A 501,066-nucleotide genomic window follows, 5' to 3' on the forward strand; every position below is an offset into this window, starting at 1 on the left:
TCTGCAATCGGGTGAGATATATTTTTTTTTTTTTTGCCACCAGTTCGGCTACTAAACAGCTGACTTCTTGCGCTTTATCAGATATTTTAGCCATATTATAAAATTCTGTACCTTGTTTTCTAGTAGAGGCCAGCAGTCTGAAAATAATCCACAGCTTTGGACAATAAATTCCAGTGTTTCACAGAAAAATGACACTGCAATTTACTCGGCACCATTTATTCATTCGACAATTTTAAACCACATGCCACACAACGGTTGAGGACAATCTTGGATGCCAGCATATAAAAATCCCATCCCCAAATAATCATTATCATATTTACAATACATTTCGTTCTTTTTTTTTTTTTTTTTTTTTTATGTTGATGGTTTCTCGTTTTTGTTATTTTCTCCAAGCTCATTGTTATCAATTTACCTCTTCTGATTTCCTTTCAATAAAAATTTATCCATCACTAATAATTTCTAAAAAAAATTAAGTTACTTCTAGAATGTACTGTTACGGTTAATTTAAAATACCTGTTCTATACAAATTAACAGAATATGACATTTTAGAGATATAAAAGCACAAAAAGTACTTTAAAAACACAAAGGAAATTTCTTATTATGCTGCTTACAAGTTGCACTTATACAACTGCAGGGTGCCTGGGAGAGACCCTCAAGTGATAAGAATGGCCGAATAAAGGTGAACAGATCTACTTCTAGGAATCAAAAGGTGAATAAAGGATTAAAGATGAACATATCAAGTACTAATAATCAAAATATGACATCACATTGACTGCCAGAAGGGGCTGGGATCGGTGCAGCATAAATAAACAAATTTTTTATTTGAATTAATTTTTATTATGAAACTTAGATTTATTAATTTTTTTTTTTATTTTGAATTTACTGCAGCACACCTGAAGCATACTTGCAGCATATTAGTGTGCCGTGGCACACAGGTTGAGAAACACTGACTTAGAGAGTTAGTTTACACTTTTGGTATGTGTGGTTTTAATGTGGTCCAAGCCTAATTGTATAGCATATGACTCAGCTGTATATATGCTGCAACTGTGGGAATCTTTCCAGGTATAGTACGATCTGGAAAGAGAGCAACAGATCCCACAGAAAACTGACCAAGCCATCAGTGAAGACAGGTAAGAAGTCAGAGCATTTGGCTCAGTGTGCAGCAGAGTTGTTGGTAGACAGAAGGGGTGTTGGCCTTACCCCAATTTTTGATCAAGGCGTCACATGACGGTCTGCGAGAAAGCAAAGTGGAAGTAGTTGCCTTGGTTACTGGGCAACATTGTGTACTGTGATGTAGAGCTCTCTGAGCAGCTCTTGGATACAGATACCAAAGGGATGGTTGGAAGTTTGATGTGTTATAAAGAGTTTCCCCATCGCAGCTCGAAGACAGAAGTCCACATAGGGTTGTCTTCCAGGGATTTCAGCTTAAAAGTATACTTTAGTGACAACTGCTTTCATTGGAGCAATAATGAGGGTTCACCTGCTTTAACATATAAACTCTAGACTGGGGATGTTCCAAAAGCTCCAGTATCAATGTGGATGGCTTGGTGGTGAACTGGATCTAGCCATTGTAGTACGCTGTTTCTTGCTGATGCATACACTTGGGACCCATAATCTAATTTAGATCGGACAAGCGCACAATAAAGGTGGAGTAAAGTGGAGCAGTCTGCTCCCCATTTATTGGAGGCACGTAGGAGATTCAACCCTCTTGTGCATTTTGTCCACAGTTATAGTAAGAGATGCATGTAATGCAAGAAAGCAAGCATATGAGTTTATGTAACATCAGCCAAAAAAACCAATTTCACATAACCATTCCTTTTAAAAGTTTGTCCAGTTCCTCCTTGAATTTATTTAAGCTATCAACTTCCACAACAACAGATGGAAGTTTGTTCCAGCAATTAACCACCTGCTGGCTAAAAGCAAATTTCTGCACATCTATTCTACAACTGTCTTTCATCAATTTCAATTTATGCCCCCTCATGTTCATAATCTGAGCAAGCAGAAGAATCCCATCAGAATTCAGATCACCTTACAGGTGCCTAGTCTCCAGTTGACATATATGGTAGAAATGTCAACTTCTTATCGAATTTTGTCAGGTGATACTGGAATGATGTTTTGTCTGAGTTTAAGTTCTGGTTCAGGGTGAAGGTTCTGTTTGCAACAAAGGTGTATGCAGACGGTCTTCTGTGGCAAGAACCTGAAACCATCAGCCACTACCCAAGAGCTGATGTGGTCAATGGCATGCTGCAATTGTCGTTCAATAACCCTCATATTGCATAACTGCAAAAAGATGCTAAAGTCGTCTACAAAGTCACTGTAGACTACTTTAGGGCACTGTTTACGGCTGGAGGAAGTTGTTCAGTAATAGTTACTTTTGATAGCAAAAAGCATAACACTTAGAACTGATCCTTGTGGAACTCCCTCTTCTTGACAAAATGGCTGGGAGAGGGTGGATTCCACATGAATTTGGAAAGACCAGTCTGCAAGTAAGTTTTTTTTATAAAAAGGGCAAGGTGTCCCTTAAGACCAAAGTTATATGTGTCTTAAAATTCCATATTTCCAAGCCGTGTCATACGCTTTTTCCATATCAGAGAAAACTGACACATGGTGCTCGCATTTCAGGAAAGCATCATGAATGGATGTTTCCAATCAGATTAAATGGTCGAGTGTTGACCTATTCCTTCAGAAGCCACATTGTATCCTGGAAAGGAGGTCGTTAGCGTCTAAATAACACAAAAGGCGAGCATTGACCATTCTTTCCAAGATCTTGCACAAGCAGCTCATCAGAGCAATAGGACGGCAATTTTTTTTGGTGTTTTTAGATCCTTTCCTGGTTTCAGAAAGCCATGAGTCTCTTCAATATAGATTCTATTATAGAGACAGAGCAAGCGATTTGTGGATTCTGATGAAAGGTGTTTAATCATCTCATAATGGATATCGTCTGGAACAAAAGCACTCGCCTTGGATAGTGAGAGTGCTGCTTTCAGCTCCCACTGTGTAAAGGGCTGATTGTAGTCCTCGCAATTGTTAGAAGACAGCTTCAGGTGATGTTTTTATGATCTTTGTTTGAGTGCAAGGAACTCTGGGGGTACGATGTTTCTGAAGACACTTTAGCAAATGCCTCCCCGAGAGTATTTGCGATTGCAGTTAGGTCTGCAATTGTATATCCATCATGTTCCAGGATCGATGGATGGTGTGAGGTGTATTTGCCCTTCATTTTCCAAACTTTGTCCCAGATGGCTTTGGGATTGGCAGTCCGTGTGAGGGAAGATGCAAATCAGATCCAAGATTCCTTTTGGCTCTGACGTCTGACATAACGTGCTTTGGCACATGCACATTTGAAGGCTATGAAATTATCGGTGGTGGGATAACAACGAAATATTCCCCATGCTTTGTTTTGAGCCTTTCTCGCTATTCTACATTCTCCATTCCACCAAGGTTTTGGAAAATGTGGATGATGTCCTTGGGATTGCAACTGCCGCTGCTTGGACAATACTTTCTGTGATGTGCTTTACTGCCTCATTAACTGGCCCCTGGCCAACTGTAGTGGTATTTAACGCTGTTGTTGTTGTTTTTGGTTTTAGAAGCATTAGCAACTAAGGCCATATTGCTCCGGGGATATGCGGTGGTCATTCCCTGACCTTTCTGCATCCTCTGTATTTGGTGGTCACGGGCTCAAACCCCAGTCTAATCAAGAAGCGTGTGCTCCGCACTGCTGCTCCTACCCACCTGGATATGGAGGCGCCAAGGTATTTAACGCTGGCAGATGTCTAAAGGCATTCCAGTCGCATTGATCGATCTTTCAATGTGGTATCCTCGACTGGTGGCATTGTCCTCCATTAGAAATAGTGGATAACACAGGAAGTGATCACTACCATAAAAGTTGTCCTCCACCTCCCATGTACAGAGAGAGGCAGAAGTGAAGGAGAGCTTATAGAAAGATCTATAGCAGTAAAGATACAGGTAGAAATGCAGAAGAAAGTGTTAGAACCAACATTAAGAAGGGCCAGATCATTGTTTTCAAGCATGTGCTCAATCCACCCCCTTTCAATTGATGTGAGAACTACCCCACAGTGCATTTGTCCATTGATGTCCCCTAATAATAGAAAGGGGGTGACAGTTATTTAATGAGATCATCAAAGTCTGCCTGGGAGATGTCGTTTCCAGGTGGCAAATAGATGGAGCAGACAATTAAGAGGAACCCTAACTGCTAAAAGCCTCTAGGTTGGTGGTTACCCAGAAGGATGGAGACTCCTCTGTGCAGAAAAACTTTTAAATGATAGTCAGGAGGCAGACAGTAGTACATGGCTCTACTACCATCTACCACCGGGCACCTCCGCAGCCAGGTGGGCAGGAGCACGCTTCTTGATTAGACCGGGGTTCGAGCCCGTGACCACCAAATACGGAGGATGCAGAAAGGTCAGGGAATGACCAACGCATATCCCCGGAGCAATATGGCCTGAGTTGCTAATGCTCCTAAAAACCAAATAACAAACATCTACCACCAAGGTGGTCGATGAAGGTGGAGACTTGGTTGTGGATCCCATGTTTAGTCTCCAGAGCAAAGCTCTGCTTCCACCCCCCCCCCCATTTCTTCCATCTTGCAGTATGATCAATGTATTTCGAAGCTATGATGGCTATCATGGTGAGATCCAATCTTCCTTAAGTTTCAAGGGTACAGCTCTAAAACTGCATTTGCAGTCCAGCCACTAGATAGTCCACCAGACCAAACCTAATGATCAACTCTCTAGGAGGCTTCTGATTCAGCTAGTGTATAATCTCACTTCCTCTACTCTATCAGATAGTGACTGCAAGGAGTCCAGGTAGTGTGTATGCAAGGAGTCCAGGTAGTGTGTATGCAAGGAGCATTGTCAAGGCCATGTTATATGGAGCTGGGTATATTCTTGCTGCATGTATGCCATTCCAAACATTTCATTACTTCATACACTATGTCGTCCCCTCCCTTTCTTATTACTGGATACATGAATGGTCGAACTAATAGAACAAACTTATTTGTGAAAAGATCTAAACTTCCCAAACATGTCTTTGTTCGTTTCACAAATATATATGGTCTCAGTTCCAATCACAATGATGTTCATTTTCACTTACAGTCTGTCAAGCTCTGCATACTTTTTCTGACAGAATTGCAATTATCAGTTGATTCAACTAATGCTCATCTCAGTTGTGAATTACTTTACAAAACAGGAAATTGCAAATTATTTGCTGTATGATTTTAAGTAGTGCAGTGGCTCTTTAATCTTTTATTAGAAAGTTAATTGCCACATACAATATGTCTTTCTCCTAGGATATGCAAAATTAAAAAAATGTTACCAAAATATTTATTCTACATTAATTTTATGCCAAAGAGGGATCTTTTTGGTGGGTTTCAGGTACATCAGCAACTTAAACCTATACTGCCATTTGTATATTATGTACAAGTTGTATGTAGAAGTTGTATTCAAGGGCCAACTTGCACTTTGTGCAGGCTGAAAAATCTCGTATAACTCAGAGTAAACCCTATTCCCTCCACCTGAGACCAGCTAGCTACAGCCTCGAGTGAAGAGGGCTTAGAAATCTCTCCAGTCGTAAATGGGAATTGAACCCAGACTTCTCCAATTCAGCGAGAAGTGGCAAAACCACTATACTGTCATAGGGGACAAAAAGGGATCAAGCTATAACAAGTTACACTTTTCACTAATATAATGCACAATGATATATATTTTTTCTAATATGATCCCTAAGTAAATATGGCACCAACAATTGCATCATTGAGAGGGTAAAAAGTAAATAAATCTGCTCTCTGCACAACACACTAACAAGGCAGATTTCCTGATGGTGCAATAGCACACTATTCTGCGATCCCCAAACAACACAAATAATGTTGATACAGAGACTATGAGACATTATTATAGGGCCTCTAAAAATGTGCACCAAGGTCCCAGAATTCATGTGTGACACTGCCCCCAGACCTGCTCATGTGATCTACAGGAGGCAGGAGCAATAATTGTGTATGCAAACAAATTATTTTTGTATACAAATGAAAACTGCATTATCTCAAATCTGTGATGGGGGGGGTGCTGTATGTTAAGTAACTTGCATGTGATGAATGTATCAATATGGGGATGCCTCTAGCAATTCCTGCAGAAGTAATCTGCATATCAATAATATCACTGCTATTCTGTGATAACTTGAGTCATCCCCATATGCTAGAATATAATACACACTCTCAATGAATGCTGAATTAAGACCACCTAACAAATACCATGTTGAGTCGCCATTCACACAGATAACAGCTGCTATTTGCATAAGCTTGAACTCCACTGATGTCTGAAGATGTCCATGGGGATGTGCAGCCATGCTGTCTGCAAGGCATACCGCAGTATCTGAATAGATGATGAAAGAGTGTCCATATGCCTCGCTTTCCATTCCAAAACATCCTACAGATTTCAACTGGAGTGAGGTCAGGCTAATTTGAAGGCCAACTAAAACGGGTGACTCTGTGTTCCTCAAATCACTTGTGCACAGTGCAGACCCAATGATAGTACATTTTCAAATTGGAAATCCCCTTTCTATCCAGGAAAAAACACAACATGGCAAGGCGCACATGGTCTCCTAAGAGCTGCCAGTAGACCTCGCCAGTGAAACGTCAGTCCGTACACATCAGGGGTCCTAGTTCTTGTTGGCAAAAGATGCCCCATATTAAGCAACCACCACCAGCAGCAGCCTGAATAGTGGGCACCATGCACATTGGGTCCATGGACTCTTGTTCCTTGTGCCACACACAAAGGTATCCATCAGGATTTTACACCAGGTATTTGGACTCATCCGACAAGCACAATTGTTTATAGTCCTCCAACTGTTTTGTATCCAACCAGCATGTGCTGTTGACTCCAACAACACATGCTGGTTGTTGGAGGGGAGGGAGGAGAGGGTGTCTCTTGGGTCATCTGCTGTGGAACCTCATACATCTGAGTGTGCAGAACATCATCATTTATGATATTGTTCTTGCATTTCGCATACTGTATTGCGATATCAACTGTCACAGTGATCTGCTATTCAGCCCATACAACAACTGCGCCCTTTACTCACCACGAACATGCACCTTGCATAATCCTTTACAGATCTGTTGGCAGGAGGTGGTTTGACCCCATTCTTTGTACACCTTGACCACAACGGGCCATGAGCAACCAACTAGACAGTGTCACTTCCAATATGGAAGTGCCCGACACACAAACTCCGACAATCGCCCTTTTGAAACTCCAAGATATCTTTACTTCATCCCATAACTGCTACTTTATCATTTTGATTTACACAACCAGATGCAAATTAAATTACCACTGTTCTAGCACATAAAGCTCTTTGGCTTTCTATACTGTGAGTTATGTGGAATAGTCCATTACAGATGAGGTGGCCACAATTCGGTGATCACTGAGTGTACACTGTTCGTGTAACAGAGAAATAAGGCTCAGACATGCCATTAGTAATATAAAAAAGTTATAATTCTGGTTTCGACAGAAGATAAATAAAATGTCAACAACTGAGTCAGACAGTAATAAAACATATCAAATTGAGCCATTGTAGCAAACAATGAGAATACAATGAAATACGGTTGAAGGTAAAAGTTTCATAAGCATTTCTCGGAGAACTGTGAAAGCAAAAATAATATCTTCACAGTGGTTACCTAAGCAACTACCATACAATGAGGCTGCTATAAAAACTCTAAAGTGGTATGGTCAAACCTCCCAAACCAGCAATCTGTTATCCAGCGGGTGCAGCCATCCCCACTGCAGTAAGGAACATGCTTTCCCCTAGGTTTGTTATTGTTATTTGTTTGTTTGTTTGTTATTTGGTTTTTAGGAGCATTAGCAACTAAGGCCATATTGCTCCGGAGAAATGCAGTGGTCATTCCCTGACCTTTCCACATCCTCTATTTGATGGTCACAGGCTCGAACCCTGGTCTAATCAAGAAGCGTGTGCCACGCACCGCTGCTCCTGCCCACCTGGCTATGGGAGGTGCCCTTTCCCCCTAGGTGTAATCTTTTTAAACCCTTTTATCGGCAATAAATCATTCAAAATTGTTCACTTTTTAATGCTACTCTATATTTTTCAATGTAGATTGGCATTAAAATTACCTGTGAACAATCCATTCCTTTACATTAAAAGTTCAAATTTTTAAATAAAACCCTTTGGGCATGCACATTTGTTCCATTCGAACTCACCTCCCATGATGGACATGACAATTTGTTGCTGAGGAATGAGTATCGTTATTACAAGTATACTATTATATAAGTGGCACAAGCCTTTGAAATACAGCAATATTATTGCTAAGACTCTTGCCACTGAAAACAGCAGATTGCAGAATTTGTGAAAACAAAATTCCAACATTCTTTACTACTAGTGCTCAAAATTTTCCTGTGGAACTGGCACACATCAACTACTCAAGCTGCTCCTAAAACATGTGAGAATTGGACCGAAAGATCATACTAATTGTAAATTCATATTTTTAATGCCTACATATATTCAGTGATCACTGAGTGTACAGTGTTCATGCAAAAGAACATTACAAATGAAATCACATTATTTTATTTGTTTATGGCTAAACTTCATTTACAAAACAATTAATGATGCAAATCAAATTAATAGAAATGATTCACATTTATGTAACTTGTGGATAATTTTTTATTTACATTTAATGGCCTCTGTTATATTAGGGCAGGGATTGGAAACCTTTTTTTGAGTGAAAAGTAATTTTTGATTTAATTTTTAAAAAAGAATCACCTCAGCTCAAGCTAAAAAAACTTTTTTATGAAATGGAATAGACTGGGAAAGTGTTCTACTAAAAAAATATATTTTTTGAAATATTATTTATTGATACCAAAAAAACGTAACAAACATCCAATTATGTATGAATTAACGTGACTTTTGCTGCTGAACTTCTCGAGTGAATCTCTCAACATCAGGCAGATATGCCGTAATTTTCATCTTTAAACATGCTGAGGGATTTGCATTGTTTTCAGATGGTTTCCTGATTTATTTTTAATATAGTTCATGTTCAAAAATATTTGCTCACAGAAATAAATCCCTTGTCGTACATATGGGCTAAAAGTTAAAGAGCCGCAGGTTGCCAAACCCTGCATTAGGGGATTTCACGTGACTATTGCAAGAGGAGGGGAGTTAAGAAAATGGAAATATCTGAAAATCAACAAACTTAGTTCTTTGGCTGGATGGTCACCGAAGTAGTACATCAGAGCTGACTGTAAAGGCTGGGTATATTACCTCCGAGCCAAATGTTTTCCCACACCACAACATCAAAAAATCTGTTAGGCCATAGGATTATCGTACTGCTATTCATTAACAACATTAAAAGTTGCTGAGGTAACTAACATGCTTACTGTTTAATGAATGTTTTTAGAACTTTTAGGTTGTCATTTACAAAAGATCAACACAGCACCTCTATAACTGCACATATGATCTAAAACAAAATATTAAGTAGATGAGAGGATTTATGATCTTTCAAAAAGCCATTATCTATTATGGGAGGGGTTGCACTATGAAAGACACTCAAGACTTCAGCAAAAGTACTGTGTGAAACTTTTCCCCTTCCAAAATATACACCATACCATGTAGGGTATATTTTATAATCAATAATTGAATTTATTTTTAATGTATTGTACAGCATTCAATATGCATTTATTGTACAGCATTCAATATGCATTTATTGTACAGCATTCAATATGCATTTATTGTACTATACAATATTTAGTTTTCCATTAACTATATATTACCTTTTTCTTTCTCAAACAGTGCTATGCACGATAATTTGCAGTACAGAAATTACAATACTTGTTGTGGCTTTTTTATGACTACAATGACAACCCAAAATTCAAAAAATTCCAAGTCTGGCAAAGATCTAGTCCTGAGGTAACCCGATCTAGGAGGTTCAACTCTACAAAAATGGTATCCTGAATTATTTCTCACAGCTTTACTGGCAAAAATTTACTGTGGCTTAAGAACATTACTTTGAAGGAAATGTTTAAAGGGTTTGGTTTTTTTTTTTTTTTTTAGGAGCATTAGCAACTAAGGCCATATTGCTCCGGGAATATGCGGTGGTCATTCCCTGACCTTTCCGCATCTTCCGTATTTGGTGGTGATGGGCTTGAACCCCGGTCTAATCAAGAAGCGTGTGCTATGCACTGCTGCTCCTTCCCACCTGGCTACGGAGGCACTGTGTTTAAAGGGTACACACCTACAATTTCCAAAAGAAATAAAAGATACTATATGAATTGAATGTTGACATTAATTATTTGATTAATCACATAAGAATATGATTCAATTCAACTTCAAAAGATTAACAATGACTTATTCTTCAATTGTCTAGTTTCCCTTTCTTTTTCCTTTTTACCCTATTATTATCATAAAAGTCCAAAATATTTTGAAAATCACTCTTTGCACTGTCAACTGTTTTCAACAATAAGAACTTGGTAACATCTCACACTGATCTTTCACAGTATAAATGTGACTGTGGTTGCAGGATAGATATGTCACTTTTTAAATAATTTCAAAGATTAGCAACCATATACAAGTGTATTAGCACTTGACTGTTCGTATGCAAATTCTTCTACAATTCGTTTGTGCATTTTTTTCTCTTTTCAGTATAACTATATTTATTAATGAAGGTATATCAGGCTTAATGTCTAAGTTTGCAGATGGTACAATGGTTGGTGGTTAATGACAGCAATCACAGTAAGCTACTAACAACAAAAGATCTAGAAAAATTAGGCAGATGGGCTGAGAAATGTCACTAAGTTTAATGTTGATAAATGCAGCTGCACAGGGGGGGTAGCATTAATCCCAGATTAATGTACCAACCATGTGGCACTAAACTCAGCATAGTGGATAATGAAAAAGACCTAGGGGTAACTGGGCAGTCATGTATGAAGTTCTCTAAACAGTGCAGACAAGCTGCTAGGAAGGTTCATGGGGTTTTGTCAATGATACACAAACTTTTCTAGCAGGGATAAGGAGGTGATTATACCATTGTACTAGGCAATAGTTAGGCAGCATCTTAAGTACTGCATAGAGGTCTGGAAGCCTCATTTTAGACAGAATGTTGGAACAGGTGTAGAGAAAGGCAACGAGACTGGTGAAGGGAACAAAAGGGTGACTTACCAAAAAAAGGCTTCAGATCTGCAAATTGCAATGTCTAGAGACTAAGCACCTGCAAGGTGACTTGACTAAGGTGTTTAAGGCTTTGAATGGATTGAACAAGCTCAATGCTGTTGGCATTCTTCCTCTTACTTAGACTACACATGAAGGGACATAAATTCAAAGGGTGGTTGCAGGATAGATGTGTGAAAGTTTGCCTTCAGACAGCGAGTGGTTGATTGTTGGAACAAACTTCCATCTGTTGTGTGGAAGTGGGTAGTTTGAATAAATTCAAGGAAGAACTAGACAAATTACTGGAGAGGATGGGCAGGTGATGTGAGGGAAGTGGTTTTTTTTTTTTTTTTTTTTTTTTTGTTGATGCTTTATAAGCTTGCTTTCTTGAATCATTGCCACTACTAATACTCATTTCAGATCACAAGTTGAGATAATGATTATTTGTAAGGTCTATAAGGTGCCTGGTATTGTAAAATATTTAAGATGGAGGATAATGACAATCCCAAAAAAAAAAGAACATCAAAAAGCAATTAGCAGAGATGATGGCACTGGTCGCAACATAAGAGGAATTTCAAATACAGAATGAATCAATGGCTACTCTAAGCGTAAAAACAGCAACAAAGTACTGATTCCTTCACTATAGTTAAAAATATTATGAATCTTCCATGAGCAGTTCTCAAAAAAAAAAAAAAAAAATATCAAAAATCCATATAGTATTAGAGCTCACAAAAGCTGTTTGACAATAAATGAGCTGTAGCTGAATGAGCAAATTTTAAGGAATGAACAGCAGCCTCTACAGACTGAACTTATACTCTCATTAAAAACCTGAAAGAGATAAAATGGTTTGCTATTAATTTTGGAACCTAAGTTTAATTATATGAAGTTTACTATACCTGAAAGTTTACTATACCAAACATGACACTTTAGTGATTTAATAAAGTTCACTGAACTTGTTATTAAACACCTGACCAAATTAATACCTACAATAGCACCTTCATTTATATTTTAAATACAGTGGCTTTTTACTTAATCATTTGGAAGATCTTAATTAAATCATTTTCTTTTGTTATTTTAAAACAAAAGAAGCTTAAATCATACTGAGTTCAAATCATATTGACTACAAGAATTTATTAAATTCGTGTAGTCAATTCATTTATTGGGCTAATTATTGGCTTTTTGCCAATAATTAGCTCAATTGAAAAACAAAAGCTGTAAAGGCATAAATTTCTTTCCCGATGAGCTATTCAGAGCGTTTTGTATCGCACAAAGCAGGCAAACTCATCTGTATGTACATATTTATTAAGATGCTTTCAAGGGAATAAACACTGGCCACATTCCAAAGTATCCTCTTATCATCATTACCTTATATTTCCAGTGTTTCAATAACAAAATTAAATTTAAAAAATTAGAAAATTAACAAATTTAAAATGCCATATAGCATAGGCAGTTTGGGATATTTTCACTGATAGTCCCAACCAATGGTCAGTGCAATACTTTTTTTTTTCCCCTCTCACATTCTGTCATTCAGACACATATATGAATATTTCTGAATGATTTCTATTTTATTTTTTAACTGGTTGTATTATGATATTTTTTTTTATATATTCATAGAATAGTTAATTTTATAAAAAAAAAAAAAAACCTTTGGTAACTATAATGTCATTTTCTTACTCTTCTAATCATGTTCTTAAAACAAGAACTTTCAAATAAAATGAAATGGCACACATACAGACAACCTTCTCCCACAACAATAAAAAGGGAAACTATACCTTGCCAATAGCAATATTTAATGTTTCACTGCTCCAGAACTAAGAAGTTCCATGGTTTTATGTCTTTACTCCTATTTATTTTCAGAAAATTTTGTTACACTGGCTACTCAGGCCATAGTGCATTGATTCTTATGTTTCTCCAATTTATAAGGTTTAAAGTGAATCATGTCCATACAAATGTATAATAAATTGCTTCCCTTCACCCGAAATTAACTAATTATAGTACAGATTAAAGGGGCCATTGTTTAAGAATTTCTCCAGTCTGACGAGATTTTAATCCTGACCTCTATGCCCAAGTAATAAGTGATGAACCCAATATTCAATCACAGAAGACAAGCAGTAAGTGAGAATTACTGTTGAAAAAGGACTACTACATTGCAGGAAGTATAACCAAACCTCCCAAATTCATAAACATCAGGACCTGATCCTTGCCGAAACTTGGGTGGTCATATTATAGTCACAAAAAAACAATACCAAATTTCTATACTGCAAATTATTGAAAATCTCCTACAAATGTAGCTTTTTTTGGGAGAGAAATAAAATGCACAGCACATGGGAAAGTACAGTAATTACCCAGTACACATTGTACAGAAAAGTTGAGAAATTCCAGATGTCGACTATCTTTGCAAATACCTTTTCTACAACAGATAATGGCTTGTGTATGTGTTTTGAAGGATCAAAATTCTCTGGATCACTTAATTTTCAATTTAGGCAGTATGTGGCTAAACATTTGTTGTTTCTTAGTTATTTACAAACAACAATCTATATGCTCTAAAAATATTCACTAAACACGTTTTGTGAATCCTTACATCAGTCTACTACTTCATCCTAACAGACCACTCTGACAGTCAAAGCAGTGCAAACAAATCTTGAAATGATACTGGATATTTAAGAATACTGTATTAGTGCAATATGTGCAGATATCCATATACAAATATACGTTCTGCTGCCCAGATTTTAATTTCAGCTTTCATCTCGCTAACAATCAGATGATTTGTGAAATATATTGATGTGCAAAATAAGGTACAAAATGTGCGTAAGGAAACCAGACACCAACATGTGGTATATCTTTCTCATAATAATAATAACCAGCTTTTTACGTAAACCCCTGGCTTGTAGCTGTGAAGAGACTGACCGATTGTTATGTACCGACAGATTTACATGCACTGAGTGACTACTTTATTAGATACACCTACTGTTTCATGAAATGAAGCACTTTCTCAATAATACCATCGTGTAGTAATGGAGGCATGTGATGCATGAGAGCAAGCGTATGAGCTTGTGTAGCATCAGCAAAAAAAAAAAAAATTTCACACATTCATTCCCTCTAAAAGTTTGTCCAGTTCTTTCTTGAATTTATTTAAGCTATCAACTTCCACAACGACAGATGGAAGTTCATTCCAGCAATTAACCACCTGCTGGCTAAAGGCAAATTTCCACACATCTATTCTACAACTATCTTTCCTCATGAGGGAAAGACATTTTTGGAAAGATCCATTTTATAGTTTCCCTTTTTATTGTCGTGGGAGAAGGTTGCCTGTATGGGTGCCATTCATTTTATTTGAAAAGTTCTTGTTTTAAGAACATGATTAGAAGAGTAAGAAAGTAAGAGTATTACTTAGGCATAGAGGTCAGGATTAAAATCTCATCAGACTGTAGAAATTCTTAAACAATGACTCCTTTTAACCTGTACTATAATTAGTTAATCTCAGGTGAAGGGAAGCAATTTATTATACACTTGTATGGACATCATACACTTTAAACCTTATATATAAAAAACGTAATAAAAAACATAAAAAAAACACATAATATAAATAAATTAAATTTTACTTCTTAAAAATTAATCAGATACATGATAGGTTAATAAGTGAAATCAATCAATTTTCCCTCATTAGGTTAAGGAGGCGATATGTGTTCATATACCATGCAATATAAAGCACTTGGACAGATATGTAGGGATGCTCTATGCACTTCTGTGCAAGAATGGAAAGTACAAAAGATTTAAGTGACTCTAAATGTGGCATAGTGGCATAATAGTCAGCACCAGACGCAATGGTATTAAGTACCTCAGAAACTGCAACCCAGCTGGAGTTTTCACACATGATTTTGTCTCAGATGTATTGAGATTAGTGCAACAACCAAATAACATTCAACTAACGATGATCCTGTGGTTGAACATAGTTCGTTGAATGGAGGCTGTGAATGGGTACTTCCAACAGGATAATGCATCTTGTGACAAGATCAGAATTGTACAGACTAGTTCCAGGAACATGGAAGTCAATTCAGCCTACTGCAGTAGGCTTCCCAATCACCAGATCTCAACAAATGAGAACCTGTAGGATAAGGTTGAATGAGCTCTTCAGATTCAAGTTTGACAATTAATGCAGTTTGCAACCACTGCTATAAGCATCTGAATCAACATGGAGCAGTACCCCAGTAGCATACTTTCAGCACCATACTACAATAAATCCACACTGTTCCAAGGGCTAAAGGACTTACTCACTATGAGGTAGGTGCAACAAATAAAGTAGCCACTCAGTGTATATACAATGTTCCTACACAGGGTGCAGCATTGCAAACTAGCAGTTTTTATTTTGCTACCAGTTGAAAAGTAAGTAAAGTAAAGTAAAGTGCAGCCATTATCAACCCACTGCAGGATGGAAGCCTCCTCAACAATTCATGCTGAGGGAAATGGACCATAATCTGCCACGCTGGTCCAGTGCGGGTTGGCAGATCGACCGTATTCAGCAGTCAGGGGCTTGAACCCCGGTCTACTCAAAGAGCGTGTGCTACTGCACTCCCGCTCCTGCCCACTCGGCTACGGAGTTGAAAAAGCTGGTGTTAATTTTGTGAAAAAAAAAAAAACTTAATAGTATAAATAAATACAATTTTACTTCTTAAAAATTAATCAGATACATGACAGGTTAATCAGAGGCATCGATCAATTTTCCCCTCAGTCACACAGCTCTCTAATCTATGCCAAAAAGTTTTCACAACACAACAAGTTTTCACCACTCATTCTGATTTCTTCTGTAATCTTATATTTTATTTCATTAATATTCAAAGGGCAATTCACAAAAAAAAAAAAAAAAAAAACCTTCCCTTCAGATAGCTACAACATTCTAATTGGCGTCAAAAAAATTCTGGAGAACTATACGATAAACCACTTCATGGTGTGTAGTTACAACATTTTGAATCATAGTGCCACATCTTTTTAAGGAGGATGAATCAGCAACAGTGAATGCACAATGATATATTAATTTATTACATAGAAGAATAAGAGGAATTTACCCCAATATGATTAAGTAGAATACTTTTGTATGACACTCTCCAGAAGTTAAAACAAATAAACGATTAATGCAAAATGATTACGGTAAAAAATCAATTGAAAACAATTCAAAAATTAATTAAAAATTCAAAAAAAAAAATTTAATTAATTTAAAGTTTAACAAATTTTTCAAAATTTATGAATATTCAAGATTTTCTTTCCTTAAAGGAAATTAAGTTACGGAGCAGTAATAAAAACTATGAATACAACTATGAATACATGAGAACGGAGCTGTGGCAAGGGTGAGGCGAACGAGGCTCGCCTCAGATTGAAAGCTGAAAGGGGCGCCAAAAAAAAAAGATTAAATAATTGCCAATTTTTCATGAGAACCACGTTTATTTCCAATAATACAGTATAACGACCCACTTCCCATATGTAAGTCTGACATACCATGTTTCCCCAATCATGTTTGAAGATTTCAGAGTACTGCTTGGCCTCCAAGGTCTCTCTCCTCCAACTTCGGAGCAAATGACTTTTTTCCTGTGGGATATTTGAAGAAAGTTTTTTTGTGATTGTCCTTTGAATATTGCTGAATTAAAAGAGATGATTCCACAAAAAAAAAAAAAGGGGAGTGACTGATGAAACCTTGTTATATCAATGCTCTATCATGAAAAATTTCAGTGCAAATTAGAAAGCTACACATAACAAGGATGCACGTTTACCCAACTTAGTTTATAACCAGGCAGTGGTTAGGTAAGACCTGATAAGTCCCTCTCCAAAATAACTGTTGCTCACTAATCATTGGTTCAATGCTAAACTTTCAAAACCTTCCTGAATACTATCAAAAACTTTTATTTGAGTGGTTTTAGAAGTGAACAATTATTGTTTACTCAAAACTATATATGTGCAAAGGACCTATCAGGTACCATACAACTATTTACTATTTTTGCCTTCTGCTTCAATGTGCTAGTTTCGATTTCTTAAAAATGTAAACAATACATTGCTCACCCACTGACACATCTACTAAAATTAGATATGCTTTGTTTTATGTTTAATTTGTATGAAATGCATATATTCTGGCTCAATTATTATTATTGATGTAAAATAGTTTATTCTTTTGATTACTTTGTTTGTTTATTCCTTTATTTATTTAAAAAAAAAACACCATTAAAGCATGTATTGTCCTACCACCATGAGAATGAACTTAAGGTCACTCCATATGTAGCATATTTAAGAATTAGAATCTCTCTAATTCTTAAATATTTAAGAATCACACACAGTATAAGCCTCAGACTTCCTTACACCATATTGTTTGTTTGTTATTTGGTTTTTAGGAGCATTAGCAACTAAGGCCATATTGCTCCGGGATATGCGGTGGTCATTCACTGACCTTTCCGCATCCTACGTATTTGGTGGTGACGGGCTCGAACCCCTGTCTAATCAAGAATCATGTGCTACGCACTGCTGCTCCTTCCCATCTGGCTCCGGAAGCACCTCTTGAACCATAGGGCTAATAATAATAAGTGGAAATTTGCCTTTAGCCAGCAGGTGATTGATTTCTGGAACAAACTTCCATCTGTCATTGCAGAAGTGGATAGCTTAAATAAATTCAAGGCAGAACTAAACAAACATTTGGATTAATGGATAGGTGAAATGGGAAGGGTTTTTTTTTGCTGATGCTGTATAAGCTTGCTTTCTTGCATCATATGCCTCTACTAATGCTCAAGTACAACTATACCTGTATAAGTTTGAATTTGTGAATACTTATGGTTTCCTGAACAAGAAAATGGAAATGACTATTGGTTTCATACTTATATTTTATGACTGTAACTTTTTTTTTTTTTTTCCAGCAGAACTAACAAACGTTTTGTTTCATTGAAAATAACACAAAAACAAGATTTTGAACTCTTCAAATTTTTCATTAAAAATTAACAGGTACTGAAATCCATTAGTAAAAATCAATCATTGGTGTACTTTAAGCAGAATTAATAAATAATAATAAGTAAATAAAAACTTTTCCAGAAATAAAAGAAAGTTTAGCATCTGTCATGTGCCATACAACTATGCTTGTTATCAACAGAAGCACCACTGCCAGGTTAAGAACTAAAACTGCACTGTTTTAGTTATAAAATAAGTATTGTATAAACTGCACTGTATAAAATAAGTATTTGTTTTGTTGAAAGTTATGTCAATTTGTTCAATTCATATTGTGAAATAAAAACCACTAGTTCACAGTACTGTACCCAGTATATAAGGCCAGGAGACTCATTAGTCTTCTAGGTCATATTAATTTTTCTACTCACAGAAGTATAACAAAGTGTACACAACATTTTCTGAAACCCACCCCCAACATGATATTAGTATATGTACATATATAAAACAAACTACACTATATTCACGATACCCACACTACTCACACCATCTGGCCTTGGCAGATTTTGCTACTTCACAGTGACACTTATGCAGTTTTGTGGGGGACCACTGGTACTGCTGACAGATACACACTATGTCCACTATATATAAAACAAAATAATCAATAAATACAGCAATCACCTGAACTATAGGTTCTATTATGTGTAATATAAAGTTTCCATCTGGAAAGGCTTTGTACTACTCAGATTTTAAAGGAAATTAGGTGTAAAATGCCACATATTTCTGGGACATCTGAGCTGTCATTTAACTCTGCTCTGGCTTGCCAAACATATCCTCCCCCCCCCCTTTTTTTAACAATGTAGACAGAATTTGATATGTATATAACAAGATCCATAATTATTAAAGGCAGTTTATAAGGCATATCAATAAGATAAATTCTGGGAATGGTTCCATAGGTTTGTTCTATCTACTCTGATAGTCCATTCAAATTTCCTCTCAAAATATAAATTTGACAGCCTTCTACAGATAAACATATCCTAGTGCTGGTAAAGTTGCTACAAGAAACTTTGCAAGCAAAAGGACTAGGAACACTACCAGCAGTGTTTCCAGAAATAGTCAATATATATGTAATCTTCCATAAATAATGTGTATTCTGTAGTAATAGAAAAAGTAGTGTACTACAGAGTCTTCTACATCTGCTACAATCACCAAGCCTTGCACTGTGCAGCTTAATATACAATTTTTCAAAAATTAAAGGAGCCACTTCTTTCCTTTCCAAAGATTAAAGAGCTCTTGTAAAGTTAGCAAGGCTGTAACTGTTTCTTAAACTTTATGAGAGGTACCATATAATGGCTTCTAAAAGTCTTCTTAATGTAGCTAAAGGCTACAGAAGGAAATTACTTTCAGCAAAAGCTGACTGGCCACAAACAAATGGAGCTGAATAAGCTAAGCAAACCTATAGGAATTGGAAATTTTAAATCCCATTAAGTATATAATAAATATAAAAGCTTACCCTTTTTAAATGTTGTTAAATAATCTTAAGGTAACTAAGTCAGTTGAAGCTAGGCTACAAAGGTGATGAAAATGACATCAAAAGTGCATAAAAAAAAATTATCACACTGTCTTCAGCATCAGAAGTTGATTGTCTTTAGAGAAAATATAAAAGTTTTCAGAAAATATTAGCAGATATTGAAGTTCTTTTGATATAATGGCATCCTCACTGTCAGAAGATACAAAAAAAAAAAAAAGTATATTACCACTGCCTCTAAAAGATTATGAATACAGAAAGTTGAATACTGAAGGTCAGATCACCAGATAAACATTTCATAAGATATATAGGAGAGAAAAAAAAAATTATACACACACACACACACACACACGTAGAGAAGTCAGAAGATCAGTCTAAGATGTTACCCATTTTCTGCTCAACATAAAAATTTTGGCGAAAACATTAGCATTGTCTGTGATCTTTGGATGGGCAATGGTAAAAGCACTTAATGAAAAAACAATGAAAAAAATAAATTTCACGCTTAACTTATAAAAACGATCGAGTAAAAATTTTGTAATATGAAGACAAAGCACACAAAAAAAAAAAAAAAAAAAACCAAGTAACAGGCCTTACAATAATAAAATTATAAAATGTAATGAAAAATATATCATTATTGGCTCAGAATCAAAAACTATGTAACAGTAAATAAACCTCTCCCCACTGAAAATATATGTATATGTCTGCATATATTTTCATTTCTTTACACACACACAAATTCTAACTAATAAGAGGGAAGCTTCGTCCCATAACTAAAGTGACTGATCAGCATATACTGATGAAAATATAAACCCCCTCAAATTCTTTGAAGGCTCATTGGTATTTTTCACCAAAAATATTGTTTAACGCAATTCTCCAAGTACATATTACATTATCTTCTTACCAACCTCTGTCAGTGAAAACTTGAGAAATCCTCATGTTATAAAAATCTCACTTTTAAATGCTCAAAGGCACTTGCTGCCCTCTGGTGTTACTCTTGTCACTTACACAGCAGTCTTTTTAACCACAATAAGTTTCACAGTAGCCACCAAAGGTTCAACAAGGTATATATCAATATGGCTGTGGCCTCACATCATACATTCATCCTATCAACACACACCCACATCTTGTTTTATCAAATTACTCCACTCCACTACACGACAGACATCCCACCTAAGCCTATCATTTCAAGTTAATAAACAGCCATTTGCTCTTAATTCATCTGTTTGCAATGGACAGCAAGACTATTATTTTTAGAGAAACCTTAATAGCTACAGTCCAAAACTCCCTAATCAAAGATATAAAGTAATCCAAATAAGCAATATAAAATCTGGATCTCTTTTTTTCAGAAGGCTGATGACACAGTAACACAACTAGCAAATCTCCAAGATCAAAATACTTCATATAACTTCCTTACTCTCGATATTAATCCTATCAAGAAAGGGAGAAAGATTATTAAGAAGAAATGGATTCACAAAAACTTGTTCCCACCCCGATCCCACAGAAAAACATGTGCACTACAATTTATTTGTATATCTTTTCTGTAATTACTTTTAAAGTCTTGTTTTAAAAAGCATTGAAAATAAATATATAGAGGGGGCAATTTCATTAAACCTTAATGTATATGCAATGCTCAGAATTAGACTATCAGAAATAAATAATAAACTATTACGTTTACATAGAATTGCATTATTTATTATTTTTTAAAATTACATCACCAAATGACACAAATCTTCAGAACCATCAGAACATCATTCAGATCAGATCTAATCGGAGCAATGATTATATGAGCCTAAACATCAATTTTATTACTCTAAATAATTTAAACTACATATTCACAAATCCTCCTTAAAATTATAAATTTATATTTGTGCATTCATGCTTGTGTATATTGCACATACTATTCAAAATATTTTGCATAATCTTTAGTAATATAAAATAATATAAATAATAAAATAAAACCATATGTACAATGGTAAGAATTTCATCTAAAGTAATCATATACTATTAGATTCCTCAAAATATAAATGATAACAAAAAGGTACTGTAAAGAGAATTGAAGTGAAAAAGGGGCAACCTAGCAACCAAATAAACTTTAAACTTGAATTATAAAATATAATTCTCATTTATTAATTAAGCTAAAAATATAAGAGCACTGGAATTTTTTCTGGAGTTTACATTAAAAAGTTTTTTTGTTTTTTTTCAGAATAATAAAGAAATAAAGCTAAAACAAAAGATCTAGTATAAAATATAATCTAAAATCTGATTTTTAAAATCTATATCCACAAAAATATATACTTAGCCCACATCAATTTTCTAATTTGTTTTTTTATTGCCTAAAGCTTATAAGTGAAACAAAACATTTCTGCCAGTCACATGAAGTAGATAGCACATAACCATACTAACTTTCTGAAAATGGACTTGACTGATTAGAGTGGAATCCTAACAATTGAAAACTAATAATAAGTTTCCAGAAACAAGTGGGATAATTTCCAGTTTATGTCAAGGCATTGTCACATTTTACTTAGTCTCTCCACAATTACATACTTCACAATTGAACTGATGGTTTCAGGTCAAAAAGCTAAACTAACATTATGCGGGGGGAAATTCAAACGTAGAGAAAATAAAGCAACCAACAGAAAAGCAATTTTTTTAAATTTAACACACTTATGCTCACTTTTTGTGTTTGATAATGGCTTCAGAAGCCTGCTTAAACTGTATGGTGTGTGTATTTAATGGAGCAGTCAATAAAAGGAGAGCGTCTGAAAATTATATAATTCATTAAGAAAGTTGGATTCTATACTGCCATCATGCAATTTCTGGAATACTACGAAATCACATCTTAACTTTTCAAATATTATACACTACATGTTCTCTGACATTATAGGGGGAAAAAAACTTATTCACACTAAGCCTAATTCTTTCACGTCCCTTTAAATTAAGCCTAAATGAAGAATAAAAATGAAAAAACGAATTGTTTTCTGATGTGTCCTTAAAATATAGATATAATGAGTGTTTACAGTTTTGAACTTTAACGTAGCAGTAGGCTGGTGTACGCCTTTTAGATACCCCTGATTAACTTTTTATGTTTCACGTGAAGTAAACTTGTTCTTGGACGAAGTAAATAAAGATGTTATCAACATCAAATGAAGCCAGGTTTCCGTCCAGAGTGGATTGCAAATGTAGAATTGCAAACTGGTGAGGATGTTAACAACAGTTCCCCATTGCCCCAACAGACACACACATGTAATAGCTGTACACAGTACCCCACTATGACCTAATTCTATTAAGACATGTACGTACTCTACAGCAAGACTAGTGACTCGGGAGTGCTCCAACTCACCTGGGCCTCGGCTGCTGCCTCTGTCAGAGGAGTTTGGGTATTGGCGGCCACCCAAGCTTCAGCGAACGTCTCCATCGCTGACTGAAAATCCATCGTGTTGGGGCTGAAGAGTTATCGCGAGGAATGTTTACATTGACCACGCGGAAACCACGTCCTACCCTGACCCTTCAACACTGTGGGAACAGTTCGAACCATGACGCCTTGTTGACTGAGAACCCTGCCGCAGCTACCAATAACTATAAACGAACGCTATAAAAATTAGAGCCATACAATTGGTTTATATTACGCATCCAATAATGATTATACTTCGCATGTTTCGAGCTATAATATTTTATGGCACGTTTACCATACATTAAGAGCTTTTAAGTAAAGTAATAACACATAACAACAAAATTTGCCTATGTCTAAATACATAACCATAACGCGCGTAGATATACAGCTCTTGGGTGTGCACTGCTCCTTGCTCGCTCTTTCGCCCCCTAGCGGTGTAATTGTAGTAAACTATCGGCAGCTTAGTCGCAAGATACGTGAAGGAAAGTAAACTGCTGCAAATGCTGTTTTTTAAAAATTGAGATACATGCATTTCTAATACTTTCATCGTGTATTAAAAACTAAATATATTCTGAAAACTTTATAGGTATATTCAAATATTTGTACAAATATATATATTTACTAAGCTAAAACCATCTCTAAACAGAAGCGCAATTTTACATGTAAATAACTTTAGGTTGTTTCAAGACGCTCGTGAGGAAAAATACGCGCCGCTCCTCATACTGACCGCGTGTTTTATCCTGGATCAACTAAGGAGTATTCCCCAAATTTTCAAAATATCGGAATACAGTGCTTAATATCTAACTATTTACAATTATTTGTAAGTATTCTCCTTTGCTTTATTTTATATTAATTTTTCTTCAGAAATTGTTTATGATTTTTAATGTCTGCATACGGAATTAGTTTTGAAATAGATTACATTTTTTTTATTAATTAAAGAAATGTGTTTATTTAAAAAAAAAGAATGACTTTTATTATCTTTATCTCGATGTGATCAAATTATTAGTTTTATCACGTTAAAGCCACGTTTAAGATATAAACAGTTGGTTTTAAAAACCTAAATACAGTATAATAATATTGTAATTTATCTATGCCGTATAAAACGAAATACTTCATTTAGGCAGTGAAGCATTATTCAATGAAAAATTATTTCAATGTTTTTTGCCCTTGAATAAGTTTTATGCGATCTTCAAAATGAATTCCTGTGCTAATTTTCTATGCATAAAAAAAAAAAAAAAACTATTTCGTCTATCACCTAACTGCTCTCTAGTCTTGGGAGAACCCCAACGCCCGGGTCATATGCCACACTCTCGGATAAATGACTGTTTTTGCTATTGTTTGTTTGTTTTTCCTGGAATATTCTTTTAACTGCGAATTGCGCTGAATTAATGAAACCAGCAAATTTAATTTTATATTATAGTCTTCATCTATAAAATTCTTTAAAACTCCTTCTTTGGGATACTTGAAAAGAAGATTTGATTAACCTCTCTTTAAATTGGACCTACAATGACCGCTGCTTCAAAGAAGCAAAAAATAAGTGCTGTGTATTCAGTGATAGATGGACAAATTATTATTTTTTGTTTTCCCAAAAGTAAATACAATCTACTTCATTATGAAATAGTAAAGTGCGCTTCACTAAATGTTCACCAAAAATGGAAATTGATTATTTTTTAAACTACATTAATATTTAAAAATTTCGCTAATTTCTACAAAAAGCCAGCGATTTATTTTTATTTATTAAAGCGTATCACATACTAAATTTTCTTAATTTCATGATTAAGTTATTATCTAAATATATTCACATTTCCGTTTTAAGATGCGATCCTTAATTGCGTATTTGGCCATTGAATACGGCCCACATAGGGTGGGACAGTAGTTTCTAGGTTTTTCCTTGACAAAATAGGCGCTTTTACTGTCATGGAATTGTGCACCCTTCCATAGGCGCCATTTAAGACAAAAATGTCGCAGGGGGAGCAAATGCTCCCCTCTAGGTACACTACTGGGTTTGTTTGTAATATTTGCGTTATATGCATTTATGCGAAGTCTAGTCATCACTCAGTACAGTATTAGACATCGTGCGTAACGGACAGTTTACCAGTGCTCTGGGACAGTGCTCCTTAACCCTTCCCACACTACGGACAGCCTTTCATTTGAATGAATTTACGCCAATATTATTTTTACATATTTTGATTTTATTTTAATAAAATCAAAATAACTTATTATTTATGGAAGTATTGTTCGCACTGATTTTAACGGATATTGGCCAAGGAAAAAAACATGTTTGCACAAAAATAAAGCTGGTCTTCTGTTTTTCAGAAATAGACTCAGTTTACTGATCCAGATGATCCGGCATTGATTAATGTCGGATCATCTGGACTAAGGACTACGAACCATTAACTCAAGAGTACTGTAATGTGAAACATTTTTATTACAAAAATTAGCTGGCATATTTATCGCAATCCCCACTTCGAATTTACTCTCATTAAATTTGTTCCTAGCGGCAGAGTTAGTTAACCAAAGGTTGTCCAACCTCTCCCTGCAACTTGCCACATATATTATGTTGAAAATTCGTAGCGTGCTACGTAGGGGAGGATCCCGAAACTACTGGAATTAATAATTCTAACCCCTTTTCCTAATCCGCGCTTGGCGCCACCAAATGTTTCTGCTAACTACGTAAAGGAATTTTATGCTAAGCACTTGTAATAAAAAAATTGAAACAATTTTACATTTATAAAATATAAATGTAAAAAGGTTAAGGAATAAATGTTCATCCTAACAGAATCGATGTCACCAGAAGCTCACTAAATCCTACTTACCTGCAGTAAATTAATGCTAAAGGACTGTAAATTTTCAACGTTAAGAGAACCTACGGTTCTCGTAACGTTGAAACTAGGGCCATAATTTCTGGCAATAAAAATGGAATGTATACTGTATTTAGCTTTTCGGTTGTTGGTATGTTTTTTTTTTTTTTTTCACAGCGGCAGGCATGCCACTAACATGAGTCGGTTAATCCTACCCTGGATCAATCCATTGGCTACGCTAAGGATTCTTAAAGGTTATTTTAATGGACAGAATATGACTTTAAATGACAATGGTCATTTCAAAGTTTTCCATATATTTCATTTATAAATTTTGACACTAGAATAAGGGAGGTGTTTGTTTGTTATTTGGATTTTAGGAGCATTAGCAACTAAGGCCATATTGCTCCGGGGATATGCGGTGGTCATTCCCTGACCTTTCCGCATCCTCCGCATTTGGTAGGCATGGGCTCGAACCCCGGTCTAATCAAGAAGTGTGTGCTACCACTGCTGCTCCTGCCCACCTGACTACGGAGGCGCCAAGGGAGGTGAGGTGGAAGATCAAAACTGTAACGTAGGCGACTGTACAAAAAGGTTAAGAACCCTCTGCCGTGAGCAATTATTAAAATGGAATCAATTATTAAATCATACGTACAGTCTTAGATCACAAAAGGAGATTTTTCCTTTTGCAATACTGGGGAAAAGAATGAAAGTTTTAAAGTTTATATACACTAACCTACCATAAGTATTCAGATACCAATATAGTCATATCCTCAATCCGATCCAAAACGAGGATTGTGTATGTAAAGAAGTATGATGCAGTAGATCCTTTATTTTAAGGATTAATGGGGGGGGGGTGTATATCGTTATTGCCGAATGTCCGTTAATTCGAAAGGTTTTTCGAGACCACTTTAACTGACATAATTGATAACTTAATTAAACAGTTACTCTGTATGTTATGTATTACAAAAACTCTGAAGTAAAGTTACTTTAACTTATTGATTGATTAAACAGTTAGCAGAATATGATTTACTGTAATCGTATATCATGACTGGAAAAACTTTATTCATAATCGGGAACAAAGAAGCCGAAGTTCAGAATCTTCAGACTCAGAGTCCTTAACACCTCCTTAAAGTTAGCCTTACTTTTTACAATACCTGACAGGTATTTTCACGCCATATTCCACAGAGCCTAGGGGAAAAAATTGGCAGAGTCTAACTTCTCTAACAGCTTTAATTTCTGTACGCGCTTTCTCTTTTCACCAGTTTTCATAGGGACCACGATAATGCACCATAGGTGAGGTTATAATAAAAAAACAAGGGCACAGGCGAGCACTGAACGATATGACGGCGAGTTCCCGGTTTCCTCTATCTCGTGAGCGCACTCGAGATACACACTGGTGCATGGAATTTTTTTTATGTCCATTAAATAGAGGTCCGTAAAATCGAGGTCTTACTGTATTAATTTATTTGATTCTAAAGACAGTGAGGTTACTTTATTAAATAACAAAAGTTAAAAGATAAACGAATAAAATTAAAATATTACTGATCTGTATAAGTAACATAAAGCTAAACTGGTGTGCAAAACTTAAGGACCAACACTATTTCTAAAGGTTGCAACCACAAAATCAAGCGAAACAGCCTGTGGCGAGCTGCATAATTGTGGCCGTTCAGTAGAAAGCTGGTGCACATGCAAAAATTTGAATCGTGATGAGAGGGCTCACATAAAGAGATAAAAGCAGCAGTTATGTGCAAATTACCGAATGGTGAGCACGATTGTTACAGACGTTAGATTGGTTTCATACAGTGCTACAGACAACGAAATGGCCAGTAGACAGCATCTGGATGACTTTACCCGGGTCGAGTAATTGGGAAGCTCGAAGTGCGAGGAGTGTGGCTGCAGAGTTCGGTATCGCCCATAGCATCATCTGACGTGCGTGGTCGGCCTTCAGAACGACAGGTTCTAAAGGACCAGTGGTGATTGTCCACGAAAAACAATGCCCAATAATGACCGCTATATCCTCCCACAGGCCAAGAGAGAGACCGACACCAGACAGCGGGATCCACTGAAAATGAGGAGCATAGGACGCAGGATATCGCGGTTTACTGTGGCCAGGAGACTCCAGAAAGGTGGACTGTTTGCCCTACGGCCAGTACTCTGTGTCTCTTTAACACCTGCCCATCGGAGACACCGTTTACATTGGTGCATCCAACACAAGGACTGGACAGCAGCGCAATGGGATAAGGTACTCTTTACTGATGAGAGTAGATTCAGTCTCAGCAGGGATTCTAGACGTCAGTTAATCTGGCGAGAGGTTGGCACACGATATCACCCCGCAGACATCACTGAAAGTGATCGGTGTTCTCGTCCGGGGAGGCGTTATCTTGGATGGACGTACACAACTCCAGATACTGGAAGGCGGTACTGTAACCGGTGCATGCTACTGTACTGAGGTAATCTTTCCCCAGTGCGTCTGTTCCGAGGTGCCATTGGCCCCGAGTTCGTGTTTATGGATGATAACGCCACATCCCATCGCACTGCAGCTGTTGATATGCTCTTGGAAAGTGAGGACATTGTTCGTATGGATTGGCCTGCCCGAACCAAGATCTAAATCCCATCGGACACATATAGGACGCTCTCGGGAGACGCCTAGCGGCACGTCCACACCCACTAGAAAATGTTCACCAGCTGAAGATAGCGCTGACAGAGGAATGGACGATGTTACAGCAAGACCTTATCAACAGCATTGTTCTAAGTATGGACAGGCGGTGCAAAGCCTGCATCGACATTAGGGGTGGCCATATCTCCTACTGAGGACCACCTCTTCCCTTTCTTCCATCTTTGCCAGTGATGCATCTGTATCATGGCAGCCAGTGCTATGTTGCCATTTTTGAATAAAGTCCCTCTGTACCGTTTTGTTTCCGTTGTTATGTTGTGTTGTTTCGTTCATCATTTCTATACCTTACGAGGTTACTTTGGTATGCTTTTCCCATATCCAGCCACTCCTATGAGAAGCTACAAGTGAAAACCTGACTGGTCCTTAAGTTTTGCACACCAGTGTATTTAATATGAACAAATCAACATTCTAAAATAAATCAAAATTCTTCGTTAATATATCTGTTATATAGTCTTCTTTTACTTTTTAAATACATTTTAGCTCATCGCAACACTTCCTTTCTGTTCACTGACGTTTTACAAATGTGCTGCAGACAAAATTTTTTTCGTACTCACTTCCAAAATATTTAGCCTTCCACAAAAGGGTACACCACCAGTTTACACTACTCTAAAGAAGTGCTGTGAAAACGGATCTACTTCCACTTTTCTTAGAACTCTGCAACCACTTGCAGTATTTATATTTACTTAGTTCAGATGGCGATGATCCTGTCAAACCTCATAATTACTGTTGAGAGAGTTAACTTGCTGATGTAAACTATCATTAACATTTCAGTATGGTGAAGACGTTTTATAATTAACATTACTGTTTACCTATTTCTATAACTTCATGTTGTTCTGCGCCACTGGAGGAGGACCGATATCGATGTCCCCCCTGTGCTCTAAACATATAGTATTTGATAGAAGAAAAGTATTTATCTTCTGCTAAACATAATGATAAAAAGTTTTCCAATTTTGTTTACATTTCTCATGTGTCTTAGTGCTAAGAATCACTCTTGGCATTACTTAACCAAATGCGAGTGCATATGGATGCCAAAATAGTAGCCTGTTTCATCGAGAATACGGGATAGTTTTACTTTCAATTAAACAGTTTAATTAAGTCTCATGATGCACAATGAAACATTCTTACTTACGATACGTCTCTCTAGTAAAAGAGTATGTAATGAGAAAATAAAGTGATTATCAAGACAAGTACGCATTCCGTATGCTATTCCACAACATGCGCTGCACTGCTGCCATTTCTCTTTCTGTTCGTCTGGATTTATTTAGCACCAAGAAGGTTGCCTATATGTAAATCCAAATCTCTCTGGAGGCGAAGTATATCAGGAGGTTGGTGGATATACTCAATAAATTTATTTTAATATTAATAATCAAAGATGTGCTTAAATTATACTCATGTCCTATTAAGGTACAACGTGGAGCAGTAGCAACTGAATTATGTAAATCCAATAGAACTGGCCTAAAGTAACCCCAGGCGTGAATTTTAACTGCCCCCGACTACAGATCTCGAAAAACTCTTCCTTTTCCTTTCCCATAGTTGAACCCTACTTATAAACGTCACGAATTACATGTCACGTGTGCTATAAATTAGGTGAAGGGGATTTATTCTCTTTCCATAAGCACCTAATCTCCACTTCATTAATGTTTTATTTTATGCTTCATCCAACGGATCATTCGCGCCTCTCGAACTTTTTATTTACGTTTCCCCTTCCGTAGTGTTTCATAACTAAATGAGTTAAAATTGTTAATATCTCGAGCCCCTTTAGAACTGGCCATGCTCCCCAAGGGCCGCGCTTCACAATTGGAAAAATCACTATTCTAGATTATAATCATACTAATAATAATAATAATAATAATAAATAACTATTGTATAAGTAGCTTCCTTCCAAAAAAACATTCTCATCATTGATTTGATATTATTACAATAGTAGAAGTAGGGGATTAAAACTATACAATATTAGTTGCTATTCCACAACCAGATTATAAGAATGAAAAGGAAGTTTTGTAGATCACAGGGTTTTTTTTTTTTTTTTTTCAATACTTTCGGATTTTTTGTGTACAGAGACTAGACGGAGATTTTTCCTTTTGCACTACTGGGGAAAAGAAGGAAAGTTTTAAAGTTGATCATACACTAACCTACCATAAGCATTCAGATACCAATATAGTAAATGTTGGGAATAGGATATACAACAGGAAGTTTAAAAACCTGCAGATAATTGCGGAGATGTCACAGAAACAAGCACATAAGTCCGGAAAGTCTTAGGATATTTCAAAGAAGTCAAATCATGCGTCAACCACCTGTTTGCCTAGCAAAATCAACCGTAGCAAATGTAGTGAAATTATTTAAAATATATACAAGAATCTCCACACCCTGAAGAAAGTAGTAAAAGCGAATCGACCTACCGTTTTTCTTCTTCTTGGAAGACGTTACGCTGGATCTGCAGATGTCCACAGATGTCCAAAAATCATGGCGGCGGGGATTCTTTCTGCAGATATATTCTGCATTCCTATATGTTTTGTTGGTAGGGGTGGGGTGCGGAGAAGAGACACGCACAGGCAGCAATGGGAAATCTTTCACTTTTGGCACCAGTTTTAATAGCTATCGCTGAGTTAGCTAGCCTCAGTCTAAGGTATAAGGTTTCTCTCTGCTTTAACTTCCAAATGGGAGGGGAAATTAATTAGTAATCCATAAATTGTACTTTTTATTAACATAAGAACGGAAGCGCACATCAATTTTCCACCAAATTGTTGTTGTTGTAGAGTTTTAGTTTCATTAGCGACTGAGATCAGTACAGACTTAATGCGCCGTGTGCATTAAGTCTGTGCAATTGTGTGGTCACTGGCCGATTGAAACTGAACATCTGCGTGATAACCGAGCGGAGTGGTTCATAAGAGAAGAATAATACAATTCGGAATTCCAATTTTATTTATTTTTTTATTTAACTGCTTTATTTTTAAAAGACGGTTTCGAACATTTTATTTTCATGGCCCACTTTTCTTTTAATTATTTTATTATTATTACTTTTCACTTTTTAAAATAATAATAAAAAAAACACACACATTACAACAGGCGGAGTCCCTTTATTGCGTACAGTGAGAGAATGCTGAATTATTAAAAATAAATGAACACTATATTACTATTAAAGACAATTATTAACAGAATAAAAGATTCAAGTTGAAGATATTCACTGGAGAATCTCATATTTTTATGAAGTGTGCTTGCTAATTTCAAGCTTAGATTTGCTGAAAGAAAACCTCTGTCTCATCCCTGAGAGACTATTTTCTCTACACAGTCCCAGAGAGAGTTGCGATCAGGAGCGCTCTTTTCTATAACTTTTCAATAACAACCAAGACGCGGCCTCTCTATGCGGGGTCCGGGTCCAGGATATCTTTCTTGATGGTAAAATACATGGTGGTGTGTGTTAGGCACAAGAACAATTAAAGCTATGAGGGATTTATATATTTCGTCTGTAATTGCATCAATTTTTCAGTTTGTTTGCTGTAGGAAAAACCCGAGTGTCCGTGTGGAAAATCCAGGAGACCGACTGGCTCGGCCACGTTGAGAAAAGCAGCCCAAAAAAGATTCCTTGCGTCATTGGCTAGATTCGAATTCGGGATCTTCCACCAGGTGTGGAAGGACGATGACTATATCCACAGTTCTACCCATAAGGGTGCTTTTTAATGAACCAAAACACAAAAGGTTTGGAACCTACAGTACTCTATACTGTGAGTTGCAGGCTAGATAAATCGAAGATACTTGTTGATATTAGACTTATTCTATAGAATGCAATGTTCAAGAAACACATGCAAAAACAGAAGTATAAGAAATAAATGAGGAAAAAAAGTTAGCTTGGTGGGTTTGCAGGTGAACTGTAAATAAATGTTGACTCTATAAGGTACGTGATCGGACTGGTTTGGAAGAAAGCAGTGAAATTGCAGATGCTAATTCAGAAAAACAGTGCCCACGGAAATATCTATTGCAGAGGCATGCAGAAGAAAAAGAAAAACTGAACATCTGTGTGATAGCGGAGTGAGTTCATAAAAGAGGAATAATTAATTAATCTGGCTGTGCTCTTTTTGGCAGAATCTAGAAGTTAGAGGAACAGAGAAAATGTCGCGTATCCATGCTGGCTAGATTCCACTATACTCCATTTGACACCTGATCAGAAACAAATAGCGTGAAAGTGTGTAGAGAAATTGTAACGCTTTCTGAAATGGTTTGAGACATAGGATAAGACATGGAGCAGCCATTATGATCCAGAAATCACCTCACAAAAACGGATCACACTTAGGGCACGTAACTTAAGTTCACTAAAAAAAAAAAAAAAAAAAACTATTATATTTAGGCTACCCGAATAATTAAATTCATCTGCCGTGCTGTGTCTTATGTTTGTTAATTGCGTGTGTTCTATGGTCGATTTACCTGTTTGTTGGACGGAAAACCCCAGTTTCTGGGGAAAAAAACCTTGCTATCTACGCCTGAGACCGACTGACTCAGCTAAGGAGTGAAAAAAGCCCATTAAAGTTCCTCGCGTCATCGACGGGATTCGGACCCGGTCCTTTTCCACCGGGTGTGAGGAGGACGGTGACGATACAACTGTGCTACCGCGCAGGCTAAACTTAAGGGCACTTTGCAACTATCAGATAACATGTCAGAACTTGCAACTATGTAATCATATTCTTGGACATACTCTCCTGCCATCTATCGGAAGTTCGCCGAAACTTGGGTGGTTTTACGGTGACGCTGCCATCGTGCGAATTAAATGATCAGCCCGAGTATTGGAAACACAGGCACTTCTTATTTGAACATTCATACATAAAAATAAGGCCGCATAAGATTAATTGGAGTACCGATTTTGACTTTTTTTTTCCCCCCTAGTCAAATGGATGAAAGTTTTACCATACCATTAATCAAAAGCAACTTCGCAAAAGTTGCTTTTGATTTCAGTCGTAATCAAACTCAGAACCATACTTTAAACTTTCAGTTCAGTAAGAATCGATGACGCCGAACTATGTGAAGAACTCCCGATGATTGCAAAGGTATATTTGCTCGATATTACAACTTTGGCTACATTTAAAATTTATGTATAAAAATAAATTGCGAGATGTCACTTGTTTTAAACTGTTTTAACTGCGCCTGTGACGGAAGCGATAAAAACTAATAATAAATAAATAAAATTATTTTAATACCACCGAGCTTGTTGCTCATACTAGCGAAGGGTGTATTTATATGTATAAGTGTGTTCGCGAGCTGATTTGCAAGTTATGCTTGCTGAAAACCCCCAAATAATTCATGGCCGTCTGCGCCTGAAACCAGAAAACTACAGCCTCCATTGAAGAGGACTAGAAGTTCCTCAAGTTATGAACGGGGATCGGGCCTAGATTTCTCCAAACTATGGGCAGACAGTGCTGTATCTTGTCGAGATAGCTGATTTCCATAAGCGAAGAACTACTAATATTTGTGGATGCTTTCAATCAAACATCGGATGGTTAATAATCTCGATTTTACTGCCATATTAAGAGATTTTGAATCAATGAAACTTAGCAAAGTAATTTTAATGCAAACCATTGTTCTTATGTAAATTTATTAACTATATATTCGAGCCATATATTCTTTGGAGCTTCCTGACAACAAAACTGATAGTTTACCAAAGTATAAATTGAATAAATTAAAATCCTAATGTGGAAATTATTTACTTATATATTTATTGCACATTTAAGTCCTAGGACTGAAAATTTTGAATAGAGCTTTGGTGCCATCGCTCCAGCTCTAGTACCAGTTTAATATTGTTGAAGAACTTAACATTCGCAGCTGAGAAACACATGAAACAGAATTTTGAGTCTTAAGAATCACAATATCTAAAGGGGCTGCATTTATATACTGTATTAGCGTGATCTAGACAAAATACCTATGCACGAGTTCTAGAAAAAATATCCGTATGTATGTCCCAACAGAGGGAATCCATTGGGAAAAATTGCATATAATGCTTTTAGAAACATATCCCCTCAGTGTAGCAAGTATTGTGTTCTAAATTACGCACACCTAATTTCAAAAGATAATGTAATTAATAGAACAGAATCTAGGCTATTTGTCATGGACTCTGCTAAATTACGGGCCATAGACTATTGTCCAACTTATGTAGGTAAGTTCTGTCCTATCCTGATTATTTAGTCTCGTTCATCACACGTCCTTTGCTTTCTTAGCATAGTTTTGTTTTCGCATCGTAGTCTACGTTATTCCTTGGGGTCGTCTTCTTTCCTCACCCGAATGGAATTCGTTACTTGTAATCTCAACTCAGCATTTAATGTTATTAAGTATTAAACAGCAGTTCATTAGATTAGTAGTTATCTTCGTTTTAACTAACTATTTCTTAAACTCCGCTTATTTCACAACTTTCTGTAAGAAACCGCATGTAAGAAAAAAAAAGAGATTTGTATGACAGTACCTGGAAAAGGTCTGTTTAAAAAAAAAAGCAAGAAAAAAAAAGGGCAGCAGTTTCTTTCTTCGTTTTTTACAGTAATTAGCAGAAGGACTTGGTGTTCAAATGCAATAAAATCTGTCTTTCTCCCCCCCCTCTTTTTTTTAGTTTCCTTAGCACCTTGGTATACATTTAACAGCATGTTTAGTGTTATTTAAATTTAATTAATATTGTTAGTAGGAACTTTTAAATCTATGCAATTCAAGAGAACACGAAAATTTTGGAAAATATCGTAAATAACAAACTTTGAAAAAAATATTCATATTCAATAAAAATTAATGAAACGACTATTGAAAAATGTTTTGATTTCATGGATGAACTATTTACTGGCTCGTATTTTCGGAGGCGTATTATTTATACGAGTATGAAAAGTCTACTATTTTTGTTATTGAAACGTTGCGTGTTTTTTGTTTTAAGGTGTTAGTGAAATACATGCTTCTTGAACGATGATAAAAATAGATATCCGATCTTCAAAGCAACGAGATTTTACTTCGTTTTGCTTTATTCGATTGCAGATACAACACTGAACGAAATCGAGATATCTAAGGCTGTCTTTCACCAAAGCTCCTGAGAGATAAGGTTTGCTTTTACTGAGTAGCAAAGCTGCATTATTAATAGCTGTATAGTCATTGTTACATGTCTTTGAATAGCGAAAACACTGCAAGTTACTGTAGCTTCGCTTCACGCACAAGTTAAGTGATTTGTGCTTATACAGTCTAACTTAATGTACGTATGTGATGTTTCTGAATTGTAAACAAAAATATTTGTAATGTTTTCCCTTTTTTTATTAATTTTATAACAGCACTATATTCTAGATTCTGGTTATCTCGAGAAATGGAACTTAACTACAATCTTTACATCTTCTATCTTAAAATATTTAAAGCAAAAATAAATTTTGTGTTTATCCAAAGTTACCAAGTGAACATAATAAATAGTACTTACAGAAGCTTTTAATTCTCAAAATTGTCGGTGAGTGGAAGACATAAATACACTGCAAAAACTAAACACCAACCATATATGATTTTCCGGTTATTCTGGTGAAATAAATAAAAACTGCTTATTATTTATTTATTTATTTTTCACACTCATATTTACTAATCGTTAATATTGATTGGTTAAGCTGAGCCAATGTAACTGCTTGGTATTTACAAACAAATAACACTGATCCTCCTGTCTGCTTTCTAATGATATGTAATAAAGGAAAAGTGCCACTATGCAAAGTTATAGTCAACCATTTTCTCTTAGAATGAAACTGACACAGCGCTCTCTAGCGGTGAGAACTATAGTTATACTAGCGAGGATTTTGAAGTAAAAAAAAACACGTATTTTTGAATCATTAGCGCCAATTAAATAAAAAATTGACTTGTGTCACTTTTCTCTAGGTGTGGATTATAATCCCTATCACGATGATTTCTGTAGGGGAAGGTAGACACATCTCTGCTTTGTCCCCGTAAACTGCAGTACAAATTATCCAATTCCATTCCACCCTCACCCCAAAAAAAAAAAAAAAAAAAACTCTACAAGTTAAGTTTTCAATATAATAAACACAGCGAGTAACTAATGGGCGTAAACTTTGCTTGTACGGAAGAAAGGTACACTGGAATAAAAGAAAAAGAAAAAAACACCATTTAAAATTATCAATGGCATTTAATTTCTTCTATGTATTATCATCAAATTGTTCAACGGGGAGGGTGAATGTTTAAGGTGCATTTACGCCTCCCAAGACAAGAAATCCATACATTTTACTAATATGTGCAATAAATAAATTCAACTTGCCAAAATATACATATTGATTTTGTTTCTTAACAAGTCTAAATCTTTGCACACCCAATATGAATTTCTGGTTGCGCCCTCTGAAAGCTAAATTTGTAGTATTATTGCAAAAGCGCTCAGAAAACATATTCTTTAAAGGTGAACACTATTTACCTGTTCTATGAAAATTTTGTTTCCCTAAAATCTTTTAGAACTCGTGGATAGATCTAAATATCAGAGTTTCCGAATTCCAGCTTATCTGGAGCTTAACCCAAAGAAAATGGGGGATGATTTTTAGTTTTGCGGTTGGTTTTTAATTTATATATATATATATATATATATATACCGGAATGAGTTCCTCATATGTAGACAATAAAAATATTTTATATCAACGTAGTTCCGGAAATGCTTGGTTTCCGAGTTTTGAAGGTCTGTCTAAGATGCTTAACTGTTCATATCACCTCATAGTAATTGTTCAAAATGTCCACCTTCTGCCTGAATACAGGCCTCACATCGACGTCTCGTGGACTCTCGAAGACGATGCCAAATTCCTGGCATGTTTCGTATTGTCTCACAACCTGCCACAATTCGATTGCGAACAGTTTCCACATCAGCTACCGGAGTCGAATACACCAATGACTTTAAATGGCCCCACAAGAAGAAATCTAGTGGGTTTAAATGAGTGAGCGTGGAGGCCAGGCAGTTGGTCCACCTCTACCTATCCACTGACCAGGAAACCTTCGATTCAGGTAATTGCGGGCTAGATGGCTGAAATGTGCGGGAGCGCCATCGTGCATGAAGTGTGCTTATTCACGAATGATCCAAGAAATCACGTCCAAGAAATCAGGCATATTGTTTTCCGGAAACTTTTTGGACGCCTGCCCTGTGAGTTTGTTTGGAAGTACATGGGGCCCAAATAACTTATCACCAAAAACACCCGCCCAGATGTTGCGGTTGAACCGCTGTTGGTGATGTGATGGAATTGCATGTGGGTTTTCCTCAGCCCATACATGCTGATTGTGAAAGTTTTGGATTCTGTCTCGTGTGAACTGTGCGTCATCTGTGAATATCACTAAGGCAGGAAAGTGAGGAGTTGTACCACACTGCTGCAAGAACCATTGGCAGAACATTACTCGCGCAGGGTAATCTGCTGGAGACAAGGCCTGTACCCGTTGCAGATGGTAAGGATACGGTTGGTGTTCTCGCAACACTCTCCAAATAGTCGAACGTTGAACAGCCAGTTGCATTGCTATTCTGCGTGTGCTGATTCCAGGAGTGGCATGCACAACATCCAAAATCTCCTCCTCTACTTCAGGAGTCGTAGATCTTGGTCGTCTTCTGTCGTCTTTACACGTCTTCTGATGTGTAAAGGTCTCACGTTCACAAAGTCGGCGATGGATACCTTCAAACGTTTTCCTGTCTTGACATCTTCGTTCTGAGAACCTTTCGCGGTAACCTCCAGAGCATTGCCATCCGCCAAACCGTACATAAAGTGCATATTCTCTTGCTCTTGATTTGAATACATGATCGGAATGGAAAACCACCAGATTCTGTCAGTACCTTGTGATGAAGGAAATCACCTGCGGGAGATAAGACATTCCGGTTAATAACTCGGGCCAAGCATTTCTGGAACTATTTTGAAATAAAATATTTTTATTGTCTACATATGAGGAACTCATTCCTGAAGTTATGCCGTGTATTTTTGAGACACCCTGTATATATATATATATATATATATATATATATATAATATGAAAATTATTAAATCTAATAAAGGAAAAGACAAATTCTTTTTATACAAAAACCCACATTCGTTAGCTTTACTCCAATGAATATATATTTAAATAAATATGCAAAAATATCAACTATTTTCTCAGAACACGTAAATATATTTATCTAACTTCCATTATTTAGGATACTATCGTATTACTCGTATATCAAGCATCTGGTGGCTCGCCCCCATAAAGCCATATTCGAAAACATTTCAATTGTAGATATACCAAGTAATATATTTACATATGAACAGTAAACGTATCGCGCAAATATAATTCCTTCATATACAATAACATATATTTCCCATTAATGGTTCATTGCTAAATAGTTGAGTAAATGTTGTTTTTAGTTTCGAGTGTTTATGAATACTAATGAATAATAAAAATGTATATATTTTTTTTTCTTTTCAATTTCTTTTCGGCTTTAGGAAAAAAATACAATTACCTTTCTTTTCAGATTGTTATCCAACAACCTCATGGATAGTAGATATCCCTTCCCGCTCCAATATATTCTTGCTTAAAAATCGAAAAATATCATTGAAAAAACACCCTTTTCGGATAGTCACGAACTTTGGGAACCGGTAGGAAAATATATATCTCCAATATGCCCTCGTTATATATTTCCACATGTTCAAGATTTTTTCCGTTGGAGCCTTTTTGTGGGAAGCAGAACTTTGGCACCAAAAAAACTTGATTGCTGCACTACGTCCAGGTTGTTATAAATAGTACCTGTGCTGATTCAAGTGAGACATCTTGTTGTAGTAATCAGAATGAATAATTCACCGACCTGCAGGTCATGTTTTTGTGTAATAAGAACTACGTGGTCCTCCTGCAATTCTATGTATAACTAAGGAATAAATATTATGTACTCATTCGCATAATTTGATATCAACTCCACAAAGATATCCGGTCTTTCCCACCATTGCAAGCTTAACTGAACTGTGATTAAGCTCTTAACCTTCTTAAAAGAAGCGATTAAAAGCTTGAAAAGATTAAGAAAAATGAAGTCCGTGAAGAGACTAAGAAAGAGATCAAAGGCTTGAAGAGATAGATGAGATAAAGAGCTTGAAGGGATTAAGGAAGAAATAAAGGGCTTGAAGGGATTAAGGAAGGGATAAAGGGTCTGTAATGTTAAGGGATAAAGGTTCTGTAATGTTAAGGGATTAAGGAAGATAAAGGGTCTGTAATATTAAGAGCTTGAAGTACACAAAAAATTATCTTCACAGATAATATATTTATAAAGTTTGATAAATTATGTTAATCGTTATAGATAAAAAATGTTTACAAAATTACATTTCGGATTAAGGAGATAAAAATGTCTCTAGCCCTAAATGCACCTTAGGAGATAAAAATCTGAAATGTTAAGGGCTTGAAGGGATTAAGGAAGAGATAAAGGGTCTGTAATATTAAGGGATTAAGGAAGAGATAAAGGGTCTGTAGTATTAAGGGATTAAGGAAGAGATAAAGGGTCTGTAATATTAAGGGCTTGAAGGAAGATAAAGATCTGAAATATTAAGGGCTTGAAGGAAGATAAAGATCTGAAATATTAAGGGCTTGAAGGAAGATAAAGATCTGAAATATTAAGGGTTTCAAAGGGATCAAGGAAGAGATAAAGGATCTGAAATATTGAGGACTTGAAAGGATTAAGGAGAAGATAAGCGGTCTGGACTATTAATAAGGGATTCAGGAAGCAAAAAAGGGTCTGAAAGATAAAGGAAAATTAGGGAAATCATAGCCTTGAAGAGATTGTGAATTTTGGAAAGAATAGCCGTAATGTAGTGAATGCTTTTGTTTAGTCAGTGTTTTTTCTGTCTTTTTTGAACAATAGGAGGAACACAAAATCTATAGGTACTTGATATCGCTCGGTCATTTAATTTGTGGCTAAAAACAAAATTTTAAATTAATTACATCACGAGAATTTAGTATAGATATATAGAGTATAGTTTTTTTTTTAAAGTGCACAAATAGTGAAATGGAGATGTGCTAATTTTGTGGAACATTTCGCAGAACAGCGGCTGAAAACATTAGTTTAAATATTCTGAACAGGAGCTGCAACATTTATGTAAAAAAATATATTAATTACTTTTCGTTTTATGGACTTTTTCCTAGTTATTATGCAGATTCATTTGTTTTTCTATCAATTCAGATTGATATGCTCAGGGCACTGTTCAGACGAAAGCCTGGAAGCTACCATGTCGAACTGCCAGCTTTCAGGGACAATAAAAGGATCAAAGTAATCTTTTCGTGGGTTGCAACATAAATCAAAACAGTGTTACTGTAAATTTTTCATGTAGTAGGCAAAGACGGGATTTTTCCCATTTTACGTTTTTCCGTGGCATCCATAGTATAGTTTTCTTTTATGATGCTCTTCTGAAAAGTATTATAGATGAGTTAAAAATTGGAAAACAAGAAAAATTGCACCCACTAGACTTAAATTTTTATACTTATGATTTTCAGGGACCTGAAGCACAGTGAATAAAAAATTAATAAAATTTAGGTCGGTTATATGGAGCTGAATTGAGTGGCTAATTCTCTCACGTGTTGGGACGTTCGCAACAGCCTGTATTATGCATTTTAGGGTAAGTAGTAAGTGTATGGAAGTACCATCTATGAATTAAGAATAAACTTGTTGATATACATACAACAATAAAGAAAGTAAACGGAAAATACTAGTGTTTCATAGAAGACTCGCCCCAGTCCAAGTCTCAACCTATCCGTAGTTTTCAAGAGCCACCAATACAAAAAAAAATTCTTTATTTACTTTCTTTTATGTATGGTGTTTGTTAACTAAGTTTCTTCTAGTATCCTAACCTTCACCCTATATCTGCTATGAGAATAGTACAGACTTCAACAGCCATAAAAAGAAATTGTAACCTTCTTTACATCTGCTCTCTGTACAAAAAAAAAAAAAAAACTTAGTTTGATCTTGCTGTTATGACTGTTGGGTTCCCACACAGTATGTAAAAGTATTTTTCATTTCCAGTTCCGTCCAATTTTTTCTCACAGCGTGGCAGAGTTAGTCGATCCTATAAAGGAGATAATTTTCATCTAATAAATGGGCAGACCAACTACAGAATATGTAAAATTTATACAGTGAAAAAAAGTATCCGCATCTGTGTACTATGTCCCTCCCTCAAGGAGAAGGGGGCTGTTCCCCCAACCAAATTCATAAACCTTTTCTTATTTATTTTCCCCAATGAAAAAGCTTTCATTACTAGTGTTAATGTATGTACTTACGTTTCTGTTGTGCATACATTAACACTAGTGTTGTGCGTACATCACTAGTATTAATGTATGCACAACAGAAACGTAAGTACGAATTCTATCTCCCCGCGATATTTTTGAAGGACCCCTGCTGCTTTCGCTCTTGGCATGATATGGTTATCAATAACATATGCCAACTTTCAGCCCTCTTCCACGGCTGCAAACTGCTGTATGGATCAGTGTGGATTTATAATTTCTCAGGGGTTCGCATCTGCATTGCAACCATTTTTAGCATCCAGATTCACGGTTAATATATATATATATATATATATTTTTTTTTTTTTTTGTAGCATAAGGGCTCCATTCGCAATGTGTTTACTTGAGAGTGATATTCATGAGCCAGCAATATGTCATATGATCACCGAAATTCCGATGAAATCTCTGATTAAATCTAATTTAATCGGAATTTCGATTAAATCGAAATTCGGATTAACTTATTTCTGTCTCAAGTGATAACGACTCCATAAACAAGGCATCCACTGTAAGAAAAGTAATATGCCATTATAAATATCACTTCCTAAAAGCCATGTCTAAATCTCATCTTTAGTGTTTATCCAAAAAAAAAAAAAGGAAGTGCTGATATATACCTAAGATTTGTTTAGGAAATGGCGTTTTAAATATGAAAAACATTTTAAATGATTGGTAGAATTTACTGATTCTATCAATTCAAAAGAATTCATACCCACATGCGAATGTTTCGGATGCGAAATCAATCTTGTCTTTTAGTACATACAAGGTGTGGCAATAAGTTCCCATACTGGTGCCGGTGCCATCATGTTCGATGCGTTTGAAAATTAACGGAAGTGGTATGTTATAGTCAAACTTCCTCCAACGGTGGGTGGTACAGAGATTGCTCAGTAGGCTGATGGGAATCAAGTACCAACCAGTTTCATTACTAGCATTAACGTTTCAAGTTACAATTTTACAATGGAGCCACGAACGAATATCGATTTAACAAATCAATTGCTTTAAACTGAGAAAAGCTACAACAGAAACATGAAATGTTAAAAACGGTTTATGGTGATGAAATTTTAAGTGGTATCAGTGTGTTTGAATGGTATAAGCAGTTCAAAAACAGACCTGAGGACGCCCGTCAACCTTTCGAAATTGGAAGAGTTGCAAAAGTTTCGAAAACTGTGGTAAGAGATCATCGTTTGACCCTCAGAATGCTAGCTAATTAGTTGGATATGAAATAAAGTGATGATTCGTCAAATTCTGCATGAAGATTTAGGGAAAAGGAAGGTCTGTGCAAAATTTGTGCAGCACGGTTGAGCAGAAGCAACGAAGAGTGTCATCATGCAAAGACTTCATCTAGACTTATCAAGACACTCCTAATTTCCTTGACTGTATTGTCACTGGATGCGTTGTGTGTTTCAGTACTATCCACAGACGAAGCATCAGAGCATGCCAGGGATTTCAAAATCATTACCAAAGCGAAAAGTTTTGTTTACAGAAGTCCAGGATCCAAACAATACTGATCATGTTTTTCGACAAACAGGGTGATTCACGAATTTGTACCTGAAGAGAAGAGAAGAGATCCAATGCGCGTTCTGCGTACAGCTGCTTCAAAGACTACTGAAGGGCATTTCCTCTTGTGAGGCCAATTTCGAGAGAAAGGTAGCTAGTTCTTGTTGCACAACAATGCCCCCCCCCCCCGGTTCCGCACTTGTTGTGAAGACATTTTTGACGAAAGTGACTCCTTCAGTTTATGTTCTTTTTATTCCACCAGTCCGGGAACTGTATTGTCGCACCTTGACGTACCCTACTTAGCGAAGCCAATACCAGCGTAATTTGTTATAGTGTAATGACAATGTCTTGAGATTTATTTATTCTATTTTTTAGTGCTGAAAAATGGCACACTAAATATATACACAAAAACACTTTTTTACGTTACACACAGATTACCTTTTAAGCAGCCAATTAATGGAAACGGTAGCATATACCATGGTATGTTTTTTTTTGTCCACTCATATCCATATATATATGATTTTATTACCTTATTTAGAGTACAGCGTAAGGTTCTCAAACTATGCATCGCGACCATATGAGAAGGTCGCGGTTTTATTTTTTATTTTGCCTCAGGTTTTTTTTTTTTATTTTTATTTCCAATGAAACGGTTTTATTTTATAAAGTTGCAAGGTTCTATCACTTTTATTTCACGTATAGATTAAAATTTAATTAAAGTAAGTGGTATATTTATTTCCTGACTAGCTCTAACCCAAATGAAATCATTTATTTTATTCATTTATCATTTTAGGGGTCGCGGTTTCTCAAAGTTTGACACCCCCCGGTGTATTTGCAAAACTTTTAAATTTTATCGTGCTTTCAGAGAATTAGGAACACTACTAATAGAATATTCCCATTAGCTCATTCAACGCTACAAAAATCACGATTATTATTATTATTATTATTATTATTATTATTATTATTGTTGCTCTTATGTTATTTCTCCCTGATTGGGGGATTCCACTCCGTGACGGGTACTGCTACCAAGTACACGGGGTGGTTGTAATGGTGTTAACTGTTGGTCGAGGAACTCTCTGACTATCCTACAGGTGTTTATTATTATTATTATTAGCATTAGCCATATGGTGCAAGGAAGCCTGAGGCTTATGCTGCACCAGCCAAAAAAAAAAAAATTCCCGAATTACCCTCAGAGACAGAGAGAGAGAGAAGTAGAAAGGAATCACCAAGAAAGAGAAGAATGATGATATCCAGCTGAGGACCTTGGATGTGCCAAGCCCACACTCACCAGGTGAGTTCCTGGGGGTAATATGATTATGATCATTTAAATTCATATCTTCCTACTCCACGCATACATTTGTTTCGTAGTTCGCTTTCGTGTTTGGAAAGAAAACGTAAACTATTAAGTTATTTTCAATTATTTGGAAAGAAAACGTAAACTATCACTCAAAAATGAAACCCTTCTGCAAATTTCAGTCTCACAGAGGCCTAAGTCGAATTACCTTTGAAAAAAAAATTTACAAAGCTCTTCAGGATAACAAATATTACTGACTCTTCCGCATCTGGGATGCACAGTTTACTGTAATACACAATACTGCAGTAAAATCTGCATTAAGAATCCAGTCTCCTTTTTTCATTTTTTATTTTAATTCGATTATTTGTGCTCCTTATTTACATAGTGAATTTTATTACACTGCACAACAAACTATAAAAAAATGGTAAGCATAATAGCCGATTCCTAAAAAGGACTTCTAAAAGTCATTTTTGGAAAGCTGATTTCCAAAAAAAGGAGTTGTGCTGTTTGGTAATGGTCTTATTGTTAGGTACAAGACAATCACTAATATTACGTATTAGGATAAACCAAAAACTACGTTATTCAACCATGTGTATTATGTCCATAAATTGCATATTTTTTCTGGTCGGTTTGCCTGCTTTGCTGGAAGAAAAACCTAAAATTCCGGGAAGAAAAACCTTGCAATCCTCGCCGAGACCGACTAAGCAGCCACGAAGAAAGCCTATAAAAGTTCCTCGCGTCTTTGACAGGTTCGAACTCGTATCTTTTCCATCAGGCGAGGGGAGGACGATGATTATTATCACAGTGCTACAAGGATTGTTTGTTGTAGGTGTTTCAGGTGCATCAGCAAATTTGGACATATTGCGCCGTATATTATGGCTGTAAATTGCGTGTGTTCTGCGGTCGAGAAAAAAAACATTTTGCCCTCGTTGTGGAAAGGCCTGTTAAAATTCCTCACGTCATCGACAGGATTTAAACTCAGGCCTTTTCCACCGGTGTGGTGAGGACGGCGATTCTACCAGCACTGCTACCTCGAGGGCGTGCTCCCACGAAGACAATCTCCCTGAACAAAAAATGTAATATTAGAGCTCTCAGAGAACGATCTCATCTGCCCATGTGTATTATGTCCATAAATGGCGTGTGTTCTCTAGTCGATTTGCCTGTTTGATGGACGAATAACTCCAGTTTCCGGAGTTATTTGTCGAAAAAGACAAATACCCTGTTTGTCGAAAAAGATTGATGCTACTCCTGAGACCGAAAAGAGTTCATAAAAGTTCTTCGCGACATTTACGGGATTCGAATCCGGGTATTTTCTATTGTGTGGGGTGAACGGTAATTATAACCACTGTGACACCCGTGCAGACAACCTTTAAGTACAGATACACTTTGTTTCCATATTTACAGATTTAAATGTATTTAAAAACGAGTCGTTTTCAGAAAGAAGTCTTTCGCTGAGCTAAAAATCATCTATAGACAAAAACGAGAGTGATTGTGAGAGATACTCTACATGTATCACAGCTACTCAAATTTTATCATGCATACATCTGTTTCGTTCATTTACGTTACAGAAGTGCTTCATAAAAAACAGTGGAACCATGCAAATTGCCCAAAATAGACTCTGCTCTGGGCAAGGATTAATTCGTTGTAAAGGATTTTCTAATCTTAATAGGATAACAAATCACTCACTTCAAAATTATCCTGAGAGAGAGAGAGAGAGACGACTGTTTCTTATTACAGAAGTCAATAAAAGATTACATAAATCTTAGAAGTCTATTCCGTTGGGACGAAATATAAATATTAATTGAAAATTCATGCCAGTGTTTCATTATTTTTAATCTCTTAATAATAAAAAATTTTGCAATTTCCAATAACTAAATGTTCAAAAATTAAAATATGCAGCAAGTTTTATGAACGTTTGTGTTTTTAACATATCAACGAGTGCCCAAAGCATGTGTTCCTATTACTATCATCCACCTCATTTCACAAAAAAAAACAAAAAAACAAAACACTAATCTTGAGGAGCATCTGGCTTCTTTCAACATCTAGATCTAATTTATTCATGAGATCCAAATCAAATGATCAAATTCTATTCAGAAAAATCAATATCGAGAGTAGACTATAATAGAATAGTGTATGCTATTAACATTAGTAAACATCAGTTAAAAAGACGAAAGCCTCAAATACTCCAGGATTCTCTGACAAATAAGATTTCTATTAAACCAAAATCTGTAAGATACATTTTCTAACAAATTCATTTCTATGTATTCTAAATAGAGATTCTCTGAGATCGCAAAAGTGAATCGTTTAATTATGAGCCTCAATGAAATCTTACTATGAATTTCGCCCAGATCTAATTACAAGAGCAATGGCATGAAATTGGATCTTCAAATGAATACGTTGCTCAATGGGTGGTGAGTACAAAAGGTTGTAGTTGTAAGATTCAGGGATTTGTTGACAAGAATTTAAAGATCCTGTTTATTAGGTTCGAATTAGTAAATACAAATTCACGGTATAATTTTCTTATAAATTCAATGGTTTAAAAACTCGTAAACAGTTTTCTTAAGGAACCATTACTTGTTATGAAAATGTTTTCTTGTATAACTTCGGCTAATATTTATCATATATTAGTCACTGATGATACAGGGTGTGTATTTCCTCGAAAGCAGCATGTTTGTTTTAAGATTCGCAGTTCGGTTACAGAGCTACTAGAATTTAAAAAAAAAAGAGAAGTATCCAGTGGACATGTTGGCTACTGGCCAGAAAATTTTTAAATGACTTATAGATAACTCTTGGATTACTAACTTGACAAAGTAATCCTGTACTACCAGAGAAGAGATGAAAGCTTTCCTGTTTTTGTTTCCAACAGCTTCTTCCAAGTCTACTCCAAATTTGCTGATGATATTCGGACCGGAGGTTTAAGACCAGATGTTTTACCAGAAGGTATCTGGTTGTAAAATCGATGGAGACAGCTGTGATTTAGTGAAGAGTAAGTAGTTTCATATGTCGCGGGTTCGGACCTGCACCACCACGACTACTCTATCTTCACTTTTAGCTAGTGAGCAAGTTCAACCGGGCTATTCGAACAATAAAAAGTGGTCTAGTTGACAAAATGGATGAAGATAGGAAATTTAAAGCGTATAAAATCCAAATTAATACAGCAAAATATTTACCTTTGGCAAAATACAACCTGCGCGATATATCCTTTTCGAATATCCTTCCATTCCTCAGTAGGTTGCATATTATAAAATGGTTTACTGTTTTGTGAAAGGAAATCCGGAACAAAACTGCCACATCCGCTGATTGGCTTAATCACTAACATTAAATACTGAAACAAAAATAATGAAAAACTGATTCTTCTAACGTGTAAATAAGGGTGACTGAGAAGTGTATAAAGAGATTAAGAAAGAAACCAAAACAGTAGAGACAAGTAAATAAAGAAATGAGAATAGAAATGTTTAAACTGCAAAGATGATGGATAGAAAAATTATAATGCGTAACTAATGTCAAACAGAAATTGAATGCTTATATAAAACAGAAAACTACTGGATGGATTTGTACTATAAAGTTTTACGATAAAGAGATTTATTTCTCTTAATATAAAACTGTCTTTATTAATTTTATTAATTAATTATACATTTAATTATATAAATTAACTGATAATAATAATTGATGATAATAATAAATAACTGAGAACAGTAGTTGAGGTAGGAATTGTAGTAGTAAGGTTTTAGCAGCATCAGCAACTAAGGCATATTGCTACGTGTACACTGTCTTTAAATTGCGTGGTTCTGTGGCCGATTTTCTGTTTGCTAGACGAAAAACCCGAGTTTCCGGGAGAAAAAACCATGCTATTCTCGCCTGAGATCGACTAACTCAGCCACGTTGTAAAATAGGCCCATACAAATCGCTCATGTCATCGACGGGACTCGAACTTAGGTCTTTTCAACCGGGTGTTGGGAGGACGGTGATCCTACCAACTGTGCTACCCACGAAGGCGAAGTAGGTATCTTAGAGACTAGACTACCAGAGATCGGTGTTTAATTGATGTATTCAAATTCTGCTAAAAAATGAGATCTAGGCAATACGTCTGTTTGTGTTCCAACTTGAAATACATTACTATATTGGCTGGAGTCTAGAAAGTTTAAGTAGCTCAATATAAAAACGCCAAAAGGTTCTATTGACAAACATCACCTAGGGTTTGGCGATTGTCTTTATATGTATCAGCAGCCCGTACGGATTAGCACAGTGGTGAAAACCACCATCCTCCCCACACCGAGTGGAAAAGGTCGGGGTTCGAATCCTGTCAATGATCTGAAGAACTTTTATGAGCTTTCTTCACTGGGGAAGGTCTCCCCTTCCCCACATACTCATGCTCTTCGTCCAGAAAAACAGACAAACCGAGCAGAGAACACACAAAATTTACATACATAATACACATTGGGATGAATTAGTTTTCGGGTGGGCCTAACATGAAACTTTTTATACGTATCAGCTAACTTTTTTTTGCTATCGGGTTTCACTGTGATCTCATACGGATTCGTGGGTCGCATAGGTTTTGAAATGTTAAAAAAAAAATTTAAGAACAAATTAGGATGTTTCCTAAATGTATTAAACAAACATAGACATACTTATGTCTATGTTTGTTTAATACATTATAATTGGCTTTGAAGGCGCAGATTGAGGGCACAGCCAGAAAGCACTTCAAAACTACACAACACCAATTGTAAATTCTGATATATATATATATGAAAATTGGGGGGGGGGGAGTATCCTGTGCTCCATTTTCTACATGTTACAAAAGGCGTCATCTTCCAAGGTGTGAAGAACAGACTGGCTCAACAATCCGTTTGTGAAGCATATCTGTGGAACAGAGCCCTAGAAGTCAAACTCCAGTAATGTATCATTCACGAGCGTCGGAAAGGAGACGATACTTGTCTTCTTGGATATTTGATATCATTTATTTTTTTGCAGTATACTTTATAATAGCCTGTTGAACGAACGGATATTGGCTTTCAAAACACAAATAATCCTTCCACCTACCTGCCTGAGGAAAATCGTCAACTGCGTCATTGTTAAAAGTCACCAAGTTAACAAAAGATTTTTCTTTTTCTGAATTACGTACGGAATTGGGCGGATTACTCAACGAAGGGAGGCAAGTGAATATCTCCTTATGACTACAAAATGAAAATAAAATAGCTGGTGAGTGCTACCCTGAAAACGAAGAAACACCAAACAGTTGCATGGATACATTCCTAAAAGTGAAGATGCAGATATGGTCGATAGTATGCAAGAGCCGTTAAAATTGAAAACGAAATAATACCTACTCTGAATCAGGAGGTCAATAAACGTTACTACGAAAACGAAAAGTTCCAAGTAGACCCAGAACTTACTTTCCACTTCATTCAACATGATGAATAATGAATCCTGCTTCAATCTTGTTTCGTTGACAGTTTAAAATAAAATACCTCTGGCAGGATACATTTGTATTCTCTTCCCCATTGCATATGCTCAAAACGGGGACGTTTCAAGATTCTGAAGCATATGGATACAAGCAAGAAATTTCCCGTTCCTACCACAACATGTAGGAGACCCAGTAATACACTGGTGTGCAAAATTTAAGGACCAGTCAAGTTTTCACCTGTAGCTAGCTTCTTATAGGAGTGGCCTGGATATGGGAAAAGCATACCAAAGGAACCTCGTAAGGTATAGAAATGATGAAGGAAACAACACCGACATAACAACGGAAACAAAACGGTACAGAGGGACTTTATTCAAAAATGGCAACATAGCACTGGCTGCCATGATACAGACGCATTACTGCCAAAGATGAAACAAAGGGAAGAGGTAGTCCTCAGTAGGAGATATGGCCACCCCAAATGTCGATGCAGACTTTGCACTGCCTGTCCATACTTAGAACAATGTTGTTGATATGTCTTGCGGTAACATCGTCCATTCCTCTCTCAGCGCCATTTCAGCTGGTGAACATTTTCTTGTGGGTGTGGACGTGCCGCTAGGCGTCTCCCCATAGCGTCCCATATGTGTTCGCTGGGATTTAGATCTTGGTACGGGCAGACCAATCCATACGAACAATGTCCTCATTGTTCCAAGAGAATATCAACAGCTGCAGTGCGATGGGATGTGGCGTTATCATCCATAAACACGAACTAGAGGCCAATGGCACCTCGAAATAGACGCACATTGGAAAGGATTACCTCATACAGTAGCGTGCACTTCCGCCTTCCAGTATCTGGAGTTGGGTACATCCATCCAAGATAACGCATCCCCAGACAAGGATACCTCGACCGCCATATTGATCCCTTTCAGTGATGTTTGCAGGGTGATACCGTGTGCCAACCTCTCGTCAGATTAGCTGACGTCCAGAATCGCTGCTGAGACTGAATCTACTGTCATCAGTAAAGAGTATCTTAAGTAAAGATTTTGCGGTTGCAACCTTTAGAAATAGTGTTGGTCCTTAAGTTTTGCACACCAGTGTAATATATTAATTTTAACATCGGCCCACACTCACACCAATCTAGCAGTATCAACGTATTGTACTCCCATTAAGTGGTGAGTAAGCAACAATATTACAGAAATAAGCATTCCAGATCAATTATGAAGCCCTCATCGGTAGAAAGTTGCTATTATCACCGTCCTCCCCACACTTTGTGAAAAAGATCCGAGTTCGAATTCCGTCAATGACACCAGGAATTTTTATGGGTCTTTTTCACAATGTACCGGTCTCAAGCGAAGGTAGCATGGTTTTTTTCTCCCAGAAACTCAGGTTTTTCATCTGAAAACAGCATCTCGCCCACTAAACACTCGCAATTTACAGACATATTATATACAGTGCAATATGGCCTAAAACCCTACAAAAACCGAATATGAGATTCTTGATCATAGGATAGATACAATTTTGGAGAACAGAAAGAAAAGCTCATATTCCAGAATATATTTTTATTTTTTAGAATATCTTTTTTTTTTTTTTTAATTTTATGATTAATTCAAACACGAAAGATATTGGAACTTAAAGCGCTCTAGTATATTACGGTGTATGAGTTGAAGGTTAAAAAGATAAAAGATACTTGTTGACATTGGAGATGAATTTCTATAATTTGTAAGTTTCAGGAAATACATATGAAGTCAGGTTGTTTCAAAGAATAAAAACTGAAGAGATAAATGAGGAAGAAGAAGAGTTACCTTGTTGGGTTCCCAATTGAGCCGTATCTGTTGACTGCACTGTTGTTGCATACACTGATGAGCCAAAACATTAAAACGAACGAGTCGTTATGCAAATCGAAGCAAATGCAGGTGAACTACGGCGCATGCGCAGGTCGGGACGCGGTATAAAAAACACCTGATAATGAGCTCCGTTAATCAGTGTTACTGTTGTTGGACGACCACGGCTCATCGATGCTCAAGGTAGGTGAAGGCTCACCCGGATGGTACGTAGCAACAGAGGGGCGACTGTGGTGCAACTCGCCGGTAATTGGAATGCTGGTGACGGGAGTAATGCGTAACAACACACAGTACATCGAACCCTACTGAAAATGGGGCTGCGTAGCCGCAAGCCACTCCGAGTGCCCATGCTAACCACGGTTCACCGGCGACAGCACCTACAATGGACACGCGAGCATCGAAACTGGACCTTGAGTGATTGGAAGAAGGTCGTCTGGTCCGATGAAGCATGTTTCTTGTTGCACCATGTGGACGGCTGTGTACGTGTGCGTCGTTTACCTGAGGAAGTGATGACGCCTGGGTGCACCGTGGGACGAAAACAAGCCGGTGGCAGCGGTGTCATGCTTTGGGCGATGTTCTGCTGGGACACCCTGGGTCCAGTCATCCATGAGCCAAGCACTCTAACGTCTATCACCTGCCTAAAATCTCAAGAAAGTGGGTAGCAGGACCTGCCAGAGCAAACTTTAAGGGAACACCTGGCTGGCCTCCACGTGGCGGAGTACATAAGCATTAGGTCCCATCAGGGTCCTGGTTAACAAGCCAGATGAACAAGGGGCACTACATATTACGCAACACATGACCCATACACTTTTATACCTCTGGCCTTGACAGCGTACGCTCCTCGATGCAAAGAACATAGACGGAGATCGGGCAAATTCCTGGTGCCGTTAGACCCGAAAATATTCTGTAACTAATCCCATCATCACAATAATCAAGGTCACCTCGCTGTGCACGACGCATGCTGCTTGTGCCTGCCTGGAGGGCAGTTTTGGCCAGCTCTTTGTCATATCCCTCTACTGCCAGTGCTCACAATCAGCTAATCCAATACAGCCACATGCTGACTACTTGGAAGTAGCACTCATCAAGATTAGGAACAAAAGCGTGCTTATCCTGGCTAACTCGACCCTCTGGAACAGTCCGCAAACGGATGAAAAAGGACAGAGCATAGAAGAAATCATTCTCACGCACAGACTGCAGGTACTCAATACGCAAGGACATCCTCCGCCCCGTGGGACCTCATACATTGATGTCGCCTTACCTACCCCAGCTGTGGGACAGAAGGTGTAAAACTGGAAGGTACAACCAGCAATCTCAACAAACGACCACAATGCCATAACCTTCTTTGTACTTCAGTAGACAAGGTGTACAAGAACAGACTACACGGATCAATGCAGATGTAAACAAAAACAGCAAACTGGGAGAAATTTGATACCTCCTTAAAGGAGGAATTAACAGAGGAACATTTAGCTGCCTTACAGTCTCTGAACAACACATACTGGAATTACAAGATAAGATCACCAAAGCATGCAAAGCATCAACGAAGCTGAGAAGAAGAAAAATGTATCAAGTCCCTTGGTGGACGGTGACTCTCACTGAATTGAAACAACAATTCATGACAACAAAAAGGGAGTATCAAAGAGCTCGAGGAGTACCAACTAGGCCACAAGACGAACTCAATAACTTGCAGACAAGTACAGACAGGCGAGAAGACGCTACCATCAAACCATACAACAACACAAAAAACAGCCTGGGAAAGGCTAATCCAAACAAAAGGAAACACAGACCCATGAGTTCTAGTCTATAAGCTGCTCAACAGCAAGATCCCCCTCACAGGAAATATATGCTACCATGGACGTCCAGGGAAATGCTTCCACATATGACTGGGCAGAAACCATGAATGTGATCCTAGACACGATCACCTATCAAGACCTGGAACGTGAAGAGACATCAAGACATCACACCAAAAAGAAATGAGATGACAAAACAGCATATCAAGTACCTCTAGAGGAACTGCCATACACCTTGGAGGAGATAGGCCAAGACACTATGAGGAATGGGAAATGCCTGGGGCATGATGCCTTGAAAGTGGAGGTCCTGAAGAGGGTGTGGAAAGTGGCCCCCCTGCGCCATCCAAAGTGCCCTCAACTCTTGTCTCATTTCTAGCACCTTTCCCAGGACTTGGAAGCTGGCAATCCTCAAAATAAGCCTGTAAAGTCCAGACAAACCTGAGCAAGACCCTACTTCATACTATCCGATCACCCTTCTCCCGGTCATGGGCAAAGTTCTGGAAAAGATCATTGCAGCCAGATTGATTCGTATCTATAAAACAAAAGGCCTATACTCATCAAAGCAGTATGGATTCACCCTCGGGCGTAACACAGAAGACGCCATTTCGGAATTGATTGCCACAAGAGATAACTCTAACAACAAGTACCTCCTAGCCATCTTCGTGGACCTTGCAGGGGCCTTTGACACACTCTGGTGGCAGAGTGCCCTCACGAGGTTCAGGGAAGTTGCCATTTTTGTTTCACTTTTCTCCTTGCTTTCTGATTACTTCTATGACTGGGAGGTGATGGTTCAGAGCGGTGTTCAGGTAATCAGAAGAAAAATTACAAGGGGATGCCCACAAGGCTCAGTCTTGGGCCGACTCTGTTCGAACCTTGTTTTTGACACCTGGTTACATAAGACCTTGCAATCAACAACATTAATAGCTTACGCGGACGACCTCACTATTGTCACGACCGGCAACTCCAGGAGGGAGATAGAAAATAATGGAGATCAAGTCTTAGAAGAGCTTGCCATATGGGCGGATAAACACAAATTGAACCTATGCACAAAAAAAACGCCGCAAATGCTGATCAAAGGGAAACTCGATAGAGAGCGCCCACCACTCGTTAAGTACAAAGATCAAAGGATGAAATATACACAAACAACTAGATACCTAAGCGTCATGGTGAATGAACCACTCAGCTTCCTCCCACACACGAAATACTTAAAAGAGAAGACCAAGACCTTCCTGATGGCCCTCGAGCAAATAACCAGAAGAGAATGGGGCCTAAAAGCTCACAAGCTAAGATTATATTATAAATGTTTTCCTTCCTATTCTTACTTATGGAGCGGGTGCGTGGGGATATAGAGCAAACAAGGTGATAATAACCAAACATCTGGAACAGCACAAAGATTGGTGCACTTAACCATGTCAAGGGCATGCCGAACAACTTCAACAATGGCGTTACAAGCTCTACTAGGGAAAATTCCAGCAAATCTAGAAGTACAATTCAAATACCTGAAGTACAGAATAAACAAAGAAATACCCACGACTATTGATAACATCACTATTGACCTGCAGGCTGAAAAGAAAACGGAAATTGCAAGAATAAGGAATATGATGAGGGAGAAATGGCAAAACACCTGGACGACCATGGAAAAGGGAGCAACAACAAGACAATACACCCCGTACATGCAAGAACTAATCAAGAAGGAAAAATTATGACTAGCGCCAGGCCTATATGCCTCCTTCCTAACGACGGACCATGGCGTTATAAACGCCAAACTATACCGACTGGGCCTAACAGAGACACCACAATGTCACTGTGGCAAGCCTGAAACTGCTGACCACATACTGAAACTGCTGACCACGTGGTCATTGTTACCACGATCTAAAGCAGGAATCTCCTCCTTAGTAGACTCCGGACCACCAATTGACAAGGCAAAGCTCACAAAAAGCGAGGAAAATTTCAAGACATTGAACACCTTCGCGGCTAAGTTCTTTAAGAGAAGAGAGGACATTAGAGAGTGGACAGCCGGATTTGACAAAACTACCAACCTTGACCCTGACTGAAGACAACAAACTTTCCCCTCTCTCTCTCTCTCTCTCTCTCTCTCTCTCTCTCTCTCTCACCACCCTAAGTGAGAGATATATCCTTACTAAAACGCTCATTATTTCTTCTTAGGGCGGTCCTACTCTTGGATTTGCCCCCTTTCTATTACTCTTCCCCTAAATTGAGTGCCCCTGAATTTCTCAGGGACACTCAGCCAGATGATAGTAGAACCCGGCACACCGCCGCGTGGCAGGGGTGGGGAATGGGGGCAGAGATCTCGTGTCTCTGCCCTCCACTCGCTAAGTTGCCGGTTAGAAAGAAGAAAGAAGTCTTATAAACACACACACACACACACACACACACACACACACACACACACACACACACACACACACACACACACACACACACACCTAAACATCATTGTCGACCAGGTACACCCTTTCATGGCAACGTCTTTCAGCAGGATAATGCGCCATGGCACACTGCCTGGATTGTTCGAGACTGGTTCGCAGAATATAAAGAAGACTTCTAGGTATTGCCCTGGTCTCCAAATTCCCCAGACATCAATCCCATCGAGCATCTGTGGTTTGTGTTGGAACAGCAACTCCGGTCTGTGGCGTCTCAACCACGGACTTTACCGGAGTTAAAGGATCTGCTGACATGTTGGTACCAAATACCACAAGACACATTTAGAAATCTTGTAGCGTTCATGCCTCGCCGGGTATGAGAGAAGTTTTGGAAACACCACTACCACAGGTATGGGAACAATGTTTCATATGAGGGGATTTACGATTTGCACAATAAGTAGCCGTTCAGAAGAAAAATCATGCTGAGAGCAAATGACAAAAACTTAGCTTTTTATTTGCAGAGGAAGTAATCTTTGTATGTGTTTGTGTTCCCCCAGATGGTTAGATGAGTCATCCTCAGTAGATATATATCCTCGTCGGGAGCTCAGTTGGTATAATCACCGTTCTCCCCACCCCGGGCAGACAAGACTTGAGTTCGAATCCCGTTAATGAGGCGAAGAGTTTTTACAGACATATTATATATGGCGCAATGTCGCCTGAGTTGCTGATGCGCCTAAAACCCTACAACAAGAAGTAGATCTTGTGTAGGAAGCTAAATGTGTTCAAGAGAAGGATGGGAATAGAATTCTTTCTGGCGAGAAATGAGAAAAGACTGGGTTTTAGAAGACTGAAGTCAACTAAATTTTCTTCTGTCATGAAAGAATTACTGGAGGTCAGCATTTAATGAACTGCTGGTAGAGAAGTGATAATTGTTTCTGTAGGCAGGGCAGGGTTTGTCAATTGTAACGCACTATCATATAACAAAACCACAATACGGAAACAGCATCAATTAAGCAGTTAGAAGACAGCAAGCCATTTACCAGACGCAGTGAGCGGTCAGAATGAAATTGCAAAAAACAGACCATAAGGATGAAAGTTTATTTAGGAGGCTTTTATACCAAACACAATCAAATACCATGGAAATGTCAATAGCAGCTATTTATATTCGTTGGAAAAGTTCCAATGAATTTGTCAAAAGATGAATAACATAAACCAAGATATCACAGCGAATATCTTGGTTAAACAGACTGAGGAAATTCATATTGGTGGTCATTGATCAGATGGAAGGTTTCGAGATAGATTAAGAGTTGGCGATTGATGGATTTTTCCATTATTTAGGAAAAAGCAGAAGTAAGTGCAATAGGAAAAATTGGAAGGGAGGGATTGTCACTTTATTTTTTAGGAACTGGCTGGATATGAAAAAAATTCCATTAAGAAATAAAAACACCAGTGGAAAATAGACAATGGAAAATGTTGAAAAGCAAGAGAAAGCTCTAGGCCAAAGGTTTTGAAAACAAGTGGCGATGTGTTGTTAGGATCTGGAGATTTTTAAGCATCAAGATTGTGCAGAATTCTTTTAATATCCTGTCAAAACACCACGAGGCATTGAATGAAATGTGATCGATATGATAGAAGGAAATTTACTACGATGTAAGTATTAGAGGAAAAGTAAGATGCCGATAGGTCAGCTTTATCTTCATATGATGAAGTAAAGCTGACTTATACTCTAATAACAATCTGTTTACATGTGAATATTCGTGTGAACTATTAAACAGCCTGTTAAATTTAACCATTAAAGGATATTCAATACACAGCACTGTAATCTGCAAGGTAACGATTTAAAAGCATTAAATTAAATTTGTAAATAATAACTTAGAGCTGTTTTTTCAAACAATCCTTAGAATACAGTTAGCGTCAAAATAACTAAGGTTATGAAGCGTTCGCATATTGTAGTAGTAGTAGTGGCATGTGATGCAAGAAAGCAAGTGTATGAGCTTATGTAGCATCAGCCAAAAAAAAATTTACAAAACAAATCCCTCTAAATGTTTGTCCAGTTCCTCCTTAAATTTATTTAACCTATCAACTTCCACGACAGATGGAAGTTTGTTCCAGCAATTAACCACCCGCTGGCTAAAGACAAATTCCGCACATCTATTCTACATCTGTCCTTTCTTAATTTGAATTTATGTCCCCTTAGGTTCGTAATCTGAACAAGTGGAAGGATCCCATCAGAATTCAGCGTGCTCAACCCATTCAAGGCCTTATACACCCCAATCAGATCAGCACGCAGGTGCCTAGTCTCCAGCCACTGCAATTTGCCGAACTTAAGCTTCTCTTGGTAAGAGGATCCCTTCATTCCCCTCACCAATCTTGTCGCCCTTCTCTGTACACGCTCAAGCAAATCTACATCCTTCCTAAATCTACATCCTTGTCTTTGTAAATTTCGTGTAGAGGCCATCCACAAATAGGAAACTCAGTACTACAGAATCAACTCTGTGAATTTGAAGAAAAAATCCACAAGGATCGTAAGTAAAACCAAAAAAATGATGTTTCCTAATTATAATTCAAAAATAGTTTTTAATAAACAGTCGAAGTAGTTTGGATTAAATGCAAAAAATTCATAGTCGTATACATATGAAACAGTTGTCATGAATGTATAGCAGTAATGGTACACCCAGAAATTATATCTGAGAGAGAGAGAAGGGGAGGATGGTACGTTCCACATTGGTAGCTTTTGCCAGAACCAACAAGTGACATTACAATTACATAATACAAAACAGAATGCTCTTGGGAGACTTTTGACCAATTGTGTCCTCCCTTTTCCCGTGCGTGCGCCTGTGATGCACAGAGTGTGCTTCAAAAAAAAACATCTGTAGTTTGCAAGTAACCATCAGAATATCATTCTCACAAGACAGAATGAGAGAGTGTTCCATTTTACCGTCTTCCTTACGACTAGAGTACCCAGCAAAACGAAGTAAGCTCAGCTCTTGCTGTGCTTACTTGGTTTTGCTGGAAATTACTTCTAGACTCATCGTCTGTATAAAAGTCTACATTACTGGATGGTTGTGGCTGACCATCCAATAATATGGACATTTATTCGGCCGTGGGGGGAAACTGCCAGAAATATTAGCTAGTCGGATTTCTTTTCTATTTAATGTTATCGCTACGTCTAATTGTACCATTCACGTTCACACCGAGTGAAATTATTTTATCTACAAGATCAGTAGATAAAATAATTGATGGATGACGTCAGGTATTATGATTCTTAAGTAGGTCAGACTGTTGAGAAAATGTCCAGAGGTGGGAAAAAAACGAAGTTGTCCAATAAATGGAAAAAGAAACCAAAGTGCTTATCATCCGTGTAAGTTCTTTCACAAAATCCAAAGTTATTATAGGAAGATACAACAATCTTTCCTGATCGAAGCAACCACTACATGGTCTCCTGAAACATTTTAAGTTGCGTTGATGACAAGCTGGATTGAGCAGATCTCTCTTGCTGTCTGAAACAGATCTCTATTACTGTTTGTAACATATCTCTATGATTCCTATGATTGCTTAGAGCTGCTTACACTGACGAGGAATTAACAGTAGTGTAAAAGCAGGTCACAATCTTCGATGCCATAATGTGATTTGCCTCTCCGATAGATTCGCACCTCACCTTTCCTCTACGTCCATCCCCTGTGAGCTAGCGAGAAATTTCTATCCATTTACTCGACTTCAACTGTGAAAGGCAGTAAAGACAATCATCAATTGCGACAATGACAATTCTTTCTTTAGCAGTTAAATCATTGATAATTAATTGTTAATTAATGACCAGAAGTTCTTCGTTAATAATCCGGCGTTAAATTTTATGATTGTGCTTATCCTACGTACATCCCAGTTTCAAGAAGGTTCTCTTGAAGTTCTTAAACGTTCAAAAGAAGAAAACAGTACGGTTTACTAAGTGTCCTTAATTTCTCAAAACCTGATAGTACAGACTCCTATCCTTATACAGAGTGCATTAGCAGTTTTGCTGATGCATTCTGCATAAGGATGATGTATATGAGGAATATTTATATAGTATATTATAAATATACTTTATTTCGCTGAGACATATGCCTTATTGTAAACTGAAAACGGTTTAGTTTGTGTTCTGTTATTATTATTTTTTTATTACAATGCAGCTTTAGATATTAATAAACAAAAATAAATAATTCTTTAAGATTAGGGCTACAAGATTAGGGCTACAAGATTTATTCGTTCATGTACGTAAATTGCGTGTGTTCTCTGATCAGTTTTCTCATTTTACTAAACGAAAGATCGAAGTTTCTTGCCTGAGACCGACTAACTTGGCCACGGCGTGAGAAGGTTGCGAAAAAAGTTACTGACATCATTGACGGAATTTGAACCCAGACCCTTCCCGTACGGTGTGGGTAAGATATATTATAACAACTTCACTATGGTGAGGACATTAATAAAAAATGTTGCAAGGTTGATTATTATATTTTTTTACTCTCGACTTTTGCACTTTCAAAATGTAATACGCATCCGTGTTTTATTGCAATGTTCCCTTCTTTGGTCTCTAGAAGATCTGATCAATTTAGCCATTGTCATTCAGCACAAAACGATTGTGATGAGGGTCTGCAGTAACACACCAATTTTTGAATATTAAATCATTTATAGACATTGAGGGCTTATTCTTCGAGTTTTGGTTGTGAAGTTCTTTTTGACAGATCATCGACAGGCTTGCGAGCTTTCTTTACTTTCTCTCTCAAAGAGACACTGCTTCTGCCAATAAAATGAATAGAATTTAGGCTGTAATTACCCCTGTACTGTGAAAGTTCCATAACGTTCGTTTCTTTATCAGCTGGATGATTGTGTTACATCGTCATTAGGCCTGACGTAGCCGAGTAGTCAGGAGCGTGAGAGAACAGTAGCACGCGCTCTTTAAGTAGACCGGGGTTCAAGCCCGTGACTGCTAACTACGATTAACATTTGTATCATTGATTTACTGTAAACTCCACAGACCTGGTTGTCGTGCCGGAGTATAAACAAGAATATTACAGGATCAGGGTTGTCTAATGTTGTCTTTAGAATGTATCTGCACTTCATCGAGCGCCTTGTGCAACGCCAACGAATTAGAGTTACCATATTTTCAAATCTTGAAATTGGGGCACATCAAAACTCCAGAATAATTGTCGTAAGTAAGTTACCTTGGGAAGTGACGTCACAAGAAGGTTATAGTGCGTCACAGATAAGTATCGTGTCATGCCAATGTGTGAAGTCAAATTGGACAAACCTTTCAATTATTTCCCCTCTCTAGAGAGAAAGAATATTAATAATTTTATAAATCATCAACAAAATTAATAAACATTCCAGAAAAAACAAAAATAAAATGCAACAAAAAATTCTTATAACACTGTAATGCATTTGACCTGTTGCCTATTTAATTTTCATTTATTATATGCATATTTTGTCCTATAATTTGTTTTCCCATCAGGGACAGCTTTTCCCATCAGGCTGGTCCAAATATTTCCTGAGCTGAGTACAAGTAAAATCAAAAACGTATTTCACCCATAATTTCGCGTCCAAAGTCCTAGGAGTCTCGCTGTTTCTTTCACTTCGCCATTCTTCATCAAACTAAAGATTCGCCCAGAATTTTCGTTCTCCAACTTAACATAAAGAAGAATTTGCACTTGTAAATCGGGACTGTTCCACTCAAAGAGGAACAGTTAACAACCCTACAACGAATATCGTTTTTACACATAGAATGGACAACGCACAAGTAATAATATAAGCACAGTTTTTCTTTCCCCTTCTGAACTTGATAGTCGGTATACTAACTTAACAGACAATCAGTATGATCGAATTATTTACTGATGAGTGTGACCAAGCGCACAAGAACGTCGCTGTGCTCCTGTCTATTCTAAGCCGTGCGCAGAATGTACGAACACACGGCAGAACTAATCAAGTAATCTTACACTTTTGCCAACCAAAATTTCTACACGAGTAAATATTTCTAGGAAGAGGATTAACGACGTGATGATCTCTAATTTAAATAGATTTCTGGGAAAGAATTTAGGAACTTGATAATCTCTTCCCTCCGGATATTGGCCAACCAAATTGGCTCTCTAATTTAAATTAGATGATCTAATTTAGATGATCTCTAATTTAAATAGATTTCTGGGAAAGAATTTAGGAACTTGATAATCTCTTCCCTCCGGATATTGGCTTACACTTTTGCCAACCAAAATTTCTACAAGAGTATATATTTCTAGGAAGAGGATTAACGACGTGATGATCTCTAATTTAAATATATTTCTGGGAAAGAATTTAGGAACTTGATAATCTCTTTCCTCCGGATATTGGCTAATTGCATCTCCGATTGAAGATACCTCTAAGAATTCCTTCAATTCCCGACGGCATTTTGGCTAAATCAGACCACTCCAAACGAAGTGAAGAAACCACTATAGTGTAAATTGAAACATGGCATCGTTTGTGGGAAATAACGTTTGCACCATGGGATGGACCTGGAAAATATGGCATGTTTCCAATCATCAGGTGTCTTGTTTTTTGTGCACCTTACACCATTGCATCCTCTTTTTAGCACTCGGAATATCAAGATAATCAGTAGCAGTAATTCACCCGTTCAGGGTGATGATAAGACCTAAAGAACACCAAGATATTGCTGCTCAAACCATTGTTGGTCCTCCGCTATGTTTGACGGTTGGCTCAAGACAGACAGAATGATGCGCTTGTTTTGGTATTCGCCAAACGCTCTCTATCTCTGATGTTGGAAAAAATGTGAATGATGATCCATCTGAAAATATGGCATATTTCCAATCACCAGGTGTCCTGTTTTTTGTGCTCCTTACACCATTGCATTCTCTTTTTAGCATTTCCATCAGAACTAGTGGCTTGATAACAGCAGCTGTGCTATAAATTTCAGCTTTATGACGTTATTACCAAAATGCTTTGCTAGAAATTGAATTGCTGAGACTTACCTTAAGTTCTTTAGTTATTTTTGAGACAGTACTTAATCCTTTTCAGTGTCCGGCGGTCTCTTTCAGTGAACTTCGATTTTCTGCCACATTTCGTCCCATCAGATTTTGATTTTCTATAATTGGTGAATGCAGGCATCACTTTCGATACAATTGCTCTGGATACATTAAACAAATCAGCAGTTTTAGTCACCGGTGCCCTTGCTAAACGTACACTAACAGTTTGATTTCTTTGGAATTCAGGCAGATCGGTCATTTTCTTTATGTAACTTTTGATATCACCTGCAAGGAACAAAGAAAAAATCATCATCTATATATATTACCGCAAAACATACCAACCTACCCTGAACACAAGGCCCTGACCCCACAGGCAGGGAAAGTAGTGGCAATCCTCAACATAAGCCTGTATTGATATGATCCATCCTATTAATCCGCAGGAATAAGGACCTGCTTTAGGGCAGAATACTCACCATCACCTCATCCTCTCATGTGTGCAACTTAGAGTTTATGGAATAAGTTATAAATATAAACCTGAGTTTAATGAATTATAATTTATCAGAGAAGCTGTTTTATAATCCACGAATGAGCGGATAATGTAAAAATCTGCTTTTTCTTTTCTTATTTATTTATTTTTATTATTATTATTATTTTTTTTTTATGGTTAAGAGAAAAGAAGGAATCATCGTCTTTCTTTAGTCTGTTGACTTATAAGTACGCCGTGTAAGGATAAAGTTTCTCTGACAACCAAGGATTAATTATACATGAAAGGGAATTTAATATTGACCTTGGCGGATCAAAGAAAATTATTTCGGGAATTAAAGGCTGTCCTCGGGAAATTTTCGGATTTATAATGGAGTAGCTAACAAAAAGAAGATGCGAATTTAAAAGATAATAGAGTGAGTGACATTAAACATAGGAGCAGATTTAAATTACAGAAAAAAAATTTCTGAAAAAATTTTACTAAGAAAAATCTTAGTAATTAAAATAATAATAAATAAAATAAAAATACTCTGGAATAACTCCCCCTCCTCCTCAGAAATAATAAATAAAACTGAATAGATAATCCATTATTTAATTTAAGGCAAATTTAAATTTTCATTGAATAAAATAAGGCCATAAAATTTACATTTCTACAGACATTGTGACTACTGCCTCGCTAAAAAATCTTCTAAGTCTCTCTCATTGGTCACGCAACGTTTTCAAATGGATTTGTAATGTTTCACAATTTGACCATTTTCTTTGTTGCAGGCAATCCTAATAGTTAATGTATTTTCATTCCATCGAAAGTAAGCTTTGTTTCATTTTATCAATCACAGTTTGATTGGGATAGTTTTAGACCCCATGCTGCATTAATTGTTCTGAACCCTAACGCGACCAATAAAATAAAACAAGAACTTGCTTCAGATGAAACTGAAATACTCAAAGACTGCAGTGTTATAGTGGGGAGAAATTCTGTAGGCGGCTGAATGTCATTTGTTAGATGTCCTCCTCTTTTCCTCTCATTCTATACACCTTTCACCAACATAATTCATAGTACCAACTGCCACGGTACTATGAATTATGTTGCTGTTGTTGTTGTTGTTGTTGTTATGGGATTTTAGAGCATTAGCGAATAAGGCATATTCCTCTGTGTATGCTGTCTGTAAATTGCGTGTGTTCTGTGGTCAACTTTCTGTTTGCTAGATGAAAAACCCGAATTTCCGTTAGAAAAAAACCATGCTACCCTCGCCTCAGACCAATTAACTCAGCTACGTTGTGAAAAAGGTTCATTAAAGTTCTTCTCGTCATCGACGGGATTCGAACCCAGGTCTTTTCCATTGTGCTACCCACGAGGTGGCTACGTAAGCAGTGCGTTTCTTGGAGTTTGTTGAAAAGGAGTTGAATTGTGGCTTGAAAAGCTAGTAGAAATTTTTTAAAATTTGCATTAGTATTAGTATTAGTATTAGTAATGGCCGCATGGTGCAAGAAAGCCTATGGCTTATGCTGCACCAGCCAAAAAAAAAAAAAAACCCGAATAAAACAATGATAAAAAAAAAACACTAATAATTAATCAAAGAAAAGGAAATTAAACCTATCATCCTATGCGCTTCCCTCACCCGAAGGTACTATCCAGATGACCTTTGAATTTCCCCAAACTGTCAGCCTCTACCACCCATGTAGGCAACTATTCCCACACAACAAGTGCCTGATGGCTCGGCGCATTGTCATCTTGGAAAACACCATCGCCATTCGGGAAAAAGTGTAACATAGCGTGGTGTACACAGTCAGCAAGCAGTTGACGGTAGCGGAGACCAGTGATACGTTGCTCCACATGCACCAGGGGTAGTACAAGTTCCTGCCAGTGAAACATGCCCCACACCATACAACTGCCTGCACCTTTGATACCATGCATGATGGATCAAGAGTCTCATGTTGTCGACGCCAAAGCCGTACACGACCATCCACGGTGTGGAGTAAATAAACGTGATTCATCCAACCAGCACATCTTCTTCCAGTCTTCTAACGTCCAACTTGCATGCTCTTTGCACCAGGCGAGTCTTGTACGCCGATGAACCTTGATTAGGAGTCGTCTGCTGGTATAGCCCATACGTGCGAGAGTTCAACGCATGGTCATGCCCGATATTGTTCCGAGTTGGCCCATGTTGTATTGGGTAGTCAACTCTTCAACAGTGCTGCACCTGTTCGCCTGTACGAGTCGTTGGACCCGGTGCTCACCTCTAACATGAACCTTTCGCTGACCTTTGCAGTTTTGCTGTCGGGTCGTTGTTTCGCATTTTGACGCCAGTGCTGGCACACTTTAACTACGGCGGCTCTCGAACACCGCACCAGTTCAGCCGTTTGGGAAATCGAGGCACCAGCTCGTCAAGTACCCACAATCTGTCCTTTATCAAAGTCCGATAAATCACGCTGGGAATTTTACTATTATCTACGTAGCATAGATAAGAAATTTCACCTTATCTATGCTACGTAGGTCGACTAACTCCGCACTCTCGTACCTCACGTGGTCAACGGGTCGCATTCAGTTTTCATAGGGGTGGTCATAATTCAGTGATCACTCAGTGTATATACACTATGTAAACTGGTATACTTCAACGTGGAAAGGAGAGTATAAAAATTTTCCCTCATATATATTTTCTGAAATTGGTAAACCTACAGGAGTGCAAGTCCATTGCTAATAAGTATCTTCTTTCGTTCTATTCCACAAGCTATTCAAAGTATTAGAGTATTTTCAGTACTTTGAGTATTAGAGTTTGCTAGCGCAACAGCTTTTCGTGTTTGAAATTACTATAAAAATACAGAACATACAGTCCAGTCAGACGAAAATAAAAATTATTTTCGTCTGCACTAGACTGTTAATTGAAGTTCATTTACAGTTAATGAGGTAAATAAAGTTTAATTTATACAACTTTCCTAAATAGCTTAATTATCGGTAATTTTGGATTTTGACCATTTCATTCCTTATTCTATTATCCATGTCGTCATGTATTAATAACTTGTTTACCTTAGTTTTAGCAGCGCAACCTCATCAAATACTGTATAGATACAATTCGTACGTTGGAAAATTACTTCTTCGAGATTGTTTTTTTTCCCCCGAGTTATCTTTGTTTAAATGTAGGAACACTAGCCTAAGACTCTTCAGACAGATATGGCATGGCCTAATTCCATCCCCGAGAGAAACCTAGAAAGGGGATTAGTTAATGGCAATATCCGCTACAAAGAGCAATTAGCGTAACGGATAATCCTTCATGCAGCACCATCCGATTAAAAGCAAGACTTCCCCTTTCCAGATTAAAAACACTCCCTCTCAGATATGAAAACAAAGAGAGGAACAGTGTGCACTCGAAAACGTAGACAATGTACTGTAGTTTGGTAATTTATATTTTCTTAAAGAATTTTCTGGTTTTTTTAATCCGTTTCTAACGTCATTTGTATTAAAAGAAATTGGATGGCATCTCCACTCAGACATGTGACAGCCATAAAGAGAGAAAAAAAAAAAAGTAATAATAAGAAAATTTGCCCAATAGCCATATATTTAAGTCTGCCATAAATAATAATGTTAAAGACGGGAAAATGTCAGTAGACCTTTCCCAGCCTTTGGTTATTGTTTCCTGCTACATCTTTAGAAATCGAGTAACGCATACTGAACAAATTCAGGAGGGACGAAAGCCAGGAAATTCAGTGTGAACTGGTAATGCGTAATGCTGTTGCCTTTCAGGAGCTGTTAGAAAAGTTTAGACTTATAAAAATGTCACTTTGTGTAGCCTTCATAAATTTGAACGCGACAATAAAAAAGATTTGAAAGTGACAATAAAGTATATTTTGAAAGTGACAAAAAGATTTGAAAGCGACAATAAAAAAAGATTTGAAAACAACAATGAAAAAAGATTTGAAAGTGACAATAAAGTATATTTGAAAGTGACAAAAGATTTGAAAGCAACAATGAAAAAGGATTTGAAGTGACAATAAAGTATATTTGAAAGTGTCAATACAGTATATTTAAAAGTAACAGTACAGTATATTTGAACTTGACAAAAAGATTTGAAAGTGACAGTAACGATTCTTGAATGACTTTAATCAATCACTTGAATGCCTAAATGGCATTCAGTTATTGATAAATTAATTAATACATTTTCTGTTTATACTCCGGGAAGACCACACGGTCAGAGAATCTCACAAACAGAGAGAATACAAGAAACAGCGCCGTATTCAGCAGTCACGGATTGAACTCCGGTCCCTCAAGGCACGTGTACTTATACAACCCTTCGATTGACCACTCGGCTACGGCGGCCTAATATTAAAATGTTTTTCTATGTGGTTGGTGGGTTTGCAATTTTTCTCAAGTTTAAAATTTGAAGGTGCAGTTGAAAACCGACTGATCCGTCATCTTTGTTTCCATGTAGCAAATCAAAGTACGGTAATATTAGAGATTAATATCGCATCTAAATGGTGCCCTGTAAAGAATCAGCTTTTATTTTTGAGTTTTATTTAGATAAATTGATTCTGTAAATGCTGCAAATTGACACATGCTCTATGTGTCAATTTTTGTGTCAATTCGCGTTTCTCAGAGTAATCGGTGTGTCTTTTTTGTAGAAGGAGGGGAAAACATTCATAAAGCGATATCATACATAACACACGCTGTTAACAAAACCAGGAAGAAACAGCTGATAATATAAAACTTTTAATATACCTGTAAAAACTGAAGTCAGGTGTCCCTTATCACTGAATGCAATTCTGTCAAATCTGAGATACTTTCAAACTATTATAGGTTTATTCTCCTCCTCTTTCTCCTATAGGTTAACTAGCAACTCGAAATAAACTTTGACATTGTATAAAGAGTAGGTATTTGTAATGACACCATTCTATGTAATTGGTCAGACATATCGGCCTATATACGCTGCTGTATTAAAGTTTGTTTTTAGAGATGCAGTACATACTGCTGACAGCAATAAATATCCAAAATTGATTTCTCCGTCTCGTTATTTAATCCCACAAGTTTCTGCGACGGAGGTTACGAAGAAAAAAACCCGAAAAAAATAGTAAAAAAATCAGTCGTTGATCCGTGAGTGTGTCTAAAGCCATTCTAAATACCAAGGATTACTGAAATGAAAAAAAAAAAACGTCAAGAAAAAAAAAAAAAAAAACACAAACTCTAATGACAAATACAACACGGGATGCAAATTGATGTTGAGGAAGCAATTTATTTCATTTTAATGGAGACGAATAGGAAAGACACCGCGGTGACCCTATCTTTGAATTTTTTTTTTTTTTTTTTTTGTTCTTTTATTGTTGTTGCTGTTTGAAAACGAATAGAAGAAACTAAGATGGTATTTAAGATGTTATTTCGACAACTAAGACTTTTCTTATTTTTCAATATGACTAACCAAAAAGTTAAACAAAACAAAAAATATATTAACGCACGGACGAATTATACGATGGCCGTTGACCTAACTAATGCTTGCTAACCCTGTCTGTGGTTAGTTATACTGCCAGATTTAGATATGTGCCTCTTCACTTAATATTTGCTGTTAACAGTGTCATTTTATTTCACCCTAGCGGCCACTGCATGAAATAATCCGAGGTCATAACAATCTTTTAGTAGCTACGCACAAAAAGAGCCACTCTAATGGTACTATTATAGTTTTGCAGCTATAACTGAACAATAACCCAGAGAGCTCATTAGTCATAGAAAAATAGATAAAATAAAATACATCAATAAAATAAGTAAATAGATAGAAACAAAATGAAATAAACGATCCTTTTAATTTCCTAATATTTACAAATTTGGTAAATATCTTTGAATAATATTTTGAATATAAAAACTTGATTATTTCATAATTTAAAAAAAATAATACCTACTTGTTATGGTTCTTTGTAATGTATTATGTACATAGATGGTTGTGTGATATTTTAAAAGCAGATTATATAACAATTTTCTGTTCTCTACTTGCATTTCGCTAACAGATTATTTGCTATCTGGCTCAGTAATTATTCCGGTCACAAATCAGAACTTCACGTTTTCTGGCTTCTTAATAGCAATGAGCGACACCTAGCGACATTTATTAACATAAATAAACGTTGCTGCAGAATGAAGTAATTAATGGAACAATTCATTAAAACCTGATTAATTGAGAGACTTATTGTAGCGCTGTAGAAGACAGAAAACTTACGACAAAGGAAGGTAACTACGCAATAATTCTACCGCATTTGCCGTCTTCTGCAGTTTTCATCCGAAGGATAGAGGCGCCCTATGGACGAGGGGATTTATTCTAACTTTAAAGACGAAGCTAAAGTATTAGAAAATGAACAACAGAAAATAAGGTAGGTGTCATAATAATGAGCCTTACAGCTCTGTAATTATCAGTGGATTTTTTTTTTATATGAATATGCACGTGTGTGTTGTAAAAAACAGAAAAGTGTTTAGCGATAACTAGTGATTAATCTCCCTCTTTCCAAAATATATTATCTACTACCCAATATATTATATATTTATTTAATAGGAACATGAACAAGTTAATACATATGTAGAGTAAAAGAAAGGCATTAAATAATTGATAAACAAAATTTACATTGGAAGCAGACGACTAGCATAATTCGTGTTTTTTTATTTATTTATTTTTTTTTTTTGTTTTGTTTTTGCTTTTTTTCTTTTCAATGATTGTATTACTGTTTTCATAACTAGTGCTCGAACTGGAAAATATTAACAATTGGAACGATAATATTAGCAATAAAAACAATATTAAATATTTTTTTGAAAAGTTTATCCAATGCATGCAATTATTATTCAGCAGTTCTCATTGGTTGTGATATTGGGATTACGAAACACTCCAATTCTAGTTAGTTTTCATCCACGTTATTATTTTTTTATGAAAAAATTAGAAAACTGAAATTGAATTTCGTAACAGTTATTACTGAAATAAAATGTATAAAAAGTAACATTTAACCATATTTAAAGAGAGAGAGAGAAAAAAAAAAAAAAAGAAGCAGACTTGATTATGAAACATTAAGCCGTTACAAGTGCGACAGATGGCGCCACTAACGAATAAACTATAGACGCAATTAGAAAAGGCATTTGATTGGATTGCATTCGGGAAATGCATGGTTCAGGTTTTATGGATCTCGGTCATGCATGCGAGTGAAAATTGTGCTACCATCACTCTATCAATATGATGCGTTGCTATTTATTCATTGTCCAAGTCGTCATTCTGCTTATAGTGAAGCACATAGCAAGTCACTTTTCCTGACAGCTGTCGCTACTCGTCTGTTCCCTCCCCCCTCCTCTCCTTTCTCAGTCTCCCATCTCGAACAACACTGAGAAACCCAGGCTACAAACCCATAACATTTTCGGTGTATGGTTTCCCATACCATGAGACAGATGGATAAGGATGAGAAATATTTGTCAGTCCGTGCAACAGCCGTGATAGCTTTGACTAGCGAACCGCTTACAGCGATCCGCTCCAGCTACAACCCTTTCATAGACGTGAGCGCTAAGGTGGAAGACGAGGGGTTAACGTCTTAAAGATTACAATCTAAATAAACGATATAGAAGGGTTTCCATATCATTTATTTCATTTCCGTGTTTCATTTTTGTCGAATGATTTACCTCCTGGTTATCAAGGTTACAGATTAAGTGAAGAGTAGCTAACTGGAAAGAAGGGTTAAGAAGGGTGGGGGTAGAATCTAGTACTGTATAGCATACTTAATGATATCCACTAGCCACCTATCTTATATAATTTGAAAAATCTTTACGACGATTTTAATTATTTTAATACTATTAGTAAAGCAATAAGGGCAAATGATGCAAGGAAACGGACTTTTTCTACATAGAAAAAAAAAAAAAATATATATATATATATATATATATTAATACTGCTAATAATAATAGTAATAAACAGAATATTTATATTGTTCTCATTCCCAAAAGATAACCACCCAACCATCCGATCCCTCTTTGAACTTGGCCAGACTCACTGCCTCTGCCACATTGGGAGGCAACTTGTTCCAGTTTTCTATAAACTGTTACCCATAGGTTAACTTCTTTAGATTCAATTTTTTGTTATTCCGTGAGAATTTGTATTTGTACCCCCCTGATTCTTGTCTCACCTACGAGGTAGAAGAGATCTTCCTCATTAATTTTACCAACTCTTTCAGCGCTTTATGCACCTCAGTCAGACCTCCCTTTAAATATGTAGTTCTTGCACTTTGCAGTCCACGCATAAGTGTTCTTCATATATGCATCAACTTGCATTCATTACTAAGTTGGTCGCCCTTCTTTAAACCATCACCAGAAGGTCCATCTTTTTTTAGGTACGGTCTCCAGACCTGAATACAATGTTCCAAATGCATTCTGACTGTCATTCTGTATAAAGGAATAATCATGGGCACTAACTAAACTATTTATTAGAGTCACCCGGAAAGTTACTTCATCTACCCATCTGCAAATTGCGTGTTTTCTGGTCGATTTGCCTGCTTTGCTGAACGGAAAAATTCCAGAGACCGACTAACTCAGCCACGGGATTCGAACCTGGCCTTGTTCACCACTCAGTGTGGGGAGGATGGTGACGATACCATTGTGCTACCCGCGCAGACAACAATCATGGGCAGGATACCATTTTCTCACCTAGCCGCCTATTTACACTGCGTCTGAAATTTCATGTCAGATTTAATCGTAACATCTAAGTCTTTTTCGCCGTGAACCACTTTTAGCTTCTCTCTCTCTAGCTTATATGCGATTCCGGGATTTCTAATAATCTACATTTATATTCACCTTTATATTCGAAAAGGAAATTTTAGTTGTCATTTTAAGAACCACATATGTAACCGATCGGAGTAATAGGAGGGGACTCCGCTTGTTATGTTGGTCTACCCTAAAGACTGACTATTTATGACAATCCTCTGTCAACTATCTTTTAGACAGCCTATGATCCAGCGTAGGATCTTAGCAATAGCTCCAACTTCTTCCAGTTTATACAACAACCTTCCATGAGGGACGGTATCGAAAGCTCTACTGAAGTCTAGATATATAATGTCAAAATTGTTACTTGCATCCAATTGTTTAATTATTACATCATAGTAATTTAATTAACAATAAGAATTTTATATAATTGGGAAATACTGTATTTGTTGTGTTCTTTGACAATATACTGAAGTGGATATCGTGTAAAAAATAGAATGGCCAAGAAGAATTACAACGGTTAAATTTTATCTTTACGCATTGGCTTCCGTAGGTACAATGAATATAGTCTCAAGTGGACGTGAAGTGTCAGACAAATCCGCTCCCACTCACTTATGACATTGCCAACTACATATAACCCAGCTGCAACGAATCACGAAAGCCCTTCCGGAAGCTAAGCGCTATCAGCAGCGTTACTCAGGCTATTGTGGCTTTCGATAAATTCTACTCGACAGGATTTGGGAGATGAACGCAAGGAGGGGGAGAGAGAGGTGGGGAAAGAAACTACAGACTTGCTTTGCTTTGTAGTCTGTATCGGATCGGTGCTCCGAAATCCGTGCATAGAACAAATTAGTTTAGACGATTGTTTAACTGGTTGCAGGCATCTCTTGTTACATACTGGTTGCGAGTTGCGTTGAAGAAGGAAAAAAAGGGTGGGGAGAGGAGTCTTATTATGGTCTACATATAATTTTAGACATTTAGAATCGGAAAGTGTTAATATTACTTGTCGTACTTTGCAATAATGAGGGTATCACTAACTAATCTGCAAAGATCAATGTAATTAAGTTGTATAATGCGTATACGTGCACTGATATGTCCAGTCAATGATCAATGTAGAGTAAATTCCAATGTAAGATTGTCCTCGGATACATTATGTTAATCTCTAAAGCAGCTCTTTCTGGATACTGAAAAACCTTCATTCCCACATCCAACTATAAAACTGGTTTCTCTCTGGGACATAATAGGAAAGGACGCTAATCTTTCTTGCAGATCACATTAATCCGTCCACTAGGGAAATTTACCGCGGCTTTCCGTTAATGCAGGGCTGTCTAAATAAAATACTGGGACTCTTTTAACTTTCGATTACAGAAACGGTTTGTCGTTTTCTCTTCCTTAAACACGCGTGACACACACACAAAAAAGTCGGTTCCTCCACCAATCACATGATAGTTCGTTTTCTTTTAATCTTGGTCAGCTGTCCACTCGCACCAGTGCCGAAAAAGAAAAGACAGCATGATAAAGAAAGTTTGTTGATTTTCTTCTCAAACACCCCCTAGCAGATTATCGCCCCTACCCCGCATCATTCTTAGCTGTTAAGGGGGAAAATACTTCCACAGAGAAATTACAAAGAGGATAAAGTGATTTTTTGTTGTTGTTTTATTTTGTCTGCTATAAGCCCAAACCAATTAATCTAAACCGATATTGGCTTCGGATAACATGTCATGGGCTTAATTCAGAACGTGACTTCCCATCATTGACCCCAAACAGATAAGTACCATCTGACGTAGACAATTATTCGGGACCAAATAATTGAAGCAGATTAAAAAGTAAATAAAATTCTGTAAAACCAGAGTTACCAGGAATGATTTTAAAAAAGCTTTGATTCCAATCTGTTTATTTTTTCAATTACAATGTAATACTGCATGTATTTGTTCCATACCTTTTTTTTTTTTAACTTAGGCGAAATTTGGGCGACTAACTCTCGATTTAACGTCATATATCTAAATAAAACATGTAAAGAACAATTACAATAACTGATAGCCATGCGCAGTATATGTTTACTTTTATGTGCCTGCTGCTGAAGCTAGCGCGAGACATTCCAAGATAACAAATCTGTTCATTGCGCTTATTTAAAAGGTGATATTAAGTTAAAAGTTCAGTGCTTTAGTAAAGAAATAATATAGTCGCTAATTTATTTGATTTAATGTGTTTTATATTATTTCTAATATTAATTGATTATCAATTGAAATAAGAAAATTGCATTATACAAGGATCTATAATGCAATTTCATTCTATTTATATCAATATTCATTTGCTTCTCAGGTTAGTAATCATTCGTTTAAGAACCTTTTGCAGAGGCGTTATAACTTACTTAATCAATCTTTTAAATATAATATAAACAAACATAAAAGATTGAAAATTAATTAACAAAAGCGAAAAATAATACAGAGACACGCTGGTCTTTAGCCCACACATCCTATGGGATTTCTAGGTTAATATACTAAATTCTAAAAAGTGTGCATATTTGAATACATTCAGGCCTTGTTAACATAGAAGCTCTCAGAGGCTGTAAAATCATTTCAAACGTTTTTATGTTTCGAAGATTATTTGCATTTGTGTATTTATATTTGCAATTCTATATTTGTATAATTATGTATTATAATTGTATTCTGTGATGAATGCCCCACACATTGGAGGATCAAACTGTAATGTGTAATGATAAAATAAGAGAGGGACAACAAAATGAACTCGGACTCCTTTCGATGTTTGCGGGAGGGGGTTGGAATTTTCTTGTTTGCATTCAAGCGCTTAAAAGTCATGACACGACCCCACTTATACTTGTAAGCAGTTTTGCAAATCGATCTGTCATGCACATCGATTTTACTCCTGTTGTTTAAGGATTCTAGAGTTTTATTTAGCACGAAAAACTGGTGAACTGAAACTAAACAGGAACATTTAACAGTTAGTGGCCAGGGCTTTCCACTGGATGGGAAGTTGCTTAATAATTACTACTGACCAAAAATTTTGAAACTACTATTTTGAACTAGGATATCCTATTATTTCGTGGGGGAACTGTAATCCTTGTTTAAATAAATAATAATAAAAAAAAATCGATTTGAACTTTGACCATTTCTCTATCCGCATTCGGTAGCCTATCGACTTCATTAATTGTTCTTCAGGACTCGAGACCGAAGTTATATTAAATACCAACCTCTGGTCGACATATTTGCCGACACCTGTCTGTGTAAATGACACGCGGATAATAGCCTTCGCTAGTGTCAGCAGTTTTTTGAACCGATGGGCGACCATCCGAGGTAGTTACAAGCAGCTACCTGAACTATCATTATTGCCGCCGTAAAAGACGGCTACGATGTGCGTTCGAAGGCGCACGTGAAACAATTTCGAATGGCTCAGTCCGTCCGCTGGCGCGCAATCACATGACCTCGGCGTGCTCTAACAGAAAACACAACGCCACGTACTTAACCTTACCATCAGTAGGTGTGACTGGCTGCCACAGATCGCCGTCAATCCCCGGTCATACTTTAACGTCAGTTTACGGTGCGGAGATTACGGTGAGCAAGAGGCAAAGGTTGAAACGTTGAATACAAACGACTCCATTACCCCCTCAACCGTCTGACTTACATCTCCGGTGGGAAGCAGTCGTTTAGAGTGGAAAGGATTCCGAGCTTTAAGGCTACATAAATTCTGACCAAGATCAAAGCTATACTTTTCGTATGTGCGTCTGCTACGCCGAGACAATCTCCGCGTTTCTCTAGGCGGGACGAATGTTATATCTGACTCTAGTGTCATTATCGGCATTAGTAAGGTAAAAGTCATTGTTTCGTTACAGCTATACAGCGCCCACCCCCCCCCCCACCAGACAAAAGCATTATCGTTATTTCTACTGCTTCTGTTTGTTCTATCTAGATATATCCGCATGCGAGATGAAGCATTTCCCAGAATAAAATTAATTGCCTAAATAAATCAGTGGTTCCTAAAATACTGCGATCTACGAACCCCTTCAAAAATTAAAGAAAGTTTGCGGACCCATATATACATGGGTTCGTAGACCAATTTGGGAAACGCTGGCCTAAATGATTGGCTATAAAGTTCAGCGTGATCATGTGACTAAGTTTTCTTGGAACTTTCCTTCTTGCATCCAAATCGTATAAAATTAATTATTTTTATAACCTTAAAATACCTGCTAAAGGCTTCAACTGTAAGGATTAATCGATCTGGGGTTTAGGGAAACGTCTAATGACTGCAGGTTAGAAATATCTGGCCACAGGTCGCCGTAGCCTAGTGGTCAAACGCGCGGGTGCATAAGTACACGTGCCTTGAGTGACCGGGGTTCAAGCCCCTGACTGCTGAATATGGTGCTGTTTCTTGTATTTTGTCTATCTTGGGAATTCCTCTGACCGTTTGGTCGTCCAAGAGTATAAACAGAAAATTTATTTATTTTTGTCTCGGTGCAAAAAGAGATTTAATGGAAAGGTCCCCTCTTTTTTTTAAAGACGTTTTTATGACTACTAAAAGGTGATATTAGTAGATAAGGTCTGATTTATCAAAAGTGCAGTGATGCGATGGTTGCATTATCCCTGTTGAAAATTTGATGCTGTGCTAATTACACTAGATTTTTGAAGAAATCTGTATAGTTATTTCGGGGTATTTGTGTTATAGTGCTTTATCCGTAGCCGAGTGGGCAGGAGCGGGAGTGCAGTAGCACACGCTCTTTGAGTAGACCGGGGTTCAAGCCCCTGACTGCTGAATACGGTCGATCTGCCAACCCGCATTGGACCAGCGTGGCAGATTATGGTCCATTTCCCTCAGCATGAATTGTTGAGGAGGCTTCCATCCTGCAGTGGGTTGATAATGGCTGCACTTTACTTTTTACTTTTACTTTATGCACCGGTGAATGATTTTTGATTGTTTCTTTTCACTTCCTAAGCTGAAAATATCATTAAAATTACTTTTAACATCAAGTTAATTGGTATCATCCCGAAAGCTCAGTAACACTGAAATCTCTAAATAATAAAAACATTTCACGTAATTCTTTTTACAAGTGCTCAGACGATCATTTTATGCTGACATATCTTAGAACCATGAACAGAGCTGTTTTTGATAATCCCCAGCGTATTTACAATTGTGTTTGGAACATCAATGGCGACAATAGCTTTTTCAAAATAAAGGGCAAAAACATCTTTGTACTTGTTGAAATGGTTGCATTGATAATAAATGAAATTTAGCTGTATTTTACTATATTTTAAAGTGGTAGCTCATTCGTTTGATAACTAAATATTAATATTATTGACGAATAATACACAACTATATTGTACTGTATATAAACTTAAAAGCTAATTGTGTCGACTGTGGCTAACTGCGCACCCTGGACCGCGCATAACGTTAAAAGATGGTGATAAATTTCCAGATTTCCGGTATTTATCAGTCAAAAATAGTGTGAACCGATAAAAAAAAAAAAAATAAGGTGCTCGAACTATTGGGAATGAAAGTTATGCATAAAGTTGGTCGAGATATCAATATTTGCCACGCGCTCAAATGTTCGAGGTGAATCGTCATATTTTGGCAGTTGCTCGCCAAAGAAGAGTTCGATCTTTTTAACCTGGAGTCAGGACATCAACGGTGGCTATTTTCCTAGGAAACCAAAGTATGTAAAACATTTCTCGAGGAAACATCTTGTGAAATTCCTATCGAGCAAAAGAAAGTACAAACATTTGATGGCCTCCACTGAAAGCTACAACTGTGTAAAGTGAAAATAGTTTTTTTACGTGTTTCGTCGAACAAAGAGATGAAGAGGAAGTGGAAGGAGAAAGATGTAAAACCACATCCCCGCAGGTCGCAAACACTAAACGGCAGGTGGGGACATGTAAAAGACTCTTATGTTTGCATATAAATCTCAAGCCCTTCGTGCCTCTAACCTAATAAATATGGCCGACTTCAGTTAATGTCCCACGCACAGGTGATCCACCTTCTACGAAACAGCACGCGCGGTGACGTAGATGCCCTACAGCCAGTGAGCATTGCATCTACATAAAACGGTAGCAAACCATTAATTTTCTCCCATCCAGTTTTAACTCGACCGAATGTGGGACAGCGAGATAGCGGTGTGGGCCCCGTAAGTCTGGCGCTATAAAGGAGCCAAAGGAGAAGGGGAAAAGCACCCCATTAGAGGAACGCTTCACGTAATGAAGGATACCTCACGGCCAAACGGTGACTTCGCCAGTAATGATTGTCGTTTCCCTTTGTCGCATTCCGAGTCTGATAAGCGACTCCTGCATAAAATGGCCCTGCGATGTGATATCCTCACCAACTTGCCCCTCAGACTGCTGCATTAAAATTCAAATCTTTTCCCTCGTAATCTGGCAATAATGACTGCACGGCAAAACCCGATAAGCCTGGATTGATAGTGACAGGGCCCTTTATCCGGGAACTTGTTCGCTGGACTGCAGAGAATCGTCACAAAATGGATGGGAAATGAAAAAGTTTCAGTGGAAGTAACGGAGAATTTTGTCGCACCTCGCCGACCATAATGATCGTTCTGTGAAGGATGGCGGGGCTGCGTGTGCCACGCGGCATGTCGGGTGTCTCTTTCCCTCCCTCCCCTCCTCCCGAAAACCCCTCTGCCGGTTTATCTGAGCATTTAATGGTTGGAAGTTGTTATGAGGCGCCCGAAGCAGAAAGTTCCACTTAAATCCTTATCTAGTGTGCTACAATGAACAAAAATGCGTGTTCTAATGTGTTTTACATAACAGATGGCTGCCGACATACGGCCTGTAATGAGAGTTTAAGGAACCACGCTCGGGGCTCAACAGCGACTGCAACTGTCGGAAGATTTTATTTGTACGGAGACTACAAGAACGGAATGTCGAATTGTCTTTATTACGCGACGCCCGGCGAAGTATTTATTGCGTATTCCCTCCTTCCGTCGGTAGTGTCCGTCCGCTGACTACGTCACGGCCAAAACCGCTGGCGGTGAGCGAGCGGCCGCAACGCCGTTTACCGCTCCGTTTGGAAGTCGTGGGGAGAGAGAGGATGGGGGGGTTACTGCTGGGTTGGGTATATTAATAACTTGCTGCTCTCAACGGAACATAAATTTCCGCTATGACACCCCCAAGAAAGGTGATATTCTCCCCACCCTACTAACTTTTCATTGCCAGTGAAGTTAAGATTCCTTTACTTTCTCTTTCATCTATTCCTGAGATGGGTTTATACTTCTAAAACAAGTGATTAGGAGCAAGGAGCTAATACACAACATACTGGTCATTTTAAGTTGCATTTAATTAACGTTTTTCATGGAATTTAAAAGTCCGAAAAACATTAAATCGCATTTTATTTTAACCTGCTGTGTAATATGAGAATTACCGTCAACATTGGTCGCAGTTAATCGGTTTGAAAGTTCAGACTTTTTAAATTAGAAGAGAAAATTTTTTACTTTTTTTTTCCTCCCTCGTAACTATGACCTTGTTATTCTCTGTAGTTGTGCAAATATCCGATATTACTTCCCTCCCTTATATATATTATTTATTTTTTTTTTTTTTTTACCAAACTGTGTGGTTTGCCTTAGTCCTTGCAAAACCTGCATTTTCTATTAGCTTTCAATACGTGTATACAGATTTGATAGATTAGAACGTAACATTTCACAACAAAAGTGATTTACTTTTGTCAGATGAAAACACTGATTCGGAAAATAACTTTGCAGAAAATATTGAGGAATTTTAACATTATCCATAATTCAAATACCGTAGGCCTTCTAATTTTCGAGTACTGTATTCCGCCACAGTTTGTTCTGTGAACGGCTTATTTTGGCGAGGGCATTCTAAAAAATTAATTCGTCTGTTATTCTAAAATGACGAAAATGAAAGAAAAAAAAAAAAAAAAAAAGACAGACGAATATGTTGTTCGGTGTTTTTGTCCACGGAATATAAACAATGTTTATAAGCAAACATTTTGTTTATATTCCGTGGCGGCCACACAGAGTGGTCAGAGGAGTTTACAAGACAGGCGAATACAAGAACAGCCCCATATTTTGTAGTCATGTGGGCTTGGACCATGGTCAACTCAAACGCTTGTACTACTGTCCCGCTACCAACGCGTTAAACAGCTGTATCGTGATTTTCCGCATGGAAAGTTCGGATTCTTTCTATGGTTGGAGGAACTACACTTTCTAGCTATTTTCATCCACCACTGAAATAAGGATTTTTTTTTCTTTTTTTTTTAAACGAATATTTATTTCATGCTTACACCCAAATTTCTTTTGGGTGTAATCTGCTATTTTAAGAAAATCTTGAAATATATGTTTAACAGTAAACCAGCTCTCGATTTCATCATTTAGCAGGTCCTGGGCTTCTATACACAGTCTTCTGCAACCAATAAATCATTTGATTAAAATACAGATGAGCAGTAATCGATTCATGTTAGGTGGCCAAAGTACAGTTTTTGGAATTAGATTCGCGTATTTATGGAATTAGAGTTCGCAATAACCAATTGTAAAAATGGTCTCAAACCTTAGTCTTCAAAGCACAGTAATTCTCAAACTATTTCATCCGCTTCCCCCACTGAAGGGGATCGCGACCTATAATTTGTAAACCACTGTATCATAATAAATCAAGCTACTTTTAAAGTTAGTAACTGGTCCAAATAATAAATTTAAATAAATTGTGAAGCAATAGCGAAAATTATAACTCAATAACGTTATCGAGCTCGGTACTAACGATATTGGGCTATCGAGCTAAACAATGTCTCCTCATAGAAAGGTTTTTTTTTTCTTCTTTCATTTGGAGATGTAGATATTTGATATATTTTTCTCTCTCACCTGGAAACGGATTTTTTGCTTCAACATACATTCTGAGCGGCCTAGAATAGTTTGACTCTTCATGGCCTCACTTGCCTCATTGTTTTACTTTCTTAAAGGAAAAATCAAAGAAAAAAAACTGTTAGCACTTCAGAGAAATGAATTTTTCTTGTATTTTAACATTACTCATAATCGCATTGATTCAACAGCGTTCACTAGTGTAATGGGAACACGCTTAGCATTATTCAGGTCTAAGTATTTTCTCTCCTTTCGTCAGAAATACCAATACTCCACTAATCCCTTATAGCTTGCAGAACCCTCTCTTAATCCGTAACCATCATTTTTTTTTTTTTTTTGTCTTCTCCCTTTACTCCTTAAAGGATAGACTTTCGTTTTTTTATCGCACGTTCGCAAGTCCCGTCTTTAATCTCCTACCTAGTTTAAATAATGCACGTAAATTATCTGGGAACTAACCTTGATGGCTTTGCTACGGTAATCTCTAAATCCATTGCTTAAGAAGTTTTATCATAACCTCTGTCTTTGCTGGTAAAGGTTATTTTCTCAAGATTAGTGGTGAAATTTTAACTGAATAACACCGCTCAAGAACGCTGTAAATAATCCTTTTTTTTTTTTTTTCTTTCAAATTTTAACACCAGAAAATCAAGCGTTGTATTTCTAATTAAATCCCATGGATCGAACTTCGATCCTTTTAAATTACTAAAAAAAAATACGCTAGATTTTAATAAATAAATTATTCGTCTGTTATCAAACAGGCAGCAGACGATTTATGCAAGCGAATATTTTGGAGTAGATAGGCCATATCTAATTGCAAAACTCATAACGGTTAATGAAAGTGAATGAAAAATTAATATTTTCTAATAAATAAAGGAATAATAATATATTCGAATAAGGATGATACCTATTGGTTGCGTTTTGTAGTCACAAGGTAGCACTTGCTAGTTCGTTCATACGTATACAGCTGTTCCACTCTGGCTGAACGTATTTTGATAAAAAATATTATTAGCCGTCCTTAAGCTTTATTACCACAATTAAATACTAAAATGAGATTTATTTTAATAATCTAGCTCTTTCAGGGAATGTGGCACAGCTTATGAATTTCTGAAGTTTTAATTTTCTTTTGTTTTTATATGGGAGTAGACTATTTTATTGTTTTTTTTTTTATAATTGGCTTAAATCCAAACAATCATTTTAAACCTCTAGGGTTTTTTTTTTTTTTTTTTATATAGTTCATTTGGCCGTAGGGTGAAATTAATGTTACGCTATCTGGAATAAATCAGAGAGATTGACCAATCAGTACTGTATCAAGTGGTATTTTTGACTTTGCCGCTGCTTGGTATCGATCATCGTATAACCTGAAAATCTCCGGAGGGTGGTTTACAGTGACTAATGATATCCCCGTATAGCCACAAGCCTCCCCTTTTGTACACTGGTGAACAGTTGTCACATTTTAGAAGAGCACAAACACCCCCTCAGGTCACTTACATTGAAATGTTAGGCGTAAATAATATCCCTCCCATTCACATGTGATAGGAAATTACAAACACCTCTTCCGTAAGAGCCGCAGCGTTTGTTCACGCCACATCCACTTATAGCCGAGAAGCACCGCTACGGACAAAGCGCCCATCACTCACCCGCAGTTCGGAGAAAGCGACGCTACCCACAGCTACGTCCCTAAACACACGATGTCGGAACGTCTACGAGATTATCACTCGTAGGCCATGGAAAGTGCGGATGGAAATCTCGCTCTCGATTTTAGATAGTTGGCGCAGATAGCAAGGATGGGACAGCCTTTCACGTGCTATCTGCGTAGCCAATTAACTTTATACATCTATTTCCTTTGGCATCATCTTACTCTACAGTATCACCATCTTTAAACTGAATAAAGAAGAATCTTTACGACTATTTCATATGCACTTTGCTTGTGGTGTCTCTATTCCTTGTGAATCAATCATCATAGTTTTAAGAATGAACGCTGTAAGGAGGGGGGGGATGCTTTGCGTGCATTATTAACTTTTGTTTCCTCATGATTTGAAGATTCATTTTTTGTGCACTCCCTGATCCTAGGTACAGAAACTGTTCAGAGGCTGTTATGCAACAAATTTGGGAATTTCGGATACATCGAGTACTCGGGAGATAGTGCGCCAATTCTTATGATATCCCAGTTCATACGGTTTTCCATAGAGGTGTGTGTATATCGGTAGATTTCAAGTTGTGAGGGCTGAAAAACATTGAGTAACTCGTGGATAGGGACGCCTTTTCCATTAGGCACTGTGCCTAGTCTCCGGGGTAAAAAAAAAAAAAAAAAAAAACAGGAACCCGAAAAAGTATAATTCATATAGTAGAATTCAACGCTTTTATTTCAACAATAAAATTCTACAAATTAATTTTAAACAGATTTCTAAGATAGAACTTTCTTAGTAAAATCATCAAAGTCATGAAAGTTCGTATTGCGAGCGAGTAAGCATTGGAATAAGCGTTGTGGAAATAACTGAAATATGAAATTTATAGAAACGCTTCGAATTTCTTTAAAAGCAAAGGCATTATAATATTTTTGATATAACGTAGCGATGCCTCGGGATGAACACCAAACGAGTTCCTAACCTACGAAAAAATACCAAACGAAGACTTCCTAGGACCTATGAGCACAAAAAGTTGGCCCTAGTTGTTGGAGGAACTCTGCATGCTCCTTTGCCCGAGATCGGTTAACTACACCGAGTGAAGAGGTTTGGTACGAAGATTGGGCCTGAGAATTCACATTGTTAGGAAACATTAAAGAAACAAGTTTTAAAATATAGTATTTAGTGGATCATAAGATGTCCTGGAGTCTCCATTCTGTAGGCAACAAACTGGATTATCTAACAATGTCGCAGTTGTATAGAGCTTGAGGAATTACTATCCAGTGTCATTTTCCAGTTAAGACAGTTTTTGTGAAGGTGAATGGGAATAGATAGATCCATTTTAAGGCCCATTACGCTCAATTGATGAACACACTTGGATTTCTACGGTGATACCTTAAGGGTATACTGTATTATTAGTGGTAGTTTATTAAACACTTTGGTTTGCCCTTACAAATAGTGGGCAGATGTAAACTTCCCTAAAAGATTGCAAATTCTCCCAAAAGTCAAGACCTCCTAAATATTTTGGCGACTCCAGTAGTAAATTCCCCTGAAAACGGAGAAACAACGACACGTCTCGTGGAAAGTGCAGTTAAAAGTAGTGACGTTAGAAATAAAGCAAAATATATAAGTTTGCAAAGGTTTTAAATTTTATTTGGAACATTCGGTGTTAAGTGGAGATGCTGTATTAAAGTGTTTCGCATTTTTAAAAGTGTGGGTTTCTGAGAATTATTTCTCCAAACTCGCACTAGTAGCAATGAAACCATAATCATGAACATCTCTGAGCATCTTTGGAGCGGCAGAAAATATCTGAAATGGTAAACGAAAAGCAAGAGAGGATTCAAATGAGAAACGTAGTAAAATTCTACAGGCATGTTTAAGAGAGCAGGCAAACAGTTACTTGTGGACTTAAAGCACGTGAAATTATGCTTCCTCTACGTAATGATTTAGAAAGTGTTCACAATCTGCTTCAACAGAATGAATTAAAAACAAATCGAAATGAAGACTTTCTAATGATTAGCAATATGAATTGAAAACTTAATTTTTGTCGTGCAAAACCAACTTTAAATGCTTTATGCAAAGCCAAAATTGTATGAATGGATAGGACGTTCATTTCTGAATACATTTTTACCCAGTTATTTATAGTATACGGCTGCTTTAACGGTTATTGCATTCGGGGCCGTTCTTTGAAGGGATGCAATGCATCCTGACCCATATCTTAAAAGGACTTCAAATCCAAACAATGGGGAGGGATTCAATTTCGACAAGAACTCCTCTATGCTGTCTTTTGCCTCGGCATTCTCGCACACTCTGGGAAAACTTGAAAGCAGTATTATGGGTCTTTTCACAAAATAGCTGAGTTAGTCGGTCTTAGGCGAGGGCAGCATGGCTTTTTCTCTTGGAAATTCTGATTTTTCGTCCAGAAAAGAGTACATCAATAACGGAAAACACGCAATTTACAGACATATATACAGAGCAATATGGTCTAAGCTGTTAATATGTCTTAAACCCTACGACAACCAACTAACCATTTTGACAAGACGAAGTTTTCTGTTCTTAGCCCACTGAAAATTGAGTTTGAGTTGATTAATAATTTTTAAAATTAGTTGAAATTTATTGACGCATTTATTGAAATACCAAAGTTTATATAAGAAACGAGAATTCAGGGTAGAATGAAGGATTTCATTCTTAAGAATAATTCCGCTGATGCGATCTGACCAAACAGCGGCATCAGAAGATTTAAAATCGCAATCCAATGAAGGAAAAGAACAAAAATCATGCAAATTATCCTTTTTCGGAACTGGTTGGATTTCCAAGCAGAAGAAAAGCACCAGTGGAATAAGAATGTGTAAAATGGCAACACAGAACAGGAGCAAGATCAACAGCACAGGTTTTCTGGCGCTTTCTTGGCATCAAGATTTTTCAGAATTTATTTTAACATCCTTTTGTTGAAAGCTGCGGGTGACGTCGAGTGGAGTGTATTGGGTATGACAAAGGTGGTTCACGTGAACATGGTCGTCAATACAAGAGTTAGAAGAAAAGTAGGATGGTAGTAAGTCGGCTTTATCTTTAGCTAAGGATGCAATAGAATCATCCGCTTGTAACATATGTGGGTAGGGGGCTATCAATGGATAGAAGTTGTGGTCAGTAGCTTCGGCAAGAGAGCAGAATGGTCGACTACTGTTTGTATATATGTAACTGTCAAAGGGTGGCACCCGAACATACATCCATCTCCACCAATTTAGCCTATAATACCATGTTCTCATAATGGCCTGTTAGTATAAGTGTGTGTAATGTGTTGTAAAGTGAAACAGGCTACTGTGCCAGGTGATAGTCCATTGGGCAATTACCACCTGGTGCCCATCCCTGGTACGAGGAGTTAAGCCTGGGTCTACTAACTCTGGCGGTGCATATTGCACCTAGATCCCGCACTCACCAGTAAGTGGGTGCGGGATCTAGGTCGACTACTGTTTGAACAAGAAGCAAATTTTCTACTCTTAATGAGAGAAAATAACTTGATTCCTTCTGTCTATTCGATATACGGAAGTGATATAAGCCGCTGATCTAACATTGGTGCGGTGTTTAAAGCTCCTGACAGACGAGAAAATGCACATCAAACTCCAACTTAAAGGTAGTTTTAAATGTGCACTCGCTTCAAATAATAGCCAACTGCAAGACATCTAATTACAGAGTACAATTAATCATTCATCATTAGCGCCATCAAAAAAAGCAGGAAGTTCCCTCCGTTCATAGTCTTTGTACTTGCATCTGGAATTACGATTTCGCGATCAGTTTTGAATTAAAGCGAATTATCTAAGGCAGGGGTGGCCAACGAGTCGATCGTCATCTACCAGTCGATCGCGGTTTTAATTTCGGTCGATCACGACGAATTTTAAATATACAGTCATCCCTCGATTTGTGCACCTTGTGCAATGAAATTTTTGAGATGGTAGATCGCGGAACATTTTGAAGGAAAAAAGTAGATTGCATCACAAATTAAGTTGGCCACTCCTGATCTAAGGCGTTGTTTCTTCTGTATAATGATGGTTTTTGGAATTAAAGATCCCAGCATGGTAGTAACAAAAACCATGTTTATGGCATCAGCTCAAAAATTTTGACATGGCCCCATTGGATCCACAGACTCACCCATGGGAGAAATGAGAGGGATAACGTACCCTCGAAAACAATTTGTTTTATATTTTATAATTGTACTGTAATGTAAAAGTATCCTTATAAAAGCTACAATGGGACGTATAAGGCTCCTTCCCACCAAAGAAAACTGGGTGCATCACTGTTTTGATTAGTGATAATACTGCCACAATGCTTTTTTGAAAGAATAAACACAGAGCAACAATTTTGTGCAGATTTTTTTGAACAATATTTGTAGCCCTTATATAAAATTTGCGAAATGAACAGGTTTATTTTCCTTATTCTCAGTTAATCAACCTGCCTCTATACTCTGAACAGTCAATGCATATTCCAATGTATGTGTGTGTATATATATATATATATATATATATATATATATAGGGAATATCTCAAGGCTCACAAATTTCACAATGTAATTATAAGTACTGTTGTTAACCACGTGATATATATGTGGTTGGTTTTCGAAGTCTCTGTAATGGAATGTAGAAACATGTCCGATTTATTTATGATGTATCTGTTAAATAACACCTGTGTAATTTCAGATCTGTTTTTATTGTTATCTCTTTCAAAGTGAACACCCTTAAAAAGCCTCTGGCTTATGTGTTCACCCTCCCTTCTTCCTGTTATCTCCGAACAGTTGTAACAACAATTGTAACACAAAATAGGGATAAATAAATTATAATTATCAATCAAAATTATCAGTTGTTCAATGTGTCCTCCATTTTGGTCAACAACAGTTTCCATTCGAAAACAGCATTTTCTACCGCAGAACGTAACATGTCAACTGGAATAGCTAGCACATGACGTCTAATGCTGTCCTTCAGATCTGCCAAAGTTTGACATCCTTCCCGATACACCTGGTTCTTCAAAAAAAAACCCCCACAACCAGAAGTCGCATGGGGTGAGATCCGGTGACCAGGATGGCCAAGATGTCTGTGAACAACGGCTGATGGCCCGTTCGTCTGTAAAGTGTTGCTTTAGCAATCTTTGAACACAACAGTGGATGTGTGGGGTCTTGCATGAATATGGTATCCTGAAGGCACCCGCGTTGTTGCAGCTCTGGTATTGCGAAATTTGCCAACATTTCATAATATCGCTGACGGAACAGGTGCGGGGTCCAGTCGGTGTTACCTGTTCAAAAAAATATGGCCCAATCATGAATGTGGCCGTAAATCCACACCACACTGTCACTTTTGGAGAATGCAACGGGACCTCTTGGATAAATGGAGGGTTTTCTGTTGCCCAAATGCGACAGTTGTGCGTATCCACTTGTCCATTTAAGCAGAAGTGGGCTTCATTACTCCAGAGGATGTTCCATGGCCAAGTGATATCCACCGTCATTCGCGCCAAAAACTGAAGTGCATATGTGAAACGAATATCTGCATCACCATGCTTTAGCTGCTGTAGCATGTGCATCTTGTAAGGATAGTACCGCAACACCTGACGCATTACTAGCCTGTCCACATCAAGAGAAACAGCTGACACACTTGCGCTGTCACATGGAGATTGACTTGATAAATCCACGAGATAACCATAGCTACATCTTCAACACGAGAGCAGTCCACTCGTTTTCGACCTCTACCTGGTTGTGAACACCAAGGTGTCCTGTCACTTCAAATTTCGCAATCATTTTGCGGACAGCACAAACAGTCATAGGTCCACGTGGGCCTTATGCGCTTCTGACGCCGGAATTCTTTGATTTTGCTGTTCTGATCGTACAGCTTCACTAATAGCGCCTTTTCCTGCAACGTTTGGCATTGCTGCTGTAGTGCAGGCAATGCCAAACTGTATGGATTATGCATAATCATAATCATTTGCATAATCATAACTAAGATAGTTACGCGCCATACAGTAACAAATTTTGTAACTAAATTTTTTTTTCTCCAATAAATGACGAGCGTATTCTTTATTATACCTGTCGTCCAAATTTCTCTTCAGTACGAGCCTTAGAATTCGCTCCAGAGCCCTCTACATAGAGATACTTTAATTTTAACAACCCTGTGTATATATATATATACATTGTATATATATGTGTGTGTGTGTGTGTGTGTACACAGAATTCAGCACTGTTATATAGTTACACTGTTATATATATATATATATATACACACACACACACACACAGAATATATACACTGTTATATATATACACTGTTATATATATATACTGTATATATATATACACACACACACAGAATATATACACTGTTATATATATAACAGTGGGGTATCCAGGTATCGTGAGGGAGGGGCATGGCGACCAGGCTTTTGAGGTTTTTTTTTTTTTTAGAACGCCTCTTGCGTTCTTTTCTTTAATTTCAAAATTTTTTTTAAGCAATTCCCCCTCCACCCACCTCTGAATACGCCCATATATATATATATATATATATATATATATATATATATATATATATATATATATATATATATATATATATATATATACGTACGCGCGCGTGCACACACACAAGATGGATCAAATGAAATAACTAACAATTTTAGCCTTTCTCGTTCTTTTTCAATTTTTTAAAAATTTTCTGATCTATTACCCTTAATTATTATTTTCTGATTCATTACCCTTATTCTTTACTTTAGATGGCTGATATACGTTTGAAAAACCAAAATGACTCTTAGTGAGCTGATGGGTTTATGAAAGATGAAGAACTGGAAAACTATGAAAAGTGTTGGAGAGGACATTTGTGAAAGATTTAGCAAGCTAGCTTCATCAGAATTAACGATTACTGAGATGGGAACTAAAGCTGTTTTCCCTAGAATCAGTTTTTGGACAGAAAAAGAATTGGAAGATCTAAGTAAGAAGGCCACACTGAATTTGTCGTTTTGAGTCTTTGGAAATGGGACCAATCATATTCCACATGATAATGCACCATCCCATTCAGCGAGTAGTGTAAAAGCGTGGTTTGAAGAAAACGAATTCTAGCAGCTCATCTGGAAGGCCCAAGTCCAGACCTGAATCCGATTGAACACCAGATCAGGCCATGGCCATTATGCTTCTCTTCTACAGCTGAACCTTTGATTTATGCATATTTGACTGAAGGAATAATGGATCCAAATTCCTATTGCCTGCTACATTGCTGAAAGTGCATTATGCATATCGATGTTATCATTAGGATCAAAGGTAAGTGTACAACTTATTAATTTGTTCATTGTCTCGTTTTTCAAATGCGATAGTGTCCCAATACTTCTGGTAGAGTAAGGTATGAAAAATAAAAATGAACTGGCAAACCCAGGCCATCTCTGCGCAAGCCATTTGCTTATATGTAACTTAATTGTCTTCCGGATCGGCAAACTACTTGTCCGAGTACAGTAGTCCCACTGGCCACTTTGACATGATTCGCCAGTCACTTTTTCATTTTGATGCGTTTGATCATTGAAGTTACTTCCAAAATTGGTTGGTAATCTCAAAAATAAAATAAATATCCATTTATATTCTGGGCGGCCTAGGTTAGAAGAGTTTATTTCGCCGACAGCTAACAGTGGCAGTTTTTGTGGCAGCGTATACGGGCTCGATCTTGCAATGTGCACGTCACCCCAGGACCACAACCCTAACCTGATATCATGTAAAAAAAAAAAATTTTTTTTTTTTTTTTTTTTTTTATGTATAGCATGCTGCAATTAAAGATTCTATTCTATAAATAGGTACATATTGGAATAGTGCGCTGGTTTTTCCATCTTACGCCTAGCGTCAGGTGAATTTTATTATATACAGAAAGAAATAATACTTTTTACTGCAATACCCTTCAATGCCCCGTTACCATGCTCAAGATGACGAATTCACACCAAATAAATCGAAATATTTATGAGCCAGGAAACAAATAGCCAGGTCAGGATACGACTCGATGGGATTAATTCTAGTGTGAAACCTCAAGTCGTGATAGGACTAAAAACCGTCAAATATTTGCGAAAAGAAAACTGATATAAGTACTCAGTTTATAAATGCTTACAAATTGATATGTGCTTTGAGTGACACTGATTCATTCTCACGTGACTGCCAAATACGATGCTGTTCCTTGTATTTTCTCTCTCTATTTTGTGAACTTCTCTGATCGTGGTCGCCCCGGAGAATAAAAGAAAATTTTTATTCTTTTAGATATCAATTCCTCTAATTTCTTCCCTTTCTTTAATGATTGATGAGTTTGTCTCTTATGTGAGTTTTGCATTTCTAAGGTCTGTTTTGGGGGAAGGACAGCTAAGGTCTATTTTGGGGATCAACTCTCCCCAGTAGATAAGGTAATTTTGAATTACAACTTCAGTATTTAATATCGTGCTTGGGTTGGGGTTTGAGAAGACGAAAGAAAATATTTGTTGATATTGGACTTGAACTTCTGTAGATTGTAATTTTCAGGAAATACGTGTGAAGGAAGGTTGTTTCAGAAAACGGAAGTTGAATAAATTAACGAGGATGTTGAAAAGTTGGTTCTGTGGGTTTGAAGTTCGACAGTAAATAGATATTGGTTGGTAGCGGCACGTGTTCGGACTGTTTTGAAAGAGAGAGCGGGAATTATAGAAGCCAGTTCAGAAGAACAGTCCCATTAAAGTATCTGTATTAAAGGCATGCAGCAGAAACAGTATATCTATGAGACAGCAAGTGGAGAGAGAGTCTGTTAGAGATGAGTCATTAATTAACCTAACTGCTCTCTTCTGAATGGAATCTAGAAGCCAGAGAAAGGTTTTGGGGGCACCGCCCAGATGTGGGAACAATATTCCATGGTAGGGTGGATTTGCGATTTGTAGAGTGAACAGCTGTTTGGAAGAAAAGCAACAGCGTGAGTGAAAGAAAAAACCAAGTTTTTTAGATGCAGAGGAAGCAATATTTGTTTTGGGGAAAACTACCATAGATATGTGAACAGTTTTCCATGGTAGGAAGGATTTGCGATTTGTACAGAATGAGTAGTAGTTTAGAAGAAAAGTAATGTCGAGAGCGAAAGAGCAAACCCAGTTTTCTACATGCAGAAGAAGAAGAAGTAACATTTGTGATGTGCTTATACCAAGAGAGAGAGAGAGAGAGAGAGATTAGAAGTCAGGGTAATCCCTAATAGAGATATGTGATCTTGTCTAAAAATCCGAATGTCATCGAAGATAAGCATAGGAGCTATAGGTCCCTTTTTGAGAGATATATATGACAGGACTGAGTTCCAGAAGGATTGAAATTAACCAAGTTATCTTTTTCCATTTGAGAAGTTGAAGCTGTTTGGTCACGGAAAGTTGCAATGCAATGTGCTATCACAGCAAAATTATGGATAGGATTTCCAGTCAGTGGAAGAAGATCATTAATATACACGAGGAAAAGAATGGGAGAAAACTGAACCTTTGGAAATACCATCATTAGAGGAGAAATTAGAAGAGAGAGAGCTGTCTGCCATTACTTTCAGAGATCGGTCATAGAGAGAAAATTGGATACTCAATTACAAAAAAAAAAAACTGTCTGCAATCCGTAAGATGGAAACGTGTTAATAAGACCTGTATGCCAAACACGATCAAAAGGTTTTGAAATATGTCAAGAGAAACTGCTTGAGTTTCATCAAACTTTTCCATTGAATTTGTCCGTAGCTGGGTAACATTAGCAAAACATCGCCGGTGGATCGACACTGAGAAAATCCATAATTTGTGATCATTGATCAGATGGAATGCTTTTAGATAGTTTAGGAGTTGTCAGTTAATGGAGATCTCCATTACTTTGGAAAGAGTAAAGGTAAGTGCAATGGGACGATAATTGGATGGAAGGTATTTTTCACCCTTTTCAGGAACTAGCTGTTTATGAGGAAATTTCCAAACAGATGGAAAAACACCAGTCCTGAGAGAGCTTTGTATGGTTATTTCTACCGTAAACCGTCATTGGATGCTGCATTCTGTTTTTCTGATACAGTTTCCGCTATTTTTATTGGTAAGGCTGACCCGTTCTGCCAATAGCCATCCACCAATCCGAATGTTACCAACGTTTGTATTGATTCTAAAGAAAGTGAAAACTTGATTAGATGCGTTCAGTATCACTTTAGATTAGAAACGAGTTTTGACATCAAAATTTTCCTTTTCGACCCCTGCGTACAAATGATGATCGCCTGGTTGAAGAAATCGACTACGATTTCTTCGATAGTTGTACACGCACTCCGCCACTGTCTGAACTGTGGTGGAGATTATATAGAAAAATAATGGGCGATAATAGGATTGTTCAACGGACAGAAAACGAGCATAATTTATACATCCCGCTGCGGAGTAATGCATATATTGTTTGTTAATAGGTTGATAAAGTTTAACCACAGAAAAGTTTTTTAACTTTATATATTTAAACTTTGTGCTGCCCTTAGAAATAAAATTTTGCTACTCTTTAAAATCAAAATAGAAATCTCTTTGAGATTTCTATTTTGATTTTATACCATCTTTGAGAGTGATATCTTGGTGGCGATATAAAATTATTGTAAAATTCAGATGAAACAAATGTAATTTCTAATTAATTTATATCTCCTTTAGAATTTTGTACGACATCTTAGGAGAATGCATTCTTTTTCTCGGCAAAGGAAGCAACAGAAGAAAGCAGCATAGCTGTAGTGTTAAAAGCCTGTTGTCAAAATTAGAACAAGAGATAAGTACAGTAAACCGAAAGGTTTAGGTATGAGATCAGAGGCGAGTAAGAAATAGCCCATAAACTTCAGACCCGTGGGTTGAGCGCAACCCTCGTAGTATATTGGGAATGTGCAGCTTAATCGTAAACGGGAAACAAATGTTATTGATTGTTTGCAATCTATGGGGTAAAGTAATTGGATTCAGTTCGGTTTAGAATAACCTGAAGCTGCTAAGATTATGGGGTGTCGGTAAACTGTCTATAACTGCATGTGTTCTGTTGTGGGATGAAAAACCAAGTTTAAGTGAGTCAAAAACACGTAATTCTGGTTCTAGACCGACCGACATACACTCTCGTCTAAAAGTTTGAAATCATGTTTCATTTTTCTTAATTTTCAAAGGTTTTTTTATCAGTTTTTATTAAAAATATTTTCTATTATTTTTAATAAAAACTGATTATGCAAAAAACTGAAATAATATTTCAGTTTCTTGCATAATATAATTCATTTTAAGAAATTTCTGGAATATTCGAGAATATTCCAGAAAAATGTAAAAGATTTCTGAATGTGGTAGAACGTTGTAAAAGATTACTGAATGTGGTAGAACGTTATAGAATATAGATGATTCTAGAATATTGTATTCTAGAAAGTGGGAGTGTTGTTTCAATATTATAGAAGATTGTAGATATTCTATATTGCAGAATATTGTGTTTTGCAATAATATAAATTGAGGAGTAAGCTGTAGTTTATAAAACGGAACACCTGTCATTCAGAATTTGGACTGTGATAAAATCGAACACCCGTCATTGAGTGTTTGTTCTAAATTTTGTGCGCTTTCTTGATAAACATGGCAAGAAATAAGGAACTGAGTGTTTACCTGTTTTGCTGGACGAAAAACCCCAGTTTCTGGTGTAAAAACCTTGCTATCTACGCCTGAGATCGACTAACTCAGTCACGGAGTGAAAAAAGCCCATCAAAGTTCCTCGCGTCATCGATGGGATTCGAGCCAGGCCTTTTCTACCCGGTGTGGGGAGGACGGTGATGATACCACTGTACTACGCGCGCAGACCCACGAGGGGTATTGGCAAAAAGATAGGTGTTTCATTTAAAGGAGTACCCACTACCATTCGACGATTCAAGGAGTGTGGCAGTTTAAGGGACAAACCGCGCGTAATGGAAGCACAAGATAAAACAATGACACTGATTATTCTAAACGCAGTCGACGACTTAGTATACCTGAAATTCGAGCTGGTCAATATGGGAACAGAGAAACTCCCATGTCTACATCCATTGTAAAACTTCGTCTTGAACAATCAGGATTTCATAGTTGTGTGGCGGTCCGAAAACTTTTATTAAAACTGGAAAAAGAAACTGTTGGCTTGCTCTAAGAGCCATCAACATTTGGACAGTACAAGGGCGGAAAAACGTACTGTGGACAGATGTATCCAAAATTGAAATTTTTGGATCAAGCGTAGAGTTTATGCGAGATGATCAACTGAAGGAAAAATGGTGCCACACTGTTTAGTGCCTGCAGTCAAGCACGGTGGTGGTTCCATCATGATATGGGGGTTGCTTCTGTTTTTCTGGAGTGAGTGAGTGATATCGTCAGAATTGAAGGAATTTTAAGAAAAGAAAGCAGTAAAAACATGCTTGAACATAACGCAGTATTCTCTGGATTTCGACTTTGTGGAAGAAATTTTATATTACAACAATACAATGCCCGAAGCGTAGCTCTAAGCTGTGCACGGATTTTCTAGCAACTAAACAACAGGAACTGTTATGGTGTGGCTACTCAACTCGCCTGACTTAAACCCAATAGTTTTTATGGGATCATCTAGACGTCAAGTCCTTGAAGTCTGCCCATTTTCACAAAATTTATAATGGCTGCATCCTGCAGTGGGTTGATAATGGTTGCACTTTACTTTTTTTTTTTTTTACTTATTGGTCATAAAAGTTCTTAAATTTAAAAAATATATATATATATTATGATATTTCACTAGTGTGACATATTTGTTTTAAAGCCATTTCGATTTAAACTGATTTGCCAATGCAAGTTCTTAATTGCTTTTACAAGGAGATGCCCTGGTATTGCACTATTTCAAAACATATTTTTTTTGAACAGTGGCGTTAATTGGCATACTAACCTTTGATTATTGTAGAGATCGCCAAAAGGTTAATCTCTCATTTAGCTGTGTTTAACATTTAAATAAATGACAGATTAATCTTTAGACAGGCGGGCTAGAGGTTCCAACCCAGGCATCCAGCTATGGTGGTGGTGTGGGGAGGGATAAAATTTACTTGCATATTCTGCTAAAGTAGGCTCACAAAATTGTCACCTGCACTGGGTTTAGTTACTATTATCTCTGCTTTTAGAGATGTGTTTTGTTTGAAAGTAGTAAAAGATGCGGCCAAGCGTTTTGATGCCAAAGTTTGTTCCGATTCGTTTCTTCATTAACGAAGCAGTTTAAATACAAAAAAAAAAAAAACACAAATACAATACACAAATAATTTAAATACAAAAAAAAAAAAAAAAAAAGAAAAGAAAAAAGGACAGGATAGTCCTCCTAAATCCATATAACTTAACAATTATTTTTTATAATTTAAATATTATTAATTATAGTTTTGTTCAACCGAATTAATTCAAAATGTATTATTAAATTACATTTATTTAATTATTATTTTTTATTATTTATTTAATTATTGTGTGAGACAACCGAACGGTTGGCTCACCTTTTTAGATCAACTTTAGACGTGCATCTTTACGCACAGAGACTTCCATTTTTTTTTTTTTTTTTTTACCCAAAACCACCTGAATATCCTTATGACTGAACACAAAAGTTACAGATACGGACTGAAATACAAAAACTATACGAATGCGCAGACAACTCTAGAGAGTTGTAGAGTTATCTGTACATTGCAGACGGCAAAGCTGGAGAATTCCGTACCTGAAATCACACCTTCCTAAACATCTCCTTTAAAAGTGCAATCCATACTTTTTCTAAAAGTAATTAAGACTAGACCCTATTTAAAAATTGAATTACCAGTGCAATTTTTGGAAAAGGCTGTCTGAAGTATTGGTTCAGTTCGCTTTATAATAACATAAAATAATAGCAATTTGTCTAATTTATTTGTTTTCGGATATTCTAGGTAGAGCCATGTTTTCTCATATTCTAAGTTAGGTAAATGATTTAACGAAGCGACCATGCTTTTGTGAAAAAATAAAAAATAATAATTATTATTATTATTATTATTAGCCATATAGTGCAAGGAAGCCTGAGGCTTATGCTGCACTAGCTAAAAAAAAAATTTCCGAGTTACCCTCAGAGAGAGAGAGAGAGAGAGAGAGAGAGAGTCAGAAGTAGAAGGGAATCACCAAGAAACAGAAGTACTGTATATTTTTTAGATTAAGCTTCTGGAGAAACCTGCGACCAGTGATCTGTTGACTCTCTGTATGATACTCCTGACTTAATAGCTAATAAACGGAATTTATTATTATTAAAATTCAGCTGTTTTTCTTACTGTCGTATTTTAGTTACGTAATTGTACTTTGGTCTCGCCTAGTCTTAGTGATAACTACTGCCATCTAGTGAGCAGCATGGATAATAAAATATATTGAGGAAAAAATTATTCCAGGTCGATTTATTAGTTCATGGTATTTCGAACGAAATTTATCATGTATATAATTTATTAAATTTGGTTATTCGTTTGTTAGTTTACTTTGCATTTTCCCATCTTCTCATGTCATTAAGTGACCGTGAAATTACCGTAATTTCCGTTCTCAATTAAAATAATAAGGAAGATAGGTTTAAGAAAATTTTATAGTTAGTGAATTCAAGCCTATCTCATCTAGATTTAATTTATATTATAATCATCTGGAGAAGGGGGATGGAAGGAAGAGTCACCAGTGGGGTAGATATAGTTAAAAAAAAAAAAAAATCGGCAGTGCTGGGTCGCAGCGATGAAATGGGAGGTGGATTACTTTTTTTTTTTTTTTTTTACCATTTGGAGAGCCTGCTATCAGTGGTGGAGAAATTACCATTCCGCCACTGCGGCGGGGGGAGAAGTGATGCTGGTTTGCTATGGTTATTATGGTCTCCAGTGCCTGTTATTTAAAAGGAAAAAAAAAAAAAAAACAGAAGATATATCCACCGTCCAATTCAACACTGGGTTTATAAATATCAAGAAATAAGCAAATGGTGGTTGATCAACAACGGGGAATAACGTCTAAAATTATGGACACCCTTTTTCTGTAATTAAAAATTGAATTTATCAATGTAGGATGGCAGTTGAAAGCAAAATTATAGATTTCCTTGATGACGTGGTATAAAGCGCACAAATATATAATGTGTGTTTTGAAAACATCACTATATTCTGTATTGGGTGTCTTTTGTATATTGTGTGTGTGTGTGTGTGTGTGTATATATATATATTTTTTTTTTTTTTTTGTGTGTGTCTGTAAGTGTGCCATGGTTTTAGCGAAATTCCAGAGGAGGCAGAGACTTAGGGCCGAATTGAAAAGGGTCCCTCAGTCGGGGGAAAGAGTCAAGTGGCTCTAACATTAATTCTTGTACCTGGGTCTCATGAACTCTAGGACTCCCTCTACTGAGACTCTCCTTCCCAATCATCTCTGAGAATTTTCTTGGTCCAGTCGTCCACTCTTATTCAGCCAACCATATTTTTAATAACTGGGAGTTATTGAAAGGATTAAAAATACAGTTGATGAAAATGTTTCTAGAATGGAAACGGTCCGAATATGTAAGAGAACATAAACAGGAACCTATCTGATTATGTATATAAATTATAATATAATTACATAAAAGAAACAGAAATGAACGTAAGAAGTAAACCTTCGGCCATAATTATGAGAGCATCCTTGTATTTAGAGGAGTTTAAAATTTAATGTCCAAATGTCTCTCCTATTCACTGAAGGGGATAAAAGGGCGAACTGAGTAATTACTTCTTGAGAGCTTGACACAAATGCAGCAGTTGTATGGCTATCACAGCATGGATTTGTTAAGGACGATTTTGCGAAACCATTCTGATTGGCTACTGTTCCGCATAAAAGACTGATGTATAAATTGGAGCAGTGTGGCATTAAAGGCAAATTACTGCTATGGATAAAGAATGGTTGAGTGGGAGAAGAGAGAAAGTGGTTATCAGTGGACATCACTGCTCTTGGACTAATGTTATTAGTGGAGTCCGTAAGGGTTCAGAGTTGGAACCCTTTTTTTTTTATTGTTTTCAATATTCGTAATAATATTGATGAAGGCATATCAAGTTTAATATCCAAGTTTACTGATGATACAAAGGTTGGCAGGATGGTTAATGACAGGAATCAGGGTGTGATGCTGCAACAAGATCTAGAAAAATTAGCCAGATGGGCTGCGAAGTGACAATAGAGGTTTAACGTTGATAAATGCAAGGCGCTATATACGGGAATCAATAACTCCAGCAGACAAATTACAATTATTAGAGGTGATGGACAAGTGATGGGTTTTTTTTTTTTTTTTTTTTTTGTTTTTTTTCGGACGCTATATAACTTTTCTGGCATCATTTACAATTACGAATACATCTAACTGGATCAGCACATAACTTTTAAGGTCGACAACAAAAGAAAATTCTAATAGGTTACTTCTACCCATATGCAAATTACTGCATATGGGTAGAAGAAACCCCAAGAAACGTACCAACTGTGTGGTACTACGCTCAGGGTGAGTGGTAGAGAATGAAAAAGTCCTGGGAGTAATTGTGCAAGTCAGATATGAAATTTTCTGCTCAGTGCAGATAAGCTGCCAGAGCAGGTCATGGGGTTTTGTCAATGATATACAGGAATTTTGCTAGCAGGGAATAAGGAGGTGATTATCCCTTTGTATAAAGCTATGGTCAGGCCACATCTTGAGCATTGTGTACAGGTCAGGAGGTCTCATTTTAGGAAGGTTGTAGAGTTTCTAGAAGGAGTACAGAGTAGAGCAAGGTTGGTGACGGGAACGAAGGGGTCCTTTTACCAAGAAAGGCTTAAATTCTATAAATTGCAGAGTCTGGAGACTAGGCACCTGCGAAGTGATCTGATTGAGGTGTATAAGGCTTTGAATGGGTTGAGCAGGGCCAGTGTTAATGGGACTCTTCCTCTTGCTCAGATTACGAACCTGAGGGGGCATACAAGATGGACATAAAAACTATCTACGAGTATATAGTTATCGATACTCGTAGATAGAAATCAAGGTGGAAAGGCAAACTAAGGAGATATGCTGATGTCTCTTTCAACGGTTTCATATTCTGACAAACTGTCAACTTTCGATTATCGACAGGTTGCTATTAATGCTGCTCTACTGAGTTATTTTCAAAGAAATAATACTCTCAAATAACAAAGATATATTAACAGAAGAGTTTCGGCGATCTTATAATTGTTTCAGTGACCTGCCAATATCAGAAGGTGGACACTCGGTGGTCATAGCGATATAGGGGCGTCCGTGGACTCAGCTGTACAGTGTTCTCTCTTTCTCTCTATGTGCAGTATAACGTTTTATCCATTCTAACCATCGCTGCACAGGCAGAATTAAAAGGTCGCCGTATATATTGGAAGCTCTCTTCAACCGAGCTGTTAACATAATGAGCCAACGAGGTCTGTAATTTCCCTCTTAATTCAACAGCGCACGTAAGTCCTGCGAGGTGCATTTCCTTGGAAACACTCACGCTATACTATCCCCCAGAGAGCGATGAAGCACCATCGGACGTAGCAGATTCCACACGAGCACTCTTGTTTGCTATGAGTTATTTGGCTGGTTGCACTCCTGTCGGTCAAGGATGTATTCGTTGCGGTGTTCGACCACCGACATCACCTTTGAACTTCTCGTGTTGGAATTTCTCGGATGGTAACAGCTGAAGTGAAATGATCTGATCGTCTCAAGATGACGGAGGAAAAGAGGTCGTACTGCGGTACAGTAGCAACTAACCACCGGGACACTACCTTCACCAAGATTTTTGTCGGTGGACTCCCATATCACACCACCAACAAGACTCTGCGAGAGTTCTTCGAGGCGTATGGAGCAATCGAAGAGGCAGTCGTCATAACGGATAGACAAACAGGAAAAAGCAGGGGTTATGGATTTGTAAGTACACACTTTTGGGATCTCGTAAATATGAATTTTGTTGCTTTTTTTTTTTTTTTTTTTTAATGATTTTTAGAGTTTCAGATGTTGTTTCCTACGCATTCAGTATTCTTTGATTATGAAATTTAACGCTTTTTGAATTTTTATTTTCGGTACTTTTACACTGCGGATTCCAGTCCGAAAAAAATCTGTCGTTGGACACTTTAAATAATAATGGATACATATTTATTAATCTCATATAATAATTACGCTAAGTGCAATATCTCCACAAATGACCTGATCTTCATAAATTCAGGTTGCCATTGGCGACTAAGAAATCTGTCTTGGCGGCTGTATTTTATAAATCAGCCTAGAGCAGTGGTTTCGATTCTTGTGTTACTCAAGTCACACTTGAAGTTAAAAAATGCATATTCGCAGCACACCTAAATAGTGATTGCCATTGAACGTAATGGAATTTTTCGTAATCTTGCAGCACACATTGGCCGCGGCACGCGAATGTGCCGGGTACACCGGTTGGTTATGATGGACATCATGGCGAGATCCAACCTTCCATACATTTCGATGGGACAGCTCTAAAATGGTGTTAGCAAGTTGCCCTCTAGATAGCCCACCGAACCTATTGGTAACTCTCTAGGAGGCTTTCGGATCAGCTAGTGTATAATCTCGCTGCCTCTACTCTGCCAGATAGTGACCGGAGGGAGTCCAAGTAGTGTGTATACGGAGGGCATTGTCGAGGTCATGTTATTTTAAGGAGCTGAGTATATTCTTACCATGTATACGCCATATCCAAAAATTTCATTACTTCATACAGCATGCCCTCGCCACCTTTTCTTACTTCTGAATACACCATGAATTGCTGCTCATCTCAGTTGTCCGAATTATTCGCTGTGTGGTACTTGTGCATATGTTACATTTTGAATTCCCTATCAGAGACTTGGTTTTTTTTTTTTTTTTTTTTTTTTTTTTATGAAAACCCCAAACACGAAAGGTATCAAAACCTATAGTACTTAGTACCGTGCATGGGTTGAAGGAGAAGTATGGGGGGAGGGGGATGCCGGAAACTTTGCTCTAGAGACTAAACATGGGTTTCACCACTTCAAGCCTCCAATAAGCAAAGTGGTGGTATTTCACCGGTTGATGAAAGTCATCTACCACCTGATAGATTTATTTTGGATCTCATCTTTTCAATATTCTCTGGCTTAAAATCTCTTTATCACATTCTGTCAAATTCATCTGTTGCCTCTATCGTTCTCCCAGCTCTACTAATCACTCGAAACTCTTTGAAATTTGACTTTCTCCAGTACAACTTTCCTAACAGTGACGTAATTTTTCTTGGTGATTTAATGTTCACAACTCCAACTGGTTTCCGTTTTCAAGTCATAGGGACCCAGCTGGTCGAGATGCTGAGGCTTTTGCAATTACTAATGACCTTGCGCAGATTGTTCATTTATCTACCAGAATACGATACAATCTTAACCATGCAGCCGACACGCATGATCTTTTTCTCACAAACAACCCTTCTAAGTACACGGTCGAGATGAGTGGTTCTCTAGGCACCTCAGATCACAACTTGGTGATGGTCTCTTTTCCAATGGAGCCTTTCTCTTGTGGCCATTCCCAACCTCATGTTGTTTGGCATTACAAGAATGCAAAATGGGATGATTTGCGAGATTTCTTTTCCTTGGTCTGATTACTGTTTCAAAACTTCTGATGTTAACGTTTGCTCAGATCATGCCAGTGAAATTATTACCCCTAATGACAACCCTTCTGAAGACGACCCTGACCACACAGCACTCAGGAAGAGGAACAAAGAATATCTACCACAATACAATTCAGAACCATTTACTTTACAAGAGCTGGAATCAGTTCTCAAAAGAATCAACACGAATAAATTCCCAGGTATTGACTGTATTGAGTACGTTTTCATAATGCGCTTCTGGAGACCTAAACCAGAACACTTACTCCTGCTTTACAACAAGTGTCTCTTCCTCGTGCTTCCTCAATGACTGGAAGGTGGCACTGATTAAACTCATATCCAAGCCCAATAAACCACTTACTGACCCGAAGTCGTTCAGGCCTATTGCGTTCTTAGCTAATCTGAGCAAAATACTAGAATGCCTAAATGGCCTTAAGAATCACCAATCTTTTCACTAACAGAGAGCTTATCTCTCCTTCACAGTATGGCTTCACCCCAGGAAGGTCTTGTGAGGAGGCACTTACCGATCTTGTCTTTCACCTAGAAATGTCTCAGTCTAAATACGAATTAGCGATCTTCATCGACTTCGAGGGGGCCTTTGATAATCTATGGTGGGAGAGCGTCCCGGACCGCCTCCGGGCGGGTGGATGTTCCCTCAACTTGTAAAAACTGTTCAGATCCTATTTTTCCAACAGAACAATAATAGTAAAGTCAAGACATCACCAAGTGCAGCGGTCCATCTATCGGGGATGTTCCCAAGGTTCCGTCCTGGGGGGGGCCCTTGATATGGAATATGGTCTTACAAGACTGGTTACATAATACCTTTGATAACACAAAAATCATAGCCTTTGCTGACTATTTAGCCATCATAGTCTCAGGAAGGTCTCGATCTGCAATAGAAACAAATGCCCAACGGGTAATTAATCATCTCATGACCTGGGCTAGAATCAACAAACTACAAAACAACCCTGCCAAATCAAATACGATCATATTCAAAACTAAACTAAATATCAGGCGGACCCCCTCAGGTCAAGATCAACGGCGTCCAACTTTCCCTAGTACTACAAACCAAAGTCTTAGGAGTGGTAATAGACCACAAGCTGTCTTTCCTGCCGCACCTGCAGCAAATGGGCGCTGAGGTTAAGAGGTTCACCGCAGCCATTGTTAGAGTATACAGAAGTGACTGGGGCCTCTCTAAAAGAACACTCCTGGTATACTATAAAGCGGCTTTTCTACCTATTGTGTCATACGCTGCAGGAGCATGGTTTCACCGAGCGTTCTTAGTAAGAATGAGAAATAAATTCCATACCATTCAGAGAAACATGATTCTTTCCACCCACAGGATCTGTCGCACTGCATCCACGGCTGCCATCCTGGTAATTGCAGGGACACTTCCCCATAGATCTTTTCATTATCTACCGAGGGCCCTGTTTTAGACCCAAGAAAAGAATCCCCACTTTCATTCTGGGTATGCAGATCTCCCTTAGGAAGATATAACTAAAGAAAAAACTTGGTGTTTCAACAAGCTCGTCAAGGTGTGGCAGACCAGATGGGGAACCTCGGGACCGTGATTAAAAGATTCCTTCCAGATGTAACATTTACAATGAATAAAGTAGTGGGAAGATGGTTCTCACTAAGTCTTGAAACGTCTTTCCTGGTAACTGGGCACGGCTAACTGGCTTAACTGGTAACTGGAGAAGCTATTTCAGCTGGGACTGTCAAACACGGATCGATGCAGATGTGGGGAAAAAATAACTGGTTCCATACAATCTTCGACTGCACTCAATATGAAGAGCAGCGAACACAACTGAAAACTATTGACAAACCTTGACCCTAGCCGTACTGACCAACTTATTACGACTGACAACCTGAGGGCCTTCCAAACATTTGCTAAGGAAGTTTTCGGCAGACGCAGACACCTAAACCTGACTAGAACTAATGACCACCAACCTAGGACATGAGCTGACTGCAAAATGATAAATGTCCTAGCATTACTTTTTATTTATTTATTTTTTTCTCTCTCTCTTCGCGTTCTGCTCTGGGTCTGGTACTAGTTCCTGGATCCGGAGTAGCAATAGTACTCTCCAGCTACACTTTCCCTCTCCGTCCTGCGCGGGATGAAAAACTATTATTATTATTATTTATTTATTTTTCTCCCTATCTACCTGTTGCTGGCACCTGATCGATGCTCCCTTCCTTTTCGGGATGCGGGATTTAAAGATTTTTTTTTCGTTCTCGTGTTCTGCCCTGGCCTTGTCTCCTCAGGTCAGGCTAGCAACCTCTCACCCACTCCCTTTTTTTAAATTTTTTTTTCCTAAGAATTTATCCTGGACTGGGGCTCCCCTGGGCCGGGGAGTCCCCCTCCTCTTTCGTCCTTCCCCTCTTCGCCTTATTCTAGTTTTCTTTTCCTCCCTGGGAAACTCGTTCCCCAGGGAGAAGGGCGAGCAGATAGTAAGGGAGGCCTTGCCTTCCCGCTGCTAGGGACGAGTACCTGGAAGCGGAAGTTTAGGTGATCACTGCTTCCAGGTAGCCAAAAGGCCAATACACAACACTACACTACAGAACACACACACACAAGCTCACAGACAAACTTTTTCTGTCCTATCACTTTCTTCTCCCGTGCGGGATGAAAAACTTTTTATTTCTTTCTCTCTGCTTCCTTTTTCCTTATCCCAGTTCAACCGGCACAGAACCCTCCGTCCTGTGCGGGATGATTTTTTTTTTTTATTACACGACACACACTGGCCTTGACAGAATCTGTAAAAACTGAACAGAGCAACGAGGCGGAGATGAACTTCTGTTCTAGGAGCAGCCCATACAAAATACAAAAAAAGAAATACAATATTACCTCTGTCAAAACACCAGATGGTTCTATTGCCACTTCAGCCAAAGATAAAGCTGACCGGCTAGCATCCTATTTTTCTTCCAATTCGTGTATTCTTGATCTTGGAAAAACACCTCCCACCATTCCCAGTACACTCCATTGAATGCCTCCTGTGGTCTTCCGTCAAAAAGATGTCAGATGGATTTTGAACAGTCTTGTTGCTAAGATTTATTATAAATAAATAAAGAATTATTTATTGAAATAATTTGTTTTCGTGTCTGATAGATTTGGGTGAACCCAGAAATGCTCCGTCGTTTCGCCTATGATATCTCGCACCCAGGGCCGACCCCAATATTTGCGGAGCCCTGTTCAAGAACTACTTGCGGGGCCCTGTTTGTTATTTCCTTACTTCCAGAAGTTAAAAACAATACAGATATTATTGAAAGTGAGTACAGTATAACATAAAAATTCCATTTTTAAATAACGTCCTATGTTCGATATCAAACGAAACGTACACATTGAGAATGAAGCTCTACTTCTAGCAATTTTCAAGTCTACTCGCGCAAGCGCTCTTGGAGTGACGATAATGTGAGTAACTAGACATTAAGACGGTAGGCTCGTTGATAGAAATGCGGAAAAGATGCGGAGTTTTTAGACCATTTGAGCGCTGGGCCCTGTTCGACAGAACCAGTTGAACATGCTTGTGGCTGGCAGCTGCTCGCACCAGACTTTTTGCCTGAAGGGACCGAAATTATGGTAGATAGCAAAGAACCTCATTTATGTATCTTATTTTTTAAAAATGTATTTAAATTAACGTATAAAATAAAAATATACCTTTCAAATCCAATCACATAAAAATTACGATTAATAGCCTTTTTTTAAGTAAATTTAACACTCAGATAGTACTCTTGTAAACAACTGTTAACTGGCTTATTGTTTCTATGAGTTGTTGGCCTCTTTAGAAAAATTCAAAATACCAGTTAGGTATTTTAATTTTATAGAACATTCATTTGCTATTCATGAGTTTTTTGTTTTGTTTTCTTCAAAATGCAAAGTATTATTTTGTTGCATGAACTATATAAATTATGACCAGGAAATTCTTATGTCCATAATGTCCAAGCTTTTTTGGAATTGATATCCCCAGTCGAAATTTATTTCTAATGTATCGTGCTTTAATCTGGCTGGCAGTGAACATGCTGAAACCAAACATCTGGTAAGTTGAAGTCCTCATCGGTTTCTCATTACCTCTCACGTGATGAAGATTCTTTTCCACATTTGTCTGAAATCTCCAGTGGCTCATGAAATTTCATCAATAAGCAGGAATGACTGCAGAACAAGAGCTGATAAGCTTTATTAGTAATACTAAAATTACGAGTACAGAAATTTATTGAATTTTGGGTGTTTGGGAATCTGCACAAAGTTCCGAAAACTGTGAATTTTGAGAACAGTTTTGTCGGAAAATGTACACTAAACTTGTTTATGAGTTTATTATAAAACTATTTCACATTCTATGAACACGTTAATATTATAATTATTTTAATTATTATTATCCCGATTTCATTTAATAAACTGAAATCGGGAAATGCTTCGTTTGTTAGACTTTCTTCACTTTGTCAAGATTTTCTTCTTGCATTCAAATTAATATTTTTTTCTGGAGAAGTCAAACCATTTAATACTATATACATGTCCAGCTGAATAAGCACTAACATATATACATTTCGCATGCAATGTTTTGCATGCATGCCAAGACACTTCAGCTGGGACAGTTATTATTGTGTTAACGGCTCTAAGCGTAACTTATATCCATATAAGTGTATTATGTCTGTAGAAGTGTGTTTTCACGAGCCAATTTGCATGTTGTGCATGCTGAAAAATAACTCACGGGGAATAATCTTAGCCTTCCCGCCTGAGGTCGCCTAACGACAGTCTCGATTGAAGAGGACTTTAGAAATTCCTCCCACCGTGGACAGGAATTGAACCCACATCTCTCCAAACGAGTGACAAGATCACTATACTCCCACGGAAGAACAGAAAGGACAGTAAAGGAAGTTGAATGCATAATATAATTTCATGAGTAGTTCATTCATTTTTCTGATGCTTCCCAAATTTTTCCGCTCTAGGCTAACGCATAATTTACCTAGTGAAGGGGTTCCCAAACGTTCATACCTTGTGCCCATTAAAATATTTACTAAATTTAGCGTGTTCTTCCAGCACAAATACAAATAAACAGATTTGGCATAATTTATCTATGAGTATACATACTTTTATAAATTAACATACGAGTATGTACTGCAATACGTTTAATCTCAAGGATTGAAATAAAACACGATGCATACCTATGTCAGTGTGATGGTATTCCGTATTTAAAAAAACGCTTCATGAAAAGAACACGCGCCCCCAAAAAACCAAGTGCGTCCCCTCATGGGATGCATCCAGCACTTTGGGAAACTCTAGGTGGAAGATGACTCTCATCAACCGGTGAAATACCACCACTTTGCTTATTGGAGGCTTGAAGTGGTGGAACCCATGTTTAGTCTTTAGAGCTAAGTTCCGGTCAACCCTTCCCTATCTCTTCCATCATGCAGTATGATTGATGACTTTTGAGGTTATGATGAACGTCGTGGCGAGATCCAATATTCCTGACATTTCGAGGGTACAGCTCTAAAAAGGTTTTCGCAGGCCGGTCGCTAGTTAGTACACCGGACCGGACCTATTGGTAACTCTCTAGGAGGCTTCCGGATCAGCTAGTGTATAATCTTGCTACCTCTACTCTGCCAGATAGTGACTGGAGGGAGTCCGAGTAGTGTGTATGCGGGGAGCATTGTCGAGGCCACGTTATGTCAAGGATCTGGGTATATTCTTACCACATGTACGTCATATCCAAAAATTTCATTACTTCATACAGCATGTCCCACCCACTTTTTCTTACTATTGAATACACCATGAATTGTCAAACTAATAGAGCAAGCTTATCTGCGAAAAGATCTAAACCTCCCAAGGACTTCCTAATTCATTTCAAAAATATACGTGCTCAATTCTAATCTCAACGATGTCCATTTCCACTTGCAGTCTGCCAAACCTCATGTACTTTTTCTGACAGAATCTCAGTTATCGGTTGATTCAACTACTGCTCATCTCAGATGCCCAAATTATTCGCTGTATGATTCCTTTCGCCTCAGAGGTGGTACTTGTGCATATGTCCTTTCTGATATTCCCTGTCAGAGACTTGGCAATTTGGAATCTCCTCTCTTTGATCTTCTCTGGCTTAAAATCTCTCTACCTCATTGTGTCAAATTCATCTGTTGTCTCTACCGTTCTCCCACCTCGACTAATCACTTGGAGCTCTTTGACTTCCTCTCGTTGCAACTTGACTTTCTCCAGTCCAACTCTCGTAACAGTGAGGTAATTTTCCTTGGTGATTTTAATGTTCACAACCCCAGCTGGCTTCCGTTTTCTAGTCACACCGACCCAGCAGGTCGAGATGCTGAGGCTTTTGCAATTACTAATGACCTAGCACAGATTGTTCATTTACCTATAAGAATACCGGACAATCCTAATCATACAGCCAATACACTTGATCTTTTTCTCACAAACAACCCTTCTAAGTACACGGTCGAAGTGAGAGCTCCTTTAGGCACTTCAGATCACAACTTGGTGATTCTCTTCTCCAATGGAACCTTTATCTCATGGCTATTCCCAACCTCGTGTTGTTTGGCATTACAAGAATGCAAAATGGGATGACCTGCGAGACTTCTTTTCTTCTTTTCCTTGGTCAGATTACTGTTTCAAAAGCTCTGATGTCAACGTTTGCTCAGATCGTGTCAGTGAAATTATTCTTGCAGGAATGGAATCCTTTATCCCACACTCCACTTTAAAATCTCGTCATTTATCTAAACCTTGGTTTTCCAATAAATGTGCTAAGGCTGTCCAAGAGAAGAATGTTGCATATCGTAATTGGCTTGTTTATAATTCTTCAGTTTCATTTTCTGCCTACACCAAAGCTCGCAACAATTGTAAAGCAGTTATTAATCAGTCCAAACTAGAGTTTGAACAGGCTAAGAGTAGAAAACTTGCTTCTTGCCCTAATGGTAGCCGAGCATTCTGGTCTCTTGCCAAAGCTATTGGCCGCAACTTTTGCCCATCTCTGCTCCCACCTCTGTCCAAACCAGATGGTTCTGTTGTCACTTCAGCCAAGGATAAAGCTGACCTGCTAGTATCCCATTTTTCTTCCAGCTCATGTATTAATGATCTTGGTAAAACACTTCCCACCAACACGCTTCATTCAATGCCTCCTGTGGTCTTCCGTCAAAAGGATATCAGAAGGATTTTGATGAATCTCGATGCTAAGAAAGCTCCAGGTCCTGATGGTATTTCTCCACTTGTTCTCAAAACCTGTGCTCCTGAACTTACTCCTATTCTTTGCCGCCTTTTTTCACTTTCTTATTCTAAAGGTGTTTTTCCTTCTGCTTGGAAATTTGCTCATATCCAGCCAGTTTCTAAAAAGGGTGACAAATCCCTCCCATCCAATTATCGTCCCATTGCAATTACTTCTACTCTTTCTAAAGTAATGGAGAAATCAATTAACCGCCAACTCTTAAACTACCTAGAAACCTTCCGTCTGATCAACGATCACCAGTATGGATTCCGTCAGTGTCGATCCACTGGTGATATTCTGGCTTATTTTACCCATTTATGGACTAATTCAATGGAAAGGTTCGGTGAAACACAAGTAGTTGCTCTTGACATCTCAAAGGCTTTCGATCGTGTTTGGCATAAAGGTCTTCTAAACAAGCTTCCATCTTATGGTTTGCTAACTGTTTTTAGTAATTGGTTATCCAGTTTCCTCTCTGATCGCTCACTGAGGGTGATGGTAGATGGCTCTCTGTCTTCTAACTTCTCCACTAATGCCGGTGTCCCCCAAGGTTCAGTTCTTTCCCCCACTCTTTTCCTCTTGTATATCAATGACCTTCTTCCATTGACTGGAAATCCTATCCATAGTTTTGCTGATGACAGCACATTGCATTCAACTTTCCATTTTGAGAAACCTTGTCCTGCTCAATCAGCTTCAACTTCTCGAAAATCTGCTACCAATTTCTTAAATGCCGATCTTCAGGTAATTCTCCAGTGGGGCAAAGACAACTTAGTTGATTTCAACCCTTCTAAAACTCAGTCTTGTCTTATATCTCGCAAAAAGGATTCTTCTGCTCCTATGCTTATCTTTAGTGACACTCCAATTTCTAGGCAAAAGGATATATCTCTTTTGAGGATTACCCTGACTTCTAATCTCTCTTGGCACAAGCACATTACAAATATTGCTTCCTCTGCATCTAAAAAACTTGGTTTTCTCTTTCGCTCTCGGCGTTACTTTTCTTCCAAACAGCTGCTCACTCTGTATAAATCGCAAATCCGCCCTGCCATGGAATATTGTTCCCACATCTGGGGTGGTGCCCCCAAAACCTCACTCAGGCTTCTTGATTCCATTCAGAAGAGGGCAGTTAGGTTAATTAATGATTAATCTCTAACAGAGTCTCTCCACTCGCTGTCTCATAGACGCACTGTTTCTGCTGCATGCCTCTTCTACAGATACTTCCATGGGCACTGTTCTTCTGAATTAGCATCTATATTTCCCGCTCTCTCTTTCAAAACAGTCCGAACACGTGCCGCCACCAGCCAACATCCATTTACTGTCCAACTTCAAACCCACAGAACCAACTTTTCATCTTCCTTATTTATTCATTCAACTGCCGTTTTCTGGAACAACCTTCCTTCATACGTATTTCCTGAAAATTACAATCTACAGAAGTTCAAGTCCAATGTCAACAAATATCTTCTTTCGTCTTCTCAATCTCGAACCCAAGCACGGTACTAAGTACTATAGGTTCTAATACCTCTCGTGTTTGGGGTTTACATAAAAAAAAAAAAAAAACTCTAACTTAGGGGTTAAACCCGCTCTTAATCGATATTCTCTGTCTTAATCAGTCGCATTTTGCAGTCAATGCGAAACTTTTTTTTTTTTTTTTTGTACCAGCTATTAAAGCTGAAATGGAAGTTTCCATTTGAATTTAAAAAACAAAACAAAACATTGGATTAGAAGTAGTTAGAACTGGAAACGAATGTTTATTGTAATAAAATATTCAATACAGTGCTTCAGAGAAGTTGATCATGAACAAACCGGGTGAGTGATTAAAAAAAAAAGGAAAAAACTTTTAAAAAACACACACACACCTGTTGTTTTCTTGGTTAACAATGTCCAAGTTGTTTTCCAATGTCCAGTCTAGTTGAAAATTGGATGATAACTTAGACAGCACCATAGAACCTATAACGGACCTGTAACCATAGAAAAACTGTAGCCACAAATGTTTCGGGAATCTATGCTATCTCTTCTTCAGCTAGGCGTCTGACTTACTCGTGTAAGTTATTTATTCAGGAACTCTTGTTTCAAACAGCGATTTAGCCCGTTAGTTCCACCCTGCACAATCTTTAGTAACTTTAAATGGCATTAAATTGAGCAAAGTTCTTACTGAGAATTATTCTTACTGAGAATTAACGCTTTCCTCCCGTCGCATTTTTGGGGAACCTAGCACTAGCCTTAAAATATATTTCGGGATTTATCATACACTTCTGAGATCGATCTTCATTCACCCATAAAATATCTTTCTTCTCCTAGGTAACGATGGTTGATCGTGTTGCTGCTGAACGAGCGATTAAGGAAACTAACCCCATCATCGATGGTCGAAAGGCGAATGTGAACCTCGCCTATTTAGGTGCAAAACCCCGTGAAGGACTAAACGGTAGGAACACATTTTAAACAGTTGTAATTATAAATATGAATAGACAATTGGTGGTGTTGCTGCAAAATTGAGTTTTCGCCATCAATATAATTTTTTTAACTTGAATCAGTTCACGTTAAAGGGTATAAATGAAAACTACTTCCATCATCGATAACAACAATATATTTGGATGGCAACACGAATAGCACCATAGAACCCATAACCAACCTGTAACCGTAGGCAAACTATAGCCCCAGAATTATTACACTTACGAAGTCCGTTAATTCAGGGGAACACAGAGGGTGGTATAATTGGATTCGTTTGCCCTCTTGATTAATCATGATGCAGCATCAGTCACCAGCGCTCTATTTTAATTAGGACTGTCTACAGTCACGGGCTGTACAATGTGGAGGAATAAGCAGTATGCGGTCCCACATGTTGGACACGCCTGTTTTAGGGAGTACCTCTTATACAAGGGAACACAAACGGTATTTCCATTGATTAGTATCGTAAGTGTAATGTTACACTAAATTCGAGTTTAGTGGACAGGTCTTACCCCGTTACATAGACTGCTTTAACGGTCTGTATAACGGGTGTAGGCCTGTTCACTAAACTCATACAATCACCGAAGTTGGTTGAATATCATGAAGGCATTGTACGATGAAATAAAATAAAAAAAAAAAAAAAAAAAAGAACACAGATTAAAAGGAACAATACTGTGCATTGAAAGGACAGAATTCATGGGGTTCCTTGGCAATGCGACGTAGTCACCCCTCTCACTAGTGGACGAACTCACCGCTTGGCAGGTATATAGGTACACTGCATTCACGTAGAGGTAATTCGATGTCAGTGTGGATAAACGTTGTGAGTTAACCGACTTTGAAAGAGAGATGATAGTGGGTGCCCGACGCATAGGTCGTTCTATCGCGGAGGTGGTACAGAAATTGCACTAATCCCTGTTCGACATCAAGAGTGAATCGGGAATAAGCCATTTCCGGAATTTTTATTTTATTAATAACAAGATACACAACAGGTAACCATTAACAGTGTATCTGAGATCAGAACAATAAACATAATAACAATAATATGAAATCCAACAGGAAGATAGACATTGATGTAGATTCAAACATTAAAATCATATGTACAAAAGAGGATTGCATTAAGTTAAGTTACCGGTAAAACAAGTAATAATTAATTAGTCAGAGAATAGAAAAATAATAAAACACAATAATAATAAACTATAATAATTAGATCAGAGCTAGTCACTTTGCAGTTTAAGAGAAGAGGCAAACTTGTGGATGGAGTTCATCAGTGATTGGGAGTTGTCAAAGAAGTCAATGAGAGAGTGATTTGCTGATTCTGTTCAATGGACTGAACTTCATAAAGTCCGTGGTGGCAGAGTCAAGGCGAAACGGTGTAAGGTTTCTGACTTGTCTGCAAGGATCATTGATTTGATTTTGAAAGAAGTTGATTTTGCTAAGGATATCAGATGCTTCATAAGTTCCAGTGATTACTTTGGCTAGAAGGGTGATGTCAGCAGTAACTCTTCTGGTGCACAGAGGCCTCAGATGAAAGTAATCACACAGCGATTCATAATACACTGAGTGATAAAATAGAGGATTACGGTACGTAAGATAACGGACAAAATTTTTTTGGACTGCTTCAATTTTGTTAGTTGAAGTCTTTGTGTGAGGATTCCAGATGGGTGAACTGAATTCAAGGATTGGCAAAACAAAAGTTTTATAAAGGATAACCGCATATCTGTAGTTTTTGAACTTGTATGTGTTCCGTTTGATGAAGTCCAGTGTTTTGAATGCTTTGCTGGTGATTTTAAGGACATGAGCATCGAATTTAGCACTGCTGGAGAAGAGAATCCCAAAGTCGTTAACTTGGTCACAACTTTCGATGATCACAGAGTTAATACTGTACTTCGTATTTATTAGTTGTGGAGATCTGCCGGATGAGAAAGAGATTACTTTGCACTTCGAGGGGTTAGCAGACAAGCCATTCAGAGATAGCCACAGAGAGAATTTATTGAAGCTGTTGAGAATCGGTAATCTCCTTCACTGCTGACTAGATCTTAAGATCATCTGCATAGAGAGCAACTTGAACATTGGAGGTGTAGATGAACGAAGGAAGATCATTTACGAAAACAATGAAAAGAAGAGGACCTAAGGGGGAGCCTTGTGGGACTCCACTTGGTGGTATAAAACAGTCTGAGTTCACTTGATTGATAACGCTCAAGGAACGATGCGTAATATAGCTGCGTAGACATGAGAGTAAAGGGTCACGGATACCATATAGCTTAAGTTTTTCCAGAAGTTGTTCGTGCGTGACTTTATCAAATGAAGCTGCGATTTCAACAATGTAATTTCACTTTCCTGCCACATTCATAGAAAAATTACCACTGTATTGCCAAACGTAAATAAAGAAATAAATCTTCTGTTTGTACTCCAGTACCACCACATAAGGTCAGCGGAATTCACATTATACAAGAAGTTAGCAGTCATGTGGGATTGGACCACAGACAGCTCAAGCGCAAAGGTGTAGTAGCCATGCTGTTTCAAAGAAACTTATTGATAGAATATTTAATAACATCTGGCTCACCTTTGCCATTGATTACATGCTGTATCCTTCTCGGCAGGCACCGAACCAATTTTTGATAAAAGGATGGCGGAATTTTGGTCCACTTTTCCAGAGCAGCAGTAAATTCAGCAATTTATAGAGGGCGTGCTGGTCTGACCCGAGATAATGTTATACTTCTCAGAGGTATTCAGTAGGGTTAAAGTGAGAGCTATGGGCAAGACAATGAAGCTTTTGTCGGTGAGAGCTGTGGGCAAGCCAATGAAGCTTTTGTCGGTTAGTTCTTGTAGGACTTTAGGCGCATCAACCACTTAGGCCATATTGCGCCGTATATAATACGTCGGCAAATTGCGTGCGTTCTGTAGTCGGTTTGCTGGACGAAAAAAAACCATGCTACCCTCGCCTTAAATCGACTAACTCAGCCACGTTGTGAATAAAGACCCATAGAAATTCCTCACGTCATTGACGGGACTCAAACTCAGGTCTTTTCCACTCGGTCTGGAGACGACGGCGAATATATCAACTGTGCTACCCACGAGGACCAAGCTTTTGTACGCCAGACCAAGTCCCTGTAGGCTGGGTAGTATGATAAAGAATTTTCATATTGAAACAGAAAAAGGGCCGATCGCCCACTTCTCCACACTGCTGCCACAATATGGGAAGAACGGAATTGCTCAGAATGTCAATATACCGCATAGCATTTATTGTTTGAAGGATTATTACCAGTGGTCCTAGCACAGACCGCAAGGAACAACCTTAGACAGCAACAGCACCTCCTCCACACTTCACAGTTCAGGTGACATGCTCTGGTAAATAACGTTCTCCTAGCATCCGCAGACCCAAGCACGGCCAGCAGACCGAAAATGCTTGTAGCATGATTCGTCACTTCATAAAACAGCTTTCCAACGTTCCGGGAATCAGTTGCGATAGGTTGTGCAACACGCAAGTCGACGATGTGCATTGCATACTGATGTTCGGTTTTTGTGCAGTAGCTCTTCCATAAAATCCGATGCAATGCAGCTCTTTACTTATTATAGTAGTAGTAGTAGTAGTGGCATGTGATGCAAGAAAGCAAATGTATGAGCTTATGCAGCATCAGCCAAAAAAAAAAAAAAAAAAAAATCACACCATTCCCTCCAAATGCCTGTCCAGTTCCTCCTTAAATTTATTCAACCTATCAACTTCCACAACGGCAGATGGAAGTTTGTTCCAGCAATTAACCACCCGCTGGCTAAAGGCAAATTTCCGCACATCTATTCTACATCTGTCTTTTCTTAATTTGAATTTATGCCCCCTTAGGTTCGTAATCTGAACAAGTGGAAGGACACCATCAGAATTCAGCGTGCTCAACCCATTCAAGGCCTTATACATCTCAATCAGATCACCGTGCAGGTGCCTAGTCTCTAGCCACTGCAATTTGCAGAACTTAAGCCTCTCTTGGTAAGAGGATCCCTTCATTCCCCTCGCCAATCTTGTTGCCCTTCTCTGTACACGTTCAAGTAAATCTACATCCTTCCTAAAATGAGGCCTCCAGACCTGTACGCAGTACACAAGGCGTGGCCTGACCATTGCCTTATACAGAGGGACAATCACCTCCTTCTCCCTGCTAGCAAAATTCCTATATATCATTGACAAAACCCCATGACCTGCCCTGGCAGCCTGTCTGCATTGCTCAGAAAACTTCATATCTGACTGCACAATTACTCCCAGGTCTTTTTCATTTTCTACCACCTTAAGTGTAGTACCACACAGTTGGTACGTTTCTCTGGGGTTACTTCTACCCATATGCAGTACTTTGCATTTGTCAAGGTTAAACTTCAGTTGCCACTTCTTAGCCCATCTGCCCAAATTATCTAGATCCTGTTGCAGTAGCACACTGCCATTACTATCATTAACAACCCTGCCAACCTTTGTATCATCTGCAAACTTCGACATTAAGCCTGATATACCTTCATCAATATCATTGATAAATATACAAAACAACAGTGGACCCAACACCGAACCCTGTGGGACTCCACTAATAACATTAGTCCAAGAAGAGCGGCACCCATTGATTACCACCCTCTGTCTTCTCCTACTCAACCATCCTTTTATCCATTGTAGCAACTTACCCTTAATACCATTCTGCTCCAATTTGTACAATAGTCTTCCATGCGCAACAGTGTCAAAAGCTTTCCTGAAATCCAAATATATGATATCAAAATAATTTTTAGCATCCAGTTCCTTTGTAACCACATCATAATATCCTATCAAATTTGTCAGACAAGACTTTCCCTTAACAAACCCATGCTGTGTCTGAATTATTGCTGCAGTCTTGTCTAGATGATCCTGCAATGCATCCTTAACCAGCGACTCCATTATTTTACCCGGAACAGAAGTTAAACTAACTGGTCTGTAGTTACTCGTGTCACCCTTCGATCCCCCTTTGTGAATTGGGGATACATTTGCACATCTCCAGTCCGTGGGAACCTCCCCTGAGTCCAAGGATGCTCTCATAATTATGGCTAAGGGTTTGCTTAGTTGCTTTGCCGTCTCCTTTAATATAACTGGATAGATCCCATCCACCCCAGGTGCCTTTCTTACGTTTAACTTCAACAATTTCTCTTCCACTTCGCTCTCGGTTATTACAAAATCATTAAGTATCTTGCTACAATTTGATAACCTGCTGCCATTTTCAAACCTTAATAATTCCTCACGTGTGAATGTAGATGCAAAATACTCATTCAGTTTGTTTGCTATCTGAGCAGGATCATCAACAGTCGAACCATCGATGTCAAGTGGACCGATCAGATTCATCCCCTTCCTTTTAGAGTTTATATAAGTAAAGAAATCCTTGCTGTTTATTTTAGCATCTTTTGCCAAGGATTTCTTGTAATCTGCCTTCGCCTGCCGAACCTCCTTTGTGACCTGATTACAGATTAACTTATATCTGCCATATGCTTCTGAGTCGCTTGATAATTTATATGCATCCCATGCATTTTTCTTCTCTGTTACGAGTCTCATTAGTTCATTTGACAACCATTTAGGCCTAAACCTTGAACAATATTTCTTAATAGGTATGAACCTTTTAGTAGCTTCCACGATTAATTCCTTGAATGCTTCCCACTTAGAATTTACTGTTGGTAACATCGTCAGTTGATCCCACTGTAGTTGTCAGTTGTTCCCATCATAGGGAACTAATGGGATCTACGTACAACTGCTCTGGCGCCTCCGTAGCCAGGTGGACAGGAGCAGCAGTGCATAGCACACGCTTCTTGATTAGACCGGGGTTCGAGCCCGTGACCACCAAATACGAAGGATGCGGAAAGGTCAGGGAATGACCACCGCATATCCCGGAGCAATATGGCCTTAGTTGCTAATGCTCCTAAAAACCAAATAACAATAACAACTGCTCTGTGCGCTCACTAGTTTTTTTTCCGTGCAGATCCTTCGGTCTATTTAATGTTTCTCGGTTTCCAGTATCACCCTAATTTTCGTTTGGCGATTACGCCAGGTCTCGTTTATGTGGAGTTTTCCGTGTTGCTGCAATGCCACAAACCAATTGATTGCTAAAGTCTTACACTTGGGGAATAGAATCCCAAAATAACTTGTACACTTGGTGGGGTTGAATTAAAAATAATAGAAGAAAGCGATCTGTGAGTTGCGATGTCGGAAATGAAGTTCTTTGAGAAGTTTACTGAAGGAAGGCCTCTGGTGCCCTATTGATGATTTATTGAACATTTGCTTGTGAAGATAGGGCGGTCATAATCCACTGTATAAGGCAAATGTAAGACTGCACCAGGAATCATGTGTTCAAGTATGGAGACTGCAGCTGATAAAAGACATGGAGCTTCTTGAAATGGTCCAAAGAGGAGCAACGTCTCTGGCAAAACTGGCTAAAGGATATCCATTTGAGGAGACACTTCAAGCCGAACTGGCTATCCAGGTGGGTAAAGTGCCTGCCTGACAATCCAAAGGTCGCAGGTTCGAATCCCGCCTCGGGCTTGGATTAGAGTAAAATGGAAAAACTTTGGTAGGTGCACAATGGCCACAGAAGCTGATTCGCTAACAAAAAAAAAAAAAAAAAAAAAAAGAAAGAAAAAAAAAGACACTTCAAATACGTGAGCCAAAGCTTGGTAAGTGGGGACCTAGTTGAGGAACTTGCATGACATCCTTTTCTATAAGGCTCCGAGAGGAGGTCGTAAGATGAATGAAGGCGCAATTGTCGCTGTTATAAATGACTTCAGAACTAGGGGCCATAAATTAAAATTACTGAAAAAGATTTAGACTAGATTGTTGAATTTTTCTTTTATCCGGCGAGTTGTTGATTATCGGAATAAGATATCTCCTGGGGTATTTGCGGTTGAGCGCTTGGGAAGATTCAAAAGTCAGTTGTATAAGTTCTTGCATGAGAAGGGAGTCAAATAGGTAGTTCATCTTAATTTATTTTAGTATTTCTTTGATTGCTTTTTTAAAATTAATTATTATTTATTTATTTTGCCTGTGTAGCTAAAGCCTTATTCTATATGGCTAATTTCTTATCATGACTCCCCGTTAAATGTCGCCAGGCTCCATGCCTCGATCAATCTTTTTATTTCTTTATTTTTACTTATTATTCGTATATCATTATGTTGTTCAAAGCTGTAAATATTTGCATATTATTGCAGTTGCTGCTTGCTTGCTCTCTCTCTGCGCCCTCGTGGGTAGCACAGTTGGCAGAATCGCTATCCTCCCCACACTGAGTGGAAAAGACCTGAGTTCGAGTTCCATCGACGACGAGAGAAATTTTTATGGTCCTTTTTTTTCACAACGTGGCTGAGTAAGTCGATCTCAGGCGAGAATAGCATGATTTTTTTTTCTCCCGGAAACTCGGGTTTTACGTCCAGCAAACAGAAAATAGAACAAAACACACCCAATTTACAGACTGTATACACGGAGCAATATGGCCTTAGTCGCTGATGCTCCTACAAACCTATTACAACAACAACAGCTCTCTCTCTCTCTCTCTCTCTCTTTTTTACCTATTCGTGACACGACGATGGCGAGCAAGGTTCATTTTATCCAATTCTCAGGGGTACACCATACTTTTGGAAATGTAGTATATATCGATCACACTGTCATTTTAATAAATGACTGTTTTAATAAATATTGAAATTCTATATGTGAAATATTTCGTTTACAAATTCACAATAATTCTTTTAGTTGAACGATTTATTGTTGAAGATTAGGGAAGTTTTCACTAGCATTTTGATGTCATATTGAATGCAAGGGTAATGAGCAAAGCAATCTAATTGTCACATTTGGTTCGTAAGTGCATTATGTACTGCATCATTAATACACTTTTGTGAAAATTTCCCTGGAGTAATGAAGGAGGTGGAGGGACAGAACAATTAGATGCATATATTGGTTCAAAAAAAAGAACTGGAAAGACGTCTATTTTACCCTTGAGAACATCTACGTGTTTCTAGTTTTCTGTGTAGTAGGGTGATATCCTTGTAGCGTGCAATTTGTCTCTCACACGCGATATTCTTTTGGTGTAAGCAACAGATTCCCAAAAGAATATATCACTTACTATCGCTGTTTTTTTTTTTTTTTTTAACTGGCCACCGATACTCGAAAATATCAACAACCAGTAGATTTAGTGAGCACACGTATTCCAACAACTGGGAGTAAAAATGATTAAAATAACATCACTTCTTAAATATTGTTTTGGTTACGGTAACTTCTTATTAATATTAATTTTGGAAAGTCTATCTAGCCATGAAACGTAGTACATAAAATATAACTAATAGTGGACCTGCTACTTTACTCCCGAACAATTTTGTGTTTTTAGGATCCATCTACTACTTGCTTTTGCTGTCCTCTTGTTAACATTATAATAAAACCTCGATAGAATAATGTGATGAACTGTTTCTGATGTGTGTTTTCTTATAAGGTCAGTTTAGGTAATTAAAACTTGAAGTCCTACACACCTTTTTCAGAGATAGTTAACTCGACCCCCTTGAAAAGGCCTCTATTTAGTTTGGATCCAATTCTCTGCTTTTGACATAATCTAATTCAGATATTTTCAACCTATCGAGTTTACTACCCGTTTATAATTAGATGCACTAACAGAAAAGCCCAATAAACCTGAAAGTGCAAATTGTTTTTGTTTTTTGGTCGTGACCTCCAGAAACGTGCTTTAGAGAAATTTGATTCAAATTTCAAATTTGAATCAATCGCGTTCAAAATTGATTCTTATAACGGGAACATATGATAACGATGAAAGGGTAGGGCAATTTCCATTATAAATATGACCTTTTAGAGAGGTAAATAGCTTAGTAATATAGCGAAATTTTCAACTTCCAAGGACTTGGAACGAATTGCAAAAAAAAAAAAAAAAAACACACAATGTGTTATTGGGTTCATATTTCGATATTTTCACGATACCTGTATTTATTCCTACAGGATGTAAAATACATTTCCACGATTTTTTTAAGTTTGCACCCGCCGGCAAAAGCCTACGTAAAGTCGAATTTCCGTAAGTTGAGCATTACGTAAGTCGGGGAGTTCCTGTATGGTTTTTCCATAAACATGCGTTCAGACAGGAATATACAGTATTATTAATGCTTTGTCACGAATGCTCCGGAGCCTCCGGTATGAATAAGTTTTTATAAATGTGATCTAATAAACCACTGTTCTGCATGTGGTATTGCCACCGATGTGGTTTTATAAGAATTGCGCATAATTACTAAAATGAGGCAATTCTGAATCAATTTATAGTTTCAGTCAAGGTTTTACGATCAGAATGGAAACTATTTTACTGAAAATCGATATATCTGATAACTTCAGTATCATGGCGAAGGGGTGGGAATATAAGTCTGAGATTACACATGATATGTATGTACCTCGAAGGCTGTTCAAGAGAAGAACATTGCATATTGTAATTAGCTTGTTTCTAATTCTCCAGTTTCATTTTCTGCTTACACCAAAGCTCGCAACAGTTGTAGAGCAGTTATTAATCAGTCTAAACTAGAGTTTGAACAGGCTAAGAGTAGAAAACTTGCTTTTTGCCCTAATGGTAGCCGAGCATTCTTCTCTTGCCAAAGCTATTGGCTGCGACTTTTGCCCATCTGTGCTCCTACCTCTGTCTAAACCAGATGGTTCTGTTGTCACTTCAGCCAAGAATAAAGCTGACCTGCTAGCATCCCATTTTTCTTCCAACTCATGTATTAATGATCTTGGTAAAACACTTCCCACCAACACGCTTCATTCAATGCCTCCTGTGGTCTTCCGTCAAAAGGATATCAGAAGGATTTTGATGAATCTTGATGCTAAGAAAGCTCCAGGTCCTGATGGTATTTCTCCACTTGTTCTCAAAACCTGTGCTCCTGAACTTACTCCTATTCTTTGCCGCCTCTTTTCCCTTTCTTATTCCAAAGGTGTTTTTCCTTCTGCTTGGAAATTTGCTCATATCCAGCCAGTTCCCAAAAAGGGTGACAAATCCCTCCCATCCAATTATCGTCCCATTGCAATTACTTCTACTCTCTCTCTCTCTAAAGTAATGGAGAAATCGATTAACCTCCAACTGTTAAACTACCTAGAAACCTTCCATCTGATCAACGATCGCCAGAATGGATTCCGTCAGTGTCGATCCACTGGTGATATTCTGGCTTATGTTACCCATTTATGGACTAATTCAATGGAAAGGTTCGGTGAAACACAAGTAGTTGCTCTTGACATCTCAAAGGCTTTCGATCGTGTTTGGCATAAAGGTCTTCCAAACAAGCTTCCATCTTATGGTTTGCCAACTGTTTTTTGTAATTGGTTATCCAGTTTTCTCTCTGATCGCTCACTGAGGGTGATGATAGATGGTGGCTCTCTGTCTTCTAACATCTCCATTAATGCCGGTGTCCCCCAAGGTTCAGTTCTTTCCCCCACTCTTTTCCTCTTGTATATTAATGACCTTCTTCCATTGACTGGAAATCCTATCCATAGTTTTGCCGATGATAGCACATTGCATTCCACTTTCCATTTTGAGAAACCTTGCCTGCTCAATCAGCTTCAAGTTCTCGAAAATCTGCTGCCAATTCCTTAAATGCCGATCTTCAGGTAATTCTCCAGTTGGGCAAAGACAACTTAGTTGATTTCAACCCTTCTAAAACTCAGTCTTGTCTTATATCTCACAAAAAGGATTCTTCTGCTCCTACGCTTATCTTTAGTGACACTCCGATTTCTAGGCAAAATGATATATCTCTTTTGGGGATTACCCTGACTTCTAATCTCTCTTGGCACAAGCACATTACAAACATTGCTTCCTCTGCATCTAAAAAACTTGGTTTTCTCTTTCGCTGTCGGCATTACTTTTCTTCCAAACAGCTGCTCATTCTGTATAAATCGCAAAACCGCACTACCATGGAATATTGTTCCCACAACTGGGGTGGTGCCCCAAAAACTTCTCTCAGGCTTCTTAATTCCATTCAGAAGAGGGCAGTTAGGTTAATTAATGATTCATCTCTAACAGACTCTCTCCACTCGTTGTCTCATTAGACGTACTGTTTCTGCTGCATGCCTTTAATACAGATACTTCCATGGGCACTGTTCTTCTGAACTGGCTTCTATAATTCCTGCTATCTCTCTTTCAAAACAGTCCGAACACGTGCCGCCAACAGCCAACATCCATTTACTGTCCAACTTCAAACTCACAGAACCAACTTTTCATCTTCCTCGTTTATTCATTCAACTGCCGTTTTCTGGAACAACCTTCCTTCGTACGTATTTCCTAAAAGTTAACAGTCTACAGAAGTTCAAGTCTAATGTCAACAAATATCTTCTTTCGTCTTCTCAACCTCCAACCTAAGCATGGTACTAAGTACTATAGGTTCTAATACCTCTCGTGTTTGGGGGTTTACATAAAAAAAAAATAAATAAATAACGAATTGGTAAATGTACGCACCTTTTCAGGGCTTCAGTCAGTCGATCTTTTAATTTAATGTAATCTATAATTTATGAATTAGACTATACAGATCAAGGGGTACGATTAATTTGTTAAAAAAAAATGTTTTTTGAACTACATATAAACTATTTCCCTCATTTCCTAAATCAAAGGTTTTTGGTTCACTTATTTTCATGTTTTGTATGATTTAAATCTTTCGGTATTTGAAAGTTCTGACGGCTCAGGTGCTTTGCATTGGAAGAACAAGGATTGTCGAATTAACGTTATCAGATTTCAACTGAAATATTTGAGCACCAGCTATAAGAATATCTGATATATTCAAAAATAAATAAGTAAGGTTTTGTGTGTATTATTGAGCTTTAATATTATCTTGACAAGCATTAAATAGCCATTTCCTACATATTACAAAATACTTGTCTTGTACTTTGATCTATGTGGCGTGCTTACTTGCGCAGTTCATAATTTATTTTGCAAACATCACGTGGAAGACCGTCATTTTTTTATGGAAACTTATCGTAATGAATGTTTAATATCGCTACCTGTTTGCCTATTTCAATATTTTATATGGGCACCCTCGAGTACCTTTGTTTTCAGTAGGACGAACAGCAACTGGATGTTAAAGTTGCTGAGAGTAGGGTTAAGAAACCTTCTGTTAAGAAACTGGATTGCCAATAAATAAGGGAATGAAACTAGTTACGTCCTGTAAATTTTCTTTAATCAGAATACGTATTAAGACTGTTGTATGTTTTTTTTTTTTTCCCCGAAATCGGAAAATGCAATTTAATAGATTGTTATAGTTGAAATTCAGAAAGATATCATTATCAGGTAGAGAAAACGATAATGAAAAAGAGGCACAAGCGTGTTTGTTTACTAAAATTTACGCAGTTCTCTCCCTCGTAATCAGTTATATATTGAGAATCGGAAAAGTTTTTTTTTTTTTTTTTTTTAATTTACAAGTTAGTGAATGCTTTATGATTATCACTATGTAACAAAAAAAAGTTTATTTTTATTTAATTGCTTCTTATGTGTGCTGGATCTAACTGTGTCATTGGTTTTTCTGTAGTGATACTTCTACATATATTACGTAAGTGCATAATTGTATAATACGTTTTTTTTTTTTTTTTGCTCTCTCTCTTTCTCTCTCTTCCAGTTTGCTTTTGTTGCAAACGCATAACATCGTTGGTAGCAGGAACGCCGCATGCCTATGAGGCACCTTTATGCAAATTCCTTCCCCTCAAAAAAATAATAATAATAATAATAACAATAAAAACAGTAATAATCAATGAACACAAAATAAATTTTGCAGTTAAAAAAAAACTAGAACTGCGTTCAAAGACTTTACAACAACAAGAAAAAAACATTTTTGTTTCTTTATGGCCGAAAGCAAATTTTAGATGATAATGTAATGGGCTTTTTAGTAATCTTTATAGTAAAGGTTAAAAAAAAATAATCACCTCGTTTTTAATTTATTTATTTTAATTTTTTTAAATTGGTAAACCGTTAAACTCCGGATGGCGCCCCTCCCCCGACTATGCGCCTTTATGCGGTGCACACAAATCGTTGGTGGGGGGGGGGGCGCAAAGCTGTGGACCTCATATCTGCAGATATGAGTAGTATGATATCTGTAGTAACTGGAGATCAACAACATTAGAAGGATTGTTTCGTTGTAACCACATGTGTGTGTGCGCGCCTTTTGCAATACCTCGAGCATGAAGAGAGCCTACAGACCATCATGGCGGCTGCTACTTTAACTAGTAATGGTAGCTATATCAAGGTTTAAAAAGTCTGTGGACCGGAAAGCTAGTATTCCAACATACACTCCACTATTGCTCTGGTGCTACAATGAAGATCTTCCAATTCCTAATCCACCTTCCAGAGAAGATTCTCCAGAATTGGATGAATTTGTGAACAGAATAGCTGGGGTTATCCTGTCCACAAATTCACCTCAGAAGCCGATTCATGTAAAGTGCCACATTTCTATAATTAGCAAGAACTGGATGACTCCCTCGTAGATAGCATTGTCATATAATCGCCGTCTTTCTCACGCTAGGTGGACAAAAAGCTTAAGTTCGAATCCCGTCAATGACGCCAGATATTTTTATGGTTTTTTTTTTTTTTTTTTTAAGTGAAACATACTTTGGGGCACCTACAACCGAGTAAATCTGATCGTCACAAATAAATCATTGACAAATATTTGTATTTTTATAGTCATAAGACAAATACTTGTATTGTCGCAATCACCTCCTGCAGTAGTAACTGCAGAAAATATGATTGTGACTTCATACTATTCAACAAATTCCGTAGCCAGGTGGGAAGGAGCAGCAGTGCGTAGCATACGCTTCTTAATTAGACCAGGGTTCGAGCCCGTCACCACCAAATACGGAGGATGCGGAAAGGTCAGGGAATGACCACCTCATATTCCCAGAGCAATATGGTCTTAGTTGCTAATGCTCCTAAAAACCAAATAACAATATTCAACAAATGGCTACAACCAAACCTAACTAGGCTTGGATTTCGCTAACCCCTTCCAAGTCAAGGATGTTTTCACATAAAATAAAACATCTTTCGTGCGTACAAGGTACACACGCGGTTTTTTTTTTTTTTTTCACAATGTGTCTTAAGTTAGTTGGTCTCAGGCGACGTAGCATGGTTTTATCTACTTGAAGCGCGGATGTTTAATTAGCAAACAGGAAAATCGACTATAGAATACACGCGATTTACAGACACAATATACTGACGCTTCTAGCCTTAGTTGCTTTGGAACTTAACATACGCAGAGACGAATTGGATGACGTAGATAGAAACTAGGGTCTGACCCAATCCAATGCAGAGCTCCTAACTGCTCGTTTAGAAGAGTGGAATCTATTGGATCCCAGCTGCTAGACTCGTATGCAGAAAAAGACATGCCACTTATGTACATTGTTGCAGAATTCCTATGGTATCGTACTGTTTTGATTTTGTTGGTTTTATGAAGAAATTGACTTTGGTAACAATCCAGAATAGTGGTATCTTCTCATAGACAATGAAGGTAAAAGTTTGAAAACTGTATTGCTTCGCAATATATACTTATGGATTTCTGTTGCGCACTCTATTCACATTAAAGAACACCACGGAACTGTGAAGCATGTGTAAGAGAAGATCAGATATGACCAGCATAAATGGGATGTCTCTAGGAGCTTCAAGATGCTGGGGCTCCTTCTGGGTTTGCAAGGTAAATCCACCTTACAATCACCTGGGGTTCTTTCTGGGTTTGAAAGGCGGCTTCACTTTGAAAATTCAGAAGGAACCTAGCATCTATTAAGTTACCTTTGTTTCTCTGCTGCAGTGACAGCAGGGAAGTAGATCAATGCTACTAGTGAAAAGAATGGTCTGGCAAAATTGAGTTGTAGCCTGCCTCACACAAAGTATAAATACTCCCCTTAGTTACAATATATACTTATGGCTGAGTCAACATCTGAGCCAATATTTATTGGCTCAGATGTTGATGTAAATAGATGTTGACTTTAAGAACTGGGAGCCAAAATGACTGATGCTGAGCGAAATGCCTGGCAGCCATGTAGTGAATGGCTTTCTTGATAACACTAAAAGATAAAATTACAAAGAACTAGTTGACAAGTTGATTGAAAGTTACGGTAGGCAGAGTGTCAATCAAACTCTGTTACTTGTACTCTCACCTGGATTTTTTCAGACCAAATCTAGGCGATGTTAGCGAAGAGCATGAGGAATACATCCTCCCCCCCCCCACACACAAGACATAGTCAGTGAACCAGAGATTCCAAGAAAAGTGAGAAGAATCCACGATGGCCGATTATATTTCCTTCTTGGTTCGGAATGGTCACACCGACCACAAAAGGCAGACGTTTAAATTATAGTTTTAAGGATGTTTTTTTTTTTATTAACTCTAGGAGGGATTCTATTTATTTATTTTTTAGCGAAGATTAATACCCTGTTCTGTACAGAAGTCACACAGTGTTAATAAATCTGATATAATATTGTTGCATATTTACGTTTCCTTCATTTTTGGAAATGCATGGGTTGCAAATAAATTATCCACGATACAGAAGCCGTAGATATAAACTAGTGTGTAATCAAGTCACAAAAAGAGCAAGCTAAGGCAGATGAGAAGTCTTTAGCAAAGGATGCAAAGAAAACAGCAAAGACATTTTACTTATGCAAACATTAGAAGGAAGGAGATGAATCATATTGGTCCACTTTGATATCAGTGGTTTAACTGTTGATGATCCTATTCAGGTTACTGAAAAACTGAAGAGGTATTTTATATCTACATTCACATGAAGATTTTAGGGAGGGGAGATGCCTGGCATTTATCAGACTCTAAGAGGAGCTAAATGATTCATGCTGTGATAACTGAGAGGAACATGGAAGAGAAATTGTTGAAGATGAACTTAAAAATAGTACATGGGGCGGATCTATCCAATTATAGTATATTAAGGAAGGCAGCAAAGGAGGTAAGCAAACTCATAACCATAATTATGAGAGTATCTTTGGATTCGGGGAGGTCTCTACGGACTAGAGATGCGCGAATGTATCCCAATTCACAAAGGGGGAGGGACAAAAGGTGAGATGATTAATTACAGACCTGCTAGCTTAACTGTGTTCCACGGAAAATAATGGAGTCACTGGTTAAAGAAGTAATGTAGGACCATCTAGACAGACGTTCAGTTATACTGCAGTCAAAACATGGATTTGTTAAGGGAGTGACCTTGTCTGATCAATGTGATTGGATACTATGATGCAGTAACAAAGGAAATTGGATGCAAAAAATTTTATTTTGACATCATACACTTAGGTTTCAGAAAAGCTTTTGATACCGTTGCACATAAAAGACTGCTGTATAAATTGGAGCAGCGTGGTATTAAGAGCAAATTATTGTTATGGATAAATGGATCGTTTTGGTAGAAGACAGAGAGTGGTTATTAACGGAGACTGTTCGTGGACTAATGTTATTAGTGGAGTTCCGCAGGGTTCAGTGCTGGGCCCATTGTTGTTTTCTATATTTATTAATGATATTGATGGAAGTTTATCAGGCTTAATATCTGTTTGCAGATATACAAAGGTTGGCAGGGTGGTTAATGACAGTAATGACGATACTGCCATTAACCACATTAATTTTTCTAGATCTTGTTGCTACTGCAACAAGATCTAGAAAAATTAGGCAGAATGGCTGAGAAATAGCAGTTTAACGTTGATAAATGCAAAGTACTTCATAGACTAGCAGTAATCCCAGATTAAGGTACCAACTGTGTGATATGACACTCAGGTTAGTGGAAAATGAAGAACACATGGGGTAATTGTGCAGTCAGATGTGAAGTTTTCCGAGCAGTGGAGAAAGGCTGCCACGGCAGCTCACGTGGTTTTGTCAATGATATACAGGAACCTTTCTAGCAGGGATAAGGAGGTGATTATCCCATTGTACAAGGCAGTGGTTATGCCGCATCTTGAGTACTGAAAGGTCTGGAGGCCTCATTTCAGGAAGGATGTAGATCTGCTGGAACGGGTGCAGAGAAGATCGAAGAGATTGTTGATGGGAACGAAAGTGTGTTCTTACCAAGAAAAGCTTCAGTTCTGCAAATGGCAGCGTCTGGAGACTAGGTATCTGCGAGCTGATCCGATTGATGTGTTTATGGTTTTGAATGGATTGAGCAAGCGCAATGCTGATGACAGTCTTCCTCTTGGTCGGACTCGCCCGAGAGAAGTATAAATTCAAATTGAAGGATGGTAGCAGAATTAAGTGGGCGAGCACATGTCATCACATGTGCTCACCCACTCGAATTCTATTCCTGTTCCAGAATAACCTTTACATCGTTGGTTGCCCATTCCAGTCTTGTTGTTCCCGATGATCCCACAAATTTTCGTGGAATCACATCCCTCCACTGTGTGTGTCACTACAGATGCCACATAGTTGTAATTTGTTATTTTAGTGGCTACAACCTGTGTGGAGTGTAACCTGTCTTTAATTTCTTAAAGGTGTATAGATTATCCTCATATGTTTTGTGGTACTTCCTGTCCCACTTCTTCACTGGTTGTAAAGACACCAGGACGGGTAAATGTTGGCAAGAATGTTGATTATTAACAGATCCATTTTAATTAATACATACATTTTAATAGTTAACTGATTTATATTCGTAAATTAAATGTTAATTGATATCCAAAAATAAAATTAAACAATAATATTTACTCATATTTGTGAATTGCTGTTGCTATTGAACTATCATCTGGTATTAACTTCATGAAAATCTCTGCGAGTAGTGCGTTATCCATAATAAGTCCAATATTCTTTATTTGTGAAGGGTGTCTAAAATTCTAAAGTAACCTTACATCTGAAAATTTTGAGAAGGTTACTTTAGACTTTTACAAAAACTATATTTGATGAAACAAAATTGCTGTATATTTCAATCTTTGTTGGAGTATAGTCTTGTTTCATCAAGCAAAACATTAGTAAATGTTTTGTCAACTTCAAACGAAATTAAAATGTTATTCTAGTGGATGTTCTCTAACTGCTGGTGCAGGTGATATGATTTTTTTTATTTTTTATTTTTTTATATAGATCTTGGTTTAATAGGAATGGGGTAATATTTTTATTAGCCATTGATCTGCGTTGCTCCCTAGATGATGTTTTCCGTTTACAGTTAGTATGATGGGATAGCCTTTTTCCAGGGCTTTTATGTTGACAAACAGGGTCAATTTTATTTCAAGCGTTTGAGATTTGTTCACTTAATTGTGATGCTGTTGGTAGGATCCTTCTTAATCACTGGGCAAGTATTCTTAACTGCTAGAAGGGCGAGTAGTTTACGTTTGTAATCTTTGGAATTATTGAGTTATGACCTAAGTTGAGAAGGAGTTTTTTCAGTGAGTTAATGTAAATTGTCTTTTTTGAATACTTTATCAAATTTGTTTTTGTGAAATATATCAATAACGTCAAGTGAAATAGTTACGAATGTATCCCCTATTTCACATGAAAACTGCTAAATATGCCGAGGAGAGGCCCAGAATTGGAGTTCGGGTCTTCCTATGGGAAAGACGGACCGATCCAGTCTAGTCCAGTGAGTCTGTTTTCCCCAAAAGGACTATGCAGCTCTCAACGTCCCTGAACATATCTTGAAAATCTGGTAATAGTATTTTGATTTATCAAACCATTACACGCTATTTTCTATACTGCAGTTAAGTTTTCATCAAACAGAATATAAAAATAGGTTTATTAATTAGAATTTCAATTTTTGTTTATTTTGTTTCAGGTGTTTCTGTGCCTTTAAGAAGCGGATATCATGCTTTAATGTCCAGTGACTATGGGTAAGATTTTATCAGTATTTAAAAGTTCCCGTTTCGTAATCAGTTTAAATATTTTTCATTTTGAATAATCTCTGCAATGTCTTACACATTTTACAAATTTCAAAGTTGTATGAGAACACCACATTGGCATAGTTTTCTTCTAACTAATCATTCTGTACAAATCTCATATCGCCCCTACCATGAAATATCCCAAATCTGGGACAGTTCACCCATAACCTCTCTCAGGCTTCTTGATTCCATTCAAAAGAGGGCAGTTAGATTGAGTAACGATCCATTTCCAATAAAAATCTCTCCACTCACTTTCTCATAGACGTTCTGTTTCTCATGCATGCCTTTTCTATAGATACTTCTGAATTGGCTACTATAATTCAAAATTCCCGCTCTCTCTTCCAAACCTGTCCGAACACGTTTTTCCGCAACCAGTCGGCATCCTTTTACTGTCCAAGTTCAAACAACAGAATGAATTTTTCTTCTTCCTCATTTATTTTTTCAACTTCCGTTTTCTGGAAGGACCTCCCCCCCTCCTTCATACGTATTGACTGATTATAACCTACAGAAATTCAAATCTAATGTCGACAAGGATCTTCTCAACCTTCAATCCGCGCACGGTATTAAGTACTATTGGTTCTAATGTTTTTCATGTTTGGGATTTTTATTAAAAAAATACACTTATGAAAATTAAATTACGTACATAGCCATTACACTGAAGACAATCGTTTAAAACATTTTTCTTAGCCGTGGATATGTACGATTATTACCTCTTTGTAAAAGTCTCTCTCATTGCTTTTTAGCCAGAATTGCACAGTATTCTGCAGCATTTAAAAAAAAAAATTACTGCTATGACATGGTAATAACAGTGGCCAGGGATTTTACATCGGAAAAAAAGGGAAGGGTAGAAGAACTATGGCCAATACTTTTCTTGCTGATGGTCTTTTAAATTCCTTCGCCCTTGGAGATGTTGGTCATTATAAAATTTGGATGGGCTGTGATGTTCTGCACTCCTTTAGGTCTGTCCAATAACAATGACAAACATTGGAGAGTGTTTGCCATTCAGTTGTTTGCTACTGTGAACAATGCCTAGAAGCAAATTGAACATCTGGCTAGTACACCAATTTATGAAAGTTAAAAGGTCTCTTTAGAAGACCATGTAGGAGACCTGTATGAGAAATGAAACTTAAGTTTAAAAAGTTTCATTCCTACGTTTGGTTGATGTGTCAAGAAATTCTCACATAGCTCCAACTGTTTGGAATATTAACCATGCATCTTGACATTAATCGGCTTTCGTACATTCTATATCAAATATAATCTTCGCAAAAGTGTACTATCCTTTTAATTTACTTCTGCTTAATTTCCTCTGTACCTGTTTTACTACGTCCCTCAGGGTGTAACAGGATGGTTATAATCATTGGCCTCCCACCCACAGTGTGGAAAAAGCCCGAGTTTGAATCCCGTTAAAAATGTCAAACTTTTGTCTCGGCCACTTTGTCTGCCGAATTAGTCGTTCTCGGTTGTATGGTTTTCCTCTCTGAAACTCGTCTAGCAGAATTTGCAAGCCGACCAGAGAACACGCAATTGACAGAGATTTTACACTTAGGTGTAAAGTGTGTTTGTGGTCAAACGCAACCAGGGGTTTTCCCCATCTCCGCGTAGTTTACATTGTCGTGTGATACAGTACGCTGTAAAGGCCAGAGATTTAAAAGTGTATGGATATTGTACATGAGTAGTGTTGTGTACCGTTGTTCTTCTGGCCATTTAGCCGCCAGGCCTCTTGTGGAGACCAGACGTTGCCCACACTTTGTCCCGTGGAGGCAGACCAGGTACACCAATATTTTAAATTAGTACTCTGGCAGGTCCTGTCACCTAGTTTCCTGAGATTTCAATGGCTAGGACCTAAAAAAAAATAAATAAATAAATAAATAATAAATAAAAGAATAAAATATAAAAATAAATAAATAAAAAATTTGAGAGGTGATCGTGTGATGGTTGCGCTAGAATTATGAGGCCGAAAATTGTGGGCAAATCTAATTTGGCTGTAATTATGTTTGGATGTGTGCGGCTTTTGCTTTGTGCAGTTAGAGTTGGAGGGAGACTGAAAGGCTTGGGGGGGGGCGACAGACAGAAGAATGGAGTCGATAGGGAGGTGACTCCAAGATTTGGTGGGGCATGCTTGGAGTCGCTTTGTGGTACCAGATCCGGAGGCATATGAAATGGCTGGAAGGGAAAGTGTGGGTGGCAAGGAGGGAAGGGGACAGTAGGACCATCACCTCCCCCATTCAGGGAAAAGAAAAAGTGGGCCAGGCAAGGGCGCTGGCTCAGATCGCCAATAAGGCTAGTGTAGAGGCTCTGCAGTTTCTTCAATCGGTGGAATGTCATTTCTGGGACATTGTCCGGTCCGAGGTTTCCAAAAGCCCAGTTTATTTTGTAGCCATTCATTCAGACGGTTAGGGTCCCGTCCGAGGTTAATTTAGTCCAGTCAGTTTGTATGTGCATTTGTGATTTTATTTTGGTCCTTCTGCTATGAAATTGGAGCCCTGTGGGCTTGATTTGTTCTTGTGGTCTTTAGTGGTGTCAAATTGTTTTTCAGATTATGGGCAGCTTTGATGGGTACTTAAATTCTCTTCATTGCGGTGGTTGCTGCTGGGGGAAGGTCCGTCTTCTGCTGAAGAGGCCCTGAGAAAATTTTGTTAGCGCTTTGTAGCTGTCTTCTTCTTCCAGGATGAGGTGTTCCTGGTTTTGCAGCGTGAATCGAATTTCAGTGATGAGCCGGCAGTGTAGATCTTCATGCAGGTGACAGTGATACATGAGGTGCTCCCATGTTTCTGTTTGGCCGCAGTTGGTAGAGAGGAGTGTCACTGAGTCGGAAGCCTGATAGCTTGTGTCTGAATGCACCGTGTCCGGTGAGTAGGTATGTAGGTATAGCAGGAGTCCTGGAGAGAGCAGTGGGGATATTTTGGATATACTGTCTGAATTGTCGGCACGAATTTCCGGGTGATTTCACCTTTGATTGAATATTCCCAGCGGGTTTGCCAGGTCAGTTGGAGATGCAGTGTATGTCGCTTCTTTTCCATTTCAGGGTCGTTGGCTAAGTCAATCGTGTAGTTCAGGCAGGTGGACGTTTTTCCTTTGCTGAGGTGGTGGAGGATTCCGCAACGAACGATCTCCAGGTCCAGGGGAGAGCACCCATAAGAACCTGCAACACGTGAGTACTCACCGTCCTGCAGGCTCTGGAGATCGTTAGCAGGGTATATCTTTGAATCGTCTCGAGTTTTCTTCTGTTGACCGCGGTGGTCGCTTTGTGGTACCAGATCCGGAGGCATATGAAATGGCTGGCAGGAATACTGTCGTGTAGAAGAGGGCGAGGGTCCTTTTCCTCAAGCCTCAATCCTTACGGGTGACTCTTGCAAAGAGTGTAGAATAGTTTCTGATTTTATTCCTGATGCATGTCAGATGTGGTGTGAAGGTTAGATTCCTATCGAACATGACCCTCAAATGTTTTAATTCCTTTGCGAGTTTGACGGTTTTCCCCTGGACTTTGATTTGGGGAGGCCTCCTAATATCTAGGGTGCCCCTGAGTAGGCCTGAACATGTCTTGGTTGGAGAAATTGTGAGTTTGTTGTTGTCAGCCCAGTCTTGCAGGATAGTGACTGCTCTATTTACGGAGTTCTCTAATTGTGCTCGGGAGTCCTCAGCAAGCATCAGAATAAGGTCGTCTGCATAAGCCTGGGATGTGATGTTTTCAAGGTTGAGATTTAGGAAGCCGTCTAGGACGACATTCCAAAGAAGAGGGCCCAGAACGGAACCCTGTGGGCATCCTCTGTGTACCGACCGTGATACGGAGCAATATGGAGTAGTGACTGTGACTACAAATGCATCAGTACATACCGCTCAGACAGATCTGTCTGAGAGGTATGTACTGTCCTGATGCATTTGTATAGATTTGCTGGCAGGTTAGCCTCCCGAGGACACTTGGCCACCAGAGAGTGTCAAAGCCCCAGCAAAATCTATTGCGATGACGAGGAAATACTTTCGGTTGGTTGTGGCGTTAATCAATATTTTCCAATGCATCTACGGGGGAGTATCCTTTTCTGAACCCGAACTGATTTCGGAATTGAAGGCCTGCGTTTGAGTAGCGAGTTTCTGTCCGATTTCATAGAAGGTGTTCCACCAGTTTGCTCAGTACGGACAGTAAGGCTATGGGTCTGTAGGACCCCGGGAGGTCCTGCTGCTTTGTTGGATTTTTGAGGATGAGCCGAAGCTTTGCCGTTTTCCAAGTGTGTGGGAAATAGCCTTCTTTTAGGCACTGGTTAAATAAATTTAGTATTTTTTGTGGGATTTTTCTGCCTTTTTTACGATTTGCGGCTCTAGTAAGTCTGCGCCTGGTGATTTCCTGTTTCTTAGTTTGGCGGCTGCAATGTCCAGTTCGATCCTAGTAAAGGGCTCCTCTTCGATTGTTGTGTAGGTATTATTTCTAAGGCAGAACGATGTTTGTTCTGGGGTGGTTGGATCCAGGTGTTTTTGGAACATGGCATCTAGGGTATTATTAATGGATTCCTGCCACGTTTTGGTGTACTCCCCTTGTGGCTTCTTGGTTGTGCGGATGACTTCGTCTCTGGGGAGTTTATTTGTGGTCTCTCTGTAGACCACTCCCCAGGGGTTGTCGTTTCCAGCTGTGGATACTAGGTGCTCCCAGGAGCAGAGTTGTTTTCGTTCACGGATCTTTGCTGTATATTGATTCCTGGCCGTTGAAAATTTTTTCGGCAGGTGTTTACCACACGTCTGAGTTGTTGTAATTCTGAGGACCACCAGGGAACAGCTCCCGGAGTAGGTTTTTTCCGCTTTATGGAATTCTTTGCTGCATCTGTGATAAGCTTGACAATTTTAGCTTGGTGTCTATCTGGGTCTAGTCCTTCTGTGTCAAGTGCTTGAGCAGCTGTACGTAATGGAAGAGAGGCCAGTCTGCCTTCTCAACTGCGTATCTGTGTTGCATTTGTCTATTTAGGTTTAGTTGAAAAGTAATTGTTCAGTGATCAGATGAGGTCCAGTCTTCTCTGACAGTCCAGAATGCAATGTGGTCCGCTAGAGATCTGGTAGCCAAAGTAACATCAATCGTGGCCTCCCACATCGTGTTTGAAAATGTTGGTAGGTTGTTTGGTTTGTTAAGGATCATATAGCAACTGTTTGCCAGATACTCCTCCAGGTGTTGTCCATTTACTGCGCCACGTCGCTCCGGGGTTTCACTAAACCACGCCGGCGAACGGCAGTTTGTATTGGTGCCCATTACGATTTAAGCGTTCGGGAATTCCTCCAGAAGTACTGCATAAAATTCGCCCAGTGCAGTGATGACGTGGGAGACAGTAATTTGTGATTTTGGTGACTGTGTAGTCTGGATTTCTGATTAGGATGGCCGCCCATGGCGTTTCACCATCAGTTTGCACGATTTTATACTTCAGGGGATATCCCCTGACCTTCTTACTGTGCGTATATGGTTCCTGGATGAGCAGGATATCCAGCTTTTCCTCGTTTGCTGTCCTGGTCAGCTGCGCGGCAACTGCCTTGGACCTCTGGGCGTTTAATTGTGCAAGTAGTACCCTGTTGTTATTATATGGTCTAAGATGTGTACCTATAATCGAGTCTCAATTGGTATGTATTCCTTGCTTTTTGGTATATAGGGCACTTATTGTCCCTGATGGAGTGATCCGCCTGCAGCTTTTGTGACGCAGTTTGCACACGTAGGTGGTTTGTCCTTTTTTTGGGCATGATTGAAATTCGTGGCCTCGTTCAGCGCAATGGCCACATGTAGGCTGGGTTTGGGCACAGGAAGGAGTAGTGCTGCCGTAGCCTAGTGGTCAGGAGCGCGGGTGCGTAAGTACACGTGCCTTGAGTGACCGGGGTTCAAGCCCGTGACTACTGAATACGGTGCTGTTTATTGTATTCTATCTATCTTGTGAACTCCTCTGACCGTTTGGTCGTCCCGGAGTATAAACAGAAAATTTAATTTAATTTTAATTTTAGTGTGCCCAACGCGGCCACGTCTAAAGCATTTGGGTATAGACACGTGCTCCCTGTAGCGGTGCTGCCCCAGTTTATAAATACTCTGTTATGATGGCTTTCCACGCAACTGGCGATAGTTCCACGACCCAATTTGTGACCGTGCCTGATCTGGATCTCGTTTGATGTTTTGTTGTTATTTGTTAAGAAATGCCACAGGGCACGCACGCTGTGGCATTTCTTTCGCCCTTCCTTCCTGATAGGCTTCCAGTTTGGCGTTTGCGATTTTATACTTTGATTGAGTGTCAAGAAGTATGGTCTCTAGTTTGCTCCATATGGTGACTATGTCGGCTCGAAGCACTGTTGTTATTCTATTTGTTTGTTCTTTAAAGAGTGTTTTGAGTGCTGTTCGGAGCACAAGTATTTGTTGGAGAACAGGGCCCTCAGGGATGTTAGGGTCCAGGACATGTTTGTCCTGTTTTTTTCTATCACCTGCCAGGTCTATCTGTGGGATTGCAGGATCTTGCTGCACTTTTTGCTCTGCCTGGCTACGTGTCTTCCTCTTGTTCTTGCGTTTTGGTCCTGGGGTGGCCCTCACCTTGTCAGGGCTTTCCTGCAAGTCCACGCTGGCTGGGTCAATTCATGGTCCCATTTGGGCATCTGAAGGTGTTTTTTCCTTCTGTAGTTCTTGGGTTTTCTGGATAACCGGAGAAACTTCGGATTAGCGGGTACTGGGTCAGCAGTTAGGAAGGACTGCCAAGATGATGATGAATGGAAGTTGCCACAAGTTCGTAGCTATAATAGTAGCTGAGTTACAGCTGGCAGCAGATTTGGGCTATCCCCCCACTGACACAGATGTGGGGGGAGGGTACAGCCAAATTAAGAAATGTTCCCAGAAGAAAGGAGCAGATTTCTTTGGGGGTATTTTAGGGTGCTGGAGGCGTTAGCGACACTTATATTTGCATAAGTTAAATACTTACAAATATTTAACTTATGCAAATTGCCGCCCCCTTACAAGTTGAAACCAAAAGTCATGTAGAGTCTATGGTGGGGGGGGGAGTCACTAAATACATGTTTTTAAGTTAATTTTACGCAGTTGAAGGCACAGTTTGTTGGAACAGTCTTCCAGCTCGGGTTTACACTGGTGGGGGCACCCTTCCCAGTCAATTGCAGCGTATTAGCGTGGCCACCGCGTTATATCGGCGCCTTTCTATAGCCTTGCTGCCAGGAACATGGTGACCAGTGCAGTCTGGCAAACAAAGGATATACCGTAGATACTAACGCCAGTAATCTGCTAAATTCCCAATAGAATGTTCAAAATTTCTTACCAGGGGGATCCTCTAAACAGCATATTTGAAGGAGACCACGATTTAAAACTTAAACTATGGTTTAACCACATTTAAACAGGACATTGCGACACACGTCCACGCTGGTTCGGCGGTAATTTTGATGCTGCTGTTTTTAATGGTTGCGCAATTGGAAGATCCACTCTTTTTCTTTCTCTTTTCTTTCGTTTTTTTTTTTTTTTTTTTTTTTTTTTTCAATCCTCTGGAGTGCTATCTTTTGAACTGTATCGTCCAGTGTGGCTCATGTGTTCTGAATGTGCTCCTGCTTTTTGAGATATTTAATGCGTTCATTGACAACCCCCTTATGTGTAAATATGTTTTCCTAGAAGTTAAAGTTGTGGTGAGTTCATAGGTGATTTTTTGGTTGTTGGGACCGTGGGGTTGTGGAATTATTTGCATGAGATTATATTACAAACTGAGTAATTGATTTCATAGTCGTACATTGCATTGCATAGTGCTTATACATATATCACTGAAATCTCCCATAGAGATACCATTATCCCATAGACTTTGTATGGATGATAATGGCGACTTGAAATATTCCATTTTTTGAAATTAGTCATGGAGACGGAAAACATTTACTAGCGCCATCGCAGTATTTTGACTTAATATCGTTTGTTCATTAGTTTACTTAAGCCTTCTGCTGGATAACATTGTGGGCTTGTTTGGGCTATCATTTCTCAATCTTAAAGTTGATATTTCTCCTCATCTATTGGTCCTTGGGACCCCGTTATTGGTAGGTGAGGATCTTATAAAAATACTTAATTTCAAGAATTTTTCTGGCGCCCTCAGGCTATTAGGGACTGAGATCTAGACACTGCTTTTCGAAGATTTCAGAACTTCCCTTCCACTTTCCATCCAGCTGGATAAGTGAAATACATATTGAACATAGACATATTGATATAACTCTGTCTTTAGGGTACTAATGAGTATCCTATTAGGATTGAGAAGACAAGTTTAGAACAAGAGGATAGACAATAGTCGTGTGGTTTTTTTTTTTTTTTTTTGCCTACACTTATCTGACATGGATACTGACTTGGACCATGACCAAGTTAGGATACTGACACAAGATATTGACATTGAGGATTCTTCTGGATCAGAGTCTACGGATTCATCTAAGAAAAAAAAGGGATGCAGGGGGAAGAAAACTCCCAAAACTCCTAGAATTACTCAAGCTCGAGGAGATAAAAACATTGTGGTGGAGAGTCCCTCTGTTTCGTTGGCTTCTGAGCCGCCGATGGTCATTGTCGATAGTAACTCGTTTCCAACAGAATCTTCTGAAGATCTTTCTCTAACAGAGGGATTGGACCTGGGTGGGTCTTTGAATGCTTCAATTGTTTATGCGACGGTTGCCAAAATCAGGAAAGCTCTGGGAGAGTTTCTATCAAAGGATTCTAGCAAGATAACTAAGTCTGCCTCTAACCGCATTCATAGTCTATGGGCGGATCTAGAGGCAGTTACCACCGCAATCTTAATTGACAATGAACGACTTAAGACCAAAGCATCTGAATTGGAAATCAGAGCAGGTCTTTTGGACAAGATGATGCAGATCCAACGTGATCTACATCCTCATAAGACTTTTACGGAAGTTGTTCGTGGTGGGACAAAGCGAAATAGACAGACTCCTGAAATAACAGAGATTCCTCTGCTAACGTCTTCAGTGGAGGTGGCAGCTTCTTCGGGCAGACCAATTGCTGGTGAAGATAGGATGGATTCCGGAAGTGGGATCTCTGATTCCGAAAACATACTAATACTTAGGCCCTCAGCAGAATCTTCCCTGGCGTCTAGCCAGGATATCAGGAAGGCAGTTACTGAAGTGATTAAAAAAGATCACAAGGACATGAAAATCAAGGGTGTACGTCTTTTGAGAAATAAAGGTGTGTTGTTAGAGACAACAAATCCTGATGATGCCAAGAAGATCTCAAGTGCTTCTGCATTAAAAAAAGCAGGATTATCAATAGAAAAACCCAGATTGTCCGATCCTACAATTTTGATCTACGGTGTCCCGAAGGAATATTCTAAGGAGGATATTTTGGAGGATTTAATTAATAAAAATTTAAAAGACTTTGGTTTTAGCCAGGAGGAAGTTAAGAATGAGATTACATTCAGATTTAACTCTGGCACCGGAACCAGAGTGACCAGTTGGGTTATTGGTTTCAGCCCACGCCTTATGGGACACGTGATTCAGAGTGACAAAATTTATCTAGGTTTCACGTCACATAGATTTCGTAAGTTTACACTTGTAAGCAACTGCTTCAGATGTCTAGGATATGGTCACAGTGCGCAGTTCTGTTCCCATAAAGCTGTATCTTGTGGCCACTGCGGGGGTGGAGGCCATGTTTTTTCTGACTGTATTCACAAGGAGGAACCACCACAGTGTGTTAATTGTAAACGTAGAGGTAGGGATTGTAATCACTCGGTCAGGGATAATAAATGCCCTGAGTATCTTAAAGCTGTTGAATTGACAGACCGAAGAACCAGACATGAATAATACAACGGTAATTGATTCAACAAGTGTTAACCTGCAATACGGCGAAATAAAAATTCTTCAGATTAATGGGCAAAGATCTCGTGCAGCGGCGGACGAGATTAGGAAAGCTGCTGATGATCTGGGGTTTGATATTGTATGCTTGCAAGAACCGTATTACTCTTCTCAGGTAGGGGGTTCAGCGTATAAAGTTATAGGATATCCAATTTCGGCAAGGATTATTGCCTCAAGTGACGATCGACCCAAGGCCGCCATAATTATCTTTAACAGTGAACTAGTAATAACAACTATCTCAAGTGAATGTTCTGCTACCACAGTTTGTATCCTGGTTTCCTCCAGGGACCAGTCGTTTTATCTGGTTTCCCAGTATTTTCCTCCCTCAGAAGATATTCAGCCAGCCTTACACAGACTTGACAGGGTATGTAGCAGATTTTCAGCTAAAAACTTACTAATTACAGCAGATTTCAACGCTAAGTCTACACTTTGGAACAGCGGCTTTTCTGATGCTCGAGGCGAGCAGTTGGTTGATCTGATCTTGGATCATAATCTCTGTGTAAAGAACTTGCCAAATAAACCATATACATTCTCGACGACAAATGGTGAATCTAATATAGATGCTACTTTAACCTCCATTAATCTGGTGGATAGGGTGCAAAATTGGGACGTCAATCCGTATCTAATTAATAGTGACCATCGAGCAATCACCTTCTCGATTTTACCGGAGGATAGGCAAGTGAATATAACAATAAGGGATTTAAGGCGTTTTCGGATGGACAGGGTGAACTGGACCAAGTTTCGTGAATATCTGAATACAATTTTTAATGGAGATAACAAAGTAATCATTAACACCTTAACAGCAAAAGAATATGTTTTTCTGGTTCAATATCATTTATATCAAGCGATGGCCTACTCGACGAAAAGAAAACAGACAGGAAGAACTTCTGTCCCATGGTGGTCTTCGACACTAGCTGAATTGAGACAACAAACTCAACAAGCACGAAAAGCATACCAAAGGAACAGGCATCTATCGGACGCAGACACTCAGGCTTTGAAAAATGATTACAGAGACTTGAGGAAGAGGTACCATAAAGCAATTGCTGATAGCAGGCAAAATTGTTGGCAACGTCTGGTGAAGGAAACAGGAAATGCTGACCCTTGGGGTATAATCTATAAGCTTTCAAGAAATAAACTTTTGTGTGGTGAAATTTACAACACGATAATTAGAGAGAATCAAGAAACTTCGGACTGGGAATCTACAGTCGAAGGGATAGTGAGTAGCCTATTTCCGGAAGATTTGCCGTTTATGGACAGCCCTGATCAAGCGGAAATTAGACGCATTAATCGTGAATATAAGGGAACAACCGAAACTGCCATTTTTAATATGCTTGAGCTAGGTGCTGCAGTAGCTAAATTGAACCATAAAAAATGTCCTGGCATTGACCTCATTGAGAATCAAGTAATTGGAAAATTTTATGAATTCTTCCCTGAGATTTTATTAAACTTATTTAATAAATGCCTGCTAGAAGGGCTTTTCCCTCTCGAATGGAAGCTTGCGCTCTTAAAAATCTTGCATAAACCGGGAAAGCCAAAAACAAACCCCAGAGCATACAGGCCAATCTCTTTATTGGCAAATCTTGGCAAATTATTTGAAAGGATGATTGCCCCAAGGATTTTTAAATTATTTACAGAACATAATCTCTCCTCTGATTGCCAGTTTGGATTCAAAAAAGGACGTTCCACTGAGGACGCAATCTCAACCCTGCTGACTTACATTCAGGAGGCAAACAGCAAATATGTTCTTGCTGTTTTTATTGACTTTGAGGGCGCTTTCGATTCCCTTTGGTGGGAGAGTGCTCTCAGGTCACTGCAACTGGCAAAGTGTGATGACTACCTGTTCAGAGTCCTCAGATCTTACTTTAAGGATCGACAAATTAGAGTATGTGCAAAGCATTTATCATACACGACTACCGTTTCAAGAGGATGCCCTCAAGGTTCAGTCTTGGGACCTCTCTTTTGGAATGCAGTGCTAGACCAGTGGCTCACGAAGGATAGCGATGAGTTCATCAAAGTTGCATATGCAGATGACTTGGTGGTGGCGGTGCAGGGAGGATCAAGACAAATTCTCGAACAAAAAATTCAGTCAGTTTTGAATAATTTAGTGGCATGGGCGGGTTTGAATAAACTAAAGATTTCTGTCACCAAGACCAATTTCATGGTGTTTAAACACCACTTCGATTATGGAAGGCCACCAAAGGTAACCCTATATGGTACTCAAATTCCATATGTACAGAACACCAAATATCTGGGTTTAACTTTAGATGATCGTCTCAGGTTTCATGTACATGTCACTAAAATCAATGAAAAAATCAAAAAGTTCGTAGCTGCAGTTGTTAGAATTTCCCGCAAGGAATGGGGTTTATCCAAAAAAACTCTGGTATTGTACTACAAGACGATATTTCTTCCCATTGTAGATTATGGTGCTGGTATTTGGTTTGCGGCTGCTACCAAGGTTACAACTAAAGCCAAGCTTCTGTCCCTGCAACGTACAATGTTGCTTACAGTTATACGCGCTCCAAGGACAGTGTCGACAAATGCCTTACAGGTTATTGCAGGTACCATCCCCTTGGATTTACACATTATTTTCCGAGGTATTGTATATAATTTAAAGAAGGGAGGGGCGTTACAAATATTGAATATCACCTCTAATCCAAATAACAACATAAAGGAGGAAAAACGTAGAATTTGGGGCGAGCTTGTGAATTGCTGGCAGCAACGTTGGGATTTCAGTGAGTATGGAACCATTACAAGAGGCTTCATTCCAGCCGTAAGCTTTGCAATGGACAGGAGGGTGTCGTCTTGGTTTGCTCCCACCATGACAACGAGTTACTTAATCACTGGACATGGCTTAAGGGCCAAACTATTTGAAAGAGGATTAGAACCTGACCCCTACTGTTCGTGCGGTGAGGTGGAATCTTGGAGACATGTCATCCTTGAATGCGGACTGTATACTTCAGACAGGCAGGAATTACTAAATAGGTTGCCAAACCTCACGGAGAATAATTTACCTCTCTTGGTTCAGAGGAGGGACATCTTTGCTTTGCTTCAGGAATTCTCGGCCAAAGTTTTTAAAAGAAGACAGGAGCTAAGAAATCTATTGCAGGATACCAATTAAGGGAAGTGCTGCACATTTGACGACAGAACACTTCGTGTAATGTCATCTTTATAGGATGTTTCTTGTCTACAGCGAGTTGATCTTCTGCTCCTGGACACCCAATTCAGGCTTGCATTTGTGGATGGACTCTAAAGTGGAGATAATGTTAATGTTAATGTTTCTAAGTGTTAAGTTAATGTAAGTGTATGTATTTGCTATTTGCATGTAAATAATCGTATAATGTTGTTTTTTTTTTTCAACAAGTGTACATTGTTCTTAGTTGGAAAATTTTTATTTTATTTTTTATTTTATTTTTATTTTTATTTTTTTATTTTATTTATTTTTTTTTTTTCACTGGCCTCCAAGTTTGGGCAGCCTTGGGGGCGGGATTGCTGGCACCTACCAGTATAGCACTACTTCCGGTAGGTGCAGGATTTGTGCATTACAGCACACATAGAGAATGGTGGATCCAGGTGTTAGTTAATCCCTGGTGGCGAAATGGCCTGACATAATGCTCTTTTTTTCAGGCCTGTCTTGCAGACGTTCTGAGCTTTCTCAGGAGTAAAAGGTGGAGATGGGCTTGTGTCTAGGAGCCACCCTTCATATCAGGACACACACACAATCAATGTACAGAAAGACTACAGTATATATAAGAGCATGTATATAAATCTGTATATAAATATTGTATATAAATTGATTAATATTGTATGTAAATTGATTAAGATAACTTGAGAATGTATATACAGTTGTGTGTTAATAAATAAATAAATAAAAAAAAATAAAAAAATCCTCTGGAGTGGGCCCCTGATAGGTGCTTCTTTTTTTGTCTCATTCTGAGATCATAGGTGTCCCATCTACTGGAACTGGCCCACCTTCCCGTGGTGTGGACGAGTACCCAGAATCAACTCTCCTGGTGACTGATGCTTCTGGGTAGCCAAGCGGCCAAAACATTACAACGGAACATACACAATTCATACAAACCTACACTTCTCACATTTCTGGCCCTTTTACAGCGGTTCTGTTCTTCACAGAGATACGAGGCGGAGTTGAACTGTTCTAGGAGTCGCCCCTTACATAAACACATGTCCACAAGAGATTGTTTTAAATTCAGCGATTATACATTTTTAAATTACATAACTTAGGGGTAGGGAGATAAGTGTTATGATACGTTAACGCTGTGCGCGAATGCGTTTTTTGATTGTCGTTAGGTGTCGGTATGTTGTGCCTGTATTTTATGGTCGGGGTGAATAGGCCAGAAAAAAAAAAGTTTCTCCCTTGTCTAGATGGATTTGAACCCAGCTTTTACCACAGGAACCAAAAGGAGCACATGTAGTTTCATCCGATAATCTTTGTTTAATCCTTTTCCGTGAGGGGGGAAGTAGGAAAATTTACAGTTTGTCCAGACATAGTTTTCTATCTGGAGCTCTAGGGAGAGGGATTCGTTGACGTTTTCCGTCAACAGGTAAATTATTTTACCTGTTGACGGAAACAAATGAAACATAAAACAATGAAATTTCAATTTTACGTATATTAACGCATTTCTTTGTTTATCATACTTATTAATTTTATCCTTACGATATTTTTCTCAATTTTAAGTAGGATATTCTGAATATTACTATTTTTCTCAATAGTAATATTCAGAATGTGGCATTTATGCAGAATTTATAACTTGAATTTGATAGAAGTCTCAGCTTGACATTTTCATAAAATGGTGATGGACATTTCTATTTCTTTTAATCCATAGATATAAGAGCACTTTCCCCAGCTTACTAAAACTTTTCCGCACAGTTATCTTTTTCCATATTTTGTTAATGAATGAGCTTAACTAATGAAAACCAGTGAAATACTGAACCCGCAGCATGCGATGCATTATCAAATTTAAACGTAGAGGGGGTCAGTAAATTCCACCTCTCTTTCGAACTGTTTATCTTAAAAGGATTTCCTAATCTTGACGAAACTGTATACCTAAGATTCCACCTGCCGAATTGACTCGGACGAAACTGTATAAAATAATTATGCAAATCGCTTAATCGAACGAAAGCTACAATTTCCCACCAAGATGGGCAGCAGACAACTGCTGGAGATTGGTACTAATATTACGCAAAAGGGGGGTTTCATTAAAAAAATGATTTAGGATATTTTCGTCATGCAATAATATAGAAGGGGATAAAGGCGATCATTATGAAGGGTAGCGGGAGGGATGGGGAGTACAAAATGTTAAAAATCGCTTTATGTAATTGGTGAACGTCTCGGCCCCTTTCATATGGCTATCTGATAGGCATGAGTGGCAGCTCACAGGTCGTATATCTAAAGGACGGGTAAAATTGTGTGTTTATCTTGCTTGATAAATGCATAGCTGGTCAATATAAGGGGGGGGGGGGCAGTTGTGGAACTGGTTTTTATTTTAATCTTTCTCCCACCCACTAGACATTAGGATATATACGTAATGTGCTTATCGTCTTCACCATGTCCATCCGCATATAATAACTCGACTCCTAATGGATGGATTGTCACGAAATCTTATATTTTGTCCTATTAGAACAATCGGTTGAGCCTTTCCAAATGTAATTGAAATCGGACTAATAGAAGTCCGGCAATTATTTCTTTTCTCCCCCCCCCCCCCATACATATCACACAAGCAGTGGCGGATTAAGGATATTTGGAGCCCCCAAAAAATAATAAAAAATAAAAAAGAACAAAAAATAAAAAGTTAGGTGCCAAATAAATGAAATTTTGTACTTTTGAATTTTTTGCTTAAATTAATCAAGATTTTTATGATGTTTACTGAAAATCTATTTTAGAACACTATAAGAAAATGTCTTCGCTTGGCGGCCCCCAAAGCCTAGGGCCCCTAGGCACGTGCCTCATTGCCTTAATGGGTAATCCGCCACAAGCTATCTTCTATCATAGTTATGCAGTACAGTATATGGATAGCCTACAATATATCGTATATTAAAGCTAAACCACTGGATATTGTTTGTTTCTGTGCACTGGTTGGAGGAATGAGTGGGCATGGCGGATGCGCAGAAACGAAATTTTTGTTCTCGCATAAGCCTTTGGTTTTTTTTTTTTTTTTAATAATAAATCACGAATCATTACTATTTGCCAACACTCCTGAAGCATAACGCACTGCATACATTAACTAACTTTTTAAAAAGAGTTACCAGATATTTTTTATTTTAATTCTAATCTAGCATCATATTCTTTTTGTATCTGAAGACTGCTAGTAAATTAAAGTTACATTCGGTACAGTTTTAGGTATATATGTGTGTGTGAGGTGGTGGGGAGAAGCTATTTGTTTTTGAATATTCAGGTGGCCATACCCAAAAAACGGCCCAGTAGATTACTTACCTCCTCAAAAAGGGAATCTTTCTACTCAGTTATGCTTCAGCCCTTTAAATATACGAATGAGAAGTAAAAGTACTTCAGTATTTTAATAATAGACACGGTTTTTTTCGATAAGCGTGACTTACAGTAGATGGCATCTTAGTTCGAATTGTCTGCGGATCTTGCATATACTGTATACCACAAATTCTACATGCACAGCTTTCTGCCGAGTTAGTGCGATAGATGGGGACACTGATTCTTGTACAACTTTCTAGCTGATTAAAGACGCAGTTCTCAAGGAGAAAATTTAAGGAGAGTCTTGTGAAGGGTAGCAGAAATAAGAGCAAAAATCTCGTATCTCTTTCGGCTTCACATGTACGGTGTAATAACATGCTGCTATCGGTAACTTGTTTTATCGGGCGGTAAACACGGACCATTGAATCTGGAACTTCTTACGACCTCCACTTCAGCCGAGAGTGAGCTAAAAACGTCTTAGTAGAAATTTAAAGACGCTTTTATCGTTTTGGAGGACGGGTGGTTTACTTCTGTACTTGCTCGTCAGCGGTCCGGACGTAAAGCGCCTCTCTCGGAAAAGCAAATCTTCAAACGACAAGACAACATTTTTACGCCGTGTGGAAATCGGTGTGGGGAATTACTGGAAAGGTGTACATACCGTAGTTATTCGAACAGCATTACCCGAAGTGAGCATGGTGGTGTTGCAGTCTTCGCGTAGCTAAGAGACTTTATTCTTACAAAATGGTGCAAATGAATTGATGCATATTTGAGTATGTTTGGACGTACCGCATATTTTTCTGCAACTCCTATAAATAAGATCAAAATACGCACCAGCTGTAAGCCCTTAGCATTAAGCTGCAGCTACATTTATTTCTTTTTCGAAAATAACAGCAAAATTCAGTTTTAGCCTTTTGTTTATTACAGCGCGCCTGAATTGTAATCTTCGCAAAAGTGTACTATCCTTTTAATTTACTTGATTAATTCTAAAAAAATACGACTGAGGTGAATATTAGTATTACCAAAATGATACATGGAGGCAAAGCTTATTCAACAAAAACAACTCTTTTTACACACTTCATTTGCCCGTTTCTTCTAATGATTTGTCCAGACCTTTAAATTTTTTTGCTGACCAGGCTAGCCAGGTGGGTAAAGTGCCTGCCTGGCAACCCAAAGGTCGTGGGTTCGAATCCCGCCTCGGGCTTGGATCAGAGTACTGCAAAAACCTTGGGAGGTGCACTATGGCCACAGAAGCCGATGCCCCCAACAACTACCAAAAAAAAAAACCCCTTTAAATTTATTCAAACTTCCTACTTCCACAACACTAAAATCCACACCGCTAACGTGGAAATTGGCTAAAATCCCATTTTCACACATCTGTTCTGCAACCACCCTTTTTACAATTTAAATTTGTCTCCTTACGTACGTATTTTACACTTCGATTAGTTCACCACGGATATAGTTTCCAGACCAGTTTTTTTTTTTTATATATATATATATATATATATATGAGTGTACTTTTCTGCTCCAAAGTAATCTCGTTGCTCTGCTATGCTGTGCGCCCTCTTTTTCAACTGATTTATATATGCAGTTTCAGATGTGACATTACTTTATAATGGAATAATCACCTCTTTGGCTGTAAAAATTCCTGCATATTATTGACAGAACCCTATTACCCATATGCACACCTTGCGTTTATTAATGTTAAACCTTAATTGCCATTTTTCACCGATCTACCTGTTTTACAGTGATCTTAACGTAACATACCCTGATTAATGTCATTAACTACCCTGTCCACCTTCATCGGCAAATTTAGGTGTCAAAATAACTAGATTATAAACAGAAAGGGATTGAACATTGAGGAACACCAACTCATAAACATTCTTCTTCTTCTTCTTCTTCTTCTTCTTTGGTCCTTAGCTGGCAGCTGGGGGAGGCGGTTGGCCACGCAACCAGTATGCTGCTGTAGGTGCCGCAGGGTTTCGGACTTGCTCTGTGATGTTCTTCCATACCTTACGATCAATGGCGTCAGTCCTGGCCTGGTTAAGGTCGAGACGTCGGCTCTTCAAGTCATTTTCCACTTGCTTGGCCCACGTTTTCCTAGGCGCGGTCCGTTGGATGCTTCATTGGGTGGGTCGTTGTCTCCAAAGGAGTCTGGATGGTATTCTGTTCGTGCCCATTCTACATACGTGGCCAAACCATCTAAGCCTTCGCTTCTGGATTTGGTCGGCAATGGTTGGTTGCTGTTGGCATCTGGCGCGGATGGTATCATTAGTGATGCGGTCGCGAAGAGAGATGCCCAAGATCTGCCGCAGGCATCGCATTTGGAATACCTCAAGTTTGTTCAAATCTAACTTGAGACAAATCCATGTTTCCGATCCGTAAAGAAGAATGGGCAGGATCAAAGTCCGGAAGAGTCGGATTTTAGTCTTTGTGGAAATGTTGGTCCTCTTCCACAGACACCATTTGAGCGAGGCGAACGCAGTGGCCGCCTGTCCAATTCTGCTGTGGATTTCCATGGTGGATGCAACTTTCTTCTCCTGGACCAGCGACCCAAGGTATTTAAAGTCCTGCACTTGCTCGATCTGGGCGCCTTCGAGATAGATGGTGGCTTGCGACCCATCTGTTGTCAGGGCCTTTGTCTTACCAGCATTGATCTTCAAACCGTATGGCCGGGCAATGTCGTAGAGGATGTCCGTGGCTTCAGCGTCGTTACTGGAAAGGATAGCACTATCATCAGCAAACATCAGGTCAGTCACATAGTGATCCTTGTCATATTGTATGCCCTGTCTGTTTCTGAATGCTTGCCTCATAATGGCGTCGACCACGATGTTGAAAAGCAACGGGGAGGCTACATCCCCTTGGCGGACTCCAGTTTGGATGGTAAATTCCTCAGATAAATCGTTCTGTATGCGCACCTGGCTGGTTAAACCGTTGTATGAATTTCATGCGGTTTCTTGCCTAGTTTCCCCGGTTTCTCGGTTCTGGTCACTTCGGCAGGATGACCACCCTCCTCCTTTCGCAGCTGGGCTTGGGACCGTCCATGGCGGAGTTAACATTAGTACATGAAGAGCAGTGGCAGTTTATGAACACTGTCTCCTACCACTTAATCACCTCTTTATCCATTGTAGTAACTTGTCCTCAAACCACATTGGTACAATTTAATTTTTTTTTTTTTTGTCATGAAAATCCCAAACACAAGAGGTATTAGAAACTATAGTGCTTAGCACTGTGAATGGGCTGGAGGTTGAGGAGATGAAAGAAGATATTTGTTGATATTAGATTTGAACTTTTGTAGATTGTAATTTTCAGGAAATATTTTCCTGAAAATGAAGGAAGGTTGTTCCAGAAAGCAGAAGTTGAATGAATAAATGAGGAAGAAGAAAAGTTGGTTCTGTGAGTTTGAAGTTGGACAGTAAAATGATGTTGACTGGTTGAGCTTGGACTGCTTTAACAGAGCGGGAATTACAGAAACCATTCAGAAGAACGGTGCCCATGGAAGTATCTATGGAAAAAGCATGCAAGTGGAGAGACTCTGTTAGAGATGAGACATTAAGTAACCTAACTGAACTCTTTTGAATGGGATCTAGAAGCCTGAGAGAAGTTTTGGGGACACTGCCGCAGATGTGGGACCAATATTCCATGGTAGGACAAATTAGAAATTTGTGCAGAGTGAACAGCTGTTTGGAAGTAATGCTGAGAGCGAAAGGGAAAACCTAATTTTTTAGATGCAGAGTAAGCAATATTTGTAATGTGCTTGTGCCAAGAGAGAGATTATAAGTCAGGGTAATTCCCAATAGGGATATATGATCTTCTGCTCCTATGATAAGAATCCTTTTTGCGAGATATGACAGGAATGAGTTTTAGAAGGATTGAAATCCACTAAGTTATCTTTTCCCCACTGGAGATCAGCATTTAAGGAATTGGTAGTGGATATTCAAAACGTTAAAGCTGTTTGAGCAGGGCAAGGTTTCTCAAACTGGAAGTGGAATGCAATGTGCTATCATCAGCAAAACTGTGGATAGGATTTCTGGTCAATGAGACAAGGTCATTAATATACAAGAGGAAAAAAGAACTGAACCCAGGGGAACACCAGCATTAGTGGAGGAAGTTAGAAGACAGAGAGCCATCTATCATCACCTTCAGCGAGCGGTCAGAAAGAAAACTGGATAACCAATTACAAAAAACAGTTGGCAAACCATAAAATGGAAGCTTGTTCAGAAGACCTTTGTGTCAAACACGATTGAAAGCCTTTGAGATGTCAAGAGCAACTTGCTTGTGTTTCACCGAACTTTTCCACTGAATTTGTCCATAAATGGGTAACATAAGCCAAAATATCACCAGTGGATTGACACTGATGGAATTCGTACCGGCGATTGCTGATCAGATGGAAGGTTTCTAAATAGTTTCAGAGTTGGCAGTTAATTGATTTCTCTATTACTTTAGAAAGAGTAGAAGTAATTGCAATGGCACGACAATTGGATGGGAGCGATTTTTTCACCCTTTGTAGGGACTAGCTGGATATGAACAAATTTTCAAGCAGAAAGAAAACACCTTTGAAATAAAGCGAAAAAAAAGGCGACACACAACTGGAGTAATTTCAGGAGCACAGGATTTAAAAACAAGTAGAGAAATGCAACAGGACCTGGAGCTTTCTTAGCATCGAGATTCGTCAAAATCCTTCTGACATCCTTTTGACGTAAAACCACAGGAGTCATTAAATGGAGTGTACTTGGAATGGTGGGAGGTGGTTTACTAAGATCATTAATACAAGAGTTGGAAGGAAAATAGGATGCTAGCAGGTTTTTTTTTTTTTTTTTTTTTTTGTTTTGGTTTTTAGGAGCATTAGCAACTAAGGCCATATTGCTCCGGGGATATGCGGTGGTAATTCCCTGACCTTTCCGCATCCTCGGTATTTGGCGGTCATGGGCTCGAACCCCGGTCTAATAAAGAAGCGTGTGCTACGCACTGCTGCTCCTGCCCATCTGACTACGGATGCGCCGATGCTAACAGGTCAGTGGCAATAGAACCATCTGGCTTTGGCAGAGGTGGGAACAGAGATGTAGCCAATAGTTTTGGCACAAAACCAGAATGCTTGGCTGCCATTTGGACAAGAAGCAAGTTTTATACTCTTTACCTGTTCAAAATCAAGTTTGGACTGATTAATGACTGCTTGTTGTAAGCAGAAAATGAAACTGAAGATTTGGAAACAAGCCAATTACGATATGCAACATTCTTCTTTTTGAACAGCTGTATACATTTATTGGAAAACCAAGGCTTAGATAAAGGATGAGATTTTAAGGTGGAATGTGGAATAAAGGATTGCATCCCTACAAAAATAATTTCACTGACATGATCTGAGCAAACGATGACATCAGAAGTTTTGAAACATAATCTGACCAAGGAAAAGAAGAAACGAAATCCTACAGATCATCCCATTTTGCATTCTTGTAATGCCAAACATGAGATCGAGAATGGCTACGAGAGAAAAACTCCATTGAAGAAGAGACCATCATCAAGTTGTGATCTCAGGTGCCTGGAGGACCACTCACCACACCCATGTACTTAGAAGGGTTGTTTGTGAGAAAAAGATCAAGCGTGTTGACTGTGTGATATTCTGGTAGATAAATGAACAATCTGAGGTCATTAGTAATTGCAAAAGCCTCAGCACCTTGACCAGCTGGGTAATTTCCTTAGCTCTATTACTATCAAGAGTATCTTGCATTACTTCTCTGTTAAACCTTAATATTACTGATATTGAGGTTTAACATTGATAAATGCAAGGTAGTATTTGGGTAGCAGTATCCCAGAATACCCAGAGCTTGGAAGGAACTAGTGCATTTTGGGTGAACTTTAAGCAGGAACTAGCTCACATCTTTACAAAATAGTTATCTGAGAATTAAGTCTCATTTCTCGTGAAGTTCTTTTTCTCATTTTAAGTTCCTTATAAAACTGAAAAACAAATACACTGAAAGGACAGATTTCATGGGACACCTGGTTCCTGGGCAATGCAACATTGTCACCCCTCTCACTAGTGGAAGAATCCACTACTTTGCAGGTATATAGGTACACTGCATCCATGTAGACAGGAATTCGATGTCAGTATGGATAAACATCATGAGTTAACTGACTTTGAAAGAGGGACGATAGTGGGGGCCCGATGTATAAGTCACTCTATTGCTGAGGTGGTACAGAAATTGCACTAGTCCCTTTCGACAGTATCAAAAGGGTATCGGGAATATGCCATTTCCAGATTAACATTTCACCATGGACGGCGCTGTGGGCAGAGAAAGGTGGTGGATGAATGTGGCCATTGATGTCTATCTCACATTGTTTCAGCCAAGCAAAGAGCGACAGTGGCACAAATCACCACAGACTTCAACTAGGGAGGTGCCAGAAACATCTCCAGCAAGACCATCAGGCAATTATTAGCCACAATAGGTTATGGGAGCTACCGACCCACTGCTAACACTACTACACAGGACTCCACATCTCAAATGGGCAAAAGAACATTGGTACCGGACCTTGGATGATGGGAGAAGAGTCTCCTGGTCCGATGAGTCCCGTTTCCAGTTATTTCGAGCGGACGGGAGGGTGCGTATCTGGCAGAAACTTCACGAAGCTATGCACCCATCATGTCAAAAAGGAACTGTTCAAGCAGGTGGATAGTCAGTAATGGTCTGGGGCATGTTCAATTGGCACACTTTGGTAGGTCTAGATGCACCTCTGAATGGTCAAGGTTATGTCCATCCTTGCAGACCATCTACATTCTTTCATGGTCATTGTGCCCCCATGGGGCAATGGACTCTTCCAGCAGGACAATGTCTCCCCTCACAGAGCTGTGGTGACTAGAACATAGTTCAAAAAGCATTCTGTAGATTTTACCACTGTGGAGTGGCCTCCCCGTTCATCAGTCATGAACCCTGTGGAGCATCTCTGGGATGCTGTGGAAAGGTTCATTCAAGCTTTGGCTGCTCCACCCGGGAATGTCACAGAATTATGGACAGCAGTGCAGCAAGCATGGATGGAAATACCTGTGGAATACTTTCGTGTACTAGCAGACTCAATGTCTTGCTGTGTGGTTGCCCTTATCCAAGCAAAAAGGTGGGCTTACCCATTACTACGTAGGTATCCCATGATTTCTGTTTGCTAAGTGTATTAAGCTTTTGAATTTTTAATTCCAGAAATGTGGTACCTTCCATAGATTTTGATGAGTTGAATCCATATTTTAGTCATATGGTGTCATTCTTGAAGGATTTTGAAGCTACCAGTTCTAAAGGATTTAACACTCTTTCAAAATGTTTACCTTTCAATAACTCTCCGTTGTTGACCGATAAATACTCCTTTGAATTTGGTATCATCACTAATGCAGTGAAAGTTTGTATCTTGAAAACCATCTCCATTCCCATCCACAGCTTTTACTAAATTTTTTATTAAACCGAACTTTATGCGAACTTCATTAAACCAAACTTTGGTGTATAACAATTGCAGAGAAACTGCCAAGTAAGAGAATGTTAATTCTTGTTTTAAGATAAAAGTATTCAAACCTTTTCCATTTTCTTACTTCTTCAGTGACAGCTGTCTTTGCAGTATCACTATCACAAAAGGTACTTTGGTCAGAAGAACTTGTTCTTGTCACCAAAATCAGACAAGTTCTTGTGACTGTGGCAACCTTTTGTGATGGTGATATTGCAAAGACAACTGTCACTGAAAAAGTGGTAAGAAAATACCACAAAACTTTGACTCCATTATGTACATATAAATATAATTATACCAACATAGGTTTGAGTGTTTTATTACCTTCAAACAACACAGTTTAACTATGTACCATGCCACTCAAGGAATACTTTAAATATTACTTGTTTGGAGATTGACTAGCTGAAGGGGAGGAAGATTAAAATCTTCACAAATCAAATGGACTGCTGATAGAAGCTGAAGCTGTGGATTAGCCAGATGGTAACTTCATCATAATATTGACATTGGTCTTGATCGAATATAAATTACTACTAAGTCAATGCAAGTACCGCTGCATTCGCATGTTACGAGTAGGCCTTCAAAGGAAGCAGAACTGCTACTTACGTAGAATGCAGGTTGACAGGTGTTTTTCGTCTATGTTGGCCTTAACTGCTGGCTGTGGATACATAAAAAGCAAGTCGACCAGTGCAAGTTCTTAGTATTGTTGTTATGTGGAATGAATGGTTCAGAGGTTTTACTAAAGGGAGATTATTTATAGGAATGATATTAAAGCCAGAAAATAGACAGCCCTTATGTATGAATTAAGGAACATGTACACATATGCCCTTTCAAGTTCCAATTCTTCAGATGAGGAATTAATCCTCTAGGAAAATGTTTTTTTTAAATAATTTCCATTGTATTGTCTAACCAACTTAAATAGCAAAAACTACTTGCACTAACCTAGAACATTTTGTTTTTGCACATCTGCCACATTGTTGGGATATCAGATGTCACAGATATAAGCAGTGCAGAATTGGAATTTGGGGAGTACAATGTGTACAGAAAGGATAGGAAGGGTTATGCTGTTAGTTAAAATCTAAGGAAGCGTATTCAATTGAAGTTGGTGGACAATGCAATGCTGAGTCAGTTTGGTGTGACATAGGCACTGGGAAAATGATAGTAGGTATGCATTATTATTAGCCATGTGGTGCAAGAAAACCTGAGGCTAGTACAGCATAAGCCTCAGCCTTTCTTGCACCACATGGCTAATAATAATAATAACACATACCTACTCTCATCTTCCCTTTTCCAGTGCTTATGTCACACCAAACTGACTCAACATTGCATTGTTCACCAAATTCAATTGAATTTTTTTTATTGGCTTAATGAATATGACGAGTATAATGAGCAATTGTGCAGAGAAATAGAGTGGGCCAGTAAATCAGAATGTCTTATAATGGGGGATTTTAACTTTCCAGATATTGACTGGAACTTGTGGGTTGGTCACTCACACCCTAGCAAGACTTCTGTGGATTTATTGGATGACTGTTTTCTACAGCAACATGTTCAAGAGGCAACCAGAGGGTACAACACTCTTGATCTGATAATCAGCAGTGATTATTCATGCATTAAGAATTTGCAGATAAAGGAACCACTAGGTGATAGCAATCACAATGTACTGATATGGGATTTACTTAAAGATGTAACTACCGTCAAGGGTAAAGGGGAGGGCTTTTGCAAAGGTGACTACTTTTAAGAAAAGTAGTCACCTTTAGTCATGGAAAAAAGGTTGTGGAAATAACTAAATTTATAGGAAATGCTTTTGAATTTCTTTAAAATGAAAAAAATTAGATTTAACATAAGAGTATTTCAGTATGTTTGATGTAATGTAGTGAGGCCTTGGAATGAAGAGTATATAGAGCCTACATATAGAACCACCAAAAGACCACCCTGAGATGAATGTCTCCTCTTCTCCCATTTCTGTTACAATTAGACCATGTCTTTACTCTGAATAGTAGCTGTACAAATATTTACACTTTTGTAAATATCTTAAATATTTATCTGTTAAAAGCCATAGAGAATTTTCTCAGTACCCAGCAGTTTGGCTGAAGGATTGTGCTATTTTTATGGTTTTGTGCACTTTGTGATGCAAACAGGAATACGTGAGGTGACCTCTGTTTGTTAATCATCCTTTGAATGTGTACATTCACAGCAAGTAAGCAGTTAGCCCTTGTGGATTTGTTACTTGATGTTTCATTAGTTAAGCATTTGAGTTGGCTTGCCTGGCTGACAATTGGAGCAAGATTGTCTTAGTGCATAATCAGTGTTCTGATGGTCCAGTTGGAAGACTGTTTCAGAATTGCAAAATGGTGTTTATTAGAATCAATTTTGAATGAAATGTACGTTGGTGTTTTTAATGGTAGTTGATGTACTGTGACCACAAGATTTATGCCTTCAATAATAGTAGCAACCTGCTCTGATGTTGTTGTGAGCAAGCTGTGAGACCAACTCCAGATCTTCCTCTTGTAGCACAGACACTTGGTCTACTTATTATCTATAATCTTGAATTAGATACTCAGGTTACATAATTCCCTCTCTCTTGTTGAATTGTGTAAATAATTGTAAGTTTCTGAAACCCAGATTATTTGGTGAGATGGAGAGCAACTGGAGAAAAGTGTCTCCCTAAGAATGTGGTATAGCCAGGGGTGGACTGGCTATATAAGACTTACTGGAGAAACCCTAGTGGGCTGGAGCCCGGTGTGATTTTGGCTATAAAAACTCTAGTATAAGGCTGCTACAAGTTTTCCCTGGTAAGAATTTTTGACCCAGTCCGCCTCTGGGTGTAGCATTTATTGACTGCACTGAAACTGTGGTGCCAGTTGCTATGCAATTTTCAGTTGATTGATCTAGGCCATTTTTACAAACCAGTAGGAGCATGGCTGCCTTTCCTGATGCTTGATAAATTTTTGTAATAATATATCAATATTTATTAAAAAGTGAAATTGACTATGAATGATTGGAATTCTCAATCTGAGTGCTAATTCACATTTGGGCATCCAATGTTTGTTTTTCACATTCTCCAGGTGCTCTTGAACCATCTATTTCCATCCATCCATGTTAAATTTTCTTGAGCTAGATGAGTGGTTGAAGACTATCTCATCCCTTTGGATTGGTGTTAGTCCATTCCCTAGAGCCACAAAGAAGACCAGGGGACTGGTCTTCTGGGGTCATTGTGAAGTTATTTGTGCACCACTATCTTGACTCTCTTCATCTGAAGAGAAGTGACATCCTCTTAGCGTGGTTTTCAGTGGCCAATAAAGGTGATAATCACACGATGCTAAATTTGGTAATATGGAGTCCATACTAAAGCATGCTAGATGATGCTTGGGTCTTTCTTTGGTCAGACTGCATGGTGCTATTCATCTGTCACTGTTAGGATGGGTGGAATGAGAGTGGGTGTTATGCCACAACTTGAGAAAAGAAAACACAATTTGTTGCGAGGAATTTGTTTTTTGTGGTTTTCATTTGAATGACCTTTGCATTAATACCAACTGGACACTATTTTATCTTAAGAACGTGAATTTCATTCCATTCAAGCATTCTAAACATACTTCTCTGTCATATGTAAATTTTTAAATTTCTTTTTGATCCATAAAAGTTAGTCTTTTCAATTTATTATTAAAATTTGCTTTATTATGTAGTACAATAAGATAAGTGTTGGTAAAATATATATATATATATATGCATGCACGTAAAACTTTTGAACAAGTACCGTTTTGCCTGTAAAACAGATAAATTAAAATTTAATGAACTATTCACTTTTTGGGATTCTGTCAGTGATATACAGAATTTTTTTGGCAGGAACAAAGAGATGTTTATCCTCTTGTACAAGGCCATGGTTTGGCTCCATCTTTAGTATTGAATATGGGTTTGGTAGCTTCATTTTAGGAATTATGTAGATCATGAGAAGAGCAGCATAATTAGCCAGGATTGCAAAAGGGTACTCTTACCAAGAAAGACTTTTTCTGTAAATTGCATTATCTGGAAACTAGTTGCCTGCAAGGAGTTCTGATGTCAGTGTTTAAGGGTCTGAACAGGTTGTGTAAACTAAATGGTGATGGCATCTTTACTTTCTTGGAGAACGTAAATTAGAAGATAATTGTTGCAGAACATCATGTGGAAATTTACTTTCAGCTAGAGAGTAACTGATTGTTGGAACAGACTTCCATCTGGTATTATTGAAGTTGCTAGTTTGAATAAATTTAAAGGAGGATTGGCTAGATTATTAGAAGGAATGGGTAAAAATTTTTTTTTTTTTTTATGCCTGATAAGGTTGCTTTCTTGCATCATCTTACCACTACTAATATTAATTTTTTGAGTAAGAGTGCTAGAGTCTTGAAATTTATAGGTAATTTTTAGGTTTTATAGGTAAGATAAAACCAGGCAATATTTTTTAAACTTATGAGTAAGCACTGTCCTCTCAAATGGGGTAGAAAAGGCAAGAAAAGGTTTTAATCCTGTGTGGTTGAGTTAGTCAATCTCGTGCAAGAGTTGCCTGGTTTTATCTCTGGAGAACCCGGCACAACAAAAGGAGCCATACAGCAGTGAATAAATGAAAATTGTTTCCATACAAAGTGTTTGTCAAGCAGCAACTTTTACCACTCAATTGTGGATGATTACTGGAGAAAGCAAATGAAGATCCTCAGATGTTTGAGTGGATTTTATTTTCCGATAAGGCTTAGTTTTATCTGACTGGGTATAAACTCTCAATATATGTATGGAAAATCTTCATGCAGTACATGAAACTTCCTATATTCTGTGAAGGTTGGAGTGTGGGATGCAGGATCATTAGTCACATCTTTTTCACACCACCTTCAGTAGCACACTGACATAGTCCACAATCCCTGGGACACTTCACTGAGGAGGAGATTGTTACATTGCAGTTTCAGTTGTGCCTATGGCCAAGCTATCTTTTATTCAGAGATTGCATCATTTCAAAAGGAACATGTCCACCACTCTTATCAGACTTGTTACCATTAGACTTCTTTTTGTGGGCTGTCAAAGACATTGCCTACAATAATAATCAATGCAACATGGAAAAACTGAAGAGCAGAATTTCCAACATGTTTCAGGTAGTGTTTTCAAACATGCATCATTGTAACCCAGTTACTCCATAGTTCAGTGCTGTGGAAGAACCAAAAAAGCACCATTTACATGTTTCAGGTAGTGTTTTCAAACATGCAAATAATGCATGTTTGAAAATGATGGCAATCATTTTCAACTTCAGAGAATAAAGAATGCTACATGTGAATATGTCTTTGGCATCTTTCACTTGATGTTATTTGCATTTTTGCAGGTTCTCCTTTAAATTGAATAAAAAAAAGGATGATGTTTACCCTGTATCTATTCCACTCACCTATTAAGCATTGGCATTAATGTTTTAGTGACTTGACACTCAATTAAGAGCATGACAAGCCATTTGGAGTGGAGTAGAGTGAAGCAATAGCTGTTAAAACCATTTAATAACAATGCCTTAAAGTAAATAGGTGAATGGAGGTTTGTTCTGAATTTGCATATTCTTTTCAATGCATATTGTGCTTGTATGTATAGCCTCTATATCTTTTTTTAACAAAAGACAGTACTCAGGGTGCGCAAGTGAGGCACTTGCCAGAGGAACTGTCTAAAATAGGTGCCGTGCCATTAATAAAATGTTTTACACTTAACATTCAATATCAAATTTCTACTTTCTCTCTACCCATTTTACAATTCAAAATCTTGAAAATACATCTAAATTTAGGAATTATTAATAAACTATTTTGTTAAGTGCTTTCTTTTAATGGTTCTGCAGAGCACAGATGCTTTTCTGTGGGGGTAAATTTGCGAGGGTTTTTTTAAGTTGTTAGTAATTTTCTCTGGGTTAATCCTGCAAACCGAAATGCTAGATGTGCTATTATATGAATTAGGTGCTGTTACAAGGTTTTGCCTCAGGTGCCACAAGTGCTAGACCGTTCCTGACAGTACCAATCATGTCATCTTCAAAAATGATTGTCACAATTTTATAAGGAAGCTTTTCATACAGATATATAAATAAAATTGTAAAGGTTACAAGAAGTCAGGGATTCAACAGACATTCCAGTATAAAATGCAAAATTCTGTAGCACAGTGAAATTACTTTTTAATTTTTATGAGTGGGAGTAAGTGTACTTTTTATGCTTTGCATTTTCAGTTTGCACATTTCACTTATATGGCCAATGGTATGGTATGGTACAGTGAGAGCACTTGTGGATATGCTTCTCAAATTCTAATACAATCAGTGCAGGTTGCTGCTTAAAACTACATTGAATAAAATAAATTTCTAATTAATATCACTCAATACATATCTAAATTTCTTTAATTTTTTTTACACTTTAAAAAATTAACAGAGTCAATGTGTCTAATAGAGTGAGATATAAATGATTATTTATCATTAGCCACATTCATAGTGTTAATGCCAAAATTATGACACATGCCCACATTTCAGTCCAAAACATTTACTATCCCAATGCAAGTTCATGGAAAGCAAAGACTATATTTGGCAGCAACAGACAGTGTTTATGCATAAATCTAGGCTTGGCTAACTTAATTGTGAACCTAATGATGTTAATGTTTGCACATTATCAAAATCTATATGGTTTAGAAATAGTTGAAATTTTAACAAATTTGAAATTTGCATACTGAAGATTAAATTAACTTGGTATACAGAAAAACAGCTGAAATTTCCTACCTCACCCAATCACATAGTTATTCAAGGATATGAAGATATTGTTCTGTTATATCAGCCGTTCTCCTGTGCATTGCAGAACAGAACCCACCCCACCATGGGGGGGTGAAGGCTTCTGTTCTTTCTGTTGAAGTATTTATTGTAAATCCTCCATTGACCTGATAGATTAGCTAATTACTTATTAGCCAATTTTAATTTATATAGCTTAGAATTTGATGGGTTCACAAAACCAAAAAAATATTTGGGAAGGCTATATTTAAAAAAAATAATAAAATTTAATGGTAATAAAGGTATTTTTCTGCAGACTTGAACATATTTACACCTGAGTGGTGGGAAAATAAGGGGAGAAGGACAATGTCTCTAACTAAAAAAAAAAACTATTTTGTGAAATTATTAAAAATACCTCTATTAGGATATTTCTCAATAAGCAAAATTTGTTTAATCTAGAATGTCTAAATGGATTAGAAGACTGCTCCCATCAGTTCCAGTTGTGTGGGAGAATATTATGGGTTTTCTGGTGCAAGGGCTACTTAGGCCAAATTGCACCTGTCAATGTAACTGAGGTTACATAGGATGACTGCTAGGGGAGCAGTCAAAAGCAGTATACAGTTGGATTTGTTTTGAAAAGGAAAAAATTCACAGTTTAGCATCATTACCTGGCAGAGAGACAAAGGCACATCATTGACTATTGTTCAACAAGGTACATTCAATCAGTATATGCTTTACAGTGAGTGGTGTGTGACAGTGTGGACACTGCAGGTATGAGAGTCAGAATGTATAATTTTTTTTTAAAAGTTAGTTAGTTTGAAAGAAATAAAAGCATAACATAAGCACGTATGCAAGTTTCTTCTTCCTGTGCAAATGAGAAATGTTCTGCTTCTAGTGCCCACACATACGTCGAAGGACCAACTTAGATGTTGAAAGTCATGTTGGAATTATAATTGTTGATATATAGTTATATGGACTACATTTAGGTAGTATACTTCAAACTAAAATTAAGTATGCATGTGAATTCTCTAGCCTCACCACTGCAATTAACTTTTTTTTTTCTCTTCTCTCCTCTCTTTCAGGTTGTCAAGTCACTACATTTACCCATCTCCATATACACCCATGTCAGGAGTATGTATAACGCTTCCAAGTCCTCTTTCAACAGTGTCAAGTTATCTTTGTGCCTGCAACCCAAACTACGTTAGTACACCTGAAACACACTACCCATTATCAGTTGCGCCAGCAGCAGTTAGCCCCAGCACAAGTTTTTTCCCTTCTGCTCAGTTTCAGTATCCCTTGTCTTCTTCAGTTCCTGTGGGAACACCTTTACCCTTTTCACCAGTCTCTATATGCCAAGGAAATCAGACCCAAGAGACTAACATGTAAATCATAAAAGAACAGAATTGAAGGTGATTCCCAAGATAAAATTCTGAATTTAATAGTTAAGAAAACATAATTGCCTAACTGAGATTAAAATTATATCAATTTTCAGTGGAATTCTGCCTTCACAAACAAGGGAAATGAGAAGAATATATACTCCAAAAAAGTCTAATGACCAAAGGTATTACTTGGAAGTGGGCCTTCAAAATTTACATGGCCACTACATTACCTGGAGTTAAATTTAAGGCCATTCAAATAAACTTTCGGCTGTCAGTGAGTTAGGCTGTTTAATGAAAACATATTGCAGATCAGCTTAAAGTAAAAGAAGTTATTAGCAGTAACTGTTTGTTGAATGCCAAGGCCAGCTTTAAATAGTTATAGCAAATAATTTGAAGATAAGCTATAATAATGAAATGTAAATTGAATGCAGAAAATGTCCCATATTTTCTACATCATTCAGTAGAAATTTGCTCATTATGTGATATATGAACATTTACTGCTGCTGTCTGTTAAAAAAATCTAAATTTAATACCCCCCCCTCCAAGCTACCATATATATAGATCTGGATAATGTATTGATTTAGTTTATCAAAATGGAAGGGGGGGGAGATATTGCATTTATATTTTGAAATTTCCCATAGGACTGTTGCACTCCTATGTGCAATGATTACAAGTTTATAGCATATATCTTTATTTTCCTAATTACAGAGCAGCCACACTAACCATTTTTAATAAAAAAAAAATTAGAATCGTTACTTTTGGAATAGCCTCATTTATAATGTAGAGGGTATTAAGAAACTTATGCATAATTACACAAAATGATGCGTAGTGGAAGATTATTGCAGAGTAGGCAGGACTGTTCCGTGAGGCTGCATTATAGAGGGGGGGAAAAAAAAAAACTGGCAACACTGGTGTAGCCATGCACATGTAAGCAAGATGGAAAGGTGTAGAATGACAAGTCTATACAATTGCCACAATAGTCACATATAGCAATCCATATTGGAAATTAGTGAAACAATGAGTACTTTGCATTTAATTTTTTAATAAATTAGATTATTCTCAGCCATGGAAGAAGTGGTACAGGGTACTTCCTGTACCACTTCTTCAGTGACTGCAAATACACATTTCATATTTGTTAAGGTTTAGTCTTGAATTAGTAACAAATAGCTATTAGCAAACATCAGGTAAAGATTATATTAACAATTTTAAGTAATTTTTAAATTAGTTAAAAATATAAATGGATAACTATGAATACTTTTCTTGTAATTCTCTCCTTATGATACCATCAGCCACACTACCAAGACAGTGGTTTACAATTAATTATATTCATATGGGGCTTAATTCCTGGGGCCAATCATAAGTTAGTTTGTTGCCGAGGGTGAGGGTATTTAGAATGAGAATAGGGATTTGGATATTGTATGATCGGTTATCAGTCTGGAGGTTAATCTTTGTGGATAGGTTAAAGATTACATTAGAAGGGGGTTCTTTTTTCAGGATATGATTATTATAGTTCTTATTTTTGTTTTATATCTGCTCTAATACTCTGCTTTTGAAAATATGTATGTGGTTATTGTATATCCACATGTCTTTGTTTTGGTTAATATTGTTGGTTATGCTTATAATGAAGGAGTTAAATTTAGCTATTATTTTAAAAATGATATTTTTAATAGATTTTAGAACTAGCTGTTTATAATGAATATAATAGACTACTGTACAAATTATACACATTAAATAAAGTATGCACTATTTTGTTGATTGACTGTTGTGTGTTTTTAAACAGTCTAATAACAAAATGAAGAGTAATGCTGGAAAAATATACCTAAAATATAATCTCATATTTGGCTATGTAATTAACTAGCCATATATAACTGAATAAATTTAGAGATCCATTTTGTTTACATTTTTATTTATTAATTTTTTTTTCAGTTCAGTGCTAATTGCAATAAAAAAAGCACCTTCACTACAGTGCTTATTTTACAAATGACTGTGTACAGTTTAGTATAAGTTCTTATCACACTTATTGGCATGTTTTTCAATTAATTTTGACTCCATGTATATGTGCCTGAAGAGGTTTTTAATCAACTTGGATGAAAAACCACTTGACTTTAAGGATTATTTTCTTCTGAATTGATGGAAGAAAATCCAAACATTTTTATCAAGCGACCTTCACCAGCGGCTGACTAATTTACAGCCACAGTGAGAAGAAAGCCAAAAATGTCTCTGTCCCAATCAAGATTGGCTAAATCCCATAATTTTTGAATTTTGTTCATAAAGGTTGTAGGTCAAGCTGGCAGCAAAGGTGTTAATTGCAAGAGCATATGTTAGCCTACATATATTTATATATACAATATTCAATCAAAGATCATTCTCCAATTTTTCTTTTTTTGTTTAAATTTACTTGGCCTAAGTTTGATTTTGTTGAGATTATGATCAGGCCTGCTGTTACAATTACTTTATATTATAATAATACGTATTTGCTGTTTTCTACTTTGGGAGACTGTACGTAGCATGTGTAAACATAAATGGTATTTAAAAGAAAATAAAAAATAAAACAAATGTAAACAAAGATAGTTAAAAAAATTCATTTTATTTATATGCAACACTGCAAGAAGTAAAATTTTGACTCATCAATTCGACTGGTAAATTTTTATATAAGTACAGGAAACAAAATCTTATGAAGGGTTTTATTGCCTTCCAGGTTATGTTCTTAAAACAAAAAAAATATATTATTTTAGCAAATTGCTAAAACTAATGTATATTTTAATATCAGTATACTGTAATGAATACTTTACAGTTGTCTTACAACATTAAAAAATAAATGTTGCACAAATAGCTGTAAGAGAAATAACAAGTATATTTCAGATATAAATATACTAACAAATATCCTGCATAAGAAATTTTTGCAAATGAAGCAATTCCAGTAAATTACTCAATCTGTTTTATTTATTAACAGATATTTAAGATTTTGTCCCATAGTCTTCAAATGCAAGAAATTCTTTTACTTCCTTAAAATATAAACCTTAATCAGGCTATCAGCTCATGTTGAAACTAACAACATTCAATTCAGACTTTCTTCAATATATACAAATGTGTGTGTATATGTAAAGTGGAGGGGGAAAAAAAAAAAAAAGTAGTTGGTTTTGCATATTATCACTGGGAAAGTTTATAAAGTTTACCTAAAAACTATTTGTATCGATATAATACTTGATGTATATGTTAACCACAAACAAAATGTATACAAATATGATTCGTATAAATCTATACTGCTTAAGAACACAAAAAGCTATTTTCCTGATCAAATATATAGAAATGGCAAAGACCACAATGATAATCAAAAGCCTCCCAGAGGCCAAAAAGACAGGCCTTAGTGCTTGCATTAGTCTGTTACCAAGTGCTATTTTAAAGGAATATTTTTAATCTACACTCAGTTCGATATATGCTTGCACACACACACATACAAGTAACAGGCTCATCTGCAGAAGCATTTAGACAACAAGGCTTCCCGGTAAGTAATGCAAAATAATTCACATCTGACAACTATCTACATTATTTTATATTTGTTATGCCTTTCAAAAAATTAAAAGCACATAGGCAGTAGCAACATATATATAAAAAACAAATTGGGACACCTGTTAGGACATTAACTTAGTGAACAAAGGTTTACACATATAGTATAGTTCCAACAAAACTATTGATACGCTATCAGCAGTTTTATCTTGTTGAACCAGCATTTAATTAAATTTTTATAATTTTCCTATGCAATCAATGCTTTTATAATCAAGAACTAACCAAAGTTAAAGTAGAATGTTACAAGGCAATATTCTGTCCACATAAGCAGTTTCCTTAAATCATTCAATTCCCCTTACATTAGTTAATTCCAAATGATGGCAAGTTTTACAGGCATTTAATTCTTTTCAATAACAACAGTCTTCAAAGCTTTGCCTACCACTGTTGTTTTAAACTGTTCAGGAACAGGAATCTCCACCTATAGGAAAAAAGAAGAAACACGTAAGAAAAAAAAATCTATACTATGTAAAGCAACTGAACGTAAACCTATCCATTTTTTGCTGTTAATACATATTTCACTTTTCCAAGAATTGTTCCTCATTTCAGTCTTCCACGAGTCCAACTTGAAAATGTGATTGCTTTTTCCTTATGATGAAGTCTGTCATTTTGTTTACTGACTTCTATTATTGATTCATTGTCTTCTTTTGCTCCTTACATGATTCTCCTCTCTGTTTATTCTTTCAGTGAACTGAGAATATTTGGGTTGTTAAAAGAATTGTTCATGGAATGTAAGTATGAGGGGTGTTGGAAAAGCTCTGGACTACACCTATTATTCAGAATCAGAGCTGACCTTTTTTGAAATAGTAGTTAACATGTAATGTGCATCCTAAAATATTCATCTACTTCTCACACATATGCAACAGGCCTTTTACAAAAAAAAAGTCCAGCCACTTTTCAGCATAGTGGAAGAAATACCTACCACCTAAATATACACGAAGAACAGAAATGGTACAAAAAACACCTGATACTGAGCTCTATATAAAGGCCAAATTGTAATGGCGAGATGACTGGCTCATCTCGCCATGACATGGTCAGCCGTAGTTAGTACCTTTTGAAAGTGGTCTGAGGAAGGAAAACCCATGAACCGCCAGGTGAGGTATTGGACCATGGATCATCGATGCTCCAGGTGAGTGAAGGCTCTCCCAGATGGTACGTGGCAACAGAAGGACCACTGTGGTGCAACTCGCTGATAATTGGAATGCTGGTGATGGGAGTAATGCATCATAACACAGTACATCGAACCCTGGTGAAAATGGGGTTGCCTAGCTGCAGGCTGCTCTAAGTGCCCATGCTAACCACGGTTCACTGGAGACAGCGCCTACAATGGGCATGTGAGCACCGAAACTGAACCTTGAGTGATTGGAAGAAGGTAGTCCGGTCTGATTAATCACGTTTCCTGTTGCACCATGGGACGAAAACAAGCCAGTGGTGGCAGTGTCATGCTTTGTGCGATGTTCTGCTGGGATACCCCTGGGTTCAGTCATCCATGTGCTGGGCACTCTGATGCCTACCACCTACCTAAACATCATTGCTGACCAGGTACACCCTTTCATGGCAACGGTCTTCTCCCTGGATAATGTACCATGCCACACCGCCCGGATTATTTGAGACTGCTTCGCGAAACACGAGGAAGACTTCCAGGTATTGCCCTGGCCTCCAAATTCCATAGACATCAATCCCATCGAGCATCTGTGGTTTGTTGTTGAAACAGTAATTCTGATCTGCGGTGTCTCAACTAAGGACCTTACAGGAAAAGGATCTGCTGGTTACGTGTTGGTACCAGATACCACAAGACACATTTAGAAATCTTGTAGCATCCATGCCTCGCCGGGTACGAGCTGTTTTGGCTGCACGTGGAGGACCAACATCATATTAGGCAGGTGGTCATAAAGTTTTGGCTCATCAGTGTAGATGCCCTAATTAATTTGTTTAATCCTTCATGCTTGAGCATAGTGGTTGTCATTTTTCACCACCAAAATGTCTCTATCACTGAATACAGATGGCTTACTAAATTCACCTATTACAGTCTGGGTTGGTGCATTTGGTATATTAAACACATGGATTCAGATCAGATAATCCACACCTCTGCCTTAAAAGCAGCATTTCCCAAAGTGTGGACTAAGGCTGGTACTTCCATGGGGGAAGGGGACTTAGAAAATATACAAGTAATTGCATGATCCTACAATAATAATATTATTATTGCACATTAATGTGGAATGATAATAGAAGGATCACGAATGTGCTTGTGTGTGAACATGATAAGTTGTAATGTAAGTGTGAAACTGTTTCTCTTGTTGGGTTTTCTTCAAAAACAAGTATAGAAATAAACTGAATGCTGAACCAGATTTGAGCATAAAACTGTTCTCTTTTTCTCCTGAACATAAATTTGCTACATGATATTTAGAAACTATAAAGTTAATAGCTGACTTACAGTATATAATAATAATGACCAAAAATTTAGTTTGTTTTCTTATATGTATTTGATTTTTTCAGTAGCCCCCCCCAAAATAAAAAAATTTGGAAAACCTGTCTCCAGCTACATAAGGTTTAAGAAACCTGCTTCAATGTATACAAAATACAGTTTGCTTTTTTGGAAAAATTGAGCCAAAGCTACAATCTTGGAGACCCTCTTTTTATGGTCTCTAATATGAAGTTCTGGCTCAATTTTTCATAAAAAAGTAGAAGTTTAAAACACTACATATTTTCTTCTTAATTTTGCAGAAAAACTGTTTGCTCCTGCAATAAACAAATGCACCTCACGTTTTACTGCAAACCCAATTAAGTTTAGTGATGACTTCTACACTACTTACTGCCATGAACACCTTCCTCACCTCACCTCGGGCTTTTACAACACTGCAGCATGTAGCCAAACTCAGATTTTTGCAAAATAATTTCTGTGCTCACTTTATACAAATGTCTCCTGCATTTAGTTAGTCTTATGATGCTGAAATTACACCAATTATCTCTATAAAAGAAATTAACACTCACTTTACTTGCTTTGCATTTTAACTATTAGAATAGTTATTAAAAATAATCAGCAGACTTCAGGAGAGGAATGAGTAGTTTTATGAAGGCATTAATAATATTCCATTCATTTGCATACCTATATATTATACTGTGAATTTATAATAATAATAAAAAAAAAAAAAAAGTTGTGACAAAGATACCATAAAGTTGCTAGAAGAAAATATTAGTACAATAAAAATTCCATATGTAAAAAAAAAAAAAAAAAAAAGTTTAGTGAATATTAAGTTTGAGTTAATCTTTTGTAGGCAAGATAGGCAAATATAACAAAAACAACACCTGAAGAAATTATTAAATAGAATACTGATTAAAAAAAAAAAAAGTTCGGTATAATTCACAGTTAGACAATATTAGTTTTTTGAGGCTAGGTTTAGCTTTGTGAATAGCATACAGTCAAAACAGTGAGTAAAAAGCAAAAAATGAAATAGCAATTTAATTTGTTATTAAATAGTTCCTTTTAAAAATTGGGATCTTAAATTTACATTTAAATACAACAGAACAACAGAGAACGGTAGCAAAGAATTCAGATTAAACATCTTATCAAGCATGCTAACACCAAATGTCTTTTTATTAACCACTCAGGCACTTCTAAATATGAAGAATAAAACTATGTTAAAATGCGCAAAAATGAATTGTGCATTTTAGATAATAAACTATCTGATGGTTTGGATTGGAATTTTCTCATTGTGAAAACAAGAATTAAAGTGTCGGGTTGGATACATACTCTAGCTAATATTCACCTGTCTGGCATTCTTACTTGCCAACCTACAAATTTTAAAAATCAGAATTCCAGATTTTTACTGGGACAAGTTAGTTTCCCCCCCCCACCTCAATCTAGACTTTGACCTTGAAGTTAATTTGTATTGGCATGTGTATTGGCACTTTTATATTAAAGTTGAGCTATAGATTAGTACATAGATAATAAACTATCTGTACAGCAATAAACTTCAAAGTGGAGAGAAAGTCATTCAGAAATTATAATACAGTAAGAGGAATGATAACTGTTATGCAATTCACTCAGTTTTGATTAAATTTTGCAAATGCAGCACCTTATGTTTTTATCTTAATGGTAGTGTGCGATTTGAATGTGCAAGGCATTCTTGCAAAGGCTCACATTTGGGTGATGGGCTTGGCACATCCAAGGTTCTGAGCTGGATATCATCATTTTCCTCTTTCTTGGAGATTCCCTTTTACTTCTCTCTCTCTCTCTCTCTCTCTCTCTCTCTCTCTCTCTCTCTCTCTCTCTCTCTCTCTCTTTCGGAAACTCAAAAATTTGTTTTGGCTGGTGCAGCATGAGCCTCTGGCTTCCTTGCACTATATGGCTAATAATAATAATAATGTTGATTGAACTAATTAAAAAAAAAAATATATATATATATATATATTTTTTTTTTTTTTTTTTTTTTTTTTCATGCTTCTGAGGATATGTTTTTTTTATAATTTTGGCATATCAAACATATAGTAGCAATATTTTATTAATCATTCCTGAGTTATGTAAAACTCTACTTAACTACTACTCTCAACTGCAAGAAGTCCTGGAACATCTCTATCCTATATTGGGGACTTACTGTATTTTTGGATTAACCGGGAAATTGATTACCCGGGAATATTTTTTTACCATCTATCCCAGAAAATCAAGAGTCCACTGTACTTTAAAATAAATTAGTTTGGAGGTAAGTAATTGTGAATACCATGTGCTGACAACCACTAGCTCTGAAAAATACAAAGTGCAAATCTCTCACAACACAGTACCACCACTAGTCATTCGAAATTCTACATGCAGATCAGAACTTGGAGTAATCAGGTTTCACACTGCTCCATGTAATTAAACCCATCGGAGACATAGGCACAAAAGCTTATAGGGGCTGTCTTAAAATAGAGTTCCTGCATTTCATCCAAAGCACTACATTAGTTCTTTTGAAAGTTTTTCATGTCTGCTTCCTTGGGAATGTTACTCTTAGCAGTAAATATAATTACAAGGTGTAGCTGCAATGTCAAAATATTAAATGCTAACTGAAACACATAAATGAAATCGTTGAAGCATACCTGTTATAATTGTTTTGCAATTGTGAAAGATCTGTTAGTTTGTTCATGTTAGCAAAATACATCAGCCACCAAATGGATATTGGTAGTCTTTTGGAATTCCTATTTGCTGACTTAAAAGAATTTCAGATCTTGTTTTTATTTATACATTTTACCAATTTAAGCTTACAAGCAGAATAGTGACTACTGTCCTCCCCACCATTTAGCTATTCCTACTCTCATCAAATGAGATAACAAAAAGAAAATAAAGAATTTACATAAAGTATAAATGCAGGAAATGAATATTACTTTTCCCTGTCCATTATTTTTGTAAAATAATTTGTGCGTGTGATAACTGCAAGGTTTTATAGATATACTAAAAATGAATGTACAAAATTATACAGAAGACTCTAATATCCTTTCTTTCACAAAATAAATGCAATAAAACTGCACACAGAATACTTACATAATCACCATTGGCTTGTGGTATTGAAACATTAAGTTCCGATGACTTTGAAGAAACTATTTCTACGTCTAAGGACTGTCCACTTAGGAACATCTGAACACCATCTGTTTTATCAATAGTAATTGTTGGCACTTTACCCATACTCTAGAAGCAAAAAAAAAACATAACTAAAATTATATACAGCAGTAGGGGTGGGGGAAGAAAAAAAAAAACTATAGCAATTACATTCTGAAAAGGTACTCAACTAAATCATAAATAAATTTTAAAATTTAGCATGCTATAGATTAGCAGTGTCAAACTCAGAGAAATGCCAATGGTATGCACATAACACAGCAGTGGCATTACTGAGAGAAATAAATATTTTTACAATTAAAATACACAATTTTGGGACTTTCACATTGATAAAGGATCATATAAATTATGAATTTTATATTAGTGTATCTCTGAAGTATTATGTTTACCATTATTTTCATATAGGGTTTAACATTTAACTTGTAAAAGGTGAGAACACTTGGGACCCACACTAAAACATCAGGAGGCCACATGCTGCCTCCTATACATTAAAGATTTTACATGCAAGAGACTGGCAGACAGAACACAGACTCAAAATTAAACTACATATTTATTGAAGTACATGACATACTTCAATGTGTTTGGGGTCTTAGAAGTCATGGATGCTCTTTTTTTGAATAATACTTTTGTGAATAAGCTAGCATGTTCAGTACTGCTAAAAGTGACACAGCTTCATCTTTTATTATGCTGGAATAATTCCTTCATCAGAGGTTGATCCTATTTCACGGGCCACTGAGTATATAACTAATCACACATACACACACCTGAGCTGGAACACACTGGCAGTTGATAAACTCCACAAAGGAAACTATACCATGGATGCTCCCAGCTTCACTAAAGCAGTACTGGTTAAAGATGGTTACACAACAGCAGAACAACAAGTGTCCTTAGTGAAACAATTTTACCAAGCTTAAAAAAAAAAAAAAAACCCTTTATGAAAGTAAAAAAACAATCACTAGGTCAGATGAGTTCACCCTCCTTCAATCACATTAATGTTCAATGGGGATGATAATTAGGGAGCTGATGAACAAGGGAAGGAGGATGAAGTCTCTCAAATGTTGTGAAACCGTTATCTGCACATTTAGTCTAGTTGCACAATTCAATGCCAAGATGGTACCATTGCCACCTACCTGATCATCTAAACCATGTATGTGACGTCTACCACCAGCATGGTGCCAAAGGAAATTATTCATCGGACCCCACATGAATTGCAGTTGTCATGCAGAATTAGCCAAGTTGTCAACTTGGACATTTGTTGTTATAACCTTAACCAGCAGATGTATACTGGACTACTACTGCTGTATTCTGAGTAGAACAAATCATTTGGTGCATGCTGGTGACAGTGGAGATACCTAACCATCACCAGCATGCACTAAACTTTGTCCTCTTATTAAGAACATCCACTTCCTGTGGATGTTCTTCACTTAGAACTATCATTCAGATACTGTGCATGTGATGACTGCTTGTCTTGTCTTCAGTTTGTCAATCTGCATATACAGAGTGATTTTTTATTCATTACACTTTCTTTTCTCTGTAGTTTCACAAGTTTAAAATATTTTATACTATATCTCTGTAGAGAAAAGTTTGGAGATTTGGTTGTAACTGATACCCTGAGATGTATCACAGAGGACTGGCATTGACTCTGATGTCCAACTTAAACATGTGATTTTTATCTCTGGGGTTTTCTCTAATAATAAGTGTTTCAGAACAATCCACAGACTGTTCCTGAATTGAAGAATGCAATCAAAGATGAAATTTTCTGCGTCAGATAAAACAGTGGAGCAGCATGTCCTTTGCAACTTCACACTCAGACTACAGTGTGTCACATAAATGTGGACGCGTTAAACATGCTGAGGTATGAATTTCCCAACACTGCTAAATACAATTCAAGTGTTAATTTCTGTTTCTAAATAATACTTCAGATGAATAAAACACCCTGTACTTTAACAACCTCAAATAACACCATAACATTTCTGGAACAGCTCACTAGATACTGTTTCAGAGATGGGGTATCCATCCCAACATGGTACAAAAAATTATTTCTATTTCAAACTCTGACAGATCACAGCATTTTCTCATACTTGGTACAATTAATAGTTTAAAAATGTTGCACATGTTAGGGGCAACATTTTTGAACAATACTTCTGTGAATAAGCTAGCATGTTCAGTACTCCTAAAAGTGACAACTTATCTTTTATTATATATAATTCTTTCACCACTATAGAGGTGGATCCTATTTCAGGGGCCACTGAGTATATAAATAATCACACACACACACGCACCATACCATACCTGAGCTTGGACACTCTGGCAGTTGATAAACTCCACAAAGGAAACTATATCATCAAATACTATTGATGTCTTTTTACAGGAATCTAAAAATGAGAACCCGTGATTATTATATTACAAAAACAATCTCAAAGTCATTATAAATGAAAACTATTTCAATCTGATCAAAATAAAGCTTAAATATTGTTTTCTTCAAATAAAGGTACTGCATTTTAAACTAAACATTGTAGTTCCATATTACAAGATTTGAGATAATTTAATTAACCAATGGAAAAATTTCATACCAAGAGTTTAATGGCTCCCTCATCAGTAGCTACAGGGATCCAAAATACTTGGTATACTCAAATTATTTCAAATTACAATAGAAATCCAATAAGCTGACATCCACAAAATGGTGGCAGCATCAAGATTATTATATATTTCGACTATTGGATTTAAATAAAAAATATTTAAGAAACCAAGATTTCTGATATGTCTATATACTATTTAATTTATATTTCAACAAGCAATTATTTTATATAATAATGTAACAAAATACACATAAAAGGAATAAACAAATAAAATTTAGTTGTTTCCATTGATAATTTTAATCTTTAAAGTCCTACTTAGTAAAGAAACAACATTAACAGTAAATATTACTCAAATATTACTCTGTAAAAGAAACAGTTTCTTTGCTAATGCTTTTGTTATTGCAAAACATCAGTGGTGATAAAAAAAAAAAAAAAAAAAATACACACCTGAATAAAATTTGTTTAGCAAATCCTTTTTGAGACATGACATATAAGTTGAAGACTATAGTAATGATAAATGTTAAGCAGGTGTGGTCACTCTACAAATTAACTTTATGACTCTCTAAGGTAGATCATACCTTGCCTAAAGACATTCCAATACAGTTCCATTCATACATAACACTGAAATAACTTTATTAAAGTTATTTCAGCATTTTGTGCACAAATCCTGTATTTTTATAAAATTGTAGGATTTCATTTATAAACTGCATTTTATAATCATCTTTAATAAATCTTGGCTCACCTTGTTAAAAGATATCTTAAAATATCCCTTGTAAAAGATTTTAGAATACAGTAACACATTGCTTTTGACTTGTCCCTCTCTTTTATTTTCTCCTTTATTATTTATTCATTGAACAGCACTAACAGCAGAATATGGTGGAAAGTGTAAACCATGCTAATTCCTGGTTTAAGAATATATAGAATTAAAGTGAAAATGAGGAATTCTCGTATAGTAGGTAACAGGAAACATGGGCAAATTTTAGAGAGCATGAGAAATTGATAATTTAAATAAAAGAGCCTACTGATGTTTTAAAAATTGTGTACTCGCCTTTTGTTAAGAGGGGAGTAGTTTACCATCCTGTATAATTATGGCAACGTTTCTAATATGCTTTGGGACTTGTTTTCAAGACCAGAGAGTATTGCCTCATATGGGCAATATGAATCGATTATTTCATCAGTATTGCAAGTATCTAGTTGTGGAGCAGACTGAACCCTCTAGACTGAAAATGAATTCCAAGGGATGTTCAAAATACTGACATAATTGTGCAGGACTGTTAAGTGGACCTTTTTTGTAATTATTAATTAGAAGAACAAATAAAAGATTTTGCTCAATATTTATGTGGCACAAAAGTAATGATTGCTAGTGAGTGAGCAAGTGATTCAAATCATCTTAAATGAACTTAATGACTTAACTCAATTCTTCAATAATCTAGTTCAATTGTCTCCAATGCATGCCTTTTATAGAGCTATTTCATGAGCACGATTCTGAATTAGTATCTGTAATTCTAATTTTCTTTTCTTAGGTCATTAAGTTGGAGAACTTACTGACCCAACCTTTTCTCATTTATACCACTACCTCTGTTCCCTGGAACAACCTTCCTTGGTATGTATTTTCTGAAAATTACATCAAACTACAGAAATTCAAGTCCAATATAATAATTATGTCTTTTTGGCCATTATGTATACACTGTGCTGCCACTTTATTAGGTTCACCCCTGCTGTGCACACAAATGGTTTGTCCCACAAAGTTGCAAGTCACATGACCACAGTTATGGATATAAATGCAGCAGAACCTTTCTAGTATCAGTTAAGTGTATAAACGGTAGCAAGAATGGGGAAAAGGAGTGATCTAATGGACTTCAAAGGTGGCATGGTAGTAGGTGCAAGATCTGCTGGACAAAGCAGCTCCGAAACAGCAGTTCTCCTGAACTTTTCACACACCAGTTTCAAGGGTGTATCGAGAATGGTGCAACGAACAGAAAACACCCTCTCAAAAGCACTCCTGTGGGAGAAAATCACTTGTTGATGAGAGAGGTTAGAGGAGGATGGTTAGAATTATGCAAGCAAACAGACAGGCCACAATGTCGCACATCATGTCAGAATACATTGGTGCACAGAACAAAATATCACAATGGACCACTAGTCGCAAATGGACTAAAACAGCCGAAGGCCACATCACATACCTTTGTTATCAATAAAGAACAAGAGAGCATGCCTCCTGTGGGCACAGCAACACCAGCAATGGACTATCGAGGATTGTAAAACAGTTGCTTGGTCTGACAAGTCGAAGTTCTTGGTGCATCATGTTGATGGAAGGCTCAGAATTTGGCAAAAACAACATGAACCCATGGACCCGTCATGTCTGACGACTACTGTGCAAGGTGGTGGGGGCAGTGTTATGGTGTCGGGAATGTTTTCTTGGCACACATTGGGTCCATTGATACCCATAGATTCAATGGGTATTCAATGGATTCATGTCTGAATGAATGCCACATCTTACCTTAACATCATTGCTGACCAAGTGCATCCATTCATGTTGACAGTTTATCTTCAGTCAGATGGTTACTTCCAGCAGGATAATGCGCCAGTGCACAAAGCCCGAATCACTATGGAATGGTTCCAGGAACATGACAATGACTTTTTTTGCTGCAGTGGCCCGCTCAGTTCCCTGAATCTCAATCCTATTGAACATCTTTGGGATGAGCTGGAAAGGGCTGTTCGCTGCAGGCCTACACCTCTGTCGAATCTCAAGGAACTGCGTGACACACGCAGTTCCTTGAGATTCAATCCAAGCCTAGATGAATTTAGGCTGTTTTGAAGGCTAAAGGAGGCTCAACATGCTACCAGGTAGGTGTACCTAATAAAGTGGCAGCACAGTGTTATTTATATATATAATTCTAATTAAATCCAAATGAATCAAAAATTAGACTGCAGAAATAAGAGCAAAATTAAGTGAAAATAAAAAATAAGGAAGTAGAGCAGACATCAGTGGCAGCAAATATGCAAAAACCACAAGCATGGCAGCAGCCATGCTTGTGGTTTTTGCATATTTACATATTGTGGTTTTTGCATATTTGCATATTGTGGTTTTTGCATTTTTGCATATGCAGCATACCAGCAGCATGGCAAACCAGCAGTGTGATCTTTGTATCATTCTTTTGCAGCATGGATCACAGAATGATGTAATTTTCAGTTTGATCAGAAATAAACAGCAATGAATGCTTGGATCAGTTTGCATCTTCATGTGATGAAATTGTACAATATAATAAAAAGTAAATATATCACCTTGCAATAAAGAAATCAAATAAAGTTCTCAAGATCACAGTTCTAGCTGCAGTAAATTATCACGAGTTCGTATCTGTGCATACCACACAATAGCAACAGAAAAACTATAACCATATTGTGAAAAATATTATAAAACACTAGTCTCCAATATTTCATATTTATTATTTACCTAGAGTTATGGAGTTGATCTTGCCTTTAACTATGACTATGCTATCAGTACACTGATACATGTGAACAGACTGATTCATTTCAGTTTCCGAAATGATGATATTCTTATTACCAACCTGATAATCCTATTTAAAAAAAATAATAATAATGTGTACATATATAACTATATGTTTTTAAAAATTTAAATATATAAAAACCTCATAAATCTAGAAAATTTCTCACATACACTTCAAAAGGTTGCCACATTGACTACTTGGTTGTAGTAGTTTTTTGAAACAGCACATTTGATGATGTCAATCAAATTCACACTATCCTTTCATATCATCTTGTTCACATCTGGAAACCTTCCCAAGAATCATGTTCTGTGTCTTATTTTATTCACTTTAGAAATTTATAGTGTATAGTTTGGGTATTAGTGAACTATTCAATCAACACCACAGATGAGTTTGATGTTCAGAAATATGCTGTTACTTAGTTTACAAGTCCTACTAAAATTCAGTTCATATATATATAATTAGAAGTAATGGCATTTTAGGTAACATCTTGATGAGATTATAATTTATATAAAGAAAAAGATAGTAAAAACTCAATTTAATGCAAATAGTGCATTTGGATGTGTAATAAACTTTTGCTTGTGTTAAAGACGACTAGATGAGTGGAGGTCCATTCAAAGTGTTTGGCAAAGGGTTTTAAGTTACCAGGGCTAACAAAAAAGCTGATTATCAACATTTATTTCAAACTCAAAGCTGAAAGTACTGGAGAGAATAAATATAACTGGAAGCCATACTGACATATTAACTGGAGTTTCTGATGATGACCTAGAACATTATTTCACCTTGCTGAAAACAACATCAAATATTGGCAAACATGCATGGTTTTGGAAGTATGATTACTTTTTTTCAGCCCATCATTTTAAAGTGAAATTTCTATTAAAGGAATGGAATTCCCCAGTATAGTAAAAGTAATAAAAATAAATGAAGAGCCCCCTAATTTTGGCTTCAAAGAATTTTGAATAGAACTGCATTTGTTTATAGTAAACACAAATGTACTTGTGCTTTACTTGAAAGAGATGACATCATGATTTAGAGACTGATATACCTACAGGCTAATAATACTAAGCTGAAGAGAAACGGTTATTATCAAGCTTAAATCTGGTCATACAAAAAGTATCACAAGCCTCTACCATCACAGACAGTAGAAACACATTTTTAGCAAAAATTATTCGGAGGCTTTAAGGCCTCCACAAGCAAGATTAATAATTTTATATGCTGAAAGTGAATCAGGCTTTGTTCCTGACACAGAAATGCATTTTCAGGCCAGAAGAAAATCTGGTGATTACCACAAGGAAATGGACAATTCCAGTTTTAAGAAATGATTTCAAGAAAATTTATTAAACAATAATCAAAAGTTTTAGTAATCAAATGTATTACACAACATTTAGTATTGTTCTGAAAGCATTCCAGCAAAGACAATTTAGAAAGCTGATATTAGTGTAGGCCAAAAGATGCGAGAAAGCTAAGCTTTAGCTGCATCAGCAAAAATATTATTTATATACATAAAATTATTAAAAGAAACCAAAGTAGGAAAAGAATGCATACATACTACAGGGAAACATAAAACCAATATAGCCATAATATTCACTATAGAAAGATAAGATATAAAAGAGCAATAACTGCAAACATGACAAATAAAAAGAAGTATATAGTGCCCAGGAAGTATAAAAGCTTTCTCGCAATAAAATAAGTTTTTTTTTTTTTTTTTTTTTTTTTTATGTATTCAATAGTCCAATCTTTGAAATCCTACCCTCATCACAAACTTTGTTTCCTTCATGATATGATTCAGAAAAAAAACCACCTTATATCATTCACAAGCAAAGAACAAGTAAACCACCTGGAGGGAATGTGCAAGGCTCAAGGGGTAGAATTTATTTCAGCATGGTCTGTGCTTGTTAACAGGAGAGACTGCTTCTACAGGGATGGGATATATTTAAATAGAAAGGGTGAAAGAATATTTGCTGATGCTATCGAGTCAGTGTTAGGAGGGTTGGAAAACTGCTAGCTTGGGGGAATTCACAGACTAAAACGTTAAAAGTAGCCACAGGCAGAGGTGAAGGTGATTCTTGCACAACTTCTATTAGAATAAGTAGCGACCTGGAGCGAGGGGTGGTGGGGGTTTCAGGGACTGATGGCAGTCATCATTAAGCAGGTGGGTATATAGGATGTGTTAGGTTGACTAAGAATAAGAATAGGTGCATGTATACCAATGCTAGAAGTGTAGTAAATAAATTTGAGGAATTTGAAGTGTTGGTCAAGACATCAAAGGCGGATATTGTTGGGATATCAGAGACGTGGTGTCACACAGATATAAGAAATGCAGAACTGGAATTTGGGGAGTACAATGTGTACAGAAAGGAGAGACAGGATAGGAAGGGAGGAGGGGTTGTGTTGTTAATTAAGAAAAACAAAATCAAAAGAAGTGCATCCAGTTGATATAGATGAACAGTGCACTGTTGAGTCACTTTGGTGTAACATAAGCACTGCAAAAGCAAAAATAAGAGTAAGAGTGTGTTATAGGCCTAATGACTCGAATGAGTACAATGAACAATTGCACAGAGAAATAGTGGGCTAGTAAATCAGAACATCTTATAATGGGGAATTTTAACTTCCCAGATACTGACTGGAACTTGTGGGTTGGTCACTCACACACTAGTAAGACTTTTGTGGATTTATTGGATGATTGTTTTCTGCAGCAACATGTTAGAGAGGCAACCAGAGAGGGTTATACTCTTGATCTGGTTATCAGCAGTGATCATTTGTGTATTAAGAATTTGCAGTTAAAGGAACCACTAGGTGGCAGTGATCACAGTGTACTGATGTGAGATTTACTTAAAGATATAATTACCATCGGGGGGGAAAGCAAAGGGTTTTTGTTTCCATAAAGGTGAGTACAGGGGTCTCAGAAAGTTTTTAAGTTCTGTACAGTGGGATAAACTGACGATGTTAACAACAGTAAATTCTAATTGGGAAGCATTCAAGGAATTAATCGTGGAAGCTACTAAAAGTTTCATACCTATTAAGAAATACTGTTCAAGGTTTAGGCCTAAATGGTTATCAAATAAACTAATGAGACTCTTGACAGAGAAGAAAATGCATGGGATGCATATAAATTATAAAGCAACTCAGAAGCCTATGGCAGATATAAGCTAGTCTGTAATCAGGTCACAAAGGAGGTTAGGCAGGCGAAGGCAGATTATGAGAAATCAGAATAAGGACGCTCATTCTGATTTCAAAATCAGAGCAAAGGACGCTAAGAAAAACAGCAATGATTTCTTTACTTATATAAACTCTAAAAAGAAGGGGAAGAATCTGATTGATCCATTTGATATCAATGGTTCGACTGTTGATGATCCTGCTCAGATAGCAAACAAACTGAGAGTATTTTGTATCTACATTCACACATTAGGAGTTAAGGTTTTAAAATGGCAGAAGGTTATCAAATTGTAGCAGGGTGCTTAATGATTATGTAATAACTGAGAGCAAAGTGGAGGAGAAATTGTTGAAGGTAAACATAAGAAAGGCACCTGGGGTGGATGGGATCTATCCAGTTATATTAAAGGAGGCGGCAAAGCAACTAAGCAAACCCTTAGCCATAATTATGAGAGTATCCCTGGACTCAGGGGAGGTCCCCACGGACTGGAGATGTGCAAATGTATCCCCAATTCACAAAGGGGGATCGAAGGGTGACACGAGTAATTACAGACCAGTTAGTTTAACTTCTTTTCCAGGTAAAATAATGGAGTCACTGGTTAAAGATGCATTGCAGGATCATCTAGACAAGACTGCAGCAATAATAATTCAGACACAGCATGGGTTTGTTAAGGGAAAGTCTTGTCTGACAAATTTGATAGGATATTATGATGTGGTTACAAAGGAACTGGATGCAAAAAATAATTTTGATATCATATATTTGGATTTCAGGAAAGCTTTTGATACTGTTGTGTATGAAAGACTATTGTACAAATTGGAGCAGAATGGTATTAAGGGTAAGTTGCTACAATGGATAAAAGATGGTTGAGTAGGAGAAGACAGAGGGTGGTAATCAATGGGTGCTGTTCTTCGTGGACTAATGTTATTAGTGGACTCCCACAGAGTTCCGTGTTGGGTCCGCTGTTGTTTTGTATATTTATCAATGATATTGATGAAGGTATATCAGGCTTAGTGTCGAAGTTTGCAGATGATACAAAGGTTGGCAGGGTTGTTAATGACAGTAATGGCAGTGTGCTACTGCAACAGGATCTAGAAAATTTGGGTAGATGGGCTAAGAAGTGGCAACTGAAGTTTAACCTTGACAAATGCAAAGTACTGCGTATGGGTAGAAGTAACCCCAGAGAAACGTACCAACTGTGTGGTGCTACACTTAAGGTGGTAGAAAATGAAAAAGACCTGGGAGTAATTGTGCAGTCAGATATGAAGTTTTCTGAGCAATGCAGACAGGCTGCCAGGGCAGGTCATGGGGTTTTGTCAATGATATATAGGAATTTTGCTAGCAGGGAAAAGGAGGTGATTGTCCCTCTGTATAAGCCAATGGTCAGGCCACGCCTTGGGTACTGCGTACAGGTCTGGAGGCCTCATTTTAGGAAGGATGTAGATTTGCTTGAGCGTGTACAGAGAAGGGCAACAAGATTGGTGTGGAGAATGAAGGGATCCTCTTACCAAGAGAGGCTTAAGTTCTGCAAATTGCAGTGGCTTGAGACTAGGCACCTGCACGGTGATCTGATTGAGGTGTATAAGGCCTTGAATGGGTTGAGCACGCTGAATTCTGATGGGATCCTTTCACTTGTTTAGATTATGAACCCAAGGGGGCATAAATTCAAATTAAGAAAAGACAGATGTAGAATGGATGTGCGGAAATTTGCCTTTAGCCAGCGGGTGGTTAATTGTTGGAACAAACTTCCATCTGTCATGGAAGTTGATAGGTTAAATAACTTTAAGGAGGAACTGGACAGGCATTTGTAGGGAATGGTGCGATTTTTTTTTTCTTTTTTTTTTCTTTTTTTTTCTGGCTGATTATGCATAAGCTCATACACTTGCTTTCTTGCATCACACGTCACTACTACTACTTTTTTTTTTTTTTTTAGCTTCACAACCACTTTAACAGAGAATTACACAAACTGAATTCTGAGAAGATCTTTTTCACTTACAAAGTCATGTGGAAATCTGCAGTTTCTTGGAACACCACAAGTTTCTCTACATTTTTCTATGCAGATTAATACATGCCACTTTTGTTTACTTCTAATTGCTAATGTGATGAGGCAAATCATTGAAGGCCTCTTTACACTACATCCATATTAAAGCTTTTGTGTTTACTTCAACTTATTACCCCTTTCCCTTCATCTCTTCCATTCATATGCTATATAAACAAACTTTCCCTCTTCATTCCAACTGATTTTTGGATAAAGGTTAAATGTAAGTTAAATTTAAATCATCTTTCCTTCTAGTTCCTCTGTTCTTTCATTTTTGGTTTATCAAAATTCATACACATGAAATTTTAGCATTTGAGTAAAATACTCTGTAGGCTGCATAGAAAAGGATCTAAGGGCCATAAGCTAAAATCTGGATGTACCAAACCTCCCATATACAACATTAACCACTACTAGGTCTGCAGAGCTGTGGGTGGTGGCATAGCATAGTTATGGAGAAAGATCCATTTCACTGGGAATTTTGTACTTCTAATGTACAATATTCCCTAATTTATCCAATGAGTTAGTAATGGCCATCAGCGATTGCCTCTCCTTTTGGGAGCAAGTCCTCTTTGGATGTGTATCCTGAAATATAGTGGCATTAATTTTTGAAATGATCTTCTTGAAATAGAAAATACAGTATTAAGCACCCCTTCTGCTTTATTTTAACACTCAACTGCTCTAATTTTTAGAAAAAAAGTTTTGTTTTTTTTCTGTCATGTTAAATCAGGCAATTTTAAAATATAGCTTACACATTTTTCCAACTGATAATGATATATATAAAAAGTTAAGTATTTGTACCTAATAAAAACTAGTTTCATGTTCTATGCATGAGAATTCATAACCACTTAATCTGAAGTTTACTTTTTTGTTGCCTGAACTGAATTAACAAGATTTTCTGCACTACCATATGAATTTTCACACAGTAAATCTGTTCATTATAAATGAGCTCTGCTACATAAAAGCTACCTACTCTATATAATGAGAATATATGAATAAACTCACCACACACCACTTTTTACCTTCCAGTTCAAATCGTGGAGGTTTGATTGGTTTTGCTTGGGGAGCAGATACATTTGTATAAGGTTTAAAAGGCCTTGCTGTTGTTGGCGGAGTTTTATATGGCATAGCAGATTGAATACGAAGAGCAGGATTCTTGTGAGTTTGCTGTTCTGATGTGACTTTCTTCAACCCTGAATAGTAATGAAAATAGAAAGATTTTAATATATACAGTAAACTGAATGTGTATTACAGAAAAATAAAAAATTAATTTTTCTTAGCTATAAACAATGAAAATATAAAGTTGGCTTCTTTTAGTCACTGATTAGACAAAACTGCAAATTGCAGTACACTGCAATTCTTATACAGTTAACACTGGATACTTTTTTATAAAATCTGATTAGTGTTTCTCTTACTCAAATAAATCTTTATCATCTGATTTTAATTGTATCACTCTTCCACACCCCATCTCTCCTAAAAGTAATTTTTTAAATTAATTCAGCTCTTACCACTGATCATTAAGATTTATCATGGACATGCTTCCTATGATGACATTTGAATCTGCCAATCATAAGTCAAAAATGCTGGTAGAGCTGATATTCTGGCCACACTTGTAAGTCAAGTCTTAAATTTCAGCAAGGTCTGGCATTCTACAACAACCAGATTCTCTGTTTGCACCTTCATTGGCGAGTTTGTTTGTATCTCTGAATATACAGTAGACTCTCGATTTTCCGGGATAGATGGTAAAAAAAAAAAATAAATAAATAAAAATTCCCAAATAATCGATTTCCCAATTAATCCAAAAATACATTAAGTTCCCAACATACATAAGAGATACATTCCCGGACTCCTTACTTAAGTCGAGTTTTATGTAACTCGGAAATGACTAAAAAATATTGCTACTATATCCTTGATATGCCAAAATTACAAAAACCACATAATATCCTCATAAGAATGAAGAAAAATAGTTATATATTTTTAATTAGTTCAATTAAAAACTTTATCTGAGGACAGCAGTGAAGTAGCCAGAGTGGCACATAAGAAAAGAAAACATAAAAGGAAGAAAAACCACATGTTATTGTACTGTAAAAACTGATTTGTATTTTGTAGCCTTGGTTATTACAGTTGACCTCATTGGTGCTGACCACTTCTCATATTCTGTCTTTATTGTGTTCACCACTGCCACTGACAAATCTGAATTCCGTGTGATACTTGTTAATGTTTGGCTATTTTCATACATCCTTATTATTTTAATTTTCTGATCCAACTCGATCCCTTTCCTCTTTTTTGATATATTTACTAGTACTGCTGTCACTTATTCTCTTAGTCAGCACCATGATAACAGTCAAAATTAAATTTTCTGAAAAGAACTTCACAGGGTTAAAGTGATAACTCACTATTATCACACCACATGAGCACACATTTTACTAAAACACATTTCTGGAGGTCATGACCATAGAACAAAAACAATTTGCACTTTCTGGGTTACTGGATTTTTCTGTTAGTGCATCTAATTATAAAAGGGTAGTAAACTCGATCTTATTGCATTTGCAATAATACCAATAGTTGGAATTCTGTAGGTTTTTAAGTTATTATAGTGAAATGTGTGCCCCTTCACCAAAATCTTCAGTCATAAAAAAAAAATATAAATAACAATAAAAATATCAATTAAAAAAATATAAACAGAACTACATAAGTCGGGGACTTGCTGTATTGAAAAATGTTCAGCAACCTACTTAAAAGGTACGACGATAGATAAAAAAAAAAAAAAAAAAAAAACTTATCACGTACTACTCGCATGTCTAATACAATACTTCCCATTATTTTTTACAACGACACATATGGTTTGGTCACTAACATTATAATGGATGCACCGTTTTCAAACTTTTGAATAAATTAAATTTTGGATAAATTTTTTTGTTTAATTCTTTTGCATTTGCCCATCATTTTCGCAATTTCTAAACAAAAATAAAAAAAATCCAACATCCCTGACATAAATAACGAAACAAAATTTGTCCTTTTGCATTGCGACGGAACACAACAATTTGGCTTTTTCTTTTCTTTTTGAGCAATGGGTGTGAAGATAGCAGGGGTTGCAAGATAATAGGTACACTAATTCTCCTAATGACGATTTATAATGCGGCTTCTTGTCCCTTATTTATGACTTGCAAAACACCTGTTTATAACTATTCTAGTTATTACTTGAATTTTGTGATTGATTGATTTTTTTTTTTTTTTTTTTTGGAGTCTTGAAGTGTCCCGGTTAATCAGATCCCAGTAAATAGAGTCTGCTATATCTGCCAATGTGAAATCTAAATAACATGAATGTCTAGTGTGCTGGATATGACAACCCAGGTGTGAACTAATGTAAGCATGACAATGATGTAAGCATGGGATGAGGTTTGATATCCACGCTTCACCAAGGAACATGTCTGTGTGACAGACAAGCCCATGACAAAACAATAGCAATAATAAGTAGTGTTTTTGAGATTATGACAGGCAACATAGCAAGATACAATATTCCTTACATATTGAGTGTACAGCTTATGATTTTCAGAGGACAGCAGTCCCTCAAACTTACTGCTGACATTCTAGATGGTATCCAGACTAATCAGTAATTTACTGCTGCTACCCTACTAGCATTAACTGGGGGAGGTCATTAAGGAGCTGAATATATCTTGCCACGTCATATCTAAAAACATGAATGATATTCCACAGTTCATATACATTGCACCCCCCCCCCCCCAAAATTTAAGTTATCTACATCAATGCATCATGAATAGTCAAACTAATGAAATCAAGTTATTGGCAAAATGAACTAAACTACTCCAACTTCTTAATTCAATTCACATGTTATGTAGCCTTTGTTCTAATCTCAGTGATGTCCATATCCATCTACAATCATCTAACTTCAATTATTTTTTCTGACAGAATCTCAGTTATCAGCTGCCTAAACCATCATTTATCTCCTTTGTCTTAATTATTTGCTCTGATTCCTTTAATTTCAGATGTGGTACTGGTTCATGTCTATACTGATATTCCTCATTTCCTTACTTGTTCATATCCAGACAATTCCTAAAAAGGGTGATTTACCTCAACCATTACACTATCTTGAAACCTTCAATCCAATCAATGATTGGAAATATGGATTCATCACTGTCAATCTACTTGGTGATAGCACGGCTTATGTCACTCATCTCTGGACTTCCATGGAAAAGTGTTGAGAATCTCGAGCAGTTGCTTTTGACATTTCGGTTGTGTTTGGCTTAAGTTTTCTTAAGCCAAGCTTCCAATTTATTGTCTGCCTTCTGATTTTTGCAGCTGGGTAGCCAGTTTCCTCTTTCTGAATGCTCAGTATGTGGGATGGCAGATATTTGTCTTAACTTTTCAATACTGGAATCTCCAAGGTTGTGTTCTTTCACTGACTCTTTTCATCTTACATAATGACTGTTCCACTGCCTAGAAATACTATCCATATTTTTGTCAATTTAAAATTACTTGAGAAACCAAGGTAATGAAAACTCAGACCATCTAAAAGATGATAGTCAAGTTAATTAATGATCTACCACTTAAACTCATTTAAGTCTCCATCACAATTTTTTTGGTGATTGCTTTTCTGAATCAGCACCTGTAATTCCACTTCTTTCTTCCATACCAGCTTGAGCATATTCACCAACTTAGTCAAAATGCATCCATGGTTCAAACCCATGTTCTAACTAAATTTTCCTCTTCATTTATCCCACATATTTCTGTTCTCTGTAATGACTTTCCTCTGTATTTTCTAATTTTTTTTAACTTTCAACACTAATATTAGTTTACCATAAGTTTCAATATTTTACACAGTGAGTCATCACAAAAAAGTGATAAATACAAAACTTGTAACCTCCCACTTAACAATCACAAGTTTCACCATATTAAGTAGTTGGCAGTTAATTTATTTGCACTAATATTAGCTTACTAAAATGTAACTGAATTATAATCAGTACCCAATGAATTTACAATTACGCTCAAAATTTGTGGGGCTAAGTGTCCATTACCTAAGATCATTCTAAGTACAAATTTCATAAATTTAAAATGGGAACTGTTTATTATATCTTTGAGATTAACCAAAATTTAACACTGAATACAGTACAATATTAAATTTTACTAATTCTTTCAATGCCTAACTTTTTTACAAATGAAGAAATAAGAAAGTCATTAAATAGTTAACTTTCTAACCTTTAGAAATATCTTCACCTTGATTAATTTGCCTAAATAAGGCAGCCCTAACATCATCCTGGGCAGTATCCCCTCCACCAGAAAAGAAATCTGAGGGCGGTGGAGGAGGTGGTGGTGGTGGAAACATGCCAGATAAAGGAGGAGCTGAAGGTGAGGAAGAACTAGCATCACAACCCTGTAATAATATAAAGAGTGTGTTAAGAGAGCAAAACAAAGTTCTACTTCAAGAAATTAAAGGATTGGAACATTTATTTATTATTTATAAAGATAAAATAACCCAATGCTTTCCTTTTATCTCTCTTTAATATTTCCAGTTTTACTTCCTACTCATTATTATAATTTTGCTGTTAATCATAAACAGGAAATTGTATGAACGTAAGTGAAGCAGTCAATCACAATCTTTGGCATAGTCCTTTTCAAAATATTCTCCATGGTGGTGTCACACTGAAACTCTTCCACCAGAGGAAAACAGCATATCAAGATTTTTCACCCCAGAGAACGGTTTTCTACTTCTGCAGATGTCAGTTCCACCTAGTTTCACCCACTGCAGTGCATTAAATTTTGTGATAAAAGGTTTGTGGACAACCAGTCATTCATGAAACCTCTTCTAGTAGAATTTTTGTGTATATGATGTGTACTGCAACTGCTCCTCTATGTTCCTGAACTTACAGGAGAAGATGTTTCTTGTCAAAATAAGTGATCTTCCTACCCAATATTCAACGGTTCTTTTTAAGAAGACTCATTTTGCTTTATCACATTCAAATTATATTAGCTTCTTTCCAAATGGCATGTTGGTTATAAATGACAATTCCATCTTCTGCAGCTTCATTTACACTTTATTGATTAGCACGCATCCCAATACAGTAAGTCCCTGACATATGTAAGAGATACACTCCAGGACTTCTTACATAAGTCGAGCTTTATGTAACTCAGTAATGACTAATAAAATATTGCTATTAACATCCTTGATATGTCAAAATTACAAAAACCACATATCTTCAGAAGAATGAAGAAATATTAGTTATACAGGGTTGTTAAAATTAAAAGTATCCCTATATAGAGGGCTCTGGAGTGAGTTCAAAGGCTTGTACCGAAGAGAAATTTTGACAACAGGTACAATAAAGAATGCACTCAAAGTTTATTGGGAAAAAAAAAATTGACAAAATTTGTCACTATATGGCACTGTGGCAATAAAAATCACTTGAACAGTGCTACAATTGTTCAGTGTGTCCTCTATTTTGGTCAATAACAGTTTCCATTCAAAGAACAGCATTTTCTACAGCAGAACGTAACATATCAACTGGAATAGCCAGCACATGATGTCTAATGCTGTCCTTCAGATCTGCCACAGTTTGACATCCTTCCCAATATACCTGGTTCTTCAAAAAACCCCGCAGCCAGAAGTCGCACAGGGTGAGGTCCGGTGATTGGGGTGGCCAAGATGTCTGGAAACAACGGCTAATGACCCGTTCGTCTGTAAAGTGTTGCCTTAGCAATCTTTGGACACAACGGTGGATGTGGGGTGTTGCATGAATATGGTATCCTGAAGGCACTCACGTTGTTGCAGCTGTGGTATTGCGAAATTTGCCAACATTTCATAATATTGCTGTCAAGTCGGTGTTACCTGTTCAAAAAATATTTGGCCCAATTATGAATGTAAATCCACACCACACTGTTCACTTTTGGAAAATGCAACGGGACCTCTTGGATAACTGGAGGGTTTTCTGTTGCCCAAATGCAACAGTCATGCGTATTCACTTGTCCATTTAAGCAGAAGTGGGCTTCACCACTCCAAAGGATGTTCCATGGCCAAGTGGATATCACTTGGCCATGGAACTTGGCCATATTTCGTAGCCACTGTCATTCGCGCCAGAAACTGAAGTGTGCATGTGAAATGAATAGCTGCATCACCATGCTTTAGCTGCTGCTGTAGAGTGTGCATCTTGTAAGGATAATACCGCAACACCTGACGCATTACTAGCCTTACAGTGGAATACAGCATGTCTACTTCATGAGAAACAGCTGGCACACTTGTGCTACCACACGGAGACTGATTTGATAAATCCACGAGAGCCATAGCCACATCTTCAACACGAGAGGAGTCCACTCGTTTTCGACCCCTACCTGGTTGAACAAAGTGTGTTAGTTGTCTGACAGCACCAGGGGTTTCCCCGATCTCTGCTACCTGGTTGAACACCAAGATGTCCTGTCGCTTCAAATTTCGCAATCATTTTGCAGACAGCGCAAACAGTCATAGGTCCACGCCTTATGATGACACCGAATTCTGTGATAGCCGCAGTTGCATCGTTGCTGTTTTTATAGTACAGCTTCACTAATAGCATCTTTTCCTGCAATGTTGTTGGCATTGCTGCTGTAGTGCAGGAAAACATCTACTGTATGATTTTGAAGAGACTGCTTTGCTTTCATACAATACAGTAGAGCTGAGTAGTGGCGCTGTGGCAATAACTTATGATTATGCAAATAACATAAGTCATTTGCATAATTGTAACTAAGATAATTACATGCCATACAGTAATAAATTTTGTAACTTTTTTTTTTCCAATAACTAGTGAGTACATTTTTTATTGTACCTATTGTCCAACTTTCACTTCAGCATGAGCCTTAGAACTCGCTACAGAGCCCTCTACATAGGGATACTTTAATTTTAACAACCCTATGGGTGCCTCCGTAGCCAGGTGGGCAGAAGCAGCAATGCGTAGCATGCGCTTCTTGATTAGACTGGGGTTCGAGCCCTTGACCACGAAATACGGAGGATGCAGAAAGGTCAGGGAATGACCACTGCATATCCCCGGAGCAAAATGGCCTTAGTTGCTAATGCTCCTAAAAACCAAATAACTAACAAACAAACAAACAACCCTGTTTGTTTGTTTGTTAGTTATTTGGTTTTTAGGAGCATTTTGTGTGTACATATATATATATATATATATATAGAAAAATAGTTATATACTTTTAATTAGTTAAATTAAAAACTTTATTTGGGGACAGCGGTGAAGTAGCCAGAGTGGCACATAAGAAGAAAAAAAAAAACTTAAAAGGAAGAAAAAAAACGCATGTTATTGTACTGCAAAATCTGATGCGTATTTCGTAGCCTTGGTTATTATAGTTGACTTCATTGGTGCCAATCCCTTCACCGTTTATCGTATTCTGTCTTAGTTCTTTATTGTGTTCAATGTTGACATGGCACCTCCGTAGCCAAGTGGGCAGGAGCAGCAGTGCATAGCACACACTTCTTGATTAGACCGGGGTTTGAGCCAGTGATCACCAAATACGGAGGATGCGGAAAGGTCAGGGAATGACCACCGCATATCCTCAGAGCAATATGGCCTTAGCTGCTAATGCTCCTAAAAAAACCCCAACAACAACAACACTGTTGACACTGACAAATCTAAATTCCGCATGATACTTGTTAATGTTTGACTATTTTCATACATCATTATTTTAATTTTCTGATCCAAATCAATAGCTTTCTTTGTGGTAGTGGTTGTTGTTTGGTTTTTAGGAGCATTAGCAACTAAGGCCATATTGCTCCGGGGATATGCGATGGTCATTCCCTGACCTTTCTTCATCCTCTGTATTTGGTGGTCACGGGCTCGAACCCTGGTCTAATTAAGAAGCGTGTGCTACGCACTGCTGCTCCTGCCTACCACTGCCTACCAGGCAGGAGCAGCAGTGCGTAGCGCATTTTCTTGGTAGATTTACTGGTACTACTGTCACTTATTATCTTAGTCGGTGCCACAATAATGGATAGTCACTACCACAAAACAATCTGCAGTTCGACCTTATTGCATTTGTGATAATACCAATAGCTGAAATTCTGTAGGTTTTTACATTATTACGGTGAAATGTGTGTCCCATTCACTGAAATCTTCAGTCATACTGTCAGAATCTTCTCTTCATTCTTATTTTTTAAGCTTTGTAAATTTGTTACTCCATATCTCGCTTGCGCAATATGTGCATGCTGCATTCGTTGTTATTGATTGCTTTTTTTTTTTTTTGCTGTTTTAAATTTTACAATCCTAAAAAAAAAAATTAAAAATTACGTAAGTCGGGGACATACTGTAATTTTGATAACAGTGCATTAAAAAAAAAAAAATCAACCGCATTTATTAGAGTAGTCACTATCTCCTGCCATTGCCAAAGCAGCTTCTAATCTGGGTGGTTTTTCTTTATATATACAGTGACAGAGAAAAAAACTGCATCACTTGTGAATTTTATTTTATTTGTATTGTATTTTACCTTATTATTAATAATTTTACTTTACAGTTCACTCACCCCTATTGGTTTTGTAATTCAGCCCATAATTTTCTTAATTCATCATAACTTTTAGGATATTAAAATTCTTTCACCTTTTACATATCTACTATACTTACTCTTTTAGTCAATGGCACTTTGCGTAATTTTCACCTCCATCTATGCATACTTTATCTAATGTATGCCCATTCCGGTTATTTGGGACACATCGGGACTAGTGCATTTTGGCCTGATTAAGCGGCTGCCCAAATTATCCGAAGTTTCACGTAAATAATTAAAAATACAATGGATCCCCCCCCCCCTCACAATTGGTTCACTGTACAATCAAATCACGTTATGACGAACTCACCATAGTAAAGTACCATTCACTATACGATGTGTAGTAAGCGCCGGTCATTGTGATCATGTTTGTGAATTGAATTTTAATTCTATTAAACAGCGATTCTAATTAGAGAAAATAGGAGGAATATTATCCACAAATTTACCCTTTATTACCTTACTAATTAAAAAATTAAATGATACGTGAAAATCGGAAGAATATACGTGATAATCGGAATAATTAATACGTACTGTAATACGGACATACTAACTAGTTGACATTTCTGTTCACTGACATTTGTGGGTGGAGGTTAAAATTTAAAACAGTAAAAAGATAAGCAATCAATAACAAAGAACACGGCACACACAAATTGCAAGTAACACGATACGCGCAAGTGAGAAGGGAGTAATGAGTTAAAGCTTTAAAAATAGGAATGAAGAGAAGATCTTAAAATAAATTTTTTTATATGATTGAAAATTTCATGGAAATGTAAACACATTTCACCATAATAACCCACAGAATTCCAGCTAATTCAGTAAGATCGAGTTTACTGTCCATTTATGATAGATTTCACTAACAGAAAAGCCCAATAAACAGGTGACTACTAATTGTTTTTATTGTTTTATGGTTGTGACCTCCAGAATTTCGACCGAACCACCTGGTACCGTCGGAGACAATCATAGGGTAATCTCCAGTGCTGCGTTCTCCTGCCCCGATTAAAAACGGCATGCTGTCCCAATTAAGCAAAGTAAACCTGGCTACTTTCTCGATTGGGTTCTGTTTTTTTAAGATTTGCCCCAAATAAACGGCTGCCCCGATTAACTGGAATCCACTGTATATCTATTCATACTTTTGCATCCTTTAATGCTGCTTTGCACTTTTAGGTGCACCTGTCATACCTGACAATTTTTCATCAACTGAAACCTTTTTTTCATCCACTGAAACCTTTTTTGAAATTACATTTAATATATATATATATATATATATATATATATATATATATTTTTTTATTTTATTTTATTTATTTTTTTTTTTTTCCACTCAAAGAAACAATAAAATGACAAGAAAATTAATACATGGCTGGTTTGTTTGCTGCTTTGAACTTAATAGCTAAAACTTGAAATATTTTTACTTTTGGTTTTCTTTAAAATGGTATTTTTAATTGAGCAAGAAGAATAAAATGAAGTACAGCCAGGCCTCGCATAACGCGAGTTCAATTAACGTGTTTTTCAGTTACTGCTATTTGAAAAAATTATACCACTTTTCACTTAACACGATGCAAATTTCCAGTTAACGCAATTTTTTTAATTTTTTATGTGATGATTAAAAAAGATTTGAATGCCGCATTAAACAAACGTTTTGCTGCTGCCCGCCTCAGTGTGTTCCATCAGCCATCGGAAGAAGACATGTTTGTCTCCTGCTAATAAAGTCAATGCAGACTTGCATTTAAAAATTCTAATTTTTAAATGAGCCAGATGAAAATGTTACCAAAGGAGATAACGGTAAAAGAATTAGATGAAATCTTTCGTATCGCAGAGAACCTCAAACAAAAGGTTTGAGTTTCTCTGCGATATTTATTTCGCAGGGGTCCAGAGAAGATTGTTGTCAACTACTGGAAATTGATTGATGAAAAGAGAAAATCAACACTATTCAAATATTTCCGTAACAAATTGTTTCTTCATTGTGTATTTTATTGTCAGAGGTTCCCAAACTTTCTCGGTTCACGGCACCTGTAGTGTCTCAGTAATTTTTTCACGGTGCACCTAGACCAAAAGAAATACCTAACAGTTCCGTTTCTTAAGTAGTTAGGTCCAAACAACTTAAATGTTGAAACTGTGAACTACCTCGAGCTAGTAGTTCGCGCTGTATCCGACAGATGTTGGGTATCGCTGTGTTTCCATCAAATTTAAAACATTACGTGGCGTACGGTTTGGGAACCGCTGTTTTATGCAATAAACATTTAATTCCATAATTATTTTCATTATCTTTTACATGGTATACAGTTAAAAAGGTATTTAAAAGGTATTTTTAAAATTCTTTATGGACATTCCTGAAGGTCAAGGACCAATTATAAATTATAATTTTTCCTATTGATTATTATATTCGATTAACGTGTTTCCGTTTTGCGCGATGTGCTTGGGGGACAAATTAATTGCGTTAATTGAGGTCAGCCTATATTATTTTTTTAACTGCAAACTTGGATATTATCTTATTCTTTATTTTATAGGGCATATCATTATTGTATTTTGGAATTTTCTTATTTCAAGAAAATTTGGTACAAAAGGCTTGATCAAAAGGTAAAGGGATTAATGTCAAAATAAACACACCATTACAGAATTAATAAACTTTATATCCTTTAGAGTCAGTCTCCTTTTGAAGTGATACACTTTATTGCCAGAATTAATGGCCTTTGCTCTATGTAACGAGGGTGGAAAATCATCAAACCATACATTAATAATATCTATGCTTAGTAACTCCATCAGCTGTAGAGAAGTCAAAATAACAAAAAGATCACAGAGAAAAAAAAAAAAAAAAATTGGAGTTTTCAGTGGGTCAACTAATTTTTTCGCGCTCTCTCTCTCTCTCTCTCTCTCTCTCTCTCTCTCTCTCTCGCAGCTTCATTTCCTATGCAACTACCTTCTCTTCAGAAGGTATTAATACCTGTTCAACCAGAATCTTAACATTCTACAACAGGACACTGAGCAGATATTTTGAAGAATAATGAAATTTATAAATCCCTCAAAAGAAGCAAACAAAATAAGATAAATTAGATCAAATAAGAGAACAAAATAAAACCAAAAGTGAAAACTTTTAATAGAAAAGAAAGTTCATTTTTGGTAATGTAAACACTCACAAAGAAGACCTTGTTCACCTGACAATCACAAGGCTGTCAGGTGAACAAGTTCTTGAAGTCTGACTGATATGCTTCCACTGCTCACACTGGGGTGAGCAATGGAAGCATGGCATCTTTCCTTTCCCAAATTCTCACTCTCCCCCACCCACATGTTCTTAAGAACTCCAAATACCTTGTTGGACAAGCTCAGACGCATTTCTAAAAACTGAGGGATATACTGGCAAGCTTCAACATGGCATTCACGTTCCATAGAATCCCCCCCCCCCCAGTACAATCTAAATCCAATCTTCTGATGAAACATACATAGGCCAACTCTTCCCACATCACAACAAAGTTACATTAACCTTTTAGCCAGCCAGGGCTACCTCTGCTTCAAAGAACATTTTTCTTCCAGAAGAAAGGCCTAAGGACAGGAACCCTGTCACCCTGTTTCTTGCTTAGATTGTCATTTCTAAATTTGGGATGGTAAGCAGTTTTATCTGCTTTCCATTCCCATGACATGCCCATGCACTGAGTCAGATTCAGTGATAATTTGGCAATCTGGGAACACAGCAAGGAATTCTTGGACTAGTTCCATTCTCACCTACATTAACTCCATAATATTTTCCCTTAAAGGTAGAGTCTAACCATTCCTTCCCATCTTTAGATGTTCTCATCACTCAAAAACAAATGTTTTTGGAGTATATATACAGAAACTTAGACATCGGTTGATAACTGAATTTTGCAAAGGTAAAGAAAGCCAACCCGAGAATGATGAGAAACGTCAGATAACTTATGCAGAAAATTAGTTTCCCAACACGGCACTGTAGCGGTGCTTGGTCGGTAAACGGACAGTAGGTGTTATCGGTCTGGAGCAAAGTCGAGAATGATATATTGATTGACAGGTAGGCGTGGCAAATGATGTGCTGATTGGTGCGCAAAGACAACACACGATAACATCTGTTTAGTATCACTTTAGTAACACTCGGCACTAATGATAACTTGTCCTAATGAACACTTTCCATAATGGTGAAAAAAGGTCAGGTTACCTAACCTTTTTTCTTTAGAATCATGGGTGGACTAGCGCATAAATTGTTTATTAACAAAATATTAATTTTTTTTTTTTAAAGACACTCGTGCAGATAAACATTTATCACAACGTCAATAGCTATTCACTATATATATATAAAGTATAATTTAATGAAGAAGCTAATTAATCATGGAGGGTGGAATGTTACTGTATGAAAAAGAAGATAACATTGATTACGGATCAGGGACACTGCATTAGCAAAACGTACCCTACAGCATTAATTTGTGTATATATATATAAAGTACATTTTATGTAGAAAGTGTGAAGAAGAAGAATTTGGTTTAAACCTATTGAATTTACGGCATACACTGCGAGCTAAGGAATGTGGCGATATATGGTATGAAAAAGAAGAAATAGAGAGGAAATTAAAAATAAGATGTGAAAAGGTGACCAAAATAAGATTACATTGCAGTGTTTTTCAAAATTTCAGTGTCATCATCATCAGAGGTCATCCACCGAAATTATGAGAAAGACAGCAATGTTCTTGCTTCTGTTTAAGACATGTTCTGTATGCTATGGTACACGTGTGCTGTACCATAGGATACCATAGCCACGTGTTTAGAATGAAATTTTTTAAAAGTTTAAGATTTGTAGTAAGAATAAGGTCTAATTGATTGTGCCAATAAATGTATTGCATACAGATCATGGATGACCTTACAGAAGCAAGTAAAAAGAATTAAAAACTAAGGTAATGAATAGCGGAATAGGCAGGAAGAAAGGGACTTACCATTACCTTGTAAAACTGACCAAATGACCAAGATGGTGGCATGCCAGTATATTTATGTGTTGGCTAGGTATGCTAGAGGCTTCTAGCATTAGAAGATGGTGTGGGAAAAAAAAAAAAAAAAAAAAAAAAAATTATGGTATGGTGTCTGTATAAATTGAAATGAAATATGTAGTAATGAACGCTGTTAAATACATGGTGCCCAAACTGTCCAGGATAGTAGTTGAGAGATATAATAGCATACAAAGCAGCTAAACTTTAAGGCGAAAAATAGATTGGGTAAAGTAAGCACCAGGGTACTTTGCATAATATATATATAAATATATATATATATAAAAAGAATCTTTCTTTTCCTATTATTTCCTAACCTAACATTTAAGGTCAGGTCACGAAATATAACAAAACCTTTTCCTTTTTTTTCGTAACCAAACCTAAATCAACAATATAGTAAAAACACTCGTTAACTCCAAAACTCTGCTTTTAATAATGAGAAAAAAACATAATGAAGAACACAAAAATGAACAGAACGAAACTTTTATTAATTTAGTTTTCATCAAAAAATTAATCAACATTTTATTTTCCTTCCAAATTTCTTCCATCTTTAAAAGAGTCATCGTTACTATTACCTGTTTACCGTTCATCACAAAACTATTATGCACCATTCTTTACTCATAAATACACATTATAATGCCAACCAATGACTACATAGTAGCTTGTCATCTGTCATGCCCACCACCAATCATTTCATCATTTGCCATGCCTACCCGTCAATCAATATATTCTTCTCAATTTCGGTTCCAGACCGGTAACACCTATTGTGTTTACCGAGCAAACATCGCTAGAGTCCGTTGTGAGGAAACTAGTTTTCCGCATAAGTTATCTGACTTTTCTTGTCGTTTTCGTGTTGGCTTTCTTTACCTTAGCCCTGAATTTCAAATCTAACTGCCTGAGAGAGGATAGTGAAAGGGCCTTATGTTGAGGACCATCAGAACTTGCCCAAGGTCAACAAAAAGAATCCTAAGTAATCACAATGCCTCTCCTCTTTCCAATTTCAGAGATCTCTAAATCCTGCATCCCTCCTCCCTGTCTGGAGGAATGTCTCCAAACCTTCCCCCTTCACCTTTTCTCACCCAAGGAATAGGGGAGAGAGAGAGAGAGAGAGAGAGAGAGAGAGAGAGAGAGAGAGAGAGAGAGAGAGAGAGAAAAAAGCAAGATAGTCCAGAACCATATCACCAGAGTACTTTTCTAAGATCTCCCCCACCATATAATCCCAGATGGATGCCTCTCTTTACTATGTGGATTGCCAATATGGGTTAGCCTATATTGGGCAGCTCTATGCTCCGTAGCCAAGTGGTCAGGAGCGGGAGTGAGGTAGCACACGCTCCTTGAGTAGACTGGGGTTCAAGTCCCTGACTGTTAAATATAGTCAATCTGCCAAGCCGCACTTGACCAGCATGGCAGATTATGGTCCATTTTCCCTGAATATGAATTGTTGAGGAGGCTTCCATCCTGCAGTGGGTTGATAATGGCTGCAGTTTACCTTTATCAGTGCTGTGGTTCAAGCATGCATGATTCAAAATGCTGGCTAGACTGCCTGATGTAGAACACAGACAACACCACAAACCAAGGTGTTGGCAACCTCAGGATAGGAGGAACCTCTTTCTAGCAGGGGGACAACCATTAATCTGCAACCAGCTGAAGGGAGGGTCCCAGCTTAGAGGCCGACTCTTTCCAGAGCCAACTGAAGGAGGAGCTGGCTGGTGTCACCTAGAGCTTACAATACTGGGATCCTGGTCATTTTTTTTCCGGTATTGAAATACCGGTATTGATACAAAAAAATGCTACTTTATCGGTACTAATTTAAAAAAAATAATTGTTTATAATTTAATCACAAAGGTTATAATCACCTTTATGTGATTTAACCTTTATGACGTCGTTATCTCTACCAGCAAATGTTCGATAAATCATCGATAAGACACTATGCAATACTGCAACCTGTCCACAATTCTCAGACAACTTCAAGTCTGACCATATTGTAACTCCCAAGTCCTGTTTCTCCACTACTGACTTTAGTTCAACTCCACCAAGTGTATAAGTTATTTTGAGGTTGCTGTTCCCCAGGTATAAGACCTTGCATTTTGCTGAATTAAAGCATAGCTGCCACTTTTCTGACCATTCCAGAAGTCTATCTAGGTCACTCTAAAGAAGCTCTGCTTGGTGGCAATCACCCTCCATCCCTTCATAGATGTCATTTAAGATGATCAAAAACAACTGTGGTCCCAATACTGATCCTTGGGGAACCTCACTTCTTACATTAACCCAATCTGAGGAATAACCATTTATCACAACCCTCTGCCTAGTGCCTTCAAGCCATTGTGCTACCCATCTAAGGATTTTCCCTATGATTCCAGCCTGCTTCAACTTATAAAGTAACCATTCATGTGGGACTGAGTCAAAAGCTTTGCTGAAATCTAAATAAACAATGTCGAAATTATTCCCTAAATCCAGCTCGTGAGTGACCCTTTCGAAATAGCGAACCAGATTTGTTAAACATGATTTTCCCTTTACAAAACCATGCTGTGTATCCCACAGAATTCCATTTCCATCTAAATGATCCTGAATTCCACCCTTGATCATTGCCTCCATGATTTTCCCTACTACTGAAGTTAGACTGGCCAGTCGGTAATTTCCTGTTACACTCCTAGAACCACCTTTATGTTTCAATTTACACCAATCCAATGGAATCTCTCCTGAGTCCAGTGATGCTATCATAACTAGCCTTAATGGTTCAATGCACTCACTTGCCACCTCAGTTAATATTATAGGGTATGTTCCATCAACCACAGGAGCCTTACTCACCTGTAGGTGCAAAAGTTCTCATTAAATAATCATTTGAAATTTCAGCATCATTAATTACATTTTTTTCAACTTCACTTCCATAATATTAGTAACGGCCGCATGGTGCAAGAAAGCCTATGGCTTATGCTGCACCAGCCAAAAAAAAAAAAAAAATCCGAACAAAACAATGATAAAAACAAAAAATAAATAAATAGATAGATAAATAAATAAAATAAAAAATAAAAAATAAATAAAAAGGAAATTAAACCTATCATCCTATGCGCTTCCCTTACCCGAAAGTACTATCCAGATGACCTTTGAATTTCCCCAAACTGTCGGCCTCTACCACCCATGAAGGCAACTTATTCCAGTAATTTATAACTCGCTGGCTAAAATAAAACTTCCTGCAGTCCAATCTAAACATTTCCTCCCGTAACTTGAATTTATGTCCCCTAGTTCTAGCATCATTTATAATCTTGAAAATTTTGTCCTCATTCATTTTACTGATGCCTCTCAGAGCCTTAAACACCTCAATCAAATCTCCTCTAAGGTGTCTAGTTTCCAAACTCTGCAACCCACATATTCGAAGTCTTTCTTCATAAGGACGCCCTTTTGCCGATCTCACCAGGCGCGTTACCCTTCTTTGCACCCTTTCAAGAAGCTCGATGTCTTTCTTTAGGTGCAGTCTCCATACTTGAACACAGTATTCCAAGTGTTGTCTAACATAAGCCTTATATAATGGGATTACCACGTCCCTATCTCTACTTGCAAAAGTTCGATAGATCATCGATAGGACACCATGGGCCCTCCTTGCAACCTGTTTACATTGCTCAGAGAATTTCGTGTCTGACCGTATCGTAACACCCAAGTCCCTTTCCTCCAGTACTGGGTTTAGTTGAACTCCACCAAGTGAATAAGTTTTTTTGGGATTACTGTTTCCCAGGTGTAATACCTTACACTTTGTTGGATTAAAGCACAGCTGCCATTTTTCTGACCATTCTTGAAGTCTATCTAGGTCTCTCTGAAGAAGCTCAGCTTGACAGTGATCATTAACTACTCTACCAATTTTAACATCATCTGCAAATTTAGACATCACGCCCTCTATCCCTTCATCAATGTCATTTATGAAAATTAAAAACAGTGGTCCTAATGCTGATCCTTGGGGAACCCCACTTCTTACATCAATCCAATCTGAGGAATAGCCATTTATCACAACCCTCTGCCTCCTGCCCTGAAGCCATCCTTCTATCCACCTAAGGATTTTCCCAGTGATTCCAACCTGTTCCAGCTTATAAAGCAACCGCTCATGTGGGACTGAGTCAAAAGCTTTGCTGAAATCTAAATAAACAATGTCGAAATTATTCCCTAAATCCAGCTCGTGAGTGACCCTTTCGAAATAGCGAACCAGATTTTTTAAACATGATTTTCCCTTTACAAAACCATGCTGAGAATCCTTGAGAATTTCAATTCGATCCAAATGATCCTGAATTCCACCCTTGATCATTGCCGCCATGATTTTCCCTACTACTGAAGTCAGACTGACAGGTCGATAATTTCCAACTTCACTTTTACAGCCACCCTTATGTATGGGAGATACATTTGCACTTTTCCAATCTAAGGGAATCTCCCCAGAGTCTAGTGATGCTCGCATAATTAGCCTCAATGGTTCAATGCACTCGCTTGCCGCCTCTCTTAAGATTATAGGGTATATTCCATCAACTCCAGGAGCCTTACTGGTCTGTAAAGCCTTACTGGTCGAAAGTTTTTTCATTAAATAATCTTGCAAAATTTCAATATCATTAATTACATATTTTTTAACTTTTTCTGTGGCTCTATTACACACCACCTTGTAGCTGTTATAGGCTTCAGTACTTTTTATTGCTCTGTAACCTTTCCATGCCACCTTTTTCTGCTCAAGTAATGCGGCAACTTCACTATTCATACAACTTGGAACCCTTCTCGTGGAGTATTTTTTTAATGGTATATATGCATTCAAGGCATCTGTGATTAATGTTTTAAAAGCGTACCACAGTTCAATTGTATTCATTCTCTGCGCGATATCTACCCAGTTAATAGAGGCCATGTAGTACCTTAAGGCATAGTAATTTCCTTTTCTGAAATTAAAACCCATTCCTTTGCCTTTTACTTCTGCTACCTCTCTCGTCATCATCCACCGTAGAACTCCGTGATCACTTCCTGCTACTGGTTCCTCTACTGTCAGCCCTGTTATGTCATCTGATTCATGTGTGATGATGAGGTCTAGGATATTCTTTTCTCTAGTACTTTCCCTGACATGTTGATACAAATAACAGTCATCTAGTTGATTTAAAAATTTTGTTCCCCATGTCGAGTTTCCTTCCCATTTACTCCAATCAATTAGAGGCAAATTGAAATCACCCATAATAAGGCATTGACGCTTACTTGCCCATTCCATTTGCATGTAGAGGCTTTTGTCATAATCTTCACAATCACCTGGTCTGTAGATTACTCCTACTCGCATTATACCTTTGTTTCCAACTATCTCACACCATACAGACTCTATACTAGCATGTGAAATGTCTGAATCCGGGAAAGCTATCGTCGCACTCAGGCTGCTTCTGATAAGAAGCATTACCCCACCACCCCTTCTATCTAACCTATCCTTCCTAAATACATTATACAAGCCATACTGAAACTCATCATCCCCAATTTCTGGGTGGCACCACGTCTCTGTAAGCCCTATTATGTTCGCATTACTTGTTTTAACCAGCAGTTCGAATTCGCTCATTTTATTGACAACACTTCTAACGTTACTGTATAAGCAATTAAGATTTACTGTTCTTGTATATTTAACAACCCTAACACAACCCTTGAAGTTTTTTAGGCTCTCTTCCCTGATATTAGCTACCCGGTCACGTGAAACATCTTTGCCCCCAGAACATCTAGAATATCTCTGACACAAAGAGTTTATGTAAATATCGATGCATAGTAACTGTTCAGTTCATCTGCAACTTCAGCTGTGGTATCTAATACTGTCCCACGTCCATTACATAAGGGTCCAATCTGATTTGTCCTTCTGTTCTTTGGCCCCCCCTCCTTTCACACAGTGCCAGTTCAAACCCCAAACCCAGGATATACTCCCTCAACTAGGCCCTAGGATTTATCCCTTAGTACTGGAGTCCCCAAGAGCCAATCAATACCCAGTTCCTGGGTATTGATTGGCATCAATTGCCCAGGAATTGATTGGTATCAATTCCTGGGCAACGTAGAAATCAGTTAACTTGCAAACCACATGTAAGTCTGTCTGGATTGTAACCTGTAAACCTAATATCAGGATTACAAGGTTGGCCAGGTAAACTTTGTATTTCATAAATTATATTTTACCAGCAGGGCATTCTTGTGTGTTTTTTTACACTAGTCCTCAATTTGTAAATTATGAGTTAATTTTTATTAATTTTTAGTTGTTTAGTACATTTTTACCTCTTCCCTTTTGTTTTTACTCTAGCCCAGAAGGATGTAATGTGGCCTTCAAAACTTTGGCTACGTACATTTAATTATCACTCTTCTTTAATTTTATAAGTACTGTATTTTCTCTCTCCCTCTCAACCTGTAGTTGATAAATTTCAAATAAAAATGAAAAGCAAAATACTGATTACAAGAGCACCCTTATAGTCCCATGTAAGTTAAATGCATATGGTAAAGAACTAAAAAGAATAAGAAAAAAAATTAAGTGTGGGCATAAACCCATCAACAGGATAGAAAATTACTTCAAGAATCACAATGAACTTTTAAGAGAAACATTATAACTACTTGTATTTGCAAATGTGAAAAAATATACTTATCAGAAACGGAGAAAACTGGAAACAAGATCAAAGTAATGTTTTACAAGCCAAAAAATTCAAAGAAAAGTCAGAAATTGTATCCACTACATATACATCCACAGCAGTGATCTTATTTTAAAATCATTGCTATGAATGAGAATGCATATAAATTAATATAAAAGAAGCCTATAGAGGCTTATAGCATTTCAAAATATAAAAAAATGCTCCATTAAATAAAATAATGGCAGAAATACTGATGATAATTTATTAAAATGAATCAAAAAGAATTAATCATTGAAAAAACCATTTAAACATAAATTAACTTTTATATTTAAACGTCTTCCAATACTTGTACATTTTTATTTCTGCAATATGATTATCAGTATTCAAAATTTTTTGTGATTCTTTCTCATATTAGCAGAAAAGAGAAATAATAAACATATACTCTGAGTTCAGCTATTTCTACTATAGCTTTTTTTTTTAGAATATGAATTTAACTTTTAAATTCATCATTATATAATTTCTGTATGGACTATTTTCCTCTCAATATTACATCTGTAATTTTGAGAGGAAAACAGTCCACACAGAAACTGAGAAGGCTTGAGAGCCACACACCTTTAATAAGATTTACTTTTCAGATTGAGTCACATTTCAAAATCATACCAGAAAATGCTCATTAATAATAAAGTTGCATATCATGAAAATATTGTATTTTATACAATACCAGTCTATACAATGGCAGGAAAAATTTGAGGGAGAAATCATGCATTTTCCAATAAAGAATGAACAGAGGCACTAATTGTTTCTAGGAATTTTTGGCATTTTCCTAAGGCAAAACACAGTTGTTTATGCATTTTTATATGAATAAAAGTTAGAAAGTGTGCAAATTTCTTTAAAATTGACAACTGGTATTTTTGATTTTTTTTTTATATCAAATTTTTATGAATTTTCAAGTCTATTTCTCTGGGAGTCACAGTTCAAGTGCCAAAGAACCATGGCTGGGCTACATGTGGTGTGGATAATATATAAGGTAATATGAAAGTCAATAATATGATTATGTTTTTCTGGCATTCCCTTGACTTTTGTCACTAAACTCAGATATTAAAGTATGGATTCATTTGATCCATGTAATTATATTATACATGATTTTTTTTTTTTTTTTTTTTTTTACAGGAAGAGGAATCTAGCCAGAATTTCATTTCTGGCAAATAATCTTAGGAAAATTAATATTTTGGGTTTAATACCCAAAATTTTAATTTTACACAGTTGCTATTTTTATCCCAAGTTCATATAGAAAAATATAATATTAATTAATTATTAAAATGATCAGTTAACCCTGTTTTGAGCAGGAACAAATTGTATAGTATTAAATTACATTGCTAACCTGAGCATTCCATACCAGTCCTGTGGTATGAAAATGTTTCACATAGGCCCCAAGCTCATTTAGGACTTGTAACCAAGCTCTCACCCACTCTAAATGCTTTGCATCCCTAAATTAGAAATTATCAATTGAGATTTATCCTATCATTCAAACATGTCAAATGTAAAAATTTATGAAATACCATCATACAAATATCTAGAAAAATTAACATAATCATAACACCAATGTTTAAATTCAGTAACACAGGCAATTATTGGCAATAAAATAAAAAAACATTCAAACTTAATAATTTTTTTATTTAACTTAATGAAGGCATCAAAATGAAATCTGTCCCACAGAGGAACCTCCTGCTATTCCTTTGCTCTTCAGTACAGTACTTTTCATGAACACTGTCAAGGCAAATCAGTAACAATAAACTCCATTTAAATTCAGAAAAAAAAATTCAGAACAGTGGCACAAACAACTTAATAGATTCTTTAAAGATACCGAATTTAAAATTGTGGCCAGGCCAATACGGAAATTACACACTATACTGAACAATCGCTCAGTTCTGTCTGCGTTCGCAACACAAATTAATGATCAGGTATACATTTCTTGCGGTGATTGCGACTCATCTTAACAAAGGCTCGACGCGATTTTCTCTGAATATTCGTGTAAATCAACATGAAGCCTCAGTTCGTGCTTCTCGTTCAGCAGCATCAGAATTAGCCTTTCATGCCATTAACGAAAAACATACTTTTTTATTTAACGAGTCCAAAATACTTAATGTTCAACGTAATTATACACGACTATTAATTGCAGAAACCGTAGAAATTAAATTACACGAGAATTCTGTTAATGTTCGACGGCCATATTTGATCTCCGATGCATGGACCTTTACGCGCATGCGCGAAGACAAATAATCACTATTTAAGTTTCAACCCTATTCGGCAATTTTCATTCCTGTGATCATGACATACTGTCTAAAAGCGTTGTCAGCTTCAGGAAGGAAAATCGTTTCGAATATTTTCGTTAGATTCTTTTTAATTGCATTAAATTTATTTGAATTGTGTTAAATTGGTTTTTAATTATTTATTTTTTACTCTAATGTAAGTTTTCGATTTTTTCGTTTTAATTTCTGGAGAGTATCATATGGAAGTGTTCTATGTACTATATTGAGGTAAACTCCTCTTATTATTTTACAAAGTTACTTATTTATGGACAAATTCAATGAAAAGTTGGGTGAAACACACGCAGTTGCTCTTGACATCTCCAATGATTTTGTTCGTGTTTGGCATAAAGGTCTTCTAAATAAGGTTCCATCCTATGGTTTGCCAGCTGTTTTTTTGTAATTGAGTATCCAATTTTCACTCTGACTGCACACTGGTTAATAGTAGACAGCTCTGTCTTCTAACTTCTCCACTAATGCTGGTGTTGCCCAAGAGTCAGTTCTTTCTCCCACTCTTTTCCTCTTGTATATTAATGACCTTCTTCCACTGACTGGAAATCCTATCCATAGTTTTGCTGACGATAGCACATTGCATTCCACCTTCCAGTTTGAGAAATCCTTCCAGTTTGAGAAATCTTGCCCTGCTCAAACAGCTTCAATGTCTGGAGTATCCACTACCATTTCCTTAAATGCTGATCTCCAGTAGGGCAAAGATAACTTAATTTCAATCCTTCTAAAACTCAGTCCTGTCTTATATCTTGCAAAAAGGATTCTTCTGCTCCTATGTTTATCTTTGATGATGCTCTGATTTCTAGGCAAGATCTTGGGGATTACCCTGACTTCTAATCTCTTCTGGCATAAAGCACATTACAAATATTGCTTCCTCTGCATCTAAAAATTTGGTTTTCTCTTTTTCTTTTGGCGTTACTTTTCTTCCAAACTGTTGTTGACTCTGTTTAAATCGCAAATCCGGCCTACCACGTAATATTGTTCCCACATCTGGGGTGGTGCCTCCAAAACCTCTCTCAGGCTTCTAGAGTCCATTCAAAAGAGGGCAGGTAGGTTAATGTCTCATCTCTAACAAAAAAAAAAAAAAAAAAAAAAAACACCCAAATTATGATATTAGACCCACCAGTAAATGATTACATCTACCCATATATTTATTGTGTCTGAACCCAACTAACTCAGCCACGGAGTGAAAAAAGTCCATTAAAATTTTTCATCAATGGATTTGAAACCGGGCTTTTACCACCCAGTGTTGGGAGGACAGTGACAATACCACTGTGCTACTGTGCAATAGTCTCATCTTTAACAGTCTCCACTCTGTCTCATAGAACTTTGTATAGATACTTCCACTGGCACTGTTCTGAATTTGCTTCTATAATTCCCGCTCTCTCTTTCAAAGCAGTCCGAACACATGCTGCAACCAGTGTCAACATCCTTTTACTGTCCAAATTCAAACTCACAGAACCAACTTTTCTTCTTCCTCGTTTATTCATTCAAATGCAATTTTCTAGAACAACCTTTCTTCTTACGTATTTCCTGAAAATTACAATGAACATTGTCAACAAGTATCATCTTTCAACTTTTCAATCCATGCACGGTACTAAGTACTATTAGGTTTTTTTTAAAAAAAAAAAGTACCTGTACATAACAATGGTCCTTGAGAATGAAAAAAAAAAAAAATTAGTATGGAAAACATTTATTTAACATGGTATACTGTAAGATAGTAAACTAATTATAAGGAATTGTGGGAGATGTGGTTTTTTTTTCTTTGGCAATTCTTTATTTTTTATTTAACGTGATTTTACTATATTGTTTATTATTAGTCATATTTTGTAGTTTACAATAATATACCTATGTAAATCTAAGCAGACGGCCATTATAGAATTTTTAGTGCGAACCCCCTCGAACACTTTTGCAAACCCCCAGGGGTTCGCGAACCACCGGTTGGGAACCGCTGGACTAGAATCATGCCTCACACAAGAGCTGAAAAGCAAAAAGCTCAAAGTAGCAGGAATGCTTCGACTTAACAGACAATGAAGTAGCTTATTATAGCTACTTCATTGTGCTAACTGTGGCCTTTTTGCCAAGTTCTGTTGTAGGATATAAAACAGTCAAAGGGGATGCCTTTGCATGCTTTTGTTGTAGAATGTGAGAATCTTAGGCATCAAATCAGTCTGATGGGCTTACATCAAGGATTGAGGAATAGGATTGATACTCTTGAATAAATCAATGAGGGACCCTTCAAGCAATCAGCTGTCCAGCACAAAGCTGGAGACTACGCAACACATGACATGAGCCTCCACTACAGGATGCTCTGATCCCATAAAAAGGTAGCTGTTGTCAGTGACTACTGTGGGGATATGGAAAATGTTTTGCAAAATGGATAAGTGGACCAGAGAATGTCTGCTTGTGTGTGTGGGGGGGGGGGGTGAAGTTGATGGCACTGTAGAGACAATATCACCTTTTATCACCAGGGTGATAAAAGGTGATATTGTCAAACACGTTTGTACTGATGACAATTAGGAGTAAGAGAAGGATTTACTTAACAAGTACAAAACAGGGTAAAGTTGAAAAAAGGTCGCAAGTTAGGATTAAATTTGAATGTATCTGCAATTCTGCCAGGACATGATAGGGGGAGTACATGATGAGAGCCTTGTCAATCTATTCAGCCCTGGAGAGACTGTGCAAGGTTCATGGGACACAATTTCCTGCGTTAACAGGAAAGCCTTTTTTTTTTTTTTTTTTTTTTTACAGGAAAGAGATACATTTCAATTTTTTTTTTTTTTTATGAAAACCCCAAACACGAAAGGTATCAAAACCTATAGTACTCAGTACCGTGCATGGGTTGAAGGAGAAGTATGGGGGGGAGGGGGATACCGGAAAACTTTGCTCTAGAGACTAAACATGGGTTTCACCACTTCAAGCCTCCAATAAGCAAAGTGGTGGTATTTCGTGATGCTGTCGAAACAGTGATAGGTCAGTCGGAAAACTACTAGCTTGGGGTGGGGGATACACAGATTAACCGATTAATAGCAGCCAGAGGAAGAGGTGCAAGTGATTCTAGCATTGCTTCTACTGGAGCAAGCAGCAGACTGGGGAGCAAGTTGTTGGGAATTTCAAGCCTGCCTGGGGTCCTCATGGAAAAAGCATATGGACTGTGTTACAGTTACTAAAAGTAAAAACAGGTGCATGTATACTTACGTGTACACTAATGCTAGGAGCAAAGTGAATGAATTTCAAGTCCTGGTTATGTCATCAAATGCTGACATTGTAGGGTTATCAGACATATGATGGACTCAGACAGGATGCAGAATTTGAGTATGGGTAGTGCAATGTGTACAGAAAGGCCAGACATGACAGAAGAACAAGAGGAGTTATGCTCTTAGTTAAAAAGCACATAAAACATAATGCAGTGCATCCAGTTGACATGGGTGGCCAGCACAATATTAAGTGAGTTTAGTGTGACAATCACTAGTTTGCTTTTATTTGTTTAGAGGTGTTTCTCAATATTTTTTAATTATTTCCCCCTAAAGGACATTTTTAGACAATTTTTTTTCCTAATTGCCCCCCATGAAATTTTAAACAAGAAATTACTTTATACTTACTCTTTATTCAATGGGATCACTGAACCTGATGCTTCTTAGCTAAAAGTTCAATGTTCGGTATGATGTTAGTAGGTTTAATTCTAATGTCTCCTCTTGAACATATATCAATTCTGTTTCTTTCTTTTGTTAATATTTTATTTACTGAACTGAAACCACTTTCAACCACATAAGATGTTGGAAAATAAAATACTTTGGCCATTTCAGACTACATTGTTGGATAAAGTTGTTGTTTTTGATCACCATAACTTAGCCATTCCAACTTCTTCAAATTTATATTTGCATTCTTCGTTACATTTTAATTCACCGAGTCCTTCTTGAATTTCTTCACTAGCAGATGCAGCATTGCATCCATGGCTTCACTTCAAAAGAAAATAAATCTGAAAATCTATTTTTCATTTCACCTTTTAAAGAACACAAATGATCTGAATAATTCTAAAGGTCATTCTCGGTGAAGGAGTCATTGATTTCAGATAACTCTTGCATACCATGAAATTGTTTTCTCATTAAATTGCTTTCAAATATTTCCAGTTTTTCAGTGAAGGCTTTTAATACACATTTGCAGTCTATCACAATAATTATTTCCCTTGAAGTTGAAGTGATACTTCTTTAAGTTTTTGAAAAATCCAAGTACATATTGTTTTTGTGTTTGCTGATCTCCTTTGATAAATATGTCTCTCACTTTCTAAAAAACTAATTATGGTATCAAAAATGTTTATAAATCTTGTTAGTTTCCTTTAGAAAGCCATCTGACTTCTGTAAGTAAAAGAAGCCTCACACACTGTTCTTCATTATCAACACAATTTTCTAAAAAGACAATCATATTTGCTATGTGACTTTGTCGGTGCACAATGCAGTGTATTGCAAGAACTTCGGGACATACTTCCTTTAGGTGGGCTATAAAACCTTTAGGTCTTCCAAACATGAGGTATCACCATCAGTGACACAGGATACCAAATTTTCCAATGATACTTGTTTTTCATCAAACCATGTTTTTACAGCAGAAAAAAATGGATGCTCCAGTGCAGTCAGTTTTTATAGATTTTACAAACAACATCTCTTCTTGAAATTTACAATTATCATCGAAATAATGAACATATGCCATTAAAGGGCCTTATCAGTAACTGTGGATTCATCAATCTGAATAGAAAATTTTCTCATTTTTAGTTTGCCAATTAGCTGCACTTCAATGTTCACTGAAGCCTCATCGATTCATCTTCAAATTCAATCGTTGCTCAATAGCAATGCTTTTAAAATACTGGAAGGATTTTGATGGATCACTGTTGAAGTTAGTCTCTAATGCAGATCATATAACAGTCTCAGCAACTATGATTTCAGCAATTTTGTAAGATGTAATCATTCCATCGTCATTTGTTTGTGTGTTTTTAAATAAGGAAGTAACAGTGTTACGTTGCTCAAAATCCTTAATTTTTAAAATTTAAAATTTTTAAAATATTTGATATGTTTATCAACATTATCAGGGTGTTTCCTTTTTAAGTGATCTAAAAGTCTTGATGGTTTCATAGCCTCATTTGAAAAAGAACTATTACACTTACACATAAAGACACATGAGCTATCTTGAATCGAATGGGCTTTCAATAAAACCATAAGCTAGATATTCATCCAGATACTGTCGCACTTTTTATTTTCAGCACTTGACATGATTGATGATTGGAAAGAATTAAATAATTAAATAATAAAATAAAATAAAATATAAACTATTTTTATTTGACTCTCACAGCCCATGTAACTCACAAAAGCACTGTGGATCAAAAATAAACTTCCACAAGGAAACAATAAATAAACACTAATTGTCGCTTAGAAAGCAGAAACAATAGACAAACATTTCTTCATCCCATCCATGCCCCACCCATATATTGACCAATGAAACAAAAGAATAAATAAACAAACCACTCCCACCATGCCTCCACCAAGGCCGCAGCCGTCGGAAAGATGCAAACACCAAGGATTGTGGAGACATTACCTCTGGAAGAACTTAGGCATTTAATCCCTATGAAAAGCAAAGGTGGTTGAATTAAATTACACCCACTGTCTTCCTTTTCCTTTTATCAAAATTTCCCACTCACTCCTAATATAATACACCTATATGTTAAAAATCAGCTGTCTCAGGGGAAAAGAAAACTCAATGAGAGAAATTAAATATTAAGGAATAAGATGTCGTCAGGTAGGGTTGAACTTTGGAAGTTCACAAATCATTATAATATCCAGTGGTGGATTATCCATTAAGGCAATGAGGCACGTGCTTAGGGGCCCTAGGCTTTGGGGAGGCCCCCCAAGCCAAGACATTTTCCTATAGTGTTCTAAAATAGATTAATGTTTTCAGTAAACATCATAAAAATCTTGATTAATTTAAGCGAAAATTTAAGCAAAAAATTCAAAAGTACAAAATTTATTTATTTGCGCCTAACATTTTTTATTTATTTATTTTTTATTATTATTATTTTTTGGGGGGTCTCCAAATATAATGTCTAGGGGCCCCAACTATTCTTAATCCACCACTGATAATATCCATGATTTTTTTTGCTCCCGAAAAACCAATTTTTGCTCCCTTGGGGGCAATATCGTCCCCAAGTTGAGAACCCCTGGTTTAGAGGTTTTATGGCACATTAGCATCTGAGGCTATATTGCGCCAAGTCAACATAATCACTGGGAAACAAATGAGTAGGAGAGTGTTATGGATCCAATGACTGTGATGAATATAATGAACTATACAGACAAATAGAGTGGTCCAGTAAATCAGAATGTCTTATAATTTTAACTTTCTAGATACTGACTGGGACTTTTGAGTTGGTCACCCACACAGTAGCAACTTTTGTGGATTTATTGAATGACTGTTTCTTACACCACATATCACAGAGGCAACAAGAAAATGCAATACTCTTTATCTGATTATCAGAAGTGACCTTCATGCATTAACAATCAGCACTTAAAAGAACTACTAGGTGACAGTGATCACAGTATACTGATGTGGGATGACAGAAAAAGGCGACAGAAGTACAGGCGATCCCCGCCAAGCACAGGGGTTACATTCCGATCAATGTCTGTGCACAGTGATTCCGCATTCGGTGGGGTGCTGTTGTTAGGGAAAAATGAGGGTTAGATTCTGAAACTTTTTATGTAGGAAATTAAAACCATAATCTGTGTTACAAATGATACAATTTATTTTTAAAAGTAATTAACAATGTCACTTTATAATTTAAAATGTATTCCAAATAAAAACATAATATAAAATATACGAAAGTAATATTTTTCTATGCTAATTTTTGCTGGAATGGGGGTTTCGAAAATGAATGGCAAAACTGACTTCCTCCATAATTTCTCATCTCATTGATCCAATTGAGTGACAGCAAGTTTGCCCCCTAACATAAATGTAAAGGGCCCCTTATGTTAAAAGAAAACACGATGAAAGAAAACTAAACCCCCAAAAAAAATGAACTAAATTATGGAAAAAGAAACTTAATCGGGTATATGCTTCCATTATGGAATCAAAATGAATTCCTACCTAAATTTAAAATAAAATTGCACACTGAAAACAGTAAAACAATGAAATAAACTTTTAACTGATGAAATTGCTAGCAGAAGGTGAACATGCCTTAAGTTGAAGTTGACTTACTTACAAAATCTGTAATTTTTGTCTGTTGTCGTTTTGTCATGATCTTTCTTTCTCATGTCAACATAAGAAACCATAATATCATCAATGCCTCTCTTAATTTTCATACGCTTATGAAAGTTGGGTTCTTCCTGCATAATCTTCTCCTTCAGGAACAAAGCTGCTTTTAGAATCTTTGTTTGTTAGTTCAGATTTCTTCTGCTCTTCATTTTCTTCTTCACAAACATCTTTATTGGAGTCAGTAGTTCTTACTCCTCATTTTTTAATTCCTCCTTAATGGAATGAATATGTTCTAAAAATTCTTCCTTCCCTATATTACTAAATCCCTTCCCTCCAATAATGTTTTAAAGTTTAATAATTTTCTCAACTTCTGTCTGAATAATATTGAGGTCTTGTGAGTCACTTCCTGTTTCAGGGAATAGCTTCTTTCAACAGTTCTTCAAAGTTGACTTCTTCATTTCACTCCATGACTGTTTAATTATTTTAGTACCTGTTAATATTGTGAATTGAGCCCAACACTGGTGTATGTTTTTATCCAGAAATTTTTCAATTTTATCAACAAGATTTGCCAAGCTACTCCTTAGATAATAAGATTTAAAATTCAAAATGATCCCTTGGTCCAGGAGGTGTAAAATTGATGTGATCGTTGGAAGAAACACAAGTTTTACATTTGGATTGTAATTGAAAAGTGACACTGGGTGACTTGAAGGATTATCTAAGATAAGGAGCACCTCGAATAATAAATTCATATATCCTTCAACTTCAGGTACGAAACAATGCTCTAATCAGTTACTAAACAGTGAGCCAGCCACACATGCTTTTTTATTCGATCACCAGTAAACGGGAAGAGATGATTTATTTTTGCCTTTCAAAGCCCTTGGGTTTTCTGAACAATACACTAATAAAGGGTTGCACTTATAATCATTTATAACCAGAAGCATTACTACAAAATAAAAATGATTCTGTCCTTTGACACTTTGAATCCAGGTGCAACTCATTCTTCTTTTGATATGTTCTGTCAGGCATTTTTTTTCCAATAGTGTCCAGTTTCATCACAGTTAAAAATCTGATCTGCCATGTATCCTCTCTCTTCTATTACATTTTCTTTCCAGTAAAAAATTTTCCACTGCCTCCACATTGGCAGAAGCAATGCTCACCAACAACTAATATTGCATATATTTTCTCTTTTTTCAAATCTATCGAACTATCCTTTGGATGCACTGAAACTTGATTCACCAATTGCACTAGCAGCGTGAGATTTTTGATAAATACAGGCATACCTCGAATAACGAATAGGATGCGTTCCACGAAATTACTTCGTTAAGCAAAACTTTGTTTTCAGAGGTAAAAATACTATGGCCAGAATAGGATACGTTCCTACGTAAAGAACATGAAAAGCTTTTTTTTCGAACAAAGAAAAGTTTTATTAAATAAACAGTCAACTTACATACAAAGTGAAATCACATTTTAAAATACGAGTCTAAAGTTGATTGTTTATGCTCTTTTTCTCTTTCATTTAACAATTGCCTATACGGAGTTATTGCATTTAACACTGTTCGCTTAACAATAACACTTCTTCCTAAATCAGAATCATTTTCACTAAAAAAATTTAAAACGTTTTCAATGTCATTTAAGCACCTTTTTAAATCTTTGGTTGTTAACACTTTTTCGGCAGGAACTTCTTTAACTTCATCTTCATTATCTTTGTCTTCGTTGCTAACAAGGTTTTCTAAATCTTCCACTGAAAAACCATCATCTTCTGCATTCAATAAATTTCTAACATCCTCTTCATCGACATTTTCGAAACCTATTGATTGAGCCATCTGCATAACTTCATTTCTAATTTCTTGGATGTTATTTTCTTCTTCTAGTACAACTTCTGGCCATATTTTGCGCCAAATTCCATCTAAGCATTTCTTAGTGACTTCTTTCCAAGAACTATCAATGTTTTCAATTGCGTTTTTAATGGTGTAGTTTTTCCAAAAAGTTTTAACTGTCATTTCCTCTTTATCCTCTAGTTCAGTTAAACTGCTTAATGTTCGACACAGATCCAACTGTTTTCTTTTTTTTTGTCCTCGCCTTTTTCCAATTTTTATATATGAGGTCAGCGTTTGTAGTGTTTTGGCATGAATTTTTTTTACGGCCGGATGCCCTTCCTTACGCCAACCCTAACCCTTTTACTCGGGCAGGGAAAACTGTTTTCTTTTCTATTTAAGTATTCTTAAATAGAAAAGCTTTAAATGATGCTATTACTCCCTGATCCAATGGTTGAATCAGGGAAGTTGTGTTTGCTGGAAGCAACACAACTTTGACAGGAATGCATGTGTCCAACGTGTTAAGATCAGTAGGATGTCCTGGAGCATTGTCTAACAACAAAAGAGCTTTTTCTTCAAAGTTGTTTTTTTTTGCCAATACCGTTTTACTTCAGGACAAAAGTGGTTAACAAAACAATCAGTAAATAACTCCTTGGTAACCCACGCTTTTCTATTTGCTTACCATATTACAGGTAAATTCATTTTTATGTTACCTTTTAACGCCCTCTGATTTTCTGAATGGTAAACTAATAACAGTTTTAATTTATAATCGCCAGAGGCATTTGATCCAAAGAGTAACGTTAAACGGTCTTTGGCTGCTTTGAACCCAGCAGCTGATTTTTCTTCAATAGAAATGAAGCTTTTTGTTGGTAGCCGTTTCCAGAACAAACCGCTTTCGTCAACATTGAACACCAATGGAAAATTTTCACGTTCAATTATTTCCTTTAGTTTTTCTGGAAACTTTGCAGCTTCTCCTGTTAATTTTACACTATGAATCCTGGCCAGTTTTTTAAATTTCTCGAACCAACCACGAGAAGTCCCAAAGGTTTCCGTAATTTCTTCAGTTTGTTTAGATTTCAGATGATTAAACTGGAATATATTTTTTTTAATGTTAAATGGGGCTTGAAATTGCCGACTTCGTTATATCGAAGCTTCGTTATCAGAGGTAACGTTAACCGAGGTATGCCTGTACGTTGGGCGTTGTACCTGATCATATCAGAACTGAAAGGTACATTTCTATTCCTTTGATCTTCAATCCAAATATTCAATAACTGTTCCATTTTTTTCAATAAGCGTATCAACGTTGAATAACAAAAGTGGATTTTGCACTCGCAGAGTTTGTTGCCAACCTAATGCTTGCTTTAATTTGTCCTCACACTTTTTAATTGTTTGTATTGATGATTCATTGCTCTCATTCTTTAGCTAAAGATGTATATGTTCTTCCTTGCTCTATTTTCTCCAAAATAATCATTTTCTCGTGCAATAGTAACAGTAATACACTAAAAAGGTCTCTGTGGTCAGGAAATCTATCCATAATTGATGCCGCCAACTTAATTGGTCAGAGTTGGCAGCATCAATTATGAGTAATAGAGGCATGTGATGCAAGAAAGCAAGTGTATAAGGTTATGTAGCATCAGCCAAAAAAATAAATAAATCTACAACCTCTAAATATTTGTCCAGTTCCTCCTTGAATTTATTTAAGTTATCAACTTCCACAAAGACAGATGGAAGTTTGTTCCAGCAATTAACCACCCGCTGGCTAAAGGCAAATTTCCACACACACAAAAAAAAAAGTCTTTCCTCAAATTTGAATTTATGCCCCCTTAGGGTTCGCAATCTGAGCAAGTGGAAGAATCCATTCAGAATTCAGCGTGCTCAACCCTACTCAAGGCTTTATACACCTTAATCAGATTACAGTGCAGGTGCCTAGTCTCCAATGATAGAATTTTTCTGTATTTTCTCTTCTCAGAATATAAATTCTGCACACTATATACTGTGAAAAGTAATAGCCATATAGTGCAAGGAAGCCACAGGCTTTTGCGGCACTGGCCAAAAAAAAAAAGTAGTAAGAAAATACAAATTATTTGCTTCCCTCCTCATGTAGATAACTATCCAGTTGACCTTTGAATTTATTCAAACTGTCAGCCTTAACTACCAAAAATTTCCTAGAGTATTTATCTTATTTTTGCAAGCATTTGACCAGTTAGGAATTCATATGCAATTTACTATAGACTCTGCACGTTACATACTCTGACTACAAGCAAACAAACAAAAATTAAAAAAAAAAAAAAAAAATGGCGACTATTCAAAATATTTACGCTACTGCAATATGAGTGAATTTATGGTACTGAGCTAGCTTGCACTGATCAGCGGAAGGAATTCAATGAAAGAGAGGGCCAGTAAATTTGTTTTATAATGAGGATTTTAACTTTCTACATAACAGAATTTGTGATTGATAACTCACACAATAGCAAAAATTCTTTGTTGCATGACTGTTTTTTCTACAGCAGAATGTTAGAGAGGTAACAAAAGAAAGCAACACACGAGCTGATTATCAGCAGCAACTCAACATGCATTAAAATATCCAGATAAAGGAACCACTAGGTGGCAGTGATCACAATATACTGATGTGAGATACAGGGTGATTCACTACCAGTGCGACAAACTTGCAGGAGGTGTAGGGGACACAAAGACGAATCAGAATCACATAGCATTGCAGGGTCTGAAATTCCTTCAGCATTTGCAAACTGGTTCCCGAGGCAGTAGGATGGATGAGTATTCAAATGTTGAACTGGCCGACATGCACCTCGCGTATGGAGCTGCGGACTGTAACGGGCACGCCACTCTGCGCTTGTACCAGGAACGTTTCCCGCACAGGCATGCTCCTCATCATACGATTTTCGCACGTGTGCACAGAAGGTTACGTGAGACTGGTTGTTTCATGAGAGGTACCATGAATCGAGAGCGAACAACGAGGATGCCAGACAATGAGGAGAATGTCCTACGTCTTGCAGAAGGCAATCCGAGTACGAGTGCTCGAGCGATAGGCCAACGATTGGGTATTTCCCAATCCACTGTATGGAGGATACTGTCAACAAACCAAATGAGTTCATACCATCTGCAACGCGTCCAATCATTGGAGCCTGCGGATTATCCACTCCGGAGGACTTCTGCTACTTGGTTTCTTCAACAGAGTGCGGCAGACAGTGCATTTGCTGCGTCCATACTGTTCACGGATGAGGCAAGTTTCACAAGAGAGGGAACCTTCAATCAACATAATGCCCATTTGTGGGCTTTGGAGAACCCCCATGGTACGCGAACACGTGCAACTCAACACCGTTTCTCTGTCAATGTTTGGGCTGGCATTGTTGGAGACACCTCACTGGACTGTACCTTCTGCCCCCTCATCTGGACAGTAGGGCATACTAGATCTTTCTACAGCAAGTCCTGCCCGAACTTATTGAAGAAGCACATGTTCCTCAGTCGTTGCGCCGCTCAACGTGGTTAGAGCATGATGGGGCTCCCCCACATTACACCAATGACATCTGCCAACACCTAAAGGTTACGTTTGGCAGCATTGGATAGGTCGTGGTGGTCCGGTTCATTGGCCTGCTAGATTGCCGGACCTATCATGCCTGGACTACTACTACTTCTGCTGGGGTCAAATGAAGACATTGGTGTACGAGACCCCCATTGATTCAGTTGAAGACCTCGTCGCTCACATCTCTGTAGCTGCCAGGGAGATTCAAGACATGCCAGGAATCTTCCAGAATGTTAGGGATTCCACGCGGCGGCGCTGTGAAGCCTGTGTGACTGCTTCTGGTCGAACTTTTGAACACCTTCTGTAGCATGGCTTATTGCCAATGTAAAACTTGTCATTAAAATGATTGCTATTACACTAACGAGTTGCTGTTTCTGTTCTTTTTCTTTGCTTCTTTGTTCACGCGACCTCCCACATGACGAAGGCATTTCGGACCCTGCAATGCTATGTGATTCCGATTCGTCTTTGTGCCCCCTACATCTCCTGCAAGTTTGTTGCACTGGTAGTGAATCACCCTGTATATATTTAGAGATAACTATTGTCAAGTGTAAGAGGAAGGGATTTTGCTTTTGTAAATGCAACTACAGTAGTCTCAGGCAGTTTTTAAATCAGTGGGAACTGATGGCGTTACCAACCGTAAATTCTAAATGGGAGGCATTAAGGGAAGTAATCATAGAAGTTTACTAAGCTTTTTATACCAACTAAGAGATATAGTTCAAGATTTAGACCTAAATGGATGTCAGATGGACTGGTGGCAGAGAATAATAAAAAGATATAGGACGATTATAAATTAGAAGGGAACATGTAATCCTACTACAAGCACCAATGAATTCTTATCATAGTTTCAAAGAATTCTTTGATTATGCTAAACACTAGATGGAAAGGGATGAACAAGATTGGCCCACTAGACATGAATGGCCAAATTATCAATGATCCTGTTCAGGTTGCTGACAAGCTAAACATTTTGTAGCTATATTCATGTGTGAACCAGTTTACAGATGAGAACACAAGAAGTACACCAAGTTATAACTGGGAGGCAAATGATTTTGCTATAGTTGAAAGGAGAGGGGGAGAGAAATTGTTGAAGCTAAATGTAAAAGCACCTGGGGCAGACAGGAGCTATCCAATTATATTCAGAGAAGCAACAAAAAAAAAGTCAGCAAACCTTTAGTCATAATTATGAGAACATCCCTGGATTTAGGAAAGCACCCTGTGGACTGAATATGTGCAAATGTATCTCAGATTAAAGTGGGATCAAAGGGTGAAGTGAGTAATTAGAAACCCGTAAGCATGAATTCTGTTCCAGGGAAAATAATGGAGTCATTGGTTAAAGAAATAAATCAGGACCATCTAGATAGGAATACAGTCATACAGCAGTCAAAGCAGACTTGTAAAGGGGGTGATCTTGCCTGACCAATCTGACAGAATAGTGCGATGGAGCAACAAAAGAACTGGATGCAAAAAATAATTTTGACATCATGCACTTATATTTCATAAAAGCTTTTGATACTGTTCCATATAAAAGACTGCTGTATGAACTGGAGCAGAGTGCAATAGTAGAAAGTTACTGCTATAGGTAAAGAGATGATTGAGTGGCAGAAGACAGAAGGTGGTTATGAATAGGCACTGCTCTTCGTGGACTAATATCATTAGTGGAGTCCCTCAGGGTTCAGTGCTGGACCTCTTACTGCTTACAGTATTTATTAATGATAATGATGAAGGCATATGAAACTTATTGCCTAAGTCTGCAGATGATATGAAGCTTGGCAGGAATCAAAGATTGGAGTGAATGAAAGAGACCTAGGAGTAATTACACAGCCAATTACCCCTAGGTCTTTGGAGTAATAGCAAAGCAGTGCAGATAGGCTAACAGAACAGCTCATGGGGTTCTGTCAATGCTATACAGGAACTTTTCCAGCAGGGAAAAAGAGATGATTATACCACTGTATAAGGAAATGGTTAAGTCACATCTTTGGTACTGCATACAGGTCTGGAAGCCTCATTGTAAGAAATGATGTGGATTTCTTGAAACAGGTGCAGAGAAAAGCAACCAGATCATTCAAGAACAGAAAGGGATACTCTTACCACAAAAGACTTTGGTTCTGTATATTGTAGCACATTGAAACTAGACACTTATGAGACCTGAATGAACTGTTTAAGTTTCAAATGGATTGAGAAAACCTTATGATGATGGTATCTAACTCTTTCTCAAATAATGCACAAAAAGGGATATAAATTCAAATTCAAAAAGAGGGCTGCAGAACAGATGCGCAAAAATTTGCTTTCAGTCAGAGAGTAACTGATTGTTGGAACAAGTTATCATCCGGTGTTGTGGAACTAGATGGTGAATAAATTTAAGAAAGAATGAGATATATTATTAGATGGGAAAGACAGATGAGGTGGGTAATGTCTTTTCTTTTTTACTGATGCTGTATAAGTTTCCTTCTTTGCATCATTTGCCAGTACTAATAATGTTCAAAACTACCTAATCTATAAGAATTTAAAAACGGAGGACCACCCAATGCCTGAATATTTATTTATTAATTTCACACTTTCAATGATAAGCAGTTAATAACTTTCAAATATTGCATTCACCAAGATAGTGATCACAGGATTGTTAATTGAAAAAGCTTTATTATTTTTTCTTGAAATACAAGAAACTATGAAAACAGGGGTTCAAATTGACAAGGTTTAACTGTATGTAAAATTTATCTTCCTCTATATTTTGTTGCTTATCTGGTTTATCAAAACTTTCATGCTGATTAGCATCATCAATGGAATCTACCTTTTATCTATTATTCTGATTGTTTCTTCTTCAGCTTCAAATTCATCCCACTGATCATCTAATACTTCTCAATCTCCATTTTCTTTTTCATTTTCCCAGCATTCTTGTTCTTGCTTTGTCTTTTTGCTAAGCACTTTAAGAAGTTCAGATTTTTCATTTCTGGCATTGGATTGTTGTTTGTTTGTTATTTGGTTTTTAGGAGCTTTAGCAACTAAGGCCATATTGCTCCGGGATTATGCGGTGGTCATTTCCTGACCTTTCTGCATCCTCCGTATTTGGTGGTGACGGGCTCGAACCCCGGTCTAATCAAGAAGCGTGTGCTACGCACTGCTGCTCCTTCCCACCTGGCTACGGAGGCGCCCGGCATTGGATTGTGATGTAGTATACACTCCAACAAATCATAACAATGCTGATCAGTGCTACTGAACTTTTTTTTCTGTTTTCATTTTTTAATTTGACTCATTATCAACCAACATTTGGCTACAATCTGTGAACCTTTCCACAAATATACACTGAGTGATCACTGAATTATGACACCAACCTAATATCATGTTGGACCACCATTCGCATGGACAACAGCCACTATTTGCCCAGGCACTGACTCCACTAGATGTCTGGAGACATCCACTATAGGGATCTGCAGCCATTCTGCCTGTAAGGCTTTCCACAGTGTCAGAATAGATGACTGTTGCATGTCCATACAGCTTGCTTCCCATCCACAGGTATTCAATTAGATTGAAGTCAGGCAAACTTGGAAGCCAATCAAGGTGGGTGATATCTTAACTGTGTTCCCTGAACCACTCGTGCACAGTGCAGTCCCGATGACATGGTTCATCATCAAGAGGATGAACAGCAGGGTGTACGTTGTTTCTTAAGAAATGCCAGTAGACCTCACCAGTGAAACATTGGTCCATATGCACCAGGGGTCCTTGTTCATGCTAGCAAAACGTGCCAAAACATCATCTATTAACCAACTACCACCATCACCTGCCTGGATAGTGGACATCATACATGAAGGTGTCTGTCAGTATGTTACACCAGGCATTTAGACTTATCTGAATGGCACTCTCATTTCCAATCTTTCAATATCCAACTAGCTTGTTGTTGACACATAGCATTTGCTGTCAATGATGATCAGTGGTGAGGAGAGGATGTCTCTTGGGTTGTATGCTGTGGAATCCCATATGTCTGAGTGTGCAGTGCATTGTCATTTGAGATATTATTCTTGCATTCCCCACACTGTACTGTGATGTCAACTGTCACAAAGTGACCTGTCATTGAGCCTGTACAACACACTGCATCCACCTTGCATAAACCTTTACAGTTCTGTTAGTATTTTTTTGTGTATTTTTGGTTTTTAGGAGCATCGGCAACTAAGGCCATATTGCTCCGGGATATGCGGTGGTCATTCCCTGACCATTCCGCATCCTCCGTATTTGGTGGTGACGGGCTCAAACCCCGGTCTAATCAAGACACGTGTGCTACGCACTGCTGCTCCTTCCCACCTGGCTACGGAGGCGCTCCCAGTTCTGTTAGTGGGAGGGAGTTTGACCCATTAGACATCATTCTTTGTATATCTTAAACTAGGGTTGCCAGACGTCTTTTATTTCAAAGGACAATCCTTTGGCTAAAATAAACCGTCCTTGTCCTTTGGCGCCTCCGTAGCCAGGTGGGAAGGAGCAGCAGTGCATAGCACACGCTTCTTGATTAGACCGGGGTTCGAGCCCATCACCACCAAATACGGAGGATGCGGAAAGGTCAGGGAATGACCACCGCATATCCCGGAGCAATATGGCCTTAGTTGCTAATGCTCCTAAAAACCAAATAACAAACAAACAACCTTGTCCTTTATTGATACGAGAAAGAACACAATTTGTCCTTTTTTTTTCATTTTTCAATTCCCGTGCCTTGTAATGGCAGTGGGGAATTTTCGCACAGGCGTATGCTTCGGGCCCCACATGCGCAGGGCCCCCAAAACCGACAGACAAAAAAAAAAAAAAAAAAAACCCCTTTTTTGAAACTCAGCAAATTAAGCTTTAAAAATGGTTGTCCTAACTATGACTCATTTGTTGAAGTAGCAGAATATTTTAAATTAATAGAAAAACTAAAGTTGGATATGGATAATTTATTTGACGGAAGTTTCAGTACTGAAAACAAATTATGAAACTGTGTCAACCCCGAAAAATTTAAAACTTGTTCAAGCAGTTCGAGTCAATGGCATTTAATTTTAAAGTGTTGATTTTAAGCCTTCCAATATTTTCATGGTCATTTCGTACGTTTTTTTCAGCACCAGGGATTTCAGGAAATTCAGAAAGGATTTTTAGTGTAATGAACTCGAAGTGGAGGGATGGGCGAAATAGATGTTCTGTTTCACTCATAAAAAGCGAACTAATGATCTACTTCAATTTTAAAGATAATTGTTTAGATTTTTCTGAGAAAATTAAAAATGATGACATAGTTCTTAAGACTGCTCGAAGTAGTACAAAATATGTTCAATGTGAATGATTTCTAGCTATTAAACCAGTGGGTTTTTTTTTTTTTTTGCTTTTTTTCACCTACTTAAAATTACTTCAGCTTGATGTCAATTAATGCACTAAACTTGCATTAAAATATTTGGATCAATTCATGCTTTTTATATCACCCATTATCCTTATAATTCAATCCATATCCTTCCCCAAAGAAAGCCATGGTTTACCATTAAATATTTTAAATTCTAAATTAAACTAACACACGCAAATATTTATAGTCAATAAGAAAACTAGTTTTTAACCAAAATCTAAAAAATATAAACAAATTGTTTAATTATTAACTAAAAAATCATTCAATTTTCCTTTTTTGGGGGTGGGAGGGATAGAGTGAGGGTTGGAGAGTGGTAGCATTAATTATTCTTGAGTGTCCTTTAATCCAGTCATAGAAATCTGGCAACCCTAACCTTAACCACAGTGGTTTGTAAGCAACTGACAAGACATGCTGTTTTCGATATGGAAGCACCTGAAGCATGAGACTGAAAATAATCATGCCTTTTTGAAACTCCATGATATCTTTACTACACCCCGTAACTGCTACTTAATCACTCTGACTTACACTACCAGATGCAAAGTATCACTGCTCTAGCATACTAAGCTGTTCAGCTTTTTATACTGTGAGTTATGTGGCAGTCCATTACAAATGGGGTAGTCATAATTCAGTGATCACTGAGTGTAAGTAATTGTACATTATAGCAATTTTAGTTTTAGTGTGGCATGAATGATTTCACACAAAATACAAACACCCACGGTCAGTCATGTCTGTGCATTCACAGTTTCACAAAGTTTATTATATTAACAATCCCAAATGATTAACTTTTTTTTAAATTCAGTTTAACTTGTGCAAACAAAGCAAAGCTGTCAATAGTGAAGAAAATCAAAGCATCTAATCAGATGTTAATTGCCATGTCATTCAGTGAAAAGCTAAACCAAAGAAATTTGTTTCTATGTAGTAGCAAAACTAAGAAATAGGGAAATGAGACTTCTTTACAGTCACTCACATCACATGGTTGGCTCTGAATTCTTCTGCGCATCCTCAACCCATCAAGAAATTTTAGTTGTGATGTGGTTCAGTAGCTGTGAATTGCAGTGCAATCACCATTATAACTTGAAAAATGGCACATAGCACCTCATTCAGTTTAATTTTTTAATTTTGATTCAGTGGTGCAATGACATTGTTGACACACTAAGTGGCACATTTGATTCTGCTTCTGCATCCCCCCCCCCAAAAGCAACAAATGAAGTTTTTTAGGGGCAAGGTTCAGAAATTTTTAAGATCTATTCATAAAACTGACAAGACCAGACATGTATTATTTCAGATTTCACCAGCACAATTTTCTTAAAAATACAGTAATAAAAAATAAATTAATAATAAAGATATAGTATAGAAAGAATTTCCATTTGGTTAAAAAAAAAAAATTGGGTTTGAATTACACACTCCTAGATTTTGTCGTTCAAGTGATGTCAGCATGCAAAACAAAGTTTTGTTAGTCACAGTTATTTATAACTGGCTTTCCTTATTCACTGAAACAGGTCATAATCATGTGCCACTTCATATTATTACTTTACTAATTTCTGACAGCAATAAGGACCATCAAAACTTGGGCTTTTAAGAAATTAAAATTTTAATAAACAAAGATCACAGCAAATAACTGATTTACAATACTAAGTTTTCAATCAGATCTATTTCAATAGAGAAACATTTCATTAATTATTTTTAATATTCAACACTGTTGCTTTCCGTGACAATAGATCTTTATCTAAAATTATGATAAAAAGTTATCACTTATCACAAGAGAGAGAGAGAGAGAGAGAGAGAGAGAGGGGGGGAGGTGGAGAGTATGTGTTAAAGTTGACAATGTGTATAAAATTTCCAAAATCATTTTATAAACTTATTTTCATATAATATTTAAATATTCTATTCAATGATATATGAATGAGAATAGTCTAAAATCTGGTTTGCTAAGCTGTGACGCTAAAAAAATACAGAAAACAAAATACTTACTTATCTTTGTAATCTACAAGGACTCTATTAGTATAAAACTGCCCAGCATCTAACATTTCTTTTATAAAAGGAGCAGGAGCAGGAGACTGGTTATATGAAAAAAATAAAAATAAATAAAAACACTTTCATAATTGTAAACTACAAAAATAAAACATTTAAAAAACTAGCCTAGTGTTAGGTTTTTTCTTAATGAAAACCCCAAACAGGAAAGGTGTCAGGACCTGTGTTGCTTAGTAATGTGCATCAGTTGAAAGCTGAGAAGACAAAAGATACTTGTTAACATCAGACTTAAATTTCTGTAGATTGTAATTTTCATTACCTTAATAGTGGTTATTAATAATCACTGCTCTTACTGGATTATTGTTGTCAGTGGAGTCCCCAGGGTTCAATGTTGGACCCTTTACTGTTTTTAATCATTGTTAATGTTACTGATTGAGGCATAAAGTTTAATGTCAAAGTTTGCTGATGAGACAAAGGTGGGACCTAGTGGGTCTCTTATTTGCCAATTCTTAATGCCAGAAAGGTCACTGCTGATAATCAGATGAAGAGTATTGATTTCTCTTGTTGTTTCAGCATTATAATAGTGTGGGAAACAATCATCCAATAAATCCACAAAAATCTTGCTACTGTGCGAGTGATGGAGTCCATCAACATCACATCCAATCAATATCACAGATGTACCTGACAGAATCCAGTCAATATCCAGAACTACAATCTGATTTACTGGTGCGCTATTTGTATGTACAATTGTTTGTTATACTCATCACAGTCATTAGGCCTATAACACACTCCAACTCTCATTTTTGTTTTCCCAGTACTTATGTCAACACCAAACTGACTCAAAATTGAACACACAACCCATGTCAGTTGGGTGCTATGCCTAACATTTTATGTGCTTCTTAACTAAGAGCATAATCCCCCAGCCATTCTGAGTGACACGTGTCTCCAATATGTCACCAAGTCAGAGAAAATACTAGATGTAAGAATATTCTAGACCTCATCATTACTCTCGAATTAGAAGATGACATCACAGGGCTTACAATACAGGAATGGTTGGCAGGTAGTGATTATGCAGTTATTAGTGGGAAGATGAAAATAAAATGGTGCAGTAGTTAAAGGCATGAGTTTTAATTTCAGAAAAGGGGACTCTGACAGATTAAGGCTCTATGTGGCATGTATTAATTGGGCAGATTGCAGAGAGAGAGAGAGAGGATGACTACACTAGAATTATGGAATACCTTCAAAGCAATAATCATAGAAGCCACAAACACATATATACCATTAAGAAAATATAGCATGAGGGGGATGCTAAGATGGATGTCATGGGAAAGTTACAGAGCAAGGAAAAGTATTGAAGCCTACAAGTTTATTTGTAATAGTAACACATATAAAGTCAGCGAGACTAAGCCTGAGTATGAGAAAGCACTGGCCAAGAGAGCAAAGATTGGGGGTAAGGAGTTTTTCATGTATGTGAATACAAATAAGAAAATTAATCAGATTAGACCCTTGTGTATTGCACATGAGAAAGTCTTAGATAATCCAAATGTTGCTGATTAATTGAATATATTGAGCAGTGTACACATTTTGTGCATTGGTCTTTACTGACAAAAGATCCTTCACGTTAAGGAGAGGCTGTGCAAATGAGAATGACCGATATGAAGTTAGTGATTTCGAAATTACAGATGACTGTTTATTTGAAAAACTTTTGAGCCTAAAGGCAAGTAAGGCTCCTGGAGATTTCACGGCATAGGGAGCCAGCCAGAGAGTGTGTTGAAACATTGAAATTAATTATGAGACCATTACTGGACAGGAGGAGAGATTCCTTTGGCTTGGAGAAGTGCAAACATATTGCCATAATAAAAAATGGCAGTTCTAAGAGTGAAGCCAGTAACTACAGACTAGTTAATCTGACTTCAGTAGTAGGGAAAATCTTAGAGGCAATGATTAAGAGTGCAATTCTTTAGATAGAAATGGTCATCTGAAGGGCACAACAACATGGTTTTGTTAAGGAGAAATCATGTTTAGCTAACTTTGTAAGCTGTTTTGACACAGTTACAAACTGGATGTAGGTAACAATTCTGAAAGAGCCTACTTGGATTTTAGCAAGGCATTTCATTCAATCCCTCGAGAGAGATTTAATTAATACATAAGCTGGAATATGTTAGGATTACCGTAAAGATTCTAAGGTGGATTGCAGGAAAGCTGCAGTGCAGAAGGCAGAGGATTGTGATTAATGAATATTGTTCAGATTTCTGTAAAGTCAGAAGCAGGATTCCTCCAAGGATCGGTTCTTGGACCACTGTTGTTTCTGATTTTCATAAATGATATTGATGAAGGGATAAAGGGTGTCATGCCAAAATTTGCAGATGCTGTAAAGATTGGGAAAGTCACTAATGATCAGTGCCAAGCAGCACTCCTTCAGGAATGGTCAGAAAAGTGGCAGCTATGTTTTTATGCAGCAAAATGTACTTGGGGAATAACAACTGAAAAACAAATTATACACTTGGTGGGGTTGAATTAAAACAGTAGAGGAAGGAAGGGATCTAGGAGTTATGATACAGGCAGACATGAAGTTTTCTGAGCAGTGTACACAGGCAGCCAGGAAAGCTCTTGGTGTCCTATCAATGATTTATTGAACAATATTCAGTAGAGATATGGAGGTCACAATTCCACGGTATAGGACAATTGTGTGACAGCATTTGGAATACTGTCCAATTATGAAGACCTAGTCTGAAAAGAGACATTGAGCTTTTTGAAAAGATCCAAAGACGGGCAACTTGAATGGGGAGATCAGCAAAAGGGTGACCGTACGAGGAAAGACTGATTATATGGGCTACAGAGCTTGGCACAAGGCAGCTTTAGAGGGGACCTGACTGAGGTTTTATCAGACTCTGAGAGGGGCTAGTAAAATGAATGAAGGTGGAATTTTTGCTGTTATAGAGAATTTCAGAACTAGGGATCACAAATTCAAAGTAGGGGGAAGAGTTTTAGTCTAGATTGTTGGAAGTTTTCTTTTAGCCAGAAATCATTGATTACTTAGAGCAAGCTGCCTCTGCTTTAGTTGAGGCTAACAGTTTGAAGAAATAAATAGGTCAACTCGATAATTACCTACATAAGGAGGGAAGAGCATAAGTTGTTTTGTATTTTCTTATCTAATTTATTTTTTTGGCAGGTTCATAAAAGCCAACTACATCGATGGTGTAGTTGGCTTTTATGCACCTGCCAAATAGGTGGTAAGCTTCATTTCCCAAATATTAGTTTAATCCAGAACTTTTTGATCACATTAAGCTTGTTTCCTTCCATTGTTTTGTCAATATTGTTACTGTTTACATTATGTATATTATTATCAGTTATTGCATTACATCAAAAGAATGGATAAGCAGGAGAAAAGGCACTGAGCTTCTTGGACTAATGTTATTAGTGGAGTCTCTTGTGGTTCAATGTTGGACCCTTACTCTCTTCTATTTATTTATAAAATATATTATAAAGGCCTATCAAGCTTATTGTCTTAAGTTTTCAGATGGTACAAAGGCTGGCAGAGTAGTTAATGACAGGAATCAAGGCATACTTCTGCAACAAGACCTAGAAAATTTGGACAATGGGCTTACAAGTGGCAATTGAAGTTTAACATTGATAATTGCAAGACACTACATATGAGTAGCAGTATAATCATATACCAAAAGAACAGAACCAGTATTACCAAATGGGTAATACCAAAATAGTGGAGAACAAACAAGATCTGGAAGTAATACTACAGTCCAACATGAAGTTCTCTGAGCAGTGCAGACAGGCAGCTGGGACAGTTCGTGCCATTCTGTCAATGATATACAGGAATTTTGCCAGCACAGAAAGATGTGCTTATTCCATTGTATAAGACAATGTCTTATAAAATGGAATAAATTATACAAACAATGTCTCGAGTGAATGTACGGGTCTGAAATCCTCATTTTAAGAAAGATGTGGATCTCTTGGAATGAATGCAGAGAAGATTAACAATATTAGTCAAGGGCACACAAAAGGGTATTCTTACCACAAAGATTTCAGTTCTTCGTGATTATTCACATAATCTCAAATTTTTACTTTTAATTACAATGTTATCTTTCACATGATTTTTTCTTTGTGTTTATTTCATAGAAAACTTCTATAGGGCATTAAATCTGCATTTAAGCAATGCAAAATGATCAATTCAAAAAGTATCAGATAACTGGACACTTACCACAGTTACCCAACCTAATGCTGGAATAGATTCACTAATACCAGAAAGGTGATTAAACAGAGCACTTGCACGATTCCTTTGGCGAAAATCCTACAATTAAAAAAAAAAAACTAATGAATACTAACTGCATTGATATAAATATTTTAAACAAAATAATAAATATGATAGTAAACTCTGAATTTGAAGGGGGCATCACTAATTAAAAAAAAAAAAAAAGCTACTATAAATAACATTTTATTCTTTAAGGTCTATGTATAGGAATTTAAGGTACATTTCAGGCAAAGGCATATGGCAGCTATAAAACATTACTGTATAGTGCAATACTGTTTTTTTTTTTTTTTTTTTTTTTTTCCATAGTTACAGCACAAACTAAATTTACTATGAAATACATATCTCATAATGTTAAGGCAAGTCATCATGAGTCGCATCATCATTGCACTCATTCACCACTGAATTTTTATACACCACCTGCTTCAATTATCCCATGAAAGGAACTTATTCCAAAGGTTAGCAAGTTTCTGGCTAAAGGAAAACTACCTACAATCCAAAGAGTTTATAATTCTTTTTCCCTTAGCTTGGATTTATGCCCCCTGATTCCAGATTCATTTAATATTGTGAAAATTTCATCTTCATTTTATTAATTCCCTTAGAGCCTTGTAAACTGCAGACATCCTCCAAGGTTCTTAGCTATCAAGCTCTGCAGCACACATCAAAGTCTTTCCTCATATGGGTACCTATTGCTGATCTTGCCAGGCAAGTGTCTGTCCCTGGATCTTTTCAAGCAGTTTCATTGTCTTGTTTTAGGTATAGTTACCATACGTGGGCACAGTATTCCAAGTGCAATCTCAACTGTGTTATGCATTAGAATTGCAAATTCCAATTCCCTTTCTCTCTCTCATTTTTAATTCAACTCCTCCAATTGTATAAGCTATTTTAAAGTTATTACATCCCAAGTACAAAATCTTGCATTCTGCTACATTAAGATGTAGTTACCACTAATTTCACCACCTTTGAAGTATAATTTGTCCTAAAAGGGCATCTTTGTCTTTATGATTAGTGATCAGCACCAAGTGCTGATAGACATTGGTTGTCAAGTACTCTCCCACATCATCTCCAAATTTTGACATCATGCCATGTATCCAATAAATTTAAGAAAATCAGAAACAGGAGCAGCCCAAATACCAAGCTCCTAATGACAACTTCTAATCCTAATCCATTCTGAAGGTTACCATTAATTACAATTAGTAATAGCATTTAGCATTAGTAGAGGCACATGATAAAAGAAAGCAAGCTTATACAGCATCACCCAAAAAAAAAAAAAAAAAACCCTTCCCATTTCACTTATCCATTCATTCCAAATGTTTATCTAGTTCCACCTTGAGTTTATTTAAGCTATCAACTTCCACAACAACAGATGGAAGTTTGTTCCAGCAATCAATTACCCACTGGCTAAAGGCAAACTTCTGCACATGTATTCTACAACTGTCTTACCTCAGTTTGAATCTATGTCCCCTTAGGATTGTAATCTGAGCAAGAGGAAGAATCCCATCAGCATCAAGCTTGCTCAAACCATTCAAGGCCTTATACATCTCCATCAGATAACCTCACAAGTGCCTAGTCTCCAGACACTGTAATTTACAAAACTTAAGCCTTTCTTCGTAAGAGCAATCCTTTGTTTCATTCGCTAATCTTGCTGCCCTTCTCTGTATTCATTCCAGCAGCTCTACATCCTTCCTAAGATGAGGCCTCCAGACCTGTATACAGTACTCAAGGTGTGGCCTAACCATTGCCTTATAGGGGATAATCACCGCCTTATCCCTGCATATCATTGACAAGACACCATGAGCTACTCTTGCAGACCATTTGCACTGCTCAGACAACTTCATATCTGACTGCACAATTACCCCCAGGTCCTTTTCATTCTTTACCACCATGACAAAAATTTCCTCTTATGTCTTGCAAAGTCAAGCCTTGAGTTAACTATTGGGTACTGCTACCCATATGCAGTACTTTACATTTGTCAATGTTAAACTTCAGTTTCCACCTCTCAGCCCATCTGCTCAACCTTTCTAGATCCTGTTGCAGTAAAGTACTCTCATTGGTGTCATTAACAACCCTGCCAACCTTCGTATTGTCCGCAAACTTAGACATTAAACCTGATATACTTTCATCAATATCATTAATAAATACAGAAAACAACAATGGACCCAACATTGAACCTTGGGGAGGCCTCCACTAATAACATTTGTCTATGAAGAGCAGTGTCCATTGATTACCACTGTCTTCTCCCACTCAACCATCCCTTTATCCATAGCAGCAATTAAATGTCACACCAAACTGACTCAACATTACACTGGCTACCCATGTCAACTGGATTCAGTGCCTTATATTTTATGTACTTCCAGTTGACATCGGTGGCCAGTGCAATGTGTACAGTGTGGTTTTCAGCGTCTTTGTACTGTCTAGATTGGAAGAACTTTAATAGCTCTTTTCACATGGCTGAGTTGGTCAGTCTTGGATGAGGGTTGCAGCCTTCCCCATCCCAACTTTTAGGGAGATCTGGTTTTCAACCTGAAAAACCCACCACACAATACACTGATGCTTCATGGCTTTAAGTTTCAAAATGGTACAAAATATAAAATAGCTAATTTTGGCATTTAACGATTAACACAGAACTGGAGTAATCATAATTTACTCTCTCTGACATATTTGGGTTGAGAGTTGGAAATCCTGTTGGGTTTCTATCACAATATATCTATGCATAATAGAGAAAATGTTAATAACCTCTCTTGTTCCTAGATATTAAATTGTCATTACACACCTGCCAAATACATTATCTACACCAAATTAATATGGATCCCATTTGACAAAGCCTCAGTTGTGTACACGGCTAAGTTCTTAGCTATTTGCTAATGTTAGGTGCCAAATCAACTAAGGCTATGAGACATCAGTATAATTGTATCTGCAACTTCATACAATCTTTGGTCAGTTTGCCAGATAAAAAAAAAAAACCAGAGTTTCTAGGACATGAAACCATGCAACCATCCTCTGATTTCAACTAACTCAGCCACATTGTAAAAAAAGTATATAAAGAATTTGAACTCTAGCCTTTTCCACTGGTTATAACCACTGTGCTACGCATAGATTTGCTCTAGACAGCACTGTCGTTTATAAGTTCAAGACCAAGACAACTTGTGACTTGCTTCAGAATGAGATTGATGGATCTAGTAAAAAAAAAACTTGATTCTTAGTTATATACAATAATGTTCCATAGGTCTCAATTTCCTCCATCTTTTATTCTAAATTTACTTCAGTAAATTAACCCTTCAAGTAGTTTACCAAATGTGTGTGACCTCAGTGAACTTTCTGCTAGCAACAAGCTCTGAAACAGCTCTTTTGTGAAATCTAAGTTTGTCAAAAATTAAAACCTTGTAAATAAATGCTTTCAATTATTAATTTGTTCTTATTTGTCTGCCTAACACACATATGAAATGCATATATAACACAAATTAATCAAATTCAGATTATTTATTAGGGTCATCCCTAATTGATTACATCACCCATGTGCTGTGTCTGTAAATTGTGTGTGTTCTCTGGTCGATTTGCCTGTTTTGCTAGACGAAACCCCCCAGTTTCTGGGGGGGGGGAACCTTGCTATCTATGCCTGAGACCGACTAACTCAGCCACGGAGTGAAAAGAGCCCATTAATCTGGTTTGAATCCTGTCATCGACAGGATTCAAACCAGAGCCTTTACCACCTGGTGTGGGGAGGACGGTGACGATACCACTGTGCTACCTGTGCAGACGCATATACAACACACTGTTACCACTTCATTCAATTTCATCAACTTCTGGATCTAATTTCCAGAGAATTAGATTTTTTAAGCCCATATTGGACAACACCGGCCAGCCGATGCACTCTTCTTTGCTGATTTTTAAAACTTTTCATGATGCCATATATTAAAACTGTCTACTATTAGTTGGAAGCACAGATAAGAGATGGCAGCACATACTGGAAGATTAAGACATAAATTGACAGATTTGAAATTTATCTGAAATGATCTTAAAAATAAAAATACAACTGAAAGAGTTAAAGGGTTAAAATAAACCAGTTACACACACAAAAAATAAATTCCGACCTACTTGTATTGCTTGAATTTGGTCTGATGTAGGCTTCAGAAGAGTAATTAAAACATTCTGTAAAGTAATGTTAATTTTATTAATCACAATTTTTGCACAAAAAAATAATCTTTCAATAATATGAAGGTCAAACTCAATAATTAAGGAGCCTTTGAGCTCTAAAATTCTAAATAAGTTTATAATGGTATTAAAACAGATAATCATTCTATGAAGGAAATTAGTATGAATTAAAAAAGATCATGTACAATAATAAAGGAAACTGACATACAGAAAATAATTAAAATTCTAAGAGGAGCATAAAGAAGGCTGCTGGGGATAAAAAAAAAATTGTACGAATAACTTAATGAATTCACAGCTATAGTACAATACATTTCTACATAACTACACACCATTCCAACCATACTGCATTTATTTATTGCATTTTGTGAAGGTGGTTTTCATGCTTTCTAAAGAAATGTCTTCCAATGATTCCAAATCGGTTTCCCACAGTTACCCCCCCTTCAAGTTTTGTCTGAAAAATGCATTCCACAAAGGGATTCAAGATGTCAAAAATAAAATTTACGAAAAATTAAATAAAGAGTGACTTAATTGTTGAAATCTATACTTGTAAATTTTAGTCTGCATAAACAATGTCTTATGAATAGGATCATTGTTGCACAGCAAGCACCACAAATAAATTTTTTTCTTAATCGCCTCCATCGATTTTAGCATTCTAATGCTCCTATCCTGCACCCCTAAACAAAAAACAGCTTTACCTAAGATTTCAGGGTTAAAAAAACGTGTTGCAAAACTGTCTTCGTCACTGAATATGATAACATTTATCCGAATCTTTATTAAAAAAAAAAGGTTAAAATTTCACACAGCAAGTTCATTCTCTATTGTTTGTCTAAAACAGTTAATATTCAGGCCACTCAACAATAGTGAACAAGTTCAACTACTACTTTGAGATATTTTTGTGACTGATTTCGAACTCTGACACTTATTCTCTGCTTTCCCAAAATTTTCACCTCAATTTTCAGGATTTAGCATTTCATAGGGCTGCCCAAACTAAAATGAATCTCTTTCAACAATTCTTGTTTCCTTTTTAATTCTGCAAACAATCTTGCCATTATCAGATAACTTCGAAACTTTTCCATACATTTTTGATTCTACCTCGCATCATTAACATAGCAATAACATCATTAAATTTTTTTTTCACATTCATCAATGACCCTAAGAGGGTATCTGTAAATGCTTCTGTTTGTGGGAAGAGATGGGCCAAAGCAGTGTACAGGTGAAATTTAATGACTACTGATGAACTTAAAACAAAATGCAGTTATTACCGATACAAGGTAGGAAAAAAAGTTCAAGTGATGAGTTATTATTTAAGCAGATAAAATTTATAAATAATTATATACCAAATTTTCAAAACAATGATTTGGACTACTTAAGCATTTTTTCCACAAGTTATATAATTGAAAAAATATTCTGTAAAGTTTGCCCCCTCTAAAATCAGTGATCAATTCTCCACATAAAACTGATACCATAGGCTCAGACTGCATGTTTTCAAATGGCATACTTGCATACTGTTCAGTCCAATACTAACATTTTGAATATCAAATATAGAAGACAACTGCATGAGACCATAGCATGTTGCTAAACAGATGACGACTATCATCCTTTTCCAAAGCCATGATTCCAGCAAATTCCACACTTTTACTGTAATCTTCAGGCTGGAATTGTCTGATATAATAGGGTTTCCACACATGAAAGTAAAGATTTTTCTTTGCAGTATGAACTTTATAACTGTTTTAATATCCTTTTCTGTTTACAAGAATTATGAATTTAAAATCAAGACTAGACTTGAAAAGTTTTTAGAACTGCCTACCATCTTGCAGATATCCCATCCTCAACTAATTATGATAAAAAGAAAAGTAAAAGAAAATTAGTATCGCAAGAATCAATGGTTGCATTAATGCATAATCCACCGCATGCTGCTTATAATAAATTAAAATAAAAGTAAATAAAACATACGCCAGTAGCATGGCAAACCAGTAGAGAAAAAGTAAACGCAAACCATACATAATAAAACAATAGGGGGACAAAGGGTTTGCTTACTTCCTTTGCTGCCTCCTTTAACATAACTGGATAGATCCCATCCACCCCTGGTGCCTTTTTTATGTTTATCTTCAAAAATTTGTCCTCCACTTCACTCTCAGTTATGACAAAATAATCTAGCTCACTGCCAGAGTTTAATTCACCTCTAGCATTCTCCTCCCTGAATAACTCCTCATGTGTGAATGCAGATACAAGATACTCATTTAGTTTGTTAGCCACCTGAGCATGATCATCAACAGTTGAACCTCATCAATATCCAGTGGACCAATCTGACTCATCCCTTTCCTTCTAGAGTTTACATAGGTAAAGAACTCTCTGCTGTTTTTCTTTGCATCCTTTGCCCAAGATTTCTCATGATTTGCCTTTGCCTGCCTAATCTCCTTTGTGACTTGGTTACAGACCAGCTTATATCTATCAGAGGTTTCCATGTTACCCATTAATTTATATGTATCCCATGCATTTTTCTTCTCTGCCACATGTCTCATTAGTTCATTTGACATCATTTAGGCCTAAACCTTGAACAATATTTCTTAGTCGGTATATAAAGCCTAGCAACTACCAAAATTAATTCTTTGAATGCCTCCCATTTTGAATTTGCTATTGGTAACATCATCAGTTGGTCCAACCGCATAGAATTTAAATACTGTCTCAGACCTCCGTAGTTATCTTTACGAAAGCAAAAATCCTTCCCTTTACCGCTGATGGTAGTCACCCCTTTGAGTAAATCCCACTTCAGCACACTGTGATCACTGCCACCTAGTGGATCCTTTATCTGCAGATTCTTAATGATAGAAGAATCACTACTGATAATCAGATCAAGAGTATTACTCCCTCTAGTTGCCTCCCGAACATGCTGATGTAGAAAACAGTCAACCAATAAATCCACAAAAGCCTTGCTAGTGTGTTAATGACCAACCCACAAATTCCAGTCAATATCTGGGAAATTAAAGTCCCCCATTATAAGACACACCGATTCACTGGCCCACTATTTCCCTGTGCAGTTTTTTTTTTTTTATTATACTCAGAGTCATTAGGCCTATAACACACTACTACTCTCAATTTTGATCCCCCAGTGCCTATGTCACACCAAACCGACTCGACACTGCACTGTCCAATGATGTTGACTGGCTGCACTTCCTTGAATTTTGTGTATCCTGTATATCCTTCCTGTACACATTGTACTCCCCAAATTCCAGTTCTGCATTCCTTTATCTGTGTGACACCACGTCTCTGATATCTCAACAATATCTGCCTTTGATGTTTTGACCAACACCTCAAATTCATCAAATTTATTTACCAAACTGTTAGCATTGGTGTATATGCAAGTATACTTGCTCCTGTTCCTGTTCTTAGCTACCCTAACACAACCAATGTGATTGCTTGTACTGCAATGACTCCCAGCAGTCTCTGAAATACCCTGCATCTTGTTTTCCAGTCTGCTGCTCATTCCAATAGAAGCAGTACAAGAACCACTTTCACCTCTGCCAGCGGCTACTGTTAATCTATTACTCTGTATATCCCCCCCAAGCTAGCAGTTTTCCAACCCACCTAACACTGCCTCAATAGCATCAACAAATATTCTTGCACCCTTTCTATTTAAGAGTATCTCGTCCCTGTAGAAGCAGTCTCTTTTGTAATTTTGTAATAATTGAGAGCAAAGTGGAGGAGAAATTGTTTTACTTAAACATAAGAAAAGAACCTGGGGTGGACGGGATCTATCCAGTTATATTAAAGGAAGTGGCAAGGGAAGTAAGCAAACCCTTTGCCATAATTATGGGAGCAACCTTGGACTAAGGGGAGGTCCACATGGACTGGAGATGTGCAAATGTATCCCCCATTTACAAAAAGGAATCAAAGGGTGACACCAGCAATTACGGACCTGTTAGTCTTCTGTTCCAGGGAAAATAATGGAGACCCTGGTTAAAAAAGCATTGCAGGATCATCTAGACAAGACTGCAGTAATAATTCAAACACACCATGGGTTTGATAAGGGGACGTCTTGTCTGACCAATCTGATTGGCTACTATGATGTGGTCACAAAGGAACTGGATGCAAATAATAATTTTGATATCACATAAGGATTTCTGGAAAGTTTTTGATACTATTGCACATGGATGACTACTGTACAAATTGGAGCAGTATGGCTTTAAGGGAAAGTTGCTATAATGAATAACAGGATGGTTGAGTAGGAGAAGACAGAGTGGTAATCAATGGACACTGCTCTTCATGGACTAATGTTATTATTGGAGTCCCAATATTAACATTAGTCCATGAAGGTTTGGTGTTGGGTCCATTGTTGTCTTTTGTATATATAAATGATATTGATGATGGTATATCAATTTTAATGTCCAAGTTTGCAGATGATATGAAGGTTGGCAGGGTTGTTAATGACACTAATGACAGTATGCTGCTGCAACTGGATCTAGAAAAGTTGAGCAGATGGGCTGAGAAGTGTAACTGAAGTTTAACATTGACAAATGGAAAATAATGTATATGGGTAGCAGATAATGAAAAAGACCTGGGGGAAATTGTGTAGTCAGATATGAAGTTTTATGAGCAGTGCAGAGAGGCTGCCAGGGCAAGTCATGGGGGTCTTGTCAATGATATACAGGAATTTTGCTAGTAGGGATAAGGAGGTGATTATCCCTTTGTATATGGCAATGGTTGGCCACACTTTGAGTGCTGCATACAGGTTTGGAAGCCTCATTTAGGAAGGATGTAGAGTTGCTAAAACGAGAACAAAGAAGGGCAAGAAAACTGGTGAGGGATACCTAGGGGGTCCTCTTACCAAGAAAGGCTTAAGTTTTGGAAATTGCAGCATCTGGAGACTAGGCACCCACAATGTGATCTGACTGAAGTGTATAAGGCTTTGAATGGTTTGAGCAAGATTCTTCTTCTTGCTCAGATTATGAACCCGAGGAGGCATAAATTCAAATTGAGAAAAGACAGTTGTAGAATAGATGTGCGGAAATTTGCCTTTACCCAGGGGGTAGTTTATTGCTGAAAGAAAACCTCCATCTTTCGTTGTGATAGTTGAAAGCTTAAAGAAATTCAAGGAAGAAATGTACAAACTTTTGGAGCAAATGGATGGGTGAAATGGGAAGGTTTTTTTTTTTTTTTTTTTGCTGATACTGTATAAGTTTGCTTTCTTGCATCATACACCTCTACTAATGCTATAGCCAATTCAGAAAAACAGTGCCCATGGAAGAGTCTATAAAAACAATGTCTGTAAGACAGAGAATGGACACAGATGAGTCATTAATTAACCTTGCCCTCTTCTCAATGGAATCTAGATGCCTGAGACAGAAGTTTTGGGGGCATACCCCAGTTGTGGTAACAATATTCTATGGTAGGTCAGATTTCCAATTTATACAGAGTGAACAGCTGTTTGGAAGAAAAATAATGCTGAAAGTAAAAGAGAGAACCCAGTTTTTTAGATGCAAAGGAAGCAATATTTGTAATGTGCTTATGTCAAGAGATCAGTGTCATCAAAGATAAACGTAGGAGTAGAATACTTTTTGCTAGATATAAGACAGGACAGGACTGAGTTTTAGAAGGATTGAAATGAAGTAAGTTAACTTTGCCCCACTGGAGAATTACCTGGAGATCAGCATTTAAGGAATTGCTACCAGATATTCGAGAATGTGAAGCTGTTTGTGCAGGGCAAGGTTTCTCAAACTGGAAGGTGGAATGCAATGTGCTGTCATCAGCAAAACTATGGATAGGATTTCCGGTCACTGGAAGAAAATTATTAATATATACGAGTAAAAAAGTTGTAAAAAGAACTGAATCTTGGGGAACACCTGCATTAGCGGAGAGTTTGGAAGACAGAGCCATCTGCAGTGAGCGGTCAGAGAGAAAACTGGATACCAACTACAAAAAACAGTTGGGCAAACCATAAGATCGAAGCTTATTTAGAAGACCTTTATGCCAAAACGATCAAAAGCCTTTAAGATGTCAAGGGCAACTGCTTGAGTTTCACTAAACTTGTCCATTGAATTTGTCAGTGGAAGGGTAACATAAACCAGAATATCACCAGTGGATCGACACTGGGAATCCATATTGCCGACTGTTGATCGGCAATATGGATTCGGATAGTTTAGGAGTTGGTGAATAATAGATTTCTCTATTACTTTAGAAAGATTAGAAGTAGGTGCAATGGGATAATTTGGTTGTGTGAATTCATCTCCGTTTTAGGAACTGGCTGAATATGAGGAAATTTCCAAGCAGAAGAGAAAACACTTTTGGAATAAGTAAGTGAAAAAAGGTGACAGAACTGGAGTAAGTTCAGGAACACTGTTTTGAGACCAAGTGAAGAAATACCACCCGGACCTAGAGCTTTCTGAGCATCAAGATTGTTAAAAATCCTTCTGACATCCTTTTGACAGAAGACCACAGGAGACATTGAAAGAATTTTACTCGGAATGGTAAGTGGTGGTTTACCAAGATCATCAATACATGCATTGGGTAAAAAAGCAAGATGCTAGCAGGTCAGGTTTATCTTTGGCTGAAGCAGCAATAGAACCATCTGGTTGTGACAAGTGGGAACAGAGATGGGCAAAACTTGCAGCCAATAGTTTTGGTAAGAGATCAGAATGCTCAACTACCATTTGAACAAGAAGCAAGTTTTCTACTCTTAGCCTACTCCAAATTTAATTTGGACTGATTAATAACTGCTTTACAATTGTTGCAAGCTCTGGTGTCAGAGGCAATAAATGAACCGGAAGGTTTGGATACAAGCCAATTACAATAGGCAACACATTATATTCTTCTCTTGAACAGCCTTAGCACATTTATTAGAAAACTAAGGTTTAGCTAAAGGATGAGATTTTAAGTAGAGTTTGTAATAAAGGATTTCATTCCTATAAGAATAATTTCACCGACACAATCTGAATAAATGTTGCCATCAGAAGAGCTGGATCTGTGGCTAGAAAAACAGAAGCCAGCTGGAATTGTGAACATTCAAATCACCCAGGAAAATTACCTCACTTTTAGGACAACTGGACTTCAGAAAGTTTCAAAGAGAGGAAGGCAAAGAGTTCCGAGTGATTAGTAGAGTTGGGAGAACGATAGAGGCAACAAATGAATTTGACAGAGTATGGTACAGAGAAGATCAAAAAGAGGAGATTCCCAATTACTAAGTCTCTGACAGGGAATATCAGAATGGACATAAGCATGAGTACCACCTTTGAAGTGAAAGGAATAATACAGCAATAATTTGGACAACTGAGATGAGCAGTGGTTGAATCAACCAATAATTGGGATTCTGTGAGAAAAAGCACATGGGGTTTCGCACACCGTAGTGTAAATGGACATTGAGATTAGAACTAAGACATGGTTATTTTTTGAAATGAATGAAGAAGTTTTTGGGAGGTTTAGATCTTTTTGCAGATAACTTTGTTCTATCAGTTTGACAATTAATGCTGTATTGAGATAGGGTGGCAAGGACATGCTGTATGAAGTAATGAAATTTTTGGATATGGGTACAGATGGTAAGAATATACCTAGCTCCTTGACATAATGTGGCCTCAACAATGGCCCCACGCACACTACTTGGACTCCTTCCCATCAGTATCTGGCAGAATAGAGGCAGCAAGATTATACGCTAGTTGCTCCAGAAGCCTCCTAGAGGTTCGGGTCCGGTGGACTATCTAGTGGCCAGCCTGCGAATATCGTTTTAAATCTGAACTCTCAAAATGCAAGGAAGATTATATCCCGCCATGATGTTCATCATAAAATCAAAAGGCATCAATAATACTGCATGATGGAATTGATTGGGGGATACCAGAGCTTTGCTCTGAATACTAAACATGGTTCCACCCCTTCAAGCCATCAATAAGCAAAGTGGTGGTATTGCAATGGTTGATGTGAGTCGTCTACCACCTAGTATTGCCTGGTAACACAGAAGAGTAGCAATCCTCCGTGTGGTGTGGGCACCACACCTCGACCCCTGATTACTTTTGTTCACACCTGGGTGGTCATCTCTAGTATGCTAGCTGCAGTATTTCAGGACTTGCACATGAGGGTTATACCCAGGATTACCAACATTGCCACAATCATGAAAGTGCAAGAAGAGGATATGGCTGTCACAGACCATACAGACTTTATACACTGGTGTGCAAAATTTAAGAACCAGTCAGTTTTTCACCTGTAGCTTCTCATAGGAGTGGTCTGGATACTGGAAAAGCATACCAAAGGAAACTCTTGAGGTACAGAAATGAGGAAGGAAACAACACCGACACAAAAATGGAAACAAAACAGTACAGAGAGACTTTATTCAAAAATGGCAACATAGCACTGGCTGCCATGATACAGATGCATCACTGCCGAAGATGGAACAAAGGGAAGAGGTGGTCCTCAGTAGGAGATATGGCCACCTCTATTGTCGATGCAGACTTTGCACCACCTGTCCATACTTAGAACAATGTTGTTGATAAGTTCTTGTGGTAACATCATCCATTCCTCTGTCAGTGCCATCTTCAGCTGGTGAAGATTTTCTGTTTCTGATGGGTGTGGACGTGCTGCTAGGCATCTCCCCAGAGCGTCCCATATGTGTTTTATGGGATTTAGATTGGGGGAAACAGGCAAGCCAATCCATAAGAATAATGTCCTCACTTTCCAAAAGCATATCAACAGCTGCAGTGCGATGGGGTGTGGTAATATCATCCATAAACAAACTTGGGGCCAATGGCACCTCGGAGCAGATTACCTCAGTACAGTAACATGCACCAGTTACAGTACTGCCTTCCAGTATCTGGAGTTGTGTATGTCCATTCAAGATAATGCCTCCCCAGACGAGAACACCTCAGCCGCCATACTGATCCCTTTCAGTGATGTTTGTGAGGTGATGCCATGTGCCAACCTATCGCCAGATTAGCTGACATCCAGAATCACTGAGACTGAATCTACTCTCATCAGTAAAGAGTACCTTAAGTAAAGATTTTGTGGTTGTAACCCTTTAGAAATAGTGTTGGTCCTTAATTTCTACACTGGTGTGCAAAACTTATGTCCACTTGACTTGGCGACTTGGGTGTCGCCTGAATATCAGTTTCATCAGTGTATAGACTCCCACATTGGCATGCCTAAGAGCATGTTGGTGACAGTCTCAAAGATCAATCTACAAATGAAATGGTACAGTTACAATCAGGACCAAGCCAGGCTATAATACTGCCCTGGTGAAACTTCTTATTGCCACCCCTACCCCCTTGCAGTCATTTTTCTTATATAAATTTATTTTTGCAAATTTAAAAAAAAATATTTCCAAAATAATTTTTAAACACAAAATAACATGATACTTGAAGTAAAAAATAAAAATATATATTTATTTTGCTTTCAATGCAGACAATAACAAAACTATATAAAAACTTAAAATTAAAATGTAAATAATAATAATAAAACAATAACAAAATATATAAATTTAACTTGTCTTGCTTTGGCTGACAAATTTAAGAAAATCAGTCATATTTTTCATATCTAAAGAATTACAAATATAACTTCCTATAGATGTTATTGCCAAGTTATTTAAACCTTTGTTGATGCATTGATGAGCAGAGGTAATTTCTTATTAATTTTAATTTCAAAAAAGAGCGTTCACCACTAGCAACTGATACGGGCATTGTTAACATTATTCTTAATGAAATAAATATACAGTAGACTCTCGATTTTCCAGGATAGATGGTAAAAAACAAATCCCAGATGATCAATTTCCCGGTTATTCCAAAAATACAAAAGTCCCCGACATACTTAAGGATATGTTCCAGGACTTCTTACTTTGTCGAGTTTTACGTAACTCGGGAATGACTAATAACATATTGCTACTATGTTATTATTGACAAATCTGAATTCCACGCAATACCTGTTAATGTTTGGCCATTTTGATACATCCATACTATAATGATTCCTTAGATATTAAACAGATGCACCGTTTTCAAACTTTTGAATAATTTCAAGTTTTTGTTTAACTGAAAACGCAACTCTTTTGCGTTTAACCACCACTTTTGAGATTTCTAAACAAACAAAAAAAAAAAAAAATTTACTATAAAAAAAAAAAAAAAATTCCGACACACTTGACATAAATAACGAAACAAAATTTGTCCTTTTGCTCTGCAACGGAACACAACAATCAATGCGACACAGTAAAACAAACTAAATATTTGGTCTCTCTCTCTCTTTTACTTTTGAGCGGCGGACGTGAAGACAAGATAATAGGTACGCTAATCTCCCGATGATGACTTATAATGCCGTTTGCCGCTTATTTACGACTTGCAAAATATCTGTTTATACCTATTCTAGTTATTACTTGAATTTCGCCCCCCCCCCCCTTTAAATTTGGTGTCTTGAAGTGTCCCGGTTAATCGAGAGTCTGCTGTATTAGCAAGCAGAGTGGTTAAAATTATTTTTGAATATAAAACGTAATTTCTTGTGGAGTCTGATTCACGGACATAATTTTGAAAAATTTGTATTTCATTTGCAAGATCAACAGCAACAATATCTTTTGGACATTCCTCATGTTTTAAAATTTCATATTTTGACATTTTACTTAGCTCACTATATTGTAAAAATTAAAATTGTTATTATAAACCTTGAGCTTCCCATTCTTAGGTTTTCTTTCGAAAAATCAGTGTCAATTTGCAATGAGCTAGCAATTTTTGCTGCGTTTTCAAGTACATGTACAAAATGCTCATCTGTTCTAAAGTTTATAATTGTTTCCTTTAATTTTATTAAATGCGTTAGTGATGTTAATATATCCGATTGTGTATTTTGTAATAATTTGCTTCCAAAATTTACATTAGATAAAACGTCAAACTAAATGATAGTAGAGCACAAGAATTTAAAAGATCTAATTTTATTTGACAATGACTGAGACTGATGTTTTGTTTTTAACTCGAATTTTATCACAATCTGAATATATTTCATAGAGATCATCATCAATTTGTTGTAGATTGTACTAGAGGTTTTATAGTATCAATTCGACTTTCCCAATGCGTGTCTGACAAAGACTTCAGCGAAAGATTTGAAACTTTGTTTTTTTAATACTGACCACTGTTTTAGTACTAGAAAAAAAATTAAAGTTCTTGTATAATTCCAAAAAAAAAAAAAAAAAAAAAAAATCAATTTTCTCAAGATATTTTTGTCGCATTACTCACCACTAAATTCAAAGTATGTGCAGTGCAAGGTACGAAAAAGGCTTGGGATTTTATATCTAAAATTTTTTTCCTGAAGACATGTTTTCCTTTCATATTGGCCCCTGCCAATATGAAAAGTCTTGCCCATGCATATTTTGAATATTAATGTTACATTTTTCCAAAAATTCAAAAATGAGTGTAGTTAGCCCACTACCAGTCATATTTTCAACTTCACATTTTTTAGGTTTCTGTTATTTTCAATAACAGAAACCTAAAAAAATGTTCCTTAATTTCAATTTTTTGTTTCATCATTATGAATTGCAAATCTTAAAATAATTGTCACTTGTTCCTGATGACTGGCATCAGGTGTACAATACAAAATCAAAAAATAATATTTAGCTTCCTGTAACTGATCTAAAATTTGTCCTTATACTGTTTTCTATTATATTTAAAATATCATTTTGAATTTTGTCTCCTAAATAATGTGACATGCGAAGTTTTATCAATCTGAATACGTTGGATGTGTTCCGATAAAGTGGAATCAAATTTGACAATCACTTGTATTAATTACAAAAAAGTTTCCATTATTGTTATCGAATAATTTTGAATTAGTACCCCTTAAAGCCAAAGTGTTTTGCTAAATATTGAATGCAAAGAACAACTCTTTAATACTGGTTGCCATCTTATTTTTTCTTGATTTATCAGACTTTAATGATGTGCATCTACTGTATTTTGTAATTCTAAATTTTTACGCAAATTTATTTGTTAGTACATTCAAGCATGCATATTGCTTTTTTCGTGAATATTCAAATGTCTTATTAAATGTTGCCAATCTTTGAATCCACCATTTACAAGTGGAATTGAAATAGTACTATTTAAAAATAATTTACAATTATAACAAAAGGCTTCACTCTTACAGGGCAGAGCAGACCAAACACCAAATCATAACTATATGAAAATGTTGCACATTCAAGGTCAGTCTGTATAATCTTAGAATATCTAAGCTATTGGCATAATCTTAATCATATGTAGGGAAAAAATGCTTTCCTAAGCAAAGTTAGGTGTTAGAGTTGTTGTTCTTTGGTTTTTAGGAGCATTAGCAACTAAGGCCATATTGCTCTGGGGATATGTGGTGGTCATTCCCTGACCTTTCTGCATCCTCCGTATTTGGTAGTCACGGGTTCGAACCCCGGTCCAATCAAGAAGCGTGTGCTGCGCACTGCCGCTCCTGCCCACGGAGGCGCCAGGTGTTAGAGTAAAGATGACTATATACTGCAATGGTGGAAGGAACAGAAGCTTTCTAAGAATGTAAATAACTTTATTATAAAGCTATCATTTTTTTGATTAATCAATATCAAAATCTGCATATAGTAGAAAAGTTTAAATTAAAAAAAAAAAAAAAAAAATAGAATTGTATTATTTTCTTTATAACTGATTTTTTGCTATTTTCATGTTGAATGTATAAACTTCTTTAGATTTTTTTGCTTTAGTACAACTAAGGCATATAATAAAATTAATAAAAATATATATATATTTACACACACACACACACACACACACACACACACACACACACACACACACACACACACACACACACACACACACACACACACACACAGAGTTGCTTTCATCAATTTACAACTATTCATGCATTCTTAAAATGCATCTGTCAAACGTTTTTTTTTTTTTTAAAAAGATGTTTATTAATTTTTTGACTATAAAAAAAAAGGATATTTTTTAAAAATAAGCACTGGTGGTTACCTGAGCAGGTTCTTTCGATCTGGATGCTACTTCAAGAAAGTTTCGTTGAGCCTTAAAAGCTGCTTCTACCATGTCAGCCTTAAGGAAATAAAATTTTTTATATTTAACACTTTGCAACATAATCACACTGACTGAAAATTTGATTGTAATATATATAATGGGAATTAATTTCCAAAGGAAAACAATTTTGAATAGTTAGATATGCATCATTCAGAAAAAAAAGAACTTATTACAGTTTCAAAAATGGACAATGTTAGATTTGAACAGTTGTCAAACTGCAATGTATGAGTTCTAACACAAGAAGCAAGCATAAACTTAAAAATGGTAGATTGAATAACAAAAAAGTTCTATTCAAGTAAGTACTTCCCACATTTGCCCTTTTCAAATCAATGCCCCCAAATGATGTGCAAGTTCAAAAGCTTTCTGTATATATCTATATATAACACTTCATATATACCACTTTTGAAGGCAAGAGAACATAAGAGTGTGCCAAATGAATATCACATGTATACTGTCAAAGCAACTCTAGAGAGTTCTCTCATACATGCTGGATGCTGCTGTGGTGAAGTAAAACTTTGCCTAGCCATGCTTGTGCATTTTGTTGTATGTCTGGCCTCGTTTTAATCACGAAGCAACTATCACTTGGAAAACAGCTTCCTGTTTTCAGTCCTTGGCATGCGAACCTAGGCTGTCTGCCACCTGTCTAGACTATGGGGTAGAATTTTGCTCAGCATGGCCTGTGCTTGTTAACAGAAGAGAGTTCTTTATGGGGGGGAATGCGATACACATATCAGTCCACTTGATATTGATGGTGGTTCGACTGTTGATGATCCGCCAGGTGGCCGGCAGTACAAGTTCATGGTCAATTGTGCTCCCTAAAGTAACTAAAATTTAGTAAAAAATCTAGCTTATTACCCAATATGATGGTTATAATCTTATGGCAGACGCCAAATGCTTTCCATTTATATGGGTCATGGAGGCACAAGACTTATAGCAGATAAGTAACTTTTAATTTGTGTTTGAACAATTTTGTTAAAGCCAAAGCAAACCACTGCCATTGTCTGACCGGCTAAAGGTCACTGCTGGGAAGAGTGCTCCTTGGTCACTATATTGCCTTCGGCAGAGGTTGCCCGCCCACCCACGACCACCTGTAGTTAACCCATTAGACTTTTGGTATTGTTCTTCTTCAGACTACTGCAGAATAGTAAACTGACTACCCCTCCCCAATTAATGCTTGTTTTGGCATCTGCTGCTATAGCTATGCATAATGTCTGAAAAAAGGAAATGCACATTGTAGAGTTTCGCTGCGCTCCTGCAGGCAACCGCACCAGTCCTCGGGGGAAGAAAACTCGAAGGGGGTTCCCTCCTCGATCCCGATGACTAGAAACAAAATTCAGACCACAAAACAAGCTTCCACGGCAAATGGATACATCATACCTGCCGCAGACAACTCTCCCGGTGGCGATGATGCTGATTGTAATGGGGGGGACAGCGATTGTGCTCCCGCAGCATCCACGAAGAGACTTCCTCCCCTCAAGAAAAAGGTTCTCAAAAGACTTGAAGCATCTGGTTCACTCCCCCCTAAACAATGGGAGGATGAAGGGAATGTGACGAAATGCTGAATTTATTCAGCAAAGATTTTCCCAACCTTAAAATTATACACAACCCGAGGCACAAAATGGAATACTGCCTCCGTAGCAAAAACAGCAACGTCACCAGGGCCGTATCATTACAAATTTCGCACTGCTGGGGCCCTAGAGAAGCAGTTATATGAGGTCATCATAGAAAATGAACAGCTGAAGGCCGCCAATTCCCAACTCCAACAATCTGATCAAACCCTACCTGAAGTAACCAAAAACCCAACTACAGCAGCTCTGAATATCGGGCTACTCTCCAATCAAGCTTCTGATGAAGGTACTCAGCACCAGTTGTCTTATGCTGCCACGCTCAAACTACCTCAGATCCCCACCAAACACTTCATATATACCACTTTTGAAGGCAAGAGAACATAAGAGTGTGCCAAATGAATATCACATGTATACTGTCAAAGCAACTCTAGAGTTGCTTTGACAGTATACATGTGATAGATCCCACTCTGGATAGATCCCATCCACTCTGGGATCTATCCAGAGTGGATGGGATCTATCAACAATTTCTCCTCCACTTTCCTCTCAGTTATTACAAAATCATCCAGCTCACTGCCAGAGTTTAACTCACCTCTGGCATTCCCTGCCCTCAATAACTCCTCATGGGTGAATGTAGATGCAAAATACTCAGTTTGTTAGCCACCTGAGCAGGATCATCAACAGTTGAACCTCATCAATATCCAGTGGACCAATCTGATTCATCCCTTTCCTTCTAGAGTTTACATAGGTAAAGAACTCTTTGCTGTTTTTCTTTACATCCTTTTCCAAGGATTTCTCATAATCTGCCTTTGCCTGCCTAATCTCCTTTGTGACTTGGTTACAGACCAGCTTTTATCTATCATAGGCTTCCATGTCACCCATTAATTTATATGTATCCCATGCATTTTTTTTCTCTGCCACATGTCTCATTAGTTAATCTGACATCCATTTAGGCCTAAACCTTGAACAATATTTCTTAGTTGGTATGTAAAGCCTAGTAGCTTCCAAGATAAGTTCTTTGAATGCTTCCCATTTTGAATTTGCTGTTGGTAACATCATCAACTGGTCCCACCGTATAAAATTTAAATACTGTCTCAGACCACGGTAGTCATCTTTACAAAAGCAAAAACCCTTCCCTTTGCTCCTGATGGTAGTTACCTCTTTGAGTAAACCCCACTTCAGCACACTGTGATCACTGCCACCTAGTGGTTCCTTTATCTGCAAATTCTTAATACACGAATGATCACTGCTGATAACCAGATCAAGAGTATTACTTTCTCTGGTTGCCTCTCGAACATGCTGCTGCAGAAAACAATCATCCAATAAATCCACAAAAGTCTGACTAGTGTGGGAGTGACCAACCCACAAATTCCAGTCAATATCTGGGAAATTAAAATACCCCATTATAAGACTTTGATTTACTGGCCCACTATTTCCCTGAACAGTTCCTTATTATACTCATCAGAGTCATTAGGCCTATAACACACTCCTACTCTCAATTTTGATCTCCCAATGCTTATGTCACATCAAACTGACTTAACACTGCACTGTCCAGCGATGTCAACTAGCTTCACTTCCTTGGATTTTGTGTTTCTTAACTAATAGTATAACCCCTCCTCCTTTCCTATCTTGTCTATCCTTCCTGTACACATTTTACCCCCCAAATTCCAGTTCTGCATTCCTTATATCTGTGTGACACCACATCTCTGATATCCCAACAATATCTGCTTTTGATGTTCTGAGCAATACCTGAAATTCATCAAATTTATTTACCAAACTCCTAGCATTGGTGTACATGGAAGTATACATGCACCTGTTCCTATCCTTAGCTACCCTAACACAACCCATGTGTTTACTATATAGAAGAGTAGCTAAGAGTTACTATATAGAATAGCAGCAGAACTAGTACGCAATAAGACTAACTATGGAAAATAGGATGCTCACCACCCCCTCCCAGACTTCGTATAGCCCAGATCAATGGCAAAAAACCATCTCAGTGGCAACACAGCTTCATCCTCTAATGGATGGGTTGAATCTAGATATCCTTCTCCTTCAGGAACCCTACTGCATCCGTGGAAGGGTCTCTGGCTAACCCCTGGCTTTCAGGAAATCCAGACGACAAACCAATTGTGCCTCGCTGCTATCATCATATGAAATCCAAACCTCGTAGTAACACAGATAGAATCACTTTGCACTCCGAACCTAGCTGGGGCTACAATAGAAGGCAGCTGCGGCTGCCTTCTATTGTAGCCCTTCTATTGCGGTCTTAATGGCATACTTCCAATTTGGTACTGATACCCTCCCGCACATAGCTTGACTGGAACAAGCTCTTGACCTCCTGGAGAATTCTGGTGTCATTTTAGCAGCAGATTCGAATGCCCGGTCGACACAATGGTTCAGCACCTCTACCAATGCAAGAGGAGATGTTAGATGAATTTATTGCCTCATGTGGCCTTGAAATCATCAACAGACCTGGACAACCAACCACCTACTCTTTGGGAACTGGAGAGTCTAACCTGGACATAACACTGACTACTACTTCTCTTCGTAACAGACTCCTTCAATGGCAGGTGCATGACACGGCCACTACTAGCGACCATCGCCTCATCACCTACGGCATTACCGATTCTGCCTTTCCTCGTCAACTGTCTATCCAGGATATTGCAAGATTCTCTACTAAAACAGCGAACTGGGACTGGTTTGACAATGTAATTCAAGACGTTCTTCAGGCTGCAGCTAGCAACTCTTACCAATCAATGAACAGTGTGCAGAAAACAGACTTTGTGCAGAGTCTGCTTCTCAAAGCTTCCATGAAAAAAATATGCCAGGAACCCAAGATCTGTACCATGGTGGTCGCAGGAACTCACTATTCACAGGAACCTGCTCACATCTTAGAACAGTATAGAGACCGATTCAAAGCAGTCCGCCGTGAATATATTAACAAAATTTACCATGCCAAGCAGAGTTCCTGGCGTTCCCTTGTCGAGACTGAGGGGGAACCGGAATCTGTGAGGTTTAGTCCACAAACTCGTGAGGAATAAGCTGGGATCCATGGATGTCAAACTGTCCGCTCTGATGACTCATCTGAGACTACACATTGGGAAGATACAATCAACTGGATTCTGGATGAACTAATATATCAAGACATCACCAACTCTGACATACACAGGAAGATTGCAGCACAAAATTCCAGCTTCCAGCCAGACATTATGGAGGAACTATTCACAGAGGAGGAAGTCAATGCAGCAATTAAAAAAAATCAAAAAAAGGAAAGCTCCTGGTCTGGATTTTATTGAAGGCGAGACTGTGCAACGTCTCTGGGCCATTGCTCCAATGATACTTCTTCAGCTCTTCAACACCTGTCTGAGTGAGGGCAACTTTCCATCATGTTGGAAGCATGCTAACCTGAGGCTCTTACCTAAGGATCCCACAGGTACCTCCACGGCATACCGCCCGATTGCACTGCTTCCCATTCTCAGCAAGGTTTTTGAGAGACTGCTGCTCTCCCGCTTTTAACTCCGATATGAAGCCAATGGTTTGGCATCCTCGCTTCAATTTGGATTCAAACAAGGGTGCTCCACAATTGATCTCTATCTAAAACCCTCAAAGTGGCAGAACAGTCAGATGCAACTTATGTATTGGCAATCTTCATTGACTTCAAAGGAGCTTTTGACACTGTGTGGTGGCTGGGCATTCTTCAGAGGGCCAGAGTCTCTAACTGTACCTGGAATTTCTACCACTGCCTCAAAAGCTACTTCTCTAACTGCAAGGTCAGCATCAAAACAAAATATCACTGCATCACCCGACATCTAACCCGAGGCTGTTCCCAGGGCTCCATCCTGGGGCCAGCTGTATGGAATATGATACTCGACAACTGGCTCCTGAGGGACCACCCACACACTACTCAGCTTTCTTATGCAGACAACATGGTTATCATCGTCAAGGGCCCCACCCTTGCCACCACAGAAACCCAAGCTGCAGTTGTTCTCTCTGCTCTGTCCATATGGCCCACAGAAAATAAACTTAGTCTCCACTGAGAAGAGCAAAACCCTCCTATTGAAAGGCAAACTGGACTTCTCCAGACCTCCTACCATATGTTTTAATAGCCGCCCACTGAAAAACTACTGATCGGTGAAGTACCTAGCAGTAATTTTGGACGATAGAACTTTCATTCTCCATATCCAAGCTATCAAAGAAAAGATAAAAAATTACATCACTATGTTAACATGGTTTACCCGCAAGGCCTGGGGTTTTAAAGGACCAACTCAACGCTTTCTATATTCAGCAGTATTCATACCAATTGTCACATATGGAGCTGCAGTATGGTACCACCGAATTACTATAGCACAACGTCAAATTCAGCAAATTCAATGATTTATGCTACTACTACACATTACCCACGCATGTAGAATGATATCAAACTGCCACCCTACAGGTACTAACAGGCTGCCTCCCCTTGGACTTCCATGTAGCTTTTATTGGACTCTCTCATGCTATTAAGAAGAATAAGGAAGCTGAATTCCTCACTATTCAAACCCACACCGATATCAAACAGGAACATAAATGTGTGTGGCTATAATTGATAAACCTAGGGCAAACCCGTTGGAATAACTCCACAACTGGTGCAACTAATAAACCTTTCCTTCCTGAGGTAACCTACATCAACAAACAAAGTTTCACTTGGTTCTTCCCTAATGTCTATGCTTCCTTCCTTCCTATTAACTGGCCACAGGTCCTTCAAGAGACTCCTTCTAGAGTTCAGCCTAGTCGAGGATGCCCACTGTACCTGCAGAGAACCTGAAGACTTGGACTACATGATGCACTCATGCAGTGTATACTTAGACCTAAGAATGCAACTACTCCTAGACCTCCACACTACATCACTTCGGCCAGAAACCAAGTTATTGGAATCTAACGATGCCTTCCGTGCACTGACCAGTTATTCCAACGAGGTCTTTCGTCGTCGCTGGCATCACCTGCAACTCCCAACACTACTCCTCGATAACCTCTTCTAGACAGCAACTGATACCCAGCACCGGAAACTTCCAGACATGAAACTGCAAATTGCGGCCAACCCTGTCGAGGCCACTCCATAATTCTCCATTGTGAAGATCCCTGACTCTTTAATTTTAACTTTACCTGTTCTCTTCTCCCTATCCACAGTCCTTCACCAGGACTCCCACAACTGCACCTAGCACTTTTCCTGCTCCTTTTTGCCTGGGGGGATGCCTACGCTGTCATCCCCCGCTGTCTTCCCTGTCTCCTCTCTGCTCTTTCCTTGGCCCTCCCCACTCTCGCTCCTGCAGGAATGTGGACAGCCAGTCAGATGTATTAACTCCCTGGTCCGGCTCCTCGTGCCAATGGGCAGATGCTGGGAGGCTCCTTCCTGGTGACTGCGCCTCCCAGTAACGAAAAGGCCAGTCAAACAACACACTACTCACACTGACTGGCTTTGCAATGTTAACAGAGTATTTAACACTGATTTGTGGGAAACCAGGGGAACTGCATAACAATAACACTATGTCCTATGTTGATGATCCTGCACATCAACAGTCGAACCATCAATATTGAATTGTCAGCTATGGATGACATTCAGATTGTCATCTATAGCTGATAATCTGAATAAATAATATGCATCTACATTCATACATGGAGTAATTAAGGGAGTAGAATGCCAGATGTTTAACAAACTGTAACAGGGTGCTTAATGATTTTGTAATAACTGAGAGCAAAGTGGAGAAGAAATGGTTGAAGTTAAACATAGGAAAGGCACACGGGATGGATGGGATCTATCCAGTTACATTAAAGGAGGTGGCAAAGGAAATAAGCAAACCCTTGGCCATAATTATCAGGGCATCCTTGGATTCAGGGGAGGCCCCTATGGACTCTACATGTGGAAATGTATCACCGATTCACAAAGGAGGATCAAAGGGGATAGTTGTTGGCACATAGGCTTCTGTGGCCATAATGCATCTCCCAAAGTTTTTGCAGTACTTTGATCCAAGCCCGAGGTGGGAATCGAACCCGCGACCTTTGGGTTGCTAGGCAGGCACTTGACCCACCCGGTTAGCCTGGTCGGCTATCAAAGGGGGACACAAGTAATTACAGACTTGTTAGATTAACTTCTGTTCCGGGAAATTAAATGGAGGCACTGGTTAAAGAAGCACTGTAGGATCATGTAGACCAGACTGCAGTTATAGTTCAGACACAGCATGGGTTTGTTAAGTGGAAGTCTTGTCTGACCAATTTTATTGGATACTAGGATATGGTCACAAAGGAACTGGATGCAAAAAATAATTTTGATATCATATATTTGAATTGCAGGAAATCTTTTGACACTGTTGCACACAGAAGACTACTGTACAAATTGGAGCAGTGTGGCATTAAGGACAAGTTGCTGCAATGGATAAAGGGATGGTTGAGTGGAAGATGGCAGAGTGGTAATAAATGGACATTGCTCTACGTGGACTAATGTTATTAGTGGAGTCCCCCAGGGTTCCGTGTTAGGCCCATTGTTGTTTTGTATATTTAGCAATGATATTGATGAAGGTATATCAGGCTTATTGTTGAAGTTTGCAGATGCTACAAAGGGTGGCAGGGTTTTTAATGACAGTAATGGCAGTGTGCTACTGCAACAGGATCTAGAAAAGTTGGGCAGATGGGCTGAGAAGTGGCAACTGAATTTAACATTTAAAATTTCAAAGTACAGTCAGTCCTCATATAACACGTTTAAACTACATGAATTTGATTATACACGATTCTTAAATAGGGGAACGATATCTTATATAACACGAACCGAATTCGCTTATGCACGATTCGCCTTTGTGTTTACAAGAAATGGCAGTCGAACGCAGAATCACCCCAACCAAACGCAACACGATAGGAATGAAGAGAAGATTCTGAAAATGTATTTATGTTTTTTGTATCAGTGAAGGGGAAACACATTTCACCATAATAACTTAAAAACCAACAATTCCAGCTATCGGTATAATTGCAAATGCAACTAGATCAAGTTTACTACCAGTTTATAACAGATTTCCCTAGCAGGAACGCAACTGGAAATTGTTTTTATTCTTTTGTGGTAGTAACCCGTAGAAATGTGCTTTAGTAAAATGTGAGATGTTAATAGTGTATCTCTGCCTTTACGGTGTTGTTCATTCAGTTGCTACACGCGTGCAGCTTAGTTTATGTGTATCAAGCGTGCCTCCTTGTTTTGTAATTGTGCTTTATTCCCTAAAAATTAGTAAAATACTTAAAAGGTGTGAAAAGGAAGTGTCCTGGTGAAGACACTACAGATTCAGAGAGAAAAAGAAAAGCAATATCAATAAACAGAGGCGGACCCGATCAAAAATTCTTACCCAGGAAAATCTGTAGTGGCCTCATACTATGGTTTATGGCCAAAATTGCACCGGCCTCTGGCCCACCGGGGTTTCCCCAGTAAGGTTTATGGCCAGTTCGCCTCTGTCGATAGAGAAAAAATATGAAATTGTGAAACGCTTTGAGCGAAATGAAAGACCATGTGATATTGCATGTGCTACAGACCTAAATGAGACAACGCCGAGAATTACAAAGAATGCAGAGAAAATAGAAAAAAAAAAAAGAAAAAAAAACTTTCATAGCAGGAACAACTCAAAGTGTAATTAAAATCCATTAGATTAAGACACAAAGAATTGGAAGAGATGGAACGACTATCATCTGTTTGGATAGAAAATCAAACAAAAAACAAGTTTGCTTACGATAGAAGCAAAAGCATTAGCAATATTTTATTACGTAATGGTTGTAATAAAATACGTAACTATTTTATTATGATTATTTGTTGTGTTTGGTAATGGTTTCGTTAAAAATGTGTGTTCATTCTTGGGTGGACGGCACCTAACCCTATTTTTCCCACAGGGCTTGTTGTTTATATTGCACGATTTTGCATTCCACGAGGGTTTCTAGGAACACAACTATCGTGCTATACGAGGACTGACTGTACTGCATATGGGTAGAAGTAACCCCAGAGAAACGTACCAACTATGTGGTACTACACTTAGGGTGGTAGAAAATGAAAAAGACCTGGGAGTAAGTGTGCAGTCAGATATGAAATTTACTGAGCACTGCAGACAGGCTGTCAGAGCAGGACATGGGGGTATTGTCAATGATATACAGGAATTTTGCTCGTAGGGAAAAGGAGGTGATTATCCCTTTGTATAAGGCAATGGTCAAGCTTTGAGTACTGTGTACAGGTCTGGAGGCTTCATTTTAGGAAGGATGTAGAGTTGCTTGAGCGAGTACAGAGAAGGGCAACAAGATCGGCAAGGGGGAAAAAAAGGGTGATCTTACCAAGAAAGGATTAAGTTCTGCTAATTGCAGCGTCCAGAGACTAGGCACCTGCAAGGTGATCTGATTGAGTTGTATAAGGTTTTGAATTGGCTGAGCAGGCTCAATTCTGATGGGATTCTTCCTCTTGCTCAGATTACAAACCTGAGAGGGCATAAATTCAAATTGAGGAAAGACAGTTACGGAATATATGTGCAGAAATTTGCCCTTTGCCAGCGGGTAGTTGATTGCTGGAACAAACTTCCATCTGTCATTGTGGAAGTTGATAGCTTAAATAAATTGAAGGAGGGACTGGACAAACGTTTAGAAGGAATGGATGTGTGCCATGTTTTTTTTTTTTTTTTGGCTGATGCTACATAAGCTTGCTTTCTTGCATCACATGCCTATAGTAACACCGATATGGAAAAGACAGCCTAGTATCAATGGAAAGTAACAGTGGGTGAAATTTCCCCATTTATACTGGAGAAGGAATCATCCTCCAACCAGAAGTTACTATATAAGCTAAAACATGGGACGGCAACCTATTGAGTACAATTAGCATTAGAATAGGCACATGATGCAAGAAAGCAAACTTATATAGCATCAGCCAAAAAAAAAAAAAAAAAAACCACAAACCACCCATCCATTCACTCCAAATGTTTGTCAAGTTCTGCCTTGAATCTATTTAAGCTATCAACTTCTACACAATATAATAGCGTAGCTTAATTTAATTTATTATCAACTTCTACAACGACAGGTGGAAGTTTGTTCCAGCAATCAATCACCTGCTGCCTAAAGGCAAACTTCCGCACATCTATCCTACAACCGTCTTTCCTCAATTTGAATTTATGCCCTCTGAGGTGATTATTCTGAGCAAGAGGAAGAATCCCATCAGCATTGAGCATGCTCAAACCATTCAAAGCTTTATACACCTCAATCAGATCAACTCGCAGGTGTCTAGTCTCCAGACACTGTAATGCAAAACTTAAGCCTTTCTTTGTAAGAGCAACCCTTTGTTCCATTCACTAATCTTGTTGCCCTTTTATGTACTCGTTCCAACAGCCCTACATTCTTCTTAAAATGAGGCCTCCAGACCTGTATACAGTACTCAAGGTGTGGCCTTACCATTGCCTTATACAAGGGGATAATCACCCCCTTATCTCTGCTAGAAAAATTCCTGTATGTCATTGACAAGATACCATGAGTTACTCGTGCAGACCGTCTGCACTGCTCAGAAAACTTCAAATCTGCCTGCACAATTACCCCCAGGTCCTTTTCATTCTCTACCACTGTCAGTGTGGCACCACAGAGTTGATACGTTACTCTGGGATTACTGCTTCCCATATGTTCAATACAACTATAAAAATCCATACATGACACTTGGAAAAGTAGATGAACATACAAGTGGCATGCCAATATTTGTATCATGGGCATGATCCTTAGACAGACTGCACGAGAGGATTTCAACTAAAATAAGTCTCTATTGGGGGAATGATCGCATTCAAAATATGGTTTTTTTTTTTTTTTTTTTTAAATCAGAGCAGGAGGAACATCTACCAATATACCATCCCCAAAACAATTTAGAAGGAAAAGGAAAATAATTAAAAAAGGGGAGGAAACAGGTGTAAAGGAAGGGGAAAGAATGTAGAGGATTTCATGGAGAGATAACATTCTAAAGCTGAAGTCAGCAATAATCTGGTAAGTGCTCTTACAAGAGCATATATAACAGTGTCAGTACAGGAAGAAGGATGAGTACTCATCATTCTTCCTGGACTTAGTTTAGAACTCTAAGGCAGCTTCAGTTGTTTCTCTCCTTTTTTGGAGAGCCCTATAGCAGAAGTTATTGAAATGTACAATTGTTTTTTGTCCTCTATAAGTTTGTGCTCCTCACCTCATGTGAGGGCTGGTATTCTCCTGCATGGAAGTTCAGGCATTATGATAAGTGTAGCATTTATATGAAATGTAAGTCCAGTCTTTGAAAGAACCACATTGGGATCAATCGATCTCTCTCAAAGTTTTTGGTTAATGAAGCCATAACCAATGATGATGAAGATGGTGTTAAAACCAGACTGAAATCATTTTTTTGTTAAAGTTATCCACGAAAGTGATTTTCAGAATGAAGTTGGTAATGAATTACCTTAGTGCTTTCATCTCACCTGTTTTGCCAGATGGAAAAAATCCTGTTGCAAATTCTCTCCTTTTCCAGTATGACATAAGTATTATTATTCAGTGCAATTCTCAAGGTAGTGTTTGTGATACTCCTCTTGAGGCAGAAGTTGAGTCCAGCATAGACTACTCCAAAAGTCTAGATATAGTTTCCAATGTGATGACCTGAATGGCAGAAATTAAAACTGTTCAGCAGGCCACAGTGGTCTGCAGAAACATGAACTTCTGATCCCAATCAAGATTTTCTCTAATAACAGCTTTAATTGCTCTATGGAACCAGGATCCTGCCCCGTACGTGATGATGTAGACAAAGAGCCCTTATATGGGAGATAAACAACCTTCCCTTTTAAGCTTATTCCAGTCGTGGTAACAAACTTTTTTATTTTACAAACAGCTCTTATAGTTCACAACAGTTTAAAGAGATGATATATCCAGACTGTAGTAGTAGTAGTGGCAAATGATGCAAGAAAGCAAACTTATATAGCATCAGCCAAAAAGGAAAAAATAGACGCACATCACCCATTCATATCCTCCAAGCTTTGTCTAGTTCTTACTTGAATTTGTTCAAACCAACCACTTCCACAACAACAGGTGGAAGCCTATTCAAACAATCAGCCACCTGCTAGTTGAAAACAAACATCTGTACATCTATCCTGCAACCATCCTTCCTCAACTTAAATTTATGTCCCTCACAAGTGTAATCTCAGCAAGAGGAAGAATGCCATTAACAATCAGCTTACTCAATTCATTCAAGCCTTTAACTGCAATCAGATCTCCCTGCAGGTACCTAGTCTCCAGATACTGCAATTTGCAGAATTGAAGCCTTTCTAGGTAACAGCACCCTTTTGTTCCCTTCTCCAATCTGGTTGCTCTTCTCTGCACCTGTTCCAACAGCTCTACATCCTTCCTAAAGTGAGGCCTGCAGACATGTATACAATACTCAAGATGCAGCCTAACCATGGTCTTGTACAAAGGGATAATCAGCTGCTTATTCTTGCAAACAAAGTTACTGTATACCCCATGAGTTGTCCTGGCAGCATGTCAGCACTGCTCAGAGAATTTCATATCTGACTGCACAATTACCTCTCAGGTCTTTATCATTTTCCACTACCATGATTGGAGTAGCACACAGTTGATAAGTTACTCTGGGATTACAGATTTATATACTGCCATTTCTCAGCCCATCAACCCAATTTGCCTGGATCTTGTTGCAGTAGCTCACCCTGATGAATGTCGTTAACCACCCTACCAACTTTGTGTCACCTGCAAAGGGATAATCATCTCCTTTTCCCTACTAGAAAAATTCCTGAATATCATTCACAATACGCCATGACTTGCTCTGGAAATGGCAGCCTGTCTGCACTGTGAGAAAATTTCGTATCTGACTGCACAATTACTCCCAGGTCTTTTTCATTCTCTACCATCCTAAGTGTAGTACCATTTTTCAATGTTAAACTTCAGTTGCCATTTCTCAGCCCATCTGCCCAACTTTTTCTAGATCCTGTTGCAATAGCATACTGCTATTACTGTCATTAACAACCCTGGCAGCCTTTGCATCATCTGCAAACTTCGACATTAAGCCTGATATATATACCTTCAGCAATGGGTCCCACTGCATAGAATATTGAAAACAATAGGCCCAGCACTGACCACCGGAGTGGGGGGGGGTACTCCACTAATGACATTAGTCCACGAAGAGCAGTGCCCATTGCTAACCACTCTGTCTACTTCCACTTAACCAGTGCTTTTTTTGGAATAGTACGGCATACCAGCACCTCTATTAACAATGACACGACATTTTTATGCAGTATATTTTGAAATTTGTAATATTTAGTAATTTTTTTTCAAATAAGCTTTATGTAATTTAACTAAATTTGCATTTTTTCAATGTCTTTTGTTAAGATATTTCTATATGAAACTATTTTTTGGAATTTTAAATTACTCAGTCAGATCTCTGTTTAACTCCTTTATAACGAATTTTTTGGAATTCCCCCTTAGAAATTACATTTAAAATAGTTTCCATTAAGAGAAAAAAAAAAATTTCATATAACAAACAGATTAGGAGAGACTCTGTACACACTGTTTGCACTTCTGGCCTTCAGGCAATTAGTGCTGCTGCATGAATTAAGAGAGCTAAAGGGATTACCATTATACAACTTAGGGTTACTCATAAAACCCAACAGACCACGTGTCCCACGTACTAAGAAGTCGCACTGGTCAACAGCGAGCAGATAGAGGGGTATTCCTGATGCTAACAACGGGCTCTGGTCAACCTTCTACTCTTAAGTGTCCTGTTTGAGAATTAGGAGAGAGTGATTTTCTTTTACCCTGACAAATAATCTGTTGTTTCGTGGAAGTGAGTCGTGCACAACTTTCCGTAAACAGACTTGATCTTGGACTTGCAGAAGCGCAACATAAATCTGCACAGGGAGAATAAAAAAATAAAAATTGAACAACTTTTTCATGAAAGAGAAAAAGTTCTGGGACAATATTACAGAAATTCTGCTAAATCTGCTAAAAATCTATGATTTCAAAGAGCTTCACTTCATGGGAAAGATTACAGAAATTATTCTCCAATTGATCCAAAAGCTTTCTAAAGAACTTTGAAACAATCAGTAGAAAGTAGGCTGCTTGATAGTAAACATTGGCTTGAAGAGATTAATTCTCAAGTGACATTTGGTGAGAATGAAATTAGAAAATTGTCTAATTAAGCTTCAGTTAAATGAAAGAGATACAATTCGTCTATTTCGGGAATCCCTATTTAATTAGTTGAAATTCAATTAGTTGAAAAGATGGTTTTGGAAGAATTGAAGCATTTGATGAATGCTCTGAGTACGATACCAATTTCACCAAATGAATGTGAACGAGGATTTTCACAAATGAATCTGACTGTCAGCCCAACCTGTGCTTCGTTGATGACAAAAACAATTTCTTCACTACTATTTCTTAAAATTGTAGGCCCAGTGCTGACACACTTTGATCCAGCAAAATGTGTCGATTCGTGGCTGCTTTGGAAATGTCATTCAGCAACAGACAAACAGTAAGAAAAAAAAAAAGTCGCATTGTGTGTGTTGGATGAGAACTTAATAAAAATTTGGAATTTTCTATAAAAACTTTATTATGAAATAATTTTTATTTATATTTTTACTTATTATTTATTTTTTTTTATATATACTTGTACATGTACTTGGATTTCAGGAAGGCTCTTGATATTGTTGCACATAAGACTACTGTATAAATTGGAGCAAACTGGTATTAAGGGTAAGTTACTGCTATGGATAAAGGTATGGCTAAGTGCAGTGCTTTTTTTGTAAAAAAAAAAGCAGTGCCGGTACTCATTCTTTGCTATCAGGAAAAATTTTAAATTAAAAGGATATGAAAAGTAAACAAAAAAATTATTTCCTAATATTGTTACTTCACTAGTACATTTTTGGAATAAGAACAACAGATTAAGTATATTAACACATCAGTTTATTAAGCATAAATTTATTATACATGTACAGGTAGCCCTCAATTTACACCACAGTTAGGTCCCTGGGGAGACAGGCACAAATGGAACCCTTTATACCATGGAGTCAATGGGAAATCACAGGGTTAGGTTGCAGGCACCAAGAATTTTACCTTCCCTTTTCAATACTGGAGTATTTAAAACTCAGAAATAAACTTTTTTTTTTTTAATTAAAAAAAAAGTGTTTTATTTTTAATAAATATAATTGTGAAAAAAGGTAAACTGCAGCCATTATCAACCCACTGCAGGATGGAAGCCTCCTCAACAATTCATGTTGAGGGAAATGGACCATAATCTGCCACTCTGGTCCAGTGCAGGTTGGCAGATCGACTGTATTTAGCAGTCAGGGGTTTGATCCCCAGTCTACTCAAAGACCATGTGCTACTGCACTCCCCCATTTGACCACTTGGCTATGGAGGCCTTATATACATATAAATAAAAAATAAATTAATACATATGTAAAACATTTTGACTGGCGTAATCCCAAAGTTTTAGTTGGCTTTTGATATTCCTGGTTGATGATCTTCTGTTGATGGCCCTGGTTGAGAAGATTGCCTTCTTTTGAAGAAAGGATCAAGTGTTGATTGCCTGGATTTCTTCCTCCTTTCTTTAAGAATTTCAAAATAAGGGCTCAGGGTTTATATGACACTCCTTTTAACTGTGTCACTCCTCTCCCAGTACTAATCAATGTCACAGAGCTCATTAGTGAGGGACTCTACACTTGCAAGAATCTGCTGTAGATCACTGCTGTAGGTCTTCATAATTTTTAGATGAGTCTTTTTCTTTGTTTTCCTCCTGCTGTTGGCTAAGTTCTGCAGCTAACTCTTCAAGGTCTTCATCTGAAAGAGTCTCTACATGACTTTAAGAGCTCAGTTACATCTTCAACTGTAACTTCTCCTAACCCTGCCTCTTGTGCCAGCCTGCTAATGTCTTCTATAACTTTCTGTTATGGCTCAAATCCTCTGAAGTCATGCATGAAATCTGGAAGAAGTTTGCCACACTCCATTTAGACAATTGACAGTCACTTCTTGCCAGGCTGTGTTAATGTGATTGATGCCCTTTAAGACATCAAATGATGGCCAATATTCTCTAATGGTAATGTTGGACATGTCCAAAGCTTTTACCATTTCTGTAAATGTTTGCCACAGGTAATAAGCTTTAAAGGTGGCTATTAACCCCTGGTCCATGGGTTGCAAAATTGATGTTGTATTAGGGGGACATGTAGACAACATTAACTTTAAAAGGCATTCTGACTTCTTTTCTGAAGAGCCAACTTTTCTTCATGGGCAATTAAGGTTCTTGAGGGCAACTTTTTCCAATAAAGGCCTGTATCATTGGCATTTAAGATATCTGAAGGGTATTTCACCCTCCTCTACTATGGCCTGAAACTCTGCAGGGAATGTGGCAGCTGCCTCAGCATCTGCACTTACTGCCTCACCAGTAATTTTCACACTTCTGCATTTGGTTCTTGCTTTAAATCTCATGAACCAGCCCTTGCTAACCAAAAATATTTCATTGCACTGACCTCCTTTCTTCTTTAAGTTTTCAAAAATTGATTTAGCCTTTTCAGTTTACTGCAGCTTGGGTCAAGGGAATGTTTTTTTGGTTCAAATCATCGAACCAAAGCGTCAGCAATTACTCCATTTTTTCTAAAAGCTACTTCTGCTGTTACTAACTTACTAATTTGTATAGCATTTACTCTGGTAGCACTTTACATTGATTTTTTTTTTTACCAGCATTCTTCATAATGGTAGTAATAGTCGATGGAGGCATATCCATAGCCCTACACGCATTAGGGCAGCTTTCACCAGATTCCATCCTACAAATAACCTCCATCTTATTTTCCAATGTGATAGATCAACGTGCATTTTTCACGCTTTCATTTGCACTAGGATTCATTGAACTTCTTTTACCAGACAAGTCTCTTTATTCTATTAAATTAAAAACTTTATAACACAATTGGCAAAAACTGCATACGGCTACAGAAGATTCATTGAAGTAATTGCAGAATCCAGCAGGCTTTTTATACTAACTCAGAGATATTGTTCAAGGTTAGACCTAAATGGCTGTCAGATGAACTAAAGAGACTAATGGCAGAGAATAAAAATGCATGGAGTGCCTATAAATTTTCAGGGATAGAGAAACCTACAAGATGTATAAACTAGTCTGCAGTTAAGTCATTCAGGGGGTTAGCAAACTAAAGCTATATGCAAAGAAAGAATTCTTTTCTTATGTTAACACTAGAAAGAAAAGGTGAACCACTTTTTCCATTAATATGAATGGGATAACTATTGATGACCCTGTTGAGGTTGCTGACAAATTGAATAAATATTTTGCATTTGCATTCAGTTGTGAATGAGGATATCAGAAGTATACGAAGTTATGACTAGGAGCTAAATGATTTTGTGGAAGAGAAATTGTTGAAGCTAAAAGTGAATAAGGTACACGGGGCTGATGCAATATTTACCCATTTATACTGGAAGCTTTCTTTATAAACCTAAAACATTGTGTGAATAAGGTATATGATATAAACCTGAAACTACTTCCAGGGTGATAGAGGATAAGTTTTTATTCACCAATGCAATATATGTGCTGCAGTAGATGGCAGCATAATTGCTAAACTAATTGTGGCAGAATTTTCAAACAAAATTCCATCCTGTTTGTTTTGTTTTTGATCAATAGCTTCTGTATGAGCTGTGACTTGTGTGGTTTCATCTTCAGATGATGATGTAACAGATTTATCCACCTTGATATGTTAAGCTCACAACTGGCACCTCATATAGGTTTCCTTAGGCTTTGTCCTCAAATGTCCTCGAATCAGCTCTGCTGTGCTCTCACTAACTTTTGTTTGGCCACGACCTTGGTTGGAATAATTGCACAAACAGGCATCTATGAATTTTCTGTGCCATTGTATATAACTTCTGCAAGTAGGCTTTAGTAGTAAAAAAAAGTAAAGAAGCCACTGAGTAAAGTGGCCACTTTACTTAGTGGCTTCTTTTTAAACCATATTCAAAATTTATGCATAACAGCACTGGCAGACTGCAGCTTATTGAACCAAAATACTCACTTTTTTTTCTTGGGGTTGGTAAATTCTGCCATTATTACACTTTAGTAATTATCCTCTCATCTACTGCAGTGCATACATTTTCCAGTTGGTGAATAAAAAGATATCGTATATCACATGGAAGTGGTTTCGGATCTGTATTATTTATCTAATTCACACATCTGCTGACGAGGCTAGTGGGAGTCAGAAGTGTTCAAAGCCACTAAGTGGATTTTCTTATTTATTGATTTGAAATTGTTTTTCTAAAAGTTTTGATTTAAATTTAGTAGTATAGCATTATTTTGTGATTTTCTGATTAATCTGGTGTATTTATTCTTTACTCGGCCTTGTAATTGCATAAAAGTATCGGTAAGGGTATCAAATCCACGTGTTACAAGTTGCAGCTCTGCTGAATGAGAAGTTTTTTAGCGATATTTAGCCGCTTTATTGACCAATTGTTACATCAAATTATTTTCTATAAGTAGCTTATAGACCTAGTCAGGATCCTTAGTTTATTCTGAACTGAGACTGCGAGATTTGGAAGTTAATACTTAAGAGTCCATAGATTTACCATTCGTAACTTGCTGCCATTGTTATACAACACAACGTTATATCCCGAACTAGATAGCGTAAGCTTAATATAGTATAGTATATAATATAATATTGTATTGTCAATTAATCAGTAAAATCTATTAATCTTGTTAAACTTCACTGTCAATTAAATTGTACTTATAACTAAATACATATAACGACTTAATACTCGATACTGAAAAATATATATTTTTCAGAATCGAGTTATAGCATTATAACTGTGTTGGGATAAGTGTTTATGGTTATAATTTTGTACTGAAATTGAAATTAAATCATGACTCAGACCAGAACAGCAAAGCAAAAGGCTCAAGCTAATGGGAGTAGTGGTAGCAGTGGCATGTGATGCAAGAAAGCAAGTGTATGAGCTTATGCAGCATCAGCAAAAAAAAAAAAAAAAAAAAAAATCACACCATTGCCTCCAAATGCCTGTCCAGTTCCTCCTTAAATTTATTCAATCTATCAACTTCCACAACGACAGATGGAAGTTTGTTCCAGCAATTAACCACCCACTGGCTAAAGGCAAATTTCCGCACATCTATTCTACATCTGTCTTTTCTTAATTTGAATTTATGCCCCCTTAGGTTGGTAATCTGAACAAGTGGAAGGATCCCATCAGAATTGAGCGTGCTCAACCCATTCAAGGCCTTATATACCTCAATCAGATCACCGCGCAGGTGCCTAGTCTCCAGCCATTGCAATTTGCAGAACTTAAGCCTCTCTTGGTAAGAGGATCCCTTCATTCCCCTCACCAATCTTGTTGCCCTTCTCTGTACACGCACAAGTAAATCTATATCGTTCCTAAAATGAGGCCTCCAGACCTGTATGCAGTACTCAAGGCATGGCCTGACCATTGCCTTATACAGAGGGATAATCACCTCCTTTTCCCTGCTAGCAAAATTCCTATATATCATTGACAAAACCCCATGACCTGCTCTGGCAGCCTGTCTGCATTGCTCAGAAAACTTCATATCTGACTGCACAATTACTCCCAGGTCTTTTTCATTTTCTACCACCTTAAGTGTAGTACCACACAGTTGGTACATTTCTCTGGGGTTACTTCTACCCATATGCAGTACTTTGCATTTGTCAAGGTTAAACTTCAGTTGCCACTTCTTAGCCCATCTGCCCAAATTATCTAGATCCTGTTGCAGTAGCACACTGCCATTATTGTCATTAACAACCCTGCCAACCTTTGTATCATCTGCAAACTTCGACATTAAGCCTGATATACCTTCATCAATATCATTGATAAATATACAAAACAACAGTGGACCTAACACCGAACCCTGTGGGACTCCACTAATAACTATAATTGTTTAGTGTTTCTCACCAACCATTGAAGTAAAAACGAAAACCAAAATCTTAAAAAGTTTGTTTAAGTTTACAATAAATTTTACAGTAGATCAAACAAAATACGATTATACAAAATGTTACTGATAATAAAATACTGAATTAGGATAAAATAAAACAAATGTAATTTACAGTGAATATACAAATAAAATGATAATAAAATACTGAATTAAAATGCAATAAAATATACTAGATTAAAAGCGCTAAAATAACTGAAGCTTTCAAAGGCTTCTGCCTTCTTCCTCAACAGTGTACTTCTATACTGCGGTGCCTCATTAAATACCAACAGGTTCACGCTGCATCTCACGTAAACGTGTACTGTTCCTGTACATGTTGGAACCGGAAGCGGCTCGGGAGCGTTCCAGGCGAAAACGTTCATCCCCTCCAAGGATTACCGCCTCAAAGAGGAGATGAATGCGTGTACCAGTCTCTATTTATATTGTTCCCAATAGACCTAATTCGTAGGCTCTCGAGCCACTTGCGGTCCCAAAATCTATGTACACATTTACGTGAGATGCACCGTGAACCTGCTGGTATTTAATGAGGCACCGCAGTATAGAAGTACACTGTTGAGGAAGAAGGCAGAAGCCTTTGAAAGCTTCAGTTATTTTAGCGCTTTTAATCTAGTATATTTTATTGCATTTTAATTCAGTATTTTATTATTATTTTATTTGTATATTCACTGTAAATTACATTTGTTTTATTTTATCCTAATTCAGTATTTTATTATCAGTAACATTTTGTATAGCCGTATTTTGTTTGATCTACTGTAAAATTTATTGTAAACTTAAACAAACTTTTTAAGATTTTGGTTTTCGTTTTTACTTCAATGGTTGGTGAGAAACACTAAAAAATTATAGTATGAATATAGCCAACCCCAGAGGCCTATTTGAAGAACTCCACTAATAACATTAGTCCACGAAGAGCAGCACCCATTGATTACCACCCTCTGTCTTCTCCCACTGTCTTCTCCTCAGTTCTCGGGCTCAGGGGAGAACTGAGGGGGGGGGTCAGTTGCCCTCTGAATCACAGCCTTTTAAAATGCACTGCTTGCATGATGTTTGTGGAGCAATCGGGTACAGGACATGATATTGCCACGGGGGATGTCTTTGAGTGTGCGCAATGTAAGGAAATCAGGCGACAACTCAGCGTTGTTATGGGCCTATATGAGAGCATGAAGGACAGGGTGGATGCCCTCGAAGGATCTAAATTGAGGGGCCCATCAATGCCAGAGATTGCACTTGGTCATCACGCAACACAGTGGTAACCCCCAAGACAGAATGCGCTGGTCCCACAAGAACTAGTAGTTGTTGGTGACTATTGCCAGAGAAACGGGGAACATGCTTTGTAAAAAGGATAGGTGGAACAATACCAGGTTATGTCTGCCAGGGGCAAAGTTTGATGACGTTGTAGAGTGGATATCATCTTTTCAGGGCACAAAAGGTGATATAGTTGTACACTTTGGTCTAATGATATTAAGAGTAGGAGACCGGCAGAATTACTTAACAAGTATAGATCACTGTTGAAAAAAAGCCGCAAATTAGGGTTGAATTTGAAAGTGTCTGCAATTCTGCCCAGACACGATAGCAGGGAGTATATAATGAGAGCCTTGGCGATCAATTCGGCCCTGGAAAGATTGTGCAAGGCTCAATGGGTAGAATTTTTTTCAGCCTGGTTTGGTAGAGACTTCTAGAAGGATGGGATACACTTAAATAGAAAAGGCGCAAGAATATTTGCTGATGCTATTGAGGCAGTGTTAGGTGAGTTGGAAAATTGCTAGCTTGGGAGGGGGGATACAAGGACTAATAGATTAACAGTAGCCACTGGCAGAGGTGAAAGTGATTCTTGCACTGCTTCTATTGGAATGAGCAGCAGCCTGGAAAACAAGATGCAGGATATTTCAGAGAGTGCTGGGAGTCATTGTGGTACAAGTAAACACATGGGTTGTGTAAAGGTAGCTAAGAATAGGAACAGGTGCATGTATACTTGCATGTACACCAATGCTAGAAGTTTGGTAAATAAATTTGATGAATTTGAGGTATTGCTCAAAACATCAAAGGTAGATATTGTTGGGATATCAGAGATACCGTGGTGTCACAGATATAAGGAATGCAGAACTGGAATTTGGGGAGTACAATGTGTACAGAAAGGATAGGAATGGAGGAGGGGTTATGCTATTAGTTAAGAAACACATAAAATCCAAGGAAGTGAAGCCAGTCGACATCCCTGGACAGTGCAGTGTCGAGTCAGTTGGGTGTGACATAAGCATAGGAAGATCAAAATTGAGTAGGAGTGTGCTATAGACCTAATGACTCTGATGAGTATAATAAGAAAATGTACAGGAAAATAGAGTGGGCCAGTAAATCAGAGAGTCTTATAATGGGGGATTTCAATCTCCCAGATATTGACTGGAAATTGTGGGTTGGTCACTCACAACACTAGCAAGGCTTTTGGGGATTTTATTGGATGATTGTTTTCTACATCAGCATGTTCAGAAGGCAACTAGAGGGAGTAATACTCTTGATCTGATTATCGGTAGTGATTCTTCATGCATTAAGAATCTGCAGATAAAGTAACCACTAGGTGGCAGTGATCACAGTGTGCTGAAGTGGGATTTACTCAAAGAGGTAACTACCATCAAGGGTAAAGGGAAGGGTTTTTGCTTTCGTAAAGGCGACTATGGTGGTCTGAAACAGTATTTAAATTCTATACAGTGGAACCAACTGATTACCAACAGCAAATTCAAAATAGGAAGTATTCAAAGAACTTGGAATATCTTGGAAGCTAACAGGCTTTACATACCAACTAAGAAGAAATATTGTTCCAGGTTTAGGCCTAAATGGATGTCAGATGAACTAATGAGACATATGGCAGAGAAGAAAAATGCATGGGATATATATAAATTAACATATGATACAGAAGCCTATGATAGATATAAGCTGGTCTGGAACCAAGTTACAAAGGAGGTTAAGCAGGCGAAGGCAGATTATGAGAAATCTTTGGCAAAGGATGCAACGAAAAACAGCAAAGAGTTCTTTACTTATGTAAACTGTAGAAGGAAGAAGATATATCAGATTGGTCCACTTGATATCGGTGGTTCAACTGTTGATGATCCTGCTCAGGTAGCTAACAAACTAAATGAATATTTTGCATCGACATTCACACATGAGGAGTTATTCAGTGAGGGGAATGCCAGAGATGTATTCAACTCTGGCAGTAAGTTAGATAATCTTGTAATAACTGAGAGTAAAGTGGAGGAGAAATTGTTGAAGATAAACACAAGAAAGGCACCTGGGGTGGATGGGATCTATCCAGTTATATTAAAGGAGGCAGCAAAGGAAGTAAGCAAATCCTTAGCCATAATTATGAGAGCTTCCTTGAACTCAGGGGAGGTACCCATGGACTGGATATGTGCAAATGTGACCCCAATTCAGAAAGGCTGACACAAGTAATTATAGACCTGTGAGTTTAACTTCTGTTCCAGGAAAATTAATGGAGGCTCTGGTTAATGAAAATTAATGGAAAATTAATGGAAGCATTGCAGGATCATCTAGACAAGACTTCAGTTATAGCTCGGACACAGCATGGTTTTGTTAAGGGAAAGTCTTGCCTGACCAATTTGATTGGATACTATGATGCAGTCACAAAAGAACTGGATGCAGGGAATAACTTTGATATTATATATTTGGATCTTAGAAAGGCTTTTGATACTGTTGCGCATGGAAGACTGCTGCACAAATTGGAGCAGTGTGGCATTGGAGGCAAATTGCTGTTATGGATAAAGGGATGGTTGATGGGGAGAAGACAGAGTGGTAATCAATGGACACTGCTCATCGTGGACTAATGTTATTAGTTGAGTCCCTCGAGGTTCAGTGTTTGGTCCATTGTTTTCTGTATTTATAAATGATATTGATGATGGTATATCAAGCTTAATGTCCAAGTTTGAAAATGATACAAAGGTTGGCGGGGTTGTTAAGGACACTACTGATGCTATGCTGCTGCAACAGGATCTGGAAAGGTTGAGCAGATGGGCTGAGAGGTGGCAAATGAAGTTTAACATTGACAAATGTAAAGTACTGCATGTGGGAAATAGCAACCCCAGAGCAACGTATCAACTCTGTGGTACTACACTGACAGTGGTAGAGAATGAAAAGGACCTGGGGTAATTGTGTTATGTTATTTGGTTTTTAATAGCATTAGCAACTAAGGCCATATTGCTCCGGGAATATGTGGTTGTCATTCCCTGAACTTTCTGCATCCTCCGTATTTGGTGGTGACGGGCTCAAACCCCGGTCTAATCAAGAAGCGTGTGCTATGCACTGCAGCTCCTTCCCACCTGGCTACGGAGGCGCCTAGGTAATTGTGCAGGCAGATATGAAGTTCATTGAACAGTGCAGAAATGTGCTGCAAGAGTAGCTCATGGTGTCTTGTCAATGATATACAGGAATTTTTCTAGCAGGGATAAGGAGGTGATTATTCCTTTGTATAAGAGAATGGTCAGGCCACACCTTGAGTACGGTATACAGGTCTGGAGGCCTCATTTCAAGAAGGATGTAAAGCTGCTGGAACGAGTACAGAGAAGGGCAACAAGATTAGTGAATGGAACAAAGGGTTGCTCTTACGAAGAAAGGCTTAAGTTTTGCAAATTACAGTGTCTGGCGACTAGGCACTGGCGAGGTGATCTGATAGAGGTGTATAAAGCCTTGAATAGTTTGAGCATGCTCAATGCCGATGGGATTGCTCAGAATAATCACCTGAGCAGGCATAAATTCAGATTGAGGAAAGACAGATGTAGGATATATGTGCGGAAATTTGCTTTTAGCCAGTGGGTAGTTGGTTGGCGGAACAGACTTCCATCCCTTGTTGTGGAAGTTGATAGCCTAAATAAATTTAAGGCTCAGCTGTACAGATATTTCGAAAGAACAGAGGGGTGAAATGGAAGTGGGTTTTTTTTTTTTTTTTTTTGGCTGATGCTGCATAAGCTTGCTTTCTTGCATGATATGCCTCTACTAATGCTAATAACATTTTAGTTTTGTGAAAGAGGTTTGTGCACACCCTGTATTCAAAGAAAGAGCAAAAGAAGTATGCAAACCTTTAATCATCATGAGAGGAACCTTGGATTTAGGGAAGCTCCCTACAGTTTGTACTTCTGGGCCCCCTTAGTGTTTTCAACATTTATTAATGATATTGATAGAGGTAAATCAAACTTAACATCCTCAAGTTTTCTGATGATATATATAAATGTTTACAGGGTGGTTAATGATGGGAATCAGGGTATTAGGATTAAATTTGAAAGTGTCTGCAATTCTGCCTAGACATCAGGAGGAAGAACATGTCAAGAGCCTTGTCAATCAATTTACCCCGGAGAGAATGTGCAAGGCTTGTGGGTTAGAATTTTTCTCGGCATGTGTATGCTTATTAACAGGAGAGGCTGTTTTTACAGAGATGGGATACACTTAAATAGAAGAGGTGCAAGAATATTTGCTGTTGCTATCGAGGCAGTGATAGGTGGTTCGGAAAACTGCTAGCTTGGGGGTGGGGGGGAATAAGCGGACTAATAGATTAACTAGAGCCACAGGCAGGGGTTTAAAGTGATGGTGATTCTTGAACTACTTCTGTTGGAAAATGCAGCATATGTTGGTCATTGTGGAACAAGTAAATACATGGACTGTGTTAGGGTAAAAAGTTTAAAATCGTCAGAAAAAAAATTATCACCATCATACTGTACTATGTATCTTGCACTGTTCACATGATCAAGAAAAATCTGAGCCACTCAGCAATTAGCACGTCCGTATCATAGCCAATCGGAGACGAGAAAGCTTTCCACCCTCAAAGAAGCCACTTTGCAGGTGGTAAAGGTTCATGCAGTGAAGCATTCAGTTGGTTGTTGTTTATGTCATTTACGCGTTGGAAATTTATTATGCTAACTTTTTTTATTAATTGTGCTATTAATAAATTAATTAATAGTGATATAATTTAGAGCTAGTCCCACTGAAAAATTGAATTTAGACTTGGTCCCACATTGCTCTTCGTGGACCAACGTTATTAGTGAAGTCAGACAGGGTTTGATGTTGGGCCCATTGTTATTTTCTATATTTATCAATGATACTGATGAAGGCTTAATGTCCAAGTTTGCAGATGATAAAAGGTTGGCAGAGTGGTTAATGACAGCACAAATTCAAACTGAGAAAGGACAATTGCAGAATAGATGTGCAGAAGTTTGTCATTAACCAATGGACAGATGATTGTTGGAACAAACTTCCATCTGTTGTTGTTGTGGAAGTTGATAGTTTAAATAAATTCAAGGCAAAATTGGAGGGTGGGGGGGTGTCTTTTGGGCTGATGCTGTAAAGCTTGCTTTCTTGCATTATTTGCCACTGCTAAAATCATTTAAACTGCCCAAGACTATTGTAATCACCTTTACAAAAACAAAATCCCTTCCTTTTAATCATGGCAGTAGTTACACCCACATCAATATACTGTAATCACTAAGTTAATTGTTCCTTTATCTGCAGATTCTTCATGCATTAAGAATGAATGCTGCTACACTAAATCCAGAAATATTTCTCTGGGCAAACCAAAGTATTGAGAAAATTGACTTATTACTAAAATTGTAAAACACCTCCTCCATAGTACTGCAGTGATTCCACTTTGAATATCTTTAAATATTCTTGTTTACTAAAGACAACTGGATCCACAGCTTGGCCCTCTTTGCAGTACACTGCTTCTAGTTTGAGATTCTTAATTAAATGTCTAATTTAATTATATGTTCTTGTTCAAATGTGTACTGAAATTATCTTGCATCAAATAGCCAGAAATATGCTTTTGAAAATATGGCCCAAAATTTTCATATCACATTTAGAGTTTGGAAAATTATATTCACAAAATATGGCAAATATAATTTCAAATTGTTTATAACTATTTCAAATTATAACTATTTTATAACTATTTTTTGAGATAATTTGACTCTAATATCTTGCACACTATGGTTGCAGTGCCTAATGATTTGACCAACATGCTTACCATTGGAGAGTACTTGCTACCTGATAAGGGATTAGTAATTTTCAGAATCAGATCGGTAAAGATTTGTCCTGTTTACTGTGGATAGTAGGAAGTTTTCTTTTAGCTACAGAATTGTTAATTACTGGAATAAGTTACTTCCATGGGTAACTGAGGCTGGCAGCTTGGGAAAACTCAAAAGTCAGCAGGATAGTTACCTTTTTGAGGAGAAAATTATACAGGTAATCTATTTTTTTTTTTAATTTCTATATTTTACTTTATTATTTTTACTTATTTTTTTACTATTGCAGAAAAAAACACTTGCTTCCTTGCACTATATGGCTAATACTATTTCAGACCACTATTCTGTTCTAAAGTCTAATTCTTTTTCCATTCTATATAGTTTTTTGGTGTATTTTATTGACCGAATTTATTCAAGAATAATAAACTGGAAAGAACAAACTCACTACTGAGTTTATTCATTCCTAAATTAAACAGGCTGTCACAGTGGTGGTGTCTCACCTTTTAAATGACATATTGGCAATGTCATTTGTTTGAAATACCAGGAAAATTCATTGTGAAGGTACAGTGTTCTGTGACAATTAATACCATTGCATTAACTAAGCAGTTAAATTTAACAGGCTGTTAAAAGTGTAGGAGAAGACAAGTTAGTCCTCCTAACAACATGTAGTTGTCACATTTTCCTGACACCCAATTAGTTCTTCTACAATTTCTGTACCATCAAGAAAAATAATTCCATCAACGAGAAATACTTTCTTATTCCTGCCACTGGACAAAAAAAAGTTTCCGACACTTTCTTTTAATTTAAACTTATTATTTTATAATTTATTTACTACATTACAACCTCTATAAACTGTGCCTTGTTTTATCATGGTTTTATATAGTGGAGTTTCAAGTGGAAGAGAACCTGAAGTTAAACATAAGAATGGCACCTGAGGTGGATGGTATTTATCCAATTTTATAAAGGAAGGCAGCAAAGGAAGTAAACAAACCATAAAGTAGCCATAATGATGAGAGCATCATTGGATTCAGGGGAAGACATCACAGTCTGGAGATGTGCAAATGTATCCCCAATTCACAAAGGGTGAATTTGGGATGGATGAACATGGTGAAGACTATAGGTGTGTTATGTATATATGCAGTGGAGTGTTATACCCTCAAGGGAACCCACGCAAAATTGAATTTGGGGGGACCATCCAAAGAAAAAACTAATAAAGAACATTTTCAATTTCATTTTATTGAAACAAAACAAACAAATTATATGACATAAGAACTAAATATAAAATTTCATCAAAATCGGTAAAACCATTTTTGAAAGAAAAAAAAAAGTAATTTTCAATTAATCTTCAAGTAAAGTTCATTGACCCTGGCAGGAAGAAAGCTCAGTTTCTGATAAATATCACCTAAAAAATACTAGTAAAAAATGGCAATGAGTTTTTGTAGCCCCCTCTGATTAGGGCCCTAGCAGATGTCTTTTTTTGCCTATAGGATAACGTGCTACTGTATATATGCTAATATGCCTAAAGCCTATAAGTAACAGTGTACTTGGCATTTAAAATATTTAACTCGTTTAATTCTGTGACTGCAAAATAGTAAAACTGAAAGAAGGTGGGGAGGCAGCAAATACAAAATGAAACTTGCTTAATCATTTGTCTTTTAGCAACTGTGTATTCATGTTAAACAAGGGGGGGGGGGAAACGTGATTGAATTTTATTTTTGGCTATAATGTGTTTCACCTATAATGCATATAGCATGTAGTTAAAGACATCCTCAGTTTAAAAAAAAAGTGTCACTCCTTCAACATCTTTATATCAAGGCTGCATAGAAAGCTTTGTCTTCTAAAATGTCACAGTATTTTGGTACGCAGAGAAAATCACCCATAAGAAAAGACAGGAAATCCCTGTATTCTACACACCTTGAGATTCATAACTACATGATTCAAACTCAGTTCGTTCTGGGTGGGCACATATACATGTTTTCATGTGGATTTGTGCTAACCAACTCAATATCAGCATTTTATATATTTACCAACTGTTTTCTAACTATAGTAAACTGACACAGCAGACTAGTCCTAAAGAACACTATAAGAAGAACCTTAGGAGAGATAATTTTCATATTTCTTCAGTATTTTGTTCCTTTACAAAAATTAGTTGGATTGCCATATAAACATATGAATTATCAAGAATACACCTAAGAGTATATTCAGGCAAGCAGTATGGAGAAAAAGCTTATACTTTGCAATAGCCATGTAGAGTTAGAGGGCTTGAGGTAGCTTGTAAATCTAATCACCAGATGTATGTGATTCTGTTCTTGAACTCTAACTGCCAAGCCAAGGCAAAAAAATGGTTAAATAAACAGGCATTATGAAACAAAAATGCAATAAACAAAGTCAAACAACATATAATCAATTAATACCACCAACCAATTCATCTTTACTAAATAGGAAATACCTTCTAACTTACCTGTGTTTTTACTTCCACTCCAATATTTCTACTAAGAGTTAAGAAATTTTGTAGAGGACCCCGTATGAGTTGATCATAAGCCAAAACAAACTGAGACATGGTGGCTGAAATAAAATTTCAGATGATTAGAAAACACTTCAATTTCTGCCATAATTCAACAAAACCTAAATATTTACTGTAAATTAAGGGCTATCTTTTCCATCTGTGTAGTTGGCAGCCAGAAAATTAAACTGATTTTACGCAATCCTGCTGCTGTTTTTACTATTAGTAGTAGCGGCAGTAGCTACAGCAATTGATGCAGGAAAATAAGCTCACAGCATCAACTGTATACAGGGTGGTTGATTGTTGGGAAAAACTCCCATCTGGTGTTGTAGAAGTGGTTAGTTTGAATAAATCAAAGGAAGAACTAGATAAACTGTTAGAGGGAATGGACAGATGAAATGGGAAGTGTTGCTTTTTTTGCTGATGCTGTACAAGCCTGCTTTCTTGTATCATTTGCCTCTACTACCCTCTGGCTGAAGGCAAATTTTCGCACATCTGCAACCATTCTTTCTCAATTTGAATTTATGCCTTCTCATGTATGTAATTTGAGCAAGGGGAAGGATTTCCATCAGAATTGAGCTTACTCAATTCATTCAAGGCCTTAAAAACCACAATTACATCTAACCTAGTCTCCAGACAGTGATTTGCAAAACTGAAGCCTTTCCTGGTAAGAGCACCCTTTTGCTCCCCCTCACCAAACTTGTTGCTCTTCTCTGCACTTATTCCAACAGATCAAAGTCTTTCCTAAAATGGCGTTTCCAGCATTGTATGTAGTACTCAAGATGACATAACCATTACCCTATACAATGGGACAGTCACCTTAACCCTGCTGACAAAATTCCTGTATATCATTGACAAAACCCCCATGAACTTTCCTGGCAGACTGTCTTGCACTGCTCAGAGAACTTCACATCTGACTGTCTAATTACCTCCGGGTCTTTTTCATTCGTCACTGCCTTGAGTGTGGCACCAAACAGCTGGTATGTTAATCTGGGATTACTACTCTCCATATGAAGTACTTTTTTTTCAATATTCAATTGTCACTTCTTAGCCCATCTGCCTAATTTGTCTAGATCTTGGCATATCCTGATGTTAATGTGGTTAACTACCCTGCCAACCTTCATATCATCTGCAAACTCAGAGGGCAAGCCTACTATGCTTTCAAAAACTATGACAGCATATCAAGCACTACATAAGTTATGTGGACTTATGTTATATAGACTTATATTACATAAGTTATGTGGATGCACTTGCAAGTGGAATTATCAGCAGCATTCCTTCCATCATCATATATTCCAAGTGGTATAACTCAGAAATCATCTATAAGGTCAAAACAAGAAGCTTTGGGGTCCAAAATCAATCTATGTTAGTATTAGTAGTCAGAAACAATGTAAAGAAGCAAACTCTAACATCACCTGCAAAAAAAACACATTTATCCATTCTCTAATAATTTACCCAATTCTTCATTAAATTTATTAAAACTGCCCACTTCAACGCCAAACAAAAGTTTCTTCCAAAAAGCAATTATTCTCTAGCTGAGAGCAAATTTTCACACATTTATCCTAGAACCATGCTTTTTCAATTGAAATCTGTCTCCTTATGTGCACTGTCTAAGAATAAGTAAGGAAGCTAATACATTGATATATTTTTTTTTTTATTTATGAATAGCATACAGGAATTACAATAATCAGTTCAGACAGCATGATATAATAGAAAACACACATCCAGAATTTTACAAAACAAAATGGAAAAAATCACCTGGCATCTATCTATCTCTCTCTCTCTCTTTCTGAAAGTGATGGTCAGAAAACACACATCCAGAATTTTACAAAACAAAATGGAAAAAATCACCTGGCATCTATCTATCTCTCTCTCTCTCTTTCTGAAAGTGATGGTCAGACTCTTTCAAACTATTCCATCATGCAAATATTTGTTGATCCCTTCTCTACAATTCAGTTTAAGGCCTTTCAATCCTCCACATTCATTACATCCTTAAGCCTCTTGCAGGAGTGACACATCGATCAACATTTATGTGGATGGGCACTGAGGTGCACATATGTTAGATTGATTTTGAAGGCAATTTCAAATAAAACATCTATTTAAATACAAACTGTCTTAATATTTTTTTAGTATGTGCCTGCCATCTCTTATCTATGTTTCCAACTATTAAAGTAGGCACAGTTTTTAACAGATGGCAGCATGAAAACAGCTTTGCAGATTGGAGGATGAGGAGATCATAACTTCCAGAGTCATTCTTGCCCAATTTTGTCTACAGAAACCAAATTTTTTTTTTTTTTTTAAATTCTGGTTACATTTTTGACAATTTTCATTTAATGATGGGAATTAAAATCAAAATAAGGAGAAATTAATATTTAAAAGCATTTATACAGAAAGTTCTTATTTTTACAAAGCCTAAATTCCATAAACTGACTCACTCCACAGAGAACACCTCTATCAAAAATACACTACTACAGGGAGCCAAAATACACACACAAACACACTTGGGAAATTCAACTCTTAAAACAGTTAAAGATGATGATATTCTCATCCATATTCTAGTAACTCAATGATTTTAATATACTGCTCTAAAAAGCCTGAAGAATACTCCCTCTGACCTAGATGACATAATAATCATTGGCATCAGTAGTCATATGATGCAAGAAAGCAAGCTTATACAGCATCAGCCAAAAAAAAAAAAAAAAAAAAAACCCCTTCCCATTTCACCCATCAAATCACTTCAAATGTTTGTCTAGTTCTGCCTTGAATTTATTTAAGCTGATAACTTCCATAATGATAGATAGTTTGTTCCAGCAATCAACCACCCACTGGCTAAAGGCAAATTTCCACACATCTATTCTACAACTCTTTCCTCAATTTGAATTTATGTCCCCTCAGGCAATTAATGTGGGCAGGAGTTCTTCAAAGAATCCCATCAGTATTGAGCTTGCCCAAACCATTCAAGTCCTTATAAACCTCAATCAGATCACTTCACAGCTGCTTAGTCTCCAGATGCTGCAATTTGCAGAACTTAAGCCTTTCTTCATAAGAGCGATGTCCCCTTCACAATTCTCATCGCCCTTCTCTATACTAATTCCAGCAGCTCTATATCCTTCCTAAAATGAAATCTCCAGACCTGTATACAGTACTCAAGATGAGGCCTGACCATTGCCTGACAAGGGGATAATCACCTCCTTATCCCTGTATATCACTGACAAGACACCATGAGCTACTCTGGCAGCCTGTCTGCACTGCTCAGAAAACTTCATATCTCACTGCACAACTTCCCCCCCTCCAGGTCTTTTTCATTCTCCACTATGCTGAGTGTAGTTCCACACAGTTGATATGCTACTCTGGGGCTAATGCTACCCACATGTAGTACTTTACATTTGTCAAGGTTAAACATCAGTTGCCACATCTCAGCCCATCTGCTCAATTTCTATGGATCCTGTTGCCATAGCATACTGTCATTAACAGTTCTGCCAACCTTTGTATCATCTGCAAACTTGGACAATAAGCCTGATATACCTTCATCAATATCATTAATAAATACAGAAAACAACAATGGGCCAAACACTGAATCCTGGAGGACTACACTAATAACATTAGTCCAAGAAGAGCAGTGTCCATTGATTACCAATCTACCTTCTCCCACCCCTTTATCCATAGCAGCAATTTGTCCTTAATGCCATACTGCTCTAATCTGTATGGTAGTCTTCCATGTGCAACAGTATCAAAAGCTTTCCTAAAATCCAAGTATCCAGTTCTTTGTGACCATACCCTAGTATCCAATCAAACTGGTTAGACAAGACTTCCCCTTACCCATGCTGTGTCTGAACTATAACTGCAGTCTTGTCTACACAATCCTATAGTGCTTCTTTAACCAGTGTCTCCATTAATTTCCCCAGAATAGAAGTTAAACTAACAGGTCTGCAATTACTCATGTCACCCTTTGATCCCCCTTTGTGAATTGGGGATACATTTGTGCATTCCAGTCCACAGGGGCCTCCCTTGAGTCCATGGAAGCTCTCATAATTATGGCCAAGGGTTCTCTTACTTCCTTTGCTGGCTTCTTTAATATAACTGAATAGATTCCATCCACCCCAGGTGCCTTTCTTATGTTTATCTTCAATTTCTCCTCCACTTTCTTCTCAGTTATTACAAAATCATCTAGCTCACTGCTAGAGTTTAATGCACCTCTGGCATTCCCATCCCTGAATAACTCCTCGTGTGAATGTAGATGCAAAATATTCATTTAGTTTGTTAGCTACCTCAGCAGGATCATCAACAGTTGAACCATTGATATCCAGTGGACCAATCTGATTCATCCCCTTCCTTCTAGAGTTTACATAGGTAAAGAATTCTTTGCATCTTTTGAAAAGGATTTCTCGTAAACTGCCTTTGCCCGTCTAACCTCCTTTGTTTGTTATTTGGTTTAGGAGCATTAGCAACTAAGGCCATATTGCTCCAGGGATATGCAGTGGTCATATCTGACCTTTCCACATCCTCTGTATTTGGTGGGCACGGGCTCGAACCCCGGTCTAATCAAGAAGCGTGTGCTACACACTGCTGCTCCTGCCCATCTGGCTACGGAGGTGCCAACCTCCTTTGTGACTTGATTACAGACCAGCTTATATCTACCATAGGCTTCTGTGTCACCTGATAGTTTATATGCTTCCCATGCATTTTTCTTCTCTGCCACGAGTCTCATTAGTTCATCTGACATCCATTTAGGCCTAAATCTTGAACAATATTTCTCAGTTGGTATGAAAAGTCTAGTAGCTTCAAAGATTAATTCTTTGAAATCATCTTCTGGAAGAAGGCACTTAGCCACCTTGCAACTCAGCACTCTCCTCTGTAAGCTATTTCTTGAAATCAGAAAATACCCTACCCTTCTTAAGTAAATAAATATTGAGCCTATTTTAAGAAAGGTGATATCGACTCCATATCCTGAAGATCCATCCAACTATATAGAGAAACTTTACTGCAGAGCAAAAAATATCTGATACAATTGTACATAAACATCTTTGGTTACATCAGTCCAATTGTTAACCACCAAGCTTGGTTTCTGTCTCTACCAACCTACCTTTTATTGGTAGTTTTTTTTTTATCAGAAGCCTGGGACAACTGACAGCAAGCTGAATGAATTTGCACAGATATGTCAAGAGCACTTGACTGACAAGTGCCAGATGATCTGTCATATGGAAATAGGATTTATTTATGGAATTCAAGAGCCTATTTTATCTTGGTTCAGAAGCTACCTTTCTCTATGTGTGTATAAAATAATCATCGCCCAAGTGTACTTGGATCCATTCATACTGACCTAAGTGAGATAAGAGTTGACAACTCATCTAACAATTTTCTTCAACAGTCCTGAAGCAGTACAAGTCTCAATTAGTGTATATATATGCCAACTAAATGCATAACTACTTCAGTCTTTTTCATTTTCCACTACCTTGAATTGGTACATTAATATGAGATTGCTGCTACACATTGCACTTGTCAATGTTGCACATCAACTACCATTTCTCAACCCATCTCCTTAATTTTTTTTAGATCTTTTTGCAGTAGCTTACCCTGATTACTGTCATTAACTACCCTGCTAACCTTTGTATCATATGCAAACTTGGACATTATCTGATATACCTTCATCAATAAACATAGAAAATGACAATGGGCCCAGCACTGAACACTGGGTGACTCCACTCTGATAAAATATTAGTTGACAAAAGGTTGACCATTAATAACCACTGTTTTCTCTTACTCAACCATCACTTTCTCCAGAGTAGTAACTTGCTCTTAATGTCACACTGCTCCAATTTACTGAGCAGTCTTTTATGTGCAACAGTATCAAAAACTTTCACGAAACCCCGATATAAGTGGTTAATTTGTGCAACGAGCGTACCATATCTCTAAATCGCATATAACGAAGTTAAAAACCAATAGGAAAAATTCTAATTCATCCATGATGTTTTGGAACATTAGTCAAGACTTAATTTAGGCCTTTAAAATACAATTCGACTGTGTACATAGATAGAAATATAAAGAATAATGAAAAGCAAGTAAGCTAAAAACCTTTTATTACAGAAATGAGCTACAAAATGGATATGCTGCTTTATAGAAAAATATTTTTCAAGCGTCGTTTGAATAGTTGTAGCCTTTTCTCTTCATAAAATTTACGATAGCAGCTAATTCAGTTTTCTAGAGTTTGGCAAACTAGCATGCTTCTTTCCATGTTTGGATTTGTTGTTTAACAGTCTCCAAATTTCAAAACATCTGCTCAAGTTCCTTTAACAAAATTTCCTTAGAGACACTCTCCTCTCCAATTTCATCACAATTTCTTCTTTCTTGTAATAGGCACGCTGTTGCTCTAATTCTATAAGATCCGTGTCAGTGGGAGGCTGTGAATGCAAATCCAGGCATTCTCTGACATTAGGGGAATCAACATCTTCAAAGTCTAGGTCCTTTCCAATGACACTAATTTGTTCAATAACAGAGTCAACTTGATTTTTGAAGCCACAAAGCCAACCGGGCTAGCCAGGTGGGTAAAGTGCCTGCCTGGCAACCCAAAGGTTGTGGGTTCGAATCCTGCCTCGGGCTTGGATCAGAGTAAAATTCAAAAACTTTGGGAGGTGCATTATGGCCACAGAAGCCGATGTGCCAACAACCAACAAAAAAAAAAAAGAAGCCACAAAAGTCATTTGGACAGTAAGGCAGAAGATACAATCAGTTCCAGTTATTTAGGACACATCACGGCTAGTGCATTTTGACCCGATTAAGCAGCTGCCCCAATTATCCAAAGTTTCACGTAAATAGTTAAAAATACAATGGACCCCTGCTTTACAATCAAATCACGTTATGATGGACTCACCATAGTAAAGTACCGTTCACTATACGATGTGTAGTAAGCACTGGTCATTGTGATCACGTTTGCGAATTGAATTTTAATTCTATTAAACAGCGATTCTAATTAGCGAAAATAGGAGGAATATTATCTACAGGCTATAAAGTAAAGATATATTAAGCACGAATTTACCCTTTATTACCTCACCAATTAGAAAAATGATACGTGATAATCGGAATAATTAATACATACTGTAATATGTACATACTAACTAGTTGACATTCCTCTGTTCACTGACATTTGCGGGTGGGGATTAAAGTTTAAAACAGTAAAAAGATAAGCAATCAATAACAAAGAACATGGCACACACAAATTGCAAGTAACACGATACGTGCAAGTGAGAATGGAGTAACAAGTTACAAAGCTTTAAAAACAGGAATGAAGAGAAGATTCTGAAACTTTTTTTTTATATGACTGAAGATTCCATGGAAGTGTAAACACATTTCACCACAATAACCCACAGAATTCCAGCTATCGGTATTATCGCAAATTCAATAAGGTCGAGTTTACTATCTGTTTATGATAGATTGCACTAACAGAAAAGCCCAATAAACAGGTGACTGTTAATTGTTTTTGTTTATGGTTGTGACTTCCAGAAATTCGACCGAACCACGTGGTGCAGTCGGAGACAATCGTAGGTAATCTCCAGTGCTGCCGTCTCCTGCCCCAATTAAACGGCATATTGTCCCAATTAAGCAAAGTAAACCCTGGCTATGTTCTTGATTGGATTCTGTTTAAGATTTTCCCCAAATAAACGGCTGCCCCGATTAACCGGTGGCCCAAATAACCGGAATCCACTGTATTTCCACACAGCCCTCATTGCACTAGCTGTAACTTCTTGCCATGACTCAAATATTGTCAATAGCTTACCTAATTCTAAAATTCTTCCAAAATCCAGTCAATGAAATTGCACCTTCCCCCGTCGTAGCTTGCACTGATTGCACAAAAGTTCTTCACAGATAATAGGCCTTGAAAGTTGAAATTATGCCCTGGTCCACTGGCTGTAGCAAAGACGTAGTGTTCAGAGGTGCGTAAAAATGTAAAATACTACTTTCACATTTTCACACAGGTCATTCAGCGCAGTAGGATGGCCAGGGCATTGTCAAGAACTAAGAGGGTTTTAAATGTAAGATTATTGTGCTTGCAATAGTTTTCAACTGCTGGACAAAAATAACTCATAAACCAAAGCTTACATGACCCATGACTTTTTATTTTGCCTGCCAAATTACAGGAAATGATGCTTTGTTGCAAACTCTTAAAACCCTCGGATTTAGCGAATGATAAATAAATAAAGCATAGGTTTCAATTTGAAATCACCTTCAGCATTTCCTCCCAATAGAAGAGTTAAGCGGTCCTTGGAGACTTTGTAACCAGGTTTGCGATTTTTCTTTCTTAGCTAAGAAAGTTCTAGATAGCATTTTCTTCCAATAAAGGCTAGTTATAACATTAAAAAATTTGGCAGTCATCATAATTATTTTCCTCAATTATTTTTTTTAAAACATGCAAGAAATTTGGGGTCTGCATCTTTATCGCACTTGCTGCTTCTCCTGTTAAACTTTACATTATACATTCCAGTTCGAGCTGTAAACTTTTCAAACCTGGCAGAAAATATCATTGTATCCGCTTTGAATCTGTTTTCTTTCAGTGATGAAAACAGGCTTTTACCATTATGTTGTTGATACCAATTGGAATCTGTTTTTGATTGCAATCTTCCAGCCAAGTTATTAAGATTCTCCATTTCAACCAAAATAGGACCTGTTCCTAGCACACTGCATACTAAAAGATGTTGATGCAACTTTAACTTGTTCTGTGTATTCCTTACATTTGGACAGAATTAATCGTACCATAAACTCTTTGAGGCTTAGCACCATGCCAATGCTTGTCTTGCTTTGACCATTATCAAACCGTTTAATAATGCCAAGTTTCATATCCAAAATAATAACTGTTTCTTCTTATCAGATTCCACTGATATATCAGTTTTCATTTTGGACATGAACTTTTACAAAATATTAATTATTACTTAGTGTGAAATACAGTAATGGGAAGAGACTGCTTTGACATGCCTGCCTAAGCAAAACTGAGCTTATGGCAGGATAATGGAGCGGCAGAAGCACAATCTGGCAACACTGTTTACAGATGACAGTTTTCGGGCACCTTTTGTTTTTGCATTGTTAAGAATTTTTTGTTTCATAATTGGCTGCACTATTCAAAATTTTAGGGGGCATATATAGAGGAATGGTATAAATTTTTGTGACCGTGTTAACCGAAACTCGCATATATCGAGGTTTACCTGTATATGATATAAAAATTATTTTTGCATCCTGTTCCTTTGTTACTGCATCATAGTATCTAATCAAATTGGTCAAACAAGATTTCCCCTTAACAAATCTATTTTGAGACTGCAGCATAACTGCATTCCTGTCTAGATGGTCCTGCATTACTCTTTAACCAGTGACTACTGTTTTCCCTGAAACAGACGTTAAGCTAACAAGTGTGTAATTATTCATGTCATCTTTTGATCCAACTTTGTGAATTGGGGATATAGCCATACATCTGCAGTCCAAGGACTTGCCTGAATCTAAAGATGCTCTCGTAATTACAGCTAAGGGTTTGTTTAGCTGTAATTACGAGCTGGATAGTTCTAATTCACCCCATTTTGTTAAGCTTCAAAAATTTCTCTTTAATTTTGAATGTAGATGCAAAATACCTACTCAGTTTGTCAGCAACTTCTCTTGTTAATACAAGTAACAACATCTTTGCTGCTTTTTTTTTTTAAATTATTTGCCAGAGACTTCTCATAATCTGCCTTAGCTTTCCTAACTTCCTTTCTGATTTGAATAGAGTTTATAATTTATATGCATTCCATGCATTTTTCTTCTCATCAGCTCATCTAACGACCATTTAAGTCTAAGTGCATAACACATTTCTTAGTTCTTAAAACTTCTACAATTACTTCCCTTGATGCTTCCTATTTAGAATTTGCTGTTGGTAACATCAGACGGTCCCACTATATATTTAAAAATTGTCTGAGACCACTACAGTCAACCTTGCAAAAACAAAAGACCTTCCCTTTACCCTTGAGAGTAGTTTTGTCTTTAAAGTAAATCCCACATCAGTGATCACTGCCATCCAGAGAGTCTTTTATCTGGAGATTCTTAATGCACAAAGAATTGGGGCTGATAATCAGATCAAGAGTAATGCTTCCTCTTGCTGGTTGACATGCTGCTGCAGAAACAGTCATTGAATAGATCTATAAGTCTTGCTAGTGTGTGAGTGACCAACCCACAAGTTCCTGTCAATATTGGGAAAAGTTAAAATCCTCCATTATCATGTTTGCTGCCTTTTATATTTGCAAGGTACCTTTATGTGTGCCACCATCATCGCAAGCATCACCAGTACGTCTGGGTTTTTTTTTTTATTAGCATTCTATCATCAACAGATGCATTTGAACAAGATTCAGAATCTGCATCACTTGAATAGAATTTTATTTCAATATCAAATGACATATTATAAAGAGCTGGTTCAATGTATTCAGCTTCAACATACTATTTGTTCCTTTTCAGTCCTGATGTCCCAGGCTGTAGATTCACTATAACCCTTTAGGGCAGCGTTTCCCAAACTGGGGGTCGGCAAAACGTTCAGAAGGGGTATCAAGTAATGTGTTTATTTAAATTTATACAGAAAATACATATCAATATGAAAATATTTAGTTGAAGTTTAATTGTATTTTTTATATATGTAATTTATTTTATTATTTTTACTTTTAATTGTATACATATTTCAAATTATTCATTCTAAGTATAACAAATTGATGATAAAGTTATTATTATATATCTATGTAAAAATTAGAATAGTGTTGAGTTGTTTCACACAAAATTTTGAATTTTCTTTCCAGAAAACCCAGTGTTCACACACACACACACACACACACACACACACACACACACTGGGATTTGCAAACTTTTTTTGAATTTTGAAGGAGTCCACAGATCTCAGTAGTTTGGGAACTACTGCTTTAGGGTAAAAAACAATATTTACACAAAAAATTTGTGAAAATAGTGGGGTGGGTGGGTGGATCCACAAACTTTTTTGAATTTTGAAGGGGTCTGTAGATTTTAGTAGCTTGGGAACTGCTACTTCAGGGTAAAATTTTATAAAAAAAAAAAAAAAAAAAAATACACAATTAGTGTCCATAGTGTGTCTACTGATTAAAAAAAAAAAGTTAGTAGTAGGACAATGTTTTTTTTTGCTCACAAATTAAAGAATTAAAATTCATTAAGCATAATCTTAAATTTTTTTACCCTTTCTTCTTGTGAAAAATACTAAACTAGATACAATTACTTTAAGTAAAAAAAAAAAAAAAAAAAAACATGAAACTGAACCATATATACAGCTTTTATAGTACTTTTTACACAAGTTAAACTGAAGCTAAGCAAAACCCCAGCTGTAATGCAATGAATCATGGTTCAATCAGTGTGCCTGTATCACTCAGTTGTTCATTTCCCGTTCCTTCCCTTTTACAGTGCTCATTTACCAACCACAACTGAATGAACACATATGTGCATTAAGGCACAAAAATTGCAGTTCGTTTCAGCACAATTTTGCTTTGCAGCAGTGAATATGTTATAAGAATTTCTGATTTACTGGAACTATTTCTCTGTATAGTTATTCTTTATACTCATCACAGTCATTAGGTCTGTAATACACTCCTACTCTCGATTTTGTTTTCCCAGTGCTTGTGTCACATAAAACCAACTCAATATTGTACTAGCCACCTATGGCAACTGGATGCACTGCCTCAGATTTAATATGCTTCTTAACTAAAAGTACAACTCTCACCCCCACCTGTCCTATTTGTATACATTGTAAACCCAATATTCAAAAGTCTGTACCTTTATCTCCAATAGCCCCACAATGTCTGCATTTGATGACTTAATCAGTACATCAAGTTCATAAATTTTACTAAAAGCAAAAACAAGTGCATGTATACTTGTACACTAATGCTAGGCATATAGCAAACATACCTGATGAATTTGAAGTAACTGGCTAAGTCAACAAATGCAGACATAGTAGGGGTGTTGAAAACATGGTGCCACTCAGACATAAGTGATGTGGCATTTGAATATGGCGAGTACAATGTGTATAGGAAGAACAGGCAGGACAGGAGTAACTTAGGTATAAAATCCAAGGCAGTGCACGCAGATGATGTGAATGGCCAATGAAAGGTTAAGTCAGTTTGGTGTGACATAAGCACCAGAAAGCTAAAATTAGAAAAAGAGTCTGCTATAGGCCAAATGATTGTCATGAGTATAATGAACTACATAGGCAGGTAGAGTAGGCTAGTAGATCAGAATGTCTTATAAGAGGGGACTTTTAACTTTCTAGATTTTGACTGAAACTTGTGGGTTGGTCACTCACAACAGCAGTAGAAATTTTCCAGACTTATTAGATGACTTATCTATAGCACGCGTTAGAGAAGAAATACTCTTGATCAGATTATTATCAGCTTAAGAATATTGTTTCTCTTGTTGTCCTAATCCTGTTAAATTACTTGTCCTAACAATAATTCATCATACATTAAGAATATCCCAATAAAGGAACTACTAGGTGGCAATGATTACAATATATTGATGTGGAATGTACTTAAAGACATAACTGTCAAGAGGGGATATGGGGTATTTTCTTTCATAAAGGCAACTATATATAGTAGTCTTGCAGTTTTTAAATTCCTTTCAATAAGGGCAAACTGATGATGTTACTAACCGCAAATTCTAAATGGGAAACATTCAGGGAAGTAATCATATCAGTTACCAATTGTTTTGTATAAACTAACAGCTATAGGTTTATTCCTAAATGGATGTCAGATGAACTTATGAGACTAGTAGCAGAGAAAAGTGTGGGATGATAATAAATTAGCAGGGGACATGGAATCCCATAGCAAATACAAACTAGTCTGCAAGCAGGTCACTAAGGGGGTTAAGGCAAGCTAAGCAGATCATGAGAAGTCATTGGCAAAGAATTCTTTGCTTTAGAGTGCATTACGCAGATTTCTTAGAATCACTTGATCGATGAAACTCAACTGGGATCATGGGGATAGGGGGAACCTTGTGGAACGCTACCATTATTTGATAACTTGGAAGAAAGAGCCAACTATTATCACATGCAATGAACAGTTACAAAGGAAACTGGCTACCTTATATAATACTAGAAGAAACCTTCCAGAATCAGAAAAAAAGATGCAAAACTGACATGAAAGCTGGAATATAGTAAATATTGTAAAGCACATACGCACACACACAATGGGAATTCAAAAAATAAAATTAATTAAAAATAATGAAATGCCTATATGAGCTACAGGGTACTGCTTCTGCATTAGTCCATAAGAAGATGGTGCAGGTCTCAACAAAAACTCAATGTGTAATAATGTAGTTATTATTCACAATGAATGCAGTTTGGGGAACCCCTGATTTTAACACTTTAGATTCTCCCCTCTTGTGAATTTATTCAAAAATTAAATATACACTTACCACTCTATTAAGAAATGCAATGTGTTCTAGAAAAACCATATATTTTAACCAAAAGTATGCAACTGAACGTCAATTTCCCACATAGACTCATGTAATTTGTTGAGATATGTTCGTTTTCTTGAAGATTTGAGAATTTGATTTTTTTTTAATGAAATATGAATAAATACAATTATTGTACATACTTGATAAACTAATATTGTTTGAAAAATTCAAATGCCCTTCCAAAACTGCATTTCTATCATACAACATCTATTGTTGCTTCCTTCCTGTCAGTAGCAGCAACAGTCTTAGTCATGGTTCTTCTGAAATAATACTTCTTAAGAGGTGAAAATGACTCCTGATCCATAGACTTTTCTTTTTCATCCATCAGTTCCAGAGGCCCCTCATTTTATTTTCTCTTTTCATACATCTAAACTGCATGGTAAAAAGCACTTCTACAAGCTATTATTCCACTTTTTTCTACTAATGCTGTATAAGCTTGCTTTCTTGCATCATTTGCCAATATTAATACTAAAAAATCATTTGTCAATTCTAACAAAATAAAAACTAAGAATGCATAGCCAGAGCAACAGCATGCTTGAGCCTGCTGAAACAATACAAAAGCAAAACCAACCTTTGTTTTATTTTTCACTTTCAGATTTATAAGGCACATTAGCTTCTAATCTCAAATAAATTTTCTGCTCGTATTCTGGGAAAAATCGCAGGAATTAGTTGACACTTTAGCTGTTCACTAAGATAACATCCATAGTGCACCAAAGATGTGAAACTACGTAAATATGGATACATGTACATAGACAAACAGTATCAGTATGGAATGTAAGTATCATTGAATGTTCATTAACTGGATGTAATGCATGGTAATAGTGTTAGGTACATTACTTTTTCACTCTCTGTGTCACTTATTCCACTTAATTTTAATCAGTCTCATGTTACTATCTAATATGACAGAGGTTTTGGCTGTTTGTGCATGTGTCTGCATGCTGATGTTTCTTTTTAATTCACATATCCACTGGCTCTTTTTTCAGGCTTTTGGCAGATGAAAATTGATTTGGCAATGGTTAAAAATGTTACATTTCCAATAGCTACTCAATTTATCTCATCTTCATCAATTTAATACTCGTCTGATATTTGCTCTCCAAACCATTTATGCAAAGGCAAAACTATAAATTCTGGCCCCTACACAGGTGGATTGCTGAATGGACATGATCTTTAACAAACAACTATACAAAACCGGCCTTCATCCCCCCCCCTTAAGTTTGGCAGGTTCACTACAGTATCCATGTCTTACTTGAGAGTCTGGCTTTTTTAAATGGCATGGAAAAATTTAAATACACTCTTTCACATTCTGAGATCCTCTCTATTACTAGAATTTGCATATTGTTCACCTCTTCATAAAACTAGCTGGACCACTATAATGACACATGGAGCTTAGTAGCTTCGAAATACCACCACTTTGCTTATTGGAGGCTTGAAGTGGTGAAACCCATGTTTAGTCTCTAGAGCAAAGTTTCCGGCATCCCCCTTCCCCCATACTTCTCCTTCAACCCATGCACGGTACTAAGTACTATAGGTTTTGATACCTTTCGTGTTTGGGGTTTTCATAAAAAAAAAAAAAAAAAAGGGAGTAATCTTTTGTCAGTACTTATGAAATGCCCCATTCTATGCACCAAGCTTTCAGATTGAAGAGGATAGATTCATATTTCATCATTACAGATTTGAAATTGTTCACGAGAAGAATTTATACTGTGATATTTGGACTGATTCTTTTAGAGAAAGGATGGCATGCTTTTTTTGTGAACAGGTCATGTAAATGGTGTGTTACACCATTTAATATCTTTCCACCTTCCTAAATAAAGGCACGCTTTTTTGTTGTTTTTTTTTAAGGGACCATAGAGAGTTAGACAGGAGGTGTGGCAATAAATTTCCCAGACTGGTGCAAAGAAAGGAAGGTGCTCAAAAATGGTTTCATTTTAATTGAAATTAATCACCATCTGATTGAATGCACTTATTATACTGTTCTAAAAGTTTCTGAAAAGAGTGAGCAAAAGGCATCCAGAGAGAGATGTTCAGTTCAATAGTTACATTTTTCTTAATGTCCTCAATATCCTGAAATCTCTTTCCTTTGAGGGGAGTTTTCATCTTGGGAAAGAGGAAGTCTGCTGGTGCTAGAGCAAGGTGAATGGTTGATCTGTACAATGCCATGTTTCACCACAGGTGTTGTCATAACAAGTGATAGGTGGGAGCACATTGTTGTACAAGGCCCAGGTACCTTTCTCTTGAAATTCTAGCCTTAGCTGCAAAATGCCCTACAATAGTCTGAAGCGCCTGTGTGTAGAATACAGCATTGATTCTCCTTTCCTTCAAGGTACAAATTCCTTGTGAAACACACCTTATTTGTCGAAAAACATGATCAGCATCATCTTGATCGTGGACTTCTTTAAACAAAACGTTTTGAGCCTTGGTGATGATTTCACTGTATGATCTGACAATTATCTCTGGGTTGTACTAAAACACCTAACACTCATTTCCAGTGATAATACAGTTGAGAAAATTAGGAATGTCTTGACAAGTCTGGATGAAATCTTTGCTTGTTGACCCTATTCACTGCTTCTGCTCATCCAAAGCTGTACACAGCAAACCCCACAATCTTCATGCAGAATGTGATGAATTAAATTATTCATGTCCAACTCATCAGCTATAATTCTGAGAGTCAAACAATCTCTTTCCACAATTTCCCAAACTTTTGCAACTCTGTCCTCATTTTGAGAGGTTGATGGATGCCTACTTCTTGAGCCATCAAAAACATCCATCCATCTTTGAATCACTTACACCATTCAAACAGGCTAGTATGACTTAACATTTCATACATTTATGCTGCAGCTTTTCCCAGTTTAAAACAAAATTTGATATTTGTTTGTTGCTCCATAGCAAAATCATAGCATGGAATGTTAATGCCTAGTAACAAATCTGTTTGTTGCTCCACATCAAAATCATGACATGGAATGTTATGATTTTGCTGTGGAGCAACAAACTTACTAACAAACTGGTTGTTACTTGCAACCTGTTAGCCTACTGGACAATCTCTGTAGCAACATCTGTTGGACGAAGTTTGAATTACAACATACTACTTCCAATTATTTTCAAACTCAATCGAACATGAATGCAACAGCACCAGTCTGGAAACTTTATTGCAATATAACATATATCAGGTATGTCTGGAATTTTTAGTCAGATTAATTTCTTTCTTCCCTAATCAAGTAGGTATTCACAAAATTTCTTTTATGAATATATGAAACAGATTCAATTCCCTATAAATTCTTGCACATTCATTCTTCACTGGCACTTTCATTCTTCAATGGCACATTCATTCTTCAATGGCACATTCATTCTTCAATGGCACATTCATTCTTCAATGGCACATGCAGTGCACTTTCCCACTGCAGTCTTTGTATTGGCTTGTTTTGATCAGAATTAGATCATCATTAGCACATCTGCCATCCATTTAGGCCTAAATGGATGGCAGATGTGCTAATGTGATCGTGGGAGAGAAGAAAAATGCATGGGATACATAAATTATCAGGTGGCACAAAAGACTATGGTAGATATAAGCTTGTCTGTAATCAAGTCACGAAGAAGGTTATGCAAGAAAAGGCAGATTATGAGAAATCTTTGGCAAAGGAGGCAAAGAAAAACAGTAAAGACTCCTTTACTTATATAAAGTCTGGAAGGAAAGGGATGAATCATATTGGTCCACTTGATATTGGTGGTTCGATTGTTGATAATCCTGCTGAGGTAGCTTACAAACTGAACGAGTATTTTGCATCAACATTCACACATGAGGAATGTCTGGTGGGAAGTGGAAGACAGAAGCTTATCAAACTCTAGCAGAGAGCTTAATGATTTTGTAATAACTGAGAGGAAAGTGGAGGAGAAATTGTTGAAGTTGAAAATAGGAACGGCATCTGGGGTGGATGGGATCTATCCAGTTATATTAAAGGAACCAGCAAAGGAAGTAAGCAAATCCTTACCAAATTATGAAAGCTTCCTTGGACTCAGGAGAGGTCCCCATGGACTGGAGATATGCAAATATGTCCCCAATTCACAAAGGGGGAATCAATGGATGACACAAATAATGACAGCCCTGTTAGTTTAACTTCTGTTCCAGGGAAAATAATGGAGTCACTGGTTAAAGAAAAACTGCAGGATCATCTAGACAAGACTGCAGTTATAGAAAGACAATACGGGGTTTGTTAAGTCAGGGATTCTCAACGGGGACAATATCACACCCAAGGGGGCAAAAAAAATTATGGGTATTACAATGGTTTGTTACCCTCCAAAGTTCATAGTTACCCGTTGAAATCTTATGCCTTAAGATTTAATTTCTCATTGGGTTGTCCCCAGAGACAACTGATTTTAAACATATAGGTATATTATATTAGGAGTAAGTGAGAAATTTTTATAAAAATCAGGAAATGTTTCAGTCTATTGTTTCTACTCTCTAAGTGAAAATTGGTATTGATTTACTGTTTCCTTGTGGAAGTTGTTTATTTTTGATCCATAGTGCTTTTGTGAGTGACTTGAGAGTTAAATAAAAATAGTTTATATTTTATTATTTAATTCTTTGTAGTTATTTAACCCATCATCAATCATGTCAAGTGCTGAAAAGAAAGTGTCTACAGTATCTGGATGAATATCTAGCTTATGGTTTTATTGAAAGCCAATCGACTCAAGACAGCCCATGTGTTTTATGCGTAATAGTTTTTTTAAATGGGACTATGAAACCATCAAGACTTTTACATCACTTAAAAAGGAAACATCATGATGAAGTTGGTAAACATATCGAATATTTTAAAAATTAAAAATAGAATTTTGAGCAACATAACACTGTTACTTCCTTATTTAAGAAGAACACACAAACAAATGAGGATAGAATGTTTGTGTCTTATAAAATTGCAAAAACTGGTAGTGCTCATACAGTTGCTGAGAGACTGTTATATGACCCACATTAGAGACTGTAATTTCAAGTGATGCATCAAAATCCTTCCAGTATTTTAAAAGCATTGCCATCGAGCAATGGTTCAATTCTAAGACGAATCAATGAGATGTCAGTTAACATTGAAGAGCAGCTAACTGACAAACTAAAAAGGAGCAAATTTTCTATTCAGATTAATGAATTTAGAGTTACTGACAATAAGGCCCTTTTAATGGCATATGTTTGTTATTTTGATGATGATTGCAAATTGGAAGAAGAGATGTTTGTAAAATCGATAGAAACTGATTGTAATGGAGCATCCATTTTTGTTGCTGTAAAAACATGGTTTGACTAAAAACAAGTACCATTGGAAAATTTGGTATCCTGTTCCACTGATGGTGCAACTTCCATTGCTAGAAGACAAAGGTTTTTATAGCCCACATAAAGGAAGTATGTCCCAAAGTTCTTCCAATACACTGCATTGTGCACAGACATCATGTGGCTGCAAAAAATTTTAGTCCAGTTCTTTATCAATCTTTTAATATAGTTATTAAAACCATCAATAAAATAAAGTCACATAGCAAATATGATGGCCTTTTCAGAAACTTTTGTGTTAATAATGAAGAACAGTATGTGAGGCTTCTTTTACAGAAGTTAGATGGCTTTCTAAAGGAAACTGTCTAACAAAATTTGTAAACCATTTTGATATCATAATTAGTGTTTTAGAAAGCAAGGAGACACTGATTTAACAAAGGAGATCAGCAAACACAAAATATACTATACGGCTTGGATTTTTCGAAAACTTAATAAAAGTATCACTTCAACTTCAAGGGAAATTAATTATGATGACAGATTTACAAAGGAGGATCAAAGGGCGACACAAGTAATTATAGACCTGTTAGTTTAACTTCTGTTCCAGAGAAATTAATGGAGGCACTGGTTAAAGAAGCAGTGCAGGATAATCTAGACAAGACTTCAGTTATAGCTCGGACACAGCATGGGTTTAAGGGGAAATCTTGTCTGACCAATTTGATTGGATACTATGATGTGGTCACAAAGCAACTGGATGCAGGGAATAACTTTGATATCATATATTTGGATCTTAGAAAGGCTTCTGATACTGTTGCACATGGAAAACTGCTACACACATTGGAGCAGTGCAATATTGGAGGCAAATTGCTGCTATGGATAAAGGGATGGTTAAGTGGGAGAAGACAGGGTGGTAATCAATGGACACTGCTCTTCGTGGACTAATGTTATTAGTGGAGTCCCTCAGGGTTCAGTGTTGGGTCCATTGTTGTTTTCTGTATTTATAAATGATACTGATGATAGTATATCAGGCTAATGTCCAAGTTTGGAAACGATACGATATGAAGGTTGGCCGGGTTGTTAAGGTCACTAATGACAGTACGCTGCTGCAACAGGATCTAGAAAAGTTGAGCAGATGGGCTGAGAGGTGGCAAATGAAGTTTAACATTGACAAATGTTAAGTATTACATATGGGAAGCAGTAACCCCAGAGTTACGTATCAACTCTGTGGTACTACACTGACTGATTTTGTTGCCCCTTGTGGTAGAGAATGTAAAGGACCTGGGGTAATTGTGCAGGCAGATATGAAGTTTTCTGAACAGTGCAGAAGGGCACAAGAGTAGCTCATGGTGTCTTGTCAATGATATACAGGAATTTTTCTAGCAGGGATAAGGAGGTGATTATTTCCTAGTATAAGGCAATGGGACTGGCCACACCTTGAGTACTGCATACAGGTCTGGAGGCCTCATTTCAAGAAGGATGTAGAGCTCCTGGAGTACAGAGAAGGGCAACAAGATTAGTGAATGGAACAAAGGGTTGCTCTTACAAAGAAAGGCTTAAGTTTTGCAAATTACAGTGTCTGGAGACTAGGCAACGGCAAGGTGGTCTGATAGATTTGTATAAATCCTTGAATGGTTTGAGCATGCTCAATGCCGATGGAATTCTTCCTCTTGCTCAGAATAATCACCTGAGAGGGCATAAATTCAAATTGAGGAAAGACAGATGTAGGATAGACGTGCGGCAATTTGCCTTTAGCCAGCAGGTAGTTGGTTGATGGAACAGACTTCCATCCCTTGTTGTGGAAGTTGATAGCCTAAATAAATTTAAGGCTCAGCTGGACAGGTATTTCGAATGAACAGAGGGGTGAAATGGGAGTGGTTTTTTTTTTTTTGGCTGATGCTGCATAAGCTTGCTTTCTTGCATCATATGCCTCTACTAATGTTAATGCTAACAACGGCGGAGATGGATAGATGAAATTAATGACTTTGTGGGTAGTAAATGGATGGCCATTGCACAAAACAGAAGGAACTGGAAAGTTGCTGGAGAAGCCTTCATCCTGCAGTGGATTGAAAATGGCTGATGATGATATCAAATTTATTTTTTGCATCCAGTTCCTTTGTAACCACATCATAATATCCTATCAAATTTGTCAGACAAGACTTTCCCTTAACAAACCCATGCTGTGTCTGAATTATTGCTGCAGTCTTGTCTAGATGATCCTGTAATGCATCTTTAACCAGTGACTCCATTATTTTACAAGGAAAAGAAGTTAAACTAACTGGTCTGTAATTACTCGTGTCACCCTTCGATCCCCCTTTGTGAATTGGGGATACATTTGCACATCTCCAGTCCGTGGGGACCTCCCTTGAGTCCAAGGATGCTCTCATAATTATGGCTAAGGGTTTTCTTACTTCCTTTGCCGCCTCCTTTAATATAACTGGATAGATCCCATCCACCCCAAAGTGCTTTTCTTATGTTTAACTTCAACAATTTCTCCTCCACTTTGCTCTCAGTTATTAAAAAATCATTTAGCACCCTGCTACAATTTGATAACCTTCTTGAATTTTCAAACCATAATAACTCCTCATGTGTGAAATGTAGATGCAAAATATTCACTCAGTTTGTTTGCTATCTCAGCAGGATCATCAACAGTCAAACCATCGATATCAAGTGGACCAATCTGATTCATTCCCTTCGTTTTAGAATTTATATAAGTAAAGAAATCCTTGCTATTTTTCTTAAGCATCCTTTCCCAAAGATTTCTCGTAATCTGCGTTTGCCTGCCTAACCTCCTTTGTGACTTGATTACAGACTAGCTTATATCTGCCATAGGCTTCTGTGTCACCTGATAATTTATATGCATCCCATGCATTTTTCTTCTTTGTCACAAGTCTCATTAGTTCATTTGATAACCATTTAGGCCTAAACCTTGAACAATATTTATTAATTAATAGGTACGAAACTTTTAGTAGCTTCCATGATTAATTCCTTGAATGCTTCCCACTTAGAATTTACTGTTGGTAACATCATCAGTTGATCCCACTGTACAGAATTTAAAAATTATCTGAGACCACTATACTCACCTTTACGGAAGCAAAAACCCTTTCCTTTACTCCTGATGGTAATTATATATTTAAGTAAATCCCAAATCAGTACACTGTGATCACTGCCACCTAGTGGTTCCTTTATCTGCAAATTCTTAATACACAAATGATCACTGCTGATAACCAGAAGAATATTACTCTCTCTGGTTGCCTCTCGAACATGCTGCTGAATACACAAAAGTCTTACTAGTGTGCGAGTGACCAACCCACAAGTTCCGGTCAATATCTGGGAAGTTAAATCCCCCATTATAAAACATTCTGATTTACTAGCCCACTATTTCTCTGTACAATTGTTCATTGTACTTATTCAAGTCATTAGGCCTATAACACACTCCTACTCTTATTTTTGCTTTCGTAGTGCTTATGTCACACCTAACTGACTCAACAGTGCACTGTTTATCTATATCAACTGGATGCACTTTTGATTTTGTTTTTCTTAATTAACAGCATAACACCTCCTTCCTTCCTATACTGTCTATCCTTTCTGTACGCATTGCACTCCTCAAATTCCAATTCTGCATTCCTAATATCTGTGTGACACCACGTCTCTGATATCCCAACAATATCCGCCTTTGATGTCTTGACCAACACTTCAAACTCATCAAATTTATTTGCTATATTCTAGCATTGGTATACACGAAGTAGAAAAGGAAGCAGTAAAATAAAAAAAGCACAAAAAAAAAGTAAAACAGTGATGGTTGTTTAAAACAAATAGTCTCAACCAAATATTGCTAAACAAAAAAAAAAAAAAAAAGAAAGGTAAATGATCAGTGGAATTGAAACCATTAATTATGTAATCAAACAGTATCAGAAATAAGAATATTATTAAATAAGACATAATACATAAAAAAAGAGAAATGATTCAAGAGAGGGAACTTCTGGTATGTAAAGCATGGCCAATTCCTTTAAAAAACAATAGTCAACATCAAACAACACAGAAAAAATGAAAATCGCCTACTAATAAAATCTCAGAGAGAATGCAAAAAGTAACAACACAACCTATTGGTTGTGTTGTTACTAACAGGATGGGCAAGACTGACTAAAAAAGATTATGAAAAGCTGGAAGAAAAACAACATATCTTTACTGCCAAAGCTTCAATTTGCTGCATGATTAATGAGCAAGAATCAAATTGCACAAACCATCTAGTCAAAACAAGACGGCCATTACTAGTCAACCCTCAAGGCAACAATGTTAGTTTAATTAAAATTAAAGTGCAGAGAAATCACAATCATTTGTGTCCAAGTTTCTACATGATCAATAATCTCACTTGTAGATCAACAAGAACTTGAGAAGTTTATTTCTTTGAATGCCTGACATTCGGTAAAAAAAAATGTGAGAAAAACAGATCCCAATCAAGAGATGGGACAAATAACAATCAATGATCTGATATAAAAAGCCCAATTTTCAAAGAACTGCAAGACTTGAGGTTGTCACAGACATTTTCTCCTTGGGTCCTTGAGGTTGTCACAGACATTTTCTCAGATATGCCTGACAAGCTGTACTTGCTACCTGGGAGTCTAAAACGCTGATGGAACTGATATTCGGGTGACACTCAAGTCAAGTGGATCCAATTTCGGCAAAGTCCTGACGGCCTGTGACAGCCAAATCCTTTTTTGCACCTTCATGATGGTGGGTGACCACCCAGGTATGAACCAACGTAAGCAGGGTCGAGGTGTGGCGCCCACACCACATGGAGGAATGCCACCCCTCTATGTTACCAGGCAGTACTAGGTGGTGGATGACTCATCAACTGGTGAGATACCACCACTTTGCCTATTGGAGGCTTGAAGTGATGGAACCCATGTTTAGTCTCTAGAGCTAAGTTCTGGTCAACCCTTCCCTATCTCTTCCAGCATGCGGTATGATTGATGACTTGAGGTTATGATGAATGTCGTGGCGAGATCCAATATTCCTTACATTTTGAGGGTATAGCTCTAAAACGGTGTTCGCAGGGCAGCCACTAGTTAGTACACAGGACTGAACCTATTGTTAACTCTCTAGGAGGCTTCCGGATCAGCTAGTGTATAATCTTGCTACCTCTACTCTGCCAGATAGTGACTGGAGGGAGTCCGAGTAGTGTGTATGCAGGGAGCATTGTCGAGGCCACGTTATGTCAAGGATCTGGGTATATTCTTACCATGTGTATGCCATATCCAAAAATTCATTACTTCACACAGCATGTCCCACCCACTTTTTCTTACTATTGAATACACCATGAATTGTCACACTAATAGAGCAAGCTTATCTGCAAAAAGATCTAAACCTCCCAAGCACTTCCTAATTCATTTCACAAATATACGTGTTCTCAATTCTAATTTCAACCATGTCCATTTCCACTTGCAGTCTGCCAAACCCCATGTACTTTTTCTGACAGAATCTCAGTTATTGGTTGATTCAACTACTGCTCATCTCAGATGCCCAAATTATTCGCTGTATGATTCCTTTCACCTCAAAGGTGGTACTTGTGCATATGTCCGTTCTGATATTCCCTGTCAGAGACTTGGCAATTTGGAATCTCCTCTCTTTGATCTTCTCTGGCTTAAAATCTCTCTACTTCATTGTCAAATTCATCTGTTGTCTCTTCCATTCTCCCAAATCCACTAATCACTTGGAGCTCTTTGACTTTCTCTCTTTGCAACTTGACTTTCTCCAGTCCAACTTTCCTAACAGTGAGGTAATTTTCCTTGGTGATTTTAAATGTTCACAACTCCAGCTGGCTTCCGTTTTCTAGTCACACCGACCCAACAGGTCGAGATGCAGAGGTCTGTACCAGGTCATTAGTAATTTGCAATTACTAATGACCTGGTACAGATTGTTCATTTACCTACAAGAATTCTGGACAATCCTAATCATACAGCCAATACGCTTGATCGTTTTCTCACAAACAACCCTTCTAAATACACGGTTGAAGTGAGAGGTCCTTTAGGCACTTCAGATCACAACTTGGTGATTGTCTCTTCTCCAATGGAACCTTTATCTCATGGCTATTCCCAACAGAGTTGTTTGGCATTACAAGAATGCAAAATGGGATGACCTGTGAGACTTCTTTTCCTTGGTCTGATTACTGTTTCAAAACTTCTGATGTCAACGTTTGCTCAGATTGTGTCAGTGAAATTATTCTTGCAGGAATGGAATCCTTTATCCCACACTCCACTTTAAAATCTCGTCCTTTATCTAAACCTCGGTTTTCCAATAAATGTGCTAAGGCTGTCCAAGAGAAGAATGTTGCATATCGTAATTGGCTTGTTTCTAATTCTTCAGTTTCATTTTCTGCCTACACCAAAGCTCGCAACAATTGTAAAGCAGTTATTAATCAGTCCAAACTAGAGTTTGAACAGGCTAAGAGTAGAAAACTTGCTTCTTGTCCTAATGGTAGCCGAGCATTCTGGTCTCTTGCCAAAGCTATTGGCCGCAACTTTTGCCCATCTCTGCTCCCACCTCTGTCCAAACCAGATGGTTCTGTTGTCACTTCAGCCAAGGATAAAGCTGACCTGCTAGCATCCCATTTTTCTTCCAGCTCATGTATTAATGATCTTGGTAAAACACCTCCCACCATTCCTAACATGCTCCATTCAATGCCTCCTGTGGTCTTCCATCAAAAGGATATCAGAAGTGTTTTGATGAATCTTGATGCTAAGAAAGCTCCAGGTCCTGATGGTATTTCTCCACTTGTTCTCAAAACTTGTGCTCCTGAACTTACTCCTATTCTTTGCCGCTTTTTTCACTTTCTTATTCCAAAGGTGTTTTTCCTTCTGCTTGGAAATTTGCTCATATCCAGCCAGTTCCTAAAAAGGGTGACAAATCCCTCCCATCCAATTATCGTCCCATTGCAATTACTTCTACTCTTTCTAAAGTAATGAAGAAATCAATTAACCGCCAACTCTTAAACTACCTAGAAACCTTCCATCTGAACGATCGCCAGTATGGATTCCGTCAGTGTCGATCCACTGGTGATATTCTGGCTTATGTTACCCATTTATGGACTAATTTAATGGAAAGGTTCGGCGAAACAAGTAGTTGCTCTTCACATCTCAAAGGCTTTTGATCGTGTTTGGCATAAAGGTCTTCTAAACAAGCTTCCATCTTATGGTTTGCCAACTGTTTTTAGTAATTGGTTATCCAGTTTTCTCTCTGATCGTTCACTGAGGGTGATGGTAGATGGCTCTCTGTCTTCTAACTTCTCCACTAATGCCGGTGTCCCCCAAGGTTCAGTTCTTTCCCCCACTCTTTTCCTCTTGTATATTAATGACCTTCTTCCATTGACTGGAAATCCTCTCCATAGTTTTGCCGATGATAGCACATTGCATTCCACTTTCAATTTTGAGAAACCTTGTCCTGCTCAAACAGCTTCAATGTCTTGAAAATCTGCTAGGAATTTCTTAAATGCCGATCTTCAGGTAATTCTCCAGTGGGGCAAAGACAACTTAGTTGATTTCAACCCTTCTAAAACTCAGTCTGGTCTTATATCTTCGCAAAAAGGATTCTTCTGCTCCTATGCTTATCTTTAGTGACACTCCGATTTCTAGGCAAAATGATCTCTTTTGGGGATTACCCTGACTTCTAATCTCTCTTGGCACAAGCACATTACAAATATTGCTTCCTCTGCATTTAAGAAACTTGGTTTTCTCTTTCGCCCTTGGTGTTACTTTTCTTCCAAACAGCTGCTCACTCTGTATAAATCGCAAATCAACCCTGCCATGAAATACTGTTCCCACATCTGGGGTGGTGCCCCCAAAACCTCTCTCAGGCTTCTTGATTCCATTCAGATTTTTGATTTTGATTTGGTAGTTGTTGGCGCATCGGCTTCTGTGGCCATATTGCACCTCCCAAGGTTTTTGCAGTACTTTGATCCAAGCCCGAGGCGGGAATCGAACCCGCGACCTTTGGGTTGCCGGGCAGGTACTTTACCCACTCGGCTAGCCCGGTCGGCTGATTCCATTCAGAAGAGGGCAGTTAGGTTAATTAATGATTCATCTCTAACAGAGTCTCTCCACTCGCTTTCTCATAGACGTACTGTTTCTGCTGCATGCTTCTTCTACAGATACTTCCATGGGCACTGTTCTTCTGAATTGGCTTCTATAATTCCCGCTCTTTCTTTCAAAACAGTCCGAACACGTGTGCAGCCACCAGCCAACATCCATTTACTGTCCAACTTCAAACCCACAGAACCAACTTTTCATCTTCCTCATTTATTCATTCAACTGCCGTTTTCTGGAACAACCTTCCTTCATAAGTATTTCCTGAAAATTACAATCTACAGATGTTCAAGTCCAATGTCAACAAATATCTTCTTTTGTCTTCTCAACCTCCAACCCAAACATGGTACTAAGTACTATAGGTTCTAATACCTCTCGTGTTTGGGGTTCACATAAAAAAAAAAAAAAAAAAAACACCCTCTTTTTTCTCAATAATGTCAGAGAATTTTGAACTGCTTCCATAAAGTAATCACACTTTTTTAAAGAAAGCAAGGCAAGTGAATAACAAGAATAAAAAGACATCTTAGAATATACCAACATTATATAACCAACTCAAGTCTACAAAGGAAAATACACTTCCAAAATGAGTGCAGCTTAAACCGGTTACACTATCTAAAGTACACAACACAAAAGAAGCAGCAAATACAGTGTAAGGTTTTGCACACATGTATCATTCAGTATCTCCTGCACTATTTAATCTTATAGAATGTCATATGCTTTAAGAGCTGATAAAGAGGCACTCTACCCTGAAAGCTTGTTTATTTATGTATATTTTATTGCTTTTGTCTATTACTTTATCAATGCTCAAGTAGCTTGTAGATTTATTTTACGTATTTTTCAGACTTGATTATATGTATTATTTTATTAAAAGTTTTGTTTAAATATTTGTGCTTAGTTGGTAAATTATTAGTATGATTCCCAATATGCAAGAGCCTTTTTTTTTTGCTATTTTATTTTTCAGTTTCTAAAAAACTTTTTTTTTTTTCTCAAAGCTATATGAGATAAAAATACTTCATCACTAAGATTGCTAAGAAGTGCTAAAACTTCCCTGAATAAATTTTCCAAAACCCCTGGTTTACATTATAATTTATGAAGTGTACTACAGTTTGCTGTACTGACATTTTAGTATATCTGTTGCTTTGTATTTTGCCATGTGTATTCTCGGGAAGGGTAGCTCAAGTGGAAAGAAAAAGAATATAAGCAAAACACTAATAAATTATATTTTAATAAGGCCTGAGAAATAAAAGTTATATATCAAAACACAAATAAACTGGAATTCTCTTATTTAAAATATTTACCTAAGAATTCTGCATAATTTATAAAAAAATTAAAACTTCGAATCTGTGCCTAGCAGAAACTATCATGATACTTGAGAGGGGAAAAAAAAAAAAAAAAAAAAAACCCATACCAAATCATACTGCAAAATTAGATAAGAATGCTAAAGATGCATAAACTAACCTGGTGGTGCTGAAGCTTTACTGTTTTGAAAAGTTGCAACGTTTTCTAACCTGGTGGCTACTGTTTCTAGTCGATTTACTAATGTAGCCAATTCAGTAGCAGACATATCTAAAAAATAAAGCAACATTACAAAAAAAAAAAAAAGTGCAATTTATAGCAAGAAAGCTAGTTAGAGCAAAAAACTTATCCTCCATTATTTTAACAACACAGAAGTTTTTTGTGAACAGCTACATATGCTTATAAAATGTGAAACTTCTATAAATGATATTTTCCCAACAGAAGTTGAAAAGATACGAAGATTTGAACTAGAAAAAAAATGCACACAAGTTCTGACCCAAAGACATATTACTATCTTTATGTAATTATCACAAAATTGATTCTTTTATCCTGCTTTATTTTTAACCATTTACGATTATTATACAAGGGCTATACCAACAGTATGGTAATAGAGAGAGAACTGTCACAAAGCATTTAATTTTACTGAAGCAACTGTTTGCACAAATCATAGTGTGAGTGCTCACTGTTTCTTGATGTTGTTGTTATTTAGTTTTTAGGAGCATTAGCAACTAAGGCCACATTACTCTGGGGGATATGCGGTGGTCATTCCCTGACCTTTCTGCATCCTCTGTATTTGGTGGCTCATGGGTTCGAACCCAGGTCTAACCAAGAAGCATGTGCTATGCACTGCTGCTCCTGCCCACCTGGCTACGGAAGTGCCGTTTCTTGATGTAGTCGCAGAAAAATGAGGCATTTATTCTATAATGCAATGAAATTTCTAATTCTATGGTTATTCGTGGTTTTTCAAAACTAATCAGGCTGCAACAGCATTCTGTAAATTCTCAGATTCCCACCCATAACTAGTAAGGTGTCATTTTATAATTGGATTATAATCAAACAATACTATATCCACACTATGTGGTGGTTTTATATCACTCCTGCCAGATAACCTGGCAAATGTATCTTTCTTTGTCAGACAGATTTAAAACTTTTATCTGACTTATCATGAAATAGAATGGATTGGATCATTCTGTTGCATGATAATGCTGCAGAATATTCCATTATATAATAAGATGGGTCCCTTTATGAATGACCATCTTAATAATAAGATGGTCATTCATAAATGTTCACAGATCACATTTTTCATTCTGCATAAATTCTTGCTCTAAGGTTCATCGCATTAATAAATTCAAATAAGAATTAGTAAAAATTCAGACCTACAGGTCTCAATAACTTCCACGATTTTAGTATATTAAAAAAAGTAAGAGATTACCTCAATCTTTTTCGTGGAATGCTTTCAGTCAATTCTCTCTCATATGTGATGAATAAAATAAAATTAAAAAATTGGAAAAAAAACCGAATTAATGAATTTCTACACTCATAGAGATACAACCAAATCAGACGCGCAATGGAACTGAAAGTCCCAACCCGATCACGAAACACATCAAACCACCGCAGCAAGACCACGAGTGCGAGAAGACATTGTGTCATAATAAATAGTTTAAAAAAACTATTTATTCGGCTTTAGGTTCCGTTGCATGTCGGATTTGGTCTTATCTCTATGAGTGTAGAAATTCATTAATTAGTTTTTTTCCAATTTTTTCATCTTATTTTATTCTTCACATATGAGATAGAATTGACTGGAAGCATTCCACAAAAAAGATAGAGGTAATCTCTTACTTTTTAATTAATAAATTCAAAAAACTATTTTACTTAAAAATTTTATGAACTATTAAAATAGATTTATCACAGAAACTTATTATTCAGTGGGTGGGTGGAACAGAACGCACCACTAGTCTTTGACCAGTGGTGAGTTCTATTCCAAAAGGTTTGCAAAGATAAAAAGGTTGAGAACCACTGCCTATAAGTATTAAGACTACAGTATTACTAAACAGTTTTGGAATTCTGCTGGCTCCTAAATACATAAGTTAAGATTGTCCTCAATTTAATAATTTAACCTCGGCTATCTATATCAAATCCATAAATTATCAGCTGCCTTATGGTACAGAGCAGTCAACCAGTTCTACTTTGAAAATTCAAGCAATTCCATGCTCAATACAAAAAAAAAAAAAAAAAAACCCCTTTCAATACCAGAAAATCCTTATATCAAGTCTCAATATGCCAAGCATCAGCATATTATCAAAAGCTTAACTAAAATGCTTTTTAGTTATGCATCCATCTGGATTCTATGCGCACAAAAAACTATCCCATACTAATTGATACAGATGTGTGGCCAACTGGGACTGTGTACAGACTAATGTGGAAGGAAAGTTACCCAAAAATTTAACCCCAACATCATATCTACTAATGGTGATCACCCTGTACCCAAATGGTAACCACTAACCAGAAACAACTACATGAAATTAGTTTGACCACAACTTCCAACTGATAATTACTGGAATTAATAAATACTATTAACAACCAAACTAAAATTGCACGAACTAAGTACTAAAGTCATAATCACACCCACTATAAGCTTTCAGGAAAGAGTTGAGGTAGTTGAACTATTGGATATGGCAAAGTCTACAAGACAAGGGAAACTGTTAGTGGAAAAAGATAATATAAAAACAATAACAACACAAAGCAAGAATTAACTCTGAAGCATAGATTTTGAGAAATGGAAATGCCATCATGAACTTGAGAAACTTTGGCATCAAGATTGTTCAGGATTCTCCTTAACTTCTTTCTGTGGGAAAACTTATAATGCAATGGTTAGAATACATCTTCAGTAATGCATAAAGCTTCATTTAAAGAAGGATGTGGATCTGTTGGAATGTTTGCAAAGAGGAGCAATAAGATTAGTAAAGGAAACAAAAAGTACCCTTGGAAATAAGGTACCTTGAGAAGAGTTTCAGGTCTGTAATGTCAGTTTGATAAAAGTGTTTCAAGGCTTTAAATGGATTGAGTAAACTAACTGCTGATGGTATCCTTACTCTTTCTTAGACAACAAACACACACAAGGGGGGGGGGGGGCAAATTTAAATTGAAACTTGCAGAACAGATATGTGAAAAATCTGACTTCAGCCAGAGACTTTCCCAGATTAACTTGTCCTGATTGTTAGGACAAGTTCATCTCGTGTTGTGGAAGTGGGCAGTTTAAATTTGAGGAAGAATTAGACAAATTATTAATAGAGACAGATAGGGTAGGGACTAGACTAAGAAGTACTCCAACCAGCATCTGACCAGAATGGATGGCTGACAGTGTCTGAATCCCATGGTAGGGGCAGCTGATGGTACCTGGCAGAAAGGTATAGAATGTATCCCCTAGAAACACATTCCAACAGTGAGGGGATTATGCCGGACTTCCCAAACATAAAAGGCCGTAATGGATATGTATCACCAAATACTGAACAAAGGTCATGGACAAATGACAGACTATGCTCAAACCAGAAATGGAGGTAGGGTCTCAAAACTTCTGAACCAAAACCCAACTAGCAACACTGACATAACAGGAGTAAACCAAGATTAGAAAGTGCCACATTAAATACAGGGACATTAAGAACTGAATCAAGAATAGCAGAACTTGAAAATGCTCTACTTCACATATGTTGGGATGTCATCATCAGAATAGCAGAAGTCAAAAGAAAAACAGAATCAATCATAAAGAGAAAGTGGAAACTTACTATATTGCAAGAACGACATTCCAGGGCAAAATGGCATCGGCTTCCTAGTACATAGGAGACGGAAGAACTACATCAAAGAATTTAGTGATGTCTCAGACTGCATAGCTGTTTTAAAACTCCATTTTAACAAAAATGCCATATACTAACATTGATTCAGATTTACACACCAACAAGCAGCCTGAAGATAACGAAATAGAATTCTACGACCAACTAAATTCAGCTATAAGCAACTTTGAACAACCTGGACTGTTGCCATGGGAGACTTCAATACAAAATTGGGCCAGAGATCAGCAGGGGAAGAAGATATTTTAGGACCACATGGCTATGGAACAAGAAATGCTAGGGGGGGGGGAGAGAAAAATGGTACATTTTGCATTAGGACAGAATCTCTCTGTGATGAACACTTATTACAAGAGAATAAATAGGCATTTGACATGGCTATCACCTGATGGAAAAGCAAAAACTGAAATTGATTATGTATTAGCTACAGACAAGAGCATATTCAAGAAACATGAAGTTATAAACCAATTCCAGTTTAGCACCGATCATCGCTTAATCCAAGCTACATCATGATTGAAAAGAAAGCTTCTAAGAAATAAAAGGTTTACTAATGGAAAAACAGTACTATCCATATCAGTGATAACCAAGAAGACTATCTTCATGAGCTGAATAACAGATTCACTCCACTTTCCTCTCTGTGTGACACTGGAGTCCAAGAGCTGTGTGACAAGATAGATGAAACAGTAGTGCAGGCTTCAAGAAAAGTTAAAGTCAAAAATACTACCACATCCTCAAGACAAACAAAAGTCCGGGTCCAAATGGCATTACAGTGGAAATGATAAAATTTAGATATAAAGAAATACTTCCATATTTAAAGCTCCTTACAATAAAATACTGCAAACAAACATCTTACCAGCACAGTGGCTAATGTCTCACATAATACTTCTCCACAAGAAAGGCAGTAAATCAAATATCACCAATTACTGCCCTATCAGCCTGATTTCACAAAATTATAAAGTATTTATCAAAATAATTCAAAAACATTTCCAGCTTGCTAGATGACAATCAACCTGTGGAACAAGCTGGATTCAGAAAAAACTTTTCAGTGACTGACCACCGACACACTTTAAATCAAATAATAGAGAAGTACCAGGAACACAACAAGATACTTTACCTGGCCTTCACTGATTACACCAAAGTTTTTGACTCCGTGAACCACAGCATAGCCTTCGAGGCCCTACAGCAACAGGGTATCCCCAACAGAATACATCACCCTACTACAACAAATCTATAAGGACAGCTCAGCTCAAATAAAAAAATTGGATAGATTGGAAGAGAAATTCCAGATCAAAAGAGAAGTTAAACAAGGCAACTCAATCTCACTGAAACTATTTACAGCTACACTAGAGTATATTTTCAGAAACCTAAACTGGGAAAACAGAGGAATTAATATCGTGGGAAAAAAAAACTAAGCCATCTAAGCTTCGCTGACTATATTGTTTGTTCTCAGAAGATGCACAGGAATTGCAAGAAATGCTAGATGAATTAAGGAAGGAAAGTGAAATTGCTGGCTTAGACATCAATCTTGAAAAGACAAAAATCATTACAAATTACCAACAGTATCCCATTATAATTCTTGACAACACCTCTCGAATTTGTTAATCAGTTCACGTATCTGGGCAAAATTATCTTTTCACGATCGCCAGACACACGAGACCAATATGAGGTTGAAAAACAGCTGGAAAAAAAAAAAAAAAAAAAACTGGATGCTTGGGGACTATATGAAGGGAGAATTGCTGGTTTGTCTGAAAAGAAAGCTCTTAAATACATGTATAAATCCTAAATTTATGTATGGAGCACAAACCTGAAAATTACAAGTAGGACAAAGAGCAATAGAAAGAAGCATGTTGGCCTGTCAACCAAAGATAGTTACAAATGAGGAATTATGTAAAAGAACTGGAATAAAGGGCATTATAGTAGAAGCAAAAACATCCAAAGTGGAAATAGACTAATTTGTGTGACGAGTTGAAGGAATTTGCAGGAGGAAACTGGCCAACCACGACACTGGACAGAAAAAGATGGAAGATTTTGGGCAGCAGCTAACAGCTCTAGAAAAGACCAGACAGCTGAAACATTAGGACAGGAAATGAGTTTCTACTCTTAAGATTTTTCAAAACCGATTTCAGATTATGAAAACAATAAGCAGAAAAGGAAGCTGGAAATTTAGATACAAGCCAACTGGAACATTCCATATTCTTATCTTGCACAGCCTTACACTGTTTAGAAAACCATGGTTTTAGATGAAAACTTGAGGGTGGAATGAAGAATAAAGGATTTGTATCCCTACAAGGATAACTACATTAGCAGAGGCATATGATGCAAGAAAGCAAGTTTATATAACATAAGCCAAAAAAAAAAACCCTTCTCATTTCACCCCTCCATTCACTCCAAATTCTTGTCTAATTTTGCCTTGATATTATCTAAGTTATTGACCTCCAACTACAACAGATGGAAGTTTGTTATAACTATCAACCACCTGCTGGCTAAAGGCAAATTTCTGCACATCTATTTTACAATTGTGAGTAGTCTGTGCAAGAGAAAGAATCCCATCAGCATTGAGCCTGCTCAAACCATTCAAGCCCTTATACATCTCAATTAGATCACCCTGCAGGTGCCTAGTCTCCAGAAGCTGCAATTTGCAGAATTTAAGAAGCCTGTCTTGGTAACAACAACCCTTTGTTCCACTTACCAATCTCATTGCCCTTCTCGTTCCAGCAGCTCCACTCTTTCCTAAAATGAGGCCTCCAGACCTGTATATGGTATTCAAAGTGTGGCCTGACCATTGCCTTATACAAGGGGACAATCACCCCCTTATTCCTGCTAACAAAATTCCTGTATATTATTGACAAGACACCATGAGCTACTCTTGCAGCCTGCTTGCACTGCTCAGAAAACATATCTGACTGCACAATTATCCCTAAGTCTTTATTCTCCACTACCCTGAGTGTAATACCACCCAATTGATACGTTATTCTAGGGTTACTGCTACCCATATGCAGTACTTTACATTTGTTAAAGTTCAGTGGCCACCTCTCAGCCCATCTCCTCACCTTTTCCAGATCCTGTTGCAGTAGCCTACTAGCATCAACAACAATGCCAACCTTCATATCGTCTGAAAACTTAAGACATTAACCCTGATATACCTTCATCAATTTCATTGATAAACCAAAAACAACAATGGGCCGAACATCGAACCCTGGGGAACTATACTAATAACATTAGTCCACAAAGAGCAGTGTCCATTGATAACCATTCTGTCTTCTCCCACTCAACCATCCTTTTATCCATTGTAGCAACTTGCCCTTAATGCCATACTGCTCGAACTTGTACAGTAGTCTCCCATTTGCAACAGTATCAAAAGATTTCCTAAAATCCAAATATATGATATCAAAATTATTTTTTGCATCCAATTCTTTTGTGACCACATCATAGTATCCAACCAAATTTGTCAGACAAGACTTTCCCCTTAACAAACCCATGCTGTATCTGAACTATAACTGCAGTCTTGTCTAGATGATCCTGCATTGCTTCCTTAGCCAGTGACCCCATTATCTCCCCTGGAACAGATGTTAGACTAACAGGTCTGTAATTACTTGTCACCCTTTGATCCCCCTTTGTGAATTGGGGACATATTTGCACATCTCCTATCCATGGGAACTTCCCCTAAGTCCAAGGAAGCTTCATAAATATGGTTAACGGTTTGCTAATTTCCTTTTCCACCTCCTTTATTATAACTGGATAGATCCCTTTCACCCCAGGTGCCTTTCTTATTTTCAACTTCACCGATTTCTCCACCACTCTGCTCTTAGTTATTACAAAATCATTTAGCTCCCTGCTAGAGTTTGATAAAATTCTGGCCTCCACTTCCTTACAGACTTCCTTGTGTGAATGTAAATGCAAAACTCATTCAGTTTGTCAGCTACCTCAGCAGGTTCATCAACAATTTAACCACCGATGTCAAGCGAACCTAATTCATCCCCTCCTTCTAGAGTTTACACAACTAAAGAAGTCTTTACTGGTTTTCTTTGCATTGTTTTCCAAAGATTTCTCAGATTGTAATCTGCTTTTGTTTGCCTAACATCCTTTGTGACTAGATTACAGACTATCTTATATCTACCATAGGCATCTATGTCTCCTGATATATATTTTTTTTTTTTATGAGAACCCCAAACACAACAGGTATTAGAACCTATAGTACTTAGTACTGTGCTTGGGTTGGAGGTTCAGAAGATATTTGTTGATATTGGACTTGAACTTCTGTAGATTGTAATTTTCAGGAAATACATATGAAGGAAGGTTGTTCCAGAAAACGGCAGTTGAATGAATAAATGAGGAACATGAAAAGTTAGTTCTGTGGGTTTGAAGTTGGACAGTAAATGGATGTTGGCTGGTGGCGGCACGTGTTCTGACTGTTTTGAAAGAGAGAGCAGGAATTATAGAAGCCAATTCAGAAGAACAGTGCCCATGGAAGTATCTGTAGAAGAGGCATGCAGCAGAAACAGTGCGTCTATGAGAAAGCGAGTAGAGAGACTCTGTTAGAGATGAATCATTAATTAACCTAACTGCCCTCTTCTGAAAGGAATCAAGAAGCCTGAGAGAGGTTTTGGGGGCACCACCCCAGATGTGGGAACAATATTCCATGGCAGGGCGAATTTGCGATTTATACAGAGTGAGCAGCTGTTTGGAAGAACAGTAACGCAGAGAGCGAAAGAGAAAACCAAGTTTTTTAGATGCAGAGGAAGCAATATTTGTAATGTGCTTGTGCCAAGAGAGATTAGAAATCAGGGTAATCCCCAAAAGAGATATCATTTTGCCTAGAAATTGGAGTGTCACTAAAGATAAGCATAGGAGCAGAAGAATCCTTTTTGCGAGATATAAGACAAGATTGAGTTTTAGAAGGGTTGAAATCAACTAAGCTGTCTTTGCCCCACTGACGAATTACCTGAAGATCGGCATTTAAGGAATTGGCAGCAGATTTTCGAGAACTTGAAGCTGATTGAGCTGGACAAGGTTTCTCAAAATGGAAAGTTGAATGCAATGTGCTATCATCAGCAAAACTATGGATAGGATTTCCAGTCGATGGAAGAAGGTCATTGATATTCAAGAGGAAAATAGTGGCGGAAAGAGCTGAACCTTGGGGGACATCAGCATTAGTGGAGAAGTTAGAAGACAGAGAGCCATCTACCATCACCCTCAGTGAGCAATCAGAGAGAAAACTGGATAACCAATTACTAAAAACAGTTGGCAAACCATAAGATGGAAGCTTGTTTAGAAGACCTTTATGCCAAACACGATCGAAAGCCTTTGAGATGTCAAGAGCAACTACTTGTGTTTCACCGAAACTTTCCATTGAATTAGTCCATAAATGGGTAACATAAGCCAGAATATCACCAGTGGATCGACACTGACGGAATCCATACTGGCGATCGTTCAGATGGAAGGTTTCTAGGTAGTTTAAGAGTTGGCGGTTAATTGATTTCTCCATTACTTTAGAAAGAATAGAAGTAATTGCAATGGGACGATAATTGGATGGGAGGGATTTGTCACCCTTTTTAGGAACTGGCTGGATATGAGCAAATTTCCAAGCAGAAGGAAAAACACCTTTGGAATAAGAAAGTGAAAAAAGCGGCAAAGAATAGGAGTAAGTTCAGGAGCACAGGTTTTGAGAACAAGTGGAGAAATACCATCAGGACCTGGAGCTTTCTTAGCATCAAGATTCATCAAAATCCTTCTGATATCCTTTTGACGGAAGACCACAGGAGGCATTGAATGGAGCGTGTTAGGAATGGTGGGAGGTGTTTTACCAAGATCATTCATACATGAGCTCGAAGAAAAATGGGATGCTAGCAGGTCAGCTTTATCCTTGGCTGAAGTGACAACAGAACCGTCTGGTTTGGACAGAGGTGGGAGCAGAGATGGGCAAAAGTTGCGGCCAATAGCTTTGGCGAGAGACCAGAATGCTCGGCTACCATTAGGGCGAGAAGCAAGTTTTCTACTCTTAGCCTGTTCGAACTCTAGTTTGGACTGATTAATAACTGCTTTACAATTGTTGCGAGCTTTGGTGTAGGCAGAAAATGAAACTGAAGAATTAGAAACAAGCCAATTACGATATGCAACATTCTTCTCTTGGACAGCCTTAGCACATTTATTGGAAAACCGAGGTTTAGATAAAGGACGAGATTTTAAAGTGGAGTGTGGGATAAAGGATTCCATTCCTGCAAGAATAATTTCACTGACACAATCTGAGCAAACGTTGACATCAGAAGTTTTGAAACAGTAATCAGACCAAGGAAAAGAAGTCTCACAGGTCATCCCATTTTGCATTCTTGTAATGCCAAACAACTCTGTTGGGAATAGCCATGAGATAAAGGTTCCATTGGAGAAGAGACAATCACCAAGTTGTGATCTGAAGTGCCTAAAGGACCTCTCACTTCAACCGTGTATTTAGAAGGGTTGTTTGTGAGAAAAAGATCAAGCGTATTGGCTGTATGATTAGGATTGCCCGGTATTCTTGTAGGTAAATGAACAATCTGTGCTAGGTCATTAGTAATTGCAAAAGCCTCAGCATCTTGACCTGCTGGGTCGGTGTGACTAGAAAACGGAAGCCAGCTGGAGTTGTGAACATTAAAATCACCAAGGAAAATTACCTCACTGTTAGGAAAGCTGGACTGGAGAAAGTCAAGTTGCAAAGAGAGGAAGTCAAAGAGCTCCAAGTGATTAGTGGAGTTGGGAGAATGGTAGAGACAACAGATGAATTTTACACAATGAGGTAGAGAGATTTTAAGCCAGAGAAGATTCCAAATTGCCAAGTCTCTGACAGGGAATATCAGAACGGACATATGCACAAGTACCACCTTTGAGGCGAAAGGAATCATACAGCAAATAATTTGGACATCTGAGATGAGCAGTAGTTGAATCAACTGATAACTGAGATTCAGTCAGAAAAAGTACATGGGGTTTGGAAGACTGCAAGTGGAAATGGACATCGCTGAGATTGGAATTGAGACCACGTATATTTGTGAAATGAATTAGGAAGTCTTTGGGAGGTTTAGATCTTTTTGCAGATAAGCTTGCTCTATTATTTTGACAATTCATGGTGTATTCAATAGTAAGAAAAAGTGGGTAGGACATGCTGTATAAAGTAATGAAATTTTTGGATATGGCGTACATGTGGTAAGAATATACCCAGATCCTTGACATAACGTGGCCTCGACAATGCTCCCCGCATACACACTACTCGGACTCCCTCCAGTCACTATCTGGCAGAGTAGAGGTAGCAAGATTATACACTAGCTGATCCGGAAGCCTCCTAGAGAGTTACCAATAGGTTTGGTCCGGTGTACTATCTAGCAGCCGGCCTGCGAACACCGTTTTAGAGCTGTACCCTCGAAATGTAAGGAATATTGGATCTCGCCACGACATTCATCATAACCTCAAAAATCATCAATCATACTGCATGATGGAAGAGATAGGGCAGGGTTGGCCGGAACTTAGCTCTAGAGACTAAACATGGGTTCCACCACTTCAAGCCTCCAATAAGCAAAGTGGTGGTACTTCACCTGTTGATGAGAGTCATCTACCACCTAGTACTGCCTGGTAACATAAAGGGGTGGCGTTCCTCCATGTGCTGTGGGCGCCACACCTCGACCCCTGCTTACGTTGGTTCACACCTGGGTGGTCACCCACCATGTACTTGTGCATGAAGGTTATACCCAGGATTACTAACAGTCCCACCATCGTGAAGGTGCAAGCAGAGGATTTGGCTGTCATAGACCGTCCGGACTTCGCCGAAATTGGGTCCACTTGACTTGAGTGTCATCCGAATATCAGTTCCATCAGCGTTTTAGACTCCCAGGTAGCAAGAACAGCTTGTCTGGCATATCTGAGAGAATGTCTGTGACAACCTCAAGGACCTAATTTACATGTGTCCCATGTATTTTTCTTCTCTGTAACGAGTTTCATTAGATCATCTGACATCCATTTAGGCCTAAACCTTGAACAGTATTTCTCAGTTGGTATGAAAAGCCTAGTAGCTACCAAGATTAATTCCTTGAATGCTTCCCATTTTGAATTTGCTGTTGGTAAAAACATCAGTTGATCCCACTGTATAGAATTTAAAAAAAATCTCTCAGTAACAGAATCTTGGCAAATATTGGGATTAGCAGATTTAAAACAGCAATCCAGGTTAAAAAAAAAAAAAAAAGAAAAAAAAGTGCATGTGCACATACACGGATCATCCCACTTCCATTCTTTTAATGCCAAAACAACACAGGGCTAAGAATGGCCATGAGACAATCTCAAATGACAAAAAAAACAATACTAAGTTGTGATCTGAGGTACCATCTAGTAAATAATTTATGTTAACTACACACTCCCTAGAGCTGTCGGTGAGAAAATATCAAGAGTATTCAGATTTTCACTAGGACTGTCTGGTAATCTAGTATGTAAATTAACAAGTTCTATGAAGTTATTAGTAATAGTAGCTGGGTCTCTACAAATTATAAAATTGAAACCGGTTGTAGTTGTGAACATTAAAATCACCTCACTGGTAATTGGAGAAAGCTGAGTTTCAGAAGAAAACTGAAATTTTTTGGAAGGAAAGCTCTGGATGATTAACCCATATAGACTTGAGTGAATGACAGAAACAATAAATGAACTTGACAGAATGGGTAAAGAGATTTTGAATCAAATTAATTAAAATAAAAAATGAGGATCGAGATTAGTAAGCCTGAAAAGGAACAGCAGAATGGACATATACACAAGTACAGGGTGGTCCAAAAGAAAAAAAAAAATTTTTTATTTCTATTTATTTAAATATTTTTGATAGTTTTTCTTATAAATTTTTAACAATTTCCTTTATTAAAGAAACTCAAGCACTGTCATCTAATGTTTAATACATTCCTTTATGTAGCAGAATGTTAATGTCTACAGAAAACTGAAAAATATTGCACCTGTCAGAAAGTATGTGCGTAACAGAAAGTTAATGAAAAATATTCACTATATCACAGAAATAATACTGGTTAATTTAGCATTCAATTATTAACAAAAAAAAAAAAAAAAAAAAAAAACTGGAACAGATTATTGATGAGATATAAATCGAAACTTTTTTAATATGGAACCTACAAGTTTTGGTTTGAATGTTTAGAATTACAGCAGTTTAAGGCCATGAGCTGTATTGATGTGATATGATGGATTCTAACAATTGGTTTCCTAATTTGATGGGTAGAACACTAATTTTAAGAGAAAAACTAAGCAACCCTCCCCAAAAACAGACCAAATTAGTACCTGTGTTAAAAAACACATAAAAGTGCTTCCCATCCCAGTTGTCAAAGCTATTACACCAAGACATGGAGGTCTATTTTTAGTCCGTAATGCAATTAAAATGACTTAATTTTTGGTAATCAGCTGTCACACTGACAATTCAAGAGGAAATGGATCATATATGGAGAAGAGAATAAATAATTACAGGCCAAAATTTTTAATAATCTCTGATTTGGATGGGGAAGGGAACATTACCATAAATCTTAAATATATAGACTCAGTCAAAGTCATTAAATATAAATGATTAAATGAATTTACTCCTTATCTTTAATTAAGAGGTTTAAATGATACAAATAATTTTATTGTATATATCTGGAATTTTATATTTTTCCATCTTATTGGGCAGATACAAATTATATGGTTTCAAAGAAAAGCAACCAGATTACTCAAGAACACAAAAGATTACTCTTACCACAAAACACTTCAGTTCTGCAAATTTCTGTGCTTGGAACTAGGCATCTGTAAGGAGACTTGATTGAAGTATTTAAGGCATTAAATGGATTGAGAAAAATCAACTGCTGATGGCATCCTTACCCTTTCTTAGACAACACACCGAGGGCCACAAAATGTAAATTAAAAAAAAAAAAAAAAAGATGCTTGAATGATAGATGTGCAAAAATGTGCTCTCAACCAGGGAGTGGCTCATTGTTGAAACAAACTATCATCTGGTTTTGTGGAAGTGGGTACTTGGTGGTTGTTGTTGTGATGAAATTTAATGACACAGGCTGCTAAGGCCATATTATGTCTTTCTAATGGTTAATAGGAAATACTAACTTTATTGTAATACCTGTTATATTTTATGTGGGTGCTTGGAATAAATTTAAGGAAGAATTAGATATATTCATAGAGAGGATGGACAAATGAGGTGAATAGGGGTGTTTTTTTTGGCTGATGCTGTATAAGCTTATTTCCATGCATCATTTCATATATCATAAATATATGAAATGTCATATCAAAAATATCATATATATAAATTTTATATATCATTGATACTGATATTAATACATATCAATATATCATGTCTTCAAATAATTTCTAAATAAGAGTGACTTTGTCTGCATCAGAAGACACATCCACAAAAAACCAAAAGATTGATTTTTTTTTTTTTTTGCAAATTACGTATCTACTTACTGTTCAGTGTAACTCTTACACTTTAATTAGAATAAATATGGGACAAATATTCATCCCTTGAAGGATGAATTTTTGGAGGATCTGAGAGAACTAATAGAAAAAATTCCTAAGAACAAAGATATTTCTAATGGAGATTTCAATGCAAGAGTAGGAACTGAACAAAATAGCAAAGTTATCGGAAGATTTGGAGAGAAAGAGGAATGACAACGGAGATAGACTATGCAATCTTTGTGAACAGTTCGACTTGAGAATAAACAACACATTTTTCCAACACAAGGATATCCATAAATATACTTGGTCACAGGAGACAAGACAAATTAGATCAGTTATAGATATTATTTCAAAACATTCAGGGACATATGTATTGAAAAATGAAGAAGTTTATAGAGGAGCTGAATGTGGATCTGACCATTTTCTTGTTAAAACAACATTGAGGTGGAACTAGATTAATAAAATATGTGTGGACAACCAACAATGCAGGGAAGGAGAAATGCTACAAGTGGATCAATTTAACATTGACCTACTCCAGGACGACAGCATTAGAAACAACTTCACCCAGAGACTGGATGCTGCAATTAACATAGAGATAAAAAGGTAATACTGAAGATCTCTACAAATATTTAAAATACTTTTAAAAAAATAGCTCATGAAATCCTAGGCAAAAAAAAAAAGAGCCAAGGACCAAAAAAGACCTGGATTACAGAGAAAGTAAGAGCTGCTATAGAGGAAAAGAAACTTGCATATCAGAAATGGCTGGGTGATAGGATGATGCATATAGGAACATTTATGTTGAAAAAAAAAAAAAAAAAAAAAAAAATATAGCCAATCGGTTGGTAGTAGAAGCGAAAAATGAAGAATGGAAAAGGAAATGCGCAACTATTAATAGCAAATTGGGCTTCAAGCAATCAGCGGAATCACAAAAGGTCTTTAAAGACTTGAGAAAACAGAATAAACAATGCTGGTTTGCAATTAATACCTTTGAAAGACTGGACGAAGTACTTTTAAAAGAAGACCGGGAAGAGTTCAAGACAATGGAGGATTTTGGTGTAGAAGACTCTGGCTTAAAAGTTTCTGTTAGGGAAGTGAAACTCCTGCTAAAGGAAGGAAGGAATGGCAAATCACCTGGACCCGGAGGAGTTTATATGGAACTTCTGAAATATGGAGGAAGGGGAGTGGATGTTCTGATACAAAAACTGTTAAATAGTATACTGAGAGGAGAAGAAATACCGAAAGAAATGATAACAGGATATATTACATCAATTTATAAGAAGGGCGATCGGAAAAGCTGTTCAAATTACAGAGGAATATGCGTCCTGGATCAGGAACCATTTAGAAGCCCGAATCGAGGTATCAGAAGAACAAAGTGGTTTTTCAGCTGGGAGGTCATGTATAGATCATATCTCAACAGTACGACAGATCCTTGAAAAATGCCAATCAAAAGGAAAAAAAATCTTTATGATTTTCACTGACCTTGAAAAGGCATATGACAGTGTTCCAAGAAAACTCTTATGGGAAGCACTGAAAGAGGCAAATATTGATGGACAACTGATTAACATTATTAAGGCAATTTACAGGAATAATAGATGCAGAATTAAAGTGGGATCAGCTTTGTCACCCGAATTCCACACTTATTACAAGGTTGTTGCATGTCACCAACATTTTTCAAAATTTATATCGACATCTGCCTAAGATCCTGGTCAAAAAAATGTAATAAAATGGGATTGCCGATTAATAAGAATACCTATATTCACAATTTACTTTTTGCAGATGATCAGGTGGTGATAGCACAAGACTTAGAAGATGCAGATGCTAAGTATGCATGTTGTCAATTGTTTGAGGAATATAAACAATGGGGTCTAAAAATCAATTTTAACAAGACTGAAATGTTGTCATCAGGGCCAGGACACGTTGCAGGTTTTAAAATCAAACAAGTCGATAAATTCAAATATTTGGGATCAATCTTGCGAAGTGATGGATCATCCCAAGCAGAGATCAATAAGAGAATTAAAGACGGCAGAAAGGCTATCGGCATGTTAAACTCTGTTCTGTGGAGCAAAAATATCCTAAATAAAACAAAGAAACTTATATTTCAAACGATTGTACAAAGTCTTCTATTGTATGGAGCGGAAACCTGGACATTGAATAGGTGAGCGGAAAACAAATTGCTCTCCACAGCAATGGATTTTTGGAGACGCTCAGCAGGAATTTCTAGAAGAGACAGAAAATGGAATGAAGACATAAGGGAAAAAATGGAAGTGAAAAAGTCTATTATTGACACCATCAGAGAAAAGTGTCTAACATGGTATGGACATGTAAAACGGATGCAAGAAAACAGATATCCAAAGGCTATCTGGAATGGATACCTCCTGGAAGAAGGAGAAGAGGAAGACCTAGGAGGACATGGATGGATGGAGTACGGGAGTGCATGACAGCCCGAGGCTTAACCGACCAAGACACCTTGAACTGCACTTTATGGCGGGAAAAAATTCCTAACAAGAAATAACTTGTAGGCTGAGGAAACCCATTGTAAATGGAAACACTCCTCTTGAAGAAGAAGAAATATGGGACTCCATTTAGTTTAGCATTTTCAGATTCTTTGATTCTAAGTAACTCAACAATTCATCATCTCACTGGCTATTTCACACAGACACATCACCATTAAGAGAAAAATTCCAATAAACCTTTAAGTAATGTCAAATGTTTGTTTAATTTGACAGTAATAATTTCCAGTAAAACTTCTGAGAAAGCTTTCCCAGCAATAATACAGATGAAAGAAAGCAAAAAAAAAAAAAAACTCCAAACTTATGAAGGGTCATTGCTTTTGTGCAATGATTTTTTTTTTTTTTTTTTGCTTGAAAGCAACTGTTAATCCAGCTGTAATAAAGCTCAATACCTCAAGCATTTTGTTTTCTCTTCTCTATTAGAAATCAAATTGCTGAAAAGGGTTAAAATAACCTCTACGTATATATGAGATTTTGTGAAAGCTAAATTAAGATAACTTACATATGTCATCAGACAGAAAATAGTTCAATAGTTTCAAATTTTCGTTTAAACAAAAAGTAAATTTTCATTTACTTCTTTAACCAGTGAATCCATTATTTTTCCAAGAACAGAAGTCAAGCTAACAGGTCTGTAATTACTTACTTTGTCCTTTGATCTCCCTTTGTGAATTGGGGATGCAGTCACACATCTACATTCCACAGGGATCTCTCCTCAATCTAAGTATGTTCTCATAATTATGGCCAAAGGCTTACTGACCACTTTTGCTGCCTTTCTCAATATAACTGAACAGACTTCTTCAACCACAGGTGCCTTTTTTACACATTTAGCTTCAACATTTCTTTCACTTTCCTCCTGATTACCACAAAAATCAGTTAGCTCTCTGTTAGAATTTTACATACTTCTGACACCCCCATCCCAAAATTATTCCTCATGTGTGAATGCAGATGAAAAATATCTATTCAGTTTGTCAGCAACTTGAGCAGGATCATCAACAGTTAAACCATTCATATCTAGCAGTCCAATATGATTCACATCCCTCCTTCTAGTCATTTACATAAGTAAAGAAGTCTTTGCTGCTTTTCTTTGTCAGAGAGTTCTCATAATCTGCCTTAGCTTATCTAATCACTACGTGACTTGATTGTAGACTAATATATCTACTGTAGGTTTCTGTTTCCCCTGATAATTTAATAAGCAACCCATGCATATTTCTTTTCTGCCAGCAGTCTCATCAGGTCATCTGACATCCATTTATATCTAAACCTTGAACAGTACATCTCTTAGTTGGTATAAAAAGCCAAGTAGCTTCTGTGATTACTTTCCTAAATGCATTCCATTTATGAGGGGAATTTGAAAAGTTTGTGGCTTGAGTATGAAAAAGTAGTAGTATAGTGTTAAAAATTACTGAACTTAATGTATAAGACTTCAAATAAGTAACCCACAAAGTTTTATGTGGTTTCAATAATGTCTTTCTTAATTACAGCTCCTGAAGTCAACAAAGCTGTGTGAATGAGGAAAGATGGATGAAATCAGTTGCCAATACAATCATCCAATGTACGAAACTGTCACTCACCGATCATTCCTTACCATATTGTGCATACCTGCAACATTCATCATTACAATTGTTGTGGTATGCACAATATGGTAAGGAATGATCGGTGAGTGACAGTTTCGTACATTGCCAATATATTGGGCATCCCAACGTGTGTACTACATAACAAAAAGGTCCTTGCTAGGAAAAAAGGTGCCAACACCTTTTTTGTAGCAAGAACCTCTGGGTTTAGAACTAGTGCATATGGATCTCAGCCATGGAGGCATGCATAGGATGAAGTTGTTAATATGGGTTTAGAACCACTGAGTTCCAAAGTTGCTGACAATACATCAAAAACACACCAAACAAAAAAAAAAAAAAAAAAAAAAAAGAGAGAGAGTTGTCACATCAAGTGAATATTTGCATTGTTTTCAAGCAGATCCAGCAATTTCCTTGCAAGGCTTGTACCATGGTTGAGACATGAGTCCATTGCTTTCAGTCAGAGACAAAGAAACAGTTCAAACACAGCTTGTCTCCCCCACCAAAGAAAGCCAAGTCAATCCTTTCTGCTGGTCAGGTGATAACATCGGTTTTTTGGGATGCTGATGGAGTGTTGCTAGTGGATTTCCTTTAGAAAGGCCAGACAGTCACAGGGGCATATCACAGACCTTGTGAGGCATTTGTGTGAAAACATCAAAAAAAAAGGCAAACTGAGCAAAGGAGTCATCTTCCATAAGGACAATGTACCTGCTCACAAGTCTGTCACTGCCACAGCTGCACTGATTGAGTGCAGCTTTGAAATCTTGGACTATCCTCCATATTCACTAGATCTAGCACCACCGGGCTTTCACCTATTTCCTAATTTGAAAATACTTAGTTGACACCCATTTTCTCACTGACAGTGACACCAGTCTGCAGTGGATGCATTCCTGGAGGCCCAAGAGAAAACTTTCTTTGCAGCTGGAATTAATGCATTGCAAAATGGGTGGCAAAAGTATGTTGATTCCAAGGGAAAAGCAACATATTATCACACTCCTCAAATACGCTTTTCATACTCGGGCCACAGACTTTTCAAATGAACCTTATAGAATTTGCTGTTAGTAATGTTATGTTATTTGGTTTTTAGGAGCATTAGCAACTAAGGCCATATTGCTCCAGGAATATGTGGTGGTCATTCCCTGACCTTTCTGCATCCTCCGTATTTGGTGGTGACGGGCTCGAACCCCGGTCTAATCAAGAAGCGTGTGCTACGCACTGCTGTTCCTTCCCACGGAGGCACCTGCTGTTAGTAATATCATCAGTTGGTTCCACTGAATACATTTTAAAACCCGTCTGAGACCACTGTAATCACATTTCCAATAGGAAAAGCAATTTGCTCTGCCCTTGATAGTAGTTACATCTTTAAGTAAATCCCACATGAAAACGCTGTGACCATTGACACTTAGTGGTTCTTTTATCTGCAGATTCTTAATACACAAAGAGACTTAATAATCAGATCAAGAGTATCGGTTTCTCTCACTGCCTCTCTCACATGCTTGTGTAGAAAACAGTCATCCAAGTACGCCATTTCACACCAGTGTGAAGATGATCCTTTTTCTCCCCCTTTCCACCCTCTATCTACAGTAGCATCACTAAATGAACAATTGTCCAGGACAATAATGATGAATGTTTATTTCATTACTGTTAGTAGATAAACAAGACTGCTGATCCTAGCAAAGTGGTGCAGGAGCATATACAGGGTGTTTATAAATGGTGGGAACACTTTCAGTGATTTATTGCATGAAGACTAGGATAGATATCAGTGTCATATACATACCTTGTGAAAGAGAAAATGTCAAAGTTTTTTTTTACATCACATCACTTCACATGATTCAATGTGGGAACCACGTTTGACATGGCAAACGTCCACACAGTAATTGAACTCTTGACATACCCTGTGCGACTGTGGTGGTGGCTTCTTCAATTCTCTGCTTTAGTTCCTGGACATCATGTGGTACATAAACACAATCTTCTATGTAGCCCCACAAGAAGGAATCACACGGAGTTAAGTCCGGTGATCTCAGCGGCCATTTCAAGAAACATTCGTCCCTTTCTCCAGAACTTGTGTAGCTTAGTGTTAAGGTAGGCCCAAATGTTATTATGGAAGTGGGGAGGGGCCCCATCTTGCTGGTAAATAAAGTCATCACTATCTTCCTGAACTTGAGGCATCAACCATTGCTGCTGCATATCCAGGTAGGATTGCCCAATCAGAGTTCCCTCGGCAAAGAAGAAAGGTCTGTACAGTTTTCGGCGTGACAAGGTACAGAAAACATTCACCTTCGGCAAATCACGCTCATTCAATTATCTCTTCAGGTTTCTGGGTGCTCCAGATTCGACAATTGCATTGGTTGACCTTCCCATTGGTGTGAAATGTGGCCTAATCGCTAAACGTTACGCAATTAAAGAAGTCATGTTCTTCTGTCAGTCCTTACAATTCACAACAAAACTGGAAATGCTTCTCTTTGTAGTCTTCCTTTAACATATGCACCAACTGCAATTTATACGGCTTCATAGAAAGTTTTTTTTTTTTTTTTTTTACAAAGAACCTTCCATACTGTCGGTGCTAGCATTTGCAGCTCACGTGATGCTCTTCGCACTAATTTATTGGGCTCCTTCTGAATGTCTCTCTCACTCGTTCCACATTATCAACAGTAACACTAGGCCTGCCACTGCTCTTTCCCGAACACAAGCAACCCGTGTTTACAAATTGCTTATGCCACTTGTAAATAGCTTCCTGGTTGGTGGATCTTTACCATACGCACTTTGAAATTTCTTTTGAATGTCTATTGCACACGTGTTCTCATCAAACAGTAGCACAAAAATGCCTTCTCAGGACCAGAAGTCGCCGTCTTTCAACAAGGCTGTGTGTGTGTGTGTGTGTGTGTGTGTGTGTGTGTGTGTGTGTGTGTGTGTGTGGGGTAGAGGTACAACCAGTAATGCCAACTGGCACTGAATGATGGAATTACACGCCTCGGCAGTAACAAATGGGATACATTCATATTTTCTCTTTCACCTGGTATAAATAAGTAAATGGTGTCTCTCTTTTGCCATGAGCAATAAATTATTGAAAGTGTTCCCACCACTTATAGACACCCTGTATTATAAACTCAACAATGAAGGTATTGAAAGGATTTAATGCCATCTGCATTACTTTGAAGAATTTATGCCCACCCAAACATATCATTACTGAATTTCATATCAGAAGGATACAGTGAAGGTAGCAAAAGAAGCCAAGGTATTTGGGAATTATATCACATATACAGAGTAAACATAAATGATGTACTACAGACTGGAAATGAAAATAAAAAGATTGAACTGCAAAGTAAAGGACGACACTGTGGCAACCTGTCCATTGAGTCAGGGTCGGGAAAAAATTAATAATCAACATTTTTCCAACAAAGCGAACCAGAAGTAACTCATGGGTTACTCACAGTATCAAATATACCTCTATGTTTAAAATCTGCTACCACAAGAGTATGGAATTTAAGAATATTTTGACAACTAACACACTTGTTGATTCCAAAATGCACTTAAAAAGTAAAACTTAATATTAATGAACTGGACAACACAACCCATCTCACATATGATGCAAGGTGGAATGCTCAATCAGTTATTCTTTTAATATATCATTGTTTAACATACCTTGTGTGTTAATATCAGTCAACGTTACTAGTATTTTTTTGATTTTAAATGAAATCAAACTAAACACTAAATGCACATGCATAACAAATAGGGGTTCTCTAATAAAAGAAGCATTTATTTTTCTATACTTATAAGCTTGTCTCCTTTATGAGAGTGACTGATGCAGCACTGAAGTAAGAAATCTTTGATATTTATTAACAAATCAATCAGAGACCTCCTAATCAAATATAATCCTTAGACACACATGCTTTTGTCTGAGGCTGATATTCTTTTTTGACCATAAGAGGAAAACTAAAGCAGTTCTACGAGAAAGCTTCAAAACTAACTCAGAAGTGATCAAAAAAGGTCTCTAAAATTTCATCAGAAATTAGCTACACAATTCACTATCAACCAGTAGAGAACTCCATCCCAGGGGCTCACATCTGGTGAGTATGAGCTTTGCACACCCAGGATCCTGAGCTAGATATCATCATTCTTCTCTTTCTTGGTGCTCTCGCTCTCTCTGTAACTCAGGAATTTTTTCAGCTTGTGCAGCATAAGCCTCAGGCTTCCTTGCACCATATGGCTAATAATAATAATATGGTATTCCTGTGAAAACATGCTAACACTACATCAACATTGCCCTCAATCCTCTCCTAAATTAAAAATTCACAAGAGAAATCTTTATCCTGCCATTTTATGGTTTTTATGGATTGGCATTTCATATTTAAGCATAAAAGCATAAGCCTACCTCATAAAAGAAATTTCATACACATATGTATACTGTAATCAAAGCAAGGGTTAACAAGATATATGAAAAAATTTTATATAGCTATAAGACAAATCCACCATAGTCAGATATCGCAACAATGGTTTATTCCCCACTTCTCTATGCTGCAGCGATTTGGGCATCTGCATCTCCCTTTAACACCAAACCAGTTTTCTCCTCTGAGTACTGGCTCCTCAAGTGGGCTTGCCACAAGCTTAACTTACCTCCCCAGCTCTAAATCACCACTGTGGCCCACACAATCAAAGCTTATGTGGCTCATTGATGAAAGGAGACTTGTCATTACGGTCAAGCTCATGACTGGTCTCACCTCTCATTCCTTCTGGGACAACTGTGCACGGAGGATCCCAGTGGCACATCTGCAAGAAACTCTGCAGCTATGCCCTCTTCAAACACACCTTCACCTGTAGAACAGGTTCCTTCCTCAGCAGGTGTTAGCACGAGTCCAGAATCTAGATATCGATTTTAACAAGTTTAGTCAGGATCAGCAATATGGGAAAAGCATACTCTGTGGTGGGTGGCCAAGGCCACCACTATTATAACCTAACTTCAATCAAGGCATTCTATTACTCAATTCAATGTATATTCTTATGTTATGTATTTTGTAACTAAGGGTGTATATACTCACTTAGTCTAGTATACTCAATTATTTCTTTACTTTAACTTATTCATTGTTATTTTATTCGCTTATCCTTTTGGTTTAAGCATGCAATCTTGCCTTTATATTACTTTGTTAACCCCTGGCCACTGTGCCGTGAAGAGTAGTCACAACTACACTATTATGTAATCATTGTGTTTCAATAAAGATTTCCCTCTCTAAGATTTAAGTTTTATGACAATACTAGCAGAATCTTAGTTCTGCCAATTCTATGTATACTTTACATAATGAGGTGGAGGTAATTTTTTTTTTTTAAATATATGCAACATTCAGTTAATTAATAACAGAAAATAAGGGAATACAACCTTATCTGTAATAATAACAACACAAATCCTTTAACAAAACACATACAAATTAAAAGGATATCCAAAATTTCTTTACAATATTTTATGTGCTTCAAGACATAAGTACAGTATATTATTTGGCATTGACTTGTTGAAATACCTAATAAGAGGCCTACATGGTTTTATTTATGCCCAACTTTCGGAAAAAAGTGACCAAGGTAACAGGATATCTCCATGACTCCATCCCCTCTTTTTCAGCATTATCTAAAAGATAACCGAAGTTCTTTCAAAAATAAAACCACGCCTATGTACTAAGTGTGGTAAAACGTCATGTATTAAGGTCAAATGGCTACCATTTCGAGTATTAATCAGACTAACTTTGGATTACTGTAAATTTTTATGTCTGCTTTTATTTTACTATTATAGTCATTTTAACTGTGACTGAGTTTTTAACCTACACCTGTAACTCGCACTGTAAAATTATACTCTACTAATCATATGAAAATGGTGTGGGGTGGGGAAATACAAGGCCTATCAGGCTTCCTTACTAAACCTTTAAGTTCGATAAAATAATGTTACAAAAACCGAAATATATATTTTTATGGCTGCTTTCGATATACTAGAACGTAACATTTCCAAATCAATATTTAGTTTTCTGTTTTACCGTCTGCTAAAAGATATGTTTTCAAATTTGGTTTGTAATAAACAGAGGGCAGAACATCAAACTCCGCCTGGCGTGATAATTTGCAAAGCAGGAGCAGACACTTTGCTGCATGGATTACTCCTGAACTATAAAATTCACATCGCTTTACACATAATGGCCATCATCAATCTCGAACAAAGCATTTATGCAATGGATGCTTCACAGATCAAGTTATAGGTTTAATTTATTACATGAATATTTCCGTATGATGCAGGTGAACGCTTATTGAGTTTTCTCAAGTCTCTTTACTGCGAAATCATAAATCTAAACTAATGTGCAACTAAAAATTGTGACGTGAACTTTTACAAAAACAGCTGCATTCTATACATTTTAAAATACACACCGGTTCACTGGTTCCTGTCAACTTCAAAATTTTACTGAGAAAATAGCGAAGGTGCTCTCGGGATGCACTTTGTCAAAAATAGCATTTACTATATTTATCTCAGCCAACTCTTATCAACACAGAAATATTATCCTGTTTCCTACAAATGTAATCTTCTGTCAACTCTTGAAAACGAGACGTGTTTTAACCTCGTTAAATCACCGCTGCCGGTTTGATACCGGAAACAAACGACATAGCCTCACACCCAGTTCAACAGGAAGATATGATCCGACATCACGCAGCTTACAGGTAACGAAGCTATGTGAGCTTTAACGGTAGAGGTACAAGCAAAGATGAATCAGAAAGTGACACTACCCATTGTAAAAGTGCTTCATTTTATTATACAAAAAAAAAAAAAAAAAAAAAGGTAGTAAAATAATGTCCTACTTTATTATGCCATTATTTTGCAAATTTTTTTGTACAATTGCATAAAATTAATTAATTGACAATACTAAGTCACCTCTTTATAGTTTTAACTGAGAAACAGACAGACCCAATAAATAGACACGCCTTATTTGTAATGTTTACTTTGGGAAATCAGTCACATGAACGTCAGTAGGATGAAAATCATTTTAATCTCGAGACAACCAACTATGTACTGTATTTTGAGCATCGGACAACGAAAACGAAATACACAAACATACGTTGTAACACAAATAAAATTAATGAAAAACAAGCAAAAATATTTTATGCAGAAAAACATATTTTGTTTAAAATGTTTATTATTATTTTCCCGGACATTAAGCAAATTTAGAGAAAAAAAAAAACATGTTTAGTCAGGATCGGCAATATGGGAAAAGCATACTCTGTGGTGGGTGGCCAAGGCCACCACTATTATAACCTAACTTCAATCAAGGCATTCTATTACTCAATTCAATGTATATTCTTATGTTATGTATTTTGTAACTAAGGGTGTGTATACTCACTTAGTCTAGTATACTCAATTATTTCTTTACTTTAACTTATTCATTGTTATTTTATTCGCTTATCCTTTTGGTTTAAGCATGCAATCTTGCCTTTATATTACTTTGTTAACCCCTAGCCACTGTGCCGCGAAGAGTAGTCACAACTACACTATTATGTAATCATTGTGTTTCAATAAAGATTTCCCTCTCTAAGATTTAAGTTTTATGACAATACTAGCAGAATCTTAGTTCTGCCAATTCTATGTATACTTTACATAATGAGGTACATATGCGAACATTATTAATGTTCGCATATGCTCTGTCATTCACATTAACTCTCGAGGGGGAACAGGGAACCAAAGGCTTGCCCCAAAAACATACCTCATACCATTACACCTCTCCTGACAACTTGTATGGTTGATACCCAACAGGAAGGTTGAATTGACTCATGTGTTTTCCTAAACATGGGCAGTCTTCCATCGGTGGGTAAATGGGACTCAAGGAACCACATGACTTGCCTCCAGTCCTTGTGCACCCATGGTTGTGTTGACATAACGTAGCCATTATTCAGCCTTTTTGTTTTTTAGGAGCATTAGCAACTAAAGCCATATTGCTCCGGGATATGCGGTGGTCATTCCCTGACCTTTCCGCATCCTCCGTATTTGGTGGTCACGGGCTCGAACCCTGGTCTAATCAAGAAGCGTGTGCTACGCACTGCTGCTCCTTCCCACCTGACTACGGAAGCGCCCCATTATTCAGTTAGTGCCTGTCGAGTACCTTGGTCTATTAGCTTAGTTTTCGGCGGCAGTTAGGCTGTTCAATGATGTTTTCCATTGGTTAACAGAACTATGCTTTGAACCCTTGTTAAGTGCAGGCGTCCTATCTGCTGATAGCATTTGCTAAAAGCGTACCACAATCATATCTCTTTGTAAGTCTATTCCCGATGAATAGATTTGGCCATTAGTTTGTAACACGGATTTTATAACGCTTTTCTATATATATATATATATATATATATATATATATATATATATATATACACACACACACACACACACACACACCATGTGACCTTTTCGATTTACATATTTTGTATAGATTGTGGAATATTTGTCCAAAAGTGTTTAAGATAAAATACACTTTTATCGCTTTTTTTTTTTTTATATACCCTGGCTGTCAGTTGGACTCGGACATGGTACATGTAATTTTTTATACCGGAAAAGGTTTTTCTTCCAGCGACAGGAAAACTGACCATATAGTACATAGAATTTTCAAACACTCAATGCACTGACTCTTTATGGTTTCATTTGCCTTAGCGCAGAAATAATAATAATAAAGAAAAAACTATGCAATGGATTGAAACTTTTTCAACGATAAAAATCCGGTGATTAGTACTTTGAATACATTTTCGTACTACGTTCTAAGCTCAATTTGCCAGATGAATAAATATGAAGAACAGTTAGCAAACAACAATGCGAGTATGCCTCCACCTGAGATCAACCAATCCTCCATGACCCTAATAAAGAGGCCAAAAAAAATATGTATCTATTAATTTTTATGTTTTCATTTAAGCATAAAAGCATGGGTATTGATACATTAAGTACTTCTTAATAGTATAAGCTTATTATTAAGGTTCTTTATTTATTCTTATTTAGCTAATCTTTGATGCTTTTTGGGAGGAAAATTAAAGTTAAAAAAATATGCATTAACACTAGTTATACGATAGTTTTATATCTTTCGTAGCTTGAAGCTTAACTCCAGAAGTAGGGATTATCCATCTCAGGGGCATTCTTAGGGTATGTGGCGCACAGGCGCCAATTGAAATTTGACGCCCTATTTAAAATTTTCTTTATATGTGTGTATATAAATTTCAGGTTATTGGGGGATGAAAAATCATAACGTTGTGAAATTATCTGATATCAAAGTACACGTCTGTAGTTTTCATTTTACTTATTAAGGCATTTCCCATAGTGCGATGAGATTATATCCTTCCGGGAAAAGTCAGGGCGGAATCCTAAAGGCCGCTGTAGCCGAGTAGTCAAATATGAGGGTACAGAAGTCCATGCGCTCTGAGTGACCGGGGTTCAAGCAGCATGACTACTAAATACGGCAATTTCTTGTATCCATCTTGCGAACTCCTGAAACTTTATGTGTTCATCCTGGAGTATCAACAGAAAATTTATTAGTGTCATATTTCAATTCATTGACGCATAAGACCTGTTTCTTTGGTATCACTCTTCTTTGAATTTCACTTGGTGCAGTTCCTTTTGATAGCAAAAATCGAATTACTAAATGCACTCTGCTACCATACCTCTAGTAGCATCACCATTTTATATTATCTGTGAGATGAAAATAATGAACCGCAGCGCCATCTCACTGTAGTTTTCAGACACTGCTATACTAGTACCTCCTGAGCGTAATTTCATTACAGTATTATTAAAAGCCTTCTCACAAATACCTATGTTACTGCACTTTTTTGGACCACCCTTGTACTTTATTTGAAAAGTTCGGTTTGCAGTACAAAAAAAATGTATTAGCGCTTATTTGCTTGATAATACTAATGAAACTGAGTATGATAAATTTCCTTATGGAATGGACTGCAACCTCATTCCTTCTAAACAGGTGGAACTTCTGATTGAGTTTGGGTGGCGACCATCTAGTTTCAAAACAGCGGAATTACATAAAAGTAATCTCGTTACAATACTAGGCTAGAGTGACTAGTCGTCCCATTTTTAACAGGATCGTCCGGTTTTGGAGTGGGGTATCCTGTTTTCCCTACAAGCTGAAAAGGAATGTCAAACAGTCCCTTTTTCCCCCTTCTCCTCTCTCTCTCTCTCTCTCTCTCTCTCTCTCTCTCTCTCTCTCTCTCTCTCTCTCTCTCTCTCTCTCTCTCTCTCTCTGCGTTACACACAATGCACTTTGTAAGTTTGGTTTTTTTTTTTAAATGTTGCACAACAGAAAATAAAACAATTAAATAATTAATTGTTATTTGACTGTGCAGTATCCATCAGGATACTGCACAGTCAAGAAGTCTATGAATTTAAAAGAACAAAATAATGAAATGAGACTCATCCAGCTGAAGCATTAAAATTAATTTTAATCCTTCACTACATGTGTCTCATTCATTTGTCAACGCAGGTAAAAAAAATAAACAGACGATGCTAAAAATATGGAACAAATTCAACGCCCAGGTTAGGAAGGCAAATCACATGCACAGTGTATTATTACTTATACAATTACATTAAGATTACTATAGGGTTCAAAAAGCGTTAACCATTGTCCTTCAAGCGGGACAAAACCAAAAGGCTATGGTTATATTACACACAGTTAAATTATTCATTTATTAACTTATGTCATTTATTAACTTGAATTTGAGATAGGGTCGACAGTACAATTCACGTTTGTCTTTCCATACACAAGTTTTTCGAATGGCACCGTCGTTTCAAACAGGGTAGGGAAGAGGTGTACAATCCGCTGACGGCCTATTCCTTCACATATTGCGGCCTGCGATCACGTAGAAAGCTTCATCTCTTGTATGTCCTCCAAGATTAGTTTCAAACTAACTTCTGAAAATTCGATTTTTATCTATTGCTTTCTAATGATGTTTTATGCATCTGCCTCAGTATTGAACAATTATTATTATAACCCCATAACAACAGTTATTTCAGGACCTGTGTCCTGAAATAACTGTTGGATTTTCGTATATTAATTATTATAATGTAAAAAAAAATTAAATTAAACCATGAATGTGAAAGTTGAAAACAAAACTTAAGATATTTCTTGGATAAATACCTAAGAGTATGAAGTAGTTTGTTTATGCATGGGTAATGGACACACATCGTTTATACTAAGGTAGTTTTAACGCATCGCTTTAATTATATCTCATATCGTTTGTTTATTTGGTTTTTAGGAGCATTAGGAACTAAGGCCATATTGCTCCGGGATATGCGGTGGTCATTCCCTGACCTTTCCGCATCCTCCGTATTTGGTGGTCACGGGCTCGAACCCCAGTCTAATCAAGAAGCGTGTGCTACGCACTGCTGCTCCTGGCTACGGAGGCACCTCTCATATCGTGAATACCTTCACAACGAGTTGCTATTGTATTGTCCTACCTGGTATTGGTATTGCACCGTTTCAAGGCTTTTGGTCCCTCTTCGGAGGGTGGTTACCCTGTTCTTGCAATAATGACAACCCAGTTATGAAGTATAACTCCACGATATGAGAGATGCCTGATGGTGTGCGTGGTTTAATCTAAAAGATATTTCTTGGCTAAATGCCTAAGAGTATGAAGGAGTTTGTTTATGCGTGGGTAATGCACGCACATTATTTCTACCAAGGTAGATTTTAATGCATCGTTTTAGAACGTTTTAAAACTTTAATTATTTCAAAAATGTGTAATTAGTATCAAAGCATTGTTCTCGAGGTCCGCGACCTTCAACACTTTATGTTTTGGCTCCCGTAGCCAAAAAAGGTTGGATGTCTCTAGGGTAGGGAGTCTGTCGAAAATCATGAGATCCGGATGACCCTCAACTTCAGGCGCCAAGAGTGATAGTACAGAAGTACACAAGCTTTAGTGACAGTAATTCAACCCTCCGTGACTACTAAATACAATGATATTCTCTTTATGTTCAAGCACAGTTCAGGTAACAATGGGCCTTGCTTTTGGGGAGGGGGGGGTACGAATTCGAACAAACATTTTGCATATCTGTAACAATACAAACTACGCTTAAAGTTTTGTGTCGTCATATCAAATAGAAAGATTATTATTATCGTGGGAACTGGTATCAACTGCATCCGGTTACTATTATTATTATCCAAAGAACTCTGCCTATTCTACAAGTACAGTATTCAGGATAGCCGTTTTCTGGAGTTTCGTATAAATGTTCTCTGACAAGCCTATTGCTGCTAGGTTCTTATGGAGGCTCTTTGGCACCATGATGACCGTATCGACCACCGTAGTGGTCGATATGGTGATTGCAATGGTTGTTACTCGTTCCACATCCCATGTTTCTTTAACTTCCTGATCTCTCCTTCGGAAGTTTTCTGGAGGTCGCTGGTGTTGGGCACTACGTCGATCACATAGGTAGCCATTTCCTTCTTATCGATGAGGATTATGTCTGGTCCGTTATGCGGAATCGTCTAGTCCGTTATTATGGTGCATCCCAGTACAGTTTGTGAGTAGGCGCTCGTACTATTAATACGGCATACTTTCCTTGATCAACTCGTATATTTTTAAGCTATTATTATCATTATTACTAGTCATTAAATAAATTTTATTGTCCCCGACACATCACTGCAAATATTTTTGATAACTTTAAAGTTAGTATTATAACGGCTAAGTCACCGAAACCTGGTGGGACTCCTCTAATAACATTAGTCCATGAAGAGCAGTGTCCATTGATTACCGCTTCTGTCCTCTCCAACTCAACTACCCTTTTATCTATTGTAGCAACTTTCCCTTAATGCCACACTGCTCCAATTTATACAGTAGTCTTCCATGTGCAACAGTATCAAAAGCTTTTCTGAAATCCAAATATATATCAAAATTATTTTTTGCATCCAGTTCCTTTGTGACCACATCATAGTATCCAATCAAATTGGTCAGACAAGACTTCCCCTTAAACCCATGCTGTGTCTGAATTATTACTAGGTGATTCTGCAATACTTTAACCAGTGACTCCATTATTTCCCCCAGAACAGAAGTTAAACTAACAGGTCTGTAAGTACTCATGTCACCCTTTGATTCCCCCCTTTGTGAATTGGGAATAATTTGCATATCTCCAGTCCGTGAGGACCTCCCCTGAGTTCAAGGATGCTCTCATATTTATGGTAAGGTTTTGCTTACTTCCTTTGCCGCCTCCTTTAATATAACTGGATAGATCCCATTCACCCCAGGTGCTTTTCTTATGTTTAAGTTCAACAATTTCTCCTCCACTTTGCTCTCAGTTATTACAAAATCATTAAGATCCCTGTTAGCGTTTAATAAGCTTCTAACCTCCACTTCCCTACAGAATTCCTCATGTGTGAATGTAAATGCAAAATACTCGTTTTTCGCATCAATTGCGCAACTTAATATATATTTTTAATTATTTAATTTAATATAGATTAACAATTTCGGAGATGTGTGAAAAGTTGATAAAGATACTGCTATTTCAATGGTCGTGTTTGGTATTTTCAATTTGGCAATTTCTTAAACAAAAGGTGATTTTAAGTTTAACAAAAAACACACCCTCTTCACTTTTTGGAAATCTGCAGATCACTTCCTACTGAAAGAGAGCCAATCTGATTAAGCGAAAACAATCTCTGATGGGCATGAGCAGAAGCCCACACTTGGAAGAATCATCAGTTTAAGTCTTCTCGTTGTGTGGCTTCCTTTCCGAAGAAATGGCGTTATCGACGTTACCCAACCAATCGCAAAGAAAATAAACGCTTCTTAAAGGTCGATTTTATTGCAGAATTCGTAACATGAACAGAAATTGGTCTCTAGTTCCTTCATGTTAAACTAATATTGTACTAACCCAACTGTTTGTTAAAATCAATGACAGGTTCCAAAAAGTAAAACAAAAAAGATAAAATTACATTAAACCAAGACCATCTAATCAGAAAAGCGGAACTTAATCATGTATGGAATACTGTTCATTTATGATGTTAGACTTCTAGACACACCACACCACACATATATAAAAGCGATAAAACCGTCAGTGTCATTTTATACCCCAACAGGTACCACAGATCGACAACTCATGGGTCAGGTCCTGGTGTCATAAAATTTAGAATTTTTAAAAAGTTTAAAGGAATTGTTTTCTTTACTTAAACACAAGTGTCCATCCTCAACACCACTAATCTAAGGTGACCATATTTCAGATAATTTAAAACAAATAAATACATTTTACTGTATTTATTTTTGATGCTTGAAACCGAAAAGATACCGTCGTAAAAGTCCGTCAAGACTAGAAAGACAGGGTTTAAAATTCACTTGTATATTATATGCACATGAGATATATATCTCATACACACACACACACACACACACACACACACACACACATATATATATATATATATATATACACACACACAAATATTTTCTCCTAATCAACTGCCTTCATCCTCTATTTAGTCTAAAAATGGAATTGGTCTAGGTTTGAAACGTAGGTAAACTGAATTTATCTAAAGAAATAAAATTAATATAGGGAGCGCCATAGCCCAATAATTACGACACTGGACTACCAGCCTGATGGACCCGAATTCGAGTCCCGCTTAGAGAAAGAGAGCGAGTCGCCATCAGGCTGGGAGACTGGCATAATAAGAACAATAAATTACAAAAATAATAACAAGAACAATAAAAAACATCCCGAAAGTCGATTCAGCAGACCTACTACCCACAGCTCGAAGTTGCGGCTGAGGCCCGTGGTGGCGCCATCTGGTGTCACTTCCAAGAACTAACACTGCCACTGGACGTAAGCCGAAGCTAAAAAGGTCCACCTTCATAGATGGATGATGACTTCTAAGAGAAGTAATCATCATACTGCAGCGAGTGTGGCACACGATAAAGTCACTCGCGTCAAGCCTTAGGCAGAGAGGTCGGTTCGAAAATTCGAAGTCTCCTGAGGAAGGCAATGGAGCAAGTGGCGCTGTACCCAGTATGGCTAACACAAGAGAAGAACTAGACCATTCAGCCCAACCAACTGGAAGTGTTTCTTGCGCAAGTGTGCTAGTGACCACCCACGAAGGAAGAATACACCAATGCATGAGGTGGAGCATTGAAATGAATATGTTCATCATGCAAACATACTACAAAGTAACCAAGTTACAAACCGATATGACAACGTAAGGACGAGACTATACATACCAAGTGGTTGGAACGATTCCCGGACGTTCAGGTAATCAAACAGCGAATAGCAGACTTAAGAAGATCCATCGTCACAAAGAACAAGATAGCTCCTGCAATCTTGGAAAAAAAAAAATCAAGCAGGACGGGAGCGACCAAAGAAAAGAATATGGACAACGTGAAATCGGAGGAGCAAGAGTAAAAGAAATAAAGCCGGAGCAGCTGAAGTGGAAAGAGACGAGTCATGATATCAAGAATAGAAGACGAGTGGAAGAAGTCCCTAATAGAATTCGAGGGAATGGACACCCACAAAGACCCATGTGATACCGAAGCAGAGACTCAACAATCCTGTGGAGTCACACACCACCACAATCGTCGAAAAATATTAGCACATTACCTTCACAACAACAGTGCAACATTGAAGACAATCCACACAGCCATTGCAGCCACTAAGGTTAATGGAACAAAAACTACTGGCCAGCAGCAGAAGAAACGAAAAAACAAGAAAGCCATCTTGGGGAAGAAGACTTCATCAAAAGATAGAAGAATTAAGAGTCAAGACAGGACAATTGACCCAGTACCAACGGGATAATAGGAGTAAGACATCGATTGGAAAAGTGAAGAGCATCTTCAAGAGAGAATGTCCACAGCAAGACCAAAAATCAGAGAACAGGAGAATACTTAGTCACACTGAAGCAGAACCTCCTCGCACTCAGCAAGAGACTATACCGATACAAAGAGCTCCCAGAGGAATATAAACAACCGAATCTTCGATGAAACCCAAACAGCCTGCTACAGGAGTATCGGACAAGAGATTCCATGTTTTTCCATTTATTAATACACACAGCTTACAATATACATACAAAACTTACATAGATTTATATACATTTCCACCATTCATGGCGTGCGTGCATGTGTGTGTGTGTGTGTGTCATGGTGGCTCCAAGGCAGTAACCCATCTCCACCTTTGTTCTCTGTGTTGGTGTAGAAATTCTAGGCCACTTCGCCACCAGGAAGCAGCAAACAGCTGGGCAGCTGCTGCCCGTCTCCAGGCAAGATGAAACCGGCCTGGGTCTACTGACCTATACGTGCTTAAAATCTTACAAGGCAGGAAAGACAGAAACCGGTAACTTTAGCAGAAGACGATCGAGGAGTTCTGGAGCAACACATGGAGCAGTGAAGTAAGACATAACACCGAGCCCCCTGGACAGAACTAGAACAGAAGAAAGCCAAGGACGTAAAAGAGATAAAAGAATGGGAGATTCGGGAGGAAGAAGCACAACAGTCGATCATGAAGTCTCACAAATGGAAACCCAGGAATAGATAACGTCCACAACTACCAGAACAAGAAGCTCACTTGCACACACAAGCACTAGAGGAGCAAGTTCACCCGAATTATAAGGTACCCAGAGACAATCCCAGAGATTCTTACTCAAGGAATCACATAGCTGAAGGGTAAAGACTGAGAACATGAAACTCTGTGAAATACAGGCCGATCACCTGTCCCCACTGATGTAGAACTCACCAGCTGCATAACCAAGATATCAGATCGCTTGGAGTGCCACAATATCATGGCCGAACAGTAACGAACCGAAAGGACACAAGCAGTTGAGCAAAGGATGCAAGGAGCAATTAACCATTGATGCCACAGTTATAGAGCAAGCCTACAAGAAAAGCCACAACCTGTAAACTGCCTACATCGATCACCGCAAGGCCTTTGGCTCCATGCATCATAGCTGGCTAATAGATACGCTGGAGATCTACAAAGTCAATGGGACATCAACAAATTTTCTACGAGCAACCATGGCGAAATAGAGTACTACCAAGGTTGAGAACATCAAAATCAGACCGATCCCCATCGGAACAGAAATCTTTCAGGCAGATGCCCCGAGCCTAGTGTGGTTCTGTCTAGCACTGAACCCACTATCACCATGTTCAACAACAGTAAGTATGGATATAACCTCAAAGGAAGGAAAAGACCCTCTCTCACCTGATGTACATGGATGACATCAAGCACTACGCGGCAACCGAGAAGCAACTACAGATCACCGAAGAATTCAGCAATGATATCAGGATGGAATTTTATCTAGACAAATGCAAGACCATTTACAAGAAAATGGAAGGAAAACCAAATGCAAGGAAATTAGTCGGCCGAAACTACCAGCTGTAGACAGCTAAAGAGTTTGAAGCCATGACAGGAGAGAGACCTATAAATACCTTGGAATGATGCAGGCTCAGCAGTTAGAACAAAAAGATTATGGTCTGCCTAACCGAAAAATACCATCAGAGATGCAGAAACATGCTAAAAGCAAGCTGAACGGAAGAAACAGAGCTAACGCCATGAACACCTATGCAGTCCCAGTGCTAACATACTCCATCGGGATCATATATTGGATTAACACCGAGCTGGAGGATTTCATGAGAAAGACAAGGACAATGACAACCAAGGGTCGCCAACACCACCCGGTGTCAGCCGTGGTGAGACTCAAAATAGTTCGGAAAAGAGCCTGATAGACCTCATCGAGCAACAGAAGACAGCGATAGCTAACCTGAAGGATCACTTCCAGAAAAACACAGCAGCACTCTACCAGGCCATAAGGAAGATAGACCAGCGGCATATCCCCACTCAACCTAAGTGAGGAGTCCCCTCTCGCCCATACAGAACAAACGGAGGTAGAAAGTTGGGCAAAGAAGACATTCCATGGTAGACATTACAATGACCATCAAGACCACATAGATAAAATGGCTTCTAATGTATGGCTCATGAGCGGTATGCTTTTCCCTGAGACTGAAGGATTCAGGCTCGCCATCCAAGATAAGTAACGACCACCAAAATCATCCTGCAAAGACCCTACATAACAGCCTAGCAGCAATAGGTTTCCTAGAGAACACATACAAGAAACTCCAGAAAGTTGCAATCCTGAATACCAGTGGGCGGAGCCCCTAGTAATATTAACAATAACAACCGAAATAATATATACTAATATAACGGTTGTAGCGTGAGGAGTCGCGGCGTAACTGCAATTGCACAGCTCAGCACGCGTATTGAAGAACGAACACTCCATACAACCACTTCTTTTTTATTTATTTTTTCCCCCGTCAAATGAGTTAAGTTCGTTTTAGTAGTATACTAATGACGTTTTTAGACAAAATTTAAATTTAGAAATACAATATCTAAATGGAGACACTTAGTCAAGTTTAACATCAAATTCAAAAGTTTCAGTGCAAATAAAAAAGAAAAGTCCAGAAAACAAACAGCCTAAACCGAAAAATAAGTGAGATTGACCCTTTTTAAACCTTTTAATTGAAACGCTCTGCTTATATAAAAATTGAAAGCCTTTAAAATTACATTTGTTCATTAACATTGAAAGCTATAAAGTTTACAAAGTGGGGCCTATACACATTTGTTAGCAGAATGACAAAAAAATAATAATAATAAATAAATAATAATAATTATAACATAAAATAAATAAAATAATAACTGATCGTTGGCACCAGAGGATATGTGTCTCCTCCCCAACTTCCGCACATGATTATATTCAATCCCAAACGCGAATTTCAAATTAATTCCAAAACTCATTAAATCAGTAACTTAAAAGTTAACTTGGCTGCCTTTAATCTAACAAGGTCTTCAAAACAAGCATACTATCCTTGGATGACAGAACAGTGGTTAGGACGCTTGTCATTCTTTTGAAGAGGTATGGGTTTAATCCCATTGGTGACCTAGAATGGCCGGTCCAAGGCGTCTGTGATACGTGCTAAGTTTAGTGTACCCCTATCCTGCTCGCAAGACAGGGGCACACCAGACTTAGATCTGTGGTGAAGGACCAGTTCTTTTATTTCCAATCCGTCGCGAACAGGTAATTTGGTAAAATAGAAATCTCGCGGATCACACTTTGGGTAGCACTGACTTAGACGTTCGCGGCTAAGCCGGTAAAGCAATATTATATTTGTATAACTTTTAAATAAGATTTTAAACGGTTTTAGTTGCCCATATTTTAAAATATCATATTTTAACATTGTGTAAAATACATGCATTTTAAACGAAGTACTCTACTTTAAACAGATGTCCAATGAAAGATTTGTCACTATTGTTTATCGACCACGAAGTATTAGATGAAACTTATGTAGATAAAATAAGAATGGTTGCTTCTGAAAACCAGAAGAGCACAATTTTTGTAAAATTGTGTATTTTGTTAATTTTACTGTACTGTGTTTTTCTAATCGGTAGTAATACATATACACTGTATTGTAATATTCATGTGATGTTTATTTTCAAGCAATTTAATAAATTACTTAAGTTAAATTAGTAAAGATTTGTCACTATTGTTTATTAACCACGAAGTATTAGATGAAACTGATGTAGATATATGAAGCTGATTAGATGAAACCGATGCAGATGATGTATGCATTTGTAGCAAAAATGTAATTTTAAACATGAAGTATGCAAAATTTTTGTTAGAGAATTTGGGGCTGGGAGACCAATTCAAGCCCGTGACTGCTGAATACGGTGCTGTTTATTGTATTATCTCTACCTCGTGAACTCCTCTGACCGTGTGGTTGTCCCGGAGTATAAACAGAAAAAAAAATAATTCTTTTTGCATACGGGCGCAAAATGTCACTGATCGGTCCTGACTATGGGAATTCTTACAGGCTTGACAAATCGGAGCTGGGTAATCTTTTACTCAGGTACAGGGTGGAGCTTGTTTATACGTCACGATGCTGGTGTATGATTGGATGACGTCATGCATAACCGCACGCTTAAATTGATTGTGTTCATTGCTAGTAAGGAGCTTCCACTTTATTTCGCTGCTGGTTTCCAGTAAGCGGCTACCTGCGTTCTACACGTAAGCACTTAATGCTGCTCATCTATGCTTATACGTAAAACGTCTCTCAATTTTTTTTTTAGTTTTGTTGCTTATGCTATGGGAAGGTTTGTGTTCTTTAATATTATATTTAATCGCGATTTTAAGTAATCCTGATAAAAAGAACCCCAGGGGCTCACATCTGGTGAGTATGGGCTTGGCACACCCAGGGTCCCAAGCTGAATATCATACTTCTCTTTCTTGGTGATTCCTTTCTACCTCTCTCTCTCGGTAATTTTTTTGGCTGGTGCAGCATAAGCCTCAGGCTTTCTTGCACCATAAGGCTAATAATAATAATAAAAGGGAATCAGGTTCTATATGTTGGACCAAGCAACTAATTTTAAAGAACAGTTAAATTTGCTGGCGAAAAAAAATTTCCCTAACTATAATAGCTTCCTAATGTTTCATTGGAGAGAAAGATAGATCAAATTCCTTTACAATCTACGGTTCTTCATTTAGATTTATTGTCTCATGTCCGTGAAATCAAGTTCAAGCAGCACCGGGGTATAGAACGGGGACTTATTTTTTTAAATCAAACAAGATTTGTATCAAAGAATTCTCACATCGTGTGGTGCAAGGAACTACCGAAAATGTTAAGGCGTTCATGATTCCCAGCACAAACACAAAGTCGTCGGCTACATACTATGAAAAACAACATGGCTGTTTCTCAAATAGTTTGGGATTATTACCAATGTTTCAGCTGTTGTGCCCCGAACCCATTAACATTAGGAGGGCCTGACAGAGTGCAGATTCATGAATAGTTATTAGTAAAAGGCATCACCTCCAAGTTTAACTCTGCAAATGAGACATCCAGACCAGACTTTCCTAAAACGACTCTGCCTCGCCACGCACCTGCAATTCCCTCAGCACCAGCCACAACCAGAGCTGAGTGAACACGCAATTGGACATCCTCCTGATGGGAATGGCTGCAATGAACTGAAAGCACCATCGCACTGTTTTTACAGCTGACCAAGGAATACCCTGGTGGGATTAACGGCCTTCCTGGCAGTCGACCTCTGTCTGCTACACCACCCTGATTATTCCATCATAAAATCTCCAGACAAGTGAATAAGCTCTTCCACAGTCAAGTTCAACCGATACCTCAACCAACCAGATAATTCCTAGCAGCAGGCAGAACTTTCATTCACACTTTTTCATTTTGTCTTTCCATTCCCACCCCACACCCTTCTCTAAGGACAACCCCATCTAAGCATTTCCCTCTCCTCTGTTTTCGCCTTGGGGTGCCCTCCGCTCTGCTGCTTCCATATGCTTTCCTGTTTTCTATAAAATGCTCCTTTCAGCTGGTTCCCTTCACTCTCGCTATTGCAAGAGTGCAGGCAACCTGACAGGCGTCATTCTACTATGCCTGGTCCAGCTCCCAGTACCGTAAATTAATGCTGGGAGGTCCCATCCTGGTGATCGTACCTCCAGGTAACTAAGTGACCAGTCGAACAACACACAACCCACACTGAATGATTTTGCAAAGTTGTGCAGCATCACAGAGTACTTAATGCGGATTTGTGGGAAACCACAGGAACCGCCTGACAAACATACTGTCTACTACATCAGTAAATGCAACGTATTATTTTTGTTTCTCTGTTCCTGGAATGATACTTGTTTCAGAAATTGAATTGTTTTTCGTCTCCCCTGAAAGTTACTTAGTAGATATGTTATATAAAAAAAAAAAAAAAAAAAAAACACATTTATTAAATCTATTAATAAATAATCAGTGCAATGAATTTAAAAGATGTCATAATATATAAAGATTGAGATTTTCTTTTTCAATCAGTGTTCTAATTGCCGCGATTAGGCAATGTTGTTTAGAAAACATTTCAGTTTTGTTAAGAATAAAAATGAACGAGTTATTTCGACTTTTCAGCTAGCATAACCTGCAAATCAGCCCATGCACACATACTCCTACAGCAATGCCAACTACATAACAATTATCATCAGTGATCCTGCTGACACAGAATTCCTTATTTACCGTAGATAAACGAGGAATTGTGTGTTAGCAGGATCACGAATGTTATCATTTTTAAAGTGCTAAATCCAAACTTACCTTTCATTTTCACTTCTCAGCAGGTGGTAAAAATTCCTGAGGTTTCTGGTTAAGATATGCCCCCCTCTTCAAATCACTTGCCTTCTCTTTACTGATTAGCCCTTACAGAAAACCGCAGCGTTTTGTCTCGTACACGCCTTAGTGGTGGTGAATATACATATACAGTATATATAATCAAGATGTGCCAACAAACAATGGTTGTATCATAAATCTTCAGTCCTTATCTAAAACTTGATAAATAAAACGGTGTTTCCAGAGTTTGATTCCATTTGTGATATCAACCGGAAACACCCAATCACAGATACGTTTTCCATGTATGTTTCATTATGGAACTGAACTAAAAACCTTTACAACTAAAAACTTTCCAAAATAAAAATCGTTACAAGCATACTGAAAAAAAATAAAATAAATAAAATAAAATACAATATAATAAAAATAAAATAATGTCCGGTGTATAGTCCATGTGGATATTAGTCTTACTATTCCTGCACTGTATTGTACTGGGTGGTTAGCTGTGCTATATTACGAGAGGAGACACATCACACTAACCAAGGACGTTGACCACAGGTGGCTGTCCCAAATGTGACTTTTGACTGGTGGTTCGTGTGCTGTTGCGCCCACAGAAGTAAGAAATTTTAGTGAGAGACTTTTCCAAAAGGTACAAAAAATAAACTTCAAGAAAAAAAAAGGACTTTGAGAGCCAAAGAAATACATTAAGTCAACCCAGTAATTCTAAAACACTAGCGAATGATGTTTCAAATATTATTGCTAAAAATTCCATCCCTAACATCAGTGGTGAAGTAATAAAGGAGTGTGTAGTTATCTGCATTGGAAATTATTGCTAGCGGCTTACCAGAAAAGCACAGAACTTCAATGACCAACTCTGCAAAAAGTATCCCTATGAGTAATGATACCATTATTTTTCGATTTTATATTTAGAGAATTTTTACTTAAAATTGAAAATTCTGTATTTTTTTCTCTGTCATTGGATGAATATCGATTGTTTCCTCTGTATCACAACTCCTGTTTTGTGCGTTTTTTACAACACGATGGTAACTGAAGAAGAATGAGTGTGTTACCTTTTACTGGTTACGCAACTGGGAAGGAGATATACGAAATAATTATGCAGTTTCTCACATTGCACAAAGTCGATCTCAACAAACTGGTATCCATTGTTACTGATGGTGTACCATCCAGGACAGGAAAACACAAAGGACTTATTACTCATCTTAGTAAAGATGAAAGAGTACCTAGTTTTGTTCACTGTCACTTCATATTGACGTTTTGTGTTCTCAAATGAAAAAAATTAAAATGTAATGACGTCTTGAAGTTATTACAAAGCTGGTTAACCATTTAATCTCAAGGTCGCTAAATAAACAACTCCTAAAGTTATTTTTGGAAGACTTGCAAGCACCCTATTCTGATCTTATTATCCATGCAGAAGTTCGGTAGCTTAATAGTGGGAAAGCACTTTCCAGAATCTGTGAGTTTTTTGAAGAGGTAAAGGCTTTTCTGGTACACAGCAAAAAAGCATAATCTTTTTCCTGCAATTTTTATGCTAACTTCAAGATAACATTTTCAATCATGGTGGATTTTTTCAGCCATCTGAATTGCTTAAATCTGAGACTGCAATAAAAAAAAAAAAAAAAAAAAATCCATTCTTGTCTTATGAGGAAATAATGGGATTCCAGAAAAAGCTTCAACTTTTCCAGAACCAAGTTTCCAAAGAAAATTTGCGTCATTTTTTCTTAAATTAAAAAATGCTTGGCTGAAACAGCTGTCCGCAAATGTCCATCACTCCTTCTAAAAGCACCTGAAAGCCTCAGGTAACCAGTTCAAATACTTAATAAAGCAACTGCTAAATTTCAATTAATGAAGCACCTACTAAGTTCTGAGATTGGATCCACACGATTTTCACTGCAGGTGAAGTAGCAGCCGCTCAATTAGAACTTACTGCACTCCAATCTTCATTAGCGTTAAAGCACCTATTTCAACAAGAACATTTTTCAACATTCTGGGGTTATACTGACTAAGTGCTGCTTCAAAGAAAAGCTTCTAAAGTAACTTGTTATGTTCAGAACAACATATACATGCGAAATTCACTAAAAGATGGGGCGGATGTGTCGAGCCATTATTCATGCGTCTTTGGGGGCGAAAAGTCATTAAATAATTTTATGTTCGATTGAATTCAGGAGTGTGTGTGTGTAATCGCACAGTTGTAAAATTCATTGAGCATCACAGCTCTGTCGATATTTACCTTAAGTTGGCTCTTAGCTAAGAAGCATATTAAATCTAAGACAGTGCATCGGTTGAAACAGTTTGGTGTGATATAAGCACTGGGAAAACAAAATTAAGAATAGGAGTGTGTTATACTCAATGCTGGCCTAATGACTGTGACGAGTACAATGAACAGCTATAGAGAGAAACAGAGTGGGCCAGCAAATCAGAAATTACTGGAATTTGTGAGTTGGTCATTTACACACTAGCAAGAGTTTTGTGAATTTCTTGGATGATTGTTTTCAACAGCATGCTAGAGAGACAACAAGAGAAAGCAGTACTCTTGATCTGGTTATCAGTAATCATTCTTCATGCATTAAAAATTTGCAGGTAAAATACCCACTGGGTGGCAAGCATTCACAGTGTACTAAGTGGAATTTAATTAAAGTCATATCTACTGTCAAAGGTAAAGGCTTTCGTAAGATTGACTGCAGGGGTCTCAGTCAATTTTTAAATACTGTGCATCAGTTTAAATAACTGATGATGTTACTAACAGCATAGCTTTTATTAACAGTAGAAGAATGGGGTTGAATCGCATTAGGCCACTTGTTGTCTATGGCAGCGGTTCTCAAACGTTTTGGTCGCAGGACCCCTTTTACACTATTAAAAATTATTAAGGACCCCAAAGTCTGTCTTAGTATAACGTCTCAGTATTATTATAAAAAATAGTTTTGACCTCGCGAATCCCCAGGGGTCCGCGGACAACACTTTGAGAACCCTGGTCTATGGGTTAACTGTTGATGACCTCGCTCAAGGTTGCGAACAAATTCAATAGGTATTTTGCATCTATATTCACACATGAGGAAATCTTTAGGGCAGGGGATGCCAAAAGTTTATCAAACTAACGAGGAACTAAATGATTTTGTGATAACTGAAAGGAAAGTGGAGGAGAAATTGTTGAAGATGGACATACAAAAAAGCACCTGGAATGGATGGAATCTATCCTTATATTAAGGGAAGCAGCAAAGGAGGTAAGCAAACCCTTAGTCATAATTATGAGAGCATCCTTGGATTGATGGGAGATCCCCAATTCATAAAGGGGAATCAAAAGGCGAAATGAGTAATTACAGACACGTTAGCTTAATGTCTATTCCAGCTAAAATAATGGAATCACAAGTTAAAGAAGGACCATCTGGACAGGAATGCAATTATACCGCAATGACAGCATGAATTTAAGGGGCGGTCTTATCTAACCAATCTGATAGGTTACTATGATGCAGTGAACAGGATGCAAAAATAATTTTGACATGATATACTTGGATTTCAGGAAGACTTTTGATACTGTTGCACAGTATCAAAAGTCTTCCTGAAATCCAAACTGGAGCAATGTGGCATTAAGAGCAAGTTATTGCTATCGATAAAGGGATGGTTAAGTGGAAGAAGACAGAGAAAGAGTAGTTATCAGTGGGCATTGCTCTTCGTGGACTAATATTATTATTGGAGTTCCCTATGCTGGGAACTCCATAGTTATGCTGGGCCCATAGTTATTTACAATATTTATCAATGATATTGATATCAGGCTTAAATGTCTAAGTTTGCAGATGGCACAAAAGTTGGCAGGGTGGTTAACGACAGACATCAGGGTTGCAGACTACTGTAACAAGATCTAGAAAATTTGATCGATGGGCTGAAAAATGGCAGTTGAAGTCTGTATACAGGTCTGGAGGCAACATTTTAGCAAGATCTGCTGGAACGGATGCAGAGAAGGGCAACCAGACTGGCGAAGGGAACAAAACAGTGCTCTTACCTAAAAAGGCTTCAGTTCTGCAAATTAAAGAGTCAAGACTTTAATGGATTCAGTAAGCTGAATCAAACTAATCAAACTAACGAGGCACTTTCCACTTTCTGAGACCACACGAGTGGGCATAAATTCAAGTTGAGGAAGGATGGTTGCAGAATAGAAGAAGTGCAGAAGTTTGACTTCAGCGGGTGGTTGATTGTTGGAAGAGGCTTCTATCTGTGGTTGTGGAAGTGGATGGGTTGAATAAATTTAAGAAAGAACTAGACAAATTCTTAGAGGGTATGGATGGGTGAACTGTGTAGTTTTCTTTTTGGCTGATGCTATATAAGCTTGCTTTCTTGCATCATTTGCAATTACTACTACGTCAGAAGAACGGACATCACCATAGAAGTAGTTAAAATAATGCTACTGTATTAGTCTCCGGTTCGAATCAATCTTGAAACCTGTTGGTTGGTTGGTTTTTTTTTTTTTTTTTTTTTTTTTTTTAAGGAGCATTAGCAACTAAGGCCATATTGCTCCCGGGATATGCGGAGTTAATTCCCTGACCTTTCCGCATCCTCTGTATTTGGTGGTCACGGGCTCGAACCCCGGTCTAATCAAGAAGCGTGTGCTACGCACTGCTGCTCCTGCCCCTGGCTACGGAGGCGCCTAAACCTGTTGGGAGTCGGACCTGCAAAAGCCAGCATACTGATAGTCGACAGAATGACAGAAACGTTCATAGTGAATTCTTGCAGGAAACAAAAAATAAAATGAGGGAGGGCAGCACTGATTTGCAGAATTATTTTAGGATGGAGGTTACTGGTCAGTTATCTGAATATTATTCAACATCCAGTACAAAGCGATAGCGCGCAGCGAAATATAAGAGAAATACAGACAATATTTCCTAAGAGAATAAATGAGTTCTTTGAGAGAGGAGGTTTGGACAAAGGTTTGAGAGAAAGAGAGAGAACGGAAAGGAACGGAATTAATGACATCAGAGATTTGAGCGTAGTTCAGTAGTATAAGTCACTGAAGTGCGAAGTCGCAAGAAGCTGCGCCTTTAAAGCTTAGACTTCTGAGCTCAGCAGGGAGTCAACCAGTGTTCGATAAAGGCAGCGCCGTAGAGGCTATCGTGTCCGAACAAAATGGAGAGGTCATTGCTGAAGCTACGGGTCACAGACTGGGGGGGGGGGAGGACGACTCAGTGAAAATTCTAAGGGTAAAATGCGTGGAATTTAACTTTTTGTTAAAATTCCTTTGGTGAGCGGCAGAAAGAATAATAAAACCTAGTGTCATATTTGGAGATGTTATTCCAACGGATCTACAAAACGAACACAAAAAGTAAATAAATCGAATATCCATATTTAATGTATTCAATAAAAGATAAAGACAGTGAATTTAAAACGTGGCTTTAATGGTACAATATTCAGGGCTGGGAATGTAGGACGATGCGGGTAGTAGCCGTCCCCTAGTTCCAGAACTGTTGTGACCACCTTATACTAATATTACTGGAAATTGAATCAGTTTACCTAGAACTAGGGTAAATAAAGTATACCCCTCCAGTCTATAAGGAGTAGCACCCACTTAGTTCCGATACCCTAACCTTTCCGTCACTAGCAATGTTTCTTTCTCAGAGAGCAAGCCAAGGCTTAGAGAGCAACTAAAGTCATATTGCTCCGTATATACTGTCTGTAAATTGCGTGTGTTCTGTGTCGATTTTCTGTCTGCTGGACGAAACACCCAAGTTTCCGGGAGAAAAAACCATGCTATCCTCCTGAGACCGACTAACTCAGCCACATTGTGAAAAAGGCCCATAAAAATTCCTCCCGTCATCGATGAGACTCCAACTCAGGTCTTTTACACAAGGTGTTGGGAGGACGACGATTCTACGAACTGTGCTACCCACGAGGGCGCCCCCAAGAGAAGAGCTTTTATATAAAAACTATGGTCATATCCAGTGGCCCGTCCACAACTTTTGTTTAAGAATCCGCAATGGTAGCTTTTATTAGCCTCAACACGTAACAGTACAATATATATTAACAAAATGTTCTTAGGACATGATAATACCGCCACGAGTATGAACTCAAAGACACTACAGGACACACAGTCTGTCTGAAATAAAGGGATTCTTGGTACAGTACTAGATTACTCATACTGTATCTGATTGCTCAAATATCTGATGTCATCCGACATGTGAGAAATTTAAAATCTGCATTCATTTCCATATTTCGAGAAACCCTTTACTTATAAAATACTGTCTATTACCAGTGACCCATAGATCAAAAATACCTTATATACGTTTTTTGATAATGATTTAATAAATATATTTTTTTAATTTAATTGACATAAGTATATTACTTATACTTATTTAGAAAAAACATTAATTTATAATGCAGCATAACTGATGTGTGTGGATTAACGTTGTTACAAAGGAGATGTGGCAATAAAGTTACCGGGCTGGTACAATAAAAAGAACACTGTGTTCTTTTTGTTGCACAAAGTGAAGGAGCTCATAAATGGTTTTATTTTTATTCCAAGTAATCACAACCTGATTGAATGCACTTATTGCATACTAAAAGAATCGGCGAAGGTGTCCAAAGAGATGATGTTCAGTTCGGTGTTAAGATTTTTTCTTTATATCCTTAACACTCTGAAATCTTTTTTCTTTGAGGGCAGTTTCACCTTGGAAAAGAAGTCCGCTGATGCCAGATTAGAAGAGTAGGTGAATGGTTGATCTGTACTATGCCATGTTTTGTCAGAAATGTCTTCTTCACAAGTGCGGAATGGGCGGGGCATCGTTGTACAATAAGAATCAGTTGCCTTTTGCTCGAAATTGCAGCCTCACCCAGGAAATGCACTTCAATAGTTTTTGAAGCACCTGTATGTAGAACACACAGCATTGATTCTCTCCCCTTTGGGTACAAATTCCTTGTGAATCGCACCCTGTTTGTCGAAAAACATGATCAGTACAGTCTTGATCGTGGACTTCTGTAAACAAAATTTTTGGGCCTTGGTGATGATTTAAGTAAACTGCACGCTCTGATAATACAGTCGAGGAAATTATGATTGTCTTGATAAGTCCGGGTGAAGTGTGCGCATGATTTACAAATTTAAAAAAGGAGCTGCGAGAAAAACGTTTTGCATTCGTCAGACTAAGTTATTACTATTATTGTTATTAGCTACATGGTGCAAGGAAGCCTGGGGCTTATGCTGCACTAGCCAAAAAAAAAAAAAAAAAAAAATCCCGAGTTACCCTGAGAGAGAGAGAGAGAGAGAGAGAGAGAGAGAGAGAGAGAGAGAGAGAGAGAGTGTCAAAAGTCGAAGTTGTAAAGACATCAGAGGCGAACGAGTGTCAAAAAAACGAGTGACTCAAACGAGTGTCAAAAAATGGCTTCCACCATGTTTTTGAAGAATGGCAGAAACGTTGGAGTAAGTGCATTTCATCAAATGGGAACTACTTGAAAAGGACCATCAATATATGAATGATTAATAAAGGAAAGTTATGAAAAAAAAATTACTCTTTATTGAACAGCCCTCTAAAAAAAAAAAGTCAATTTTAAAGAAAAACAAATGAAAAAATAATTTATTATATTTTTATGCCCTTTATTGTAATACTGTAATTGTTATAATTTCTTTATATATACAGTATATATATATCCCTCAGCTGTCCCTACTTCTTGTTTATTATTCACATTACATTCTTGTAACATTACAACTTTAAATTTTTATGGTTATTGCTTAAAATAAATAAAATTAAATAATCAAACAATAGTTGTATTCATAAGACATAACGCTTAATTTTTTTTTTTTTTTTTTTTTTAAATCACGTAAAGAGAAAGTTGCACTTAAAGTTCAACAAATATGAGGATTATCAGCGTTGAATGAATATCAAGAGGGAGTGGGGTTGAGGGACAGGTATGCCGCATGAAGACTGGATAAGATTTAGGGCCGCGAAAAGAAAAATGATGGAAACCCCTACATTACAACAGAATACCTTCCATATTCCCAAAGAAAAGAAAACACATTAAAATACCTTCCATACTCCCTAAGCAGCTGTTTTCCCATCAGGAAAGTAAAATCCTTATAAATTTCTGCACCCCCCCCCCCCCCAATGCTTCCTTCTCAACTCGCTATATTCTAAATGGAGAAGTACGAGTACTTAGATATCTCATCTTTGGAAAGCAATGTGGAACTGCCAGGAAGAAAATATACAAAAGGCACTGACAATCAAACAAAAATTGGTAGAGATCAATTCTAATACATACTCCAGTACACGGATAAGGTTGTGCCTGTTATCATATGCTGTGGATATCTGTTCGTCAACTTCACTTCACTCCTATAAACCAAAGACGATGATGCTGAGCACAGTACTGGATACTGCGGAGAACGAATGGGGTCATACATCAACCCTTCATAATTATTATTATTATTATTATTAAAATCAGTTTATTTCCCAAAATAACCTTGGGTCACCCCGGGACGGCTCTGTGCCAGAAGGGTGTGAATACAGACTAAGGTGCGAGGAACACAATGTACAATAAACAAGGGTACATTCATGCTCGACCCGAGACTTTTACAGGATTAAATAAACAATAATGTACAAAATATACAGTAATATATATGATTACATGAAGACAGAAAGTCTTTGTCATATACAAATAGGTAAGTTAAAAAAAAAAAATAATCTTTCATTCGGTTTGAACTCCCAACCTTCAACTTTCCTGAGCAGTTCACGAATCTTATACAAGAGCATCAAAGCACCGAAAATGGTCGTTGTGGCTTTGACGGTCTTGTCCTCATCTCCCCAGCCAATATCCCTGCATTCTAAACGGGGCAAAATAAAGACTGCCGATATGTTTGGCAAATATTTCCCACAGTTGCACACATTGTTCAACTTAAATTATGATAGTTTGTTTCAATGTACTATACGTAATACAGAAGAACTAAAATCCGGCAGCCTCTGAAATGAGAGGGGGAGGGAGAGCGAACGAGTGTCTACAGTAAATGTACAGTACACATATATGCATATACTGTATGTAAAAAATTTATTTTCCCTTCCAAACATATCATACTGTGCATAGTATACTGTATTTTGGAAGGAAAAAAGCGTAAAGTTATACACAAGCTTTTCAACGAAGGGTAGAGCGTCTTCGAATGCCTTCCTCGGGCTACTTAATTTTCTTTTAGGCACGACATAGATTAAATACAAATGGATGAGGGTTGCTGAGTAAGCGTTATTTATTTACAATCTAAAAATTCTCATTCGCTAAATAGTAAACGTGTTTAGTGAATCGTTATTTCTGTCCAGGACCGACGAGAGGGGTTCGAGATTGCGGGTTTATAGTATCCATGCCAGGGGCGGATAAATGTAATATTAATAATCGGGGGGGGGGGGGATTTACAATAATAAAAAAGCTATTATTATGTTTTATCTTATTGATTTATTATGTTAGGAATGAATTGTTACTTTTTAACCTTCACATCTACATTTGGCCGCCGCAGCCGAGTGGTCAGGGGCTCGGATGCATATGTACACATGCCTTCAGTGACCCGGGTTCAAGCCCGTGACTGCTGAATGCAGTGCTGTTTCTTGTATTCTCTACCTTGTGAACTCCTCTGATCGTGTGGTCGTCCCAGAGTATAAACAAAAATTTATTATTATTTTTATATATATATATAGACACACAACAGTAATCCATCACTTGTTATCTATGGGTCACTAATCTTGTTCACGAATAGTAACTGGACAACTTCATGGCCTATCAAATTTCTCAATGTCGTTGGAGCGAGGTAAAAATCTCCATCCTGCACAATCATCTGTAATATAATATTCTACGTTAGTGAATGATCAGCGGTTTCTCAGATTCGTCCGTTTTCATAAACATGAGCGCTTGTTTAAAAAACAGAGCGGTTGAAGTTGGAAGGTTCGATGTATGTCTGAAATTATTATACTCTATCCCACCAAGACTTTAATATATGCGCTATTGTATAACATTCTACTGCTCACATAGGCCGCCGTAGCCTAGTGGTCAGGCGCGCGGGTGCATAAGTACACGTGTCTTGAGTGACCGGGGTTCAAGCCCGTGACTACTGAATACGGTGCTGTTTCTTGTAAATCTGTCTATCTTGTGAACTCCTCTGACTGTTTGGTCGTCCCGGAGTATAAACAGAAAATTATTATTATTATTATTACAGTAAACGGGTCGCTTTCAAACGAAACATTAAGTGAAATTTAAACTATTAAAACAAATACAGGTAGTTATCGACTTTACAAGTAAATTCGTTCCTAGAACGCGCGCGTAAAGCGAAAATTCGTAAAGCGGGAATTTATTTCCCATAGACATAATATTAAAAATAAGGGTTACGTTATCAACAATGAAATTAGTTAGCTAATTAGTTTGTTTAAACAATGATTGCTTTATCCAAAGAAATGAAAACGTAGCCTGTAAAATCAAGCAAATTATAATAGAGAAATTATTTATGACTTACAAATGTTAAAGAATAAACATTCTTCATCATCATCGACTAAATGCACACTCGCTGATCACTCATTATTGGCTCGGCACTCGGTCTGTTGCACAAGGAGTCGTTTACTAAATCTTCTCTTTTCTTTATAAATTTCAATAGCATGCATAACCATTTTTTAACGGAACGCACAAATTGCAACTAACAAGATTTGCGCAGAGTAAGAAGTTTACGAAGCTTAAAAAAAAAAAAAAAAAAAGGAATGAAGAGAAGATCCTTAAAATTTATTTATTTTTTTATACGATTGAAGATTTCAGTAAAGGCAAACACATTTCACCATAATAACGTAAAAACTTAAAAATGCAATAACATTGAGTTTACTACCCGTTTATAATTGCTTGCAGTAACAGAAAAGCCCAATAAACCGGAAAGTGCAAATTGTGTTTATTGTTCTGGTCGTGACTTCCAGAAATGTGCTTTAGAAACATATCACAAAGCCATTCAAAATTGGTTCTTATAACAATATGATAACGATGAAAGTGTAGTGCGTTTAATGATTTGAATTGGCAACTAATACAATTTACACTATAAAAACGACCTTTTATGGTCGTTTTTATATAATACAGCAAAAATTTGAACTTCCGAGTTGTTATTGGGTTCACATTACGATGGTAATGGATTAATATCGTAAAGCGGGGTACAATGTATTGTATAGCTACGCGCGTGGCTTGAAATGCGGTAATTATGAATGTTTAACATTCATTTTTTGCAATTAATGTTCATATTTTCGATTTGTTGATACTTGGGGGTAAAAAAAAAAAAAAACCTCGTAAACCGGGGAACTCGTAAAGCGAGAACTGCCTGTACAGTACTTAATAAACATACAGTACTGCACTTGTTTTTATCAAGACTGTAGCGTGATCGGTTGCAAGTGAGTTACTCACATCGTGTTCGAATTCGCGAGATAGCAAAATAAGGTAATATTTACGTATTTTCAATGTTATAAATGCCTTAGTACAGAAACAGGTCACGAAATGTAAAATTTTTGCTCACGAAATTACGTTCGAGGAAATGTAAACGCTAATTATGTTAAGGGTAGGTGTAGTGATGGTGGAGCAGGTAGACTGGCTGAATACAATGATCAAAATTACTTTCAACAAATTTCTGCTGGAAAATAAAGGCAAGAGGTGCAGAAATTAGCCCTTCCTCCTTCTTCCTCCTCAACTTCTATTAGAATAAGAAGCGACCTGGAGCGAGGGGTGTTGGGGGTTTCAGGGACGGATGGCAGTCATCATGGAATAGTTGGGTATATGGGATATGTTAGGGTCGTCTTCTTCTTCTTTGGTCCTTAGCTGGCAGCTGGGGGAGGCGGTTGGCCACGCAACCAGTATGCTGCTGTAGGTGCCGCAGGGTTTCGGACTTGCTCTGTGATGTTCTTCCATACCTTACGATCCATGGCTTCAGTCCTGGCCTGGTTAAGGTCGAGACGTCGGCTCTTCAAGTCATCTTCCACTTGCTTGGCCCACGTTTTCCTAGGCGCAGTCCGTTGGATGCTCCATTGGGTGGGTCGTTGTCTCCAAAGGAGTGTGGATGGTATTCTGTTCGTGCCCATTCTACATACGTGGCCAAACCACCTGAGCCTTCGCTTCTGGATTTGGTCAGCAATGGTTGGTTGCTGTTGGCATCTGGCACGGATGGTATCATTAGTGATGCGGTCGCGAAGAGAGATGCCCAAGATCTGCCGCAGGCATCGCATTTGGAATACCTCAAGTTTGTTCAAATCTAATTTGAGACAAATCCATGTTTCCGATCCGTAAAGAAGAATGGGCAGAATCAAAGTCCGGAAGAGTCGGATTTTAGTCTTTGTGGAAATGTTGGTCCTCTTCCACAGACACCATTTGAGCGAGGCGAACGCAGTGGCCGCCTGTCCAATTCTGCTGTGGATTTCCATGGTGAATGCAACTTTCTTCTCCTGGACCAGCGACCCAAGGTATTTAAAGTCCTGCACTTGCTCGATCTGGACGCCTTCGAGATAGATGGTGGCTTGCGACCCATCTCTTGTCAGGGCCTTTGTCTTACCAGCATTGATCTTCAAACCGTATGGCCGGGCAATGCGGGCAATGTCGTAGAGGATGTCCGTGGCTTCAGCGTATGTTAGGGTAACAAGGAATAGGCATAGGAGCATGTATGCTTGCATGTATACCAATGCTAGAAGTATAGTAAATAAATTTGATGAATTTGAAGTGTTGGTCAAGACATCAAAGGCGGATATTGTTGGGATAGCAGAGACGTGGTGTCACAAAGATAAGGAATGCAGAACTGGAATTTGGGGAGTACAATGTGTACAGAAAGGATAGACAGGACAGAAAGGGAGGGGGTGTTATGCTGTTAATAAAAAAAACAAAATCTAAGGAAGTGCGCCCAGTTAATATAGATGAACAGTGCTCTGTTGAGTCAGTTTGGTGTGAGATAAGCACTGCGAAAGGAAAAATAAGAGTAGGAGTGTGTTATAGGCCTAATGACTTGAATGAGTACAATGAACAATTGTACAGAGAAATAGAGTGGGCCAGTAAATCAGAATGTCTTATAATGGGGGATTTTAACTTCCCAGATATTGACTGGAACTTGTGGGTTGGTCACTCACACACTAGTCAGACTTTTGTGGATTTATTGGATGATTGTTTTCTGCAGCAGCATGTTCGAGAGGCAACCAGAGAAAGTAACACTCTTGATCTGGTTATCAGCAGTGATTATTCGTGTATTAAGAATTTGCAGATAAAGGAACCACTAGGTGGCAGTGATCACAGTGTGCTGAAGTGGGATTTACTCAAAGAGGTAACTACCGTCAGGGGTAAAGGAAAGGGTTTTTGCTTCCGTAAAGGGGAGTACAGTGGTCTCAGACAGTTTTTAAATTCTGTACAGTGGGATCAACTGACGATGTTACAAACAGTAAATTCTAAGTGGGAAGCATTCAAACAATTTATCGTGGAAGCTACTAGACTTTATATACCGATTAAGAAATATCGTTCAAGGTTTAGGCCTAAATGGTTATCAAATGAACTAATGAGACTCGTGACAGAGAAGAAAAATGCATGGGATGCATATAAATTATCAGGTGACGCAGAAGCCTGTGGCAGATATAAGCAAGTCTGTAATCAGGTCACAAAGGAGGTTCGGCAGGCGAAGGCGGATTACGAGAAATCTTTGGCAAAAGATGCTAAGAAAAACAGCAAGGATTTCTTTACTTATATAAACTCTAAAAGGAAGGCGATGAATATGATTGGTCCACTTGACATCGATGGTTCGACTGTTGATGATCCTGCTCAGATAGCAAACAAACTGAATGAGTATTTTGCATCTACATTCACACGTGAGGAATTATTACAATTTGAAAATGGAAGAAGGTTATCAAATTGTAGCAGTGTGCTTAATGATTTTGTAATAACTGAGAGCAAAGTGGAGGAGAAATTGTTGAAGTTAAACATAAGAAAGGCACCTGGGGTGGATGGGATCTATCCAGTTATTTTAAAGGAGGCGGCAAAGCAACTAAGCAAACCCTTAGCCATAATTATGAGAGCATCCTTGGACTCAGGGGAGGTTCCCACGGACTGGAGATGTGCAAATGTGTCCCCAATTCACAAAGGTGGATCGAAGGGTGACACGAGTAATTACAGACCAGTTAGTTTAACTTCTGTTCCGGGTAAAATAATGGAGTCGCTGGTTAAAGATGCACTGCAGGATCATCTAGACAAGACTGCAGCAATAATTCAAACACAGCATGGGTTTGTTAAGGGAAAGTCTTGTCTGACAAATTTGATTGGTTATTATGATGTGGTCACAAAGGAACTGGATGCAAAAAATAATTTTGATATCATATACTTGGATTTCAGGAAAGCTTTTGACACTGTTGCGCATGGAAGACTACTGTACAAATTGGAGAAGAATGGTATTAAGGGTAAGTTGCTACAATGGATAAAAGGATGGTTAAGTAGGAGAAGACAGAGGGTGGTAATCAATGGGTGCTGCTCTTCGTGGACTAATGTTATTAGTGGAGTCCCACAGGGTTCGGTGTTGGGTCCACTGTTGTTTTGTGTATTTATCAATGATATTGATGAAGGTATATCAGGCTTAATGTCGAAGTTTGCAGATGACACAAAGGTTGGCAGGGTTGTTAATGACAGTAATGGCAGTGTGCTACTGCAACAGGATCTAGATAATTTGGGCAGATGGGCTAAGAAGTGGCAACTGAAGTTCAACCTTGACAAATGCAAAGTACTGCATATGGGTAGAAGTAACCCCAGAGAAACGTACCAACTGTGTGGTACTACACTTAAGGTGGTAGAAAATGAAAAAGACCTGGGAGTAATTGTGCAGTCAGATATGAAGTTTTCTGAGCAGTGCAGACAGGTGCTAGGGCGGGTAATGGGGTTTTGTCAATGATATATAGGAATTTTGCTAGCAGGGAAAAGGAGGTGATTGTCGCTCTGTATAAGGCAATGGTCAGGCCACGCCTTGAGTACTGCGTACAGGTCTGGAGGCCTCATTTTAGGAAGGATGTAGATTTGCTTGAGCGTGTACAGAGAAGAGCAACACGATTGGTGAGGGGAATGAAGGGATTCTCTTACCAAGAGAGGCTTAAGTTCTGCAAATTGCAGTGGCTGGAGACTAGGCACCTGCGCGGTGATCTGATTGAGGTGTATAAGGCCTTGAATGGGTTGAGCACACTGAATTCTGATGGGATCCTTCCACTTGTTCAGATTACCAACCTACGGGGACATAAGTTCAAATTAAGAAAGGACAGATGTAGAATAGATGTGCGGAAATTTGCCTTTAGCCAGCGGGTGGTTAATTGCTGGAACAAACTTCCATCTGTCGTTGTGGAAGTTGATAGGTTAAATAAATTTAAGGAGGAACTGGATAGGCATTTGGAGGGAATGGTGTGATTTTTTTTTTTTTTTTTTGGCTGATGCTGCATAAGCTCCTACACTTGCTTTCTTGCATCATGTGCCACTACTACTACTACTACCACCACCATCAATCAGTAGTATAGCGAGGGTTTACGTTTGCTGATAGAAAAGGGCCCCAATAATTCAAATAACGTGCATTTTTTTTTTTTTTTTTTTTTTTACTGCTATGATTCCTCCCCCTTGTAAAATCCTGGCAACCGTGTTGACAATGACGCTTACAGAATGTGTTCTCATTTCTTTCACCTGAAAAATATGCCAAGATAAGTACCTCCAGATAAATAATTTATCAGGAGGCAAAACGTCAAGCAAAAAATGGCCAGTGGGGTCGTTTGCGAGCTGAGACTTGTATAAAGCCATGATTACATTCTTCACCCCACATACTGGTTTATTTATTGCTAATTATACAGTAAAGTTATTTATATACATTGAGTGACAACTTCATTAGATACACCTACTTAATAGCAAGTACAGTAGTCCCCTAACAGCCCCAGAACTGTCTTGATTAGTTGTGAACTGAATGAGGTGTTGAAAGAGTGCCACAGGGATGCTAATCCATGTTGACTAAAGTGCTTCCCACAGCTGTTGGAAACTGAATGGTTGCGAATCTCTAATATGAAGAGCTCGTTCCATCTCATACCAGAGGTGCTGAATTGTATTGAGATCTGATGAGTGGGAAGACCGGTCATCAGATATCAATCCAAGGCTGAATTCACTCATGTTTCCATAACCAGATCTGTACAATTCTGTCCTTGCAACATGCTGCATTATCCTGTTGGAAAAATTTATACGCAGATAGATACACTACAGCTATGAGGGGATACACCTAGTCGGAAACGAACTTCCAAATCACTTTTGGCATCCAAATATTGCTCCACTGGTATTAAGGAACCCAATTTGTACCACTATATTGACATGACCAGCCTGTATTGTTCATATTTGGATGGGTCACTGGACTCAAGCTATTTTCATCATTCTGGTCTTCCCATAACAGTAAACATCAGGAACTGGGATTCATCAGACCAGACGTTTTTCTAATTTTACGCTGTCTAGCGTTGATGTTCCTGAGCCCAGTGTAACCCCACCTTCTTGTTTTTTGCTAACAGAAGTAGAAAAAAGGTTCAGACGTCGGCTGCCATATCCTATCCGTGACAAGGTACGAAGAGTAGTGTGTTCTAAAATTCCTCTTTGGTTACTACTGTTGTACTGTGTAGTCCTGTCATGTGCCCCTGCACAAGCCTTGTCAGCTAACCTGGCTTCTAGCATAAACAAGCGTTTTCGACAACAGGATGGTCGTTTAATGGAATTTACTGAACGAACCTCGATATATGTTAGACACGTTCGTACGTGAATATCTCGGCGGGATTGTAGTTTTCGAGATGCTCATACAGACTACCCTGTCACGTTCAAAGTCACTTAAGTCATGCCACTTTCGCATCGTACACATACACGGCATCCCTTAAGTATCCGCCCACCTTCTTTATATCGCATGGTACGAACACTGAAGGCGCTCCATTTCATGAAAGGGGTAGGTGTAGCAAATAACGTGATCACACATAACTAACAATAAATTAGGAGTTACTAACGTAACTGGCCACACTTTGTTTACAGTCCTCCATTAATTAGCAATTAAAACTGACTAAGAATTTGAGCATATTGGACATTTATATACTGACAGATGTCAAACTCAGCAGGCTATGGGAGTGTAACAGTGCAGTTAATCTGTAGTATACAAAGTATTGGATGGAATATCGAATCTAACTCTCTGACACAGTCAATTCATACTCTGGTCGTGGTAGTTCTGTCAGAAGAACGTAAAGTTGAAATATGGTAGTGTGAAAAGGGAGTAAACGCCCGTCTGATGCGTAGCATATTGTGCAGTGTGCCAAAAACCCCGCAAATGACTCAGATTTGGTATCCGGTTAAGAATACAGTCGGAAGTTTCCCGAAGAAGTCTCTGGATGAGTTATGTAACGTGTACAAATATATTTAATGAATTTGTTAAAAGTTGGAGGGAATATTCGCAATAAATGAAAAAATCATAAGCGCGATGCTTTTAATAAAGGAATATTCAGACATATAATAAAAAAAATTCTCGGTAGAATAAACTTTTATCGAGGGATGCGTATTTCCTGCAGTTTAATACTATTCAGTGTAAATGAAGGGAAGAAATCTTTAAAACGCAATATTTATGGAAAAATGCCAGAGCACTTTGAATAGCAACCTGCCCCTCACTGCAAAAACTGGTTGAATTAATGATAACATTCACTGTGGATTTTTTTTTTTTTTTTTTTTTGTCTTGGAGAAAAGACGTCTAATGCAAATGTGAAAGTTGAACAACAAGTGCAAGATTGTTTCCCTTTAGGAAAATCTGCAATAGAAAAGCTTTTCGTGATAGCAGAGACGCAAAGAGAAATCAGAAATCACCTATTTGCGAATATTATATAAAGAAATCGAAAGTTATCTCAAATCTGTGATGGGGGGGGGGATTTAACATTTTCTAGATGAAGTGGAACATACTGTATTGGGATCATTACTGGTTTCACTGGAATGAGATTGCAGTAACACCGAATTCAGGGAAAACCATAATACGAATATATATTATTATACAGTATGTAACTATATTTATTAATACTATTTAGAATTTCATAATAACATAAATTAATACGCTATTTATATTACTGTACAACATTGTTATATCACACGTAACAAAGGTTGTGTGAATTGTATATACTGTAGTATGAATAAATGTGGATTAAACATATCAATAAACAATTTATACATTTCAATTTTTAATTGAATTTTAAACTGATACTTTACTAAATCATTGATTTCTTCATGTCATTGATTATCATGTCAATTCTGTTGAAAGTCTAGTAAATTTGAAAAAAAATTGAAGTTGTTATAAGAACGTGTGTTTAAACATCAGCAGGCAAAGAAACAGTAACGAATGACCGTTAAGGGTTGATGTCTTTAACACAGTGGTTTCAACTGGGGGTTCGGCGGCACCTTAGGGCGGCGCAACAACATTCCAGGGGTGCCACGTAATTTGGGTTTAAGTTACTTACACTTATTATTTTTAAATTTATGTTTATTTCATTATAAAAAGGTGTACAGTATCTTTTTAATTTTGTGGTGATCTATAATTGATGTTTACTTAGTATACCTCTATACAAAGAATAAAATTATATACTGTATATATATATAATTTGTATTATGAAATGTAATTTTTATAATTATATTATTGTAATAAATATCATATAACATTTTTTTAATATTAGATAGATAGATAGAGAGAGAAAAAGAAAGAAAGAAAATTGAGTAGGGGTGCCGCAAAATAAAATTAATTACTTAGGGGTGCCGTTATTAAAAAAAGGTTGAAAACCACTGCTTTAACATGAGTAAGGCGTCGTCATACGAGAAGGGGTTACATCACAGGGTTGTTAGAAGCTGGATGGTCAACAAGGAAAATCGCTGTTCGTGTGGGTCGTGATACCGAATGGTTAGCCGCTGATGACAACAATAAGTGCAGGAGGGTACTAGACGCGTTGTCACAAAGCTCTGGTGGCATCAGAAGAACGTAAGAACGGATGATTGAATAATACAATAGCGACAGGAAACGGATCCATCACACTGCCTGATTCCAACAGCATTATCTGCGCCTATGTCAGTGACCACGATTAACATACGACTGCCTTCTCATCGTCTTTTGCCTTTTCCACCTCTTACGCGATCCCATCGTGGTCAGCGTCTGCAATGTAAAGAAGAGAAGTGTTCTGCGGGACAAGGATGGTATCCTGTGGCAAGATACATTGCCTCTGAAGACCGAGGCAATCCGGTCTGTACCAGGAAAAGACATACAAAGCTAACATTCAAAATCATGGTATTGTGGGGGGGGGCATAAGTTATAACAGCCATTTCATCTTTGGTCATTATTGATGAGACATCAATAGGCAATATACAGTATGTTGAAGCTATGAAGTAGTGGGCAGAATCGAATATGATATAAAAATGGCCGTGCGTGTATACATTTCTATTTTGTTATCTTCTCTCGATTATGCCCATCAATAGTTGAAACCATTCTAAGCTTGTTTTTTTATCATTAATCTTCCTATTAAATCCACTAATTTAATAGGAAGATAATGAAACGCTTCAAAAGGCTCTTTTCTTTCTAAGCTCCACTCAAAAAGCTCTTTTCTATTTTGTTATCCTCTCTCGATTATGCCCATCAATAGTTGAAACCATTCTAAGCTAGTTTTTTTGCTCCACTCAAAAAGCTCTTTTCCAGCAGGCCAATGCCCGCCCACATACGACTCTCAACATCTTACCACGTGATGTAGTCATGCTTCCTTGGCCTGCACGTTCATAAGATCTGTTGCCCATCAAATACATTTGAGATATGATGGAGAATTCACCGACCTCCGCCTAAATCCCCTACCAATGTTGGTCAACACTTGGCACAGTGTACAAGTGCAGGAAGAATGGCAAATGTTCGCCAAGATGACTTTCAACTTCCGGCCTAGACGTTTGGCCACTTGCACTGCTGTTCAAGCAGGCGGTACAGCCTGCTGATGTGCACAGCATTTCGTAAATAAATACTTCTGAATTGATACCCAAAATAATCAATTCTTCTCTGCATTGATATGTCACTCCACTCTTAACTCAAAACATGGGATAATTTCAGCGACGAGCAGTATATAAAAATTCTCATAATAAAAACATTTCTTATTAAAATTACCTTTACTAACTGTAGTAGAATCGAGATAAGTAATCCAATGTTCAGCTGAAAGCAGAGACGAGCCGGTTAATCGTACTTGATTTATGGAAAACTATTCTTTTATTATTATTATTATTATTATTTGTAGTTTTGGAAAACTGCTTTCAGCTGACATGGGTAATAACTGCAGAAGGTATAGCGCATGTGGCGTAGAATTAATTATGCTTGCCGATGAAATTAATTTAGAGATCAACCGTAATGAGAAGTGGACTTTCGAAAATTTTCCCCCCTCCAAAATACCAACTTTGTAAATACAGTATTTGGAATTTACTGAATTTTATGACATTCTGTGGAAGCCAACTAATTCACAGATTAATAATTTCGTTAATTTTGTTGCAGTCGACTACAACAGCATGAGCAAATGAACGATTATGACAATGTCGTATTGAATGGATTATTATTTAAGAGTTGACAATTCTTTCTGCTAGCACTTGCTGAAATTGAAATGCTATTTTATGCTCCATGGGGAACTATAAGGCGAATTCAAGGACTGATACATAGCATTCGGTGTGAATATATAAGCTTGGTACCTTGCATCATTTGCCACTACTGATACTAGTACTAACAAGTTAGTGTAAACAGAGCGTTAATTTTAGGCGCGTTGGCAAATAATTCATGATTTATAACAAAAAAAAAAAAAAAAAAAAACAGCAAAAGGCATCCACCACACTGCTGATTCATTCTTCCAACCAGCGCATGGTAACAAACATAATATAAAATGCTTCAGCTACAATATACGGTATATGGATAGCCTATGTGATATGCATGAAAAAAAAACAAAAAAAAAAAACCATTAGTAGATTCGTTACTGGCTAGATTTCAAAGAAATTTTGGTGTGCCTCGTCAAATTTTTTATAAGGCTTAAATATAAAATTTCACGAGCCTCCATCTACTAGTAGTTAAGTTATTACACGTGGACGGACGGATGAGCACATGGATACGGTGAAGCCAATAGGCGCATTATGCATGTTTAACATGCAAATTTATGCATAACGAGCTTGTTTACCGATAGATAGTTTTTAGTTTTTTTTTTTTTTTTTTGTGGTTTTAATACAGATGTTAGTTTCAACCAGGGGATAAACCTAACAATTTGACATTCTTAAAAATGAAAAGGCATTTTTAAAAATACACTTAGATACTTCAGTCTGCTATCGAAGGTAAAGTTTTTCAGCTGTCAACAATAGGCTCATTTACATACACTTACATACACATTTCCACAAATACACGATATGGGTATAAGCGACAAAACTCTAGTGCCTTTCAAACAGTAATTTGAATTTGTCAATTAATATATTTTCCGAATTTTGCACACACTCCCCCTTTTAACTGTACGTGTTCGCCTTCGCACTGTACCTTTTCGCCAAACTGGCTATTTTCCAAAGAAACCCATAGGAGAAAAGTAGAAAAGTCTAGGTATATTTTCAAGCCATAGAAAATGCCAACTCAAATATTCACAACGAGATTTCCAAGTGATAACAATCATATATAGAACATTTGAATACGATAGGCTACTACTGAACAAATACTAGTTTTATTAACCGGAACGTGTTCCCTTTAACATCGAGATTTTTTGTCTTTAGTAATACAAACTGTAGTTAACACGTTTTTCGCCAGTTTGACCACTTAAGGTCTAAATCGCTTGTTTGTAGGCAGAAAAACTAGAGGAAATTACCTTAAGTATATCCACCGAAACCAGTTCTCACTCGTATCTTTCCGGCAGACGAGACGTCTGTATACTAAGCTGCAGAGCAGAAAGTTTACCATGGTAACGAATTGTTGAAAAGATGCTCAGAGTAATCAATCATTCCGGAAGAGATGAGAGAAAAAGAAAAGGAGAGGAGATAAAAAAAAAAAAAAAAATCCACTAATTTAATAGGAAAATAATAAAACGCTTCAAACACTGTTTCAAAGTTTAGTAATATTTAAGAAAACTTAAGTTTTCTAAATTTAGAAAACTTTAGAACAAATTTCTACACAGTATTGTGATTAGACTTGTAATTTTCAAATAAGTTTAATCCACTTACAAAAGTAATTGTTATGAAGTAAATAATCATGATAACATTTAAGGCTAGTACAGCATATTTATGAACAGAATTTAAAAACTGTTGTTAGGGTATCGAGAGAGAAGGGGGGGGGGGGGAGGATCGATAGCAACGATTTTTCATTCTATTTATTTTTCACTATTTTATTTCCGTTTTATATGCGTCTATTTTTATTAACTAACGTCAATTTGTACACTTCTAATATCGAAACCATTCCCGCCAATCAGAGCAGTTCAGTTTTATTCCTGAATCTGAAATTTAATCCAACTACTAAAATTAGGCCTGCAAGCAAAAAAAAAAAAAAAAAGTTCTCCTTAAATAGTCTCTATAAATGAAGGAAAAGAAACAATATTAACTACGAATCCACTCTTAAACGTAAACAAGAAACCAGCTATGGATAATACATTTAAAATATTCAACCTAGGAAACATATTAGTTACCTTTTTTGTATTTTCTTTCTGAAATATCTGCAGCAACTAATTCCTGGTTATCTTCTTTCGAAACTTGGGTTCCATTAACTTCGCTGTCTTTTTTAGGACTGTCCGAAGATACAATGTCCCGGGAAATCTCATTCCCAAAATCATGCACACTGGCTGTGATTAAACTTTCATCTTTCAGTTCTGCAGATGTTCTCCTCTGTTGGTGTAATACTTGTCTCTCCTGTAGGAGTTTTTCTTGTAATTTCCCTTCTCTTATATCCGCTCCGTCATCTTTCTGGGACACTACAACGCCAAGTCGGCTGCCTTCGGGGGTTAACTTCTGAACATCTGTCAGTTCGGCAGCGCACTCACCCTCAGCGAATTCCGCTTCGGACTTGGCATTAGCACACCAACAACAGGACATTCTCGCACGAGTGTATTATACTAAACTACCCCATTGCTGCGAAGGAGAACTGCTCATTCTTTCCTACGCCTCGAAAATTTTAACAGCAATGGGCAGTCTAAGCAGAATCCCTTCATCGCGAACGTTACGGCTAAAAATATCTCCCTTACGGATTATTCGACCTACAGCATGCAGCGTCCATGCGCTCATACTGCGTCTGTGTAATATAGAGCACATGACTGGTCCGTTTAAAATGCCATCAGCTATTGCTACTCAATGAGATTCGATGAATGCATCCTACTCGCTCTGGGAGATATAACGAGCACCACATTTGTTACAACTTTTGACCACTGATGCGTGATAATCCTGCTTATCACCTGCCACTTATACAGCACTTTTACGGTTCACGACATTCGCTTTTTTTCTCTCTCTCTCTCTCTCTCTCTCTCTCTCCCCTTCCAGTAACTACACGCATTTCGGAACAGGCGGATACTTAACTTAGGCTTTTAAATAACTTTTGAATGTCATAAATTTTGCCTTATTTGAAGAAAATTTCCAAAGAATATAATATTTCTTAATGTTTTAAAGAACTTTTGTTGATATTATTATTAAATAATGCGCACCTTTAGCTGTTTTTAAAAGGTAATGGAAAAAGATACGATATTAAATTTTAACAATAAATGTCTGTTTTTTTTTTTTTTTTTTTTTTTTTCCTTAGGCTGGTACAGTCCAAAACAGCTGAGATTTAGCAGGTCGTTTACAGTTTGTTTTTCTAACCGATTCAATCCATCATTTAAAAATTCACTGTTTCTTCAAAATACAGTATTACTATATTTTTGGTTAAGATAGCAAGTGAGAGAGAAAAAAAAAAAGAAGAGGAACAAAGGAAGAAAGAGCCAGTCAAAGTATTGCTTAAAAAACCAAATGGAATAAAATAAAAGAATCATTAAGGCTTAGCAGAATGGATGAAGCTCCTTGTGCCAGTGAAAATAACATCCCTGGCCGCTATTATTGCAAATACAGAGCAATCACGTTTGAGAGATTCATTCTTTAAAATAGCAAATATTAAAAAATTCTTTTTAATAAGACAGAGAAGAGGCGTAACTACAGTTGATGGCGCCCCTTGAAAACCGTTCTTTAAAAAAACCATAAAAATGGCGTCCCCCAAATTTGGCGCCAAGGGCACGTGCCTCACCTGTCTCACTCTAGTTACGCCACTGAGGCAGAGGCATTAAAAAAATATAAAAATTAGAAAAAAAAAAGTTAAACGGTGTACTAAGAGAGAACACGATATGGTGACAATTATGCTTATGGTTCTGCTGTACACTCGCTCTAATACTAGTTTTCGCTACTTGCCCTTTTTTCTGAGTCCAACTAGATGCAAGCTGTTTTGCGTAGGTACAGGGAACCTGTATACAGTATATCTATTGTTGTTTCCTGTTAGGTATAAGAGAATAAAACTATTTCATAACGTGATTTTGCAACCAAGAAAAGAGGCCACCAAGAACAAGATCTTTTAGAGTCGATCATAAAGCCCATGTCTGACTGATTGCCGAAAAGAAGAGTCTGAAATTTGATTACTGGATTCTATTTTGCAAATAAAACAAATTGTTGCATTAAATTGAGAACACAAACTTTAGATGATTTGAGAAATCGACGCTAAAGTGTCAAAAAATCTATATAAAATCTATACTGAAAAATGTTATAAAACAATATGAATTCACGGGTGTGTTTTACGGTGATGAAACTAGTTTCCATGAATTGTTAAAAAAGAAAAAAAAACCATAATAAGCTGTAGAATGTTTCAAATACACATAATTTGCAGATACAATACATTGGGGTCTCAGTTTTAGCTGCCTTAGCACAAACAGCGAACATGAAAAGGTATACGTGTGGATGGATGCTCGTCGTCAGAGTGAATTGTGTATACTTCACGTGGCACAATATGCATTTTGAATGTTCGGAGCAGAAATTAACTTCGGTCTGGTGCGCATCTCATAGTCTGCTATTGTCTGACACTTCTGGAATAACCCATCGGAACCGTTCAAGTTTCTCCGCTTATGATCGGGATAAATATAGTAACGATTGAAGATTGAAAAATTCCTCCAGTTTTATAGAAGATGCGAGCCTGACCCTTTCCAAGGAGTAGACTCACTATACCGTCATGGAGAATATTTTTAACGTGGGGGAAACTGATAGAGGAGTACATATCAGACTTCAGTATACAAATAACAGACTATGTATAACATGGTAGTATAAATGATTCTGCAGGAGGCATGCGGTCATTTCACTTTCCTCGGTTTTTACAATGCTTGCTGTATTAGATGGAATACCCATTTCTATAGTACTGCCAAAGTGTGGACACCACGGAACATTCTCTTATCTGAAGACTGTAACACGCCATTGGCCTTGTTTCCACTTTTCTGTGGTTCAAGAATGATGGGTTGCACACCACTGCAAACGACATCTGACGTTTGTTGGTCATAACTAGTGAGCAACAGTTCTGCCATGAAAAGCGGTGTCACAAAGTTCTCTACGAATCGTGGGAGCATTTATTGACACCCGTGCGGACATTTGAAGCTCCAACAATGTTTCCCATGGACGTCGCCCGGTTTGCTTTTTTACCACTTTCTTGAAAGACAGGATATTCCTATCGGTCAGTCAGTTTCAATTTTCCATACACCTACATTGCTTTTATCTTTTCACAACATCGACTACGATGGACATTACTAGGTTCGCACGCAATGAAGACTTTCTGAATTCACTGATATCACATCCTACGATTAAACGTCTTTTAAACACCAATTAGGCACTTTGCCATTCTTACTGTGATATCTCTGGTATTGCTTGCACACTTTTAAACTTGTTCCTGCTTGGCATGCATGTCATTTTCACCTTTTACTCTACACTAAGGGATGTCCTAATATAAGTGCGCGCGCGCGCGCGCGCACACACACACACACACACACACACACACACACACACACACACACACAATGATCATTGAATTATAACCACCCCATCCATAATGGACCATGCCGCATAACTCGCAGTATAAAAACCGAACAGCTGCCTACGCTAGAGCAGTGGCAATTTGTATCTGGTCGTGCAAGTCAAAGTGATAAAGTAGCAGTTATGGGACGTAGTAAAGATAACACGCAGTTTCAAAAGGGCATGATTGTGGGAGCTCGTGCATCAGGTGCTTCCATATCGGAAACGGCTCGTCTTGTCGGTTGCTCACAACCGAAGCAAACTACTTCCCACCGACAGAACTGAACGGATTACGTAAGGTGGATGTTCATGGTGAACATCCATCTTACGTAATCGTAAAGTGAAGAGAGTAGCGCATTGTACGGGCTCAACGACAGATCATTGTGCGACAGTTGATATAGCGCCATAATATGTGGAATGCAAGAACAATATCCAAAATGACGATGCACCACACACACTGAGACGTGTAAAGTGTATTTAGAGTCTGACGGCACCAGGGGTTTAGGTTTCACAGCAGACGACCCAAGGGCCACCCTCTCCTCCCGCTGATCATCGTCGACGACGAATGGTCCTCCAGTGACCGACCAATGTGTCGGTCACTGGAGGACTGAAAACGAGTGTGCTAGTTGGATGAGCCCAATAAATTTCATTTATACAAAAAAATATGACATGGTTGACAGTACAATTAGGAAACCAAGATAACAATGTGTACGTTCACTTTCAGCACTTATTGAATTTACAGGGCATAATAATCACAGGCGTCAGCGAGTGAGAACACAAATACCCGGTGCAAACTCCGATGGACGTCTTCGTGTGGCGCAAGCAACACTAGTTCATGGACCCATCTTGCATGGTGCCCACTGTCCAGGCAAGTAGCAGTGGTTACTTAATATGGGCATGTTTTTCTGGCAAGAACTAGCACCCTTGGTGCGTAAGGACCAACAATCACTGACGGAGTCTTAAAATTATCATATTAGGCCACCTGAATATTTTTATTCATCTGCCGTGTATTATGTCCGTAAACTGCGTCTGTTCTATGGTCGATTTGCCTGTTTTGTTGTACAAAAAACCCGAGTTGCCGGGAGGGTAGGGGCAGGTACCTTGCTATTTTTTTTTTTTTTTTTTTATGAAAACCCCAAACACGAGAGGTACTAGAACCTATAGTACTTAGTACCGTGCTCGGGTTGGAGGTTGAGAAGACGAAATAAGATATTTGTTGACATTAGACTTGAACTTCAGTAGACTGTAATTTTCAATAAATACGTACGAAGGAAGGTTGTTCCAGAAAACGGCAGTTGAACGAATAAACGAGGAAGATGAAAAGTTGGTTCTGTGAGTTTGAAGTTGGACAGTAAATGGATCTTGACTAGTGGAGGCACGTGTTCGGAGTGTTTTGAAGGAGAGAGTGGAAATTATGGAAGACAATTCAGAACAGTGCCCATGGAACTATCTGTAGAAAAGGCATGCAGCAGAAAGAGTACGTTTATCAGACAGCGAGTGGAGAGACTCTGTTAGAGATGAATCATTAATTAACCTAACTGCCCTCTTCTGGATGGAATCTAGAAGCCTGAGAGGTTTTGGGGGCACAGCCCCAGATGTGGGAACAATAGTCAATGGTAGCGGATTTGCGATTTGTACAGAGTGAACAGCTGTTGGGAAGAAAAGTAACGCAGACAGCGAAAGAGAAAACCAAGTTTTTTGGATGCAGAGGAAGCAATATTTGTAATGTGCTTGTGCAAAGAGAAATTAGATGTCAGGGTAATCCCCAAAAGAGATAATCACTTTGCCTAGAAATCGGAGTGTCAACAAAGATAAGTATAGGAGCTGAAGAATCCTTTTTGCGAGATATAAGACAAGACTGAGTTTTAGAAGGATTAAAATCAACTAAGTTGTCATTATGTAACGTAGTCGATCATAGAAATTATTCTTGTAGATTCCATTCCTACAAGAATAATTTCACTGGCATGATCTGAGCAAACATTGACATCAGAAGTTTTGAAACAATAATCCAACCAAGCAAAAGAAATCTCGCAGGTCATCCCATTTTGCATTCTGGTAATGCCAAGGAACACGAGGTCGGGAATAGCCATGAGATAAAGGCTCCATTGGAGAAGAGACAATCGCCAAGTTGTGATCTGAAGTGCCTAAAGGACCACTCACTTCGACCGTGTACTTAGAAGGGGTGTTTGTGATAAAAAGATCAAGTATGTTGGCTTGTCCGGTATTCTTGTAGGTAAATGAACAATCTGTGCAAGGTCATTAGTAATTGCAAAAGCCTCAGCATCTCGACCAGCTGGGTCGGTGTAAACTAGAAAGCAGAAGCCAGCTGGAGTTGTGAACATTAAAATCACCAAGGAAAATTACCTCAATGTTAGGAAAACTGAACTGGAGAGTGTCAAGTTGCGAAGAGAGTAAGTCAAAGAGCTTCAAGTGATTAGTGGAGTTGAGAAAACGGTAGAGACAACAGATGAATTTTACACAATGAGGTAAAGAGATTTTAAGCCAGAGAAGATCGAAAAGAGGATATTCCAAATTACCAAGAGTCTGACAGGGAATATCGGAAAGGACATATGTACAAATACCACCTTTAAGGCAAAACGAATCATACATCGAATAATTTGGGCAACTGAGATGAGCAGTAGTTGAATCAACCGATAACAGATTCTGTCAGAAAAAGTACATGGTGTTTGGCAGACTGCAAGTGGAAATGGACATCGTTGAAATTAGAATTGAGACCATATATATTTGTGAAGTGAAATAGGAAGTGTTTGAGAGGTTCAGATATTTTCGTAGATAAGCTTACTCTATTAGTTTGACAATTCATGGTGTATTCAGAAGTAAGAAAAGGTGGGGGGGGGACATGCAGTATGAAGTAATGAAATTTTTGGATATGGCGTACACATGGTAAGAATATACCCAGAACCTTGACATAACGTGGCCTCGACAATGCCCCCCGCATACACACTACGTGGATTCCTCCAGTCATTATCCGGCAGAGTAGAGATAGCAAGATTATACACTAGTTGATCCGGAAGCCTCCTAAAGAGTAGGTTCGGTCCACTGTACTAACTAGCGGCTGGTCTGCGAACACCGTTTTAGAGCTGTTCCCTCGAAATGTAGGGAAGATTGGATCTCGCCATGATGTTCTTCATAACCTCAAAAGTTATCAGTCATACTGCATGATGGAAGAAATGGGGAAGGGTTGACCGGAACTTAGCTCTGGAGGCTAAACATGGGTTCCACCACTTCATGCCTCCAATAAGCAAAGTGTTGGTATTGCATTGGTTGATGAGAGTATCTACCACTTAGTATTGGCTGGTAACACAGAGGGGAGAAAGTGAACGTGTACGTTCACTTTCAGCAGTTATTGAACATTCAGAGGGCATAATAATCGCAGGCATCAGCAGGCGACAATACCATTATATAATAATTACATAATATTAAAACAAATTCTTCGGGAGGACTATAGTCTCCGTGGGTGCACCCATGCACAAAAACACCGACTCCTCACAGTGGAGGAGCGAAAAAGGAACGCCTGGTCTGACTAACCCCAGTTTAATTATTCCATGCTCAGGAATAGATATGGAGACAGCAGCATGAATCAATGGATCCATCCTGCCAGGCGTGACAATGCAGGCTTGTGGATCAATGTCTGAATGCTACAGCCATCTTGAACACTGTTGCCGAACAGGTGGATCCTTTAATAGTCACAGTTATTTTCAGCAGGATAATGTGCTATGTCACAATGCACGGATCATTCGGGAATGGTTCTAATAGCCCAATTGTGACTTTCCGTTTACATCACTGGGTGCTTTGTCACTGAATAAGTAAGATGAGGAGACATCATGAATCCGTCGCCGTCCATTCTGATGCAACTGCGGAGCGTGGTCGAATGGGCTAATAGGTCCTTGTAGTGTCAGTGTTTTGATGACGTTAGGATGTTCTGTGGGATAAAAGACGTGTTGTTGTCGTTGTTTTGGTTTTTAGGAGCATTAGCAACTAAGGCCATATTGCTCCGGAATATGCGGTGGTCATTCCCTGACCTTTCCGCATCCTCCATATTTGGTGGTGACGGGCTCGAACCCCGGTCTAATGAAGAAGCGTGTGGTACGCACTGCTGCTCCTTCCCACCTGGCTACGGAGGCGCCATAAGAAAAAAAAAAAAAAAAAAAAGACGTGTGTGTGTGTGTGTGTGTGTGTGTGTGTGTGTGTGTGTGTGCGCGCGCGCGCGCGCGCTAAGCGCCAAAACAGTTAAGGCTATGAGGCATCAATCTATTGTGTCAGTAATTGCGTGTATTTATAGTTTGGGTTGTTGTATGCTGAAAGAAAAACTCGAGTTTCCGGTGAGAGAGAGGGAGGGAGGGAAAAAAAAAAAGTAACTCTCGCCAGACATGGGGACCAGGCAGCTTGTGAAAAAAAATCAGATAAAATATTCTCGCGTAATTGACAGGATTCGAACTCATGCCTTTTCCACCCAGTTTGGGTGGATGGTGATTAATTTATTGGATCATACACACAGTGACCTAATAAACTGCCCACTGTTTATATACACGCACAAAGGCATTTTGAAATATGGAGCTGAAATTCCAGAACTGGCAAGGGGACGTGTGAACAGCTTCGACCTGAACATTTTCGTTCCTCGAAAACATGTCATTATGGAGTTTTGCGTTTCAACTGGCCCAGAAACACTTATGATCAATGTCCTACCACGCAGCGTGGAAAAGGGTTCGAGTTCCATCTACATGGGGGAAATCCTTTATCGTATTTTACACGGTATTGTTGATCTCGAGTGAAGTTTCTGTAGTCTTTTCCCCAAGAATCTTGGATTTTTCATCCTGAAAAGCGGGCAAAGAAGCTATGGAATACAATAGGGTTGATTTAGATTATGCAACTAGGGTCATGAGGAATTAGTAGCGTTCCTGAAACAATGCATGTTGAGGAAGAGTACAGCAAGAAGGTGGAATTCTCCCTTCCTGGTTTGAGGGGAAGGCACTCTTCAGTTCGGAACCCCGATGCATTACACCCATTTAACTCCCCTTCTCCTAAGGATCGGCCCTGTGCTACACAATTTGCAAGCTTTCACGTCTAGTTTTGGTTGTTAACTACACCGGCGGTAATTAGAAGATAATGGCTGACATAAGACCATATTGTGCTCCCTGATTTGAAATGTATTTTCACTGTATATAAGAGGGCTGTTTGAAATTTAAGGCAACAGATGGTTTGTGGACGAAAGCTTGCATTCTCTAATTGTGAAAACGTATAAATTAAAAAAAAAAGAAAAAAAGTTTCATTTCTTTGTATTGCAGGACGTTGTACGAGTATTGCCTTTGTTCATATTAAAATAAAATATGCTCTTGTTTATATTCCGGCACGACCACCAGGTCAGTGGAGTTTACAATAAATCAATCAATCAATACAAATGTTAATCGTATTTAGCAGTCACGAGCTTGAACCCCAGTCACTCAAAGAGCTTGTGCTTCTGCACTCGCGCTCCTGACCACGCGGCTACGTCAGGCCATTAGGTTACTTTACGAAAATGCCTGCTCTACTACAAGACTTTAGCATGCAGAAAATGTCTTTTCTGCATGTCAAAGACAGTAGGCCCACAGAAATTCATCACACAACTTTGATAAATACGATGGTTGCTGCGTTACGAAATGAAAATGCTTGCCCGTTCATCAGGCTTTTTGAATTTCATTTGTTCGACTTTTGTAACATTCGACAGGGAACCGATTCAGTGGTGACACTGAATTAAACAACGGGACAAATGCCCGAATGTGATGAATGATTACATTGAAAAGTAATGCGCTGATGTACCTTAGTTTCATTGTCCTGTGATTAAATGTCTTTTCACAAAAATATCTCTTAACTTACTTTAAAAACAATTTTCGCATATTTATTTATTCATATGATCATTTGGGGCACTACTCAGCGTTTAATAAAAATTAAAATATTTAACTGATATTAATAAGTTTTAGAGTAGAGTAAAATGTTAATGTCCTGACTTGACTAACAAACCCAGTTGTGTGAAGGATCATAAAAGTATGCATTCGATTGCACATGGCTCCATTTTGGCGTGTATATGTAGTTTCGTAACTATTAATATTAACACAACTAATTAAGCAAACCACCATTGTACCACTACTATTCGCGTGATAACATGAAGTGTGAAAAATGGGTCAAACACCTCCCCTTCAATTCAGAAAACTCACGCAGCAAAGTGAGTGCATAACTGTACATAGAAACAAATTTTTTATCAAAGGCTACCACAACAATGCATACGTGTACTGAAAACATCTAAACGTGTGAACGTATTAGACAACTTCAATAAATATCTTTTTATTTTAATACTGTGCTCAATAAAAATGGAAAAGAAATATTAATTATTTTCAATTGAGGTCCGATAACAATGAGCACAGCAGCAGAGTGTGCATAGGACAGAGGAAACGTAACAAATTAATATATAGCTTTTATCTTCTACAGGATTATCCAATTAAAGTTGAAACCCAGTTTGCTTTACAACCAAACCTTATTAAAAACGAATAGAATTTAATTGCAACTATTACAGAATGCTCTGGAAGTGTCCATTTGCCTTCACGTAGACATGCATTTACTCTTTTTACTGTATTTGATATACCTATACAAAGAAAACGTTCATCAACGAAGCAAGTACAGTCTGCTTCAGTCTTATTTGGTTCTGGCCTGTTTCGATATTTATTAATATCCAAACAGATAAATTAATTTTATTTATATATATATAAAATTTACACGAAATTAAAATTACGATGGAATCAAATATTTTATACTTCAAACTTTTGTTTGGGAAATATAAAATAAAATAGAGGAATATTTTTAAAAACTTCGTAAAAATCTCTCTCGTATCCGAACTAACAAAAAGTGACAAAATTAATTTCTCGCATTTGCAGTTTAAACATGTCCGTCGATCAGTTCAATCTAAAAATATTATTGCTATACTGTATTTATAAAACGCATGCAAACCAATTTTTAACTGTAGCGAAACAGAAATAAAGATGTCTTTGTGATATTTCGCTCAGTTGCCCCTTTGAGCTACTTAAGAAAGCCAGTATCAGTATACACAGAAGTTTATCCCGCCCCCACTAACAAAAAATTAGCTAACGCTCATTTTACAGTTACCGTATTGCTGACCTAACACGATTTGAACAAGCGTAAGAATCCCAACTCTTTCGCGCATGCGCACGCACAGCACCAGCTGTTAATTGCTTTTACAAAATAAAGCAATATTTGAACATGTAATATTTATTGGATTAATAAATTATCCGCTGCATGTAGTGACAATGTAAATAATTCAAATTAATAGTTGGCAGAAATGCTTATAAACTACATTAGAAATATTACTGCATTCTGTATATTAAGGCAATAAATATCTTAAAATATCATTTAACATTAATGAAAACAATTTACGTTTATTTACACAGTAAAAGCTACGTATATTCATCACAGTTAGGTAAATATTTATTCATACACATGCATACATTGGCATTACATCAGACGCTTCTGTTACCTTCAGTCTATGCTATTCGTGAAGGTGTACCCACCGTTAAATGGTTGAATTCAAATCCTGAGTTGGGGTCATATTAAACCCACAGCGCAATTTGCATTATTGTGCTTTTTTTTTTTTCCTTCTTTAGTTTAATTCACTCTGAAGTACATAGAGAAATAATGATATCAGGACGCAACTACATGATTGAAGATGAACTAGGATGAATTTTGTGAAACTAATTATATAGTACTAGTAACAACAGTGATTCACCTGTGAATTACTACTACCATGTGGAGTGTGTCACTAATAACACATGGCTGTCATGTGTTATTAGTGGAGTCCCCCAGAGTACAGTGCTGGGCCCATTGTTGTTTTCTTTATTTATTAATGATACCGATGATGAAGGTAAATCAAGCTTAATGTCTAAGTTTGTATATGGTACAAAGGTTGGCAGGGTGATCAGTGATAAGGGTAAGCTACTGCAACAAGATCTAAAAAAAAAAAATTGGCAGATGGGCTGAGAAATGGAAGTAATCCCAGATTAACGTATTAACTGTGTGGCACTATACTTAGGGTAGTGGAAAATGAAAAAAAAGACATGTTGTAACTGTGCAGTCAGATATGAAGTTCTTTGAGCAATGTAGACAGTCTGCCAGGTCAGCTCACGGGGTTTTGTCACTGAGTGGTTGTCGCACATTCGGACTGGTTTGGAAGAGCGCGCGGAATTATAGAAGAAAATTCAGAAGAACAGTGCCCATGGAAGAATCTATAGAAAAGACATGCAGTAGAACATCTGAGACGGAGAGCAGGGAAAAAAAAAAAAATCCCTATTTATTAGGGTCACCTAGAAAGTTATTTCATCTACCCATGTGTATTATGTCTGTATGCATGTGTTCTGTGGTCGATTTGCCTGCTTTTCTGGACGAAAAACCACGATTTTTACGCAAGATTTTTAACCCCTGCTTCAGGGGTAAAAATCTTGTTATCTACGCCTGAAACCTACTAACTCAACCACGGAGTGAAAGAGGACTGAGCAAGCTGATTTGGTTGAGGGCTAGTCGGATCTTAGACGTTTGGTGATTATTTGTTCTTCTGCTATCTCTGGGTAGAATGACGAGCCTGTAGATGATGGGAGCATCTAGTCTACCCGAAATAAGCTTGGAGAGGGTAATTATATTGCGAGTAGTGATTATTTGTTTCCAAGGGGTCATTCCATGCAGCGAATACAGTATAGCCCTAGAGATAGTAAGGGATGTCCTGAAGGCCTATTGAGGGATTGCAGCAGTCAATATTCAAGCACCAAGAGCTACTGAAGGTAGGTTGGAGGACCAGATTTCCAGATTAGAGAGCCATGGGTACAACACAAGTTTGGACAAATCTAGATATTAGTTTCTTATTGCCATAACCAACCAGTTCCGGTCGAGCAGACCAAAGGGCTGCGTAGAATTTGTTCCTTGCTTCCTTGAAGTGCTCCAGAAAAGACAGATTCGAATCCCACACCAAGCCGAGGTGTGGGATTCAAATAAATGGACATCAAATAAAGTATGTCAAGTCGCTGTGGGACTTGACATGCTTTATTTGATGTCCATTTATAGAGACGTGCATTGGGATTATTCTTTTCCTCTTTGTGAAGATCATCCGAGCAGATTTTTCGGCATTTAGCTCGAGTCAAATGTAATGGAGAAAGGTGTTTATCTCATTTATTTGTTTTATTGCAGCTCGTTCGACTGGGAGCGCCTGTTCTGGTTGATCCGAATGAATGAAGAGCTTCAAATCATCGGCGTAAGAGATCATCTTTTTGAAATTTGCCAGAAGAGGTTCCAAAGCAGCTGCAAACAGTGTTGCTGACAAACCGCCACCTTGTGGAACCTCTCTGCAGACAGTAAAGGAAAGGGAGAGACCACTGTGCTCTACGAGGAGCCATCTTTCCTGAAAAATTTTATTGAATACGGTGAGGAGTTTATATGAGATCCTGAAGTAGTTCTTCATGATGTTAAGTAAGGATATGATGGAAATCCTGTCGTATGCAGATTTAACGTTCAGAAAAATTGTCGAGCCGAGTTCGAGAATTCAAAGCTTCTGCTATCTTTGGGTAGAAGATCCACTACTACCAATCTCCTTTAAAGACCACAGTGTGAAGGTGGTGAGGTCTGTGATGGAAACAGTGCTCCATAAGTTGAGTAAGGATTGCGTTTTCAAAAACTTTAAGGAGCGAAGAGCCCACTGAGATAGGACGTAAATATTTCGCAGTTCCTCGCGTCATCAACGGGATTCGAACCCGGGCCTTTTCCACCCGTGTGGGGAGGACAGTGGCGATACCACTGTGCTACCGCACAGACAAAGGCATGGTAGTCATAGATGGATCATAAATTAACCCGACTGCCCTCTTTTCAATGGAATCTAGAAGCCTGAGAGTGGTTTTAGAATTCCGCCCCAGATGTAGGAGCAATATTAAATTGTATGGCGTATTTGAGGTTTGTACAGAATGAGCAACTGTTTTGGAAAATAAATAACGCCGAAATCGAAAGAGAAAAGCCATTTTCTTAGATGGAAGCAATATTTGGGTAATACTTGGCAATATTACGCCATGACTCAGGGTAATCCCTAATAGAGATATGTCACCTTGCCTAGAAATCTGAGTGTCATCGAAGATTATAGAAACAGAAGAATCCTTTTTTGGAAGATTTAAAATTACTCAGTTTTAAAATTATTGAAATCAAATAATTTATCTCTGCTACACTGAAGAATTACCTGGAGATCAGCATTTAGGGAATTAGTAGTGGATATTCGAGAAGTTGAAGCTGTTTGAGCAGGGCAAGGTTTCTCAAACTGGAAGGGGCGGAATACCATGTGCTATCATCAGCAAAATTCTGGATACGATTTCCAGTCAATGGAAAAAGGTCATTAATATAAAAGATGAAAAAAGTGGGAAAAAAAACCGAACTTTAGGGAACACCTGCATTAGTGGAGAGGTTAAAAGATTTAGAAGACCTTTATGCTTTAAGCCTGTGGTAGGTATAAACTAGTATGTGTTCAAGTCACAAAGGAGGTTAGGCGGATTACGAGAAATCTTTGGCAACGGATGCAAAAAAAAGACAGCAAAGAGTTCTTTACTTATGTAAACTCTAGAAGGAATGGGATGAATCAGATTGGACCACTTAACATAGATGGGGTGACTATTGATGATCATGCTCAGGTAGCTGATAAACTGAATGAGTATGTTGCATCTACATTCACACATGAGGAGTCATTCAATGAGGGGAGTGCCAGAAGTTAATCAAACGCTAACAGGGAGCTAACGTGTAATAACTGAGAGCAAAGTAGAGGAGAAATTGTTGAAGTTAAAGGAAGGCACCTGGGGTGGACGGAATCTATCCAGTTATCACCAATGTATCACCAATTCACAAAGGCGAAACAAATAACTACAGACCTGTTAGTTTAATTGTGTTCTGGGGAAAATAATGGAATCACTGGTTAAAGAAGCATTCCGGGATCATGTAGACACGACTGCAGTAATAGTTAAGCCACAGCATGGGTTTGTTAAAGGGAGGCCTTGTCTGACCAATCTGATTGGATACTATGATGTGGTCACAAAGGAACTGAATGCCAAAAATAAATTTTTTATATCATATACTTGGATTTCTGGAAAGCTTTTGATATGTTGCACACGGAAGACTGCTGTACAAATTAGAGAGGTATGGCATTAAGGGTAAGTTGCTACAATGGATAAAGGGATGTTTGAGTGGGAGACGACTGAGAGTGGTAATCAATGGACACTGCTCTTCGTGGACAAATGTTATTAGTGGAGTTCCCCAGGGTTCGGTGTTGGGTCCTTTGTTGTTTTGTATATTTATCAATGATATTGATGAAGGTATATCGGGTTTAATGTCCAAGTTTGCAGATGATAGAAAGGTTGACAGCGTTGTTAACCACAGTCAAGACAGTATGCTACTCCAACTGGATCTAGATAAATTGGGAAAATGGGCTGAAAAGTGGCAACTGAAGTTTAACCTTGACAAATGCAAAGTACTGCATATGGGTAGCAATAACCGAAGAGAAACGTACCAACAGTGTGGTACTACACTCAGTTAGATGAAAAGTTAAAGACCTGGGGGGGGGGGGGTAATTGTGCAGTCAAATATGAAGTTCACTGAGCAGTGCAGGTCATGGAGTCTTGTCAATGATATATAGGAATTTTGCTAGCAGGGACAGGGAGGTGATTATCTCGTTATACAAGGCAATTGTCATGTCACACCTAGAGTATTGTGTACAGGTCTGGAGGCCTCATTTTAGGAAGGATGTAGAGTTGCTAGAACGAGTACAAAGAAGGGCAAAAAGACTGGTGAGTGGAACAAAGGGGTGCTCTTACCAAGAAATGCTTAAGTTCTGCAAATTGCAGCGCCTGGAGAGTAGGCACCTGCGAAGTTATCTGATTGAGGTGTATAAGGCCTTGAATGGATTGAGCAGGCTCAATACTGATGGGATTCTTCCCCTTGTTCTGATTAAGAACCTGAGGGGGCACAGTCTCAAATTGAGGAAAAATAGTTGTAAAATAGAGGTGCGGAAATTTGCCTTTAGCCAACAGTTAGTTGATTGGTGGAACAGACTTCCATCTTTTGTTGGAGAAGCTAATAGCCTAAATAAATTTAAGGCTGAGCTGGACAGGCATTTGGAACGAATGGCGGGGCGAAATGAGGTTTTTTTTTTTTTTTTTTTTGACTGATGCTGCATAAGCTTGCTTCCTTGCATCGTATGCCTACTTACTGCTAAATACGATCAAAAGCATTTGAAATGTCAGGAGCAACTGCTTGAGTTTCACCGAACTTTTCCACTGAATTTGTCCACAGATAGATAACATAAGCCAGCATATCACCAGCGTGTCAACACTGACAGAATGCTAGCGATCTCTAATCACTAGATGGAAGGTTTCAATATAGTTTAGGAGTTGGTGGAAAATAGAGAAAGTCGTACTTTAGAAAGAGTAGAATTAAGTGCAATGGGACTGTAATTGAATCGGGAAAATTTGTAATTCTTTTCATGACAAATTTCAAAGCAGAAGTGAAAACACTGGTGGAATAAGAAAGCGTAAAAAGGCGACGCAGAATAGGAGTAAACTCAGGGCATAGGTTTTGAGAATAAGTGGAGAGATACTACCTGGATCTGGAGCTTTCTTGGCATGAATATTGTTCAAAATTCTTCTGACATTCGTTTGATGGAAGACCACAGGAGGCATTGAACGGAATGTACTTGGAATGAGAGGTTGTGGTTTTCCAAGATCATCAATACATGAGTTAGAAGAAAAGTAGGATGCTAACAGGTCAGTTTTATTTTTAGCTGAGATGGCAATAGATCCATCCAGTTTTGACAGAGGTGGGAATAGAGATGGGCAAAAGTTGTGACGAACAGTCCAGAATGCTCGACCTATGGACAAGAAAGAAGTGTTCAACTCTTCGCCCGTTCAAAATCTAGTTTGGACTGATTAATAACTGCTTTACAATTGTTGCGAGTTTCGGTGTAGACAGAATATGAAGCTGGAGCTTTGGATGCAAAAAAAAAAAAAAAAAAAAAAAATGGGGATATACAACATTCTTATCATGAGCAGCCTTAGCACATTTAATGGAAAACCAAGGTTTAGACAGAGGACGAGATTTTAAAGTGGAGTGTGCAATAAAGGATTTCGTCCCTACTAGAACAATTTCAATAACATCATCTGAGCAAACGTTGACATCGGATTTGAAACGGTAATCCTACCAAGAAAAAGAAAATCTCGCAGATCATCATTCAGATACATTCTTATATCTCAATGATGCAAATGCATTCTTGTAATGCAAACCAACAAGAGGTTGAGAATGGCGACGAGAGAATGGTTACATTAGAGAAGAGACCAAAACCAATTTGTGATCTGAGGTGCCTCGACCCTGTACTTAGAAGGGTCGTTGTCAGAAAAAGATAAAGAGTGTTGGTTGTGTGGTCAGGACTATTCGGTATTCTCGTAGGTAAATGAACAATCTGCGTGAGGTCTCAGTATCTCGACCAGCTGGGTCGAGATAGGACGGAAGCCACCTGGAGTTGTGAACATTAAAATCTGCAAACAAGGAAAATGACCTCACTGTTGGACTGAATAAACTCAAGTTTCAAAGAGATCCAAGCGATTAGTGGGATTGGGAGAACGACAGCGGCAACAGATGAATTTGAGAGAATGTGGGTAGAGAGATTTTAAACCAGAGAAGATCAAAAAGAGGAGATTCCAAATTACTAAATCTCTGACATATTAAAAAAAAAAAAAAAAAAAACCCTATTATATTAGGGTCACGCGGTAATTTCTTACATATACCCGTAACTTTATCTTCTCACCAACAATCTTTCAAAGGGCAAAGTCAATGTTGGTGGTTTTCTAGGCACTTCATATCACAGCTTGGTAATGGTCTCGGTCGGTCGGTCTCTGTCTCTCTCATACCTATTCTCAGAATTGTCATTTGACAATACAAGAATGCAAAACAGAACGAGCTGTGTGATTTCTATTCCTCTTTTCCTTGGTTGATTTACTGTTTGAAGTTATCTGATCCTAATGTTTGCTCAAATCGTATCACCGAATTTATTCTTTTGTGGAAGAAATCCTTTATTGCACCCTAAAATCTTGTCCTTTATCTAAACATCTGTTTTCCAATAAATGTGCTAAAGCTGTTCAAGAAAAGAATGTAGTATATCGCCATTGGTTTGTATCGAAATCTTCAGAATCATTTTCGATCTTTTGAATAAAGCTCGCAACAGCTGTAAAAAGTTATTAATCGATCCAAACTGGATTTTGAACAAACTAGGAATAGAAAATTTGCTTCTTTTCCAAATAGTAATTGAGCCTTCTGGTCTCTGGAAAAAGCTACTAGCCGCAACTTGTCCCTCTGCAGTTCCACGTCTGTTACAACCTAATGGTCCTTTTGCATACTTAGCTGAAGATAACGCCGACTTATTAGCATACCAACATCGATGATCTTGGCAAATCATCTCCCACCATACCAAACACTTTCCCCTCAATGCTTTCCGTGATCATCCAACACAAGGACATTAGGATTCTTTACAATCATGATGATGTCTTGAGGTCCCAATAGTATTTCTCCATTTGTTCTCGAAACCTGTGCTTCTGATCTTGATCATTTTTACGTAACCTCGTAATACTTTCGTTTTGGCGTTTTTTTTTCCCTTCTGCATGGAACTTTCCTCATATTCAGCCATTTAATAAAAAGAACTGTAAACCTTATCCTTCTAGTTATCATCCCATTACGCTTATGTGCACTTTTTCGAGAAATAATATTATGGAATATTTCTCGAAGCTGCAATGTGATCCATGTTCGTCAATATGGGTTCCGTCATAGTCGATACACTGGCTTATGTTACATATCCTTGGACAAATTCGTTGGAAAAAGTTTTGTGAAACTCAAGCAGTTATATTTAACATTTCCACGGCGTTTGATCGTGTTTGGAATAAACGTCTTCTAAAGAAGCTTCCATCTTATGGACGGCCGCCCCTTTTCTTTTTGTAATTGGGTATACAGAGTTTCTGGGACCGTTCGCTACAGATGATACTGGCTTCTAACCTCAAGTAATGCTGCAGTTCCCCAAGGTTCGGTTCTCTTTCTTTCATGAACGACCAGAAATCCTGTCCATAGTTTTGCTACATTCCATCTTCTAGTTTGAGAAACCTTGCACTGCACAAACAGTTACGAATTATTAAATATCCTCTTCCAATTCCTTAAATGACAATCTCCAGGTAATTCTTCAATGGGAAGGAAAGTAAACTTAGCTAATTTCAATCTTTCTAAAACCCCTGGCATTATTTCTCGCAAATAACGTCTACGTCTACTGCCATTCAGATTTCTAGACAAGATCACATATCTCCATTAGGGATTATCCTGACTTCTAATTTTGCCTTTGGTCTAAGCACATCACAAACAGTGCTGCTTCTGCATAAAAAAAAGGAAAAGAAACTTAAGTTTACTTTTTCGGTCTTGGAAGTATTTTTCTTCTAAACAACTACTCAACTACGTACAAAATTTCAAATACACCCCACCATGTGGAATTGTTTCCACATCGGGTTGGTTCCAGCTAGTTCTTTCCCCAAACCTCTTTCAAGCTTCTGGATTAGTCAAAAGAGGGCAGTTCAGTTTAATCAATGACCCGCCTCTTACAAGTCTCTTCACTCTGTCTTACAGATGTTCAATTTCGGCTGCATGCCATTTCTACATGGGCACTGTTCTTCTTAAACGGCATCAGTAATTCTCCCAGTCTCTTTTAAATCATTCCAAACAAGTGGCGCAACCAACTCTAACCTCACAGAACTAACTTTTCCTCTTTCTCATTTATTCCTTCTACTTTTGTTCTCTGAAACAACTCTTCTTCATATGTATTTAACGAAAATACAATCTACGGAAATATAAGTTTAATGCCAACAAGTTTATGTTCTGTCTTCTCAACTTTCAAAGTACTACAGCAACTCTGTAGTACTAAGTACTACAGAGTTGCTGTAGAGTTTTAACCCATCGGCGACTTAGTGTATTTTGCGCCAAATTACTGTAGGCCCTAATACTTTTCTTATTTAACGTTCCCAAAAACATATTTTTCATGGCAAATTACGGACCCCATAGAGGCATCGACTTAATTTTTAGGGGGCAGGTAGGCTCTTGATAAAGTATGAAAAATACACTTAGACGAGGTGACCGAAACGATACTTTTTAAACTCGTAATATTTGGACCCGCTGTTTTGAACTAAATTCGGTGTAATTATGAATAAAGGCATTAACGGAATCCCAACAAAATATCTACTTCACAGAAAGATCTGCTTAATTTTAGTACTCAGTTTTTACACGCTTTTCTTAGTGGTATAACTTTTCTTCCCGGATGTTCAATGAAATCCAGTAATCAAAAAAAATAAATAAATAAATAATAATGCACTGCAGTTTTATTCAAAGATGATTTCACATCGATATGAATGGCACTTACAGGATGCATGTCAAACCACTTTCACCAAACTACACAGCTGGAATTGATTTCATGAATTAACAAGTGAGGGGAAGCATTTTAATACAAATTTACATCTAATTAAGACGACAAAGTTTAAATAATAATTTAAATACCGTAATAAAACATCTGCTTCTCGATACATACATGCACTTTTTATACAACGTGTTCCATGTTTAGTATTTACTACAATGCTAATACTTGTTGCACTAGTCGAAAGGCGCCTCCGTAGCCAGGTGGGAAGGAGCAGCAGTGCGTAGCACACGCTTCTTGATTAGCCGGGGTTCGAGCCCGTCACCACCAAATACGGAGGATGCGGAAAGGTCAGGGAATGACCACCGCATATCCCGGAGCAATATGGCCTTAGTTGCTAATGCTCCTAAAAACCAAATAACTAACTAGTCGAAATGACTTCATCCAGCAAAAACAGACAAAGGGATCAAACATACACACACAATTAAAAAAAACACGACGCCTCATAACGTTACAGTGCCTCATAAACAGGAGTTGGTGCGGAAACAAAACAACAGTAGCCACGAGAATATAACAGGAATACAATGAAAAAGGTGGGAGCTCCCAAAGGGAGGCCACATTTATTATTTATACATGAAGTATAACCACCCCCCTTTTCCTCTGAAGCAGAGCATCCATAAGACAGCTGGGCGCAAAATGGAATGGCATCAATGTTGAGGGAGCTGCATTTTCTTATTTGTATATGGGCGCTTAAGTCTTTAAATAGCATTACCTCCCCACTTCTTTAGAAGTTTATAAAATATATTTAGGTTTATACTCTGTTTGGGCAGAGGAATTTATAACTTCGCGTTTAAACCGATTTCGCGATACGCGTAGCAGTATACGTAGGAACGCTATGTGCCAGCACGGTCCCTAGATAAATCCAGGAGAAGCTAACCTGCTAGTCTTTCTACACCCCTGTGCAAAAGTCAACTAAGATCACAGGTCATATCTAGCCCTAATCTGATCTAATCATGAAGGATGATACAGTTTTAATGTTATCTTTCTTTCTTTTTATATTTATGAAATTTATATTTAATTTCACATTTATAGTAACTGATCATAATAACAAAAATATAATACTGTCCTAGCATACTCGATTCTTTTCTTAAATTGACTGAACTGCTTCCCTTTCTGTGTTTAATAGAAATGAAAATGAAAAAAAAAAAAAAAAGCTATCACTGTCGCCAAGAGATTGAAATTGCTGCACTTATTTTTATGGAAAGAACTAAAAACCTTTCCAGACAATGTTTTATGTTGACAGTTTTTCTACTTCATGTTGCTTTGAGATATTGAGAAAACTTTTCTGAGAAAAACATTTTCAGTAACATTCCAAGCCTCCAAGCCTTCGTAACAGTGTGGACAACACTAAAATTCACTGCCGTTCTGACTTTTTAACCAACTGTACTCTCCTCAACTATGATACCAAGAATTTCAGACTGGGCTCTACCTTCCGCCAGATTTCTGAATGGCCTCATGCGATCTTTTAAAACCATACTAAATGAAGCCCCCCCCCGCCACTTCACCGCAGTAGTAGAATGGTAGTTTCATCACCAGACATAGGTGCAGCAACAATATGGTTAGTGTTGATAGCCTTCTACTTGTTCACTTGAATTTTACTACTAGAAGCTTGGTACAGTTATTTCACTAGGAATTCAACACACACTTCTCTGTTGTGCCTGCCATCTTACTCATTAATGCATTTACGAAATTACTGAGCGGTAGCGCAGCGGCAGTTTGCAATAAGATATCATATAGGGTACTCTACACTAACAAACTGCGGTTTTGCTATTCAGTACGGAAAATGAGCATTTTGGTCTGCAGACTGGTCCTCAATTTTTAGATCCGTCACTGCTGAGGGTTAATACATTTTCCTAACACTGACACTTTGCTGTATGTTACGTATTTAGGAAAATAGCTACTTTTCATTTTTTTTTTTAATGGTTACCATGAAAACCCGAACATCTTTATGGAAAGGCCTGCATCTTTGAAATAAAGGCAAGGATAAACACAATCGCATTATTCTTTAGTTTAATGTTATTTTCTATTAAGTTTTTTTTTTTAATAAAGTGACAGAAACGCGTCGACCATGGACGGATACTTAAGAAAAAACAATCAGGGCAACATTCTCCAAACCAATCTCCTCTTTCCAGCCAATTCTGATCGCAATCTTAGACCAGAAATGACGAACGAATGGTGTTTTCTTCTCTAGACTAGAGACGTCGCTACCAAGTCTGTTCAAAAATGTAATACTGCTGCATTATGAGCATTTGCAATCGCATATTAAAAAGCAACCTTTTCTCATTTCATAGTGTTAATTACATTGTCAACAGACAAAACACTGACTACCTATCTAATTGTGGGTGGATAGGTAGTTACTCCTCTTGCCGCCAGAACCGCTGCCATACGGCGAAATATGGACTCTATTAGGCCTCTGGACATTGCAGAATTCGTATCTGGTGTATCGGCGATCGAAGCAGCACCTGGAAGTAACTTTCGTATTCAGCGAACCACTATCGAACAATACCGGCAACGTGGCAGGGCGCATTATCATGCTGAAACACACCTGTTGCCATCCAGCAATGGGCTCAGAGATTTCCAGGAACACAACCTCCAATACCAAATCACTGCCTGTTTCTGTTGGACAAGGAAATCGGAATGATATCCTACATCTACACGGCATAGCAGGAAACAATTTATCGAAGGCGGCAACTTTTTTCTAGTTGTCAATGGTCCAATTACGCCGTTCAGATGCAAACTTCAGGCGTCATTGGTGATGGGTGGCTGCAGGGTACCTTTACCAGGGGTTCGTCGGATCGTGGCCTTCGAAGCACGGTTGGTCGTCCCCAGGTTAAAGTTCATAGTCAGCCATTCCCCGTTTTCTTTTTATCGGCTCCCACAAGGTGAGACATCCTACGTTCACCACCATCGATCAGGCATTGGAGCCCGCCATTGGCATAGCAACGGCTGCTCTGTCAACTATCCATCCATGCTTAGAGCATTTTAACTACAGCATTCCGCGAACCAGTAACGTAGGAACGCCTTGGCATTGGGGCAGGAGCCAAGGGCGCTGGTATCAGAAGGATGCCACTGACAGCTTACATCAATTCCGTGCCAAGCTATTTCGACATTCGAGGCTAGCTCGGGAGTCGAAATAGCTGACGAAATGGCACCCCTAAATATGTCCCATCAGCATGAAAGCAGGGGTGTGAAAATTAATTTTTGCCAAATGGCATGTTTTCAGAGGGCAATTCAAGCCTGCATGCATCCTTAAATCTGAGTAGTACACACTGCATAGATTTATTTGCCGTCCAGAATGTAACTTTGAAGGGCCAATCAGGCGACCACTTCATCAGCGCATGTCTTCTTCTTCAGGTTCTGTATTCAATTTGAACGTTGTAGACCAACATTTTCCAGCCAATTCTGTCTCTTGCTTTGTGAAATAGTTTTTGTGTCGTAAGGTCCCCTTGTCCATTCTTTGATGCTATCAAGCCACTTTTTTGTTTGTGTTCCTTTTGCTCTTTTGCCTTTAATCTTCCATTGCAGGATTAACCTCTGCAAGTCATTGTGGGCCTCTTATAATATGCCCGAGGTAGACAGTCTTTCCCTTTGCAATTGTAGTTAATAGTGTCCTCATGATTCTTGCCTTCTTAATTGGTTACCCGATCTGTCAACGGTATTTTGAGCATACTTCTGAGCATCCACATGTTGAAGGCTTCCAGTTTCCTGATTTCCGTATGACCCAGGACGCATACCCATATAGGAGAGGGCTCCATGTGTAGCATTTGGCCATTCGATATCTTTTCTGGAAATCCACTTTCGTGTCGCTGAGAAAGTTCTTAAGATTCTTAAATACCTCTTTGGCCATACCAATTCTGCTTCTAATTTCTTCGCGTTGGTCATTATTATTTGTAAAAGATCTTCCCTGGATATTTAAAACTTGTTCTACTCACTTGTTCGATGATGGAGTTGCCACAGCGTATTCTGATTCCAGGCAAGGCGTTTGCTTATGACCATAGTTTTGATCTTTGGCATCAATTGTTAAGCCTATCTGCTCACTAGCTGTAACCACTTTGTTGAGGAGTGTTTGTAGCGTTTCTTCAGAGGTTGCAATGAGGACAGTATCATCTGCGTATCGCAAGTTACCGATAACTGAAACAGTAATTTCTTCTTTAGAAACTTGTATTAAATCTATAATGATTTCAGCATAGAGGTCGTACAGCAGAGGAGAAAACACATTCTTGCCTCAACTCCTTTCTGGAGTTGTACCCAATGTGTTTTCTACCTGTACAGCGAGTGCCGCTTCTTGCTCAAGGTGTAGTAACTGTAGTGTCCTTAGTTTCTTGGGATTGATGTGTAGATTGTTCAAGAGTTGGAAGAGAATATATTTCAAGCAATCGAATGCTTTTTTAAAGTCAATGAGGCAGACAAATAGGTTCTGCTCTTCTGCAAGTATATTCAGAGCAAATATTGCTTCTCGTGTGCCGACCCCTTTTTAAAACCCATCTGGTCTTTTCCAATTTGTTCTTGAATCTTGCCTTCAATTCTATGTAGAATCATCTTCAAGAAGAGTTTCATGGAGTGCCTTATGAAACTTATTGCAGTGGTCTGCACAATTTTTTTTCTTGCCTTTTTGGTATGGGAATAAAGATGGATCACAGAAATTAAAGGAGTAGTTTCCCTCCATTTAGGATATTATCGAAAATATTGATTGAGCTGTTGTTGTTTTCCTCTTACTCCGAGGCATTAGAGCATTTCGGCTGGGATGTTATCAATGCCAGTTGCTTTGTTATTTTTCATTGATTTAATTGCTTGCTCCAGTTCTTCCAGAAAGCAGAGTTTCCTAGTTGTCTATCGTCCTCGCAGTATAGTTCCCTCAGATATTCTTGCCACCTATCCTTTTTCTGTTTTGTCCACAATTTTCCTGTTGTTTTTATTCAAAATGTGGTCTCTTGCATGGTCTTTCGTGATGTTGAATAGTTCCCTCACTTCTTTGTGGACCAGATGTTCCTTATGCTTATTTTGCAGATATTCAATTCTTTTACATTTTATAATTTTCTACATCTTTTTTCTTAAAATTTTTCATGCGCTCCATTATATGTAGTATCTCTTGGCTTTCCTTTGGGCCCATCCAAAATTTGCATCATCTGTCATTATCTTCTTGAACAAGGTCCACTCAGATTCTGGATCTCTATCTAGTAAATCGCTTGAATAGCAGTTACGCAATTCACGCACTGTGTACGTTCTACGATACAGTACTGAATAAGCTAGAAGTTATAATGTGTACAGTGTTTTTGTGCCTGCTATGTAAATAGGTAATCGTGAATATTATGATTTATAATTTAAATACAACAAAAACCCAATTAATTTTAGATATGCCATCGTCGTAATCCACTGGATACATGGAAAATTTTCTTCGTTCTACGGAAATTATTTTAAATGTAATTACCAAGAGAATTAAAAAATTTCGCTATAAAGATCGTTAAACAGAGGTCGGACTGTATTTAATATTATTTATTACGATTTTACCAATTATCGAAAAAAGGCGCGTGGCCAAAAATTTGCCAAGGGCGCCAAAAACCTAGCTACGCCTCTGCCGCGAACAGCCCACAAGACTTGCAGTTTTCGTAATATTGCCACCCGACAATATACAGGTTGTAAAAGTTAAAAGTATCCCTAAGTAGAGGGCTCCGGAGCGAGTTCTAAGGCTCGTACTGAAGAGAAATTTGGACAACATGTACTTTATTGTACATGTGCTCGCCATTTATTGGGGGGAAAAAATAAAAAATAGTTACAAAATTTGTCACTGCACGGCCCGTAACTATCTTAGTTACGATTATGCAAATAACGTAAGTTATTTGCCTTTTTTTCCAAAAATGACGAGCGCATTTTTTATTGTACTTGTTGTCCAAATTTCTCATCAGTAGGAGCCTTAGAACTCGCTCCAGAGCCCACTACATAGGAATACTTTAATTTTTTACAACCCTGTGTGTATATATATACACACACACAGGGTTGTAAAAATTAAAGTACAGTATATATATCAATATAAGTGAAAAGTTTTACATGTGTGTCTGATGCAATACCCATAACAGCAACAATGCTAGGGTAGAAAGGAACTTTTTTATCATCCCTTTTTCGAATTTCGCCAGATCATGTCCCTTACCCATGTCGATCAAGTATTTCATATGGACTGTATGACACGAATCAGGATCGATCGGCCGATTGTTAAGACACGAGGGTGGGCAATGTTTTGACTGGACAGTATTATTACGTAAATGATTCCTATTGCCATGAGAGTTTGTACCAGGGGCTTCCCTAGGGTATGCGGCGCCCGAGTCCCAACCGAAATTTGGCGCCCCCTTTAAAATTTTCTTCCCATGTGTATGTAAGTTTCAGGTCCCCTTGAACGTTTACGCCCGAGTGCCTTCACCCTCGAGATAGCTCGCCCCTGGCCTGTACTTCAAATTGTTCTACTGTACTAGTATTATAATGTAACGTGTTTATATTACTGATAAGTTCATCCCAAACATTTCAGAGAGAAACGATAAACAACTGAAATACTAATAATAAGTTACGTGACATTAAGTACCATGAGGCAACATAATGTAGGTGCAGCCACGTAACATAAATTATGGGAAAACAGAGTACAATTTAAGAATTATATTATACAAGTATTTTCTGAGATCTCAACCAATATTCAAATGATACCTATAATTTTATTTTAAAAAATATATGTACATTTTTAATGCCTTTAAAAATCGGAGATTATTTTTTTAATACACACTTTTTCGCTCCCTTGACTTTCGAGGTCCGCAGCCAGCACCGCATTCAATAATGGTAAAGCCGCTGCTTTTCATAATCCCACCCCTATCCTCCTCTTTTGGGATATACCATTTTTCGAACTGCTTCCCCCTTCCGGTCTTGTTCCATTTCTTACCTTAGGAAATTAGTAATGTACTCCAGGTATGCTGGATGCTTGACTTGGAAAATATAGCATTGCCAACTGTAGAGTAACATATTTGGCGACAAGCATAATCAAATATATTTTTTGTCAAAAGTTTATCGAATAACTGCACAGTATTATATATTAATTCTAGCTGGTTCAGATATCGCGATCGATTAATTACGAGAATTATGCTCTAACCAGTGCAAGCTGTTATATTTTGATTAACGGGTTCGCTAATTTTGGAAAAACCAAAACGACTTGACGATAAAAAAAAAAAAAAAAAAGCTTTTTTTTTTTTTTATTTATCCTGTAACTAAAAATGTATCTATTGGATCAATGGGTACTACAGAACCAGCGAAACCCCTGCAGCTGAATACTGGAGTATCATTTGGAAAACTTTTTCTTTTTCGTAAACTGAACAGCATTTCGGTACACTTCTGGCAAGTATTAAGCCAGCGCCACCTTGATAACACACCTTGATGTTTTTTAGGTGGCGCTGATTAAGCGCTTTAATATTTCAGTTCTGTGGTCTTCAAAAAATTTTATATTCATATACTTATGACAGTGTCTCATTAATATCACTTGTGTTAACATTTTATCGTTTAGCGGTTTCTTTCATCTTATTAATATTTAATCAGAAAATAAAGTAAAGTCGCTTTTTTTTTTTTTTTATCTGTGAAGTCCATAAAGTTATTCCACTTCTCTTTAAAATACTTTTAATGTATATTGCGCTTAAAACATACGATAAACACATTTAAATAATTTCATCATAATTTTACTTTCAAAAAACTCAAACTCCATAAACGTAAGTCACTAATAACGAACAATAACATATACAAAACCAATACTTGAACGCCTGCGTACCCATTGCGAAGACTAAATAAAATAATTTGTTGCAATGTAAAATACAGTAATTTTATGTATCTTATAAACTTTAATGGGAAGAATATTTTTCCATTTTCCCCCTATCAGTTCAGTAAAAGCACATACAGTACTATGAAATTAATAGTGTTTTGATTTTAAATCTTGTTCCTACTTTTATAATTTAAAGCAATATATGAAATTAAAACAATATGGAAATTCTGTTAACATCGTAAAATAATTATCATTGTACAAAACCAGCTGAAAACACAAAAGAATGAAAATTAAACTTACAATGAGCAAACAACCAGACCGTAAAAGTTTTCCACGAAGTCGACTATATTCCCTCCCTCACAAACGCCGCCTGACTACCGGAAGGAGTAAGAACATATTCCTTTTGAATACATCCTGGCAGAGTTCGCTGCCAGGACTAATGATAGAACTGAGTAAAGCCACCTCGTGAGAGTTGCCTGTGACGTCACCATCCACAAAATGAACAGTGGATGATTCATCTGAAGCAAAAAAGAAAAAACCAGTTTCAAAGTTTCTCGTTAGACAGGCATCCTGGTATGTGTGGCGAGAAGCGACAATCTACAGCAGTTTTATACTAGAAACAGCGGTGGCGGATGACAACGGCTGCGATGCACGAGGAGACAAAACAACCGAAGCATATTATGGTCGCATAAAAGGGACTAAACTACTTATTCAAGCTAAAAACATGGATGTAAGATGCCAGTTTTATTTTTTATTTATGCGAAAATTATCCACTTTTACAGTGTTTAACATGTTTTTTGACTACTTAATTTCCAAACAAAATCTATTTGCTTGGAAGCTATTAGTTATTAAAAAAAAAACAGATTGCTTTAAAATACTGAATATTATTATTATTAGCCATAATGGTGCAAGGAAGCCTGAAGCTCATGCTGCACCAGCAAAAAAATATTCCCGAGTTACCTTGAGAGAGAGAGAGAGTGTCAAAAGTAGAAAAGAATCATCAAGAAAGAGAAGACAGATGATATCTAGCTCAAGACCCTGGCTGTACCAAGCCCATACTCACCAGATTAGAGCCCCAGGGTCAAACTAGTCCAGCAGTTTCACTACTTTTAGATTAGAGTCAGGTCATTCTTGAAATATTAGGCTAGCTGAACAGATCAATCAAGGGGATTACAGATAAAATGCAATATAATTTAATTATGTCAATTAGGCTATTTTCACCATACAAGGTCATAAATTTACAGAAATACGAACAAGAAATAAGCTTACCACTACACACTAATATCATATTTATACTACTCTGCATATAGACTAACATTGGACATCTCTGACAATTTAACCTCAGGGGCTCACATCTGGTGAGTATGGGCTTGGCACACCCAGGGTCCTGAGCTGGATATCATCATTCTTCTCTTTCTTGATGATTTCCTTTTACTTCTGACTTGTTTTTTCTCTCTCTCTCTCTCTCAGAGTAACTTAGTAATTTTTTTTTTGGCTGGTGCAGCAAAAGTCTCAGGCTTCCTTTTGCACCATGTGGCTAATAATAATAATAATAATCAGAATAATGTGCAGTGGTGTTGCTGTCCCCCATTCAGAGGTGTTTGCCCCTCCTATATTTATGTTATTAAGAGTTCGTCTATCTTTCTGTAACTAAATAAATGTCCATTCCCCCATAAGTAAAGTGACCAAATTCTTAGTATTGCAATGTGGGGAATCTAGGTGGGGGATTTTACAACCCCCCCCCCCCTAGAAACAATATACACATTTTTTAAAATTTAATTTTTTGTTTATAAAAATAATATTCACAAACAAAATATAATTAAATACATATACTTCTTTGAACTAAACATATAAAAAAAAATCACACTTACAAAAAACAAATACAGCCTATACTTTATTTGATTTGATTTTTTTTTTTTTTTTTTTTATACAGAAAGGCTGAAATTCAATATACGGTACCTCTCGTGTTACACCACGTGACGAACAGAAGATTGCACGAAGAACATGAACTCAGAAAAATAGTTGTAATTAGATGGAAAAAATGTTTTTAATCAACTTTCATTTTTGTGTAGCGAAAAAAGGTTGTTTTTTCTGTGAAATAATAAAAATACATACTTCTTTTAACAATAAAAACAAGAGAAATTAAATATTTTTTTCCACTAAGTGAATTTTTCTTAATAATTCTTCATTATTTGCTATTTCTTCATAAAATCCTTCACAAGAATTAGCAAAATCGCACTTAACATGTAGTATTGCTTTCAGCATTTCTATAATCAGTTGTGTTTTTGTTGATGCCACAACTTATTTACTACCGAAAAAAACTCTTTCTGTTGTACCATTGGTTCATGGCAAACATAATGCAAATGATTTGCATTATGTTTTCCATTAAGTATGGAGGCTACATGTTCAATCAGGGACATGTTTGCAATGCAGAGCAAATGACTGAAATCCGGGATGTCTGGTCACTTTACCCACAAGGCAAGAAATCAAACTGCTCTGTCAGAGACTCGTACATATCTGTCAGAGACGTTGTTACATGTTGTCTTTATATACCAGGTTATATAGAGCAGATAACTATAAACCAATGAGAATATGTGTATGCAAGCAATTCAACATGAGATTGAGTCAAGATGGTGCAAGTATAAAGAACACTTGTCCTGCTGGGGTGTTCATGTGCAATAGTGTCTAGAGCACCACACTCTAGACACAGTTGTGCATGAACCTTTTCCTCCCTCCATGCCAAGAAAAAAAAAAAAAAAGCTGAAACAAAAATATAACAATTTTTGCGGGCCATATACTAATATAATGTAACAAGTTCCGTGTGAGAAAAAATAAACACAATTACATTTACAGTTTCACTGCCAGATGATTAAAAGACCATAAAACAAATTTGTTTTCAAGTAAAAAAAATATATACATTTTTTTTTTTTATAATAAAACTATTTATGGGTGGTCGTGTGCTCATTCACCATTCCAAGTCTAGATAGTGTACTGAAAATGATATAACAACTAGAAAACATCAAGACAGTGGCAGAGGATATAAAGAATTGTGTAGTCCTAATAGATAGGCCATAATCATTCAAATGATAGTACAGTAAAATAGAGGTGTGCATGGGTGCTGGTAGGATATTTCGCAAGGTGCATGTGGAAATAAATTTTTTGTTCTCCAAATTTTCAAATACGTACAATATCTTAAAATCATACATAGTTGATCTTGTCACAAGACCAACTATGTCCGAAGAATGATTGTTGACTTGTGTATGATGAATTTACATAAAAGAAATGATGGCAATGAAGATTTTATGACTGCAACTAAATCAAAATTTGCAGAGAAGCCGAGAAGATTGCAATTTTTATTTAAAGACAATGACGAAAATTAACGGGATCTAGTTCTGTTTTGCAAGGGTTATTTTAATTTTGTTCTTGCTTAGATAAATTATTTGAATTAATATTTTAGTTTCTTTTTGTAGAATTTGCAATGTTTTAATATTTCAATAAATTAATGAAAATATTAAAATTTGTGTATTGCTTCGAAATCCAAAGGTGGTGCACTCGCACCAGGTTGCTGGAGCCCGTGGAGGTATGCAAGAGGTGTATCAGAACAAAGTGCATTGGATCCTATCAGGGATGGGACACAGCAGCATAATAGCTTATCAGGTTCTATCTCTTGTCACAAAAGCAAGCTGCTGTGGGGTAGAGCAGGCGGAGGAACAGTGGCACTGGACATATGAGGAATGGAAAATGATTGCCTGATCCAACAGATTCCAGTTGTTCCACCTACATCGTCAGGACCAGTGTTGCCAGCAGCATGAATTAATGGATGCACTGTGCCAAGTGTCAACACTGCAAAATGATGGTAGAAGTGTGATGGTGTGGGGAGTGTTTTCATGGCATACGTTAGGCTCCCTAATACCAGTATATCAGCATCTGAATTCACAACTTGAAACCTTTTTGATTTTTTTTTTTTTTTTGTGTATTGGCAACTTTTGCTGTAGTGCTCCAGTTGGTGTGGTATGCTAGTTCATATGGTTTATTGTGTTATGTCTGTGCAAGTGTGTTCATAGTCTGATCTGTATATTGTGTGGGCTGAAAAACTTGGAGTAATTCATAGGGGATGGAACTCTACTCCTTCCACTCGAGGTTGGCTAACTACAGCCTAAATCAAAGAGGTTGTTAAGAATCCCTCAGTGGGTTCTGAACTTAGACCACTCCAAAATGTAACATAAGCCAAATCCACAATACTGTCATGGAGGAAAAGTGCAGAAGTCTGGTTTCCACAGAAGGAAAAAAAAAAAAAAAAAAAGCTCACTTGCTTTCTTAGCATTTTATAGTCTGTCAATATTTATGTAATTTTTATATGGGAAACCAGCTTGAAATTCTCATACACATCCATTCTCAAATGTCAAACCTGTTATTTTATAAAAGGGCAGCCTTGAAGTGAATCGCCACTTAATTAATTGATAGTATAGTATTTTTTTTTTAACTGGTTAACTTATTTAAATTGTTTTCATTCAGTGGTGATCCACTATTAAGGTCTTTCTGAACACTTACACAAACTACTGTGAATGGTTTGAGCAAGCTCAATGCTGATGGGATTCTTCCACTCTCTCAGATTACATACCTCAGGTGACATAAATTCAACTTGAGGCAAGGCAATTGTAGAATAGATGTGTGGAAATTTGCTTTTAGCCAGCGGATGGTTGATTACTGGAACAAACTTCCATTGGTCGTTGTGGAAGTTGATAGCTTAAATAAATTCAAGGAAGAATTGGACCAACTTTTGGAGCAAATGGATGGGTGAAATGGGAAGTTTGTTTTGTTTTGTTTTGGCTGATGCTGTATAAGTTTGCTTTCTTGCATCATATGCCTCTACTAATGTTAATGCTATTTTGCAAGTATCCTCAGAGCTGGGGCAAGGGCTTTATGCACCCTAGGCAAGACTTAATTTTTGCCCCAGTTGTATTCTGTACCATCTATCCATCACCCTGCCTACAAAAAAAAAAAAAAAACAAACTACTCCCATCACCTGCCCATCCTCTCCAATAATTTATATAGTTATTTCTTGAATTTATTCAGGCTGTCCACTTCCACAACAACAGATGTAAGTTTATTCCAGCAGGCAACCACCCACTCTGGCTGAAGGCAAACTTCTACCCATCTATCCTGCAACCATCCTTCCTCACTTTGAATTTATGCCCCCTCATATAATGTAGTCTCAGCAAGAGGTAGAATGCTATCAGCATTGAGCTTGTTCAATCTATTCAAAGCCTTAACACAATCAAATAACCCCACAGGTGCCTAGTCTCCAAATTGCAGAACTGAAGCATTTCTTGGCAAGACCACACTTTTATTCCCTTCACCAATCTTGTTGCCTTTCTCTGCACCTATTTCAGCAGATCTAAATCCTTCCTAAAATGAGTCTTCCAGGCCTGTGCAGTACTGAAGATACAGTACTGCATACAGTACTGAAGATACAGCCTAACCATTGCCTTGTACAATGGAATAATCACATCCTTATCCTTGCTAGCATAGTTCCTCTTTATCATTGACAAAACTCCATGAGCAGTGCAGCCTGTCTGCACTGCTCAGAGAACTTCATATCTGACTGCACAATTACCCCTAGGTATTTTTCATTTTCCACTATCCTGAATGTAATACCATACAGTTGGTATGTTACCCTGGGATTACTACTATCCATATGCAATACCTTGCATTTGTTAATATTAAACTTCAACTGCTGTTTCTCAGTCCATATGCCTAATTGTTCTAGATCTTGTTGCAGTACTTGATTACTGTCATTAACCACCCTGCAAACTTAGCCATTGAGCCTGATATATCTTCATTAATATCATTAATAAATACAGAAAACAATGGGTCCAGCACTGAACTCTGTGGGACTCACTAATAATATTAGTTCACAAAGGGCACTGTCCATTTGATAACCGCTCTGTCTTCTCTCGCTCAACCATTCCTTTATCCATGGCAGTAACTTTCACTTAGGTTAGCTTAGAACAGCCAATGGACACACCAGGTATTTTTCCGCCTTTTTTTTTTTTTTTTTTTTTTTTTATGAGAACCCCAAACACGAGAGGTATTATAACCTATAGTACTCAGTACCGTGCTTGGGTTGGAGGTTGAGAAGACGAAAGAAGATATTTGTTGATATTGGACTTGAACTTCTGTAGATTGTAATTTTCAGGAAATACATAGGAAGGAAGGTTGTTCCAGAAAACGGCAGTTGAATGAATAAATGAGGAAGATGAAAAGTTGGTTCTGTGGGTTTGAAGTTGGACAGTAAATGGATGTTGGCTGGTGGCGGCACGTGTTCGGACTGTTTTGAAAGAGAGAGCGGGAATTATAGAAGCCAATTCAGAAGAACAGTGCCCATGGAAGTATCTGTAGAAGAGGCATGCAGCAGAAACAGTGCGTCTATGAGACAGCGAGTGGAGAGACTCTGTTAGAGATGAATCATTAATTAACCTAACTGCCCTCTTCTGAATGGAATCAAGAAGCCTGAGAGAGGTTTTGGGGGCACCACCCCAGATGTGGGAACAATATTCCATGGCAGGGCGGATTTGCGATTTATACAGAGTGAGCAGCTGTTTGGGAGAAAAGTAACGCTGAGAGCGAAAGAGAAAACCAAGTTTTTTAGATGCAGAGGAAGCAATATTTGTAATGTGCTTATGCCAAGAGAGATTAGAAGTCAGGGTAATCCCAAAAAGAGATATATCATTTTGCCTAGAAATCGGAGTGTCACTAAAGATAAGCATAGGAGCAGAAGAATCCTTTTTGCGAGATATAAGACAAGATTGAGTTTTAGAAGGGTTGAAATCAACTAAGTTGTCTTTGCCCCACTGGAGAATTACCTGAAGATCGGCATTTAAGGAATTGGCAGCAGATTTTCGAGAACTTGAAGCTGATTGAGCTGGACAAGGTTTCTCAAAATGGAAAGTTGAATGCAATGTGCTATCATCGGCAAAACTAAGGATAGGATTTCCAGTCAATGGAAGAAGGTCATTGATATACAAGAGGAAAAGAGTGGGGGAAAGAACTGAACCTTGGGGGACACCGGCATTAGTGGAGAAGTTAGAAGACAGAGAGCCATCTACCATCACCCTCAGTGAGCGATCAGAGAGAAAACTGGATAACCAATTACTAAAAACAGTTGGCAAACCATAAGATGGAAGCTTGTTTAGAAGACCTTTATGCCAAACACGATCGAAAGCCTTTGAGATGTCAAGAGCAACTACTTGTGTTTCACCGAACCTTTCCATTGAATTAGTCCATAAATGGGTAACATAAGCCAGAATATCACCAGTGGATCGACACTGACGGAATCCATACTGGCGATCTGCGCCTCCCTAGTCAGGTGGGAAGGAGCAGCAGTGCCGTAGCACACGCTTCTTGATTAGACCGGGGTTCGAGCCCGTCACCACCAAATACGGAGGATGCGGAAAGGTCAAGGGAATGACCACCGCATATTCCCGGAGCAATATGGCCTTAGTTGCTAATGCTCCTAAAAACCAAATAACAAACAAACAAACAAACTGGCGATCGTTGATCAGACGGAAGGTTTCTAGGTAGTTTAAGAGTTGGCGGTTAATTGATTTCTCCATTACTTTAGAAAGAGTAGAAGTAATTGCAATGGGATGATAATTGGATGGGAGGGAATTGTCACCCTTTTTAGGAACTGGCTGGATATGAGCAAATTTCCAAGCAGAAGGAAAAACACCTTTGGAATAAGAAAGTGAAAAAAGGCGGCAAAGAATAGGATTAAGTTCAGGAGCACAGGTTTTGAGAACAAGTGGAGAAATACCATCAGGACCTGGAGCTTTCTTAGCATCAAGATTCATCAAAATCCTTCTGATATCCTTTTGACGGAAGACCACAGGAGGCATTGAATGGAGCGTGTTAGGAATGGTGGGAGGTGTTTTACCAAGATCATTAATACATGAGCTCAAAGAAAAATGGGATGCTAGCAGGTCAGCTTTATCCTTGGCTGAAGTGACAACAGAACCATCTGGTTTGGACAGAGGTGGGAGCAGAGATGGGCAAAAGTTGCGGCCAATAGCTTTGGCAAGAGACCAGAATGCTCGGCTGCCATTAGGGCAAGAAGCAAGTTTTCTACTCTTAGCCTGTTCAAACTCTAGTTTGGACTGATTAATAACTGCTTTACAATTGTTGTGAGCTTTGGTGTACGCAGAAAATGAAACTGAAGAATTAGAAACAAGCCAATTACGATATGCAACGTTCTTCTCTTGGACAGCCATAGCACATTTATTGGAAAACCAAGGTTTAGATAAAGGACGAGATTTTAAAGTGGAGTGTAGGATAAAGGATTCCATTCCTGCAAGAATAATTTCGCTGACACGATCTGAGCAAACGTTGACATCAGAAGTTTTGAAACAGTAATCAGACCAAGGAAAAGAAGAAAAGAAGTCTCGCAGGTCATCCCATTTTGCATTCTTGTAATGCCAAACAATACGAGGTTGGGAATAGCCATGAGATAAAGGTTCCATTGGAAAAGAGGCAATCACCAAGTTGTGATCTGAAGTGCCTAAAGGACCTCTCACTTCAACCTTGTACTTAGAAGGGTTGTTTGTGAGAAAAAGATCAAGCGTATTGGCTGTATGATTAGGATTGTCCGGTATTCTTGTAGGTAAATGAACAATCTGTGCTAGGTCATTAGTAATTGCAAAAGCCTCAGCATCTCGACATGCTGGATCGGTGTGACTAGAAAACGGAAGCCAGCTGGAGTTGTGAATGTTAAAATCACCAAGGAAAATTACCTCACTGTTAGGAAAGTTGGACTGGAGAAAGTCAAGTTGCAAAGAGAGGAAGTCAAAGAGCTCCAAGTGATTAGTGGAGTTGGGAGAACGGTAGAGACAACAGATGAATTTTACACAATGAGGTAGAGAGATTTTAAGCCAGAGAAGATCAAAGAGAGGAGATTCCAAATTGCCAAGTCTCTGACAGGGAATATCAGAACGGACATATGCACAAGTACCACCTTTGAGGCGAAAGGAATCATACAGCAAATAATTTGGACATCTGAGATGAGCAGTAGTTGAATCAACCGATAACTGAGATTCAGTCAGAAAAAGTACATGGGGTTTGGAAGACTGCAAGTGGAAATGGACATCGTTGAGATTAGAATTGAGAAATTCTAATTCCACGTATATTTGTGAAATGGATTAGGAAGTCCTTGGGAGGTTTTGATCTTTTCGCAGATAAGCTTGCTCTATTATTTTGACAATTCATGGTGTATTCAATAGTAAGAAAAAGTAGGTGGGACATGCTGTATGAAGTAATGAAATTTTTGGATATGCCGTACATGTGGTAAGAATATACCCAGATCCTTGACGTAACGTGGCCTCGACAATGCTCCCCGCATACACACTACTCGGACTCCCTCCAGTCACTATCTGGCAGAGTAGAGGTAGCAAGATTATACACTAGCTGATCCGGAAGCTTCCTAGAGAGTTACCAATAGGTTCAGTCCGGTGTACTAACTAGCGGCCGGCCTGCGAACACCGTTTTAGAGCTGTACCCTCGAAATGTAAGGAATATTGGATCTCGCCACGACATTCATCATAACCTCAAAAATCATCAATCATATTGCATGATGGAAGAGATAGGGAAGGGTTGGCCGGAACTTAGCTGTAGAGACTAAACATAGGTTCCACCACTTCAAGTCTCCAATAAGCAAAGTGGTGGTATTTCACCGGTTGATGAGAGTCATCTACCACCTAGTACTGCCTGGTAACATAGAGGGGCGGCGTTCCTCCATGTGGTGTGGGCGCCACACCTCGACCCCTGCTTACGTTGGTTCACACCTGGATGGTCACCCACCATGTACTTGTGCATGATGGTTATACCCAGGATTACTTACAGTCCCGCCATTGTGAAGGTGCAAGCAGAGGATTTGGCTGTCATAGACCGTCCGGACTTCGCCGAAATTGGGTCCACTTTGACTTGAGTGTCACCCGAATATCAGTTCCATCAGCGTTTTAGACTCCCAGGTAGCAAGAACAGCTTGTCTGGCATATCTGAGAGAATGTCTGTGACAACCTCAAGGACCAACCTGTGGCATATCTAAATTTTTTGCCTCTTTAAACTAAAATTGTTTGCAATATTCCTCCCTACAGTATTATAGGCATGTTAACATATATGCATAATGTGCCTATTGTCTTCACCATGTCTATCTCTCCACATGTAACAACTCTACTTCCAATGGGAGGATTTTCATAAAATTTTATATTTTGACCTTTTAAAAAAGATTTACTAAGCCATTTCAAATTTCATTAAAATCCTGGTTATTATTTCATCCTTTTTTTTCCCCCATCTGCATGTAATAACAGAATTCCCATTGGATGGATTTTAATGAAATTTTAGATGTGGACCTTTTAGAAATATCTGTAGAGCCATTCCTAATTTCCTAAAAATTGGACCAACAGAAACATGAAAATTATTATTTCTTTGTCTGTCCATCTGCATGTAATAATTTGACTCCAGGGCAGGGGCATAGCTACTGTATAGCAAAAATAGGCAAAGCCTAGGGGCCCTACTTCACCAGGCCCCATAAACAGATTCAAGTAGGGGCCACCCCTACTATGCTAGGACCTATAGACAAACGCATCATGTAATGAAAATATTTTTCCCACTGAGCTCCTCAACAATGTTATGTTTTGTTATTGTTTGTTTCTTATTTGGTTTTTAAGAGCATTAGCAACTAAGGCCATATTGCTCCGGGAAATGCGGTGGTTATTCCCTGACCTTTCCGCATCCTCTGTATTTGGTGGTGATGGGCTCGAACCCCGAAGAAGCGTGTCTCAGAAGCGTGTGCTACGCACTACTGCTCCTGCCCACCTGGCTACGGAGGCGCCAACAATGTTATACATCTAGAATAAGGAAAGAATTTTTCTTATATCTTATCGCCAAAACACAACAAACCCAGGCAGCAGCAGTCTTTATTTTGTTTTTACAAATGCAACTTTGTATAGTGATCAGACACCCGTTCGGTTACTGTAATTGTATAACGTCATATCGTATGGTGTTCGAGATTCCCCAACTTGACAGGAGGATGGGGGGGGGAAATAGGCCCCACTGTATATGAACATTTAGCCATGTGCGGTGGTCAAAAGTTGTTAGTTAATTAATTTCAATTCAAGTTCAAGTCATTATCAAAACAGCAATTGACATACAAAAATGTATTTGTTTATTATTGCTATTTGTATTTAAAATATAACGTTTAAAATTAAATTAATAAAATTTTTGGTTAAAAATGAATGAAAAGAAAAAGGGAAAGAGTGGAGCTCAAAAAAGAACAATGAAGAAAGCAAACGAACAAGCAGTCAATAAATTACCTAAATGAGATGATTTCTTTACAAAACATAGTAATGAATTATGTCCAGAAGAAGGTGAAGAAAAGACCAGTATTGAATCGGAAAATGTGGAAAAGAATGCTGCTGGTGTAAATATATCTGTGGATCATTTAAATCAAGCAGGGTCATCAAACAAAAACAATTCAACAATAATAGATGTGCCTTTGTTGGAAATTAGTGTTGAATGCACTGCACCGTTTATTCCCTCAAGTGATCTTGGAGAATACATGGACATCAACATTTCCGATGAAACAAAAAGAAACATTATGAGTTTGTCACCTCAGAAATCTAAAGGACCATTTCCAAGGGATCTTGAACAATGAAATAGAAGTTTTAGTGACATGTACTACTATTCTGCTTCAACATATGGTCCAGTTCCTTGTTTGTGGCTGTGCTACTCCGGACTATGAGATTGGAAAAATCTTTTTTTTTTTCGGATAAAAACTGTTTCTCAACATCACATCAAGGCATGTGCAAAACATGAAATGTGGCAAAGAACGCAATGATTGATAAAGACCTTGAGGAACAAGTAAGATACAGATCCTCATTTTGGAAAATGAGGTTATTTCGGATAATCCTTATGTTGGCTAAAAATTCTTTAGCATTTTGCGCTGTCATCAGGAAGGATTTTCGAAAGATTACAAGGGCAATCTTTTATCGCAGGTCCATTTACTTTCCTACTATGATGACATAATGAAACAAATTATTAATAAGCTGTCTGGTTCAGTAACTTATTTAAGCCCCAATCCAAAATGAGTTAATAGAATGTTTAGGTACCAAATTAACAAAAGAAAAGTGTTACACTCAAAATTAATTCAGACCATTATATTCACTAATTTTGGATACTACTCAAGATCTCACAAAAAAAGATTAAGTGTTATTGTCATCATCAGCCATTATCAATTCACTACAGGATGAAGGCCTCTCCAGCAACTTTCCAGTTCCTTCTGTTTTGTGCAATGGCCATCCATTCACTACCCACAAACTCATGAATTTCATCTGTCCATCTTCATCATTATCTTCCAGGTTTTCTTCTAGCTCCTCTTGGGTACCATTCTCTTAGTCCATCTGTCATCGTGTCTTCGAGCTATTTGTCCTGGCCAAGACCATTTTAGTTCTTTAGTTTTGATAAGAATGTCCTTTACTTGAGTTTGCTGCCCAATCCACGTGTTTCTCTTCTTATCTAACAGTCTGATCCCCAATATAATTCGTTCCATTCTTCGCTGTGTCGTTCTCAGCTTCTCTTCCATTCTTTTGGTGAGTGCCCAAGTTTCACTTCCGTAAGTCATGGTGGGTAGTATACATTGGTTCATTATTTTATGTTTCAGACAAATTGGGATATTGCTCCTCAGTATGTGACTATATTTCCTGAATGTTATCCATCCAAAATTTATTCTTCTCTTGACTAAGTGTTATGAAAAATCCAAAGATTTTGAAATTTTTGAAATGTTTTAAGATTCTATGACATGAATGACCATTCAGCAGAAACGATGACGGATAATATAATGAAAATATTACACAAACTAAAGATTCCCATCGAAAAATGTTGTCAGGGATATGATGAGGCTAATGCCTCGAGTGGGATTTATAATGGTGTGCAGTCATGCATTAAAAGGCTGACTGGGCTAGCCGGGTGGGTAAAGTGCCTGCCTGGCAACCCAAAGGTCGCGGGTTTGTATTCTGCTGCGGGCTTGGATCAGAGTAGAAAATGCAAAAATCTTGGGAGGTGCAATATGGCCACAGAAGCCGATGCGCCAACAACTTAAAAAAAATAATAAAAATAATGCATTAAAAGGATCCAATCAAATGCATTCATTGTGCAAGTCACATTGAGTACATTCATTATGCAAGGCCGACTGGGCTAGCTGGGTGGGTAAAGTGCCTGCCTAGCAACCCAAAGGTTGCGGGTTCAAATCCTGCCTCGGGCTTGGATCAAAGTACTGAAAAAACTTTGGGAGGTGCATTATGGCCACAGAAGCCGATGCGCCAACAACTACCAAAAAAAAATTGTGCAAGTCACAATTTAAATTTAGTTATTAATGATAGCGCAAATTTTTGTAATAATAGTTTCGTCATTTTTTGACATTCTTCAAATTTGTATAATTTTTTTTGAAAACAGTACAAAAAGATGGGATCTTTCTAAATTTAATGGGGAACCTGAAGTTACATTAAAAAAAAAAACTCACTCCTACTTGCTGGTCTGGTAGATTACAGTCAATAACAGCTGTGAAAGTTTGTTTTGCAGATATTATAAAAGCTTTGACAGAAATGAATCTTAAATCAACTGAAAAAACAGACCGAGACGAAGCGTGTAGAATAATGAAGCAAATTATGACATTTGATTTTATTTTCATTTGTATATTATTGAATAACATGATGTGTGAAATTAATTATGCTTCAAAAATTCTACAGAAGACCTTGATAAACTTACTTCTGTACTGGATCAAGTCAGTAAAAATTTGCAAAATATTCGAAATTCATACGAACAAATTAAACACGAATCTGAGCAAATTGCCAAGGAGTTCGGGATAGATCCCAAATTTGAGGACAAATGACAACGTAGAACTAAAAGACAGTTGATAATAGAGGTTAGTTTTTTTTTTTTTTTTAAATCAGTGTTTTTTACTGTTTTAGACAAAATTATAATACAAATTAAAAATTGTTTTGAAAGTATGAAGTTAGTAAAAAATTATTTTGCAATACTAGAACCGGAAAAAAAAAAAAAAAAAAAATATGTCAAACGCATATACAGTATATGTAGTGAGTGTGAAAATCTCATAAAAAAGTATTCATCCCATACTTTCTCCCCAATTGCTGATTCCATTTTGTAATTTTATCACACTTATTAAACAAGATTTATCAGCATGTCCGCTGATAGACATGTCTGTCTATCAGACAATTTTTTATTTGACTTTTCAGAAATTTTTATTTTATGTTATTTTTTACCCTGCCAGCTGCCTCTGCTGAAAGAAGATCATTTAGTAAATTCCGAATAATAAAAGATTATAAAAGAAATGCTATTGGTCAAAGTAGACTGTGCAATCTTGCAATGTTGGCTACTGAGCATAAATATGCTCAGTAGCCAACTGAGCCAATCATTAATAAAATGGATTTTATTAATGATTTTGCAAATGGAAAAGCGCTAAAAGTAACATTAACTTTTTTCGTAAATTTATTAGTTATAGTATAATTTATGTTTGTCTAATTGTATTTAATTAATAACATCATATTGTAATATTAATTTTCATGTTTTTGATGTTTGTAAAATTATACAGAAATTGTAAATGAAATACATATTTATATTATTAAAATGATTCAACATTTTTTTATATTGTACCTAATTAATTTATTTTAATAAAAAAAGGGACCCAAAATGATTTCTTGCCTAAGGGCCCAAAAAATTTAGCTACACCACTGCTCCAGGGGATGGAGTTCAAAATTTTATATTTCACTCTGTTAGAATTATTTGCCCACCCTTCCCAAATTTCAATAAAATCAGACCAATAGAAATCCATCAATTATTACTTTTTTTTCTTCCCATACATATCATGTAGGCTATTCATATATTAGATATTATGATTATTATGTTTGTTGCCATCTATTGGTTGGAGGAATGAATGGTCAATATGGTGGATGTATAAAAACAAAATTTTCTGGGCTGGATAAAAGTCATTACTTTTTGCTTTTTTTTTTATTGTTGTTAATCATGAATTATTACTATTTGCTAATGCACCTGATATATAATGCACTGCATACATTTACTTACTTGCTTTTCTGTATTGCTGGAGAATCTTGTTATGACCCAAGTAGGAAAGGCAGTCTGAGGGTCTTCCCCAGAAAATGTATTTGAATTTAACATAATTTGTGTGAACTGAGAAAGTGCAAAATGACAAGCAAATTTGAGGAATATTTTCATATATTTTTGTCACCCCTTAAATTTGTCTGCTGAAGGCTAGTGTCTGAGAATAGCTAACCTACAGGTTCTGATCCCATTTCAACAAATATTTTTTAAAAACTTTAGACTCCAGCAGCCAGGTTGATTAAATTAACTGATTTTTATAATAGTTTTAAGTAAAATTAAATGCAACAAGGCATCATATCTTTAAGAGTATAATAATCTATATAATATTGGTGTAAACACACTATAGACAACTCTTAAACAAAAAAACTAAGTAGTTTGAAGGACATTATTTTATCTGTATCTCATATTGTGCTCTTCCTACAATAAGTTGCCATGTATTGCACTACCTCGAATAAGTAACACTTCACTAAAAGAGAAGACTATTGTTACTTATTCTCAGTGGCACCATCACCACCCAGATGGCACCGTTTCAAGGCTTGTTGATAAATGTGTGGGATAATAACTCTACTATACACTTGTCCCTATTAGACTTAGAAAAGCAAAAAAGTAGAGGGAAAGTTATAGTGGAAGAAGAAAAGAAACAATGTAGAAGAATGAAAGGGACAGTAACTCCTTCAACTCACACCACTCAAAGACTCATAATTCCTCCAATAGGCAAGAGTTGTCTATTGTGTAAACACACCATAGACAACTCTTAAACAAAAAACTACGTTAGTAGTTTGAAGGGCATCATTTTATCTGTATCTCATATTGTGCCAATTACACCAATATTATATAAATTATTATATTCTTAAAGATATGATGCCTTGTTGCATTTAATTTTACTTAAATATTATCACGTACACCTTCTGGCATCTTTCATATTGTGGGATTATCTTCGCAACTGGATTGTCACGTCTGCAATACCAGGGTGCCTGCCTGCCCATCCACCCACCGATGAAAGGCCAACAAGCCTTGAAACGGTCATGAGGGGAGCCTGTTGTGGAAGTTGATAGCTTAAATAAATTTAAGGCTGAACTAGACATTTGGAGTGACGGAATGGGTGAAATGGGAAGGTTTTTTTTTTTTTTTTTGGCTGATGTTGTATAAGTGTGCTTTTTTGCATCATATGCCTCAACTAATACAGGCCCATACATGCATATGGGCCTGTTGTCTTTGCCATGTCTGTCCCTCCTTGTTTTTCCATACAATTTGTATGTAAGAAAAAAAGAAATGTATTGTTAGCTTTAGACAGTCCATGTCCATTTCATATAACTATTGAATGTGGTGTTGCTTGTAAAGTAACACATAAATATAGAAAGACAAAGAGAGAGAAACAAAAAAAAAAAAAAAAAAGAGTATACAGAAGAAGAATAATAAATATACAATTGTTAAACTGTATATTTAACAATTGTATATTTAATTGAATGGCTACGCTTAGAGAATGTAAAACTACAGAATTTTACATATAAGGAGATTATATTTACATTTCTCTTCTTTTAATCACAGAAAAATTTTTAAAAAATTTATTAATTTAAAAAAAATCAAATGTGCCTGAAATGCAATGCACTGTGTACATCAACTAACTGCATCCAAAATGCAGGAACAACATGAATTTACCAGTGAATTCTTTTTCAAGATCAGCCAGCATGCAACAATGATTATTGTAAAAACACACATTTACTGGTACAGTATTAAATTGTTGCCACAGCACTTTAAACATTTTTTAATTTGTAAGAACAAAGAATAAGAACATTAAAGTCAGTAGTGATGAAATCAGCTGTTTTTGGCATGTTACATACTGTCTAGCTTTCCAAAAAAAAAATATTCAAGATAATTTTGATCACCCACCCCTATAGATATTAATCAATACCCATAAAAATGTATCCACCAAGGAGACTATGAAACAGAGTTACCTAAAGCCTGCGTGGCCCTGCTTCATAGCACTCAGACCTAGTTTACTCTATCAGTGTATGAGATCTGACCAAATTAATTGGTCTCTTTTATAAAGGAATTATTATTATTAGCCATAAGGTGCAAGGAAGCCTGATGCTTATGCTGCACCAGACAAAAAAAAAAAAAAAAAAAAATCCCATGTTACCCTGAGAGAGAGAGAGAGAGAGAGAGAAGAAGGGAATCACCAAGAAAGCAAGAAAGAAGAATGATGATATCCAGCTCAGGACCCTGGGTTTGCCAAGCCCATCAATAATATTGAAAACATCTTCAGCTTTACTAACTCCTGTAATAAGTTCAAAAAATAGCAAGTCTTCATTCAGTTTATTTCTGTCAGTGAAACAAATACATATGCTATTAAATGCCCATATTTGTGCACTAATATTAAAATCTTCAGAAATATCTGGAATATGCTGATGGCATCCTTCCTCTTGCTCACACTACACATAAGGGGGGAATAAATTCATATTGAGGAATAGATGTGTGAAAGCTTTTTCCTTCAACCAGCAGGTGGTTGATTGTTAGAACAAACATCCATCTGTTGTTGTTGTTAAGTAAGTAGTTTGAATAAATTCAGGGAAGAACTAGACAAATTACTGGAGAGGATGGACATTGTGTTGTGGGAGGTTCTTTTCCTCTTTTTTTTTTTTTTTTTTTTTTTGCTGATGCTGTATAAGCTTGCTTTCTTGCATCATTTGCTAATACTAATACACTGACATACTATGTCATTTAAAAATGAGTGGAATATTTTTCTATAAGACTGCAATTCTATATCTGCAAGATCTAGAAAAAGGTGGACAGGCTGAGAAGTGGCAATTAAGTTTAATTCCAGCAGATGCAAGGCATACAGGTAGCAGTAATCCCAGAACAAAATACCAACTGTATGGTACAGTACTCGGGTTAATGGAGAATGAAAAGGACCTGGGAGAAATTGTGCAGGCATGAAGCTCAGTCTGAGCACTGAAGATGGGGTTCTAGAACAGCTCATGGGAATTTTGTCAGTGATGTATAAGAATTTTTCCAGCAGGGATATGGATGCTATTATCTTGTTGTATAAAGAAATGGTTAGGCCACATCTTGAGTACCGTATACAGTTCCGAAAGCCTCATTTTAGGAAGGATGAGAGTCTGCTGGGATGGGTGCGGAGAAGAGCAGCAAGATTAGTGAGGAAAACAAAAGGGTACTCTAATCAAGAAAGACTTTTGGTCTACAAATTGCAGCATCTGGAAACTAAGCACCTGTGAGGAGATCGGACTGACGTGTTTAATGCTTTGAATGGATTGAGTAAGCTAAATGCTGACAGTATCCTTATTCTTGCTCGGAGCACGCATGAGGTGGCATAAATTTAAATTGAGGAAGGATGGCTGTAGGTTAGATGTGTGGAAATTTCCTTTCAAGCTAACAGGTCTTGTTGAAACAAACTTATATCTGGTTATGGAAGTGGGTAGTTTGAATAAATTTGTAAGCTTGCTTCCTTGCATCATTTGCCACTACTAATATTAAGACATTTGAAATAATACAAGCAGAGCTCTTTATGAAAGCGTAATAACTTTTAATGAAGTCCTCTTTCATTCTTCATTAATTGTTTAACTGCCTATGGCAAGTTTGGCATGTTTCATTTCCCAGTGACATCTTAATTTTCTTTGTTTCATACTCCAAAGAAAGTACTGTTAAATAAAGTTGTCTCTAGCAATTTACGATTATGCCTATAAAGCAATAATTATGCTTATAAAGCAATGGTGGGTTGGAAAACTGCTAGCTTGGGGGGATTCACAGACTAAAAGGTTAAAAGTAGCTGTAGGCAGAGGTGAAGGTGATTCTTGCACTACTTCTATTAGAATAAGCAGTGGCCTGGAGCGAGGGATACTGGGGATTTCGGGGACTGATGGCAATCATTGTGAAACAGGTGGGTATATGGGATGTGTTAGGGTAACTAAGAATAAGTGCATGTATACCAATGCTAGAAGTACAGTAAATAAATTTGATGAATTTGAAGTGTTGGTCAAGACATCAAAGGTTGATATTGTTGGGATATCAGAGATGTGGTGTCACACAGATATTAGGAATTCAGAATTGGAATTTGGGGAGTACAGTGTGTACAGAAAGGACAGACAGGATAGGAAGGGAGGAGGTGTTATGCTGTTAATTAAGAAAAACATAAAATCAAAAGAAGTGCATCCAGTTGATATAGATGAAAAGTGCACTGTGAAAGCAAAATTAAGAGTAGGAGTGTGTTATAGGCCTAATGACTCGAATGAGTACACTGAACAATTGGACAGAGAAATAGTGGGCTAGTAAATCAGAATATCTTATAATGGGGGATTTTAACTTTCCAGATATTGACTGGAACTTGTGGGTTGGTCACTTGCACACTAGTAAGACTTTTGTGAATTTATTGAATGATTGTTTTCTGCAGCAGCACATTCAAGACACAACCAGAGAGGGTAATACTCTTGATCTGGTTATCAGCAATAATCATTTGTGTATTAAGAATTTGCAGATAAAGGAACCACTAGGCAGCAGTGATCACAGTGTACTGATGTGGGATTTACTTAAATATATAATTACCATCAGGAGTAAAGGAAAGGGTTTTTGCTTCCATAAAGGTGAGTACAGTGGTCTCAGACAGTTTTTAAATTCTGTACAGTGAGACCAACTGATGATGTTACCAACAGCAAATTCTAAGTGCAAAGCATTCAAGGAATTAATCGTGGAAGCTACTAAAAGTTTCATACCTATTAAGAAATATTGTTCAAGGTTTAGGCCTAAATGGTTATCAAATGAACTAACGAGACATGTGACAGAGAAGAAAGATGCGTATAAATTATCAGGTGACACAGAAGCCTATGGCAGATATAAGCTAGTCTGTAATCAAGTCACAAAGAAGGTTAGGTAGGCGAAGGCAGATTACAAGAAATCTTTGGCAAAGGATGCTAAGAAAAATAACAAGGATTTCTTTACTTATATAAACTCTAAAAGGAAGGGGATGAATCTGATTTATCCACTTGATATTGATGGTTGGACTGTTGATGATCCTGCTCAGATAGCAAACAAACTGAATGAGTATTTTGGATCTACATTCACACATGAGGAGTTATTATGGTTTGAAAATGCCAGAAGGTTATCAAATTGTAGCAGGGTGCTTAATGATTTTGTGATAACTGAGAGCAGAGTGGAGGAGAAATTGTCGAAGTTAAACATAAGAAAGGCACCTGGGGTGGATGGGATCTAACCAATTATATTAGAGGTGGCAAAGGAAGTAAGCAAACCCTTAACCATAATTATGAGAGCATCCTTGGACTCAGGGGAGGTCCCCACGGACTGGAGATGTGCAAATGTATCCCCAATTCACAAAGGGGGATCGAAGCGTGACACGCATGATTACAGACCAGTTAGTTTAACTTCTGATCCGGGAAAATAATGGAGTCATTGGTTAAAGATGCATTGCAGGATCATCTAGACAAGACTGCATCAATAATTCAGACACAGCATGGGTTTGTTAAGGGAAAGTCTTGTCTGACAAATTTTAATGGTTATTATGATGTGGTTACAAAGGAACTGGATTCAAAAAATAATTTTGATATCATATATTTGGATTTCAGAAAAGCTTTTAACACTGTTGCATATGGAAGACTACTGTACAAATTGGAGCAGAATGGTATTAAGGGTAAATTGCTACAATGGATAAAAGGATGGTTGGAGAGAAGACAGAGGGTGGTAATCAGTGGGTGCTGCTCTTCTTGGACTAATGCTATTAGTGGAGTCCTACAGGGTTCGGTTTTGGGTCCACTGTTGTTTTGTATATTTATCAATGATATTGATGAAGGTATATCAGGCTTGGTGTCAAAGTATGCAGATGATACAAAGGTTGGCAGGGTTGTTAATGACAGTAGTGGCAGTGTGCTACTGCAACAGGATCTAGAAAATTTGGGCAGATGGGCTGAGAAGTGGCAACTTAAGTTTAATCTTGACAAATGTAAAGTGCTGCATATGGGTAGAAGTAACCCCAGAGAAACGTACCAACTGTGTAGTACTATACTTAAGGTGGTAGAAAATGAAAAAGACCTGGCAGTAATTGTGCAGTCAGATATGAAGTTTTATGAAATGCAGACAGGCTGCTAGGGCAGGGCATGGCGTTTTGTCAATGATATATAGGAATTTTGCTAGCAGGGAAAAGGAGGTGATTTTCCCGCTGTATAAGACAATGATCAAGCCACGCCTTGAGTACTGCGTACAGGTCTGGAGGCCTCATTTTAGGAAGGATGTAGATTTGCTTGAGTGTGTACAGAGAAGGGTAACAAGATTGGTGAGGGGAATGAATGGATCCTCTTACCAAGAGAGGCTTAAATTCTGCAAATTGCAGTGGCTGGAGAGTAGGCACCTGCGAGGTGATCTGATTGAGGTGTATAAGGCCTTGAATAGGTTGAGCATGCTGAATTCTGATGGGATTCTTCCACTTGTTCAGATTACGAACCTAAGGGGGCATAAATTCAAATTAAGGAAATATAGATGTAGAATAGATGTGCGGAAATTTGCCTTTAGCCAGTGGATGGCTAATTGCTGGAACAATCTTCCATCTGTCATTGTGGAAGTTGATAGCTTAAATAAATTTAAGGAGGAACTGGACAAACATTTAGAGAGAATTGTTTTGTAAATTATTATTTTTTTTTTTTTGGCTGCTGCTGCATAAGCTCATACACTTGCTTTCTTGCATCACATGCCACTACTACTACTACTACTACTACTAATAAGACAGTTGACTGTCATCATATTTTCTACTTTTCATTCAGTGCCATATCATCATGAGGGAACATTGGCAATGTAATTTATTTTTTGTAGTCCTCCCCAACCCTCAGAGTCATGAGTGCAGCTGAACCATAGAATAATGTGCCACTACCTTTCACTATATTTATCTTAATAGCATTAGCATTAGCATTAGTAGAGGCATTTGATGCAAGAAAGCAAGCTTATGCAGCATCAGCCAAAAAAAAAAAAAAAAAAAAAAAAGTAACATAAATAAATAAAAATAACCACTTCCACTTCACCCCTCTGTTCGTTCGAAATACCTGTCCAGCTGAGCCTTAAACTTATTTAGGCTATCAACTTCCACGACAAGGGATGGAAGTCTGTTCCACCCACCAACCACCCGCTGGCTAAAGGCAAATTTCCGCACATCTATCCTACATCTGTCTTTCCTCAATTTGAATTTATGCCCTCTCAGGTGATTTTTCTGAGCTAGAGGAAGAATCCCATCAGCATTGAGCATGCTCAAACCATTCAAGGCTTTGTACACCTCTATCAGATCACCCCGCTGGTGCCTAGTTTCCAGACACTGTAATTTGCAAAACTTAAGCCTTTCTTCGTAAGAGAACCCCTTTGTCCCATTCACCAATCTAGTTGCCCTTCTCTGTACTCGTTCCAGCAGCTCTACATCCTTCCTGAAATGAGGCCTCCAGGCCTGTATACAGTACTCTAGGTGTGGCCTGACCATTGCCTTATACAAGGGAATAATCACCTCCTTATCCCTGCTAGAAAAATTCCTATATATCATTGACAATACACCATGAGCTACTCTTGCAGCTCGTCTGCACTGCTCAGAGAACTTCATATCTGCCTGCACCACCACCCCCAGGTCCCTTTCATTCTCTACCACTGTCAGTGTAGTACCACAGAGTTGATACGTTGCTCTGGGGTTGCTGTTTCCCATATGTAGTACTTTACATTTGTCAATGTTAAACTTCATTTGCCACCTCGAAGCCCATCTGCTCAACCTTTCCAAATCCTGTTGCAGCAGCATAGTGTCAGTAGTGTCCTTGACAACCTGCCAACCTTCATATCGTCTGCAAACTTGGACATTATGGACAAACTTGGACAAACTTGGACAATAATGCTACATCTCAGAGATTCTCCTTTGTGTTTCCTTTTTTGAACCACTTAATTTTTCCTTCCTACAGTTGTTCAGAAATTGGTTTACTCTTCACAGAAATGGAGAGTGTTGTAAGCTTATAATCCCAACAAAACCCAAACAACATAAACTGACTATCAAACAGATTTAGAATTTACAATGCACTAGCCACTGTTTACACTAATTGAGGGCAACCAGTGATGGTGCTGCTTATAAACTATCATGGCTGACTCTAGAAGCTTCTTAGATGTGGACATAATGTTCTGGATTCATTGTTAGAGGCAAATTGTTTTCAATTCATTTTTATAAGAAGAGCATTTTTGACCAAATATGACATTTTTTACAAAGTATGGTCAAAATAAACTGTATAAAATTATCCCATCTAAAGTGCAAATGTCTGGCACTTCACCTTGAAATTGAACATTCAATGTAATGTGTAAATAATGAACAAAATGCACCATTATACATAGTGAACAACGTGTTACAATGGGGGGAGAAGATATTCTTATGTGAGTATAATTTTATGGCTTATAGTTTGGGTTGTGATGATGGGCCAAGTATGATGTTTATTCATAAAAATTTCACATGGTTTCCATGAATAGTTCCTAATAACAGTATAATCTTATGTGTTGTGCAGAAATTTAAGAGCATGGGAAGTGTCCTGATGAAGACTGGTCAGGCTATCCAAAAGAAAAAGGATTATGGCAAACAACAATATGGGACATGTTCTGCAACAGTTTCATCAGCCAACTTGCAGGTAAAAGACTGTGCTTAAATTGACATTAGTTCATCATCGACCCAACAATTTCCATGAGATGCTGAAGTTGTGATGTGGAGTAATGTCACCTTTATTATGCATGGGTGCTTTTCTATGCACTGCAAAGATTAGGCCTTCCCCAGGAATGTTTCATTCTTTGAGTCCCATATTTGTTTGTCCAGCCACACCGATAGTCAAACTAACAGATTTCTTAGAACATTATCACAAATTCTGACTCAATTTTTCAATGACCTAGAACATTTTTGCTGTGCAAGGAATATCTGATTTTGCAATAAGTAGTTTTAGCAAGATGGCATAACATATTATACAGCCTTTTATTCCAAAGAAAGTATTTGCTAACATTTTGGAAACTGTTCTGTGCTGCATATTTCTTCTTCATCTCATTTACTTGATCCAACACCACCAGATGCATACATGTGGGGAATAATCATGGAAAGCATAACCATCCTTGAAACAAAGACTAAGCTAAAACACTGTGATTGATGTGAAAACCTTTATTCTATAACATTACTGCAAATTATTATTATTAATGGCTATATGGTGCAAGGAAGCCTGAGGCTTATGCTGCACCAGCCAAAAAAAAAAAAAAATTTCTGAATTACCCTGAGAGAGAGAAAGAAAACAAGAGTCAGAAGTAGAAGGGAATCATCAAAAAAGAGAAGAATGATGATATCCAGCTCAGGACCCTGGGTGTGCCAAGCCTATACTCACCACATGTGAGCCCCTAAATATCAACTATCTGGAACTATTTCTTGATTGGGGAGGGTTTTCAAATTGAACATTGTTCATTGTAATAGACATTTCTTTACTGATAGCTTTATATACAAGGTGTGACTATTAAATAACAAGACTGTGCATGCAGCCACTATACACCAAGCACTACCAGTGAAATTAATGGCACAGCAGTTGACTTTGAAATTGTCCCTACTTATTAGCCAAGTCATATTCCAACCAGTACTACAGCTAGTGCTTTTGCCGCCTGGGGTGGTTCCTATGTTTGCTGCCTCTCTCAATACACACCAAAAATACTACAAAAAGTGAAATAGGGAAATAAATTAAAACACTGTTTATTTTTGAAGTAAAAAATTCTAACAATGTTATTTCTCTTGCTTTTCTGTTAGCAAAATCGTCGATGACATTGTCAAAGTCTATATCATCACTCAGTTGCTGTTCTATAGACAGTATGGCAAGATTTCTTAAATGCAAGGTACTCATTGTAGATCTTAGGTAATTCTTAATCAATTTTAATTTAGAAAAACTTCTCTCACAACTAGCAACACTTACATAAATAAAAGAATCGTCAAAAAATAAAATTGTCTCACGTGAAAAGTGCCGCCCAGGGCGGACCGCCCCTTCACCCCCATAGCTACGCCATTGGTTCCAACACACTCATTCGCTTTGCAGTGGGACATTTTTCATTACCTTGTGTTTTTGCAGTTTGTTGGAAATATGACAGACAAAAGAATCAACCTCAAATTTTTAACAAAACTGAAGAAAACACCAACTGAAAGTTGAGTTGTTATGTAAAGTTTAATGGGGAAGACAGTATGAAGAGCTTGCGTGTTTGAAGGGCATTAAAGATTTTTAGAAGGAAGAGAGAATGTGGAAGATTATAAAGGACTGGGCCATCTGGTATCCATGAAAACTGATGAAAATGTGGACTAGAATTAGACAATTGATTAGAAGAGATAATTATTTAAGCATTAGAACGGATGCATCAGAAGTAAATAGGGACAAAGAAGCACACAAATTTTAACTGAAAATTTAAGCATGAGAAAAGTGTGCCAAGATAGCAGCAAAAATTTTGAATGAAGCTCAACAAATGAGAAGACTAAGTCTGAAGCTGCACTAGAAAAAATTTAAGATCAAACTTTTTGAGTACTGTAGTTACTTGCAATGAAAGTTGGCTGTTCCAGTATGATCCAGAAACTAAAAGATAGTCAATGCAGTGGAAGACAAAACAATCCCTAGACCACAGATTCCCAAACTTTCTCAGTTCACAGCACCCTTAGTGTCTGAGTAATTTTTTCAAAGCACCCCTAGGCCAAAAGAAATACCTAACAGTTCCATTTATTAAGAAGTTAAGTCCAAACAACTTATATTAGCATTAGTAAGGGCACATGATGCAAGAAAGCAAGCTTACATAGCAGCAGCCAAAAAAAAAAAAAAAAAAAAAAACAGATTTTTTTTCTCATTTTCCCCCCTTCTCATTTCACCCATTCACTTGCTTCAAATGTTTGTCCAGTTCTGCCTTGAATCTGTTTAAGTTATCAACTTCTACAATGACAGACGGAAGTTTGTAGTAGTAGTAGTATTGGCATGTGATGCAAGAAAGCAAGTGTATGAGCTTATGCAGCATCAGCCAAAAAAAAATCACACCATTCCCTCCAAATGCCTGTCCAGTTCCTCCTTAAATTTATTCAACCTATCAACTTCCACAACGACAGATGGAAGTTTGTTCCAGCAATTAACCACCCGCTGGCTAAAGGCAAACTTCTGCACATCTATCCTACAACTGACTTTCCTCAATTTGAATTTATGCCCTCTCAGGTGATTATTCTGAGCAAGAGGAAAAATCCCATCATCATCATTGAGCATGCTCAAACCATTCAAGGCTTTATACATCTCGATCAGATCACCCTGCAGGTGCCTACTCTCCAGAAACTGTAATCTGCAAAACTTAAACCTTTCTTTGTAAGAGCAACTCTTTATTCCATTCACTAATCTTGTTGCCCTTATCTGTACTTGTTCCAACAGCTCTATATCCTTCTTAAAATGAGGCCTCCAGACCTGTACACAGTACTCAAGGTGTGGCCTCACCATTGCTTTATACAAGGGGATAATCACCTCCTTATCCCTGCTAGAAAAATTCCTGTATATCATTGACAAGACACCATGAGCTACTCTTGCAGACCATCTGCACTGCTCAGAAAACTTCATATCTGCCTGCACAATTACCCCCAGGTCCTTTTCACTCTCTACCACTGTCAGTGTAGTACTTTTTTTTTTTAAATGTCAAAACTTATTCAATCTAGGACCAACTATGGGCCAGATTGAAAACATAAATGTGACTAGGGCTCTAAATCTCATCCAATTGAATGCTCAAAGAGCAAGAGTCATTGTAGATCAGATCAAATTCAAATTGGAAGTAAATAATATAAATATCTTGGTACTCCAGGAACCCTACACACATATGGATAGGGTTCGGGGATACTCAAGAGGCTATAAAATAATAGAATACACCTCAGGTGTCCCTTCTACAGCACTAGTAGTTAAAAATACTGACCTTACAGTCACAAAGGTGGGTCACCTCTGCTCCCCAGTGGGAGTGTGCCCATATCACCAGTGCTGTAGGACAGTTTTACATTATTTCACTATATTCCAGACCAGGTGAAGATATAAATCCAACTATTGAATATCTACAAGTAGTCACAAATTTGCTATCTACTGCAAATATCATAGTGTGCTGATGTCAACTGCCGGTCAGCCTTATGGCATAGCCATAACGAAGACAGAGCAGGCACACACACACATACTAATATTTTCAGACTATATATCCACCTCACCCTTTCAAGTGCTAAACCAACCAACCAAATAATCTCCCAACTTTTAGCAGTACCATGTGGGAGAGTGACATTGATATTACTCTTGCCACCAATTCAATAGCTTATAAAATCACAGACTGGTGTGTCCAGCCAGCCTGGACCACATCAGATCACAGAGCCATTTCCTTCAAATTAAACAGGCAATTACAAACAACCCAACACTCCCTGTTGGATATCAAAAGGTATAACGTTAAAAATTCAAACTGGCAGATTTTTGCAGAACATACAGCAGCTCAGCTGCAAAAACAGGAAAATGAGTGGTCTAGATCAGGCAACTGTAGCCCAGACGAGCAAACACTGATTATGACAAGCGTTTTAACAAAAACAGCAACCCTGTCTATCCCACGGAAAAAACCGAGGAAGCAGATAGTTCCCTGGTTTTACTCAGAAGTAGGATACACCAAGCGAGGAGACATTTTCAAAGAGCCAGAACATCTTGTCCACAAAATGAGGTTGGATGCACTGAGAGATTCTTATAGAACTCTCAGGAATCGGTATACAACCCTCGTAAGAGACAAGAAAAAGGAATGCTGGAGGCACTTGGTGGGAACTACAGGAAGCAGACCCTTGGGGAGTTGTCTACAGAATATTGACCAACACGCTGCCAAGAGGAAATGTCTTAGAAACTATTGTCAAACCAGATGGAACCCCAACCCTGTGTTGGGTGGATTCTGTAAATAACATCCTAGACAGTATCATTCAGGCAGAAACTGGGAATCATTCCCCCACCCAGCTTCACATTATAAACGAAAACACTGAATAAAACAATGCAAATATTGAACCTCTGTTTACTCAGTTGTAAACGTTGGCACTAATGATATTAAGAGTAGGAGACCAGCGGAATTACTTAACAAGTACAGGTCACTGTTGAAAAAAAGCCGTGAAGTAGGGTTGAATTTGAAAGTGTCTGCAGTTCTGCCCAGACACGATAGGAGGGAGTATATGATGAGAGCCTTGTTGATCGATTCAGCCCTGGAAAGATTGTGCAAGGCTCAAGGGGTAGAATTTTTTTCAGCCTGGATTGTACTTGTTAACAGGAGAGATTGCTTCTACAGGGATGGGATACACTTAAATAGAAAGGGTGCAAGAATATTTGCTGATGCTATCGAGGCAGTGTTAGGTGGGTCGGAAAACTGCTAGCTTGGGGGGAGACAAAGACAAATAGATTAACAGTAGCCACTGGCAGAGGTGAAAGAGATTCTTGCACTGCTTCTATTGGAATGAGCAGAAGCCTGAAAAACAATATGCAGGATATTTCAGAGACTGCTGGAAGTCATTGCGGTACAAGTAAACACATGGGCTGTGTTAGGGTAGCCAAGAATAGAAACAGGTGCATGTATACTTGCGTGTACACCAATGCTAGGAGTTTAGTAAATAAATTTGATGAATTTGAGGTTTTGCTCAAAACATCAAAGGCAAATATTGTTGGGATATCAGAGACATGGTGTCACAAAGATATAAGGAATGCAGAACTGGGATTTAGGGAGTACAACGTTTACAGAAAGGATAGACAGGATAAGAAGGGAGGAGGGGTTATGCTATTAGTTAAAAAACACATAAAATCCAAGGAAGTGAAGAGCCAGTCGACATCGATGGACAGGGCAGTGTCGAGTCAGTTTGGTGTGACATAAGCATGGGTAAATCAAAATTGAGAGTAGGAGTGTGCTATAGGCCTAATGACTCTGATGAGTATAATAAGATACTGTACAGGGAAATAAAATGGGCCAGTAAATCAGAGAGTCTTATAATGGGGGATTTTAATTTCCCAGATATTGACTGGAATTTGTGGGTTGGTCACTCACACACTAGCAAGGCTTTTGGGGATTTATTGGATGATTGTTTTCTACACCAGCATGTTCGGGAGGCAACTAGAGGGAGTAATATTCTTGATCTGATTATCAGTAGTGATTCTTCATGCATTAAGAATCTGCAGAAATAGGAACCACTAGGTGGCAGTGATCACAGTGTGCTGAAGTGGGATTTACTCAAGGAGGTAACTACCATCAGAGGTAAAGGGAAGGGTTTTTGCTTTCGTAAAGGCAACTATGATGGGCTGAGACAGTATTTAAATTCTATACAGTGGGACCAACTGATGATGTTACCAACAGCAAATTCAAAATGGGAAGCATTCACGGAATTAATCTTGGAAGCTACCAGGCTTTACATACCAACCAAGAAATACTGTTCAGGGTTCAGGCCTAAATGGTTGTCAGATGAACTAATGAGACATATGGCAGAGAAGAAAAATGCATGGGATACATACAAATTAATGGGTGACATGGAAGCCTATGATAGATATAAGTTGGCCTGTAACCAAGTCACAAAGGAGATTAGGCAGGCAAAGGCAGATTATGAGAAATCCTTGGCAAAGGATGCAAAGAAAAACAGAAAAGAGTTCTTTACCTATTTAAACTCAAGAAGGAAAGGGATGAATCAGATTGGTCCACTGGATGTTGATGGTTCAACAGTTGAGGATCCTGCTCAGGTGACTAACAATCTAAACAAATATTTTGCATCTACATTCACACATGAGGAGTTATTCAGGAAGGGGAATGTCGTAGGTGAAGTAAACATTGGCAGTGAGCTAGATGATTTTCTAATAACTGAGAGGAAAGTAGAGGAGAAATTGTTGAGGATAAACATAAAAAAGGCACCTGGGGTGGATGGGATCTATCCAGTTATAATAAAGGAGGCAGCAAAGGAAGTAAGCAAACCCTTAGCCATAATTATGAGAGCTTCTTTGGACTCAGGGGAGGTACCCATAGACTGGAGATGTGCAAATGTAACCTCAATTCACAAAGGAGGATCAAAGGCTGACACAAGTAATTATAGACCTGTTAGTTTAACTTCTGTTCCAGGAAAATTAATGGAGGCACTGGTTAAAGAAGCACTTCAGGATCATCTGGACAAGAATTCAGTTATAGCTCAGACACAGCATGGTTTTATTAAGGGCAGGTCTTGTCTGACCAATTTGATTGGATTCTATGATGTAGTCACAAAAGAACTGGATGCTGGGAATAACTTTGATATTATATATTTGGATCTTAGAAAGGCTTTTGATACTGTTGTGCATGGAAGACTGCTGCACAAATTGGAGCAGTGTGGCACTGGAGGAAAATTGCTGCTATGGATAAAGGGACGGTTGAGTGGCAGAAGACAGAGAGTGGTAATCAATGGACACTGCTCATCGTGGACTAATGTTATTAGTGGAGTTCCTCAGGGTTCGGTGTTAGGTCCATTGTTGTTTTCTGTATTTATAAATTATATAGATGATGGTATATCAAGCTTAATGTCCAAGTTTGCAGACGATACAAAGGTTGGCAGGGTTGTTAAGGACACTACTGATGCTATGCTCTGCAACAGGATCTGGAAAGGTTGAGCAGATGGGCTGAGAGGTGCAAAGAAGTTTAACATTGACAAATGTAAAGTACTACATATGGGAAACAGTAACCCCAGATCAACGAATCAACTCTGTGGTACTACGCTGACAGTGGTAGAGAATAAAAAGGACCTGGGGGTAATTGAAGTTCTCTGAGCAGTGCAAACGAGCTGCAAGAGTAGCTCATGGTGTCTTGTCAATGATATACAGCAATTTTTCTAGCAGGGATAGGGATGTGATTATTCCCTTGTATAAGGCATTGGTCAGGCCACACCTTGAGTATTGTATACAGGTCCGGAGGCCTCATTTCAAGAAGGATGTAGAGCTGCTGGAACGAGTACAGAGAAGGGCAACAAGATTAGTGAATGGAACAAAGGGTTGCTCTTATGAAGAAAGGCTTAAGTTTTGCAAATTACAGAGTCTGGAGACTAGGCATCGGCGAGGTGATCTGATAGAGGTGTATAAGGCTTTGAATGGCTTGAGCATGCTCAATGCCGATGGGATTTTTCCTCGTGTTCAGAATAATCACCTGAGAGGGCATAAATTCAAATTGACGGATGTCGGATAGATGTGTGGAAATTTGCCTTTAGCCAGCAGGCAGTTGGTTTGTGGAATTGACTTCCATCACTTGTTGTTGAAGTTGATAGCCTAAACAAATTTAAGGCTCAGCTGGACAGGTATTTCGAACGAGCGGAGGGGTGAAATGGGAGTAGTGGTTGTGCTTTTTTTTTTTTTTTTTTTTGGCTGATGCTAAATAAGCTTGCTTTCTTGCATCATATGCCTCTACTAATGCTAATGCTATACAAGACTTAGAAATAGCACTATCTAAAACCAAAAACAATAAATGCCCGGGTTTTGACCTCTTAGAGGTTGAGATTTTCAAAAAATTAGCAGAAATAGCACCAGATAAATTAATAACACTATAGCATAACTGTATGATGGAAGGTATATTCCCAAAAATATGGAAAAAAGCAGTGTTAAGATTAATTCTCAAAAACTCTGAAAAACTCCCTACTCCCTGTACTAGGGAAAATATATGAAAGACTAATATATAGCAGATTAGCTCAATATTACACAGGAGCAGGTTTACATTCCAACAATCAATACGGTTTTAAGCAGGGCAATTCTAAGGAGAATGCCATGCACCACCTACTGACAACAGTTAAAAACACAGAGGAGAAATATATGCTGGCAATCTCCATTGACTTTGCATTTGACTCACTCTGGTGGCCTAGTGTCCTTAGGAGACTCCGCCAGGCAAATGCCCCACAAAACCTCTATAAGGTAATAAACAGCTACCTTACAGACAGAAGTGTCTCAGTACACAACGTTTCAGGAATTGACATGCCCTGTGAATAAAGGCTGCCCACAGGGTTCAATCCTTGGCCCTTTCTTCTGGAACATTGTTCTGGACGAATTTCTGGCCTTTGCAGATGATATGAGTTTCCTTGCTGCCCTCTTGCAGCTGCAGGAGTGGGAACAAATGCACATGCTCAAAATATCGCCTGAAAAAACCAAACAAATACTTCTAAAAGGAAATTTAGACTAAGAAGACGTCCACAAATCAAATTAACACAACCACTATAACAGTGGTAACAGAACTAAAATATCTTGGAGTGGTCTTTGATTCAAAATTAACTTTTTACCCCCATTTGATCTACTTGGCCAAGAAAGTGAGAAATTGTGCAGGTATGATTGCCAGGATCAGTCAAGCAGACTGGGGACTCAAAAGAAAGACCCTGGCAATCATATACCATGCAATGTTCCTACCTGTTATCACCTATGGAGCTGGTGCGTGGTTCACCTGCTTGGCCATAATAAGAAATAGGAATAAATTAGAATCAATACAAAGGACAATACTACTCATTATTACCAGAGCATGCCGCACAGTAAGCACACCTGCACTACAGTTGCTGGCCAGAGCTCTCCCCACTTTACCTGGAAGTGGCCAAAAGAGGCTTATATTATAGATTTAAAAAGGGCATACACACAGAATTTCTGGGGATAGCCCTTGATTCAACCAACACCTTCAATGATGAAAGAAAAAGAATAGCCACAAAGCTCTATGAGCTATGGCAAACAAAGTGGGAGCAGGAAACCAGAGGTCTGGTTACCAAACGGTTTCTGCCACGGGTATCAATGGTGCCAAAGCCACCTAAGTGGTATGCCCCTGGACTTTTTACAACATTTATATTGATAGGTCACGGCTCTCTAAAGACAAAACTAACCTCCCTAGGGCTGATTGATGACCCAAACTGCACCTGTGGTGAAAGTGAAGACTGGGCACACATTCTGTATGAATGTATAATATATGACATCCCCAGAACAGAGCTAAATAGCACAGATTGGCCCCCTTCCCAGGGGAGAAGAACATCTTGTTTCCATTTGATATTTTTTATATCTTTTTATTTCTTTATGTTAAATAATTTATCAAAGGGAATTTTTACAGAGGTTTTAATTACTTCCCATCAGAATTTCCAAATAGCATACTATATTCTTCAAGGGTTCGACTAAAATACATTTGACAAGTAACAGTTCTCAAAAGGGTGGAAGAAAACAGTGTGCACTTAAACACACTGATATGCTAGTTCATAACAATGCCTTTGTTACAGTTGTATACAACTGTAACAAAGAATAGTTGTATACGTGATTTTTCTTTATGGTATTTCAAACAATGTGTTAAAAATGAATTAACATGTAGCAAATCATTTTTGCCCATCACTGATTTAACTGCTGAAGGACAAGGGCCGCAAGAAATACATAACAAAATGCTAGCTATTTATGGTGAAGTTCACTTCAAATCCCAGTCCAAGTAGCCAAGAAAGTTTTGTGAAGAGAAAGAACATGTGAAAAAAATTATGTTCCCAGATTTCTGTAAGAAATGTTATGGTAGCTGTTTTCTTTGACCACTACCATACCTGCCAACTCTCTTGATTTAATCAGAAGTGTTCCAATAATCAAGTGTGCTCTGATTTTCCAATAATTTTAGTTTCTTCCAATTTTTGGTTAAGTTATTTTGCAAATACAGACCTACCGAATTTAATAATAATATGTGCTTAAAAGCTGATGTTAAGTGACTCAGCATTTTTTCTTTCAGTTCGTAGCAGCATATATTTTCTACATGAGTTTTCAGTCATTTATCTAAGGATAAAAATATTCACTTTATTATGGGTATAAAATGTTATTAATTTTTTATTTAAAGTGTTCTTCACCACATGCCTTACCATTTGTTTATTGTCATTATTGTTCTTTATCAGTACTTTACATGGTTTCAAAAAGTGTAGGACTAGCTTATAATTTAGATTATTTTAGATTTAATTTAAATTGTTATTAAATTTAAATAGTTTAGATTTAATATGAAAAAGTTGTTATAGTTACTTCAGATACAATGTCAGGTGAGAAAAAATATATATTATTTGCAAGAATTTAAGCACATATGTTCCCCTATATTCTGAAGTCATAAGAAGGAAATAGGTTTTTATTTTGCATTTTGGGCAGATGAGACATTAAATATCACATAGCAAGGAACATAATATCATTCACTGTGCTAAGTATGTAAAACATCAAGTTAAGTGTCAAGAAGAAAGAAAAAAAATACAAAAACTTGGTATTTCTTTTGTTTTATGAATTTTTTATATCATATATGTTATATGATATAAAATGGAATATGATATAAAATACCAGTGGAAACAGTGAAAGGAGTGAAGGTGGAGTTGGGTTTCTGGTCCATAAAGATTTTAAAAACAACATTTTGGAATTCAAAAGTACATCACCAAGGGTGTCAAGACTAATATTCAAGATTTCTAAGAGGTACAAGCTAAAGATTATAATGATTTATGCACCAACATCGAGCCATGATGATGAAGAGGTTGAAGAAATGTACACTGAAATTGAGAGTCTTCTAGATGAGCAGAAAACCCACTACACTATTATTATGGGGGACTTCAATGCTAAGGTTGGAAAAAGGCAAAACAGCACAGAAAGAGGAACTATAGGAAATTTTGGAATTGGTGAAAGAAATAAAAGAGGTGAAAGACTTGTGGAATTTGCAGAATCTCAAGGACTGTCAATAATGAACACTTTTTTCAAGAAGAGGGTGAACAGAAAGTGGACATGGAAGAGTCCAAATGGATTAACAACTAATGAAATCGACTTCATCCTCACTAACAGAAGATATATTGTGAATGATATTACCGTCCTGAATAAGGTAAATGTTGGAAGTGATCACAGAATGGTAAGATGTACACTTGATATAGATGTAGGAAAGGAAAGGAAAAAACTGACTCGAGTAAATAATACAAAGGTCTTTGAAATAACAGAGGAGGAGAAAAAGCAGTATTTACTGGAACTTAAGAACAAGTTTGAGCTTCTGCAGACTGCTCAGGACCAAGATATCGACCAGGAATATTACAACTTTCTGAAAGTGATAAAGCCCAAGAAACCTATAGGGAAACAGAAATCCAAAGAAGAAAAAATTAGTCAAGAAACACTTGTCATGATGAACCAAAGACGACAAATGAAGAGCAAGAAAAACACTGACAGGGAGAAAATTGAGTATACTGAGTTATGCAAAGCCATTAGAAAGAGACTCAGAGAGGACATAAGAAGATTTAACACAAGAAAAGTAGAACAAGCATTAAGGGAAAACAAAGGATTTAAATCAGCAGCCATGAGCAGTAATACAGAAAGACAAATGATACTGAAACTGAAGAATAGCAATGGTGTACTTATAAACAGCAGAGAAGGCATAATTCAAATAGCAGAAGACTACTATAGAGAATTATACAAGGAGCGAGGGAATGATACCAGCAGTGGGGAACATGGATTGCAAAGTAGCAACACATACGACATACCCGATATTCTTCCTGATGAGGTAGAACATGCATTGAAGAAAATGAAGAATCGGAAAGCCCCGGGGGAAGATGAAGTTACTGTAGAGTTGCTAAAATTGGGAGGAAGAGACATAACACAAAAACTGGCAAGGCTCTTCACAAAGTGCATTAGAAAAGGTGTGACACCTAAGCAGTGGAATAATGCAATCATAGTTTTGCTGCATAAGAAAGGAGATAAATCAGAAATTGGAAATTATAGACCAATTAGCTTGTTATCCCATATCTACAAGTTGTTCACAAGGGTCATTACTAACAGATTAGAAAGAATACTTGATGAGAATCAACCGAAAGAGCAAGCTGGCTTTAGGACAGGATTCTCAACTATGGATCACCTTCACGTAATATCACAGCTAATGGAGAAAGCAAATGAATATAAAACACCATTATGCCTGGCATTTGTGGATTATGAAAAGGCATTTGACTCCATACAGCATAAGGCAATGTTTCGGGTACTGGAAAGACAAGGCATAGATACTCCATATATTATGATTTTGAAGAAAATATATGAGAGTGCTACATCCTTTATTAGACTAGACAAAGACAGTAGCAAATTTAAAATCGAGAAAGGAGTTCGACAAGGGGAGACAATATCTCCGAAGCTGTTTACTGCTGCCCTTGAGGAAGCTTTCAGAAGATTAGACTGGTCGCAGAAAGGAGTCAATGTGAACGGAGAGTACCTAAACCATTTACGATTTGCAGATGACATTGTGGTCATAAGCCACGATCCCAAAAAATTAGAGGAAAATCTTAATCAGTTATGCACAGTTAGTAAGGATTTTGGAATAAAGATGAATATGGCTAAAACAAAAGTAATGATGAACAAGTATGCCACGGAAAGGGAAATAATGATTGAAGGAGCAGTAATTGAAAAGGTGGAGTCATATACTTATCTGGGACAAGTTATTAGTTGTAATAATGATAAATGGCTGGAAGTCAAGAGAAGAATAAATTTTGGATGGATAGCATTCAGGAAATATAGTCACATACTGAAGAGCAATATCCCAGTTTGTCTGAAACATAAAATAATGAACCAATGTATACTCCCCACCATGACTTATGGAAGTGAAACTTGGGCACTCACCAAAAGAATGGAAGAGAAGCTAAGAACTACACAGCGAAGAATGGAACGAATTATATTGGGAATCAGACTGTTAGATAAGAAGAGAAACACATGGATTAGGCAGCAAACTCAAGTAAAGGACATTCTTATCAAAACTAAAGAACTAAAATGATCTTGGGCAGGACACATAGCTCGAAGACATGATGACAGATGGACTAAGAAAATAACAGAATGGTACCCAAGAGGAGCTAGAAGAAAACCTGGAAGACAAAGGCGGAGATGGATAGATGAAATTCATGAGTTTTTGAGTAGTAAATGGATGGCCAGTGCTCAAAACAGAAGGAACTGGAAGGTTGCTGGAGAGGCCTTCATCCTGCAGTGGATTGAAAATGGCTGATGATGATGATGATGATATGTTATAACAAGAAATGTTTACAAATTTGATTTTTTATCAATGGTTTAATTTTTAATATTTGACTTAAATGAATGTGTTTTTTTTTTTTTTTTTTTTTTACCGTAAATATCATTAATCATTTCAAGAGAAAGTTTACCCCAAGTGAATTTTTGATAGTGAATGTACTCTACAGAATGAACTTCTTCCTGAAATTTTATAAAAATGAAAAATTTATACCTAAATGCTTTTAAATATTTTTTCTAATTTTAATCTGATTGCCTAACATTAGGGTAAATATTAATCCCAAATATCAAATCAGAAATTTAAATAAAAATTGTAAAAAAAAGGGGGGGAAAATCATAAAGAAGAAACAAAAAAACAAAAAAAATTGGGGGAAAAAAAAAAAAAAAACTAGAAAATTTGTGAAAAAAAGTATGTAAAAGAAACTCATGATTATTTTTTTTTTATAGCACTAATATCTCCATATCTATTTATCCTCTAATTTATTTTCCAAATTTGAATTTCTGGAAATTTTGGTATTTTGATACCTAAATAATTGGATATGAATGGCCAACAGACACGAAATCCTCCTTTGATTTTTAAAAACTATTTTCATGCTGCTATCTATTAAAACTGTCTACTATTAGACAGAAACAAATTAGAGATCACAACACTTTAGATTAGATTAGATTTTAAACCATAAATCTTATAAAATGACCTTGAAAAATGTAAATTGACCTTGGAAATACATAATCCTGAAGGGTTAATTGGCAAACACATGGTTTATTCTCTGTTGTGTAACACAGTACTGCTTATTGTTAAAAGTTAGGTTACTTTGGATTTGAGTGGCATGAATGTATTATGGTTGGTAGTCAATTCACAAGCTGGCTTGGTTTGACCAGGTCATGGAACAAAGATTTTGAATAACCAATGCTACATAACTGAACAGAATTGGAGGGAAAATCTTTATTTTTCTTGCTAATTAAATAAGAATACAATGGGGCAAAATGATCCTTCAGAGCCTGGGAGGCTAGAGATTTAACAGACATTTATGATCAGGAAAAATTGCAGGAAATACAGCACGTCACCATGAAATTACTGAATTTACCCACTTCAGTGTATAAGACACATTAATCAGTTATTAATTTAGAAAAGAAGTCCAACAATGCCATTCAGACATTCAAGTGCTGGAATTTGGACAGTTCTGGAGCATTCTGGCTAAAACTGGATCTCTAAAAAAAAAAAAAAAAGGAGTCTTGCCCAGTTTCAGTTTCTGAAAATTGGCAAGTATACACTACAGTCTTTTGCTGTTAGACTTGAGAGAACTGTATGTAAACTCTAAGAACAGATAATAACTGAATGGTATACTGAAATTCTGAATTTCCAGAGCATTGAAAACCAGAAAATGGAACAACTGATAGAAGCAATCATCGCTTTTGTGATAATGAAGGCCTACAAGATGCCAACCTATTTAACCCCAGGGGCTCACATCTGGTGAGTATGGGCTTGGCACACCCAGGACCCTGAGCTGGATTTCATCATTCTTCTCTTTCTTGGTGATTTCCTTCTACTTCTCTCTCTCTCTCTCTCTCTCTCTCTCTCTCTCTCTCTCTCTCTCTCTCTCTCTCTCTCTCTCTCTCTCTCTCTCTCTCTCTCTCTCTCTCTCTCTCAGGGTAACTCGGGGAATTTTTTTTTTTTTTTTTTTGCTGGTGCAACATAAGCCACAGGCTTCCTTGCATCATATAGCTAATAATAATAATAATAATCTGTTCATCATAGAAGAGGAAAATTATAAAACTTTTACATCTTTCACACAGAAAGTATTCAAAATGCACAGAACAATCCAAAGAATGGCAATTCAGCCCCCCAGCAATTAAACAATAATCAATAGTTAAAATTGCCCAAGTTTCCCACCACGCCCAGACAATGACTTAAAAACTGTCAGGATAGCAGTATTCTGCACCCTGACAGAAACCTGACATGACAAAACTCCCCAGGGACTACCCTGCCATTTGTAGGAACCTGGGGCCCCACACCAAATAAGTAACCATGTAGGGGACAGAGATGTACCGGCAGCCAGGGAAGCAGATTAGCTGAAAAATATCAGTAAGCTAGTAGCAAAGGGGATGCAATGTAGAATGAAAGAAGAATGAATAAGAATGAAAAATAGAATGAATAGGCTGGGCACTGGGTGAACTAGGAATTATGGTAAAAGGGAATAAATGGCAGTTTTTGGTGAAAGAGTGGCCTACCATGAGGGAAAGAGAGAGTGAATGGGAATGAGTGGAAGAGCAAATGTAATTGGCCGAAAGAATACAAAGTTAAAAATAACTTACATTACTTTACATGTACTGTACTAACAAACATTTACTAACCACATAAACACTATCACTGCATTCTCCCCTGGCCTTCAAAAAAAAAAAAAAAAACTTGTGGCTAGGCCTGCACCACAGCTGAAGAATAACAGTAAGTTGAGGTGCCCAGAGAGTGTAATGCAGAAAGTAAGAGTTTAATAAATGAGATGAGAGCTAGAAGAATGAATAAAAGTGTAAACATGTGAGAAAAAGAACACAAACCATAAATGCTACAGATGAGTCTAACCCTAGTTTTAATTAGTATTTAAATTTACACTACACATCATTGCATACCCTCCTGTTGTGTGAGAAAAAGATGAATGAGTTCAGTGAAAAAAAAAAAAATATATATATATATATATATATATATAAATATATATAAACTTGGAAAAATATATATATATAAAGTAAGAAAAAAGTATTAAAAAAAAGAAAAAAAAAAGAAAAAAAAAGAATGCAAGTAGAGTGAGAATGCAGATTATGAATGAAGTAAATGTGTCTCTCCCACCCTTCGCCTTGTGGGTTCCCCAGTGCCAGCTAACATATCCCACCCCCGGAGCGGGATGGGCAGCTTGACCTTCATACCGGATTCGACACTACTTGGGCATGACACCGACGAAGATATTCTGTGGCATTGCTGCCAACACGCCATTGGCGATCTGAACGGGGTACTCTAACCCGGTTCCCTTTAAAATCCCATCCCCTGGCAGGGGAGGGAGGAGACAGATCTCTGTCTCCTCTCCTCCCTGCCTATCCCCCATACTTTGCCTGGTGGGGCTCGTCTCCACTGACCTCTTTGGGGATGCCTACTCTATCATCCCAATTCTTCTATCTGTTTTCCCCCAGTCTACAGTCTCCCCCCTCTCTCACTAAATCACATGCTTCTTGATTAGACCGGGGTTCGAGCCCATCACCACCAAAAATGGAGGATGCGGAAAGGTCAGGGAATGACCACCGCATATCCCAGAGCAATATGGCCTTAGTTGCTAATGCTCCTAAAAACCAAATAACTAACTAACTCACTAAACCGACTGAGAACACCCCTTAACAATGCCGCCAAATTCTAATCAATGTCTAAATTCTACCAGTTTCATGTAACTAAGACAACTAACAGTATTATCTTTCATCTAGCATATAGCCTCACGCGTCTAAATTTAATATCAAAATTTTGCCCGACCTATTACGCCTTTAACACATCTCTTTAGCGTTCAACCCCAACCAGCGATTTCCTAACAGCAATCCCATTAAGAATTATTGTCAAATGCGTAAATTTTTTTTTTTTTAGGTCCTAGCCACTGAAATCCCAGGAAACTAGATGGCAGGACCTGCCAGAGCAATTTGTTGTGATACTGAATACACCCGGCTAGCCTCCACGTGGCAAGGTATAGGCAATGTCGGGCCCCACTAGGAACCTGGCGGCCAATAAGCTGGACAAACAATGGGCACAACATATCACACTGCACAGACATTGCCCACACACTTTCAAGTCTCTGGCTTGACAGTGTACTGTCCTCGATATAGCGAAACACATGCGGAGATAGGAGAAATCCCAGGTGCCTTCTGACACAACATACCTTATACCTTGTCAGTGTAGTACCACACAGTTGATACGTTACTCTGAGGTTCTGCTCCCATATGCAATACTTTACATTTGTCAATGTTAAACTTCAGTTGCCACCTCTCAGCCCATCTGCTCAACTTTTCTAGATCCTGTTGCAGCAGCAGCGTACTGTCATTGGTGTCATTAACAACCCTGCCAACCTTTGTATCATCTGCAAACTTGGACATTAAGCTTGATATACCATCATCAATATCATTTATAAATACAGAAAACAACAATGGATCCAACACTGAACCCTGAGGGACTTCACTAATAACATTAGTCCATGATGAGCAGTGACCATTGATTACCAAATATATGATATCAAAATTATTTTTTGCATCCAGTTCTTTTGTGACTATATCATAGTATCCAATCAAATTGGTCAGACAAGACTTCCCTTTAACAAACCCATGCTGTGTTTGAGCTATAGCTGAAGTCTTGTCTAGATGATCCTGCAATGCTTCTTTAACCAGTGCCTCCATTAATTTCCCTGGAACAGAAGTTAAATTAAAGGTCTGTAATTACCTGTGTCTCCCTTTGATCCTCCTTTGTCAATTGCACATTTCCAGCCCATGTACCTCCCCTGAGTCCAAGGAAGCTCTCATAATTAAGGCTAAGGGTTTGCTTACTTCCTTTGCTGGCTTTTGCTAACTTAATAAGTAATTAAGTTAGCTACCTTAATTAAGTTACCTTTGCTAACTTAATAAGTAATGTTGAAACTGTGACCTATCTCAAGCTAAGAGTTTGCACAGTGTCCAACAGATGTTGAGTAGCTCTGTTTCCCTCGAAAATGTAAAGTATCCCGTGGTGCACAGTTTGGGAACTGCTACCCTAGACGATAAAAAGCAAGAATGTCAAAATCAAAAATGAAAACCATGCTTCTCGTTACTTCGAGATTCTCCACCAAATCAGACTGTTAATCAAATATACTGTATTACAAAGAAGTTCTGACAAGGCTCAATGAAAAAATTTGAAGGAAGAGACTTGAATTGTGGAAGGATGGTTGGATGCTCATCAAGACAATGCTCTGGCACACAGTGCATGGTGAGCTGGAGTCGGCACGCACAAGTTGATTGTTAAATTTTCAAGGATTAAAATTTTCAAGCTGGTTGTTAAACCGACAATGGCTATAAACTGTAGAGTGACATGCACTTCAATCTACAATGGCTAATGACATTTGGGCGATAAGCTTGTATATGGTGACATGAATATTCAGCCGAGGTGTGCTTATTTTGTCACCCTTTGTGCTTCCTTTCCACCGCCGCCTTCCCTATGTGGCAGCACATGCAGGGATTATCTCCGTTAGCAGTTTTGCAGGAATATTATTTCCATCAAACATCGACTTAATTTTGTCTGGGCCACTCCTTCTTAAGGTAATGACATTCCCATGCTAGACATCTGTCAAATATTTCACATTTCTAGACTTGTTGCAAACCTGATAAAGTCATTACCCTAAGAAGAAGTGGCTCAATCGCAACCATAGATTGGCCACAGATACAAGAGCTCTGCAAAAGTCAATGAAAACATTTTGTGAGAATCAATTGTCTATATGGAAATTACAATAAAAAATGAATAGTTTATTATTGTTTGAAATTTTTGTATTCCAAATTGTAAATCAGTACAACAATAAATATATACACCCATATTCTTGGTCTTATTTTTTTTGTTGTTTTTTAGTAATCCAGTTGTTAAAAATTTACAAGCACACAGTTTACTCCCTATTTACCAGTTTTTGGCCAAAAAACAAATCCCTGTGTGTGAACATGCACCTTACTTTCCAGACCTAGCCCCTTGAGATTTTTTTTTTTTTTTTTTTCATTTTCTTAAACTGAAAAGTGTACTAAAGAGAACCCAATTTCAGTTCATCGAAGACAACTTCTAGAAATGTTTCTGTGCTTGGAAGAAAGATATGGAACAGTGTGTGTAAGCCTATGGCAAATTTTTAATAGGATAACTTGTAAGGTATAAAATATTTCATTAAGAAAAAGACATTGATTAATGACATTGAGTAGGAGATCTGTGGACTTACTTAACAAGTATAGGGTAATGTTCAGAAAAAGTCATGAATTAGGGTTAAATTTGAAGGCATCTGCAATTCTGCCCAGACTTGATGGGAGGGAGTATATGATAAGAGCCTTATCAAACAATTAGGCCCTGGAAAGATTGTGGAAGGCTCATGAGGTAGAATTTTTTCCCAGCATGGTTTGTGCTTGTTAACAAGAGAGACTGCTTCTATAAGGATAAGATACACTTAAATAGAAAGGGTGCATGAATATTTGCTGATGCTATCAAGGCAGCGTTAATTGGACCAGAAAACTGTTAGCTTAGGGGGATATACAGACTAATAGATGAACAATAGCTGTAGGCAGAGGTGCTTCTATTGGAACGTACAGCAGCCAGGAAAGCAACATGTCAGGAATTTCAAAGCCAGCTACAAGTCATCATGGAACAAGTAAATACAGTACATGTGCTGTTAGGAAAACTAAGAGTAAGAACAGGTGCATGTACTCCAAAGCTGGATATCAGTAACTTTATTTACTGAGTTCCTAATTAATAAATAAATAAATGAATTTTAAGCATTAGTCAAGTCATCAAATACAGACATTGTGGGGATATCAGAGATGCAGTGTCACTCAAATATAAGGGATGCAGAATTTGAATATGGAGAGTGCAGTGTGTACAGAAAGAGTAGACAGGGATAGGAGGGGGGAGTTATGCTCTTGAAAAGCACAAAATCTAAGGCAGTGCATCCACTCACTCAACAGTTCACTTGCTACTGAACTGTTGAGTGAGTTTGGTGTGACATAAGCAGTGGCAAAGCAAAAATGACAGTAGGAGTGTGTTATAGGCCTAACAACTCTGATGAGTACAACTGACAACTGCACAGAGATATAAATAAAATAAATTTTCTGTTTATACTTCGGGGGTGCCTCCGTAGCCAGGTGGGCAGGAGCAGCAGTGCATAGCAAACGCTTCTTGATCAGACCGGGGTTCGAGTCCGTGACCACCAAATACAGAGGATGCGGAAAGGTCAGGGAATGACCACCACATATCCCTGGAGAAATATGACCTTAGTTGCTAATGCTCCTAAAAACCAAATAACAACATACTCTGGGACAACCAAACGGTCAAGGGAGTTCACAAAATAGGGATAAGATATGGGGTTCAAGCCCGTGACTGCTTTTAAGCAGTCACGGGCTTGAACCCCGGTCACTCAAGGCATGTGTACGTACGCACCCGCACGCCTGACCACTCAGCTACAGCAATTGCTAATGTTTTCCAGTGCGGATTTTAACTTTCCAGATACTGACTGGAACTTGTGGATTGGTCACTCACACAACTAGCAACACTTTTGTGGATTTATTGGATGACTACTACTATGTTTTCTACAGCAGCATGTTAGAAAGGCATCAAGAGAGAGCAATTGTCTTCATCTAATTATCAGCAGTGATTATTCATGCATTAAGAATCTGCAGATAAAATAACCAAGAGATGGTAATAATTACAGTGTACTGACATCCGATTTCCTAAAAATTCAATTATCATCAAGGTTAAAGGGAAGAATTTTTAAAATGCACTATTTGCTTGATGTTTGTGGAGCAGTCAGGTACGGGTTATGATACTGCCATGGGGGATGTCTTTGTATGTGCCCGATGCAAGGAGTGTAAGGAAATCAGGCAACAACTCAGCGTTGTTATGGGCCTATATGAGAGCTTGAAGGACAGGGTGGATGCCCTCGAAGGATTAAAAGTGAGGGGCTCATCAAGCTCTCAGCTGCCCACACCAACGCCAGAGCTTGTACTTGGGCATCATGCAACAAAGCGGCAACCCCCCAAGGCAGAATGCACTGATTCCAAAGGAACTAGTAGTTTTTGGTGACTCTATTGTCAGGGAAACAGGAAACATGCTTTGCAAAAAGGATAGGTGGAACAGGACCAGGGTATGTCTGCCAGGGGCAAAGGTTGATGACGTTGTAGAGCGGATATCATCTTTTAAGGGCACAAAAGATGATATAATTGTACACGTTGGCACTAATGATATTAAGAGTAGGAGACCGGCGGAATTACTTAACAAGTACAGGTCACTGTTGAAAAAAAGCGTTGAATTAGGGTTGAATTTGAAAGTGTCTGCAATTCTGCCCAGACACAATAGGAGGAAGTATATGATGAGAGCTCTTTCGATCAATTCGGCTCTGGAAAGATTGTGCAAGGCTCAAGGGGTAGAATTTTTTTCAGCCTGGTCTGTACTTGTTAACAGGAGAGACTGCTTCTACAAGGATGGAATACACTTAAATAGAAAGGGTGCAAGAATTTTTGCTGATGCTATCGAAGCAGTGTTAGGTGGGTCGGAAAACTGCTAGATTGGGGGGATACAAGGACTAATAGATTGCCAGTAGCCACTGGCAGAGGTGAAAGTGATTCTTGCACTGCTTCTATTGGAATGAGCAGCAGCTTGGAAAATAAGATGCAGGATATTCCAAAGACTGCTGGGTGTCATTGGGGTACTAGTAAACACATGGGTTATGTTAGGGTAGCTAAGAAAAAGAACAGGTGCATATATACTTGCGTGTACATCAATGCTAGAAGTTTGGTAAATAAATTTGATGAATTTGAGGTATTGCTCAAAGCATCAAAGGCGGATATTGTTGGGATATCAGAGACATGGTGTCACAAAGATATAAGGAATGCAGAACTGGAATTTGGGGAGTACGTCTACAGAAAGGATAGGAAGGGAGGAGGGGGTTATGCTATTAGTTAAGAAACACACAAAATCCAAGGAAGTGAAGCCAGTCGACATCGCTGGACAGTGCAGTGTCGAGTCAGTTTGGTGTGACATAAGCATTGGGAGATCAAAATTGAGAGTAGGAGTGTGCTATAGGCCTAATGATTCTTATGAGTATAATAAGAAACTGTACAGGGAAATATAGAGTGGGCCAGTAAATCAGAGAGCCTTATAATGGGATTTTAATTTCCCAGATATTGACTGGAATTTGTGGGTTGGTCACTCACACACTAGCAAGGCTTTTGTGGATTTATTGGATGATTGTTTTCTAAATCAGCATGTTCAGGAGGCAACTAGAGGGAGCAATACTCTTGATTTGATTATCAGTAGTGATTCTTCATGCATTAAGAATCTGCAGATACAGGAACCACTAGGTGGCAGTGATCACAGTGTGCTGAAATGGGATTTACTCAAGGAGGTAACTACCATCAGGGGTAAAGGGAAGGGTTATTGCTTTCGTAAAGGCGACTACGATGGTCTGAGACAGTATTTAAATTCTATACAGTGGGACCAACTGATGATGTTACCAACAGCAAACTCAAAATGGGAAGCATTCAAAGAACTTATCTTGGAAGCTGCTAGGCTTTACATACCAACTAAGAAATATTGTTCAAGGTTCAGGCCTAAATGGATATCAGATGGACTAATGAGACATATGGCAGAGAAGAAAAATGCATGGAATACATATAAATTAACATGTGACACAGAAGCCTATGATAGATATAAGTTGATCTGTAACCAAGTTAAAGGAGGTTAGGCAGATTAAGAGAAATCTTTGGCAAGGGATGTAAAGAAAAACAGCAAGGAGTTCTTTACTTATGTAAACTCTAGAAGGAAGGGGATGAATCAGATTGGTCCACTTGATATCGATGGTTCAACTGGTCATGATCCCGCTCAGGTAACTAACAAACTAAATCAATATTTTACATCTACATTCACACATGAGGAGTTATTCAGGAAGGGGAATGCCATAGATGAAGTAAACACTGGCAGTGAGCTAGATGATCTTGTAATAATTGAGAGTAAAGTGGAGGAGAAATTGTTGAAGATAAATACAAGAAAGGCACCTGGGGTGGATGGGATCTATCCAGTTATATTAAAAGAGGCAGCAAAGGATGTAAGCAATCCGTTAGCCATAATTAGGAGAGCTTCCAGGGGAGGTACCCAAAGACTGGAGATGTGCAAATGTAACCCCAATTCATAAAGGAGGATCAAAGGCTGACACAAGTAATTATAGACCTGTGAGTTTAACTTCTGTTCCAGAAAAATTAATGGAAGCACTGGTTAAAGAAGCACTGCAGGATCATCTTGGCAAGAATTCAGTTATAGCTCAGACACAGCATGGTTTTGTTAAGGGAAGGTCTTGCCTGACCAATATGATTGGATACTATGATGTAGTCACAAAAGAATTGGATGCAGGGAATAACTTTGATATTATATACTTGGATCTTAGAAAGGCTTTTGATACTGTTGTACATGGAAGACTGCTGCACAAATTGGAGCAGTGTGGCATTGGAGGCAAATTGCTGCTATGGATAAAGGGGTGGTTGAGGGGGAGAAGACAGAGAGTGGTAATCAATGGACACTGCTCATCGTGGACTAATGTTATTAGTGGAGTCCCTCAGGGTTCAGTATTGGGTCCATTATTGTTTTCTGTATTTATAAATGATATTGATGATGGTATATCAAGCTTAATGTCCAAGTTTGCAGACGATACGAAGGTTGGCAGGGTTGTCAAGGACACTACTGACACTATGCTGCTGCAACAGGATCTGGAAAGGTTGAGCAGATGGGCTGAGAGGTGGCAAATGAAGTTTAACATTGACAAATGTAAAGTACTACATATGGGAAACAGCAACCCCAGAGCAACGTATCAACTGTGTGGTTCTACACTGACAGTGGTAGAGAATGAAAAGGACCTGGGGGTAATTGTGCAGGCAGATACGAAGTTCTCTGAGCAGTGCAGACGGGCTGCAAGAGTAGCTCATGGTGTCTTATCAATGATATACAGGAATTTTTCTAGCAGGGATAGGGTGGTGATTATTCCCTTGTATAAGGCAATGGTAAGGCCGCACCTTGAGTACTGTATACAGGTCTGGAGGCCTCATTTCAAGAAGGATGTAGAGCTGCTGGAATGAGTTCAGAGAAGGGCAACAAGGTTAGTGAACGGAACAAAGGGTTGCTCTTACGAAGAAAGGCTTAAGTTTTGCAAATATTAGTGTCTGGAGACTAGGCACTGGCGAGGTGATCTGATAGAGGTGTACAAAGCCTTGAATGGTTTGAGCATGCTCAATGCTGATGGGATACTGCCTCTTGCTCAGAATAATCACCTGAGAGGGCATAAATTCACATTGAGCAAAGACAGATGTAGGATAGATGGGCGGAAATTTGCCTTTAGCCAGCGGGTAGTTGATTGGTGGAACAGACTTCCATCCCTTGTTGTGGAAGTTGATAGCCTAAATAAATTTATGCTCAGCTGGACAGGTATTTCGAACGAACGGAGGGGTGAAGTGGAAGGGTTTTATTTTGACTGATGCTGCATAAGCTTGCTTTCTTGCATCATATGCTTCTACTAATGCTAATTTTTGCTTTTGGAAAAGTGACTATGGTGGTCTCAGACAGTTTTAAATTCTGTTCAGTGTGACCAACTGATGATGTTAGTATTAGTAAATTTAAATAGAATTTGCTGATAGTGAGCTACTAGGCTTTCCATAACAACTAAGAAATACTGTTCAAGGCTTAGACCTATATGGATATCAAATGAACTAATGAGACTCGTGGCAGAGAAAGAAAATGCATACACGCATATAAATTGATGTGATACAGAAGCCTATGATAGATATAAACTAGTCTGTAATCAAGTCACAAAGGAGGTTTGGCAAACAAAGGCAGATTATGAAAAATCTTTGGAAAAAGATGCAAAGAAAAATAGCAAAGGCTTTACTTAGGTAAACATTAGAAGGAAGGGTATGAATCACATTGGTCTACTTTATATCGATGGTTCAACTGTTCATGATGATCCTGCTCAGGTTGCTGACAAACTGAATAAGTATTTTGCATCTCCATTCACACATGAGGAATTCTTTAGGGAAGTGGATGCCAGAAGTTTATCAAACTTAACAGGAAGTTAAATAATTTTGTAATAACTAAGGGGAAAGTGGAAGGGAAATTGTTGAAGTTAAACATAAGAAAGGCAACTGAGGTGGCTAGAATCTATCCAATTATATTACGGGAAACAGCAAAGGAGGTAAGCAAACATTTAGCCATAACTGGGAGAATATCTTTGGGTTCAGGAGAAGTCCCTATGGATTGGAGATGTGTGAATGTATCCACAGTTTACAAAGGGGGATCAAAAGGTGACATGAGTAATTACAGAACTGTTAGTTTAACTTCTGTTCAGAGAAAATAATGGAGTCACTGGTTAAAGAAGTAATGAAAAACAATCTAGACAGGAATGCAATTATACTGCAGTCACAACATGGATTTCTTCAGGGGAGATCTTGTCTGACCAATCTGTTTGGATGCTATGATTCAGTAGGAAAAGAGCTGGATACAAAAAACAATTTTCATATCATATACTTGAATTTCAGGAAAGCTTTTGATATTCTTGCACATAAAAGAATGCTGCACAAATTGGGGTAGTGTGGCATTAAGGAAAAGTTACTGCTATGGATAAAGAAATAGTTCAGTGGTTATCAATGGCACTCCTCTTTGTGGACTAATGTTATTAGTGGAGTTTTCACAGGGTTCTGTGCTAGACCCACTGTTGTTTACAGTATTTATTAATGATAGTGATGAAGGTATATCAGGCTTGATGCCGAAGTTTTCAAATGATACAAAAGTTGGTAGGGTGGTTAATGATGGATGTTCCGTCTTTAACCACCCCTGATCTTGAAAAATTAAGCAGATGGGCTGAGAAATAGCAATTGAAGTTTAAAATTGACAAATCCAAAGGTGCTACATATGAGCAGCAGTAATCTCAGAGTAATGTACAGGGTTGGTAAAATTAAAGTGTTCCTATGTGGAGGGCTCTGGAGCGAGTTCTAAGGCTCATATTGAAGAGAAATTTGGACAACAGGTACAATAAAGAATGTGCTCGCCATTTATTGGGAAAAAAAATTAGTTACAAAATTTGTCACTGTATAGCGCGTAATTATCTTAGTTACAATTATGCAAATAACTTATGTTATTTGCATAATCATAAGTTATTTCCACAGCACCACTACTCAGCTCTACTGTACTATATAAAAGCAAAGCAGTCTCTTCAAAATCATACAGTAGATATTTGCTTGCACTACAGTAGCAGCAATGCCAACACCGTTGCAGGAAAAGGTGCTATTAGTGCAGCTATACAGTGGCGTAGCTACCATGTAGGCAGGCAAGGCAATTGCCTCTGGGCCTGGAGCCCGGCATCTTTGGCTGTCTCCTGTTTTTGCAATTTTCATTAATTAAATAGGAGCCCGGAGATGTTCTTTGCCTCCGGGCCCAAAAAAGGGTAGCTACGCTAGTGAAGCTATACTATCAGAACAGCAATAATGCAGCTGCGACTATCAGAGAATTCCAGCGTCAGAAGTGCATAAGGCATGGACCTATGACTCTTTATGCTGTCCGCAAAATGATTGAGAAATTTGAAGCGACAGGACATCTTGGTGTGCAACCAGGTAGAGGTCAAAAATGAGTGGACTTCTCATGTTGAAGATGTGGCTATGGTTGTCGTGGATTTATCAAGTCAATTTCCATGTGGTAACTCAAGTGTGCCAGCTGTTTCTCGTGAAGTGGACATGCCATATTCCACTGTAAGGCTAGTAATGCGTCAGGTGTTGCGGTACTATCCTTACAAGATGCACATGCTACAGCAGCTAAAGCATGGTGATGCAGATATTCGTTTCACATATGCACTTCAGTTTCTGGCACGAATGACAGTGGATATCACTTGGCCATGGTACATCCTTTGGAGTGATGAAGCCCAGTTCTGCTTAAATGGACAAGTGAATACGCACAACTGTCATTTGGGCAACAGAAAACCCTCGATTTATCCAAGAAGTTCTGTTGCATTCTCCAAAATTGACAGTGTGGTGTAGATTTATGGCCACATTCATGATTGGGCCATATTTTTTGGAACCGGCAATACCAACCGACCCTACACCTGTTCCATCACTGGACAGCGATATTATAAAACGTGGGTGCTTTCAGGATACCATATTCATGCAAGATGGTGTGCCACCCCAACATCCACTGTTGTGTCCAAAGATTGCTAAGGCAACACTTTACAGATGAACAGGTCATCAGCCATTGTTTCCAGACATCTTGACCACCCTGATCACCAGACCTCATTCCAAGGTAGATCCAGACTTCTGGCTGTGGGGGTTTTTTGAAGAACCAGCTGTATCAGGAAGGATGTCAAACTCTGGCAGATCTGAAGGACAGCATTAGACATCATGTGCTGGCAATTCCAGTTGACATGTTACGTTCTGCTGTAGAAAATGCTGTTCTTCGAATGGAAACTGTTGTTGACCAAAATGGAGGACACATTGAACAATTGCAGCACTGTTCAAGTGATTTGTATTGCCACAGTGCCATATAGTGACAAATTTTGTAAATAATTTTTTTTTTCCCAATAAATGGTGAGTGCATTCTTTATTGTACCTGTTGTCCAAATTTCTCTTCAGTACGAGCCTTAGAACTTGCTCCGGAGCCCTCTACGTAGGGATTCTTTAATTTTAACTACCCTGTACCTTGTACTACACTCAGGTGTAGTGAAAATGAAGATCTGGGGGTGCAGAAAGACTGCCAGGATAGTGAATGAGATTTTGTGAATGATATACAGGAATTTTGCCAGCAGGAATAAGGGGGTGATTATCCCATTGTATAAGGCAATGGTCAGGCCACATTTTAGGTACTACATACAGGTCTGGAGGCCTCATTTTTAGCAAAGATGTAGAGCTGCTGGAATGAGTACAGAGAAGAGCAATGAGATTGGTGAGAGGAACAAAGGGGTGCTCTTACCAAGAAAGGCTCCAATTCTGCCAAATGCAGAATTGGAGCCTTTGGAGAATTTCCTCCTCTTGCTCGGACTACCCACATGAGGGGGGGGGGCATAAATTCAGATTGAGGAAGGATGATTCAAGAACAGAAATTTGCTTTTGGTAAATGGTTGATTGCTGGAACAAACTTCCATCTGTTTTGGAAGTGAATAGCTTGAATAAATGCAAGGTAGATCCAGACAAACTGTTGGAGGGGGTGGATAGGTGAAATGAGAATTTTTTTTTTTTTTGGTGGATGCTGTATAAGCTTTCTTTCTTGCGTCATTATTCACTACAATAATTATACTTATTTTGTTATAACAGGATGTATTTAATAGCCACATCTCATATCATAGTCGAAGTATGTTCCCATCCATGGTTAATTAATGGTTATTTTACCAATGATCACTTTTAGTATTGGTTATTTTGAGCCATAGCTTACCTCTCAATAAAGAAAAGTAATAATAGTTTGGATAATATCATTCTTCTTCACCCCAAGAAAGATTATCTGGTGTTGGGGGAAAGGAAAAACACTGATTTTATGGTATTTGCAAGTAAGATGAAATTGGTATGATAAAATTGATTTGAAATAACTTTGACTTGTAGGTAGTACTTTAAAACAAAAGAATCCAGGGGAAATGAATGTGTTTCACATCTTGAACATATTTAACACAGTTCACTTGGAATTCAAAATTATTTTATCCTTACATCTTTGTCCTATGTTCATTATATCTATGAGAAAGAGTCAATCATTTCTCCAATGGGGCAATCAAAATAAAAAATAAAGGAAGAATTGTCCATAGCTGACTTGGCAATTTGCCTGCTAAGAAGATTGTGATTTTAGAAAAGCAAAGTACAGTTTTTGGTCACATATTATGTAATACCATTAAAGACAAATTATTATATACTTAATTATTAATGCTAACAGGGATAAGGGGGTGATTTTATAAAACAGCAGTTCAGTCATAATGTGGACTACTGCATGCAGGTTTGGAAATTTCATTTTAGTAAGGAAGTATCTCTATTGGAAAGGTTGCAGAGAAGAGCAACAAAATTAGTTGAGGGCACTATAAGTATTCTTATGAAGAAAGACTCATTCTGTGAATTGTAGCATCTGAAAACTGCATTTCTGTGTGGAGAACTACTCAAAGTGTTCAGGGCTTTAAAAAGGGTTGAGGAGACTAACTACTGGTTGCAGTGCATCTTTACTCTTTTTTGGGTGATACAGATAAGAGGGAAAATTTAAATAAAAAAAAAAAAAGGATGTTTGCAGAGTAAATGTGTAAGAAATTTGCTTTCTTCCATCGAGTAAGTGATTGTTAGACTAAACTTATACTACAGAATAGTTTAGGTCTAAAGTCTCAGGTTATGTAATGAGTTAACTAGTTAACTCCTTATGTACATAACTGAGGCTTACGGTACCTGCCCACCCACTGGTGATGAGCCACTAAGCTCTGAAACGGTGCCATATGGGGGATGGTATCCACTGAGAATTAATAACAATGGCCTTCTGCTTTGATGAAGCTTACTTATTCAAGGTAGTGCAATGTCATGGCAAGTCATTGTAAAGGTATTCATAATATGAGATATACTTAATGATGCCAATTTATAACTTCTATACATAGCCAACTACTTAAGTTGGCTATGTATAGAAACAATGCAATTGCACTAACTTATACACTACTAAACTTATACTTAGTATTGTGGAAGTTTTTTTTTTTTTGTTGTTGGTGCATCAGCTTCTGTGCCATAATGCACCTCTCAAAATTTTTGCATTTTACTCTGATCCAAGCCCAAGGCAGGATTTGAACCCGTGACCTTTGGGTTGTCAGGCAGGCACTTTACCCACCTGGCTAGCCTGGTCCGCTGTTGTGGAAGTAGAAAATTGGATTACATTTAGAGGGATTAGAGCAGGGCTTAAATGGACCAGAGTGTACCAAACCACTGATCTGGTTCATCAAATGCATCTGTAATGCCATGTATATATTTGATTATTAAAAAATAAGATATTTTATTACTAAATGTTTTGTTTCATAAAATTTCCTGTTTTGAATCCTGGATTGGAGAAACTATTAGACAAAATGGATAAATGAAGTGGGTGGTTTTATTTTATTTGGCTGATTCTATATATGAATGCTTTCTTGCATTATTCTGCCAGTACTAATATATTAATATTAAAATGCCATTAAATTCTTAAGTTATTACTGTAAAGATATATTTATTTTCGGGGGGGGGGGGATCCAATATGCATGTTCCCATGTCACATTAGTTACTGATTGGCAAAAATTAAATTTTTTCCTATTATTATTAAGCTTTTTTTTTTTTTTAAACATTATCGTTTCGTATGATTTCACGTTTGCGCTTCTACTACAGTTTTGATTTTGGTTCTTCCAACTGATCACTCCCACTTCGTACTGTTTCATTTCTTTTTCTTATTCTCAAACAGTCATTACTCTATATAAAAAAAAACATAAAAGCATAGAATTAAATATACTTTATATTAGCCGATTCTTATTTGCACAAACGCTGTATTTCATAGTCGTCTGATATAAAACCTCGTAAAATCATTCGCTAAGCATTTACCACTCCCACTAACTTGACCAAGCCTGGACCATTTAACGGGCATTATTTTTCATCCTTCTCCTCCCCCTTACTTATTTTATTATCACGATATGCACTTATATATTTCTCTTAACCTGCTTACATACTTAGTTCTGTAAATAATAATGATGTATGTACAAAACGTACTCACTTAGCGGTATCATGCAGCAATATTATTTACGAATCCTAAATTTCTGTTATTCTACCTGGGAATAATAACGTTCCTGCAGCACACGTGACCAAACACGCCGGCTTTCTTTTCATCAGTTGCCGCGTACATACTCACATTGTCATGTTGTGTAATAACCTTTTATACTGCAAAGTATAAAAGGTTATTATTATTATTATCATTAGCCATATGGTGCAAGGAAGCCTGAGGCTTATGCTGCACTAGCCAAAAAAAAAAAATTTTTCTGAATTACCCCAAGAGAGAGAGAGAGAGAGTAGAAAGGAATCACCAAGAAAAAGAAGAATGATGATATCCAGCTCAGGACCCTGGGTGTGCCAAGCCCATACTCACCAGATGTGAGCCCCTGGGGGCATTACACATACATTATGAGGGTTTTTTTTTTTTTTTTTTTCATTTCTAGCGTGAATAAATTACAATGTGAAATAAACAGCTGGCATAAAACTCAACTCCAAAGTTGTAAATATTTTTTAGTTTCGGTTTTTATCCACTCCGGAGTGAACCATATATTACCTTAGCATACCGGACCGACTCGAAGTAAAACGATACCCCCGGTGATGTTTAACCCCAGGGGCTCACATCAGGTTCCTCAGCTGGATATCATCCTTGCTTTCTTGGTGACTCCCTTCTGCTGCTGACGCCTCCGTAGCCAGGTGGGAAGGAGCAACAGTGCGTAGCACACGCTTCTTGATTAGACGGGGGTTCGAGCCAGTCACCACCAAATACGGAGGATGCGGAAAGGTCAGGGAATGACCACCGCATATTCCCTGAGCAATATGGCCTTAGTTGCTAATGCTCCTAAAAACCAAAACAACAATCTACTGCTGACTCTCACTCAGGGTAATGCGGGAATTTTTTTTTTTTTTTTTTTGTCTGGTGCAGTATAAGCCTCAAGCTTCCTTACACCTTATGGCTAATAATAATAATAATAATAATAATAATAATAATAATAATAATGTGTACGTTCAGCGCCCCCCTTACCTTTATATCTGTTATATTAGGTATAGTAGCAGGGGGTGGGGGTGGGACACAAGATAAATACAACAGAAAAAAAACAAAATAGTTTTTCTACCTTATAAGAATGTAGATTTTCATTTTCATTTGAAATAACTGCATTGGACTTTAACGTAACGTTTACCAAGAAAAACGTTCTTTGAAGCTCCAATCCATTTATTTATATTATTTTAAATTTTTACATGTAAATTGACATCCACATATAAAACATTATATATATATATATAGATCCGATTATGATTTCGGAGTAGGATTTAGGCTCCGGAATATGCATATCACAAGGAGAACATGATATGCATATCTGCCATCTTCATTCCCCCACACTAGATACTATAACCATCTTCCCTGCACTTTTCAGCAACCATATCGAACCAACCCAGGGCTCACGTCTGGTGAGTATGAGTTTGCCACACCCAGGGTCCTGAGCTGGATATCATCATTCTTCTCTTCCTTGGTGATCCTCTCTCTCTCTCTCTCTCTCTCTCTCTCTCCCTCCCCCCACAGGGTAACTCAGAAATTTTTTTTGGCAGGTGCAGCAAAAGCCTCAGGCTTCCTTGCACCATATGGCTGCCGATCGAGCTAGCCAGATGGGTAAAGTGCCTGTCTGACAACCCAATGGTCGCGGGTTGGAATCCCGCCTCGGGCTTGGATCAGAGTAAAAATGCAAAAACATTGGGAGGTGCATTGTAGCCACAAAGTCGATGCGCCAACTAACAAAAAAAAAAAAAAAAAAAAAAAAACATATGTCTAATGATAATAACTGTTTCATCCCCCCCGACCATAGTGGACTTTACAGTGTGCCACTGACTATAAAACTGAACGCTTCATTAGCAGTAATTTATTTAAAAAATAATAAATAATTTTTTTGTTTATACTACAGGACGGCCACAGAATCAGGCGTTTATAATTTTCAGTTAGAAGAGTTTACTATCCTCAGTTCTTTCTGGGTCGAGTGTAGTTTATAAGGTTATGTGATATGCTGTAAAAACGCACCTGATTGGGATTTTTCCTTCTGTGAATGAAATGTAAACATTGACGAAACTATAAATTCTGGGCCATGCCTGATTGCCAATCGGCCCAACATCATCATTAACTACAACACAAACGAGTCATTAGCATTAGTAGAGGCATTTGATGCAAGAAAGCAAGCTTATGCAGCATCAGCCAAAAAAAAAAAACAAAAAAAAAAAAAAACACTTCCACTTCACCCTTCTGTTCGTTCAAAATACCTGTCCAGCAACGATAATTGCATTTTTCTAGGTTTCCTTCAGCCTTGGGGTCCTAGAGCAGTGTGCGTGTAGCACAATGGTATCATCCTCGTCCTCCCCACACCGGGTGGAAAAGGCCCGGGTTCGAATCCCGTCCATGACGCCAGGAACTTTAATGCGCTTTTTTCACTCCGTGGCCGAGTTAATCGGTCTCAGGCGTAGATAGCAAGGTTTTCTCCTCAGAAACGGGTTTTTTCGTTCAGCAAAACAGGCAAATCGACCAGAAAACACACGCAATTTATAGACATCATACGTGTTCGGACATATATAAGAAATTATGGGTGGCCAAATATATAATAGTTTGAGGATTTTTTTTTTTTTTTTTTTTGAGGGTCCTAGAACAGCTGCACGCGGTAAATCTAGCCTTTAAAACAGGCATCCTGTTCCGATGAGTCACATTCTATACTGTTATAGAATGGTCGGCTCCAGTCTAGTATTACAAAATGGCAGGACTAGACTAGAGAATTATGTTTGTTTCTACAGGATAATGCTCCATGCCATACTCCCAGTGTTATTAGACAATCGTTCATGGATGTGAATGTTCAAATGGCCAGCAAACAATCCCAATTTGAATCAATCACATGGATCACCTATGGAATGAATTGGACCATTGGGTGAGGGCCAGACCAATACATCCCACACTGGTAGTTCAACTGATCACTTTCTTCAGGAAGAATGGAATGCATGCACTGTAATCCAGCGGTTCTCAAACCTTCTGAGCCCATGCCTCCCTTGACCTGTAAAATTTTCCCGGTGCCTCCCTTGAAGTAAAGCATCTATAATTGTGCAATTTCTTATTTTTAATATGTAAATACAATAATTATTAATACTGCAGATGCGTAACAGAACAAAATTACTAACGTAATTTATGAAATTACGTTAGTAATTTGGAACTACAACTTCTAAATTACTAACGATTATTATCAGTAAGTAATCACGCCAAAAACAATAAAAAACACAATCGCACACCGCTGAAACCATATTTTCAACCATGCAGCTAATGCTATATTATGCAATCTACCTATATATCTCATACATAGTACGCACCAAATTATATATATTACATTACATCAATAATAATCCATCAACCCATTTCAGCAAAATATAATATTTTTTTTCCAAATAAATGTTTATATCGAAGTTAGAATAAGATAGGTGGCGGTAAATGCTTTAAAAAATAGGTTATAAAATTTAATGTTATGTTATAAAAGTTTATTTATATGTATATATTTTTTTATTTATATATGTTATGTTATGAAAATTACATTTCTGTTAAACTTTTCGTGCCTCTTTTTGCACTAGCCCGCTCCTCCCAGTTTGGAAATCGCTGCTGTAATCCATAGTTCGTTGGTCGCCAGAGTTACGCGTCGGGATTGGGGCTTCAACTGCCAGACTCTCTCGCTGTTCTACCTACCGGCGATTACATACGCTGCAGGGATATGATATCCGAGAGCAAAAATAGTAGTAAACAGAAAGAAGCTCGAAACTATTCAAGGATTTATCCTCCTTACCATTACCAGGGCCTGCCGTACTGTCAGCACCCATGCCCTTCAGGCGCTGGCAGGCGCCTTCCTTTGGACCTGGAGGTGATACGTTGCGGGTTCCTCAACCAACTATGAAAAGGCACATCGATGACGTTCATGGACCACACCATTGATCCCACTAACAACTTGAATACTGAAAAGAAGCGCCTTAGCCGCCATTTACAGCAGACATGGCAAGATAGATGGGCTAACTCTACTAAAGGAGATATCAATAGGAAATTTATTCCACGTATCAACACGGTATATCTCAAGTCTCCTTCATGGTTTTCCCCCAGCCTGTACGCAACTTTCATGCTAACAGGTCACGGATCCATCAGAGCCAAACTCTCAAGTTTTGGAATTATTGATGATCCCCTCTGCCACTGTGAAGAGCTGGAGGGTTGGACTCACCTAATGTATGGCTGCCCTTTGTATGAGGACCTTTGCTGCATTCTGATTACCAGAATTAACTTCAATCCACAACTCCAGGAGCATTACTTGTTGGATAGCGACAGAGAGTGTACAAGGCCCAGGGGCTCACATCTGGTGAGTATGGGCTTGGCACACCCAGGGTCCTGAGCTGGATATCATCATTCTTCCCTTCCTTGGTGATTCCCTTCTACTTCTCTCTCTCAGGGTGATTCAAAAATTATTATTATTATTATTGATTTTTTTTTTTTTTTTGGCTGGTGCAGCATAAGCCTCAGGCTTCCTTGCACTATATGGCTGATAATAATAATAATAATAAGGCCTTCTCGCAATAGTGCCAGGAGCTCTTCACAAGAAGAAGATCCCTACCGCTGGAACGAATGTACTCCTGACTAACTCGTCTTGCCCAAATTCAAGCAGGACTGTCAACGACTTGCCATCGATAATGGAATGGGACCTCTGCCCCATGAATGACAATACTGTTTTGAACCTTCCTGATTTAGACTCTTCACAAACTGTGATAATATGCAGCTCTGCTGACCAAATGGACAGAAGCCCTGAAACCTCCCCCAAGTCAGACTGCAGTGAAAATACATCTCTAATTTTGACTTAACAAACGGGAAAAATCCGAGGAGAGACTCGACTCGTACTAGTGACACAGTCCAGTGATAACCACACACTTGACGACCAGACCTGAAAGCTCCGAACTCGTAGTGACAAGTATACATCGGGCGGGACACATTAGGTACAGTCCCAAGTGTGACAGCCTCCCCAGACTGAAAGAGAAGACAAGATGGGATGGGACCTTCTTCCCAGGTATGACACTCAAAAGCACAGCTCAGCTGCTGCCATTAAGCTTTTCTTGCCACGCTCCCTTGCGTGGTTCTTTTCCTCCACCACCCAGGCGGGGGGGAAGGTTACCCCTGGTCACCTGCCCCCTCGCCATCCTCTCGATGGATCCCTTATTTCTGTCTTTCCTTTCCAGCCCTCAGTCTCCTTCCCCCTTCTCTAACTTATAACCAGCGTCCGAACCATCTCTAAATTGCCTGAGCCCTACACCCAAAAACTCAATAACAACATCAAATCTCATAACCAGTAATCCTTTTGGCTGACCTCTATGTGTAGCGTTTTTTTTTTTTTTTTTTTTTTTTAAGATCCTAGCCACTGAAATCTCAGGAAATTAAATGGCAGAACCTGCCAGAGTAAATAACTATAATATTGGTGTACCTGGACTACCTCCACAGGGCAGAGTCTGGACAACGTTGGGGCCCAGCGGCACCAGGGGGAAAAACCCCTCGTGCCGTTTGACACTAAACACCTCTACAGTTCGTTGGGGTGAGGGCTGCCTGTGAAACTTGAGTTTGCCCTCAAAGGGGAAACTTACGCCTATTCAAGAGAATGGGAATGATGAAATCGACGTGCCTGGATTTTTTTTTTTGGAGGGAAGTGTATGCAGCAGTGAACGAACCAGGTTAGCTATTTAATGCATCGCTCTCATTGCGGAGGCACTTCACTACCCGTTACCTCGGTATTGCATAAGTACACCATCTCTGCTACCATGGTATAGGTAATGACATATACTTTAAATGAATAACAATATACTTCTTCCTTCAGAAGAATTTTTTGTTTGGGCATTACGGAGGGAACTCGTGACGATATTCTTGCACAATATGAAATTGACCAGTAAACCTAGTTTGCTAATCATATTGCCTTACATGTACAGTGATGTTCTATAGCTCTCGTAGCACGAGGATTTTGACCTATATTTACTTCTGGTGTTTTTATATTTAACATCCCGTATATCGCATATTGTGGACATAACTAAAGTAATTTGTCTGATGTCTATTTTACCACAAATGAGCTCCAAAAAGGCCAAAATATCGGTACAGTCGAAAATGGGATATAAGCCCATTTTAGTTAGTCATTTATGTGTCATAAGCCGAGGTTGATAGTTAAGAGTTTCGAGTGTGACTCTCTCTCTCTCTTTGAGAGAGAGTCACACGCGAATTTTAATGGCCCATTTTATTTTTATACTTTCATTCCTCCTTCCATCTGTTCTTCTGTATACTGCACGTGTTTGGGAGCCTAACGATTGGCAGTCTTTTCGCTTCTCTCCTCTCCTTTCTCCCGGTCTTCAGACTGTTTTCTACTCCTATGACAAGCCTGTTTTGAGTCTTTTATGAGACTAAATTGAAACATCGGTATGGCACACCAACACTTTAAACAAATTTTATTTAGGACAGTGCAATACCGAGAAAACTCTCTAAGTGCCTCCAAAATATTAAATTGATTGATGTATTTAAGTAAAAAATCCAATTTGATCGTCGTTAGGTACATAATGAGGTTATGCCTCTCCTCTACACTAGTCAATTTAGTTATTGATATGCTTTACAACTAAGATTCCTGAATAAATGGAACGGTGTTTTAGTGCTCTCCGACTCATTACGAGTCCTAGTTTCCTACCAAGAAATCAGGGAAACATTACCATTGAATACATGGAATTTACAATACTGGTACAGTACTTCATGGATTTACTAGGTATCTTAAAAAAAAAAAAAAAAAAAGTATCCACACTGCTACGATATAGAAGAAAGAAGAGCAAATGGACATCTATACAAACATGTATCCGATTCATTTTATCAGTAGACCGCACAGATGTTTTATCCATCGGTGTGGACTGTGTCGGTCCCAAATTACGGATAAATCCGTGAATGGGACCGATGCAGTTTTTACTGTGGAAAAAACCTCCACGGATAAATCTCTTTCAGTGGGTACTGGCGTCACCATCGTAACAATATTATTACGGTGGCGAAGGTTTCATCTGTAAATCCAACCACGGGCGATCAGTTACTCTCTTTAATTGGTAGTTGTGTGAATAAGTTAAAAAAATGTCCAAAAAAATTTATTATGCCATTTATTGAAATATATAAAGAACACCCATGTCTCTGGAGGGTAACATCCAAAGAGTATACGAATAAAAATTTAAAATCAAATTGTGCGAGAAATTAATTGACTTAGAAAAAATTAGTATATTTAGTGTCACCAGCAATTTGTTGTGAAAAAAGTTTAAATGTATATGGTTCTTTAAGTGAACTGAAATGATTACCAAAATTTCCAGGGGTTCACATCTGGTGAGTATGGGATTTGCACTCCCAGGGTTCTGAGCTGGATATCATCATTCTTTTTTTCTTGGTAATCTCTCCTTCTCTCTCTCAGGGTAACTCGGGAATTTTTTTTTTGGCTGGTGCAGCATTAGCCTCAGGCTTCCTTGCGCCATATTGCTAATAATAATAATTTTTTTTTAGGAAATATGAACTAGTAGCAACAAATTCAGAAAATAAAAATAAGTAAGTAAACAATTCTTAAATGGCAAATTTTAATTGTTCAATGAAAATGACCGAATCAGTCTAAAATGGCATTTTTTGACTGTTCAAAACTAATTTCTGATGAATAACTCCTTATCTTCATATAAAACTCTGGATCTTTTATGACGTTTTTTTAACAATAACATTACATGCTTTTTATCATCAACAATATCTAAATTTTTATCACTAAATAATTATACAGGGATTGCCTTGATTTATTTTATAGGGTAACCCTATAAAATAAATCAAGGTAATCCCTGTATAATTATTTAATAATTAAAAAGAATATAGGATATATTGAGCACATAAGAGCTATTATGTGCTCAAATACTAAAATATTACACATGTGGCGGACAAAAAAAAAACAAAAAATCCAACTGTCACTTGTAAATTTTGCAAAATAATGTGTTTTACGCTGCATCGTGGGTTGCAGAAATGTTCCAAATGCATTTATATATATCTCTGTGAATGAAATTCAATAAAAAGATTCCACCTGATATACCTAATTGCCATAAATATCTTCCCAAGGGTAAAATTCGTAATTAATGGAAATATGAGAAATCATGCAAATGGCAATCACGACAACCAAACATACATTTTTTTTTTTTGCATTTACGTGTACAAACTGAAATGACAAGTTAACGTAATAGTATTGTATACTGTAAATCAGCAAAATAAGTCCTCAATATTTTGTTGTTCCTTCTCGAGCTGCAGTTACAGCCTTGCAACGATCTGGCATAGAGTTAATCAACTCCTGGACATACTTGCCCAATTTTGTGTATCACGCCCTTACAATGCTCTCTCGCAGTTGTATCTTACTCGTTGGTTTCTGAGCAATTTTAGACGACGTTATGTACCAGCAATTTTCAATAGGGTTCAAATCTTGACTGTTGCTGGGCCAGTCCATCGATGTAATGACAGCATTTCTGAGGTATAACTGCATCTTAAGGGAGAAAAACGAGGGAAAATATTGGTGTAAGTATGTTTTAAGCCTTGTGAGATAAAAAGATAAACTCATCATTACATCTAAATAGCATAGAACTAACCAATTTTGCTGTGTGGCAAGGTGCTGAGTCCTGTTGAAAAATTCATTTTTGGACGTCTGTGTGGTGATCTTTAATAATGGGTTTCAGGCACTCCTCTGAGATAGCAGTGTTGGTTTCTGCATTCATCGTTCGGTTAATAAACTTAATTCGCCCCAGCCCTTTGCTTGTTATGCATCCCCAGACTATGTGGCCGGCGGTGAACTTTACAGTCGGTGTCATGCAGGCAGGATGGTATGCCTCCGATTTTCATATTCTGACATATCGCTTCCCATCCGAGCCATGTAGGTTGAATATCTATTGAATAGCTTTGAGGCTGGTAAAGTGTTTAATTTCAGACACGATGTGTATCTGCCATTATTAGCAGATTCTGCAGTTGTTTTTTTCATGACAGATCTAGTTTCACATTTATCGTTGGGTTATTTCATTCTCATCAAGTCATTTATTTCTGGATGCTGTTGAGAACGTCTTTATGTAGGTTTTACGTGTTTAAATTCACTTATTTTCATTTTATTAATTCCTTTTAAAATTTTTCCCAATTTCGTTTAAGATTTTTAATTTTTTGTTTATTTTTAACACGACGAAGAATAATAATATTTGCATGACTGATCTAGTTTGCACTTCGTGAATCCATATTTATTGCAGAGTAAATTGGGGTTCGTCCTAGTCGTATCAATTGCAGTAAACGACAATAAAACTGCCTTTTCATTCTGTTCACAGATTTCTTTCTGACGGCCTGAATCTGAGTCTTGTGTATCACATTTGTCACTGTAGCCAACTTTTGTAGCTCGGGGACAGCTTTTCTTCATGCTAGAAGTTAAAAATATTAAAGAATTTTTGTTCAAATAAAGATAAAAACATGCATAAAATGTGAATGAAAGTAAATGGAACACATACAGTATAAAATGTAAAATCGAATGAGCTAACGCCCTCACGGGTAGCATGATTTATATAATCACTATCCTTCCCACACCTGATGGAAAAGACCTGAATTCGATTCCCGTCAACGACACCAGCAATTTTTATGGGCATTTTTCACAAAATGGTTGAGGTGATTTTTTTCAGGCGATGGTGGCATTGTTCTTTCTTTTTTATGGAAATTTTATTTTTCGTCTAGGAAACAGATAAATCGCCCACAAAATTTACAGACACAGATGCACAACATAAGGACGCCTTAGTTACTTTGTCGATTATCACACATTACATTGCATTACAAAATACAATTACAGAATACGGTTTTAAAGCAGTAATATTCACTCTCTTGTTTAGTTTACAATTGTTTTCTAAGCTTTTTTGTTGAGAATTGTGGTGCCTGTTTCTTGTCCCATTTCTTTAAAAAATATTAACCACAAGCTAGTGTATTTATGCAAAATTTAGGAAAAACAATAAAAATGTTGTTCATTGTGGGGGACAATCCTATGAAAATGTACGGATATGGGTAGAATGTATTTTCAGGCTATCAATGTTTTTGGTAGGTTTTATGAGCATTTGCCACTAAGGCCATATTGCTGCGGATATATTGTCCATAGATTGCATGTGTTCTGTGGTTGATTTTCTGTTCGCTGAATGTAAAATCCGAGTTTTCGGAAGAAAAAACCATTCTACCCTTGCCAATGGACGACTAACACAGCCACGTTATGAAAAAAAAGCCCATAAAAGTCCCTCTTGTTATCGACGGGACTCAAACCCAGATCTTTTCCACCCAGTTTTTTTTTTTTTTTTTTTTTTATGAAAACCCCAAACATGAAAGGTATCAAAACCTATAGTACTTAGTACCATGCATGGGTTGAAGGAGAAGTATGGGGGGAAGGGGATGCCGGAAACTTTGCTCTAGAGACTAAACATGGGTCTGGGGAGGATTGCGATTCTACCAACTGTGCTACTCATGAGGGCCTCGATCTATGAAAATCGAGTATTAGTATTTATAGTAGTGGAAAATGATGCAAAATCCAAGGCTGCCTTGAATTTATTCAGACTACTCACTTACTGAAGGCAAACTTTCGCGCATCTGTTCTTCGATCATGCTTCATCAATTTCAATTTATGCTTCCTGATGTGCATAGACTGAGCAAGATGAAGAGTTCCACCAGGATTGAGTTTGCTCAAGCTATTCAAAGCTTTAAACACCACAATTAGATCACCTCGCAGGTACCTAATTTCCAGTTAATCAACTTACTGTTTCTTCTGTTCTACTCACCCATTTACTGAACCTTCGGAATTGTAGCGCCAAAAATGGCAGAAACTGCTGCTTTATTTCTTATATTTTGAGCAGATTTACACTTTATTTAATATATTTTTCAGTCAAAAATAGTATGTTACTCCCATCGATTTGGTTTTGATTAGTATTTTGTTATATTTGTTTTTTGCGATTTATTTATTTATTGCAATATTTAAAGATTTTTTTTTTTTTTTTTCAACACTTAGTTGTGAATTAAAATTGTGGAGCTTATCGCTGGTAACATGAATTATTAGACTGTTTTCCTGTAGTGTGTAATGTACTTTATAGCAAATTACTGTTGTGTATTCTGATATATGTTCTTTAATATGGTTCATATAATTCATAGACAGTATAATGTATTTTTTACTCCAGCAAATACGAGAAAATACAATAAAAATAATGCATTTGTTGGAAATATGCATTTATGATGTTTACATGTATATAGTACAGTATTTACATATAATCATTTTTGGAGATATCGAGCAAATGATGCTTCCCCACACTACCATTGTAGTGTCTTAAAGAGTTATCTATGGTGTATCTACACCGATATTATATAGATATTAAACTCTTACTCTTAACGTATTATGCCTTGTACATTTAGTTATTTTTAAATTTTTGGGAAACGTATATATTTCTAGAATTGAATTATGTAGGTGACGCTCCACATCAAACCTGCTCTCCTTAAAATTCCGTGCGGCGAGTTTATCGTTCTTTTGTGTTGCTGGTAGTCGTGTTGGTAAGTTCTTTATTTTTGGGTTGTCGTTATTTTGCTTTAGTGTTCAACGGTAAAATTATGTGCTTTGACGTGTGCAGTAATGAAAATCTCTAGACAATTTGATGGGTTTTTTTTTTAATTTTTTGAGCGTTATTGAAATTGCACACTGTAGGTTTTTTATTTTTCTGATCTCGTGTCGTTAATATTTTTCTCTGGCATCGTAACAGAAAATATGGGCTGGGTTCAGTTTTGTTGGTGTTGCACCCAGCTTTCGATATAGGCACGCTTTGTGTTGCCTCTTTAGGTGGCCCGGTTTAAGGCCTTGAATGGGTTGAGCACGCTGAATTTTGATGGGATTCTTTCACTTGTTCAGATTACGAACCCTTAGGTTCGTAATATGAACAAGTGGAATAAATTGAAATTGAGGAAGGACTGATGTAGAATAGATGTGCGGGAATTTGCATTTAGCCACCGGGTGGTTAAAATTGCCGGAACAAACTTCCATCTGTCGTTGTGGAAGTTGATACATTAAATAAATTTAAGCAGTAACTGGACAAATATTTAGAGGCGATTGTTTTGTAAATTTTTTTTTTTTTTTTTTTTTTGCTGATGCTGCGTAAGCTCCTACGCTTGCTTTCTTGCATCACATGCTATTACTACACAATGACCAATTGATCTGAGTATGGTCACTGATGTGGTTCCGCCGAAAATTCGTGGCTGGATGTTTCTGTTATAAAGAAACCAACCTCCGAGAGTTGTAACATTTTGAAAAGTTTACCGAAAAATGCGCACAACATTCAGACGCTTCTGCTTTGTTTAGCCACAAAGGAGATGCATATGTATCATGGTTAAATGCAGTTTATTTCCATACCTTATAATTTGCTGTTTTTAATTTCATTATCGTTAGGAAGTTAATAGTTTGAAGGCAATTTATATTCAAAAATGAAGTAATCATCTGTATTTTCCTTAAATACATAAGTGCTGCTTGTATTTGAATAATGGTTCAGGTGATGTTTTTCAATAGATCCTTCTGACGGCACTGCTCATTGCTCAGAATGTGGAATTTTGTATGCTGATGTACCATTTCAAATACTTGCCTAATTGTTTAAGACTCGGGCTATGAATCGAGCAGGGTTTGAATTTCCCGAGTTAAATTTGTCATAGATTTAGGCTGGTTTATGTTAGGCCTCGCATCTGGTGAGTATGGGCTTGGTACACCCAGGGTCCTGAGCTGGATATCATCATTCTTCTCTTTCTTGGTGATTTCCTTTTACTTCTCATCTAGTACAGCATAAGCCTCAAGTTTGTACCATATGGCTAAAATTAATGTGTTCCTGTTTCTGAATTGGTGACTAATCTATGAGTAACATCTTTGCAATGACTGGAACTTGTTTCATAATTCTTTTGCCGCTTTGTAGCATTATCAAGTACCATTTATGCTCATCACCTATTATAATTTATCTTTATTAGTGGTTATTAATCTGAACTTTTGGGTTAGGTACAGTTGTAATATCTCAATAAGGGAGAGTTGTAACACAACTCTCCCTTATCGAGACATTATCCATGCGACATGGGCCTTCCTTGCATTGCAACTTGTACGATGCTCAGAGAATTTCACGTCTGAGCGTATCGTAACATCCAAGTCTGTTTCCTCCACTACTGGCTTTAGTTCAGCTTTACCAAGTGTATAAGTTAATTTGGGGTTAATGTTCCTCACTTTACACTTTGCTGGATTAAAGCATAGCTACCTCACTCCGAACAAGCTCTGCTTTGCACTTATCATTAACTAATCTACCATCTTTACATTTGCAAATTTATACATCGTGCCCTCTAATTTTATTTATGAAAATCAAGAACACTTCTTACCTGAACCCAATCTGAAGTATAACCATTTCTCTCCACACGAGGATTTTCCCTGCTGTGATTACAATCTGTTCCACATGTTGGACTTTCCAGCTTATAAAGTAACCACTCACGTGGGACTGAGTCAAATTCTTTGCTCATATCTAAATGTTGAAATTATTCCTTAAATCCAGTGATTTTTCCCATAAACATTATTTTCCCTTTTCAAAACCATGTTGAGTATCCAGAATTATAAATGACTCTGAATTCCACCCTTGATCAATGGCTCCATGATTTTTCCTACTACTGAAGTTAGACTTGTCTTTCAGTAATTTCCCATTTCACTCTTAGAACCACCCTTATGTATTGGAGAATACATTTGCACTTCTGATCCAATGGAATCAGTCCAGAGTCTAGTGATGCCCGTGGTTCAGTGCACTTCACTTGCCCCCTTAAGATTATACGGTATATGCCATAAACTCCTTGGCGCATTATAGCCTTAGAAGCTAATGCGCCAATAAAATTCAATCAGCCAGCCATAAACTCCAGGAGCCTTACTAATTTCATGAAATTTCAGTATTATTAATTACATATTTTTCAACTTCACTCCCTTAATTTCTTTGGCATAAAGGGTTTTTCTTCTGTAAATATAGATGTAAAGTAATTGTTGAATTCATCAACATCCAATACACAAGGGTCCGATTTAGTTTGGTCTTCTCTTTGCATTTATATAAGTGAATTCCTTATCCCCACTTCTTGCCAGATGATTTCTCATCTGATCTGCCTTTGCCACCCTGACCTTTTCTGTGGCACTATTACAGATCAATTTGTAGCTGTTATAGGCTTCAGTACTTTTTATTGCTCTAACTTTTCCATGCAGTCTTTTTGCTGAAGTATCTGGTATTTATCGGGGAATTTTTACAAGTTTCTTTTACAATGAACAATTATTGGTGGATAATATGCCGTTTTCGTTCAGTAAAGGGATGTTCAGTGGATAAAATTGCAGCCATCAAACGACTTAACATCTGTATTTTTGTGGACTTAGATGACAAATTCTTTAGATATCAAAAGAAGTAACATCTAATTTGTAGTAAGGCAACAGTATTGAACCTTTTAGGTTTGTGTGGCGAAGAGTACTTAGGATGTGATTTGCTCCAAAGTTTGTTCTAGTTGCACAAGCAAAGCTTCCATCATATTAGTTTAGACTAAAATTATGAATACTTCCCAGGATGCACTTAAAATAACTGCATATTACTCTTCCATCAACATTCACCCATTCCTCTGTCGATAGATGGGTACATCCTGCTTGAAGCACTTTGTAAAATACAGACAGCAGATTGAGTGTGAAAGCTTCCAGTGCAGAATAATGAGGATGCCACATAAGCATCTGACATTTCAACAGCACTTCCTATGGTGACAATTGTTGGGATCTGTGAATGGAGGTGGACTGGTTCTGAAACTAAAAAAACCTAATGACCTAAAATAATCTTAGCTGAACACAGCTCTGCAAATATTTCTGTTTGGAATGTAGGGTGTCACAGCAAATGACTGCTCTGACTGAAGATGATTGAGATGTTGCCACCAGTATAGTGAGCAGAATTTTGCATATGAGTTATTGTGTTTCTGAAGCCATTAACCAATGGGTAATGCCAAACAAATGTGGCCTAAAGCTCTAAGGCCTACCATAGGCCACAAAGCTTTGGGGTGGTGAGTTGTACCTGGTCAGTTGTGCCTGGGTGTGTGGCAGTTATCTGTAGAACCTGCTGAACTGTAATGATATGGTATGCTGCATGGTTAGATTGTTTTTTGTGGTTTGGCCTTTTCAAAAACCGTGAAAGCAGTGGTCTAGCTGTCCTTGTCCAATACATTGTGGTACCTACCATGTTGCATTCCAAACATATTAGTAGGAAAATGCTGCATTGTGACAGGATGGTTTGAGGATGTGATCAAGTTGGGCTAGTCCAGAGCTCTGACCTCAATCCCATAGAGAACCAGTGAGATGAACTGGATTGTTGGGTGCATGTGAGGAGAGGCTGCCCTTAAAAAAACTGTAGCCATTATCAACCCATTGCAGGATGGACCCTCCTCAACAATTCCTGTTTTGAATTTCTTTAGACTGAAATAGATAATAATCTGCCCCATTGATCCAGTGCAGGTTGGCAGATCAACCATATTTAGCAGTCAGGAGTTTAGCCTGGCCTACTCAGTGTGCTACTGCACTCCCTCTCCTAACCACTCAGGCTGCTCAAAACTTGGAGCTGGTTGCTGCTTTGAAAGCAGAGTGGTGGAAAGTATTGGTCATTTACAAAAAGTGAGAGAATCTTCTGTTGTGACTAGAGGCTGTCACAGAGTTTCAGCACATTAGTTTTCCTGTGAATAAGTTATTTGTAGATATGCAAGTATTAAAGATCAATGGATGCCAATATGAGTGCATCTGTTAATGTGAGAATGGCAATGGTGTTCAAGCAATGGAAAATGAACTATGATTATGCTTGTAATGTTGCTTCATTTCTCTTATAAATATTCAAGAGACAATGATAAAAGAATAAGCAAGAGGACTTTGAAGACTACCTCTTTCCAGCATATCCCACAAATTGTCAATAGGATTTGGATCAGTTGAATGTGCTTGTTGCACTGTCATCTATAAAGTGGCCATCATAATCCCCTTCAGGATTAAAGTGTAACATTGCAGGGTGTAGTAGATCTGTTACAAAACTTGGTTACATCCTGGATGACAATTTGTTCTTGCATCAGGGAAATAGCGGGCCAATAAATCAGAGTCTTATAATGGGAGATTTCAATTTCCCAGATATTGACTGGAATTTGGGGGCTAATCACTCACACACACACTAGCAAGGCTTTTGTGGATTTTTTGGATAATTGTTTTCTACACCAGCATGTTCGGGAGGCAACTAGAGGGAGTAATATTCTTGATCTGATTATCAGTAGTGATTCTTCATGCATTAAGAATCTGCAGATAAAGGAACCACTAGGTGGCAGTGATCAGTGTGCTGAAGTGGGATTTACTCAAAGAGGTAACTACCAACAGGAGTAAAGGGAAGGGTTATTGCTTTCGTAAAGGCGACTACAATGGACTTAGACAGTATTTAAATTCTATACAGTGGGGCCAACTGATGTTACCAACAGCAAATTCAAAATGGGAAGCATTCAAAGAACCTATCTTGGAAGCTACTAGGCTTTACATACCAACTAAGAAATATTGTTCAAGGTTTAGGCCTAAATGGATGTCAGATGAACTAATGATGGCAGGGAAGAAAAATGCATGGGATACATACAAATTAACACATGACACAGAAGCCTATGAAAGATAAAACTTGATCTGTAACCAAGTTACAAAGGAGGTTAGGCAGGTGAAGGCAGATTACGAGAAATCTTTGGCAAGGGATGCAAAGAAAAACAGCAAAGAGTTCTTTACTTATGTAAACTCTAGAAGGAAGGGGATGAATCAGATTGGTCCACTTGATATGATGGGTCAACTGTTGATGATCCTGCTCAGGTAGCTAACAAATTAAATGAATACTTAAATTAAATGAATGCATCGACATTCACACATGAGGAGTTATTCAGCGAGAGGAATGCCAGAGGTATTCAACTCTGACAGTAAGCTAGAGAATCTTGTACTCCACTGAGTAAAGTGGAGGAGAAATTGTTGAAGATAAACACAAGAAAGGCACCTGGGGTGGATGGGATCTATCCAGTTGTATTAAAGGAGGCAGCAAAGGAAGTAAGCATTAGCCATAATTATGAGAGCTTCCTTGGACTCTGGAGGTACCCATGGAGTGGATATGTACAAATGTGACCCCAATTCACAAAGGATCAAAGGCTCACACAAGTAATTATAGACCTGTGAGTTAATGGAGGCACTGGTTAAAAGAAGCACTGCACATCTAGACAAGACTTCAGTTATAGCTTGGACACAGCATGGTTTTGTTAAGGGGAAGTCTTGCCTGACCAATTTGATTGGATACTATGATGCAGTCACAAAGGAACTGGATGCAGGGAATAACTTTGATATTATATACTTGGATTTCTGGAAAGCTTTTGATACTGTTGCACATGGAAGACTGCTGCACAAATTGGAGCAGTGTGGCATTGGAGGCAAATTGCTGCTATTTGGGATAAAGGGGTGGTTGAGGTGGGGGGGAGAAGACAGAGTGGTAATCAATGGACACTGCTCATTGTGGACTTTTAGTGGAAGTCCCTCAGGGTTCAGTATTGGGTCCATTATTGTTTTCTGTATCTATAAATGATATTGATGATGGTATGTCCAAGCTTAATGTCCAAGTTTGCAGACGATACGAAGGTTGGCGGGTTGTTAAGGACACTACTGACACTATGCTGCTGCAACAGGATCTGGAAAGGTTGAGCAGACGGGCTGAGAGGTGGCAAATGAAGTTTAACATTACATTTGTCAAAGTATTATATATGGGGAAACAGCAACCCCAGAGCAACGTATCAACTCAGTGGTACTACACTGACAGTGGTAGAGAATGAAAAGGACCTAGGGGTGGTTGTGCAGGCAGATATGAAGTTCTCTGAGCAGTGCAGACAGGCTGCAAGAGTAGCCCATGGTGTATTGTCAATGATATATAGGAATTTTTCTAGAAGGGATAAGGAGGTGATTATTCCCTTGTATAAGGCAATGGTTAGACCACACCTAGAGTACTGTATACAGGCCTGGAGGCCTCATTTCAAGAAGGATGAAGAGCTGCTGGAATGAGTACAGAGAAGGGCAACAAGAGTAGTGAATGGGACAAAGGGGTGCTCTTACGAAAGAAAGGCTTAAGGTTTGCAAATTGTCTGGAGACTAGGCACCAGCGATGTGATCTGATAGAGGTGTATAAAGCCTTGAATGGTTTGAGCATTTTCAGTGCTGATGGGATTCTTCCTCTTGCTCAGAATAATCACCTGACAGGGCATAAATTCAAATTGAGGAAAGACATGTTGGGAAGACTGCGGAAATTTGCCTTTAGCCAGCGGGTGGTTGGTTGGTGGAACAGACTTCCATCGCTTGTCGTGGAAGTTGATAGCCTAAATAAGTTTAAGGCTCAGCTGGACAGGTATTTTGAACGAACAGAGGGGCAAGTGGAAGTGGTTATTATTTATTTTTTATTTATTTATTTTTTGTCTGATGCTGCATAAGCTTGCTTTCTTGCATCAAATGCCTCTGCTAATGCTAATCTGTATGCAGTCCATGCCAACCATGATACCACCTAATGCTAGGTTGTCTTAACAAGGCAAGCTGGGTCTTATCTTTCTTGAGGTGGCTTACTTAGCTGATTTAATTTGCAAAATTTGCCTTTTAAAAACCACTAACACTGACAAATGTATAGAATGCAATGATTCTAAAAGTTCAGCATTCAAAATTCTGACTTGTAAGACTAATTTTACCATTCCTCATCCATCTCTACATAACTAGGATGAATATCCTGTATGTGTACCTTCGATTGGTGGCAATATCCTTTTGACATAAGTTCCCAGTACAAGATATGTGGATTGGTTGTCTGGGAGTCTTTTTGAAGTTGTATGCTTGCCATTTGTTGGAATCAAGAGCTCCCATTTGCAATTACTAGTTTTATGTCTCTTGACAAATCATGCATTGCTAATCTTGGGATCATGTTTAGTTTAGTTGGTCTTGATGCTTTCATTAACTGTACCCACTGCATCCTGCTTTGAAGGGTGGACATCAATAGTGAGTGACACTGCTATTCCAATTTAAAGTTTCATAGGATGCTTCTTTTAAATATCTGCTTTTTTTTTTGTAGTTCACCACCAAAAATGTGCTTTGTAAATCAAATTTTTTATTCTGAAAATATTGTAAGAAGCTTACACTAAAAAAAATGCAATTTTTATTACAAAATTGCATGCCCAAACCAGTGACATGTTAGTGTAATCGATGGCTATTTCCAAATTCTTGTGCCAGTTCTGTATATCCAAATCAATGAGTAATAAATCCATAGCTTGGTAGTATTTTTGAAGAGCAGCACAACAGTCAAAGCAGTTGTATATTATTGGTGAGCAAATTGCCATGGTACTAACTGCTATTTCAGTTTATCAGGATTTTAATCAGTTATGTAGTGCTATGAATTATGCTCAATCTGCATAATCTCATCACTAATATTGGAAGAATGACAATCCTGGGTAGGGCTTAAATTAGCAGTTTAATTAAAATTAAATTAAAAGTTAGCAGTTTGATTTTTGGAATAAACTTCCATCTGCTGTGGAAGTTGGTAGTTTACTCTGAGTAAATTCAAGGAAGAACTAGAAAAATTATGGAGGGAATGGAAAGACACTGGGATTTTATTTTTTTGGCTTCTATGCTGATGCTTTATAAACTGTCTTGTGCCATCATTTGCCAGTGATGACAAACACTGTTTTGAATATAATTGATGCACTTTTTTCGTCAACTGAGGCACTACGTGTATAGTGGTTAGTTTGACTTTAACTAAATTGAGCTCTCAAGTTGAGAATAACTAAATGCTTATTTTTAAAGTAAGTGCTTATAGAATACTTTTATTTTTCAGGTTCTTAACTGGTCCAGAAATGTAGCTGTTTCAAGTTTTTTATGGTAGGTTTGATTTTTCTAGTTAAGACATTGGAAAAAAAAATTAAGCTAGGGTTTGTGATATTGCTTGCAATTACCATTTTGAAAGCACATATGATGAAATAACATTTTCACCATCTTTCGTCTGAGAGTAATTGATGAATTGTTCCCAACGTGTTCTGATGTGCTTTTTCTAACAAATTATTGGTAAAAACAATGGATTTGTTTTAGTAGTCTTAATTTAATCCTTGATCAAGATATGCAAAGCTTTTATAGTCTACCTTTTTGACTAGTATGTTTTGATTTACATTTAAGAATTTAATTGCAGGTAATTGATTGTTGGGCACAAACTTTCGCCTTGTGCTGTGAAGTGGATAGTTAATAAATCTGAGGAACTAGGCAAATTACTAGAGGAGTTGGACATGGGGTTTGGATTTTTTTACAGGAGTTTGTAGTAACTAAGGTGATCCTTTTGCATAAAGCATGAGACTACATGTGTCGTGTGCAATGGCACTAAAACATGGCCACTGCCAAAGTAGATAATTTGCATCATTTTAATTAGCTTATTGTGAATACCTTTGTTTCTATGGTATTGCACTACTTGAATAAGTATCTTTTCACTATGGAGAAGGCTAGCTTTTTCTTGGCAAATATCACCAACACTGAATCTCGTGCTTTATGCAAAATCACCTTAGCTTATGCTATTACACACCATCAACTAGAGCAACTGGATTGTCACAATTGCAACACCATCTATTAGTAGTATCTGTTGAGAATAAGTAACATTATGAGATTCAATTAAAACAATGCCAGTTATCTACTTTGGCAGTTAACTACAAACAATGGTGCAATGGCACTAACCCATTTACACCAGAGAAGTTTGTATTGTAGACTTTGCTCTTGACTTAATTTTGCTCATTTCAGAAGGCCTTCTGGAAAGAAGGTGCTACTCAACAGTGGCATTATGCTGGCAATTGCAGTTTTCTTGGTTCTTTCAGCCACTTTGCTTCCAGCATGAAAGTATCAGAATCAAGGGCAACTTTTACATCCATTTGCTTACAGTCAAATACTGTAAGTGTACAAGAGAAGTGGTGGGTTTGTCTACTTAGTGAGAGGGTGTTTTTAATTGTGCTGTGCAAATTGAATTTGATTGCATTATAAGTAATTCAGGTTTTGAATGTTTTAGTAACTGACTATTATTGAAAACGACTGATTAATTGAAGTGATCATATTTGAAATTTTTTTTCTTTTTTTTAAAGACAAGTAATTGACAATTTTACCTGCTAGCAAAGAAATTCAAACAGCATTTTTATTACTTCAACAACTTCTATGCAATAAACATTTTACAAAATAGCATTTTTAATGGAACAGGTTTTTTGTTAGTCCAAATGTTATTAATACTAACCTCAGTTTTATAATGTCTATCACACTCCAAACATAAATTTTAAAAATTTAGTGGGCATTTTAAATTGCATTATAATACTTCAAAAAATTCTTTTTCTTAATAGGTGGGTTTTTTTAAAAAATTCAAAATTTTGTAAATGCTGCACTTTCTAGCCAATAGAAATATATGGCAGTGAAATCTCTTGTAACAAGTGGTATTACACTGGTAGGTAGGCCCTGGATTTTGACATTTTTTGAAAAAATGTATTCAATTTATTGACCTGTACAACTTATAAACCAAGTGATCTACCAGATTTAAGTTTGGTCGCACTAATTTCATGAAACGGGCATTACTCCACCTGACCTTTTTTGCGCAATATTTCCCTGATGCTTGTATATGTAATGAATATTATGAAGTTTCACAAAGGATAAAGTGGAATATAGATCAGTGATTTGGTTGCTCTTTCCATATGAGAATGTGAAATTTTTCACATTAGAATTCATGTGAACATTTTAACATTAAACCATAACTACATAGCTGAGTTGTTAAGCTTTTGAATGGTGGAAAACACAATTATGATGGAAAAAGTTTCACTAGATGAGGGGCTAGACAATGGGGTAATGTGGCTAAATACACTAAGAAGGTACAAAAAAGTAGCTAGTGAGTCACAAGGATTAATTTTTCTGTAGGGCCATTAGTTTATTAATTATGCCTTGTTTATAATTAAACTGTAGATGCACTTGTTACACTGGACTGCATTATTCCAGCACAACAAATTTATGTATGTTTGAGAAAACACTCAATTTTTCTGTGAAGCAAATTAAAGCTCTGCCTATTATCAGCAAAGTGTGTTATATTTAATCCAGGCATTATATAGAATACCTAGAACAGGACAAGTATGAAATCAGTTTTGTGTGACAAGTTAAAGCCAGTAATGTCTGAAAAAGTGGACAAAAGTGTGCCTTCACATTAGTGAAGGACAGTCATTAAGTGATGTTTTACTACACCCTGGTTTAAATGAAACTTCATTCTCAGAGTGAGTAAAATTGCAGAGTGAACCTGATCACTCATTTAAAGCAAGTGATTCCTGAACATGTTTTGTGCAAGTGATAAACAGGCTGTTTGTGCCAAAAAAATTAAGATTAATTACAGGAGAAAAGATACAATTTCTAGATTGAAGTGATAATTGCTTGTGTACTGGAAAGTGGTAAAGATAATTTGTTTCATTTAAATGTGCTATGTGCAATTATTTATTTTTTTAAATGTGTGTATTCAACTTTTTCCAGTAAGTAAACTACTAAATCTGTAGTTTAGGATCAGAGAATACAGTATACATTCTCTGTATCTTTACAACGTACCGAGTAATGGGTTTTTACTTGGAGGAATATTATAACTGAATAAGTTATGAATCAAATGTCCTGTCCTGCCATCACTTCCTGGTGAATCCACTTTTGTAGTCAAATTTTTTTATCAGCATCTGTTACAACTTGTAATATTACTGAGTAATACTTTTAATAATTAAAATATAAATATTCCCAGAATTGGGTGGACACTTAATTTGAAAATATTTATCAATGATAGATGGCTATGTTCTCCCCAGAAAATTTTGCCAGCAGGGTGGCATGAAGTAGCCGGGTGGGAAGTAATACTTGGCAGTATTATAAAATTCTGTTATTTATAAAGCAATCTAGAGTAAAAATAAGTTGCATTATATGCTCCTATTGCATAGTATATCTGAATTAAAATTGATTATTTGTAAATAATTTGAGTAAATATCAAATTAATATTGTCAAATTACAGTAGTCTACTAATCTTCTAAGCTGTTCCTCCAATATAGATATTTGCCAAGTAGTCCTTACCAGTTACTTTGCAAGTGTAATTTGACAATCATCCAGTGTGAAACAAGGGCAGTGTTGAGAAGGAATGTCCAGTGACTGGTGAAAAAATTTAAAAGTACATTTATATCTTATGAATTTTTATTTTAATGTATAAAATGGAATTTTTATGCACTGCAATAAAATTTAAGTATTTTTTTTTTTTTAAATTTATTTTACAGGTTTGGAAATCACTTAAAAGGTCACTCACTCAAGTGTACAACAGAAACCTGTTACATCCAAAGTGGTAGTATTTCAGTGAAGTTTAAAAGTATTTTGTAATGCTTTCCCTATTGGAAGGAAATTTGGGCTACCAGCAAACAATGGGTCTACAAAATGTTTTCAGTGGAAGATTTTTTCCCATCTATGTGAAGCCACTGAAGGAAAGTAAATTTATTGTGCCAATATTCATCCTGCCTGTGTTGGGTCATTCTTCAGGAATGAAATGCAAAAGAAAAATTTGGAGTCTTAAACCTTGAATATGAAAAGTAAGCATTTTTGAAAAGTTGCTGTAAGGTAGAACCACAATTTGATTTTTTTTTTTTTTTTTTTTTTTTGTGAAAGCTTGCTATACATGGAAGAGGGGCCCACCCTTTAGAAAACTTGTCAATCCTACAGTAATTGCTGTACACAGCAGTTGCATCAGGAAGCTAGTGTGAAACTCAATTTTTTGAATTAGAAATTTGAAAATGCAGTCTTCATACATGAACTTAGAAACATGTAATTGTGGTAAGGCAATTAATTGTATATGGCTCATTTGTTGTAATAGAAATTCAAATGTTGCCCACCGATATTTTAATTTTTTTCCTAATGTTTAATGAAAATAAGAAATTGGGTAGTCTGCATTCCTGAGTATTGCATTGACTCCTCACATTGTTTCTAACATGGCCTGTTTGTTCTCTGCCTAATTTTCCAGTTTGGTGTATTTTTCTTATCAGAAACTTCATTTGTTTCCTGTGGAGTGACCCAAGCATTTTCAACTAGAGATCCTATCTACATACCATTACTTCTCATCTATGTCTAGATGCCCTATGAGCTCTTGTATATATCTGGCTAATTTACCCACACTTATAAAGAATTTTTCTTTATAAAAATTTCCTTCATGTTTCTATATCAATTTGACCTATCTGTATTTTTCAGTGGCCTGACCCTCATGTTTCAATTCAGCTATGGTTATTATATCTGGTTCACTTAATCCTTATCTTTTTTGTTTTCTTTCACATAAATTTCTCTGGTTTTGTATTCACGTAACCTAATTTCCCCTAAAATACTGCTTGCAGTATTACTTATTCTTACAGCACTTTGCTCATTGCTTACATTTTCATTATCCCTTGCTGCACTCTTTCTTTGTGGCATATATACTTCCATTTAATTCTAGGTTCTTTGGGCAGCTTATCAGCTGTCTGTAGAATTGCCATCTTTCCCCCCCCTCACAATCGGATGACATTAGGAATTTTTATGGGTTTTTTCACATGGGTGAGTTGAGTTGTCTCAGGTCATGGAGCATGGTTCTTCCCCCACCCCCCAGGAACTTGTATTTTTTGTCCAGTAAAATCAACCACAGAATGCATGCAATTTACGGTAGTATACACTGAGGAATATGGCCTTAGTTGCTGATGCTCCCAAAATACTACTACTTACCACCTGAATTTTGAAGATTTGGTTTCTACTATTGACTTCTGCTTTCTCAGAACTACTTAATCATCTTTGACTCAATTGTTCAGCAAGTTGGCATTAGCATACCATATCCTCACAGGGGCCAGTGAGAAAATGTTGGCAACTTACTGGTTGGGGATTAGTAGTTGTATTCTGTGTTTTGGGCTAATTTATTGTTTGCTTTATTAGCTGTAACTGCCTTTGAGAGGCTCCAATACTCTTTGTTTAGCCCATTGGCTAGTTGCATGCAGTGGAACATGGTCACTGCTGAGTTTCATATTTTCAGTTTTGTTTTGTTACATTAAAATGGATCTTTTGCAATCATGCAAATATCATTACAAATAACTAATTTTTGTGCAGTAAATAAATTGTCACACATGGGTTTTCTTGCTGAATTTTTCACAAGGTTTGCATTTTTTTATTTATATTCTGGCTGTCTGGGAAAAAGATGCTGAGTGGCTGCCAAATGTCACAGGATTCTTAAAAGAATAGATGAATAAATTATTTATTAAAGTAGTTTTTTTAAACTTCCTAGTGTATAATAAAGATAGTGGTGATAAAACAGTAATTAAAAATTTTTATTAAATTAATTAAACCTTTGGCTTAAGTATTTTTATCTCTAGGTAAAAGATCACGCACTAGCAACATAGGCGCAACTTATTCTGTTCTCATAACTTACAGTTAAATTTTGTCCCCTGTTAGCTGATACCATGCAAAATATTCTAGCCAGGTGGGTAAAGTGCCTGCCTCGGGCTTGGATCAAAGTACTGCAAAAACCTTGGGAGGTGCATTACAACTACCCAAAAAAAAAAAAAAAAATAAATAATTTTTAAATGTTTATTGCTAGGTCAATCTAGATTTTAAGTATGTTGTGAGCTGCTATAATCAAACTAGCCCCACACATTCAGGTTTTCCTTATAGGTGCCCTCAAGCAGGCTGCCTGTCTTTTAGGCATGATGTTCATTAGATATAGCATTGTGGCCTTTGGCCCAGTGTGTTATCCTGTAATATTACATGAATGGACATCCTAAACTAACCGACATTATGATGCAGTTAATTCCAGGGCAAAAAGCTGAGCTGTGTAGTCACTATCTTTCTTGGGCATGGCCTTTTCTGCCCATGTGGAATTCTATATGAAGTTGGGGGATTATTTCATATAGAATTTTCCAACTTCATATAGAATTCCACAACCCATGTTTGTGTTGGTAGGAAAGGTAGGAAATTACTATAAATCGTTGTAATCTCATGTCCTGGTTTATAGTAACCCTTAAATTGCAATAAAGATCATAATCATTTTCAATATAATAAAAAATAGTATTTTCACATACTCAAATTTAATGGTTTAGGCATTAACGTGAATTTGAAACTTTGCATATTGGCATGTAGGTTTTCTGAATGCTTAGATTGTCACATCAGTCACAAATTAGATTGTCACAAATTCTTGCAGTATTTTACATTTTTATTGTTTGCAAAAGACTAGATGCAGATAATCTTCAAATCAATAATATAAGAAATACTATTACCTCAATAGTTATGAAGTGGAAGTCTTGTATGTGACAGATAAAGAGCTTTTTGTCTTTCTGCATGTGCTGCAGTAGATTAACATCTTTTACACAACACATGGATACATTATTTGCTTCTTTTGGGTTTATCCTCTTGACATCTGGAAGAACTAGTGGTAGATAATGATCTTAGATCACTGAACCATATGTGCTTTTGTATCTAAGCTTGCCAATGGTATTTTACCTGTCTTATATTTTTTTGGCATTAGCCAAAAAAATATAAGACAGGTAATTAGACAGGTAATAAAGCATTAGCCACCAAATGGCTGAATAATTGAATTTATTTTTAAAAGCAGTTATTAGCTAAATTTATTATAAAAACGTTTTTATAAAAGTGCCTGATTGTATTGTACTTAATTTAAAATATAACATTGTAATTTAAATATTTTTACCAAAACAAAGGTTCTGATGTATGGCTTCTGCTGGCAAGGTGCATAAACTTAAAACTACCTTGATTGCATATTTGGTTAGTTGTCTTAACCCTGATTTTGTGAAAACTAATTTTTAATTAAAACATGTTTTTTTGTTCTTTTTTAGTATTAAAAATAGAATGCAATAATAAGTTAAATTATGGTGTACCAGTTATGATAATATAACTGGTACACCATAATTTAACTTGTAATGGTTTTAGCTTTTCATCTGTGAAGTTCACTTAATGTATAGTTTTTGTAGTCTCAAATTAATCCATTTAAAATTATTCTGTGGTTTCTACTTTTGTACTGTAAAACTGATTTAGATTGTTTGCTGAAATAACTTTTTTTTTTTGAGAAGTATGAATACTTATCAACCAGCCATTTTATCATTTGGATAAAATGCACAATTTCCCAGTGTCCTATATTAGCAAGTAAATGAAATTACTACAGTATTTTTTTTCCATAAGGCTTTACAAAATGCTTGCTTGCCAATGATGTAATATTCTTGCATGCCTTCCTTCTGATTTTACTGATTGATATATGTACTGTCTGAGGCAAGTGCAAGCTCTTATTTAATTTTAGTTTATATTAATATTAAATTATAAAGAAGTGTTTTCTGTATGTGAAATTGAAATCAAAGGAAATTCAAGGCAAGTGCAGCTTTTTATATTAATACTTTTTACTGTTAATGCTAACTCTTTTAGAGATTTAAGCTAGTTTTAAGTTTCCATAATAGAGCATTCCTTTGGGCTCAAGAAATGGATCAGTAATTTTTCCAGAGATTGTATACCCTGTATTGTAGCTAAAGTGAGACTGAATGCAGTGACAGAAACAAGATAAAAGAAACAAGAATGCAGTGGTGCAGAGTGAAAATGTGTACATAAGACAGGACAACCATTTCACTGTCCACTTTCACATAACTGAAAGTGGACAGTGAAAGAAACTTGTTGGTATATATATCCACTTAGTTTGAGAGTGCCCAGAGAGTGTACTGTGAAAACTATTGAGGTTATTTATGAGTGCATCAATGGACTAGATTCCTTTTGGTTTGGAGAAGTGCCAATTTATCTTCAATACACAAGCAGTAACAAGAGGAGTTAGTAACCAAGACTTCTGGTCTTGGTGATAATGCCATTCTGAAGGTCAACATTTTTTTAAGGGACTAACCTAAAATTGTTTTACTATCATGAACTGTATATAGGGAACAATTTTGACAGTTTATATTTGGATTTTAGCAAGGCAAAATTCCTCCTCCCACATGAGAGCTTACTGTATAAGCTGGTTGTGTTGGGATTGCTGCACAGATTCTAAGATGGATTTCAGAGTGAATGTTTGAGGTGTGGTACCCCAAGGGTCAATTTTTGAACTTCTGTTTTTGATTTTCATAACTACATTGAAAGGCATTAATGTTAATTTTCAGATGTAAAATGGGTTAAGACATGATTATATATTGTTAAAGACTCAAGAATCTGAAAAACTGAGTGCCAAGTAGCAAATTTCAGTCTTAGTCTGCAAAAACTTGGGGAATAGCAACTCCAAAACAAACTTTTACTACTACTCATTGTTGAATTGAAACAGTGAATGAAGAAAGGGATCTGATAGGGCAGATATGAAGTTTTGTGAGCAGTAAAAACAGGCAGCTAGGGAAAACTGTCCTATTGTTCATTTACTGAACAATATCTTGTATAGATAGGGAGGTCATCTCCCAGCATTTGCTTTACTGTGCCCATTATGGAGTTCATCTGAAAAATGGATTGAGCTTCTTGAAAGAGAGCTTGCATGGTGAGATTTGGCCTACTAGGTAAGACTGGGCACCTTTTGGGGGGAAGTTTGGAAAAACAAATGAAGGTGGAACTTTTGCCCATAAAGAATTCCAGAAGTAGGGGCCATAAATTCAAATTGTAGGGGAAGAGGTTTAGACTAGTTTGTAGGTGTCCTTAATCAACTAACAAGTTGATTAAGAACAAGTTGTCTCCACATGTGTGAAATTTTTAAAACTGGTTGACTGAATACTTCCTACATAAGGGAAAGTGCATAATTTTCTTACCTACTTTTTTGGCTGGTGCAGCAAAAGACTAACATCTGGACAATATTTTTCTTTACTATGTGAAAACAAATTTTTCTAAAATGGTTAGGGTATGACTACTTTTTTAATAACTTAGAGAATCTAGAACTAGTTGGAGAATTAAAGTAATGTAAAGTTAAACACCTGAATTTGAAACTGGTGGGTGACCCCACTGAATTACTCTGAAAATTTGTCTGATTTGTAGTATAATCTTCATTTAGAAGGCAAATTTTTTTTTTTAATGTTAGTCTTATGTGTTTGACAAACCACAAATTTAAGATTCTCTTTGTGAGGTATAATGTTATGGATTGTAAGCTTGTGCAGCTGATGATTATCCTTGCATTATTTTTGCAGTGTAACTTGATAACTTTGATTACTGATATCAAAGAGGACTTCATATCAGCAAAGGATATTAATTTGCTCTACATCTTTTGTATATATTATAATGAACTGCAGTTATTAACTAAGGATTTTAGTTGAACAATTCTTGCTCAACTAACTTTGAAGTAAAATGAATGAGAATAAACATCTAGTATTTTCACTGGGAAGAAATGTTTTGTGATAGCACAATATTTCTTATGGAATGCTTTTCAGAACATTAGGTAGGCTCAGTTAGTATTTAGATCTGACACCCAGCTATTGGTTTTCAGTGTTTGTTTTGTGTAGGGTATGATTTGGTTTCTGCTGAGATTGAACATAGTTGTATGGTCTGTACTCAATTGAATTTCCCATATTCTGAATATGGGATAAATTTGTAAAAATGCTATAATTCTGGACTGCCCAGCTGTTCTTAAATCATTTTTTTTTCATTGTCTGTGCACTTTTTTTTTTGTTAATTCATGTCATTCTAAAATGAATATGATGATGATCTTTTTTAATATTTAATGCTGAGACAATAATGCTGTCACAGCACTGGGTTCTGATGTATTTATTGTATGAAGCTGTAATAAAAAATGTTAATTGTTTTGAAAACCTAATTTAACTTTTTTTTTTCTAATTAGTTCAAGAAAAGTTGCATGTCATTGTTCAACTATGGGTGCTTGTGAACAAATAGTACAATAGGTAAGTTTTTTTTTTTTTTTTTTTTTTTTTATTCTGGTTTCTGTTCCTTTTTTAAAAAATGTTCTGTTGTCTCTAAATTTAACCAAGCCATTTGATTGATGGCTTGGTTAGATTTAGGGTGATGGTATTGTTACCTGAGAATGAACTGAAGGTTATTGCCAGTCTATTTAAGAAGTGGGGTTAGTGAAATAGGAAAAAGGGATGAATATGGATTTCTGTTACAGATGGACTGAAATTAGAAGAGTAAATCTGTATTTGTAATTGCCTTTGGAATGCTTGTGATCAATTGATCTTATTAATGCTTATTATTGATCAGCTAATTGATCTAAAAATAGAAACGTACTATAATTTGTTCATTCTTGTGGGAGTTTTAATAAGATTATTTCCTAGTTCATGAATTATTTGTTGACAATTTTTCAGTTCTTTGTGCTACTTACACTAAGATGACAAGACTGGCTTGAACTTTACTACTAAGCAAATCAGTTTTCTGTCCAGCAACCAATGGTCACTGATAGCTGTTTTCCCTGCACTCATATCTAGTCCAGATTGCCCTTGATTTTTCCATGTGGTGTGGAATTAGTGATCATACAGAGCAGTGAAAGTTAATTTCAGCGATGCTATTGCTGCATGTTTATAATTATCTTTGGAGTTAATACACCTGACCCAGAAGTTGCTTAACTGGTATATCACAGCTTTGTTATTTCTATAACAAATACAATGTTTATTTCTTAGTAAGAAATTAGTGCCTGCAGCTTAAAACTCATGCTATTTTGTTGTGATATGTTTCAATTTTAGTGTTTGTTGCTTAGAATTTCATTTATTTTTTTTTAAATATGAACAATGAAAAGGTATCTTAATATAGGAGCTAACTAGTGTACATATGATGATTTTTTTAATTTATACCATCTTTCGGGACTGAAGGTAATGATGTTTCCACATCACTTCTGATGTACTTTTTTATTTTGTATTAAGCATTTATTACTTGTATTTAATCTTTGCCTGAATTCTGTTTTTTTTTTTTTTTACAGTTGCTTTGGAACGAGATTTGGAAATTCTTGGCAGCTAGTGGTGAGTTGTGTTTTTTTTTTTTTTGTTAAATGGACTGAATGAGTCAATTTTTGACAATTACCATATTCTGGTATATGGTCTAAAAATTTTACCATTTAGCAACATACTTGCAAGTTGATCCTTCCCTTTTTTGTTAAAAAAAAAAATTCAACCATAAATTTCATGCTGACATTTTATTTTTCTATACAGTCAACTATAAATATTTAAGGGCAAAGGCCTCATGCTACGAGGTACAATGACTAACATGTAGGTTAGTGCAAAAGCATTTTAACATGGCTATCTACCTAAGTAGTCTAATTAAATTGACATTGTTTTGGTTATTTCATTGTGAATGCCTTCACAATGAGTTGCCTTCCCCCCCCCCAACTTTTGAGGTGCAATTGGTTTAGGACTACTTGATTGGCAATTACAGCAATTCTGAAGTGGCATATTGCATTTTTCCACTTCAGAGAAATTATACAAGAGAAGACGCAGAACATGTCTGTCAGTATAATCAAACATAGCTGGTGGCTGCTTACCCCTCAAGGTACAAGATATTAAGCTCCTTAAGTTTTGCAATTGCATGAATTTAACTTAAATCATAATGGCATTTGTCTTGTGAAGTGTTGCTTGAAGATTGTAGGACATTAAATTTCAGCCATTGTTGAGCTGGAAGACTGAAATAAACTCGGCTGCTAATTTCAATGACTACAGACCAACAGTTCACCTCACCTTTGTGGGCTTCAGAAGTATAGTTAGGTGTCTCAGCATGGCAAGTTGCTTACTATAGCTTTATAGTTTTGTCTTGTTAAACTGAATATTTTTTTTTTATATTTCTGGCTTATTTAAAATTTTTTTTTTTAGTAATTTTTTTATATATTTTTTTATATTTCTGGCTTATTTAAAATTAATTTTCCTTTTGAAAGAATTGTGTTCAATCTTATATGTGCAGTTACATCAAACATTGCCAAATTTAAAAAAAACTGACAAGGTATCAGTACCAGAGAGTCTGTATTTGATTGTGATATGGAAGGATCACTTTAATATGTGACTGCTTCAATGTGGGAGGATTTCTGGAAGTCATTTTCTTTGAAACAATTTTTGCATTGTTAATCTGAAATTGAATTCAGATTTCTTTACACTATGGATGGTGAAAACAAAAGTAGAAATTTTCCTGTACAAATTTTTTTTAAAAATTGTTTGCTTCCTATTTAAAGTATATTATTAAATTTTTTGTATTTCTGTATTCCATTGTGTACTGAAAAAATTGTCATGTCTCAGTTAAGTTATGCAATTCACAGGTTGGGAAACTGTCCAGTATATTGTATGATGGAGGGTTTAGAATAAGTGATCTTAATCTGTGAATAACCTAGATATTAGCTAATTCTGCTGCTTTGCAGTGAGCATTTCATGTTTGACGCACCTTGCATGGAAATTCAAAGCTATGTGAACTGACATCTAGCCATGTCTTTCTCACTAACAATTTTTTGCACAAATTTATGTAAGGTATACATTCTTACTACCCCTATTTTAAAAAAAAAAAAAAAATGCTAAAGCACTTTTGGAAGTTAAATGAAGTTTTGGCAAAAATTTTCATTGATTGAAGTTTATGTATGTATTCACTTTTGGATAAAAGTCTGAAAATGGAGTAAATATTGACAAATTATAGCTTTTATGGAACCCATCCCTAATTTTTATAAAATGCTGTTTCTACTATGTATTTGTTTTAGCAAGGTGAATGTTTCTGAAAGCAAGCAGGGCTGAAAATGCTAATCCCATAGACCAGGGGTGGCCATAGAGTATCGTGATCTACCAGTTGATTGCGGATTTAATTTCAGTCGATCACGATGAATTTTAAATATACAGTCATCCCTTGATTTGTGCAGTGTAACTTTTGAGATGGTAGATTGTGGCACATTTTGAAGGAAAACAGTAGATCACATTAAGTAGGCCACTCCTGCCATAGACAATCCATAATTGCTGCACATACAACTGCAGTTTGTTTCTAGTGTACACCCATACCTAATATAAATGCTTGGCTTTAATGAGGCCATTATAGTAAAAATATTGCTGTACTATAAAGTGTAGTGTCAAAAGTATTAAGTTATGAAAACTTGTTAAATCATACAAGAGTTATTTTTGATCAGAGGCTACCTGAGTTTTTAAGTTTGAACCTAGACAGACTTATCTGTGAAATCTTAAGCCTTGTTTTAGTGTGAATCTGTAAGGTGAAAGTCTGTGATGAGGTTTTTGCGTGTCATCTGATCTCTGAAGAAAACAGGCTGGAAAACTGAGGCTGCATAAATTTTGAATTTCTAAAACTTCTTTCAGGTTTTTCAGTAGCTGTTAAAAATTTTTTCCAAATTCTATTTACAGCATAATTGGTGAGGACCACAATCTCAGGATATTTCAGCATTCCATCATTAGCTCCTTGTGGTGCAAGACTGAGCAGCTGATACCAGATTTTATGCCTTCTTAGAAAATAAACTGCCCCAATTCAGGGGCAGACTGGGACTGCCCCAAGTCAGGCTGTGGTGTACTCATTAGAGAATGTCTTAGTTCAAAGGTGTGCCACTAATGAAAAGATGCAATTTCTACATGTCCATGTTTAATGGTATGTGATACTTGAATGACAGCTTTAAGAATATTAGAAATTAATTTAAAATGATATTAAGGTTAAGCTTGAAATTTTTAATGCATTTTGCATTAGTCAAGGATTATAAATAGGGTTAAAAGTTAGCATATTTCCACCCAGTCACACTTGATCTTGTATACAGCTAAAGGAATACATATAAAATTGGAAGTTCATTTGTTTTTCAATTAAAATTCTTTGGTGAGTGATTAAGAGTGTTGGTGAGTAAGTAACCTTGAAGCAGAGTTGCAGGACTGCAATTTTTACTATTACATTTGGCCCCTGTATTTAGCTACCATCTGTAGCTCTGCATCAATTTTTTTTTTTTTTTTTTTTTTTCTCTGTTCAATAGAATTCAGCTAGGTCAGGAAGTAACTTTTGGGGGTTGCCTGTATATATGTAAAAAAAATTGCTGCCAGAGTGAGTGAAGGGATGCTTGCTTCCACAGTAATGAAAAGAATGGTCATTAAGGGGAATCTTTTGATTTAGTTGAGAATAAAACTTATCAGAGAGACCTAACTTTTATACTTAACTCAACTTATCATTTCTAAACATGACATGGAAAGCCATGATTTTTATCACTGATTACACTGATTTTATCCATACTATTTTAATTCTTGCCAATCTCACTTTAATTGTATTTACTATTTATCATTACTACAAATACTATAGAAAATAATCTTGGTGGGAAAATTCCATTTTTTAAAGATATTCATTAAGTTTCCTCCATTCTGTCCAATCAAATTGGAATCTAATGTCCGAACATAAATAAATAAAAATAATGACTGATTTTATTTTTAAAACAGAATATGAATAAATGCAGTTATTCTGCAAAAGTACACGTGCCTTGAGTGACCGGTGTTCAAGCCTGTGACTGAATATGGTGCTGTCTCTTGTATTCTGTCTATCTTGTGAACTCCTGACTGTTTGGTCGTCCCGGAGTATAAACGGAAAATTAATTTAATTAATTTGTAGGCACTGTTCAATTGGAGAGAATGTGAACATGCTTGCTACTTTTTGGAACCAGTAATCCATTTAAAGAATTTTATTCCTTCAGAGTTCTGATCTGATGCTCTGCTGCTATTGGCACATTTTTTCCCCTCTGCACCTTTTTTCCACAATCTAGTTGTATAGAAGTTGATGTTAATGCATGTACAGTTTTATTTGTAAACTCCTCTTGATCTGTGTTAATGTTAAGGCCACATTATGTCAAGGATCTGGGTATGTTCTTACCATGTGTATGCCATATCCAAAACTTTCATTACTTCATACAGCATGGCCCACCCACCTTTTCTTATTATTGAATACGCTGCTTCATTCACAAATATGTGTGGTCTCAATGATTTCCACTTGCAGTCTGCCAAACCCCATGTACTTTTTCTGACAGAATCCAGGTGGGCAGGAGCAGCAGTGCATAAGCACACCCCTTGATAGACTGGGGTTCAAGCCCATGACCACCAAGTACTGAGGATGCAGAAAGCTCAAGGAATGACCACTGCAAATTCCTGGAGCAAGTTGGAGCCTTAGTTGCTAATGCTCCTAAAAACCAAAAAACAAATCGCAAACAAATTTCAAATTGCTCATCTGTTGCCAAAATTATTCACTGTAAGATTCCTTTTGCCTCAAAGGTGGTACTTATGCATATGTCCATTCCAATATTCCCTGTGAGAGACTTGGTAATTTGGAATTTTCTTTGGCTTAAAATCTATCTCATTGTGTCAAATTCATCTGTCTACCATTCTCCCAAATCTATTTTTTGGGTTTGGCTTTGTTTCCAGCTGGCTTTGTTTTCTAGTCACACCGACCCAGCTGGTAGCAATGCTGAGGCTTTTGCAATTACTAATGAATACCATACAGCCAACACCCTTGATCTTTTTCTCACAAACAACCCTTCTAAGTACAGTCAAAGTGAGAGGTCCTTTAGGCACTTCAGATCACAACTTGGTGATTGTCTCTTCTCCAATGTGGAGCCTTTATCTTCTCATGGCTATTCCAAACCCTGTATTGGTATTGTTTGGTGTTACAAGAGTGCAAAGTGGGATGACCTGCAAGATTTTTCTTTTTCTTGGTCTGATTACTGTTTGAAAACTTCTGATGTCAGTTTGCTTAGATGTTAGTGAAATTATTGTTGCAGGAATGGAATCCTCTATCCCACACTCCACTTTAAAATTTCATCTTGTCTCACATAAGCAGATTGTGATGCCAAGTACTCTTTTCATGACATTCCTGGGTAGCTTTGTTTTTGTAATGCATTACACCACTGAAACATCCCACTACAAAGGATCATTGTAATTTAACATTTTGTTGTTCTTTTCCAGATTGAATTTCCAGAGACATTTTACAAACAAGATGGTCAGGAATATTGGTGGCAGTGATCATTCTCTGTGGCCTTTATGAGATGATGCAACTAGTATCAGAAAGTGTAGAAAGAATGAAGTAGCTAAACACAACCATAACCCCTCATTGTAATTTTGTGTATATATTTTTTGTCAATAAAAAAAATATTTTGTAAATAGTCTCTTTTTCTTAGCTACTAGAGAAATAACTTTCCATAATTTTACAATTAATCAATAGTTTTAAAATCTTAAATTTTGGGAAATTACTTTTAGAATGTAAAAATCATCCCAATAGACAGAAATTAATCTCAGCTTGCAGAAAGGGCTGATACACAGCCACCATTCATAGCCTAACAGGTTTAAAATAAATTCAGACCAAAAAAATATTGGGTTTTCCAAGGTATGGGAAGGCCCCCCCCCCCCCCAAGAATGCCTCTGAACATGTTAGACATAAATACAACACAGTAAATAAAACTTTACCTCCAATAAAATGCCTAGAGCAAAACTGCTGTGCAAAAATGCAAAGCTCAACCCCTGTAAGATCCATCTGGCACTGAGCCTCTTGCTCAGTTGCTGGATGATAGCTGTGTGTACTGAGATGAGCAGTAGTTGAATAGTAGTAGGATAATGATTTCAATCAGTTTTAAATTCAGTCCTGTCATCCCATTTTAATAGGAGACTGCTTCATCCGGGGATGAGATAGATTTGCTGATGCTATCTGGGTGGTGTTAGTCTGCTAGCTTGAGGATTCACTGACTAACAGAAGCCTCAGGCGAGTTGAAAGTGATTCTTGCACTAATTCTATTGGAATGAGCAGAAGCTTGGAAAGTAAGGTGCTGGAAGTCACCATATAACAAGCAAATACATGGGCTATGTTAGGGTAGCTAAGAGTAAGGTACATGTGTACTAAAACAGGAGTTTTAGTACACATGTACCTTACTGATGTGCTGGTCAAGATCTCAAAAGCCAGCCAGTATTGTTGGGATATCATTAATGTGGTGTCACACAAATAATGAAAACAAATGGAATTTGGGAGTACAATGTGTGGAGAGAGAAGTATTGGAGGGGTGATGCTGTTAAGCACAACCTAAGGAAGTGCCATCCAGTTGACATGGGTGGATAATGCAGTGTTGTGTACAATTAATAACTAGAGAAATAGTGGGCCACAGAGAGTAATACCCTTGATTTGATTTTTGATTATAAGCAGATTTTTTTTTTTTATTCAGTATTAAGAATTTGCAGATCAATTCCACTTAGTGGTTATGATCAGTGTGCTGATATGGGATTTACTCAGATGTAACTACCATGAGGGGCTAAAGGGAAGGGTTTTTGCTTTTGGAAAAATTATGATAATTTTTCGAGTACTATTTTTACTATGTAAAGCAGTTACTCAGATTTTGAACAGAATAAGAATAGAAAATTTGCTTGTCCAAATTTTAGCTCAGCATTCTGGTCTCTTGCCAAAGCTATTGCCGTAACTTTTGCCCATCTCTGTTCCTGTTCCCACCACTCAAAACAAAATGGTTCTGTTGCCATTTCAGCAAAAGATAAAAGTTGACTTGCTAGCATCCTATTTTCCTTCCAACTCGGGTAGTGATGATCTTGGTAAATTACCTCAAACCATTCCCAGCACACTCCATTCAATGCCTCCTGTAGTATTCTGTCAAAAGGTCAGACTTAGATGAATCTGATGTTAAGAAACCTTGAGGTCCTAATGGTGATTCTCCACTTGTTCTCAAAACCTGGGCCTCCTGTTCAGAGGCAAATTTCTTTGGAAATTTGCTCATATCCAGAGTTCCTAAAAAAGGGTGAATTCCTTCCATCCAATTATTGTCCCATTGCAATTACTTCTACTCTTTCTAAAGTAATGGAGAAATCAGTTGACTGCCAATTGTTAAAAACTATCTGGAAATCTTTCATTGGATCAATGATCACCAGTATATATTCTGCCAGTGTTGTTCCACTGGTGATATTCTGGCTTATGTTAACCATCTATGCACAGATTCAGTGGAAAAGTTTGAAGCTCAAGCCATTGCTCTTGACTTTCAAAGGCTTTTGATTGGGGTTGTTGTCTAAATAAGCTTTCATCCTAAGGTTTGCCACTGTTGGTAATTGGGTATCCAGTTTTCTCTCTGACCACTTACTGTGTGTGACAGCAGATAGCTGTCTGTCTTCTCCACTAATGCTGGTGTTCCCCAATGTTCAGTTATTTCTCACTCTTTTCCTCTTGTATATAATAATGACCTTCCATTGACCAGAAATCCTATCCATAGTTTTGCTGAGGACAGCACATTACATTCCACCTTCCAATTTGAGAAACTTTGCCCTGCTCAAACAGCTTCAACTTTTTGAGTACACCCTCCCAAATCCTTAAATGTTGTTCTCCAGTGGGGAAAAGAACTTAATTTCAATCCTTCTAAAGCTCAGTTCTGTATCTTGCAAAAAGGATTCTTCTGCTCCTATGCTTATCTGTGATGACGCTCTTGATTTCTACGCAAGATATTGGGGATTACCCTGTCTTTTAATCTCTTGGCATAAAGTGCATTACAACCATTGCATTCTCTACATAAAAAAAAACTGGGTTTTCTCTTGCCCTACTTCTTCCAAACAAGTAACTCCATAGAAATTACAAATCTGGCCTACCATGGTTTATTGTTCCCACAACTGGGGTGGTACTCACAAAACCATATTTCTACCTGTCTTCCCTCTCCACTACTCACACTAAACCACTGAGTACACCCCCAAACAATGTTTCACAATTTAGCCAAAGCCAAAAAATTTAATCTCACTTGTTTAAATTCTATTTTGGCCTCTTCTGACTTTCAGCATTTGGTCCTATATACATATATATTTTTTAAGGCCCTTGCCACCTAGGTGATGGTGCTTGCTAGAGCACCAAAATAATTCATCTAGGTATATCTGACCTGCCTCTTTGTGGGCAATGCTGGGCCCAACAGCTAAATGGTCAGAGAAACAACATAACACTACACTACATAGCCACATCCCACACTTATGAAGCATTACAAAGAAGGCATTTTCAGACTCCACCTTTCAAAGGTGGACTTTGAAAGGAAGTTTAAAATCTCTGGCCTCCACAGAGTACACAACGTGGAGATGGGGAAATGCCTGGTGCCGTTAAACAGCTAGCATGCTTTACCCCTAAAACTTGTCTCAGGTGTCTAGGTTCCCTTCAAAGAGAGGGCAGTTAGATCTAACAGTCTCTCCACTGTCTCAGACTTTGTTTCAGCTACACGCCTTTTCTATAGATACTTCCATAGACACTTCTTTAGAACTGGCTTCTAGAATTCCCACTCCGTCTTTCAAAGCACTCCGAACACTTGCCCCCACCAGTCAACATCCATTCTTGAAAATTGAAGTTCAAAGTCAACTTCTATAAAAAGATCTATCTTTTCATCCTTCAATCCAAGCACAGTACTAAGTACTATAGTTTGTAAGAAAAAGTACCTATAGATAACAATGGTCCTTGAGTATGAAAAATTAGTATGGAAAACATTTAACATATTGTAAACTTATAAGGAATTGTGGGTGATGTGGTTTCTTTCTTCAGCAATTTACTTTTTTAGGTTGATTTCACTTTGTTTTTTATTAATTATATTTTGTAGTTTACCATAATTTATGCCCATGTAAATCTAAGCGGACTCCATTACAGAATTTTTAGTGTGAACTTGCTGGAACAGTTTTGCAAACCCCCAGGGGTTTGTGAACCACCTTTTCAGAACTGCTGGTCTACTTGATATCAGTTGTTTGAAAGTTGATGATCCTGTTCAGGAGGCTAACATTCATTACTGAATGAATATTCATTCAGTTTGTCAGCCTCCTGATTCTGCATCTACATTCACACGAAGTGAGTAGGGAAGTGGAGGCCAGAATCTTATCAAACTCTAGCAGTGAGCTAAATGATTTTGTAATAAGCGAGAGCAAAGTGGAGGAAAAATGTTGAAGTTGAGAATAAGAAAAGGCACCTGTGGTGGATGGAATCCAATTATATTAAAGGAGGCAGCAAAGGAAGTAAGCAAACCCTTAGCCATTATTATGAAAGCTTGGACTCTGGGGAGTTTCCCATGGACTGGAGATGTGAAAATGTCTCCTTGGTTCACAAAGGGGGGTCAGATAGTGTGACATGAGTAATTACAGGCCTGTTAGTTTAACTTCTATTCTGGGGAAAATAAAGGAGTCATTATTACAGGATCAACTAGACAAGACTGCAGTTATAGTTCAGACACATGGGTTTGTTTTGTGGAAGCCTTGTCTGACAAATTTGATTGGATTCTATGTGGTCACAAAGGAATTGGATGCAAAAAAATAATTTTGATATATACATTGAAGACTACTGTACAAACTGAAGCAGTATGGCATTAAGGGCAAATTGCTGCTGTGGATAAAATAGCATTAGTAGAGGCATTTGATGCAAGAAAGCAAGCTTATGCAGCATCAGCCAAAAAAAAAAATGAACCACTTCCACTTTACCCTCTGTTCGTTCAAAATACCTGTCCAGCTGAGCCTTAAACTTATTTAGGCTATCAACTTCCACGACAAGCGATGGAAGTCTGTTCCACCAACCAACCACCCGCTGGCTAAAGGCAAATTTCCGCACGTCTATCCTACATCTGTCTTTCCTCAATTTGAATTTATGCCCTCTCAGGTGATTATGGTGAGCAAGAGGGAGAATCCCATTAGCATTGAGTATGCTCAAACCATTCAAGGCTTTGTACACCTCTATCAGATCACCTCTCTGGTGCCTAGTCTCCAGACACTAATTTGCAAAACCTTTTAAGCCTTTCTTTGTAAGAGCACACCTTTGTTCCATTCACTACTCTTGTTGCCCTTCTCTGTACTCGTTCCAGCAGCTCTACATCCTTCTTGAAATGAGGCCTCCAGGCCTGTATACAGTACTCTAGGTGTGGTCTGACCATTGCCTTATACAAGGGGATAATCACCTCCTTATCCCTGCTAGAAAAATTCCTATATATCATTGACAATACTCCATGAGCTACTCTTGCAGCCCATCTGCACTTCTCAGAGAACTTCATATCTGCCTGCACAACCATCCCCAGGTCCCTTTCATTCTCTACCACTGTCAGTGTAGTACCACAGAGTTGATACGTTGCTCTGGGGTTGCTGTTTCCCATGTGTAGTACTTTACATTTGTCAATGTTAAGCTTCATTTGCCACCTCTCAGCCCATCTGCTCAACCTTTCCAGATCCTGTTGCAGCAGCATAGTGTCAGTAGTGTCCTTGACAACCCTGCCAACCTTTGTATCGTCTGCAAACTTGGACATTAAGCTTGATATACCATCATCAATATCATTTATAAATACAGAAAACAATAATGGACCCAGCCCTGAGGGACTCCTCTAATAACATTAGTCCACGATGAGCAGTGTCCATTGATTACCACTCTCTGTCTTCTCCCCCTCAACCACCCCTTTATCCATAGCAGCAATTTGCCTCCAATGTCACACTGCTCCAATTTGTGTAGCAGTCTTCCATGTGCAACAGTATCAAAAGCCTTTCTAAGATCCAAGTATATAATAATCAAAGTTATTCCCTGCATCCAGTTCTTTTGTGAGTGCATCATAGTATCCAATCAAATTGGTCAGGCAAGATTTCCCCTTAACAAAACCATGCTGTGTCCGAGCTATAACTGAAGTCTTGTCTAGATGATCCTGCAGTGCTTCTTCATTCCAATTAATTTTCCGGGAACAGAATTAAACTCACAGGTCTATAATTACTTGTCAGCCTTTGATCCTCCTTTGTGAATTGGGGTCACATTTGCACATCTCCAGTCCATGGGTACCTCCCCTGAGTCCAAGGAAGCTCTCATAATTATGGCTAAGGGTTTGGTTACTTTCTTTGCTGCCTCCTTTAATATAACTGGATAGATCCCATCCACCCCAGGTGCCTTTCTTGTGGTTATCTTCAACAATTTCTCCTCCACTTTACTCTCAGATATTACAAGATTCTCTAGCTTACTGCCAGAGTTGAATACACCTCTGGCATTCCCCTCGCTGAATAACCCCTCATGTGTGAATGTCGATGCAAAATATTCATTTAGTTTGTTAGCTACCTGAGCAGGATTATCAACAGTTGACCCATCGATATCAAGTGGACCAATCTGATTTATCCCCTTCCTTCTAGAGTTTACATAAGTAAAGAACTCTGCTGTTTTTCTTTGCATCCCTTGCCAAAGATATCTTGTAATCTGCCTAACCTCCCTTGTAACCTGGTTACAGATCAACTTGTATCTATCATAGGCTTCTGTGTCACGTGTTAATTTGTATGTATATCATGCATTTTTCTTCTCTACCATATGTCTCATTAGTTCATCTGACATCCATTTAGGTCTAAACCTTGAACAATATTTCTTAGTTGGTATGTAAAGCCTAGTAGCTTCCAAGATAAGTTTTTGAATGCTTCCCATTTTGAATTTGCTGTTGGTAACATCATCAGTTGGTCCCACTGTATGGAATTTAAATACTGTCTCAGTCCATCGTAGTCGCCTTTACGAAAGCAATAACCCTTTCCTTTACCCCTAATGGTAGTTACCTCTTTGAGTAAATCCCACTTCAGCACACTGATCACTGCCACCTAATGGTTCATTTATCTGCAGATTCTTAATGCATGAAGAATCACTACTGATAATCAAATCAAGAGTATTACTCCCTGTAGTTGCCTCCTGAACATGCTGATGTAGAAAACAATCATCCAATAAATCCACAAAAGCCTTGCTAGTGTGTGTGTGAGTGACCAGCCCCCAAATTCCATTCAATATCTGGGAAATTAAAATCCCCATTATAAGACTCTCTGATTTACTGGCCCACTCTATTTCCCTGTACAGTTTCTTATTATACTCATCAGAGTCATTAGGCCTATGGCACACTCCTACTCTCAATTTTGCTTTCCCAATGCTTATGTCACACCAAACTGACTCGACACTGCACTGTCCAGTGATGTCGACTGGCTTCACTCCCTTGGATTTTATGTATTTCTTAACTAATAGCATAACCCCTCCTCCCTTCCTATCCTGTCTATAGACATTGTACTCCCCAAATTCCAGTTCTGCATTCCTTATCTATGTGACACCACATCTGAAATCCCAACAATATCTGCCTTTGATGTTTTGAGCAATATCTCAAATTCATCAAATTTATTTACTAAACTCCTAGCATTGATGTACACGCAAGTATATATGCACCTGTTCTTTTTCTTAGCTACCCTAACACAACCCATGTGTTTACTTGTACCCCAATGATACTCAGCAGTCTCTGAAATATCCTGCATCTTATTTTCCAGGCTGCTGCTCATTCCAATAGAAGCAGTGCAAGAATCACTTTCACCTCTGCCAGTGGCTACTGTTAATCTATTAGTCCTTGTATCCCCCTAATCAAGCAGTTTTCCGATCCGCCTAACACTGCCTCAATAGCATCGGCAAACATTCTTGCATCCTTTCTATTTAAGTGTATCCCATCCCTGTAGAAGCAGTCTCTCCTGTTAACAAGTACAGACCAGGCTGAAAAAAATTCTACCCCTTGAGCCTTGCACAATCTTTCCAGGGACAAATTGATCGACAGTTCTCTCATCATACACTCCCTCCTATCGTGTCTGGGCAGAATTGCAGACACTTTCAAATTCAACCCTAATTCACGGCTTTTTTTCAACATTGACCTGTACTTATGTAATTCTGCCGGTCTTCTACTCTTAATATCATTTGTGCCAATGTGTACAACTATATCACCTTTTGTGCCCTTAAAAGATGATATCCGCTCTACAACGTCATCAACCTTTGCCCCTGGCAGACATACCCTGGTCCTGTTCCACACATCCTTTTTACAAAGCATGTTTCCCGTTTATAGAGTCACCAACAACTACTAGTTCCTTTGGGACCACCGCATTCTGCCTTGGGGGATGCCGCTGTGTTGCGCAATGACGAAGTGCAAGCTCTGGCATTGGTGTGTGCAGCTGAGAGCTTTATGGGCCCCTCACTTTTAATCCTTTGAGGGCATCCACCCTGTCCTTGAAGCTCTCATATAGGCCCATAACAATGCTGAGTTGTCGCCTGATTTCCTTACACTCCTTGCATCGCGCACAAACAAAGACATCCCCCATGGCAGTATCATGTCCCGTACCCGACTGATCCACAAACATCAAGCAAGTAGTGCATTTTAAAAGGCTGTGATTCAGAAGGCAACTGCCCCCCCCCCCCAGTTCTCCTCTGAGCCACAGTACTCCCATTAGCTTGAGCCTTTTGCTTTGCTGCTCTGGTTTGAGTCATGATCTCGATTTAATTTCAATAAAATTTCAATACAAAATTAAAACACTAAACTTGTATCCGAACACAGTTATAACGCTATATTTATGTTTCAGTATCGAGTGTTATCTACGAAATCCCTTTATATAACTTCCGTATCAAGTTAAGTATTAATTATTTATTTTTTAATTATTTACGTTACGTAACCTAAGTCGTTATATGTATAGTTAAAAGTACAATTTAATTGACAATGAAGTTCAACAAGATTAATAGATTTTACTGATTAATTGACAATATTATGTACTATACTATACTATATTAAGCTTATGCTATCTAGTTCGAGATATTTTGTATCGCGTTACAATGGCGGCAATTTACGAAATTTACGAACGGTCAACACGTGGATTTGATACTCTTACCGATACTAAGTAATACCTACAAAATCTCTATCTAAGTTACTTTAAACAAGTATCGTAAATGGATGATTGAGTGGAAGAAGACAGAGTGGTAATCAATGGACGATGCTCTTCATGGACTAATGTTATTAGTGGAGTTCCCCAGGGTGCGGCCCATTGTTGTTTTCTGTATTTTTTCAGTGACATTGATGAAGGTATATGAGATGTAATCTCCAGGTTGTCAGATGATATGAAGGTTGGTAAGGTTTTTAATGACAGTAAGGCTTGTACTCTACTGCAACAGGATCTACAAAAAAAAAAGTTGTGCAGATTGGCTGAGAGGTGGCAACTGAAATTTAACATTGACAAATCAAAAGTTCTGCATATGGGTAGCAGTAACCCTAGAGTAACATACCAACTGAGTGGTACTAGACTCAGGGTAGTGGAGAATGAAAAAGACCTGGGGGTAATTGTGCAGTCAAATATGAAGTTTTCTGAGCAGAGCAGAGAGGTTGCAAGATTAGGTGATTTTCCCCTTGTATAAGGCAATGGTCAGGCCACACTCGAGTACTGCATACAGGTCTGGAGGCCTCATTTTTGGAAGGATGTAGAGCTGAAATGAGTACAGAGAAGGGCAACAGGAGTGGTGAGGTGTAAGAAGGGGTGCTCTTACCAAGAAAGGTTTAAATTCTGCAAATTGCAGCATCTGAAGACTAGGCACCTGTGAGGTGATCTGATTGAATTGTATAAGATCTTGAATGGTTTGAGCAAGTTCAATGCTGATGGAATGTTTTGTCTTAATCAGATTACTCACCTGAGGGGACCTAAATTCCCACTGAGGAAAGACAATTGTAGAATAGATGTGTGGAAATTTGCCTTTAGCCAGCAGGTAGTTAATAGTTTGAAACACTACATCTGCAGGTGGAGGTCAAGGCAGAATTAGACAAGCATTTGGAGTTAATGGATGGTTGAAATGGAAAGTCTTTTTTTTTGGCTGATGCTATATAAGCTTGCTTCCTTTCATCATATGCCTCTACTAATGCTAAACTCACAAAAAGGATTCTTATGCTTACCTTAGATGTCATTCAGTCAGCCTTCAATGTCATTATAAATATAGCATCACAAAAAAAAAAAACCTGCATTTTTTCTTTCGCTCTCGGCATTACTTTTATTCCAAAAGCTGTTCACTCTGTACAAGTTGCAAATCCATCCTACCATGGAATGACGTTTCCACATCTGGTGCAATGTCCCTTCAAACCTCTCTTAGGCTTTTATATTATGTTCAAAAGAGGGAATTTAGGTTAATTAATGACATCTCTAACAGAGTCTCTCCACTCTGTTTCACAGATGTTGTGTGTGTGTGTGTGTGTGTGTGTGTATTGCATACTTTTGTCTTTTCTATAAATACTTCCATGGGTGCTGTTCTTCTGAATTGGCTTCTATAATTCCCATTCTGTCTTCCAAACACGTGCCACAACCAGTAAACATCTTTTTACTCCAACTTCAAACTCACAGAACCAACTTTTCTTCTTTCTCATTTATTCATTCAACTTCCATTTTCTGCAACAATCATCATTCATATGTATTTCCTGAAAATTACTACCTACAGAAGTTCAAGTCACAAAAAAAAAAAAAAAAATCAACAAGTGCCTATGCATGGTTCTAATACCTCTCGTGTTTTCATTAAAAAAAAAATCTAAGGTAGTGGATCTAGTTAACATGGATAACTAGTGTAATGGTGAGTCAGTTTGGTCTGATACAAGCACTGGGAAAACAGACTTGAGTGTGTTATTGACCTAATGATTGTGATGGGTGAAACAAATGTACGAAGAAATAGTGGTCCAGGTCTTATAATAGAGGATTTTTTACCTTTCAGATACTGACTGGAAAGGGGAATACTTGTGGATTGGTCACTCACACACTAACAAGACTTCTGTAGATTTCTTTGAAGATCGCTTTCTACAGCAGCATGTTAGAGAGGCAACAATAGTGTTGATATGGTTATCAACAGTGATTCTACATGCATTACAAATCTGCAGGTAAAAGACTAACTGGGTGGCAGTGATCTCAGTGTACTAATGTGTAACTTAATTAAAGACAAATACTGTCAAGGGTAAAGGCTTTTGCTTTCATAAGGGTGATTACAGTGGTCTCAGACATTTTTTAAATTCTATGCAGTGGGATCAACTGATGAGGTTACCAACAGCAAATTTTAAATTGGAAGAATTCAGGGAAGTAATCATAGCAGCTACTAGGCTTTTCATACCAGTGAAGAAATACCATTCAAGGCTCAGACCTAAGCTATCAGATGATTCAGAAGCCTATGGTAGATATAAATTAGTTTGAAATCAAGTCATGAAGGAGGTTAGGCAAGCTAAGGAAGATTATAAGAAGTCTGGCAAAGAAAAAGAACAAAGCCTTCTATACTTATCTTAACAGTTGAAGGGATTGAATCACATTGGGCCACTCAATTTCAATGGGTTAACTGCTTATGACCCTGCTCAAGTTGCTGACAAACTGAATAGATATTTTGCATCTACATTCACATATGAGTTCTCCACAAGTTTATCAAACTCCAATGGAGAGCTAAATGACTTTGTGATAACTGAAATAGGAATTTTTAAAACAATATAAAAAGAGCTACACAGGCTGGATGGGCTCTATTCAATCATATTAAGAGAGGCAGCAAAGGAGGTAAACAAGCCTTTAGCCATAATTATTTCAGTATCCTTGGATTCAGGGGAGATCCCTATGGACTGGAAATGTGTAAATATATCTCCAATTCATAAAGGGGGATCAAAAGATGACATGGTTAATTACAGATCTGTTAGCTTAACATTTTCTCGAGAAAATAATGGAGATAGTGGTTAAAGTAGTGTAGGACCTTTTGTGCAGGAAGGAAATCATACTGGTCACAGCATGGATTTGTTAAAGGGATCATTTTGTCTAACCAATCTGATTACTATGGTGCAGATCAGGGAACTGGATGCAAAAAATAATTTTGATATCATATACTTGGATTTCAGGAAGGCTTCTCGCTGTTGGACTTAACTGCTGTAGAAACAAGCAATGTGGCATTAAGGGCAAGTTACTGCCCTTCATGGACTAATGTTATTAGTGGAGTCGTCAGTGCTGGGCCCATTGTTTTCAATATTTATTTTATGCAGTGGGACCTAATGAAGATATATCAGGCTTAATGTCTAAGTTTGCAGATGATACAAAGGTTGGCAAGGTTGTTAATGATAGTAATCAGGACAAGCTACTCAAACAAGATCCAAGAAAATTGTGTTAGTGGGATGAGAAATGGCAGTTGAAGTTTGACAGTTGCAAGGTACTGCATATGGACAACAGTAATCCTAGAGTAACTTATCAACTATGGTGAACATGTGTATATGTAAAGGGCGGCTCCTAGAACGTTTGTTCAACTCCACCTCGTATCTCTGTAAAGAACAGTATCATTGCAAATGGGCCAGATATGTGTGTGATGTCGGTTTGTGTGTATTATGTGTGTTCTGTTCTGGCCGTTTGCCTACCCAGAAGCATGAGTCACCTGGACAGATGATTCTGGGTACTCGTCCACACCACAGGAAGGTGGGCTAGTCCGTAAAGTCTCAAGTACTGTCTCGAGAGAGAGAGAGACTCTGACCCATCTGATGTTGCCAGGATCCTCTGGGAGCCCATTCCAGAGGGGGGGGGGAAATCACCCATGTCGCTGGATATGGAACCGAAATGAATAAAAATGAAGCAGAAGAAAATAAAATAAAATGTATAAAAAAATGATAATAATAAATAAATAAAAATAAGTAAAATAGAAGGTAGTGGTGCTGCTAAAAAAAAAAAAAAAAGCCAAATTTAGTAAAAAAAAAAAGTGCTTTTTTTAATATATTAAATTAAAAAAAAAATAAACAAATAAAATGTAAACATGAAAATGAAACAAATAATTCAGTTTCACTACTTAATTTAATAAATAAAGTAGTGGTGCTCCTAAAAAAAAAAAAGAAATAATAAATAAATACATAAAAGAAAGTGATGCTACTAAAAAAAAATAAAAAAGAGAGTCTACAGACCAAGGAAAAATTTCACTTCTTGAGGATTTGAGTTTATATATTATTAAAGGAGATCTAACCAGCTATGCATCAGCAGGACCATTGTGCTGCATTCTGTTGATACTGAACGCCTTCAAAGAAATGTGCCTTGAGCGAAAGCCTGAAGAATCTGATATGACTCCGCGCTTTGAAGCAGAGACGACTCCTGTCCTGGTCGAAAATTAGTAAATGCTTGAAGAGGAAGCCTGAGATCGTCATACAGGGAGCAATGAAACAAGATGTGATCCCAACTCTCTGGTGATCCACACAAACAGGTATGTTTGTATAAATTGAACATAAAAAGACTGGTTCATCGATCCATGTCCTGTCGACAGGTAGGTTATAGGTAGGACGTGAATATGTCCATGCAGAACCACAATCGAACACGCTTATCAAGGAGAAATAAAACTTGTGGTATAAATTTTCTTGTTGTTGCACCAACTGCTGTATCCCATCGAGACTGCCAGATGTTAACTAACTCGTTCCACAGCCTCCTTTCTCTTTTAGTATCATCTTGAAGGTTGATGATTATTCCAAGAAATTCAGTCTCAATCTGGTTTTTCAGTTTGTATAAAAATCCTCTATAAGTAACCTGCATGTCTAAAGGTAATGTTCCGGCTAGTACTTGCAGAGCTTGTGTCGAGACTGTCCTGCATGCCTTAACTAAACACCGCAAGTTGGTTCTCTGCAATGAGGCGAGTTTTGCTTTGAAGTGATTGAGCCGTGCCCTGTGAAACCATGCACCGGCAGCATACGTGATCAGAGGGAGGAAAACTGCATTGTAATAGATCCTTAAAGTTTTTCTGGAGAGCCCCCATTCAACACAGGACACCCTAACAATTGCATCAGTAAATCTACATATTTTAGATAAGTTTGTCAAGTGAGGAATAAAATTGAGACTGGAATCAATTACCACTCCTAGAATCTTGTACTCTTTAACTATGGGACGATGAATGTTGTTGATCTTGACCAACGGAGGACGAGAGATATCCAACTTTGATTCAAGAATCATCTTTGTTTTTGACAAGCTGATTTTAAGCTTATTGGCCACAGTCCAATCATAGAGATCCCAGAGAACAACATTTGCGGTAGTTTCAAGATCGGCCCTAGAG

The 501,066-nt window shown here is 37.5% G+C and overlaps 3 protein-coding genes, 1 long non-coding RNA gene and 1 other non-coding gene across 13 annotated transcripts in view; 3 read left to right on the top strand and 2 right to left on the bottom strand.

Moving 5' to 3' along the window:
* Positions 1–23,131, bottom strand: part of LOC150075321 (homeobox protein dve-1-like) — a 404,285-nt gene extending 381,154 nt beyond the window's left edge. For both annotated transcript variants that reach the window (XM_090388929.1, XM_090388927.1), the window contains exon 1: positions 22,938–23,131. In XM_090388929.1, coding sequence (XP_090245055.1) covers positions 22,938–23,030 — 93 coding nt within the window. In that variant the 5' untranslated portion in view covers positions 23,031–23,131. The remainder of the gene's footprint in view (positions 1–22,937) is intronic.
* A 76,990-nt stretch (positions 23,132–100,121) lies between these two features.
* Positions 100,122–162,321, top strand: LOC150075322 (RNA-binding protein 38-like). Its single transcript, XM_090388447.1, has 4 exons — positions 100,122–100,322; positions 111,510–111,633; positions 130,366–130,420; positions 162,018–162,321. The coding sequence occupies exons 1-4, from the start codon at positions 100,122–100,124 to the stop codon at positions 162,319–162,321; spliced, it is 684 nt and encodes a 227-aa protein (XP_090244573.1).
* A 2,846-nt stretch (positions 162,322–165,167) lies between these two features.
* capt (adenylyl cyclase-associated protein 1) lies at positions 165,168–451,724 on the bottom strand. Of its 8 annotated transcripts, none has more exons than XM_090389169.1 (14): positions 368,727–369,258; positions 305,746–305,853; positions 277,456–277,559; positions 247,390–247,467; positions 234,407–234,460; positions 230,264–230,353; positions 226,048–226,133; positions 205,214–205,319; positions 187,972–188,128; positions 183,742–183,929; positions 177,499–177,622; positions 173,758–173,840; positions 171,394–171,537; positions 165,168–166,299 (listed from the first exon to the last, which is right to left on the bottom strand). In XM_090389169.1, exons 1-14 carry the CDS (start codon positions 369,127–369,129, stop codon positions 166,219–166,221), a joined length of 1,806 nt encoding a protein of 601 aa, XP_090245295.1. In that variant the 5' UTR covers positions 369,130–369,258; the 3' UTR covers positions 165,168–166,218. The 8 variants fall into 8 exon arrangements, with proteins under 8 accessions (XP_090245295.1, XP_090245294.1, XP_090245299.1 ...); XM_090389168.1 differs by having other exon boundaries at positions 165,175–166,299; positions 187,954–188,128; positions 368,727–369,255; XM_090389173.1 differs by lacking the exon at positions 368,727–369,258 and adding an exon at positions 451,704–451,724 and having other exon boundaries at positions 165,180–166,299; positions 187,954–188,128.
* An 11,029-nt stretch (positions 451,725–462,753) lies between these two features.
* LOC150075324 (uncharacterized) lies at positions 462,754–487,352 on the top strand. The gene is made up of 7 exons (XR_016547931.1): positions 462,754–462,788; positions 471,155–471,198; positions 474,615–474,920; positions 481,130–481,190; positions 482,219–482,258; positions 484,614–484,851; positions 487,188–487,352. It is a non-coding gene; the product is annotated as an uncharacterized LOC150075324 (long non-coding RNA).
* Positions 482,065–482,143, top strand: LOC150075325 (small nucleolar RNA SNORD96 family). The gene has a single exon (XR_016547939.1). It is a non-coding gene; the product is annotated as a small nucleolar RNA SNORD96 family (small nucleolar RNA).
* Positions 487,353–501,066: the final 13,714 nt, after the last annotated feature.

The sequence above is a fragment of the Mastigoproctus giganteus genome, chromosome 14 (genome assembly GCF_048544385.1).
Source record: "Mastigoproctus giganteus isolate SK-2022 chromosome 14, ASM4854438v1, whole genome shotgun sequence".
NCBI classification, from domain to species: Eukaryota; Metazoa; Arthropoda; class Arachnida; order Uropygi; family Thelyphonidae; genus Mastigoproctus; species Mastigoproctus giganteus.

Bases quoted from the DNA above. Each gene is read 5' to 3' on its own strand.
- LOC150075322 (XM_090388447.1), top strand. From the start codon at position 100,122: ATGACGGAGGAAAAGAGGTCGTACTGCGGTACAGTAGCAACTAACCAC. The intron at 100,323-111,509 runs GTAAGTACACAC...TTCTTCTCCTAG, and splicing joins AAAGCAGGGGTTATGGATTT to GTAACGATGGTTGATCGTGT. The intron at 130,421-162,017 runs GTAAGATTTTAT...CCTCTCTTTCAG, and splicing joins TTAATGTCCAGTGACTATGG to GTTGTCAAGTCACTACATTT.
- capt (XM_090389168.1), bottom strand. From the start codon at position 369,129: ATGTCCTGTTGTTGGTGTGCTAATGCCAAGTCCGAAGCGGAATTCGCT. The intron at 305,854-368,726 runs GTAACTAATATG...TTTATTTTTTAG, and splicing joins AGAAAGAAAATACAAAAAAG to ATATGTCTGCTACTGAATTG. The intron at 166,300-171,393 runs GTAAGTATTCTG...TTTTTCCTATAG, and splicing joins CACAAGCCAATGGTGATTAT to GTGGAGATTCCTGTTCCTGA.